At 43.3% G+C, this 576,716-nt stretch overlaps 5 protein-coding genes, 1 non-coding gene and 2 pseudogenes across 18 annotated transcripts; 3 read left to right on the top strand and 5 right to left on the bottom strand.

Annotated features, from left to right (window-relative positions):
* Positions 1–36,017: 36,017 nt before the first annotated feature.
* LOC105740742 (translation initiation factor IF-2-like) lies at positions 36,018–41,887 on the bottom strand. Its single transcript, XM_012512088.2, has 2 exons — positions 41,091–41,887; positions 36,018–36,552 (listed from the first exon to the last, which is right to left on the bottom strand). Exons 1-2 carry the CDS (start codon positions 41,885–41,887, stop codon positions 36,444–36,446), a joined length of 906 nt encoding a protein of 301 aa, XP_012367542.1. The 3' UTR covers positions 36,018–36,443.
* Positions 41,738–47,614, top strand: MNX1 (motor neuron and pancreas homeobox 1). The gene is made up of 3 exons (XM_030825987.1): positions 41,738–42,744; positions 45,836–45,996; positions 46,602–47,614. The coding sequence occupies exons 1-3, from the start codon at positions 42,051–42,053 to the stop codon at positions 46,953–46,955; spliced, it is 1,209 nt and encodes a 402-aa protein (XP_030681847.1). The 5' UTR covers positions 41,738–42,050; the 3' UTR covers positions 46,956–47,614.
* A 30,933-nt stretch (positions 47,615–78,547) lies between these two features.
* NOM1 (nucleolar protein with MIF4G domain 1) lies at positions 78,548–101,709 on the bottom strand. Of its 2 annotated transcripts, XM_030826382.1 has the most exons (11): positions 100,697–101,709; positions 98,784–98,908; positions 97,068–97,263; positions 91,558–91,881; positions 89,444–89,554; positions 88,523–88,690; positions 87,659–87,780; positions 85,273–85,405; positions 84,582–84,713; positions 82,525–82,634; positions 78,548–82,195 (listed from the first exon to the last, which is right to left on the bottom strand). In XM_030826382.1, the coding sequence occupies exons 1-11, from the start codon at positions 101,687–101,689 to the stop codon at positions 82,021–82,023; spliced, it is 2,589 nt and encodes an 862-aa protein (XP_030682242.1). In that variant the 5' UTR covers positions 101,690–101,709; the 3' UTR covers positions 78,548–82,020. The 2 variants fall into 2 exon arrangements, with proteins under 2 accessions (XP_030682242.1, XP_030682243.1); XM_030826383.1 differs by lacking the exons at positions 85,273–85,405; positions 87,659–87,780 and having other exon boundaries at positions 81,878–82,195; positions 100,697–101,705.
* A 50,533-nt stretch (positions 101,710–152,242) lies between these two features.
* LMBR1 (limb development membrane protein 1) lies at positions 152,243–360,980 on the top strand. 8 transcript variants are annotated; one of them, XM_030826308.1, is made up of 18 exons: positions 152,243–152,529; positions 207,787–207,859; positions 210,863–210,902; positions 218,114–218,253; positions 247,039–247,142; positions 279,469–279,595; positions 280,406–280,474; positions 281,379–281,443; positions 287,108–287,180; positions 307,124–307,246; positions 309,470–309,550; positions 315,032–315,108; positions 315,743–315,820; positions 317,920–317,993; positions 318,255–318,345; positions 319,580–319,646; positions 352,770–352,931; positions 356,739–360,980. In XM_030826308.1, exons 1-18 carry the CDS (start codon positions 152,464–152,466, stop codon positions 356,822–356,824), a joined length of 1,596 nt encoding a protein of 531 aa, XP_030682168.1. In that variant the 5' UTR covers positions 152,243–152,463; the 3' UTR covers positions 356,825–360,980. The 8 variants fall into 8 exon arrangements, with proteins under 8 accessions (XP_030682168.1, XP_030682166.1, XP_030682162.1 ...); XM_030826306.1 differs by lacking the exon at positions 307,124–307,246 and adding an exon at positions 263,869–263,946; XM_030826302.1 differs by lacking the exon at positions 307,124–307,246.
* Positions 174,042–174,182, bottom strand: LOC115838183. The gene has a single exon (XR_004033215.1). It is a non-coding gene; the product is annotated as a U4 spliceosomal RNA (small nuclear RNA).
* A 2,790-nt stretch (positions 360,981–363,770) lies between the features above and the next one.
* RNF32 (ring finger protein 32) lies at positions 363,771–401,294 on the bottom strand. 5 transcript variants are annotated; one of them, XM_003281414.2, is made up of 9 exons: positions 400,994–401,294; positions 398,085–398,176; positions 397,240–397,498; positions 387,314–387,456; positions 384,508–384,540; positions 383,840–383,964; positions 383,518–383,626; positions 365,206–365,373; positions 363,771–364,483 (listed from the first exon to the last, which is right to left on the bottom strand). In XM_003281414.2, the coding sequence occupies exons 2-9, from the start codon at positions 398,097–398,099 to the stop codon at positions 364,247–364,249; spliced, it is 1,089 nt and encodes a 362-aa protein (XP_003281462.2). In that variant the 5' UTR covers positions 398,100–398,176; positions 400,994–401,294; the 3' UTR covers positions 363,771–364,246. The 5 variants fall into 5 exon arrangements, with proteins under 5 accessions (XP_003281462.2, XP_030682173.1, XP_030682170.1 ...); XM_030826313.1 differs by having other exon boundaries at positions 383,840–383,908; positions 387,297–387,456; positions 401,043–401,294; XM_030826310.1 differs by having other exon boundaries at positions 401,043–401,294.
* Positions 401,295–401,336: 42 nt separating this feature from the next.
* Positions 401,337–401,984, top strand: LOC105740788 (annotated as a pseudogene).
* A 5,993-nt stretch (positions 401,985–407,977) lies between these two features.
* LOC100587721 lies at positions 407,978–410,103 on the bottom strand (annotated as a pseudogene).
* Between the last annotated feature and the right edge of the window lie 166,613 nt (positions 410,104–576,716).

The raw sequence follows: 576,716 nt of genomic DNA, 5'->3' as shown, positions 1-576,716 counted from the left end.
AAATTTTACAAGGAGAATGTACACACACACACATTATTATAAAATTTGAAAAACAAAAATATAAAACAAAGCACAAGTCTATTAGACAATAAGTGCAAAGGTAGAAAAAATTAATTAAAAGAGAGTCACCTAGACTTTGGTGTTTGGAAGAGTCTACTTTGAGCAGCAAAGCTTTGGAAGCCAAAGATCACATTTCCTTTTTATAGGTCCAATCACACTGTCTGGCTCCAAAGGGAATCACATAATCATAAAATCATAAGTGTATTTTTGAACAATTTTATTGAGATGTAATTCATATACCATCCATTTAAACTGTACAATTCTGTGGTTTTTAGTATAGTCAGAGTTGGCCAACCATCACCACAACCGATTTTAGAACTTTTTTATCACACCAAAAAGCAGCCCTTTGCCCACTAGCAATCATTCTCCATTTCTCCCTAATACATCATCACCCTCCAGTCCTAGACAACCACAAATCTATTTATTGTCGCTGTAGATTTGCCTATTAGGAGCATTTCATATAAATGGAATCATGTAATAGGTGGTCTTCAGTGACTGGCCTCTTTTGCTTGGCAGGGTGTTTTCAAGGCTTATCTATGTTGTAGCATGTATCAATCCTTCATTCCTTTTCATTGCTGAATAATCTTCCACTGCATGCATATTCCACATTTTATTTATCCATTTATCAGTTGCTGGATATTTGGGTTGTCTCCATTTTTTGGTTATTATATAAATAATGCTACTGTGAACATTGATGAACAAGCTTTTGGGTGAACATATGTGTTCATTCTTCCTGGGTATATACCTAGGAGTGGCCATATGGCAACTTTATGTTTAACTTTTTTTGTTTTTTTGAAACAGAGTCTTGCTCTGTCATCCAGGCTGGAGTGCAGTGGCGCAATCTCAGCTCACCACAACCTCCATCTCCCAGGTTCAAGCAGTTCTCCTGACTCAGCCTCATGAGTAGCTGGGATTACAGGTGTGCACCACCACACACGGCTAATTTTTGTATTTGTAGTAGAGATGGGTTTTTGCCATGGTGGCCAGGCTGGTCTCGAACTTCCAACCTCAAGTGATCCGCCCACCTTGGCTTCACAAAGTGCTGGGATTACAGGCGTGAGCCACTGCACCCAGCCCTGTTTAACTTTTTTTTTTTTTTTGAGACGGAGTCTCGCTCTGTCGCCCAGGCTGGAGTGCAGTGGCGTGATCTCGGTTCACTGCAAGCTCCTCCTCCCAGGTTCACACCATTCTCCTGCCTCAGCCTCCCAAGTAGCTGGGACTACAGGCACCCACCACTATGCCCAGCTAATTTTGTTTTTGCATTTTTAGTAGAGACAGGGTTTCACCGTGTTTGCCAGGATGGTCTCGATCTCCTGACCTCGTGATCCACCCGCCTCAGCCTCCCAAAGTGCTGGGATTACAGGCGTGAGCCACCATGCTGAGCCAACTTTTTTTTTTTTTTTAAACTTTTTTTTAAGGCAGGGTCTCAGTCTGTTACCCAGGCTGGAGTGCAGCAGCATGATAATGGCTCATTGCAACCTCAACTCCCTGGACTCAAGAGATCCTCTCACCTCAGCCTCCCGATTAGCTAGGACTACAGGTATGCACCACCACGTTCTGGCTAATTTTTAAATTTTTTGTAGAGTCAGGATCTCTCCATGTTGCCCAGCTGGTCTTGAACTCCTGGGCTCAAGTGATCCTTCCACCTTGGCCTCCGAAAGTACTAGGATTACAGGCATGAGCCGCCACGCCCGGCCTATGTTTAAGTTTTTGAGAAACTGCCAAACTGCTTCCAAAGTGGCTGCACCATTTTACTTTCCTGCCAGCAGTGTACAAGGGTCCAGTTTTTCCACATCTTGCCAACACTTGTTATTACCCATGATTTTGATAATAGCCATCCTCATGGATGTGAATTGCTACCTCACTGTGGTTTTGAGTTGTGTTTCCCTAATAACGCAAATGTCTTTTACTGCATTTTCCAGTTATACAGCCACCCTGTAGACAAAGTGTGGAAGAGTTGATTATAATTATAAAACGAAATGTAAGCATAGAACTTGGGAGTGTACAAATGACAACTAATAAAGACTGGAGGCCGGGCGCCGTGACTCACACCTGTAATCCCAGCACTTTGGGAGGCCGAGGCGGGTGGATCACAAGGTCAGGAGTTTGAGACCAGCCTGGCCAACTTAGTGAAACCCCATCTTTACTAAAAATACAAACAATTTGCTGGCTGTTGTGCCAGGCACCTGTAATCCCAGCTACTCGGAAGGTTGAGGCAGGAGAATCACTTGAACCCGGCAGGTGGAGATTGCAGTGACCCGAGATTGTGCCATTACACTCCAGCCCGGGCAACAGAGTGAGGCTCTGTCTAAAAAAAAAAAGACTGGAGGAGACAAGTGAAGAAACGCGGAAGGAAGTTTAGTGTGCTAATATCCTCCTCTTTCATCATGGAGAGGCAAGAACTAGAATTAAATATGTTGACATAAGTAACAGTAGGAAATGAAGAGAAAAGGTGGGACAAGGCGCCCTGCCTTCTTAAGACACCTTCCACATTGTGCATAGTGAGGTACATTTGTTAGCTTATATTACTCATATACACTTACTATTTACGTTATGTCACAAATTGTGTATTAACTTACATTACTTACAATCACTGGCAGAACTAAAATCATCAACTGTTAACAGTGAAGGAGTGGGTTTGAAGGGGGAAATGAGGGAGATAAGACATTTAATTTTCATTGCAATTAAAACGTACACGTGGCCGGGCATGGTGGCTCAAGCCTGTAATCCCAACACCTTGGGAGGCCCAGGCGGGCAGATCACGAGGTCAGGAGTTTGAGACCAGCCTGGCCAACATGGTGAAACCTGTCTCTACTGAAAATACAAAAATTAGCCGGGCATGCTTACACGCACCTGTAATCTCATCTACTCGGGAGGCTGAGGCAGGAGAATCACTTGAACCTTGGGGATGCAGGTTGCAGTGACCCAAGATTGTACCACTGCACTCCAGCCTGGGCGACAGAACGAGACTCTGTCTCAAAAAGAAATTTATTAACATATACTTGATAACTACATACACGTGGTAACCTATGCATGTACAGATGCAGGATTGTTTATGCGCAAACCGTACATGTGGTGACCTGTGCATGTACAGATGCAGGATCGTTTATGCGCACACTGTGAAGGAACCCCAGGGGAGTGCGTAGCACATTCTTAGCAATGTGGTGTGAACTGGGGGCCTGATGGGTGTACAGAAGATCTCCACTGAACAGTAGATAGCGACAATACTTACATATTTTGTTTACTTTTCTGTCAGAAAATAAGTTCTACATCCTTAAAAATACCTCTCTCGGAAAATAGAGGAAATTCCTCCTGGTCCATTTGCTCCTACTGCTCCCCTCTGAGACCGCCATCTCTGGAACCTCGTGGCCAAATTCCCACGGTGGTGTCTTCCAGAATCATCTTCCAGTTTTTGTTAGATGCGAATCTGACCATGTCCATTCTCCGCTCTAAAATCTTCAGTGTCTTTAAAGAAAACACAAGGAAACACAGAACCAATCAAACAGGGGCAGTGTTCAGAATGTTCCAGAACTGGCGTGGCCTTGGTGAGGGACATGGGGAGAGCCACACAGAGCACAGGGAGCGGCCACTGGTCACAAAAGCGGCAGGCTGTTCCTGCGTGTGTGGCTCCGCACTCATGCATGGAGTAAAAAGAAAGAATGGTTCGTGTGCTTTTAATAATCTCAGGGTGGGAACGGCATTTCTAAGACATCATAAAACCCAGAAGCCATAAAGGAAAATATTGATAAATTTGACTAAATAAAAATGTAACAGTTTTTTTAAAAGAAAAATGCATAAATCAAACCATTATAGAGATAAATTGAGAATAAACATTTACAACACACACAGTACACTGAGAGCTAATCTCCTCGATTTGCAAAGAGCTCCTACAGTTCTGGAAGAAAAAGACCAAGAATCCAAGAGAAAACACGGGCAAAGGACATAAACTGAGATGTGATTCTTAGGAAAAGAAACACAAATGGTTTTATGCCTATGAAAACATCCCCATCATCACTCATAAGGAAAGATAAATGCAAGTTAAGACTAAATTGAGGCCAGGCACGGTGGCTCACTCCTGTAATCCCAACACTTTGGGAGGCCAAGGTAGACAGATAACTTGAGGTCAGGAGTTCGAGACCAGCCTGGCCAACATGGTGAAACCCCGTCTCTACTAAAAATACAAACATTAGCTGGGCGTGGTGGCGGGCGCCTGTAATCCCAGCTACTTAGGAGGCTGAGGGACGAGAATGGCTTTAGCTGGGGAGGTGGAGTTTGCAGTGAGCTGAGATCGCACCACTGCACTCCAACCTGAGCAACAGAGTGAGACTCTGTCTCAAAAACAACAACAACAACAACAAAAATTAACCACATGTGGTAGTTCACACTTGTAATCCCAGCTACTTGGGAGGCTGAGACGGGAGGATCATTTGAACCTGAGAGGCAGAGGTTGCAGTGAGCCAAGATCGTGCCACTGCACTCCAGTCTGAGCAACAGAGCAATACTCTGTCAAAAAAGAAAAGAAAAGAAAGGAAAGAAAGGAAGGAAGGAAGGAATGAGAAAGAAAGAAAGAAAGAGAGAAAGAAAGAAAGGAACAGACTAAATTGAAATACTATTTCTCACCTACCAGACTGGCAAAGATGATAAAGTTTGGAGTAAGGAGGTAAAGAAACAATCTTTTCACACATTGCTCAATCTCTTTTGTGGACAATTTGGTATTATCTATAAAAATTTTAAACGAATATACCCTCTGCCCCAAGAATTCCTCTGTAAATGTCTTTGTAAATATATCTTTATATATATATTATATACATAATATATATTAATATATAAATATATATAAAGATATAGATATATAAAGATATATATATATATAGAGAGAGAGAGAGAGAGAGAGATGGAGTCTCATTCTGTCACCCAGGCTGGAGTGCAGTGGTGTGATTATAGCTCACTGGGCTCAAAGTCCCAGGCTCAGACAATTCTCCCACCCACCTCAGCCTTCCAAGTAGCTGGGATCACAAGTGCACACCACCACGTCTGGCTATTTTATTTTATTTTTCTGCAGAGATAGGGTCTCACCATGTGGCCCACGCTGGTCTGTAACTCCTGGCCTCAAGCAATCCTCCCGCCTTGGCCTCCCAAAGTGCTGGGATTACAGGCATAAGCCACTGTGCCTGGCCAAAAATATCTTTATAAGGACATTCATCATAGTAGTTTTTAGTAGCACCTTGGGCCAAGGGCTCCTCATCTTGGCTTAGAGTAAGGCATGCACTCAATAAATATTTAAGTTATGCAGCTTAATCATTGACTGTATCAGACAGGCAGCAGAAAGGTAATAACAGACAGTGGGCAGGGCACTGAAGACAGCATCCACCTCCTTCCCAAGGCCAGCCATGGCAAGCCCCGCCTCATCTAACAGAAAGGCAGCAGGGCGTCTGGGTTCCCTGCACCCTGCACTGGCATGTGACAGATGCCCCACAGGAGAGACCACCGAGGGTCATCTGTGCTTCTTCCACCATCTATGGCCAGCATTCCTGCACTCATTTACTTAAAAATCTTCTACTAAATCTAATTAGTTGAGGTTCTTGGCTACAAAAACAGGAACTGGTTAATTTACGAAAAAAAAAATGGAATTTATTGGAAACATGTCAGAGAGATCATGGAACGAATGGGAAGACTTGAGAGTAGGCTCAGAGTGCAGCACTGCTCATGGTAGACTCACAGCCAAGCTCTCCTCAGGCACTCACAGCTCCAGCTGCCTGTGGTTCTGTGACGAATCCTGAGTGGTCCCTTCATCATGTGTCACTGCCTCCAGGCCCAGCATGGGAAAGTCCAGCTGGACAAGCTGGGGCACAAGAGCTGGGAGGAGGGTGGATGGGCCCCTTTGGCTTTCATGGGGGCTGGACACAGGTCCTTCTTCTTACATAGACTCAGCACGGGGGTTCCCCGCCTGGAGTATGGGGATCTGGATGCTGGGCAGGCCCTTCCCCCCGGCCTTTTTTTTTTTTTTTTTTTTTTTTTGAGACGGAGTCTTGCTCTGTCACCAGGCTGGAGTGCAGTGGTGTGATCTCAGCTCACTGCAACCTCTGCCTCCCGGGTTCAAGTGATTCTCCTTCCTCAGCCTCCAGAGTAGCTGGGACTACAGGCGCGTGCCACCACACCCGGCTAATTTTTGTATTTTTAGTAGAGACAGGGTTTCACTATATTGGCCAGGATGGTCTCGATCTCTTGACCTCATAACCCGCCAGCCTCGGCCTCCCAAAGTGCTGGGACTACAGGCGTGAGCCACGGCACCCGGCCCGTTTCTCTTACATATAGCCTCAGCACAGGGGTTCCTCACCCAGAGTATGAGCTTTGGATGCTGGACAGCTGTCTACTGCAGTGACCCAAGCTTCCCCTTTGCAGACTCATTCATCAATCAATCAATCAATCAATCAATAAACATTCATTGAGCATCGAAACTGAAATACCAGTGGTTGCCTTGGCTTCCCGCCACACCCTTCCCCAGCCCCAGCCGCTGCCTTTGTCCTTGCCTTTTTTTCTGTTCCAAATTCCTTCCACAGCTGATCACACCAAGGATGAAAGCACAACCCACGGGGCATCAGCCCAAGTTCCTCCTGTCTTGGTACCTTGAACTAAGAGCTCAGGAGTCAACAGCTGACGGTTTGTGCTAGAATGAAAGGCCAAGCAGAGCCGAACCAGAGTCTGTGCTGAGGCAAGCTGAAGGTCTGTGTGTGTGCACACGTGTGTGCATGCGTGGGGCGTGGGCATGCACAGGTGTATGTGCACAGACCATGTGCCCCCATGAAACAGGGAGACGCCGTGTCTCTGACAGCCCAAGGTGTCTAAGACCCACGTGGCCTGGTTTGGCTTCTGCCTTGGGTGTCCGTGGAGTGAACTGGGTATCCTCCAGCATGCCCCACACCACCCAGGCCAGGCTGAGTGGGTTTCTATTCCTTGTAACCAAACCACCCCTGATGAAGACAGATGCCAAACCCGTGCCGGGCACAGCAGCAGCGCTAGGCATTGGAATCGTGGGCGGGGATGACACCCAGAAGGTGGGTCCCATAGCCCCTCCATGAGTGAGAGGCAGTTATGCTCCCTGACGGGCTGTCAGATCACAGAACAGCTACAAGGAGTGGAAGGGCCAGAGAGTTCCTCCAGCTCAGGCCCTTCGTGAACAGATGGGGACACGGGGAGCCACGGTGGTGAATGACAGGCCTGGAGTCATGCTGCGCTCGTGCCTGTTCCTCGGGTCCTTTCTGCCTTGCCAGACTTCTGCCAGGGTGGGAGTCTGCCCCTAGCCTGCTGGTGAGAGGCAGACACCGTGGCACAGAGGCTGTGCCCCCTGCTTGATGTGCCTCCGCCCTCCACCCAAGGGCCACCTCAAGGTCTGCCCAGCAGATAGGGAGACTCGGAGTCCTTTGTTGCCACTTCCTGTGTGCACGGACACCTCTGTGACTCCAGGGCAGCACTGCAGCGCGTCTGAACACCCGCCGACGGGTATTAATCAACTGAGTGTGGTGATAAACTGCTCCGTCTGACAGGCATCGGCTCCAACACCGCTGGCGGTTTACAGCTCATCGCCAAGGCCACGGTTGAAGGGGGTTTCTAAGACCGGGAGAAAAGCAGTGGGGTGTGAGCATGTCACAGAGAAAGCATGGATTTCCATCGGCATCAGCCGTTCCAGTCCTTGGCCAACTCACCTGAGCATGGGGTGTCAGGCAGGAAATGGGGCTGGGGGAATTTGGCTCAGCTCGTACTTCTGAATTCGACCCTGTGTCTGAGAGGCAAGAAGGCCTTGGAGATGCCACTGCTTCTGCATTGAGAAGCTTCTACTTTCCAGAGAGATCATGTGTGTTATGGGTGGAATTATGTCCCCTAAAACTCACACATCAGAGCCTAAGCCCCAGTACCTGTGAGGTAGCCTCACGTGGATGTAGGGTGTTTGCAGATGGAATCAAGGGAGGATGAGGTCTCTAGGATGGGCCCTAATCCCGTGTGCCTGTGTCCTTATGAAAGGGGGAGATTAGACAGAGACAGACCGCACACGGGGAGAGGCCAGGTGAGCACGCAGGAAGAGGTGGGGTGATGCTTCTAGAAGCCGGGGCCACCAGAGACTGCCAGCAACCTCCCGAAGCTGGAGGGCGGCCTGGGACAGAGCCCCCTCAGCCTCAGAAAGAACCAGCCCTGCCCGCGCCTCGGCCTTGGTCCCTCAGTCTCTGAGCCGGGAGCTGACACATTTGACACATTTCCGTTGTTCAAGCCCAGGGATTGTGCTACTTTGTTACTGTGGTCCTGGGAAAGTAATAACACACCGCGTGCAGCAAGTCACTACGCAGCAGGGCTCCAGGACCCCATGAGTCATACCGTCAACGCAGGGTCCATACATACAAGTCACGTGGAGAATTTTCACCTGAACCATTCATTTAATTAAAAGGCAAAAAAGACAAGTTCGTTGGACAACTGGTTTAGCGGATCTTCTTCCCCTCTTCCGTCAGCAGTTTGCCTCCCTTTTCTTTCGGTTCCGTGGTTCTGGCGACCAAGGGAGGCTGTGGGTGGAGGCCTGCCACCATCTCGCCGGGTCTGAGCTCGGCAGCCACTTCGAGCAAACGTCTGCCTCTGTGACCTAGTTCAGAACCCCAGTGGGGCCAGAGATGCGTGCACAGGGCTCCATTAGGAAAGAAAGCTGCTTGCGCCACGGCTGACTAATGCTTCTTTTGGGGCCAGGAAACTGTCTCCTGCGAGGAAATATATTATTCTATAATTTCCCTAAAATATTAAAAGTGGAGTTCTGCTTGGAGAGGACCAGCCCGCACTGATTCACACCGTCCTGGGAGGTCAAGCTTGGAGGGCTTTGGAAGTTACACCAAGCCTTTCACACCCGAAGAGCTGTTTTGGGAAAATGTGGACTTCCGTTGAGCCCAGGCAGAGGTGCCTGCTGAGAATAGTCAGCTTCAAAGAGCAATGACTTTACCTCTGCAAGGAGTCAGACACCGTGGGGAAGGCAGCTGTGCGGTCGGGAGAGAGAACGATGGTCACTTCAAACCCAGCTGATTGGGAGGCCGAGGCAGGTGGATCACAAGGTCAGGAGTTCAAGGCCAGCCTGGCCAACATAGGGAAACCTCATCTCTACTAAAAATACAAAAAATTAGTCAGGCATGGTGGCAGGCGCCTGTAATCCCAGCTACTCAGGAGGCTGAGGAAGGAGAATCGCCTGAACCCAGGAGGCGGAGGTTGCAGTGAGCCGAGATCACGCCACTGCACTCCAGCCTGGGTAACAGAGCGAGACTCCATCTCAAAAACAAAACCACCAGCTGAAATGGGAAGAACAGTGTGGGTCTCAGCCCGAGAATCCAAGGGAACGTTTAATTTATCTCCAGCAAGGTTGCTAATCTGGATTTTAGAGACCCTCCAAGAGGCCAGTGGATAAAATTTAGAAGTCTGTGAACTTGAGTGAGAAATAATTATATCTTTATTTTCACTAATTTCCAACTAAAATCTGACATGCCCTTCAATAATGAACGTGAACTGCAAAGCACAGTTGCATCAGTGCATCCTGTGGCTCTGTCACCAGCAGAAAGCACAGATATTTTTACTATCACACTAGTGCAGACATCTCCATATGCCTCACATTTTTACAGAGCTCTTAGATTGTTTACACACATCATTCCTTCAAAATAGCCAGGGTTAGACCCTCCGAGAGATCTGGTCATTTCGTGCATTAACAGAGAGGTGTACACCGTGCTCTTGCACACATTTGTTGAAATGTTTTGATAAGTATATTCCAGTATGAGTGTTCTCCTTCTTAAGCCTACGTATTTTGCATTATTCACTGAAACACTTTCTTCTGAGAAGCTACCCCTGGGTTCCACCAAATAGCCCAGCAATGGAAGGCATCTTGGGAGCCCCTCACCTAGGGCTGGGACTGGAGTCAGATTGCAACAAGGAGAGTAGAAGGCACTGTGAGTGCAGTCATACGCCATGTAACTGTGGTCACCTCGAGCCCACATAGACAACAGCGGTCCTATAAGAACCTTTTATTTTTTTTTGAGATGGAGTCTCACTCTGTGGCCCAGGCTGGAGTGCAGTGGCACAATCTCAGCTCACTGCAACCTCCAACTCCCAGGCTCAAGCAATCCTCCCACCTCAGCCTCCCGAGTAGCTGGGATTACAGGCACCCGCCACCACGCCCAGCTATTTATGTATTTTTAGTAGAGACAGGGTTTTACCATGTTGGCCAGGCTGGTCTTGAACTCCTGACCTCAAGTGATCCATCTGCCTCAGCCTCCCAAAGTGCTGGGATTACAGGCATGAGCCACCGCGCCTGGCCATCATCCCGTAAGATTCTAATGCCATATTTTCACTGTGCCTTTTCTACGCTTGATGGGTTTGGATATGCAAATCCTTACCATTGTGTGACGACTGCCTACATTACTCAGCCTCAGACTCCAGAACAGGGGAGTGCACCACCCAGCAGCCAGGGATGCCCGCTGAGTCACCAAGCCTCAAAACGCCTGGTGTCACCGTTCTTTCTGTTTCCATCTTTCACCTGTACCTTCGTTATCAGGATTCAGCCAGAAGCCAGCGGTCTGCGGAGCTGCAGGGTCTGCCAGCTGGGGCCCCAGCAGAGCAGGGGAAGGCGAGTCCAGGGCCCCAGGCAATGGCTAGGGTGTGGGATCCTGCAGTGCTCGCCTGCCCAAGCACAGCCATCAGTGTCCTGGGTATCTCTGGAGTCCAAACACGTGCCCCCAGCTCAAGCAACACAAAGAGTTTGAGAGAAAATGTAGATGTTAGACCACAGTCTCAACATCATGGCCCACAGTGTCCATCCATCGACAGCTCTGGCCGCCTGGGCTTGGCTGGGCCACAGAAAGCATCGCATCTCTGCGTGTTATTTATGCATCTGGAATGCCCAGTCCTGGGCTCCTGCAGTCACCTCCCTCCGCTTATCTCATCGATAACAGTGGGCATGCTTGTGCCACAGACACTGCTGAGGGAGAAGAAATAAAGTAATGAGACGCTGTTATTGATTTATTCATCCTCAGGCAAACTTGATCTGGAGCATACAATAAATATTGTGATACCGATGTGAATTAAAACAATCACTTACTTATTAGCGCTTGGCACCAGAAATACAGTCAGGATTAACGTCTTGGGATTCCTGCCGCTCCCTCTAATCTTATCTATTTTACAAGTAAGCTCTTTGCCTTCTGAGTTCATTGTAAGAATTGCAGTTTTACATCAATTACATTTCCATTAGCATTGTAGATATCCCTTTTCATATAACATTATCAGGCTGCAGATATACAAAATGTCAATATTTTCCCTCACTTCATTATGCTAATCACACTCTGAGCTCCAGTGCCGGGTCCATCCAGGAGTCAGATGTTTGCGCTGATGCAACATTTACAAGCAGCTGATCTTCCCAGGCAGCCGCCTGCCTCATTTGCAGACGCAGACGAGGGCTAATGGGCCAGAGTAAAGCATGTGTCTGCTGTGGCGACCTTCTAACCATGCCGGCACCCCGAGATCTGTCACGAAGCTCCAGGGGCCACGCCGCTCCTCACAGGCTCCTTCACTGGCTACTTCTCCACACTGCAGTCAGAACTGCTTACATCAATGACCGAAGTAGAAAGAATGACAATGTGAACTCATGCCTAGGAATGAATGTATTTCTGGCTGGTTTTCAGTCTGGATCTGCTCACCTTAGAGCTCCATGTCTTGTGGCGCCCATCATTCCTGTCCATGGAATTTGTTTGTTTATTTATTTATTTACTTTGAGATGGAGTCTCGCTCTGCCACCCAGGCTGGAGCGCAATGGCACGATCTCAGCTCACCCTGACCTCCGCCTCTTGGGTTCAAGCGATTCTCCTGCCTCAGCCTCCTGACCACGCCCAGCTCATTTTTGTATTTTATTAGAGATAGGGTTTCACCATGTTGTCCAGGCTGGTCTCGAACTCCTGACCTCAGGTGATCCACCCACCTCAGCCTCCCAAAGTGCTGGAATTACAGGCGTGAGCCACCGTACCCCGCCGCGTCCACGGAATTTAAAGGTGGAAGAAGAACTGGAGGCTCCGGGTCAGTCACTGAACCTGCCGTTCCTGGACAGCCTAAACAGCACATGCGCCGGGTGGATCAGCCCGCCCTGTCGAAGGGCAGCTTCCCTAGCAGCAACCCTTGTGTTGGGGGCGATGCCTGCAAGTTTTCGCGGTGTGCTCTTGAGGAAGCCTCACAGGAGAAGGCATGGAACAGGCAGGGCGAAGGGCTTGGGTAAGGCAGCCTTGGCTGGACAGGGGAAGCTGTGCCCTGAGGCTAGGGGGCAGGCCTCTGGCCCCTGCTATGGGCTTCTAGCAGCCAGCACCCAACAGTGTGGGCTCCCAGACCGGCCCAGCAGCGCGCATTGCAGCCCAGTGCACACCGGCTCATATCCACCTCCACGCCTCCGTCACGGTCTTCCTCCCGGGAAGGAGTTCCCGTCTCCCAGATGCCCAAACCCCGTCCCTCCCAAGTCCACTTGTCCTTGTCCCCAGCCAGCCCACTCGGAGCTCCCATCGCGGAGGCTGTGCCGGATCTGAGCCACACAGCCTGACGTTTGCCGGGGGCCGCCTCAGACGGTTCCTGCCTCCTGTGTGTTAGGTTTGCATCTTCAGCACACTTGCGTTTCCTCAGTGGTGGTGCTGCGGGTTGAATTGCGTCCAAGAGACAGGTGGAAGTCCCAGCCCCAGTGTCTCAGAATGGGACTTTACTGGGGAACAGGGTTTTACAGATGTGGTTAGTGATGAGGCTGTGCTGGAGTAGGATGGGCCCCCAATTCGATGTGACTGTGTCCTAATAAGAAGATGGTCCCTCGGACACAGAGACATGGTGGGTAGAATGCCTGTGACACCAAAGGAAGAAATTGGAGCCAGGCAGCTGCAACCAAGAAACACCAGGAATTCCGAGCCCCTGGGAGCTGGGAGAGGCGGCGGGACCATCCCCAAGAACGTCTGGAGGGAGCAGGCCCTACCCACACCTGGATCTCCGACTTGCAGCCCCAGAACTGTGAGAACAGATTTCTGTTGTTTCAAGGATCTGTCTTGATACTTGGTCGGGGCCATCCGAGCAGACTCGCCGTGGGGAATGTGACCTGGTTTAGCTGACATTCTGTTTTGGTTTCATTTTCATTTGAGACGGAGTCTTGCTCTGTCACCCAGGCTGGAGTGCAGTGGCATGATCTCAGCTCACTGCAACCTCCGACTCCCTGGTTCAAGCGATTCTCCTGCCTCAGCCTCCCAAGTAGCTAGAATTATAGGCGTGGTTTTGCCATCTTGCCCAGGCTGGTCTCGAACTCCTGCGTTCAGGTGATCTGCCCGCCTCAGCCTCCCAAAGTGCTGGGATTACAGGTGTGAGCCACTGTGCTCAGCTTAGCTGACACTCTAAATGCAGACATCCAGTTGAACAGGAGACCTGGAGGAGATCGTCTCAGCAGCACTAACTCAGGGCACTCTCCAAACCCACTCCAGAATCACCTCCACAGTTCATGGCACCTTTACAAAATGTTTCCTCAGCTGGGTGCGCTGGCTCACACCTGTAATCCCAGCACTTTGGGAGGCCGAGGTGGGCGGATAACCTGAGGTCGGGAGCTCAAGACCAGCCTGACCAACATGGAGAAACCCCATCTCTACTAAAAATACAAAATTAGCCAGGCATGGTGGCCCATGCCTGTAATGTCAGCTACACGGGAGGCTGAGGCAGGAGAATTGCTTGAACCCGGGAAGCGGAGGTTGCAGTGAGCCATTGCACTCCATCCTGGGCAACAAGAGCTAAACTCCGTCTCCAAAAAAAAAAAAAAAGTTTCCTCAATGGTAACAAAACTTGATTCTCTGAGGGGAAAATAGATTTTTGGAAGCACCAGATATGGGTGATGAAGTTGGGTTGAGACACTGTGTCGGGTCAAGGGTGAACTGGGACTAGAAAGTCACAAGGTCCCATGTACTGAGGCAAGTGAGCCCACAAAGGCCTCAGGAGGCCTGCACAGTGGGCTCAGTACACGGATGTGTCACGGTCATGAGAAGAATGCCCTGGAGACCAACACCCAGGCAGATGTAGCTGGAGTTTGTTTTTAAGTCTTTTTATGGTTTTTATTTATTTTTTTTCTTGAAACGGAGTCTCACTGTCTCCCAGGCTGGAGTGCAGTGGCACGATCTCGGCTCACTGCAACCTCCACCTCCTGAGTTCAAGCAATCCTCCTGCCTCAGCCTCCCCAGTAGCTGGGATTACAGGCACCCACCACCACACTTGGCTAATTTTTGTAGTTTTAGTAGAGACAGGGTTTCACCGTGTTGGCCAGGCTGGTTTCAAACTCATGACTTCAGGTGATCCACCCGCCTCGGCCTCCCAAAGTGCTGGGATTACAGGCGTGAGCCACTGTGCCTGGCCACATCTTTTTATTTTAGTCATAATTTGCATATCTCTTAAAAAAATAATCCACAGACGTCTGGGTGCGTAGAAAGGGACCCATTAACGTGTTCCATTGACCAGCCACACATTTCTGGGGTGGAAGCTAGGTCTGCGGTGGAAGCTAGGTTTGCAGTGGAAGCCTGTGACACCACACAGAAATCGCTGAATTAAGGACTCACTACCATTGTCCCTGCATCGATGCCCCATGGCCACTGTCACAAATCGCCACAAATGCAGTGGCTTAAATATCGTGCATGTCTTCTCTTCTAGCTCTGCGGGTTAGAAGCCCTGCATGGTCTCCCAGGGTTACGGCAGCGCATCATGGGCTGTGGTCTTTCAGGGACTGTGGGGACGACCCGTTTCCTGCCTTCCACAGCTTGAGAGGTGCCCACATACCATGGCTCTCATCCCGTCCTCCACAACCAAGCTGCCTCCCTCTGCCCTCTCCCCTCTCCCCTCCCCAGGCTCCCTCCCCTTTCTCCTGCCTGCCTCTTCCCCTGTCTGGACCCTGTAATTTTACTGGGCCCACCTTGATAATGCAGGACACCCTCCCTCCCTATTTGAAGGTGAACCAAGCAGCACTTTCAATTCCATCCTAAATACCCTTTGCCATGTAACCTAACGTATTCACAGGTCCCGGGGATTTGGATGTGGATACCTTGGGGCGGGGGAAAGAGGGTCATTATTCTGCTAACACATTCATTTATGCAAATGAAAACATTTATGCATTTATTTAACTTTTTCTTTTTAGCCTTTACCATGCCCCAGGCACTCTTCCAGATGCCGAGGACCATAGCAGAGACTGAGAACTGGCCACTGGATTTAGCAACATGGCAGTCTCTAAGGTCATAATGAGAGGAATCTCAGGGAAGGGGTGGGGTAGACTGTATGGAGTGGATCCAAAAGAGTACAGAAGATTACCAGTGGCCACGTAATCTTAGAAAAGAAGGACAAGGCCGGGCGCAGTGGCTCAAGCCTGTAATCCCAGCACTTTGGGAGGCCGAGGTGGGCGGATCACGAGGTCAGGAGATCGAGACCATCCTGGCTAACACGGTGAAACCCCGTCTCTACTAAAAATACAAAAAAAAAAATTAGCCGGGCGTGGTGGCGGGCGCCTGTAGTCCCAGCTACTCGGGAGGCTGAGGCAGGAGAATGGCGTGAACCCGGGAGGCGGAGCTTGCAGTGAGCCGAGATCACGCCACTGTACTCTAGCCTGGGGGACAGAGCAAGACTCCGTCTCAAAAAAAAAAAATAAAAATAAAAATAAATAAAAGAAGGACAAAATGGGAGGACTTACATTTCCTAATTTTAAAACATATTACAAAGTTACAGTGATAAAGACAGTGTGGTACTGGCCAAAGGATGGCTATATGGATCAATGGGATAGAATTGAGAGTCTAGAAACAAGCCCTCACATGTATGGTCAATTGATTTTCAATGAGGATATCAAGACAATTCAACGGGAACAGCACAGCTTTTTCAACAAGTGGTGCTGGGAAAACTGGGTATCCACATGCAAAAGAATGAAGCTAGACCCCCTCCTCACACCACACAAATTAACTTAAAGTGGATGATAGACCTAAGTGTAAGAGCCAAAACTATAACATTCTCAGAAGAAAACATAGGAGCAAGTCTCCATGATCAGGGCTAGGTAAAGCCTTCTTAGATATGACAATAAAAGCGTAAGTGACAGAAGAAAGATAAACGAAAGAAAGTAAAAAGACAACCCTTTCGGTGGGAGAAAATATTTTCAAATAATATATCTGATAAGGGAATTGTATCCAGAATATCTGGAGAACTCTCATAATAATTTTAAAACCCATTAAAAATGGGCCAAGGAGGGCCAGGCACAGTGGCTCATGCCTGTAATCCCAGGACTTTGGGAGGCCAAGGCAGGCCGATCACCAGGACCAGCCTGACCAACAGAGAAACTCCATCTCTACTAAAAATACAAAATTAGCCAGGCATGGTGGTGCATGCCTGTAATCTCAGCTACTCGGGAGGCTGAGTCAGGAGAATTGCTTGAACCCAGGAGGCAGAAGTTGCAGTGAGCTGAGATCATGCCATTGCACTCCAGCCTGGGCAACAAGAGCGAAACTCCGTCTCAAAAAAAAAAAAAAAAGGCTAAGGATCTAAATAGATATTTCTCCAAAGAAGACCCACAAATAGCCAATAAGCATGCAGAATGTTCAACATCATTGGCCACTAGGAAAATGAAATCGAAACCAAAGTGAGAACCAAGTCATGCCTGCTAGGATGGCTACAGTGAAACAGAGATAGCAAGGGTATTGTAAGGATCTGGAGAACCCTCATTGCCAGTGACAACACAAAATGGTGACAATACTTTTGCAGTTCATCGAAATGTGACACATGGAATTACCATATGACCCTAAGAGAAATGAAAATGCATGTCCACCCAAAAGTCACATGTGAATGTTGATAACAATGTTTTTCATCGTAACCCAAAGATGGAAGCAATACAACTGTCCACCAACTGAAGAATGAAAAAACAAAATGGTTATATAAGGCCTGGGTGCAGTGGCTCACACCTGTAATCCCAGCATTTTGGGAGGCCGAGGCAGGCAGATTACTTGAGGTCAGGAGTTCGAAACCAGCCTGGTCAACATGGTGAAACCCCATTTCTACTAAAAATACAAAACTTAGCTGGGTGCGGTGGTGCACACCTGTAATCCCAGCTACTCAGGAGGCTGAGGTGGGAGAATTGCTTAAGTTCAAGAGGTCAAGGCTGCAGTGAGCCATAATCACATCACTACACTCCACCTGGGCAACAGAGCAAGACCCTGTCTCAAAATTTAAAAATATTTAAAAATCAGAATTCTGTATAGAAATATACTGTACGTGGCTCACATGCCCCAGATTGATCTGCCGAGAGTACACTGTAGACAGGACAGATTTACCTCGCTATCAGAACCAAGGCAATCGATTAGATATACAGCTTCAGGAAAGCTCAGTATTAAACTGTCATTTTGTCAATAAAACGTCATTTCATCAATATAATGTCTGTGTGCCTGAATGTTTCTGCATAATTAATTCTGCAGATGCATTAAGGAATGTTATACACAATATTAATCAAAAAGTAGTGTCAATAGGAGGGTACTATATAACCCAGATGTAAAGATTACAAACCTTCCTGAAAGCTGTATTCCCACTGAGACTCTTCTCATTTAGAAATATTTGTGGGTTTTGTTTTTTTTTTTTTTTGTAAAATTGCAATTTACAAAATTAGTCAAGGAGAAAACAATTAGAGTAATACAGAGAAACCTCTTGGGAAATTAATGTTCTTTACGAAACATTGTCTAGTAGTTGGAAAGATGGAGATGGCAGTGTCACCTACACCTGTGAGGTCCTAGCGCTGTTCCCGTGCCTGGCCACACCAGCACCACCCCATGCTCTCCTCCAGCTGCCGCAGAGCAGACACAGCCCCGCCATTCTTAGAGGGACCCACAGGTGCCCCTATTGCACAGGCTGGGGCCGAGTCAGCCCAAAGCCCTGGGTGTCTGTCCAGCACCTTGGAAATGTTCCAATTTGCTCCACAGTTGTTTCAGAGCCTTGCAGCGCCTGACTGTTGTAGATGGGCAGGGATTTGGGAGTGGTAGCGGAAAAGTAATCCGGCCCCCAACACAACTGGTCCCAGCTCCTGCCCCCCTTGACAATGCTCCCCGAAGTCCTAGTTCCTCTTCTGATTTCTCCTCCACCCTGGGGCTCTCGGCATCCCTGCTTTTCTCCTGATCTCCACAGCCAGCTCACTCCTGCCTCCCACCCCACGTCCTGGGCCCGGGTCCCACTGAGGGACCTCCACCGCCATGGCCCTGCAAGCCCAGGCTCTGCTCTTTCAGGCCCTCATCGCGATGACTGCAGCTTTCCACGGGGAAACCTGCCATCCTCATCTAGAATCCACAAGGACGGAGGAGGGGGTGAGAATTCCCACGCAGATGGACAGAAAGGGGCTTTGGGATGTACCCAGGGCCTCCTTAATGAGGTCCTGGTGTTTGGTTAATCCATGGGGAGGGTGTTAGGCTGAAGGCTCAGCCCTGGCCAGGCCTGGAGCACAGCAAGATGTGACTGACAGGCCACTGGAAGCCCCGCCCTGGCCAGTGGGGCCTGGCACAGGTCCTGCCGCCCCAATCAGCACCCCTGGACTCCTGTGGGCATGGAGCACTGAGGCCTTTCCTGCCACCCACACTGTCATTTCGCAGCCTGTGACGGAGCTGCCTGGCTGGGGTCACACTCCAGACACCTGGCAGAGCGAGGTCCCTGACTCCCAGGCTCTGAGCCCGGGCTTTGCCACCCACACACTCTGCTGCCCTGGGCAAGTTCCTCTTCTCAGTTTGTGCGTCTGAAAAGTAGGGGTAATAATAATAATGCCGACTGTGCATCCAATGAGATAAGACGCTGCCACGCGTTTCAAACAGTGTTGGGTTGCTGTAAGCTGCCAGTCGATGTTGGCCGTTGTCGTCGGGCTGGGGCTGAGGCGCCCTGTTCTCTCGGGGCTGGGCCCCTCCCTGCGCGGGAGACTCAGACTCCACTGCTGTGGACCTTGGCTTTGCAGTCAAACACACGTGAGCCCTCATCCTGGCTCTGCTGCCCCAGCTCTGTGGCTCTGAGTGAGTCACCCCTCCAAGCGCTTCCCTCTGAGGGAATGCCAGGTCCTGCCCTGCTTCCTGTGACTTTCTGTGCTTAGTAAAAGCCTGCGTTGGAAAGGGTGAAAGCAGTGACCGGGGGCAGCGTCAGGAGATGCCTCCCTCCAGGATCTCAGCAGTCAGCAGCCCGAGATGCGGGCTCACCACAGAGACCCCCGGGGGCTGCGCAGGAGAATGAACGGGAGGGGCTGAGCCCTGGACTCCGGCAGCTAAAAGCCAAGGAACACGTGGCTCGACCTCCAGAGAGCAGAGCCCTGCAGACTGCCCCACCCAGGGCACCTGTGCCTCCCAAGCCCCACCTGAGCCACAGGTGATTCTCACTTTACCCTGAGCAGCCCTGAAAGAAACCAGCAAGTCAGGCGCAGACTGCGTGTGATCACTTTACCAGGCAGGTGATTTTTTAAATTAATTAATTAATTAATTTATTTATTTAGAGACGGAGTCTCACTGTCACCCAGGCTGGAATGCAATGGTGCAATCTCGGCTCACTGCAACCTCTGCCTCCTGGGTTCAAGCAATTCTCCTGCCTCAGCCTCCTGAGTAGTTGGGATTACAGGTGCGCACCACCATGCCCTGGTAATTGTTTTGTATTTTTAGTAGAGACAGGATTTCACCATGTTGACCAGGCTGGTCTCGAACTCCTGACCTCAAGTGATCTGCCTGCCTCGGCCTCCCAGAGTGCTGGATTGAGCCACTCATCCCAGAGTGGCCTGAGCCACTGCGCCCAGCCAGGCAGGTGACTTTAGACAGGCCATCTCATTTCTCTGAGCCTCAGTCACTTGATCTGTAAAATGGGGGCAACTATAGAATCAACTCGTGGAAACATGAGGAGTAGATGAGGCAATGTGCTTTGACCACGATCTGGTGTGGAGTTAAGACCCATGGCTTTAGCTTCTGGTTTCCAATTTCAGTTTTCAGGCACACATACCCGTACAGATTCCCACCACCACCATCAGCTACAATAAATTCATAGAAAATAGAACATATCCTGCCAGGAGAGTGAGGTGAGCCAGTGAGCGTACATTCTCACGATGTGCTGGGTGTTCCGATGTATTTTCAATGTTCCCAGCATCCCCATTAGGACTGACATATATCATCTCCATTTACAGATAAGATAAGGAAACTGATGCTGAGAAGGATTGGCGAGCTTGCCCGAGGTCCCATCACAACCTGCAGTGACAGCCACTGGGACCTACACCTGCCTGGCTTCAAAGCCAGGCTCCCTCTCCCAAGCTGCGCTTCTCCCCACAGCAATGGCACAACGCCCAGACATGCGTGTTCTCAGCTTCTTCCCACATGTCACTAACTTCTAAGATCCTGTTCTGAGACTCTTTAACACAGATTTGGCCACTTATATTTCTATTTTGCAATGGAGTCCTAAAATTTTAAAAGCCACATTTTGGCCAGGCACAGTGGCTCATGCCTGCAATCCCAGCACTTTGTTTTTTTTTTTTTTTTGAGACGGAGTCTCGGTCTGTCGCCCAGGCTGGTGTGCAGTGGCGCAATCTCGGCTCACTGCAAGCTCCGCCTCCCGGGTTCACGCCATTCTCCTGCCTCAGCCTCTCCGAGTAGCTGGGACTACAGGCGCCCGCCACCACGCCCGGCTAATTTTTTTTCTTTTTGTATTTTTAGTAGAGACAGGGTTTCACCGTGGTCTCGATCTCCTGACCTCGTGATCCGCCCGCCTCGGCCTCCCAAAGTGCTGGGATTACAAGCGTGAGCCACCGCGCCCGGCCAATCCCAGCACTTTGGGAGGTGGAGGTGGGAGAATCGCTTGAGCCCAGGAGGTCAAGACTGCAGTGAGCCGGATCGCACCACTGCACTCCAGCCTGGGTGACAGAATGAGGCTCTGTCTCAAAAATAAATAATTTATTAATGTAATTTAATAAAAAAGAAAAAGTCACATTTTTTGGAAATTTTTATTATATTTTTATTCACAACTATAAGAAAAGGATATTGTGGCATTATTTTATATTTGTTTTTCTTTAATATTTTCAGAGACTACACTTAAATGTGTTTTAATATAAAAACCAACATTGCATTAATAAAGGGCAGATAGCACTTTCAGAGGCTGAGGTGGGTGGGTCACGAGGTCAGGAGATAGAGACCATCCTGACCAACATGGTGAAACCCCGTCTCTACTAAAAATACAAAAATTAGCCGGACATGGTGGTGTGCACCTGTAGTCCCAGCTACTCAGGAGGCTGAGGCAGGGGAATCGCTTGAACCCAGGAGGCGGAGGTTGCAGTGAGCCAAGATCGTGCCACTGCACTCCAACCTGGGTGAAGAGCAAGACTGTCTCAAAAAACAAAAAATAAAGAGCAGATAGGTGCTCAATTGTAGATCATTCGATGCAGTCTTTTAAAAACTCTTTAGGACTGGGTGCAGTGGCTCACGCCTGTAATCTCAACACTTTGGGAGGCTGAGGCGGGCAGATCACGAGGTCAGGAGATTGAGACCATCCTGGCTAACATAGTGAAACTCCATCTCTACTAAAAATACAAAAACTTAGCCAGGCATGGTGGCGGGTGCCTGGGAGGCGGAGCTTGCAGTGAGCTGAGATTGCGCCACTGCACTCCAGCCTGGGTGACAGAGCGAGCCTCCGTCTCAAAAAAAAAAAAAAAAAAAACCTCTTTGAGTGGCAAGACAGATATTATTAACTCTGTGTATCATTAAAAGGCTCATGTTTGAATCAAATAGTTCTTATTAATTTAATTATTAAACCAAATTCGCCATCATTACAGTCCCTTTCAAAAGAATAATTGTATTATCAATATATTTCCCATCAAATACTCCTAGGAGCTTACAACTACCTATAGCTCTATATTCATGGTCTGAATGAGGTCCTACATGTTAAATATTTTATCTTCTGCATCTGATGCCCTTTATCATCTAAAAATGTTTTATAATAGTTTGGGGAAAGCAAAACTCTCTTTTTCTTTCTTTCTTTTTTTTTTTTTTTTGAGATGGAGTCTTGCTCTGTCACCCAGGCTGGAGTGCAGTGGCTCAATCTCGGCTCACTGCAAGCACCGCCTCCCGGGTTCATGCCATTCTCCTGCCTCAGCCTCCCGAATAGCTGGGACTACAGGCGCCTGCCACCACACCCGGCTAATTTTTTGTATTTTTAGTAGAGACGGGGTTTCACTGTGTTAGCCAGGATGGTCTTGATCTCTGGACCTCGTGATCTGCCCGCCTCGGGCTCCCAAAGTGCTGGGATTACAGGTGTGAGCCACCGTGCCCAGCCAACTCTCTTAAGCTATAGGCCATCAATTAAAAGGAGGGCTGTTTTGATGTACGTAAGTCGCGCCGTGATTCCTCTAAATATTTTCTCTATGTGGAGGAGCCCAGCAAGCATTTTCCCCTCAGTGATCTAAGTATGGAAGATCCACTAAGAAACAGTAAGTGTAGAGTGGTGATGACTCAGAATGATGGAAAGGTGACAGCGATGCTGATGACTAAAGTATTAATAAAAGGTTACCTAAATTGCTCCTTAATTAAATCAATAAATCCCAACCTAGGGTGTCCAGGTCTCTAGGCACCTAGGAAGGTAGCCATGGGGAAGGGGAGGGCAGTGTCTTCCGGGTAATTCCCTTATGTTATTTATAAAAGCTTAATTGAAATCCTGCGCTCTCGCTTCAAGAGATGGCCTTAGCTAGTCTCTGCAATCTCTGGTTGGAAATGGAGTTAGCTTGCCTCAGTGCAGGATGTGTGTTCTCCCTCTCATGTGGACAAGATGCTCAATATAGAGTTAATTAATTTTTTAAAGCAATGCATTATTTTAAATACAGCTTGGTATGCAAGTATAAGGTTATTAGGGGAAAAAAAGGGGGTCTTTCATGGTGCAAAGTTTAAGCAGCAACCAAATGAATTCTAGAAAGATCATATACAGACAAATTAAGAAACAATTATGGCCAGGTGTGGTGGCTCATGCCTGTAATGCCAGCACTTTAGGAGGCAGAGGCGAGAGGATCATTTGAGCTCAGGAGTTTGAGACAAGCCTGGACAACATAGCAAGATCTCATCTCTATTAAAAAAAAAAAAGATTTATAATGAACATCAAAACACATAGGTTACAAATTCTCATTACTAAGTATCTGGCTAAGAAACCAGAGGGGAAAAAACCGATGAATTTGAAAAGACCAAATAAAATGAACTAGTAATGAGTTAATTTTAATAGTTTATATTAAATATTAATAGCTTAGCAAATCACCACTCACCATTTAGAAAACGCTGGCCTACACCCTGTAGACTATTCTAGAACAAGAATGTTATTCTATGCTATTGAAAAAGAATAGGTCCTAGTTATTTGAGAACCAATATAATGTTCACCCCCAACCTCCAAGGACTCTTCACCGTCTTTTCCCTTCCCTGTCCCCTTAATAAAGGGCAGCATTGATATACTGACTTTATGTATGTACATCAAAAGCCCTGAAAACCATGCAACGTCCACAAACGCATCAAAAATGAGGCGAGCATTTCTGTGATTAAGTGAGAAATGTCGCTCTAGGAACGTCTTGTGCTGTTCCACCGATGAAGGGGACAGGGTCATGGAAGGTGGGGACTCAGCCCAGGCGCAGGGGAAGTCCTCCCACTGTGGCCTTCCCGTAGGCTGAGCCTGCTGGCCTCTTCTGCAGCTACCACAAGACCAGTGAGAACACGGTCCGCAAAGAGCTGCTGGAGTGTTCAACGACTCAGGAGGTTTTTACGGAATTCTTACATTTTGAATTTTAGAAGCTAAAGACAAAAACCCAAAAAGCAGTCAGCCAGCGACTTTTGCAGGACATCTGTCTTCTCGGCTCTCGTGAGAACACCCAACTCTAGGATTTTGAAGCTTGGTGGCTTTAGGTGAAATGCAAGGTCGTGCCAGGTTGATTTAGTGTATTATTAGCTGTTTATACAGTACTGAAGCAGCACATGACGTATGAAAAATGACTTTCCGATCTCAGAGAATAAATCAGGACTAGCAAGTGACTCCACTTAATACTTAACTTTAGCGAGTAAAATATTACACCTGTTATTATTCAGGGCAAACACAGCCCCTTCCATTTGTTTATTGAGGAAACAATTTATTTGAGGACATTTAATTGCAATAGTGAAACCTGACTTGGGGGGTTAATCCCAGTTTATCGATGCAATTAAAAGCAGTGTGTGCTGTGTCTCATATTTATTATCTAGGGGTAGAATGTTGACACAACCCCGGTGTCGAGATGGGTGTGCTTGAGAGTATCTGCGCTGTGCGAGGTGTAAGGTGGATGTTGCGTCATGTGTACAGCAAACACAACTCTATTCTGTGTCAGCGTTTGCATAACCTAATTGGGGAAAGGCTTCTAATTTGATTTTACTTGGAGCAATATGGGTTCAAATTGTTACATAGATCCAGCATTGTTTGGTTTCTTGTCAATGATTCATGGTATTTAAATGCCCAGCAGGCAAATACTAAAGCTTCTCATCACACATTTGGCAGTATTCCACAATTCCCTTGGCCTGAATTCCGCCCTCTTTTTTCTTTCCCCACCACGAGATCCCCATCTTCCCCTATCTCAGAAGTTGCTGCCTCTGGTCTAAGTCAGTTCCTGCTGTCTGCTCCCTCACAGCTTGTTGAGGCCTGTGTCCCTTGCATACACCCAGGTCAGACGTTCTGACTGGGGAGTGTGAAGGCTGCATCACTTCCCCTCTGTCCCTTCCTGGGATCCATCATGAGATGCAGCCAGAGAAGGCAATTTCAAAGATTTTAAAAACATGTCTATTGACCAGGCGCAGTAGCCCCACCTGTAATCCCAGCACTTTGGGAGGCTGAGGCAGGTAGATCACGAGGTCAGGAGTTCATGACCAGCCTGGTCAACATAGTGAAAGCCTGTCTCTACCAAAAATACAAAAATTAGCCAGGTGTAGTGGCACGTGCCTATAGTCCCAGCTACTTGGGAGACTGAGGCGGGAGAATCACTTGAACCTGGGAGGCGGAGGTTGCAGTGAGCCAAGACCACTCCATTACACTCTAGCCTGGGAGTGACAGAGTGAGACTCCATCTCAAAAAAAAAAAACAAAACAAAAAAACAAAAAAAACCACTCCCTTTTAGGGACCACTTCCCAACTCATTTTACAAGTCTACTATTTTGCTGACATCAAAGCCAGATAACGACACAGCCAGAAGAGAAAATGACAGACCAATATCCCTGATAAAAATGGATGCAAAAATCCGCAACAAAACACCAGCAAACTGAATTCAACAGCACTTTAATAGGATCATTCCCTGTGATCAAGTGGGATTTATCTCTGGATGCAAGGATGGTTCAATATTACAAATCAAGTACAATATACCACATTAACAGAATGAAGGACAAAAACCATATGATAATCTCATTCGATGCATAAAAAGTGTTTAACAAAACTCAACATCCTCTCATGATAAAAAAAAATCATTCAACAAATTAGGTATATGGTACAAGGAACGTGCCTCAATATATAAAGACCATATATGACAAGCTCACCACTAGCATCATACTCAATGGTGAAAAGCTGAAAGCTTTTCCTCTGAGATCAGGAACAAGACAAGGATACCCGCTGTCACCGCTTCTATTCAACACTGTCCTGGAAGTCCTAGCCTAGCCAGGGCAGTTAGGCAAGAGAAAGAAATAAAGAGCCTCAAATAGGAAAGGAGGCAGTAAAACTGTCTCTGTTTGCAGATGACATAATCTTACATATAGAAAACCCTGAAGACGCCACAAAAAACTGTTAGAACTGATCAACAAATTCAGTAAAGTTGACGGATACAAAATCAACATACATAAATCAGTAGCCTTTCTATACACTATGAACTGTCTGAAAAGGAAATTAAGAAAATGATCCCATTTACAATAGCATCAAAAAGAATTAAATACTTCTATGTAAATTTAACCAAGGAGGTGAAAGATCTGTGTACTAAAACCTATAAGACACGGAAGAAAGAAATCAAAGGCTACAAATAAGTGGAAAGGCATCCCCTGTTCCTGAATCAGAAGAACTAATATTGTTAAAATGTCAGTACTACCCAAAGCAAATCTACAAATTCAATGCAATCCCTGTCAAAATCCCGATGACATTTTTTGTATAAGTAGAAAAAACAATCCCAAAATTCATATGGAACCACAAAAGACCCCAAATAGCCAAAACAGTCTTGAGAAAGAAGAACAGAGCAGGAGGCATTCCATTTCCTGATTTCAAACTCCATTGTAAACCTGTGTAATAAAAATGAGCATGGTTCTGGCATAAAAACAGACACATAGACCAATGGAACAAAATCTAGGGCCTAGAAGTAAACCCACACATATATGGTTAACTGATATTCTTTCTACTTTATTTCCTATAGAGATGGGGTCTCACTAAAGCGCCTAGTCTGATCTTGAACCCCTAGGCTCAAGTGATCCTCCTATCTCAGCCTACCAAGTAGCTGGGATTACAGCACGTAACACCATGCCTGGCTCAGGTTAACTAATATTTGACAAGGATGCCAAGAATACACAATGGGGGAAGAATTATCTCTTCAATAAACAGTGTTGGAGAATAGATATACACAAGCATAAGAATAAACTTTGACCCTTATCTTATGCCACTCACAAACATTAACTCGAAATGGATCAAAGGCTTAAATGTAAGACCTGAAATGGTAAAACTCCTAGAAGAAAACATTGGAGAAATCTCATTGATATTGATCTTGGCAATGACTTTTGGATTTGACACCAAAAGCACAGGAAACAAAAGCAAAAAATGAACTAGGGCAATTTCATCACATTAGAAAGCTTTTGCACAGCAAAGAAAGCAGTCAACAAAATGGAAAGACAACCTATGGAATGGGAGGAAGCATTTGCAAACCACATATCTGATAAAAGGTTGATATCCAAAATATATCAGTAGCTCATACATCTCAATAGCAAAAAAAAAAAAAGTAATAATCTGACGTTAACACGGATAAAGGGCCTGAATACACATTTTTCCAAAGGAGACATACAAGTGACCAACAAGTACACAAAAAGGTGCTCAACGCCACTAACCATCAGAGAAATGCACATCAAAACCACAAGCAGCACTTCACACCTGTTAGCATGGCTATTATCAAGAAGACAAGAGGTAAGTGCTGGTGAGAGTTGAGAGAAAGGGGAACCCCATACACAGTTGGTGGGAATAGGAATTAGTGCAGCCATTATGGGAAACAGCTTGCAGCGTCCTCAAAAAATTCAGAATGAGAACTACCATATGACCCAGGCATCCCACTTCTGTGTTTATGCCCAAAAGAAACAAAGTCAATATCTCAAAGAGACATCTACACTCGCATCGTTATTATAGCATCATTTGCAATAGCCACATCATGAAATAATCTGTCTACCAACAACTGCATGGAAAGAAAATGTGATACACACACACACACACACACACACACACACACACACACACACAAAGGAATATTATTCAGCCATAAAAAAGGATGACATCCTGCCATTTGTGACAGCATGGATGAACCTTGAGGGCCTTACGCTAAGTGAAGTAAGTCAGACAGAAAAAGACAAACACTGCATGATCATGAACAAATACTTGTTTTTGTTTGTTTTTTGAGACATGGTCTTGCTCTGTCACCCAGACTGAAGTGCAGTGGTGCGATCATAGCTCACTTCACCCTCAGACTCCTGGGCTGAGGTGATCCTCCCACCTCAGCCTCCCAAGTAGTTGGAATTACAGGCATGTACCACCGTGCCTGGCTAATTTTTTATTTTTAATAGAGACAAGGTCTCACTCTATTGCCCAGACTGGTCTCCCTTAAATGTGGAATCTAAAAAAGTCAAATTCATAGAAGCAAAGAGTAGAATAATAGGCCAGGGGCAGTGGCTCACGCCTGTAATCCCAGAACTTTGGGAGGCCAAGGTGGGTGGATTATCTGAGGTCAGGTGTTCAAGACCAGACTGGCCAACATGGCAAAACCCTGTCTCTACTAAAAATACAAAAATTAGCTAGGCGTGGTGGTTCATGCCTGTGATCCCAGCTACTTGGGAGGCTGAGGCAAGAGAGTCGCTTGAACCTGGGAGGTGGAGGTTGCAGTGAGCTAAGATCATCCCACTGCACTCCAGCCTGGGCGACAGAGAGAGACTCCATCTCAAAAAGAAAAAAAAAAAGAGTAGAATGATGGCTGCCAGGAGAGGAGAGGAGCAGGGGGAGCGGGAGGGGAATGGGAAGATATTAGAGGGCACAAACGTTTAGTTCTAAGATGAATAAGCTCTGGAGACTGTAGTTAATACTGTATTGTATACTTGAAATTTACTGAGATATTTAAATGTTCTTACCACAAAAAAAGAAAAAGGTAACTATATGAGATTAACTTGATTGTGATAATCATTTCGTAATATATAGGTATGTCAAATCATCACATTGTATACTTTAAATATATAGAATTTTATTTGTCAATTATACTTTAACAAAGCTTGTTTAAAAAAATTTCTCTCCTCCCCTATTGGTTATGATTTGTGTTTTTCTGCTTACATTTCTGTAGTTTTTATTTTGGCTTTTAAATTTTTATCTTTATTGTGTTTATGTTTAATACTTGCCTACCAGTAGTTGGGAAACATTTCCTTATGTAACTTGGCTACATTAGGGTATGAAATGAAGCTGATCTTCCCTGAGGTTTATCCGTCTTCGCTCTTTCCCTCTCAGTCCCACAGTTTTATAACCTCTCCATTTGTCCCAGCCACCTCCTGCCTTCGGATGCCATTAGTTTGAGTATTTCGCGACTGTGTCCTCATGCCCGACTGTAAGCTGCCTGGGAAGGTGCTCCAAGTAGACAGGTGGTTGGAGCCAACTCCTGAATGACATGGAAAGGGGCTGAGCTGGTAGTGTGGCCAGAGTTCTCATCAGAAATGTGCAAACTTCATCCTGTCTACAGGATGCAAATTATCTCTGTGTACAAGATAATGGTTAATAAAATGACAAACCAGGGCCACAAGCAGGACATCGTCCTGTTGCCTAGAACAGAAAAATGGAAGATTCGGGCTGTTTCCCACGCATCCCCATGTCCTTTTCCCTTTGAAGGACTCTGGGAAACACACTCCATGACACGCCCCATCGTGCGGAAACAGCAGGCTTTAAGTCTGACTTCCCCGAGCACTGCTTCCTTCCCCACTCTGGTCTCTGTGTACAGGATTTGCTCATGTTCTCTGGTTTCTCACATGTGCACACTTTCCTCCCAAGGAGGCATTCAGTTCCTTGAGCACAGAAAGGGCATTTTAAGCACCTCCTTATCCTTCAGTATCAAGTGGGTCACACAAAGCACTTGCTGACCTGGACCACGTTAAATAACTTCGTTGGAGCCTTGAGATTAGAAGAGTGCAGGCCAGTGTCACTCACAGCAGGGGGAGGGGCCGCCTCACATGCCCAGCAGATGTGGCCTCAGCCAGCGCTCACGCACTCAAGTCTGGCAGGTCACCCTTGGGCTGGCCTCTTAGCTATAGCTCCGATCATGTTCAGATGGAGTGGAGAGATGGGAAGAAAGCTAGGGGCTGCTGGGGGGAGGCTGGGCCGATTTCTGCAGATTTCAGCCATCTAGTGCTCTTTAATTGCCAAGGACTCTTTTTCCCCTTTAACCCGTCCGTAGACAATAGGAGCTAACATTCAGTAAGAGAAGATGAGCAAATGTTGAATTTACCCCCCCAGAGGGACTCGGGTGCACACAGGAAGATGGTCAGCTGTTGAGATCCTGCTGGGAATGGCCAGCCTGCGGTTGCAGTGTTAGAGATTTCTGGGAGTCTGTGACCTCCTGCTCGACCACAGTGCCCTTCTTTCCCCTTCCATCTTAGCCAGAGGCCCTGAAGGAATGGCTGCTAGCTTCAGTTGACCTGAAATCCTCCTCTCTCCTCAAAAAAAATGCCACTGTGTAACAGCAGGCACTCTCCCCAGAGGGACAATTTCTAGAAGGGGCGCTGGACGGGAGTCAGGAGTCAGGCCCTGCTCCGGCCACAGGACCCTTGGCAAGGCGCAGCTTCTTTCCCCTTTCCGACCTGGCCTCTGGGTCCAGATTTAAAACGGTATAATTCTTCGCAAGGCGTGCCAGCCCCATCCCTACCTGCAAAGAGCAGAGCTAGGGACCAGGAAGGAACCTTCCGGGGTTGAAGGGAAGGGCTCCCTCCTCCCCCGACCAGGGGAGGCTGCCCCGGGAGAAGCCGGGGGCAGGTTCAAGATTCCCAGTGAATCTCACTTCCCCACCTTTTCGGACGCGGGTCATGAGGAAAACGGGGGTCTCCTTGCTCTGGGAAGAAACCCAAGGTGATGGCGCGCTTACTATTCCGGGGAACCCTTTCCACTCTAGGAGTCTTGGGCCTCGAAGGATCAGCTGCTTAGAAATTCACGCAGTACACAGGTTTCTCCTTGCAGGGAGGGCGAGGCTGAGTGGCTCCCAAGACCCCGGCGGGAGGAAACCCGGAGGAAAGCCGCCCCGCCGGCTCTCGGAGCCCGGAAAAGGCCACGGCTTCCAGCCATTGCGGCCGGGGTTGGGGTGGCAGGGCCCGGCAGCGATGCGGGCAGGGGAAGCCGCCATCTCCCGCTAGGAAAACGCGGGGCGAGGCAGCCCGAAGGGAACCGTCGAGTTGGCCAGGTGCTGACGCCCTCCACGCCCCAGACCTTGGGCCGACGAGCGCCCACGCTGAGCTGGGGAGCACCGCGCAAGGCCCGCGGGGACCTGGTGCTCACCCGCAGCAGGAACGGGCGGCGGCCGGGGCCCCTCCCAGCTGCCCTCTTCCCTCGGGCCAGGCGGGGCCGCCGGGGCACCTGTGGCCGGGCCCGGGGGCCGAGCTTGGGGCTGGGGCGGAGGGCGGGGCCCGGCACCAGGTGGGCGCGCAGATGCGAAGCAGCGGGCGCCGGCACAACGCGCAGCCCCGTAAATCCGCCCGGGAGGAATCCGTGACTTCGTCAATTAAGGAAGAGTGGAGGTCCCCCCTCCCGTTTAAGCCGAACTCGGGCAGACGGCTGGGAAGGCTGTGGGGGTGGGGCGCTGAGTGCAGCCGCGCCGCGCGGCTCGCGAAAGCAAAGGTGCGCCCCTCGGTGCGGGGCTGCTCAGGCGCCTGCGAAGAGGTCGAGGGGGGCTGCCGAGAGGAGACACGGCCTTTTAAAAAGTGATTTTAAAGTCTTGTAGGGCAGCAAGAAGGGAGGGGGTGGAACTGACGTGCTCGGGTAGGGGAGCCCGGCCTGGCGCCCCTCTTGGCCTGCACCCCCGAACCAGGCCCAGGCCCAGGCCCGCCGGGCTCTCCCTGCGCGGATCCGCCTGGGGAGCGGAACCGCGGAGGGGCACGGGCCAGCCATCCCTCTGCGGTGCGAGCGAGGCCTACGGGGAGGCTGGGGAGTCAGCGTTCTCCTCGCCCGTGGAAACACAGTGCAGCGCAGGTGTCTCGTGGGAATGCGGCGCTGGGCGCCTCTGCGGGGTCTTCTTATCCCAGAACCACTGGGCTGGGACCAAGTCTTCAACAGAAAGAATTCCAAGTAAAGGCCCAGGCCGGACGCTACGGGCTGCCCGACCCTTGGCCCCGGGCAGCGAGAGGCGACTGCGGGAGCCCCCGGGAGGGTCCGCGCGGTGCCCACCTGCCCCGGGAAGGAGCTGCGAGGAGGCCGGGTGGCGCATCCTGGCCAGATGTTTAAGACAGATGAGGAACGAGTAGTTAAAACCCACATTATATAGTTCTGTCGGGTATAAAATTGCATGTGCTGACCCATATATTCTAACTGGAAACGGACTCAAGTCACTTAAAATATTGCAACGTCGATAGGACTAATTAATTGGAAATAAGAAACGAAAGAATACAATTAAACGAGAAGAGAATCATTTTCTAATTTAATAGAGGAACATTTATAAAGATCACAAGCTAAAAGGCATCGAATGATTCTATCGACATTCTATTAAATCAGCCCTCGCGGCCTGCGTGGGGAGGAGGGCTCCAGGAGTGCCGAGTCCTGGACCGGGGTTCGGTGGCCGCCTGGAGAAGCTCCTGCTACGAACCGAACGTTTGCGCCGATCGGACGCGGCCCTTTCTGCAGAATTTAGTCCTCTCAGCCCGAGGCTCAGACCCAGCTACTCAGACCGCTCCAGCCGGGAGAATCCTGCCTCCCTGCCCGGGAGTCCCCGGTTCGCAGATATATTACAACAAAATTACTAATTGGAAAATGAAATTGTCAATAAAGCATACCCCCCGCGTATACAATATCCTTAAATATTAAGATATTTTATTAGACCCATTTCCTAACAATAATTTATTGCAATAAAACAGACACCGCAGGTCCCCTTAAATTGTCTTTTCATAATGAATAAATTTAAGGGGGCTAATTAATATATAAACTAGCCCAATTTGTCAAGTTGATTTGTATTTTAGTTAATTGTGAAAGTAATTACCACATGGTCAAATTAACAGCTTTCTGGAAATGACCAAGCCTGAGGTTTTATTTCCTTCCTGGGTGAAGAAAATTCATTTTTCCAAGCTCTTGATGTGATGAATAAAAGTCATAAATCTGGGTGATTGGTGCAGGCAGAGTCTAAATGGCTTCATATTTCATTTTAGGTTTAATAGAAATATTCATGCTCTGTTTTAATGAAATTAAATTGAAGGGGGATGGGGCCGGGAGGTGGCGGTGGCCGGGGGCTTAAAGGGACAACGCACATTTTCCTTCCCCGCCCCTGAGCCAGGGCGTTGGGGTCACCTCCGCCAGCGGCAGATGGGCTCACTCCTGCCAGCGGGAGCCGAGGGATACCTGGGAGGGCCCTTCCTGCAGCGGCTCACCTGAAGCGCAGGTGGAGCCAGCTACTGGAACCTCAGCCCAGATGCCCTCCGGCGCCCCCAGCTCCCTCCCACGAGCTTGCGAAGTCACTGAGCAAGTAGGGGTCTGCGCTGGGTGCGGGCTTGATCCCCTTCTGCCTGTCCCCCAAGCTCAGGCCCGCGCTGCCCAGGGCGGGGTCCTAGGGTCCTGCACTCGTCCTCTTAGGTCGCCTCATGGGGACGCGTAGGAGAGATGCGTGGCCGCGGACACTGCGCGGTTCCCAGCTCCCTCCCTCATGCCCTCGCTCTCCACCGCCCTGTGACCTCCAGCTAGGCTCCGCCTCGCGTGCAAACTGTCCCCGACCCAGCCCAGACGCCAGGGCCGGAGCCTTGGAGCCATAGCGCTGAGCCGCACAGGCGCTGCTCCACCTGCAGAGAAAGATAAGTTTCCAGACACAGTTATGTGCATCCGGGTCGTGGTGCTCGGAGTTAAGGGGGGCCACGCTGTCAGTCTCTCTGCGAAGCTCGGGGGAGGCCCGAGGTCCGTCGGGGTGTCCCTCGGCTCCAGTACTGTCCTAGCCGGGCCAGGCCTCTTAATGGAGCTGATCTGTGACTTGTTGATTTCCCCTGAGCAAATAAGGCTTTGATGCAGTTCCAGCAAGAGTGGTTAGCTGATGAATTGACAAAAACTAATCAGCTTTATTGGGAAACAGGTTAAGGGCACGGGCGTGTCAATAATTCTCAGCCTGACCCCCTCGTCCATTAGCTCAGGCAGGCTGATTAGAGTAAGAAGACCCTCTCGCAGTTTGCGCTGAAATCGCTTCCATAAACTCACCATTATTAGCAGTCGATGCGAGCAGCTCATTTAGAGAAGACATCGCAGGCACGCCACATCTATCATCCGGGTTTATGGATCATTATCTCATTTACAGAATGTCGCAGGGTAATATGTTTTTGGCAATAGGCTTGGCCCCGCGCCTGGGCTGGCCGCTCTCTTTTTAGCAGCGTCCCCGGGACCTCCTTCCCCAGCGCCCGGCCTGGAACTCCGCGTGGACGCTTCTCAGGCGGGAAGGGAGGACTGGAAGCCACCCTACACGTGCGCTTTCGCACGCGCGCACCCAGGGCGCACACTCCTGACACGCTCGCCCACGCGCTCGCCGCAGTCTGGCGTGCCCGGCTGTGAGCCCCGAGGGCTGGCGCGGCAAGCGCCCCTCCAGCAAGCCCCTAGCTCGGAGCCCAGTGTTAGGAGCTGCTCCAACCTCGGAGCCCAGTGCGAGTTCGGGGTTCTGCTTGGGCACCAGCATACCCCAAGCTTGGGTGGCGAGGCAGGTGGCCAGGTGCGTCCCAAGCGGTGCGCGGGCTGTGCTTACCTGCGCCTGAAGGCGGCGGCCTCCCTGCTCAGGCCTCAGCCCGCCAGGCCGCGGAGGCCTGGGTGCCCCTGGACCGTCTGTCCCTAGGAAAGCACCTCTCTACCCTCCCGGCTCCCGGCCCAGCGGGCCTGACCTTCCCTCCTCTGGGCGTGCCGCTCCCCTCCTCCCGAGCTGCGGCTCCGGGGGCCCAGATGCGCCCAGGCGCCGGGAGTGGGCCACCTGTTCCGCCGGGTAATTATTTTAATGTAAGGGGCCCAGAGTCACCGGGTTCGCGCCTCTAGCAGCGACAGAAGGCGGCGGGACTGAGGAACCTTCTCCAGCCTTTCAGTGGAATTTCCCAGATGGGCCGAGGGGAAGCCGGGGCGGGTCACCAGGGGCCCTTTAACGAGTTCATTAGCCAAATTATCTTGCCCGCAGCACAGGGCCCCGGAGACTGCGGGGAGGGTGGGAGCAGAGGGCTGGAGGGTCTTTCTGCCTCCCACCTCGGTCTCTGCAGAAACAGCGGAGAGGGGCCTGTGTGCAGAAGACAAGAGAAAAGACCCAGCCGGCCCAGCTGTTGCAAGAAAGGATTCCAGTGTGCGTTTCTGCTGCAAACGCGACACCCCCTGTTGTTCCACTGGGAGGAGCTCAGCCTGGTCAAAGGCCTAGAATCACGCAACAAGGAGGTTATAATATAATAACTAATGCCATCAACCCTGATTATGGACGCAGCCCTGGTCTACAGGGCTTGCAGTCAGAGCCGGTGGCACTCTTCGTGCCTGGGTCCTCAGCCGGTTTGCCCCTCGGTGAGGCAGAGGGCGGCCCGTGCTGCTCCCAGGTGTGGTGTAAGCACTGGCTGAGGCTGCAGGAGAAGGCCGCTGAAACCCCTGAGCATCTGGGGCCTCCTGGCAGGGATGGGCACTCTAGTGGCTCGGGAACTGTCCAGAGTCCATCTTAAATCTGCCCCCACCCCACACACCCTTACTCTGTGTGTGATGGTGGCTTCTCCATGTCCACATTCTCTCTGGTAAAATATCCCAGCTCAAATGGTGAGGTGGGCAGCAGGTTCTTTTTTTCAGACAGTCTTGCTCTGTGGCCCAGGCTGGAGTGCCATGGTGCAATCCTAGCTCACTGCAGCCTCACCTCTACCCCTGGGCTCAAGCAATTCTCTTGTCCCAGCCTCCCAAGTAGCTGGGACCACAGGCACGTGCCACTGCACCGGCTAAGCAGCGGGTTCTTGACAGATTAGCCTCCCAACCCAGTTAGAAAGCAAAGGGGAGAGAGACGGGGTGCAGGGAGAAAAGCTGCCCTAGGAAAGGAGAAGAGTGGGAAGAATGCGAGGCAAAGCAGCCAGGTCCCACCGGCATATAGAGCCCCTCCCAGGCGGGCCCCCAGCCCGGGACATGAACACTGTTGGGGGCGGGGAGGGCTCTTCAGGCCTTGAATGTGTGCACCTGTGAGAAGAGGCTTAGGCAGGGTTGCAAGAGGTGAACTTGACCACAGAAGCCCATCCTGGGGAATCCCCCCTCCCCCACTGCCACAGCTCTGGGAAGTGGCCTAAGAGGAGGTGTCTCTCTCTCTCTTTCAGCCGCCAGCAGCTGCAGCTTTTGCCACCTCAGCAACTACTAAATAGACCAATTAGCGCAGACTTCCTGCCATTATCCAGCACGGACTTGGACATTAGTGTGCCAGTGTTCAGCCATAATTTCGAGTCAGAACGCGCTACAAAATTCACACACTGAAGCATTCAAATGTCCCTGAGGCGCATCTGTGTGTGTATTTGTGCTTCTTCCCTGCGTGTTTCACCCACCAGCAGCCCGCAGGGCAGCAGTCACCATCCAGGCGCGATGGACGCCACCTTCTGTGCCTCTGTCGAGTTGTATGTTGTCTGCGTTGTTCCGGGGTTGCAGAGCTGCGGGTATCTGTCAGTGTAACCCTCTCCTCCTTCCGCTAGCATGGGTGGGGGGAACAGGTGGGTTCTAAAGGGGTGCCTGGGCGCCCAGGCCAGTGCTACCAGAGAGCAGTGTGGGGCCTTTGGAAAGAGTGTTGATTCCAAAACACATTTTCCATGGAGGCTGGAGGCTGGGCTCTGGTAAAGCACACAGGCAGCGCTCTCAGCCTCGCCGTAAAGATCTCCTCTTTGCAAGACTCACGTAGCACTGTGGCCCGCAGGCTGGTGTCTATCTGGAGGGTAGTTCTGTTGCAACATTCTGGGAAAAGTCCAGCTTATGCATGTGTTTGGTGTCTACCTTGTTTCTGCCGACAGTCTGCAGAGGGCCCTGCGTGAATATGGAATAAAATAAAACAAAATAAAATGTTTGTAGCAAAGAAAAAAGACTCCAGAGAAGGCTTTCATTTCTGTGGAGGATTGTCATTCCCCCCAAAACAATGAAAGGGGCTCAAAGGAGCCTCCCTTCCCTCTCAAGGTTTGTTTCTCTTTATGACACAAGAAGCTTCGAAGAGGCTGGAAAGGATTTCACCTTGTGTCAGAAGGAGACCTGGGCCAGCGGCTGAGCCCAGGGTGGCCAGGCCTGTCCCTTTCCTTCAGGGTCCAGGGAAGCTGGGAGGCTGCCCAAGGTCTGGAAGGAGGCGGAGATTTTTGTCTAAATCCTGTGGCATCTCCCTAACTTCTCGCCAAGCCCCCTGGTAGGGGCTGGTTGTTTGCAGCCAGGGCTGGGCTCAGAGGAGAGGGTCAAGCCAGTGACTCGGGGTGTTCTGGGGGGCTCACATGGCCAGTGCAGCCTGGGTGGTGCTGGCCGTGCGAGAGGAGTCGGGGTGAGGGTGCCCTCTAAAATGGCAACAGGAAATCCAGGTTGCAGGGAGAGGCTGAGGAGGAGGGGCTGAGGGAGAAAACCCATAGAGTGGGGCACACAGCGGACCTGGGCCCACCTCAGGCCCCGCCTCGGTTTGAGGGTTTGAGTGGCAGGTCTTTGGGTTGCTAATGCTGGGCCCACCCTTTCCAGACTCCTTTAAGGCCCAGCTCCCAGGAGCCATAGAGGAGGTCAGCAGATCAAAGGACAGCACTCATGACTTGATGCCTTTGGCCCCCATGGCTCTGAAGGTGCTGGGGTTGGTGCGGGGACCTGAGCAGATGCCCCCAGCTCCGGTGGGCCTAGGCCCTCTCCGCAGATCCTCCTTCCCTCTAAGCTCCAGGAAGGAGGTTGGAGCATCTCCCAGCAGTTCCTGCTCTGACCGTCCCGGCTTCCACTCCAGCCTAACTAAGCTACTTCCTGTGCCAGGGGCAAGTCCCATCTCAAACTCGTGCTTAGGTCCCTCTGGCCAGTTACACGGCATCTTCATGCCTGTTTCCTGAAGAAAGCCTTGACAGTTTACATTGAAACGGAACTGCGTGAGTCCCCGAAGACCACATGGCTTCAGCAGGACAGGACTAATGTGCCTGGGCCCCTCTGCAGCCAAGTCCTCTCTGTTGGCCCTGGGCTTCAGTTTTGGAAACGCAAGATCTGCCCCCTCCTTCAGCCACCGAGTGCCCTTCCAGGCACCTGCTCCATTTCATATGGGAAAAAAGCAACATCTAAATGATAAATAAATGCATGACACCTGCCTCACATCTTGTGAATATGTGAATGTACAGGTTTTTTCCCCAGTCCTCACGGGTTCCCCATTGTGTGTGTAAGTCCAGATGTAAATAGACACAGACTACAACGGCGTTTTCTTTTGCAATGGTTTGTAGAAATCACCATCTCCTTCCCAAGTAGTGGAATGAAGGGCAGCTGCAGGCACTCTTCAGTTCCTTAACAGGAGGCCTGCAGAAAGCAGGCACCTGCGCTGGGCAGGGAGGAGCTGTGGCGGGAGCCAGTTGATTAGGGTGCATCAAGCCCTCTCTGCCTGTCTTGAGAAACCAAGAGTTCTAGGGAGAACTCTCCAGGGCTGAGTTCTGCCCCTGGGGCCGCTGGAGAGAAAACTCACCTGGAGACTCAGGTTTGGTAGCACTACTAGGATCAGACCTTTGATCTCTCTTTGTGGCCCTTCCCAAGACCCAAGCCCAGCTCCAGACTGCCCCAAAGCCAGCTGGGCTGGATCAATACAGATACCGGGAACAGGAAGAGACCCAGCAGGCTCCGCCTCACACATTGTAAACCACACAAAGATCCACACTTCCCAGATAGCTCCCTCTCTCCCCCACACCTGCCTCTCTCCATGCAACTTAACAGAGAACCTCCATTTTATATTAATGTATTCTTAAACATAAGCAGAACATCTGATCATTTTAAGGCCCTGTAGCTCCTTAGAGTCCATTTGGTCCAACCCCTGCTTCTGTAGACAAAGAAACAAATCCATCAAGGAGCTTCAGACTCCTGAAATGGCACCTCAGCTAGAGAGGCGGTCCGGATGGGATGCAGGGCTGCTATGCTAGGCCTCCTCGGACAGCCTTGCACAGCCCCACAGGTGGTACAGACACCTGAAGGACCTGCACACATGTTGTCCTGTCTGTGTTTCCAGGGAGGTATCCTCAGCAGGTCTCAGGCAGAACAGAAACATGAGACAGGGTGTGAAGAGGTTTTGGACCATGGTTATTGCAGAACAAAAAGGGGTGAAATTAATTCCTCTAGGAGTTAAAAAAAAAAAAAAAAGCCAGAAAACACCCACCGTGTTTTGTTGACGGAGATGGCTGATGTCAGGAGTCTGGACTACACACCCCATCACCAACTAAAATCACCCTGGCAGTGTGGGTTTTTGGTTGGAGAGAGGAACAGCATCTTCTCCAAGGTCCATCGTGGGAGATTTCTTCTGCAGCCACTCCCTTCCCCCAGCTTCCTAAATCATTGACCTCAGGACCAAGCAATCTGCCCCCAGCAGATGGGGGTGATGAGAAGAGAAAGGCAAGTCAGCCTTGGCACCAAACCGCTGGAGGAGGAGGAGGCCAAGGCTGTGTTCTCTACCCTGGGGAGGCAGAGTCACAGCCAGGGCTTCCTGCCTGGGACAGGTGGCTAAGAATCTCTGGTCTCCTTTACAATCCTTCCCTCCCGAAAAAGGAACAGATGGGATGGGGACTCAGGGCTAGGTGTACCTGAGAGCTTTGAGGGCAGCAGGGTGGGAACAGTGTGGCCTCTGCAATCAGACCTGGTCCCACTCCCAGCTCTAAGGCCGAACTGTCTGCTGGGAACAAGGATCCCAAACTCTCTGAACTTGTAGTCTAGAAAATGGAGATGATAGGCCGGGCGCAGTTGCTCATGCCTGTAATCCCACCGCTTTGGGAGGCCGAAGTGGGTGTATCACCTGAGGTCGGGAGTTCGAGACCAACCTGACCAACATGGTGAAACCCCATCTCTACTAAAAATACAAAAATTAGCCTGTCCTGGTGGCACATGCTTGTAATCTCAGCTACTAGGGAGGCTGAGGCAGAAGAATCGCTTGAATCTGGGAGATGGAGGTTGCAGTGAGCCATGATTGTGCCACTGCACTCCACCCTGGGCAACAAGAACAAAACTCCATCTCAAAAAAAAAAAAAAAAAAAAAGTTGGGGGGTGCCTGGCGCGGTGGCTCACTCCTGTAATCCCAGCACTTTGGGAGGCCGAGGTGGGCGGATCACGAGGTCAGGCTATCAAGACCATCCTGGCTAACACGGTGAAACCCCCTCTCTACTAAAAATAAAAAATAAAAAAGAAAGAAAGAAAAGAAAAGAAAATGGAGATGATAAAAATCTTCCTTCTCGTGTCATAGTGAAGATTAAGGATGAGAATTGTAGAAAGCTCATAGCACATAGTAGGTGTTCAAGAAATGCAAGCGTTTCCCTCTCTCCAGTTAGAGGCAGAAATGCATTTTTGTCACCACAAAGACATCTATCTAAAGGCACGACAAACTCCATGTGAATGCTCGCGATTTCTTTTGACCAGTGGTCGGCTCTGCAAAGCCAGATCACATTTACTCCAAGTTGCTGTCACTCATCCATTGCCATCCTCCTAACCTTCCAACCAGTCCTGTGCATCTGGGAACTACCCTGTGTTATAATGAAAACGATACCACTCGTGCCAACAAAGTCACTCTCATCAACTCTCGCCTAGGTAAAAAGCCTTTTGAGGAGAAGGGGCAAGGTCTCTATATTTGCCTTTTTAAAAATCCCTGTTGTAGCAACCTGGCCTGCTAATTTTGAAGTTTACCTGGCACTGAGTTTCTCTTTGGCTCTCTCCCCTCTCCACAGCCCCTTCCGGTCCTTTATTCGCCTCTCACCTACATAGGAAGCCCTGGAACCTGGAACTCCCTCCCGGTTCTCACGCTTGCTGGGGAAGATAACTGGGTCTAATGGCGCTATTGACAAAGCCTGGTGTTGATGCCGCTTGACTTCCCGACCCCCGTGTTGATTCTTTCAGCTTCAAAAACGCCCTTGGAAGTGGTTTCACTGTAAATATTTGAAGTGTGCGTGTGGGGGAGGGGGTGAGAACTGGATGCTCACTCCGTGCCTCGCTCACTCACGGGAAGCCCTTTCCTCTCCACTTCCCAGGAGGCCCTGGCAGCACGAGAGAGATAGCCTTTCCCCGCTCCTGCCCGGGGACTGGCCGGGGGTCGCAGCGGCAGGGCTTTCGAAGGATGCCGGGCCCTACGGGTTTTTCAGGGCCGAGATGTGTGGGCGTCGACTCCCGCAAGCCCACGGGCATCCCTCGGCAGCGAGGAAGAGCTTTGTCACCGAGGACCCGCTCCACTGAGCAGGCACGTGGGTGACGTCTGCAAGCCGGCTGGGGTTCTGCAGGCCAGAGCGCCCAGATCTACCGTCTCCGGCTTGACTGGGGCAGGGGCTCCCAGAGAGGAGTCGTGGAGGCCAAACTCACACTCACATGCGCGTTTACACCCCCACGCCCCCGCACACACACCTGAAAATGCGGGGCCTTCCCAGAGCAGATAAGGTTCGACCTGCAGAGCTTTGGCCACGGGGACAAAACCCTCCCCTGCTGCGCCCTGGAGACCCGGGAGCAGGGAGGGCTTGGGAAACACCACAGTCTTCAGTGCGCTGCCGTCGCCTCGCAGAGCGGCCAGGTCTGCGCGCAGCGTGGGCGCTCAGAAGCATGAAACCACCGCGCTCCGCAAGGCAGACGTGGACCCACTCCAGCGCAGACAAGGAGGCCGGAGAGGACGCGCGCAGCTGGCTCCAGGGACCAACCAAGTCCGGAGGGGGCCAGGTAGTCTTGGGAGCGGGTCTTGGGCCGCCGCGGGGCTCTCCAGGGGCCCGGGGGTTGCCAGTGCCCGCCGTCCGGCTCCGCACCCAGCGGAGGGCGGGCAGAGGCCCCAGGTTGAGCCTCGGAGTATCCACTCCCCGGCGGTGTCCCCGCCCGCCAGCGCCGCGCAACAGCCCGGGCTGCTTAGGACCTCGCGGCGCGGGGGCGGGGCGGCGGGCGGCCGGAACGGTGACAGGTGCGCCCCTCGGCCAATGGAGGAGCCCGCGGCCCTCCCCGGGCCCCTGCTGCGCGCGCCAATCGGAAGCCGCGCTGAGCTTCAAGTGCGCGGAGGGGCGCGGGTCCCCACCACGGCGCCAGCGGCCTCGGCGCGGTCGCCTGAGGGCTGGAGCACAGAGAACCGGGCTCCCCGGCCCGGACGCGGGGAAGCACTCGCGTGGGAGTTTGTGCGAGCGCGGCCCGGGGCGGGGCCCGCACGGAGGAGGCGCCGGGACCATGGTCACCCTCGGCTGAGTTTCCGGCGGCGACTTTGATTATTGGCAAATAACCACCATAACAATACCGAGCCCCCGGGCTTGCACCACACGCACTGACTCCGCGAGCCCGCACACGGCCGCGTCGCCCGCCACCGGGCCCTGAGCGCCAGCCCCAAACGAGCCGATGGAAAAATCCAAAAATTTCCGCATCGACGCCCTGCTGGCGGTGGACCCCCCGCGAGCCGCCTCTGCGCAGAGCGCGCCGCTGGCCTTGGTCACGTCGCTCGCCGCCGCCGCATCTGGCACCGGAGGTGGCGGCGGCGGCGGGGCGAACGGCGGGACTAGCGGCAGCTGCAGCCCCGCGTCCTCGGAGCCGCCGGCTGCGCCCGCCGACCGCCTGCGCGCCGAGAGCCCGTCGCCGCCGCGCCTGCTGGCCGCGCACTGCGCGCTGCTGCCCAAGCCGGGCTTCCTGGGCGCGGGCGGCGGCGGCGGCAGCACGGGCGGCGGGCACGGGGGGCCCCACCACCACGCGCATCCGGGCGCAGCGGCCGCTGCTGCCGCCGCCGCCGCCGCCGCCGCCGCCGCCGCCGGGGGCCTGGCGCTGGGGCTGCACCCGGGGGGTGCGCAGGGCGGCGCGGGCCTCCCGGCGCAGGCGGCGCTCTACGGCCACCCGGTCTACGGCTACTCCGCGGCGGCGGCGGCGGCTGCGCTGGCGGGCCAGCATCCGGCGCTCTCCTACTCATACCCGCAGGTGCAAGGCGCGCACCCAGCGCACCCCGCCGACCCCATCAAGCTGGGCGCCGGCACCTTCCAGCTGGACCAGTGGCTGCGCGCGTCCACCGCGGGCATGATCCTGCCTAAGATGCCCGACTTTAACTGTGAGTACCCGGCGGCCCCCGTGGATGCGCGTGGCGGGAGGGCCTCGCGCATCCTCCACCCGGCACCGCCTGCCCCTCTCTGCGCTTGGCTCCCAGCGAGCGGGGGAAGAGCTGCAAAGCCGCTTCGGCTCTGCCCCGGGCCTGCGAGGACTCGCCCGGACCCCCCAGGCGTGAGGCGGGCAGCGAATTATTAAAACGGCCATGCGCAGGCCTTGCCTTCTCTTTCTCTCTTAACGGGAAGGGGCAGTTGGAGGTGTGAGACTGAGATCTAATGATTAACCTGAAGGCTGCAGGAGAAGGAAGTCGCCGGGGGAAGGCTAGCCGAGAGCGCCCTGAATTAGGCAGGCCCGGGAATGGGGGTCAGGGCTTATCACCTGGGAAAGGAACTTGGGCCGGGTCCCCCATTCGGGCATTAGACCCGCGGCCCCTCTAGGGAGAGGAAGTGCTTCAGGAGCAGCAAACAAGAGAAATGGGCTTTGGAGGCCCGGGGAGGCAAGGCCAGGGCCCAGGGAACCCCCGGCTCTTCCCAGGGCGCTGCCCTCCTCTGGAAGGGCGTTGGATCCGGGGTGCGATGGCCGAGGCAGGTGGCCTGGCTTGAACCAGCTATGTGGGGACTCTAAACAGTAGGTGCCTGGCCTGGAATCCTGGGCGCCCAACAAGGTAACGAATGTCCCTCCAAGGTGGGGCCGAGGGAGCTCCTGTTCCCCCCAGCCCAGAGCCACTGGGCTTCGGGCAGCTTCCTCTCCATCCGGGCGGGACACCTCGCCAGAGGCCTGGGCCTCTCAGGCTTTCCTGGCACACGCGGACTCTCCAGGCTGGGGCTCCGGGGCTCTGGCTCTGCCCGCTCGCCCCATCGGGGTCAGCTACTTTTGAGTCGGGCCGCGCAGATGTATATGGCTCAACGCTTTCAGCCGCCGAACACCCAAACAAAGAGACCCCATTGTTTCTGTCTGAGTGGATTTGTTTAGACTGGGGAGATGCAGGCAGAGCAGGGGAAAAGCAAAAAAGAAAACAGAAATAAACACTCCAGAATTCAGATTCCTTTGCTGGAAGCTGTGGTTGTGACTAAACAGAGAAAACCTAGGACCCCAGAGGCTGGAGAAGTCACAAGGGGGTGAGAAAAATCCCTGCAGAACGCTGTTTGCCCACAGCCGCCCCAGGCTTTCCTAGCTCAGCTCCAAGAAGGCCCCAGTGGCCACCCATCCTTCACCTGGGAGAGTCAGCCCTACTGACTCCGGCTGGAGGAGGGAAAGCTGTCCCTCACCCCAGACACGTCTGCGTCTGCGAATCCCCTGCCAGCCTGGGCTTAAACCCAGGGTGCCCTCCTGGGCCTGGCTGCCAACCCAGGGCCCAGCCCTTCTGATAGAAAGCCACCAATATGACCTGCATTTCCCAGAGCCAAGGACGCTAAGTCGCCCACGGAGGGGGCTGGCCAGCCCAGGGCCTGTGGTCCTAGGCCTCCTGGGGCCGCTTTCTGGAGCTTCGTGGAGCCCAAGGTCACTCAGAAAATTTATGAAAGTGAGACACCTTGCCTATTTCTGATTCCAAATGTTGACCTAGAGTTGGCCAAATTTTAAACACAGCCAGCTTTAAGTTCAGAAGAGGATCCTGCAGCTGGCAATCCAAAAGGGCAGGCATAACCGCGCCAAAGACGGCAGAATGTGTTCTGAGAAGTCCTCCTCGCTGGTCACGGGGAAAACCTGTTTGGTTTCTTTAATTGGTTGTCTCTGCCCGTTGGATGGCATTTCCCAAATGGTCCCTCCGGAGCCAGTGTTTTAATTAAAGTTCTAATGTATTGTCAAGTTGGGAATTCGGGGCCTTGTTTGACTAAAGCAGGGGGCGTGGACCATCCTCTAAAGCAAATTGCCCATCCCGGGGGACCTGACCTCATCCAGGCCTGGGGCTGGCCTCCTTTCTTTCCTTTGCTTTCTTTCTTTTATTGTCCAACACTTGTCAGGCTCCTGGGAAATCAAGGGAAGTCTCGTTTTGAGGTCATAAAATTCTCTGTGATGTAACCGTGCGAAATTATGTAAATAAAGCCGGGCAGGCCTCCTCGAACACACAGAGAACCGGATCCTGCCTGCACCTCTGCCTGTAATTTGCGTAATGAGAATTGTCCTGAAAAGGCTTCTAGTCTCCCCAGGCCTTGCCCCTGCCGCCCGCACCCTGAGGAGGGGGCATGCCAAGAAAAACATTTGAAAGGTGGGAGGGTCCCTGATCAATACACAGACTTGGACCCTGGGTTTGGTCCTGTTGCACCCATCCTCTCTCCCTTCCCTCCCTCCCTCCCTCCCTTCCTTCCTTCTTTCCTTCCTTCCTTCCTTCCTTCCTCTCTCCCTTCCCTCCCTCCCTCCCTTTCTTCCTTCCTTCTTTCCTTCCTTCCTCCCTCCCTCCCTTCCTCCCTCTTTCCCTCTCTCCCTCCCTCCCTCTTTCCCTCTCTCCCTTCCTTCCTTCCTCTTCTTTTTCTCCTCCTCGTCCTTTTCTGTTTTAAGGAGGCAGTGCAGGGAGACCTGGAACAGCAGGACCAGCTCTTCCCAGACCTGTTTGGATCTGAGCCTGAATCTCTAGGAAGGCGCAGTGAGAAGAGGGGGAGAGATTTGGTTCTCACCACTCACTGCTCCTTTCTTTTATTATTTTATTATTTTTTATTTATTGAGAGATGGGGTCTTGCTGTGTCGCCCAGGGTACAGTGCGGGGGTGCAGTCTAGCTCACTGCAGCCTTGAACTCCTGGGCTTCCCGGAACCTCCCTTCCTGGCCCCCGACTGGCCTCACTTCTCCTCTTGCCTCTGGGTCAATCCACTGCTACCAAAGCCGGCTCCTGTGGAGAGGAAGCCTCCTGCGATGGGCCCTGTTTAACAGGGACACTCAGACGTCTCCCAGCCAAAAATAAAAATAAAAATTGGTCTCATTAACTCCAAACTACCCATTTCCACTTGGTGGTCCCGAGTCCGCATTCCTTGGAGTGGGCACTGATAAGTGAGGGAACAGCCCCGCCCTCTGCAGGGCCAGGCCTTGGCACTGGAGCCTTGAGGGTAGTGGTACCAGCAGCAACGGGAGGGGCTGTAGGCCTCACTGCCCTTTGGTCCCCAGCCCAGGCGCAGTCGAACCTCCTGGGGAAGTGCCGCCGGCCGCGCACCGCCTTCACCAGCCAGCAGCTGCTGGAGCTGGAGCACCAGTTCAAGCTCAACAAGTACCTGTCGCGGCCCAAGCGCTTCGAGGTGGCCACCTCGCTCATGCTCACCGAGACCCAGGTGCGCGCCCTCCCCGCCCCCGACGCATCCCGGCCTCCCAGGGGACACTGTTAACCTTTGCACTTGTGACCCACGGGCAGTCTGAGGCATCTGATGCTGCGCCTCGACGGTTCAGACGGCAGGCGCACGGGTTCCTCTAAGGAGCCCAGAGCGCCGATTCAGTAGCTTCAGGTGGGGCCCAAGAATCAGCACTTAACCACCCCTCCTTTCATTCTGAAGAAGGTGATCCCCAGGCCGCATTCGAGAAATTTTGTTCCAGGAGAGAGGAGGGAACATCCTGAGATTTACCGCGACGTAGCCAGCTGCCCTGACCCTTCCTCGGCAGACGGAGGTCGCGGGTAGAAAAGTCCCCGGCCTGGGTCGTTGGGGACATAGTCCTAGCTGCCACGGAGCTCCAACCCAGCTCTGGGGTTTGCTGCTGAGTGGGGGGTTGGGGGGAGGAGGAAGCTACGAGCCCCCTCCCCATTCCGCTTCTAAGTCGTCTCACCCTGAGGCCATTCCAGGGACGACCCGCTGGGACCCAGGCGCGCGCGGCCGGGGGACTCCGGGGACAGGAAGCCCTGGGGTGGCGGTGGCCGGTTTCTCACGCCCGCTTGTGCCCGCAGGTGAAGATTTGGTTCCAGAACCGGCGGATGAAATGGAAACGCAGCAAAAAGGCCAAAGAGCAGGCGGCGCAGGAAGCGGAGAAACAGAAGGGCGGCGGCGGGGGCGCGGGGAAGGGCGGCGCGGAGGAGCCGGGCGCAGAGGAGCTGCTGGGGCCGCCCGCGCCCGGGGACAAGGGCAGCGGACGCCGCCTGCGGGACTTGAGGGACAGTGACCCCGAGGAGGACGAGGACGAGGACGACGAGGACCATTTCCCCTACAGCAACGGCGCCAGCGTCCACGCCGCCTCCTCCGACTGCTCCTCGGAGGACGACTCGCCGCCCCCGCGGCCGGGCCACCTGTCCGCGCCCCAGTAGGGGCCCCGCAGCCCAGCAGGTACGGAGCGCCCCGGCCGGCGGCTTCTCCCGGAGGCCCCGGCGCCCGCACCCATCCGGCCCGGCCCCGAGAGCAGGCTCGGCCGCCGCCCCATGGACCCTTCGCCCAGGCCGGGGCTGGAGGGATTCGGCCGCGGCCTCCGGTCCTGGGCGCTTACCTTTTAAGCAAGGGCGCCTCACCTGCTCTTCAAGAAACAGCGAGAGGGAGACCCAGGGGGCTGAAACTTGAACTCTGGTTCTTTTAAAATTAATTTTGGTTGGTGTTGGGGGAGGCGCGAGTGCCTGTGAGAAGAACCGACCCACTCTCCGCAAGGGGAAGCCTCCCGTCTCCCCCTTTCCCCGCGTCCAAGAAGGCGGAAACCCACAGTGTTACCTGACTTCTGAAACTTGAAACCGCCTCTGGAGCCGCCATTCTGCAGAGTATTTGGAAAAAGAAAAAAGGGTTTATGCATACGTCCCTGGGGTCGGGGGATTATGTCACGAGCGTTCAAACTGCTGGAAATCTCAAAACTGTACTGTCTTTATTTTTGTATATTGTATTTATATATAAAAAGAAACGTCTACGTATGCATGCTAAATTATTATTTAGCTTCTCCCATCGCCCACGATGGAATGTAAAATAAATTGGTTTTGTACTGGATCAGCGTGCACGCGTTTTGGGGGGTTATGCCCGCGGCATTACCATTTGCTTGTAGGAATGTTGGGGAGGGTGTCTACTCGGCGGTTGGCAGCTGAGGGTGAAAATCGGAGTCTCAAGTGGGTGTCAGCACCACCTCCGCGCCTGCTGCTGGGGAGTCGCAGTGTGAAGTGTTGGCAAAAATACCTATGGCCAGGTGTCAGCGCATGCCCGGCTGCCTGGTGCACACCTGTCCTGGGACACGTGCCCTTCGGAAGCGGAGCTGTGGACTCTATTTATTTTCCTATTTCCTTGCTAGCTCTTGCTTCGTTGGCGCTCCAGAAGTGGAAATACGCTATTTGGACATTTCAGAAAATAAGCTTCAAACGACTAGGCGTTAGTAGCATGTGGGGTCCCTGCGATCTCAGGCGCTACTGAGGCACATTTTCCGGAACGCATCGAATTGCGCAGTGCTTCTCTCTCTCCTCGACCCCGGCCCTCCCTGTTGGCAGAACCTTCCTTGTCTGGCCAGGATCGGTCTTCTTGGCTCTGCAAACACGTCCGCGAGGACAGCGGCGGACTGCAGCAGCCCTCCGCACCGCGGCTGCAGCGGCTCCGGGTTAATCAGCCTCTGCAGCGTGCGCCATCAATCACCGCAGCCAGGCCCAGCGCCATGTGCTCCACACATGCGGGCTCAGCCCGCGCTCTCGCCCGCCCAGGAGCGCAGGCCCGCGGCCCACCCAGCCCGGCGCGCCTCCCGGACCCCTTCCCCCATCGATGACCCAGTGGCCTCTCCTGGCCCCGGAGCAGACAGGCGACGGGGACGCCACTCCAGTCCCCTCTCCCGGGCCTTCCTCCTCCCTTCTGTTTGTCACTTTCTCAGCAGCACCTGCGTGTGCCCTTCTCCTCCCTCCTCCCCTCCCCTCCTCCCAGCTGATAAAATGAGTTCAGAAGGGCCTGGCGTTTCATTTGGGTGATTACCGCGGGGCGAGCGCAGCCACTCCTCTGCCTCAGGGCGCGGGGAGATTAATATCCTTTCTGGCAACTCATTATCACCCCGGGCCCCTTCCATAAAATCAACCTCAACCAAGGCCGGGGCGCGGCTGCTGGGAGTCCAGGCAGAAGCAGCTGCTGGGCGCTGGCGCAGGGGCCGGGCCTCCGCCGCCTGGGGTCCAAAGGTGTTTGGGGGAACTGGGAGAGGGTTTGCCACTGGTGGAGGAGGCGGAGTGCCCAGAGAAAGAGGGTGGGAAAACCGGAGGGAATGGGGGGAAGACATGCTTTTTTTTTTTTTTTTTTTTGGTTTTTTAAAATCTGCAATCCGTACATTTCTTTTTAATTTCTAACACATTGGTGAGGTTTAGCCTGCAGCAATCTCTTCCCCGGCTGGCCCCACATCTGGGGGTTATTTTCCCCTTGGGCTCAGCCGGCCCAGCCTCAGCGCCCTCACCAACACTGGGCAGCCAGGGAAGAGTGGGGGCTCGGCCCGGAGCTGGGGTGCCCCAGGCCTCCGCGGAGGGTCTGTCCCTCTATCCCCCAGGGACAGGCGCTTCCTCTGGGACGCGGGGAAGAGCGACATCAAAGGAAGACGCTGTTAATAGGGCCGCCCCTCCCCCGTCCTCCAGCAGAGCCAGGCCCCGGACCCGCGCCGGCCCCTGCGCCTCCAGCAGGCCGCTCAATCGCCGCGGAATTTATCTCGCTAATAAATTTAATGATCAATTCGTTCTTGTCACAGTAGCTCTTCCCCAAATCAATTATAGCAAATTTAAATATAATCACTGGCTCGTCCTCATCCACTCCGGGCACGGTGAACAATTCATTCTGCCTAATGAACGGTCTTGAGGCCCGGCTCTGCCCGCCTTGCGGGCGCGACCCCCATCCCTGGGCGCCGCGCCCGGGGTCGCTGACTCGGCTCGGCCTGGGGCGGTGGTCCCTCGGGGCCCAGGCCTCCAATCGCTCCTGAGCCGCCAGCTGACCCCGCGCATGGGGGAGAAAGTCTTTGCAGCCCTCAAGAATCCGGTTCTCAGGACCTGAAGCCAGGTCTACGCAGGGGGACCCCAGAGGGAGCTGAGGCGGTGTTTTCAGACGGGCCCAGGCTTCACCCACGGGACATTTCTGCTGTCCTCTAGCTGTCCCGGAGGCCTGCGGATCTCACTGCCTTAAATAGAAGCGAAGGTACGCGGGGGGGAGACCCCCGCGGCGGCCGTCACTGCGACCCGGGGCGCTGGGTCCCTTGGAGGGGCCCCACCCAAAGCTGACCCTGTCCCCTGGAACCCAGCCTGGCCTCCCTGCCCTACCGAGGCCCCCACCTCTTGGCCACCGTTTTCTTTGCTCTGATGTGAGTTCTCCTCTATTCTTAGAAAGGGCGCCTTGCTGTGGGCGAATTCTGCCGGGCGTGCAAATGCATGTGGAGGAAGCCTTTTTTGTGACGGGAGAAAACAGTTCACACACGCCCCCCAGAGGGAGGCCCAGCGGGCTCCTCTCCAGCCCCTCCTGGAGCTCCGGCTGCCAGGTGAGAGGCAGCCAGGAGAGCCCGGTTAATCCCTGGTGTCAGAGAGTAAAGAAACAACTCGAAGGGAGAGGAGGTGGACCTGTCCCTTCCCCCATCGGGTGACTTTCCTTCTTTGATACTGAACGCAAGGCAACCAAAGCAAAAATAGACAAATGGGACTGCATCAAACTGAAAAACGTACGCGCCACAAAGGACGATCAACAAGAGTGAAAGGCAACCTGGGGATGGGAGCCATGATCTGCAAAACGCGAATCAGGGAATGGGTTAATATCCAGAGTATGTAACTCTCAGCACTCTACAACAAAACCAAATTAAATGGGCAAATGACTTGAATGATATGACTCCAAATAAAATTTTGAAATGGCAACACACATATGAAAAGATGCTCAACACCAATAACCATCAGGGAAATGCAAATCAGAGCCACAGATCCACCTCACAGCTGTTAAGATGGCCAATATAAAACAAACAAAAAGCACAGAAAATAGCAAGTGTTGGTGAGAATGTGGAGAAACTGCAGCTGTGGTCAGAATGTAACACGGCATAGCCATTATGTAAAATAATACAGAATTTCCCTCAAAAAATTAAAAATCAGGCTGGGCACAGTGGCTTACACCTGTAATCCCAGAGCTTTGGGAGGCCAAGGCGGGTGGATCACGAGGTCAGGAGTTCAAGACCAGCCTGGCCAAGATGGTGAAACCCCGTCTCTACTAAAAATACAACAAATTAGCCGGCCATGGTGGTGGGCGCCTGTAGTACCAGCTACTTGGGAGGCTGGGGCAGAGAAGTGCTTGAACCCTGGAGGCGAAGGTTGCAGTGGGCCGAGAATGTGCCACTGCACTCTAGCCTGGGCGACAGGGCTAAAAAAAAAAAAAAAAATCAAATTACCATATGATCCAGCAGTCTCAGGTCTGGGTATATATCCAAAAGAATTGGAAAAAAACAAAAAGATCTCAAAGAGACATTTGCACACCCGAGTTCACTGCCGCACTCTTCACAATTGCCAAGAGGTGGACGCAGCCTACGTGTCCATCAACAGAGAAATGGATGAGGAAAATGTGGTACACACATACGGTGGAGCGCTATTCAGGCTTTCAAAAGAAGAAATTCCTGTCACGTGCTACAACACCCATGAACTCTGAGGACTTTATGCTGAGTGAAATACCCAATTACAAAAGACAAACACTGACCCTGCGTGGGGGTGCCCTCCTGCTGTCCCAGCTACTGCGGAGCCAAGGCGGAAGGACGGCTTGAGCCCAGGGGCTCCAGGATGCAGTGAGCTGTGATGGTACCATTGCACTCCAGCCTGGGCCACAATGTGAGACCTTATCTCTAAAAAAAAAAAAAGTAATAAATAAGCAAGCAAATAAACAAAAAGACAAATGCCGCAAGATCGTGTGAAATATCAGCTTAGATGAGTCAAACTCTGAGAGAGTAGAATGGTGGTTGCTAGTGGTTCGGAGGGGGGTACTGGGGAGTCGGTGTTTCTTGGGGACAGAGTTTCAGTTTGGGAAGATGAGAAAGTTCTAGCATCTGTTGCATAATGCATATAGTTAACCCTCCGGTACTAACACGTGAATGGTCACAATGACTGTAAAAATAATTTTGTTTTTTCTTCCTTCCTTTTCCTCTTCCCTCCGTTCTCCCTCTCCTCCCCTCCGACCCCAGCCCCTCCTTGCTGAGCTGCTCCGGAGGGGCGCCCGGGCCTGTTCCTCAGCACCTCTCAGGTTTCCGGGTTAAGTGACCTGCGGCCTCCCCCTCCCCGCCGCCCCCCCACCCCCGCCGCCAGTGCAGGGCAGCGCTGAGTGCGCCCCAGGCTTGGAGGGGGCTGCCGGGCGGAACCGTCCGGGGGAGGGGAGTGCGGCGCGGAGGGGCGCTGGGACCCGCGTGGGGCGCGGAGGCGAAGGGGGCGCCCCCCAGCCCCCCGGTATCAAAGTCCTGCGGAGCGCTGTCTCCCTCCATAAAACTAATCCCGTCGGAGGTGTGACCTCCACCAGGAATGCCGCGGCGTTCCCGACCACAAGGGCAAATATGTTTTTCAGATTTGGTTTTTATGGTGGGATTAAAGTTTATTTTCCATAATAGGGCACCTAATAAAACTCCTAAAGCCGGCCGGGCCTCCAGCTGGTGGCCTGGTTTCACACTTTCACTTCGTAAATCACTTTACGACGCACCAGGTGTGTCTCAAGCTGGACCCAACAGGAACGGGCTGCGGCCGCGGGTTTGTCCAGCGCGGGGGTCCCCGGGTTCGCGCCCCCCCGCTCCGCCCCCGCGCCCAGCTCCGCCCCCGGGCTCCCCCATCCGCGGCTGCAGGGGACCCTCGGGGAGGAGGCGGGCCCGGCCGAGGCTTCCTGAGGACCCCGCGGCCCCGGGCCCGCCCCCCGGCCCCGCGCCGACCCTACATTCCGCCTGCGCACCTGGCGCCCCTCCCCGTGTACATACCGTGCGGACAATGCGCGCCCCGGGCCGGACAAAGGTGCCCCCGAGGCGGCGAGCGAGGCGGGGCGCGGTTTACCCAGCTGGGGGCAGGAACAAAGGCGCGGCCTTATCGCCCGCGGGCCGGGGCGGGCCGGGGTCAGGCCGGGGGCCGCGGGCGGGGCCTCTCCAGACCGGGACGGGGTCGGGGGCGCCGCGCAGGCCTGGGCTCGGGGTTTGCTGGGTGGGCTCAGGACGCGGTGACCCAGGGGCTCGGCCCGAGGCGTTTCACCCCCGATCGCCGCCCTGAGGGTGTCCGGGTCCGGAAGAAACTGCTGAAGTGAGCGCTGGAAGCGAGAGAACGGGGACTCTTGGAGCCTGGAACTGGTGCCTGTGCTTCGGGCTAGAAGTGAACCTGTTTTTTTATAAAAAATATTGATATGTATTATTGTAGATATTTTATTACTCAGAGAAGGTGGAAGAAACGGCCTGTTTTTATGACAAAGCCTGTAGTTTTGTATTTGCCTTTTGTTAACATTGCAGTTCACCTTCCCGCTTAGCAGCCTTTCTGCCAAGGAAAGAAGGAAAGGAAGGAAATGAAGAAAAGGAAGGAAAAAAAAAAAAAGTAAGGATCAGTTCCTGGGCAGGGGATATTGTGAGGAGCATGACAGCGCCCAGCATGGAAGGAAGGAAGGAAGGAGGGAAGGAGGGAAGGAGGGAAGGAAGGAGGGAAGGAGGGAGGGAAGAAAGGAAGGAGGGAAGGAGGGAAGGAGGGAAGAAAGGAAGGAGGGAAGGAGGGAAGGAAGGAAGGAGGGAAGGAAGGAGGGAGGGAGGGACGGAGGGAGGAAAGGAGGGAGGGAGGAAAGGAGGGAGGGAGGGAAAAAAAAGCGTAAGGACCAGTTCCTGGGCAGGGGACATTGTGAGGAGCATGACAGTGCCCAGCGTCTTTTCTAGAAAGCTCGGACAGGACGGGCACCTGAGAGGAGGCTCCGGCTCTGGCCCATTAAGCCTCAGGCTTAGCTGGCTCCTGCGAACTGCGTCTGTCAACGTCCCTGCTTTAGGCAGGGCCGCACCCAGGATGCTGAGGGTTCTGACTCCTCAGAGCAGGGGGGCCACCCCTGTAATAGGAAGCTTGCAGTGTTTCTGTAATAATAGAAAACTCTGTAAAGGAAATGCAAGGTGAGGGGGTTCCTGACAGCTTTACTACATCTTATTATTATCTCTTCTTTAAATTTTAATTTTTGTGGGTACATAGTAGGTATATGTATGTGTGGGGTACCTGAGATGTTTTGATATGAGAAGCAACTCTCAGTAATCACTTCATGGAGAATGGTGCACCCATCCCCTCCAGCATTTACTCTTTGTGTTACAAACAATCCAATTAGACTCTTAGTTATTTTTAAATATACAGTTAAATTATTGACTATAGTCACCCTGCTGTGCTATCAAATACTAGGTCTTATTCGTTCTTTCTATTTTTTTGTACCCATTAACCCTCCCTACCTACCCCGCAATGTCCCCGCCGCCCACCACCACTCCCCTTCCCAGCCGCTGGTAACCAGCCTTCTATCCTCTATCTCCATGAGTTCCGTGGTTTTGACTTTTAGATCCCACAAATGAGTGAGGACATGCAATACAAATTGTGTTTTTTCTTCAGTCTGCAATATGTATATATTACCTTTTACTACCTGGTCCATTTATTGTCATGATTAACTTATTCCAGGTCTTTAGATGCACACATGTCATCAGATTAAGCACAGGCTGACCTCGTTTGATTATGCTTTTTGCTTTTTTGCACTTCACAGATATTTCATTTTTTACAAATTGATGGCTTGTGGCAACCCTGCATAAAGTAAATTTGTCGGCGCTGTTTTTCCAACAGCATGTGCTCACTTCATGTTTGTGTCACATTTGGTAATTCTTGCAATTACCAAGAATTCCTGCAAGTATCAAATTGTTTCATTATTATTATACCTGTTATGTGATCTATGATCAGTGACCTTTGATGTCACTATTTTAATTGTTTTGAAGTCCCACAAACCTTGCCCATATAAGATGGTGAACTTAATCGATAAATATGTGTGTGTCCTGACTGCCCTACCAACAGGCTATCCTCCGTCTCTCTCCCTCTCCTGGGGCCTCCCCGTTGCCTGAGACACCACAATATTGAAATGAGCCATGTAATAACCCTGCAATGTCCCCTAAGTTCAAGTGAAAGGAAGAGTCACACATCTCCTACTTTCAATCAAAATCTAGAAATGATTAAGCTTAGTGAGGAAGGCATGTTGAAAACTGAGACAGGCTGAAAGCTAGGCCTCTTGTGTCAGTTAGCCAAGTTGTGAATGCAAAGGAAAAGTTGTTGAAGGAAATTAAAAGTGCCACTCCAGTAAACATGCAAATAATAAGACAGAAACAGCCTGACTGCTGATATGGAGAGAGGTTTAGTGCTCTAAATAGGAGATTAAACCAGCCACAATATTCCCTAAGCCACAGCCTAATCCAGGGCCAGGCCCTAACTCCAAGGGCCTTCTGGGAGGGCTGAGAGGTGAGGAAGCTGCAGAAGAGCTGGAAGCTGGCAGAAGTTGGTTCATAAGGTTGAAGGAAAGAAGCCGTCTCCATAACATAAAAGTGCAAGGTGAAGCAGCAAGTGCCAATGGAGAAGCTGCTGCAAGTTCTCCAGAAGATACAGCTAAGGTATTTGATGATGGTGACTTCATACACAGGTTTTCAGTGTCGACAAAACAGCCTTCTATTGGAAGAAGATGCCATCTAAGACCTTCATAGCTGGAGAGGAGAAGTCAGCACCTGGCTTCAAAGCCTCAAAGGACAGGCTGACTCTCTTGTGAGGGGCTAATGCAGCTGATGACCTTAAGTTGAAGCCAGTGCTCATTTAGCATTCCAAAAATCCTAGGGCCCTTAAGAATGATGCTAAATCTACGCTGCCAGTGCTCTGTAAATGGACCAACAAAGCCTGGATGACAGCACAATCTGTTTACAGCATGGTTCACTGAATAGTTTAAGCCCAAGTTGAGACCTACTGCTAAGAAAAAAGGCTCCTTTCAAAATATTGCTGTTCATTGACAATGCACCTGGTCACCCGAGAGCTCTGATGGAGATGTACAAGGAAGTTAATGTTGTTTTCATGCCTTCTAACACAGCCATGAAACATTCATTCTGCAGCCCATGGATCAAGAAGTAAATTTGACTTTCGAGTGTGCTTATTTGAGAAATACATTTTGTGAGGCTATAGGTGCCATAGATAGTGATTCCTCTGATGGATCTCGGTAAAGTAAATTGAAAACCTCCTGAAAAGGATTCACCATCCTAGATGCCATTATGAACATCATGATTCATGGGAGGAGGTCAAAATATCACAACAGGAGTTTGGAAGAAGCTGATTCCAGCTCTCATGGATGACTTTGAGGGGCTCAAGGCTGCAGTGGAGGAAGTGACTGCAAATGTGGCAGAAACAGCAAGAGAACTAGGACTAGACATGGATCCTGAAGATGGGACTGAGTTGCTGCGATCTAGGATAACACATGAACCGATGAGGAGTGGCTTCTGAGGGATGAGCAAAGAAAGTGGTTTATTGAGCTGGAATCTACTTTTGGTAAAGATGCTGTGAACATTGTGGAAATGACAATAAAGGATTTAGAATATTCCATAAATTTGAGCGTTTGAGAAGATTGACTCCAATGTTGAAAGAAGTTCTACTGTGGGTAAAATGCTATCAAACAGCATTGCATACTACAGGGAAATCTAGCGTGAAAGGAAGAGTCAAGCAATGTAACAAACTTCATTGTTGTCTTATTTTAAGAAATTACAGCCAGGCATGGCGACTCATGCCTGTAATCCCAGCACATTGGGAGGCCGAGGTGAGAGGATCGCTTGAGCTCAGGAGTTCGAGACCAGCCTGGGCAACATATGGAGAGCCCTCTACCAAAAAATTATCTGGGCATGGTGGCGCATGCCTGTAATCCTAGCTACTCCGGAGGCTGAGGCCAGAGGATTGCTGAAGCCCAGGAGTTCAAGGCTACAGTGAGCTATGATTGTGGTGCTGCTCTGCAGCCTGGGCAACAGAGTGAGACCCTTTATCTAACAAGAAAAAAGAAGGAAGGGAGGGGGAGGGGCAGGGGGAAGGGAGAGGGAGGGAGGGAGGAAGGCAGATACATTGCCACAGCCACCCCAACCTTGAGCAGCCACCGTCTTGATCAGTCAGTAGACATCACACTGAGGCAAGGCTACCAGCAAAATCATTGCCGCTTGCTAAAGGGCCAGGATGCTTAGCATTTTTTAGCAATAAAGTGTTTTTTAATTTTAGTGACAGGGTCTTACTTTGTCACCAAGGCTGGAGTGCAGTGGTGTGATCATGGCTCTCTGTGGCTCAAGTGACCCTCCTGCCTCAGCCTCTCAAGTAACTGGGACCACAGGCACATGCCACCACCCTCGGCTAATTTTTAAAAATTTTGTAAAGACTGGGTCTTGCCATGTTGCCCAGGCTGGTCTTGAACTCCTGGACTCAAGTGATCCTCCTGCTTTGGCCTCCCAGAGTGCTGGGATTATAGGCATGAGCCACTGCATCCATCTAGTCCTTTTTTTTTTTTTTGGTGGTAAAACATACATAACAGCATTTATCATTCTTCCCATTTGTAAGTGTACAATTCAGTGGTGTTAGATACACTTGAAATGCGAGGTAGCCATCACCCCTAGCTACACCCCAAACTTTTTCATTATTTCCACACAAACTCTGCACCCGTTAACCATGACCTCCCTTGCCCCTGCACCAAGCCCCTGGTCATCTCCATTTATGAATCTGCCTATTCCAGATATGTTTTTTTTTCTTTTTTTTTTTTTTTTTTTTGAGACAGAGTCTGCTTCTGTTGCCCAGGCTGGAGTGCAGTGACACGATCTCAGCTCACTGCAACCTCCGCCTCCTGGGTTCACGCAATTCTCCTGCCTCAGCCTCCCGAGTATCTGGGATTACAGGCGCCCACCACCATGCCCGGCTAGTTTTTTGTGTATTTTTAGTAGAGACGGGGTTTCACTATGCTGGCCAGACTGCTCTCGAACTCCTGACCTCATGATCCGCCCGCCTCAGCCTCCCAAAGTGCTGGGATTACAGGCGTGAGCCACTGTGCCCAGCCTATTTTGTTTTTTTCTTTTTTTGAAACATGGTCTGGCTCTATCGCCCAGACTGAAGTACAGTGATTCGATGACGACTCAGTGCAGCCTCGACCTCCCAGGCTCAAGCAATCCTCCTGCCTCAGCCTCCCGATTAGCTGGGACTACAGATGCATGCCACCATGCTCGGCTAATTTTTTTGCATTTTTTGTAGAGATGGGGTTTTGCCATGTTGCCCAGGCTGGCCTCAAATGCCTAAGCTCAAGCGATCCGCCTGCCTCAGCCTCCCAAAGTCTGGGACTGCAGGCGTGAGCCACTGTGCCTGGCCAGTTTTTGGTTCTTTTTTTTAACTCCCCACAGTATCCAGTGTAGAGATGGCACTGTGCCAGCCCTCCTTCCAAAGAGGCTCCCTGGCCAGAGATTTCACTTTGAAAATAAAGCTAATGCATCAATGCATCAAAACACAAGCAAGTCCTTTTATACATTTAAAGCCAGAAACACAGCTGGGCGTGGTGGATCACACCTGTAATCCCAGAACTTTGGAAGGCCAAGGTGGGTAGATCACCTGAAGTCAGGAGTTCAAGACCAGCCTGGCTAACATGGTGAAACCCCATCTCTACTAAAAATACAAAAAATTAGCCAGGCATGGTGGCGTGTGCCTGTAGTCCCATCTACTCGGGAGGCTGAGGCACGAGAATTGCTTGAACCTGGGAGGCGGAGGTTGCAGTGAGCTGAGATTGCGCCATTGCACTCCAGCCTGGGCAACAAGAGCAAAACTCTGTCTCAATAAATAAATAAATAAAAACCAGAAACACGGGCCAATTTCATCTTGCAGAAATCTTTCCCTTTGTTTTCACAGGTAAAGAAGGCACAGGCACCCTCACCTCCTGCACTCTAGGCAGCTTCCAAAATTGACTAAAATATCCTGAGAGCTTTCCAGGAAGCCGCAGGGAGCCCTCGACCTGTTTGAATCTCTGGCTGCCGGTGGATTGGCGAGTCACTCCCACGCCCCAGCTCCCGCCTGCAGGTGCCTGCAGAGATGCTGCCCTTCCGTGGCACTCCCAGGGCCCCACACCTCAAGATTTCCGCGGCCTTCTCCCTTCTATCTTCGTACAACAAAGTAATTTGCTTTTAATGACCGCCGGTGTTTTCCTTCCCAGTTCTATTTGAGCAGATAATGTATCTGAGGCCTCCGTAACAGGGTTAAACCACTGTGACCCTCATAATCAGAGCACAGAAACAAACTCTATTTACTCATAAATGTGGCTGTGTCTCCAGTGTGCAGCTGCCTCCTAATCACAGATGGTGTGATAATATTTTGCTTTTATCAGCCCTCTCACTCACGGATGACAAAGTGCTTTATTATCCCATTAGGCAGGGAGCGCCACTGCGACTTCAATGGCACTTTGGGCTCCAGGCCCTGGGAAGCTCTCCGGGGTGGCAGGCTTGAGGGCACAGAGCTCCTGCCATCCGTGTGCAGAGTCGCTTCCCTCAGAGCCCCCCAGGCCGTAGGAACCAGAGGACATGGATTTGAGGGAAGCAGGGCAGGAAGGAGCAGCTCCCAGGCGCTCCCCGGTGTCCTGGCCCGACTCCCGGACCTCCTTGAGTCCTGACCACGTGCACAGCCTGCAGCTGCCAGGACCCGGCTCCCGCCATACCCGGACCCCCTGCTTTGGCCGTGGAATCTGCTCGGGCAGACAGAGCTCATCCGCCGCTGCCTCTCTCCTGACTCCTCAGCACCAGTGACTGGTTCTGCCGCTCCACGTGCCCCAAGCACTCAGCTAGGAAGCTAGCGGGTCCTGGAGGCCGCGGCACCCGCCTGTCTCCGCGTGAAGATGCGGGTGCCTGCAGGTCTGGGGGCAGAACAGCTGCACCAGCTCCCCTAGGGAGCTGCGGCAACTCAGATTCGTCCAGGCTCTGACTCGGGGCCTGCGGAGGGGAATCCTGTAGTGAAAGACGGCAAAGTGAGAATCGCGCTCTCTCCTGGTGCCTCGCCCGTGATGCCTCAGAGTTCTGAGGAAGACCAGACCCATCCAGAACCTTCTGGGGGAACAGCCCTCTGCCCGTCAGTGTGAGCTATTTATTTATTTATTTATTTATTTAATTTATTAAGACTGAGTCTCACTCTTGCCTAGGCTGGAGTGCAGGTGGGGTGATCTCGGCTCACTGCAACATCCGCCTTCCAGATTCAAGTGATTCTCCTGCCTCAGCCTCCCGAGTAGCTGGGATTACAGGCACCTGCCACCACGCCCAGCTAATTTTTGTATTTTTAGTAGAGACGGGAGTTCACCATGTTGGCCAGGCTGGTCTCGAACTCCTGACCTCAAGTTATCCGCCTGCCTTGGCTTCCCAAAGTGTTGGGATTATAGGTGTGAACCACCTCGCCCAGCCCTCATGTGAACTATTTTAACAGTGTCAATGCACAGGAAAAGAGGAACACTCATTCCTTCACACACACAGGGGTGGAGGAACAGTTCTGGAAGTCCATCTTGTGTGATAGACCCGCTGTGTCTGAGCTCTGTGTTGAGTGCTCTGTGGGTGCGGCAGGACACCTGGGCCAGTGCAGCAGGTCCCCGCAAGCTCCCCAGCCCACACTCCGCTGCCTAGGTGTGAGGCTCGAACACCACGAGAACTTGATTTATCAGTGTTATTTCCACCATTGCTGAAGTAGGAAACCAGACTCCGTCAGCCCTATTAAGTCTGATTCAGAAAACAGAGGGCCTTTAAAACCCTTTGTCCCTTGAAGGCAGAAAGGGCGAGAGTGCTGGCGATCTGAGGGTTGCTCCAGCTGGCTTGGGACCGGACTGACTTGCATTTCCTTCACTAATCAGAATTTTGAAGGCGAGGATAAAATAAATCTCAAATAAGCACCCTGCATTTCTGATGAGTTAAATGAGTGTGTTTCACACCCTGGTTGTATAAGCTTGCTTTTCCACACGCAGTGAGTGCCGGACAAAGACTTCCCAGGAGGCTTAGGTTTGTCGTGCTTTGTTTTTGCATCCTGTCTGATAATTAGGCCTTTGCACACATCTGTTTGGGATTGAGTCTTCCTAGGAAATCAGAGATTTGGCCAAGGCTGGGCAAAATTAAGCAATAGTAATAGAAAGAGTAACAGCCTCCGTTTGATGGAGGGTGGCTGCCAGGTGCCTGCCGTGCAGTGCTGGGCTTGGAGATGTTAGGCTGGTCCTCAGAGCCTTGGGTCTTGTCTTGTACTTTGCAAGCCTTGTTTGACTTTCTATTTCAATTTTTTTTTTTTTTTAGAATAGAGACACAGGGTCTCACTCTGTTGCCCAGACTGGAATGCAGTCATGTGATCATAGCTCCCTGCAGCCTCGAACTCCTGGGCTGCAGCGATCCTCCATCTCAGCCTCCTGAGCTGCTAGGACCACAGGTGCATGCCACCATGTCTAGCTAATATTTTTAATTTTTGTATAGATGCAGGGTGGGTCTCACTTTGTTGCCCAGGCTGATCTCAATCTCCTAGTTTTAAGCACTCCTCCCACCCCAGCCTCCCAAAGTGCTGGGATTCCAGGCATGAACCACCATGCCTGGCCAATAAAAAAGAAGCTTGCTTTACTTTCAATGAGGATAGTTCTCCTAGAGACAGCACAGATGTCCTGGATCATCCATCAGCTTTTAAGAATTACAAAATATGTAATCCCAGCACTTCGGGAGGCCGAGGCAGGTGGATCACGAGGTCAAGAGATCGAGACCATCCCGGCCAACATGGTGAAATCCCATCTCTACTAAAAATACAAAAATTGGCTGGGTGTGGTGGTGCATGCCCGTTAGTCCCAGCTACTCGGGAGGCTGAGGCAGGAGGAGAATCACTTGAACCCAGGAGGCAGAGGTTGCAGTGAGCTGAGATTGCTCCACTGCACTCCAGCCTGGTGACAGAGCAAGACTCTGTCTCAAAAAAAAAAAAAAAAAAAAGAATGACAAAATCGATATTAATGTGGATGCAACAACATTCACAGCAGAGTGGGGAACGAAAAGAAGAATGGATTCAGAGATCCTCCTATGCGTACTTCCGTGGGAATAGACCTGGTCTGCTCAATAAACAGGCACGCGCTCTGTCTCGATGAGAACCAGCCCAATGATAGACACAGTCCTATGTCCTTCCAGGGACACAAAACCTGTCATATGTCATAAAATCCCAGGAGCGGAGAGCTAGAAGTGCCCTTATGCTTATCAATGTGAGGTTGCCGGCAAACCGAGCGGGACTCCTGCCCTCTAACCAAGTTGAAAATATGGGAGAAAAGGAAAAGCTGATGACAGAGACAGGCGCTGTGACTTGGTCACGGCACCAGCCGGCCCCTGTTGGTGTGGCCCTGAGGCATCACCAGTGCAGTGTCTCCTGTCTCAGCACTTGTCCACAGATTTCACTAGAGTCTGCGACAGCTAGCCGGCCGCCCGCCCTGTGCCTCTCCATCAGGATGAAAGATCAGCGGAGAGAACTGAGAATCATTGTCAGGGGGCCCACCCTGAGGCCCAGAGCTTGAGGCTGTCATTCTGTGAGCTCACAGGCCTGCCTGAACAGTTAGAGAGAAAGGAAATGTTAAGTTGACATCGTGGGCCACAGCAGCTCAGAGTGGGTGGCGCTCTGGCTGACGGTCAGGAGGCCGGACAGGTCCAGTGAGCACGGACCCTTCTAGCCCTGATGACTGACATGCTGATAGAGGGGCCGTCGCCCAGCTGCCAGGGGACTGCACAAGTGATGCTTAACCTTTCTACTTGCTTTTTAACTAGCGCAGGGACAAGGTAACAAAATAGGACAGATGGTGTCATAAGAAATGACCCCAGACCTGGCTATGGGGCCACAGCGTAGCTGGAGTGGAGCTTCAAGGTTGTCCAGTTGGCATTAGAGGCCTGCAAGCCACACCTGGGCCTTCCCACCGCCTGCCACCCCCCAACAGACACACGGTGCCACCAGCCTGGGAGGACGAGGGCCCAGGAAGCCTGAGGAGCCCCGCTCACTGGGCAGCCCAAGCCAGCGTGGTCTCCCTGCAGGCACTGCCCAGGCCGCGTCCTCTGCACTCACCACAGTAGATGAGGAGCCCTTGAGAATCACAGATAAGGAGGTCAGAGCATCACTTTTCACCAGGCCCTCGGACCCAGGCCCTCTGGGACTACTTCAGTGGCCTAAAGATGAGCAGAGTGATCTCTGCGGGGGAAAGAGGGAGAGGGGCACAGGAAGTCTTATTTTTAATGAAGAATGACGGGACTGGAAGCTGGTCGAGAGGTGCTGTGGTGCCTTGGAGAACGCTGTCATTCCCAGGCTGCAGGCTGAGGCTACCAGGTGAAGCATCGCCATGTCTGTACTCAAACAATCCCATCAGAACATGCATGGGTATAAATGTGTCCCTACATAACTGTATATACACGAGTACTGAAAAACCACAGGAAAAGCAAACATGGCCAAATGTTAACTGGAAAACATAATAATAACGTAAATGGAAGAATTTGCCCTCTTTCTTTGGAAACACTGACAAAATGAATAATCCATTCTCAATGATTTTCTTCTTTTTTTGAGACAGAGTTTCGCTCTTGTTGCCCAGACTGAAGTGCAGTGGTGCAATCTCGGCTCACTGCAACCTCCGCCTCCCAGGTTCAAACTATTCTCCTGTCTCAGCCTCCCAAGTAGCTGGGATCACAGGTGTGAGCCACTGCGCCCAGCCTATTCTCAATGATTTTCTATAGAAAATACCTTAAAAGCTGGTCTTGATTGTTTTTCCTTCCACCAGAGCTGAAGCTGCCCGGGCGTGGGCTTGAGACTTGGCTCTGCCTGGCGAGGCCCAGGCTCATCAGGCCTTACATCAGTGTGAGCCCCGGGCGGGAGCAGCCCTGGTGGCCCTGGGTGCGCAAGGGATTGACAGCTCCTTCCCCAGAGCAGGAGGGAGGGAAACACCGCAGTGGCCATGGTCAGTCGTGCTCGGAAAGGTCAACCTTTGCTGGGGAGAGTGGGGAGCGGGCCACGGAAGTCCTGGGGCCAAGCATCCTCATCTGAACGTGTCAAGGTCAGCACTGCTTAGCTCTGGCGCCCGAGCCCGCTTGGCCTGTGGGACACACATGGGCCATTGTTTCCCCAAACACACGGCCCCCAAGCTCTGAACACCCCCTGCATCCTCAGGACATGTTAAACTGGCCCTGTTCCCTTTCATCATCTTACCACGCAAACATCATTTTTCATCATCGTCCAGCTCTACTCAAGATAAGTGTCACCTTCTGGTGAACTCGGCCTCTGTGCAGCCACACCCCCCACCGGCTTCATCAGTGCAGCCTGTGACGCAATAGTTAAGGCTGAGAACAAGAAAAGCTCCCCATTCCCTGGCCAGTGTAACCGTCACTAGAAAATCTAAGTTTAAAGCACTTTGATAACACTCTCTACACGCAAGCATCTACACAGACATTCAGAGTCCTCCACGCTCAGGGAGGTGCAGCGCAGCCTCCAGAAGCCCACACGCTTCAGTTAACGTTCAGTCTCTACCTGATGCCGGCTCCATGCTGTAGAACTGGCTTCCCTGGGAGGTGTCTGAGTTGACTCTAGATGCTTCCACGGCTGCTCTGTGTCTGCTTTCACAGGGCGTCTCTCCACCCGCTGCTCTGTTCTGGGGCTCCTTTCTCTCATACCTCGTTCTCCTCAAGGGACTCCACATTCTGTTGGATTCCTAGGCTGCCACCCAGAGCTGGTGTCTACGTCCCCCAGCCCTGACTTCCATGGGTGCCACTAGCCCCTGAAAACACAACGTGCCTCAGGCTGAAATCCTCCTCCTCTAAATCTATGCGCCTCAGCCCCCGTCTCAGAGACGTTCCAAGCCTCCACTGCCCCCTCCACCCCCTCATTTAAAGGCAACACATTCCGGCCGGGTGCAGTGGCTCATGCCTGTAATCCCAGCACTTTGGGAGGCCGAGGCGGGTGGATCACTTGAGGCCAGGAGTTCGAGACCAGCCTAACCAACAAGGTGAAACCACGTCTCTACTAAAAATACAAAAATTAGCCGGGTGTGGTGGCGCGTGCCTGTAATCCCAGCTACTTGGGAGGCTGAGGCAGGAGAATTGCTTGAACCCGGGAGGCGGAGGTGGCAGTGAGCTGAGATTGCACCACTGCATTCTAGCCTGGGCCACAGAGCAAGACTCTGTCCCAATATAAATAAATAAATAAATAAAATAATAAAATAATATGTAAAAATAAAACAATACAATAATAATACAAATAATAATAAAATTTCCACTCTTATTTGTGGAAAAGCAAGCTTATACAACCAGGGCATAAAACACACTCATTTAACTCATCAGAAATGCAAGGTGATTACATGAGATTTATCTTTGCCCTCAAACTTCTGATTAGTGAAGGAAATGCAAGTCAATCGAGTCCCAATAAAATAATAAAATAATAACATTCTGATGAGCATTCATTAGAAGCGTCTCTTGAAATCTCTATTCTCAGGCTGCCACCTTGGCCTGGGTGCTTCCCTCCTGGCCCGGGAGGTCCAAGAGCCACCAAACTGACCTCTTGTCACCAACATTCCCAGGTGCCGGACCAGCCACCATCTCTGTCCAGCAATATTTTGACAACACAGTTTTGATCATGTAACCTCTCTGATGGTTTCCTTCTGTTGAGAAGAGGACTTCACTCCTCACTCCTTCATGGTCAGGTCTCAAGTTCATCTCCTGCCTCCGAGGTGCTTTATCGTGAGGCCACCGGAGGCGCCATCCCGGGCGATCCGCACACAGAGGTCAGCTCTGCCCAGCGTGTGCCCTCAGCTCCTCCAGGAAGAGCCAGTCCCAGTGACCCCGCCTCTGGAAAAGCCTTTCCCTATTGCCCTGTCCCTGCTCCAGCAGGAGGAGCTTGACTTCTGCACACCTGCACTGTGGGGCTTCTCAACTCTTCAAGCAGGGCGTCTACACCCCTGCTCCAGAGCTTCCCTCCATGGTGACCCCGAGTGGGTTCCCAGTCAAATAAACCAATCCCCACTCTTATTTGGATCCTCCTTAAAAGAGGCCTTGAGCCGATGTAACTCAGAGGCCCCACCTGCACATTCACTGCACAACATTTTTTTCTTTTTTTTTTGAGACAGAGTCTCGCTCTGTTGCCCAGGCTGGAGTGCAGTGGTGCAATCTTGGCTCACTGAAACCTCCGCCTCCCAGGTTCAAGTGATTCTCCTGCCTCAGCCTCCCGAATAGCTGGGACCACAGGCAGATGCCACCACACCCAGCTAATTTTCTGTATTTTCAGTGGAGACGGGGTTTCACTGTGTTAGCCAGGATGATCTCGATCTCCTGACCTCGTGGTCCACCTGCCTCGGCCTCCCGAAGTGCTGGGATTACAGGTGTGAGCCACTGCGCCTGGCCTGCACAACAGTTATTACAGTCAAAAGTGAATTACAGAAAGGGCGAGGCTCCAGAGACAGATGTCAGCTGAATCCTGACACAGAGCTAACACTGCAAGCTCAACCCACAGCAACCTTTTTGCCATGAAAGCTCTCATTTTGATGTTGTTCCTCCTAACAGGACTTGACAATAAAGATGGGGCAACCAGAGGAAAAGTGAAGCAAAAGAGAACTGGCCAGGCGTGGTGGCTCACGCCTGCAATCCCAGCAATTTGGGAGGCCGAGGAGGCAGATCACCTGAGGTCAGGAGTTTGAGACAAGCCCAGGCAACATGGTGAAACCCCATCTCTACTAAAAATATAAAAATTAACCGAGTGATAGTGGTGGGCACCTGTAATCCCAGCTACTCAAGAGGCTCAGGCAGGAGAATCACTTGAACCCAGGAGGCAGAGGTTGTGGTGAGCCGAGATTGCTCCATTGCACTCCAGCCTGGGCGACAGAGAGAGACTCTGTCTCAAAAAAAAGAAAAAGAAAATAATTCCAGAAGCTCCCTAGTGAACTAGAACATCAACCAGGGTGCTGCATAACCCCAGTGTCATGTTCTGGTCACCTGTTGGCGTTCAGCGTGGAAGGCAGAGCCGCTCTCGTGATTGCCGCAGAGGCATTTGGCAGGGGAGTGAGACGTGATGAGAGACACTGGGTCTCCAGGGCAACTCGCAGGACAATTTGCTGGATGGGATGCTCCAGCCACTGGGCCTGGACTGGCTGGGTGGGAAAATCTGCCCCTCAAGTGAGGCCCCGCCCCCCAATGCCTCTCCAGGTAGCTGGTGCAACCCACCCCTGCCACAGAGGAGCTCTGCATGCCCACAACTGTGGTCCAGGCATGGAGATGGTGGGCACGTCTGTCTCACCTTCCAGATGAGCCTATGCAGCTAACATGCAGCCCTCACCACATCTGGAGTTCTCCAGTGATGGGGTCTGAGCACGTCATGGTCTTCTCCAGCAGCAGATGCAGGAGCAGCAGGGATGTGGGAAGGAGGCACCGCACCCAGGGGCCCCGTCTGCTGCTCCCACACCAGGGCCCTGCTGTCGTGCAGATGCAGCCTCTCTGCTCTGCCCACCCAGCTGCCACTGATGGACCTGTGCCCAGCCTTCTCCTGGCCCTCCGCCCCGCGGCTACTGCTCACGGCCTTCACTCTATGCCTCCCTACCTGGGACCCAGCTGCACAGCTGCTTCCTACACCCCAACCCAGAGGGGGCGTCTGACCAGCTTTATGAGGATGGAGCTCCTCAGCCACGACCAGCCAGCCGCCTGGAACAGGGTGCTTTGCGACCCTTCCCCCTTACCTGGTGCAGTCAGTGCAGTCAGGCCAGAGAACACCAAGCCTGCTGCCTGTGTGAGCAGAGCCAGCGCTGGGGACACCGAGGCTTCCTGGGGTCAGCAGCGTCCCTGACAGGCACTGCCACAGTGGGGAGTGTGGGACTGGGGAGAGGTGTGAGTATCCCAGACCTCAGGTACACCAGGCTCACTGTCATGGGATCCCAAGAGAACAATGAACATTAAAACCAGTATATTAACAAGAAGAATATATAAATATAATACAAAAACCAGTATAACCGCTATTCTTTAGGACTGAGGTTCTCAGAGCGTTTCACCTCATTTAATCTCAGCAAAGCCCCTCTGAAATGGGCAGAAGTGGTAGACAGCCGGGCCGGGCTATGGGAAATGCCCGTTCCGGACAGCGAGGTCCCCATTAGCCAGCCTTGATCAGCGGCACCTGACACAGAAGGGCTCCGGTTGTTACTCATGTGTAATTGAAACCATAACAAGCCACGCAGCCACTTCCCTTGGTAATAAACCACATTCCCAAAGCTGTGGCACAACAGAGGTCCTCATCTGGTTTATTGTGAAACAGGAATATTTGGAATTTAAAAGCCTAGTTGTTCTGGATCGTGTCAGAAGAAGGAAACATTTTCACAGGCATCACGCAGTAAAACATAAATGTAACAGATTGTTAAAGATAATTTACAAATTTATGAATAAGGCTAGAGGGAGGACCCAAATGAAATACAAACAGAAACAAATAACGCTCTCTGCATTTCAGAGAAGGGGAAAAATGAAACTTGGAACAGTCTGTGCTTTCTCTCCATGTCCAATGCCAGGACAGAAGGAGCTACAAACACATCTTGAAGTAATCATGCTTGTTTTTCCCAGTTGTATGGTTTTGGCAATTCTAAAACTACTTTCTGCATATTACAGGACTGAGCAAATAAGTAAATGTGTTTATCATGCTGAAAGACAGTTTTCTTACAGCCGGGAAAGGCTAGCCACAGCCCTAAATGCTGCGTGAGAACGGGAGTGGTCCATGATAATTTGGTTTTCAATACAGAGAAACATGTGTGCAGATGTATTATATATGATACACACAGTTTATATGTGCAGATATATGATACACACAGTTTATATGTGCAGATATATATGATACACACAGTTTATATGTGCAGATGTATTATACATGATACACACACTTTATATGTGTAGATATATATGATACACAGTTTATATGTGCAGATGTATTATGTATGATACAGTTTATATATGCAGATATATATGATACACACACAGCTTATATGTGCAGATATATATGATACACACACAGCTTATATGTGCAGATATATGATACTGTTTATATGTGCAGATGTATTATATGATAGTTTATATGTGCAGATGTATTATATATGATACATAGTTTATATGTGCAGATATATTATATAGGATACACAGTTTATATGTACAGATGTACTATATATGATAGTTTATATGTGCAGATGTATTATATATGATAGCTTCTATGTGCAGATGTATTATGAGTTTATATGTGCAGATATATGATATACAGTTTCTATGTGTAGATATGATAGTTTATATGTGCAGATGTATTATATATGATACATAGTTTATATGTGCAGATATATATGATACACAGTTTATATGTACAGATGTACTATATATGATAGTTTATATGTGCAGATGTATTATGATAGTTTATATGTGCAGATGTATTATGATAGTTTATATGTGCAGATATATGATATACAGTTTATATGTGTAGATATGATAGTTTATATGTGCAGATGTATTATATATGATACATAGTTTATATGTGCAGATATATTATATAGGATACACAGTTTATATGTACAGATGTACTATATATGATAGTTTATATGTGCAGATGTATTATATATGATAGCTTCTATGTGCAGATGTATTATGAGTTTATATGTGCAGATATATGATATACAGTTTCTATGTGTAGATATGATAGTTTATATGTGCAGATGTATTATATATGATACATAGTTTATATGTGCAGATATATATGATACACAGTTTATATGTACAGATGTACTATATATGATAGTTTATATGTGCAGATGTATTATGATAGTTTATATGTGCAGATGTATTATGATAGTTTATATGTGCAGATATATGATATACAGTTTATATGTGTAGATATGATAGTTTATATGTGCAGATGTATATGATACTGTTTATAAGTGCAGATGTATTATATATGATACAGTTTATATGTGCAGATGTATTATATATGATACAGTTTATATGTGCAGATATATATGATATAGTTTGTATGTGCAGATGATAGTTTATATGTGCAGATGTATTATATGATACATACAGTTTATATGTGCAGATGTATATATGATACATAGTTTATAAGTGCAGATTATTATATATGATACATACACAGCTTACATGTGCAGATGTATTATATATGATACACACACAGCTTACATGTGCAGATGTATTATATATGATACACACACAGCTTACATGTGCAGATGTATTATATATGATACACACACAGCTTACATGTGCAGATGTATTATATATGATACACACAGTTTCTTTCCCAGCTCTGTCCACCGAAGGGGCCTAGAAGCAATGCCACCCCACAAACAACTGGCACACCTGAAATCCATTTCTTGGTTTGTAAATACCATTCTCTATTCAAAGGGAACAGAGCTCTTTGGAGAAATGACTATTTCCAGGGAAGAGCAGAGAGAGTACGGGGTGAGCCTTAGAATATCTAGTGCCAGAAAATAAGGAAATGCTGAACAACGTTGGGGACATGTGAGAGGGCTGGAGGAGCCAGCCTGAAGGCTTTCCCACTGGCCAAATCGGGGGCAATTTGAGCATAAAAATAATTGTAGGAAGAGGCCAGGAAGGTGACAGAATAGGAGGTTCCAGCCCTCATGCCCCCACAGAAACACTGAGAGGTTCTAGCACCCCACAGGGCAAAGAGAGCACACCGAAGAGGCTAAGAAGGTTCAGTTTACCTGTGCCAGTGCTCCTCCAATGAGGCCCCCTTGGGCCTGTGGTTTCTCCCACAGGGGAAACTGAGCACTGAGTGAGCACCAGCTTCCCCAACCTTATAGGATGCTGCCCAGTAGCCCACCTGTGTCTCTCCCCAGAACACTGAGGAATCAGCATGGCTAAGTCATCTGGGGACTGCTAGGAGAAGGGAAGGACATGCCCAGCAACCAACAGCCAGCCATGGATCCCACTAACCAGCTAACACTCCACCAGGAGGCCCACCCATGAACCCACAGAACAACTTGCCTGTGGGCCCCCCAACCAACTGATCCATGCCCCCAGCACTCCACGTACTCCTCAGCATATGGTGTCTCATGCACCCTCCTCCCAAACAGTACACAGATCTCAACGGCAGATGCAAATCTGAGCAGCCAGCTTGACTCTGCTGGACTGGGAGAAGGTGCCCAACCTTGAGTGCTTCAGAGCACTGCACTAGGGAAAATGGAAGGTGCTCAGCGTAGACCCGGCTTTGGAGAATTGAGAGGAGCTTACAACCTAAGACTTCTCTCCCTAAGAGGGAGCAACAGGAGTAGAGTGGGTGTATCTACAGAAAAGATCTGACAGACCCCTCGAATCCTTAGCTAGGATGACTGAAGGTCTTTCTCTCCCAAAGCCAGTCAACAAAGACTGGGGGACAGCCAGGCATGGTGGCTTACACCTGTAATCTCAGCACTTTGGGAGGCTGAGGTGGGAGGATCGCTTGAGGCCAGGAGTTTGAGACCAGCCTGGGCAACATAGTGAGATCCCATCTCTTATAAAAAAAATTAAAAAAAATCTTAATAAGAAACAAGTAAGACTAAAGGAGGTGACCGCTTCTTCAAATGTGAAGATAGCAGTGCAAGTCTTCAAAAATATATATATACACAAAGAATCAAGGAAATATGACACTTTTAAAGCAACAAAATAAAGCTCTAATAGTTGACCCCAAAGAAATGGGGACTTACTGGCCGGGCTCAGTGGCTCACACCTGTAATCCCAACACTTTGGGAGTCCAAGGCAGGCAGATCACGAGGTCAGGAGTTCAAGACCAGCCTGACCAACATGGTGAAACCCCGTCTCTACTAAAAACACAAAAATTAGCCAGGCGTGATGGTGCACGCCTGTAATACCAGCTACTCAGGAGGCTGAGGTAGAAGAATCACCTGAACCTGGGAGGTAGAGGTTGCAGTGAGCCGAGATCGTGCCACTGCATTCCAGTCTGGGTGACAGATCAAGACTCCATCTCCAAAAAAAAAAAAAAAAGAAAAAAAAGAAAGAAAAAGGGGACTTACAAACTCTGACAAAGGATTCAAAAATAATCATCTTTAATTAATCATCTTTAATTTTTTTTTTTTTTTTTTGTAGAGACAAGTCTCACTATGTTGGCTAGGCTGGTTTCAAACTCCTGGCGTCAAGCAATCCTCCTGCCTTGGCCTCCCAAAGTGCTGGGATTGCAAGCACAAGCCACCATGCCTGGCCTAAAGTAATCATCTTAAAGAAGCTCAGTGACCTTCAAGAGAACAGAGATAGACAACTAAGAGAAATCCAGGAAAATGATACGTGAACAAAATGCAAAGTTATAAAGAGGTAGAAACTATAAAAGAGGACCAAACAGAAATTCTGGAGCTGAAGAATATAATGTCAGACATTGTATTCAATAGAGAGCTTCAATAGCAGATGTGATTAAGTGGAAAAAATAATTAATGAACTCAGTCAGGGGTGGTGGCTCATGCCTATAATCTCAGCACTTTGCAGGGGCCAAGGTGGGAGGATCACTTGAGTTCAGAAATTTGAGACCAGCCTGGGCAACATGGCAAAACGCTGTTTCTACAAAAAGTACAAAAATTAGCTGGGCATGGTGGCACAGCCTGTACTCCCAGCTATGTGGGAGGCTGAGGTAGGAGAATCATTTGAGCCTGAGAGGTCAAGGGTGCAGTGATCCCTGATTGTGCCACTGCATTCCAGCACGGGTGACAGAGTAAGGCCCTGTTTTTTTTGTTTGTTTGTTTTTTTTGAGACGGAGTCTTGCTCTGTCGCCCAGGCTGGAGTGCAGTGGCACAGTCTCGGCTCACTGCAAGCTCCGCCTCCCGGGTTCACGCCATTCTCCTGCCTCAGCCTCTCCGAGTAGCTGGGACTACAGGCGCCCGCCACCACGCCCGGCTAATTTTTTGTATTTTTTTTTAGTAGAGACGGGGTTTCACCATGGTCTCGATCTCCTGACCTCGTGATCCGCCCGCCTTGGCCTCCCAGAGTGCTGGGATTACAAGCGTGGGCCACCGCGCCCGGCCGGCCCTGATTTTTAAAAATACAAGCTCAAAGATAGATCATTTGAAATTATCCAGGCAGAGTAACAAAAAGAAAAAAAAGAATGAAAAAGAGTGAAGAAAGCCTACGGGAAATGGGAATATCATCAAGCAAAACAATATACGTATTCTGGGAGTCCCAGATGAAGCAGAGAAAGGGAAAGGGGCAAAAACCTTATTAAAAAAATAATGACAGGAAACTTCCCAAAGCTAGAGAAGAAAATGATCATCCAGATCCAAAAAGCCCAAAGAACCCCAAATAAATTGAGCATAAAGAAGTCTTCACCAAGACACATTATAATCAAACTGCCAAAAGTCAAAGCTAGAGATAATTTTGACAGCAGCAAGAGAAAAGCAACTCTTTTCAAAAAATCCCCCCTTATCCCTGCATAAGACTATCAGCAGATTTCTCAGCAGAAACTTTGTAGGCCTGAAGAGAGTGGGATATATTCAAAGTGCCAAAAGCAAAAGAAAGCCCTGCCAACCAAGAATACTATCCTGGCAAAGCTGTCCCTCAGTAATGAAGGGGAGATCAAAACTTCCCAACACAAACAAAAGCTAAGGGAGTTCATCACCAGTACACCTGTCTTTACAAGAAAGGCTAACAGGGGTTCTTCAATCTGAAACAAAAAGATATTAATTAATAACATAAAAACATATGAAGGTATAAAACTCATTGATAAAGGTAAGTATATGGTCAAAATTCAGAATTCTCTAATATTTAATGATTGTGTGTAAGTCACTTTTAACTCTAGTATAAAAGTTAAAAGACAAAAGTATCAAAAAGAGCTGTAGCTACAATAAGTTGTTAATGGATAGACACACATAAAAATGTAAATTGTGACATCAATAATATAAAATGCATGTAGGGGTGGAGAGGTAAAAGTACATGCAATTCAAGTTATGAGTTTATACAGTTGACCTTTGAACAACGAGGGTTTGAACTTTGTGGGTCTATTTATAAGCTAATTTTCTTCTGCCTCTGCCATCCCTGAGACCGCAAGACAACCCCTCCTCAGACTATTCAACGTGATGATGAGGATGATGACATTTATGATGATCCACTTCTACTTAATGAATAATAAATATATTTTTTTCTTTCTTTCTTTCCTTTTTTTTTTTTCTTTTTTTTTAGACAGAGTCTCACTCTGTCGCCCAGGCTGGAGTGCAGTGGCACCATCTTGGCTCACTGCAACCTCCACCTCCCAGGTTCAAGTGATTCTCCTGCCTCAGCGTCCCGAGTAGCTGGGATTACAGGCATGTGCCACCATGCCCGGCTATTTTTTGTATTTTTTGTAGTGGCATGGTGGCACATGCCTGTAATCCCAGCTACTCTGGAGGCTGAGGCAGGAGAATCACTTGAACCTTGGAGACAGAGGTTGCAGTGAGCTGAGATCACACATTGCACTCCAGCATGGGTGACACAGCAAGACTCCATCTCAAAAAAAGGAAAGTCACTATATAATCATAAAGGGGCTAATTCATCATGAGGATATAACAATTATAAATATATATCCACCTAACATTGGGGCACCTAAACAGAAAGCAAATATTAACAGAAAAGAGGGAAGAAATAGACAGCAGTGCAATAATAGTAGGGGACTTGATTATCCATTTTCAATAACAGACGAATCATCCAGACAGAAAATCAATAAATCCCAGCCAAAGCAATTAGGTAAGAAAAAAAATCCAAATAGGAAAGGAAGATGTTCTCTGTTTGCAGATGACACGATCTTATATCTAGAAAACCCTAAAGACTCCATAAAAAACCTGCTAGAGCTAATAAACAAATTTAGTACACTTGAGGATACAAAAATCAGTTGTATCTCTAAACACTAACAACAAACTATCCAAAAGAGAAGTTAAGAAAACAAATAAATTTACAATAGCATCAAAAAGAACAAAATACTTAAGTATAAATTTAACTGGGGTGAGGCCAGGTGTGGTGGCTCACACATGTAATCTCGGCACTTTGGGAGGCCGAGGCAGGCAGATCATGAGGTCAGGAGATCGAGACCATCCTGGCTAACATGGTGAAACCCTGTCTCTACTAAAAATACAAAAAATTAGCAAGGCGTGGTGGCAGGCGCCTGTAGTTCCAGCTACTCAGGAGGCTGAGGCAGGAGAATGGCGTGAACCTGGGAGGCAGAGCTTGCAGTGGGCTGAGATCGCGCCACTGCACTCCAGCCTGGGTAACAGAGCAAGACTCTTTCTCAAAAAAAAAAAAAAAAAAAAAAAAAAATTAACGGAGGTGGAAGAGCTGTGTACTAACAACTATATAAAACATTGATTAAAGAAACTAAAGTAGACACAAATAAATGAAAAGATATCATATGTTCATGGATTGGAATAATTAACATTGTTAAAATATCCATACTACTCAGTGATCTAGAGATTCAATGCAATCCCTATCAAAATTCCAATGGCATTTTTCACATGTATAGGAAAAACAGGCTGGGCACAGTGGCTCACGCCTGTAATCCCAGCACTTTGGGAGGCCAAGGCGAGTGGATCACGAGGTCAAGAGATCGAGACCAGCCTGGCCAACATGGTGAAACCTCGACTCTACTAAAAATACAAAAATTAGCCTGGTGTGGTAGCACGTGCCTGTAGTCCCAGCTACTCAGGAGGCTGAGGCAGGAGAATCGCTTGAACCTGGAAGGCGGAGGTTGCAGTGAGCAGAGATCGTGCCACTGCACTCCAGCCTGGCAACAGAGAGTGAGACTCTGTCTCAAAGTAAATAAATAAATAAAAAATAAATAAAAGAAAAAACAACTCTAAAATTCATATGGAACTACAAACGACCCCAAACAGCCAAAGCAATCTTGAGAAAGAACAAAGCTGAAGGCATCACACTTCTTGATTTCAAACTACAGTTGGCCTGGAGTGGTGGCTCATGCCTGTAATCCCAGCACTTTGGGAGGCTGAGGTGGGTGAATCAGTTGAGGCCAGGAGTTTGAGACCAGCCTGGCCAATGCAGAGAAATGCCATCTCTACTGAAAATACAAAAATTAGCTGGGCATGGTGGCAGGCACCTGTAATCCCAGCTACTTGGGAGGCCGAGTCACAAGAATCACTTGAACCAGGGAGATGGAGGTTGCAGTGAGCCCAAATTGCGCCGTTATACTCCAGCCTGGGTGACAGAGTGAGACTGTCTCGAAAAAACCAAACCAAAACAACTACAGTCACATGTCGCCAATGACAGCGATACATTCCGGGATATGCGTTGTTAGGCAATTTCATCATTGCTCAAACATCACAGAGTGCACCTGCTACACACTTTGGCTGTATGGCATAGCCTATTACTTCTTGGCTACAAACTCATGTAGCATGTTACTGTATTGAATATTCTAAGTACTTATAACACAGTGATATTTGTGTGTCTAAACATAGAAAAGGGATTTTTCAGCTCCATTATCTTATGCATCCACTGTTGTATATATAGTCTTTCATTGACCGAAATGTCATTATGTGACACATGACTATATTACAAAACTATAGTCATCAAAGCAGTCTGGTACTGGCATAAAAACAGATACATAGACCAGGGGAACAGAACAGAGCCCAGAAATAAACCCACACATACACAGTCAACTAATATCTGACAAGGGCACCAAGAATACGCAATGAGGAAAGGATAATGTTTTCAATAAACGGTGCTGGGAAAAATGGATCTCCAATGCAAAAGAATGGAACTGGATCCTTATCTTACACCATATACAAAAATTAACTCAAATGGATCAAAGGCTTATATCTTTTAAGACCTGAAATCACAAAACTCCTAGAAGAAAACGTAGGAAAAAAGTTCAACATTGGTCTAGGAAATAACTTTTTGGACGTGAACCCAAAAGCTCAGGCAACACAAGCAAAACTAAACAAATGGGATTACATCAAACTTAAAAGCTTCTGCACAGGAGAGGAATAAAAAATGAAAAGACAGCCTACCGAGTGGGAGAAAATGGTTGCAAACCATAGATCTAATGAGGGGTCACTATCCAAAATACACTCATACAACTGAATAGCAAAAAAACCCGAAAACCCACAAATAACAAAACCAAATCAAAACCCCCCAAAAACCTGATAAAAATTGAGCAAAGGATGCATATAAACATTTCTCCAAAGCAAGCATGCAAATGCCCAACAGTCATACAAGATGTTCAACATCACTGATCACCAGGGAAATGAAAATCAAAACCACAGGGAACTATCACCTTGCACCTGTTAGAATGGCTACTATGAAAAACACAAAAGGTGAGTGTTGGCAAAGGTGTGGAGAAAAGGGAACCCACACCGTTTTCCTCACACGCGGTTGGTGGAAATGGAAATTGGCACAGCCATTATGGAAAGCAGTAGGGAAGCTCCTCAAAAAATTAAAAATAGGACTTCCATATGATCCGGTAATCCTACAACTGGGTACACACCTAAAGGAACTAAGTCACCACTTCAAAGAGACATCTGCATTCCCATGTTCATTTCAGCACTAGTCACAACAGCCAAGATACAGCATCAACCTAATGGATAATGAAAATGTGGTATACGGGGCCAGGTGTGGTGGCTCACGCCTGTAATCCTAGCACATTGGGAGGCCGGGGCAGGCAGATCACTTGAGGTCAGGAGTTTGAGACCAGCTTGGCCAACATGGTGAAACCCTGTCTCTACTAAAACTACAAAAATTAGTCAGGCATAATGGCGCATGCCTGTAATTTCAGCTACTTGGGAGGCTGAGGCCAGAGAATCGCTTGAACCCAGGAGGCCAAAGTTGCAGTGAGCTGAGATCACGCTGCTGCACTCCAGCATGGGAGACAAGAGACTCCATCTCAAAAAAAAGAAAAAAAAAAAAAAGAGAATGCATGAACCTGACCTGGCCCGTGGGACACCTGCCACAGCGGGGAGAGGGAGGGAGGGAGGGAGGGTGCTGGCATCTTCCAGCTCACTCACTCCTATACACTCTATTCAATCCTATAGGGATGCAGGTGCCTGGGTAATTTAGACACCCACTGACACCAAGCCCATCATCAGTGCAGTTCTTGATACTGAAGCCCCTGAGCGCGTTCAATGACAGGACCTGCCCTCCTTCCGTTCTCAGCTCTCCCTCCCTCCCCTGCCAATGCAGGTAGTGCCACAGGGAGCCAAGGCAGTAACCTGACCAAACTGAAGGAAACCAACCCGCCCTAAAGTTAAGGTAAATCTTGGCGGATGTACGCTAAGGCCTATAGGCAATTTGTTACGCAGGAGGCAAAGGTGATTCGAATCAGTTTGCTTGATTATTTTTGTAAAAGAATAGTGTATTTTAGATCTTTATCGAATGAGTTCTGAATTATGAATGCTTTCAAAAAATCTATTTTGAAACAATTATACACTTACAGACAAGTTACAAGAACACACTTCACCCGCATAAACCTCCTCAAGTTCTCCAGTGGTTAACATTCCACCTCCTGGGCGCTCTCTCTCTCTGGGGGTGGAGAGAATGAATCCTTTTCCTAAATCATAGAGCTAAGTAGCCTTCTTTAGGAGGTAAAGAAAAGGTATAGACCTCAGTTTACCACCAAAGCTCCTTTTTTTTTTTTTTTCTTTTGAGACAGAGGCTTGTTCTGTTGCCCAGGCTGGAGTGCAATGGCGCAATCTCAGCTCACTGCAACCTCCCCCCACCGGGTTGAAGTGATTGTCCTGCCTCAGCCTCCTGAGTAGCTGGGATTACAGGCAACTGCCACTACACCTGGCTAATTTTTGTATTATTAGTAGAGACAGGGTTTTCGCAATGTTGGTCAGGCTGGTCTCGAACTCCTGACCTCAGGTGATCCACCCGCCTCGGCCTCCCAAAGTGCTGGCATTACAGGTGTGAGCCACCGTGTCCGGCCAAGCTGGTCTTTCAAAATAAACATTCACTGTTACTCTAAATAAAATATAAAAAATGAATTTTATTTATACATTTCAATACATTAAAGTTTGTTCCTTATACCTTTAAAAATGAGATTCCCTGAAAGACAACTGTTTAGTCATTCTATATATTAGCAGTTCTCAACCTGCACTGTAAAGTCCACACGTTCATACGTAACACTGAGCACTAAGCATCCTGCAGTATTTTAAGTGTATTTTCAATTGCACTGTAATAAATTTCAAAAAACCCCCTATATATTTAAAAGCAATTCTGAATTCATAGCTTTTAATCAAGATGTACTCATTTACTATTTATACTAAGTTACAATTACTATCTAACAGCCCATATATGTTGGGTTTTTGTTTCTGTTTTTGCGAGTTTCACTCTTGTTCCCAGGCTGGAGTGCAATGGCACGATCTCCGCTTACTGCAACATCCGCTTCCCAGGTTCAAGCGATTCTCCTGCCTCAGCCTCCTGAGTAGCTGGGATTACAGGTGCCTGCCACCATGCCCAGCTAATTTTTATATTTTTAGTATAGACAGGGTTTTGCCATGTTGGCCAGGCTGGACTCGAACTCCTGACCTCAAGTGATCTGCCCGCCTCAACCTCCCAAAGTGCTGGGATTACAGGCGTGAGCCACCGTGCCCAGCCTCATATGTTGTTAAAATGAACAGACTCACAGCAATCTGCCATATACTAAATGCAAACCGTAGCTAATAATTTAAGTCAGAAATATACTCTATAGCAAAGAGAGGTATTTTTGTTTTAATAATAAAATATAAAAATGGGCTTGTTTATAGAAATTCATCTTCTGCAGAAAAATCAGCTTCAATTCTCTACCTCAAACAAGGGTTACTGCGTACATAATGAAATTAGGTAGTACCACTGTTGTGATCATTTTTCCCAATCTTAGTAGCTGTACCCATAATTAATTCCTATTCACATCACTTACATGCTACTCAAATGTGGGCCATTCACAGGCGGCCAGGGATCCTCTTGGTCTGTGAGGTCAGGGGCTTGCATCAGAATGCAAATCAACCGTTGTGTGAAGCACAATTTAGTTCAACTGACATTTTTTTCTTCATATTAAGACCTTCTTGAGGAAGGAAGCAGTGTGTTGATTTATACCTTAGCCCAAGATCCTTATTTCACTATCAAGCTACACATCCAGTAGAACTGATCTGTTACATCCCAGTCACCACCCAGCAGACACTCTTGTTAAAAAGCTCCTTAACAAAGGGAAGACTTGCACTTAATTCACTCTTCTCTTAGTACCTGTCACCTTATTTGTCCTCTAAATTCAGAACCTGCGAGAAGACATAGGGTTTGAATCTGGCCTCAGGTCGAATGATGTTGCTGAATGCAGGGTTAGGAAGTCTGTAGGGATGACACAGTCTCTGTGCTGCTTCCGCAGTTACTTTCTGCATTCAGTTGTTCATGTTGCTTGCACGTACTTCAAAGCTTAAACCATTAGTTTAGGGATATGCAAAGATACTGATGACTTCACATCATGATTTCCAAACACAAATTGCCATAGGGTCGAGCTAAAATAAAATTTGAGGCCAGGCATGGGGGCTCACACCTATAATCCCTGTGTTTGGGAGGCCAAGTCAAGAGGATCACTTGAGGCCAGGAGTTCAAGCCCAGCCTGTATAACATATGGAGATCTTGTCTCTACTGCTTGTGGTCCTAGCTAGCCGCGAGGCTGAGGCAAAAGGATTGCTTCAGTCCAGGAATTTGATGCTGCATAACTATGATCGTGCCACTGCACTCCGGCCTGTGTGACAGAGAGAGCCTGTCTCTCTCTTAAAAAGTAAATAAATAATATCTGAAAGCGCCACAAACGGGGCGTTTTGCACAGGAGTGGCATCACCAGCACCTGTGCCCTTCTGCCCAACACGACCACTCTGAAGAGGACAGTGACTGCTCGACAGATGAGTTTCGGACATATATAACTTCTCAATGTCTATTCTGTATTCACATCTTAGTGACTTTTTTCAACAATCAAAGGTAAGATTTAAATCGAGTCTGTAGCATTTGAGAGAGAAAAGCAAAATTGAAGGGCTGAGAAAACAATAAACATTTGGGGATCTGCAATACATGCTGGTATCTAAGGGACATTTCTGCTTCCTCCTAGAATCAGTTTTCCATACTTAGTGAGTGGGGTGTGTTTGTTTCTCTCACTAGATAAATGTTAATTCTTTGCAGGCAGTAACTATATTTTCTTCATGTTTACATCTCCAAATCCTTGCAGGCAAGTAGCACCTATTAACAGTCAAATAACTACTGTTTGGTGACCTCAGAATTGTTTAAGAAAGTACATTTACAATTTGGAACTGGTGAGGAGATGAATACCCTCAACTGTGTGAGAATGTTACATGAATGATGAAAAGCACCTGTCTGCATTATAGTGTACATAAGGCCATAGCCACAGGGCTTATGTCGATGGACTTTGCCAAAGTTCAACTGCAACCCAAATACTTAAAACAGTATCAAGAATCACATTTAAGCTGGGCGTGGTGGCTCACGCCTGTAATCCCAGCACTTTGGGAGGCCGAGGTGGGTGGATCACCTGAGGTCAGGAGTTCAAGACCAGCCTTGCCAACATGGTGAAACCCACCTCTACTAAAATAAAAAAATTAGCCAGGCGTGGTGGCGTGCGCCTGTAGTCCCAGCTATTAGGGAGGCTGAGGCAGGAGAATCGCTTGAAACTGGGAGGTGGAGGTTGCAGTGAGCTGAGATTACAGGACACTGCACTCCACCCTGGGTGACAGAGCAAGACTCCGTCTCAAAAAAAGAATCACATTTAAGGGATGGTTTTTGAACTTTTAACCAATATTTTAAAAAGGTAAAAACCTCATCAATTTCTTTATAACTGCACCCTCTAGTGGCCTATTTTATCTTTTTTTTTTTTTTTTTGACAGTCTCACTGTCCAGCCCAGGCTGGAGGACAGTGGTATAATCTTGGCTCACTGCGGCCTCTACTTCCAAGGTTCAAGCAATTCTTGTGCCTCAGCCGCCTCAGTAGCTGCTATTACCAGCATGTGCCATCATGCCTGGCTAATTTTTGTATTTTTAGTAGAGACAGGGTTTTGCCCAGGTTGGTTTTAAATTCCTGGCCTCAAGTGATCCGCCCGCCTTGGCCTCGCAAAGTGCTGGGATTACAGGGGTGAGCCATCACGCTCAGCCATATCTATTAAAAATTTTTAAGACAATCACACACACTAACCTCACTGCTTAGAGAACCCTGTCCAGTGTGCCTGACCCCTTTTCCCTCCCTGCTTCTCCTCTCACCCCCAAGATGTAGTTATTTGAAAATGGCTTGAACTACAAACAATAAAACCTTAAATCAAAAAATTCTCTCAAAATATAATACATTAACAGACAATGATATAGCTCTATGAAACGTTCACACGCAGGCAACAGAATAAGCCTTTGGGTTTACAAAGGACATTTTACAGTCAAAGGGCCACCTGCCCTCCTCCTTTCCCTGACTACATTCTCAGGGAAGCTTTTCCTTGCAGACACTTTGTTGCAAGGTCAGCTCTCTCTCTCAGCATGTTGGCTTCATGGGCGCTTCTGTGGGCCTGTGCGTTCTTTAGCAAGAAGTGGCTGATGAAAAGCTTCAAACCCTCACGTAACATCCCCAGCTTTGGGTTGTCAGATATTCTGGAAAGGAACCATATAAACACATGTCAGGGCTGAGCTGGCCTCTCCTAGACTCAATCCTGGGTATCTCGCATAGTGAGACATAACCAGTTTCTTTTAAAAATAGAATCCTCAATTAAGAACCTCTTAACATATTTTATTATTAACAATCATTGTTAGTTTGCTAGTAGACGTTTCTGTTCCCCAGATCTAATGCATATTAGCTTAAAAATAAAACCGAAAAGATTAAGCTACACATATAGTACAACCTTGTGTTTCTAAATCAACACAAGTGAAAACAATCTCTTTATTTCTCTTCCATGTCTCATCAGAAAGGGTGGGGCACATACCTTGTGAAAATTAAACTGAGGTCTTCAACTTCTGTTTCCACTAACAGGATACTTAATACTTTTCGTAAAAAATGGACTCTGGGTTTGTCCAATTCACTGAATTCAACTACCTAATGGTCAGGACATAGAGAAAAATAAAGTTACACTGATTTAGCCAACTTTTTCAACGATCTATAAATATAGTTAGTTAGAGTAAAAATTAACCTCCCCCTTTCCCCACTCTACCCCTGATTTAAGAAGCTATTTGCAGAGCTAAGAAGTGAACACCTGTTGGCAAGGATGTGGGCCTTGGGAATCCCTATACACTGCTGGCAGAGGTGTGGCCGGCCACAGCCACCGTTGAGAACAGCTCAGCAGTGTAAGTGGAACTCCAGGGGCATACACCTTATGAATCAGAAATTCAGTATCTAGAACTGAACCATAAGTTACCTCCATTCCCAAAAGTACCCATCGCCTAATTAAAACTATATATATATAAACTTTATTTCTAGAAGACTAATCCATATATAATCTCTCTCCTAGAAAACTATCAAAAAATCAGAAATAACTTAAACACGGATCAGTACGCTAAATAAATATGTAAACTGAGGCATACGTATACAGTAGGATGCTACCCAGAACAGACTCAAGGGCGCCACCGTGGACCCACTGCAATGTTAGCTGAATGTCAGCGAGCTAGAGGAGGGGACTAAACGCATGGTGAATGGAATGCTACCCACAGGGAGGTCCACAGCCAAACACCATCACAGGCGCTTGCAGACCCGAGGACGCGGCGAGACCACAAAAGCATGGCAGAAACACAGAGAAACTCGGAATGAGAGCAGCCCGGGGGGGCGGGGGGCATCTCTAAAGCTCTACACTTGAGGGTGTGCTCCTGCCACGCTCTCCCGCTCATCGGTGGTAGCATCCATGCTGTTCCAGGATGAGCGCGATGCCTGGGCGAGCAAAAGGCAAGGCAGGGGGGCGGAGGCGGAGCAACGCCTCCATGAGCTAAGTTATTCCAGTTGTCAGGATTTGGCGTAAGGCTTGGCGCCCTCATTTTCAGTACAGTGGCCAAACCTGGACACCACACAGCAAGGGATGCAGGGTGAACTGGAGCAGGCATGCTGATGAACTGCACAGGACACACAGAAACACACAGGAAGCTGCAGCTGCGGCTGTCTTGTGGGTCTGGGCCACTGCAGTCAACGACCCTCAACTATCTCTGCTTTTCACTTCCCTTTGCCCCCCAGGCGCTCCAAATTTTTTTAGGCTATTCAGAGTCTGCTGGTCCCACCATCCAAGCCTTACAGGCCCACGTCGAACCCCAACTCCATCTCATAAGATGTCTAGGTTTCAGCCAGGCACAGTGGCTCACGCCTGGAATATTAGCACTTTGGGAGGCTAAGGAGAGCAGATCATAAGGTCAGGAGTTCCAGACCAGCATGGCCAACATGGTGAAATCCCGTCTCTACTAAAAATACAAAAATTAGCTGGGCGTGGTGGCATGAGCCTGTAATCCCAGCTACTTGGGAGGCTGAGGCAAGAGAATTGCTTGAATCCAGGAGGCAGAGGTTGCAGAGATCGCACCATTGCACTCCAGCCTAGGCGACAGAGCAACACTCCATCTTAGGGAAAAAAAAAAAAGATGTCTGTGTTTCATGGTCCACTGCAAAGTCACAAAACACAGCAGGGCAGGAGAAAGCCTACAGTTTTAAAACATCTCACATCAAAGTGAGCAAACTCACCTCACCTCTATGGAGACCAGGCCCTACTTCGTCCACCCTTCTCCTCACTAACAGTGACCAGTTCAGGATTTTATAATTAGGACTAGCAAATTAACCTCAAACTCCAAAACGGTTTCATTCAGATTAGCAAAAGAAGTGCAGCGGTGCGTTCATTTACCAGATCAATCTGTAGCGCATGTTAGTCTGGCGGTTTTCTGTGCTGGCTAGGATAACGCGAGCACTTTTCAGATGAATCAGAATCGAAGAAAATACGCTGGTAAAACAGGACCTGATGTAAACAATTACACTCCCATTCCCATTGCTTTCGATATTTTCACATGTTACACAAACCTTTAAGATGGAAAGGGAAAGCGATTTTGTCTTCAACAAGTGGGCCACCAGATGAACCAAATTAGAGAAATTCATAGCCGGCAAGTTTTCCAAGTCCCGAAATTTGTCCCATATGCTGAACTGGAAAGTCATCTAGTATCATAGTCAAAAGGAGAAAAAAGGTAAACGGCCACAAATTATTACAATACATCACTAAGAACATAACCTAAAGTTATTTTCTTATCTTATTCTTAATATTCTAAACACCAAGACTTTTAGTGGTGTTCTCACTGTTCTTTCCTATAGAGCATAGTCCCAAACAGCTTCACAAGAATCTCTTTCTGGTGCAGTTTTTCCCCCCAAATCAGCAGATACCAACAGAACATTCTAAGGAAAAGGCCACAGCGAAGGGCATCAGAACAGACTGGTGCGCTGTAAACCGATGAGGTGCTCCTGCTGGCCTGGCCACACTGCCTGCATCTGTGGCAGATGCAGGCGACATGAGGACACAGTGGACCCTTGACACTCCCCTCTAGTCCTCCCACTTCCGCTCCCAGTGAACGTGGCCTGGCAGCCAGCGTGGACCAGGCGACAGGGATATCAGGGGCCTCCTGACTTGAGGAACTCCTTTGCAAGTAGGTGGGTTGAGCCAGGCAGCATGTGTAGAAAAAACAGTAGAGTGGATGTAACTGGTGCCTCCGCACTAAGCTACCTGAAATCTCCTTTCATATTCACAGAATTTGCTAGCCAGGAAAGCATAGAAGGGATTGTAAGTTTTCTCTTGAAGGCAGCAATCAATGAGAACGTGAATGATTTCTCTCTCCTGCTGATCCTTAAGTCCAAGCCTAGAAAACAGAACAGCAATGACTGGAACATCACTCCACTTCTAAAGTTTAATGGCTGATACCTTTCAGGGGAACACCTTCCCGCCTGGAAGGGTCTGGTTAGAGGCGAGCCACGTAAAGGAGGCGGAGGCAGCGGCAGCGGCAGACACCACCTAGGGGGCCAGAGCCGTCACAACCTCTCTGGTCCTCAGCTTCTCCTACAATGTGGCAAAATGTCAGAGGAGACAAGACCATCTAGGGTCCCCCACCAGCTGCAAAAGTCAACAGCTGTGCCTGGCTGACAATAAACTGACTCAATCTTGTGTGCCCTTAGAGCTGGTTCTTGCTATGGTAATGACTTCACATTTTCTTTTCTTTTTTTTTTTTTTTTTTTTTTGAGACAGTCTTGCTCTGTCACTCAGGCTGGAGTGCAGTGATGTGACCTTGGCTCACTACAACCTTCACCTCTCAGGTTCAGGCAATTCTTGTGCTTCAGCCTCCCGAGTAGCTAGGATTACAGGTGCCACCACCCCCCCCCAGCTAATTTTTGTATTTTTAGTAGAGATGGGGTTTCGCCATGTTGACCAGGCTGCTCTCAAACTCCTGACCTCAGGTGATCCGCTCACCTTGGCCTCCCAAAGTGCTGGGATTACAGGCATGAGCCACAGTGCCCGCCGTCATTTGTAAAACTTGAGTTAGAGCTCACACACAGTAAAACCTATCCTTTGTAGTGTAGAGTCCTGTGAGTGTGGATAAGCCCATACAGTCAGGTCACCACCGGCAATGCCGAAACAGAACCCTCACCCGCGAGAACTGGGGCTGTGAGCCACCCTTGCCGTGGGACACTGCTGATCTGCTTCTGTCCCTCTAGTTTTGCCTCTGCCTCTGTCACATAGATTTGGAGCAGGGTGGCTTCCTGCACGGCAGAATACACTCAAGAGTCGCCGTGCTGTTGGGGCCTTGGGAGTTTGCCCCTCGTGATGCCAAGTAGTGAGTATCCCTTAGACGGCGTCTCATGATTTATCCTTTCCTCAACTGAGGGGCATGTGGGCTGCTTCCAGTTTCTGGTGAGATCTGAATACGGCTGAGGCTGCCGCCTCTGCACAGAGGCAGACACTCTGTACCTCAGGAGAGAAGCACCAGCTCCACTGCAAACAGCACAGCCCCACGGAGAGCACTCGGGTGAAGGCGGTGCAGGTAGCCCAAAGAACCAACTGAGTTCTGGCTGCGCTGATTATCAATTCATGTTGATTAAAAGCTCAGATTCATAACTCACGATTTTGATGAATAACAATGGGAAAAACTATTGTTTAATACACGTAGTTTGATAGGCCAACATTTTCAAAACATGAAGTCAACCAGAGGAAAAATACAAGAAGTCCTTCCGAGTACAAAGGATAAGCTAGACCCGCTGACTAGAGAGTTAAGAGGTCTCCTCAAAAGAGCCCTTTAAGAGACAAAGGGTAACTAGGGGGACGGGATGTTTTCAGCAAAACAGCAAGGCCACAGAGAGACAAAGGAAGCCCAGGACTTCCACTTCAACTAGGCACCCCAGTTTAGAAAATAAAACCCTAATTCTCAGAATCCTAAAAAGAACCATGTTCTCCCTGTATTTCATCCTAGTTTGAAACAAATAAAAGAATATGTATTAACATTACACTGTTTAGAAGTACCTCGTAAAACTACACAGGTACATTTAAATTTTTTTTTTTTTAAATGAGATGGGGTCTCAGTATGTTGCCCAGTCTGGTCTTGAACTCCTGGGCTAAAGTGATCCTCCTGTCTCAGCCTTCTAAGTAGCTGGGATTATAGGATCTTTAAAATCTTATTACAACTAATTATAGAAACTATACCAGGAAGTTTTAAATGAAGAATCAGAATAGCTTTATTATGAAGATTTATGTATTTTTAAGCAATTCATGACAACCAACAGCCACTGACAAGGTTATCTGATACTTTCAGTCAAAACTCCCCAGTCTCCAGCCTGAGCAACATGGCAAGACCCTGTCTCAAAAAAAAAAACCCCCAAACCCCCAATCTTATGATATATAATCATAAAATGTTGTAACGAGGAACTACTAGAGGCAAATTAATAGGAACAAGATGACTAACCCAGAGATGCACAAATCCAACAGCGTGAGCGGATGGTCACAAGAACAGCCCAGTCCTCCCTAAGCAGCATCAGACTCAGTCGCCCAAAACTCAAAAAGGAAATCAACTTACTTATTTTACAACATCTCATTAATAGGTCAAAATGTGCACACAAATGCTTACTTCAGAAGCTTTTCAAAAGCATCCAAAAAATCTTCACTTGTCATTATTGTGCAGAATATGTTTCTCCGGATGTCCGTGTTCATCCTCTGCTTCCAGGCAAGTTCTAGCATCTTTGAGCTGACCTGGAAGCACGATGAATGGACAAATCATACGCATGTCTCCATGCAAACTGCTTCCCGAGAGATGCCATACTGTACTTCAGTGTCACTGAATAGAACTGTGAGGTCTATGTGGGCGGATGAGCGTCGGCACCAAGTCCACTCTCGGGCAATGCCCCTCTGTGCAAGGGGAACACACAGTGAAGCCACAGCCTCTGGGGGAGGAAACACTCATGTGGGAGGCTTCTCAGCCGCGGTCCAACCTCAGGGCAAGTGACAATGAAAAAAACAGAACCAGTCACTGGCAGAGAGAGCCTGGGGAACCGTGACCACCATGAGTGACACAGAATCTGGGACAGGGAAGGACATGAGGGGATAACGAGGGAAGTCTGGATGAAAAATGGACTTGAATTTCCACAGTGTGAAATCCACAGCCTGTAGCCTAGAATGCACAGCCCAGGGGGGCAGCCCGAGGGGTCTCAGCAACGGGCTCCTGCCTCATGAGTGTTCAGGTCCTCATGCACTCCCCTGCCCCGTGCCATTCAACTTTTAGATCTTTTAAAGTCCAATAAAAAGATACAACAGAAATGGAATAATTATATCACAAGGTAATATTAATAGCAATTTCTATAAGGCCTCCAAATAAACCTTGTACATTTCAGTGACCATTCAAGAACATTGAGAGAGCTGCTCCAGGTAAAGCTGGGACCACACACCACACGGCGGGGTGCCACTGCCTGCCAGCCTTGAGCATGGGTGTCCCTACCGTCCCCGCAAGCTGCTTCTGCAGGTGTGTATGGTGACTGTTGTCGATCATTGGGGCCCCACTCCAGGCGGACCCCACAATCCACCAGCGACCCGTCTGCTCCGCATTCAAGACGCTGTCCCAGGAGACGCGAAGCTGAGTCTCAGAACCTGAGCTGGCGTTGCGGACCTGATGAAGAAAGAAGAGCTAATGAAATGCTTTTAATTGGTTCATATTCCGTCCTTCCATCACTGGTGGCTTTTTGTTTTTGACCATGACACTTTTGGTGCATGAATACTGGAATGGGTCACTGGCAATTGGGACGGTTAGCCTGTTTGGAAAAATGCCAAAACTAGCGGTAAACTCAGTGTTTTGTGTTTGAGAGTCCATCACCCCAAACAGCTGTGTTTGGAAAGCTGTCCCAACAGGGGAGAGTGACAGAGCTGCCTCAGGCTCCGTGGCAGTTGAGCACATGCCTGGAAGAGCCTGGGTCAACGAAGATTTGGACTTCAGATGACGGAGGCTGAAAGACTCACTCCAACAGAGAGGCTGCCCGGTCTCCATCCTGGCTGCATGTCAGAGAGAGTGAAAGGACCTACGTCATCTCAATTTCCTTGGTCCGGGTGGGGACTTGGCCTTCTCTGAAAGCATCGGATGATCCAATGGTGCAGCCCAAGTTTAGCGCCCGGGATGAGGCAAAGAGGACGCTCGCCCGACGTGGGCCTCCCCACGCACAGACATTCTGCAGGAGCGCGCCCAGACCACTAGGGGAGCCCCCGAGGAAAACTGAGCCGCGTTCATTCTGCCTCTGAGCACTCTCACTCACCAGACACCACCCTGACTTGCAGGTCTGACTATTTCTTGATTTTCATGACAGGCTCATGCGGACAGGCTCATTGCTCAAGCTCTGAGCAAAGCAGAATTGAAAGTTCCTTGACTCACCAAAGCTCTCTGCAGTTTCCTCAGCTTCTCCACAGGCTCGGGGTCATAGCCTGGAATTTTGCGCATGTCATTGTTCTTCAGCGCCAACATCGTCTCTAGCATAAACCGAATCTTCAAGAAAAATGAAAAAACTGAAAGTCCATCATTTCAAACAGTCTAAACGGCCCATTCAAGTTGGCAAGAAATCTACCACACCTGATGCACATGGCCGCCACTGCCACAATACAAAGTCAGGACTGCCTTTAGGTAGAGACGGTCTAAACTAGTCTCAGCCGCTTACTCAGGGCTACATAATACTTCAAAATAGAAATGTGTCCCCCAACGTCAAGTGGGAACCCAAACTCCCCAGAGATCTCACTTTTCCCTACTGCTCGCCACACACCTCACCCTTCTGCACCGTCCACGCCTCCTCGGCCGCCCCAGCCCCTACTGCGCTCCTGCTCCCACCCTGGCCCCCAGCGACCTGCTCTGGACATCCTCTCTCCTACCACCGGCCTTGTAATTTTTTTAACTTTAAAACTGGAAGTAATGTCATACTTACAGAAAAGCTGCAAGAACAGCACAAAGAATTCCCACATACCCTCTGAGATGTCCCCAAATGTCAACTTCTTATTGATACAGAATTCACATACCATAAAACTCACTCATGTGAGGTATATAATTATGTGGCTTTTAATACTTTCAGAGTTGTGCAACTATCACCACAATCAATTTCAGAACTTTCTCATCACCCCAGAAGAGAAACTCCCAGCCCATTAACAACCATTCCCCATTTCCCCAACTCCCCAGCCAGCTCCCCAGCCCTAGGCGGCCACTACTGTACTTTCTGTCTCTTCTCCATTTGAAACCACCATTGAACCCGCTGCTCCCATTCCCTTCTCCAGCTCCCTCCTCTTCAGACAGGCTTCTCTGGGGACCAGGAGAAGCCAGTCAGGACCGCCATCACAATTCAGCCCAAAAGGCAAATCCCTTCCTCCTCTTGCTGGTCCTCGGCATCCCACACGGGCGTGAATTCTTCCTGGGGACACTAGGGTTCCCCGGCTCCTGGGACCATCCTCATTTCCTTCTCACCTGCCAGCTCTCCCTCCTGCCTGCAGCTAAACGTCAGTGCTCCTTAACCTGAAGGTCCTCTTCACAGCCCACCTGCTGCCAGGCAAGTCCACCCACTTCCATGGCTCCCAGGATCCCCTCTACGAGAGCAGCCCTGAATCCCTTCAGCCCACTCTGTTCACAGCTAACCCAGTCTTTCAAAAACGGAGGTGCCTGTCTTTCTAAATCCCCACCTCCTCCTGCACGGTCCCCTGTGCCCCTGATGGGTGACCCTGAGCCCTCCTTCCCTTCAACTCAATCCACATGAGGTCTGGTCACTTCTGACGCCTGTGTCCACGCCCGCTGCTATGATCCCGACATTTGCCACCACCTACTCCCCAGCTCTGGCAGAACTCCTCCCGACTTTGACCACCTCATGCCTCTTTCTGCCTTGGAGTCAAAGTGACCATCAGAAGGAAAACTCTAACCTGTTATTCACCTCCTGGGACCCTTCAGATGCCTCTAGGATAAAACCCTCAATTCCCTGCAGTAATTAACAAGGGGCCAGAGACCCGGACTCTGCCTTTTTCTCGTGTGACACCCCCTCTAGGCTCTCAAACTAACCCTTTTCGGGTTCTTCCCCAAATGGCTTCCCAGGAACACACGGTTCCACGCATCTCATCATCTGAACAGCACACAAGGTGGGAGCTGTGATCAGTCCCTGTTTTACAGAGGGGGAAACTGAGGCTCGGAAGACCCAGGTTACGCTGCTGTCAAGTGGCAGAGCCCAAAGTCCAACCCAGGCTGACCCTAGAGCCCCATGTCCTGTGTCCTCCTCCGTAAGTATTTTTTGAATGGATGAATATTAAATAAATCAATTTTTAAATTCATAAAATATTTTTCTGAGTTCTTAGTAAAGGAATAAGGTCCATTCACATATTAAAGCCACAAAATGGGATGAGACAGAAGGAACAGAAAACACTAGGAAAGCAAGTGTAATATTTACCCCAGACACTGATTTTTAGGTTCTGGCCAGTTTGTGAGCTTTAGGGACTTAGGAAGCAGATCAAGCGTCGCACGCGTACCCTGGTCTGGTCCTGAAACTCGCTGCCTGCCCCACTGGCTTTGGTCTGGGCTTCAGTGATCAGTTCCTTAAGTGATAAAGCATCATCTTTCCTCAATGAAAAACCCACGTTTTTCAGCATTAACAAGATCAGTTCAATATCTTTTTCGGTGAAAGTTCCAATCAGTTTTTTCAAAATGTCGAAGATGAGGAGAGACTGTACCACGTGGAAGTTGTATAAATGGGCAATGACGGTGAACAGGTTGTCACACTCTTTCCCTTCGCTTCCATGTTGATAGACGGCATCGAACTTCCTCACCACCGCCTCCAGAAAGTGGGCACCGACCTGAAAGAACCACACAGAAAAAAGATCATTATGTTATTCCTAGAAACCTTCCTTTCTCCTTCAACACACAGAACTGGCACTTTCTAAATTAACAAAGTGTCCACAAGGCAGGGCATTCCAACAAGACATCCCTCGGCAACCCAGAGCAGCCGACAAGAGTGCCCCAGCCTGGACGCAAGGGCACCTTCCTCTTGTTAAAATCAACATGGAAGGGGCATTGTTTGGCCAGCAGCCGTTCTGACTCCTTGGAAAAACAAAACTGTTAAAAATGATGTTAAAAACACACCTATGTCTCTCAAAATGTTCCATTACCGGCCGGGCGTGGTGGCTCACACCTGTAATCCCAGCAATTTAGGAGGCGGAGGTAGGCGGATCACAAGGTCAGGAGATCAAGACCATCCTGGCTAACACGGTGAAACCCCATGTCTACTAAAAATACAAAAAAAAATTAGCTGGGCGTGGTGGTGTGCGCCTGTAATCCCAGCACTTTTGGGAGGCTGAGGCGGGTGGATCACAAGGTCAGGAGATCAAGACTATCCTGGCTAACACGGTGAAACCCCATGTCTACTAAAAATACAAAAAATTAGCCGGGCGTGGTGGCAGGTGCTTGTAATCCCAGCTACTTGGGAGGCTGAGGCAGGAGAATCGCTTGAACCCAGGAGGCGGAAGTTGCAGTGAGCTGAGATTGTGCCACTGTACTCCAGCCTGGGAGACAGAGCAAGACTCTGTGTAAAAAAAAAAAAAAAAAAGTTCCACTATCTAACAATACTCATTTCTTAAAAGATTTTTTTGCAGATTTTTACCCCAAATTCATTTCTTACAAGGAAGCAATACAAGTGATTTCTAAAACAGATAAACGCAACACATTATGAATATCAGAGGTTGCCAAATAGACAGGTACTTAATAATCTCTGGGGGCTCCAGATGGCATGGAGGAGACGCCCTACTTTCCCAGGGCTGAGTCTCTGGCACTAAGGTAGCTTGTGAATACACTCACTTGGCTCAGCCAGTGGTTTGAGGGGCACCAGGTCCTGATGGGGACCAGCAGGTAAACCAGACACTGCCCTGAGGGGTGGAACTGGGGCCAGGAACTGCCAGGCCTGGTGGAGCTAAAAAAGGCCTAAGTGTTTTCCTTGTGCTGTTCTGGTACATTTTATCCCGAATTCCGTAACTGTGGACTGAAGGAGAAGCCTGCATGTGGGTCTGTGTGGTCTTCAGCAAGTTCCTGGAACCCTGTTGTTTCACTGTGGAAAACAGAGATAATGAAACTTGAAGGCAGAAACAGTCGTTTTCAATCTTGCTGGCAACACTATTGTGTCATTTTCTCTCAAATCTCAACTTAAGCTGGGACTGGGAGGAGAAGGTGGAAGCAGGGACATGGTGGTGACACAGAGTGACCCCCACAGCCCAGCCAGGAGACGATGGCCTAAATAACGCAGCTGCGCTGGACCAGGGATGAAGGGCCTGGGTAACACAGCAACGCATGGCAGTGCATGACACCGGCTGTAAAAGCTGACGGGTCTGTGACTCCCGGGTCTCTGGTCTGGGTAACCAGGAACTATGTGAGGGGCAGCACGCTAGTGGTCAGGGGTTGTTAAGCTTCAACAGGGGCCATCCAGACAGGACTGGATGGAGATGTAAGGGTGTCAGTGAAAATCGCAGGCAAGCCTGAGATCCACCAGACAGGCTTGAGTGTCCTGGGGAAGTACACAGACATCATTGCCGGACTGCAAAAAAATCAACGCTAGAAGAATCCAGAGAAAGGCAACAGACTGGCAGGAGGCCACGGTGACCTCTTGGAGGCCAGCTCTGATGGACCGGATATACACTTCAGTTTTTAAAGACCTGAGAGTTAACCAAGCCAACCTGCAGTTTCCAATTCAAGCCCCTTCAATGAAGATAAACTGGAAGACATATTCTATTATGGCTACCATGTTATATTCAAATATAATTTTTAAAAGTAAATTAGAATTCTGCAGACATCAATAAAAATTCAGGCATAAAACATATTCAAGTATGTTTTCTTTTTCTTTTTTCTTTCTTGAGACGGAGTCTTGCTCTGTCGCCCAGGCTGGAGTGCAGTGGCGTGATCCTGGCTCACTGCAAGCTCCACCTGCTGGGTTCACGCCATTCTCCTGCCTCAGCCTCCTGAGTAGCTGGGACTACAGGCGCCCGCCACCACGCCTGGCTAATTTCTTGTATTTTTAGTAGAAATGGGGTTTCACCATGTTAGCCAGGATGGTCTCAATCTCCTGACCTCATGATCCACCCGCCTCGGCCTCCCAAAGTGCTGGGATTACAGGCGTGAGCCACCGCGCCCGGCCGTATGTTTTCAATTATGTATATTACATCAAAATTTCTCAAAATTCTAAATCTGAAGTTCCATTTAACGTCTTCAAAATAAAATATAACACCACGACATTTAAGAATATAAGTAAAATTCACGTTGGTAAAGTTATTCAAGCACATCGTGTATGTTAATTCTGACGTGGAAATTTTAACACCAATCTACATAGATTGGGTTTTTGAGTTTTAAAGGACTTACAGGAACAATTCAGCAGCGGACACCATGGTCTTTAACACAGAATGTTTTTCTCGGTACAGCACTGAAAGCAGCTGAATGAAGCCAGCACCCTGAATGCTCATCACACGCTGGCAGAAGTTTCCGTGGATGTCATTAACTAAAGTACTGTAATGACTTCCCTTCGAAACAAGTCACTTCATTGTCCTTCATGCAATTAGCAAAGGTTTAAATGAAAGTAGGCCCAATAATCTCATGTTTTCCAATCAAGTAAATTCCTGATGTGCTGTGGATGGTCAGGGTCTATGGCTTTTCCTGTAACTCACTGATATACTGCCTGTACCAAGATCATTCTGATGATTAAATCAGCTGAAGCATACCAGTGTCCTCTAGGAGGAGAGGGAGGTACCAAGAAAGTCACAGAATGGCCCTGATTATGGTAATCACAGGGCTCAGGAATGGCACCCAGTGATTCCATCACTTTGTAATGACAAGAAAACAGACTCCCACGTTCTCATACATGAAAATGAGGACAGCTCTTAGAAATAAAAAATAAACAACAAGAGGGTTCCCAAAGCAGCTGGTGCAAATTTTCATATCTGAGATGACCCATGTAGCTGAGAAGAGTCCCGCACTCAGATGCTCAGGCCTGTGCCCCTCTCTCCAGCCCTCAGCTTCCTAATGCCCCACAGGCCTTTCAAAAAGCTGCCACCATGCGACTACTGCTAGACATGGAAAAATGGGGATCAGAACATTATTCAGCAACAGCAAAGAAACCTGCAGTAGTAGGAAAAGCCAGCCAGAGGAAGAGCAGAATTTCAACCTGAAAATCTCCTTCTGTACATAAATAATGAGCCTTCAATGAGCGCTTACTGTGGGCAGCTCTTTCCTATGCCTATTACATTAACTAACTCGTTGACCTTAACAACTGGACACAGGAAGACTCGGAGGCACAAGCTCATCTAAGTGATACAGACCGTGTGCAGTACAGCATGTTCTGCACTCAGGCAGCGTCTCCACCCACCCCACACCGCCTTCAGCACAGAAGCCCCAGTGACAAGAAGGCTAATTCATTTTGGCAAATCTACGCATCTTAAAGCAAGCTTTGGAGAGCCCTACTCGGTAAGACTCTAAATAACTGTTAAGATTATAATTGAGAGAAAGTAGTATAAAAATGAAATGAATGTGACTAGCATTGCAGCAGAAACATGCGGCCTAGGAGCCCAGAAAACAAGTCCTGTGTACTTTTAACAAGACACGTGATCTCGGGAATTTCACGTAGCGCTTCAGCGGCTTTGCCTGCTGCACTGCAAAGCAGGCTTCAGTAAATGTCTGCCCTGATCTCACCGGGACACTCTGGGATCAAAGGTGAGGAGGAGACAAAAGTATATAAATGCACACCAGGGAATTAGACTTTTAGGGATGCTGTACTGCTGTGGCCTATTTTTTGGAGTAGAGCTGTCAGAAGGCAAAAAACTAAGAGAACCACCATCAAAAGAGACTGTATCATTTAAAGATCCAAATGGGTTAAACACTGCATTTGCATGTAAATACTGCATCGTGGGAAAACTAAGCCTCACTGACCCAACCATCCATTTGTTCACCAACCTCAAAACAATCTCCTTTAATTGGACGGATTTCCTTCGACACATCTGAAATCAGCTACCTTGGGGGAACTGGGATATTGACTGGGAGGGTTGTGACTTTCCTGTACTCAAATAAGAGAGAACAGGCCCAGAAGAGGGCAGTGACTGTGGAACCAGGGCTATCACCAAAGAGACTCGCTGACTTTAACCACCAGGGTCGTGGAGCAAGAAGAATACGAAAGGGATGTGGGGGTGGGGCAGACATTTACTTAGCACCTGTCGGGTGCCAGATGCTTTCTGTACACTGTTCAGTTCAATCCCGATAAAAGCCCACTTCACTGATGAGAAAGGGCCACGACACAGAAAGGGCACCAGGCCTCCCTGAACATGTCCGGGCAGCTCCACGCCCCAGTGCTCTCACATCTCCCATCAATACCAACACCTCAGTAGTGAGACCACACCAACCATTATCTTCCAAACATCTGAAATAAATCAGTGTTAAGGGAGACGTGCAAAGGAAATAAAGGCACGTCTGAGATGTCCGTCGAGAAGAAAATTAACTAACATAAAAGACACGCTAGGCTGGACAGAGCAGGGCTGGGCACGGCAGCTCCCACCTGTAATCCCAGCACTTTGGGACGCCAAGGCAGGAGGATCACTGGAGCCCAGGAATTTGACACCAGCCTGGGCAACAGACTGAGACTCAACTTCTGCCCCCGCCAAAACAATTAGCCAGGCCTGGTGGTGTGCGCCTGCAGGCCCAGCTACTCTGGAGGATGAGGTGGGAGGATCACTTGAGCCTGCAGCTGTGATCATGCCACTGCACTCCAGCCTAGACAACAGAGAGAGACCCTGTCTCAAAAAAAAGGACAAAACAAAAAACCAAAGTTAAGCAAAATCAAGTACTTCCTGAATGCTCTTTACAACTGCATGACATAGACAATGTAGTATTTATTCAGAACAAAAAGGAATTAACACAAGAACCACCCACAGCACACAATTATGCACTTATCAAGCCTATCATTAAAATAATCACCATGAGACACTAGTGACAGCCTGGAGAAAAGGTACAACTGTACCTCGATTCCAACTGTGTGGTGAAGGATGCTGACTAAGAGAACATGCTCCATCATCAGTCTGCTGGGCATGGCTGAGGCAGTGACGCATGCACCCAGGAGGGCAGAGGTCAGGGTGTCATTCATGTCCTTTCTGCTGTGGGCCATGTACAGCTCCTCCAGCTGCCCACTGATGGAAGCCATGTTGGGTTCACTCAACCTGCAAAGAATTGTAAAGACAGAGAGCAACAATGTCTCCAATTAGGAATTTTCAGTCCAATTTTAAAAAATTAAAGAGTTATCCATATCAACAATGTATTCTATTTTTATGTATACTTTTGACCCCTTAACTATTCTTATGTTGCCCCAATAACCCAGCATATATTATTCATAACCACATAATATTCTGGAATCCCAAAACAATGTAATTGCTGTCTTCACAAGATGAAATGTGGCCACACTGAGGCATACCCTGGATTAAGTCTACAGACACATACCTGAGGATACTCCCCTGAATATCCTGACCTGATATCCCATAGGCAGGGTCCAGCCTTAGGACGTGTTGTTAGAAAAAATGCTAACGTTTTATTTCTTGGGTGGCACAAAAATTCTTAGTTCCTAACACTAGAAAAGGCTGCTCTGTTTGAACAGGTAGTGGGGGAAGACTACATATACATGTAATGTGGAAGGTTATTCACTGCACACCTGTGCTAATACTGAACTCAACATTAAAAGAGAAGTTTATAGTAAATTCCCAGGATAATAGGAAACAAAAAGCAATACAAGGGGGAAGGGGGTGGGTAAGGCCACGGAGGGGCAGCAAGGGAGAGATGATGGTGAGTTTTATCTCAATTGCAGTGGTGGTGACTCGAATCTTCATGTGATAAAACTACACAGAATTGCCCCGGTGCGGTGACTCATGCCTGTAATCCCAGCACTTTGGGAGGCCGAGGCAGGCGGATCACCCGAGGTCGGGAGTTTGAGACCAGCCTGACCTACATGGAGAAACCCTGTCTCTACTAAAAATACAAAACTAGTTGGCGTGGTGGCGCTTGCCTGTAATCCCAGCTACTCAGGAGGCTGAGGGAGAATTGCTTGACCCTGGGAGGTGGAGGCAGAGGTTGCAGTGAGCCGAGATCGCGCCATTGCACTCCAGCCAGTGCAGCAAGAGCAAAAACTCCATCTCAAAAAAACAAAACAAAACAAAACAAAACAAAAAAAACCCTACACAGAATCACATGCACACACGCACCCTCAAAACCAAAGAGCTGATGGGCACGCATAACTGACAAAGCCCCACCTGTATGGTTTCCAGTTTTTTAAATGTTCTGTTCTTAAAGTGGGTAACGACAAAATGCAGACATGAGCAATGAGTAAGGGGGATGGAAGACCAGGTGAATGTGTTTCTGCAGAGAGGGGACATAGGCCAGTCCTTCCAACACTGTCCTTAGACGGACGAAGAACCTCTGCCCCTTGCCTACCTGCTTCTCAGAATAACAATGTGAGCATTTGGGCTGCTCTCAAACCCTGAAGGGATTCAAAGTAGCCAACAGTCGGGCATCCTCTCCTGCTCGAGGTATGGGTCTCATGGGTCTCGGTGCATCAAGACAAGAACAGAAAGGATCCAATCGACTGTCCCCATCCCCCATCACTTCCATTTGAATTGCTGGGATAATTCCTACATTTTAGAAAACAGACAACCTCTTTAAGTGATACAGTGTAACAATACTGCAAGGTCACCTGTTAAGTAGACCTTTTACATGTTTCTTCAGCCTTTCTAGTTCTTCCTTTTTCTTGAAGTCCACTGTCTCCTCAGCTCGCCTCACATGAGGTGGGATGTACTTTTCACCACTTCCACAAAGACTCTGCTTGAAAAGAGAAATGAATTACAAAAAATTTACACTGACCAAATCCTGTTTTTTTTCTTTGCCATATGTGCATTTAATATTAAATTTCCAAGAACTGGTGGAAGCTGCTACTGATCATTGCTGCTTAAATACATCAGATTTACTGAGTGCTTAGTATATGGGTAAACATTCCACTCACTAGGCTGTGCCTGTCATTATTTCCATTAATGCTATTAATAATACATTTCATCATCTCGTTTTCCCCCGTGTAGCTCTTCAGACCCAGCTGTGCACCTCTGGTATCTGCTCAACTCCAACAGAGCCCTATCTACTGCGCTTTTGCTCGGCCTTAATTTACTGCAGGCACAGTAGCATACAAACACCTAAATTAAACATACTGCTAGTTTTGGAGGAAAAGTGCCTTAAAAATAATTTCAAACTTGTTTAAAAGTAATATCTAAGTTTATATGATAAAAATCAAAACTGGCCGGGCACGGTGGCTCATGTCTGTAATCCCAGCATTTTGGGAGGCTGAGGCGGGCGGATCACGAGGTCAGGAGACCGAGACCATCCTGGCTAACACAGTGAAACTCCGTCTCTACCGAAAATACAAAAAATTAGCCGGGCATGGTGGCGGGCGCCTATAGACCCAGTTACTTGGGAGGCTGAGGCAGGAGAATGGCGTGAATCTGGGAGGCGGAGCTTGCAGTGAGCGGAGATTGCGCCAGTGCACTCCAGCCTAGGCGACAGTGCGAGACTCAGTCTCAAAAAAAAAAAAAAAAAAAAAAAAAAAATCAAAACCAACTCACTGTTATTTCCTAAATTATCAAGGAGGGTGGTGGTGGTTGCAAATAATTAAGCACACAAACATTTGCAAGGCACGATCCTCACTGCTAGGTAGTTTAAACCTGGTTCAACAAAGAATATTCGTATACATAGAAGCTGAATATTTATATACATAGAACTAGTGCGATGTGGGAAGAAGGAAATGCAGGCAATTTCACACAGCTGCCTCATGCAAAGCAAAGCTGAGATAAAACATGCAAGATGACAGCCCATGAAGGCCTTGATTGCTACGTCCTAGATTCTGAACTTAATTTTTTTTTTATTTGAAACAGAGTCTCGCTCTCTCGCCCAGGCTGGAGTGCAGTGGCGCGATCTCGGCTCACTGCAAACTCTGCCTCCCTGTTTCAAGCCTCAGCCTCCCAAGTAGCCGGCATTACAGGCGCCTGCCACCACGCCTGGCTATTTTTTGTATTTTTAGTAATGACGGGGTTTCACCACGTTAGCCAGGCTGGTCTCAAACACCTGACCTCAAATGATCTGCCCCGACTCAGCCTCCCAAAGTGCTGGGATTACAGGCGTGAACTTTATCTTTAATTCAGTGTTGGACTTTATTTAAGGGAGTGCTGTAAATTAGCTTCGGGTTTTAGAAAATTCACTCTAAAAGTCGGGCACGGCGGATGTCCTCGGACACTTGAAAGAGGCCTGAACAGATAAGGAGGGGTTAACAGGGTTAGAGACCTGGGATGGTAAACACAGAATGAAGATGCTGCACTGTGGAAATGGCCTTTAAGTCCTCGGGATAAAAATGTTTCTATATTGCTTTTCTCCTAAGCTTTACATTATGAAAATTTAAAAACATGAAAGAAGACCGAATAGAGTAACGTACTCGATTTACTCACATTCAGCTGAAACCACCATTATCAAGACACCAAGTCTGTGTCATTCCTGCCTCACGCCCCATTCCCTGCCCCGTTATTTTGAAGGAAATCCCAGAGGGCCTAGAGAGTGTTCACACGATACCTTATCCGTTATGTCACCGTCCTCCGAGGAATTTTCACTCTTTTCATCTTCTGCAAAACGGACTCTCTTCCCCCTCCTTTTCTCCTGCGCTCCCTTTCCCTTTTCTTGCCCCTGTTCCTGTTCTGTATCCTCGTCGTCGTCCTCGCTCTGCGCTTCTGCTTCTGCTTCTGCTTCCTGCGCCTTCTTTTCTTTTTCTACGTCCTCCTCCTCCTCCTCACTTTCGTCCTGGGAGTCACTCTCTAAGTCACTTTCGGGGAGTGTCTGTCCGGCATCTTCCTCCTCCTCACCACTGCTGTCGTACAAGCCGCTATTTTTCCCAGACTCCAGGGCTCCCAGAATATAGTCAAGACCGTCGCGTGCAAAGCTCAGCGGCACAGAGCTGCTGCCGTCCTTCTTTTTGCGCTTGTTCAAGCCGAGACAACGCTCCAGCTTTCGGATCTCTCGGTCCTCCTCCTCGTTGGCCGCTAGAAGCGCCCGTTTCCGGGCAGCGGCGGTGGCGGCTGCGGAGGGTCTGGTCTTTGCGGTGGGGGCCGTGGCCTTGGCCTTGACCAGGGACGGCTGCGGCTTCTTGGGAGGCGAGGGGTCCCGACTAGGGGCTGGGCGGGCGCGCTCCTCCGTGTCCCGCCGGGGACCGCTCGCTTCTTCGGCTCTGCTTCGGCCTCCCGGGCTGGGACCCTGGTCGGGGCCCGCCGTCCTCTGCAGCCGGCGTGCTTTCCGCAGGTGCCGCTTCTCCTTCCTTAGTTCCTTGCGGCTTTTCCTCCCTCCCGGGCGAAAGCTCACCGGGGCGCCGCGCCCCTCGCAACCCCCGGGAGCCTCGCCCTCCGAAGTCGCGTGCACGAACTCCTCCACTGCTAGCTTGAGCCTCTTCAGGGCCTTCTCCCCACCGCCACCAGGACCGCGGCGCGGCCCGCGCCCGCCTCTGCGCTTCATGCGGACCACGCGTCCCTGGGAGCAGCCCGGGCCGGCCTCTCCCGTTCTCCTGTACGCCGCCATCTTTCGAGACGCGTGGTCGCACGACTTCCGGCAGAGGCGGGACTTCCGGGGAAAGCGGCGGCTGCGCGGGGCTGGCGGGCGGCGCCCCCTGCTGGCCGGAGGGCGACAGCGCACAGAGCTGCGCCGAGCCGGGCGCGGGGGCAGCCGGGCAGGTGACGCCCGGTGCAGGCGCGCCCGCGGGTGGGCGCCGCGTGGACGTCAGGCTCGCGATGCGCATGGAGGTGCCTTCACATTTAAAAGGGAAATCTGGCCGGGCGCGGTGGTTCAGGCCTGTAATCCCAGCACTTTGGGTAGGCCGAGACGGGTGGATCACCTGAGGTCAGGAGTTCGAGACCATCCTGGCCAACCTGGTGAAACCCCCGTCTCTACAAAAATTATCTGAGCGTGGTGGCACGAGCCTGTAATCCCAGCTACTCGGAGGCTGAGGCAGGAGAATCGCTTGAACCACGGAGGCGGAGGTGGCAGTGAGCCGAGATTGCGCCATTGCACTCCAGCCTGGGCGACAGAGCGAGACTCCAAAGGGAAATCCTCGAGGATGATGGAGGGGAGACTCCGCGCGGGCCGGCGCGGTGCCGGAGGTTGGCGGCGGCGACGCTGGGATGCGCGGGCCCCGGGTTCGTGTCCGCCCGGTACCCAGGAATGCGACCTTATTTGGAAATAGGGCCTTTGCAGATGTGGTCGAGAGGAGGCCTCGTGGGTTAGGGCTGGCCCCAGAGCCAGCGTTCTCCTGAGAAGCAGGCTCTGGATACGGACCGGGGAGACGCCTGTGGCCCCCAGGTGGCCGAGGACCCTGGAGGAGCCTGCCCTGCCCAGGCTGGGTTTGGACGCTGGGCCCCGACCAGGGGCAGAGCGTTTGAGGTTCCTCTTTACTGGGTAACTTAAACCGGGAAGCGAACGCAGAGGTCGCGTGGTTTGCGTCTGGATTTTTGGGAGGCCCGGGGCTGTAGGAGCAGCCTCGCCTAGCAGTGAGCTGGGGCTGAAGACAGGGCTGCTGCTGTGGGGTTCTCGGCCTGACCAGGGGCCGCTTCTCTTCCCGGACAGCTTCAGAAGCTTCATTTCCACAGAGTTCCCACCCTTGACTTAATTTAATTTATTTATTTTTTCTTTTTTTTTTTGAGACCGAGTCTCACTCTGTTGCCCAGGCCGGAGTGCAATGGCTGACCAAAGTGCTGGGATTACAGGCAAGCCACTGCGCCCGGCCCATCCTTGACTTTAAAATGTTTTAATTTTTGTCAACTTGTCAGCTCAAAATGGCATCTTGTCATTTAGTTCCTGATGAGAGTGTGTGTCTTTGTTCACTGGCCATTTGTATTTCCTCCTCTGTTTATGGCCTTTGTCCCTTTTCCTGTTAGGTTTTAGGAATTTTTTTAATATAAAATTTATTTAATATAAATTTAAAGTACAGACAGGGTCTCCCCGTGTTGTCCAGGCAGGTCTCAAACTCCTAAACTCAAATCCCAAAGTATTGGGATTACAGGCGTGAGCTACCACCTGGCAAGGAATTCTTTACAAATAAAAAATTTTGAATAATCCTCTGTATCTCCTATGTGCAAATATTTTCCTCTCTCAAATATTTAAGGTACTTTAAAAAAATAAGTAATTTAATTTTTAATAAGCAATATACTCTACGTACAGAGTCCAAAATCCAAAAGGTGCAAAAAGATATAAATGAAAAGGTCAATTTCCGTGCTGTGCCCTTCCACAAGCCACCCAGTTCTCCTTCCATGAAGCAGCAATATCTCATTTTGAAGTGATCTTCACAATAGATTCTATACTCAATGAAGCATAAATAGGTGTGTGTGCTGTGTCTTATGAGTGCTAGTTTACGAAACACTGTTCCACATCTTGCTTTTTTCATTTAACAACGTATCTTGTAGACCATCCTGCAGCAGAGGGAGGGACCAATGGACCTTCCCCGCCACCATCATATCTGCCTGGATTATTGCAAAGGCCTCTGTCTGATCTCCCCACTTTCATCCCCTGAACCCTTCAGTCTGCTCTGAGCACAGCAGCCACAGGCGTGCTTTTAAAATATGAAATTAGGACCATGTGGCTGCGTGCAGGCTCACCCTCCAGGAATCCTGGCGGTCCTGCTGGATCTGCCCTCACCTCTTCATCTCCTGACCCTGTCTCCCCTCTCTCCTGCTGCTTCCCCCTGCTCCAGCGCAGGCACAGCCTCCTGGTCCTTTCTGATCCCAGCCTTTGCTCAAAAGTCTCAGCAAGTCCATCCTGATGGCCCTGTTTGAGGCTGCAGCAGCCTCAAAATCATGTTTCCTGTCATCCTGTTTCCTTGGCACTTCCCTCCGCATTTGACTTATGTGTTTGTTGTCTCCTTCTCACCAGGGCATGACTTCTGGTCTGTGGATTTGTCCCCAGGGTTAGTGGCACTCGGTAAATAGACATGAATGAATGGAGCCTTTGTTATTTTTTATTGGCTGCAAAGTCAGTGATGGAGAGGCCGTCCATCATTTAGTGACACAGGCCTAGCTGATAGTTTTTATTTCCCACACATTCATACTAAAAATGATGCCGCAATGAATAGCTTTCCACACACAGCATTTCATATGAGAGTACAGTTTGAGGGATATATTCCTAGAAGTGTGTGAATTCTGAAATTGATGGTGTGTATTTTGTATATTTGATAAATATTGCTTAAGGACCATCCATGGAAGTCGCATCAATGAATGAAAGTTATGAAACTTATCTTTGCCAATTTGATGGAAGAAAAAAAATCTCATTAAGTTGAATTTGCATGTTCCTCAGTAAAAATGGAGCTGACCATCCTTCATATGCTTATGAGCCATTTCCATTTCATTTCTGCAAAATTGCGATTCATATCCTTTGCCCATTTTTCTATGGTTTATGACAGTCTTTTCTTACAGAAGCTCTTTACATATTAAGGAAATTGGCTCTTGTTCATGACATGTTGCAAATATGTATTTTTCTCTAGTTGACTAGTTTTATTTTTATTTTTTTGCCATGGATGATTAAAATTTCTTTTGCATTGTTAAAATTATCAGTCTTTTATGACTTCTAAAGTTTTGTATTATACTCTGAAAGCCCCTCCCCACTCAAAGATTTTTTTTTAAAGATTCCCCCCCTTCCTTTTAGAGATGAGGGTCTCTCGATGTTGCCCAGGCTGGAATGTAGTGGCTCTTCACAGGCAGGATCATAGCTTACCATGGCCTCAAACTCCTGGGCTCGAGTGATCCTCCCACCTCAGCCATCCGGCCCAGCTATTTTTATTTTTATTTTTTAAGGGATGCTATGTTGCCTAGACTGGTCTCAAATACCTAGCCTCACGTGATCCTCCCGCTTCAGCCTCCTGAGTAGCTGAGATTACAGGCACGAGCCATCATACCTGGCTCCTAAAATACTTAATCTTTGACCAATGTATTTTTTATTTTGATGTATAAAACAAGGTAAGACCAACCTATTTTTTCCCCAGAAAATGCCAATGCCAGTACATTTTATTGAAAAATCTACCTTTTCTCCACCAATCTGAAACACCACCTTGATAATACAGCAGTTTTTAAAATGTATTTGAGCTTATCTCTGGGCTCTCTATTCTTTTTCCTAATCTTCCTGCTTGTGTATGCCTCGGTGCTCTACTGCTTTAACTATTATGGCTCTATAATGTAGTTTAATATCAGTCTTCTCATTCCTTATTACTCTTCATTTTCATAATTGTTTTCTTTAGTGCTTTTGTTTTAAAAAAATAAACTTTATCTTTATTTTTATATATTTTTTGGAGACAGGGCCTTGCTCTGTTGCCCAGGCTGGAGTGCCATGGCATGATCTTAGCTCACTGCAGCCTCACCCTTCTGGGCTCAAGTGATGCTCCCTTCTCAACTTCCCAAGTAGCTGGGACTACAGGTGCATGCCGCCATGCCTGGCTAATTTATTTTATTTTATTTTTTAGTATAGAGGAGTTCTTGCTATGTTGCCCAGGCTGGTTTCAAACTCCTAAGTGCAAATGGTCCTCCTGCCTCAGCCTCCCAAAGTGCAGTGATTACCAGTGAGAGCCATTGCACCCAACTTAAAAAGCGAACTTTAGAATTAACGATCATCCATGAAAAATCCTGTTGGTATTTTTAACTGGGGTTGTGTTTAATTTGTAGACTAAACTGAGGTGAGGTCTGAACTGGTGGAAAGATGAATAGAATATTTATGATGTTAAATCTTCCTCTCTAAGGACAGTATATGCCTTCCATTCATTCAGACAGTCTGTGTTCTCGTCATATAGGTTGTGCATACGTTTCTTGCGGAATTTATTCTTAAGTGTCTTATCACTCTGTTTTTGTCAATAGGATCATTACACCTTCTAACATGTATGAAGACTGTGTGCTCATCCAAAAATCTGGGCCTCTGTTATTAGAGAATATGAAAAGAACGGATATTGGGGACAGTCAGCTTTCCCTGTCCCAACCTTCTCCTTTCCAACTTTTATCTGTCTCGTTTTTCTCCTAATTGCCTTGCTAACTCCTGCAGCACAAGCATCCTGGTGCCCTGGGCTCCCTGTCTTGGAGGAGGAGGAGGGAGAGGGGCATGTCCTGGAAAAGGCTGGGGATAGGGGGACTCTGGCTCAGAGGGGCATTTCTGATGCCTGAGAGGATGTGGGACCTCCCATGGGCAATGCAGGAGGAGGTGAGGGCTTCTGAATGAGCCTGGCACATGGCACAGTGAGCTTGCCTGGCTGGAGTGGAGGATGGGCGTCGGGCAGAAGGAAAGCCAAGCTGGGCGGCAAGAGCACGTGTCCCACTTGCAGTGGACAGAAGCTGCGCAAATGGCTTCCCAAGCCTCGTCCTTCATCCTCACGGCAGCCACCATGTGAGGTGCAGGCCACGTCTTCATTGTGCAGGGAAGGGCTCAGAAGCACAGATGGGCACAATTCTGCCTGAAGGCAGGCCCTGGTGTCCATCCGTCTGTGGTCTGCGGTGGTCCAGGCTGAGTCCCCAGGGAGCTGGGGGCGTTTGGAGCAGGAAGGGACCCAGAACGAAAGGGGGGGCTGTGGAGTGACCAGGAAGAATGGGGGCTTTTTCTGTTTCCTGGGAGCTCTGGTGAGGTTTGCAGGTGATGAGCTCCCCCTTTTTTCTGTCCAGGAGCTGCAGGATCTGCCAAGAGAGGCTGGGGAGGTCCTGAGACCCTTCCCTGTCGGCGAAGAGGAGGCAGAGGGTGGCAAGGGCGGTGAGCATGGCTTTCTCACCGACTCCCAGGGGACGGGAGGCATCGGGAGATTGTCCTGCGTGGGGGAACTGTCAGAGGGGAGGATGACATCGTGCCCCCTGCACCTCCAGCCCCCGATAATGTGAGGATGTGCTAAGTTAGGGAAGTGAGGGAAAAGGCCCCACTCCTCCTAGCAGATTTCTGAACTGAGGTGAGGTCTGAGCTGGTGGAAAGATGAAATTTTGATTTAAATCTAGCTGGAATTTTTTTTTTTTAAATCTGCAACGGATGCTGTTCTAAAGCTGAAAAGTGACTGGAAAAGCTCTGAGATGCACCTGGGGTGTTGTCTAGAAGTGGGGAAGGAAGCTCTGGCACAGAAGTTCGGGAAGTGTGGGGAGACAGAAATTCATTTCCCCCTATTCAGAGGGCCAGGTGCAAGTTTCTGCTGAACACTTTCCTGTCTCTTCCAACCTAGACATCCAGACACCTACAGCCCTGCATCTTCTCACTGAAAACATTTCCATCTTCTGGGTCAACAGCTGCACTTTTTGTGGTGTGTAGAAACAAAATACAACACCCAGTGTGTTGGGCGCTGTACAGGAGTGAGCGTTGGCAGCAGCGGGGGCTCGGCTCACCACCTCAGGGTACTGTGTGTACACAGGAGTCAGGAGTAAGTCACTTTCCCAGCCTGTGAGGCATCATTTTAGGGCTGGTTCCTCTACTGTACCAATGTCCCTGTTCTGCCTGGCCTTTGTCTGCAGCCCTGCTCCCTTCCCTGGCTGTCACCATTCCAGGAGCTGCCCTCCTGTGCTCTACACCGCTCCCAACCAGCTGTCCCCGCCCCAGACTGTGGGTGGGAGCCCGACCTGCACTCTGGCTGCGCTGGAACAAAGCATCAGGGCTTGGTCACCATCAGCCGCTGACCACGGTCTGCTAAGGCTGCCGGGAGACCAGGCTGTGGTGGGGAGTTCCCAGGGATGGTGCAGGGCCAGCGCCTGCCGTGAACCTGAGCTAGGTAGGTGAGAAGTAGTTGTGAGCAAGACTTACAGCCTCACAGTGACGGGAACGGGAAGGTTCCGGAAGGATCAGTGGTGCTGCCAAATGTACCACGTGAACACAGAGTAGTCAGCAGCGCGGCCCTGGGCTCTCGGGCTTGGGGTGAAACCCTGATCTCCCCATTTCCAGCCACGTGGCCTTGCTCACCTGTCCAGCCTGGGTCTATCTGTGGAATGGGATGCGGTGGTGGTGCCGATGCCGTGGGGCTGTTATAAAAATGCCCTTGTTTCAGCTTGGAACTTACACCGGCCCTCCCCGTGCTCCCTGAGTGGCAGCTGTGCTGGGCCTGAGGGCCGCTTGCTCCTTCCCTCACTGTTCCCAAGCTGTCGGCTGCCCTCTGAGGTCTTCATCTGGGGGCGGTTGTACTCAGGCATCTGCGGACTCAGGCTCCGCGAGGGTGCGTTCTCCTGGGGTCTCAGCTCCTCGGTCTGACGGTGAGTCTTTCAGAGGCTGAAGGGTGAAGGGCTCCCCAAGCACCTCCCCACACTACTCATCCCGCAGGGCTTTGCCACTCAGTTCATGGAGAGGAGCCTGGGGGGAGCCAGGATTCCCATAGCTCCCAGTCTGAGAGGAGGGTGCCGGCCCCACCACACCTTCAGCTGGGTCCTGTTTCTGTGTGTCGAGGCCGCCAGGTGAGTCAGCGGAGTGGCTCCTCCCGCCCGTCCTCACGCCTGCTGCACTGGCTGAGCTCTCCCCGCGCCATAGACCAGGGCCTCGCCAGGGGTTGCGCTGCTGGTGCTCCCAGAGCCCAGGCCCCTCCTTCAGTCCTCCACGACTCACTGGGGAAAAGGAGCCCGCAGCCTTGCTGCCGTCCTGCTCCACAGGAACCACATGAATTAAATTCAATTACTTGTGCCAAGTTCTTAGCCTGGGTCTGGCCCACAGAACTGCTCAGTGGTCGGTAGTGAACCCCCTGAGGTCGCTGATCTGCATGAGTTTTCTGTCTGTGATTGTTCTCTGAGGTCTGGCCGGTGGCCGCCGGGCCATCTGCGCTGGTTCTAACCTCCTGGGGTGGAGGTTTCTTTGCTCTGAAGCCAGGACTTCTAATACTTTGTGGGGGATTTTTCTTTTTTTTTTAGACGGAGTCTGGCTCTATTGCCCAGACTGGAGTGCAGTGGTGCCATCTCGGCTCACTGCAAGCTCTGCCTCCCGGGTTCACACCATTCTCCTGCCTCAGCCTCCTGAGTAGCTGGGACTACAGGCACCCGCCACCACACCCGGCTAATTTTTTTGTATTTTTAGTAGAGATGGGGTTTCACCGTGTTAGCCAGGATGGTCTTGATCTTCTGACCTCATGATCCACCCGCCTCAGCCTCCCAAAGTGCTGGGATCACAGGCGTGAGCCACCGTGCCCGGCCTGTGTGGGGGATTTTTCAACCCAAGATCCTAACATGAGGGAGGCCTAATGTGAGCATCTTGGCTGCTCCCTACTTGAAAGACCCCTGCATCTGTGACCCAGCAGATACCGGCATGCCTCGTCACCCAGTCACGCCTCGTCACCCGGTCGCGCCTCGTCACCCGGTCGTGCCTCGTCACCCGGTCATGCCTCGTCACCCAATCGCACCTCATCACCCAACGCGCACCTCGTCGTCACCCAGCATGTGCCTCATCACCCAGTCGTGCCTCGTCACCCAGTCGCGCCTCATCACCCAGCACGCGCCTCGTCACCTGGTCGCACCTCATCACCCAGCACGCGCCTCGTCACCCAGCACGTGCCTCGTCACCCGGTCGCACCTCATCACCCAGCACGCGCCTCGTCACCTGGTTGCACCTCATCACCCAGCACGCGCCTCGTCACCTGGTCGCGCCTCGTCACCCAGTCGCGCCTCGTCACCCAGTCGCGCCTCGTCACCCGGTCGCACTTCGTCACCCAGCACGCGCCTCGTCACCCGGTCGCACTTCGTCACCCAGCACGCGCCTCGTCACCTGGTCGCGCCTCGTCACCCAGTCGCGCCTCGTCACCCAGCACGCGCCTCGTCACCCGGTCGCACTTCGTCACCCAGCACGCGCCTCGTCACCCGGTCGCACTTCGTCACCCAGCACGCGCCTCGTCACCCAGCGCGCACCTCATCGTCACCTGGTCGCACCTCGTTACCCAGTCGTGCCTCATCACCCGGTTGCACCTCGTCACCCAGTCGTGCCTCGTCACCCAGTCGCGCCTCGTCACCCAGTCGCGCCTCATCACCCGGTCGCACCTCGTCACCCAGCACACGCCTCGTCACCCAGCGTGCGCCTCGTCGTCACCCGGTCGCGCCTCGTCACCCAGCGTGCGCCTCGTCGTCACTCGGTCGCACCTCGTCACCCAGTCGTGCCTCGTCACCCGGTCGCACTTCGTCACCCAGCACGCGCCTCGTCACCCAGCGCGCACCTCATCGTCACCTGGTCGCACCTCGTCACCCAGTCGTGCCTCATCACCCGGTCGCACCTCGTCACCCAGCACGCGCCTCGTCACCCAGCACGTGCCTCGTCACCCGGTCGCGCCTCATCACCCAGTCGCGCCTCATCACCCAGTCGCATGGGAAAGAGTCCTATTTCCACAGTCCTGTGTAAAGGGGCTTGGAGTGGGGAAATGGGAGGCTCTGCCACCTGGCTGGACAGGAGAGGAATGCAAACGTAAACCAGCACGTTGATGATGCTGAGGTCGGTTTGTGGGGTGCAGGTGGCACACACTAGGGTCCGAAGGGCAGCAACAATGCCGGGCATGAGGAGACCTGCGTGAGACATGCGGGTGGTGAGGTGGCCAGGGCCAGGTGTGAAAGCTCGTTCTGGGAGCAGTAGGAAGCATGGCCATGTTTTGGGTGGGGCGTGGGTGACGGTGAGAGACGGACAGTAACGGCTTTGCATTTTCAGCAGGCCACCCTGCAGCCTGCAGGACCTTGCAATCCAGATGGGTGGACAGAAGGCTGTTGTATCCCAGAACTTCCCCCAGCCTGGAAAAATGTAGCTACTTGGGGCTCTGATTAGAACAGCTCTTTAAAAATAATAGCCCAGGCCAGGCTCGGTGGCTCATGTCTGTAATCCCAACACTTTGGGAGGCTGAGACGAGAGGATGACTTGAGCCCAGGAGTTCGAGACCAGCCTCAGCAACATTGGCAAAACCCCATCTCTAAAAAAATTACAACAATTAACCAGGTGTGGTGGCACATGCCTGTGGTCCCAGCTACTGGGGAGACTGAGGTGGGAGGATCACTTGAGCCCAGAAGGCAAAGGTTGCAGTGAACCGAGATCATGCCACTGTACTCCAGCCTGGGCAACAGAGTGAGACAAAAAAAAAGGCCGGGCGCGGTGGCTCACGCTTGTAATCCCAGCACTTTGGGAGGCCGAGGTGGGCGGATCACGAGGTCAGGAGATCGAGACCACGGTGAAACCCCGTCTCTACTAAAAATACAAAAAATTAGCCGGGCATGGTGGCGGGCGCCTGTAGTCCCAGCTACTCGAAGAGGCTGAGGCAGGAGAATGGCGTGAACCTGGGAGGCGGAGCTTGCAGTGAGCCGAGATTGTGCCACTGCACTCCAGCCTGGGCGACAGAGCGAGACTCGGTCTTAAAAAAAAAAAAAAAAAAAAAAAAAAAATAGCTCAAATGATCTATTAAAAGTAATTAAAAGTAATATGATATGCGATTTAAAGTATAACTTGTGGCCAGTCATAGTGGCTCACGCCTGTAATCCCAGCAATTTGGGAGGCCAAGGTGGGTGAATCACTTGAGGTTAGGGGTTCAAGACCAGCCTGGCCAACATGGTGAAACCCCGACTCTACTAAAAATACAAAAATTAGCTGGGCGTGGTGGCGCATGCCTATAATCCCAGCTACTGGGGAGCCTGAGGTGGGAGAATCGCTTGAACCTGGGAGATGGAGGTTGTAGCAAGCTGAGATCGCGCCACTGCACTCCAGCCTGGGCGATAGAGTGAGTCTCAAATAATAATGATAATAATAATAAAGTGTAACTTTTGACTCGGGTTCACAATTTTTTTGTTTTAATGCATCAGTTTATTGGTCGATTACCTTAACATGTTGAATTTGTTTTCTGGTTGCAAAGATAATTGGTGATTATTATAAAAATGGAAACGTTACAATTGTGTATATAAAATGTAGAGGGAAAAGTCCACCATAAGTTCTTCCTTCCAGAAATGCGTATCTTTCTGGATATGTGATGTGTGTATTAACTTGCATTATTTTTTTTTAAACCAAAATAGGATATACTGTTTCTCATGTTCCCGCTTGCTTTGGGTCATCTGGGTCCTGGCTACCTGGAGCAGGGGCCCCAGGGTGGCAGCAGCTGTGCACCTGTAGGCTATGAGAAGTGCAGCCCCTCAGGCCCTCCCCAGACCCTGAGGCAGCGTCTACATTCTCACAGCCTCCCTGGGTGATTCGCTTGCACACTGGAGTCCGAAATTCCAGATCCCTCACTCTTTTCAGTGGCTTTATGGGTGTGATTTATGTAACCAATCCAGTAATGGCGAATATTTTATTGTTTTCTTTTAATAACATACATTTTTTTTTGTACTATTACAAAATGCTATAGTAGGCCAGGTGCAGTGGCTCACACCTGTAATCCCAGCACTTTGGGAGGCCAAGGCGGGTGGGTCACCTGAGGTCAGGAGTTCAAGATCAGCCTGGCCAACATGGTGAAAACCCGTCTCCACTAAAAATACAAAACTTAGCTGGGTGTGGTCGTGCACGCCTGTAGTCCCAGCTACTAGAGAGGCTGAGGCAGGAGAATCGCTTGAACCCGGGAGGCAGAGGTTGCTGTGAGGCAAGACTGTGCTACTGCATGCCAGCCTGGGTGACAGAGCGAGACTCCATCTAAAAAAAAATGCTATAGTAAACTTCCCTTTGTGTATTTTGCAGGGTTGTGCAAATTTCACAAGAATTTCCTTCTAGAAATGGCTTAGGGAAAGGTAGGAATATTATTTTTAAATTTAACAGATAATGCCAAATTTCCAACCCGGAAGCTGTGCTGGTTTGCACTTCCAGGGAGAGTGAGCACCCATCCCCCACACCCTCCCTGTACCGAGTGGTCTCAGGTGGTCTCATCTTTTCCCACTAACATGAGGCCAGCCTCCTGGAGAGGGGAGAAGTCCTGACTCCACCGTCCCCAAGTCCCCAAACTTCCCCGTCTTCGACGTCCCATTCCCCTCCTCAAATCATTCAGTGGCTCCGTGTGTACCTGGAGTGCCAGGTTCCTTCATGCTTGGCCTTTAAGGCCGTTCTGGACTCCTCCCACCGCACCCAACACACACATTGACTACTTCTTTTTAATTTTAAGAGACAGGGTCTCACCATGTTGCCCAAGCTGGCCTCAAACTCCTGGGCTCAAGTCTCCCCAGTAGCTGGAACCCCATGCTGCCACAGGGCAGCGCTCCCACTGTCCTCCGCTCCTCCTGTCCTCCTCTGTCCTCTGCTCCTGTGCCTGGTGCTCTGATGGGTAACCCTGACAATATGGAACTCTCTGTGCTCCCCTCTGTCTCCCACACGAGACTTTGAATCTAGCCCTCTGATTCCTATTCAACTGAATACAGTTTACATTTCTACCCTAGGGCCTATTTCAACTCCTGGCACGCAGTCAGCACTCAGAGGTTTGACAGGCAAGTGAGCAAACGGACAAATGAATGAATGAGTAAGCGCCTTAGAACACTCGAGGCAGATACATGTGGGCAGAAATGAACTTTCAGAGGCCGCCATGGCCTCCGTCGTTTCCTTTTGCAATATTAATTGTCTACGGAATGGCTGAGCCAAGAACTGAAAGGTTCAGGCTTCTCTCCCCGGAGTTTGGACGGCACCAAGCTGCAGCAGTAGGGTGGTATTCAATACGGAGAAGGCTGTTTCTGTGGCAGATGCTTCCAGTGAAACTTTGGAGTCTGGGCTGAGCTTGTCGACAAGGGTGTTGAGCTTGTTGTTTATTAGAATTTGGCTGCAGGGTTAGCTCTTCCTCTGACATGGTTCATCCCATTCATCAGATGAGTAAGGAGTTGTCCCCAGAACATAGACCTGCGCTGACATCTCTTGCACAGTAAAGAAAAGGAAAAATTCATAGTTGTATGTTGTGGTTTTCAGTATTTTTAGTTTACAAGCCAACTGTTTATCACATTAGGACATTGATCTATAAATAAATTTGAAAGCAGTGATACATCTGGGCCTTCGCGGGCCTCCAGTTGAGGCAATGATCTATAAATATATTTGTCTGTGTCATTGATCTCTTATTATTAATGTTGTGGCTTTCATTATGGTTATCAATCTCACCCTGATTACCAAAGTCCTGGAAAACCTTTGTTCTCTGACCAGGCCTCATTGGCCAGTTCTTACGCATTTGACTAACATAAAGTTACATCAAGTACTGGCTGTATTTCAGACGCATCATTCATTTTCACTAGCTCTTCCTGTTCTTTCTGTCCACTTTCCTCCTTTTGAGCGTATTTTTCTATTTTCTAGAGGTGCTCCCCTCATTTGTAGCAAAAGTTACCTGAATGCCCTCAAATTAAGAATTGCTACATTTTTGATATTTATATACTTTAACTTCTTGATAAAAGGTATGCCTATTGGGGCAGGGCATTGTAGCTCACGCCTATAATCCCAGCACTTTGGCAGGCCAAGGTGGGAGGATCACTTGAGCCCAGGAGTTTGAGACCAGCCTAGGTAACATAGTGAGACTCCATCTGTACAAAAAATACAAAAATTAGTCGGGTGTGGTGGCATAGGCCTGCACTCCCAGCTACTCGGGGAGGCTGAGGTGAGAGGATCCATTGAGCCTAGAAAGTGGAGGCTGCAGTGAGCCAAGATCACACCACTGTACTCCAGCCTGGGTAACAGAGCAAGACCCTGCCTCAGGAAAAAAAAAAAAAAAATTATGCCTATTTTGTTAGTTGTGTAAGACTTCTCATTATTTTTTGTGATTTTCTTTGTTTCTGTTGTGTCTCTGCCTGGCAGTTTTGTACTCTCGCAGGGTAATCTTACATGGAGGTGGCTTCCCATTCATGTTCTTGCTTGAGAAGATTCACCCTATTGCCTTGTATTTGCTGCCGGGTTAGCCAACATTGGACCGAGCATGTCTGCTGCTTTTACAGGACTTACAAAACTCTGTCTTTTGGCTGGCCATGGTGGCTCATGCCTGTAATCTTAGCACTTTGGGAGGCTGAGGTGGGAGGATCACTTGAGGCCAAGAGTTTGAGACCAACCTGGCCAACACAGTGAAACCCATCTCCACTAAAAATAGAAAAAAATTAGCTGGGTGTGGTTGCTCCTGCCTATAATCCCAGCTACTTGGGAGGCTGAGGCATGAGAAGGCATAAGAATGGCTTGAACCTGAGAGGTGGAGGTTGTGGTGAGCTGAGATCGCACCACTGCGCTCCAGCCTGGGCAACAGAGCAAGACCTTACCTCAAAACAAAACAAAACAAAAACAACTCTATCTTTCTATGCGGCTATGTTACTCAGGCCTACAGCAAACTAATAGAATTTGAATGTAGCTTTTTCAAATTGCATGAGACACTACTTAGTACCGTCATTGGCTAAAGTCACCTCCCATTGAATATTACTCAGATCACAAACTAAGTCCAAACATGGTTCTCTCCATACGGAAATCCTGGCAATGCAACATCCAGGTGTATTTATGTTTTCTAGGTGGAAAATGTTTTTTCTTGTTATGAAAAGTTCAAAATAGGCCAGGCACGGTGGCTCATGCCTGTAATCCCAGCACTTTGGGAGGCCGAGGCAGGAGGATCACTTGAACCCAGGAGGTAGAGGCTGCAGTGAGCTGCGATCGCACGCCACTGCCCTCCAACCTGGCCAAAGGAGCAAGACCCTCAAAAAGAAAGAAAAAAACGTTCAAAATAAAAATTGCAGACCATTTAAAAAGTTTGAAAGAGAGGCCGTGGAAGGTGCTTCTGTGGGTGCCTCCCTGTCTCTGGCTGTGTGTGCCCATGATGCCCAGAGCAAAGGTCTTTCTCTCTGGGTCCCGGGGGCCAGTGTGGCCAGCCCCGGAACAGCACGACTGGGCATTGAGGATCCACAGTCCAGCTTCTTCCCCTCCTCCAGGCCTGGCCCACTCTGAGGGCTGCTGCCTGCGGGGTGGCCTCGCCCTTCCACCTCCTCACTGCAGGCTTTACCTCCCTGTCTCACACCAGCTCAGTGCAGGGCTTCTCAGTTCCACTCCCAGCTAGGTGACTCGCAGAAACATCTTTATCTCTGTGTGCAAAAGAATCTGACTTACCACGGCAGCTAACAAACAAAACAGCCAAACTCTAATAATAACCAGTAGCTACTCAGAAGCAAGCCATGTGGAGTTCTCACTTTTTCTTTCTTTTTTTTTTTTATGAGATTGAGTCTTGCTCTGTTGCCCAGGCTGGAGTGCGGTGGCGCGATCTTGGCTCACTGCAACCTCCGCCTCGTGGGTTCAAGCAATTCTCCTGCTTCAGCCCCCTGAGTAGCTGGGATTACAGACGCATGTCACCATGCTCAGCTGATTTTTGTATTTTTAGTAGAGAGAGGGTTTCACCACGTTGGCCAGGCTGGTCTCAAACTCCTGACCTCAGGTGATCCACCCACTTTGGCCTCCCAAAGTGCTGAAGTGTTGGGATTACAGGTGTGAGCCACCGCGTCTGGCCCTCTCTCTTTCTGAAACCGAGCTGGATTTCTCCTCCTCAGCCTAAGGCTCTTTCTTCAACACACACAGTTTTGGAGAAACAAAGGGGAGGAGGGAATCATCCTCCATTCTTACTGTCTTACTTCTTCTTACCTCAGTGCACAGGAGGGTGGTTGGTGTGAAGGTGGCAGCTGCCTGAGGATTCCTGCTTTGTGAGGTTGGGGAGGCAGGAGTCATGCCCTGAACACAGAGAGAGGAATTCCCCAGCACAGAGGAAAGGGCTGGGTGCCAGAAGACATTGCCGCGGGCTTCATGAGGCTCATTCTCCTCCCCTACAGCCCTGGCCTCCCAGTGCGGGCTCCACACCTGTGCCCACCACCACCAGCACAGCCTCCCCAGCCTGGCTCCTGCCCTTGCCATGTGGCCAACACTTTGTCACACAGCAACCTGGCCGAATCCCACCTACCTTTTGAAATTGCCCTGGAATCTCGGGCCGGGCGTGGTGGCTCACACCTGTAACCCCAGCACTTTGGGAGGCCGAGGTGGGCAGATTGTCTGAGATCAGGAGTTCGAGACCAGCCTGGCCAACATAGTGAAACCCTGTCTCTTCTAAAAATACAAAAATTAGCCGGGCATGGTGGCGGGTGCCTGTAATCCCAGCTACTTGGGAGGCTGAGGCACGAGAATCACTTGAACCTGGGAGGCGGAGGTTGCAGTGAGCGAAGATCCCACCACCGCACTCCAGCCTGGGCGACAGAGCAAGACTTGGTTTCAAAAAAAAAAAAAAAAAAAAGTAAAAAAATTGCCCAAGTTGGGGATGTCAAGGTTCACATGGGAAATTGTGTCTATTTTTCATTTTAATTATTTGCATTGCAACATTGCAAATTTTGGGGAAAAAGTTTAACAGGTCCTTTAAAAACATTATTTACATGCGCTACCATGTTTAGTGTTGTACAGTCTGTTGTCTTGTACTAACCATATTTAGCACATAATGAACTCTGATAGATTTTAATTGTTCTGTGTCAGTCATAATAAGGATATAACATTTATTGTGTGTTTACCATAAGACAAGCACTATCCTCAGCTTTAAAAAAAAATCCACTCATTCAATGCCTCCCAAATCCCAGAAGGCAGCAATTGGTGTGGCATAGAAGTAGAGTTGCAGATCCTGCAAATGGTGGACTCAGTAAGAGCCCACCTAACCAGGAATGCAGTGCGGCAAAGGCTGTTGTGTGGTTGGGGACACATCAGTTTCCTCACCCATGAAATGAGGGTGTTGGCTGAATTGCCCATCTGTGGAGCTAAGCTAGGACTAAAGGGAGCCATCTGCAAGAGCTTCATGTAACACCAGTGGTGTCAGTTATGCCAGTTACAAAAGGGCCCTTTAAAAATACATATTTCAAGTTGAATGATGAAGAATAATTAAAGAAAAACTAAAAATATATATCATTGTATTCATCCAGCAAGGCTGTTTGTTACTATTAAGTACTGTCCTTATGTGGGCTTCTGTAATATTTAAACTGCATTTGAAGCCAGGCATTGTGGCACGGGCTTGTAGTCCCAGCTACTCAGGAGGCTGAGTTGGAAGGATCACTTGAGCCCAGGAGTCTGAGGCTACAGTGAGCTATGATCGCACCTCTGCACTCCAGCCTAGGTGACAGATACCCTGTTCTCTGAAAAAAAAACAGGAAGAAATAGGCCATGTACTGTGGCTCACGCCTGTAATCCCAGCACTTTGGGAGGCTGAGGTGGGCGGATCACCTGAGGTCAGTAGTTCCAGACGAGCCTGGCCAACATGGTGAAACCTTGTCTCTACTAAAAATACAAAAATTAGCTGGGTGTGGTGGGCGCCTGTAATCCCAGCTACTCGGGAGGCTGAGGTAGAAGAATCTCTTGAACCTGGGAGGTGGAGGTTGCAGTGAGCCAAGATGGTGCCATTACACTCCAGCCTGGGCAATAGAGTGAGACTCTGCCTCAAAAAAAAAAAAAAAAATTAAGAAATAAAAAATAAAAATAAACTGCATTGGGCCGGGCGCGGTGGCTCACGCTTGTAATCCCAGCACTTTGGGAGGCCGAGGCGGGCGGATCACGAGGTCAGGAGATCGAGACCACGGTGAAACCCCGTCTCTACTAAAAAATACAAAAAAATTAGCCGGGCATGGTGGCGGGCGCCTGCAGTCCCAGCTACTGGGAGAGGCTGAGGAAGGAGAATGGCGTGAACCCGGGAGGCGGAGCTTGCAGTGAGCCGAGATTGTGCCACCGCACTCCAGCCTGGGCGACAGAGCGAGACACTGTCTCAAAAAAATAAAATAAAATAAAATAAACTGCATTGGAAACACACACACAAAGACAGAAATAATAACTTCCCAAAGAAAAGCAACATTCATCACCTGACAGACGATTTTGTTAGAGGTTGGATCTGCCGTGGGGACCTGGGAGTAAGTAGACAGAACACGGTGCTTTTCTTATCAGCAGAGAGTAGATCTTTAGCAGCAGTCACGCGGTGCTGAACACTAGCTTTTAAATTAGCTGCATTTTAAATAATATGGCTTAAAAATACACAACAATAAATCAGGAGATCATTGTAAATCACAGTCTCACATTACCAAGCTTCGTCTCTCCCTGGTGCAATGTATGATTAATCTTTCCATTGCCAGGAAAGTGATGCTTCCTGTTGGAGAGATTGAGTGTGGATCTGAAAGTTCCCTCACCTTGAGTTCACTTGTTAGCAAGGCCCCTGACCCAGCTGTCTGCTGCCTGTCTGAAGACCATGGAAACCTGCTGTCTTTCAGAGTGAAATTCTTATTGACATTCAAAGAGTAAACATCTACCAAGATACATTTGCTTATTTTGTCTTCTTCCTGGTGAGCTGGAAATACCTGGATTTTCACCATAATAAAGGCATTTCTCAATGACAGACACTGTACCATCACTAGATAGCAAGTTTTAACCCCCACGCTGAGGAGTAAAATCTCCAGCATCTGCCTCTCTGGAGTTGGCTCTCAGGCAGTGGTAATTATCAGGATTTTATCCTAGAAAACAAGGCAAGCCTAACACACCATTTCTCAATTAAGTTTCCTGAAAACCAATTTATTCTATTTGAGTAAATTATATATTTGATACTGAAATTACAGAAACATTTTACTGTTTAACTAGCGTACACTCATGGGTGCTTTGCGGAACAGCTGGTTGGGAATACTTATTGTAGAACTTTTCACAGCATTTATCGATCTGTCTGGCAAATGAATCCCTAGACAGGAACTGTCTATGGGTGACATTTTACGACGCCAATATAGATCCAAAGCTTTTCATGTACCTTTCGCCTTTATCATAATGTCACCAAGAAAATCAGAGTGGGTAGGAATAGCCTTCTGACATCAAACAGCACGTTTAACTATGTTAAGATGGTTCTGACCTACTCAGCCTATACATCTAAAGATTTCAGAATGGTTCTTTGCCAATCTGGTCCTATGGCCTCTAAAATTAAATAAGCAAGAGATGATCCTCCATGTTGATGATATAGGACCATGGCCGAGTTCTCAGCAGGCCTCAAAGAGCAACTAAAACTACCAGTCAACCATTGTCAACATGAACAGCGAAGTATTAGTTATGCCAACCAACATCAAAATAGGTATTCTTGTCAGACCAATCCTGGCATCTAAATTGATCATACTAAGCAACCCTGTTTAAGGGCTGAACTCATGATGTTGGTAATGTCAAGAAGTACTGGCCAGGCGAGGTGGCACATGCCTATAATCCAAGCACTTTGGGAGGCTGAGGTAGGAGGATTGCTTGAGGTCAGGTTACTTGGAAGCTTCACTTAATGGGTTTATATTTTAGAGGGCGCCAGATAGAAAACAAAAAAACTAGTTTGCTTCTCCAGAATTTAAAAACAGGTCTTTTGCTTTTAAAGTTATTAAACCTTCTCATGGATGTTGGACAGCATTGTGATGGAGAGGCTGTAAATTGCACAAACTGATTGTTGTTTTGTTTTGTTTGAGATGGAGTTTTGCTCTTGTCGCCCAGACTGGAGTGCACTGGTGTGATCTCCACTCACTGCAACCTCCTTCTCCCAGGTTCAAGCAATTCTCCTGCCTCAACCTACTGAGTAGCTGGGATTACAGGCACCTGCCATTATGCCTGGCTAATTTTTGTATTTTTAGTAGAGATGGGGTTTCACCGTGTTGACCAGGCTGGTCTCAAACTCCTCGCCTCAGGTGATCTTCCTGCCTTGGCCTTCCAAAGGGCTAGGATTACAGGCCCGAGTCACTGTACCCAGCCCGTTTTCTTTTTTTGGAGTACAATTGTTCTGATAGTGGCTGTGGTTCCACATATCTGTAGATGTGTTAAAATTCATAGAACTATCATCTAAAGTCATTTTTAACTGTATGATGTTTTACAGATAAAACTTTAAAAATGCATTTAGGCTGGGTGTGGTGGCTCACACCTGTAATCCCAGCACTTCCCACTGGGAGAAGGGGAGGAAGACGGCCCTGTCCCTGCAGGATCGTGGTCCAGGAATCGGAATGAGCTCCCGGGTCTCCATTGGCTGGTTCTGTTCATGCCCCTGGGGGTTAATTAAGCATCCAAGTTGAGATGTCAGATATACAGTGGAACACAGTGTGGATTTCAGGGGCTTGGCTTGGGCTGGAGATGAAGTCATCAGCAGGTAGATGACATTTAAAACCCTGAGCAGGAATAAGCTCCCTATGAGAGGGAGGGCAGGCAGAAAACCCGCCCGGGGGAGCCTTGAGGCACTGGGAGCTTTGAGATGACAGGGTAAGGAGGAACCAGGGCTGAAGAGGAACTGGTGGTTGGGGAATGCCCAGAAACCATCCTCAGGCTGTTCAGCTTTGCAGAATTCCCTCTCTTCGAGCAGCAGCAGTCACACCGATAGCTGCTATTTGTTGAGCCTTCTGTGTGTGCCAGGCAGGGGTGAGAGCTCTCGATGATGTTCTCATTTGTTCTCATTTGCTCCTCCCAACCATGGTCTGAGATGGATACCAGCGTACCCCCCGCACAGGTGACACAGCCGACACTTTGCCCACATTCTGGAGCACAGCAGTGGGGTCTGAACTCTGACCTTTTTCTTCTCTTGCCCAAATTCCTATCTTAGGGGTCTGGGGGAGTCCACACTACAAACCGCAGTCTTACTGGAAGGATTTTATTTAACCCTATATAATGTGGCTCACTTTCCAACCCGACTCTGGCATAACCTCACATGACAGATAAGGAAAGAAATCAAAATATTTTAACCCAAATATGCTTCCTTGCCAGATCTTGAAATAGCCCTGCAAAGTTGTCTCTTGTGGGGGAAATCCATTCTGTAGAGAACCCCTTTCTGTTTTCCAGACATTTTCCTGATCCAGGACACAATCACCTAACAGTCTGACAACTTTTTATGTCCGATAAGAAACATTTACAGTCTATTCTCGCCCCGAAGCCTGCTACCTGCGAAGTAAGAACCTTGGTCTCCAGAATCCCATTATCTTTTTTTTTTTTTTTTTTTTTTTTTTTAAGACAGAGTCTCGCTCTGTCGCCTGGGCTGGAGTGCAGCGGCGCAATCTCGACTCACGGCAACCTCCGCCTCCCGGGTTTAAGTGATTCTCCTGCCTCAGCCTCCCAAGTAGCTGGGACTGCAGGTGTGTGCCACCACGCCCAGCTAGTTCTTTGTATTTTTAGTAGAGACAGGGTTTCACCGTGTTAGCCAGGATGGTCTCGATCTCCTGACCTTGTGATCCGCCCACCTCGACCTCCCAAAGTGCTGGGATTACAGGTGTGAGCCACTGCACCCCTGGCACACAATCGCATGTCTTAATCCAGATATTCCTTTCTATTGATTCCAGGTCTTTAGATAATAACTCAACCAACTGCCCATCCGAAAATCTTTGGATCCACCTATGACCTGGAAGCCCCTGCCCCTTCCAATTGTCCCACTTTTCCAAACCAAACCAACGTACATCTTACATGTATTGGCTAATGTCTTATGTCTCCCTAAAATGTACAAAGCCAAGCTGTAGCTGAACCACCTTCGACATATGTTCTCAGGATCTCCACAGGGCTGTGGCCTGGGTCATGGTGTTAGTGGCAGCGAGCCTGTATGGATCTGCAGCAACCTCAATTCTTTCCTCCTCAGAAGAAAGAATTCAGCTGAGGGGCATAAGGCAGAGTGAGAGATTCAGGCAAATTTTAGAGCAGGAGTGAAAGTTTGTTTAAACATTTAGAGCAGGAACAAAGGGAAGGAAAGTGTACTTGGAAGAGGGCCAAGTGGGCGACTCGAGAGATCAAGGCCACGGCCTTTGACTTAGGGCCAGGGGTCTTGCATCCCTTCTCCCCTGATTCTTCCCGTGGGGTGGGCTGTCTGCATGCAGAGTGGCCTGCCAGCACTTGGGAGGGGCTGCGTGCACAATGTGTTTACTGGAGTTGTACATGTGCTCCCTTGAGGCATTCTTCCCTTACCAGCCCAGTGTTCCTAGAGGAAGGTCATCCTCCAGCCCGGTGTTCCCAGAGGAACGTCATCCTCCGGCCCGGTGTTCCCAGAGGAAGGTCATCCTCCGGCCCGATGTTCCCAGAGGAAGGTCATCCTCCGGCCCGGTGTTCCCAGAGGAAGGTCATCCTCCGGCCCGGTGTTCCCAGAGGAAGGTCATCCTCCGGCCCGGTGTTCCCAGAGGAAGGTCATCCTCCGGCCCGGTGTTCCCAGAGGAAGGTCATCCTCCGGCCCGGTGTTCCCAGAGGAAGGTCATCCTCCGGCCCGGTGTTCCCAGAGGAAGGTCATCCTCCGGCCCGGTGTTCCTAGAGGAAGGTCATCCTCCAGGTTTGCCTCTTAGTGCACACGCTCGAGCCACTTGCCCGGCTCCTGAGATCTTATCAGGAAGCGGCTGATCACCAGTTGCAGGTGTTCCTGTCTATTGTGGGGGGCGGCTTTCCTTGGTGCCAGCTGCAACTAATTATTTTAGAGAGACAGTTAACAGCCACCTGACCATCACCTGATGGTCGCCTGACACTCCTGGCTGGAGACGGCCCTCTCCTGTCTGCTCGTGTCTGACTTGCTACCCACTGTAAGAACTGGTCACTCATATTTGGCTCACAGGAAATCTCTTAAAATATTTTAGAGTTTGACTTTCTTCATTGACAGTAGTCAGGGGTGGAGGACGCCTCCAGGCACAGCTCAGGCGTGGACAGGCCCACGGCACTGTGCTCCCAGGATTGGGGCTGCCTGGGCGACAAGAGCGAGACTCCATCTCAGAAAAAAAAAAAAAAGTCCATAAACACGTTTTACAAGCCAGTTACACTTTTATGAGAGTCCGTGATTGCCTTTATAATGACTCAAAGCTGGGGGCATAGAGAAGCTGTGCTCTGTGTTTCCACGGAGCTGTGGATGGGTTTTGCTTTGGGGTGATTGGGACAGCAGTCAGCCATTTCTCTGAGGACCCCTTCATGCCAGAATGCTGAGCAAATGAGAACTGATGACATGTACTCACCATTGTTTTTCCTGTAACCATATATATCCGTTTGCGTCTGTTCTGTTTTGCAACATGTAGATCTGCCTCATCCCTATGGAAGTTGTAAAATCTTCCATTACATGGTTGCATGAGATGTGTTTTTGACCAGCTTCTCTTGAATGGCAATGAGTAGCAACCCACGAGCTGGGCGCTTGAATGCCTCTCTCTCGCTGGCTACCCTCTTCTTCAGTTGGGTATCAACATTAAGCTTATCCCAGAGGTCAGCGTTTCAGATGGTGAATATCTCTGAGCCCTATGATATAAACCTGTCATGAGGAGTTGTCACTTGGTTTACTGCAAGGCCTTTGTGAGCCATAGGTTAATATATTAATGAAGACTGTGGCTGTTACCCCACATTAAATAATGACGGCAAATGATTGGAAGAAAAACATCCTTATGTTCCCCTGTAGAGTGTGAGATTGATGAGAATGGATTACCCTGCCAAGGGAACTCAAAAATATTACAACCTTTTATTCCTCTGCGGCTTGGACGAGTGTGTATTCATTTCTACGTTATTACAAAAAAAACCTCTTACAACGATTCTGAGCTAAAGACACATTAAATCACCACTTTAATTATATCGAAACAGTACTCTGAGATTCTATCACTAATCTAGTTTAATCTTGGCATCTCAAGCTCATCTAATATTTTATTTCTATTCAGGTCATATTAGTCAATTGGGCATTAGCAGCAGTACTTATTTATCTTATCAGTTTATTTTTGGTAAAGTAGTAAATTACGATAGAATTACAATAATTCCTCAGCTTATATACATCTCACAATCACACACAAGCTTGGCATTTTAAAATGTGGTCTCAGTTCAATACTAATACTTTCATGGTTGTCTCTTCACTTTTCCAGAAGATTTAAGTGGCTTGGAATATTCTGGGTGTGATTTTTCTCTCTGAAATGCTGCTGTTTAGCGTTTTATTTGTGGCATTACCTCTATGTGCAAACAGATACAGAACGAGCCATGTACAGTAGGCCAATGAACTTGAAAGCCAGGAAGAAAAGGTAGTGGGGGTGGGGTTGGAGGAGTTGGACCCCCAACTACTGACAGGTTTCACCAGGATGGTCTGAGGGAGGCCAGTGGGGCCCAGAGGCTGTGGAGACCCAAGGTGCTTTGCTAATGTCCTCAGAATAGAGTTTCTATTTCAGCAGAAGACCTAACACAAGTGAGTTCAGGGACAGATGCACAATAGCCAGGTTCATGGAAGCAGTGATGAGCACACAGTGTTGGCTTATTACACACAGTGGAATGGTCAGAGGGACAGGGCGGTTGGGTCTCGTCCAAGACCAGCCCCTGTGTTGCTGTATGCAGATCTCTTTATTTTGTTGATTTTTTTTCTTTAAGAGTCAGGGTCTCCTCTGTTGCCCAGGCTGGTATACAGTGGTGTGATCATAGCTCTCTGCAGCCTTGAACCCCTGGGCTCAAGGAATCCTCCCTCATCAGCCTCCTGAGTGAGTGGGACCACAGGCACATGCCCACACGCCTGGCTTGTGTGCGGGTCTCTGTGGGAAGCTTGCCCACAAGTCCTTGCCAGGGGTCCCACGGTGCCTGCATCCACCACCTGCAGCCTCTGGCTCTCCTGTCCCCACAGGATGAACCATGAGGGCGGACTCTAAGTAAGACCCGGAGTCCATGGGGGAGCCTGTAGCATGTGGGCAGCGTCTGGGCAGCATTTTCTCTAAGCTTTTATTGACTATAAACCCCTTTTGGGTTCACGATGCATTGATTATTTAGATATAGTAACATATTCAATTAGTGTATAGTTACCTGTTCCAGAGGATTCCTTCATCTCCTCCACCTGGCCTGGGTAATGCAAACCAGAAGGACTCATGAGCAGACATAGACTCACTGCACAGCCAGAGACCACCCCCCACACTCCCAAACTCCTGAGACTCATGGAGGAAGGAAGGTGCTTGCTGAGACCTCTGTGGTCTGTCCTGGGTCTTAGCCCTTCCCACGAGTCAGAGCAGGCTGAATTTTCTCCTGCAAGTGCCAGAACAGCTTGAGTCCTTTGGATATTTCTTTCCCAATCGGTCAGTATTGATTTTACAGTTTAACTCTGAGAGGGAAATCTTATTTCCTGAATTTCCAAATTCTTAGTGAACGTTCCTACTCTCTAACAAGTATCCTTTGTCCACTTTTTAATAAAAATTTTTTTCTTTGCTATGGGTAAGATTGTTACAAATAAAACTCCAGGTTTAAAACTTGTGCAACCTCAGGTCCCAGGTTTATGTTGAATTACAGTAGAAACCTTCTATAGCTGGAAAACAACTGATAGACTCATTTTCTTTCTTTTTTTTTTTTTTTTCGAGACAGAGTCTCGCTCTGTCGCCCAGGCTGGAGCGCAGTGGCACGATCTCGGCTCACTGCAAGCTCCGCCTCCCGGGTTCACGCCATTCTCCTGCCTCAGCCTCCCGAGTAGCTGGGACTTCAGGTGCCCACCACCTCGCCAGGCTAATTTTTTGTATTTTTAGTAGAGACGGGGTTTCACCGTGTTAGCCAGGATGGTCTCGATCTCCTGACCTTGTGATCCACCCGCCTTGGCCTCCCAAAGTGCTGGGATTACGGGCGTGAGCCACCGTGCCCAGCCAACTCATTTTACTTCTTAACTTTTTATTATGAAAATGTTACAACATACAAAAGTAGAGAGAATCATGTAATTAGCCCCCGCATACCCACCACTCAGGTTAACCAATGATCAATCCATCCAGCTTCATCCATACCCCACCCATCCCTCCATCTTTCCCTTTCCCATTGGATTATTTTGGAGCGAAATGTCTGACATAGAATTTTTTCCCAGAAATAGTTCAGTATGCTACAGATATATGTTGTCGTGACATTTTTTTATTGTGGTAATGTACAGAATATGAAATTTACCATTTTAACCATTTCAAGTGTATAGTTCAGTGGCATCAAATCCATTCTTACTGCTGAGCAATCATCACCACCATTGGTCTCTAGAGCTGTTTTCATCTTGACAACCAAAACGAGCGACTGAGGCATAAGTCTCAGATCATTGGGGTTACTGAACCAGCTGAAGGCACTCCCAGGAAGAATACCCATCACAGACACATCTGTGGCTGTTTTTTCCAAAGAGGTTCTCAGGAGGTTTTGTATTTCTATAGTTTCCTTTAAAGGTGGTGGTGGTGGGGCGGGGGGGGGGATGAGGCCGGGCGCGGTGGCTCACGCTTGTAATCCTAGCACTTTGGGAGGCAGAGGCGGATCACGAGGTCGGGAGATCGAGACCACGGTGAAACCCCATCTCTACTAAAAATACAAAAAATTAGCCGGGCGTGGTGGCGGGCGCCTGTAGTCCCAGCTACTCAGAGAGGCTGAGGCAAGAGAATGGCGTGAACCCGGGAGGCGGAGCTTGCAGTGAGCCGAGATTGCGCCACTGCACTCCAGCCTGGGCGACAGAGTGAGACTCCGTCTCAAAAATAAATAAATAAATAAAAATAAATAAATAAATAAAGGTGGGGGGTGGCAATGAGACAAATGATTATATACTTGTGAGACTGTAGTTAGTGCCGAGTAAATCTACATTTTACACAACACAAGGCAAACATTTGAAGAAAAGGAAGGGCTCAGGGAGGGATGAAGGAACAATTGATCTCATCTTGTCTTTGTTCTGTACCTGGGCAGATCAGTAATCAACCCATGAAGTTGGGGAGGAGCCTTTCGAAAGGATCCGTTTCTTTCAGCCCTTCGGGAAGAGAGTCTAAGGACAGCAAGTGAGGGAGAGGGACCAATTCCCAACCCGTCATGGCGTCCAAGTCTTCTCCCCTTCGTCAACACAAGGTCTGTTCAGTCAGCTGGGGGCTTTGATTTTTTTTTTTTTTTTTTTTTTTGAGAGGGAGTCTCGCTCTGTCACCCAGCCTGGAGTGCAGTGGCGCGATCTCAGCTCACTGCAACCTCTACCTCCCGGGTTCAAGCGATTCTCCTGCCTCAGCCTCCCAAGTAGCTGGGATTATAGGTGCCTGCCACAACGCCCAGCTAATTTTTGTATTTTTAGTAGAGACGGGGTTTCACCATGTTGGTCAGGCTGGTCTCGAACTCCTGACCTCAGGTGATCCACCCGCCTCGGCCTCCCAAAGTGTTGGGATTACAGGCGTGAGCCACCGTGCCTGGCCCTATTTTTGTTTCTCAGTCTTCTCCATTGAAATTGTCCCCATGTGTAGAGCACCTTGACATAAGTGACTCTATCTTAGAAAAAGACTCCATTTTACATTTCAAAAGGCACTTTGCCAACAGGGACCAGATATTGTGCCTGATCGATAAAGTCTGCATCCAACCAGATAAGGACGTAACCAAGCACACTCTTCCACTAGCATCCTTGCCTGAGGGCTCCGTGGCCATGAACGAGCAGGACGTAACCAGCTAGACACAGCCATCTTGACAGACCCTATCTTGCTGTCACTCATGATCACCTGGTGTCAGCCCCAAAGACTCTGCCACATCAAAGACTTCCATGCAAGACCACAACTGCCTGACGCAGACCAGACCAGGAGATTCTTTCTGTCTTCATTACTGTTTCTGGGCTGGTTTGTGAACCTCCACATTTTTTTTTTTTTTTTTTTTTTTTTTTTGAGATGGAGTCTCGTTCAGTTGCCCAGGCTGAAATGCAGTGCTGTGATTTTGGCTCACAGCAACCTCTGCCTCCTGGGTTCAAGTGATTCTCTGCCTCAGCCTCCCGAGTAGCTGGGATTACAGGCACCCACCACCATGCCTGGCTAATTTTTGTGTTTTTAGTAGAGACGGGGTTTCACCATGTTGGCCAGTCTGGTCTCGAACTCCTGACCTCAGGTGATCCACATGCCCCGGCCTCCCAAAGTGCTGGGATTACAGGTGTGAGCCACTATGCCTGGCCTGTTAACCCTTTCTTCTATCTCCTTTCTCCTGCTGTTAAATGTTACTTTGTCATGGAATGTTAATCTAGAGCATTTATGTGTTGATTAAGCATACTGCCATTTGGAGGGCTGCTGCCCTGGTCTCCATTTCTGGTTAGTGACCCTGGCCTATTTTTCTAGTCTCCCACTTTTTGCAGTATCTTCACTTCTCAGTGCCAACTTAGCAGAATCCACTCTTTCTTCAGATGGCAGCACATGGTTAGAATAAAGAGCAGACAACAGAGACGGCACTTGAATGTGGATGTGTGCCTGCCCCTTAGAATAGCGGCTTATTAGATAACATCTGAAAAGTCATGGCCGGGCGCGGTGGCTCATGCCTGTAATCCCAGCACTTTGGGAGGCCGAGGCAGGCGGATCACCTGAGGTCAGGAGTTCGAGACCAGCCTGGCCAACATGGGGCAACCTTGTCTCTACTAAATATAGAAAATTAGCCAGGCATGGTGGCAGGCACTTGGAATTCCAGCTACTTGGGAAGCTGAGGCAGGAGAATTGCTTGAACCCAGGAGGGAGAGGTTGCAGTGAGCCGAGATCATGCCATTGTACTCCAGTCTGGACAACAGAGTGAGACTCCATCTCAAAAAAAAAAAAAAAAAAAAGAAAAAAAAGAAAGAAAGAAAAGAAAAAGAACAAAAAAAGAAGGAAAAGTCACAACTGCTAACACAGGTAGTCTCATTTACCCATGGTGCCATCTTTGTAATCACCTCATCCTATGTAAAATGTAGACTTACTGGGCACTGACTACAGTCTCGCAAGGGGATGAAATGTGTGCACCTGCAGGTTTACCTAATGTTAAATCAGAGGAAGAAGCAGCAGAGGAGTTTTTCAGAACACGCGTTTAAGTACCCACACATTTTAAGCATGGTTCCACCAGGCATCAGGTCTTTATAACAGCACAAATAATAGCACAAATGACGCAAATTTCAATATATGTGCTTTTCCAAAATGTATTCTTAGCTTGCCATGTTATAGCTCAGAGATGGTTTCTTTTGGTAGCCACCCAGTGAGTCCTGCATGCCGCGGCCTTTTCCTGCTTCAAGGGAGGTGTGGAACTTACCGCATGTAGGTTCCTTTACTTCCCCACTCATAAGTATCATTGTCCTGAGTCTCAGATGGTGCTAACATTTTTGTTTCAATCAAATATGATTTGGAAAACTCATGAGGAAGAGGAAGGTCTCTGGATCCTATTTTTTAAATCTTTCCTTTTTGCAGCCGGTCGCCCTGTTTAGGTTTAGTGTGAGGATCATGGCCCACTTTTGCAGGCCATGCTTCCAGTGACAATTTGATGTTCAGAGCCTTCATGGTGCTATCTTGGGTCTGCTTGGTTTGTCTGGTGCTGCTGGAGCTCCCATGGGTACCTGCTGGTGCCACCCAAGGGGCACAAGGGGCTTTCCCAGGCCAGGCCACCCAGTGCTCCCAGTGGGCCGGGCCTCGAGTGCTGGTTGTGTGGGGCTTCCCTTTCCTGTCACTCTGGTTCCTCTCACTGGGGGAGGGTGGTGTGGTCCTGTGGGCGAAGGATTACCTAGGTGCCGAGGCAAGAGACTGAAGGCACAAACTGTTTCAGTATAATAAAGAAAATAGTTAGAATAAGAATAGTTGGAATACAAATTAGATATAGAGATGATCATGGACATTATCAATCATTAGTATAAACATTATTAATCATTAGCTTTTACTATTACTCTTTGTTGTATTACTAATATAACCAATAAATAACCGGCGGGCGGGTATAGGGTCAGGTGCTGGAGGGACATTGTGAGAAGTGACCTAGAAGGCAAGAGGTGAGCCCGCTGTCACACCCACATAAGGGCCGCTTGAGGGCTCCTTGGTCAAGCGGTAATGCCAGTGTCTGGGAAGGCACCGATTACTTAGCAGACCGTGAAAGGGAGCCTCCTTTCCTTGGAGGAGTCAGAGAACACTCTGCTCCACCAGCTTCTTGTGGGAGGCTGGATATTGTCCAGGCCTGGCCGCAGTCATCCAGAGGCCTAAACCCCTCCCTGTGGTGCTTCAATGTTCACGCTCCTTGTCCACTCTCATGTTCCTCCCGTACTCCTGGTTCCTCTTTGAAGTTTGTAGAAGATAGTGGCAGAAGAAATAGTGAAAGTCTTAAAGTCTTTGATCTTTCTTGTAAGTGCAAAGAAGAAAACACTGACGTATGCTGCCTTCCCTCCCTGCTTCGGCTACCTAAAAGGGAAGGGCCCCCGTTCCATGATCACATGACTTGCTTGACCTTATCAATCACTTGGACGACTCGCCCTTCTTATCCTGCCCCCTTGTCTTGTATGCAATAAATATCAGTGCGCCCGGCCATTCGGGGCCACTGCTGGTCTCCGCGTCTTGGTGGTAGTGGTTCCCCGGGCCCAGCTGTTTTCTCTTTATCTCTTTGTCTTGTGTCTTTATTTCTTACAATCTCTCGTCTCCACACATGGGGAGAACACTCACTGAGCCCCATAGGGCTGGACCGTGTAGGTCCCCTGGCCCTGGTGTTAGCGAGCTCTCTGGCAATCCCCTTGCCAGTGCTGCCAGGCTTGCCTGGTGCTTTTGGCAGAACTCCTGTCTGATCTGAGGGAGGAGTGAGCCTACCTGGGCCACCTTCTTTTCAAGGTGTGGGTCAGAAGACACCTGGCCCGGGTCACTTGGGCTGTGGGTGGGGAGTTGTAAGGCATCCTGCTACTGGGGTGCTCTTCTAGTCTGGGGTCCCTTACACGTCTGCCTTCCTCTTTCCAGAGTTCCCCTTTGTCTTTCCTGACTGCCTCATCTGCACTTGATTGCACCATCCGATTTTAATTATCTCCATAGCATTGATCAATCACCTGATATTTTAATAATTAACCAATTGTATTTGTCTCTCCTCCTAAGGTATATGCATAAGATAGCTGAGACCTGTAAGAACTGTTCTTGAATCAGGGCTTATAGTGTAAGCTTTATTTGCATCAGTATTCTCAGCTCCTAGAGTAGGGGTGGGCGCAGGGCAGGCCGATCCTGGTGAGGGTGAGCTAAGTGAGTGCGTGAAAACCAAAGGAAAAAACGAGTGAATGTAGATGTCTTCACCCCCAAACAACATACTGAGTCACCCTAATTAGTACACAAAGAGAGAGCAATTTGCTGGGACAGGCCAGGGAGTGTGACTGTTTGCCCACGGTACAAACTCGCTTCTCCTCTCATGAGTATGGGTGGGCATTCATTCACCGATGGAGGAATGTGCCTTTTGACTCTGCAAACACAATGAGGAGAGTGTGAGGGGTCCGGCGCACCTGTGGGGTTTATGCGCTGCCTCTGCCTGAAGCACGGAAGCAGGTGAGCGTGGGCCTGATCGGGGTCCGAGCCCACATGACACTGATGGCTGCCATTGCCCGGCCTGCCTGAGCTGCACAGAACGAATTCCTGTCTCTGCCCCTTGGCGAGTGACCAGGTCGCCCAGCAGTGTGAATGTGTGAGAGCTGCTAATCTCACCCTGTTTTCTCACTCTCTTTTTGGGAAGAAGAAAACCAAGCTGAATAAACAACTGTTGGCCAATAAGCACCCTGGACCTCCTTTGGCGTGTCCTTGAACAATACTGAATGCCTGTATTAGTCTGTGCGGTTAACACCAGCCTATTTATTTTTGCTAATGAGACAGAAGTGGAAGATTGGGGTTTTTACAACATTAGCCATTATGCCAACCAATTTAATTATTGACAGGGATCAAGGATATTCACCCCACACCAAGTCCACTACTTATTATTGTAACATGCCTAAGAGGAATTAACCACATTTGAACTTAATTAGAACATTCATGATTTCAGAATAAAGCCTATCCCTGCTAATTCTCGAATTAATCTGATTTGTACTGGCTAGGATTTCTAATGCTTCTGAAACAAATCTTTCAGAAATAGAATGGTGCATGGTTTCTTTTCAATGATCTAACTACAGAAATGCACTCAGTGACTTCGGAAATGATTCCTCAGTTAATGCTACATGTTTATTTGCATGCTTTTCCTGGTAACTATTATTCATATTTCAGATTAAAGTCTACTCTTAGACTCATTTCAGGAGCCAAGCTATGCGGACATCACTATTAGAATTAAATGTACTACCTGAGGGGAGAAGTAAGAGCATCTGCTCCTTCAATGTTTGGATGAATAAAGGCTGATGATGCCAGGGCTGGTTACTAAGATTTGTTGTATTAAATAGAATCACTTTTCCTTGAGGTCTGTAAACAAACACACACACACACACACACACAAACTCACACTCACACACACACTCACACACTTACCCGAAAGCAGGAGGCTAAGTTTTGAAGTCTCGAACTTTAACTTGTAAAACAGCTAAAGCGTGGTGGCTCACGCCTGTAATCCCATCACTTTGGGAGGCTGAGGCGGGTGGATCACCTGAGGTCAGGAGTTCGTGACCAGCCTGGCCAACCTGGTAAAACCCCATCTCTACTAAAAATACACAAATTAGGTAGGCATGGTGGCAGGCACCTGTAATCCCAGCTACTTGGGAGGCTGAGGCAGGAGAATCACTCAAACCCGGGATGCGGAGGTTGCAGTGAGCCAAGCTTGTGCCACTGCACTCCAGCCTGGGCAAGAGAGTGAAACTCCATCTCAAAAAAAAAAAAAAACAAAAAGAAAACCAAAACAACAACAACAACAAAAACCAACTTAACACACTAACATAACACAACATAAAGTCACACAATTCAACATAACATTATAATGTAATATAATGTAATATCTTTAACTGGATCTCTGCTACCTACTCAGATCCTTTCCAAATCTTCCTTTACAGACTGAAGTCAAGCAGTGGCCAAGAGGTACATTGACATCAAGGTGCTCAGCATGATTATAGATTAAGCCAAATTCTGAGGTCACAAGTGATGCCATTAACATAGTCTTCACATTGAAAAAACACCACAAAAAACCTTTGACAGATAATAGAGCCATACATTTTAATAATGTGAATAGTAAACATTAGAGGCAGGCCAAAAAAATGATAACAAAAATACTTTTTTCAAATCAGCAGTTTTCACAGTGCCTGCAATAAACATTTATCAAGACAGCCATGTAATAATAATAATAATAATAACAATAAAACTTCCCTCTATTTAGAATACCAAAACATGTTCTAGGAGCATTCTGAATTCATAAATTGTGGGATGAATGTTTTTCCACATGCTGGCCTAATATAATTCACGCAGATATTACTTCTCGCCCTCAGAGCAATCCCTGGCGGTGTGCATTATAGGAATGTCAGGTTGGATTTATATGAAAGAGGATTTCTGTAGGTGGCATTATTGATGGCAAATGGAAGAATCACCAGACATTGGAAATCGGAAGTACTTCTGAAAAACCCCCTTTTCACTTGAAAGGGCTATAAATCTGCAAATAATCTTGAATTCACAAGCAAGCCTTTTATGCAATAAGTTGATTGCAAATACATTACTGAAGAGATACATAATTACCTTAAAATCTACCGCAGTTGGAAATGTATAGGAGCTCCTAAATTATTTTAATTTTATAATAGTAAAAGACATAAGAAACATTTTTAGTATTAATTTTTTTGAGTTTTACCTTTTATCTTCATGTATATAAAGACAAAGCAAGACTGTCTATACATTAATATTGCAGACTGTCCCAGGAAGCTCCCAGACTTCCTAGTTATATAAAAATCTGATTTTGATGAACAAGAGAAAGGGAAGTTTTATCAACCATTTCAGTCTAGCAACCAGCAATCACGGAACTCCCCAGCACTGCAGAGATCATTTCTATGATTGAACAATCATCTCCCTTAAACAAGACCTTCTGGGGCTCAAGGGGACAACCGGGAGCCAGAATGTGTGGACAGGTGCTTTCCGGCTGCATATTAGAGTTTTAATTTGGCTAACTCAAAGGGGTACTGGATATTTATCTCTATATGTCTGTTTCTATATCTATATCTCATCTATCTATAACTATGCATCTATATCCATAACCACAGCAATAAACTTATATCTATAATATCTATATCCATAACTATAAATAATTTTTTTTTGTAGAGATGAGGTCTTACTCTGTTGCCCAGGCTGGTCTTGAACTCCTGGCCTCCCATCTCAGCCTCCCAAAGTGCTGGGATTACAGCCATGAGCCACTGCACTCTGCCCCATATCTATAATTATAATTATGTGTTTACATCTATCTCTATCTCTATCTCTATGTCTATCTCTATCTCTATCTCTATCTCTATCTCTATCTATCTCTAACTGCATCCCTATCTGTATCTGTATCTCTATCTGTATCTGTATCTGTATCTGTATCTGTATCTGTATCTGTATCTATCTGTATCTGTAACTTTCTCTCTCTCTCTCTCTCTCTCTGTACTGGAGTGGCTACGCAGAGTAGAAAAGAGACCTCTGGGCAGAAAGCAGAGATGTGAAGTTTAGAGCTGGCTCTGCCATTTATTGGCTGTGAAACCTTGGGTATGTTATTTAACCTTATTGTATTTCAGTTTCCTCCTCTGTTAGAAATGATAATCCTTGCTTATCTTGTTGAGTTATTGTGAATTTAAATAGTGGACAACATGTACTTTGTGGGCTATAGAATACCACATAAAAGTCAAACAAGATTAGTGATAAATTTTTTAGGTCCAGTTTGGGAGGTGATAATAAATTGGGGTAAATTCTCATTTTAAGGCTCATCCCCCAGAGAAGGACTGCAGTTTGTTATGCTTTGTTCACCTCGAGAGACTCTGTGAAGCATTGTGGAGGGCCCAGCAGCCTCAGTTTTCTCATTTGTAATACTGTCATCGATAACATTGAACAACATAGTCTTGAGATCCTTTCAAGTCTAAATAAGCCCAGGGTTAAAGAAAAATTAATGTAAAGAAAAAAAAAAAGAAAGAAAAACTAAGTGTAAAGTAGGATGAATAACGTCACCTCTGGGCCAAAATATCCCATACTCTAATTCATGATGGCACTCAAGACCTGGAGGCCTTTCAAGAAAAGAGATGGCTCCGAGGCGCCAGGAGCAGGGGAGAACGAATCGTGATCCGCGTGCGTTCCGTACGGTGCGGTGTGTGACCCGCGTGCGTTCCGTATGGTGCGGTGTGCGACCCGCGCGCGTTCTGCACGGTGGCCGGGCCTGGCGCTGTGAGTCGCCGGCGTTCCGTGTGGCCTCAGCGCCCCCTAGCCCCGCTGGCGCTCAGGCTGCATTGCAGCAACTTCCCAGGAACACATAGGAACATCTTCCCTCTAGCAGGCAGAGTAACTATGAGGACAGGTGGAGGGCAGTACGGAACTCCAGCCCTTGTCCCCGGGAGAGAGACCCCCAACTACTGTTCATGTGTGTGTGGTAAAACACTGCAAGCCCAGGCACATACTGCTCACATCAGACAAATGCTGTTGGTAAAGCAAGCAAGCACGCCTATGCATGGTTCTTGCATTGAAGTCTATTTATTTATTTATTTATTTATTTATGAGACGGAGTCTTGCTCTGTCACCCAGACTGGAGTGCAGTAGCACGATCTTGGCTCACTACAACCTCTGCCTCTTGGGTTCAAGCAGTTCTCCTGCCTCAGCCTCCCAAGTAGCTAGGATTACAGGCACAGGCCACCATGCCCGGCTAATTTGTATTTTTAGTACAGATGGGGTTTCGCCACGTTGGTCAGGCTGGTCCCGAACTCCTGACCTCAGGTGATCAGCCCCCCTCCCTCGGCTTCCCAAAGTGCTGGGATTACAGGCGTGAGCCACCGCACCTGGCCTACATAAGCCATTTCTATGAATCTGTTACTGTGGACTCACAGTCATTGTCTGCAAAAAGTATTTCCTGAGAACTACTGAGAGAAGTATGTTTGGAGCTGCATAGAAGAATCACAGCGCAGGCCAGGCACAGTGGCTCACACCTGTAATCCCAGCACTTTGGGAGGCTGGGGCGGGTGGATCGCGAGGTCAGGAGTTCGAGACCAGCCTGACCAACATGGTGAAACCCCATCTCTACTAAAAATACAAAAATTAGCTGGGCGTGGTGGCAGGTGCCTGTAATCCTAGCTACTTGGGAGGCTGAGGCAGGAGAATCGCTTGAACCTGGGAGGTGGAGGTTGCAGATTGCGCCATTGCACTCCAGCCTGGGTGACAGGGCAAGACTCCATCTCAAAAAAAAAAAAATAAAAAAAAATAAATAAAATAAAAATAAAAAATAAAAAGAAATCACAGTGCATGGTCTCTGCCCTTAGAGAATCATGCTACGCTTAGGAAGACAAGCCAAATGCATAAAAAGAGAGGCAAGGATAGGACTTCTTATTGTGTCATACAGCATATTAAACCACAAAGCAACATGAGGTCCTCAGGCTAATGGTTTGTTTGTGTTTGTCATGGAAACCTTCCCAGAAAGCAAACTCTTAGGAAATTAGCAAGCCATGCACAGACTGAATGATTTTTCTGCATCCTGCCAGGTCACAAAATCTAACCAAGTCTCCTACTACAATTGGTAAGCAGTTGCCGGATGTGGATTTTTATATCCTAATGATTTGCTAATAAATTTACAAATGAGTGCAGTGTAAAAGCATGTCAGAGCATCCCAACAGCATTTTACATCTTGCTTTTACAGTTTATGTCATGGAGATTATGGAACTGACTTCCTGTATAGAGTGATTTTATGACACTGACTCGAAAATTGGTTTTAAAATGCTGTAAAACGGGAACATTAGCAGCAGGATGTTTGGGATGCCGCAGTGTAAGAGTGCATAAAGGTGGCCCAGATGCTTCTGTCAAGGTTTATAAGTTGCCTAAATGAGCCCTTCCACCTCCTTAAGTAATGCTTGGCAGAGGCACCTGCTTCGTTCCTGGGAGGATATGGCCAAGAGCCGGGACCTGGTTCTTTTACGGCTGCCTTTTGCTGTGACAGTGAGCCCCGGCGGTGTATAGGAGGCAAAGCTGCCCCCGCAGGCGTGACGTGCCATTGGTAGGGAAGATTGTGGAGAAAGGGAGAAAGAGTTCCTAGAGAAATACTTTTGTCCACTATCTTGGCTTATAACCCAAGAGCCAAGAGCTGATTAAAAAAAGATGTCGGCCGGGTGCGGTGGCTCACACCTGCAATCCCAACACTTTGGGAGCCCGAGGTGGGCAGATCACTTGAGGTCAGGAATTTGAGACCAGCCTGGTCAACACGGTGAAACCCCATCTCTACTAAAAATACAAAAATTAGCCTGGCATGGTGGCAAGCACTTGTAATCCCAGCTACTCGGGAGGCTGAGGTGGGAGAATGGCTTGAACCACCAGGAGGTGGAGGTTGCGGTGAGCCGAGATCATGCCACTGCACTGCAGCCTGGGAGAGAGAGTGAGACTCTGTCTCAAATAAATAAATAAATAAATCAGTCAGTCACGGGGTGTAGTGGTCCATGCCTGTAATCCCAACACTTTGGGAGGTTGAGGCAGGAAGATCACTTGAGGCCAGGTCTTCGAGACCAGCCTGGACAAAATGGCAAGACCTTGTCTCTATAAAAATAAAAATGAAAAAAACTAGCCAGGCTTGGTGGCATTCACCTGTAGTCTCAGCTACTCGGGAAGCTGAGATGGGAGGATCGCTGGAGCCCAGGAGATCAGGGCTGCAGTGAGGTTGCACCGCTGCAGTGCAGCCTGGGCCACAGAGAGAGATGCTGTCGTAATAATAATAATAATAAATAAAAACAGATGTCAGTTCACCTAAATAAAAACATTCCTTGTTTTGGCTACGAAGACTCAAGTGTTGTAAAAGTGTCAATTCCTCCTAATTCACTTCCAATCAAATACCAAGAGGATGTTGGGGGAGGAGTGGGTAAGGTAATGAGAGATGATACAAAATTCATCTGGAAAAATAAACATGTGGGAGTAACCAGGAAACTCTGACCTGAGGACAAGGGAGATGCTCAGTAGATTCACCCCCAACCTGGACAGCTGCCTTTGCCTCTGTCTGCTCATTTCTGGGTGGGGTGCTCAGGCCTGGAACCCCTGGGCCGCCCAGCAAAGGGCCTGGGCTCTCAGGAGGTACCACTGAGTGTTTTCCAAAGTGCCCAGGGCTGTGGAAGACTCCCAGCTGGCCCCACCCCGCCCAAGGGTGCTGCATTTACCCTCAGTGCACTGGGCTGTTCTAGGGCTTGGTTCTGGGCTTGCAGTCACAGGGGAGGCCTGGATACAGCCTGTGTTCTCCTGGGTGAATTTCCTGAGGTCTTTACGGACACTGCCTCTCCCCACCTGGACCAGTGTCACATGAGACAGAAAATACCACCCACTCCTTTCACCACCAGCTCTGACTCTGTCCCTAGCAGGTAGCTCTTGGAATCCTCTGATAACCCTGGGCTGCTGCCATGCCATGGCCTGGGCACAGTGGAGCCTTATCCAAAAGATCTGGCTGCTTCCACCTCATACCAGGGGCCTGCCCCCAACCCCTAAAACTGTACAAGTATGCAAGGAAATACGTGCAAGGATATAGGTGACAGCATTGTTAGAAGAGAGCTGCAAAGCAGAACAAAACTGTAAATAATCTGAACGCCCGCTCACAGAAGATTGGTTCAGTAAATGCAGCATATACTAGTCAGACTTGGTTAGTCAGACTACTAACCAAGAAGCAAAGGAATGGAATGGACCTGTACGTAATGATATGGTCAGACGGCCAAGACATATTATTAAGTAAAAATGTAAGTGGCAAAACAGATCTCAATTGTGTACTTTTAAAAATGCTTATATATGTGTAGAAAATTCTGGAAGAATGGCTAGAAACCCTTAGTCCTGGTTGCATCTAGAGACTAGAACTGAGACTGAAGGGAGAAGGACTAACTTCTTAAGAGTGCCTTCCTCGTTGTTTCCATCATTTCCCCTCTAGAAAGTCTATTTAAAAGCTAGTGTAGTGGCCAGGCGCAGTGGCTCACGCCTGCAATCCCAGCACTTTGGGAGGCTGAGGCAGGCAGATTACTTGAGGTCAGGAATTCGAGACCAGCTCGGCCAACATGGTGAAACCCCATCTATAGTAAAAATACAAAAAATTAGCTGGGTGTGGTGGCGCATGCCTGTAATCCCAGCTATTTGGGAGGCTCAGGTGGGAGAATCACTTGAACCTGGAGGCAGAGGTTGCAGGCACCCGAGATTGCACCACTACCTTCCAGCCTGAGCGACAGAGTGAGACCCTGTCTCAAAAAAAAAAAAAAAAAAAATAGAAATAGGCGGGGCATGGTGGCTCACGCCTGTAATCCCAGCACTTTGGGAGGCTGAGGCGGGCAGATCACCTGAGGTCAGGAGTTCCAGACCAGCCTGGCCAACATGGTGAAACCCCATCTCTACTAAAAATACAAAAAATCAGCTGGGTATGGTGGCAGGTGCCTGTTATCCCAGCTACTCAGGAGGCTGAGGCAGGAGAATCGCTTGAACCCGGGAGGTGGATGTTGCAGTAAGCTGAGATCGCGCCATTGCACTCCGGCCTGGGCAACAAGAGTGAAACTCCATCTCAAAAAAATAAAATAAAATAAAATAATAAATAAAAAACTAAATAAATAAAAATAAAAATAAGAGCTAGTGTAAAAAAGTGTAAGTTCAGCATCCATTCTCTGTTTGTTTTTTAGAGATAGGGTTTGGCTCTATCACCTAGGCTGGAGTGCAGTGGCACAATCACAGCTCACTGTGGTATTGAACGGCCGGGCTCAAGTCATCCTCCAGCCTCAAGTCATCCTCCAGCCTCAGCTTCCTGAATGGCTGGGACTACAGTGATGTGCCACCACACCCGGCTAATTTTTTTTTTTTTAATTTTTATGTTGTAGAGATGGGGTCTCATTATGTTGCCCAGGCTGGCCTGGAACTCCTAGCCTCAGGCGATCCTCCTGCCTTGGCCTCCCAAAGTGCTGGGATTACAGGCAAGAGCTACCATGAGCCACCACGCCCAAGGCTGGGCGTGGTGGCTCATACCTGTAAACCCAGCACTTTGGGAGGCAGAGGTGGGTGGATCACCTGAGGTCAGGAGTTCAAGACCAGCCTGACCAACATGGTGAAACCCTGTCTCTACTAAAACTACAAGAAAATTAGTCAGGCGTGGGGGCAGGCGTCTATAATCCCAGCTACTTGGGAGGCTGAGGCAGGAGAGTCATTTGAACCCGGGTGGCAGAGGTTGCAGTGAGCCTGGCCTCAGCATCCGCATTTTTTTTTTCAGATAGAGTTTTGCTCTTGTTGCCCAGGCCGGAGTGCAATGGTGTGACCTTGGCTCACTGCAACCTCTGCCTCCCGGGTTCAAGCGATTCAGCATCCATTTTTAAAGCCCTTAATTCCCCTTCCTGGAGCAGCACTATCTAAATGTTGGCTTTGGGCCTCTCATTACCAAGCTCACACAAGGTCTCTGGAGACAGAGCCCCACGAGAACCTGCTCCATCTTCTTGGCTTGCAGACCTAGAATTAGGATGGGGGCTTTTCAGACCGTCTAGTGCTCACAACAAAACCTATGTCTGCAGTGACCACAAGAAAACTTCCTCTTCTCTCTCTGACTCACCCGCTCTGGACTCAGCACGTCCTGTTCTCCTCTTTGATCTCGTGCCATGTTGGCCCAGGTTGTTCCTCCGACTGTTGCTTTGCTTCCTGCCATTCTGTGCGTTCGAGTTACAAAGTCAGCCTGCTCCAGAGTGGTATCTGAGCCACACCCAGTTAAGACGTTTTCATGTCTGGACTACCAAAGGGGGACACAAACCTTTAAGGGGGGACACAAACCTTTAAATGATGTCCGTACAATCTCTCACCTTGGTGTTCAGTGCCGTCTTGCTTTCGTGAGGTCATTTGATACCTTATTGTGTGATCTGAACACAATTCAGGGGTCTATCATCTGCTGTAAATGTTAAAGTAAGCCAACAGCACACAAGGTTGATAAGCTTCTGGTCACACAAGACTTGTTCATCTCTCTTTTCTCTCTTTTTCTCCTGCTAGCAGAGTCTTGATCATCTGTTTCTCTAGATTTCAATGAGAGTTAGTTAGGGATGGGTGAAATTTATACCATTAGTCCTAAGATAAAATCTTGTTAAAATCAGAGACTGGGCCGGGCGCGGTGGCTCATGCCTGTAATCCCAGCACTTTGGGAGGCCGAGGCGGGCGGATCACGAGGTCAAGAGATTGAGACCATCCTGGCTAACATGGTGAAACCCCGTATCTACTAAAAATACAAAAAATTAGCCGGGCATGGTGGCGGGCACCTGTAGTCCCAGCTACGCAGGAGGCTGAGGCAGGAGAATGGCATGAACCCGGGAGGCGGAGGTTGCAGTGAGCTGAGATCGCGCCACTGCACTCCAGCCTGGGTGACAGAACAAGACTCCGTCTCAAAAAAAAAAAAATCAGAGACTGACACTGAAGGTTGAAGTGGTGATAGACTGAAAAAGGTTGAAAGATTCAGGAGGGTGATATTATTTTTATATGTGGACTTAAATTCCCCATGATACCCTGCAATTCTCCTCAAGCTAATTCCAGTTTTGTGTCTACCCATTTCCTCTGCTTAGTTTTGTAAATCTTGACTCGTGGATAGGACAGCCACAGCATTTCTTTGCAAAGTAAAGGTCCTCTCTTCCATTTTAAGTATCCTTTTAGTCTTTCATCCCCTGTGTAAAAGTTACAAGTTTGTCATGAATTCCTTAGAAATGTTGGGCCAGGCGCGGTGGCTCACACCTGTTATCCCAGCACTTTGGGAGGCTGAGGCCAGTGGATGATGAGGTCAAGAGATCGAGACCATCCTGGCCAACATGGTGAAACCCTGTCTCTACTAAAAATACAAAAAAAAAAAAAAAATTAGCTGGGCATGGTGGCAGGCGCCTCTAGTCCCAGCTACTTAGGAGGCTGAGGCAGGAGAATCACCTGAACCCAGGAGGCGGAGGTTGCAGTGAGCCGAGATTGTGCCACTGCACTCCAGCCTGGCGACACAGCGAGACTCCATCTCAAAAAAACAAAAAGTTTAAGTATCGCATACATATATAACCCAATTTGTAAATATTAGCGCAATCTATGCTTAGGTCTTGGTTTTAGATGATAACAATAGTGGTGATGATGACGTTGATACTAACAGCCAACTTTTACAGTGTCATTGCACTTTGTAGGTTCTGTCATTTATTTATTTATTTATTTATTTATATATTTTTTGAGACATTCTGGCTCTGTCACCCAGGCTGGACTGCAGCGGTGGAAACCCCCTTATAAAACCATCCAATCCTGTGAGACTTATTCACCACCACGAGAACTGTATGGGGGATCCCCCTCAGGATTCAATTATCCCCCACCAAGTCCCTCCCACAACACATGAGAATAATGGGAGCTTTAATTTAAGATGAGATTGGGGCGGGGACACAGCCAAACCATATCACACCCCTTTCAGAAATCGACAGACGTGCGTATGACTAGAAGAACTTCTGATTGGTGTAAAAGTAATGGATGTTTCTGAACTTAATTGTATTTTCATGAATTTAGAACTGTTTTTCTGAGAAAAATTCCTGTTTTCCCTTTAGTAATCCCCTTGATTCGCCTCTGCAGACACATGGGATGGCCAACCACCAGGTGAGAGTCTTGTCCAGTCTCCTCAATTTCCACCTTTTATCATCTGGTTGTTCATCATTAGCCCACAGTGTGGAATATCTTCATTAGAGGCTCTTTCTAAAACGGTTGCTGGCTCCCATGGTGTGCTGTAATTATTTAATAACCAGCTCTTCAAGGAGGGGAAAGGGGCCCTGATTTGTATCATTGACTGATTTCTGTGCTGTAAATACTCCCACTTTGGCCAGTTCTAGCTACCAGATGTGCTGATATTGAGTGTGGAGGAGCACGCCATTATACAGCTGACCAAAGTGGCCTCAAGAGTAAAGTATAATAACACAAGCAGGACATGATGGAGTCGGAGCATTTATTACCGTTTAAAAATATAACTTAAGGCTGGGCACGGTGGCTCACGCCTGTAATCCCAGAACTTTGGGAGGCTGAGGTGGGCGGATCACTTGAGGTCAGGAGTTCAAGACCAGCCTGGCCAATATGGTGAAACCCTGTCTCTATCAGTGCACTTCAGCTTGGGCAACAGAGCAAGACTTTGTTTCAAAAAAAAAAAAAAAAAAAGAAAAGAAAAGAAAAAAAAAGGCCAGGTGCAGTGGCTCGCACCTGTAATCCCAGCGCTTTCGGGGGCTGAGGCAAGAGGACTGCTTGATCCTAGGAGTTCAAGACCAGCCTGGGCAACATGGCAAAACTCTATCTCTACACAAAATATTTTTTAAAAATCAAAAAAAAAAAAAAAAAAAAAAAAAGAACAGTGCCTGGCAAATACTAAGTGCTCAGAAATATTTGTTATTTTAACTAAAAGATAAAAGCTTGAAAGGCAGAATGGCCTTAAAAATGGTGGTAAAACAAAAATATTTGAGAAATGAAAGCTAGCATGACACTAGGCTGGAGTGTAACACATGGAATTTGTATTTCGACCTGTTTCCTTCCAACAAAGTGCAGTTGTGACCCTGTGTGGATGAGTCTGCAGTGGAGAGTGAAGCCAGGACGGTGAGGGCACCCGGGCAAAGGAGTGGGTTCAGAAGCTGGGAAGGCACTAAGTTCTCCACTAGAGGGAATGGGGAACGAGGGGAAGAATGATGTGCTGGGAAGTCAGCAAGTCTGGGTTACCCTGGTCACTAATGTGTGTCTCTTTAGGAAAGTCCCTACATTTCTCTGGGACTTAGTTGCAATACGGCTAGAAGATCCCCAGGGTCCTTTAGGCTTCACACATGTGTGATTCCTGACTGCTCCATAGACATCCTTGCTCCCTCTGTGGCACAAAGAGATTCAGTTGACCATTTTTTCCTTCCTTCACCCTGCCCCATTTTGACTCATTTCCCTCCTAAAATTGTGTGTGTTGAAATTGGAAGAAAAAGAGTCAAGATAGATAAGTAAAGCTTAGGAAGATGATGTATGACTGAAGATGATGTATGATGAGCCAACAAAAATGATTGGAATCAAGGCTGGACATGGTGACTCATGCCTGTAATCCCAGCACTTTGGAGGCTGAGGCAGGTGGATCACCTGAGGTCGGAAGTTCAAGACCAGCCTGGCCAACATGGTGAAACTCCGTCTCTACTAGAAATACAAAAATGAGCTGGGCATGGTGGCGCACGCCTGTAATCCTAACTACTTGGGAGGTTGAGGCAGGGGAATCGCTTGAACCTGGGAGGTGGAGGTTGCAGTGAGCCAAGATCGCGCCACTGTACTCCAGCCTGGGTGACGCAGAGAGACTCCATCTCAAAAAAAAAAAAAATGATTGGAATCATTGTCTATTTCTGATATTACCTTTAGAAAGGGTGCTACATCTTCTCTCAGTTTGCTTAAGCTCAAGCAGTACCTTGTATAATCGCCTGGAAGGCGCAATGCAGTGCCCTGAGCGATGTTGAGTAGGTAGTAACTCCCACAGGTAACAGCTGATGAGTTAGAAGCACAAGAAGCCAACTTCTCCCCAGCCTATTAAGAAGAGAATAAAAACAGGGGTCCCTACTTGTGATGGTTAATGTTATGTGTCAGCTTCACTGGGATGCCCAGATAGCTGGTCAAACAATATTCTGGGTGTGTCTGTGAGGGTGCTTCTGGAGGAGATTAATGTTTGAATTGGTGGCCTGAGTAAAGCAGATGGCCCTTCCAATGTGGGTGGGCACGATGCAATTGACTGAAGTCCTCAGCAGAACAAAGAGACTGACCCTCCCCTGAGTAGGGGGAGCTCCTCCTGCTGGAGCTGACACATTGGTCTTTTCTTGCCTTTGGCCTCAGACTCAACTACCAGCTCTTCTTGGCTCTCGAGCCTGCCGGCTTTCGAACTGGAACTTATACTTTGGTCTCCAGCTGCCATCTGCAAATCTGAGGACTTCTCAGCCTCCAGAATCATGTGGGCCAATTCCTCATAATACATCTTTCTCCCACCCTCTCTTTCTACACCTCCACCCCCTAATTAGTCCTACTCCTCTGGAGAGCCTTAATGCTCCATTCCTGGAACTCGAGGGCCAGAGAGTGAGCGTGGACTCATTTGTATGCTTGGTTGCATACTCCACTCAAGCACATACTCAAGCACACTCAGGACTACAGAAGAATTCAGTGGGGGAGGGGAGGTGGGTTGTCAGGGCAGAATCTCCAACACTATGTGTCAGCATGGTGGTGCAATTGTTTTTGTTTTATTGCATGGCAGAGAGCAATGGAACTGTGAGAAAGGCAGGTGTTAATAAGTCAATGAATCTAGGTTCAAATCTTGATGTGTAAACCAGGTCAGGTTGTTTAACCTCTCTGAGCCTCAATGTCTTCAATGGTAATACAGAGCCGACAGCACCTACTTCACTGGGCTACTGTGATGGTTAAATTAAATAATGCATGGGAAGTGCCTGGAATACAGTAGTTATTCCACAAAAGCTAGCTCCCCACCACCACCCCCCACTCCATTCACATGTATCACTATTTATTCAGCAAAGGCTTGTCAACCTCCTATCATGTGCCAGGCCCTGTGCTTGGTGTTGGAAAAACAGCGAACAGGATAAAGTCTTTGCCATGACTAGGGCAGATAAAAAACACACCTATGCATTAATAATTTTTTTTTTTTTTTTGAGACAGAGTCTTGCTCTGTTGCCCAGGCTGGAGTGCAGTGGCGTGATCTCGGCTCACTGCAAGCTCCGCCTCCCGGGTTCACGCCATTCTCCTGCCTCAGCCTCCGGAGTAGCTGGGACTATAGGCGCCTGCCACCGCGCCCGGCTAATTTTTTTGTATTTTTAGTAGAGACGGGGTTTCACCGTGTTAGCCAGGATGGTCTCGATCTCCTGACCTCGTGATCCACCCGTCTCGGCCTCCCAAAGTGGTGGGATTACAGGCACGAGCCACCGCTCCCGGCCCCTATGTATTAATAACTTCTATGGTCCTGTCTTGAAGACAATGCAAGGTGAAGTGAGCCAGCATAGCTGGGCTGGGTTCAGGTGCTACCTCAGCTCAGGGCCTAAAATGCCCTCTCTACAGTATTAATCTTTACACTGTGAGTAAGGAGAGGGAGGCAGCTGTGATTCTGGGGAGAACATCCTGAGCAGAGGGCACAGTACAAAGGCAGTGGGGGGCACGGCAGAAGACAAGGTTGGAGAGGTGGGCAGAGACTGTTCCTATAGTCTCTGCAGGTCTTGGTTAGGGGTCAGAGTTTCAGTGTAAGTGATATGGGAAGCCTTGGGGTTGGGGAACACAACTAGTTTACATGCTTATCGCACGGGATGGATGATGGGAGGGAGAAGATGGTGAGAGGCCTGGGAAGAGTAGATGCAAAGAGACCAGCCCAGAGGCCACTGAGGGATGAGGCCAGTTGGAACAGGAGAGTGGCAAAGGCGGTGTGGAGGACTGGCTGAATTCCAGACATATTTTCATGGTAGAATAAAAAATACTTGCTGACGGATGGGGTGTGCGTTGTTAGGGAAAGTGTGGAATTCAGGATGACTCTCAGGTTTGGCGCTAAGCACCTGGTGCTCATGATCGCCTCCTCCCCTCTAACCCATACAAATGCCAACAGAAACGTGGGTTTGCGTGGAAAGTTTCCAAGTTAATTTTTTTTTTTTTTTTTGAGACGGAGTCTCGCCCTGTCGCCAGGCTGGAGTGCAGTAGCGCGATCTTGGCTCACTGCAACCTCTGCCTCCCGGGTTCAAGTGATTCTGCTGCCTCAGCCTCCCTAGTAGCTGGGACTACAGGCATGTGCCACCATGCCAGGCTAATTTTTGTATTTTTAGTAGAGATAGGGTTTCACCATGTTGGCCAGGATGGTTTCAATCTCTTAACCTCGTGATCTGTCCACCTTGACCTCCCAAAGTGCTGGGATTACATTAGTGAGCCACCACGCCCAGCTCCAAGTTAATTTTTTTATTTTTTATTTATTTTTATTTTTTTTGAGATGGAGTCTCACTCTGTTGCCCAGGCTGGTGCAGTGGCGCGATCTCGGTTCACTGCAAGCTCCGCCTCCCAGGTTCATGCCATTCTTCTGCCTCAGCCTCCCGAGTAGCTGGGACTACAGGCGCCTGCCACCACGCCCGGCTAATTTTTTGTATTTTTAGTAGAGACGGGGTTTCACCGTGTTAGCCAGGATGGTCTCGATCTCCTGACCTTGTGATCCGCCTGCCTCGGCCTCCCAAAGTGCTGGGATTACAGGCTTGAGCCACCGTGCCCGGCTGCTCCAAGTTAATTTTTAAGACAACAAACACAGTATTAGTCCTGGAAGGAACCTCAGGCATTGTTAATTGAACAGAGACCTGGAAGGTCAGACAGCAATTTACCACAGAACTGGCACCTGGTTTACAGATTCCTTGCTTAGCGTTTAGGCTAACATGCTCCATTTAGCAACGGGTTAAGTTGCGGTAGAGAACCCATGGTTTAGGCTACCAGGAAGTGGTGCTTCTTGAAACAGTTACTTTATTAAATATTAAATGGATGCTGTTTATGCATGACAGATAATGCATATATGCATAGGTATAAAGAATAACAATGCAAGATAGGGTTGTGGACCTCCTCCACTCTGGTTTAAGAAATAGAGCATTATCATTCTCTTTGTGGCCCTTGAATGCCTCTCACCAATCCCTTTTCTGACCTCTCTCTTAGAGTTTTATAATTCCTTGGCTTTTCTTTATAGTTCTACTGCATGGTTGTATCCCCAAATAGTTGATATGGTTTGGTTCTGTGTCCCCACCCAAATCTCATCTCCAGTTGTAGTCACCATGTGTGGAGGGTTTACCACCTCCTGGTAGCCTAAACCACGGGTTCTCTATGGCAACTTGAGCCCTTGCTAAATGGAGCATGTTAGCTTAAACACCAAACAAGGGGTCTGTAATCCCCATATGTTGAGGGAGGGAGGTGATGGGATCATGGGGTAGTTTGCCCCACGCTGTTCTCATGGTACTGACTTCTCATGAGATCTGATGGTTTTATAAGTGTTTGACAGTTCCTCCTTCTCGCTCTTTCTCCCCCTTTCTCTTCCTCTTTTCCTCCCTCCCTCTATCCCCTCTCCCTTCCTCTTTTCCCCCCTCCCTGCCCCTATTCCCCACTTCCTCACTTCCCCCTCACCCTCTCCCGCCTCCCCTGCCACCATGTAAAACATGCCTGCTTCCCCTTCTGCCATGATTGTAAGTTTCCTGAGGGCTCCCCAGCCATGTGGAACTGTAAGTCAATTAAACTTCCTTTGTTTATAAATTACCCAGTCTTGGGTAGTATCTTTGCAGTAGTGTGAGAATGGAATAATACAATAGTATATTGTTTTGTGTGGTTTTGAACTTTACCTAAATGGAGTCACTGTGTGTCTTCTTCTGGTACTTTCTTTTGGTCAACACTTTGTTTTAGAGATTCATTTGTATTGCTGCTTGCAGCTGTTCACTAATTTTTCAGAATCACATTCTGTCCCACGAACATATCAGTTTATTTACCCATTCCACCGTGGACAGACAGCTGGGCTATTTGTAGACTTCTGCTCGTTCAAGTGGCGCAGCTGTGGGGATTCTCACTCACATCTCTTGGTGTACATGCTCAAGAGCTTTTCTAGGATACACGGGTAGGAGTGCAACTGCTTGTTGCTTATCTTCAGCTTTACTGGATAATGCCAAATTATTTACAGAGATATTATATTGGTTCACATGACCTCCAGTGGCATAGAATTTCTACTGTTCCACATTTTTGTGATTCAATATTGTCAAATTATAAAAATTTTGCCCACCCAATGAAAGTGAAAAGGTACTTCATTTAGGTTTCAGTATTGTTGAGATGAAACATATTTTTAAATGTTTATTGCCAGCCATATTCTTCTGATATGAAATGAAACTTCATATCCACACAGCATACTTTGGTGGCCAGGAGGTGTCATCATCACATTTTAAGAACTCTGTGTCTTTTCTCCAAAACTTGTTCTAACTGCAGCCTTCCCCCTCTTTGGTGATGCAACTGTCCTTCTGGCCGCTAAGGCCAGATGCCTTGGAGCTCTCCCCGTCTTTCCCTTTAAAATCTGACCGCATCCCCATGTGATAGGAAATCCTGATAGGAAATCCTCCTTTCGAAATGCATTCAGAATCCGACCGCCTCTCACCTTGTCTGCTGCCTCCACCCTGGTCCAGGTCACTGGGCTCTGAATTTCTGCAATAAGTCTTCCTCATTAGCTGTCCAGGCCCTGAGCAGCAGTCAGATCACATCATACCTGTCAGTAATCCATAGTGGCTCCTAACCTTTCCCAGAATAAAAGCCAAAGCCGTTACAATGGCCCATGTGGTCTTATACAACAGCGTTTAGGGATGTGGAAAAGAGGGTGTTGGCTGGGGTGATGGAGGTGACCAGGTCACCTATCTTCAGCTGGGCTGGGGCTTATGATGCAGTGGCCAGTGGCTGTTGAGGGTCCCTAGGGTCCGTAAGAAAGGGCAAGTCCTAATGCACAAGCACTTTCCTATAGTTTTGTATTTTCTAATGTCCCACTGGCCAGAGCAGGTCACCCAGCCAGGCTGATTCCAGGGCTGGAAAGCAGAGTCCATTTCTTGCTGGGAGGAAGGACAAAGCCAGATGGCAGAGGGTGAGCGCATAGGGAATGGTGAGTACATGGCCATTGTTGAAGTCTACTACCCTGGGTTAAGTGTTACAAGCACCAGCGGTGGGTAAACTTCTAGGGATGATTGCATAAAAGAAAATCAAAAGGTCTAGATGGTTGGAGTGTTGCATTAAAAAGATGAGGAATACTACATGCATTCACTTTCTGGAATCTGTGTTTAAATGCCATACACTTTAAAATCTAATCCGCTTGCCCTCTGATTAAGAGAGAATTAACCCAGAAATTATCCAGGTTCTTTAGGACTCCAAGACATTCTAAAAAATAAAGGTGAATGTTGAATTTAACCAGTTGACAGTTGTTCTTGGATTATGATCCGTCAGCCTGTGGCAGCAGGGCACATGCTGAGAACAAGCCTCAGGTTCTCTAAGTTCTCCCATCACCACAGTGTTCAGCTATAGTGAACTCATAGAAACCATGTGTCGCGGCCTCCAGCTTCGCCAAGCACCATAACAAGTTTGGGTTGTGAAAAAATTTTCTCTACTCAAAATTGTGAAGAGAAACGGCAACGTTTAAATTACCACATATTTGTCTTTGAAGAACTTTGCACCAACTTCATTGACTGTTAAATTTAGATTCATAAAAATCTAAATAATGGCCGGGCACAGTGGCTCAGGCCTGTAATCCCAGCACTTTGGGAGGACGAGGTAGGCGGATCACCTGAGGTCAGGAGTTCAAGAACTGGTTGGCCAACGTGGTGAAACCCCGTCTCTACTAAAAATACAAAAATTAGCCGGGCGTGGTGGCGGGCGCCTGTAATCCCAGCTACTTGGGAGGCTGAGGCAAGAGAATCACTTGAACCCAAGAGGCGGAGGTTGTTGTGAGCAGAGATCGCCATTGCACTCCAGCCTGAGCGACAAGAGTGAAACTCCATCTCAAAAAAAAAAAAAAACAAAAAACTAAATGACATTTGAAAGCAATTTGTAGATTTTCACACTTCCTAAGAATTCTCAAAGATGCCAAAAACAAAAATCACAGCCACTAGCAATTTAAATGACTTCCTCGTAACCAAATAAATCCCAAGGTAAAATTATCAACATTCCCTTAAATTCAAATTTTATAACAAAAAGAAAGATAATGGGGAATGGAGGGTGAATTATTGTGTCTGATGTATTTGGCGATGACAAATACATATATTACGTGCTGTTTAGGGTCCACTGAGAGTCATAAAACTGACCCTAGTGACCGAGCTACCGGAAGGACTCGGCAAGGGCCCAGCGAGCTCGGTTATCTGCGTTTTCCAGGTGGGGCAGTCCAAGACCCTTATCAGACCCAGAGAAGCTGGGTTTCCGCCCAAAGCCCGGCCCCAAACCACCGATTTCCGACCTTTCAACCTACTTTGGCTGAGCAAGAGTTTCCCCGGGAGACTCCCTGCTTCCCTCTGCCCAGGTCCTCTGAGGCTGAGTGCGGTACTGAGTGCTGAGTACTGGGTGCTGAGTAAGGGGTGCTGAGTGCCAAGCACTGAGTAACTGGGGGAGGGGCACCATGCAGCTGTCATAAATAATTAGCTCCTGTGAGGAACAGGAACTCCGAGACTGCGGCCGGGCCAGGTGGGCAGAGGTCGCAGCGCCCTCGCAGCGTTCCCGGTTCCCATCCGACGCCGGGACAGCGCCTCCTTAATGGGGTAGCCCCTGAGGGCGTGGCCGGAGCCCCGCCCCGCGACCTCAAGGCCCCGCCCCATCGGCACCTCCGGGCCCAGCAGCTCGGAAGACCGCGAGGCGCGCTTCTCTGACGCATCGGCGCCTTTCGTCTGACGTATCCTTGCCCCGCCCCCTCCTCTCCCTGCCCCGCCCCCGCCCCGCCCCCGGCTGCGCGGCGCCCGCCCTCCCTCAGCCAGAGCTGCTCGTCTGAGGCTGCTGAGGCGGCGGCCGGTGTCGTGGTCGCGGTACCTGTTCCAACGCGGCTCGCGGGCCCGTGCTGGCCCCAGTCCCCGGCGCGGCTGTCCGAGCCCCTGCGGCGGGCGGGCGATGGTGCGGCGGAGCGCGCGGACGCGGGCGGCGCGGCGGCGGGCATGAAGGAGGATGGAAGGGCAGGACGAGGTGTCGGCGCGGGAGCAGCACTTCCACAGCCAAGTGCGGGAGTCCACGGTGCGTGGGGACCGAGGCAGCCCTGACAACCCCGCGTGCCCGCCCAGGCCCTCCGTCCCCGCCCCTGGGCCCCGGACCCCTCACCTCCGGGCCTGCGCCCCGCGCCTCCCGCCCCGGCCTCTGCCGCTCTCCCTCTGCACCCCACCCCTCCCTCCCCTCCCCTCCCCTCCCTCCCCTCCCCTCCGCTCCTCTCTCCTTCCCTCCCCTCCCCTTCCCTTCCTCTGCCTGCCTCCAGCTCCGCTCCTGCCTCCCCTGCCCCCTCGCGCTCCCTCCGTTCGAGCCCCGCCCCCGCCCCCGCCCCCCGCCCCGCGGCCCCAGTGCTGTCCTTCCCTTCCCGCGGGGAGGGCTGCGGCGCGCGCCGCGCTATGGGACCCCAGGGGCTTCCTCTCTGGGCGGGTGTGCGGCTCGCGCCTCGGGGTGTGGACGGCGGCCCCGCTGGTGCGCGCCCCCGCGCTCCGCCGCCCGGCCAGGTAGGCAGGTGGATGCGCAGGCGTGCCAGAGAGCCTGGGTGGGCCCGGTGGGTCCGGGAAGGGCCGGGCTGCGCGGAGCCCGCCCGCCTCTCGCGTTTGGACCCGGCCGGTTACCTTGTCCCGGTCAACACCTCCTGCCCTCCTGGCGCCTCACGTTTCCATCCCTCTTTCATCTCCTCCAGCCTCCACGTGGGTTGAGTTCGAAACCTTACCGTTTGGGGTGAGAATATTGGTTATTCACGGGAGTGAGGACTTCAGCAAAAGTCCATTTTGCTATGGAAGCAACTTCTTAGGGAAGCAGCTTCTTTTTTGGCCCATGTTCCATGTGTGCTGTTGGCAGGGGTCAGGAAGCGGACTTGACCTTGGAAAGTCTACTTTGATGTTTTTATCTTTTCATGATGCTCTAGAATGTATTGTAATTGGGTTTATCTGTGTTTTCATAACTGTTGTAAAATGTGTCAATTTTTTATATTTGTATTTACCCCTCTCCTAAGTTGTCTACGATTCAGTCACACTTGGTTCGAGATGAAAAAATTCTGCTTTGGAATTGTCTAATTTGTGTACTCACTGATCTTGAAAATTGAGAATCACTTTGGAAGTCATACTTTGAATAAAGAGGACATATAAAGTCTGAGCTGGTGGAATTCGAGTTAGTGGAATTTGGTACACAGTTAGTTGTAATTTTTATAATTGAAGCTAAAATACACAGAGATAAGTTCATGTAATCATACATATACCCTTCAGATCATTTCATACTAAACACGCCTGTGTACTCCTGAATCCACCAGGAGTTTGAGACCGGTCAGCCTGGGCAACATAGTGAATCCCCATCTCTACCATTATAAATAAAAAAAAAAATTAACACAATTTCACTAGGGTCCCAGAGACTGATTCCTTTACCCCTTCCAGTTACTTTCTCCTCCACCAAGGGTAAACGTTGCCCTGGCTTCTAATATCATAGATTAGTTTTTGCTTAGTTTTGAACTTTATGTAAATGGAGTCTTATCGTATACACTCTTTTGTGTCCAGTTTCTTGTACAGTGTTTGTGAAATTTCTCCATGTTGTATGTGGTTATAATTCATTCTCAGTGCAGTAGTTATGTGACTACAGCACAGTTTATTTTTCATTTTACTGTTGGTGGGCACTTCAGTAGTTTCTAGGTTTTGTCTATGAATATATATATGTATGTATATATATATGCGTGTGTATATATGTCTGTATATGTGTATATGTATGTATATGTGTGTGTATATATATGCGTGTGTATATATATGTCTATATATATGTATATGTATGTATATATATGTGTGTGTGTGTGTATATAGATATATATATATATATATATTTTTTTTTGAGATGGAGTCTTGCTCTGTTTCCCAGGCTGGAGTGCAGTGGCACAATCTCGGCTCACTGCAACCTCTGCCTCCGGGGTTCAAGTGATTATCCTACCTCAGCCTCCTGAATAGCTGGGATTACAGGCGCACACCACCACACCTAGCTACTTTTTCTATTTTTATTAGAGACGGGGTTTCGCCATGTTGGCCAGGCTGGCCTTGAACTCCTGACCTCAGGTGATCCGCCTGCCTTGGCCTCCCAAAGTGCTGGGATTACAGGTGTGAGCCACCACGCCTAGCTGGCTTTGAACATTTTGTACATAGCTTTTGGTGGACGTGTTTGTGCATTTCTGTTGGGGATAGCCCTAGGAATGGAATCCCTAGGTTAAAGAGTGTGCATTTGTTCATCTTTAGTAGATACTTTAAAACAATTTTCCAAAGTGGTTGTACCAGTGTACACTTCTGCCAGTACTGACAGTCTCAGAGGTGTGGTTGTTACTCATCTTTATCAACACTTGGTATTTTCTGTCCTTTTTAATTTTAGTCATTCTAGCAAGGATGTTATAGTGTTCATCATACGAGTAATTTTAATTTGCATTTTCCTGATAACTAATGAATTTGAGCACCTGTTTATTTATTAGCTATTTGGAAATCTTTTGTGAATGGTCAGATTTTTTTCCCCATTTAAAAATTAAGTTTATCTTTTTAATATTGATTTGCATGGTCTTTACAGAATAACTTGTATTATATTGTTATACAAGTGGATATGATTTCTTTGTCAGAAATATATACTGCACATATTTCTTTCGCACTCTGTAGCTGCCTTTCACTTTTAATGATATCTTCTGATGAACAGAAATTATTAATTTTAATATAGTTCAATTTATTAAAATGTTTTGAGTACTTTTTATGTCCTGATTAAGAAATCTCTGCTTACTCTAAGACTGATGTTCTCTTGTTCTTTTCTCTAAATGCTTTATTGAATTACTCTTCTCATTTAAATTTGCCATCTATTTAGAATTTATTTTTTTGTGTCTGGTGTAAGGTAGGAGTCATATTTTTTTCTCCCACAGGAATGTCCAGACAGGTTTTGTCACAGATAGGTAACTGTATATTCATAGGGTTTAATTTTAGACTTTATGTGGTTTTATTGGTCTGTTTGTCTTTAGTTTTATTGTTTTTTTAAATTTGAGACAGGTTTTCACTCTGTTGCCCAGGCTGTAGTGCAGTGGCGCAATCATGGCTCACTGCAGCCTTGACTTCCCAGGCTCAGGCGATCCTCCCACCTCAGCTTCCCAAGTAGCTGGAACTACAGGCGTGAATCATACAGGTGTGCACTAGCAGACCCAGCTAATCTTTTAATTTTTTGTAGAGGTGAGGTCTCACCATGTTGCCCAGACCTGTCTCCTGGGCTCAAGTGATCCTCCTGCTCTTTGGCTTTAGTTTTAATTAATTAGATATTCTAGAATTTGGGTTGAGAAAGGGACACATGCTAAAATAGTCCAGAGCTTTGTCTACTCCCATGAAAACAGTTTTGGTACTGATTATAGAGTTCTTTAGTTCTGACTCTCCTCACCCATTTCCCTCAACCCAGAACCCCTGGCTGGTTGAGTCTACTCCATCTTCTACAGAACCAGCGTAGACAGTGACCAGGCTCAGGGTTCCTAGTCTTTGGCATTTCTTTCTCAAATGATTTATATTTAGAGTGAATGTAAATACTTGCTTTTTCTCTAAGACTTGTTGCCAATTTTTAAAATTATTCAATTCTTTCTGATTTTGCTACATAATGCTATAATTGCTTAACTTTTTTTTATCATAATAAGATATATATATATAACATGCAATTTACCATATCTATATATACAGTTCAGTGGCGTTAAATACATTCACATTGTTGTGCAACCACCACCACTATCCATTTCCAGATCTTTTTCATCAACTGAAACTTGATACCCATGAAACAGTGACTCTCTATTCCCCACTCTCTCCAGCTGCTGGTTCTGCCTGTATGAATCTGACTATTCCAAGTTTAACCATACAATATTTGTCCTTTTCTATCTGGCTTATTTCACTTAGCATAATGCCTTCAAGGTTCACCTGTGTTGATAGCATGTGTCAAAATTTCTTTTTCTTTTTTTTTTGAGACAGAGTCTTTCTCTGTTGCCCAGGCTAGAGTGCAATGGCGTGATCTCGGCTCATTGCAACCTCTCCCTCCCTGGTTCAAGCAATTCTCTTGCCTCAGCCTCCTGAGTAGGTGGGATTACAGGCATGCGCCACCACGCTTGGCTAATTTTTGTATTTTTAGTAGAGATGGGGTTTCACCGTGTTGCCAGGCTGGTCTTGAACTCCTGACCCCAGGTGATCCACCTGCCTCAGCCTCCCAGAGTGCTGGGATTACAGGTGTGAGCCACTGCGCCTGGCCTCATTTTTTAATTTTTTGTAGAGATGGCATTTTGCTATGTTGCCCAGGCTGGTCTTGAACTCCTGGCCTCAAGTGATGCACCCACCCTGACTTCCCAAAGTGCTGGGATTACAGGCAGGAGCCAACGTGCCTGGCCCAGAATTTGTTAAGGCTGAATAATATTTTCTTTTTGTGTATACTGTATTTTGCTTATCCATTCATTCATCAATTGACCTGAGTTGTTTCCGTTTTTGGCTATTGTGAATAATGCTGCTGTGATCATGGGTGTACAAATATCTATTAGAGTCCCTGCTTTCAATTCAGAAGTAGAATTGCTGGATCATATGATAATTCTATGTTTAATTTTTTTTTTTTTTTTTTTTTGAGACAGTCTTGCTGTGTCTCCCAGGCTGGAGTGCAGTGGCTCCATCTGGGCTCACTGCAAGCTCCGCCTCCCAGGTTCACGCCATTCTCCTGCCTCAGCCTCCTGAGTAGCTGGGACTACAGGCACCTGCCACCACGCCCAGCTAACTTTTTCTATTTTTAGTAGAGATGGGGTTTCACCATGTTAGCCAGGAAGGTCTCGATCTCCTGACCTCGTAATCCGCCCACCTCAGCCTCCCAAAGTGCTAGGATTACAGGCGTGAGCCACCACGCCCGGCCTCTATGTTTAATTTTTTGAGGAACTGCCATACCATTTTCCACAGAGGCGGTACCGTTTTATATTCCCACTAGCAAGGAGCCAGAGTTTTTGGTTCTTCCACATCTTCACCAACACACATTGTTTTCTGTTTTTCTTTTTTTTTTTAAAAATGGATGTGAAATGGTATCTGATGCTGGATTTGATTTGCATTTCCCTAATTATTAATGAAGTTCAGCATTGTTTCATGTGCTTATTGACTATATGGACATCTTCTTTGGAGAAATATCTGTTCTTTGCCTGTTTTTGAATTGAGTTGCTTGATTTTTGTTGTTTAGTTTTAGGAGTTCTTTATATATTCTGAATATCAACCCCTTATCAGACATGTGATTTGCAAACACTTCTCTCCCATTCTGTAGGGTTGCCTTTTTACTCTATTGCTAGTATCCTTTGATGCACAAAAGTTGTTAATTTTGTAGTCCAATTTATCTATTTTTTTCATTTGTTGCCTGTGTTTTTTTGTGTCATATCCAAGAATTCATCACCAACTCTGGCATCATGAAGGTTTTCCTCTAAGAGTTGCATAGTTTTAGCTCTTATGTTTAGGTCTTTGGTCCATTTTGAATTAATTTTTTTGTACAATATAGTGTTTAACTTTTTTTTTTTTTTTTTTTTTGAGATGGAGTCTCACTCTGTCGCCAGGCTGGAGTGCAGTGGCATGATCTCGAGGCTCACTGCAACCTCTGCCTCCTGGGTTCAAGCAATTCTCCTGCCTCAGCCTCCTGAGTAGCTGGGACTTCAGGCGAGCGCCACCATGCCCAGCTAATTTTTGTACTTTTAGTAGAGACGGGGTTTCACCATGTTGGCCAGAATGGTCTTGATCTCTTGACCTCGTGATCTGCCCGCCTCGGCCTCCCAAAGTGCTGGGATTACAGGCGTGAGCCACCGTGCCCGGCCTAGTGTTTAACTTTTAAATACTCATGTAATAATTTTGTCTTTTGTGTTATGAATATCTCGTAGTTCTCTTGTCAGTTGCTTTAGTGATCATATTTGACTTTGGCTATTAATATCAGGTAGTAACGATCCATTTCCTTTCTTTTGGGAGCTAGCTATGAAATCCTAAGACTGCCAACTAACTGAGTATACCCTCTCTTGGCTAAGGAGACCCCAGGAAACCTTAAAAACCAGAATGGGATGGGAGATCTGACACGCCTCATTATACCCACTCCCTTTTGAGGTTTAAACACAGCTGACCAGCATTAATGTTAAAATAGAGATCTGAAGACTGAGAGAACAGACTCTGGCAATAAAATACCAAACTGTGAACAAGATGTAGGGCCATGCCAGGCAAGGGTTAAGTAAAGCATCCCCTTAAAGAATAAACTGGTTCTAACTGCCTCAAGGTGTTTCTTTTTTTCTAGCAGCTAAACAAGCACTGGCCTCCAGATAAGCAATATTAAGATAACTGCAGCTCACTTACTGCCAGATCCTAAGTAATCCCCACTCCTCTGTTCCACAAGCCATAACTATAGCTTTGATTGGACAAGAGACTGATTTCAGTAACTTTCTCCTGATAAGAGCACTGAGCATGTACTGGTTCTGGGCAGTTTACAGAGGCTGTGCACTTCAGTGCCTTCATGGCCCTGCTTCGCCATCTGACTACAGGGCCTCATTGTAATGCATTTAGATGTTAAGTCTCCACCCACAAGTGAATATGGATAAGTATGTAACATACATGTTTATTCAGCCTGCATGTGCATGACCTCCCCCGCTTTGTGAATATTCATAGCTCCTCCTATAACCTGTTAAGTAAACTTGGCCAACCCGTTCAGCATAAATCCCTGTTCTATCCTCCCTTGAAGTGTCTGTTTCTGTGCTCTGCGGGAGGATACTTCCCAGCTATCAGGATTGCCACCTTGTAGGCTGTGACTCTTTACAAAATTATTTTTGAGGCAGAGTGTTGTTCCTTCACTCAGGCTGGAATGCTGTGGCACAAACACGGCTTACTGCAGCCTCTATCTGCCAGGCTCAAGAGATCTTCCTACTTGAAGGAAGTCTTTTTTTTTTTTTTTTTTTTTTTTGAGACAGAGTCTCACTCTGTCACCCAGGCTGGAGTGCAGTGGCACTATCTCAGCTCCCTGCAACCTCTGCCTCCTGGGTTCAAACAATTCTTGTGCCTCAGCCTCTTGAGTAGCTGAGATTACAGGTGCCCACCACCATGCCTGGCTAATTTTATTTATTTATTTATGATACGGAGTCTCAGTCTGTCACCCAGGCTGGAGTGCAGCGGCACAATCTCGGCTCACGGTAACCTCTGCCTCCTGGGTTCAAGTGATTCTCCTGCCTCAGCTTCCCAGTAGCTGGGATTACAGGTGCCTGCCACCATGCCCGGCTAATGTTTTTGAATTTTTAGTTGAGACAGGGTTTTACCATGTTGGCCAGGCCACTCTCAAACTCCTGACCTCAAGCGATCCTCCTGCCTTGGCCTCCCAAAGTGCTGGGATTACAGGTGTGTGAGTCAGTGCGCCTGGCCATTTTTGTATGGACAGGTTCTTTCCGTGTTACCCAGGCTGGTCTTGAACTCTCCTGGCCTCAAGTAATCCTCCTGCCCCGGCTTCCGAAAGTTCTGGAATTAGAGGTGTGAGCCACCATGCCCAGCCTGGCTGCGCAATCTGAATTCTTCCTTATCCTGGGTATGGCTTAAGCTCCCCTCCTGGCTATAATATTTTTGGAACCAAGTCTGGGGTTGACTGGGACTTTTTTTTTTTGTTTACATGGAGTCTCGCTCTGTCACCCAGGGTGGAATGCAGTGGAGTGATCCCGGCTCACTGCAGCCTCCACCTCCCGGGTTCAAGCGATTCTCCTGCCTCAGCCTCCTGAGTAGCTGGGATTACAGGCGCCTGCCACCACGTCCAGCTAATTTTTTTGTATTTTTAGTAGAGATGGTATTTCACTATGTTGGCCAGCTAGTCTCGCACTCCTGACCTTGTGATCTGCCTGCCTCGGCCTCCCAGAGTACTGGGATTACAGGCGTCAGCCACTGCGCCCAGCCCCTCTTAACAAATTTTTAAGTGTGCAATTATATTGTTGACTATAGGTACAATGTTGCACAGCAGATTTCTAGAGCTTACTCGTCTTGCCTGACTGAAGCTTTATGCCCATTGATTAGTAACTCTCAATTTCCTTCCCTGTCCCTGCCCCTGAGAACCACCATTTCTACTCTTTGAGTCTGTGAATTTGACCGTTTGAGATACCTTATATAGTGGGATCATGCAGTGTTTGTCTTCCTGTGACTCTCTTTTTTTCACTTAGGTTAGTGTCCTCAAGATTCATCTGTGTTGCTGCATTTTGCAGAATTTCCTTTTTTTTCCCCCTTGAGATGGAGTCTCGCTTTCTTGCCCAGGCTGGAATGTGGTAACTGGAGCCTTGACCTCCTGGGCTCAAATGATCCTCCCACCTCAGCCTCCTAAGTAGCTGGGACTACTGGCACCCACTGCCATGCCTGGCTAATATTTTGTTTATTTTTTGTAGAGACGAGGTCTCACTATGATGCCGAGGCTGGTCTGAAACTCCTGAGCTCAAGTGATCCTCCTGCCTTGGCCTCCCAAAGTGCTGGGATTATAGGCATGAGCCATCATGCCCAGCTGAATGTCCTTTTTTCAAATATTTTTAAAGGTGAATAGTATTCCATTGTATACCACATTTTCATTATCTGTCCGTTAATAGACATTTAGGTTGTTTCCACATCTTTGCTATTGTGAATATTGCCTCAGTGGATATAGGAGTGCTAATATCTCTTTGAGATTGCGATGATGATTCTTAGGATAAATACTCAGAAGGGAGATTGCTGAAACATATGGTAGTTCTGTTTTTAATTTTTTCAGGAACCCACATATTTTCCATAGCAGCTGCATCATTTTGCATTCTCACCAACAGTGTGCAAGGGTTCCGATTTCTCTTCAGCCTTGTCAACACTTGTCGTCTTTTTTTTTTTTTAATCACAGCCATCCTAACAGGTGTGAGGTGATATCTCATTATGGTTTCGATTTACATTGCCTTGATAATTGGTGACATTGAGCATTTTTTCATATACATGTTGGCTGTTTGTATGGCTTTAGAGAAATGCTTTATTCAAGTCCTTAGCCTGTTTTGTAATCAAGTTACTAGTTGTTTTTACTTTTGTGCTGTGGGAGTTTCTTCTGTATTTTGGATATTAACCCCTTTTCAGATATACAGTTTGTAGATATTTTCTCTCATTTCCATCACTGTGTTGATTGTCTACTTTGCTGTACAGAAACTTTTTAGTTTTATGTATTCCCACTTACATATTTTTGTTTTTATTGCCTGTGCTGTTGATGTTATATCCGTGAAATCATTACCAAAGCCAGTGTTGTGAAGGCTTCCGTCTGCGTTTTTCTCTGAGAGTTTTATAGTTTCATGTTTTACGTTTAAGTCTTTAATCCTTTGTAAGTTGATTTTTGTGTATGGTGTAAGAGAAGGCTGCATTCTTTTGAATGTGAATCTCCAGTTTTCCCAACACCATTTGTTGAGGACATTTTTCTTTCCCCGTTGTGTATTATTTGCAGCCTTGTGTAAGATAAAGTGACTGTACATAAATGGATTTATTTCTGGGCTCTATTCTGTTCCGTTGTTCTATGTATCTGTCTTTATGTCAGTACCATACTATTTTGATAACTAGCTTTGTGTAATAATATATTTTGAAATCAGGAGGTGTGATGCCTCCAACTTTGTTCTTTCTCCAGATTAATTTGGCTATTTATAGTCTTTTGTCATTCTATAAGACTTTTAGAATTATTTTTTCTATTTCTGTTAAAAAAAATGCCACTGGGGGCCGGGCACGGTGGCTCATGCCTGAAGTCCCAGCACTTTGGGAAGCTGAGGTGGGTGGATTGCCTGAGGTCAGGAGTTCGAGACCAGCCTGGCTAACGTGGCGAAACCCTGTCTCTACTAAAAATACAAAAATTAGCCGGGTGTGGTGGCGCATGCCTGTAATCTCAGCTACTCGGGAGGCTGAGGCAGGAGAATCACTTGAACCCAGAAGGCAGAGGTTGCAGTGAGCTGAGATCGTGTCACTGCACTCCAGTCTTGGTGGCAGAGTGAGACTCCGTCTCAGAAAAAAAATAATACCCTTGGGATTTTGATAGGGATTGCATTGAATCCGTAAATTGCTTGGGTATTATGGGTATTTTGACAATATTAAATCTTCCAATCCATGAACATAGGGTGTCTTTCCATTTGTCTGTGCCTTCTTTAATTTCTTTTTTTTATTTTTAAATTTTTTATTTCCATAGGTTTTTGGGAAACAGGTGGTATTTGGTTACATGAGTTAAGTTCTTTAGTGGTGACTTGTGAGCTTTTGGTGCACCCATCACACAAGCAGTATATACCGAACCCAATTTGTAGTCTTTTATCCCTCACCCCTTGCCCACCCTTTCCCCCGAGTCCCCAAAGTCCATGTGTCATTCTTATGCCTTTGCATCATCATAGTTTAGTTCTCACTTATGAGTGAGAACATGTGATGTTTGGTTTTCCATTCCTAGGTTAATTCACTTAGAATAATAGTCTCCAATCCCATCCAGGTTGTTGCGAATGCCATTATTTCATTCCTTTTTATGGCTGGGTAGTATTCCATAGTTACATATACCACAGTTTCTATATCCACTTGTTAATTGATGGGCATTTGGGTTGGTTCCACAGTTTTGCAACTGCACATTGTGCTGCTATAAACATGTGTGTGCAGGTATCTTTTTTGTATAATGACTTTTTTTCCTCTGGGTAGATACCCAGTAGTGGTATTGCTGAATCAAATGATAGTTCTACTTTTAGTTCTTTAACAAATCTCCACACTGTTTCCCATAGTGGTTGTACCAGTTTACATTCCCACCAGGAGTGTAGAAGTGTTCCCTTTTCACTGCATCCATACCAACATCTATTATTTTTTGTTTGTGATTACGGCCATTCTTGCAGGAGTAAGGTGGTATCACATTGTGGTTTTGATTTGCTTTTCCCTGATCATTAGTGATGTTGAGCATTTTTTCATAGGTTTGTTGGCTATTTGTATATCTTCTTTTGAGAATTGTCTGTTTATGTCCTTAGCCCACTTTTTTTTTTTTTTTTTTTCTGAGACAGAGCCTTGCTCTGTCGCCCAGGCTGTAGTGCAGTGGTGTGATCTTGGCTCACTGCAAGCTCCGCCTCCCAGGTTCGAGCCATTCTCCTGCCTCAGCCTCCTGAGTAGCTGGGACTACAGGCACCCACCACCACGCCCAGCTAATTTTTTGTGTTTTTAGTAGAGACGGGGTTTCACCATGTTAGCCAGGATGGTCTCCATCTCCTGACCTTGGGATCTGCCCGCCTCGACCTCCCAAAGTGCTGGAATTACAGGTGTGAGCCACCGTACCCGGCCCCTTAGCCCACTTTTTGATGGGATTGTTTGTTTTTCTCTTGCTAATTTGAGTCCGTTGTGGATTCTGGATATCGGTCCTTTGTCAGATGTATAGATTGTGAAGATTTTCTCCCACTCTGTGGGTTTTCTGTTTACTCTGCTGACTGTTTCTTTTGCCATGCAAAAGCTCTTTGGTTTAATTAAGTCTCAGCTGTTTATCTTTGTTTTTATTGCATTTGCTTTTGTATTCTTAGTTACAAAATATTTTCCTAAGCCAGTGTCTAGAAGGGTTTTTCTGATATTATCTTCTAGAATTTTTATAGTTTCAGGTCTTAGATTTAAGTCCTTGATCCATCTTGAGTTGATTTTTATATGAGGTGAGAGATGAGGTTCCAGTTTCATTCTCCTACATGTGGCTTGCCAATTATCTCAGCACTATTTGTTGAATAGTGTGTCCTTTCCCCACTTTATGTTTTTGTTTACTTTGTTAAAGATCAGTTGGCTGTATTTGGGTTAATTTCTGGGTTCTCTATGCTGTTCCATTGGTCTATGTGCCTATTTTTATACCAGTACCATGCTGTTTTGGTGACTATGGCCTTATAGTATAGTTCGAAATCAGGTAATGTGATACCTCCAGATTTGTTCTTTTTGCTTAGACTTGTTGTGGCTATGCGGGCTCTTTTTTGGTTCCATATGAATTTTAGGATTGTTTTTACTAGTTCTGTGAAGAATGATGGTGGTATTTTGATGGGAATTGTGTTGAATTTGTAGATTGCTTTTGGCAGTATGGTCATTTTCACAATATTGATTCCACCCATCCATGAACATGGGATGTGTCTCCATTTGTTTGTGTCATCTATGATTTCAGCAGTATTTTGTAGTTTTCCTTGTAGAGGCCTTTCACCTTCTTGGTTAGGTATATTCCTAAGCATTTTATTTATTTGTTTTTTTGCAGCTATTGTAAAAGGGGTTGAGTTCTTGATTTGATTCTCAGCTTGGTTGCTGTTGATGTATAGGAGAGCTACTGATTTGTGTACATTAATTTTATATCCTGAAACTTTGCTGAATTCATTTATCAGTCTTAGGAGCTACTTGGAGGAGTCTTTAGGGTTTTCTAGGTATAAAATCATATCATCAGCAAACAGCAACAGTTTGATTTCCTCTTTACCAATTTGGATGCCCTTTATTTCTTTCTCTTGTCTGATTGCTGTGGCTAGGACTTCCAGTACTATGTTGAATAGAAGTGGTGAGAGTGGGCATCCTTCTCTTGTTCTAGTCCTCAGAGGGAATGCTTTCAGCTTTTCTCCATTCAGTATTATGTTGGCTGTAGGTTTGTCATAGATGGCTTTTATTACATTGAGATATGTCCCTTGTATGTAGATTTTGCTAAGGGTTTTAATTATAAAGTGATGCTGGATTTTGTTAAATGCATTTTCTGCGTCTATTGAGATGATCATGTGATTTTTGTTTTTAATTCTGTTTATGTGGTGTATCACATTTATTGACTTGCGTATATTAAACCATCCCTGCATCTGTGGTATGAAACCCACTTGATCATGGTGTTACCTTTTTGATATGTTTTTGGATTCGGTTAGCTAGTATTTTGTTAAGGATTTTAGCATCTGTCTTCATCGAGGATATTGGTCTGTAGTTTGCTTTATTGGTTACGTCCTTTCCTGGTTTGGTATTAGGATGATAGTGGCTTCACAGAATGATTTAGGGAGGATTCCCTCTTTATCTTGTGGAATAGTGTCAATAGAATTGGTACCAATTCTTCTTTGTCTGGTAGAATTCAGCTATGAATCCATCTGGTCTTGGACTTTTTTTTGTTGGTAATTTTTAAAATTACCATTTTAATCTTGCTGCTTGTTATTGGGTATTTGGGGCATCTAATTCTTCCTGATTTAAGCTAGGAGGGTTGTATCTTTCCAGGAATTTATTCATCTCTTCTAGGTTTTCTAGTTTATGCGTCTAAAGGTGTTCATAATAGCCTCGAATCCTCTCTTATTTTCTTGGTTAATCTTGCTAATGGTGTATCAATTTTATTTATCTTTTCGAAGAACCAGCTTTTTGTTTCATTTTTCTTTTGTATTTTTTTTTGTTTGTTTGTTTCAGTTTCATTTAGTTCTGCTCTGATCTTGGCTGTTTCCTTTCTTCTGCTGGGTTTGGGTTTGGTTTGTTCTTGTTTTTCTAGTTCCTTGAGGTGTGACCTTAGATTGTCTATTTGTGCTCTTTCAGACTTTTTGATGTAAGCATTTAGGGTTATGAACTTTTGTCTTAGCACCGCCTTTGCTGTATCCCAGAGGTTTTGATAGGTTGTGTCACTATTATCATTTGGTTTGAAGAATTTTTAAATTTCCATCTTGATTTCATTGTTGACCCATTGATCATTCAGGAGCAGGTTATTTAATTTCCATGTATTTGTCTGGTTTTGAAGGTTCTTTTTGGAGTTGATTTCTAGTTTTATTCCACTGTGGTCAGGGAGAGTACTTGGTATAATTTCAGTTTTCTTAAATTTATTAAGACTTGTTTTGTGTCCTATCATATGGTCTGTCTTGGAGAAAGTTCCATGCTCTGATGAATAGAATATGTATTCTGCAGTTGTTGGGTAGAATGTTCTGTAAATATCTGTTAAGCCCATTTGTTCCAGGGTATAGTTTAAATCCATTGTTTGTTGACTTTCTGTCTTGATGACCTGTTCAGTGCTGTCAGTGGAGTACTGAAATCCCCCACTATTATTGTGTTGCTGTCAGTCTTATTTCTTAGGTCTAGTAGTAATTGTTTTGTAAATTTGGGAGCTCCAGTGTTAGGTGCATATATAATTGTGATACTTTCCTGTTGGACAAGGCCTTTTGTCATTATATAATGTCCCTCTTTGTCTTTTTTAACTGCTGTTCCTTTAAAGTCTGTTTTGTCTGATAAAAGAATAGCTACTACTGCTCACTTTTGGTGTCCATTTGCATGGAATGTCTTTTTCCACCCCTTTACTTTAAGTTTATGTGAGTCCTTATGTGTTAGATGAATCTCTTGAAGGCAGCAGATAGTTGGTGAATTCTTTTTTTTTAATCTTTTTTTATTTTATTATTATTATACTTTAAGTTTTACGGTACATGTGCACAATGTGCAGGTTTGTTACATATGTATACATGTGCCATGTTGGTGTGCTGCACCCATTAACTCGTCATTTAGCATTAGGTATATCTCCTAATGCTATCCCTTCCCCCTCCCCCCACCCCACAACAGTCCCCAGAGTGTGATGTTCCCCTTCCTGTGTCCATGTGTTCTCATTGTTCAGTTCCCACCTATCAGTGAGAACATGTGGTGTTTGGTTTTTTGTCCTTGCGATAGTTTGCTGAGAATGATGTTTTCCAGTTTCATCCATGTCCCTACAAAGGACATGAACTCATCATTTTTTATGGCTGCATAGTATTCCATGGTGTATATGTGCCACATTTTCTTAATCCAGTCTATCGTTGTTGGACATTTGGGTTGGTTCCAAGTCTTTGCTATTGTGAATAGTGCCGCAATAAACATACATGTCTTTATAGCAGCATGATTTATAATCCTTTGGGTATATACCCAGTAATGGGATGGCTGGGTCAAATGGTTTTTCTAGTTCTAGATCCCTGAGGAATCGCCACACTGACTTCCACAATGGTTGAACTAGTTTACAGTCCCACCAACAGTGTAAAAGTGTTCCTATTTCTCCACATCCTCTCCAGCACCTGTTGTTTCCTGACTTTTTAATGATGGCCATTCTAACTGGTGTGAGATGGTATCTCATTGCAGTTTTGATTTGCATTTCTCTGATGGCCAGTGATGATGAACATTTTTTCATGTGTTTTTTGGCTGCATAAATGTCTTCTTTTGAGAAGTGTCTGTCCATATCCTTCACCCACTTTTTGATGGGGTTGTTTGTTTTTTTCTTGTAAATTTGTTTGAGTTCTTTGTAGATTCTGGATATTAGCCCTTTGTCAGATGAGTAGGCTATGAAAATTTTCTCCTATTTTGTAGGTTGCCTGTTCACTCTGATGGTAGTTTCTTTTGCTGTGCAGAAGCTCTTTAGTTAAATTAGATCCCATTTGTCAATTTTGGCTTTTGTTGCCATTGCTTTTGGTGTTCTAGACGTGAAGTCCTTGCCCATGCCTATGTCCTGAATGGTAATGCCTAGGTTTTCTTCTAGGGTTTTTATGGTTTTAGGTCTAACATTTAAGTCTTTAATCCATCTTGAATTAATTTTTGTATAAGGTGTAAGGAAGGGATCCAGTTTCAGCTTTCTACATATGGCTAGCCAATTTTCCCAGCACCATTTATTAAATAGGGAATCCTTTCCCCATTTCTTGTTTTTGTCAGGTTTGTCAAAGATCAGATGGTTGTAGATATGCGGCATTATTTCTGAGGGCTCTGTTCTGTTCTATGTTCTATATCTCTGTTTTGGTACCAGTACCATGCTGTTTTGGTTACTGTAGCCTGGTAGTATAGTTTGAAGTTAGTGTGATGCCTCCGGCTTTGTTCTTTTGGCTTAGGATTGACTTGGCAATGCTGGCTCTTTTTTGGTTCCATATGAACTTTAAAGTAGTTTTTTCCAATTCTGTGAAGAAAGTCATTGGTAGCTTGATGGGGATGGCATTGAATCTATAAATTACCTTGGGCAGTATGGCCATTTTCATGATATTGATTCTTCCAGCCCATGAGTATGGAATGTTCTTCCATTTGTTTGTATCCTCTGTTATTTCATTGAGCAGTGGTTTGTAGTTCTCCTTGAAGAGGTCCTTCACATCCCTTGTAAGTTGGATTCCTAGGTATTTTATTCTCTTCGAAGCAATTGTGAATGGGAGTTCACTCATGATTTGGCTCTCTGTTTGTCTGTTATTGGTGTATAAGAATGCTTGTGATTTTTGTACATTGATTTTGTATCCTGAGACTTTGCTGAAGTTGCTTATCAGCTTAAGGAGATTTTGGGCTGAGATGATGGGGTTTTCTAGATATATAATCATGTCATCTGCAAACAGGGACAGTTTGACTTTGTCTTTTCCTAATTGAATACCCTTTATTTCCTTCTTCTGCCTGATTGCCCTGGCCGTAACTTCCAACACTATGTTGAATAGGAGTGGTGAGAGAGGGCATCCCTGTCTTGTGCCAGTTTTCAAAGAATGCTTCTAGTTTTTGCCCATTCAGTATGATATTGGCTGTGGGTTTGTCATAGATAGCTCTTATTATTTTGAGCTACGTCCCATCAATACCTAATTTATTGAGAGTTTTTAGCATGAAGCGTTGTTGAATTTTGTCAAAGGCCTTTTCTGTATCTGTTGAGATAATCATGTGGTTTTTATCTTTGGTTCTGTTTATATGCTGGATTACATTTATTAATTTTCGTATGTTGAACCAGCCTTGCATCCCAGGGATGAAGCCCACTTGATCATGGTGGATAAGCTTTTTGATGTGCTGCTGGATTCGGTTTGCCAGTATTTTATTGAGGATTTTTGCATCAATGTTCATGAAGGATATTTGTCTAAAATTCTCTTTTTTGGTTGTGTCTCTGCTAGACTTTGGTATCAGGATGATGCTGGCCTCATAAAATGAGTTATGGAGGGTTCCCTCTTTTTCTATTGATTGGAATAGTTTCAGAAGGAATGGTACCAGCTCCTCCTTGTACCTCTGGTAGAATTCGGCTGTGAATCCATCTGGTCCTGGACTTTTTTTGGTTGGTAAGCTATTGATTATTGCCACAATTTCAGATCCTGTTATTGGTCTATTCAGAGATTCAACTTCTTCCTGGTTTAGTCTTGGGAGGGTGTATGTGTCGAGGAATTTATCCATTTCTTCTAGATTTTCTAGTTTATTTGTGTAGAAGTGTTTATAGTATTCTGTGATGGTAGTTTGTATTTCTGTGGGATCGGTGGTGATATCTCCTTTATCATTTTTTATTGCGTCTATTTGATTCTTCTCTTTTCTTCTTTATTAGTGTTGCTAGTGGTCTATCAATTTTGTTGATCTTTTCAAAAAACCAGCTCCTGGATTCATTAATTTTTTGAAGGGTTTTTTGTGTCTCTATTTCCTTCAGTTCTGCTCTGATTTTAGTGATTTCTTGCCTTCTGCTAGCTTTTGAATGTGTTTGCTCTTGCTTTTCTAGTTCTTTTAATTGTGATGTTAGGGTGTCAATTTTGGATCTTTCCTGCATTCTCTTGTGGGCATTTAGTGCTATAAATTTGCCTCTACACACTGCTTTGAATGTGTCCCAGAGATTCTGGTATGTTGTGTCTTTGTTCTCGTTGGTTTCAAAGAACATCTTTATTTCTGCCTTCATTTCGTTATGTACCCAGTAGTCACTCAGGAGCAGGTTGTTCAGTTTCCATGTAGTTGAGCGGTTTTGAGTGAGTTTCGTAATCCTGAGTTCTAGTTTGATTGCACTGTGGTCTGAGAGACAGTTTGTTATAATTTCTGTTCTTTTACATTTGCTGATGAGTGCTTTACTTCCAACTATGTGGTCAATTTTGGAATAGGTGTGGTGTGGTGCTGAAAAAAATGTATATTCTGTTGATTTGGGGTGGAGAGTTCTGTAGATGTGTATTAGGTCTGCTTGGTGCAGAGCTGAGTTCAATTCCTGGGTGTCCTTTTTAACTTTCTGTCTGTTTGATCTGTCTAATGTTGACAGTGGGGTGTTAAAGTCTCCCATTATTATTGTGTGTGAGTCTAAGTCTCTTTGTAGGTCACTCAGGACTTGCTTTATGAATCTGGGTGCTCCTGTATTGAGTGTGTATATATTTAGGATAGTTAGGTCTTCTTGTTGAATTGATCCCTTTACCATTATGTAATGGCCTTCTTTGTCTCTTTTGATCTTTGTTGGTTTAAAGTCTGTTTTAACAGAGACTAGGATTGCAACCCCTGCCTTTTTTTGTTATCCATTTGCTTGGTAGATCTTCCTCCATCCCTTTATTTTGAGTCTATGTGTGTCTCTGCATGTGAGATGGGTTTCCTGAATACAGTACACTGATGGGTCTTGACTCTTTATCCAATTTGCCAGTCTGTGTCTTTTAATTGGAGCATTTAGCCCATTTACATTTTAAGTTAATATTGTTATGGGTGAATTTGGTCCTGTCATTATGATGTTAGCTGGTTATTTTGCTCGTTAGTTGATGCAGTTTCTTGCTAGCCTTGATGGTCTTTACATTTTGGCATGATTTTGCAGTGGCTGGTACCGGTTGTTCCTTTCCATGTTTAGTGCTTCCTTCAGGAGCTCTTGTAAGGCAGGCCTGGTGGTGACAAAATCTCTCAGCATTTGCTTGTCTGTAAAGTATTTTATTTCTCCTTCACTTATGAAGCTTAGTTTGGCTGGATATGAAATTCTGGGTTGAAAATTCTTTAAGAATGTTGAATATTGGCCCCCACTCTCTTCTGGCTTGTAGAGTTTCTGCTGAGAGATCTGCTGTTAGTCTGATGGGCTTCCCTTTGTGGGTAACCCGACCTTTCTCTCTGGCTGCCCTTAACGTTTTTTCCTTCATATCAACTTTGGTGAATCTGACAATTATGTGTCTTGGAGTTGCTCTTCTCGAGGAGTATCTTTGTGGCGTTCTCTGTATTTCCTGAATCTGAATGTTGGCCTGCCTTGCTAGGTTGGGGAAGTTCTCCTGGATAATATCCTGCAGAGTGTTTTCCAACTTGGTTCCATTCTCACTGTCACTTTCAGGTACACCAATCAGACGTAGATTTGGTCTTTTCACATAGTCCCATATTTCTTGGAGGCTTTGTTTGTTTTGTTTTATTCTTTTTTCTCTAGACTTCCCTTCTCGCTTCATTTCATTCATTTCGTCTTCCATCACTGATACCCTTTCTTCCAGTTGATTGCATCGGCTCCTGAGGCTTCTGTATTCTTCACGTAGTTCTCGAGCCTTGGCTTTCAGCTCCATCAGCTCCTTTAAGGACTTCTATGCATTGGTTATTCTAGTTATCCATTCGTCTAATTTTTTTTCAAAGTTTTTAACTTCTTTGCCATTGGTTTGAATTTCCTTCTGTAGCTCAGAGTAGTTTGATCGTCTGAAGCCTTCTTCTCTCAACTCGTTGGTGAATTCTTATCCATTCCGCAATTCTGTATCTTTTAAGTGGAACATTTAGGCCATTTACATCCAATGTTAGTATTGAGATTTGAGGTACTATTCCATTCATTGTGCTGTTTGTTACCTGTATACCTTTTTTTTTAATTGTATTTTTGTTTTATATGTTCTGTGAGAATTATGCCTTAAAGAGGTTGTGTTTTGATGTGTTTCGAGGATTTGTTTCAAGATTTACAGCTCCTTTTAGCAGTTCTGGTAGTTCTGGGTTGGTAGTGGCAAATTCTCTCAGCATTTGTTTGTCTGAAAAGGACTCTATCTTTCCTTCATTTATGAAGCATAATTTCACTGGATACAAAATTTTTGGCTGATAATTGTTTTGTTTAAGGAGGCTGAAGATAGGGCCCCAGCCCCTTCTAGCTTGTAGGGTTTCTGCTGAGAAATCTGCTGTTACTCTGGTGTTTCTTTGTAGGTTACCTGGTGCTTTTGCCTCACAGCTGTTAACATTCTTTCCTTCATCTCGACTTTTGATAAGTTGATGACAGTGTGCCTAGGAGATGATCTTTTTATGATTAATTTCCCAAGTGTTCTTTGAGCTTCTTGTATTTGGATGTCTAGGTCTCTAGCAAGGCCCGGGAAATTTTCCTCAGTTATTCCTCCAAATATGTTTTCCAAACTTTTAGTTTCTCTCCTTCCTCAGGAATGGCAGTTATTCTTAGGTTTGGTCACTTAACATAATCCCACACTTCTTGGAGGCGTTGTTCATTTTTTCTTATTCTTTTCTTTCTCTTATTCATTTTTCTTTGTCTTTGTTGGCTTGGGTTAATTCAAAAAGCTTGTCTTCGAGGTCTGAAGTTCTTTATTCTGCTTGTTTGAGTCTATTGCTGAGACTTTCCAGAAAATTTTGCATTTCTCCAAGTGTGTCCTTAATTTCCTGAAGCTTTGATTGTTTTTTATTTATGCTGTCTGTTTCACTGAAGATTTCTTTCCTCATTTCTTGTATCTTTTTTTGATTGTTTTAAATTGGACTTCACCATTCTCTGGTACCTCCTTGATTAGCTTAATAACTGATCTTCTGAATTCTTTTTCTGGTAAATCAGGGATTTCTTCTTGGTTTGGATCCATTGCTGGTTAGCCAGTGTGATATTTTTGGAGGTGTTACAAAACTTTTTCTTTGTCATATTACCAGAATTGTTTTTCTGGTTCCTTTTCATTTGGGTAGGCTATGTCAGAGGGAAGGTCTAGGGCTCAAGGCTGCTCTTCAGATTCTTTTGTCCCTGGGGTGTTCCACAGATGTAGTACTCTCCCCCTTTTTCTAAGGATGTGGCTTCCTGAGGGCCGAGCTACAGTGATTGTTACCTCTCTTCTGGATGTAGCCACTCAGCAGGTCTACCAGGCACAGCTGGTACTGGGGTTGTCTGCACAGAGTCCTGTGATGTGAACCATCTGCAGGTCTCTCAGCCGCAGATAACAGCACGGCATTTGGACTGTCTTCTGGGTCCTGCAGGAGCAATTTGCTTCTTTCAGAGGGTCTTTGGGTTCTCTAGGGTTTCCTGGTGTATTCTTGCGGTAGTTCTGGAGCAAAGGTTCACGATGTGAGTCTCCACACACTGCTCTGTCTGTCCGAGTGGGAGCTGCAATCTAATCCTGCCTCCCATCTGCCGTTTTTCCTCCAAATGTAGCTTTCTTTAATTTCTTTCATCAATGTTTTATGGTTTTCAGGATACAGGTCTTTCACCTCCTTAGTTAAGTTTATTCTTAGGTTTTTTTTTTTTTTTTTTTGAGAACGGAGTTTTGCTTTTGTTACCTAGGCTGGAGTCCAGTGATGCTATCTCGGCTCACCACAGCCTCCGCCTTCCTGGTTCAAGGGATTCTTCTGCCTCAGCCTCCCAAGTAGCTGGGATTACAGGCATGCGCCACCATGCCTAGCTAATTTTTTTATTTTTAGTAGAGATGGGTTTTCTCCATGTTGATCAGGGTGTTCTCGAACTCCTGACCTCAGGTTATCCGTCTGCCTGGGCCTCCGAAAGTGCTGGGATTATAGGCATGAGCCACCGCGCCTGGCCTATTCTTAGGTATTTTATTCTTTTTTTGTGCTATTGTAAATGAGATTGTTTTACTAATTTCCTTTTTAGATAGTTTATTAGTGGATGTTGATTTTTCTATCCTGCAACTTTATTGAATTTATTAGTTCTTTTTTTTCTTTATAATTCAGTCTCCATGGAGACTGTCGAAAATTGCCAGTGCTGACTGTATTACAAGTCATGATGGCAGGGTATCAGGAAAAGTTTTCCATCAGCAGTAATCACACCTCAGATAAACCTGACTGGCTACGATACTGCCAATGTTCAAAGCTAAATTTATTGGTTCTAACAGTTTTAAAAAAACTGTTAAATGGTTTTTTATATCTAATATTATGTCTCATGCAAATGGACAGTTTTACCTCTTGCTTTCTGATTTCAATGCCTTTTATTTCTTTTTCTTGCCTAATTGCTTTAGGTAGGACTTCTAGTACTATGTTGAATAAAATTAAGTAAGAGTGGACATCTGCCTTGTGCCTGATCTCAATGGGAAAGCTTTCAGTTTTTCACAATTAAGTAGGATAGCTGTGGGCTTTTCATATATGGCCTTTATTACATTGAGATAATTTCCATTTGTTTGTAGTTTGTTGACAGTTTTTACCATGAAAGGCTGCTGAATTTTTCAGGTAATTTTTCTGCCTATTGAGATGATCATATGATTGTTACCTTTTATTTTGTTATTGTGGTGTACCACAGTAATTGATTTCCATATATTGAACCATTCTTGCATTCTAGGCATAAATCCCACTTAGTCATGGTTTATGATCCTTTTAATGTGCTGTTGGATTCAGTGAGCTAGTATTTTGTTGAGGATTTTCGTATCTATATTCTTCAGGGATATTGGCCTGTTGTTTTCTCTTCTGGCTTGTCTGGCTTTGGTGTCAGGGAAATGCTGGCTTTGTAAAATGTGTTTGAAAGTGTTCTCTCCACTTCAGTTTTTTGAAGGATTTTGAGACAGATTGGTGCTAATTGCTCCTTAAGTGTTTGGTAGCATTCATCAGTGAAACCATCTGGTCCTGGGCTTTTCTCTTTTGGGAGGTTTTTGATTACTGATTCAGTCTGCATACTTCTTATAGGTTTGTTCAGACTTTCTATTTCTTCATGATTTAGTCTTGTTGGTAGGGTGTTATGTTTCTAGGAATTTATTCATTTCTTCTAGATTATCCAGTTTGTCGGCATATGGTTGTTTTTAGTAGTCTCATGATCCTTTTTATTTCGGAGGCATCAGTTGTAATGTCTCTTTCCTTTCTTATTTGAGTCTTCTCTTTTTTTCTTAGTCTAGCTAAGGGTTTGTCAGTTTTATCTTTTCAAAAAGCCAACTCTTAGTTTTGTTGTTTTTTCCCTATTTTTCTATTTTTTATTTTATTTATTTCTGCTCTAATCTTTGTTACTTCTTCCTTCTGGCAACTTTGGGCTTAGTTTTCTAGTTCCTTGAGCTGTAAAGTGAGGTTATTTGAAATTTTTCTTCTTTTTTAATGTCAGCATTTATTGTTATGAGCTTCCTTCTTACTGCTGCTTTTGTTTCATCCCATAAGTTTTGGCATATTGTGTTTTTGTTATTTGTCTTGAGATTTTTTTTTTTTTTTTTTTGGTGACAGAGTCTCGCTCTGTCGCCCAGGCTGTGGCGTGATCTCGGCTCACTGCAAGCTCTGCCTCCTGGGTTCATGCCATTCTCCTGCCTCAGCCTCCTGAGTAGCTGGGATTACAGGCGCCCGCCGCCACACCTGGCTAATTTTTTGTATTTTTAGTAGAGACGGGGTTTCACCGTGTTAGCCAGAATGGCTAACTGCAACCTCCGCCTCCCAGGTTCAAGCAATTCTCCTGCCTCAGCCTGGGATTATAGGCACGCGCCATCACACCCGACTAATTTTCGTATTTTTAGGAGACACAAAGTTTCACCACGTTGGTCAGACTGGTCTTGAACTCCTGACCTTGTGATCCACCCGCCTCGGCCTCCCAAGGTGCCGGGATAACAGGCGTGAGCCACCGTGCCCGGCCTGCCACTGCAAGTCTTTAGAAGGTCTCCTTTCCTTAGCCGGGCATGGGGGTGTGTGCCTGTAATACCAGCTACTTGGGAAGCTAAGGCAGGAGAGTCGCTTGAACCCGGGAGGTGGAGGTTTCAGTGAGCCGACATTGCACCACTGCACTCCAGCCTGGGCGACAGAGTGAGACATCGTCTCAAAAAAAAAAAAAAGAAAAAAGAAAATCTCCTTTTCAGATTTATAGATCTCATGATTCTTTAGTTGACACTTTATTTCTTGTCTTTTTTCCCTTTTTCATTTGGACTTAAGGTGCACAGAATTGCATTCATCACAGTCCTTGGTTCATTTTTAAAACTTATTTTGATTAAAAAAATTTTCTTTCCACCATCCTTAGCCTCTGAAAGTCCTGGGATTACAGGCATGAGCCACGGCACCCAGCCTCAACTATTTTTTTTTTTTGAAACAGTGTTATTGATTTAATTCACATACCATATAATTTACCCAATTCAGTAGTTTTTAGCATATCCACAGAGTTATACAACCATCACCACTGTGTAATCAGAGAACATTTTCATTATCTCAGAGACAAACCTTATGTTCAGTAGCAGTCATTCCCTGTTTGCACCCACATACTCCTTCTTCTAGCCCTAGGCCACCCATGATTTACTTTGCCTAGATTTGCCTGTATAGATTTGTCTATTCTGGATATTTCTTATGTACATTGAATCAGGTAATATGTACTCTTTTATATCTAGCTGCTTTCATTTAGCATGATATTTTCAAAGTTCAGCCATGTTGTAGCATGTATCAGTACTTGTCTTTTTATGGTCCAGTAATATTCCATTACTTGGATATGTCACATATTGTTTATTCATCAGGTGATGGACCTTTGGATTGCTCCCGCTTTTTGGCTTTTATGAAGATGCTGCTGTGAACATTTGTGTAGTTTTTGGGTGGACACGTTTTCATTTCTTTTGAGCACATACCTAGGGGTGGACATGCTGGGTCATAAAGTAACTTTATATTTAGTATTTTGAGGAACTGCCAACCTGTTTTCCAAAGTTGCTACATCATTTCACATTTCTACCACCAATGTTTGAGAATTCTAATTTCTTCACATCATTATCATCACTTGTCATTGTGATTTTTGATTATAGCCATTCTAGTGGGTATGAAGTGGTATTTCATTGTCATTTTGATTTGCATTTTACTGATGACTAATGATGTTGAGCATCTTTTCATGTGCTTATTGGCTATTTATTTGTGTATTTTCTTTGGAGAAATCTCTCTTCAACTTCTTTGTCAATTTTTTGTTGGGTTATTTTTCTTTTAATTATTGAGTTGTAAGAATTCTTTATATAATTTGTGTAAGTCACCAATGCCATGATGGAGTCACTTACGTCCAACCCAAACAAAGTGGAGCTAGGAGGTCATGAAGAAGGTCTCACGCTTATATGTCTGAGATAAGAACTATCACAAGGATCTTCTAAAAACTCATAAGAGGCCGAGCGCAGTGGCTTACGCCTGTAATCCCAGCACTTTGGGAGGCCAAGGCAGGTGGATCACGAGGTCAGGAGTTCCAGACCACCCTCGCCAAGATGGTGAAATCTCGTCTCTACTAAAAATACAAAATTTAGCTGGGTGCAGTGGCGGGGGCCCATAATCTCAGCTACTCAGGAGGCTGAGGCAGGAGAATCTCTTGAACCTGGGAGGCAGAGGTTGCAGTGAGCCAAGTTTGTGCCACTGCACTCTAGCCTGGGTGATGGAGCAAGACTATGTCTCATAAAAAAAAAATTAAAAAATTAAAAATAAATCCCCAGAAAAAAACTCGTAAGAAATTCCTGTATGTCCTACATGTCTTAGTCATCCTGCATATTCTGCACACATCTGTAACAGGGTTTATTGCAAGAAATTCCTCATGGATTGCAGCATTCCAGATAAGCCGCTCTCACAAGACGAACATTTGCATAGCAGTGGCTGTCTCCACCAATGAATTAGCACCAGCACCTACAACTGGCCCCTGTAACTAATAATGATTTTTGTTTCAAAATAGCTTACATGGACCTCTTCTCTTTGCCTTTAAAAGTTTCACCTTACTTCATCCTATCTGGATATGCCTTTGATCTGTTATAGCAAACATATCCTGGATTGCAATCGCCTGTCACTCCCAAATAAAATTTTCTTTTGGAGAGTTTCTTTCTTTGTCATTATTTTAGGTTGACATAATCTAGACATAAGACCCTTATCAGACATATGACTTGCAAATATTTTCTATTCTGTGGGTCATCTTTTTACTTTCTTGATTGTAGGATAAAAGTTTTAAATTTTGTTGACATTCAGTTTCTTTTTTTTTTGTCTTTTGAGATTTTAATGTCATATGCAAGAAGACCTTGCCAACCTAAGGTCATGTAGATTTACTTCTATACGTTATTCCAATAATTTTATAGGTTTAGCTCTTACATTTAGATCTATGTTCCATTTTCAGTTAATTATTGTGTATAATGTAAGAAGGGGTCCCATCTCCATTCTTTTGCATATGGATATCCAATTGTTCCAGCACCATTTGTTAAAAAGGCTATCTCCCCCATACCCCCAATTGAATTATCTTGATACTTTTGTTGAAAATCAGTTGACCATAAATGTAAGGGTTTGTTTTTAGACTCTTAGTTCTGTTCTTTTGGTCTATATGTCTATTTTTATACTAGTACTACACTGTCTTGACAAGTGCAGCTTTGTAGTAAGTTTAAAATTGGGGAAGTGTGAGTCTTCCAACTTTTTTCTTTTTTCCCACGGTTGTCTGATTTTTCTGGATTTGTTCCATTTTCATGTGAATTTAGGATAAGCCTGTCAATTTCTGTAAGAAAGTAGGAACTAGAATTTTGATAGCAATTATATTGAATATGTAGATCAATTTGGGAAGTGTTATCCCATCAATATTAAATTCTCCAATCCATGAACATGTGATGTCTTTCTATATTCAGAAATTCTTTAATGTCTTTCAATAATATTTTGTGGCTTCCAGAGTACAAGTTTGACTCCTCTTTTGTAAAATTTATTCCTAAGTATTTTATTCTTCTTGATGCTATTTGAAATTGAATTTTTTTTTCTTTTTGAGATAAGATCTCACTTTGTCACTGTGCCTGGAGTGCAGTGGCATGATCATGGCTCACTGCAGCCTCAAACCCCTAGGCTCAAGTGATCTTCCCACCTCAGTTTCCCTAGTAGCTAAGACTACAGGCGTGCAACATCACGCTCAGCTAATTTTTATATTTTTTGTAGAGCTGACGTCTCTCTATGTTGCCCAGGCTGGCCTTGAACTCCTGAGCTCAAGCGGTCCTCCTGCCTTGACCTCCCAAAGTTCTGGTTTTACAACATGAGCCACTGCGCTTGGCTGAAAGGGAATTACTGTTTTTTGTTGTTTTTTTTTTGTTTTTGTTTTTTTTGAGACGGAGTCTCGCCCTGTCGCCCAGGCTGAAGTGCAATGGCGCAACCTTAGCTCACTGCAACCTCTGCTTCCCAGGTTCAAGCAATTCTCCTGCCTCAGCCTCTTGAATACCTGGGGTTACAAGCACCCACCACCACGCCTGGCTAATTTTTGTATTTTTAGTAGAGATGGGGTTTCACCATGTTGGTCAGGCTGGTCTCGAACTCTTGACCTCATGATCCACTCGTGTCGGCCTCCCAAAGTGCTAGGATTACAGGCATGAGCCACTGTGCCCGGCCCTGGAATTGCTTTTTAAATTTTATTTTCAGATTGCTTATTTCTAGTGTTTAGAAAATTAAGAAGTATTCTTTCATTTCTAGAGCACAAATCAGGAGTTAGGATTTCTATTTGGTTTTATTCCAAGTATATAGAGGTATATGAAAATGTTATTTTCTCATAAAAACCTCTTTTCATTGCCTTATTTGACATTTATTGAGTCTTCATTCGTAACCTCTTATGGACCATATCTTCACCCTCCAAGGCATGAAGTGTGAATGAATTTAAAAATATATCATCATAGGTTTATTGTTTGAAACATATTAATATAGAGTGAAATTTGAATAAGGTGATAAGACATTTTTTCATTAACTTACAATTATCATATAGGCTGCTGTTACTTAAAGGGCAGTGATTTGACAAAACCAATACAGATTATTACAACTGATTCTAATTATGTTTATGAATAAAAGTTAAGATTATGAAACCAACCTTTTTTGGAGGCACTTGGTTAGAAGAGCTTTGTAAATGATTTTGATTTTCTTTTCACTAGCTATTTTTTTTTTTTTTTTTGTGAGACAGAGTCTCGGTGTCCCCCAGGCTGGAGTGCAGTGGTGGGATCTCAGCTCACTGCAACCTCCACTTCCTGGATTCAAGCGATTCTCATGCCTCAGTCTCCTGAGTAGCTGGGATTGCAGGTGTGTGCCACCACAGCTGGCTAATTTTTTTTTTGTATTTTTAGTAGAGATGGAGTTTCACCATGTTGGCCAGGCTGGTCTTGAACTTCTGTCCTCAAGTGATCCACCCACCTTGGCCTCCCAAAATGCTGGGATTACAGGCGTGAGCCACCACGCCTGGTCTTCTCTAGCTATTAATAACACTTATTAATACTTTTGCTTCATAGTAAAATTAAAAAGCTCCTGCCTTATTAATCCTCTATATAGCCTACTGCAATGGTAAATATATTTAGTGTATTTTAGAAAGAGAAAAATTAAGTCAGAGAATGGCTAAAATAAAATATTTTAAAAAAGAAAATGCCAAGTTCTGGTAAGGATGGGAAGCAACCAGAACTCTCATACATTGCTGGTATGAGTATGAATTTGTACAGCCCCTAAGAAAACTGTTTGGAAGTATTTACTAAATCGAACATAAGCAAATTTTACCTTGCCGGGTGTATTAGCGTGATGGTTAATATTGAGTGTCAACTTGATTGGATTGAAGGATGCAAAGTATTGATCCTGGGCATGTGTGTGAGGGCATTGCCAAAGGAGATTAACATTTGGGTCAGAGGGCTGGGAAGGCAGACCCACACTTAATCTGGGTGGGCACCATCTAATCAGCTGCCATCATGGCTAGAATATAAAGCAGGCAGAAAAATAATGTGAAAAGACTAGACTGGCCTAGTCTCCCAGCCTACATCTTTCTCTCATGCTGGATGCTTCCTACCCTTGGACATCGGACTCCAAGTTCTTCAGTTTTGGAACTCAGACTGGCTCTCCTTGCTCCTCAGCTTTCAGATGGCCTATTGTGGGACCTTGTGATCATGTGAGTTAATACCTAATAAACTCCCCTTTATATATATATCTATATGTATCTATCTATACTTATATATATCTTCTATTAGTTCTGTTCCTCTAGAGAACCCTGACTAATGCAATTAGCGTTCTTAGGAGAAATTGAGCCAATAGGATATGTACATATATACAGAAAGATTTATTATAAGTGATTGGCTACGTGATTATGGAGACGGACAAGTCCCATGATCTGCAGTGGGCAAGCTGGAGACCCAGAACTGCTGATAATGTAGTTTCATTCATAGTCCAACAGTCTCAAGGTCCTGGAAGAGCCAATGTTTCAACATGAGTCCAAAGGCAGGAAAAAACTGATGTCTCAGCTTGAAGGCTGTCAGACAGAAGGAATTCCCTATTACTAAGTCTTTTTGCTTTATTCAGGCGTTCCACTGATTGGACGAGGCCCATCCACATTAGGTAGGGAGAGTTCTTTGTGTTTTGGGTGCATGTCTTGTATCAGATACACTTTTTACAGAAACTTCCCACTAGTCTGTGGCTTGTCCTTTCATTCCCTTAACAGTGTCTTTTGCAGAGCGAAGTTTTTAATTATAATGAAGTCTAGTTTATCACTTTTTCTTTCATGGATCATGCTTTTCATATTGTATCTAAATAGTCATTGCCAAACCCAAGTTCACTTAGTTTTTTTTTTCTATGTTATTTTCTAGAGGATTTATAGTTTTATATTTTACATTTAGGTGTATGATCCACGATATCGTTTGGCTGTGTCCCCCACCAAATCTCATCTTGAATTGTAGCTCCTACAATTCTCACATGTCGTGGGAGGGACCCACTGGGAGGTAATTGAATCATGGGGGTGGGTCTTTCCCATGCCGTTCTTGTGATAGTAAATAAGTCTCATGAGATCTGATGGTTTTATAAAGAAGAGTTCCCCTGCACAAACTTCTCTCTTTGCCTGCTGCCATCCATGTAAGATGTGACTTGCTCCTTCTTGCTGTCCACCATGATTGTGAGGCCTCTCCAGCCATGTGGAACTGTAAGTCCATTAAAACTCTGTCTTTTGTAAATTGCCCAGTTTCTGGTATGTCTTTATCAGTGGTGTGAAAACAGGCTAATCCAGTAAATTCATACCAGGAGAATGAGACGCTCCTGAAGATACCCAAAAATGTGGAAGGGAAGTGACTTTGGAACTGGGGAACAGAGAGCGGTTGGAACAGTTTGGAGGGCTCAGAAGAAGACAGGAAAATGTGGAAAAGTTTGGATCTCCCTAGAGACTTGTTGAGTGGCTTTGACAAAAATGTGGATAATGATATGGACAATGGAATCCAGGCAGAGGTGGTCTCAGATGGAGAGTAGAAACTTGTTGGGAAGTGGAGCAAAGGTGACTCTTATGTTTCAGAAAAGAGAGTGGTGGCATTTTGCCTCACCCTAGAGATTTGTGAAACTTTGAACTTGAAAGAGATGATTTAGGGTATCTGGTGGAAGAAATTTCTAAGCAGCAAAGCATTCCAAAGGTAACTTGGGTGCTGTTAAAGGCATTCAGTTGTAAAAGGAAAACAGAGCATAGAAGTTTGGAAAATTTGCAGCCTGACAATGCGATAGAAAAAGAAAAACCCATTTTCTGAGGAGAAATTCAAGCTGGCTGCAGAAATTTGCATAAGTAATGAGGAGCTGAATGATAATCCCCAAGACAAGGGGGAAAATGTCTCCAGGGCATGTCAGAGACCTTTGCAGCAGCCCCTCCCATTATAGGCTGGGAGGTTTAGGATGAAAAAATGGTTTCATAGGCAGGACCCAGGGCCCCCCTGCTCTGTGCAGCCTCAGGACTTGGTGCCTTGAGTCCCAGCTGCTCCAGCTGTGACTAAAATGGGCCAAACAGCTGCGTCTGTTGCTTCAGAAGGTTCAAGCCCCAAGCCTTGGCAGCTTCAACATGGTGTTTAGCCTGCAGGTGCACAGAAGTCAAGAATTGAGGTTTGGGAACTTCCACCTAGATTTCAGAGGATATACGTATGGAAATGCGTGGATGCCCAGGCAGAAGTTTGCTTCAGGGGCTGGGCCCTCATGGAGAACCTCCGCTAGGGCGGTGCAGAAGGGAAATGTGGGGTTGGAGCCACCACACAGAGTTCCTATTGGGACACCACCTAATGGAGCTGTGAGAAGAGGGCCACCGTCCTCCAGACCCTAGCATGGTAGATCCACTGACAGCTTGCACCATGCGCCTGAAAAAGCTGCAGACACTCAGTGCCAGCTGGTGAAAGCAGCCAGAAGGCTATCCTCTGCCACAGGGGCAGAGCTGCTCAAGGCTGTGGGAGCCCACCTTTTGCATCAGCGTGACCTGGATGTGAGACATGGAGTCAAAGGAGACCATTTGGAGCTTTAAGATTTGACTGCCCCACTGGATTTCAGACTGCATGGGGCCTGTAGCCCCTTTGTTTTGTCCAGTTTCTCCCATTTAGAATGGCTGTATTTACCCAATGCTTGTACCCTCATTGTGTCTAGGAAGAAACTAACTTGCTTTTGATTTTACAGGCTCATAGGCAGAAGGGACTTGCCTTGTCTCAAATGAGACTTTGGACCATGGACTTTTGAGTTAATGCTGAAATGAGTTAAGATTTTGGGGAACTGTTGGGGAGGCATGATTGGTTTTGAAATATGAGGACATTAGATTTGGGAGGGGCTGGAGTGGAATGATATGGTTTGGCTGTGTCCCCTACCAAATCTCATCTTGAATTGTAGCTCCTGCAATTCTCACATGTCATGGGAGGGACCCAGTGGGAGGTAATTGAATCACGAGGCAGGTCTTTCCCATGCTGTTCTTGTGATAGTGAATAAGTCTCATGAGATCTGATGGTTTTATAAAGAAGAGTTCCCCTGCACAAACTCTTCTTTTTGCCTGTTGCCATCCATATAAGATGTGACTTGCTCCTCCTTGCCTTCCGCCATGATTGTGAGGCCTCCCCAGCCATGTGGAACTGTAAGTTCATTAAACCTTTTTTGTAAATTGCCAGTTTCTGGTATGTCTTTATCGGCAGTGTGAAAACGGACTAATACAATCTATTTTGAGTTAATTTTGGGAACGCCGTAGGGTCTATGTCTGGATTCATTTTCTTGTACATGGATGTCCAGTTCTAGCACCATTTGTTGAATAGACTATTCTTTCTTCATTGCTTCTTTGACAAAGATCAGTTGTCCGTATTGTATAGGTTTATTTATCAACTCTCTATTCTGTTCCATTGATCTTTTTCTATTCTTTCACCAAAATCAGTCTTGATTATTGTAGGCCTATACGTCTCCTGAAGTCAGGTAATGTCAGTCCTCCAATTTTGTTTTTCTTCAGTATTGTGTAGCCTATTCTAGGTTTTTTGCCTTTCAGCATAATTTTAGAATTATTTTCTTGATATCCAGAAAATAATTTACTGAGATTTTGATTGGGGTTGTGTGAATCTGTAGAGTAGATTGGGTAGAACTGACATGTTAACAACAGCAAATCTCCCTTTTGTGAATGTGGAATACCTCTCCATTAATTTAGATATTTTTTAAATCAGAGTTTTATAGTTTTATATCTAAGTAATTCTTTTTTGGGGCTGCTAATGTAAATGGTGTTTTGTTTTTTTTATTTCAAATTCCAGTTGTTAATTGCTGGTATATAGGAAAGCAATTTATTTTTGGACATTAACTTTTTATCCTGCATCCTTGCTTATTAGTGCCAGGAATTTTTGTTGATTCATTAGGATTTTCTACATAAACGATCATGTCATCTGAGAACAAAGATAGTTTTGTTTCTTCTAAATATGTATGCCTTTTATTTCCTTTTCTTGTCTTACTGTATTAGCTAGGACTTCCAGTATGATACTGAATAGGGTGTTGAGAGGAGATATCTTTGCCTTGATTCCAGTCTTGGGAGAAAGATTCTAGTGTTTATTTATTTTTTTTGTTTTGAGAGGGAGTTTCACTTTTGTTGCCCAGGCTGGAGTGCATTGGTGCAATCTTGGCTCACTGCAACCTCCACCTCCTGGATTCAAGCAATTCTCCTGCCTTAGCCTCCTGAGTAGCTGGGATTACAAGCATGCGCCACCACGCCTGGCTAATTTTGTATTTTTAGTAGAGACGGAGTTTCTTTATGTTGATCAGGCTGGTCTCAAACTCCTGACCTCAGGTGATCTGCCTGCCTCGGCCTCCCAAAGTGCTGGGATTACAGGTCTGAGCCACCATGCCCAGCCCTAGTTTTTTTCATCATTAAGTATGATGTTAGCTGTAGGGTTTTTGTAGACATTCTTTATCAAGTTGAGAATGTTTCTTTTTATTCCCAGCTTTCTGAGAGCCTTGATCACGAATGGCTGTTGAATTTTTGTCAGATGATTTTCCTGCATCTATTGATAGGTTACGTTTCATCTTTAGCCTGTTGGTGTGATGGATTGTATTAATTGATTTTTGAATGTTGAATCAGGTTTGCATAACTAGATAGTTCTCACTTGGTTGTGGTATATAATTCTTTTTATATTCTGTTGGATTCAGTTTGCTGATATTTTGTTGAGGAACTTTGCATGTGTGCTCATGAGAGAGATTTGTCTGTAGTTTTCCTTTATTTCAATGCCTTTATCTGATTTTGGTATTAGGGTAATGTTGACCTCATATATTGTGTTAGAAGGCATTCCCTCTGCTTCTGTTGTCTGTAAGATATTTTGGAGAATTGTATCACATCTTCTTTAAATTTGGTAGAATTCGAAAGTGAAACTTTCTGGGACTGGTGCTAGTAAGATAATTGTTGATTCGGTTTCTTTAATAGATATAGAACTAGTGATATGATTTGTTTGACTTGCAAGTTTTGGTAGATTGTGTCTTTGAAGGTATTTGTTCATCTAAGTTTTCAAATTTGTGGGCACGGAGTTCATAATATTCCTGTAATTTTTTTTTTGGTGTCTGTGGAAACAGGAGTAATGGCCCCTTTTTCATTTTCATGTATTAGTAATTTGTGTTTTTTTTCTACTTGGTTAGCCTGGCTGGAGGTTTATCAATTTTATTGATCTTTTCAATGAAGCAGCTTTTGATTTTGTGGATTTTAAAATTGACTTCCTGTTTTCATTAATTTCTGCTATTTTGAAACTATCTTTTTTCTTTTGCTTACTTTGGAATTACTTTGCTCTTTGTTTTTCTAGTTTCCTAAGGTGTAGAAGCTTATTCAATTTAGATATTTCTTCTTCTGTAATGTAGCAATTCAGTGCTATACATTTCCCTCTAAGCACTGCTTTTGCTGCATCTCACACATTTTCATAAGATTTATTTTCATTTTCATTTAGTTCAAAATATTTTAAAATTTATTTTGAGACTTCTTTGATGATGTGTTATTTAGAGACTTTTTGTTTAATCTCCAAGAAGTTTTCCAGCTATATTTCAGTTATTGATTTATAGTTTAATCTATTGTGATCTGAGAGCATAGTAGTTAGGAATTATATTGTTTTAAATTTGTTAAGGTGTTCTTTATGACCCAGAATATGGTATGTCTTAGTGAGTGTTTTCATGTGAGCTTGAGAAGAATGCATATTATGCTATTGTTGGATGAAATATTCTATAAATGTCAATTAGATCCAGTTGATTGATGATGCCGTTCAGTTCAACTATATACCCTTACTGATTTTCTGCCTGCTTCATCTGCCAATTACTGATAGAAGGATGTTGCAGTCTCCAACTATAATAGTAGATTCATCTATTTCTGTTTACATTTTTGTCCATTTTCATCTCACGTATTTTGACGTTTTGTTAGTTCTTCTTGGAAAATTGACCCCTTATTACTATGTATTGCTGTTCTTTGTCCTGATAGTTTTCTTTGCTCTGAAGTCTGCCTTGCCTGAAATTAATATAGCTGCCGCTCTCTTTTGATTATTGTTAACATGGTTTGTCTTTCTCTGTCACTGTACTTTTAATCTGTCTTATATTTAAAGTACTTTTTTATAGACAACATGTAGTTAAGTATTTTTTATCGACTCTGTCTCTTTTAATTGGTATATTTAGACCATTCATATTTGAAGTGATAATTGATATTATTGGTTTAATATTTACCATAGTTTTAACTATTTTCTATTGTCCTTGTTCTTGGTGGGTTTTTTTGGTCTTTTTTTCTGTCTTTGGGTCTAGTTGAGCATTTTATGAGTCTGTTTTCTGTCCTCTCTTAGCATATCAATTATACTTCTTTTAAAATATTTTTAGTGGTTGCCCTTGAGTTTGCAATTTACATTTGCAAGTAGTCTACCTTCACTTTCACATAACACTGTATTGCTTCATGAGTAGTGCAGAACATTATGAGAGAATATTCCTAGTTCCCCTCTTGATGTCATTCATTTCACTTATCTAGAAGCTGTAATCACCAAATACATTATTGTTGTTATTACTTTCAATAAATTGTTGTCTGTTAGATTAAGAAAAAGAAAATAAAAGACTTTATTTTACCTTCACTTACTCCTTCTCTAATGATCTTTCTTTTCTTTTTTTTTTTTTGTTTGAGATGGAGTCTCGCTCTGTCATCTAGGCTGGAGTGCAGTGGTGCGACCTCTGCCTCTCAGATTCAGGCAATTCTTGTGCCTCAAGTCTCCTGAGTAGCTGGGATTACAGGCACGTGCCAGTATGCCCAACCAATTTTTGTATTTTTAGTAGAGATGGGGTTTCTCGACGTTGGCCAGGCTGGTTTCAATCTCCTGGGCCCAAGTGATCCACCCACCTTGGCCTCCCACAGTGCTGGGATTACAACCATGAGCCCAGCCAACGTGCCCGACACTGGCCTAATGCTCTTTCTTTACATAGATTTGAAGTTCTCTCCTATGGTCATGTTCCTTTATGAAGATCTTTTAAAATTTCTTGCTAAGCTACCTGCACCTCCAGTAAAAACAAAAAAAGAAAAAAAATTCTTGCTAAGTAAGTCTGTTGGCAACAGATTCCTTCAGTTTTTTTTTTTGTCTGACAAACTCTATCTATGTATCTATGTATCTATGTATGTATCTATCTATCTATCTATCTATCTATCTATCTATTTATTGAGACGGAGTCTCGCTCTGTCGCCCTGGCTGGAGTGCAGTGGCGTGATCTCGGCTCACTGCAAGCTCAGCCTCCCAGGTTCACACCATTCTCCTGCCTCAGCCTCCCGAGTAGCTGGGACTGCAGGCACCCGCCACCACGCCCGGCTAATTTTTTTGTATTTTTAGTAGAGACGGGGTTTCACCTTGTTAGCCAGGATGGTCTCGATCTCCTGACCTTGTGATCTGTCTGCCTCGGCCTCCCTAAGTGCTCTCCTTTATTTTTGAAGGATAATTTTGCTGGATACAGAACTTTGGGTTGGTGTTTTCATTTTTAATTTTTTCCTTTTAACATTTGAAATATTTTACTCCTTTCTTTTTGCTTGCATGTTTTCTGAAGAGAAGTCTGATGCAATTCTAATCTTTGATCCTCTATTTGTAAGGCATTTTTATTCCTGTAGCTTCTTTCAAGATATTCTCTTTATCTTTGATTTTCTGCAGCTTGCAGCACATGATATGCCTAGACAGGTTTTTTTTTGTATTTATGTTGTTTGTTGGTCTGTGAGCCTTCTGTAGGTATTTGCATTAATTCTGGCAAATTATCAGCCATTATCACTTGAAATATTTTATCTGTTGCTTTCTGTCTTTTTTTCTGGTATTCCTGTTACGTATGTTATGCCTTTTGTAATTGTTCTGTACTTCTTGACTGTTCAGTTTCTTTTCAGAATTGTTATTTTTTCTGTTTGCTTTTCAGCTTGGGAAGTTTCGATTGACATATCTTCTAGTTGACTAATTGCCATGGTGTTAAGAGATGGGGAGAGGGGAACATTCTGTAGTCTTGTGATTAGGTCTCAGTCTTTTATTGAGCCTGTGCCCCTGGTCTGTGACCTTCACACGTGTCTAGTCTACTGATGAGCTCATCAGAGCATTCTTCATTTCTATTACAGTATATTTGATTTCTCTCATTAAAAAATTTGTTCTTAACATTTCCATGTCTTTGCTGACATTACACATGTGTTTTTGAATTTTGTCTACTTTTCCACCTTTGCATATTAATAATTAAATTCAGACTCTCATAATCCCCAAATCTCTGTCATATGTGAGTCTGGTTCTGATGCTTTGTCTCTTTAGATTGTGATTTTTGCGTTTGAGCATACTTTGTAATCTTTTGTGGGAAGCCGGATATGATGTAGATAAAAGGGATTGAGGTAATTTGGCCTTTAGTGTTTGGTTTTATGTTTATGTGTGTATGAGTTAGGCTGCTTACTGTTTGAAGTAGCTACAGGTTTCAGAGGGTATAATTTCCCCTAGTGTTCTTGTTTTTATCTCTTCTGTTACCTTTGGTTTCCCCTAGAGACTACTTCTTAAATAGAATTTGAGCCTTGCAGTTCTTTTAGCTGTAATCTCCTGTTACTATACTCGAGCCTGATTGAGGGGAACGTTCTGTAGTTTTGTGATTAGGTCTCAGTCTTTTATTGAGCCTATGCCCCTGGTCTGTGACCTTCACAGGTGCTACTCAGCTTTTAACCTCCTTCCTTAGGTGAAGAAGGCTAGAGGGGGCTGAAGCTGGGTGTCTCTCTTCTTCCAGGTTGATTAGGCTCTGATAAAATTCAAATAGGTTAGGCTGTGGGTACAAATAGTTTCTCTTGCAGACAGGCCTTTCTTGAGGTGAACAGCATGCCCTGGGCATATTTCAGGATGGTTGCTTTTTTTCTTTTCTTGCTGGAAGCTTGAAGGGATTTTATTTTTTTATTATTATTATTTTTTATTAAGAGTTTCCCTAATCTTTACTCTGAGAATCTGGTAGGACTCCTGAAGGAAAAACTTTAAAAAAGCGTGGGAGTCCCCGCTGAGATTAGACTTCTGGAGTTTTTCTCTCTCTAGTTAGTCCACACTGATCCTCTAGTAATTCATCAATTATAGTTGAAGTGTTTTACCAGTACTGGCTCTAGCAGCAGGCTTCTGTACAAGGGCTTTTGTCTCTTCACTTTTTAGAGCAGTAGTTTGCGCTGTAATTTAACTTCTTTATGGATTTAAGAAGAGTTGTTGACTTTCAGTTTGTTCAGTTTTTTTCTTGTTGTGAGGATGGGAGAGATGACTTCCAAGCTCCTTTCATGTTGGACTGGAAGCCAGAAGCCACTATGTTATCTTTTATGGGTTTATCTTTTACCTTTATGTCTTTGATTTACTTGAAGATTGCTTTTAGTGTATGGTATATGATGTATATAAGTTTTTTTTTTTTTTTTAATTTTATTCTATGTGGGCCAGGCACGGTGACACATGCCTGTAATCCCAGCATTTTAGGAGGCCGAGGTGGCTGGATCACCTGAGGTTAGGGGTTTGGGACCAGCCTGGCCAACATGGTGAAGCCCCATCTCTACTAAAAATACAAAAATTAGCCGGGTGTGGTGGCAGGTGCCTGTAATCCCAGCTACTTGGGAGGCTGAGGCGGGACAATTCCTTGAACCCAGAAAGTGGAGGTTACAGTGAACTGAGATCATGCCACTGCACTCCAGTCTCAGTGACAGGATGAAACGTTATCTCAAAAAACAAAAACAAACAAAAGCTTTATTCTATGCGGTGACTTCCTTTGGGTTCATCATTTGGCAGCTGCTTGAAAATCTTCATTTGATATCTAGTTTCTGCATAGATTTAATCCAGAGGAGTTATTCTAGGACTTTTAGAAAGTGGTTCTATTTTACTTTTAATTTTAAATACAGTTTTGGATGGCATGACAAAAATTAGTGTAAATGTTTTTCTTTTTAAAGCACAGGGTGTGAGATCATAAGGGATAGTGCTTCTTTTTTCTTTTAACATTAAGTAGTTTGGAATGATCTGTCCCTTAATCTGGGTAATATTTCTTTATGTGACCCATTTTTTTTTAAAAGAGAAAGGAATGTGCTTATTACAATATATTAGTGAAATTAGTATTAACATTTTTATTTACAATAAAAAATGAAGCATTATTCGGCCGGGCGCGGTGGCTCACGCCTGTAATTCCAGCACTTTGGGAGGCTGAGGCGGGCAGATTGTGAGGTCAGGAGATCGAGACTATCCTGGCTAACATGGTGAAATCCCGTCTCTACTAAAAATACAAAAAATTAGCCAGATGTGGTGGCAGGTGCCTGTAGTCCCAGCTACTTGGGAGGCTGAGGCAGGAGAATGGTGTGAACCTGGGAGGCAGAGCTTGCAGTGAGCCGAGATTGCGCCACTGCACTCCAGCCTGGGTGACAGAGCGAGACTCCGTCTCAAAAAAAAAAAAAAAAAACAAAACAAAAAACCATTATTTGTAATATACTGTTCAAATTATGTTGTATATGTAATTACTTCTGTGCTTATCTTCTGTACTTTTTTGGCAGTTAATCTAAAACAGAGTTTCTCAGCGTTGGCACTGTTGACATTCTAGATAGGTTGTTCTTTATTTTTGGGGTCTGTTCTGTGCATCATGGGATTTTAACAGCATCTCTGTTCTCTGATCCCAGATGCTAGTAGCACGATTCACCTAGTTGTGACAACTAAACTGTCCCTAGACATTGCAACATGTCTCCTGGGGGGACATTGTCACCCTCAGTTGAGAACCATAGGTCTCAACCATGTTTAGCAAAAGGCAATAATGTAAAGATTTTATTTGGTGTTACTTTTCCAAATAATGTAAAACTCCAAGTGAAGGAATCATAGATAAATCTCTAAAGGATTACTTGAAAATTATTGTGTCGGGGGTGTAGAAGCCTATAATTTTCTAAATCTAATGCATGCATCAGATAGCATAGAAATATACTATCCATCAGATAGTACAGGAAACCTTAAGAAGAATAAGGCTTCTATCCAAGTATTTTCCGTAAACAATCTCTTATTTTTTTTAAGTTTTTCTAAGTCATTTCTGTAATGCTTGGTAATATTTGTTGGCTTACCAACATTGAACATGTATATTGACTTCCCAATACAGACACCGAGGATTTAACTACTAGCTTTCTGATAGGATTTACACTATGGTAGTGAGTATTCACACTACTTCGTTTTTCCCATTTCCTCTGGTGTTTATTGTTATATTATTATTATTTGCTATTCTCTTGGTTACCCTTTTGAGACCTGGACCAAAATCTTTATTACTTGTTATATTACTTTGTTCCTAGAGGTGTGTTCTTAAAGTCTCAAGCGGCAGCTATTATTGTGATTCTTGTTGCTAATAGTAGTAATGGTAACCTAATTATCTAAAAGTGAAGGAATGGTTCTTTATTGTAATATAAATTCCCAGGAGTAACAGTATTGAATCAGAGTGCATACATATGCCGTCATACTGCTTTCCTGAAAGGTTATTAGAATAAATTTTATTGTGTTCGTTTTGAAAATAGTATTTTTTTCCTGTGTAAATAAAAGTCCTTATTGTTAAAACTTTAATTTTTTCATAGATCTAAGGAAGAAGGTAAAAGGGTAAAAATAATCTGAAATTCCACCATTCTGAAATAAGCACGTTGTTTCATACCTCTATGTATATCTATACGACTTAAATAATTTTACGTTAGTCACATTATGTGTTTACTGTTTTTATGTGCAAGTATCTTTATTTTTTCTTTCTCTGTTGTTTTTGGCTTATAATCATGACTTCTTTCTACCCTCTTCTCTCTTCACTCCCCAGCCCCCCAACTTTACCATCTCCTCAGGAAACCAGTAGGAAGAGTAATCTGGTGTATAGTCGTCCATTCTTGTTACTGGGCCTAAAATATTTCACAGCGTGTTGTATTAAAGTATAATATTATCGATGACATTTAATGAACTTGAAATTTGCTGTGATAATCTTGAAAAATTGAATATTTTCCCCTTGCTAAGGGTCTTAGTGTTTTCTGTGAGGAAGCATTGCCTTGCCTTTATTGAAGCACAAGTTGAAAGACACAGGGTGATTTATTATGACAGTTTAGCAACTATGAGAAGAGTAGGTATCAGCATGTGTATTGTATTCAAACTAATTGTTCTGAAGATAGGGCATTGGTAATTTTGTTTACTTCTCTCTTTTGAAGGGTGTGTTAGTCCTTTTTGCGTTGCTGTAAAGGATTACCTGAGACTGAGTAATTTATAAGGAAAAGATAGTTATTTTGGCACACAGTTCTGCAGGCTCTTTGAGAAGCATATTGTCGGCATCTGCTTCTGGTGAAGACGTCAGAAAGCTTCCAGTCATGACAGAAGGTGAAGTGGCAGGTGTCATATGGCGAGAGGGAGCAAGAGGGAATGGAGCAAGAGAGAGAAATGAGGTGTCAAAGTCCTTAAACAACCAGATCCTGTGTGAACTAATAGGGAGAGAACTTACTCATCACCAAGGGGAGGGCACCAAGCCATTCATGAGGGATCTGCCCCCATGACCCAAACACTTCCACCAGGGCTCACCTCCAACAGTGGGGATCACGTTTCAACATGAAATTCTGACAGGACACACATCCAAACCACTTCAAAGGGTGATTTGTTGCAATTACAAACAATGGAAAAATGAACATCTTTATATATATATCCTTGTGTGGGTATACAAATGTATTTGAAAGGAATGCTTTCAGCTGCAAGCAAAAATATACCCAATGTGTTTTTAATCAAATAGAGGTTTTTCTCATAAAATGTCTGGAGGAATGAACTATTGTTACATGCTACAGCATGGATGAACCTTGAAAACATTACGTTAAGTGAAAGAAGCCAGACACAAAAAGGCACATACTGTATGATTTTATTTATATGAAATACCCAGAATAGGCAAATACATAGAAACAGAAAGTAGATTGGTGGTTACGAGAGTCTAAGCAGGGTGGGAGGAGTATAGGACATTGAATTTAATAAACGCATTTGTTACTAGCTGTCTTAGTCTGTTTTGTGCTACTGTAACAGAATACCACAGGCTGGATAATATATAATGAACAGAAATTTATTTGGTGTATGATTCTGGAGGCTGGGAAGCCCAAGATCAAGGGGTTGGCATCTGGCAAGGGCCTTTGTGTTGTATCATCCCATGGTGGAAGGCAGAAGGACAAGAGATGGTGAGAGTGAGAGAGCAAGAAGGGGCCAGACTTGCTTTTATAACAAACCTGCTCACCATAACTAACCCACTCCTGTGATAACATTAGTCAATTTATGAGGATAGAATCCTCATGACCTGATCACTTTTGAAGTCCCACCTCAACACTGTTGCATTGGGAATTAAGTTTCAAATACATGAACTTTGGGAAACACCGTAGCACTAATGCAATCTTACTACTTTTTAAAATTAGACTTTATTTTTTAGAGCAATTTTAGGTTCACAGCAAAACTGGGTGAAAGGTAATGAGATTTTTCCGTATATCCCCTGGCTCCACACATGCATAGCCTTGGCCATTAACAGCATCCCCCACCAGAGTGGAAAATTTGTTATGGTTGATGACCCTGTGTTGAACATCATTATGACTTAGATTCCATAGTTTACATTAGTGTTCACTCTGGGTGTTGTACATTCCATGGGTTTGGAAAATTTTATAAGGACATGTATCTAACCTTATAGTATCATACGGAATAGTTTCACTGTCCTTAAAAGTCCTCTAAGCTCTGCCGGTTCATTCCTTCCACCCCTCAACCCCTGGCAACAACTGATGCTTTTAGTGTCTCCACAGTTTTGTTTTGCCTTTTCCGGAATATAGTTGGAATCATACAAATGTTGCCATTTCAAATTGACTTCTTTCACCTAGCAGCAAGCATTTAAGTTTCCTCCATGACTTTTCATTGCTTTGACAGCTCTTTTAATTTTTAACTCTTATTTAGGTTCAGGGGCACACGTACAGGTTTGTTACTATGTTTCACAGGGGTTTGGTGTACAGATTATTTTGTCACCGAGATAAGAAACATAGTACCTGATTGGTAGTTTTTCCATCCTCTCCCTCCCATCTTCAAGTAGACCCTGATATCTCTTGTTCCCTAGGTCCTTGTGTTCTCAGTATTTAGCCCCCTCTTATAAATGAGAACATGTGGTATTTGGTTTCCTGTTCCTGCGTTAGTTCACTTAGGATAATGGTCTCCAGCTCCAGCTCCATCCATGTTGCTGCAAAGGACATAATCTCATTCATTTTTATGGCTGCATACTATTCCATGGTATGTACATACCACGTTTTCTTTATCCATTCTACTGTTGATAGTCATTTAGGTTGATTCCATGTCTTTGCTATTGTGAATAGTGCTCTGAAGAATATAATGTGTGTATGTGTCTTTATGGTAGAATGATTTATATTCCTTTGGCTCTGTAGCCAATAATGGGATTGCTGGGTCAAATGGTAGTTCTGTTTTGTTTTGTTTTGCTTTGCTTTTTTTTTTTTTTTGAGACAGAGTCTTGCTTTGTCTCCCAGGCTGCAGTGCCATGGTATGATCTCTGCTCACTGCAACCTCCGCCTCCCAGGTTCAAGTGATTCTTGTACTTCAGCTTCCCTAGTAGCTGGGACCACAGGCTCCTGCCACCACGGCCAGCTAATTTTTGTATTTTTAGTAGAGACAGGGTTTCACCATGATCCCAGGTTGTTCTAGAACTCCTGACTTCAAGTGATCCACCCACCTTGGCCTCCCAAAGTGCTGGGATTACAGGCGTGAGTCACCATGCCCAGCCAGTATTTCTCTTTTAAATGGTTTGAGAAATTGCCACACTGCTTTCCACAGGGACTGAGCTAATTGACATTTCCACTAGCCAGTTTATAAGCATTCCTTTTTCTTTGCAACCACACCAGCATCTGTTATTTTTGGACTTTTTAATAATAGCCACTCTGACTTGGTGTGAGGTGATATCTCATTGTGATTTTGATTTGCATTTCTCTAACGATTAATAATGCTGAGCATTTTTTCATATGCTTGTTGGCTGCATGTATGTCTTCTTTTCAAAAGTGTCTATTCCTGTCCTCTGCCCACTTATAGTGGGGTTGCTTTTATTAGACTTTTGTCAGATGCATAGTTTGCAAATATTTTCTCTTATTCTGTAGGTTGTCATTTACGGTTGATAGTTTCTTTAGTTGTACAGAAGCTGTTTAGTTTAATTAGATTCCCATTTGTCAATTTTTGTTTTTGTTGCAGTTGCTTTTAGTGTCTTTGTCATGAAGTCTTTGTCAGGGCCTATGTCCAGAATGGTATTTCCTAGGTTTTCTTCCAGAGTTCTATAGTTTTAGGTTTTACATTTAAGTCTTTACTCCATCTTGAGTTGATTTTGTATATAGTAAGGAAGGGGTCTCGTTTCAGTCTTCTGCATTTTTTTTTTTTTTTTTTTTTTTTTTTTTTAGTGTTGAATGATCTTCTACATTTTAGTTACCTGTTGAAGGATATCTTGATTCCTTCTAAGTTTTGGCAATTATGAAAAGAGCTGCTATAAACATTCCTGTGCAAGTTCTTGTGGGGATAGTTTTCAACTTTTTTGGGTAAATACCAAATCTAATGGGATTGCTGAATTACATATGGTAAGAGTATTTTTAGTTTTGTAAGAAACTGCAAAGTTATCTTCCAAAGTGGCTGTGCCATTTTGCATTCCCACCAGCAGTTAATGAGAGTTCTTGTTGCCCCACATCCTCACCAGCATTTGGTGGTGTTCGTATTCTGGATTTTAGTCATTCTAATAGGTGTGTCCTCACAGGTATCTCGTTGTTTTACTTTGTGTTGATGTGGAGCATCTTTTTATGTGCTTATTTGCCATCTGTGTATCTTCACTCCTGAGGTCTTTGGCCACTTTTCAATAGGACTGTTTGTTTTCTTGTGGTTGAACTTTCAGAGTTCTTTATATATTTTGCATAGTAGTCCTTTATCAGAGGAGTGTTTTGCAAATATTTTCTCCCAGCCTGTGATTCTCTTTTCATTCCCTTGACAGTATCTGTTGCAGAGCACAAGTTTTAAGTTTTAATAAAGTCTAGCTTATCAATTCTTTCTTTCATGGATCATGCCTTTGGTGCTGTATCTAAAAAGCAGTCCCCAAACCCAAGGACATCTAGATTTTCTCCTTTGTTATCTTCTAGGAGTCTTACAGTTTTGTGTTTTGCATTTAGGTTTGTAATCATCATCCATTTTGAGTTAATTGTTGTGAAGTGTATAAGGTCTATGTCTAGATTCATTTTTATGCATGTGGATGTCTGGGTGTTTCAGCACCATTTGTTAAAAAGGTGATCCTTTCTTCATTATATAGCCTTTGCTCCTTTTGTCAAAGATCAGTTGATCGTATTTATGTGGGTATATTTCTGGGCTGTCTTTTCTGTGGATCTATATTTGTCTGTGTTTTTCCATCAATATCATGCTGTCTTAATTATTGTAGCCTTATAATGTTTTGAAACTGGGTAGTGTCAGTCCTCTTCTTTTTAAAATGAATTTTGTTTATATGCATGATTGTATGTTTATAGGGGTATAGTGTGATGTTTCAGTGCGTGTATGTGTACATTGTATAATGATCAAAAAGGGGCAGTTAGCATGTCCGTTACCTCAAACTCTTATCATTTCTTTGTGGTGACAACTTTCAAGATACTCGTTTCTAGCTGTCTTGAAATATACAATACATTGTTATTAGCTATAGCCACCCTACTGTGTAATAGATGACTTTGTTTTTTTCCTTCAATATTGTGCTGACTGTTCTGGGTCTTTTGCTTCTCCATGTAAAATTTAGAATCAGTTTGTTGATATTTACAAAATAACTTGCTGGGATTGTAATTGCAATCGCACTGAATGTATAGATCAAGTGGGGAAGAACCGACATCTTGACAGTATTGAGTCTTCCTATACATGAACATGCAATCTCGCTCCACTAAGTAAGTTCTTTGATTTCTTTCAGAGTTTTGTAGCTTTCTCATACAGATTCTGTACATATTTTTATAGACTTATAGTTAAGTATTTTGCTTTAGTGGAATGCTAACGTAAATAGTGTTTTACATTTATGTACTTGTTTACATTAATTAATGAGACAGGGTCTCCCTCTGTTGCCCAGGCTGGAGTGTAGTGGCATGATTATGGCATGATTTATCTTTGCATATTTGGCATCTTTGTTTTTTTGTTTTTGTTGTTGTTGTTGTTTGTTTGTTTTTTTAAAAGACAGGGTCTCTCTCTGTCATCCAGGCTGGAGTGCAGTGGCATGAGCAATAGCTGTGTACTGCAGCCTTGAACTCCTGAGCTTGAGTGATATCCTCCTGCCTAAGCTTCCTGAGCAGCTGGGACTACAGGTTCATGCCAGCTAATTTTTTAAAAATTATAAATTATTTTTGCAGAGACGGGGTCTCTCTAGGTTGCCCCGGGTGTTGTTAAGTGATCATTTTTGGTCTCAAGTGATCGTCCTGCCTCAGCCTCTTGAGTAGCTAGTATTATAGGTGTGAGCCACTGTTCCTGTTTGTTTTTTTTTTTTTCTGAGGTATTTTGGTGCTGTGCTTTTTGGTACATGAAGATTCATGACTGTTCTTTTCCCATTGTGGTTTACACCATTCTTCCTTAAGTGCCCTACTTTGTCTTACTTCACACTTTTGCCTTAAATTCAGCCTTGTCTGAGAGAAAAATAAATTGAATTAGGCACAGTCGTTCACACCTGTAATCTCAGCAACATGGCGAATGGAAGTGGAGTTCAAGGCTGCAGTAAACTATGATTGTGCCCCTGCGCTTCAGCCTAGGTGACAGAGCAAAACCCCGTCTCTTAAAAAAAAAATTTCAACCCATCTTTCTTTTTTGTTAGCATCAGTCTGGTATGTCTCTGTTTATTTTGTGGTTTTCAACCCTTCTGAGTCACTTTGTTTTAAGATATGTATCATTCTATCAGTGTTTTCTTTTAATAGTTTTTCCCGTTTACTATTATTGATTTAAATGTCTCATCTTTATTACATTATTATCTTCATAACTATTTCTGTCTTCCTGTCTTTTACTACATAGTCTGGATTTTTCTATTTTATTTTTCTTGTTGTTAGGGTAATTTGAAAGAAGTGTATTTTTAATTTTAATTATTTTAGTGGGTAGCTTATTATTTATTTATTTCTTTGGAGATGGAATCTTGCTCCATTGCCTAGGCTGCATTATCTGTGACCTCTCTGCTGTGGAATATAAGATTATTGGTTCAAAAATAGTTCTCTTGCTTTCTCTCTCAGGATTTTGTTATTTTTAATTTTTTATTGATACATATTAGATGTATATATTCTTGGGGTACACATGATAATTTGATACATTCAAATAATCAGGGCAATTGGTATATCCATCATGGATTTTGTTAGAAATGTGTTGGTGATAGCAGTCCTTGAACCCACTTTGTACTCATCACTCTTTTATGATACTTATTCTTCACCTGAAATTTGTTGAAGCCGATAGGCCTTAAATGAAAAGCTGGGTGGTACAATTTGATTATAATGCACCAGTCTGAATTTAGATTCAGGTGTGATATCTCGAATTTAAGAATATTAGTTTTTTAACAATGTATATTAAAGGTACTATTCAGTTACTTATGACTGTGTCACCTCTCAAGTGCCTAGCCATTCTTGATCAGCAGCATCAGGACTAAAGCCATGCCGCCTCCCTCTTCCAGGGCTGCATTGCCTTCTTTCTGGGCTAGCTAGCACAGTAGGACGTGCACCCCAGTGGGTATTTTGCTGTGAGCTCTGAAACAGGGCGTGGCTGTTCCTTCCCTGACCAAGAGCAAAGCTCAGTTTGTTCACAGTACCACAAGATGCCAGAATAGAGCCCATCTTTTTTTTTTTTTTTTTTTCATTCTGGTGTACTTCACTTTTAGTGGTGAGAAGCTGGACTGGTTTTTTCTTTTTTTTTGGTTAGGAATTTCTTTTCGTCCTGGACATAGGGAGAATAGGCATCATTATAGCTTTCTTTTATTTCACTCATCCCTCTGACTGTCTCTGGAAGAGACAACTTTAGAGTAGAACCTACTCCTCGTCCTACTTTTGAAACTAGAAACACAGTCTAATCAGTTCTGTGATTTTTGTTTTGGTCTGTTATAGTTGTATTCTTATTTTCATAGTGTGTAGCTGTTTTTTTTTTTGTGAGACAGAGCCTTACTCTGTCACCCAGGCTGGAGTGCAGTGGCGCGATCTTGGGTCCCTGCAGCCTGCTTCTCCCAGGTTCAAGCGATTCTCCTGCCTCAGCCTCCTGAGTAGCTGGGATTACAGGCACGTACCACCATCCTGGCTAATTTTTGTATTTTTTGTAGAGACGGGGTTTCTCCATGTTGGCCAGGCTGGTCTTGTACTTTTGACCTCAGGTGATCCACCTCGGCCTCCCAAAGTACTGGGATTACCAGTGTGAGCCACTATGCCTGGCCCTAGTGTATGACTTTTATTTCAATGATAATACTTACATTTGTTTTTAAATTATTAGCCTTACTTCTACTCTTAAATGTATTATTTTCCATTAGTCTTATCCAATGCATTTTGGTTACTTGATTTCCTTTTCTCCATTTTCATGCTTTCTCATCTACCACTTGTGCACTAAATCCCTGGATCTTTTCTTTTCTTTTTTTTTTTTTTTTGAGACAGAGTCTCGCTCTGTCACCCAGGCTGGAGGGCAGTGGCCCCATCTTGGCTCACAGCAACCTCCATCTCCCAGGTTCAAGCTATTCTCGTGCCTCAGCCTCCTGAGTAGCTGGGATTACAGGCGTGCGCCACCACACCTGACTAATTTTTGTGTTTCCGGGTTTCGCCATGTTGGCCAGGCTGGTGTTGAACTCCTGACCTCAAGTGATCCAACTGCCTTGGCCTCCCAAAGTACTGGGATTACAGACAGGAGCCACTGCACCCAGCCTTCCCTGGATTTTATGAAACAATTGTGTTTCACCTTTAAACGTAATTTTTTAAAAATTCAGAAACATCCTTTGATCAAAACCTTCTATTCTTGCAGCTTCCTTGGTCAAGTGCTTTTGTTGCAGCTACTTCTTTACCATGAACATTAGCTGATTGAGGTCTTCGCTTCCCCTGTCCATCAGCCTACTCTTAGTTTCAGTTTTCTCCTAATCTACTTTAGTATCATGGCCGGTCATTTCACCCACTGTTGCTAATACCCTAAACCAGTGCTTCTCACACTGTGGTCAGGGGCTTCCTTGGGATTGATGTTGAAATCCTGGGAGTATTTGATGTTACCTATGAAGAGCTTGTGGAATAAGAATAGATGGGTGCTCATCCCAGAAATTATAGAGAAGATTGTTTAAAGGCTGGCAGGAGAAGGGAAGCTTGTGAGGGAGACTGGGAGAACAACAGAGAGGGAGGAAGACTGCTGACAGAAGTTGCTGCATAGAGCTCAGCAAAAATCATGAAGTGTAATTTTCTTGTTAGGTTTACTGACCACTTTGAGTTGGTCGATGCGTGTGAGGTTTGATGAGTGGCTGGAAGAAGGAGTGAGTGGTGAAAAGGTAGAAGTCTGCAAGCACAGGCTATTATTTTGAAGTGCTTAACTGGAAAGGGGAGGAGAGAGGCTAGGGTATCTATTAGAATCATCAAGCTTCTAATATTTCTTGGGGACTCTACCTGCTTCTGCCTCAGCATCTAGGAATCTGGCTCTCATGTTTTACAGCACCACCAGGCTGCCAGCACTGCTGAGAGTTTTAGCTTGGACTTGCCTGGAACTTTAAAGGCCATTTAATCTTACCTTGCCTCTCATTTCTATTATATTTGCTCCATTTATTCTCCCATATGATTTACATACTCCTTCTGGAATAGGAATTAAAAGAAGTTAAAAACTGTGTAAGCAAAAACTCAGTTGTATGTCAAAAACCCAATTCCCCTTGAGGAACAGAAAGGGCTGGAGTTCTTTAAAATTAACGGCCTGTTTTTCTTTCTGAGGCTAGTGAGCCTTATCTCTTCCTTTCCCAGGCATTGTAAAGACACTGTTTCTCTAGCTGTGCAGCTGCAAGATCACTAAACAGATAATCTCGAGTCGTAAAACCTGTTGTTCCTTAAAAAGTAAAAAATAATATAACGCACATCTTAAATAACTGTCTTTGTTTCTCGCTTCTATAATACGCTTCCCCCTGTACAAATCTCCCCCCGCCCCACAAAATGCTTAAAAGGTAGCTTGACTGTTTGTTCGGGGCTCAGTCCTGTAGATGTTAATCTGAGTGGGTTGAGGCACCTAAATAATTAAATAATTCCTCCTCAACCCCATCGGTCTCTCTGATTCCTTAATTATCCTGCAACACTTCTCCCCTCACTCTCCGTATGTATCTGATTTGATGAACTTGCTTCTGTTGCACTGAGGAAATGGACGCCATCAAAAAATGTAGTCATGTCTTTCTGCTTTCACTACACGTAACTACCTGCAACTGAACTCAAATATTGTCTCCTCCTTTTTATTATGGATACATTTTATATCACTCCCACAACTTGACCACATAACTTCAGCAATTATTTCTTTTTTCTCTTGCATCAGTAATTTTTCTCTCTACTGGATTATTCATATAATCATTTGTAATGCTTTTCATTTAAAAAAAAAACACTTCACAATCCCTTCACATTTTCTTTGCTCCTCTTTATAATCAAACTCCTAGAAAGTTCTGTGTACTTGCATTTCTGTTTCCAACTATTCTTCTTTCTTAATCTACTTCAGGGTTTTACCTCCACTACTCCATCAAGGCAACTCTTGTCAAGGTCACCAGTGACCTCCATGGTGCTAAATCCAGCTGTTAATTCCCAGTCCTCATCTTTCTTGGCCTGTCAGCAGCATTTGACACTGTTGATAATTCCATTTTCCTAAATAAACTTTCTTCATGTGGCTTTCAAGACATCTAGTCTCTTGGTTTGCCTCCTCCCTTGCTGGCTGCTGCTTCTCAGTCAGCTTCTGTGAATCCTTCTGCCAAGCTGATTTCTAAATATTTGAGACCTCTAGGTCTCTATTCTCAGACTTCTCTTCTCTGGCTATACTTACTCCCTGAGATGGAAATCTCAGCTAGTCTCAGGACTTTAAATATCATCTGCTGATGATTCTAAGGTTTTAAAAAATTTATGGCCTGGCCCTTTCTTCTGAATGGTACAGATTTTTATCCAACTGCCCATCCAACCTCTTGATCTGAGTGAATTATATGTATGTCAGATTCAACAGTGTAAGCTATACTTATTTCTCCCTCAAAACCACTCCTCTTCTAATCTTTCCTGAGTCCTGAAATGGCAACTCTGTCTTTCCAGTTTCTCAGGCAAAGAACCTTATATTTATTCTAGCAAATCTTATGTCTGCTTTCAAAACATACCCAGAACTCCATCTCTTCTGAGCACCTCCTTGCACAGGTCCGAGTGGCTGCTCTCGGCTTCCTGCAGTTCTTTGTTGCCTGCTCTTCTTGCCTCTGTCCTGGCCCTTTTCCAGTTTGTTTTCTTTTTTTTTTGAGACGGAGTTTTGCTCAGTCGCCCAGGCTGGAGTGCAGTGGCACAATCTCGGCTCGCTGCAACCTCCGCCTCCCGGGTTCACGCCATTCTCCTGCCTCAGCCTCCCAAGTAGCTAGGACTACAGACGCCCTCCACGATGCCCGGCTAATTTTTTTTTTTTTTTGTATTTTTAGTAGAGACGGGGTTTCACCATGTTAGTCAGGATGGTCTCGATCTCCTGACCTCGTGATCCACCCGCCTCAGCCTCCCAAAGTGCTGGGATTACAGGAGTGAGCCACTGTGCCCAGCCTCCAGTTTATTTTCTGCATAGCACTTACAGTGAACCTTTTGCACCGTGTCAGATCCTATCACCATCTACTCAGAATCTTACAATGGAATTCTGTCTCACTCAGAGTAAAAACTGACACTCAATACCTGAGTCTTGCATGACCCGAATAGTGGGCTCCCATTATTCTCTGATCTTGTCTCTTACTTCTGCCCCCTCATTGTTTGAGCACACCAGGGCCATTATTGCCTCTGACCCTTGGCACTACTGTTCTCTCTGCCTCAAATCCTCCCCCCTTCCTCTAGATTTCTGCATGTCTTGACCCCTCTTGTCCCACAACTCTTTCCTCAAATGTCACCTTATTAGTGAGACATGCCCCCACCCCCGCTGGCACTTCCTGTTCCTCTAACATTGCATAATTATCACCTGACACACTTTATATGTATTTCTTGTCTTTTTCTCGCAGTGTACTGTAAGCTCCATGAGGGATATAACTTTGTTCACTGCTATGTCCCAGTTCCTAGAAGAGTGCCTGGTATATAGCAAGCCCACAGGAAAAATTGTTTTTATTTGAATGAATAAAATGTGAATGAATTTAAATCAGCCTCTGTCCTAAATATTAATTCCCTTGGTCATCTAATCTCTCTGACTTTAACCTCATAATTCACTGTGTTTCTGTCTTCTTTCCATTGCTCTTTTAGCCTTACTCAGACTTCCATTCCATTGTAAACAATTTCCCCCTTATTCTCAACTTCTTAGAAGACCCCCTCCATTTACATTTCTTCACCAAGAACTGGTTTTCCTCTTTGGCCCATCTTCTACACTCCAAATAGTTTTGGAAGAAGGTAGCGATGCTGTTGACATTTTCTTGTCTAGCCAGTGTTCCCAACAGGTACATGGCTTCCAGCGGCAGGGGATCTTTGATGCCCTTTGATCCTTTCGGTTGCTGTCAGTATTGTCTTCTGTTCCTCTCCCTTGTGTATTGGGAGAGCTTTGGCACACAGCTAGTAGTCTTCTTCATTCTCCGTTTGTCATTCCTACATGATGATGTGCAGGGAATGTCCACTATCCTGGTCCAAAGTTGTTCTCAGTCATATGGCCACCAGTACTTCTTCAGAAATACACACAAGGGATATTCTCTAGACTTCATCATCACTCAGTGTGGTTTCATTTGAGAGTCTTCAATCTTTTTTTTCCATGTTCCACAACAAGCTGTGGCAAACCTTTATTTCTAGCACACTTGGTCTTTGACTGTTGACCCATCCTTTTTTGTCAGTCTGGCATTTCCCAGATCTGATAGAAATTCAGTTGAAATTAAACAGTTAACCTGATTAAAAAATGGGCGGCCAGGCGCAGTGGCTCACGCCTGTAATCCCAGCACTTTAGGAGGCTGACACAGGTGGATCACCTGTGGTCAGGAATTCGAGACCATCCTAACCAACATGGTGAAACCCCGTCTCTACTAAAAATACAAAATTAGCCAGGCTTGGTGGTGTGAGCCTGTAATCCCAGCCACTTGGGAGGCTGAGGCAGAAGAATCACTTGAACCTGGGAGGTGGAGGTTGCAGTGAGCCAAGATCGCGCCATTGCACTCCAGCCTGAACAAGAGTGAAACTCCGTCAAAAAAAAAAAAAAAAAAAAGCAAAGGACTAGAATAGATATTTCTCAAAAGAAGACATACAGATGGCCACCAGGTATATGAAAATGTGTTCAACATCACTAATCATCAGGGACATACAAATCAAAACCACCATGACCTATCACCTCACATCTGTTAGAGTGGCTGTAATCAAAAACGCAAAAGATAACAAGGGTCGACGAAGATATGGCGAGAAGGAAACCCTTGTACATTGTTGGTGGGAATGTAAATTAGTATGGCCATTATAAAAAACAGTGTGGAGGTTCCTCAAAAAATAAAAAATAGGGCCGGGCGCGGTGGCTCACACTTGTAATCCCAGCACTTTGGGAGGCCGAGGCAGGCGGATCACGAGGTCAGGAGATCGAGACCACGGTGAAACCCCGTCTCTACTAAAAATACAAAAAAATTAGCCGGGCGTGGTGGCGGGCGCCTGTAGTCCCAGCTACTCGGAGAGGCTGAGGCAGGAGAATGGCGTGAACCCGGGAGGCGGAGCTTGCAGTGAGCCGAGATTGCGCCACTGCACTCCAGCCTGGGCGACAGAGCGAGACTCCGTCTCAAAAAAAAAAAAAAAATAAAATAAAATAAATAAAAAATAGAGCTGCCATATGACCCAGCAGTACTTCTGCTGGGTATATATCCAAAAGAAATGAAATCAAGATGTTGAAGAGATACCTGCCCTCTCATGTTCATGACGGCACTGTTCACAATAGTGAAGTTGTTGAATCAACCTAAGTGTCTGCCAGCAGATGAGTGGATCAGGAAAATGTAGTGTATATACACAAGGGAATACTATTCAGCTGTAAAAAAGAATCTTGTCATTTGCAGCAACATGGATGAACCTGGAAGACATTATGTTAAGTAAAATAAGCCAGACACAGAAAGACAAATACTTCATGATCTCACTTAGATGTGAAATTTAAACATGTTGAACTTTTGGAAACAGTGAGTAGAATGATGGTTGCCAGGGACTGGGGTGGGGGCTTGGAGAGATGTTGGTCAAAGGGTACAAAATTTCAGTTAGGTAGGAGGAATAAGTTCGAAATCTATTGTATAACATGAAGACTATAATAAATAACAATGTATTATATTTTGAAAATCACTAAGTAGATTTTAAGTGTTCTCATCACAAAAAATTATAAATATTTGAGGTAATGAGTATGCTAATTAGCTTGATTGAGCCATTCCACAATGTATCTTATTTTAAAACATTTTGTACACAGTAAATATGTATAACTTCTATTTGTCAATTAAAAAAGCAAAATTAGGCCAGTTGCAGTGGCCCATGCCTGTAATCCCAGCACTTTGGGAGGCTCAAGCGGGCAGATCACTTGAGGTCAGGAGTTTGAGACCAGCCTGGCCAACATGGTAAAACCCCGTCTTTGTCAAAAAATACAAGAATTAGCCAGGCATGGTGTTGCCTACCTGTATTCCCAGCTACTCGGCAGGCTGAGATGGGAGAATCGCTTGAATCTGGGAGGCGGAGGTTGCAATGAACCAATATTGTGCCACTGTACTCCTGCCTGAGCAACAGAGTGAGATCCTGTCTCAGAGAAAAAAAAAAAGCAAAATTAAAAATATGGAATTCAATGATATCTTAAGTCTCTTCTTCAACTGCCTTTTGTTTTGATATGGGGTATATTTATTGAATAATTATTTCCCACCCACATTGATTTGTGATTCCATTTGTATGTTAAATTTTTATATAGTGGAAAATATTTAATGTATCTGTCAATTTTTGGTGCCAGCACATTCTTTAAATGAATCGAAGCTTTTGATAATGTTTTAATATTTGGTAGTGTTGGTAGTTTCTAATTGACTTTATTTTTCAGAGTTGTCAGTGGTGATGGTCTGATTCTTCACATTTCCACATGATTTTGAAAAACATTCGATCAAGTTACGGAATGAAAAGTCTCCATTGGGCTTTTTTTTTTTTTAAATGGTATTAAATGGGGCTAATTGACTGGTTCATATAAATTAATATTTTATTAAAACTTTTTTTTTTTTTGAGATGGAGTCTCACTCTTGTTGCCCAGCATAGAGTGCAATGGTGTGATCTTGGTTCATTGCAACCTCCGCCTCCCGGGTTCAAGTGATTTTCCTGCCTCAGCATCTCGAGTAGCTGGGATTGCAGGTGCCCGCCACCATACCCTGCTAATTTTTTTTTGTGTGTGTGTTTTTTAATACAAAATAGTATCGTTTCACCATGTTGGCCAGGCTGGTCTCAAACTCCTGACCTCAGATGATCCGCCCGCCTTGGCCTCCCAAGGTACTGGGGTTACAGGTGTGAGCCACCACGCCCAGCCTATTTTTTATTAAAACTTTAATGAGTAAAATGTCAACATTTTAACTTTTTAGTAGTTTAAATCCTTTTTTCCTATAAATATCACAGATATATCTTCTAGTATTTAAAAAAGATATGCAAGAAAGTAAATGATCTGTTAACTTTGTTTTGTTTCAGATATGTTTCCTTCTTTTTGCCATTCTCTACGTTGTTTCCTACTTCATCATCAGAAGATACAAGAGAAAATCAGGCAAGTGGAAACATTTCAGTTAAAACCTTTGTTAGAATGCCACATGGTCTAGGCATGGTATATGAGATATATTAGTACACTTCAGTGTCATAGTGTATTGAATATGCCAGTGATTGAAGTAAGCAGTTGTCTGGTACTAACAGACCTAAAAATAACCTCCAGGGAATCTGACTACTCTTAGAGTCATCCTCTTAGACCAGAGTCCTTGTTTATCACAATTCTTATGTCCAACTAAGAATAGTGCTAGGCTATTTAGTATCTGGGAAATTCCCGAGTTTATAAGGATGTTTGGTTCCTTGTGAGCGGCTCTGAATTTGAGTGTTTTACTCATCCACACCCGATACCTTTTCTGGCTACTAGAGCATGTAGTAGATATTTAGAGTCTCCATAATACTATTTAGTATCCAATTACTAGCATCTTGTATTATCTTTTTATTCTTTCACATATATCCTTATCCAGCCAGAGGGACTATCATATCTTTACTCTTTTTAATGAACTTTGTGCTCATTAATTCAGATTTTTTAGGTCAGGGTTTTATAAGTATCTAAGCAATTACCTTACTATTTTTTGTTAAATCTCAGCTGTTTTCTGAAAATCACAGGATTATCTGCTTGTGATGTTGGGCTAATAGTAGGTGCTGTATGAATACTTAATGATTTCTTAATATTATGCTATCAGTTTAAATTTGTGGGACTTTTGAGAGAAATAGGTTATAGTGCCTGCTCTAGTGTATTACTTTAGTACTGTTACTTGGCTCTGTGACTGCACTTGAAGTACTCCATGGATTCTATAACCTCTAAAAATTTTGAAGATACAGATTCAAAATAGTATCGTAGCTATTTAAAAAAATTCATTGGCATGGTTTCATGAACTGTAGACACAGAAGGAGGGAGAGAGAAAGAATGAATGTATATAAATGCATCATTATAAGTGAAATTAGAGGTTGGTGAGTGGGAAAATTGGAGATTTATTAGATCATTTTTAGAGTAATGCAGGAGTGGTGGAAGAGTGATGAGGACCCTGGACCTAGTTGGTAGTATGCTGGGAATAGAAGTGAAATGAATATGGAGATTTTAACACATTCTCTAAGACTTGATTTTTTTTTTTTTGAGATGGAGTCTCACTCTGTCGCCTAGGCTGGAGTGCAGTGGTGCGATCTCGGCTCACTGCAACCTCCACCTTCCGGGTGCAAGTGATTCTCCTGCCTCAGCTTCCCTAGTAGCTGGGATTACAGGCGTGCACTACCATGCCCAGCTAATTTTTGTATTTTTAGTAGAGGCAGGGCTTCACTATGTTGTCCAGGCTGGTCTCGAACTCCTGACCTCAGATGATCTGCCCGCCTCGGCTTCCCAAAGTGCTGGGATTATAGGTGTGAACCACTGCGCCTGGCCAAGACTTGATTAATTGGATGTGAGCACAACAGTATATAAAAATTAATTGTAACTATGTTCTTTTGTGGTCCCTTTGGTTGTAAAAGTTCTTTTGGGAATCTTGGAATTAAGAATGGAGGTGGACTATCAGAATGGCCCAAATACACCCTTGATACTGAAGCAGATGGGTGCTCAGAATTCCAGAGACCTGAGCAGAGAGTCTTGGAGGACATTAGGCATTTAAGAAGGAGGGGCCAGGAGGGTTTGTGGTATTCTTTTTTTTGTTGTTGTTTTGAGACAAGTCTCGCTCTGTTGCCAGGCTGGAGTGCAGTGGCGTGATCTCGGCTCACTGCAACCTCTGCCTCCTGGGTTCAGGTGATTCTCCTGCCTCAGCCTCCTGAGTAGCTGGGATTACAGGTGCCCGCCACCACACCTGGCTAATTTTTGTATTTTTAGTACAGATGGGGTTTCACCATGTTGGCCAGGATGGTCTCGATCTCTTTACCTCGTGATCTGCCTGCCTCTGCCTCCCAAAGTGTTGGAATTACAGGCATGAGCCACTGCGCCGAGCCTGTGGTATTCTTATAATTGGGTAGTCTCTTTAGCTTGTTAAGTTTATGTGGGAGGACAAAAGAGATTGCTGACAGGCATGAGCGAGAAGGAGAGTATCAGAGTGAAGGCCCTCTGCTATTTAAAAAAGATTAAGCAAACTTTATATACAATATAATTTTAAATATATTTATAATTATATGTATTTTTATTATATATTATATATAATTTTTATTTTTAAATATATATATATACAATTTTTTTTTTTTTTGAGATAGGATCTCCTTCTGTCCCCTAGGCCGGAGAGCAGTGGGGCAATCATGGCTGACTGTAGCCTTGACCTCCTGGGCTCAAGTGATTCTACAACCTCAGCCTTCTGAGTATCCTGGACTACAGGCATGTGCCACCATGCCTAGTTAATTTTTAAAATTTTTTTGTGAAGGTGGAGTCTCCTTATGTTGCTTAAGGTGGTCTTGAATTCCTGGGCTCAAGAGATCTGCCCACCTCAGCTTCCCAAAGTGTTGGGATTACAGGCATGAGCCATTGCGCCCAGCCAATTTCTGTTTGTAACAATAATTATGAGTTACTGAGGCAGTAGTATCCAAGTTATTTAGGATGGTCCAGGAGACTCCTTGTTACTATTATTAATGATAAATTCATATTATAGAAAATTAGATGAGTTCTGTGTTTCTGAATTTTAATTTTATAGTAATTTTTGTTGGCTGTTATCAACCAGAAAATTTTATTTATTAGCAGTTTCACTTAACATTGTATAATAATTTACTTTGTAGTGGTCCTAAGGTTGTACTAAGTTTTATTTTCTTGAGCAAATTTTAATTTACATATGGTAGTTTTATTGATCAGGATTTTGTTAATCAAAACATCCCATTCTCTATATACCATACTACTTGATTTAATGAGATTTAAATTTGGATCTATGCTGAAACAAATACAGTGCTTTTTGAAAATTGTTTCTGTTCAATAATTGCCTTTTAAGTTTATATTGTGTTTATAGTTTTAATAAATTAATGAAGCATTTTGTTAGAAGATAAAGGAATATTAATACCTTAAACATTTTTGCAGATGAACAAGAAGATGAAGATGCCATTGTCAACAGGATTTCGTATGTATTTTAAAGTTCAGTTGTTCTGTTTCTGATTCTGAAGTCATCAGTTCTCAAAGTCCAATTCTAATTTTTGGATAGAAGTATGGAAAATATTCACCCAGCACATTACAATAGCTTTATCATATTAATTTTAGAAAGCACATGTAAGCAAATATGTGTGGATAATTTAGCACTGGTTTTCTTCTATTGAAATTTGCATATTTAAGGAGCTGACAGATTTTATCTTCAGGGGATTAAATGAGGAAATGGCCTTAATTTAATTGCTTGATCATAAGAAAGAAGACTCTTGGCTGTTTGAACAGTCTGCTGAGAAGACTATGATGCTCTTGAATCGAGCAGCAGACATCTCCTCTGGTTAACTGAACCTGCCTGCTGTGAGCAGGAAGGTGGGCCCAGACTGTCCTGTAGGTTCCTTATGTACACTGGTGAGGTATGATAGGGAGGTCCTGTAATTTTATTGAAGTATCAGACTGAATGGAAAGCAGCGAATTCCCTTCTGTTAGTTTTTGCTTGTTTAAATGTGAAATTGCACAGATGCACCTATGTAGGAAAGTTCTGTATTCCAGGATTTTTTTATTGATACATTAAAATTCTTTTGAAATTTCAAGTTTATAGAAAAGGTGGAAGTAGAAGACAAAGTTTTTTTTTACTCCAACTGTTAGAAGTTGCTCATCTGATGCTTCATCAGGATACTTTTATGTATAGTTCCTATAAACAGTGCATTCTACCTATGTATCAAAATAGTGAAATTAGCATAGACAGCAGTACCACTCACACTCCATTCAAACTTACTAGTTATCCCAATAATGTCCTTTCTGTAGTGAAAGGATCCAGTTCAGAATCACACACTGCATTTGGGTGTCATGTCCTTTAGTCTCCTTCAGACTGAAACACTTCTTCAGTATTTCCTTGACTTTCCTGACCTTGATAATTTTGAAGATTATTGAGTAGTTATTTGATTTTGTCTGATCTTTCTTCGTAATTAGTATCAGATTATGCATCCTTTGCTGAGGAGGATGAGGAGGTAAGAAAAGGGGAAGAGGAAGGGAAAGATTCTGTGTGCTTTCACATACTTGTACACACATACAAATAAATGCTTCTACATACAATGGAATAGTATTCAGCCATAAAAGAAATGAAGTACTGATACGTGCTGAAGTGTGGATGGACCATAGTAAGTGAACGAAGCTAGAAACAAAAGGTCACATAGTGTACAATTCCATATATAGGAAATGTCCAGAGTAGATAAAAGCAGATTGATGATTGCAAGGAGCTGAGGGAGAGGAGAATGGGGAGCAGCTGCTTCATGGGTTTGGCATTTTATTTTGGGGTGATGAACATGAAAGAAAGAGGTGATTGTGCAACATTGTGAATGAACTACACACCCCTGAATTATTCACCTTAAAATGGTAAATTTTATGTATATAAAATTTATAAATAAATATATATAAAGAAATATATATATAAAATATATTAAAAAAAGAAATTAATAACTCCCAGCTAATAAATGACTTGACTCTGCCTGATTTGATTCATAACTGAAAAATGAATATAAATGGATTGTGATTTACTGGATTTGGTAATTTATTTTAAATGACATAGGGAAGCTAGATAAGAAACAAAAATAGCTGTAACTTTATGCTGGAAATTCTTACTCTCTCGCTTTAAAACCTAGGCCCAAAACTTGATGTTTTAAATGTACAGAATTAGGGGTTTTAGTTTTATTCTTAGCCCTGTGACATTTGTGAAAATTAAGTGGATCATTTTTTTCCTCTGTATAAATTAGTGCTCCTTTAAAAATTCACTTCACTCATCTCACAAAAGCTACAACGAATAAGAGACTGAATAAAAGGTAGATATTCTCTCCGTGTGAAACCCTCTAGGTGTGAACGGCAAGTGAGATACATACTTTTCTCCTCTCCATTCAGTCTGTGTGCCACCTGTGGTGGTAAATTGACTTAAGTGTACTCATGGATCCGTAATTTATAAACAGAAAACACATCACTTTGTCTTTTACCCCTAAAAGTACATTGAATGACAATAGGGTGATGTGCTGTTTCCTTATGGTAGATGCCCAGGAGCATCTTCACCTGCTTTTGGGGCAGCTGGCACAGCACGTGCGAGGGGTTTGGGTTTTCCGAGTCACAGGTGGTTTCCGTATCCTGGGGATGCATACGGAAATCCTCTTCCTGAAGGTCGGTGGGTTCGTATAAAGTGGTGATACAGTTAAGGGAGGGGCATGGGGAAGAGGGTCACCTGAGAGAAGGAGTCTGACTAGTCTCCCCCGTCTTTCTTCCCTGCCCTTATTGATCTCCTTGTCTTTTGCTGTGGTAGAATGAGTGAGAACTGATGAGTTAGGGTGATCTGGGTTCAAATTCTGGACCCATGATTCACTTGAGTCCAGAAGAGATTGAGAAACAAATACTCACTTTCTGTTTATGTAAAACAGAGTTCCCACCTACTTTGGAGTACTGTTGTGTGGATTAAATAGCATTTGCCAAAAAAAAAAAAAAAAAAAAAATATCTAGGGTAGGGTGCTTGATGCACAATAGGTGTGAAATTAATGTTTCCTCCACCTTAGGGCTTTTGACCTGTTTTGTCTGCTTAGAATTCTTTTCTGTCAGATATCCCACTGAATTAACTCTCACCTTCTTTAGTTTTGTTTTGCTTTGTGTTTTTCCCTAAGTCTCAACTTTTCAGTGAGGCCTTCCCTAAGTGCCACACTTAATATTGAAACCTGTGTGTCCTCCTCCCCATTTCCAATCCTCCTTAACCGTGTTTTCCTGTAGCACTTATCTCTTTAGTTTATTATACATTTACATATTTAATGTTTTATTGTTTATTGCCTGACTCTCTCCAGCCCAGGATAAGCCCTCCTCGGGCAAGAATGTTCGCTTTTGTTTGTTCACTGTTCTCAAGTGCCTAGCACAGTCCTGGCACAGGGGAGCAGGCACTCTGCAAATACTTGTATAGTGAGGGAGCCCCACCTGAAGGACCCACTGAGGTAGAATCTCCGAGATGGGCTTTAACAAAAGCTCCGTAGGTGATCCTGACAGTGCTACCACCTAAGAACCACTAGTTTAGAGTGATGTATTAGGAAGCCTAATTCATGCAGCAAATGTTTATTGATCAGCTGAGATGAAGACTTAAGATGGAATGCTGGTATGCGAACATTTCACAGATTAATGTGAAATGCCACTCAATTTGTTACTTTTCTATTGCCCAGAGAATCAGACCTTTTGATGATATTTGGGAGGGTGTGAGCAAAATGTTAAATATGAAACTTTCTTTGTCATCAACAGTATATACATCTTATTGAATGATTTTGAATGATTTAAATTCAACTATGATAAAGTCTTGTTTCCACATGTACTTCTTGATTAGATAGTATCAACCTGTTAAACTTTAAGATGTAAAGTGGCAGGTTTTGCTTATAATTAGTTTTTTTAATTAAAAAAATTGAAATATTAACCCATGAAATACATTTTTATAGTAACCTGTATTTTGCAGTGGAGTTTTAAAAATGTGAGGTCTTTCATTTTATTGATAACTACAAATAAATAAAAAAGCATTTATTTTTTGTTTAAAAAAATTGAGTGTTACATTGACTCTGAGATTGAAAAATGAGGAAGAGGGAGTATTGTATAAGTTGGGGAAAGAGTTTCAAGAAAGGGCCGGGCACGGTGGCTCACGCTTGTAATCCCAGCACTTTGGGAGGCCGAGGCGGGCGGATCACGAGGTCAGGAGATCGAGACCACGGTGAAACCCCGTCTCTACTAAAAATACAAAAAAAAAAAAAAAAAAAAAAAAAAAGAGTTTCAAGAAGGAAGTAGTGCTTATCAATTTGAAATGTCATAGAAGGTCATATTCAGATTGCAATTAAAAAGTATCTGATGGATTTGACCATGAGGAGCACCTGTTTAACACTAGGTGAGGAGCTGAAGTCCTACTATAGTGGGCTAATAAAGAAGTTGAGGATAAAGAAGTAAAGGTGTGATATGTGAGTTCTGCTTCAGAAGCATTTTGAAAGAGCAGAAGCACCTGAGGATATTTATTTTTGGCGGGTCAGCACCTAGAGGGAGGATGACTAACCGGTGAAGCAAGGCACCTGGAGAGGGCAGAAGTAGAGATCAGCACAGATGAGCAGGAGGTTGACAGATAGGAGAATAATTGTGTCTGTTGATGGCTTTATCAGGTGGTGAGTATGGAGGGACCATATCCCTTTCTTCACTCTGAAACAGGAGAGTCAGTCATTTGCTGGGAATGAGGAGCAGCAGGGCCATGGTAGAAAGCTTAGGAAGAACCTGATTGTGTTAGTCTGTTTTGTGTTGCTATAAAGGAGCACTTGAAACTGGGTAGCTGATAAAGATTTATTTGGCTCACAGTTCTGCAGGATGTACAAGCATGACACTGCCATCTGCTTGGCTTCTGGTGAGGCCGCAGGAAGCATTTACTCATGGTGCAAGGTGAAGGGAGATCAGGATTGAAGAGAAGGTGCCAGGTTCCTTTAAACAACCAGCTCTCTTGTGAACTAACAGAATGAGAACTCACTCATTACTGTAGAGTCTGTCTGCTCCTACGATCCAGTACCTCCCATGAGGCCCCACCTCCAACACTGGGGATCACATTTCAGCATGATATTTGGAGGGGACAGATATCCAAACCATATCACTGTTAGGAATAACGCTCAAAATCCTAAGGAAATTGAACACTCAAACAAGAATTCTTAGTAAAGCAATTTTACTTCTGCACAGAGGGGTGCCTCCTTGGCCAGTCGCCATGAGAGCACACCTGAACAAAGGGGCACGAGAGCCTTTATTCCTGATCCAAGTCCTGCCCCTGTACGCTTTCCCCATTGGCTGGGGTTGGATCGTACAATCTAATCCCGGTTGGCTAAACATTTGTTTTTTTAGATAAGGTGGGCACGTAAGAAAAAGCGGAGAGGAAAGGGAAAGGGGTGTCTAATGAGCTAGAAAGTTAGTCCTCTTTCCAAATAAGGAAAGGAATGTGAGCTGGTACTGATAATGCCTGGTACTGTGGCGTGCCTGGCCATCTAACAAAGGCAAAAAGGAAAAAAAGAAAAAGGGAAAAAGTTGGCGGGCACTATAAATTAAAGAATAAAAGATTGATTGGCTTATTTGAAGAGAAACCTCGTCATATCCCACATCACTGATGATGGGGGTTAAGAACAGGAGATGAGAGACTCATAATCCAGGGATCCTGGTCCTTGTTTGCTAACCGGAAGTATGTGAAAGCTTTGTGGAGTGTTAAAGTGATTTAAGGTGGTTTTATTGTTTTAATTCATCATCACCTTGCAAAGACACTTTATGATCTATAGATATGGCTTTTTTTTTTTACACTAGTTATATTCAGTGACTAGTTATATTCAGCATCCGAGTGTATGCCCTCATCACCTTATTTTATTTAGACAAAGGTTCTGTCTTCCCGGTTGGATTAAGGAGCTAGTCACAAATGTTAGATATTTGGGGAAACACTTGTCTTGCTACCACAATTAGAAAAGATGCATTACTCTGAAGATGTAATTTTTAAAAATAATGCTCCATTTCAGAAGGTGAAGTTGAGGAATGCTTCACAGGGCAAATGATATTTGCAGTCTGTCTTGAAATTCATGTATGAGTTTGCCATGCAACTTAGAGGGTATTCTAGGGAGTGAGTAGACTGTGCAGAGGGGCAAGAAGGGATCCTGAAAATCCCATTTCATGTTTGGGCTATGAGGGAGTTAGGTAAGTCTAAGTGTATGGCGAAATGGGTCATAGTGAGAGAAGAGCCTGGAAAATTATCTTGGGATAGCCGTGTGGGACCTGGAATGGTGAGATTTTGGATTTGATTTCAATTTTAGCATAGGAGGGAATGATAGCAATCAGGATAGCCTCCTCCCATGACTGGAGAAGCTTGCTGGAGACCGCTTGCTGGCTGGTCGCTGCCGAGCTGGCTGCGGACCTGAGACGGCACTTGTCTGCGGGCTTCCCAGGAAATGTGGTGTCTGTGGAGCCAAATGCATTCACAGAAATTCTGTATCTGATTTCAGCTGTATTTTTCGTATGTATCATATAGTCTGTTTTTAAAATTTGTCATTGATTTACTAAACCAAGGAGGTTTCCTGGTAACTTTTGGCTTTTAAATAGGAATACACTTCTGTTTGTTGCCACAAGATGGCATTGGCCTCAAAGTTTCTCTGTTAGATGTTTTTGGGTATTTATTTTTTTTTCCTGCTTTTAAAAAATATTTTCTTATATTTATTTTTACTTTCTTCCAATATTAACTTTAATAGAACTTTAATATCCATTTTATCTCTAATATTAGTGAAGTTCTTTTTTCCTTTGCCAGTTTATTCTTCTAAAATCTTTTAAAAAGTTAGATGTTTCTTGTAAAAAATAAAAATGTTTCAGAAATGTGTAACTGAGAAGGTGAAAGCCCCTTATAATCCCTCTTTCCTATGGGATTATTACATGTTATGCTGGATTTTTTTTGTACCTCTGTATAAATATACATTTGGTGGGGGGAGAGCATGTTTTACATTTATTGTCCATGCTTTTCTTCATTTTTTTTTTTGTTATTTTAGATGTTCTTCCATATTAGTACCTATTAAAGCTATCTTATTTTTTTAAATGACAAGGTAGTGTTTTAAATATTAATAGTACAATATTGTTTAATAGTTTTCTGTTGTTTATTACTATAATTTATTTAATCTTTACCCATTAAAGAGATGTCAGGCCAATGGCTTTCTAAATTTTTTTTCCTCTGAAATAAACATTTTAAATTAATTCGTTTTTTTATACTGCTTTCACAGTAATTTTTTCACCTGAGTTGTTGCATTGCTGTTAGCATATGTTGTCAAAGTTGTTAAATGCAATTGTGAAATAAATACTTATATTTAAAAGAGGAATGAACTACAATTTTTTCTTTGTAAAATATGTGAAGTACTGTGTCTTCAGTATGTGTTTATCTTTTAGGTGCTACTTGTTAGACTTACTGACATTTTCATAGAGTAAGGAGTTATAGAGTTTATCTAGCTTAACTTCTAGGCCCATATGTATATCATTTGTCTCCCAACTACATATGTTTAATAAAGTTCTTAATATAATGCTTTTTTGATTAAAACATTAAAGAGTTTGCATTCTTTTTGATGACTTTCATGTTCATTGCTTTTTCAGATCACTTGTGATGGTGACTCTCCTTTCTTCCAGGTTGTTTTTGAGCACGTTCACTCTCGCAGTGTCAGCTGGGGCTGTTTTGCTTTTACCCTTCTCAATAATCAGCAATGAAATCCTGCTTTCTTTTCCTCAAAACTACTATATTCAGTGGCTAAATGGCTCCCTGATTCATGGTTAGTATATATTGCTTAATATAATCACAATTAATATTTTAATTTTTTACTGCAGCATATTTTTAGATTTTTCTTTTCTTAGTTGTCTTCATAATTTGTGGCTTCCTCCAGTAAACGATTTGGGTCTTAAATGTCAGAAAACCAGATTTTACTTATCATTTCTATGTTTAATTAGTTGTGAAAGACTTTTCTCTTAGTCAAGAAGCAGTGTTTATACTTATGATTTTGATAAGTACATTTTCATTTCAGTATTTAGCAAGAGTATTTTGGTTTATCTGACTATGTCAGAAGAACTCAACCTCCATTTAAGAACTAGAAAACTGGCCGGGCGTGGTGGCTCATGTCTGTAATCCCAGCACTTTGAGAGGTGGAGGTGGGTGGATCACCTGAGGTCAGGAGTTGGAGGCCAGCCTGGCCAACATGGAGAAACCCTGTCTCTACTAAAAATATAAAAATTAGCCAGGCGTGGTAGCACGCACTTATAATCCCAACTCTTGGGAGGCCGAGGCAGGAGAATCACTTGAACCTGGGAGGTGGAGATTGCAGTGAGCCGGGATCACACCATTGCCCTCCAGCCTGGGCAAGAAGAGTGAAACTCCGTCTCAAAAGAACTAAAAAACAGCAGCTATAGTTTCTATTTTATTTATTTGCTACTAGTTTCTTTAGTCATTTCAAAATATAGAAAGGGAAAAAGTGTCGTACAAATAGGTATCATGGTGTATTGCTTTGTAGTCTTTGGGCAAGCTGCTGTCCTCTTACCGCGGTTTCCTGTTGTCTTAGTTGGGATGATAAATAAATCCCAGCTTGCTGGCTTGTTTTTGGAATAGGAATGATGTACGTAAAGTAACTGTCTTTTAGTAGGCACTTAATAGGTGGTAGCTATTATGATAGTTATTTAGGCTGTGAGCTGTTTTCTTCTTTCTGAAGAATCTTACTGTTTTTACAAATCAATTTAGTGTATGTAAACTGAACTCTTGTCTCATAGAACATGCTGGTGTAATTCTTTTTTGAGGAGTTCTAATTTATTTTTATTTTTTAATGTTTTAATTTTAATTTTTGTGAGTACATAGTTGGTGTATATATTTATGGGCTATATGAGATATTTTGATACAGGCATGCAGTGCAAAATAATCACATCAGGGTAAACAGGGTGTCCATCACCTCAAGCATTTATTCTTTGTTAAGATTTTGTAGTTATGTTTTACAATTATAGCTCTTAGGAATTTGGATATCTTTCTTGCTCATCATGCCCATACCCTCTCTCATTTTATTAGTGTTGATTTGTGTTACTAGTTAAGTATATTACTAATTATTATTTTGTTAATGTTATTAGTTGTTGGTGTTATCAGTGTTAATAGTTATTTTAATTTGTTATGTATTTCAATTTCTTCATCTCATTTTAAGGTAAAAGTTTTTTGAAAAATTTTTTTCTTAGTAAGAACCTTATGAGTTAATGGTAAAATGTCCTCCTTTGACAATATTTAAGCTAAGTTGCCATTTGACTTAAAAAATATATATCAGAGATAGCTTGTTTTCATTAAATTTGTATTATAGGTCAGTGAATTTGGAATTTCTGAGTTAACATAAAGAAGTGTCAGGATCTCAGATCCAAGGAAAGAAATGGAATAAGTTGCCTGTGTGGTAGTGTTACAGCTAAGTATGCTTTCGTTTTTATCCAAGGAAAGAAATGGAATAAGTTGCCTGTGTGGTAGTGTTACAGCTAAGTATGCCTTCGTTTTTATAGTAGGCATTTTGCATTTGGAAAACATCACTTTTTTTTTTTTGAGACAGGGTTTCTCACTCTGTCGCCCAGCCTAGAGTGCAGTGACACGATCATGGCTGTCTGCAGGCTCCACCTCCTGGGCTCAGGTGATCCTCCCACCTCAGCCTCCCAGGTAGCTGGAAATGCAGGTGTGTGACACCACGCCAAGCTAATTTTTTTTTTTTTTTTTTTTGTAGAGACAGGGTTTTGCCATGTTGCCCAGGCTGGTTTTGAACTCTTGGGTTCAAGTAATCTCCCACCTTGGCCTCCCAAGGTGCCGGGACTAGAGATGTTGCCAAGATGTTACTTTTTATGTGTGACACGTGATTACTGGAGTTGCTGTAGAAGGCTGTGGTGCATTAGACTAATAATGTATATTCTTTTTTCATTGCTATTATGTTCATGGTGCTGTAATCCAGTGGAAGAAAAAGCAGGTTTAAATTTAAGAGATTATTAGTTTTATATGTAAGATAAATATACTTATTTGTCTTATTTCCTGTCTCTTGTTGTTTGAGAAAGTATAGAAGATAGTTTTTGTAGGTGATGCTACCTTAGCAGTCCCGTAAGCTTTTGCTGAGACTGTGGCCCTATATATTAAGAACAACAGCAACACCAACCGCTGCCTTATTTTTTTCTGCTCATAAAGTAGTGTGTGCTCACTATACAGAATATAGAAAATACTAAAACGTAGAAACAAGAAAAACTCCACATTTTTTTCAGTGTGTGTGTGTGTGTGTGTGTGTGTATATTTTTGTTGTTTTTTTGTTTTGTTTTGTTTTTTTGAGACGGAGTCTCTCTCTGTCGCCCAGGCTGGGGTGCAGTGGCGCGATCTCGGCTCACTGCAAGCTCCGCCTCCCAGGTTCACGCCATTCTCCTGCCTCAGCCTCCCGAGTAGCTGGGGCTACAGGTGCCCGCCACCACGCCCAGCTAATTTTTTTGTATTTTTAGTAGAGACGGGGTTTCACCGTGTTAGCCAGGATGGTCTTGATCTCCTCACCTTATGATCCGCCCACCTCAGCCTCCCAAAGTGCTGGGATTACAGGTGTGAGCCACTGCACCCGGCCGCATGTATATATTATATATAGCATATGCAATTTATACCTTGAAAACCTTTAATAGTAGATGGTGTTTTCCATACCTTTTATGTTCTTTGAAACTATTTTTAGTGGTGTAACCTGAGCCATGTATTTAGCCATATGTTAAGCTAGTGGTTTTCAAAGACTGTTTCATCATTTTAAAGGGTGAAACCATTTATCCCTCCAGTGACTTGCCACCTGCATTTTTTTCAGATTTGCAATAGAAAGCAGCTGAGTTGTTCCTCAGGTACCAAACCCACCCTGTCCTCTTTGTGGAACATTTCACTTAACCAGTAAACTGTTGTTGAGCATCTAGAGGATTTTTAAATTTTAATTATTATTTGGGTTTCTGACAATTTCTTTACATGGAAATTAGAATGAAAATTATTAGGCTAATGAGTATTAATTGCTAAACTGTTTTCTAGAATTACTTGTTTATATTCTCTTGATAGACCGTGAAGGTGCCTCTTGTTTTTAGCCATTAACTGAATAACTGTGAATATTAGTATCTTTAAAATCTTTTCCATTTTCATGGATAAAAGGTAGTTTCTCATTATTGTAATGTTAATTTAAAAATTTTTAGTGAGATAGGACATTTTAATTTTAATTTATAAAATATAGGAAAATATCTAATACATATATCATTTTATTTTTATTTATTTATTTTTATTATTATAATTTTTTGAGATGAAGTGTTGCTCTGTTGCCCAGGCTGGAGTGCAGTGGCACAATCTCGGCTCACTGCAACCTCTACCTCCAGGGTTCAAGTGATTCTCCTGCCTCAGCTTCCTGAGTAGCGGGGACTACAGGTCTGTGCCACCATGCCCAGATAATTTTTATATTTTTAGCAGACACAGGGTTTCACCATGTTGGCCAGGCTGGCCTCAAACTCCTGACCTCAAGTGATCCACCCTCTTCGGCCTCCCAAATGCTGGGATTACAGGCATGAGCCACCGTGCCCAGCCCATGTATCATTTTATTTGATTAATGTCCTTTGCCCTTTTTTGTGGTTGTTGCTTTTTTCATATTGAATTTATGATCTCTTTATGTGTGAACACATCAGCTTTTCATTTCAATTTTTATACATGTTTTTCTGATTGTTATTTTGCTTTTTAATGTTAATTGCTTTTTTCCAGAATTTGAATATTTTTTATAATATTTGGTTTTTCTTTTTCTCTTTGGTGTCTCTAATTGTTTTTGTGTTTAGAAGATTGTTTTGCACCCTGAGATATGACAGCTAGTTGTCCCAATACCATTAATTGAATATTCTTTTCTGTACTGATTTTTTATGCTTCATTTTCAGTAAGCTAAATATTATATTAGCGTTTGTTTCTGGGCTCAGGTATGCAGGTTTTGGAGTCAGATAGACCTGGGCTTGAATTTCAAATCTGTCTGAAACCCTTAGCAACGTTGAGCAAATTGTTTACGCTTTCAGAGTCTCAGTCTTTTATCTATAAAATGACCATATCAAGGTCTAGTTTATAGAATTATTATATGTAGTAAGTGGAATATATGTATAGTATAAAGTACCTAGTCTATTGCCTGGTGGCCAAGAGTAAGCAGGAAATAAATGCTGAGTTTTACTTTCTGTTTTTTCCCTCTGGTTCATCTGTCTATTCCTATGCCAGTGCCATATTGTTTTAAAGACTATAGTTTTGTAATACTTTGCTCCTACTAGGTTTTAAAAAGTTCATATATTTTATGAAGGTTTTCGTAAGCAAAGGCATATATTTTGTGCGATATGGGACATTACAATGCTATGGAAATTTGTCTTTTAATTGTTTTGTCTGTGTTAGGGAAATGTATGTGTCTGTACATGTTCGTGTGTGTTTAAATAAATAAATATTTGGTGGGGAGATATGGAAAACAAAAGTCACAGCTAGCAGATTGGGTTCTTAGCAGTGGCTATAGCCAGGCCAGCCTTGGTGAGTAGAAGTCCATGGTGCTGGGTCCATGTATGACCTCTGTCCCTACCATCATGGTGACTTTGTTCATGAGCCCATTGGGCGATGACAGGGGTGGCTGGGGAAGGAGGCTGACTAGTATCCACAGAGCCAGTCTACCTATCCACTTAATTATTAAAATCCTCCTCTGCTGAGGTCACCCTTTGGTGAGCATTCACATGGGACACAAATACTTTCACATTTTTTTCCCATTCAAAGAGGTCTGTTCATGTACCTCATCCCAATTTGCGTATTGCCAGTTTTCCAATTGTGTTTCTTCAAGACTGACCATCTGGCCAAACCATTGGCAATGGTCCATTAATATGTAATAATCACACATTTGGCTATTTCTCTTGCCAAGCAAAGTAAACTGCCAGATGTACGGCCCATAGTTCTGCCCATTGGAGAATTTCCCTTCACCGCTGTCCTTTTAGGGATGTTCCAGAAAGGGGCAGTAGTGCTGCAGTTGTCCACTAACGTGGGGGCCTGCATATCATGCAGAACCACCTGTAAACCAGGCCCAGGTCTTCCTCCGTCAGCTGATTTTAGGGAACTCCCCAGGAGACTATAAGTGCAGGCTGGGAAAGAGAAGGCAGCGTAGCGGGAGTGGGGACCATCGGCATTAACGGCACTTCTTTATGTAACTTGTGCCTTTAGGGCCTACTTAGGCCCAGACAAGTACCACTTCCATTTGATGACGGAATGCTGCTGTGCACACCCGACTTTCTGGCTTGGTGGGTCAGAAAACATTCAGTTCATGATGGGCAACTCAGGTCCCATGGTAACTTGGTGGTCCATGTTTAAGCATTCAATCCCTACTAAAGCCCCATAGTGGGCCAAGAGCTGTTTCTCAAAGGCAGTCGTTATCCACAAGGATGGCAGGGCATTGCCCCAACATCCTAAGGGCCTGTGCTGCAGTTCACCTTGAGAGGAACCTGCCAAAGGCTCCACACAGCATGCGTCTCTGCCTCTGCCCTTTCAGGCACCCTTGGATCTGCTGGGTCATGTGGCCCAGGAGGCAGAGCAGCCTGCACAGAGCCTGGAGCTGCCGCAGAGCCTTCTCTTGTTCTGGGCTCTACTCAAAACCAGCAGCTTTTCAGGCCGCTCAGTAAACCAGCTGGAGCAACACACGCAAATGAGAAACGTGTTGTCTTCGAAGTCCAGAGAGGCCCGCTAGATGTTATGCCTCTTTTTTGATGCAGGAGGCGCCAGATTCAACAATTTATCCTTCACCTTAGAAAGGATATCTCCATATACCCTACAACACTGGATCCCTAGAAATTTCACTGAGATAGAAGGCCCCTAAATTTTTGTCAGATTTATTTCCCACTTTTTGACACACAAATGTCTTACCAATAAGTTTAGAGTGGTTGTTACTTCTCACTCACTAGTTACAATCAGCAAAATATTATCAACGTAATGGGCCAGTGTGATATTAATATCCTATGGAAGGGAAAGGTGATCAAGATTCCTGTGAACTAAATTGTAATACAGGGCTACAGAATTTATATACCCTTGACGTAGGGCAGTGAAGGCGTATTGCTGGCCTTGTCAGCTGAAAGCAAACTGCTTCTAGTGGTCTTTACTGACAGGGACAGAGAGAAAAGCATTTGCCAGATCAGTAGCTGCATACCAGATAGGTGACATGTTAATTTGTTCAGGCAATGAAGCCACATCTGGTACAGCAGCTGTAATTGGACTCACCACCTAGTTAAGCTTAACGATAATCTTCTGTTATTCTGGAAGCTCTGTCTGTCTTCTGCACAGACCAGATAAGAGTCGAATGGGGGTGTAGTGGGAATCCCCACCCCTGTATCTTTCAAGTCCTTGACAGTGGCAGTAATCTCTGAAATCCCTCTAAGAATGGAGTATTGGTTTTGGTTTACTGTTTTCCCAGGTAGATGCAGTTCTAGTAGCTTCTGCTTGGTCTTTCCCACCGTAATAGCCCTCACTCCACAGGTCAGGAAATCAGTGTGGGGATTCTGCTGGCCATTCCATTCCATTAATTGCCTTCTGGAAGAGAGGAGACAACCCCATGATGGGTTCAGGGACCCGCTCTGAGTTGGGCCTCTGCTACAATTCCATTGATTACCTGACCTCCATAAGCCCCTACTCTGACTGGAGAGCCACAGTGAAGGTCTCCTGGGATCAGTGTCAGTTCAGAGCCAATGTCTAGAAGTTCACGAACGGTCTGGTTATTTCCTTTTCCCCAGAGCACAGTTATATCACTTATATTCATTTGTCAATCTGTCATTTACAGTTTTGTGACATTTATGGGATTCTGTGAGTACTCAGAAAATGTTCAGATTCCTTTAATCTTCCATAGAGCGTCTGTTCTAGTACTTTCATGTTGAAAGTGTTCAATAAATATTTATTGATTGAAGGAATAAAAGTCATTATAATTAGTCATTATGAATATTTTGGCAAAAGTGAATTTGAGAGGAAATTTAATGGCTTATTTTATAAAATTGTCGGTATGGATGTTTTTGATTGTGCCTTTAATGTGTAAATCACATATGGATTAGAGGCTAAATGTGTTGATAATGCTTTTTTTTGTATGTGCAAATATATTTCGTTTGGCTTAAATACAGTGTTTGGATTTTGGATACAGGTTTGAGGTGTTATGTGTTAACCATATTACCTTGGAATGCTACTTTACTTTTCTGGGCAAGAATTTTGTAACATAAATAAAATAATAACCTTAGTAAACTGTGTCATGTAAACAAGATGTATCTCTGCCTGCAGTGAGAAAACAGCTTGAAAAATGTGATATAGAAAAATGACATTGGAGCACTGGAGTTAGGAGAACTGATGATGATCCTCTGGCCACTGGGTTTTGGCTGGTGGGTTGTCATCACTTGTCAACTTGATGCTGTGAGATGTGTTCTATCATCCACACAGTGTGGGTCCATGACATGCCAGCAACTGTAGTTTGTTGTAGGATGGGGCAGAGATGACAAATTAAAATAGTAGTGTAAGTTCTTTTTGTTGTTATAATTAAAATAGGAAAATGGGTTAAAAAATGGACCGAAAAAATAAAGTATCCACTTCTATACATTTTCTATATCTTGTGTACTGTTAAAAAATTAATAGGAAAATATGAAACTCTTCCTTTCCATAAGTTGAAAAACAATGATACAGCTGCTTTGTGGGTTTTCCTTTTGGGGTGATAAAAATGTTTCGGAGTTAGGTAAAGGTGGTGGTTGCACACCATTGGAAACGAACAGTTCTGTGCAAATGCCACTGAATTGTTCACTTTACAATGGCTAATTTTAAGTAATGTGAATTTAATATCAAAATAAGAGCCAAATAATGATAAAAATTTGGAAGATAGGAAAATGATGGAATTAGATTGTACCCTTAAATAAAACCAGGAAATAATTCTTCAGTTTTTGAGTGACTTTTCCCCAGTGGGGCCCAATTTTGGCTAATCTCTCCACTCACTTATGACCAGAGATAGAGACAAAACAAACATTTGTGACATGAATGCCCAGTTTGAGATTGTCTGTTAAAATATAACCACAATGAATCCGACAAGTCGCTGCAAGGACTGTGTGCTTTGTTTTGATTTGTCATCAGGAATAGACGATACACTGTTTGGACATCATGAAGGAACAATGCAAAATCCATCCTTTTAAGTTCTACAGAAGATCCAAAAAACCAAACTTTTAGAGTATAAGCAATCAAACTTAAGAAAATATTATGTTTACTTATGAATAGATGCTAAGTCAAAAGTAAGTCCCTAATAAATTTTAATGTACTGTTGTTCGCTAAATGTTACTCGTCGTTTGTGCACAGTAGTTCAGTCATTTATCATAATGTGTATCAAGATAGTTACTGGATATTGAGGTATTGTTTATAACATTACAAACAGAAGAATCCTAGTGTTTGGGATAGGAAATTAATCATATCTTGCCAGATCCAAACAGTGGAGTGCTTTTTTGGCCATTATAGATGATAATCTAGGTATTTGTTGATATACAAAGATACCAGAAAAAAGCCCATATTTACGATCCAGTGCCTATTTTGTAAAAAGAAAAAAGAGTACATGTGTAGGTAGCTGCACTGAAAAATATTTGGAAGGTTAAATACAAAGAGTTTAACTCTTTTTGTAGGATTTTGTGATATGGATTTTTTTTGGTATTTACTTTGCATTTGGTGTTTGCATTTATACAATGGACATATTATTTGTTTTTTAAGAAAAAAGTTATATTAAGATAAAAAGTCCCACAACTCATTGGTAATTGTTATTTATTTTTCTTCTAAGTAAATAAGCAGAGGCTATTCTAATTCTGAAGTTCTCTCTCTCTGTCTCTGTCTCTCTGTCTCTCTCTCTCTCTCTCTCTCTCTCTCTCTCTCTCTCTCTTTCTCTCTGTCTCTTTTCACCCCAAATCAACAGTGGCTAATAATTCTGAAGTCCTCACACTACTTGAAAACAGACTGTAGTCTCTTTTCTAAGGCTTATGCTTTGTTGGTAGAATTTAAAAGAATTGTATAAATTACTTTTTGATAATTGGATTAGATCTTTAATTCTACTGAAATATTGGTTGAACTTTTGTCATTTTGGAAATTATTGAGTATGGCTGAACTCTGATTCATTTTTTAATTTAAATTCATGAAGGCTTTTGTCTATGTGAGGAAAAATGATAAATTATTTCCTTCATAGTCTCGTATATTGAAGTTTGAAATATTTTGTAACTCCAGCAGATGGAGCTAGAAGTTAATGCATCCTATGGTGATCTGGAAATTCAGTCTTGTTTTATTTTAAACCACGATTAAATAACTTTAAATTCAAATACCTTTTCTCGGGATGGGCATTGGATATCTTTCAAATAGGTTGCCATTATACTGTTGCTGAATTTTTTAGGGTTTTACTACTATATGGAAGTATATAATTTTACCTTTCTAAAGCAGAGAGATTTGATTAATATTTATTTTACAAATTAATATGAAATAATGTATAATGAAATATATGTGTTGGCCCTAACAGTAATTTTTAAGAATGATTTATCAAAATTATAGAATATTATTAAGGAATATGTATGTGTGTATGTTGATGTATATTTAGAAAACGTTGGAAATTTACTAAGCTTTGCAAAATCGCCAAGAATATAATTACTACTTAGCAATATATCTTAGATATATTATTATATCTATGTATTAGATGTTCTTCTCATAGTATTTTTACTTTCTTATATATTGCAAATTTTATTAGATTAGCATAAGTTGAGTCTGAAATTTTCACATTTATTTATTCTGGCTAATAAACTTAATATTTTACATTTAATGACCTAGGTTGAAAAAAGCTGGTTGATCAGTACATGAAAAAGGCATCTAATTTCTTGACAAACTAAATTAACTGGTATTTGGAACCCTTCTTGATTCAGGGTACCGAATCGTTTTCTTCAGGTGTCTAACAGACATTGCTGCTTGTTTGATCTGCTGATAAAGATTTCTTCACCCCGTCTCCCATCTCTACTAAAAATACAAACGTTAGCCTGGTATGATGGTGTGCGTCTATAATCCCAGATACTCGGGAGGCTGAGGCACAAGAATCACTTGAACCTGGGAGGCAGAGGCTGCAGTGAGCCAAGATTGCACCACTGCACTCCAGCCTGGGCAACAGAGTGAGGCTCTGTCTCCAAAAAGAGAAAAGAAAAAAGGAAGAAAGAAAAAAAAGATTTTTTTCATTTAGCTTTGGATAAACTATCTTTGTTTTAAGTAAGTGTATTGGTTAGTCAGAATAGATACTTTTTAGTGATTTGTGAGCGTTGCCTAAGGCAAAGTTTTATTTTTTTAACTTTGACATCTAGAGAAGAATTTGAATTTTACTGTATAAAAGGGACATGTATGATTATAAAGATAAATTCTGGGAGCATATATGTTTATGGATCAATAACAATAAAAAGAGTCTTCTTTTATGCTCCAGAATTTATCTACTCATACGTGTCCCTTTTATACAGTAAAATTCAAATTCTTCTCTGGATGTCAAAAGTTAGAAATAGGTTTTAAACTTTTTTTCTTCTGAATATAAAAACATAGTGGACGCTTAGCATTCAAGAATTTATATTCATGGTTACAACAATTTGAGAGCAATATTTGGGGCTCCCCAACACGTGGTAATTTGTAATATTGCTGAGGCTAAAATCTAAACTGTGCACTCAGAGAAACTAGTAAATAAAGTGAGCCACGTGGCTAATGAGTGAGCCTAGCTCAGCATCCCCATCTCAGTTTAGCTTTATTATTTTCTGCCCTTTTTATTCATTTTATGGGGGAAATTATATGATACAGGGAGCTGGAGAATTTTGAGTTTCATAAAGGTGTTTAAATATATGCTTTGTGAATTTTAGAGGACTTTATATGCTTCTTATAGAAAACTTAGAATATCCAGACAAAAAAATCACGCACAGTTGTGCTACATTGATGTTGTTAATTAGTTGTGGTATTTATTTGCAATTGATTTTCTATGCCTGGTTTTTGTCATTGCCATTTTAAAATATTTTCAGTATCACCTATATATATATAGGTTTTGCTGGTTAAATTTTTTTTTTGGTGCAGTTAATGAGAATAATTCTTTAAGGAAAGGGTTGAGAGCTAACCGTAGTTATAACTCGCATCATTCTGTTGTCTTTATATAGTCTAAATGCTGGTGTATGTCAGAACTTGTCAGGTTTTTTTTTTTTTTTTTTTTTTGAGACAGAGTTTCACTCTTATTGCCTAGGCTGGAGTACAATGGCATGATCTTGGCTCACCACAACCTCCTCTTCCCAGGTTCAAGCGATTCTTCCGCCTCAGCCTCCCGAGTAGCTGGGATTACAGGCGTGTGCCACCATGCCCGGCTAATTTTGTATTTTTAGTAGAGACGGGGTTTTTCCATGTTGGTCAGGGTGGTCTCGAGCTCCCAACCTCAGGTGATCTGCCTGCCTTGGCCTCCTAAAGTGATGGGATTACAGGTGTGAGCCACCGTGCTTGGCCTCGTACCATTTTTATGATGTTGAGACAGGGCAGGGAAGAGGCACTGACATTTGTTTAACATATTGGGTCTTAATTTATCTTCTGTTCTTCATAAGAGCCCTGTGAATTATAGCCTATTGTATACCTGAGGAAACTGAGTGACAGAGTTGCAATCCGTCTTCAAGGTCACATATTTGTGATAGGTGCAAATCCAGGCTGTTAGACGTAAAGTGCTACGCACTTAGCTATCTGCCATTGAGAACTGGTGAAGTTTTAAAAGTCACAAATTGTGTGAATACCTTGATTTTGTTAGAGTACATTATAGTACACTAAATAGATATAATATATTCAATATTTTACTGAAATTAGATTTTTAAAAACCTTTCTGTAGTTGAAAAATGTCTTGGTGTTTTAAGAAGCCTTGATTGTACATGTACACACCCACATGTAAACAACTGAGGAAACAAATGCAGACTTGTTTTGTTCCGTTTTACAAAACTGATTGCAGGCTCAGTTAAGCGTTTTGTTTTATGTTGTTAGATAGAATTAATGGAATATCATATTCATTATTTCCCTTAGTAAAATCTTACTAAACTAATACATTCTTTTTGGCAGATAATATTAAGAAAACTCAAAACATTGTTCCTTTTTCACCCAGAATATTAAGTATGAGACATTATTCAGTCATATGTAGAAAGAAAAAGAGATCTGGGATTTAATCCCAGGGCTACCATTTGTAAGTTGTGGAATTTGTGAGGAATTTATTGAGTCTCTTTTAAGAAAAAGTTGTTTATGGGTGCGTTGGCTAAGGGGATCTTAGGTTCTCTTCTGCTCTGTACCTTATTCTTGGTGCACTAAAATAAGAGCAAGCTTTTATTTATTTTGAACAGATTTTAATTTTAGATTCTTAAAATTGTATCTGTTCTGCTTAAGTATTGAAATAAATATATATTTTAGTTCATTAGAGGAAAGAGGTTATTTCAGTCTAAAACAATTCTTTGGAAAAGATAAAAAAAACTAGGACTTTTTTCCTTCAAGTGATGGTGTTTTTTTCTGAATGTGAATTCAAAGTAGCAGGTATTGAACAGTGTAAAGGAACTTAACCAAAGCGAGGCTTTGCAATTATTTCATTATTATTTTAAAATTTTCTAACACAACATCATTTGAGTAGACTTTATTTTCTAAATGTATCAAAGAACATAATAGAAAGAATGTGGAAAAGGAGAAAAAGAATAAGCTTGATGATATCTGTGACGCATCCTGGAGGCCCATTGTAGAAATGTATACTGGAATAGTTCGGTTTTAGGAATTTGGGGCAAGAGAATGAAGAGAACGTGTATTTCACAATAGGGAGCAGTATTCCAGCTAGTAAGAGAAGACTAAGACATAGGAGTTGAGGCTTACTCTTTTAGTAATAAACAGACTTTGTTTTGTTGTTGAGTTGTATGTTGAGAGAATTAAACAAGGGGCAAGGATATCAATAAGTATTTGGGGGGGGGCCAACTTGAAATAGAGTAGGTAACTACAGTTTTAAAACGTTTTTTCTATGATCAACAAATCCATTAGGATAGATAGGTAGTAAAGAACAAGCACTCTTTGCTGATGTTTTATGTCCAGAGCTTTTTCTGTATTATTGAGGACTAAGGCTTAGACGTGGAGGACAAAAAATTAGGCCAGGCGTGGTGAGCCTGTAATCTCAACATTTTGGGAGGCCGAGGTGGGACGATTGCTTGAAGCCAGATCAAGACCAGCCTGCACAACAAAACGAGACCCTGTATCTACAAACAACAAAAAGCCAATATTCAAGTGTTGGTAGAGAAACACTTTAAAAGCTAAATAGTCTGGCTAAGGTGGAGTAAGGGGGACTGGATATATACCCTCCCACCTGAAATGACTAGGTTTTTGAGAAACTATAGGCAAAGAAGGACAATAATCCCCAGAGATGGGGGCAAACAAGGTGCTGCCTTGAGAGAATTTCCACACTGCAGTACAGAGAGGGGGAACCCAGGTGGAGCTGAGCAGTTGAGAACCCAGGAGTTTTGAGAGACCAAGAAGGGGCTGGAGTGTACCAGGCAGAGTACTGGAAAGGAGATTGCTGCACAGAGAAGCATTTTGTTTTACACTGATGGGTAGAATTAATGGGATATCATTTTCTCAGTTCGAACGTTTCCCGTAGTAAAACCTTGCTGAACTGGTGTTCTGTTTTTGGCAAATGAAGGCCCTCTGTGTAGAGTCTCACAGGCTGAAATCAAGATGTTCGCAGGGTTGCCTTCCTCATTGGAGGCCCCGGGGAAGAATTTGCTTTCAGACTGTTGGCTGAATTTGGTTCTTTGTAGTTTTAGGACTGAGGCCCTCATTTCCTTCCTACCTCTCAGCCAGGTGCTAGCCTTTGTTTCTAGAGGCTGCTTGCCTCTTTTCTCTTCTCTTCTATGTGATACCCTCTAACAAAGGTGGGTCAGGTTTTTCTCTGACTTCCCTTCTGCTGCATCTCTCTGACTCCAGCTGGAGAAAGTTCTCTGCGCTCTTGTGTTTTCTCTCCCTCTCTCCCTTTCTCTCTCTCTCTCTCTCTCTCTGTGTGTGTGTTTAAAAATCACATGAAAGATTATGGCCACCTGGATAATCCAAAATGGTCTTGCTATCTTCCTATTTTAAGGTCCATAACCTTCATTACACCTGCCAAGTCCTTTTTGCCATATGTACTGAGGTGAGTGGTATCGTGTTCCCCCAAAATTCAGTTTCACTCAGAACATCAGGATGTGAACTTATTTGGAAATAACAGTCTTTGTAGACATAATCAGTGAAGATGAAGTCATCTTAGATTAGCGAAGACCCAAATCCAAAGACTGGTATCCCCCTAAAAACATAAAGCAGAGACACAGACACAGAGGGAAGAAAGCCGTGTGAAGACAGAGGCCAAGAGTGGGATAAGGGCATCAGCAAGCCCAGGAATGCCAAAGATTGCAGGCAGCCACCCACAGACAGTAGGAAGGATTCTTCCCTGGAGCCTTCGGAAGGAGCGTGGTCCTGCTGACACCTTGATTTCAGACTTCTAGTCCCTGGAACTGTAAGAGAGTAGATTTCTGTTGCTCGAAGCCATTCGGTTTGTGGTGCTTTGTTTCCTCAGTTCCAGAAAACCAGTACACCATGCAACATACTCACAGAAGTCTGGGGATTCAGGCATGGGGACCTTGTCCACTATGCCTACCTTGAGTCTGCAACTGAGATGTCAGAATTAGTAGACAAATACATGAAAACAATTCTTTTTTTTTTTTGATACGGAGTCTGACTCTGTCGCCCAGGCTGGAGTGCAATTGTGCGATCTTGGCTCACTGCAACCTCCGCCTCCCGGGTTCAGGTGATTCTCCTGCCTCAGCCTCCTGAGTAGCTGGGACTACAGGCGTGTGCCACCATGCCCAGCTAATTTTTGTATTTTTAGTAGAGACGGGGTTTCACCGTGTTGGCCAGGATCGTTTCGATCTCTTGACCTCGTGATCCCCCTGCCTCGGCCTCCCAAAGTGCTGGGATTACAGGCGTGAGCCACTGTGCCTGGCCGGGAAAACAATTCTTATAACTATTCCATATGTTCCAGAAACTTAGAGGAGATGTTGAGCATATTGAGATGTAAAAGATGTAAAAAACCAAACATCTAGAGATGAAAACTATAGCATGTGATGTGAAAGTATATAAAATAGTAGATTAATGGCAGATTAGACATTGCAGAAGAGAGATTAATGAATTTGAGGACATAGCAATAGAAAACTATTCAAAAGTGGGGCTGGGCGCGGTGGCTCACCCCTGTAATCCTGGCACTTTGGGAGGCTGAGGTGGGTGGATCACCTGAGGTCAGGAGTTCAAGACCAGCCTGGCCAACTTGGTGAAACCTCGTCTCTACTAAAAATACAAAAATTAGCCAGGCATGGTGGTGCATGCCTGTAGTCCCAGCTACTTGGGAGGCTGAGGGAGGAGAATCACTTGAACCCGGGAGAGGTGGAGGTTGTAGTGAGCCAAGATTGTGCCACTGTACTCCAGCCTGGGCAACAGAGCAACACTCCATGTAAAAAAACAAAAAATCAAAAAACTATGTGAAAGTGAAACACGGAGAAAAATGGCTGAAAAGTGACAATAGGGCTGTAGTTTGGATGTTTATTCCCCCATACCTCATGTTGAAATTTGACTCCCAGGGCCAGGCATGGTGGCTCACACCTGTAATCCCAGCACTTTGGGAAGCCTAGGTGACCTGAAACTCCTTCAGGTCAGGAGTTTGAGACCAGCTTGGCCAACATGGTGAAACACCGTTTCTACTAAAAATACAAAAATTAGCCAGGCGTGGTGGTGCATGCCGGTAATCCCAGCTACTCAGGAGGCTGAGGCAGGAGAATCACTTCAACCTGGGAGGTGGAGGCTGCAGTGAGCTGAAATTGTGCCACTGCACTCCAGCCTGGAGGAGAGAGCACGACACTATCTCAAAAAAAGAGAGAGAGATTTGATTCCCAGTGTTGGAGGTGGATCTAGTGGGAGGTGTTTGGGCCAGTGGGGCAAATCCCCCAAGAATAGATGAATTCCCTCCCGGGAGGTGGGTGAGTGAGTTCTTTATTCTCATAAGAGCTGGTTGTTAAAAAGAGCCTGGCACCACCCCCTCTCCATTGCTTCCTCTCTTGTCCTGTGATCTCTGCATATGCCAGCTCCCCTTCGCCTTTCGCCATGAATGGAAGCAGCTTGAGGCCCTCCTTAGAGCAGCTGTTGGCACCAAGCTTCTTGTACAGCCTGTAGAACTGTGAGCCAAATAAATCTCTCTCTCTCTTTTTTTTTTTTTTTAAATAAATTACCCAGCCTTAGGTATTCCTTGATGGCAATGCAAAGTGGGCTAACACACAGGGTATCAGTGATGTAGTTGGTGTTTCTAAAGGAGGGAAGTTGAGAAAAAATATTTGAAAAGTTAATGGCAGAAAAATTTCAAAATTGATGAGAACTATAAACCCACTGATTTTAGAAGCTTAACCAGTTCTATGTACAAGAAACATGAAGAAAACTGTACCAACGCATGTAATCTGATTGCTCAAAATCTGATAAAGAGAAAATCTTAAATGCATCTACAAAAAGAGGCACGTTAAGTTCAGAGGAGCAATAATAAGAATCACAACATGTTTCTGGTGGGAAACGATGCAAGCTAGATGACGCTGTGACAGTGTAGCAACAGTGTAGTATGGTCAGCCCTCTGGATCCGTGGGTTCTAGATCTGTAGATTCAACCAACCATGGATCACAAATATTGGAAAAAAAGATGGTTGTGTTTATAGTGAGCATGTACAGAGTTGTTTCTTCTTATTCCCTAAACAATATAGTATAATAATTTACATAGATTTGCACTGTATTAGGTATTATAAGTAATCTATGGATGATTTAAAGTATATAGGAGGATATGCATAGGTTATATGCAAATACCATGCCATTTTACATAAGGGACTTGAGCATCTGTGGATTTTACTATCTATGGGAGGTCTTGGAACCAGTCCCCTACAGACACTGAGGGAGGATTGTACTAAAAGAAAAATCCCAGCCAGTCTAGTTCTATCCCCAGTGAAAATATTTTTCAGAACAAAGGCAAAATAGTGATAGTGTCAGATACACAAAAGATAAAAATTTATCATCAGCAGAAATGTACATTAAAAAATGTTACAGGTTGTCTTCATGTGGTAGGAAGAGGGTGGGAGATAGATATCTAGGAACTGTGAGCTAAACAAACCCGAGGGAATATATCTTAACTCATTTCCTAACTCTACAAAATGAAATGAAGAGCACTAGAAGCAGCAGTTTATAGGTGGATAGAGAAGCTTTTTAAAAATCATGTGTTTAGAAAAGATAATTGGCTGTTTAAAAAATAGTAACAATGTATTATGAATTTTATTATATATGTACAAGTAAATTATGTGACAACAATAACACACAGGAGGAGAGCCATGGAAGTAAACTGTTGTGAAGTTCTCATGCTCTACATGAAGTGTTATCTTTTTTTTTCTAAGTGACAGCAAGTTTATTAAGAAAGTAAAGGAATAAAAGAATGGCTATTCCATTGGCAGAGCAGCCAATAAAATCATCTGAAGGCAGTTTGTGATGAGTTAAAGGCATATATGATAAACCTGAAGACAAACCAGAAATAGCCCAACAGAGATACAGTGAATAAGTAAACAAAGAAAATAAACTAGAATCATAAAAAATACTTAATCTATGGGAACATAGAAGAAGGGAAGCTAACACATGGGGCAAATAGAAAACAAAAAGCAAGTTGATAGATTTAAACCTAACTATCAATAATCACTTTAAACGTAATGTTCTAAACACTACAACTAAAAGGCAGAGATGATCAAATTGAATATAAAAGCAAGACTGAAGTATATCTGCTTGCAAGATACCCACTGTAAAGACAAAGCTAGGTTAATGGCAGTAGGAGAAAAAAGAGATACCATGCTAATTTTAATCAGAGCAAAGTTGGAGTGGCTATATGATTATCAGACAAGGGCAAAGAATATTACCAGTCATAAAGAAGATCATTTCATCGTGTCGAAGTGGTTTGTTCACCCAAAGAGCCTAATGATAGTTAGCATATATCTGCCTAATGACATAGCTATTAAGTACATGAAGCAAAAACGGAAAGTGTAGTCAGAATCACAATTACATTCAGATATTTCAACACCCCTCTTTCAATAATTGATAGAACATATAGAAGAAAAATCACGATATAGAAGATTTGAGTAATGCTATCAACTGACTTGACCTAATTAACATTTATAGAACACCCAAGAATAGAACATATGTTCTTTTCCAGTACAATGGGGGCATTTACCAAGAGAGATCACATTCTTTGCCATAAAATAAGTCTCAATACATTTTAGGATTTTAAGTCATACAAGATACACTCTGTAAGGACAATGAAGTTAAATAAGTGTCAGGAAACTTACCTAGAAACAATCTACAAAATCCCCGAGTATTTGGTAATTGATAACATACTTTTCAATAGCTCACTGGTCAAAGAATAATCAAAAGGGAAATTTGAAAGTGCTTTGAACTGAATGAAATGAAAACAAAACGTTTTAATATTTGTGTGATGTGTCTAAAAAGTTTTTAAAGGTCAATTTATAGCACGAAATACCTGTATTACAATAGAAAAAAGGCCTCAAATCAGTTTCTGCAGATTCAACGAACAGATCCCAAAGAAGGGAAATCTTTTTTTAAAAATCATGAGAGAAGAAATCAATGAAATAGAAAACAGGAAATCACCGAGAAGAACCCTGAAATTGATAAACAATGCCAGACTGATCAGCAAAAAAGAAGAGACCAATTGCCAGTATTAGGAATGAGAGAGGTGACATCACTACATATTGAACAGTGATTAAAAGGATAATAATGGCATATTATGAACACCTTTATCCAACAAATTCAACAACTTAGAGAAATGGACAAATTTCCTTAACAGGCAAAACTATTAAAGCCATCTCAAATATTCTGGGAATGTTAGAAACACTCTCACAAATAAAGCTTTAGGCCAGGAGGATTTACTGTCAGTTCTATCATATAGTTAAGGAAGAAATAATAGCAGTGCTGCACAGATTCTTCTAGAAAATTGAAGATATGGGAATATTTCCTAATTCACTGAGGTCAGTATTACCCTGATATCAAAACCAGGCAGACAATACATGAAAACTGAAAACTGCAGGCCAGTGTCACGAACATAAATGCTTAAGTTCTAAATAAAATTTTGGCAAATGAAATGTAACACTGTATAAAAATGATAATACATCATGACTTTTGCAAAGCCAATCCATGTGATTTTTATTAACATGCTAGAAAAAAAAAGTCATATGGTCGTAACAATACATGCAGAAAAAGCATATGACAAAATTCAATATCCGTTTCTGGTAAAATCTCTCAGCAAAGTAGGCCTGAAATGGGATGTTATCATTCTAATAAAATGCATCAGGCCGGGCATAGTGGCTCATGCCTGTAATCCCAGCACTTTGAGAGGCCGAGGTGGGTGGATCGCCTGAGGTCAGGAGTTCGAGACCAGTCTGACCAATATGGTGAAACCCTGTCCCTACTAAAAATATAAAACTTAACTGGGCGTGGGGGTGTGCGCCTGTAGTCCCAGCTATTCGGGAGGCTGAGACAGGAGAATCGCTTGAACCTGGGAGGTGGAGGTTGCAGTGAGCTGAGAAATCGCACCACTGCACTCCAGCCTGGGCGACAGAGTGAGACCGTCTCAAAAAAAAAAAAAAAAAATCTACAAAAAACCTACTGGTAACATCATACTTAATGGTGAAAGACTGGATGCTTTCCCCCCTGAGATGAGATCAGGAACAAGGCAAGGACATCTGTTCTTACCACTTCTATGTAACATCATTCTGGAGGTTTTTTTAAAAAACAAGTCACTGAAGTTGGAAAGGAAAAAGTAAAACTGTGTTTCACAGATGATATTTTCTGTGCAGAAATTCTGATGGGATCTGTTATAAAAAAGCTATTGGAACCAGTAAGTAAATTCCTCAAGGTTGCAGGATAGAAGATCAAGATACAACAATTGTATTTCTATATACTGGCAGTTAATAATTGGAAATTGAATTTACAACCCAATATCACTTATATGCGATAGCATCAAAAATATGAAAGACTTAGGGATGCGTGAGACCTAAGTACTATAAACTATAAGACGTTGTTGAGAGAAATTAGAGCACCACAAAAAGTGGAGACAGATACTGTGTTCATGGATTAGAAGACACTTGTCTTCATCAGTTTGGGCTGCTATAACAATACCATAGACTGGGTGGGTTACAAAACAAATATTTTTTCCAGTTCTGGAGGCTGAAAGTCCTATATCAGGATGCCACCATGGTTGGGTTCTTGATGAGGACCCTATTCCTGGTTCACGGATGTTTGTCTCCTCGCATCCTTCCGTGGCTGAGAGCAGAGACAGAGAAAGCAAACTCTCTTCTGTCTCTTCCTGTAGGGGCACCATCCCATCATGAGGATTGCCCTCTTGTGACCTAACTACCCCCCATGGACTCCCATCTCTAACGGCCATCACACTGAGGATTAGGGTTTCAATTATGAATTTGGGGGTGGGGACAGAAGCATTCAGTCTGTAACAGCAATATTAAGAGGTCAGCTGTCCTCAAATTGATACAGATCCAACACCATGCCTGTCAAGATTCCAGCATACTTTGTAGAAATTGACAAGCTGATCTAAAATTCAGATGCAAATTCTATGGACTTAGAATAGCCTAAACAACTTTGAAAGATAACAAAATTAGAGGATTGACCATCTGACCTAAAGACTCTTTTAAAGCTGCAGTAATCAAGACTGTGTAGTGTGGCTGGGCATGGTGGCTTCTGCCTGTAATCCCAGCACTTTGGGAGGCCGAGGCAGGCAGATCACTTGAGGTCAGGGGTTCGAGACCAGCCTGTCCAACATGGTGAAACCCCGTGTCTACTAAAAATACAAAAATTAGCCTGGTGTGGTGCATGCGCCTGTAATCCTAGCTACTTGGGAGGCTGAGGCAGGAGAATCGCTTGAACCTGGGAGGCGGAGGTTGCAGTGAGCTGAGACGTGCCACTGCACTCCAGCCTGGATGACAGATCAAGACTCTGTCTCAAAAAAAAAAAAAAAAAAAAGTGCGTGATGTTAGCGTAAAGATAAACGGATCAAATCAGCAGAATAGACTGTCCAGGAATAGATACATACATGTATTATCAATTGATTTTTGACAAAGGTGCCAAGGGAATTTAGTGGAAAGATGATTTTTTTTTAAACAAATGGTGCTAGAACAATTGTTTAATTATAGGCAAAAAATGAACTTCAGTCCATACCTGGCACCATTTGCAAATTGTAACTCAAGGGATCATCGGCTTAAATATAAATCCTAAAACTATAAAACTTGTAGAAGAAAATGTAGGAGAAAGTCTTTGTAACATTGAACTAGGCCATAATTTTTTAGGTAGGATAGCAAAAGCACAATCCATAAAAGAAAAAAATTGATAAATTGGACTTCTAATAAATTTTGTTCTTTTAAAGATACTGTTAAGAGAATAAAGAGAGTCTACAGACTGGGAGAAAATATTGACAAATCACATACCTGATAAAGGAGTTGTATTCAGAGCATATAAAGAACTTGCCAAACTCAGTAATTAAAAAAAAAAAAAAATGAAAAAACAGGCAACAGATTTGAAGAGACACTTAGCTAAAAAAGACATAAATGGATGGCAGATAAGCTCATGAACAGATGTTCACATCATTATTTATTAGATAAATGCAAATTAAAACAGCAATAAGATATTACTGTGCACCTGCCAGAATGGTTAAAATATTATTTTTAGTGAAAATGTGGATGAACTTGATCTCTGCTGGTGAGAGACTGTAAAATACAACCACTATGGAAAACATTTTGGCAGTTTCTTAAAATGTTAAACATGTATCTACCATATGACCTATGTATTTCCCAAAAGAAATGATCGCATAGGTCCACACAGACTTGTACATGAGCATTTATGACTATTTTATTTTTAATAGCCACAAATTGGGAACAACATAGACTGTTTGCAGATGAATGGATGCAGTCCAGTAGCAATTCAATCTAATCTCAAAATAGTTGTGCTAGATAACAGAAGCCAGACAAAAGCAAGAGTATATATCACACAATCCATTTGTATAATGTTCTAGAAAATGCATCTTTTCTAAAGCGCAGAGTCAGTGGCTGACTGGGAATCGGAGGGAGGTGGGGAGTGGCAGGAGGCAGGGATTATAAAAGGATATGAGAAAATTTGGGGGTGATGGATGTGTTTATGTTCCTTAGCTTAATTATGGTGATGGTGTCATTGGTGCATTCTCATGACAAAACTTATCAAATGATGTACCCCATGTGTAGGTTATTTTATGTAGCTCAATAAAGCTGTTAAAAATTAATATTTCTTATTTTTGTATATGTTATAATTTTGTTCATTTTGTAGTGACAATTGAGAATTAATTCTGAGACTACTTCTTTAGTTCAGCCTGTGATCTTTTTCCTGAGAGGGTCTTTTCCTGTTAACATTTAGCTATATGGATTGTAATATGGTTTGTTTATGGAACTCATTTTTATTGATTACTCAGCACTATAGCAGGCATTGGGAAATAAAAAATGAGGAGGAGAAATATATTCATGCCTCATGGACCTTTAATCTAGAGATTTGTAATGATACCTTTGCAAGCATCTCTAAAGAATATAAGAAGTTTAGGGGCCAGGCGTGGTGGCCCATGCCTGTAATCCCAGCACTTTGGAAGGCTGAGGTGAGTGGATCACCTGAGGTCAGGGGTTCAAGACCAGCCCAGCCAACATGGTGAAAACCCATCTCCACCGAAAATACAAAAATTAGTCTGGCGCAGTGGCGCATGCCTGTTATCCCAGCTACTCAGGAGGCTGAGGCAGGAGAATTGCTTGAACCCGGGAGGCGGAGATTGCAGTGAGCCGAGATGGCGCCATTGCACTCCAGCCTGGGCAACGGAGTGAGACTCTGTCTAAAAAAAAAAAAAGTTTAGGAAATGGTGGAATTTATGTTGCCTAAAAACATTACAGCATATTAGAAGGAATAGCTTAATTTTTTCTTGCTCTGGGACAAGGGCACGTTTCTGAACCTGAAGTCCGTCTGTAAAATGAGGGACCTTCCCTCTCAGAAAATATTAAGGTAGCACCTGGCTGAGTGCAGTGGCTCACATCTGTAATCCCAGCACTTCGGGAGGCCGAGGTGAGTGGATTGCTTGAGCCCAGGAGTTTGAGACCAGACTGGACAACATGGTGAAACCTCACCTCTACAAGAAATACAAAAATCAGCCTGGCATGGTGGCATGCGCCTATAGTCTCAGCTACTTGGTAGGCTGAGGCGGGAGGATCACCTGAGTCTGGGAAGTCAAGGCTGCAGTGAGCCATGATCACACCACTGTCTCAGAAAAAAAGATAGCACCTTAAGGTATCCAGAACAATGCCTGCTATGTTACATACCTAAGAATGACAGGCATACCTTGGAGATACTGCAGGTTTGGTTCCAGTGTACTGTGATGAAGCGAATGTGGCAATAAAGTGAATCACACAAATTTTTTGATTTCTCAGCATATAAAAATTATACTTACACTATAATGTCATTTATCAAGTGTGCAATAGCAATATATGTACATGCCTTTGTTGCTAAAAAATGGTAACAATCATCTGAGCCTTCAGTGAGTTGTAATCTTTTTGCTGTTGGAGGTCTTGCCTTGATTTTGCTAAAGGTTGCGTGACTGGCAATTTCTTAAAATAAGACAACAGTGTAGTTTGCCATATTGATTGACTCTTCCTTTCACAAAAGATTTCTCTGTAGCATGTGATGCTGTTTGACAGCATTTTACTCATAGTAGAAGTTCTTTCAAAATTGAAGTCAATCCTCTCAAACCCTGCCCTTGTTTTATCAACTAAGTTTGTGATATTCTAAGTCCTTTACTGTCATTTCCACAATGTTCACAGCATCTTCACCAGGGTAGATTCCATCTCAAGAAACCACTTTCCTTGTTCATCCCTAAGAAGCAGCTCCTCATTCATTCAAGTTTTATCATGAGATTGCAGCAGTTCAGTCACATCTTCAGGATCCACCTCTAATTCCAGTCCTCTTGCCATTTCTACCACATCTGCAGAGACTTTCTCCACTGACATCTCAAAGTTATCACTTCCTCCAAACTCCAGGTGAGGTTGATATTTTGACCTCCCATGAATCGCAGATATTCTTAACGGCATCTAGAATGGTGCATCCTTTCCAGAAGGTTTTCAGTTTACCTTGCACAGTCCATCAGAGGAATCTGTAGCAGGTATAGCCTTACAGAATGTATCTTAAATAATATGACTTGAAAGTCAGAATTACTCTTTGATCCATGGGCTACAGAATGGATGTTGTGTTAAGGCATGAAAATATTGATCTTCTTAAACATCTCCACCAGGGCTCTTTCATCTCCATCAGCAGGTGCATTGTCAATGAGCAGTAGTATTTTGAAAATCTTTTTTTTTTTTGAGTAGCAAGTCTTAATAGTAGGCTTAAATTATTTAGTAAACCATGCTGTAAATAGTTGTGCTGCCATCTGGGCAGGTTTGTTGTTCGTGTTTGTAGAGCACAGGCAGAATGGGCTTAGGGTAATTCTTAAGGGTTTTAGGATTTCTGGAATGGTGAATGAGCACAGGCTTGAACTTAAAGTCCCCTTCTGCATTTGCCTGTAACCAGTGAGTCAGCCTGTTGATTGAAGCTTTGAAGCCAGACATTGAACTTCTCTCTGGCTATGCAAGTCCTAGATGGCATCTTCTTCTAGTGTAAGGCTGTTTTTGTCTACCTTGAAAATCTGTTGTTTCGTGCAGCCACTTTCATTAATGGTCTTAGCCATATCTTCTGGATAACTTGCTACAGCTTCTCCATCAGCACTTGCTGCGTCACCTTGCACTTTTATGTTATGGAGATGGCTTCTTTCCTTAAACCTCATGAACCAACCTCCGGTAGCTTCAAACTTTTCTTTTGGAGCTTCCTCACCTCCCTCAGCCTTCATAGATATGAAGAGTTACAGCCTTGCTCAGGCTGTGACTTTAGGGAATGTTGTGGCTGGTGTGATCTATCCAGAACACAAAACCTTTCTCCGTATCAGCAGTAAGGCTGTTTTGCTTTCTTGTCATTTGTGTGTTCACTGGAGTAGCACTTTAATTTCCTTTAAGAACTTTTCCTTTGCATTCACAACTTGGCTAACTGGCATAAGAGGCCTAGCTTTCAGCCTGTCTCATTTTTTGACATGCCTTTCTCACTAAGCTTCTAGCTTTTGATTGAAAATGAGAGATGTGTGACTCTTCCTTTCATTTGAACACTTAGAGGACATTGTAGGGTTATTACATGGCCTACTCAATATCGCTGTGTCTCAGGGAATGGGGAGGCCCTAAGAGAAGGAGAGAGATGAGGGAACGGCCAATCAGAGGAGCAGTCAGCACACACAACATTTATTGATTAAGTTTGGCATCTTTTATGGGCACAATTTGCAGCGCCCCCAAACAATTAACATAGTAACATCAAAGATCACTGGTCACAGATCATAACAGATGTAATAATAATGAAAATGTTTGAAGTATTGCAAAAATTACCAAAATAAGACATGGAGAAATGAAGTGAGCATGTGGTATTGGGAAAATGGCACAGATAGACTTGTTCAATACAGAGTTGCCATAAACCTTCACGCGGTATCTGCAAAGCATATTAAAGCAACATGCAATCGGCTTTAGGTATACCTGTAGTAGATAACTTTTTTTTTTTTTTTTTTGAGACGGAGTCTCACTCTGTTGCCCAGGCTGGAGTGCAGTGGCGCAATCTCTGCTCACTGCAACCTCTGCCTACTGGGTTCAAGCAATTCTCCTGCCTCAGCCTCCTGAGTAGCTGGGACTACAGGCGTGCACCACCATGTCCAGCTAATTTTTTTTTTTTTTTTTTGTATTTTTAGTAGAGACAGGGTTTCACCATGCTGGCCAGGCTGGTCTCAAACTCCTGACTTCGTAATCTGCCTGCCTCGGCCTCCCAAAGTGCTGGGATTACAGGTGTGAGCCACCATGCCCGGCCAGTAGATAACTTTTCAAAATGTGTTTTTTTTTTAAAAGACTGTGAGATATTTAATTGGAATAAAACTATCTTGTGTAAAATGAGTATAATTCTTGACACACCTTTATCTTTTATAACACAAATGATTTGAAACGGTCATGTCTTTCTTTCACCACGCCTACCTAAAGCAATAGATTAACAACCATGGTTCTCTAGCCTACTAAAGAATAATATGTAATTTACATAATACTAATTATTGTCGTACCTCACATATCTGAAAGTAACATACTTGGAAACCATAAAGAAGAGAAAATGCTGTTAAGCAGGCAAAAGAGAGGCCAAAGACCATGCACTTTAGGTTATGAATTGGACCTGGAAGGTACAGCTTTGATCCAGGTCAGTTTATTCTTTAGATACAACTTTTAAAAGTTGCGTATATGATACCTTTACCCATAGGCTGTTGGGGGAGGGAAGAGATTGTTCCTGGACACATGCTCATTTCTAGTAACGAAAACCAGGAGCCAATATACCTGGTAGAAAGAAGATGAAAGGGAAAACTAGCAAGTGAGCCTGGAGTCTCAGGAAGGATGGTAGTTTGGTGTGGGAGCTGATAGCACTGTTGCTAGTAGCCTCTCGTGCTGTAACTTAATAAAAGCAAAAATTCATTAAATGCTTATTTTATGACAGGCATTGTGTCAGTTGTATGTGCATTATTTAATACTTACCAATGTCTACAGACCCGTCATTAGCCATATTTTATAGATGAAGAACCTGTGATTCAGCAATGTTGTCACATAGAAGTGCAGCAGGACGTGAACCCAGGTCTGCCTAGAACTCAGTTGTGTGCATGCAGCCATCGTTTTATATGCTCTTCCAGTAATTAGCACAATAAAACAATTGACTCTAATTATACTCTTTTTGAATAAAGAAAACAGAATGTTTGGCTTTTTTTTTAAAGGCTGGAAAATATAAAATTATTTACATTTTTTAAAATTTTAAATTTTTAAAAATTTTAAATAGTTCAAATTGCAGTTTTTCCACTAAAAGATGTTACGATATTGTTTTATAAAAAATTTTACTTTCTACAAAGATAAATGTACATTGTAAATTTGTTAAATCTATGTAATTTTTGAATAAGAAACTGTGAGTTGATTTTATTATATTACCTTGTCTACTAAAGGAAGTGAATCTCCCCAGCTGACCCGTATTAATTGCTAAATTAATTGTGTTTGTTTATACTCCATGCTATTCCAAAGGGCATTAGGACAGTTGCAAACCTTTATGTTTATTATTCATAACTGCAGTAGTTAGGGACAGCTCTGCTCCCTTGCTCACTGCCAGCTCAGAGGTGGTCTCTGCATGCAGATCTGCAGCATGAACAGCTCTGAGAGCAGAGATTTGTGTTCGTTCATCACCGCATCTCCACTGCTTGGAAATAAAGGTGTTGAAAAAGCATTAGTTGCCTACTTTCAAAAACATTGAATTATAATTGTAAACAGTTCATTGAATTTATCCTTGGCATAAATTTTATCTTGACTCTTGATTTTATAAACTTTTGTAATGATTATCACCATCATTTTGAAACTCAGTTTTAAATTTTATTTTTTTACCTGTAAAAAATATGATCTGACATGTTGGGCCAAATACCCTCCCAATGACATACCTAACAGGGCTCTGTCTTTTACTAAGTCTGTTCTTATTATTGTACTTACCATTTTGTGCCAAGGAGGAAAAGGTCACTTGAGATTGCCAGTCTCTGTGACTTTTTCTTTCCCACTTGGAATTGTTTACCAAAATTTCTGTGATACAGTGATTTTTTAAAAATCTCAGGAATTAAGAGTCAGCTCTGCCACTTGCATGCTCTACAGCTGTGGCAAGTTGCATGGTCTGCTCCCCTTCTCTCATATTGGGGCAGTAACGCTACCTGCCTCGTGGGATTGCTGTGGCAAGTAAATGAGTTCGGATAATGTCTGTAAATCACTTAGAATAGTGCTTGGCACATAAGGGCTCAATAAATGCTAATTATTATTTTTAGGGCTTTTATGAGGCTTAAATTAAATGGGATTATGCATGTAAAATGTTCAGTAGAGTATCTGGCATTTATTAAGGGCTCAATAAATGCTAGTGGCTCTAATTTAAATATTCCGGTGCCTATATGTCTAAAGAGGCTGTGCCTTTGGATCTCTGCACACGTCATATTTTTAGTGAATTTACTTTAGGGCATGGAAAAAAACATTAGTTTCTATACTGACTTTTCCCAATAGGTACAAGTTACAATGTTAAAAAAATTTAAATAAATACATACTATAATTATTTTATGATTTCTAAGTTTAGATCATTTGTTACTTTTTGTTTATTTTTACTATTTAAAAGTATAGATCTTGATTAATATCAATTTCAATATCTAACCTGTTTTTCTTCTTTTCTTGTTACCCTTTTTATAGGTTTGTGGAATCTTGCTTCCCTTTTTTCCAACCTTTGTTTATTTGTATTGATGCCCTTTGCCTTTTTCTTTCTGGAATCAGAAGGCTTTGCTGGCCTGAAAAAGGTAAGTGAATCTAGTATTGGAATTAAATTGGTTAAGTGAGGAATTAAATATCATTCACATTGAACTAGAAAAAGCAGACTTAAATTATTAAAATGGAATATAAAAATTTAAATGAGTAATAATATTAACAACACATTGTTAACAATAACAGTAATTCTGCATATGGAATTATTTTGCATGTCCATGAGAGAGACATCTTTTAGACCTGTGGGCACTTTTACAGCATGCGTACATTTAGTGTAACGGATAAACCTGATATAATAGCTTCTATTCTTTTCTTAGAGTATCTTATTTAGTTTAAGGTGACAGTAAAGTGTTATTTCCATGGGCTCCCCTTTCTGTTGTCTAGCTGTTATTCCATACGTTAACAGTCTGCAGCTGAAAACTGACAGCTGATTTCACATTTAGTAAATATACCAGGATCAGAATGAATGACTCTGGCAGTCAAACCTGACATTAGAAAACTGGCTTTTATGCATTGGAATTTAAAAAATCATGATGTATTCTTAAGACAGGCAATTAAAATTTAGTCAATGGCCGGGTGCAGCGGCTCACACCTGTAATCCCACCACTTTGGGTGGCTGCAGCAGGAGGGTCGCTTGAGGCCAGTACTTCGAGACCAGTTTGGGCAACACAGTGAGACCCTGTCTGTACTAAAAATAAAAAAAAAATTAACTGGGTGTGGCGATGGGTACCTGTGGTCCCAGCTCCTCGGGAGACTTAAGGTGGGAGGATTGCTTGAGCCTGCAGGTTGAAGCCACGGTGTGAGCTGTGATCGCGTCACTGCACTCCAGCCTGTCTCAGAAACAAACAAAAACCAAGAATGAACAAGAAGAAAGGAGGTCATTGTAGACTCTTGAGAAGGCAATTTCTGTAGAATTTTGGAACCATAACTTTTGATGGATATTCATTCATTCAACAGAGAATGAATTTTATTGAGAATTCAGAGTTTTATTAACCAGTTCCTTAAGTAGCAGTTATTTTGCTATTTATAGGAGCTTGCTGGGGACACAGATGAAAAGATGGGGCTCCGGCCTTCAAGGGTCGGACAGTGGGAGAAATGACAGATGTAAACAAATAAGATGCAGTTTGAAGCCCTTTTATATAATGAAGTCTTATGGGAAACCCTGAAAGGAATGGATATCTTGATTTTCCTGGGGAATCTGAGCAGGCTTCACAGGGGAAGTCCACCTGGACTTGGGCTGGGACTTGAAGGATGAGCAGGGCTTTGCTAGAGTGTGGCATTCCAGGCTTGAGCAAAGGCCCAGAGCTCTGACAGAATTGAGGGAATGGCTGGTACTTAGATACTGGAGAATGGTGAGAGATGAGGGTGCACAAGCTGCTTGCCAGGGTTGAATTCTGGAGGCCTGGAGTCCTCCGTCTGGTCATTTGAGTTTTATGTTGTAGGCAACAGAGAAGCCAGAATAGGATTTTTGAAAATAATTGTCCTCATCTACCATTTGAGTATATTTAGAGACAAATATGCATTTTAGACTTTGTGCAGGTCACAAAGGAAAGGAGTACAAAGGAATACATGCCCCACACAGTGCAGAACACTGTTCTGTAGATCATGGTGCCGAATCAGTCCTGCACCTGACTCTGTGACATTGCCTGCCGACGTTTGCTTAAAATAAGCAAAGTTCTTCCCTCTTCCTGACACTTCCTCTTGTGTAATAGTACCACATACAAAAAACAAATGATAAAGCTTGGTGTGAACTATATTTTCATATTTGACATTATAGGCAGTATTTACCTAATTTATACTTTTTATAAAAATCTAGTTGAATAGATTGTTATTTACAATAACAGGGTGTAATATGGACAAACTCTTTGCCTCCAAGTTATTTTCTTCCCTTCTTGTGAATTAACCAACTAGGAAAGGGACTTGGCTAAATCTGTTTGAAGAATTAGCAACAATCTCCAGAATTAAAAAAGAAAAAATGACAAAAAATCCCAATGACATGTCATTTTTCTCCTCTTCCCCCTTAATAGACTTAAAGTCAAAGGGAGAATCAGCTGAGGAGGGATCCTAGAAGGTAATTAGAGATATTTCACACATACGATTGTACAGCACTTATTTCCTCTTTTAAAAAAAATTTTTAGTCTTTTTATACACGATTAATATTCTTTTCTTAGCACATCTTTGACCATGTTAGTTGCCTAAACATCACTTGAGGTTCACCAGCTGTGTTTCCTGACCTCAAATGGGACTGAAATATTGAATGACTGTAGGATACAGGCAACTACGAATCCAATTAATTCCCAAACACAGCAGAAGACTTAAAAAGAGAGCAGTGAGGTGTAGCCCCGGATGACTGCCATTTGTCTGACTTGGGAAGTTGTAATAGGTGCTGCAGAAAACCAAATTAAAGAATTTGGTTGTTAATGCCATTAAAGGAAGGAGGGAGATGGGATTCCAGCTTGAAGGTAGGGGCGGAAGAATCATTTTAAAGTTGGAGAGTCTGACTATACCGATATGCTGAGGAAAAGAGGCCAGCAGAAGATGGTGAAGCTGCAACCGTCAGAAAATCTGGCATCAGTCAGACTGCCTGGGCAGGTGATTTCATTTAAACCGCGGGGTTGCTTTCTATAAAACGAGTGTAATAATGATGTTTACTTTATTGTATCATTTTGGTGATTAAATAAGATGTGATTATTCATGTAATGCACATAGCCCGGGACTTCACTTAGTAAATGTTAGCTATTATTAAATTACCTTTATCTTCGAGGTAGTCTTTAAATGCATTTGACTAATAAGTATTCTATAAAATATCACTAATCGCTAATAAGTATTCTAGAATACTTATTATCACTAAATATTCTATAAAATATGGGCCTCAGAAAGCAAGCAACTGAATACAATACAGTCATCTTTTAATTCCTCACAGATTATTATCTCAGGCAGTTTTAAAATATGTTTCCCATTTTGAAATGGCATGTACTGAAGTAGAATAACTCAGCTTGAGCATTACAGCTAGCATACTTTGAAACAAACTTGTTTGAAGATAAGGTGTGTCCTAGATCCTAGTAGAAATGTGTAGAAAGTTTTAAAATTAAGCTAATCAAGGCATGTTATTTAAAAATATTCGTATTTTTCAGTTTTAAAATCAGTCACATGAAAGTTGGAAAGGTTATTAATATTGTGTCGTTAAGTCTAAATGTGTTAAGCATACCTTTGAGCCCTTTCATGTTGTATATTTCTGTAGTCTAGAATCATTTGTTAATTACCTGTGTAAGTTCTAAATAACATTTTTAAAGATACATGGTTCTTTACACAGTACTTATTAGAATTAACTTTGCTGCTTTATTGAAATTAATGTTGATTGATCACAGTCATTAAAATGTTTAACATATTTGGCTAATAAGTACATATATTTATGTATATTCCTTTAAAGCTGCTTGCTCATCGATTACATTTGACACATATAGTTTCTGAAGTGATACTGAAGAGAGGCTAGAAACATTTCTAATTGGTAGATTCAGCACACTAATTTGAGCAATGACAAACTTGTAATATGGTTAAGTAAAATTTCCTTTTTTTTTTTTTTTCCTGTGGCCACCCTCCTGGTGCTGTTTTACTGTGTCTAAGTCTGGTGTATCCCTAAATGGCATATGGCCCCACTCTACTCCCATGGATTCCCCTGGGCAATCGATGTTCAAACAGCTTCTTGCATATTGTGCCGAGATGCGGAAATTGGCCACTGGCCATGGGCGGATGCAGAGCTTGAATTGAAAATCAAATTAAGCAGAATTCTCTACTTAGTTTTTAATTAAACCACTATGTTAATTCAAACAGGACATATTAGGCCTGGGGGGTTGACTATGTCCTTTTAAGGGCCTTCAATAGCTTTGCTTCTCTCTTCTTATGGTGGCAGTGGTGTGTGTTTCTGTTTTACTAGGACCATCTCCTTGCTATTCCCTTACTTTATAATTCTCCAGTGTAAGAGGATAGAAACGGTTTTGATAAAGTAAAACTTTTTTAGTAAGCAGCTAACTTTTATCTTGGAATTTAGACTTATTGTTAGCAGTTAAATATTTACCAAATTTATTTGCTGTCACCTACGTGTATTGTATTGAGCTTTAGGTATGTTCATAGGTATTTGAAAGTGACTCTGTTTAGATCTTAATTTTTCAACTCTGATAAAAAGGTTCCATTTGGTGATTTTTGTTTTGTTTGGCAGTAAGCCTGCTTTTTCTGCAGTATGTGGCTCTTAGGGCTCAGGGAACATCTTAAGGCAGACATCACTGCTGTACTTATCATACCTCAGATTGGCTGTGTGATTTATCTCCCTCCTCCACTCCAGAAAAGACCTCCAGGTTATCTGGATTAATATCAGAGATCTTTTCTGATTTTGTAAGGAACTCTGGAGGTATAACCTCTGGCCAGTGTTTAAATGGTAGTTAGGAATATATTTGTCTTATATCTTAACATCTTATTTTGAATTAAAATGTTAGGAGGAAAAAAAATTCAACAACTTAATGAAAGTGGGAGAAAATATCTCCATATGATTGTTATGTAAATTTTATGACAGATTAATTCATAAACCCAAGATTTTTCTGGGAGTAAATTTCTCATGTACTTCACTTTAATGCCTATCTTTGATTTGAAGTCATAGCATAAAAGGTAACATAAGCAACATCCTGACCAATTATCCAAACCATCCAGACATCCCCGAATGGCCAGAGCATAGCACACGGTCTGTAGGATTAAGAGGTTAACTCCTATAACTTCAAACAAAGTGCTTGATAATAAAAGCAAAAAGTACAAAATTTTAGGTAACTTCCTTTCTTAATTAATTGGACTGACCAGGTGGAAGCGAAGAGTTCTGTGCTGGTGCTTGGAATGTCTATAAAGCTGAGCAACATGACAGCACAATAGAGGAGGAACAAAGATTTTTTTAATATGTTTCTATCCTGTGTCACAGTTTGAAATTGTCCTGGTTTATGTCCCTTTTGGCAAACTTACATAAAAGTGACCTTGTACTGTATTTTATGACCAGATGACTTTTTCCCCCCAGTGGCTAATTTGTATCAGGCCTCCATCTTAAAGAGACACAGAGTGAGTAGGAAGTCCAGCCTCTGTCTCCACGAGCTTTCATTGCATTCTTTCATTATTTTTGCTCGTTTTTTGCCACTGATGATCCATAAATTGTTGGAAATGAGTGATTAAGGAAGTGCTGCTTAGTGTTAGTGGCACATGCGCATATTTGGCCTGGTTCTGGTGGGTGAGAGGAAATCACAGACAAAAGGGAAGCCCCTGCTGGGAACCCTGCAAGGAAATTTAACTTGGGTCGTGTTTTGATCTTAGTGTTTATTACAGAAAATGAAGCCATATCTCACTAACTATTGTTATGTGTTAATTTGATTTTCCCAACACCTTCAAGAGAAAAAATCATAGAGCAATTTATTAATAGAAATCCTCTACCATCCCCCAATTGAGAGCACTAGTTTTTACCTTAGAAGTGGTTATGGATCAGAATGATTATTTTGAAAATACTCTATTCTGATAATGCTGTGATACTTCAGCTTCCTTTTGGAATTGTTTTACTGTAAAGGTGTGGTTATAACCGTGTAAAGTGAGCATTTGAAACATCAAATCTGGGCATATGGGAACTCAGAAAGAAATAGGAAAGTATTATTTTGAGGAAAAGAGTAAATACATTTATTTCATTTAAAAATCATTTGAGTTTATAAAAATTTTGAATTGAAAATCATTTAGTTCAGGAAATGACATTAATTTTGTCACTGTTCTTAATACAATTGGATCTAGGAGGGCACTAAATTATGGCTTTATAGTATCTGTTATTGTTAAGTAACAGCTTTTTTTTAAAACGTCACTCAGTTTCCATATACATTGTAATGGTATACTTCGAATTGAACACTATATAGTATGTTCATCTTTGCCTCTCAGTATCGAAAAATGATAAATTTCTATATTTAAAGGCTAGATTGTCTCTTTATTTGCATAACAGTGGCAAAAAATAGGAACCTTGGAATTCAGAATACCTGGACTTCAATCTTCACTCTTCTTACTGACTGTGACTTAGGGCATATTTCATTGTGTCCACATTTATAAAATGAGTCTAACAGTACCTGTTTACCAGGGTTGCTGAGGGATTTGGTAGCCTCACCTAAAAGGTTGGTAAATTACCCAAGACACATTTTAAGTAGCAGTTATTATTAGGTGCTTAAATGTACCAACTATGTTAAAGCTGATGATGAAACATCAGGAGAACTTGTGTAGGATTATTTTTTATATCTAAGAGCAGTGACATGAGAAATTACATTGGTATTGACATATTCAGCTTTTATTTTATTTTTTGAAATAGGATCTGTTTTAGAACAGTATAGGTTGTAAAAAATAGGTATTATGTTTAATAGATAACTAAACTTCAAAGCCTTTTATATGATGATTAAATTACTAACTAATGTCTCATAATGTTTGATAGTTCAGGCCTCTGTTAAATGAAGAAAAGCTTTGGCAGAGAGGAAACAGAAAGTTACCAAGTACAGATTTTAAAGTAATTATACTTTAAATTAAACTGGCCGTAATACTTCCAATACTCATGAAACAGTTTTATAGAAATAGTCATTGTTAGAGTGTCTTTTCTAAAAGTTTTTGGGGGGAATAGAAAACTACTCACCCTTGGTTGGAATAAACTTTATTTGAAAGTAAAATTAAATATCAGATTTAGTGCTACTGGAGAGCTTCTTAAGTCATTAGGGTACCACAGGCCTGCAGGACAAGAGCTCACCAGAGAGACTAGGGGTTGAATTGTTACAATCTTAGATTTATTTGGCACTTAAGCTCATATTTATTCATGTATAAAATCATTTATTCAGTGGGTCACAGTGTTAATCTTTGATCTATGAAATGTTTGTCAATATATAGCTGAACCTTGGTACATTAATTTACAGTCCATTTATTTGTCATTTAGTATACCAGAAATAGAAGTTGTGTATTTATACACATCAAAGGCAGTAAGATTGTTTGATAGTTTGATGTTAGGTAATATTTTAGCCTGTGATAAATCTACTTTTCTTTAAAACTTAAGTCACTAACATGATACGACTTAAATATTTATTGGTTTGCATATTTTCTGTTAAAGAAAGGAAATTCTCATCTAGAAAGACAAGGTTGTATTGTTCTGAAGTGACTGAATTCTAAAGCAACTGAAACATTAAAAAATATGTGTGTGAATGTATCTTCTTTTAGGGATTAAAAATAAGATCAGCAGACAAAAACTGAAAAAATAAGGACACACTAACAGTAGAAAAAGTTAGGATTCAATATATTGAAGTGATCGGTTTTATGGAATACATTTATTCTTTTTGTAGCACACAGGAAGAAGAAATTTTAAGTTGTTTTATAATGCTAGATTTATTTATTTAGTTAGTTTTAGAGACGGAGTCTTGCTCTGTCGCCCAGGCTGGAGTGCAATGGTGAGATCTTGGCTCACTGCACCTCCGCCTCCTGGGTTCAGGTGATTCTCCTGCCTCAGCCTTCCAAGTAGCTGGGATTACAGGCGCCCACCACCACGCCCAGCTAATTTTTGTATTTTTAGTAGAGACGAGGTTTCACCATGTTGGCCAAGCTGCCCTTGAACTCCTGACCTCAGGTGATCCACCTGCCTTGGCCACCCAAAGTGCTGGGATTACAGGTGTGAGCCACTGCGCCCAGCCAATTTTTACCAAATGATTCTCAGATCTCCTAGAAATTACAGAAGGTTTTCTGCAGTTTCATTCTGTAAATATACCTCATACTATTTCTTATTTTTTAAATAAAAATAAATATTATATATTTATGAGTAGTTTATATTTTTTTCTTTAAAACAAGACATGTTGAGAGCCTGTGAATGTGGGGTTTGGTGAGTACGCCAGGTATTAGTAGAGGTCAGGGGAGGATGCTCATGATTTCAGTGCTTGACTCAGCTGAACAGGACAAGCCATAGGCATGGTTTTGAGCTGTTTTCTATTTTAAAAAATTCCTAGTCATGGATTGCTTAACTAATGCCTATAATGGATAATTGGTTAAATATCATAAATAAAAGGTACACTGACGTTTAAATACAAGGTAATGAAGAGCATACTACTAGTAACAATACAGATAGTAAAGTTCTGTCCAAGTTAATCTTCACTAGATCCTGTATTTGGCTGATCAAAACTTTTTTTTTTTTTTTCTTTTAAAGAAATGGGGTTTTACTGTGTTGCTGAGGCTGGTCTCCAACTCCTGGCCTCAAGCAGTCCGCCCACGTTGACTTCCCAAAATGCTGGGATTCCAGGCTTGAGCTACTGTACCTGGCCTTATGAAAACTTTTGTATAGCACATCAGGATGGCCCTAAAACCTTAAAATTAATGCCACATAGAGAAAATGGAGTACTAGGCCAGGTGTGGTGGCTCACACCTATAATCCCAGCACTTTGGGAGGCCAAGGCAGGTGGATTACCTGAGGTCAGTTTGAGACCAGCCTGGGCGACATGGTGAAACACTGTCTCTACTAAAAATATAAAAAGTAGCCAGGTGTGGTGGTGGGCACCTGTAATCCCAGCTACTCAGGAGGCTGAGGCAGGAGAATCGCTTGAACCTGGGAGGTGGAGGTTGCAGTGAGCCAAGATCATGCTATTGCACTCCACCCTGGGCGACAGAGCGAGACTCCGTCTCTAAAAAGTAAAAGAAAAAGGATCCAGTTATATCTAGTTTGACTTTATTGAAAATAGACAACTTAGACATGGAATGTTACTTACTGAGAAATATTTATCACTTATTGGGAAGTAACTCCTTGAAATGTTTTCTTATTTCAGCATGTAGAAATAACATGAAAATTATAAAAAATCAGGGTTTTAGAAGTTCAGCAGATTAGAGTTTCAAAAATATTGTAAGTTGTCACACAAAGAGAAATTTTAGTCTTTATATTTTCTACATCAGGCTTTATTTGAGCCTGATTATATAATGTTTGTTGTCACCTCATGAGTTTTTTTTACATAGTTGGTTTAAAGGAAGCTAAACAGCACATCCTATTGTTAAATAGGACCTTGTCAAAAATATAACTATATAACAAGCAGCCTGTATTATTAAGTACATAGATAAGTTCTCAAGAAAGCCAGAAAAATCTCTGAGTATTTGAAGAACAACAAACAGGAACAACAAAACCCCAAGAGTAAGTGAATAAGCCAGGCTATGGTTTCCTCAGCAGGGGAGGGAGGGTGGTCACAAGGTAACGTGGGACCTTTAGTTTGGAAAAAATGAGGTTAGAGGCACATAGAGACTAGGAGTCAGAACTGAGGCTCAGTAAGACGTGCTCAGGCAAAGGGCAGATTTTAAAGCATGCACACACCTTGCCCATTGATAGAGGACGACTGTCAGCCTTAGCTCTGGGCAGAAGAAAGTCTCCCCTGTGAGCTCATCTGTAGGCGCTGACTTCCCAAGAGTTTGCGGCTAATATTACTATAGATACCTGTATTGTTGGAAAATCCTAAGCCAAGAAAATAGCATTAAAGTTGATTAAAAATATATATAATTTAATCATTGTAATCAAGTATATATATTAGGTAAATTTTGATTAGAAAGGGCATATATATAAAGATATAATTAAGGCTGGTTTTAGAAAGTTGACTTATAATTTAAGATTCATAATATATACGTTTGACTTGGTCCTACTTAACCATGTCACATGCTGTTTAATTTTCTTTAAATTAATTGTGTGAGAAAACTCAGGACTTGATAACAAACATTATATAAGCAGGCCCAAACAAAACCTGATTTTGTTTTCTGCTAGCTTTTCTACATTTTTACACTTAAACTAAACTCTTGGTAATTTGATAGTTGGTTTCGCTCTTCATGTGTTATCATTCCTTCAAAGCTGGGATGAATAATATAGTCTATTCTATTTTGGCCACTTTGTCCTTGAGTTTTGCAAAGATCTAATGTTTTCATCTATGTGTAGCTAATTTTGTGAGGTGGTTAAAAAGAGAAAATCTAAGTTATTTTCTCTCTGTATTACTATTCAGTTATTCTAGAACAATTTATACAATAACGTTGCCCTTACCTATGATTTCTTAATATTCTTACCTATTATTAGACATGTTTTTGAGCTTTTTGACTATCAGCTTCTAGCACTGGGAATCACTGCTAACCTTTTTCTTCTTTTTTCCACTCCCTCCCTCCCTCCTTCCTTCCCTCCTTCCCTTCCCTTCCTCCTTCCTCCTTCCTCCTTCCTCCTTCCTCCTTCCTCCCCTTCCTCCTTCCTTCCCTTCCCTTCCTCCTTCTTCCCTCCTTCCTTCCTTCCTTCCTTCCTTCCTTCCTTCCTTCCTTCCCTCCTTCCTTCCTCCCTGCCGGCCTCCCTCCTTCTCTCCCTCCTTCACAGCCTCCCTCCTTCCCTCCCTTTCTCCCTCCCTCCCTGCCTCCCATCTATACCTTTCCTTGGACGTTTTCCCATAGATTTGATCCCATCTATTTGCTGTCTTTTAGGAACTTCTCAATGTCACTAGTCTGCTGGTGCTTCTGTCCTCTGGCATAATTAAATCATTCAGTTAATATTTATTGATGGCTTATTGCATGCTAGGTACTATTGCTAGTGTTAGGGACATGTAGATTGGTGATTTATTGTACATTTCTCCCATCTTTTATGCTAAAAAGTGTGTGTGTGAGACCCATCATCTTGAACTAATGACTCCTCTTCTACCTGTTAGCTTTACTGACCTTTTATCTGGAACATAGTAGTAATTCAGTTCTTTATTAACTTTTTTGCATTCTCTGGCCTTGTTTCCACCTCTGGGAAGATTCAGATTGTCTCTGCTTGAATCTGCTCAGATTTATTCTACAGGTATGGAGCCCAGGTCTTTTCTTCTGTCCTTTGCTCTGTAGCAAACAGAGCAAAGCTTTGTAGTTGTTCAGTCTCTCCCGACCTTCAGGTTCTGTTTAAGGAAGATTTTTTCCAAGGTAGCATTCAGAAACTCCTTCTCAAGGTTGCAAGATGATTCCTGTAAGATTGCGAGCCACTGCTGAATACGTCCGTATGTCAGGATTCTTAGTGTTTACCTCTCCTGTGTCTTATTTGGCTTGCGTGAAGCATATTACGCTGATGGTTTTGGTTACTTTTACTGTTTAGCTTGCCTTCTATTGGGTTTTCATTAATATTCTAATTTTTACAATTTTATAGAACTCCAGTTAACCCCAAATCATATTTTGGGTTTTGTTTGTTTGTTTGTTTTTGTATTTGTGTTTTTTGAGACAGAGTCTTGCTCTGTCATCCAGGCTGGAGTACAGTGGTGCAATCTTGGCTCACTGTAGCCTCTGCCTCCTGGGCTCAAGTGATTCTCCTGCCTCAGCCTCCCAAGTAGCTGGGATTACAGGCGTACATCACCGTGCCCGGCCCCAAATCATATTTTGTATCATTCCAAAGTACCTGTCAACATTTGTACTTGGATTATTGTTTTACTTAGTGTCTACTTATATTTTATGTCCTTCTTTCTTTAACAGTTCATCTTGTGTACATATATTTTTCTGGTGCCGGGAAAAATTGTCCAAGACTTGGAACTGGGCAAAAGAGATGCAGGTGTCTGTTAGTGGGAGTCCTGGATGGGCAAAAGAGATGCAGGTGTCTGTTAATGGAGTCCTGGGCATTGTATGGTAGATTCTGGGGATTATCAGGTCCTGGAGGGGTATGTGCCTTTGACTGACTTTCCACTGCCTAGGCCCTTTTACATCTGTGTAGAGTTAGAGTTACCTTGGAGGAAGTAGAGAGCAATGCAAATGAATTTTATCTAATAGAGACACAATTGACTTCCCTCGTATAAAAGATAACCCTAACATTTCATTTTATTTTCCCATAGGATATTATGCAGTTTCGCAAATTGATTTTAGGATTTTTGATTGTCTGTGCTCCTCAAGTTCTCCTTTGACCTGGCTTTAAGAGAATTAAAACCATGTGGCTCTGCTACTGAAGGACATAAGGGACAGACAGAAGCAGGGTGCTGAGAAGGGAGCTGCAGTCAGCAGGCAGTGGTAGCATTTGCTTTGGGCTGAAGTAGTGAACGTGGGTACTGGTGATGTGAGAGTTCATGTTAATGCTCATAAAGGTCCACCAACATGCAAGACAGCCCCCAGAATTAGTCCTGCCTGCCTCTGTCCACTCTCTAGATCTATTCACTAAATTCAGTATCATCAGAGGCAGGAGATGATAGGGAGAACAAACAGGACAAGAGTTCTTAAATACGGAGATGAACAGAGAATTCAAAGACGAACAAACATTTGAGAAAAGCCAACACCATGAGAGGCCCCAAACTCAATGTATTACTCAAAGAGTTAGTAGACAAAAAAGATTTCAAGGAGACTTTTAATATATTATCTAGGGGATTTTCTTTAATAGAAAAACTTAAGGATATCTAGTCCTCAGTATTGCCAGAAATGCATGCTGCTGAGTCATTCTACACCATGCAGAGCTGGTTACCACTTTTAGAAGCAAGCTAGTATTGTAGTGTAATGCTGTAGAAAACAAACAAACAACACACAAAAAAACCCAAAATAACAAAAGTAAACAAAATACAACAAGAAGAGTGATAATTACGAAGATATTACCTGACAAAAAAGACTTTCATTTCTGAAGCAGATTCTACACATACACTTTGATGATGAAGTTGATGAGCTGACATGGCCTGATCTCTTACACCATTGAAGGAGCTGTCTTCTTTCTTTCCTGTTATGGGTAAGAGCAGTGTCTAGAAGGGATAGGAATGTTTTCATGCACTACCTGCACATGTCCTAATGAAACTGCATAGTGGTAAATAAAACTAGAAAGTCAAGCTTAACTGAATTTAAAAATAGATTATTCAAATAAAAAAATTTAACAAGGACACTGGGTACAGGATTAATATATTAAAAAAATCAATACCAGCAACAAACTGAAAATCAATTATAATAGCAAGATAGCCTAAGGTATGTTGAAGTCTAACAAATGATATTTAAAGCCTTTATGGAAACAATAATGGAAACAAAAAATCTTATTGAAAGATGTCGGCTGGGCACAGTGGCTCATGCCTATAATCCCAGCACTTTGGGAGGCTGACATGGGAGAATCGCAGGAGGCCAGGAGTTCGAGACTAGCCTGGGCAACATAGCGAGGCCCCGTCTCTACAAAATACAAAATAAAAAAAATTAACTGAGCCTAGTTGGCGCATGCCTGTAGTCCCAGCTTCTCGGGAGGCTAAGGTGGGAGGATTGCTTGAGCCCAGGAGTTCGAAGCTGCAGTGAGCCATGATTGTACCACTGTACTTCACTTTTGGTGATAAAGGAAGACCCTGTCTCAAAAAAATGAAGATGTTAAAGAAAACCTAAATAAATTGATGGATATTCTGTGTTCATAATTTTTAGAGTTTTTGCAATTCCAGTAAAAATTCTGCAAAGTTTTCTTATAGAATGTGACAAGCAGGTAGTAAAAATTTAATGGAAGTGCAGAAAGCCAAGAATAGCCAGAGCAGTTTTGAAGAACTAGGTGATGAAACTTCCTCTATCAAATATTACAAAATAGGCAAAGAAACTGAATAGACATCCAAAGTCTATCCAAAGAAGATATACAAATGGCCAATAAGCACGTGAAAAGATGATTAACATCACTAATCACTAGGGAAATGCAGATCAAAACTACAATGAGGCTAGGCCCAGTGGCTCATTCCTGTAATCCCTCCATTTTGGGAAGCTGAGGCAGGAGGATCACTTGAGGCCAAGAGTTTGAGACCAGCCCGGTCAATATGGCAAAACCCTGTCTCTAGTAAAAATACAAAAATTAGCTGGGCATGATGGCATGTGCCTGTAATCCCAGCTACTTGGGTAGCTGAGGCAGGAGAATCGCTTGAACCTGGGAGGTGGAGGTTGCAAGAAGCCGAGATTGTACCACTGCACTCCAGCCTGGATGACAAAGTGAGACCCTGTTTCAAAAACAAACAAACAAAACTACAATGAGATACCACTTCATACCTCCTAGTAGGATGACTACTAGCAAAACCCAGAAAACAGCAAGCATTGGTAAGGATGTGGAGGAATTGGAAATATTGTGCATTGTTGGTGGGAATGTAAAATGGAAGAGCTGGTGTGGAAAACTATAGCGATTTCTTAAAAAATTAAAAATAGAATTACCATCTGATCCAGCAATTCCACTTCTGGATATACATCCAAAAGAATTGAAGGCAGGAACTCCAACACATACATGTACACCCATGTTCATAGCAGCATTATTCACAATACCTAAAGGGTGGAAGCAGTCCAGCTGTGTATGATGAATAATGAGTAAACCACACGTGGTATATCCATACAATGAAGTATTATTCAGCCCTAAAGAAGGAAATTATGACACATGCTACAATGTGGATGAACTTTGCTAAGTTAAACAGTCCAATCACAAAGGGACAAATTCTATATGATTCTCCTTAAATGAGATACCTATAGCATTGTCAAATTTGTAGAAACAGAAAGTAGCATCGTGGTTGCCAGGGGCTGTGTATTGGGGGGCAAGTTATTGTTTAATGGGTACAGAGTTTCTGTTGGTGAATATGAAAAGAATTCTGGAGGTAGATGGTGGTGATGGTACCATAACAGTGTGAAGGTAGTAATGCCACTGAACTGTACACTTAAAAATGGTTAAGATGGTGAATTTTATGTTTTGCATATTTTACCACAATTTTAAAGAACGCAAATAGATGATAAACATGGCAGTGTTTTGTGGTTACCTGTGGGTAGGTTGGTGCAGAAGGTTAACTTGGTTGGGAGGATGGTCATGGTAATGTTTGTTCTAGTTGGGTAGTATATCCATGGGTATTTAATAGACATGTAAAGCTAAATAGTAAACTTTTATTTTAAAATAGAAAGGGAAAAGGGTGATTTATCCCTTGATGATTAGCTAAACAGAGGCTGATACATAAAACCAAATGCCAACTTGCTGATTTTCAATGGAAAAACATATAAATATATTAATAAAATAATATGTATGTATGCATCTGCACTCATATCTGCCCACCCAAAGTAGCTATTATTTATTGAGAGATGCAGGAAATGTGGAAACCTGGGAGAGAAGGGCGCAGAGGGGCTCATGGGGGACTAGTCTGGAGTGAGAGCAGGCAGCTGGAAGCTTTCATGTACATCTTTCCTATTTTGTTCACTGTCATAAAGGATCTTCTGTGGTGTTTTGGAATTTCTAGTGCTTTTTGTGTAAAGTATTGTTTGCCACATAAGCAATATGATGTTATTACCTAAATTGTCATGTGGCATTGCTTTTTATTATATTTTAAACCTTAATATCTTTTATGTTTCAATGTAATAATATAATAAGTAATAACCCTAATGATCTTTCTTTTGTTGTATCTTTGTTGGAGTTTGTGCCTGAGTGTTTCATGAAATGAAAGTGGATATTGGCTAAGATGTTCTACTGCATTACAGGTTTCTTACAAGACTGAGCATTTGACCTTATGAGCTTGCTTTTATGGAACTGAAAATTAACGTTCCAGTAAAAGAAGCTTTTAGGTCCTTTACTAAAATCATAGGTTTGTCTTGTTTGTTTTAAGCATTCTACCCCACTTCCTCATTTCCATGTGGTGTTGTCTTTTGTGACTTATTTCTGTCACCGGGGAGGTGGGGGTGAAGGGTAGGGGTGGAAAGCACAGGGCCCTGAGGGCTGACAGACCTGAATTGAAAGTGGATTCTGGCATGCAGGCAAATTATTTCACTCTTTTGAGTGTGAACTTTGTTATGTGTAATCAAATTTACCTTTTAATATATTGCAAAGATTCAGTAAGCACGTATAAAGCAACTAGTAGGAGCTCTGCAAGTGTCAGTTATCATTTCTTCTTTTCTATGAATTTCAAACTGAAGAATTATTAGTACAAAAATAGAAGAAAAGAGCCTTACTAGTGAACCAATGAATTATTTGATGTGATTTGGTGTACTAAGAAAAATTTTTTCCCAAATTCAGAATTATGTTTAAAAATTTTGATATCTAGTAACCATAGTCTTTTTATAATTCAGTTCTTTCATTTACATATTGAAAACTTAATTTATTTGTAATCTGGAGGATTTTTATTTGTCTAATATCATGGGAAATTTCTGCCTATAAATTTTAATGCAATGGAGATCTTAATTCAATGAACTAGCAATACTAGTGTTTTTATTTTAACTTACCCCAAGCACTTTCTTTTTGTCTGGCTTTAACAGCTTGAGCATCTTATAGTTTTAATTTTTTTATCTTGTATAGACCACATTAAGTATATTTGTATATAAAATAGACTGCATAGCATATTAATATTAAAAAACATTTCACTGTTTTACTATAGAGCTTAACAAAGCTTTTCACAAAGCCGTTTTCTTTGACGTGAGACCAAAGCTTTTTTGTGTATACTCTTAATGATTACTTGGGAGCAAAGGGAGAAATGTTTGACACTCTCTAGAGATGCTTGTTTGTAGTTTTTTCATGGCTTAAAATAAAATAATTAATACCTGCTTTTATTTTCTGTTCTTTATTAGTGCTTCTGCCGATCTTCCCCCGATGACTGTGTATATGTTTGGTGCAATCTTGATGCCATGCTGAGCAAACCTTATTTTAATGTTACTGAGAGACCCTTTTTGTTAAGTGAAAACAATAGCTTGATATTTATTTTAAATGTTCTGTGAATGTAGAAATTTTCCCAGGCTTCCTAATGGGTAGAGACATAGTGTATGAAGTGGTTTTTACATCCCTTACAGGAGGGCAAGATGTCCAGGCAAAACCTTGTTTAAATGCTCATCACCATAGAAACATGACAGCTTCTCCATAGAGCTTTTGTAAGTACATTGTAATTTTCACTTCATTGATGTGAATTAAATGTATAATTGACCAGCACAAAAATTCCAAGAAGCAATTATATCATAACCATTTGAGTGTAGTAGACTATCCATTTAGTTCCCATTTAAATCTAAAAGAAATCTATGTGTCTACAAGTGTTTAGTCTTTACTAATCTATTTCATCTAATTTAACGTTTTATAATATTGAGGTTGTAATTTCAAAAAATGCTGGTATGAAATTAACGTGATTAATTCTATAGCTTACTCAACAACTCATGTTTCATTGGCAGAAAAGTACTTAATTTCAGTGGTGTTTCTAATACACTGAGTGCTTATTATACTGCAATTTCAATCAGAAGGAAGGAGTTTCGCTAAAGTAACTTAAACTTACGGGTTTTTTTGTGGGGGATGGCAGGATAAATGTTCATACTGGGAAACAAAAATATTGTGAAGTTCATGAAATCCTGGTGATATATGACATAATCTAAGCATTCAAAACTAGGTGAAGGAAGTACAGTTATTGATAATAAATAGAAGTTCTTATAGTCCTGTGATCTTGTATTCAGGAGACTTTTTTCACTGAGAGGAACAATGGAGACCTTCTTCCTTGTTTACAGTGTTTTGCCACTTTGTTGTTTGAAGGGCATTTTAATAAGTTACTCTGACATCTGGTACATCTTTTAGCTCCAGTATATGCAAGAATGGAGTTGATAGGAAGCTTCCCCTTGGGGCTTTCTAGCTCCTGATTCTGACCCTTAATGGAAAAATGAGTAGTCGGCATGTTTTTTGCTTATATGCTGTGCTGCTGGTGATTAATGGTGGTGATAAAAGTGCTCACAATGCTTTTCATTACTTTGCAGTCAGAATGGCATCCAAAAGTCTAAAAATCTCTCACATGGCATGCCATAAAGGCTGTGTTCTTGAAGCTTGGTAATATTTTTATGATCTCAAGAAAGATAGTGATCACAGCTTATAGATTTTTAGGACTTGTATATTTGCTAGTGGAAGCTGAATTAACATGAAATTTCTGACTATTTATAGTCCCATCATCTCTCTTCTCTCTAGCTCAAAGTTTTTGAAGTTAAAAAATTTGCCACATTGCATTCAATGAACATACTTATCTTTTTTAAATGTTCATCTAAAGCTCATGCATGTGGTATTTAATTGATTTTAAGTTGGACAGGTTTTGTCTCATTTAATCACAGAAAGAAAATACAATTAACAAAAGAGAAAACTTAACTATCCTAGCCTTCTAGTGGATCAAGTCAGAATAACAGCTCTTTCTTACTATATCAGTTATCCTCAATATTTCATAGGACAAGCATAATCATATTAAATAATTTTGATGGCTTGTACCGTGGAAGCCTTTTCTATTAGTATTGTTGATTTACTCTTTTAATATAGATCGATAACTAGAAATGAGCAGATTTCTTTTTGTGAGTTATTTACTGACTTTCAAAAGAAATATTGACTAATTTGAAATAACTTTTTGAACAATTTATATGATTTGACTAGAGAGAGTTCTTTTGGCTAAATGTTTCTGAATTGACTGCTTAAACATGTGAGTATGTATTTCAGACAGTTCTTGTTATTATTTGTGTATCTATAATAGAAAAATCATCGTCTTGGATGGGTATGGTGGCAGTAGGAAAAGAAGGGATGAATTTGAGTTGTAATTACAAAGTAGAATCAGAAGCACTTGGTGTTTGACTGGACCGAGGTTCAGGGTGTATGGTGGGGGTAGGGTATGGGGTTCAGCAGGAAAGGTAGGTGACAAGGGTGTTTCCAAAGTATCTGGCATAAACAACAAAGTGGGTAATGGTGTCACATATTCAGGTATGTGATATTGAAGGAGGAGCAGAGATAGAGAATAAAATGATAAGTTTGGTCTTAGAATTAAGTTTAAGGTACCGATGAGATGTTTAATGAAAGATGGCAGTTGGTGTATATGGTTCTTGGCCACAGCTGTAAGATTTGGACTAAAGATACAAACTTCAGAGTTGTTGGCTATTGGAAGAGGCAAGATCACTTAGGTAAAATCAGAGCAATATATCTGTGAACCGTCTTCATCAGAATCAACTGAGTTACCACTTTGGGGTTGATGCTCAGGAATTGGCAAGCCCCTTGGTAATTATGATGCAGGTTGACATTTGAGAATTACTGATATGACATGTGAGAAGATGAACATCTGAGATTGGGCCACAGGAGAAAAGGGATTCAAGGTATTTTCTTTTATAGAATGAAAGAAATAGAAATGGAAACAGAAGCTAAGGTGTAGGGGAGGGAAGATGAGGGACTCATAGACCCCACTCAGCTGTGTCCTACTGAGGTAGAGGAAAGTCAGTTGTAGTTGGAAGGAAGTAGAGGATGAGATTATAGATAAAAAAGAAAGGAAAACATTTTTTAAAATGTTGTGAAAGGCCAGGTGCAGTGATTCACGCCTGTAATCCCAGCACTTTGGGAGGCCGAGGTAGGCGGATCATGAGGTCAGGAGATCGAGACCATCCTGGTTAACACGGTGAAACCCCATCTCTACTAAAAATACAAAGATAATATTAGCCGGGTGTGGTGGCGGGTGCCTGTTGTCCCAGCTACTCAGGAGGCTGAGGCGGGAGAATGGTGTGAACCCAGGAGGCGGAGCTTGCAGTGAGCCGAGATCGCGCCACTGCACTCCAGCCTGGGCGACAGAGCGAGACTCCGTCTCAAAACCAAAAAAAAAAAAAAGTTGTGAAAATTGCTAAAGTCAGGCAGAAATCAGTATAAAGATTGCCAAGTAGCACTGAAGGCCCACTTTGGAATATAGTAGTAAAACTTTCTCATGATTGTATAATACAAACTTTTTTTTGACAGGGCTGGGAATCAAGGAGTAGGTGCCAGAGGATTGTTGAAGCTGGTCTGGTGGAAGCCAAAGGTTCAAGGAGCTCTAGAATATTGTTGATACTGGCTCATCATTAAAATTCACTAGTGAACCGTGGGGTTGAGGCCAGGGAAAGAGAAGACTGATTGGAAGGATTAGGAGGGAACAAGGAAGTGAAGGTTCTGAGGATGTGGAGGCAGAGCTAGGCTGGGGCACTGAGGGGACAAGAAAAGATAGGAAATTGTGGACTAAGAGGGCAGTTTCAAAGTTGGAGTTCTTAGAAGTGAGCCTGAGAGATGGTGGAATAGGATTAATGCATGTGTGGGTGGCTATAGTAGAATGGGCATGAAGCTCATTGGAACTGAGGTGATGAGCTAGGATGTTACTTACAAGGGCAGGGGATGTGATAAGAAGTACTTGTGGCCGGGCGCAGTGGCTCACGCTTGTAATCCCAGCACTTTGGGAGGCCGAGGTGGGCGGATCACAAGGTCAGGAGATCGAGACCACGGTGAAACTCTGTCTCTACTAAAAAATACAAAAAATAAGCCGGGCGTGGTGGCGGGCGCCTGTAGTCCCAGCTACTCGGAGGCTGAGGCAGGAGAATGGCGTGAACCCGGGAGGCGGAGCTTGCAGTGAGCCGAGATTGCGCCACTGCACTCCAGCCTGGGCGACAGAGCGAGACTCCGTCTCAAAAAAAAAAAAAAAAAAAAGAAGTACTTGTGAACCAGGTGCTCACATCATCGAGAAAGATGGGACTGCTTCTTATAGGTTTGTAGATGGTAGGGAACAAAGTTGGGAAGAGAGTGATAGGATGGCATTAGAAGGTGGCATAAATTTAATTTAGAAACACAAATGATATGTGAACTCCCAAGCCTTGGAAATTTCAGAGACAAAGGTAATAATTTGAGTCATTATAGTGAACCATTACATTGTGTTTACTAAGAACCAGATATTGTCCTAAGCGCATATATATATAATATATATATATAATTTACATATATAATATATATAACTCATATATATATAATACTCGTTCGATCTTTATAACAACCCTATAAGGTAGGGGTGCTATTCATATCCTCATTTCACATGGGAGGAAACTGAGGCACAGCAAAGTTTAGTAATTTGCCCAAGGTTATACAGTAGTGGAAACAGGATTTGGACCCAAGAAATTTACTTCTGGCATTGGGGCTCTTAACCAGCTTAGTATGTCTCATAAACTGAAATCAGATGTATTTTTAAAAGCTTTTTTGGGTTCTGGTCTCTTGGAAGTTACTTCCTAAGAAAAAATTAAAAATTAAAAACAACATTAGTTTGTACTCTTATTACATAAGTCATACACACCCACTCTAAAAAATTCAGAAAAAAAACAGAAGAGCATAAAGTATAATGGAAGAATTATTCCCTATAATTGTAATTCTAGAGATAAGACTGTTAATTATACATGTTCACATTTTTTTTCTAAATGTATTTTTAAAAATAGGTCATACTGTGCATGCAGTAAGATTATATTATGAACATTCCCCATGATTTAAGATATAATGTCTTACGCTCTGGAAGTATAATAATTCATTCATCTTTTTTTTACAATTAGAGGTGGAGGTTGTTTAGTTTGCAAATGTACGTGTGCATGTGTGATATTTTAAAAGATTTGGTAAAATTGTTTAAGAAGATCTTCATTTTTTATTTTTATTTTTTGAGATATAGTCTCGCTTTGTTGCCCAGGCTGGATTGCAGTGGCTTGACCTCGGCTCACTGCAGACTCCACCTCCCAGGTTCAAGTGATTCTCCTGCCTCAGCCTCCCGAGTAGCTAGGACTACAGGTGCCCGCCACCATGCCCGGCTAATTTGTGTATTTTTAGTAGAGACGAGGTTTCACCATGTTGGCCAGGCTGGTCTTGAACTCCTGACCTCAGATGATCTGTCCACCTCAGCCTCCCAAAGTGCTGGGATTACAGGCACGAGTTATTGCACCCAGCCTATCTCATTTGTTTTTATGGCTGCATAGTATTCCATGGTGTATATGTACCACATTTTCTTTATTCAGTCTGCCCTTGATGAGCATTTAGGTTATTCCATACCTTTGCTATTGTGAATAGTGCTGCAGTGAACATATGAGTGCATATATCTTTATGTTAGAATTATTTACATTCCTTTAAGTATATACCCAATAATGGGATTGCTGGATCAAATGGTAGTTCTGTTTTAAGTTCTTTGAGAAGTTGCCACACTGCTTTCCACATGGCTGAACTAATTTATATTCCCACCAGCAGTATATGAAGATTCCCTTTTCTCTGCAGCCTCACCAGCCTCTGTTGTTTTTTTGACTTTTTAGTAATAGCCATTCTGACTGGTATGAGGTGGTGTCTCATTGTGGTTTTGATTTGCATTTCTCTAATGATTAGTGTTGTTGCATTTTTTTTCATGTGCTTCTTGGCCACATGTATTTCTTTTTTTGAAAAGTGTCTCTTCCTGTTCTTTGCCCACTTTTTAGTGTGGTTGTTTTTTGCTTATTAATGTGTTTAAGTTCCTTATAGATTCTGGACATTAGACCTTTGTCAGATGCATCGTTTGCAAATATTTTCTCCCATTCTTTAGCTTGTTGTTTACTCTATTGTAGGTTGGTTGGTTTGTTTGCTTGTTTCTTGCTTTGCAGAAGCTGTTTAGTTTAATTAGGTCCCATTTGTCAATTTTTCTTTCTGTTTTAGTTACTTTTGGTGTCTTCATTATGAAATCTTTGCCAGGGCCTCTGTCTAGAATGGTATTTCCTAGGTATTTTTTTCCAGGGTTTTTAATGGTTTTAGGTTTTACATTTAAGTCTTTAATCCATCTTGAATCGATTTTTGTATATGGTGTAAGGAAGGGATCCAGTTTCAGTCTTCTGCATATGGCTAGCTAGTTATCCCAGCACCATTTATTGAAGAGGGAGTCCTTTCCCCTTTGCTTGTTTTTGTCGACTTTGTTGACGATCAGATGGTTGTAGGTGTGTGGCTTTATTTCTGGGCCCTCTATTGATCTATGTGTTCTATTGATCTATGTGTCTGTTTTTATACCAGTACCATGCTCTTTTAGTTACTGTAGCCTTGTAGTATAGTTTGAAGTTGGGTAGTGTGATGCCTCCAGCTTTGTTCTTCTTGCTTAGGATGAATTTCAGAGTAGTTTTTTTTAATTCTGTGAAGAATGTCGTTGGTAGTTTGATAGGAATAGCATTGAATCTGTAAATTGCTTTGGGCAGTATGGCCATTTTAGCAATGATTCTTCCTATCCATGAATGTGGAATGTTTTTGCATTTGTTTGTGTCATCTCTGATTTCCTTGAGCAGCATTTTGTAATTCTTGTTGTAGAGACCTTTCACCTCTCTGACTAGCTGTATTTCTAGGTTTTTATTTTATTTTATTTTATTTTATTTTATTTTATTTTTTGTGGCCATTCTTGGATGTTATTGGTGTACAGAAGTGCTACTGATTTTTGTACATGGATTTTATATCCTGAAACTTTGCTGGCATTGTTTATTAGATCCAGCAGCTTTTGGGCAGAGACTATGGGGTTTTCTAGGTATAAAATTATATCGTCTGCAGAGATAATTTGACTTCCTCTCTTCCTATATGAATACCTCTCCTCTCCCCTCCCTTCCCCTCCACTCCCCTCCTCTCCTCTCTTCTCTTTTCGTTTTTTGTCGCCCAGGCCGGAGTGCAGTGGCACAACCTCTGCTTCCCGGGTTCAAGCTATTCTCCTGCCTCAGTCTCCCTAGTAGTTGGGACTACAGGTGCCTGCCACCGCGCCCAGCTAATTTTTTTATTTTTAGTAGATGCAGGGTTTCACTATGGTGGTCAGGCTGGTCTCAAATGCCTGACCTCAGATGATCCACCCAGCTCGGCCTCCCAAAGTGTTGGGATTACTGGTGTGAGCCACCACACCCAGCCTTTTATTTCTTTCTCTTGCCAGATTGCTCTGGCCAGGACTTCCCAGTAATATGCTGAACAGGAGTGGTGAGAATGGGCATCCTTGTCTTGTTATGGTTCTCAAGGGGCTATGCTTCCAGCTTTTGCCTGTTCCGTATGATGTTGGCTATGGGTTTGTCAAAGATGGCTCTTATTATTTTCAGATATGTTCCTTCAAAGCCTAGTTTGTTGAGAGTTTTTAACATGAAGGGATGTTGAATTTTATAGAAAGCTTTTTCTGCATCTGTTGAGATGATCATGTGGTTTTCTTTTCGAGACGGAGTCTTGCTCTGTCACCCAGGCTGGAAAGCAGTGGTGTGATCTTGGCTCACTGCAACCTCTGCCTCCTGGGTTCAAGTGATTCTCCTGCCTCAGCCTCCTGAGTAGCTGGGATTACAGGCATGCGCTACCATGCCTGGCTAATTTTTGTGTTTTTAGTAGAGACGGGGTTTCACCATGTTGGTCAGGCTGGTCTTGAACCCCTGACCTCGTGATCCACCTGCCTCAGCCTCCCAAAGTGCTGGGATTACAGGCATGAGCCACCACACCCAGCTGATCATGTGGTTTCTGTTTTTAGTTTTGTTTATTTGATGAATCACATTTATTGATTTGAGTGTGTTGAACCAACCTTCCATCCCAGGGATAAAGCCTACTTGATCATGGTGGATTAGCTTTTTGATGTGCTGCTGGATTTGGTTTGCTAGTATTTTGTGGAGGATTTTGCATCTATGTTTATCAAGAATATTGGTGTGAAGTTTTCTTTTTCTTTTTGTGTCTTAGCCAGGTTTTGGTATCAGAATGATGCTGGCCTCATAGAATGAGTTAGGGAGGTATCCTTCATTTTTAAATGTTTGGAATAGTTTCAGTAGGAATGGTACCAACTGTTCTTTAAATATTTAATAGGATTCGGTCATGAATTTGTCTGATCCTGAGCATTTTCTAGTCAGTTGGCTTTTTATTACAGACTCAGTTTCAGAACTCATCATTCATCTGTTCAGGGTTTGAATTTCTTCCTGGTTCAGTCTTGGGAGGTTGTATGTTTCCCGGAATGTTTGTATGTTTATCCATTTCTTGTAAGTTTTCTAGTTTGTGTGCATGGAAGTGTTCATAATAGTCCCCGATGGTTTTTTGTATTTCTGTGGGGTCAGTGGTAATACCCTCTTTGTCATTTCTGATTGTGATTATTTGGATCTTCTTTTTATCTTTATTAGTCTAGCTAGCAGTCTATCTACCTTATTTGTTCTTTCAAAGAATCAACTCCTGGTTTCATTGATCTTTCATATGGTTTTTTGTGTCTCTATTTCATTCAGATCAGCTCTGATTTTGGTTATTTCTTGTCTTCTGCTAGCTTTGGGGTTGGTTTGCTCTTGTTTTTCTAGTTCCTCAAGTCATTTGTTTTCCCATTTATTGACAATTATACTTGGTATTCTTTTTAAAATCTTATGTCTTGATTGCATTTTTTTCTTATTTCTAATGTGTTTTTGCTACTTTATTTTCTTGATTTTTCTAGCCAGACATTTATCAGAATTCTTTTGAATTCTGAATTCTTTGATTTATTTTTTCCTACTTTTTTGCTCTTTTTTATTATACTTATTTATATTTCCTGTTGTATTTTGTTTTATTTGTTTCTGAGACAGGATTTCACTGTGTTGCCCAGGTTAGACTGCACTAGTGCGATCATAGCTCACTGTAACCTCAAACGCCTGGGCTCAAGTGATCTTGCCACTTCAGCCTCCCAAGTAGCTGGGACTACAGGTGCGTGCTGCCATGCCCATCTCATTTTAAAATTTTTGTTAGAGATAAGGTCTTGCTATGTTGCCCAAGCTGGTCTTGAACTTTTGGGCTCAAATGATCCTCCTGCCTCCCCCTTTAAAAGTACTAGGATTACAAGCATGAGCCATTGTGCCTGGCCTATTTCTTCCTGTATTGTGATTTGCTAGGATTTATTTTGTTGTTCCTTTTACAAATTCTTGAGTTGAGTGCTTTATTTTTATTTTTTCTTTCATAATAAAATTCATTTATTTGAGCATCTGAATACAGATTTTCTACACTTTATGTTTTTATAAAGTATTCTTGTTTTGTTACTTTTTAGATGGCCTATGATTGCATTAGTGTATTTTAATTTAAGCTTTGTTGTTAATTTTTTGTATTCAGATATTTTGACTTATTCTCTGTTGTTAATGCAGTAGTTCTGATGAGGTTTAGGATTTGATATATTTTGTTGGGCAGGGTGGTGCACACTTGTAATCCCAGCTACTCAGGGGGCTGAGATGGGAGGATCACTTGAGCCTAGGAGTTAGAGACCAGCCTGGGAAACACAGTGAGAGCTCATCTTAAAAAAAAAGATAGACATACTTTTTGTAGTTTAATTTCAAATTCATTTTTGTAAATTTTCCTTTAATGATTGAAATAGAGGTATATTCCCTATAAGGGATTACTTTAGGTTTATTAAATCAACCTTGTTATTATTTTTCAGATTCTGTGTATCATTGTTAATATTTTTTCATTCTTGGGCAGTCACAGACTGATAGAGAGGTGTGTCAGGAGAGGCAGTCTGCATGGGCCCTAAGTATTTGTGCGTTTTCTTTCTGAGTGTGCCAAGACTGTGAGGTTTTGACTGCTCTTTACCTGGACCATTTGTTAGGGTTGTGTTTCTTCTGAGCAAACTTGAGGGATGAAGTGATGGCTCCCTTTGGGCCACAGAGCAGCCTGGCTTATTACTGCCTGCCATGAAAACAGTGGATTCCCCATGCTCACTGTTCTTTAGCTGCTGCACGGATCCGTCGCATGTGCAACATCCATCCATAAGACTTGGGAGCAGGGGAAATGACATGCTGACACTCATGCCGCTTGCTGTACTGGAGTAATACAATCCTTTGCTTCTGATCCAGGAGTCTTGTGTCTCCTGCCAGCATCCATGTAACAGCGACAGGCTCACTTACTAATTTGTAAGGATAGAACCACACCCTAGACCTGACAGTTTTGGCAATGAGATTGGATGGTACAGAGGAAGAACAAGGACCTTGCATTCCAGGTTTAATGATATGAAAAGACTCTTCAGATCTGGTGGTGGATGTGCTCAACTCAGTGGTGAGAGGGAGGTGGAGGAGGAAGGGCCCCTGGTAATTACATTACTCCTACCTGTATTGAGTCTGAATGGTGCTTTGGCTGTCGCTCACTCCTCTCCTGTTGTAAGAGGAAGGAATGACACCAGGGCAGTAAGCCCCCAGCTCCAGTCAGAAGGCATTATGGGTGTGGCTGCTGAGTCAAGGAGTCTCAGTCCTGAAATGAGTGGTGCCTTAGCTTCCTAAAGCACTGGGATTACAGGTGTGAGCTACTGAGCCTGGCATCAGGTGACTTTTTGAGTAGGGTCTTTGGGCTTCTTCCGTTTGTGGTGTAGCTTGCATTGCTGACTCTATATTAAATTGGTATTCGTGTTTTACATGATCATACTATGCAAGCTTGGCCTCAGGGACTGTGCCCTCCCTTTGGCCCAATATAAACAGTATAGGGCCCCAGGAGGAGAAGCTAATATCCCAGTTTTTGTGAGAGACTTAATAGCTCACAAGTACTCCAAGAGGCCATTCCCTAAAATAGCAGGTGCCTCTCCTGCCTACCACTGCCTCTGAGCGGTCCTGAGAAAGGACAGCTGTGAATCTGCTGCTCAGCTCTTGTTGAAATGGATTGCCCAACCTGTGGGGCCATATGACTCTCTAGCCTGGCATTCCTCTTCTGGGGTGGAACAACTTAGATTCCATGTCCAGTAAAATGGAAGAGGCTTAACAGGCCTCCTAGCCAAATAAAAATGGTCTCTCCTAGAGCTCAACCTGCCTGGCGCTACTTGGCATCAAGGTTTCATGTGAAAAAGTGGCAGATACCTCTGGGGGAAACCCTATTTCCTAATCTACTGCTGAAGCCAGTAATCCCCTGAGCCCTCCTGATATCAAGGCTGGGCTCTCTGACCTTTGGCTGCATCAGAAGCTGATGGTATTCACTGAGTAGTGGCAGCCCATCACAGTGGATGCATACTTAGGAATTTTTTATTTTTAAAATTCTAAATGAATTTCTTATTATCAAATTTGCATAAACATGCTAGATATAATGAATAAAGGTTTTCTGTTTTATTTATTTATTTACTTTTTTGTTTTTTTTGAGACCGAGTCTCGCTCTGTTACCCAGGCTGGAGTGTAGTGGTGCAGTCTTGGCTCACTGCAGCGCAACCTCCACCTCCCAGGTTCAAGTGATTCTCCTGCCTCAGCCTCCCAAGTAGCTGGGATTACAGATGCCCACCACCACGCCCAGCTAATCTTTGTGTTTTTAGTAGAGACAGGCTTTCACCATGCTGGTCTTGAACTCCTGACCTCAAGTGATCCACCTGCCTTGGCCTCCCAAAGTGCTGGGATTACAGGCGTGAGCCACTGTGCCCAGCCTGGTTTTCTATTTATTTAAATACTGTATAAAGAATAATAACAATGAAGCCCTATGTACTCACCAGTTAATCTAAAGAAATAGAACATAATAATATAGTGGATAGTAAATTTCATCAATATAAAATGTCCTACTTTATCCCATTTAATGTTTTTTGTTTTGCATTCTTCTGTATTTAAACCAGACTGCTGTACATTTTTAAAAAATTAAACAATAATTTTTTAATCATTTTCACTTTTATTTTTTAGTATCACTTTCATTTTGATTGGTCTTAGACAGTTGTGTTTTTTTTACCTAATTTGCATATATAGTTATAGTAGATATATTTGGTTTTTATCGTTTACTGTTTTCGTATTTTATATATTTTGTTATGTTAATATTTTGCTAAACTTGGTTTTCTCTTTTTTACTATATTAACGATTACATTTTTGTTCTATTTTCTAGTATCTTAGTAATATTACTTTTGATACTAGTTACTATTACTGTTACTAGTTTTATTATTTTGATACTAGTAAGATTAGTGGTAACCTTAAGTTTTTAGTAGCATTATTTAACTTTAATTTCTCTACTGTCAGTGAAAAGTGAAATATTATTATTTTGAATGACCCCTATTTAAAATGAAATTTTTTCCTTAACTCTTTTTTTCTCATCTAAATGTCTACTTCTTAATATATAAGAGTAAAAAATTATTATTAAATGACTTCTCTTTCAAAAATATTTTTTGGCACTGCAGTTTAGTTTATATATATCATTATTTATTTTTCTCTTTATTTAGAAAAAAATTGTCATTGTTCACCAACAATTCCGTGCAGTCACCTCACAGTCCTTTGTGAAAGACCAGGTAGGATAGTGACGTGGGCTCCTGTACTTAGCAGAGCCATGAGTTTGAGTCCCTCTCCTTCTGGAAGTTCCCCTGCATGCTCAGGGGGGTCTGTACGGCTTTTACACCCTTGAAGGACAGGGAGACCCCCACTTTACCCCATCATCTTTTTTCCTAAGCATTTGAGGTCAGAGTTGGGGAAGGACAGTTGAATGAGCGTGGCAAAAGCAAATGGCCCACACGGTTAAGCAAGGCGCCTTTCATTTTGAGCAGCTAGCGGCTACTTATGGCTCAACCAAATTTGTGATGACATCAGTTTAGGCATAGGTCTACAGCCTCATTCCTGACACTGTTTGTTTAGCTTTGGGACTCCTTGTCTGAGCAGCTGTACCCACAGGACCTTTTACCTGGTGTTGCAGGGTTCGCTGTTAACACCATCATGATGACATTCCTTCCTACTTCGCTCAGAGGAGAGGGAGTGACAACCTAGCCAGCAGTGGGCTCAGCCTCACTACCTACCTCAGCCTGCAGACTGTTGCCAGCAGCTAGGACTGCTTGGGGTGCCTGCTCCTCCTGCTTGCCCACCACTTGGGTGAGCACACTCACTACTATTAATAGATCCCAGGAGTCTTCTCATAAGCCAATCTTCATGGGCCCCTCCTCTTTCTTTTCCAGAAAGCCATCTATTAGCCCCCTATCCTTGTCACCAAAAACCGTCAAGAACTGTGAGGAGTCTGAGATTTTATTCTGCTTGCAAACCAACAAGTCAGTCTCCGAGTTTCATGGATGCTATTTGTAAACCTGAGATGTCTGGGTCAGAGACAAAGGACTTGGTTATGCACAGCACATAACCGAGTACACAAGCTTCCTTTTGATGCCAGTCCCCTTGACCCCAAGCCCCACAATGGGCCTGTATCACAGCTAGGGAACCCACCATATTTATATAGGGCTGCAAGCAACTCTGTCTAACCTTTGCTTGGAGGTGAACATTGTGCTACCAGACAGTAAACAAACCTGTCCTTTGCTTCAGAGATATACTATCTCTAAATCCCAAGGCCATCTGCTGTACAACCTTAAGAAGACAGTTCCAAATACGGTCTGTCCCTGCCTCTGCTTGTGAGATGCACAGAAATGTGAGAGAGCCGTGGAGCATTGTCTCTCAGCACACAGGCACATACCTGAAGAAAACAAGTTTAATTACTAAGAAATAGTTCTTACCAGAATATCAGAGGAAGTCTGTAAATTTTATGGTGATTGATTTCCCAACATTGATTATCATCCTAAAAATTATTGTTACAGTGTCATAATTATTTAACATAACAATTACAACTTCTTTTGGACAGTGGGTTTTAAATGGTTCCAAGGAGCTAGCACTGTGTAGTTCATATAATTGTAACACTTCTGACACTGTTACACTGTTTAGCTCATGTATATTACAGGTATAATGCATGTGTTACTTGTTTTGGGAGCCCTACTCTTTAGTTCATATATTTCTTAGGGGCTGGTTGGAGGCAGGGAAAGACAGGATTGAGTGTAACACAAACGCTAGAATAAATCTGCATAAACGTGCAAGATATAATTTTATCTCCTTTTGTCTGTTTATTGATAGACTTTCCACAAAATATTTAAGTGTAATAAAAAGGATTTTAGAAAGAGAGAAAACGAGGGGAGGAGGAAGAAAGGAAGAGAGAAGTCATTGTTAAAGGTGGTAGATTATGTTTTGGTGTCTGTATTAGTCTGTTTTCTGTCTCACACTGCTATGAAGAAATACCTGAGACTGGGTAATTTATAAAGAAAAGAGGTTTAATTCACTCTCAGTTCCACATGGCTGGGGAAGCCTCAGGAAACTTACAATCATGGCAGAAGGCACCTCTTCACAGGGTGGCAGGAGAGAGAATAAGTGCCAGCGGGGGACATGCCAGACGCTTATAAAACCATCAGATCTCATGAGAACTCACTCAATATCATGAGAACAGCATGGGGGAAACCACCCCTACGATTCAATTACCTCCCACTGGGTCCTTCCCACACACATGGGGATTATGGGAATTACAATTCGAGATGATATTTGGGTGGGGACACAGGCAAACCATATCAGCATCTTAAATAGTTTGAAAGTTGTGAAGTGGAAGTTCAAAGAACTCTTCAGCAAAGCAGTAGTGTGTTTTGTTTTAGTGTGTTTTGTAAACTATTCACATTTCATCTCCTGTGACTAATAGCTGCTTACTATGAGATCTCATGTGTTAAAATACAAGCCTAATCCATTCTGGTTCACTGGCCTCCCGTGCTATGAACACTTAAGGTGAGCTGACTCTCAGATTTGAGGAAGTATTTTAAACTTGCCAAATGCAGCCTTGTGGTAAGTCTGCGATATTGTTGAAGGACTAGTAAGAAAAAGTCACTTCACCTCAGAGGTCATCATTTAGGGCTAGGTATACTTCTCCATGCTTTTAGGACATTTTCTATTGAATTTGAAGAACTTGGGTGCCGTGATTTTAGTGCATCCTATTCCTGCAATTCAGAAACTAGAAAGTAATCCTTAGGACAAAAGTGAAATAAGTTTATGTTTTGGAATTTTATAACTCATATTTTTATGTTAAATGTGGAATGAGATTACATAATTTATTGAGAAATATGGATGTATTTATAATTTTGTTGGTTTAGATAATTGTAGGTTAGTGCATTGCAGTACAAAATATCAATATGATTCTTTAACTTATAGGTGCAGATTCAATCATTGGGTTATTTTTTGGGGAGTAAAAGCGGTTTCTTTTTTGGTCTTATCCTGCAGTTTTTAAGTTTTAAAAGTCTGGCCTTTAGTTTGGTCCTGAAGGCAGAATTTGTTTTACATTTAAAACAAAGTTGTGCATAATGATTATATTATTATATTCTTGTCTCATGGTTAATGAAAATTCTATATAATGCGAAGAAAAGCATCATATAGACTTGGTAAAAGCAGTATCTCTATAGTTTATAATGCTGGATTACAATGGACAGTTCTTCAGCGGCACAGTAGAGGGCTCCGGAGGCTGTGAGGAGCACCAGAGTCCGTGCTAGAGAGAGCCGGCGCTCTCCAGCAGCTCGGAGCATTGTGGCGCACCAAGTTCAGTGCTCACTGAACTGTTTGGCTCTGTGCCATAATTAGCCTTCTGTTCCCTTGATTAGAATCACGGATAGAAATTCATTAATCTGCTTTGTTAGTGGAAAGTGTTAGGAAAGTAATTGTTAAAAATGGCTCTGCAGATGTTTTTTATGAAGTTTTTTTGTTTTATCCAAGCTTAATAATGTTTTCCATAATTTTGAAAAGTCAGTCTAAACATTGTAAACCGTAAGTACTTAGTGTTTTTTTCCTGTTAATAAATATAAATTTCCTCTCCTTCCAAGGGATTATTTTATGCTTTCATATAGGCAGAAACCTTATTGTTCATGAAATGAAGTAAAATACTAAAATTACATTTCTACTCTGTTTTTTCAGGGAATCCGAGCCCGCATTTTAGAGACTCTGGTCATGCTTCTTCTTCTTGCGTTACTCATCCTTGGGATAGTGTGGGTAGCTTCAGCACTCATTGACAATGATGCCGCAAGCATGGAATCTTTATATGGTATGCATTTCCTTGTTTTAACCAGTTTCCTTACTGGAAACTATAGTTTGGGATATAATTACACACTCAATTTTGAAAACATTTATTGTTTGTTTGTTTTTTTTTGAGACGGAGTCTCGCTCTGTCGCCCAGGCTGGAGTGCAGTGGCGCAATCTCGGCTCACTGCAAGCTCCGCCTCCCGGGTTCACCCCATTCTCCTGCCTCAGCCTCTCCGAGTAGCTGGGACTACAGGCGCCTGCCACCACGCCCGGCTAATTTTTTTTTTTTTGTATTTTTAGTAGAGACGGGGTTTCACCGTGGTCTTGATCTCCTGACCTCATGATCCGCCCGCCTCGGCCTCCCAAAGTGCTGGGATTACAAGCGTGAGCCACCGCGCCCGGCCCAATTTTGAAAACATTTAAATCTTTGTGTAGTTAACAAAGATGTTTGATGTTAATTTACAGAATTAAGAAATCTTTAGATATCTTTATCTAAAAATGAAGTTTTATTTCTTTTATATGTGAAGAACAAGTAAGCAGCTTTTCAGATTTTTTGTTGTTGTTGTTGTTAATTGGTTTCTGTTCTTCAAATTCCATGGAGACATTTTTTCTCCCTCCAAACAGGGTTTGCTAAAGGGTTACTTCTTGGTTTTCTATATTAGATCTTTTTATTGTACTACAATTAGGAATTATATGGCTTAATAAACTCAAATAGGCAATTACAATGTTTACATGAGGTATAGTCAGCCTCTATCTTATCGTAAGATAGACTGACTGTATCTTAATGTGTAGTATTTTGGATTTATTGAAATATATTTACTTTTTTTAATAGATCTCTGGGAGTTCTATCTACCCTATTTATATTCCTGTATATCATTGATGGGATGTTTGTTACTTCTCTGTAAGTATTTTTCAGACTTAATATTAAGAGAAAAATGGAGTTCTCCTTATTCTGGAAAATTCAGGGAAGTTTTCTGATGAGATTTCTTAACTATTTGGAGATTTTTTTGAGTTCGCCCTAACTATTTTTATTCAAAATAAATTTTGATAAATGGAAACTTTGAAATAATAAGATGCTTTTATTGTTCTCTAAGGAAAGCCTCTTCTACCGGGTTGTAGAGTGAGACAGACGGACAGGCGCACACACACACACTCTCATTCGCACACTTCCTCACACACTCATATACAGTCATACTTACATACACTGACACACAAACCATATGCACACTCATACACACATGCCATACACACTCACCCCCATACCTGTCATAATGCTAGATTCTACTTTTAAATGGAAATGGTAGAATTATGTATGATAAGTTTGTGGTTTTTTAAAAGTTTGTTTTGTTTTACTTGAAGCATCACAGCCTATCTCAGGGATAAGTAGATAAACGTAGTTTAAAGGACTTAAGACTATGGTTGTCACCTTTAGATATTCTTGTTTGTTTCTCAGTCCTATTAATTCTTGAAATTTAACCTGTTCTTTGCTCATTTTTCTTTATTTTAAGCACAAGTATTTATTATTATTCAACTGCTAGAATCTTGAATATTATTCTAAGCCTTTTTTTGTTGTCACATATCTTTCGTAACTAATTACACCTATCCTCCTCACATGGCCCCTCTAGCTTCTTTATTGATGATGGTGAAGAGTCCTCTGACAAAACACTGAGAATCTCAGTTGGAGAGAAGAATGTTCTTAAAATGATAATCTTTGAATTTCCCTTATTTTTACGGTCTAGTTGTTTGTCTCTTTCTCCAAGCTCTATAATGTCGCTTTCTGTCTTTTGGTGATCTTATTTCTACAGTGTGTACACCAGTTGGCCTTTCTCGTATGTTCACAGTGATGGGTCAGTTGCTAGTGAAACCAACAGTAAGTATTTAATTATAAATCATTTTGTTTATTAAATAAATGTGTTTACATTTGATCATCTTTTATATTGTGAGCTAGCATTTAGAAATAGAAGAATAGGTTTTGTATGTTTATCACTCAAATTGTTGTTTTATTAAGTTTTTTTTTTTTTTTTTTTTTTTTTTTGAGACAGAGTCTTGCTCTGTTGCCCAGGCTGGAGTGCAGTGGTGCGATCTCGGCTAACTGCAGGCTCCGCCCCCTGGGTTCACACCTTTCTCCTGCCTCAGCCTCCCGAGTAGCTGGGACTACAGGCACCCGCCACCTTGCCCAGCTAATTTTTTTGTATTTTTAGTAGAGATGGGGTTTCACTGTGTTAGCCAGGATGGTCTTGATCTCCTGACCTCGTGATCCGCCCACCTCGGCCTCCCAGAGTGCTGGGATTACAGGCGTGAGCCACCGTACTCGGCCTATTAAGTTTTTTTTTTTAATAGAACTTTGGTTAAATTTCCAATCTTTGGAAACCAAATTTGGTTTTGCTTTTAACATACTAACTATAGGCGCATAAGTAAAAACTCCTCTAGCAAATTTTAGGACAAAATTTACAAATATTTACAGGTATTTTAGGTGTCCATTGCCTAATATCAAAAAGTACCTCTATTATGTTTCAAAATTTACATGTATGCTTTAATTTACAAAATGGTTATATTTCTGAAAATTTGTCTGCATATTGTGTCTCAATTAATTGAACCATACTTTACCTTTCATCTTAGAAACACTATATATTAGTTTTTAAATGATTTTCAGTTGATTGTAATTCTAATGATTTGTCGCTTTCTTTGGTCTCTATTTTGTCAAATATTTAATTATATAAAAATGATTTCTTAGCTGCACCTAGGAAATTTGTCACTTATTTTCATGGATCCTCACTGCTTATGAACTCAAGTGTAAGCTACTTACATGTTACAAAGCCTTTCACAGCCTGGTCCACACTCAGTTTTCCTCTAGCTGTCCCTGTGTTTACTGTCACTCTAGCTCATGAGCGAACTTGCTGTGCTCTGAATAGGCTCTATGCATTCTGTCTCCAGGACTGTCTCTTTCCCTCCAAGGCCTCTTACCTGCTCCAGCTACCTAGCAGCCTCCTACGTCCTAGCTCAAATATCAACTCCACTGTCTACATAGCTTTGAACCTTGCCTTGCTTCTTCAAGGACAAAGAATTAAAGTCCTTTCTTTGCATTTCTCATGTTCCCTTTTGTTTCTATCTCACTAGGAATACTTATTAAATCATTATAATTGTGTATTTGTCTTCCTTGTCGTGATTCATTTAGGGAAAATACTGAGGAAGTGTTATAGGGGCTATACTTTTAGTAAATGCTTGCTTAATTTTGAAAATCATAATATTTTTATATTTTAAAGATAAAGTTTTTTTATTTATAAAAAAATGCATAAATACATTTTACAAAAAATATGTAAATGTTGTATACACACTTGTGTACCACACACATACTGTCAAGTCTTGAAATTCCTTTCCCTTGTAAAGAGGTTTTGGGACACTGAATTCATTTAGTTTCTTCCTACATTTGTTGTTGTTGTTTGTTTGTTTGTTTGGTCTTCTTTCTCCTTTTCTGCTTCCTGACCCCTAACTATAGGCAAATGTTTAAAGTTCTATCATTGGTCTAAAGTTCTATTAATGCTTTGCTCCTAAACCATCTCTGCCATTTCCACATCACTTTTAAATGCCTAATTCTAATGAGGAAAAGACAATGGAAACAAATTACAGTACATTTTAAGTGCTATAATTGAATACCCCATGGAGCTGAAAACTCAACGTGTATGAAACGAAACTACTTACTTAGCTCCCTTCCCCAAGCTAATTTTTCTCCTTAACTTGTCTCTTATTAATGTTAAATACAGTGAACCCCAAGTTTCTCCTCAAAGAATCAGTATGTCAGTATGTTCAGCTCTCTTTTTCTTTGATTCTCCATTTTAAAGTTTAACCTTCCTGGTTCTCTTCGCTCCCTTGCCTCTAGTTTCAGTAAACAACTTTCCCACCAGTCCTGATCAGTATTTCACATCTGTTCCCCGGTCACCTGCTCCGTCCTGACTCACCCCTGGTCACCTTCTTTGACTTGAGTCACCCCTGGTCACCTGCTCTGACCTAAGTCATCTTTAGTTACCTGTTCCTAACTGTCCTTCCTGCTAGACTAGTCACCCTGCCACTCTGGCTCATACGCCTGCTACCTTTAAAATAGCCAGTCGGAATTAGCTTAGACTGTGTGGTCTAACCATAGCCAATAGGGGAACCACATAGCAGTAGCGCCCTGCGTCAGAAATAAGAACTCCTTCTCCTCCCCTGTGCAGGTGTGCTCTCGCCATTACTCCATTCGCCAGTCGCACCCTTCCATAGAAGTAAAAATTGCCTTGCTGAGAAAATTAAATTTATGTTCGAGTGCTATTGCTTTGCAGCACCAGGGAATGAGCATTTTGCATTTCTAACATTAACAGTATCCTCAAAGTCTTATCTTTGTTTCTTTTCTTGTTGGTAACATTCAGTAATAAAGATTATTTATTGAGTAATTAAGTGTATTATATATGCTAGCAATAAAGACTATATTTTACACACATAATTTCATTTTATCCTGATGACAAACCTGTAAGTTGGATAGTGGTATTCTTATTTTATGGCTAAACTAATGTCATTTCAGGAAGATTAAGTAGCTTGTACAAGATCAGAGATCTATGAGGGAGCAGAGTGTGAACCCAAGAGGCTGGTTTCAGACCAGAAGCTGGTCTGCCATTCTATTTTGCCGTAAGCTCCAGAGCTGTAAAACCACTTTGTTTGCTGAGTGGACTTTTACCCCTCCAGTTCTGTGTTTTGCTTACAGTTTCCTCTAATTGAAATGCCTTTCTTTTGGTAATTTAAGCTGTCAGATAAGATGCTACTATGCTACCACCGTCAAAAACACTGGTCGAAACTTTTTTCTCCCCATCTGGGAATAATTTTTCTTCCTTTGAACTTTTGTAGTGTTTTATTTAAGCCACCGTTATGACTTTAACAAATGTTCTAATTATTTTTTAAATTTATCTGATCTCTTCTGCTACACTAGAATATAAGCTGTTTGAGGTCGAGGACTCTGTCTTACCCATATTTAAGCCCCCATTAGCCCATAGTAGTTGAGTATAGGGTTTGAAGGCACGCAACATTTCTTTGGTAACCCTGTTTCTTGGAATATAGAATGGAGATGAGAACAGTCTATTTTTCGTAGGATTGTTGTAGAAATCAAGGAGGATGGTACTCATAAGCACGTAACACAAATATATGTGTGTTATTCACATTGTCACTGCATTAGTCTATTATGCATTGGTATAAACCTGAGGCTGAGTAATTTATAAAGAAAAGAGGTTTATTTGGCTTATGGTTCTGCAACCTGTACAAGAAGCATGGCACTGGGACCTGCCTCTGGCTAGTTCTTCAGGAAGCTTCCAGTCATGGCGAGAGGCGAATGAGGAGCATTTGTGTCACAGGGCAAGAGAGGGAGCAGGTGAGAGAGAGGTCCATACTCTTTTAAACAACCTGCTGTCATGTGAACAAATAGAGCAAAAACTCAGTTATTACTGTGTGGACAGCACCAAATTGGTTATTCATAAGAGATCCACCCCCATGACCCAAATACTTCCCACCGGGTCCCACCTCCAATACTGGAGATCAGATTTCAACATGAGGTTCGGAAGGGACAAATATCCAAACTACATCAGTCACTCATTCACACTAAGACATACCCGTGGTGATAAGTAATTCTTGGACAATTTGCATAAGAAAGATAAAAATCCTTTTGTATGCGTTAGACCTTATGTAAAAACTGTCAATTCTGATCCAGATAGTAGAAAGTGAAGAGAAGTGTTGATGGGAAAGGAATTTTGGATCAAGGCCCCCAAGAACCTGGTCCCAGACCTGTGGGTTTTCTCTGGGATTCCTCTCCCCCGACCCACTGCATCCAGTAGATCCTCTCCGTGTACCACTCTTTCTCCTTGGGAGTAGCTCACATCCCAGCACTTGCCACTCATTGCAGCCTAAATGTTCCCTCTTTGGAGAGGGCTTGCTGGCTGGCCGTTTAGGTATCCCTTCCCCTTTACTTCCTATTCCTTTCTTCCTCATAGGATGGTCATTCTTTGCCATTATTTGTTTGTATATTTATTTGTTTATTACTGTAGATTATTATTTTAGTATTTGTTTTTTCTCACCTTCCAAGTCAGGCTTCTCAAGGATCGAGTTGGTATGTGTGCCAGTGATGAGTTCAGTGCTAGGTCATAGGGGACCGTAAAGATTTGTTGAAAGGCTGGGAATTATTGGATTGCTTCAAATAAATTTCACATCAGCTGTATAAATTGGACATCTGACAGGGATTGTATGATTTGAAAATCTGTTTTCTGAAAATCCTTTAAAATCTGAAAGGAGATGTATATATGGTTTCTATCTTTTTGTCCATTAACTCCTCACAATTTTTTTTTTTTGCTGAGCGTAAGTAGTTTGGATGTGAAGATATGGAACACTGATATCAACTCTAGACTTCTTTCAGATTTTCCCTACAGCTAGGAAGATAATAAGGATCCTCTCAGAAGGATAGCTGTGTTAACAAAACTAGAATTAAATCAATTTTAGGTTTTTTAACAGTACAGACAATATCCCATACAATTGGTAAATTATTAGTATGGTTTTTTTTTGAACTACTGTTGTATGACTTGGTTTATATGTAAACATACCACTTCTCTAGATTTTGGTCTATTGGATGATTTTGATAATACCAATCTTTAGTATTCATGTTTTTAGTACATAAAGATGATATAAAGGGAAAGTATTGCATGTTACTGATGTAGTTTATGGATTTCTTGTTTTAGACATTATGTAAGTAAATGTAAATGAGAAAATAAATGTTGGACTGAGTGTCTGTTCCTTCTATCTCTAAAATATTGGCTTGGGCCCATATTTACTGTAGTTATTTACCATAGTTAGCTTTTTGGTTGTTTAAAATTGGTACATGTAGGCCGTGCGGGCGTGGTGGCTCACATCTATAATCCCAGCACTTTGGGAGGCTGAGGCAGGCGGATCACCTGAGGTCAGGAGTTCAAGACCAGCTTGGTCAACACGGTGAAACCCATCTCTACTAAAAATACAAAAATTAGCTGGGCATGGTGCTGTGTGCCTATAGTCCCAGCTACTAGGGAAGTTGAGGCGGGAGGATCGCTTGAACCCGGGAGGCAGAGGTTGCAGGGAGCTGAGATTATCGTGTCACTGCACTCCAGCCTGGGTAACAGAGTGAGACTGTCTCAAACAAACAATAATAAAAAAATTCATACATGTAGCCCGCATCTCAGAATGTCACTAAAAAACCCTAAAATTCATACATTTGTTGGCCATTGAGAAGAGTTCCTTAGTTTAATCCCTTAAACTTTAAAAATACCCAATTTAAATGTATATAGGGTTTGTGATAACTTTTGATGTGTTTGGTTATATACTAAAATATTTATACTTAATTTGTAAATAAAACAGTTGGAGCTTTTTTATTTTGGGTTCTTAGAAATTTGAATGAATATATTATCTAAAATAAATAGACCAAATAGCCTAAATGGTCTCATAAGCATTAGTTTTGTAACATTGAATTATTGAATAGTTTTATCTTTAAATTTAGATTCTTGAAGACCTGGATGAACAAATTTATATCATTACCTTAGAGGAAGAAGCACTCCAGAGACGACTGAATGGTATGTTTATATTACATATGTAGACTGGGATAAAAAAAAAACTTTCTAATTTCAAAAAGATAGATAATTGAAGGGAAGAATACAAACCTCTCTGAATCTTGTGCTGCTACAGGAGGAGGACACTTTAGAGTAACAAAAGAACTTTCCAGGTGAAGAGAGGTTTATTGCATACCCTGGCTGAGATGAGCTGTAACCTAGCAGGACCCGTTCTTTGTGAGACTTTGGCCACTGAGGGACTAGGCACCTCCTTACTGTTTTAAGCATATGACTTCAAAATTTAATTTTTAATTACTGATGGTTTTTGAAGAACCAATGAAGAAAAGAGTAATGATATAGTTTAACAGATAGTATAGGTAAATTTTCTTTAATTTTACTTAAGTAATTTTCAAATGTTGAAAAGCCAGTCTCCCGCCAACAAGATCAGATAATTAATAACGAACCGCATTTCAGAATCATGATTCAAGAGTAGATATAAAATAGAAGGTTAGTTTATGAAATGCTGAGAAATAGGTATCTACCTACTTTCTTCAGTTATAAATAGTGAATTTAAATCATCACCCCAAAAGTGTTCATAATATTTTAGAGCTTTTTTCTTAGATCCAGGAATTTCAGTTTGTATCTGTTCTAGAGGATTCTTGTCAGTAACATTATATAATTTGATACAGATAAACGTTTAGACTAGAACTATATATGTCTTTTATTCTTCTAACTTACTTAAAACTAATGTTTAAACCTGTTTAATTTCAGAGTTGTAAACTTTAGTCAACAATGTCAGCTTTGTAAAGTTTCCTTAAAGCAGTAAATATTATAATAAATTTGTCTTATTTGGATAATCATGCTACTGTGCAATAAACATGCCTGAGTTGTAAAGAATATGTGTCAGGCTGCTCCCTGCAGTGTGGGATTGTTTCAGCCTCAGGTAGCCACCATTTCTGTTTCACAGATGAGGAGGCTGACATCCAAGAAGGGTAAGATACAGTGCCTCATGAATTGGCGAATTTTGAATTGACTTTAATCAAAACAAAACAAAATCCAAAAATACAGCCTTTCTCACTTTCCCCTTCCACAGTAGGAAAAATAAAAAAGGTCTTTCTAGAATCTTTATAAATCCTTTGGCTCCTCAAGTTTAAAAGTGGCTGATTATATATAAAGAAGTTGAAAAGGAAACTCTTGCTAGATGGCTAAATGTATTATAAAATGAAGCCAAGTCAAAATCAGTAAAAACACCTCACTGGCATAGAAATGTTAGAAAGAAGAGATGGATTGGACCTGGAGAGGATGGAGGATGGTATGATAACTAATGCTAAATATAATTTTTTTACACACCATTTTGGTAGGCCATGCACTGTTTATCATCCGTTTGGTAGATTGTCTAAAATCTTTTCAGTGAAACTCTTAAGTGGTATGTCAGGATAATTATGATTTTGCTGTTTGCCGCTGGTTAGCCACTGTGGACTGTTTCAGGTGGAAAATAAAGAGCTAAATGATTTATGTTTATAACGTAAATGGTTCTATGGCAAAATGGACATTTTGACTAATACAGATTAAGAATTGTGAGCTTCAGTAGGGTATGCTTAGAAATATCTGTAGGAAGGCAAGACTAAAAAAATCATGACTTACCGTTTCTTAAGAAAATAGAAATAGGAGATAAGAGAAACCATCCCCTGGATTTTCTTTAATGTAGTATTATGACTAGTGTGTTTTGTTGTAACAGTTACTTTCTATTTTACATTATAAAACAAAAGTAAAGCGTTTATTGTTTTACTCTTGCTATTAAAAAGAATTCCAGAATAATGAGAGTAAAAGACTTTTTAAAAAATACAAATTCCATTGCTGATTGATCACAGAGTTGCTGGCGGCGCTTTCTTAGTGTGTGTTGGGATGTGTGGTGTGCATTGCAGAAATCTTTGGGGTGTCAGTGTGGCTTACTCTGAGCTCAGTTGTACAGTTATGTGAAACAACACGACAGCCAGCACCAAGAAGTACTTCACTGTAGAAATAACGGTATTTTTTTTAAAGTAACATGAGTTATTGTGGTAGTTATGATATTACTAGAGTTGAATTTTCATGCCTGGTTTTAAAAATAATCAGTATCAGTTTGTGTTGGAATGCGTGACTGTGACTTCTCAATTGTTTATTTGATGGTGCTATAGGTATAAAGCTATTGGGAGGTTTTGTTCTTGTTAATATTGTTTCGTGGAATGTTAATAAAGTAAAGCAAAGCTGTGTGCTGTGATAATGTTAATTGGTATCCTGAGTAAGCCATCTTTTTATCAGCCGCTCTCCACCCTTTCTCCTTTCCTTTTTTGCTTATTACAGATCCTAATTAAGCACTAGATATTGTGTAGATGAATTAAGATGCTGAGTCTCAAGATCATAGGCTAGTTGCCTGAAGAAGAAGAGAAAAAAGGACAAGAATTTATAAATTTTTATCTAGTGCTTAACTACTTGAAAAAAAGGAATAGAGAGGAAGGAGTTCTGTGTTTCTGAGACAGGAGGGAGCCCCAGAGCACCTGTCATTTGGCTAAGACAGCACCTCCCTCATGTCCCTGTTGTCCTGGCAGGAGTAGAGAGATGTCCACAGAGCTCACCGTGATCTCGGCAGGCGGCCTTCCCCTTCCCCTTCCCCACAGCACACAGCCTTCCCCTTCCCCGCAGCACACAGCCTTCCCCTTCCCCGCAGCACACAGCCTTCCCCTTCCCCGCAGCACACAGCCTCCCCTTCCCCGCAGCACACAGCCTTCCCCTTCCCCGCAGCACACAGCCTCCCCTTCCCCGCAGCACACAGCCTTCCCCTTCCCCGCAGCACACAGCCTCCCCTTCCCCGCAGCACACAGCCTCCCCCTTCCCCGCAGCACACAGCCTCCCTTCTGCCATCTGCTTTGGGACCATCAGGACTAATGGGTACATTTTGTCCGTCACTCCTCTTTATCATGGTCAGCACATGGAGCCCAGAACATCCAGGTTCCTTGCACCCTGTGTCTCTGTACATCCCATTTCTGACCTGATTTTCCTCTTTCCTCTAGTTTCTGAAACTTTCTGCTTGTGCCATTTGGAACTGAGAGTTAACTCATGAACAAAACCCCTGTATCTTCAACTGCCACTTTCTTACTCAAAGAAACTTGGCACACATTCCTGCCACCTGCTCATGTGATGGCTCGCTTCTACCCACATCCCTCATTTGGCTGGTCCTGGAGTTTGAGTAGGTGCCCTCCTGTTCCCTTTTACTACTCTCCAGCACTTTGGATCTCATGTCATCAGACCATGACCTAGTCCTGTCATTTGCTCAGCTCCCAGGCCTTTTCTGCTCCCTTCTGGAGGATTTTTGCTCCTCGTTTCTAATCCTTCTCTGATTCTGTGCCTTTTTTGTGATGATTTGGTGTCTGTGTGCGTGTCCTTCCCATCACTCTGGGACACTCCTTGCCTGTCCCTGTGGTTGTCTGCCTTACCCGCTCGTGCCTGTGACATAACCCATTCAAGTTCTTTTGCATAATCTTACAATCAAGCATCCTACTCTCCACCTACCACTTCTTCTTTTTCCAGTTCACTTCTTCTAGCACTCCCATTTCCTACAATTCTTCAGTATGGAGATTTAACATACCCTGATCCTAACACCTTTTTCTCACCCCCTCATCATTTCCCCATCCTCCTACTTCCTTGCACAGTTTGCATTCCTGGACTGTTGTTAGAATCAGTCCCCTGCATACACTCTTAGCTCCCTTTTGTGGTCTCACTGGATTGTACTGAAACCCGAGCCTTTATTTTGCTCGCCTCTCCCTGTTCTGTGCTCTCACTCCTAGCTGGCTGACTGACCCTCCTGCCTGGCCTTCCTTTATATATGTGACCAATATCCTAAATTAACTTTACATTCTCCTGGATGAATTTATTCTGTCTTTTCTTCCCTCAGATCTTCACCATCCTTACTCTCCACTGGTGACCTTGTTTTCTATTTTCTTAGGAAAATAGAAGCAATCATAAGAGAATTTTCACAAGCTTTTTCCTTCATGCCAACCCACCTCCCTGCAGCTCCCCTCACAGCTGTCTTTTCCCTCGATGCTGTGGCTGAATTGTCTGTGTGCCTGGCTAATGCCAGCGCTCCCCTAGTGCCCTGGGTTCCATCTCTTCTCACTGATTCAAGGACACAATCTAGCAATTCTACTCTTTCCGACTCTCTGTCTCCATCATGATCCAGTTTTTCCCCAACTGGATCCTTTCCATCAGCATAAAGATATGCTATAATTTTCCCAGAAAGAGACAGAGGAAGGAATCTGCCTTGACCCCATATCCCCTCCGGGTCACCACCCATTCCTTTGGTCTTTATGGCAAAGCTCTCAAGAGTTGTGTGCTCATGGGTTTCACATTTTGTTTTGAAACTCACTTTTGCTTCCACTGCTCCATGAAATGCCATGGTCAGGTTGGTCTGTGACTTCGTAGTCCTTATCTTACTCTCTTTCCTCCTTGAAATATCTTTTATTCCACTTGGTTTTCAGTTCACCATACTTTCCTGTTCCTTTTATTTAACGGGCTGCTTTTTCTCAATCCACTTTTCTGGCTTTTCTGTGTCTATAACTTCTTCACCTGGAAAGTCTTATGCCTCCGTCTTTAAAATTCTCTATTTGCTTTTACTTCCTTGTTAGTTCATCTGGTCTCATGGCTTTAAATATCACCTGTAAGCTGCAACCTCTACTCTGAGCTTTGAACTTAAAGATCTAACTGTCTAGTGGAAATTTCCATTTGGATGCCCAGTAGGCATCTTAAACATATGTCCAAAATAAACTCAAGATCTTTACTTCTAGATTTTGCTTCTTTTGCCATCAGCCTTCTCTACAGGTGACAAATCATTCTTCCAGCTACTCAGGCCAAATCCTTGGAGTCTCTTTCTCTTAATTCCCATATGGATTCCTTCTGCAAAGCTGTTGGCTCCAGCTTCAGAGTAGCTCCAGAATCTGACTATGCCTCACCACCTGTGCTACCACCACCCCTTAGAGAGGTTTTTGCGGTAGCTTCCTAATGGCTTCCGTGCGTATCTGTCTTGGGCCTAGTGAGTCAGAGAGAGTCTCTGACAGTGTGAGTCAGATCTTCCCACTTATTTGCTCCAAGTCCTCAGATGATGGTTTCTGTTTCAGTCTGGATAACAGCAAGAGTCCTTGCAGTGGCTGCTCACTGCTGCCCCATGTCTGATGCCTGCTGTCTCTTTGCTCTTCCCATACTGAGCCCCTTCCCTTGGGGCATTTTTATTGTGTTTCTCCCCACCTTCTCTCTTCCAGGTCTTTACCTGAATACTCTTTCGTGGAGCTTTCCCCCACTCTGGAGTGAGCCTTGTGGATATCGATTGTATCACTAAGCCCTGCCTCTGCTCTACGCTTCCCCTTTCCTGCATTATTTTTTTCTATAGCATTTTTTAGTGTCTCACATGTTAAGTCTTTTAGTATATTGCCTGTCTCTCCACACTAGAACATGAACTCCAGGGATTTATTTATTTAATTGTATTTATTGAGACAAGGTCTCACTCTGTCACCCAGGCTGGAGTGCAGTGACACAATCACGGCTCACTGTGTCCTCAACCTCCTGGGCTCAGGTGATCCTTCCCCTTTAGCCTCTTGAGTAGCTAAGACTACAGGCGCCCACTACCATACCTGGCTAATTTTTGTGTTTTTTGTAGAGACAGAGTTTTGCCATATTGCCCACGCTGGTCTCAAACTCCTGGGCTTAAGCGATCTGCCAGCCTTGGCCTCCCATAGTGTTAAAATTACAGGTGTGAGCCACTGCACCTAACTGGGGCAGGGATTTTTGTAAATTACAAGTGGGAGCCACCGCACCTTACTGGGGCAGGGATTTTTGTTAGTTTTCTTTCCCTCTGTACCCTGATTCTATAATGTTGCTAGACATGTGGTGGATATGTGGTAAACATTTGTCCCATCAGTAAATTAATAGATGAAAAACGCACATGATGGAGAGTTGTCATTTTAACCATAGAAGTGAAGAAGGAAGAGGAAGTAAAATTTGGTGACAAGAGCGGACAGAATCACTTGGAGAGATTTCTTAGGAAGGCACATGGTGGAGACTGCCAAGGACACACCAAGGTTGAGAGGCAGGAAGACCATATGCACTGGAGTGTTAGTGAAGAGGCCGAAATAAGGTGGTTTTCCCCTTACTTTTATGGCCATGGAATATGAGTAATCAAGAACCATTTCTACTCCAAGACTCCTAAAGAGTAGCCCAACAGAAAGTCCCATTACATTAATTGTGGTAGAACATCTTTTGTAATTCCTTCCCAGCGTTAAGAGGATACACACACACACACACACACACGCACACACAACACACACACAACATATTTAAATGTTTAATGCAACGGCATTAATTGAAATAATTAGCTTTTGTGTGTGTATAGCCTATGGGTGTACTGGGTAACTTTAGAAGTAGTACCATAATGAATAGAAATTATTTTTTGTTGTTTAAGTTCAAAACCTCTGGAGTTCTTTTAATTTATTTAAAAATATTGTAGTCTTTGAACTTAATAATTCAACTCAGTTTCTTTAGATACTATTTTCATCTTCATGGTAAAAAATTAGTGTGTCATTTCTTATGGCAGTTACTTTCCTGCTTGATTCTCATCTTTTCAGTGGTTCACACCCATAATCCCAGCACTTTGGGAGGCCGAGGCAGGCAGATTGCCTGAGAATGGGAGTTCAAGACCCACCTGGCCAGCATGGTGAAACCCGGTCTCTATTAAAAATACAAAAATTAATGGATGTGGTGGCAGGCGCCTGTAATCCCAGCTGCTTGGGAAGCTGGGGCAGGAGAATCACTTGAACCTAGGAGGGGGAGGTTGCAGTTAGCCAAGATCGCGCCATTGCACTCCAGCCCGGGCAACAGAGCGAGACTCCATCTAAAAAAACAAAAAGTTCCTTGCCATTGAAGCTTGTATTAATTATTTATTCTTAAGAGCACAGATGATATTGTTGTTTCATTTTTGCTGGGTGTCAGATTGGAATACCTTTTTATCCTAAAAAATAAAGGGATTGAAAAAAACAAGACATGTCTTATCCAAGCTTTTTGTAGAACTTGTGACCTGTCAGAAGCACTTCGTGTCATCATCAGTCTTTGAATCTCGCTGTTTATAACCAAGTTGAATTTGCCAGGGAATTTTATGAAGGTGCCAAGGTTTAGGGTGGCATTTATGGTTGCTTTTTTAGAGCAGTTGCTTCTTTAGACTATCTTAGAGTAGTAGGCTGTCAGAGGCATTTTCAGGTATCATTGGCAAGGTGATTTGCTAATTTGGTCATTACATTCTTTCATATAACACACTTAATGATATATGGAAGCTCATGCCAGATTTTCTTCTGTCCTCTAAATTACTTTCATCTTGGCTTTCTCTAGGCATTCTTCTAGGTTCTGGCAATGACAATCCTATAAATACTATTTGCTGTTAGTTACATCACTGAAGGGAGAATATTTTGAATTTATCAGACTCTGGGACACTTTGAGAAATGTCTGGTATTAGCGTGAAAGTGATCAAATATAATCAAAAAACATTTGTTTCCAAGGATCTGAAATGGTCAGAGATTCCTTGTTATAATTTGTTCAGCTTCTTGGGCCCTTATTCACAATTTATGACAATAAAATGCGGCCCAAAGAAATTATTTTTTTGCAAGATGAAATGAGGTGACTGCCAGAGATATATGCTAATATAAAATCAGTAAATGAGGAATGCTTTGGAATAATAAACTATAGAATGAGTTAAATATCATATATTTTATGAAATATATATAGAGAGAGTTATTCTATAAAAGTGATCCAAATTGGCTGGGTGTGGTGGCTCATGCCTGTAATCCCAACACTTTGGGAGGCCGAGGTGGGCAGATCACCTGAGGTAAGGAGTTCAAGACCAGCCTGGCCAACATGGTGAAACACCGTCTCTACTAAAAATACAAAAATTAGCTAGGCGTGGTGGTGTGCGCATGTAATCCCAGCTACTCGGGAGGCTGAGGCAGGAGAATCGCTTGAACCTGGGCAGCAGAGGTTGCAATGAGCCGAGATCATGCCAGTGCACTCCAGCCTGGGCAACAGAGTGAGACTCCGCCTCAATAAAGAAAAAAAAAATCCAAATTTGTGTAATAGAAGATGAATTTAATATACCCGAGCTACTTTCTCAACTACAACCTAGATAGACGATAGTATTCCCAATAGTAGCTTATATAAACATAAAAGTTTAAAAATTATCTTAACATCTTATCTAGTTTAGATCTAGTAGCTTATATCTAAAGTAGAAAAAAGCCAAACCATTGTTTTAATTGTACCTAGCATTATATAATGTTCCTAAAGTTGATTGTTTAACAATTTCTATCTTGCAGTCATTCATAATGAAAGTATATTTGCATTTTCACAGTTGTGTTGGATCTCAAAAGTCTCACATTACTAGGTCAATAGCCATATTTTTGTGGATATGTCAGAAGCAAAAAGAAACTATTATTTTAATAATTATTAGCATTGCAAGTGGAATAGGCATAGATACAGAGTTTTTGAGTGTATGGGCTGACTCTCTCATTTGTAGATAGTAACAGTCCATGCTGAAATAGATACATTAGAGATTTGAATGTCCTGGCTTCAGTTTTCAAATGCTTTCCGGAGCTTGCCTAATCAGCATTGGCTCTGTGGTGTACAGTAAGTAGTGTTTGCTTAGAGAGATGGAAACTGTTTGCTCTGTGAATTATTAGGAGATTTGGGCTTTAACAACAAAGTTGTTTGCCTAAGTGATTAGAAATAATTTATAGTATTTGAGTGACCTCACATTCTTCGTGATAGAGATCACTTTGGTCAAATTTAAAGTAATAAGTATAATCAAATTTTTAAAGAGCTTCTTGGATAATATTTTCTAATCAAACTTTTTTTTGGTTATATGGTAAATTAAAAGTTAAATGTAACATCAATCTGTTTATGTTAGAGGTATCTACTTCCAAGTAGTATTCATTATGAGACTAAGTTTAGGACACTGAATTGTTTAGGGAGATAATGGTATTGCATCAATTATTTGAAGGGCTTGCAGATCTAATTGGAAATTTGTATTTGTTTTTAAAAATACATTTTATGTTTTAAGTTAAATACTTAGTATCTCTCCTTTTATATAGGAAGGCCGTCTTATATATTAAGAAAGTTGTAAGGACAGCTTAGTTATTGAATAAATACTGGACTTTGGGAAATTCTGTTATCTTGGAAGCAAAATATTTTTAATACCACACTAGTTTTTCAGCTTAAGAATAAAGCTGGGAAAAGTTGCCTTCAGCTATTAGTTTTCCTGAATCCAAAGAGACGGGTGGGGCAGGATCAAAAATACTTATTTGATCAAAGTTATTGGCTCTGAAGTTATTCTTACCTATGTAAGAAAGATGAAAGGTGTTGTTTTTATTGCGTGTTAGTAACAGTGTAATTTTGAACTAATTGGTGTTGAACTGCCAATCACCTAAGGGGAATGCAAATAGATACTCTTACAATTTCCTTTGAGGTAGTGAAATCTTATGTTGAGGCTGGAAGAAAAACAGAATAATACCATTAAATTGACCTTAAATGAGCTGCTTTGTGGTTTTCTTGGAGAATCCCTTTTTATTTCTCGTGACTTGTCTAAACAGGTTTTGTCTACCAGTTTCACTTACTGACTAGACAGTGCTGACACTGGACATTTTAGATTCATTTGGAAATAAAGTAATGGTGATGCAGTTCCCCAGGATATTTAAAATTTTTGGTCTAACTTAAATCCACATAATACCTCAGTATTTGTTTGCAGTGTGTCATAATTTCTTACAATAGTCATTGTTTCCTTCTGGTCATTTATAATGAAATATTTACTCAGAAAAGCGTACATTTCTCCCTTAGGTATTGCTCTATTATAATAAAGGGTGGTCTTGTCCTTGGATAATGTGTCATCCCAGATAAATCTAGTCGTTTAATAAAAGTATGATTTATTTGAGGACAACAAGAATGTAGTTTTGATTTTTATATGCAAGTCAGTCAGTATTTGTTAATTACCTATTGTGTGCCTAGTGTTATATCACCTGCAAATAAAGCACAGCATTTCAGAAATGCCATTTTAGTTATTTTCCTTTGAAGAATCATACATCGAGTGGTCTAGACATTTGTATTGAGCCCTGTAAACATACCCACAAAGTAGGCATTTTTGTCTTTTCACTTAATTTCAAATTGGCAGCAGGAATACTGTCTATTCTGATGTCCATTCTCTTTCAAAATTCTAAATACTCATGAGCTTATTTTTTCTAGCCTTCAACTGGTTACCAGAATAATACATCTTTGCATGAATGGGGAATGAATGTAGTTTGGAATTGTATTTCCAGTCAATGAGATATAGAAGTTAAATGAGCATTAATTACAGATACACAGTTTAACTGATAAAGAATGGAGATAAAAGTAAAATATATTTATTACTAAGACTATTATATAGTTTAAACTTTGATTCAGAGACAACTGAAAATCTTACAGAGCTGTGCTGTCTTTCTGTAACTAACATTATATGGAAATACTCATTCGTTATGTAACTTAATTGCTTCCCCCTTTGCTGTGGCTGCCAGAAACTCAAAACCAACTTTGGAATCAGAGTTTAGTAGCTTGTGTCACATTACCTGAATATTTCTGTGCTAGCTTTATCCCTCCTCTCATAAATATATCAATTGTATATTAACAAGTAAAGTGATTAAACTCATGAACTCTGAACATACTATAAAACGTTTCGGTGGATTTGAGATCTCAGGTTCTTCGAAAGAGAGGGTATTCGATTGCCGTCTCTTCAGTGTTGGGCAGAGGTGAGCAAGGAGCTGCAAAGGGAATGGGATTTGCTTCTCCTAGAAACCTGGGATAAAATTGGAATTTTGTGATTCCCGAAAGGGGCTTAGAAAAAGAGGCCTCTGAATTCCCTTAGTGAGATTGCATTTGCCCCTGTGTTGCAAAGGTTTGTCTGATCTTGCTGGCCTTGTGTTGTTGTTCTGAAGCCTCCTTTCAGTCTGTCCCTTTGAGAAAGGACCACTCTGCACCTAGAGAGACCCAGTGAGGTTTCCTCCTCCTAAATCAGTTTTTCTGGCCTGTTGGTCCCTAGTCCCTAGGAACAGAATTGAATTGCTGTACCTTTTAGCCGGTTTGTCACTGTTCGAGGGAGTGTCTGACCTGATTAGAGATGAAGGGAACAACAGAGGTGGATAGAGAAAAATTACCAGTTGTTTAGTTCAGTGAAGAAGACCAAGGTGAATATCTAGAACAAGTGGTTCCCACTTGAGTTAACAATTAATGGGAGAGATAAATAAGAATTCATACCTAATCCTCAAAAGTAGTAAGAACGTCCAAGGAAATGTCATTAGAACAGAAAAAGACTGATGCCGAGAACTTGAAAAAAATAAAAAGCTTAATAGACAAACAAAAAAAGAAATAGTCCTTGTGGTAGTCAGAATAATGGTTTCCTAAAGATGTCCAAGTCCTAATCCGCAGACCTTGTGAATATGTTACCTTACATGGCAAAAGGGACTTTGCATATGGGATGAAGTAAAGGATCTTGAGATTATTCTGGATTATGTAGTGGGCCCACTGTAATCACAAGAGTTGGTATAAGTGAAGGCTGAGATGGTCAGAGAAGGAGACATTGGTAATGGAAGAAGAGGTTGGAGTGACTCAAGGAAGGGACCATGAGCCAAAGAATGCAGGTGGCCCTCAGGGGCTAGAAAAGACAAGGAGATGGTTTCTCCCCTAGAGTCTCCAGAAGGATTATAGTCCTGCTAACACTTTGATTTTAGGACTTCTCCCTTCCAGAGCTGTAAGACAATAAATTTATGTTGTTTTAAGCCAGAAACTTTATGATAATTTGTAGCAGCAGCAATAGGATACTAATATAGTCCTTCAAAAATTGAATTAATCATCTTGCAGAATCAAGGGGAAGAACTATTTTGTGTCACACACGAAAAGTACAAAAAGAAGGAAACTATTAATGAAAAATAGACATGAAGTGCAGAGCTAAGATACTGAATGTAAATAATAGGCATCTAAAAGGAGAGAAAAGAACAAGTAGGAAAAGTAGGTGAATAAAAAATAGAAGAAAATATCAATAAGCTTAAGAAAGACTTGAGTTCAGGTTAAAAGGCCACGCACTCCTAGGCAAGATTATTCAATAGAAAATCAAAAAGATTTGGATTTAGTTTGTAAGATTCCTGAATTCCAAGAACAATGGAAAAAGAAAAAGCCCTTACAAACTTTCACATAGAAAAATTCCAGACAAAGAAGAGAGAGATCAACATCAAGCATCCCATTTGCAACCTGCTACTGGTTGCTGAATAGTACCCATAGTTTAAGGGAGGAGTAAAGACTGCAGTTAAAAACTCAGCCGAGTGTGGTGGCATGCACCTATAGTCCCAGCTACTCGAGAGGTGGGAGTATAAGGTCGAGCCCAGAAGTTCGAGTCTAGCCTGGGCAGTAAAATAAAGTGAGACCCTGTCTCTTGAAAAAAAAATTTCATATATTCCCAAAGATGTCATTCATCTGTTATGCATTCCCTCATTTGTTCATTTTATATCTGTATGTTGAGCATCTAATTTGTGCCAAGCACTATTCTAACTTCCATATTGAAGGAAACATTTGGTAACAGTCTTGAACTAAATATTGTTAAAACTGTCACAGCAAGATCCAGGAGTTGGAGGCATGGGTGGGCAGCAGTGAGAGAATGATGAAAGCGTTGTGAGAGCTTCACCTTGGTGTGGGGTAAGTTACTCAGAAAAGCATCCCTGTAGGGCTAGGACTGTGTGATGCTGATATTATAATGAAAAATATATCTAAGTATGAGTATTAAAAATGTGGAAGTAACCATTGAACTGCCAAATTAACATGGGGAAAAAGGATAAACAAAAGTTTCACTAGCTGGGAAAGAAGAAAATGAAGAAATAAAGAGCAAATATAATGAGCAGAAATTACAAAGTTACATAAAAAGAGAAAGAGCACCAGTCTTCCTGTCAACTTGAGGATGGCAGTACTTTTAGTCCCTTGATGTCATTGTTGAGCTGCTGGAAAATCCTCTTTGAAGTTTGCTCTGTGTCTAAACTTCTCATTATATGAACTTATTTCCTCATTTTTAAGCTACTTTGGGTTTAGTTTTCTGATTCAGTATATAGTATCCTAATAGATACACCCCCTTTTACAGATGAAAACACTGAGGTTCAGAGAGGCATAAACCTAAAAGGATGAGAAGTTGAGAGGAGAAAATCACAGTAAAATTTTGGAATTTAGAAGACCTGAGAAAATTTAGCAGACTTGAATAACCAGTTTCACAGACCCAAAGAAGCTAAATCCTAAGTCATTTGTGCTTGATTTATACCCCAGAATCCCCAAAAGTCTCAAAAAGTGGCACCACCAGATGAAGTAGAGTGAGCTACTTCATAAGAGAATTGATTGGAAATCCTGTTTATATAATGGTTTGATCCCCACATCTTTTTGCTCCATCTAAGGTACCAATTTTCTAAAGGTTTGTATCATGAAGGGATGTTGAATTTTATCAAATGCTTTTCAGTATCAAATGAAATGATCATATGGTTTTTGTCCTTCATTGCATTGATATGATATATCGCATTGGTTGATTTGTATATGTTGAACCATCCTTGCATCTCAGATAAATCCCACTTCATCATGAATGATCTTTTTAATGTGTTGTTGAATTTGGTTTGCTAGTATTTTGTTGAGGACTTTTGCATCAATATTCATCAGAGATGTTGGTCTGTAGTTTTCTTTCTTTGATGTGTCTTGGTATCAGGGTATTACTGGCCCCTTAAAATGAGTTTGGAAGTATTTCCTCCTCCTCTGTTTTTCAGAGTAGTTTGAATAGGATTGGTATTAGTTCTTTTTTAAATGTTTGGTAGACTTCAGCAGTGAAGCCATCAGGTCCTGGGATTTTCTTTATTGGGAGACTTTTTATTACAGGTTTGAGATCGTTACTTATTAATGGTCTGTTTAAGTTTTAGATTTCTTCGTGGTTCAGTCTTGGTAGGTTGTATGTGTCTAGGAATTTGTCCATTTTTTTCTAGATTTTCCAGTGTATTGGCATGTAATTACAGTAACTACTAATGATCCTTTGAATTTCTGTGATATCAGTTGTAATGTCTTCTTTTTCATTTCTGATTTTATTTGGATCTTCTCTTTTTTTTCTTGGTCTGGCTAAAGTTTTGTCAACTTTTCAAAACAACTTTTTGTTTCATTGATCTTTTGTATTCTTCATTTCAATTTTATTTATTTCTGCTTTGATCTTTATTATTTCTTTTATTTATTTTGGGTTTGGTTTGATCTTGCTTTTCTAATTCTTTAAGATGCATCATTAGATTATTTGAAGTTTTTTCTCTTTTTTTATATAGACACTTGTAGCTATAAATTTCCCTCTCAGTACTGCTTTTGCTATATCCTGTAGGTTTTGATATGTTGTGCTTCTGTTATCATTTGTTTCAATAAAGTTTTCAATTTACCCCTTAATTTCTTCATTGACCCACTGGTCATTCAGGAGCATTTTGTTTAATTTCCATGTGTTTGTATAGTTTTGAAAATTCCTCTTGTTGATTTTTTGTTTTATTCCATTATGGTCAGAGAAGATACTTGACATTATTTCAATTTTTTGAATGTTTTAAGACTTGTGTTGTGACCTAACATATGATCTATCCTTGAGAATGATCCATGTGCTGAGGAGAAGAATGTTTATTCTGATATCCATTAGATGAAATGTTCTGTAAATATCTATTAGGTCCATTTGTTCTACAGTACAGATTAAGGTTTGATGTTTCTTTTTGATTTTCTGTTATTGGAAGATCTATCCAATGCTGAAAGTGGGGTGTTGAAGTCTCTAGCTGTTATTGTATTGAGGTGTCTCTTTCTCTTTAGCTTTAATAATATTTGCTTTATATATCTGGATGCTCCATTGGTGCATATATCTTTATAATTGTTATACCCTTTTGCAGAATTGACTCCTTTATCATCATATAGTGACCTTCTGTGTCTCTTCTTACATTTCTTGTCTTGAAATCTATTTTGTCTGATATAAGTATAGCTACTCCTGTACTTTTCTTGTTTCCATTAGCATGGAATATCTTTTTCTATACCTTTATTTTCAATCTATTCGTATCTGTATAGGTAACATGTATTTCTTTTAGGCAACAGATAATTGGGTTTTGCTTTTTTATCCATTGAATCACTATGTCTTTTGATTGGAGAGTTTAGTTCATTTACGTTCAGTGTTACTATTGATAAGTAAGGACTTCCTCCTGCCATTTTTTTATTTCTTTTCTGGTTGTTTTGTATAGTCTTCTCTTCTTTCCTTCCTGTCTTCCTTTTAGTGAAAGTTATTTTCTCTGGTGATAGGATTTAATTTCTTGGTTTTTATTTTTTCAGTATCCATTGTATGTTTTTCAATTTGATGTTATCATGAGGCATGCAAATACTATCCTATAACCCATATTTTAAACTGAGGGCAATTTGACACATTGCAAAAACAAGCAAAAAGAAAACTAATACAAACTCTACACTTTAACTTCATCCCCACACTTTTAAACTTTTTGTTGTTTCTTTTTATGTCTTACTGTACTGTCTATGTCTTGAAAAGTTATTGTAGTTATTATTTTTGATTGGTTCATTATTTAATCTTCCTACATACGGTAAGAGTAGTTTACACACCATAATTACAGTGTTATAATATTCTGTGTTTTTCTGTGTTTACTTGTATTACCAGTGAGTTTTGTATCTTCAGGTGATTTCTTATGGCTCATTAACATTCTTTTCTTTCCTATTGAAGAACTCCCTTTAGCATTTCTTGTAGGACAAGTCTAGTGTTGATGAAATGCCTCAGCTTTTGTTTGTCTGGGAAAGTCTTTATTTCTCCTTCATGCTTGAAGGATATTTTCACCAGATATACTATTCTAGGGTGTAAGTGTTTTTCCCTCAGCACTTTGTACATGTCATGCCACTCTCTCCTGGCCTGCAAGGTTTCCACTGAAAAGTCTGCTGCCAGGTGGATTAGAGCTCCATTGGATGTTACTTGTTTCTTTTCTTTTGCTGCTTTTGGGATCCTTTCTTTATCCTTGACCTTTGGGCGTTGGATTATTTGAGGTAGTCGTCTTTGAGTTAAATCTACTTGGTGTTCTGTAACCTTCTTGTTCTTAAATGTTGATCTCTTTCTGTAGGTTTGGGAAGTTCTCTAATATTCTCCCTTTGAATAAACTTCCTACCTCTCTGTCTTTCTCTACCTCCTTTTTGCTGCCAATAACTCTTTGATTTGCTCCTTTTAGGCTATTTTCTAGATATTGTGGGCATGCTTCATTCTTTTTGATTCTTTTTTCTTTTGTCTCCACTATGTATTTTCAAACAGCCTGTCTTCAAGCTCACCAATTCTTTCTTCTGCTTGATCAGTTCTGATATTAAGAGACTCTGATGCATTCTTCAGTTTGTCAGTTGCATTTTTCAACTCTAGAATTTCTGCTTGAATATTTTTTATTTCAATCTCTTTGTTAAATTTATCTGATAAAATTCTGAATTCCTTCACTGTATTATCTTGAATTTCTTTGAGTTTCCTCAAAACAGCCAATTTGGATTCTGTCTGAAAGGTTATATATTTCTCTTTCTCTAGGATTGGTCCCTGGTGCCTCATTTAGTTTGTTTGGTGAGGTCATGTTTTCCTGGATGGTCTTGACGCTTGTGTCTGGGCATTCATCAATATCTGGGCATTGAAGAGTTAAGTATTTCTTGTAGTCTTCACAGTCTGGGCTTGCCTGTGCCTGTCTGTCTTGGGAAGGCTTTCCGGATATTCAAAGGAACTTGGGCCTCAAGCCCAATAATGCTGTGGTTCTTGCAGACTAATGCCTCAGTGGGTTTAGATAAGATCCAGAAGAATTCTCTGGATTGCCAGGAAGAGACTCTTGTTCTCTTCCCTTACTTTCTCCAAACAAACGACATCTCTGTGTGCTGAACTTCCTAGAGCTGGAGTTGGGGTGATGCAAGCACCCCTGTGGCCACCACCACTGGGCCTGCATTGGGTGAGACCTGAGGCCAGCACAACATTGCGTCTCACTCAAAGCCCACTGTAAACACTGCTTGGCTACTGCCTTTGTTCTCTCAAGGCCCTAGGGCTCTACGATTAGTAGTGGGGGAAGCCAGCCAGGTTTGTGTCCTTCCTTTCAGGGTGAAAAGTTCCCTCAGACCCAGGGCAGGTCCCGAGATGCTATCTGGGAGGCAGAGTTTGAAGTGAGAAACTTTAGAAGTCTAGTTGGTGTTCTGTTTTACTGCAGCTAAACTGACCCTCAAACCACAAGACAAAGTCCTTGCTACTCTTCCTGCTCCTACCACTGCCAGCCCATGGGGAGTTCTGCCAGGCCACTGCCAGTGGTCACTTAATGTCCAGAGGCTCTGCAGTTAGCTTGTGAATGTTGCGAGGCCTGGGACTCACCCTGCCGGGCAGCGGGCTCCCCTCTATCCCAGGGCAGGTCTAGAAATGCTGTTCAATAGCCTAGGCCTGGTTTCGGGGGCCTGAAGAGCCTGATACTCTACCCCAATGTGGCCAAGCTAGTACCTAAGCTGCAAGTCAAAGTACTCTGTACTTTTCCCTCTGCTTTTCTCAAGCAGAAGGAGTCTTCCACTGTAGCCACCACAGCTGGGAATACGCTGCATCAGACCTGAAGCCAGCATGTCTCAGAGTCTTCCCAAGCAAGGCCCATGGCATACTAGCTATGTGTCACTCCTGGATCTTTGGGGCCCAAGGGCTCTTTAGTCAGTAGGTGATGGATCCTTCCAGAACTGAGTCTCCCACTTCAAGGTAGCAGGTTCCCTTCTGGCCCAGGGTGTGTCTAGAAATGTCATCCAGAAGCTAGGGCCTAGAATGGGGCCCTTATGACTGTGCCCAGTACCCTATTGTACTATGGCTGAGCTGGTATCCAAAATGCAAGACAAAGTTCTCTTTACTTTCCTCTCTTCGAGCAGAAGGAAGGAGTCACTTTCCTTGCTGTGAGCTCTGCTGCCTGGGGTTGGTGGAGAGGTGGTGCAACCACTCCCTTAGCCACTCTGTGTGGTACATGCTGCCCTAGTCCACTGGCTCTGAGCCCAGCCCAGCAGCAGGACTTGCTTAGGAATTGCAGTTCTTTTGTCCTATACTGCTTTTCAAGTTTACTTAGGACCCCAGAGCACTGTAGCCCGTGATGGTGAGGCTTGCTGAGAAACTCAAGTTTTGACCACTGGGATGGGGAATTTCTTTCTGGCTAGGGCTGGTCCACGTGCTCCTTCTGTGGGCACGCAGTGGCTGAGCCCAGCACAGCTTTACTGTCTGCTGTGACAGGGCAGCATTGGTGCAATTCGAAGTCCCCCATTTGTTATGCTGCCCCTCCCCCAAGTACACAGATTCTCTCCACACTACCCGGCCGCTGCTGGGGGATGGAAGAGGGGTTGGCATCGGCGATTCAAGGCTGTCTTTTCTACCCTCTTCAGTGCCTCTTTCAGGAATACGAAGTTAAAACCAAGTACTGTGAGTGCTCACCTGGTTTTTAGTTCTTATGACAGTGCTATTTTGTATGTAGTTGTTAAAATGTGGCGCTCCTGCAGCAGAGACAATCGGTAGAGGCTTCTATTTGGTCATCTTGCTCCGCCCTCCTACTGCTTTAGTCTTAAATATGAGCAGACAACTAAGGCTCACCACATATCCAAGGAAAGTCTCCCATATGCATCAAACAGGAGAGCTTGGAGGAGAAGAAATATGCATGGGAGAAGAATGTCTCAAAACAAATCTGTCAATATCCTGGCGGAGATAGAGATGACATTCATGAGAAAGACCAGGTTCCATAAAAATGGGATATTCAGTGAGCAGAAAAGGATCCTTGAAATTTAGAAATAACATAGCAAAAAGATTGGAAGATAAAGAACTTTTCCAGAAGATAGGTCAAAATGGCAAAAATAGGTAAAATAGGAGAGAAGAGTTAAGAATATTAGAGAACCAGCTCAGGAGATCCAATGTCCAACTTAGAGGAGTTCCAAATAGAGGAGAGAAAATGTGGTGGAGGAAATGACAAAATGAAGATTTCCCAGATCTAAAGGACATGAATTTGGAGATTGAAAGGGATCATCTAGTGCCCAACACAATACATGAAAATGGACTCTCATCAAGAACACTGGGGACAAAGATCCTACATAGTTTGAAAGGGAAATGACAAGCAGTTCACATTCAAAAAGACAGGAATAAGAATAGCTTCAGACTTCTCAAAAGCAAATCTAGAAGCAGGAAGACAATGAAGCAATGCCTTCAGAATTATGAAGGAGAATTAGTTTTGACCTTGATTTTTTATACTTAATCAAACTATAATGTAAGCGCAAAGGTAAAGTACTCAGACTTGTATAGTCTTTAAAAGTTACCTCACATTCCCCTTTTCTTAGCAAGCCACTGGAGGATATGCACCATCTAAGCAAGGGAGTAAATGAAGAGAAGATAATGGGCTGTGTAGGAAATAAGAGGTGCTCCACAGGAGATGCGGGCAGGCAGTCCCAGGGTGAAAGGGTGCAGGAGGCACAGAGGGCAGTCCATCTAGGGTGGGCAGGTCTAAAGACACTGGGAGAAATTTCTTCAAGAAAATGAAGTTGATAGTATAACGGAGGAATATAAAAACCAGGAGAAAATAAAGACCTTTGGCAGGATGTTTGGTTTTGAATTTGTGTTAAGTACATAGAAAATTAAGTAAAAGAAAAATTATTGCTAATTCTGGGGGTGGGAAGAATGTTAAGGAAAGAAGGAAAGCTGGTCACAGTTTGCTATGTGGATAGGCATTTTGGTTGTTATAATAATGCAGACATTGAATATCAGTCTCGCTAAAGTGATCATTATGGCCATATGGAGAGAAAGGGAGGAGTGAAGAGGTGTGTGGCTCAGACACTTGCGTCCTCACCTGCCACAGTGGGAGTGCTCTGTGCAGGGAATCCAGATGTTGCAATAGGAAGGCAAGTGCCAGAAGAACAAGCTGGACAGCGACTTTTGGGAAAATGGATTCAGGAGGGAGGAGGCATGACAGCAAACCCATGCATGTGTTTGACACTTTGAGCTATGTGCATGCTTCATTTTGATAAAGATAAAACCTTTAAAAAAATCACTTAAAATTAAGACAAGTAGTATAGAAAGTATAAAATAAAGTTGATCAGCTATTATACTAAATAATACTGAATGCAAGCTCTATATTTTACTAAGTGTAAATAGGCTGAATTTGACTGTTAAAGAACAGTTTATCAGATTGGATTATTCAACCTGTGTTTCTCATTTTTGCTACAAGCATCTATTGCCCTTTCTTTTAGTAAACTACCTGATTTGGATTTGCGGATTTCTCCAGTTAGATGAGATTGGCAGAACTGCTCATCAAAGTTCACGGCTCTCCAAGAAACTGACATGTGTCTCTAAGCTATGCCATTAGGATGCCTGCTTCCTAGACTTTTATTCTTCCTCATAGTGACATACAGACTGCGAGTACCCAGGACTGAGTCATCCCAGCTGTTACAATATGAGGAAACTATCCATTTGTTCTGCCACCTGGAACTCTCAGCTGCCCGTTTCCTCTACTTTTTTTACTGGAAAATTTTCCTACTGGTTGTATCTTATGAATTCCTTTTCTGTTTTAACTAGTGAGTCTATTTCAGTTGCCTATAGCCAATGAACTCTAACTGATACAGTTGAAACCTCCAATAAGGTTCAGCTGGATAAGAGAAAAAGAAAGATTAAAATGAAAGGTGTGTGTATAAATGTATGTAAGTAAGCAAGCAAGATAGGTAAAAACAAAAAGAAAGTAGAACTTAAAATCCACAAAATGGAATTTAAGTTGAAAGGCATTAGAAACAAACAGGGTCATTATGAAATGATAAAATACATGATTCATAAGGAAGATGTAACAGTCTAGGATGAAAAAAAAAAAAACCCTAGCAAACAGAACCTCCCAGTCTCAGCAGTCAAATACAAATGCATAATGAAAAAAAAAAAAAACACTCTTAAAAACTGAGAGAACTTAAAGTACAGTTGTAGTGGGTATTTTAATTTCTCTGTTTCAGAATTTAACAGATAAAATATAAAGAATACGAAGATCCACCATTAGAGAAACAAGCAGAAAATATGAACAAGGAAAATTCAGGTGATAAACGCACAGAAATATGTCCAACCACATTTAGGGAAATGCATGTTAAAGTAACAGGAAGAAAACATTTTCCACCCATCACATTGGTAGAATTCGAGAGTTATAATATCCAGTGCTGAAGACGATACTGGAAAATAGATACTTTCAAAGCTATTGGTAGAAATGTAAATTATTTCAATAGTTTAAATTATTACAATATTTGGGGGAAGTAGCCTACTATAAATGTTCATACCCTACTCAGCAATCTAAGTTTTGGGAATCTGTCTTACAGAAATAATTAGAACCAAAATGTACTGGATGGGCATACAAGAATGTTTATTGCAACACTGTTTCTAGTGGCAAAAAGTTGAAAACTTGAATATATGTAAAGGGAATAAAGTTGTAGTACATCTGTACTATGGAATGTTATTCAGCTGTCAACTGGGACATATAATTGACTAGGAAAGCAAATGGTAAAGTAATATGTCTGACCCCATTCATGTAAAACATGTAATAAAAACCATGCATATGATACATATGTATGTATGAATGTGCTTCTGAATGTGAAGAAAGGTATGGAAGCATCAGCCAAGCTGTTCACAATTGTCATTTTAAGGAGGTGAGATAGAGAAGAGGAGGTCTTGATTTTTTTCACTTTCTATAGTAAGCCCAAGTTGCTTTTGTAATTGAGAAAAGATTATTAATAGATCAAATTAGAACTTTACCACGTTAAGAAATGTTTTAGGAAATGTGTAGTGTTTATTTTTAATATTCTTATTTCAGTAGCTTTTGTAGTACCGGTGGTTTTGGATGTATAGTGGTGTGGTCTGAGATTTTAATGTACCCATCACTGGAGTAGCATACATTGTACCCAATATGTCGCTTTTTATCCCTTGCCTCCATCCCAACCCTCTCCCTTCTGAGTTTCCATAGTCCATTATATCACTCTGTGGAAACTTGTAGTGTTTAATCAGCAAGAAGTTTTAATGGGTAATTATATGGATGTGCTTTCCTCTGAATCACAGCAACATTTGTTATTTTCAATTAGCAGGATTTGCCGTGTGTTATTTCAGATTTTAATTAAAGGGCTACCTGTTCTATAGTGTTAGGGGTTCTGTTTTACTTCTAAATATTTTTTGCTTTGAACAGGGCTGTCTTCATCGGTGGAATACAACATAATGGAGTTGGAACAAGAACTTGAAAATGTAAAGACTCTTAAGACAAAATTAGGTATTGTACTTTTTTTTCTTGACTTGTGTACTGGCCTTGGTTTCTTATTAAAGACTTTACTGTAGTCTGAAATATTAGAAAATTTATGAAATCTTTATGTTAAAACTTTTGACCTGCCCAAAATCATTAATAAAGACTATCTTATAGTTTGGGGAGAGGATAAGTTTACATTTATTCACTTTTTTTGGTTTTGTGTGTGTACAAAATGACTTCAAAGGTTCAAAGATTCAGAGATGTTGCTCCATTGCCTTCTCACTTGCATTATTTCCAACAAGTCATCTGTCATACTTATCTTTTAATGTGTCTTTTTTCTGTATCTGCTTTTAAGATGTCTTTATTGTTGATTTTGAACAATTTGATTGTGATATGCCTTAGGGTAGTTTTCCTCATGTTTCTTAGAGCTAGGAGCTTAATAGTTTTCAACTAATTTGGAAATTTTTTGACGATTACTTCTCCAAATATTTTTTCTTTTCCCCTGATGCTTCCCTTTTCAGGGACTCCAGTTACGTGTATTTTAGGCTATAGCTTAAGGATGTTCCTTTATTTTTTAGTTTTTTTTTCTTGCTGTGTTTCATTTTGGTTAGCGTCTATAGCTGTGTCTTCACTTTCACCAATCTTCTGCATGTCTAATCTGCCTTTAATCTAGTGGTTTTTGCTTTTTTGTTTTTCTACAGTCTGCAGTTTTCATCTCTGGGGGTCTGGGCCTGTTTTGTATCTTCTATTATGTCTCTGATTAACACGTTCAATCTGTGTCCTCCTTCTTTGTGAAAATATAGAATATAGTTATGACAACACTTACAATGTTTTTGTCTGCTACTTCTAATGTTTGTGTTAGTTCTTGATATGTTTTGATTGATTTTTTTCCACATAATCACTAGTATTTTCGTGCTTCTTTGCATGCCTGGAAACTTGTGATTAGAAAATAGATAATTTGAATTTTATCTTCTCAGGTGAGATTTTACCCTTGTTGGGTGCCTCACTTATAGTATTTCTTTTTTTTTGTTTTGTTTTTTAAGACAGAGTCTCACTCTGTCACCCAGGCTAGAGTGCAACGGTGCGATCTCAACTCACTGCAACCTCTGCCTCCCCAGCTCATGTGATCCTCCCATTTCAGCATCCTGAGTAGCTGAAACCACAGGTGCATGCCTCCACAGCTGGCTAATTTTTTGTGTTTTTTGGTAGAGATGGGGTTTTGCCATGTTGGCCATGCTGATCTAAACTCCTGGGCTCAAGTGTTCCCACCCATGTTGGCCTCCCAAAGTACTGGGATTACAGGCGTGAGCCACGATGCCTGGCCACTTATAGTAGTTCTGTACGTGAGGAACTTTGTTCTGAAATGCAGTTAAGTTACTTGGAAACAGTTTGATATTATTGTGTCTTGTTCTGAAGACTTTTTAGGCTGGACCAGGGGATCATTGCCTCTAGGGTTAAGTATTCCCCACTGCTGAGGCAAGACCCTTCTACAAATTCTATCCAATGTCCTGTGATTGATGAGATTCTGTACTGTCTTGTGGGAGAAGCAACTATTTTTGGCCTTTTGTGATTGTTGAGTGCTATTTCTTTTCATATTTTGGGGTGGTTCTTTCTTTAGCCCTGGGTTGTTTCTTCACATGCCTGAGCCGATATACTCGAGAATTTTTTACTGAATTCTTTACTGAATACTCAAGGGTGACTCTTTGCAGATCCTTGGAGTTCTTTTTCTGTGCTTCAGTCACCTGTCTGGCACTTTGCTGCGCAGACTCCAGCTGACATAGTCTCCCCAGATTCCCATTTCATGCTCTCAACTCAAGGGATGAGCTGGGCTCAGCTTGTGTTCCTCCTTCCTGCATCACGGCCTGGAAACTCTCAAGACAGTAAGCTGGGTCAGAAAGGGCTTGTGTGGTTTGTTTCCTGTGTCTCAGGCATCATTGTTCTTCCACAATCAGATGTCCAGTGTCTTGAAAACTGTTGTTTCATATCTGTGTGCTTTTTGGTTTCTTAATTGTTTCAGGCTGGATGACAAACCTGGTCCCTGTTGTTGCTGCAGCTTCAGAAGTGGAAGTCCAGTGTTGCATTCTTGAAAATCAAATATGGTGTTCATTTATTTTCATTTCTGTTAATAATATTATATTTCCTGAAGTTACTTCAGTCATCCTGCTGTTGGTAGATATTAGATCTGCTTCTAGTTTTTTGCTGTTACAAATAATGTTGCTATAATCATTCTGGTATGTAACTCTTGGTATATATGTTTTTCCAGGGTACATACTAGATATGGAATTACAAGATCGTTGTATATGTGCCTGTGCAACTTTTGTAGATAAAGCCAAATGGTTTTCTCACATAGTTGTATTAATTTGCATTCCTGCTGGGCATGAGTAGGATTCCTGTTGCTCCACATCCTTGCCTATACTTGACAATGTTGGACTTTAAAATTTTTACTGACTTAGTGGATGTGAAGTGGTGTTTCTTTGGTATTCTAATTCATATGTTCCTGATTTGTATTTGTATTTTTACATTTCTAATGTTCATTTAGCTTCTGTTTGAAAAACAGAGGTTTTTCTGGCAATAGATTCTCTCAGTTTTTGTTTATTGGAAAACATACTAAAAATTTTTGTTTGGTAGTTATCAGCATTGGAAAGATGTTATTCTACTGTCTTTTGGTTTCTTGTTAAAAGTCATGTTGTTGCTCTTTCAAAGGGTTTTAAAGATTTTCCTTTTGTCTTTGTTTAGCAATTTTACTCTGATAGGCTTAGATTTGGTTTTCTTTGTATTTATCTTTCTTGAAATCTGTGTGTCACTTCATGATACTGTGGCTTGATGTCTTTTATCTATTTGGGAAAATCTTGGCCATTGTCTTATCAAATATTGCTTCTGCTCCATTCTCTCTTATTTCCTCAGGCTGCAGTTACACATATGCTAGACTTTTTCATTCTTATATTCTTTTCTGTATTTATCTCCTTTTTTATCTTCATGCTTCAATGCTCTGATATTTTCTACTGGTCTGTCTTCCATTTTGCTTTCTTTCAGCTGTGTCATAACTATTGTCAAAACTATTGAATTCTTTATTTTAGTTACATTATTTTTCAGTTCTAGATTTTCTGTTTATTTTTTATAGATTTAAATTTACTTGCAAAATTTTCCATTTATCACTTATTTTATTGAATATGTTAATCATTTATTTTAAAGCATCTTTCTGATAAATCCAATATGTGGATCACCTGGAGGTCTGTTTCTGTTGTCTTTTTTTTCCCCTCTTTTTCCATTTATTTGTTTATTTATGAGATGGAGTTTCGCTCTTGTTGCCCAGGCTGGAGTGCAATGGCCTGATCTCAGCCCACTGCAACCTCCACCTCATGGGTTCAAGTGATTCTCTTGCCTCAGCCTCCCGAGTAACTGGGATTACAGGTGCCCGCCACCATGCCCAGCTAATTTTTTGTATTTTTAGTAGAGATGGGGTTTTACCATGTTGGCCAGGCTGGTCTCAAACTCCTGACCTCGTGATGGGCCCGCCTTGGCCTTCCAAAGTCCTGGGATTACAGGCGTGAGCCACCGTGCCTGGCCTCTTTTTCCCATATCTGGTAATGTTTAATTGAATGCCAGACATTTCTTATACAAAACTACAGAAACTCTGTATGATGTTTTCTTCTTCTTGAGAGAATGTACTTTTGCTTCTGGCAGACAATTACAGTAGGGACATATCAGTCTAATCCATTAGGTTTGAGGTCATTCAAGGACAGGCTTTAGTCTTTACGATGACCGGTCCATTTCCACTTTGTCCTTCCTTCATACTAGGGTATAGCTTTTCATTGGTCCTAATTGAAAGCCTAGTTGCTTAGTTATTGACTATGACCTCCTTTTCTTAATGAATTTTAGTTTTTACCTCTCAAGAAACATGAGCCTGACAGAAGCTTTGCTTGGCTGCTTAGCCTCATAGTTGCATCTTTCTGTTGTTCTTCTCGGCCTCTTAGCCACTGGCATCTTGAAGGGAAAGTGGCACTGTCTGCCAGGTTCACTTCTTTGCCCTTTTCTTTTCTGTATGATCATAGCCTCTCAAATTTTGACTGCATTGGTAGCCCCAAATGCCAATGTCTGTCCTCTTGGCTCTGTTGAGTTTGCTGAAAGGTTTGCTTTAGAATCATTGCCTTTACCCATTGATTTCTCAACCCCTTGGGTCCATGCCATTTATATATTGGGAAATGGCTTTTGCAGCAGAAGGTGTAGAACAAATTGGGGGTCTTAGCTCAGTTCACTTCACAGAATATTGGCCCCTCAATTTTCATTGTCTTGATAGCTCTCTGATATGCTCATACAGATTTTTTAAAAATTAAGTTTGATTCATCTTTTCTACTTGTTCTTAGCATGAGGATTGGTGTTATAGGTAAAAGTAGAAGTTTGCTTCCAGCCTTTAGAAAACTAGAAGTGCTTATCTTTGGGATATTAAAAATAGAAGGGGGCCCAGGCGCGGTGGCTCACACCTGTAATCCCAGCACTTTGGGAGGCCGAGGTGGGCGGATCATGAGGTCAGGAGATCGAGACCATCCTGGCTAACATGGTGAAACCCCGTCTCTACTAAAAATACAAAAAATTAGCTGGGCGTGGTGGCGTGCGCCTGTAGTCCCAGCTACAGGCTGAGGCAGGAGAATCACTTGAACCCGGCAGGCAGAGGTTGCAGTGAGCTGAGATCGTGCCACTGCACTCCAGCCTGGGAGACAGAGCGAGACTCCATCTCAAACAAACAAACAAAACAAAAATAGAAGAGATTTTTATTCATATAACTTTATTCATTCAGATATATATGTCAATATGTAGATCTATATGAAATACAAATATAGTAGGCCCTCAGTATTTGTGGGGGACTGGTTTCAGAACCCCCATGGGTACCAAAATCCACATATGATAAAAAATTATTGCAGAACCTGTAGCTATAGAAGGCCTACTGTATGTCTGTATTTTCAGAGTCAGCCGTATATTAACAATATATTTCCTTAACAATTGAGATGTCTTCACAGAGCTGAAATTTAAGCATCACAGGATTGAGGTGTTTAATGTAGCAAACTGGTTTTAAAACTCTGATTTTTGTCTGGGTGTCATAGTTCGTGCCTGTAATCTCAGCACTTTAGGAAGCTGAGGGGGGAGGATCGTTTGAGCCCAGGAGTTCAAGACCAGCCTGGGCAACATAGCAAGACTCTGTCTCTACAAAAAGTAAATAAAAAAGATTAGCCAGGCATGGTGGCACGTACCTGTAGTCCCAGCTACTCGGGTGGTTGAGATGGGAGGATCACTTGAGCCTAGGAGGGTGCAGTGAGCTGTGGCTATACCATTGTGCTCTAGCCTGGGTGACAGAGCAAGGCCCTATCTCTAGTTTTTATAGTTTGTGGAGGAAAATTAAAAGTAATTTATGTTTTTTAAAGAGAAATTATGTAAAAAACAGATTATAGCATTATGGAATGAAAATGTTAATCTGGAGAAAACTTTGTTTTATTTTGTTTTTCCTTTTAATAGAGAGGCGAAAAAAGGCTTCAGCATGGGAAAGAAATTTGGTGTATCCCGCTGTTATGGTTCTCCTTCTTATTGAGACAGTAAGAATTTATTTGCCTAGTTAAAATAAAAGCAAATTATATTTTATTTACTTTAGCATTTGAGTATGGCAGCTCCCTCAGCTAAATGGTTTTTCATAAACTAGTTTTCTATCAACAGGATTAAAATCTTTCTCTGCCTTTATTTATGAAAATCCAATAAAGCAAAAATGGAAATTAATGGCAATTTAAAAAAAATTCTGAAGATTATCTGTTTCTTCATGAAAGCAGGAAATTCAGTCTTTTTTTCATTGAAAATTAAGAAAACAAGGTGTTGCAGATAACCTGCTTTAAATTCTGTGATAAAATATGAAAATTACATTATGAAATTAGTTCTGATAATATTTTACCACTTTTTTAAGTCCGTGGAGTCATGTGTTTCCAACTGGTGAGGTCACTTAGTAAAAGGATCTATATACTACCAGCTTTTGTCACAAGCTTTGAAATTACAATAACTTGCAGACTCTTAGAATTTTGTCAGTTCTTGTTTGTAGTCTGATTACTTTAGTTTTATATATAGTGTTTTGGTCTTGTCTGCTTTCCCTCTATTCTGAAACATATATTTGGTTACCTAGATTTTAATATTTTGTATTGGTGAAAAATCTTGAGAGCTGACAGTTTGCTGTTTGTCTTGTAGTCCATCTCGGTCCTCTTGGTGGCTTGTAATATTCTTTGCCTATTGGTTGATGAAACAGCAATGCCAAAAGGAACAAGGGTAAAGTAAAATCGTTTAAAATGTCTTTCTTTTGCAAAAGTATTCTATGTCTATACCCTGAGTATTTCAAGTAAGCAAATGAAAACATTCACCTTTGTGCGTGTATCTACTTCAAGTTGTATGAATTTCTTTATGCAAAGAGCCTTTATAATATAAACTGTGATTTTTGTTTCTAAGTTTTTACTTTGGGTTGACAGGGCCCTTTTTTCAAGTGTTGGAATTTCCTTTTAGATTTCTTATCAGAGTTTATCTTGATTTTACTGAAATTCATTTGGCTATATGAAATTCCTTTAGCCATAGTCTTGATTCGGATCCCCCCACCTGAGTCTTTCCAGGACCTTGTGCCATCTGTTATTGCCGTTGTTGTATTCAGTTACAGCCTCTTCTCCATGAGTATAAGCCCACCATCATGCTCCAGGTGCCTCATCCTACAGACAGACAAGAAACTACCCTTTGCCATGTACAGTCTTATCTTTTTCTTTAGTTTTATACCCAAACCCACTGATAGAACAGGAAGTCACTTACTATACTGACTTCCTAGTCACTTTTAATCCATTTTACTATATCAACAAAACAAGTCCTAAGCCCTATAGTATATTTTTGTACCCATCCCCCTTAGTGCTTAGTAGAGAATGACTTGTACGTTATAGGAGATCCCTGTATAATTGTGTAAAAAAATTAGATACTGTTAATCCTTCCTACATGGCTTCTTTTGAGATAGCATAATTCCAAAGTATTATCTCTGTTGATCAATAAGCTTTTGTAGGGGAGAAGAAGTAATACCTTTTTCTAACCTATTGGAAGGTTCATGGCTGAGATGCCTATAACAAAAGATTAATAAGAGAAAAGCTGACAAACTTATTTAAGATAAGTTTTACATATCACAGGGGTCTTCAGAAATAAAGAAGACCAAAGAAACAGAAAAAGCTGTGTACTTTTATGCTCAGGTTTGGTGAAGAGTGGACAGTAGTGGGGAAGTATGACTGGAAGACAGGGGTGTGATCTAATGATTATAAACTGGGGGGATTTAGCAAGGCCTGTTCACATTCTTCTCGGTGTCCTCGTGTCTCTGGAGATAAACATGTGCCTCTCCTCTGGGTGGGTTGGGGGGGCACCCTCGAATGGGGGTCTTATGGCCTGCTTTTCAGGAGAAGGAGGCAGATCAGTGTGTGACCTTCCTAGGTTTTCTCAAATACCAGGTCTCATATTTTGGAGTAGTCTGTCTCGAACCCCATCACTTTCTACCAGCATCATTTATTTCTTCTTCAAAAGATTGTCAAAAAGTTATTTTTTATTGGGCTGACTGTAGATTCTTAATTATTCCTGGTGTTTCTATTAGATGTAATCTGTGCTGACAAGTAAAACATTCAGATAGTTTCTTTTATTAGTAATCTTTGAAAATACTGTTCTACTTCAGTAGGGAATGATTTTTTCAGATCTCATTATAAAAATAGTAACTTTTTGTGTATTTTTTTAAGTTCTAGGTAAAGATAGTTTTTGAGATAGGGATAATTGTTTAGGAAAAAATTTATAGCATTACTTTTAAAAAATCTATGTTAACAGTTACATCTTTTGTAACTCTGAATTCCCAAGGAAAATTTGGGCAAAAGACACTTTCAGGTATGGGAACAGGATATGCACATTTACTCTGTTTCTACTCTTAGCTTAATTTTGACATACTTTAATTGTGTAATCTTTGTATGTTGTGTAAGCATTCAGATAGCTATATATCCTATTCTTATTTTTCTATTGTGTTTTTAAAAACTCTTTCCCAAAACTATTCAGGATTTTTTTCCTCAAGTAGCAAGTTGCCCCATTTTATAACAGTAAGCATAAGGATGTCATCTTGACAAGTAACTTAAATTACATTTAAGATAAGTAATTTTTCTTGAGCTTGTTAAAATTGTTAACATGGTGGCTAAATTTGTTGATGAAATCAGTCTAATGTCGTGTCTTGTTGGCCTTTGAAAGTCTAGATGTTATTTCAAAGTAGTAAACATTCATAATTTCAACTGTCTTATATTTATGAAACAGCTGTTTTAGGGCAACCAATATAATGGTGTCATCGAATTCTGAAAAGTGTCTTTCTCCCACCCCAGGGGCCTGGAATAGGAAATGCCTCTCTTTCTACGTTTGGTTTTGTGGGAGCTGCACTTGAAATCATTTTGATTTTGTATCCTTTCTTTAACTGAATGTTCAGCCTATCCACAAATTCTATACCAAGTTTTCTGGGGCAGTGCTTATTTACTAAGACACTTGTCTAGAAGAGAAAACAACAGGTTAGTCTTCTGGTCTTCCTCAAGCACTTGAAGTGGCTTTTTGTTTTATTTTTCCTATGGGCCTTAAGACTTTGGAGACTGCCGAGAACTTAGGAAACTTGCATTCTGTTGGAAACTTGCATTCTGTTGGAGAGTTTTTTCCTTGATTCTCACAGCTATCTTATGGTGTCCTCTGTTGTCGGCTTCTATAGCCTTCGATTTTTTGGAAACTTTACTCCCAAGAAAGATGACACAACTATGACAAAGGTAAGGTAGAATCTTAGGTGACTGTGCCTCTCATTTGCCTTCCCAGACAGACTGCTTTATTTAATAGTCATCCTGAATGGTTCATTTGCAGTGATAGGTATTTGTTTGTAAGTTGCGTAAACACAAACTGGAAGATTTTCAAAATGCTGAGTGAGTGGGAAAGGGATGTACCCTGTTTAATTTGGATGGCGTCCATTCACTGTAAATGCAGAGAACTGCAGAGCTTGTTAACTAGCTATAGAAGGCTCCTGAAAGGACTCTTTTTCCTCTAAAGAAAACGTATTGCTAATGAGTAACTTGGATTGTGCTAACTGTACTTCAGGGAGCTTGTTTGAAGTCTGAAGAACTTAGTTGCTACAAGTAGTAGAGACAAAGTATTTCAAATTTGAATAATTAAAGTAAGACGGAAGAGTTCTATTCAGAAACATTTTGTAGTCTGAGGCTAATTTGACTTTTTCCACAACATGTCATTGGCTTCAGAATAAAAAGGCTGTTGCTGTATATAGTGGCTGAATCTTTATAAAATATTCCCATAGGGTGACAAAGAAGAATAACTAATAAGAGCTGCAAGCTTGTTTTGTTTTTATTTTATATTTTTAGCCTACTTAAAGGGGGGAAGTTATTTTACACACACACATACACACACAGCTATTTCTTTAAACTGAATAAGTAGTTGAGATTCAGTATCTAGTTTAAGCGATCATAAATATTAATTGGTATTTTCAACTCCTCTTATTTACTATGGAAGAATAAACATGGGATGCATTATTACAAAAGTTTAGAGGTTTTGGATTTCTGGTGCTTTTTAAATCTTACAATTAACATTAGAAATAGATGTAATAAAAGAGATCTTAAGCAATAATCTGGCCTTAAAAATGTAGTCAGAAGTATCCAATATGTTAATTATTTTTTACTTGACAGGCAGAACCTTTTGAAATAACAACTACAATCAGTAATGTAAAATGTATTATGTAGGTGTCAAGTAATTTAAGTATTCAATAACTATATCTGTGCTAGGTACTGTAAACATCTTCTAGAACTTACAGATATAACTTTATTTATTTTCAAAGTGTGTTATTCTTTGAAAATTCTGTACTGAATAGTAAGTATCATTAAGAAATCGGCAAAGTACACTAGGTAACTAGAATGCACAATAATTTCTCAGAATGTTACTGGGTTTGATTGTCATCCTGCTGCTTAACTGCCCAATATTCTTTCTCATTTCTCATAACAGATCATTGGAAATTGTGTGTCCATCTTGGTGTTGAGCTCTGCTCTGCCTGTGATGTCGAGAACACTGGGTAAGTGTCAATGAGAAATTTTCACTTGAAGATCCACGTGTTTAAAAACTGTCTTTACTGAACTTACTTAACATTTACTTTCTAAACTTTTTCATAAAGATTACCTTTGAAATACAGTGTTTCTTCTTACATCATTTTACACCTTTACTTGTATACTTTATGTATAGGGACGTACCAAGACAAGTACTTTTATCAAATAAAGACTATTTATTTTTTAAACACTTAAAAGCATTCTTTCTCCAAACAATGGCCTGGTTTTTTGTTGTGTTTTGTTTTTACTGACACATCTATAAGTTAGGCTTTTGAGTCCTCTAGTGAGGAAACTGCATTAAACTAATTTTTCTATATAAAAGTTTTTGAGCATTTATAATTTAGTATGGTTTAAAAAATTGAAAATTTGTAAGTTATTTTAAGCTGCTTTGTGTCCACGAAATAGAGGTGAAAGCAGTGTAATCTCTGAGAACACACTCTGATTCAAAGGACACCCTTGAGAGTTCCCACTTGCCTGTCATTCATTTCTGTCATTTTCTTAATGTTTCAGTTTACGGAGAATTTGATAATCTTTTAAAAGAAAAACAGATTTTCGCTTTGTCATTGAAATAGTTGAGTAAGTCTTCCTTTAGTCGTCTTTTATAAAACACTATCGTAGACCATATTCTGAGTTCTTCACTAAATATTATTTCAGACAAAAGTTTCCATTAAGCATTTCTATCTAATTCTCTAGACTTAGAATTGACTTAAGAGTGCACACAAATGATTGGAAAATTTCGATCATTAAATTTTAGCTACTTGCTCATAATAAAAATTGCTGGTAACTTTGAGTTGCTTTTGCGTTAGCTGTCATATTGCCTCCATTATTTATTGAAGACTTACAGATATCAGGGATGCAGGCTGTGCAAAGAAAGTAGAAGCTTTGTAGGTATCTTCATAATTCTTACAAAGGATTTCATGTTTGTAATAGAAAACAAAATTAAAGTATAAATGTAAAGGGACCACTGTTCCATAAGCTAATAAAAAACTGGTGTGGGTAATAGTCTTATTTCTTTTGTGTTTGCTTTATAGGACTTGTAATTGTTTTGACATCTGCGTATGTGAATCTTGAAAATGCTGAAAGTATGCTCTTTAGCAACCTGATTTGATGTTAAATGTTATCATTTATATTATGACAGTCTATTAAATAATTTCTGTTATATTTCAGCCAACCTATCATTTTAATACTTACGAAACTCATTCACTGTACTGTTATTTAAGATTGATTGCTAATCATTAATATATACCGATTATATGGAAGAAAATTACATGCTGAGTATAGTTTTAATACAAAGAAAACAAACTAATGGTAAAATTTACTTTTTGAAGGCCAACAAATTAAATTCCAGAGTAGTTTGCCATAGAGATAAATAAAAAGAAAAAAAAGAAAGATAGAACAATTAAAATGCAGCTAACAAATGCCTGGACCCAGCTGTCCAAACAGGATTAATGGAGTGCATTAGGGTACAGTGAGTCATGTGGTGCTTTGCAAAATATCAACACGCACTGCATTACATGTTATGCCCAGTGGCATTGAATAGATGAAAAGAAATAAATACGTTAAACAGATTCATAGAGGCTTTTCACAGTATTAAAAAAGCAAATTTCTAGACTAAAAGAAAAAGCTTTATTTTAGCATTATGGGAAATGCAAACTAGAGAGATACTTTGTAATTCCTCTATTAACCCTTTAGAATTGAGTCTTTGATTTTAAGAAGATAAAATATAGAGAATTGTCATGAATATTATCCTAGTGTATAACAGGATTTTGATTTACCAGCTGAAAAGCTTATAAGACTAGAATAGAGGATGTATTTAAGCAATCAGATTCCAAGCTGTGACATTTTTCAGTCTTTCTTGTTGCCTCTCTCAAGGAAACCCTGACCTTAGTGTGGTCTCCTTTGCTCCTGTGAAATCAGCCAGCAGTGCCCCATCACTTACAATGAAATGAGAAATGCAGTAACAAGAAAAATCATATTTTATCTCTATATGTGTAATTTTTCTATTATTTAAAGTTTTTTTAGTGAAGAGTGTAAATTTGATTATAACTTGAAATACATTGAATCCAGTATAAAAGAAATAATTTGGTGATGTTTTTGCTTCAAAAATGAAAGTGTTCAATGGACATGTTTCTTTTTTAAAAATTTGCCCACTATTGTTGATGCATTACAGGCTTTAGATTTAAGTACATGGTGTGATATGGCATATTTATTAAGTAATTCCTTTTAAATAGCTTGTTACATTTGAATGAAAAATTTTGTACTAACTGAAAAATCACCACTAAGTAAATTTTATAAGCATATTACTTGCCACAAATAATTAAGTTGTGAGAAAAATTTTGACCGTGTATTTTTGGTTAAATAGAATTAGTATAAATGATGGTTTTATTTTTCATAGGAAACACAAATAATCTGTACTTAAAATTTTTTGTTAGAACCCTGCAAAAGTAATGCCATGTAAATGAATATATTTTTCAAAACATTGTTTTGCTGCCTGTTCATACTTAAGTTTTCAGAATTCAAAATTTGGGGAGATTTGATATCTGTATTTTTAGTAAACAACTTACTATGTAGTTTAATAGACTCTCAGGGTGATTAAAGGAGATGTTTGCAAACAAGGTGAAAATAGAACAAGAGCAAACTAATTATCTATAGGTGTCCCAAATTCTGTGCAATAAAATATTTTGAATGTTGCAATGAATTTTATAAGAATAGATTCTATGTGATTGCTGATATGTTCTTTATTATGCTTAATCATGAAACAATTGAGAGGTTGACTTTTTTGTGTTATTCTTTATTTGAATTCTCCTTTAAAGAGGAAAATTTTTCTCTAATGCAAATGATAGTCTTTGAAATGCTTTTAATAATTACTATATTGTAATTATTTTTACAGTTATTTTTCATCTTGGAAGCTCTTTCTATAATTTATAAGTTATGTAGGGTCCAAATACAATTTCTTTTTAGTATACTTGTAGTAAAACAAAAGCACTTTTTCAAATCAGCTTGAATTTATTTTCAGTATTTTCACATATTTCTCATTTGGGTCCCATATAATCTATTATCTTACAGGAGGTAAAGTAGATTATTCTTTTTTACTTCTTGATGAAGGGACCTTGTTTTATAATGGGTCTTTTTTGGAGAGGTCTTTATTTGGGGTTTTGGTAATCCCTATTTATCTTTACCCTGGGCTTTCTCTAGCTCTTGTTGTGAAACAGAAATAAACAATGCTTTCACAGAGGCTTAGCAATGACAAATGTGAAATGGAAGTATAAGTCATATATTCCTAACTATGACATTGATATAAAAATCATTTCAAACCCTATATTGAAAATTTCTCACCAAAAAGTATATATGATTTCATTATATTCAGATATAGAAAATAATAAATGAATAATATGACTTAACTTTTGGTTGATTACTAATGTTCTTGTATCTGAGCAATAAGCTTATATATACAGTTGAGATTTTTAAGAATAAAGAATTCCCAAAAATATTTTGTGCCAAATGTCTAAAACAGTTAAGAGAGCAGCTCATGATATCACCATAAAAACTCATATTCCTGGTATCTACAAAATGTGTTTCCTGACACCACACTTCTTTCAGGGCACACAGCCCTGTCTGAGAAAATGTCTGTGGGTCACACATACCTAAATTTAGTCACCTGTTGATATTCAGCTACTTTAAATTTATTTGTTATAATTTTCATGCAGAAAATAATTTCCTTTAGGACCATTTAGCTGGAGGGAACCGTAAGAGGTAATTTGAAAAATGTTACAGTTAAAATGTTACAATTAAAACTAGACAAATGATAGTAAGGGTCTAATTTGTCCTAAGAATAAAGACCTCTAAACTGTCTGAGTATTCTTTTTTTTTTCTTTTTTCTGAAACAGAGCCTAATTCTGTTACCCAAGCTGGAGTGCAGTGGCACAATCATAGCTCACTGCAGCCTCAACTTCTTGGGCTCAAGCAGTCCTCCCACCTCAGCCTCCTGAGTAGCTGGGACTACTGGCAGCTAGCTACTTACACCACACCACCACACCTGGCTAATTTTTTGTAGAGATGGGGTTTTGCCATGTTGCCCAGGCTTGCCTCAAATTCCTAGGCTCAAGTGATCCACCTGCCTTGGCCTCCTAAAGTGCTGAGATTACAGGCGGGAGCCACGTGCCTGGCCTTGCCGAGTATTTTTTTTTTCTTTTTCCTTCTTTTTTTTTTGAGATGGAGTCTCACTCTGTTGCCAGGTTGAAGTGCAGTGGCACAATCTCGGCTCACTGTAACCTCTGCTTCCTGGGTTCAAGTGATTCTCCTGCCTCAGCCTCCCAAGTAGCTGGGATTACAGGTGCCTGCCACCACGCCCAGCTAATTTTTGTATTTTTAGTAGAGACGGGGTTATGTCATATTGCCCAGGCTGGTCTCGAACTCCTGACCTCAAGTGATTTGCCCGCCTCAGCCTCCCAAAGTGCTGGGATTCCAGGTGTGAGCCACCGTGCCTAGCCAGGCTAAGTATTCTTAATAATACATATGCACAGTCATTTCTGAGATAGATGAACAAATTATCTCATTTGTAGGAAATTGTATTTTTAGCATTTAATCATATAAGTGAATGCATAAATAAATAGTCCTGATGAAGAATACTAAAAATTAGAGATCCGGCTGCCACTTCTAATTCCAGTCTCCTCTTCCAAGTTTCCAGAAGTGTCTTTGGTTTACAGCTTTTCAGACCTTTTCCTGTGCATATGTATACACGTGTTTGTGTGTATATATGTGTACTTTGTAGAAAATTTTAAAATCTCACCGGAGTATTACTTTATTTCTAATTGTTTTGTTGGCATTCTCCTTATTTCTGATGACTCTTAACTTCGTGTGCTGCCTAGAGGGAGTTAAAAGAAGAAAATGTTTTGAAATAATTTTCTTTATCAGATCTCAGTCACCTGAACATTAATTTCAAACCAAAAGAGAGTTACAGAAAGAGATAATTTAATGTTTGCCAGTGACTTGTAATTGCCTAATTCTATGGATTCCATTTTTAATTTCTCTGTGGCATTTACTGTTTGTAATTTCACCCCCCAAATCTTGTCTGTCTTCATTTCTGGTCACTGCTCCTCTCTTTTTCCCTCCTGCTTCTCTGGCCATTCCTTAGCTGTGTCTTTTACTGCTCCTCAACTACCACCCATTCATTTGCCCCAAATTGAGACCTCCAAACCACCACCCACCCTAAGCTAAAACAGAGAAGTCTAGCTCTGTGCTACTTATGGATGTCCTCCTGCCACCTCACACTGGTCATTTCTAAAACAGAACCTGTCATTTCTCTCTCTCCTGTATTTCCGTTCAGTCTCTGGGACACTTTCTATCCAAGTGGTCAAACCAGAAACTTGAGACTTACGGTAAATGCTTCCACCTTCTGTGCCAGTACCTTATGGCAGTATTCACTTTCATCTTGGTAATATTTCTCACATCTACCTCTTTTTTCTGAAACAAGATTTAGCTCTGTTGTCCAGGCTGGAGTGCATTGGCACAATCATTCACGGCTCACTGCAGCCTCCACCTTCTGGGCTCAAGTGATCCTCCCACCCCAGCCTCCCGAGTAGCTGGGAAAACTGCCGCCCACCACCACACCCAGCTAAACTTCTTAATTTTTTGTAGAGATGGGGTCTCACTCTACTACCTGGGCTTTCTCACTTGGAAAATTGAACTCCTCGAACTCCTGGGCTCAAGTGGTCCTCCCTCTAAGCCTCCCAAAGTGTTGGGATTACAGATGTGAACCACCACACCCGGCCTCACATCTACCTCTTTCTTCTCATTTTCCTTTTTAAAAGTGAAAAGAGTCAGACTTGTGTAGCATAAAAAGCAGAGAGCTGAGTATATGATTTTAGTATTTTATTGTGAGAGTAGTGTTTGTGAAGTAGATTCTAAGCAGATGTCCTTTTCTTTGAGAAGGACAGAAAAAGAAGACATCAAACCAAACCAAAAGAAATAAGGACATATTTAATTTTCCAAGTGAGAAAGTTTGACTGAGCCATACCATGGAGACCCGTCTCTGGAGAACTTTCCTCAGGAAGATCGCAGCCAGTTACCATCCACACTGGAGGGCTTAGGCATGCACTTCTTTGAAAATTAGCACGTAAGGTTCTTTCTTGGATTCTAATTATAATTCTCTTTCATTGGATTTTAGTTTGTCTTCAAGTTCACATACTCTAGTTCTGGATGACTAAATTTAAATTGCCTCCAGATTAGAACAAAATGAAATTGTTGCATGTAAATCCTCATGACTAAAATTGATTCGATATTTGCAAGTACGGTTTTCCATCTCTGAGCTTTGGTTCCCATTGTTCCCACAGTCTTCTCCCATTCACCTTTCTCTGTCTGTCCAAATCTTTTTTATTCTCTGAGGCAGAGTCAAATCCTGCATCACACATGAAGGTGTCTCAGAGTCTTGCACTTTCAGCCTTGTTTTATACATACCTATCTGTATTGACTTTCTCATGAAACTTTATGTTCCTTGAAGGACAAGACTTTTTTTCTGCATCTTTTTATTTTTCACAGCATCTAGTTAATAAGTATTTTTGATGTCAATAAGTATTTTGATGTCGGTGGGTGCCACCATGTTGAGTGTATGTTGTGTTCTGGAATAGATGAACTAAGATACTCCATTTGTCCTGCTTTTGCCCTGGTGGTCTTTATTTCCATATTCTAAGCTTTTCTGACTAAATATTTTGGTTTTACTATTAATATTTTAAAAGACCATTACAACAATAGCCAAGAGGTGGAAACAACCAAAGTGTCCATCGTTGGATGAATGGATGGTCAGATTTTGGTACATAAACAATAATGGAATATTCAGCTAAAAGAAGGAATGACATTTAAGTGAAATAAGCCAGTCACAAAAAGGCACCTCTTTATAAGTGTGGTTGCACTTAGAAGAGGTATCTAGAGTAGTTCATTTCATGAGTTGCCAGGAATTAGGGTGAGGAGGAATGGGAGTTCTTGTTTAATGAGTATAGATTATTCATTTTTTTAGGATGAAGAGAATTCTGGGGATGGATAGTACCGATGGTGAATATACTTCCTATCACTGAACTGTACACTTAAAAATGGTTAAATTCGTCAATTTCATGTTATGTGTATTTTATCACAATTAAAAAAGAAAAAAGAGTAACTAAACGGGTACATACTACAACATGAATGGACCTTGAAAACATTATGTTGTTATATTGTACGATTCCATTTCCATGAAATGTCCAAAATAGGAAAATCCATAGACAGAAAGTGGATTTTTTTGGAATACATCCAAAACCCTTGAACTGTTTATTTTTAAATGGTTGATTTTATGTTATGTGAATTTCACTTCAATAAGTTATTTTTTGGCTGGGTGTAGTGGCTCACACCTGTAATCCCAGCACTTTGGGAGGCCGAAGCGGGCAGGTCACTTGATGCCAGTAGTTCCAGACCAGCCTGGCCAACATCGTGAAACCCCATCTCTACTAAAAATACAAAAATTAGCCAAGCGTGGTAGCGTGCGCCTATAATCCCAGCTTCTTGGAAGGATGAGGCAGGAGAATCACTTGAACCAGGTGGCAGAGGCTACAGTGACCTGAGATCACGCCATTGCACTCCAGCCTGGGTGACAGAGCGAGACTCTGTCTCAAAAAAAAAAAAAAAAAAAAAAAGTATTTTTTTTATAAGGCTTTTTTACTCAGTAGATACTCAGTAAATATTTGTCCTCTTCTCTGTTTCCTTGGCGTGGCAATCTAATGCCAGGGCCTAATTGTTTTTAGTAAGTCAGTCTTTATGTGTTTGCATTTGCCTTCTTAGTGCCAGGCACTTGATAAGGAAAGGCAGGTGGAAGGACTTTTGAAAGTTGCCTTTCTGGTGTATAGAGTCCTCACCTGGAGCACCTCCTTTGTCCTTTCTTTCCATTCAGAGTCTACTTGTTATTTAAGGGCTAGTTCAATCCCCACCACACATACACATGCACAGTGAAAGTGTGATCTTGTCATTTCCCTGCTCCAAATGCTGCAAAGACGTTTGCCATTCAAATACTGTACAGTTTCCTTAAGGTAACACATACGATCTATACCTGACCTCTGTCTGTATCTCTTGCCCTTCCAAACCTCACATTCTGAGCCATTAGTAATAAAGGTATAATCTTCAGGTGTGTTAGAAGCAAAGTATGTCTGCTGTGCCTTCTATGCCTTTGAACACAGTGCTTTGTTTACTGTGAGTAATTTTCTTCACCAGCTGTTCTCCAGCAAAACCTAACATGTTATTCAAGACTCAGCTCAGCCATGAACTCCACAAAACAAGTTTGCCATGAGGTATCTCCCGTGCACTCTCATATAACACTCGGTGCAGTTTTCCGTTTATCTACCAGGTCACTTATCACATTATATCCAATGGCTTTTCTTTTCCTCCATAAAGCTGTACACTCCTTGAAGAAAGGGATGGCCTGCCACACAGCATTTAGCACACGTATGCGGTGGGAGGTTTACACACTCTCGCTTCCCATTTCACTTAACTGTTTGTATGTAGACATTTGGCCATACTGGAAATACTGCATTGTTTAAAAAGTCTTGTCTTCCTAGGAAGGCTATCAATACCGTGAGGGAATAAATGTCTTACATACTTATTTTGTAGCTTCTGTAGTACATGCACAGTACAATGTAGGACTATGGGAGGGACTCAAAAATTCTTTAAAAATTTAACTTAAAAACAAATACAGAAAATATAGAGTTTCTAAATAAATGTAATTGGTACAGCCATACATTAATATATTAATGCATGATACTGGGTATATAGCCTGAAGTCTAATAAATGCATTTTAACAGCTTTATTGAGGTATAATTGACATACAATAAACTGCACATGTTTAAAGTGACAATTTTGTAATCTTTGACTTATACAAACACCTGTAGAACCACCACTGCCATCAAGATAGTGAACATATTCATCACCCCCAAACATTTCTCCCCTCAGACTCCACTCGTGTTCCCCTATCCACCGTTATCTCCAGACAGCCATTCATTTGCCTTTTTTTTTTTTTTTCCAGACAAGTTTTTTAGGGCAGTTTTAGGTTCACAGCTAAATTGAGAGGAAAGTGCAGAGATATCACACGTACCCCCTGTCCCCCACATGCAGAGCCTTCCCCATTGCCAACATCTCCCACCAGAGTGGCACATTGGTTACAGTTGATGAACCTGCACTGACACATTATCACCCAGAGTCCAGAGTTTACATTAGGGTTCATTCCTGGTGTTGTACATTCTATGGGTTTGGGCAAATGTATAATGTCCCATATCCACCATTATGGCATCATGCAGAGTAGTTTCACTGCCCTAAAAATCCTCCGTGCCCTGTCTATTTATCCCTCCCTCTCTCTCTCTCACCCCCGGCAGCCACTAATCTTCTTACTGTCTCAGTAGTTTTACCTCTCCCAGAATGTCATGTAGTTGGAATCACACAGTATATAACCTTTTCAGATAGGCTTCTTTCATCTAACGTGTATTTAGGGTTCCTCCATATCTTTCCATGGCTTGATAGCTCATATCTTTTTAACGTCGAGTAAGATTCCATTGTCTGGATATACCACAGTTTAATTTATTTTTGTATAAATTTACGGGGGTACAAGTGCAATTTCGTTGCATGCATAGATTGTGTAATGGTGTAGTCAGGGCTTGTAGGGTGTCTGTCACTTGAATAATGTACACTGTACCCATTAAATAATTTCTCATCGTCCAGCCTTCCCCCTGCCCTGGTGCCTTTTTCAGTCTTCATTTTCTATCATTCTGCACCCTACATCCATGTGAATGCATTATTTAGCTCCCGTCTGTAAGTGAGAACATACAGCATTTGTCTTTCTGTATCTGACTTGTTTCACTTAAGGTGATGATTCCACTCATGTTGTTGTGAAAGACATGATTTCATTCTTCGCTTTGGCTGAATTGTATTCCATTGTGTTTTTATACCACATTTTCTTCATCCAATCATCCATTGATTGGCACTTAGGTTGATTCCATATCTTTGCTATTGTGATCAGTGCTGCTATAAACATATGAGTGCAGGCATCTTTTTGATATAATGATTTCTTTTCCTTTGGGTAGATACCCAGTACCGGGATTGCTGGATCAGATGGTAGTTCTATTTTCAGTTCTTTGAGAAATCTCCATACTGTTTTTCCATAGAGGTTGTAATAATTTACATTCCCACCAACCATATAGAAGTGTTCCCTTTTTTCTGCATCCTCTCCAGCATTTGTTTTTTTTGCATTTTAATAGCCATTCTGACTGATGTAAGATGATATCACATTGTGTTTTTAATTTGCATTTCTCTGATTAGTGATGTGGAGCATTTTTTCATATGCTAATTGGCCATTTGTATGACCTCTTTTGAAGTCTGTCTTTTGCCCACTTTTTGAAGTGTGTCCTTTGCTCAGTTTTTAATGAAGTCATTTTTGTTATTGTTGTTGAATTGTTTGCATTCCTTGTAAATTCTGGATATCAGTCTCCTGTTGGATGCATCATTTGCAAACATTTTCTCCCATTCTGCAGGTTATCTGTTCACTCTGTTGATTATTTTGCTGTGCAGAAGCTTTTTAGTTTAATTAAGTTCCATTTGTTTATTTTTGCTTTAGTTGTCTGTGCTTTTGAGGTCTTAAGTCATGAATTCTTTTCCTAGACCAATGTCCAGAAGAGTTTTCCTAGGTTTTCTTCTGGTATTTTTATAATTTCAGGTCTTACATTTCAGTCTTTAATCCATCTTGAGTTGATTTTTATATATGGCGAGAGATAGGGGTCCAGTTTCTTTTATCTGCATATGGCAATCCAATTTTCCCAGCACCTTTTATTGAAAAGGGTATCCTTTTTTTCAGTGTATGTTTTTGTCAGCTTTGTCAAAGATCAGCTGGCTGTAAATACATGGCTTTATTTTTGGGTTCTCCATTCTGTTCCATTGATCTGTGTCTGTTTTTATACCAGTACCATACTCTTATGGTTACTGTATCCTTGCAGTATAATTTGAAGTTAGGTAAGTTGATGCCTCCAGTTTTGTTCTTTTTCCTTAGGATTGCTTTGGCTATTCATGCTCTTTTTTGGTTCCATATGTATTTTAAGGTAAGTTTTTTTAATTACGTGAAAAATAGCGTTGGTATTTTGGTAGGGATTGCATTGAATCTGTAGATTGTTTGTAGTAGTGTGGTCATTTTAACAATATTAATACTTCTGATTCATGAGCATGGGATGTTTTTCCATTTGTTTGTGTTATCCACAATTTCTTTCATTAGTGTTTTTTGTAGTTTGTTTGTTTGTTTGAGACAGAGTCTCGCTCTGTCGCCCAGGCTGGAGTGTAGTGCCGCAATCTTGGCTCACTGCAAACCTCCATCTCCCAGGTTCAAGCGATTCTCCTGTCTCAGCCTCCCAAGTAGCTGGGACTACAGGTGTGCGCCACCACACACAGCTAATTTTTTTGTATTTTTAGTAGAGATGGGGTTTCACCGTGTTAGCTATGATGGTCTCAATCTCCTGGCCTCGTGATCTGCCCGCCTTGACCTCCCAAATTGCCGAGATTACAGGTGTGAGCAACTGTACCCAGCCTGTAGTTTATTTATTTATTTTTTTTCTTAAAAATATCTTTGACCTCCTTGGCTAAATATTCTCCTAGATATTTCTTTGTTTTTTCTCCTTCATTTATGAAGCTTAGTTTTGCTGGATACAAAATGCTTGACTGACAATTATTTTGTTTCAGGGGACTACAGGTAAGGACCCCAGTCCTTTCTGGCTTTTAAGGTTTCTGCTGAAAAATCTACGGTTAATCTGATAGGTTTTCCTTTATAGATTACCTGATGCTTTTGTTTCATACCTCTTAAGATTCTTTCCTTCGTTTTGACTTTAGATAACCTGATCACTGTGTGTTTGGGTGATGATCATTTTGTGATGAATTTCCCAAGTGTTCTTTGAGCTTCTTGTATTTGGACGTTTATATCTCTAGCAAGGAAGTTTTCCTCGGTTATTCCCTCAAATAAGTTTTCTAAACTTTTAGATTTCTCTTCTTCCTCAGGAACACTAATTATTCTTAGGTTTGACCATTTAGCATAATCCCAAATTTCTTGGAGGCTTGGTTCGTTTTTTTAAATTCTTTTTTCCTTGTCTTTGTCCGATGGGGTTAATTTGAAAGCCTTGTTTTTGAGCTCTGAAGTTCTTTCTTTTACTTGTCCAGTCTACTGTTGAAACTTTCCAGTGCATTTGGTATTTCTGTTAAGTGTGTTTTTCATTTCCAGAAGTTGTGATTGCTTTTTCTTTATGATATCTATTTCTCTTAAGAATTTTTCTTCCATATCCTGTATTGTTAAAATTTCTTTAAATTGGTTTTCACCTTTCTCTTGTATCTCCTTGAGTAGCTTAACAATCAACCTTCTGGGCCAGGCGCGGTGGCCCTCGCCTGTAATCCCAGCACTTTGGGAGGCCGAGGAGGGTGGATCACGAGGTCAGGAGATCGAGACTATCCTGGCTAACACGGTGAAACCCCGTCTCTACTAAAAAATACAAAAAATTAGCCGGGCGTGGTGGCGGGCGCCTGTAGTCCCAGCTACTCAGGAGGTTGAGGCAGGAGAATGGTGTGAACCCGGGAGGCGGAGCTTGCAGTGAGCCAAGATCGCGCCACTGCACTCCAGCCTGGGCGACAGAGCGAGACTCCATCTCAAAAAAAAAAAAAAGAAAAAAATCAACCTTCTGAATTCTTTAACTGGCAATTCAGAGATTTCTCCTTGGTTTGGATCGATTGCTAGGGAGCTAGCGTGATCTTCTGGGAGTGTTATAGAACCCTGTTTTGTTATATTGCCAGAATTACTTTTCTGGTTCCTTTTCATTTGGGTAGACTAGTTTATTGGAAAGGTCTGGAACTCAAGGCCTGCTGTTCAGATTCTTTTGTTCCACTGGGTGATCCCTTGATACGGTGTTCTCCCCGTTCCCCTAGGGATGGGGCTTCCTGAGAGCCAGCCTGCAGTGGCTGTTATTGTTCTTCTGCGCTTAACCACCCAGCAGGGCTACCAGGCTGTGGGATGGTGCTGCGGAATGCCTGCAAAGAGTCTTGTGATGTGGTCTGTCTTCAGGTCTCCCAACTGTGGATACCAGCATCTGCTTTGGTGGAGTTGGCAGGAGAGTGATGGAGACTCTGTGAGAGTTCTTGGTTGTAGATATGTTTAGTATGCTGGCTTTCTCGAATGCTGGTTATGCCAGGAGTGAAAGTGTCATGTGGACAGACTCAGGACCTCTGGTTAGCCAGGATGTTGCAGGCAGTGGAATTAGCTTTTGTTTTCTCCTTCCTGGGAGCAGGGTTATTCTGTCATGAGTTACTGTAATGGCCTGATTTGGTTGGCCAGTTGGTTGGCCTCACTTTCAAGAGAGTTCCAGCTGCCATAGTAGTAGAGGTATCTAAGCTTGCCCCAAGTTGGCCAAGGTAAGTATTCTGGTTTCTCAGGTGATGGGTGGGGCCATAAAGCTCCCTGGAGTTTATGTCTCTTGTGTTCAGCTACCAGGGTATGTAGAGAAATACCATCAGCTGGGGGCAAGGTTAGGTGGGTCTGGGTTCTGATTCTCCCTGGGCAGGGCTTGCTGCAGCCACTGTGGCTGTTGGGAGGTGGTTCTCAGGCCAATGGGGTTTTGTTTCAGAGGGGATCTTGGCCACCTGTGCTGTGTTATATAGTTTGCCAGGGAAGTGGGGGAGAGCTGGTAGTGAAAGGCCTCATCCAGCTCCCACACAGTTGGCAAGGCTGGTCTCTCTTCTGCAGTGCCTGCCTCAGACCTTGCTCCAGGCCATGAGCTTCCCTGCTGAGAAAGCAAGCATGGCTTTCAGGCTTTGCCCTTCCCCATCTGCCCACACTGTCAGTGGTGGCTTCCGTGCTCATATCTGCAGCAGTTCCCATTTGCATCCTGCCCCCCCACCAGATTCTGCTCAAGAAAATTTGCTCAACATATTCTGCTCAGGAAAATCTGTGCCCAGTCAAAGTTATTACAAATTTCAGTTGGAAGCTTCTTTCATCCTGTGACCCCACCCTAATTCCACTGGCTGCCTTCCTCAAGGGCCCCTGTGAGATACAGTCAGGGATGTTTTCCCTGGGCTTGAGCTGGAGACTGGGAGAGTCTACAGGCTCTTCCTGCCACTGATGCTGCTTTTATTTTTCATGTGGCTCCCTGAATCTATTTCAACTCTAAGGAAGGTTAAATCCTTTTCCCGTTATCTGGATTTTCAGCTACCACAGTGACGATGTGTGTTCAGAGGCAGGTTTTCCCCACCTCACACACTGGGAACTCAGTTTTTTGCCTGTGTCTCATGGAATTTGCAGTGATATGCTGCTGCTTTCAAAGGATTCGTGAATTCTTTCAGTTTTCCCGGTACATTCGACAATGGTTCTTGGAGCAAAAGTTCATTGTGTGAGTCTCTGCGCACTGTTCTGTCCTTCCAAGTGGGAACTGCACATTAGTCCTGCCTCCTATCTGCCATCTTCCTCCAGTTTTTTTTTTTTTCTGGCTATTGTAAATGGGATTGCCTTCTTGATTTCCTTCTCAGCTAGATAGTAGTGTTTTTTTTGTTTTTTTTTTGTTTGTATAGAAATGCAACTGGTTTTTGTACATTGATTTCGTATCCTGAAACTTTACTGAATTTATCAAATCTAAGAGCTTTTTTGTGGGGGGAGTCATTAGGTTTTTCTAGAGATAAGATCATAACATGAATGAACAGGGATAACTTAACCTCCTCTTTACCAATTTGGGTGCCTTTTGTTTCTTTCTCTTGCCTGATTGTTCTGGCTAGAACTGTCAGCACTATGTTGAATAGGAGTGGTGAAAATCGACATCCTTGTCTTTTTCCAGTTCTTATGATTTTGGCTGTGGGACTGTTGTATATGATCTTTATTATTTTGAGGTATGCTCTTTGCAGGCTTAATGTGTGGAGGGCTTTCATCATGAAGGGATGCTGAAGTTATCACATGCTTTTTCTGCATCTTTGGAGGTGATCATGTGGTTTTTGCCCTTAATTCTGTTAGTGTGATATATCACATTACTGACTGTATATGTTGAACCGTCCTTACACCCCTGGTATAAAACCCGCCTGATCATGGTGTATTATCTTTTTGATGTGCTGTTGGATTCAGTTTGCTAATATTTCATTGAGAGTTTTTGCATCTGTGTTTATCAGGGATATTGGTCTGTAGTGTACTTGTCTGTTTGGGTATCAGGGTGATTTGGGCCTCACGGAATGACGTAGGAGGAATTCTCTCCTCCTCAATTTTCGGGAACAGTTTTGGGAGGATTGGTATTCGTTCTTCTTTGTGTATTTGGTAGAATTCAGCTGTGAATCCATCTGGTCCTGGGCTTTTCTTTGTTGAGAGATTTTTTTAAATGGATTCAATCTTGCTACTCATTATTGGTCTGCTCGGGTTTTTTATTTCTTCCTGGTTCAATCTTGAGAGGTTGTATGTTTCCAGCCAGTAATTTATCCATTTCCTCTAGGTTTTCTAGTTTGTGAATGTATAGTTGTTTATAATATTCTCTGATGATCTTTTGTATTTCTGTGGTATCAGTTGTAATGTTTCCTTTTTCATTTCTGATTTTATTTGGATCATCTCTTTTTTTTTCCCTTGTTACTCTAGCAATTGGTTTATCAATTTTATTTATTTTCTCCATGAACCAACTTTTCGTTTTCCTGATCCTTTGTACTGTTTTTTGGTCTTTATTTTATTTTATTTTTTGGTTCTGCTCTGATCTTTGTTATTTCTTCTACTGATTTTGGATTTGGTTTGTTACTTTTGTAGTTCCTTGAGGTGTGACATTAGGTTGTTAATTTGTATCTTTCAGTATCTTTCATGTAGTCACTTGATGTCATAAACTTCCCTCCTAGCACTGTTTTTTCTGTATCCCACAAGTTTTGGTATGTTGCATTTGCATTTTTATTTGTTTCAAAATTTTTTTTTTTTAATTTCTGACTTAATTTCTTCTTTGACCCAACGGTCATTCAGAGGCATGTTGTTAATTTCTGTGTACTTGTATTGTTTTCTGAAATTCTTCTTGGTATTGATTTCGTGGTATTGGTACATGAAAATTTTTTATTTTTAAAAATTTTTTGAGACCTGTTTCGTGTTTTAACATATGGTTTATCTTGGAGAACGTTTTATGTGCTGATGAGAAGAACATAAATTCTGCAGTTGAGCAGAATATTCTGTAAATGTGTTTTAGGTCCGTTGCACCGAGTACAATGTTTCTTTGCTGATTTTTTTTTCTCGGTGAGCTATGAATAGGGTGTTGAAGTCCACCACCATTATTTCATTGCTGTCTGCCCCTTTCTTTACTAAATATTAGTAGTAATATTTGTTTTATGAATCTGGGTGCTGTTGGCTGCATGTATATTTGGATGTATTGTTATATCCTCTTGCTGAATAGGTCCCTTTATCATTATATAATGACCTTTGTTGTCTTTTTTTTTTTTAAACTGTTTTTGATTTAAAGTCTGTTTTATCTGATGTAAGTATAACTACTCCTGGTCTCTTTGTTCTTTTGTTTGTGTGGAATATCTTTACTTTGAGGCTGTGTCTTCATAGGTAAGGGGGATTTCTTGTGAGCAGTGTATGGTTGGATCATGTTTTTCTCTATCCATTCCACCAATCTGTATCTTTTAAGAGGAGAATTTAATCAATTTATATTCAAGGTTAATATTGATATGTGAGGTTTTGTTCCTGTCATATTTTTCATTGTTTTCTAGTTTTGTAAGTTCTTTGTTATCTTTTTCTCTATTTCTCTTTGTGGTTTGGTGGAATTCTGTAGTATTGCCATTGGATTCCCTTCTCTTCCTCCTTTGTGCGATTGTTTTACTTGTGAGTTTTATACTTTCATGTGTTTTCATGATGGTGAATATCTTCCTTTTGTTTCCACATTTAGGACTTTGAGCATTTCTTACAGGATCTGTATAGAATTCTCTGGGAGACGAATTCTTTCAGCATTGCTTATCTGCAGAAGACTTTATCTCTCCTTCACTTATGAAGCTTAATTTTTCTGAAAATAGAATTCTTCAATGGCAGGCTTTTTTCTTTTCTTTTTGTTACAGAGTCTCACTGTGTCTCCCAGGTTGGAGTGCAGTGGCATGATCACGGCTCACTGCAACCTCCACCTCCCAGGCTCAAACAGTCCTTCCACCTCAGCCTCCCAAGTAGCTGGGAATACAGGCACATGCTACCATGCCCAGCTAACTTTTATATTTTTTGTAGAGATAGGGGTCTTACGATGTTGCCCCGGCTGACCTCGAACTCCTGGGCGCAAGCCATCCACCCACCTTGACGTCCCAAAGTGCTGGGATTACAAGTGTGAGCCACTATGCCCAGGGGCAGGCTTTTTCTTTTAGTGCTTTGAATATGCCCTCTCATTCTTTTCTGGCCTGTAAGATTTCTGCTGAAAAGTCTGCCATTACTCTTTTCTTACTGATTTTAGAATTCTTTCACTTTGACTTTTGACGATCTGATTATAATATGCTGTGGTGAAGTCCTTTGTGCAGTGTATTTTTCGGGGACCACTGGAACTCCTGTATTTGGATGTCTAAATCTCTTGCTGTACTTGGGATGTTGTCACCATTTATTTTATTAGATATGTTTTCTAAACTTTTTGATCTCTCTTCCCCCTCAGGAATACTGATAATTTGTACGTTAGGTTTTTACGTAGTCTCAAACATCTCCAAGGCTTCATTCTTTTTTGTTCCTTTTTCTTTATTTTTGTCTGCCTAGATTATGTCAGAAGACCTGTCTTTCACGTTCTGAGATTCTTTCTTCTATTGGTCTATTGTTGAGGCTTTTGATTGTATTTTATACTTCCTTATATGAATTTTTTTCTGTTTCAGAATTTCTGTTTTTTTTTTTAAAGATATCTGTCTCCTTAGTAAACTTCTTATTCACATCCTATATTGATTTTCTGATCTTTGTACTGGTTTTCAGATTTCTCTTACATTTCATTGAGCTTCTTTGAAATTAGTATTTTGAGTTTTAATCTGGCATTTTGAGGGTTTTTTTTTTTCAGTTAGGATCTATTGCTGGAGAATTATTGTTTTCCTTTGAGGGTATCATATTGTCTTGGCTTTTTCAGGCTTTTTGTATCTTTACATTGATTTCTGCACATCCGGAGCAATAGTTGCTGCTTATTTTTAAATTTACTTTCACTGGGAGGGGACTTTTTTTCTTGTCTATGTGACCATGATGTGTTTGGGCAGGTAAGGCTGTTTGGCTTTGTTTCAGGATGTGCAGTGGTAAAAGTGCTGTGTGATTTCTTTGGCTATAAATAGCCTTTGTGGTAGCTGTGGGTTTATTGGTGTGTTATGGTGCGGTTATTGGTGGCGGCTGTCGTGAAGTTGTACTAGGGACTGGAATGCCTGATGGATCCCTTTTCAGGTTTCACTGGTAGCAGTGGTGGGCTAAGCATGTCTGTTCTTGTGCCATGGGGCAGTGTATTCTGGCGCCTGTGTTGGCAGTTCAAGGCTATTTCTTGGGCCTCTGTGTAGCTGTCCTGGATGCTGGTTGTAGTTGTGCATGCTGAATGGGTAAGTGGGCCCTCAGCCCCCTTGTAACCCAGGGTGGCATAGGTCATGCTGGTAGCAGTGGTTGTGCAATGATCTTCTCATTTCCAAGCACTTTGCTCTTGTGTTAGAAGTTGTTGCAATGGGCTTTGCAGATTGACCTCTAGGTTAGTAGGTGATGTTTACAGGTTAGAGCCAGCTACAGTGGGTACAATAGGATTTGTGCCCAACCTCTTTTCCATGGGAGAAGTACTTGGGTGTCCCAGGTGGCAGGTTGGGAAAGGAAAACTCATGAGCCCGGATGCCATGCTCCACCTTGGAGAGGCATGGGGAAGAGCCCAGGCAGAGCTGGACTGGGCAGTTGTACTCAGGTCCCCCATGGTGATTGTATGCACAAGTCCCAACAAGGGTAGTGAGGCAGCCCCCAAGCCCCTGGGAAAATGCTTGGGTGAGGGGTGGCCACCACTATGCCAGGGTCTCAGCCTAGGGAAGGATTGACAGCCCAAGCAGCCACAGTTGTGGCCAGCAGACATGGGACTTGTGTCCCTCTCCTATCCTTGTTTTGGCGGAGTGCTCCCTCCCTTGTTCCGACTGTGGCAGCCAACCCAGTTATCTAGTCAGTCCTAGAAGTTTGCATCCAGTCTGCCACTCAGCTTAGGGCCGTGGGAGATGCCACCCAGCCCCCATCCTGGCCTCTGAGGCAACTCTTCTCCTGCTCAGGTCTTAGGAGACAGCCTTGTTCCTGTGCCAGTTGGGCTGGATCCCAGGTCATGCTCATTTCTCAGTTCCGGCTGCAGAAGTTCTTCCCCAACTCAAGCCTCATTTCTGCAAACCCCAGCCCAAGTCCCCCTAACTCCAGTAATTGGTGCTGCTAATTTCCACACATTGTTGAGCAGCTAAGATCAAGAATGGCATCTTACTGTAGCTGCCTGGGTCTGAGAGAGTGCATAGGACACACCCTGGAGCAGTTTCTTCTCATGGTTTCCCGGCTGCTCCTTAAGTGTGATTCTGAGATTGGGAGAGTCAAGGTGCTCTCCTATGGCCTGGATTGTACAGTTTCCCAGGGAAAGTGGACCCCAGAAGGACACTCACTCACACTCTCCCATATGGGGGATTCATTCCCCATTTTTGGCCCCAGGCCACATGGGCTGCCTGTTTTCCTTCTCTTTTTCAGAATTTGGCTTTTCCTTTTCAGGAAGCTTCTTATGCCACAGTTTATCTATTTACCTACTGAAAGACATCTTGGTTGCTTCCAGATTTTGGCAGTTGTGAATAAAGCTTCTCTATAGATATTCATGTGCAAGTTTTTGTGTGGACAAAAGATTTCAACTCCTTGGGGTAGATATCAAAAAGCATTTTTCTTGGATCATATGCTAAGAGTATGTTTAGTTTTCTTTTTTAAAAAACCTTCTCTGCTGCTGCTGAGATGTGAAAAAGAAGTAAAAATATTGTGAAAAAGAAGTAAAAAATATGTGAAAAAGAAGTAAAAATGTGAAAAAAGAAAATTTAACTGTCAAAGTGTCTTCTAAATGGGTTGTGTCAGCAAAAGAAACTTATCATGAGAGTGAACAGACAACCTACAGAATGGGAGAAAATTTTTTCAGTTTATCTATCTAACAAAGGTCCAATATCCAGAATCTACAAGGAACTTAGATAAATTTACAGGAAAAAAACAAACCTCATTAAAAAGTGGGCAAAGGACGTGAACAGACAGTTCTCAAAAGAAGACATTTATGTGGCCAAGAAACATATGAAAAAAAGCTCAACATCACTGAGCATTAGAGAAATGCAAATCAGAACCACAATGAGATACCATATCATGCCAGTCAGAAGGGCAATTATTAAAAAGTCAAGAAACAACAGATGCTGGTGAGGTGGTGGAGAAATAGGAACACTTTTACACTGTTGTTGGGAATGTAAGTTAGTTCAGCCATTGTGGAAGACAGTGTGGTGATTCCCCAAAGACCTAGAACCAGAAATACCATTTGACCCAGCAGTCTCATTACTGGGTATTTACGCAAAGGAATAAAAATCAGTTATAAAGATACATGCACATATATGTTCATTGCAGCACTTTTCACAATAGCAAAGACATGGAATCAACCCAAATGCCCATCTGTGATACACTAAAGAAAATGTGGTACATATACACCATGGAATATTATGCAGCCATAAAAAGAACGAGATCATGTCCTTTGCCCGGATATGGATGGAGTTGGAAGCCATTATCCTCAGCAAACTAACACGGGAACAGAAAACCAAACACCGCATGTTCTCACTTATAAGTGGGAACTGAACAATGAGAATACATGGACACAGGGAGGGGAATAACACACACTGGGCCTTGGCCGGGGGAGGGAGAGCATCAGGATAAACAGCTAAGCATGTGGGGTCTAACACCTAGGTGATGGATTGATAGGTGCAGCAAACTACCATTGCACATGATAACAAACCTGCACATCCTGCACATGTATCCCAGAACTTAAAATTCAGTTTTTGAAAAGAGTGGTTGTACCATTTTACATTCCTGCCAGCAGAGAATGAGAGTTCCTGTTGCTCCACATCCTCACCAGCATATGGTGTCAGTGTTCTGGATTTTGGCCATTCTCATACATGTGCCTGACCTTCTTTGTATAACTATAAATTAGTTTGAACTTCCTAGAATTTTATATATATGAAATCATACAATATGTACCATTTACCTGATTTCTTCTACTCATCATATTTAAGATGCATCTAGGATGATGTGTGTATGAATAGTTCATTTTTTATTGTTCAATAGTACTCTCTTGTATGTATATATCACAATTTGTTTATTCACCCATTGGAAGACATTTGAGTTGTTTACAACTTTTGGCTATTGCAAATAATGCAGCTTGAACAGTCATATCAACATTTCTGTTGATGTGGATGTATGCTTTCATTTCTCTTGGATGAATATCTAGGAAGGGAAGATTTAATTTGCATTTCCCTGATAACTAATGTGATTATTTGTCATTTGTTATGGTATGGCTCTGTCCCCACCCAAATCTCATCTTGAATTCCCACATGTTGTGGGACGGATCTGGTGGGAGGTAATTGAATCATGGGGGCAGGCCTTTCCCTTGTTGTTTTTGTAATAATGAGTAAGTATCATGAGATCTGATGGTTTTAAAAAGGGGGATTTCCCTGCACAAGCTCACATTCTCTCTTGCTTCTGCCATGTAAGAAATGCCTTTCACCTTCCACTATGATTGTGAGGCCTCCCCAGCCACATGCAACCATGGGTCCATTAAACCTGTTTTTCTTCCCAGTCTTGGGTATGTCTTTATCAGCAGCGTGAAAACAGACTAATACAGTAAATTGGTAACAGTAGAATGGGGTGCTGCTGAAAAGATACCTGAAAATATGGAAGCGACTTTGGAACTGGATAACAGGCAGAGGTTGGCACAGTTTGGAGGGCTCAGAAGAAGAAAGGAAAATGTGGTAAAGTTTGGAACTTCCTAGAGACTTGTTGAATGGCTTTGCCCAAAATGCTGATGGCAATATGGACGATGAAGTCCCGGCTGAGGTGGTCTCAGGTGGGGATGAGGAACTTGTTGGGAACTGGAGGAAAGATGATTCTTGTTATGTTTTGACAAAGAGACTGGTGGCATTTTGCCCCTGCCCTAGAGATTTGTGGAACTTTGAACTTCAGAGAGATGATTTAGGGTATCTGGTGTGAGAAATTTCTAAACAGCAAAGCATTCAAGAGGTGACTTGAGTGCTGTTCAGTTTTAAAACATTAAACATTTAATCATAAAACATTTAAAACATTAAGGCATTCAGTTTTAAAAGGGAAACAGCATAAAAGTTTGGAAAATTTGCAGCCTGACAATGCAATAGAAAAGATGATTCCATTTTCTAAGGAGAAATTCAAGCCAGCTGCAGAAGTTTGCATAAGTAATGAGGAGCTGAATGTTAATCACCAAGATAATGGGGAAAGTGTCTCCAGGGCATGTCAGAAACCTTTACTGCAGCCCCTCCCATCACAGGCTGGGAGGTTTAGGAGGAAAAAGTGGTTTCATGGGCTGGACCCAGGGTCCCTCTGCTGTGTGCAGTATGGGGACTTGGTGCCCTGCATCCCAGCTGCTCCAGCCGTGACTAAAGGGCCAGGGTACAGCTCGGGCTGTTGCTTCAGAGGGTGGAAGCCCCAAGCTTTGGCAGCTTCCATGTGGTGTTGAGCCCGTGGTGCACAGAAGTCAAGAATTGAGGTTTGGGAACCTCCGCCTATATTTCAGAAGATGTATGGAAACACCTGGGTGCCCAGGCAGAAGTTTGCTGCAAAGGCAGGGCTCTCATGGAGAACCTCTGCTAGGGCAGTGCGGAATGAAAATGTGGGGTCAGAGCCTCCACATAGAGTCCCTGCTGGGGCACTGCCTAATGGAGCTGTGAGAAGAGGGCCACCATCTTCCAGACTCCAGAATGGTAGATCCGCTGACAGCTTGCACCGTGTGCCTGGAAAAGCCAATACCAGCCTGTGAAAGCAGCTGGGAGGGAGGCTGTCCCTTACAAAGCCACAGGGGTGGAGCTGCCCAAGACCACAGGAACCCACCTCTTGCATCACCATGACCTGGATGCGAGACATGGAGTCAAAGGAGATCATTTTGGAGCTTTAAGATTTGACTGCCCTGCTGGATTTTGGACTTGTGTGTGGCCTGTAGCGTCTTTGTCTTGGCCAATTTCTACCGTTTGGAATGGCTGTATTTACCCAATGCCTGTATCCCTGTTGCGGGAAGTCAGGGACCCCAAATGGAGGGACCTGCTGGAGCTGCCGCAGAGGAACATAAATTGTGAAGATTTCATTTTAATATGGACATTTGTCAGTTCCCAAATAATACTTTTATAATTTCTTATGCCTGTCTTTAATCTCTTAATCCTGTTATCTTCGTAAGCTGAGGATGTATGTCACCTCAGGACCACTGTGATAATTGTGTTAACTGTACAAATTGATTGTAAAACGTGTGTTTGAACAATATAAAATCAGTGAACCTTGAAAAAAAGCAGAATAACAGTGATTTTTAGGGAACAAGGGAAGACAACCATAAGGTCTGACCCTCTGTGGGGTCGGGCAAAAAGAGCCATATTTTTCTTCTTGCAGAGAGTCTATAAACAGACATGCAAATAGGGAAGATATCACTAAATTCTTTTCCTAGAAAGGAGTATTAATATTAATACCCTCGGAAAGGAATGCATTCCTGGGGGAAGGTCTATAAATGGCTGCTCTGGGAATGTCTGTCTTATGCGGTTGAGATAAGGACTGAGATATGCTGTGGTCTCCTGCAGTACCCTCAGGCTTACTAGGGTGGGGAAAAACTCTGCCCTGGTAAATCTGTGGTAAGACTGGTTCTCTGCTCTTGAACCCTGTTTTCTGTTGTTTAAGATGTTTATCAAGACAATATGTGCACCGCTGAACAGACCCTTATCAGTGGTTCTGTTTTTTCCCTTTGTCCTGTTCCCTCAGAAGCATGTGATCTTTGTTAGATCCTTATTAGTAGTTCTGCTTTTTGCCCTTTGAAGCATGTGATCTTTGTACCTACTCCCTGTTCTTACACCTCCTCCCCTTCTGAAACCCTTAATAAAAACTTGCTGGTTTTGAGGCTCAGGTGGGCATCACGGTCCTACCGATATGTGATGTCACCCCCGGCAGCCCAGCTGTAAAATTCCTCTCTTTGTACTGTCTCTCTTTATTTCTCAGCCGGCCTACACTTATGGAAAATAGAAAGAACCTACATTGAAATATTGACGATGGGTTCCCCCAATATATCCCCATTGTATCTAGGAAGTAACTAACTTGCTTTTGATTTTGCAGGCTCATAGGCAGAAGGTACTTGCCTTGTCTCGGATGAGACTTTGGACTGTGGACTTTTGAGTTAATGCTGAAATGAGTTAAGACTTTGGGAGACTGTTGGGAAGGCATGATTGGTTTTGAAATGAGAGGACATGAGATTTGTGAGGGGCCAGGGGCAGAATAATATGGTTTGGTTGTATCCCCACCCAAATTTCATCTTGAATTCTCACATGCTGTGGGAGGGATTCAGTGGGATGTAATTTAATCATGGGGGCAGGTCTTTCCTATGCTGTTCTTGTGATAGTGAATATAAGTCTCACAAGATCTGATGGTTTTAAAAAGGGGAGCTTCCCAGCACAAGCTTCCATTCTGTCTTGCTGCCACTATGTGAGAAGTGCCTTTTGCCCTCTGCCATGACTGTGAGGCCTTCCCAGCCATATGGAACTGTGATTCCATTAAACCTGTTTTTCTTCCCAGTCTCAGGTATGTCTTTATCAGCGTCGTGAAAATGGACCGATACACTGTTGTATATTTTCTTTGGCAAAATGTCTATTAAGATCTTTTGATAATTTTAAAGATTGGATTTATTTTCTTGTTCTTTAACTTTGAGGGCTGTTCACATATTCTTGGTTAAAGTTCTTTATCAAAACGTATGACTTGTAAATATTTCTTCCATTTAGTTACCTGTCTTTTCATTCTCCTAACAATATCTTTGAATAAGCAGACATTCTTAATTTTGATGAAGTCAAATTTATTAAATTTTCTTTTATGGATTGTGCTTTTGATGTCATAATCTACTAAATCTTTCTCTAACCCAAGATCACAAAGACTGTCCTGTATGTTTTCTTCTAGAAGTTCTATACATTTAGTTTCTGTGCTTTGGCCCATGACTCACTCTGAGTTAATTTTTGAATATAGTATGACATATAGATTGGAGGGTTTTTTTTTTCCATACTGGTTGCCAGTTATTCCAGCACCATTGCTTGAAAAGTTTATTCATTTTCCACTGCATTAACTTTGGATTTTCATTGAAAATCAGTTGTCCACATATGTGTGAATGTGATTCTGTTTCTGTGCTCTTCTTTTTTTTTTTTTTCCCATCAGTGTCTTTTTTTTCTTTACATCAGTACTACACTGTCTGGATTACAATAAGTTGATCGTAAAACTTGACATCAGGTAATATAAGTTCTTTAGCTTTTTAAAAAACTGTTGTGTGTGTGTGTGATATGGTTTGGATCTATGTCCTCACTCAGATCTCATGTTCAGTTGTGATTCCCAGTGTTGGAGGTGGGGTCTGGTGGGAGGTGACTGGATTTTGGGGGCAGTTTCTCATGGTTTAACACCATCTCCCTTGGTGCTGCTGTCATGGCAATAGTGAGTTATTGTGAGACCTGGTTGTCTAAAAGTTTCTGGTGCCTTCCCCAACCCTTTGCTCCTGCACCAGCCATGTAAGATGTGCCTGTTTCCCCTTCACTTTCCCCCATGATTGAAAGTTTCCTTAGACCTCCCCAGAAACTGAGCAGATGCCAGCATCATGCTTCCTCTACAGCCCATGGAATCATGAGCCAATTAAACCTCTTTTCTTTATAAATTACCCAGTCTGAAGTGTTTCTTTATAGCAGTGTGAGAACAGACTAATACCGTTTGTTTGTTTTGGAGACAAAGTCTTGTTCTGTCACCCAGGCTGGAGTGTAGTGGTATGATTTTAAGTCATTGTGGCCACAACCTCGTGATGTCAAGCGATCCTCATGCCTAAGCCTCCTAAGAAGTTAGGACTACAGGCATTCACCACCATGGCCATCTAATTTTTAAATTTTGTGTAGTCTTTGGCTCTTGCTGTGTTGCCCAGGCTGATCTCAAACTCCTGCTTCAAGTGATTTTCTTGTTTCAGCCTCCCAAAGGGCTGGGATTACTGGCATGAGCCACCACATCTGATAGGATTTTGACTGGGATTGTATTGAATCTATAAAACATGTTGGAAAGGATTAACATCTTTACAATATTGAGTCTTTTACAAGTCTTTTAATTTCTCTTGTTTGTAGTTTTGTGTAGGTCTTCTTTCTTGAACTTTGTTAGTGTCTTTTAAGGAATTTGTTTATTTCATCTAAGTTGTCGAGTTTATTATAACATTCTTTTTGATGCTATTGCAAGTAGAATTATTTTGTTAGTTTCCTTTTTGGATAGTCCATTCTTAGTGTATAGAAATTCCACTGATTTTTTATGTTGATTTTGTAACCTGTAATTTTACTGAATTCATTTATTCTAAAAGTTTTGTTTGATAGAGTCCTTAAGATTTTCTACCTGTATGATCATTTCAACTGCATATGTTGATAATTTTACTTTTTCTCTGCCTATTTAGATGGATTTTTAAAGTTGTTCTAACTTGATTGCTCTGGCTAGGACTTCCAGTACTATATTGAATAGCAGTGGCAAGAGTGGGCATCCTTGCCTTCTTCCAGATCTTAGTAGCTTTCGGTTTCTTCCCATTGATTATAATGTTAGCTGTGGGTTTCTAAAAATGTCTATTGTCTTGCCCGGGTGCAGTGGCTCATGCATGTAATCCTAGCACTTTGGGAGGTCAAGGTGGGTGGATAGCTTGAGTCCAGGAGTTCAAGACTGGCCTGGGCAACAAAATGAGACCCTGTCTCTGCAAAAAATACAAAAATTAGCCTGGCATGGTGGCATGCGCCTATAGTCCCAACTACCTGGAAGGCTGAGGTGGGAAGGATCATTTGCCAGGAGGCTGAGGCTCTGCACTGTAGCCTGGGTGACAGAGTTAGATTCTGTCTCTTAAAAAAAAATGTCTCTAATAAGGTGAGATAAATTCCTTCTTTACCTGTTTTGTTGAGAGTTTTTATCATGAAAGTATATTGAATTTTGTCAGTTGCTCTTTTCTACATCTACTGAGCTAATCATGTGGTTTTGTCTTTCATTCTGCTAGTGTGGTATATCACATTGATTGACCTTCATATGTTGAACCATACTTGCATCCCAGCAATAAATTGGCCCCATTTGGCTAGGGCGTACGATCCTATTACTGTGTCGTTAAGTTTGCTAGCTAGCATTGTATTGAGGAGTTTTGCATCTATGTTTACTGGGAATACTGCCCTGTAGTTTTCTTTACTTTTGTTGCCTTTTTATTGACTTTGGAATCAGGGCGATGCTGGCCTTGTAAAATGAGTCTGGAAGTTTACTTTCCTTTTCTGTTTTTGGAACAGTTTTTATGAAGAGTTCATATTAATTTTTCTTTGAATTGTCTGGTCAAATTTACTTTTGAAGCCATCTGGTCCTGGGCTTTTCTTTGCTGGAGAGTTTTGATTAGTGATTCAGTCTTCATGTTTATTAGTTTGCTCAGGTTTTCTGTTTCTTCTAAATTTAGTCTGGGCAGATTGTATGTTTCTAGGAATTTATCTGTTTCTTTTGGGTTATCCAATTTGTTGGCATATAATGGTTCGTAATAGTTCCTTATGATCTTTTTATTTGTGTCATTTGTTGGAATATCTCTTTTTATTTCTTATTTTAGTTATTTCTGGCTTCTCTTTGAGTTAGTCTAGCTAAGGATTTTGTCACTGTTATCTTTTAAAAAATCCAACTCTTTTGTTGATTTTTCTAATGTTTTTATATTTTCTAATTCATTTATTTCTGCTTCAGTCTTTATTATTTTCTTTCTTCTGCTAACTTTGGGTTTAGTTTGTTCTTTTCTAATTCCTTGTTCTTTGAGTTTATTATACTTCCTTGGTTAATTTTCATCAGATTTGAAAGATTTTCAGCCACTATTTTTTCAAATAGTGTTTTTTCTTCTCTTCTCCTTCAGGGACTCTAATCATGAGTACATAAGACATTTCAAATTAATTCATGGTTCATTGATGCTTTTTTCATTCTTTTCTTATTTTGCTCTTTGTTTTGTTTTCCTATTGCTGTGTCTTTAAATTTACTAATCTCTTCTTCTGCAGTGTCTAATCTGCCATTAATTCCATCTAGTATAATTTTCATATCCCACAGTATAATTTTCCTTTGTAGAAGGTCAATTTCAGTCTATTTTCTTTCATATCTCTACTTAGCAAGTTTTATCTTTCCTCTAGCTTTTGAAATAAGAAATGTAGTTAAAATAACCATTTTAATGTCTTTGCTACTAATTCTGTCACCTGCTTCATTTCTTGATTAGTTGCTCCCCACAAGCATACACTGCTCAGTTGTCTGCCAGGTTCTTCCTTTGTGCAGCCCTCTGGGCACTGTGTCATCCTTATGCTCCAAGCTTCATCTCATGAACTTAGGGAGATGGCTGGAGCCCACCTCAGCTCTTCTCTCTACACTGCAGTCTCTCTTTAGGTGGTAAACTGTGGCAATCATAGGGCCCACCTTGTTTGTTTCTCATCTCTCAGTGATCACTGTCCTTCGTTTCCTGATGTCTAGGGTCTTGAAAACTGTTGTTTCATATGCTTTGTTCAGTATTTCAGTTTATGAAGTTGAGAGGGAAAATCTGGTCTCTTTTACTCCATATAGGCTGGAGCCTGAAGTCAATAAGTATATCTCCAATTGATATAATTTCATGAAAATATACTTGCACAGTAAGACTGGTCAAAAGGTAAAGTCATCTGGGCACAGTGGCTCACGCCTGTAATCCCAGCACTTTGGGAGGTCCAGGAGGGCGGATCACCTGAGATCAGGAGTTCAAGACCAGCCTGGCCAACATGGTGCAACCCCATCTCTACTAAAAATACAAAAATTAGCTGGGCGTGGTGGTGGGCGCCTGTATTCCCAACTACTTGGGAGGCTGAGGCAGGAAAATCGCTTGAACCCGGGAGGGCTTGGTTGCAGTGAGCTGAGATTGCACCACTGCACTCCAGCCTGGGCGACAAGTGCAAAACTCCGTCTCAAAAAAAAAAAAAAAAAAAAAAGTAAAGCCTTTGCTTCGACAACATCATCTTTCATTCCACCGCAGAAGTGGAGCCTCTCTTTCGTTTTACGATGACTTTGTTTTTGAATGAATAAAACAGTTGGCAATGAGCCAATTTAAATTATTCCTGTTTTAAAATGATTGTAGATTTCATTATTTCATACTCTTTGTCACTTTTTTTTTTCCCAGCACTGTCTTAGCTAATATTATTTCAAAAATCTGGTTTAGAGGAAGAGATTTGAAAACATAGTATAATAATCTAACCTTTGAGTTCAGAAGGAAAAAAGTATGTTAATCCTAATATTTCAGCAAAGAACATTTAATCTATAAGTTTTTTTTTTTTAATAACAAGATGTACGTGTTCTTTCTGGTAATCTTACATTAAAACCATGGATATTTATGTCAGCCATTTGTGTAAATGCCAACATATATAATTTATTGATAAAGTCACATTAATGATCCCTTTATGTGTCAAGCTTTTTAAACTCTCTAACTACTTTTTGCTGCTTTAGGAAGATGAATAGGCTTGCTAAAAGTAGAAGTTTACTCAGGTGGGCTAAAGAACATAAATTCTATTGACTCATATTGCAGGTAGAGAAACCAGCCCTTTCTTAAATGAGATTTTATTCTGTTTGTTAGTCCTTTTATAGGTATGAATAGACAAAGATCATTATTCAAGGAATTATGCATGAAATATTTTCAGTTGAATTCTAGTGGGGGGAGTTGATGTGCAGTTTGTCATGAAGAATTTTTTTTATTGACAGATAATCTAGATAATGTGACCTTATGCTTAGCCACTGCTTAAGTTACTAAGCTTCTTGCCTGGTGTGTATTTTACTTAATCTTTTAACAAAATGAACTTCCAAATGGACATAAGCATTTAGATATTTGACTAAGGGAGTTAAACAACAACATTTGATAATTAGATCTTTCTAATAGTAGTATTTTAAAATATTTTAAATTTGCTTGCTTTTAAAATACTTTTACCTTTTTACAGAAATAGAGGTTTTAAACTCTTTTACATTTGTCAAATGATTGCTATTAAAGCTTTGTCTGAGTATTGCCATTTTTTCTTAATTGTTGGTGCTTTTAATTTTAAAAGTACATTTTATAATCTAATTATTGCCATGCCGGAAACCTCTCAGGCAGAATTTTAGAGAAGTTCATTTTTAAGGTTTCTTGTGGTCCAGTCTTTATAGAAAATTTTCAGAACTGAAGAACTGTGTGTTGGTCAGAGTGATCTGTTAGTCAATCTATCAGATTTTTAAAAATATTAAATTCAACACAACAATGTTTTGGAACTAGTTTTTATGAGGTAATATTTGTCTAGTTCTTCAGTGCACTATAGCAACAGGCTCCTGGGTTTCTGTTGATGAAGTCAACCTGATACAGCCTGAAAACCAAAACATCTGATGATAGAGACTGTTCTTTGCCTACATGTTCCGTATTAAGTCTTGACCCTGAGTCTCAAGATACCAAGTTGAGTCCACTAAGAAGTTCTAGTGAAAGCACTTTCCCGTTTTGCAAAACATGCCTTCCATTCTTACTGTGATGATGCTTTCAGCTTCCTGACTTCTCATTTTATGGTAGTGCTGTCACAACATAGGACATAGGCCATGTCCAGGGGTGGTTGGATTACCCACCACAGAGCATATACCAGTGGTTTCCACAGTAGAGTTTGTGCATTTCCACGCATTCATAAAGTAAGTCGTTGGACTGTGTGAAGAAACCATTAGAACTTGTATTTATATTTATTGTTAATGATTTTTAAAGTCTTTGTTTTGTCTGTATGTGTCATTGAATAGTATATATGTAGCTTATAAATAATTAAATACACATATATGGGGTATAGATGCTCAAATTTTGTTTTTACTGATGGTAGTATATGATCAAAAAAATTTCAAGAGCAGGTAAGACTCGTATAGAGCATCTGCGCAAGGGTTTGATTCTGGGATCTCCCATTTCCTCCGTCAGTGAGCTTCGTGCTGTGTAAAATTTGGGTGTCTGTGTCTGTGGGTTTTTCTTGTGAGAAGATTCATAGCTCTCACCAGATTCTCAAAGGAGTCTTTGGCCCTAATGATAAAATTACTTCTCTGGGATCTCTGGGCTGAAGCCACTGAAGCTTGTTTTGGTAGGACTATATCTTGTTTAAAGATCACTTCCTAGGCTAAATGAAATGGTACTTTATTTGAAAAATAAAACTTATAATTAGATATGTATTCCTTTTAACAAAGTAAAGTTTTATTAATATGAATAGCTGAGAAACTGTAGCCAAGATTGTTGTCATCGTCTCATAACCATGTGTGACATGTGCTGTGTACTCTTCTGGTGTCTGCATTGTAACCTTTTTAAAAAAGCTATTTTATTGTATGTTTTCATTAATTATCTACCTTTAAAAAATATTTTGGTATATTATTGTCTTTCAATTTCAAACACATTTGTCCTGGGTAGAAGTGGCTACAGAAGAGCTGCTTTTGAGATCTCCTGTTTTTATGACAATGTTTATATTTGGTTTTTCTGTTGTCTCTCTAAGCTGCTTTTGTAGAGGCTATCTGTAGTAGATTATGCCCATTGCATTGGAGTGAGGATGAGAGTTCAGCTCAAAGGTCAACTGATAATGTAAAATTGAGTATAGTCAAAGTTATTCTTGAGATCACCCATAAAAATCCTTAAATCACCCTTAAAATATGAGGTACATAATTTTATTTATACAATTTTATAGACGATTGTTATTATTTATTCTAATTCTTTGTAGTTTAAATTTTATATGGCCCCCAAATAGCTCTATCCTTTTTTCCTTGAAGAATGTTGACATTCCCATTATCTGTCACTTGACCGACACCTGAATGATGTGATTTATTTATCTATCAGTGGTCAGAAAAATCCGACCATTCATGTATTTTTTCCAATAAATACTGGACCTGGCCATGTGCTCATTTAATAGAATGACTAAACTATTTTTAAGTAAAAATACTTTTACAAATGTGTATAGGTGAATTTAAGTAACTTCAATGCATATATTATATCATCCTACTGTATTTCCTGCTTTGCCTTTTTACCCTACAAGCCTATAAGCATTACACTCAGATTAACAATTTTTAATGGAAGGAAATTATCTTGTTTATCCATTTATATAATACATATTAGGTGTGTATAAGACATTATTCTGGGCACTGGGATTATAGGAGTGAAACGAAGTTCCTGTTCTTATAGAACCTACATTCTAGTGGGGAAAACAGGCGATAAATAAGCCAAAAAGAAAAAAAAATCAGTCTGTGTGTGCTATGAAGAGTCGTAATTAGTATAGAAGGCCATGGAAGGTCCAGCTGTTTTAGGTAGGGGAGTCAGAGGTTTCCTCTCTGAGGAGATGGCATTTGCCCAGAGACCCGACTAAAGAGAGGGGACGGGCAGTTCCTCCAGATGGCAGCAGCAGAGGAGGCGTAAGGATGTTCTCAGGCATCTTTTTCTTCGTGACTCTTGCTTCCTGTGATGAGTTACAGCCATCCTGTCTCAGTAGAGCATGCAGTCAGCCATCCTCTCCATGTAAGCAGCACGAGAGCCTGATTTTTAACATCAGCATGAGTTCCGTCGAATGTCAAGGGGCGTCCATTCTGACCTCATTACTCATCACTTGCAAGTGACTGTGGCGTGTATGTGAAGTACGTTAGGGCTGGCTTGAGGCTGTCCCACTAGATAATAGTTACATATTTTAAACTAGGATTTATTCATTAGAGCATCTCACATAACAGAAGTGAGAAAGTCCATAGAATTCGATCTAACTTGTACTTTACTTGTAGCACACTAAATATGTCTTAACCTGATTTCATTAAGGGCTATTTTATTTATTTTTAACAGGAATCACTAGATTTGATCTACTTGGCGACTTTGGAAGGTTTAATTGGCTGGGAAATTTCTATATTGTATTATCCTACAATTTGCTTTTTGCTATTGTGACAACATTATGTCTGGTCCGAAAATTCACCTCTGCAGTTCGAGAAGAACTTTTCAAGGCCCTAGGTAATCCTGAGGTTTATGGGTATTTTTTCCTCTTTCTACTAAATAATAATTTTGACATTTGAGTTAATATTACATCTTCAGCTATTTAGTTTCCCAAATTTGTAAAACCTTAGAGGTCAAATTATTGATCCACTACTTTGTGCAGAATTACTTCATTAAGCCTTAGTTTCCTTATGTGTAATGTAGTGATAGTATCATCTTCTTTTAGGGTTTTTGTGAAGATCAACTGAAATAATTCTTGTAAGATCCTTAGCATAGTGCCTGGCACATCCTAAGAACTCAGTAAATATTAGCCCCTTTATTATGACGATGGTTGTGGTGGTAAGGATGATATGGTATTAAAAGCTTATTTCTTGGTAATAATGCCTTTTAGTTAAAGCTTTTTTGAGGCTTGGATTTTACAAGTATTAGGCTAACCCATGAGTCTCTTCATTAAGCCAGAGAATAAATTCAAGATGAAAATGTTAGCATTCTTGGCATTGATATAATAGAAGAGAGGGGATTTACTATTATGTATTCCAAGAGTCACATGTATTGTAATGTTAAAAACTGGTAGGTTTAGCTAAAGGGTACAATCGTAACCTATGAATGTATTTTTATGCTTATTTCCATGTTAGTGCTAAACATATTTCAAGTTTTATACTTTAAGAATACCAGGACAAAGTAAATTATCTTGGTTTGGGGTTGGGGGGGGGGTGTAATTTTATGACAGAAGAAGGGAAAGGCAGTGACTTCTTGTAGAAAATTTTTAAAAATCCTGACATTAGCTCATTTACCTGAGTTGACATGATTTGAATGCATATGACTCCATATTGGGGCTTTTAGCTATTGTAAAAGGCCACATATTGATGGATTCATTAAGGTCCAGTTTTCAGATAACTTAAACAATATGAGTAGCAATAAAGCTTCTCACATCACCAGGCCTTTCCAACCTTGATGTTTGAGAGGGTGACCTTTGGGAGGCACAAAAGATTTCAGATGAGCTGTCCATATATATTTTACTTTGAATATGCCCTGGGAGGGGATGGCTCATCAAATATTGGCCTGACAGGGAAAAGTCACAGCTCATTTCAGCTGACGCACCAGATAATTTATGCCTTTTAATGCTTAGGTTTAATAAAGCTGGCCCAACTTGAAGTGGGAATCAAACAGTCCTTTTTATCAGATGTCTAGCATTAAAACTTAATTTTTAAGCCTGTTATAATATCAGCAAGATTAGCCATGTCTCAGATAAATTTCCACTTTCCATTCGCTAAATGAGATGGTTGCAAATTAACTGCTGTAAGTTTAGCTTTTGAATTAGGTATTCTGGACATCATTTTGCTAAGAAAGCCGCTATTAAAGTAATAAAACATAACCTGATATAAAAGGCCTTATATGCATGTCAGTTCCTTGACCATAGGAGAGAGTAGAATTAGCAAGAGTTGTATAAAACTACCTAATAGATACATTTACTTTTCTCCCCAAATGTTTTTCAGTATTCTTTGGGGTGCTCTAAGGGGCAATTTATACATAAAAAAAGAGTCTTATTAAGCATATGTAATGTTTGAGTGATCTGAGATCTTAACAAGGATTTCGCCGAGACTTGTAATTTGATTGTAAAGTAGCTATCCCCTTTCTTTCTTTTTTTTTTGTAGAGATTTTTTTCCCCTCTGCTACTGTGCCCATTGATAATAATAGTATACATCTCAGAGAATATCTAGCACATAGTAAACACTAGAAATTTAGCTGTGGTGGTGGTGGTAATGGATGGGATTGTTTCTGGAGTTGTCTGCAGAAGAGACACATCAGAACTTTTCAGAAAGCATAACCTACGTGACAGCCAAGTGTTAGATGTGAACTCAGTTAATCGATCCTCTGTCTTCACTCAGTCCCTTTTCCAACAAGCTTTGTTTTAGCACACTTCCTCAACTCCAACAGCTGTGGGTTCCTATTGTCATTCCTGGGACCCGACCATTTTTTGTGTTGGATTGATTTCTATTTTTCCTTCCCATTCAAACATAGGCTCAGTTTTACCTTTTCTTTCGTTAAGATATGCAGGTGACAGAAAGATTAAAATTTGGAGTGCTATATTAGTTTATGAGTGATGTAAAACTGCCTAATAGGTCAGTTACCATGTGAAATTTTAGGGAGAAAAATCTTTTCCAGGTAGGTTGTTGAGATACCAGAAAGGTCTGAGCTTCATGAAAAGTATTTTCTCAACATCTGCCCTATAGAAGTGCTGCTATGTATGGTCATAGGCCACATGGTGATCATTTGGTCAATAACAGACCACTTGCCTGTGTGACAGTGGCCACAGAAGATGATAATGGAGCTGAACAATTTCTGTCACCAGTGACGTGGTAGCTGTTGTAATGTCCTGGCACCATGTATCACCTTTTCTAGGTTTATAGATTTTTAGATGCACAAATATTTACCATTGTGCCACAGTTGCCAACGGTATTCAGTACAGTAACATGCTGTCTGGTTTGTAACTTAGGAGCAACAGGCCATACCCTACAGCCTAGGTATGGCATGGGCTGTGCCCTCTGGGTGTGTGTAGATATACTGTATGATGGTATCACAGCAACAGAATCGCTTGACAACGTATTTCTCAGAATGTATTCCTGTTGTCCAGCAACATCTGACCGTGTTCCTGTATGTCATTGCGTTTCATTTTTATTAAAGTGCCTGAAGCTCCAGTGCCACAGAAGCTCTTACATTTTCTGCTGCCCTTTCTCCCTGTGAGAGGGCAATGTTGGTCTGTGTATCAGGTATATTATGTAAACAATTGTTATATGATACAGAGAGAAATACATGTAACTTTAAAAGATAGTGATAGTTTTTTATTCTGTGAAATACCTTTGGGTAGTGAGGTATTATTTATGTTCAGTTTATTCTTTTGTCATTTCTTTCTTTTTTGGTAATGTTTTCCATTCTTTTTAATTACATATTAATATTTTGCTGTGGCTTTCCCTACATTTTCCTGCATGTGTGTAAGGGGCAATTTATTTTACTTTATTTAAAATTTTTTTGAGACAGGGTCTCACTCTGTCACCCAGGCTGGAGTGCAGTGGTGTGATCACATCTCATTGCAGTCACAACCTGCTGAGCTCAAGCAGTTCTCCCACCTCAGCCTCCCAAAGTGCTGGGATTATAGGCATGAGCCACTGCAACCAGCCAATTTTTGTGTTTTTCATGAGGATGGGATTTCACAGTGTTGCCCAGGCCTGTCTCAAACCCCTCAGCTCAAACGACCCTTCCACCTTGGCCTCCTGAAGTGCTAGGATGACAGGTGTGAGCCACCACGCCCAGCCTGTGTGTGTGTATTTTAAAATGCAAGTGGGAACCTATCTGTCTCGGGTTAGGTTCCCTGAGAAGCACACTTTAGTTGGGAATCTGCTTGCCAGGAAGAGGTTTATTAGCTGGGTTGGGGAAGCGGAAGAGGAGGGACTGTGCAGAGAGAGGAATTGTGCCGTGATGCAGTCACGCTAGAAGCCTCCGCTGGCCCTCGGGGATGTTGTGACTTCGATGGCCCTTCAGAGCTCCACTGAACTGAGAAGAAGGGGACAGGCTCTTAGGACCCTCACGTGCTCTCCTGGAAGGGGCAGGACTTCCACCCTGCAGCTGTCTTCAGCGTAGGCCATCCCCAAAGGGAGGTTGCCAGTAGGGAGAAGAAATCTCTCATTCCTCAAGGGGATCTGGCCAGCACCTCACAGCTTCCCAAATAACACTTAGCTTTGTAAATCTCCTCTTCTCCCTACCCTAACCCTTTCCCAGCCACTCAACAATATGTCATTTCTCACCATTTTCTTAATTTTTTTGCAGGGCTTCATAAACTTCACTTACCAAATACTTCAAGGGATTCAGAAACAGCCAAGCCTTCTGTAAATGGGCATCAGAAAGCACTGTGAGACACACAGACAGCATCTTCTGCCACCAAGAGACCCGAGAACTCCAGACTCACAACATTCCTGTCCCGTGTAGAAACATTTCCATTTCAACCTTGGCTCCTCTTCAGAACCTAGACCTATCAGTGCCATTTTTTTTTTCATAATCTACGAAGAACTTGGCTATGGCTGATCTTTTTTAAATTTAACTTTCTGATAGACCCTGTAGTTTCCAGTTAAATGCAGATTCCTTACAGACATATAGAACAGCGCAATTTTCTGTAGACATTTGCTCATATCGGTAAATACAATCATCCATATGAAAAAATTGTTTTCACCTGATATGAAAATGTTAGAAGAGGCAAACTCTGGCACTTCTAAAGATTTACTTAAATCCTATTATATACTTTATTCAGAATGTAGAAGCTGACCTGAAAGGCATCCTTGGTACTAAGTGAAGCTTCTTCAGAAAATGCATTTTTCAAATGCAATAGGAACTGCTTGTAGATATCATTATTGCAGTGTGTGTTGGAGCTGTAATGGTTGCAATTATGTTTCTTATTTCCTTAAAAGCAAAAAGCATAGTTTCTGATTTATGTTATAGAATGATACTGATTAGACTTTGAGCCAAGGGGAAAATACTAAATTCTTTTAAACCTGGAGCCTTAGAGAGCCACAGAAATATCTTCTGTTGTACAGTCTAATAAGCTGTGGTAGGAAGTACCATGTAATCACAGTTTAATGACAGTTTATGTATATAATTCAGTATGCCCTCTGATAACATAGTTGCCAGTGTTTATTACACTTGTAACTTGGATTTTTGCCTTATAGGCTATATGTATACTCAGTTTTTTAAAGCATTTTTTTCAGAGATCACTTAATTCCCCGTGCTTCTGTAATGCTTATAAAAAGTATAAATGCTGAGTGGTAGAAACTCCTCTTTCCTCATAGTCCTCAGGCTTTGGTTACTTTTGCATATGCCATTTGAAGCCTCCAGCTTTTACCAGTTTAACATCCAAAGTTCACAGCATCAGCATTCATGGTGTAAGAACAGTTTTGTAGTATAACACGATCTGATAATCATTCAGTTATTAAATTGTAAATAATTATTGGGATGGTTTCTTGGCTTTAAGTCTACTGAATAAAAACTATGAAACTGCACTCTGTGTTAACCATCCACTAGGATAGAATACTGAAAACTGTGCATGCAAAAATAGGAGATGGGCCCATTTGCACACAATTCGTAGTTATGCAATCTACTATATAAATATGTTCACATGCACTATGTGTATGAAAATAGATTGTCTGTGTTCAGACAAAAGTAAAACATTTTTTTCAAATTGTTACATTTAAAGGTTTTCTAGGAGAAATTTATGAAAAACAGGCTGTGTCTATTTGACATCAGAAATTTCCACTTAAACCAAAATAATAAGAAACTTTAATCTGTATATTTACAATCTTCGTTGAGCACACTTCCCCCTTATTTATACATCTGCATTTCCTTCTGAGCTTCACATCTTTGTAAAATGCAGCTTGGTTTTAAAATAAAAGAATATTCATTTTGTGATTCTAAAGAACCTTCAGTAAATACCACCAGTATAGTACTGGTGAATTTCTCAGCATAAAATCGACATACCTAAAAAGTTAATAAAATTCAGCTCTTTTCCAATTTCATTGTTATGCCTATTGAAGTATTAATTGCAAGGTTTGATTTTTAGTGAAGCTTGGGGTCTGTACTTTGAGCAGACCAAGTCAAGGGAAGAACAGAAAGAAAGTCAGGAGTAGAGTAGCATCACTTCTCACTTACACTGCTTTCAGGGCTCATCCAAAGAGTTCCTAGATACTTGTAAAATGTCTGAAATGTTTTCGGTAAAATACTAAACTTTTCAATGTTTAGCTCAACTTTTTTGTTCATTTGGAAGTTTCTCTCCATCCGAGGACTTAAGCCAGTTTTGGATTTGTAAGCCCAGAGTACAATACACCTCCTGGAGGCACCGCCCCATCCGTTGAAGCAAAGGATGTGCATGGGGTGGAAGGACGGCTTCAAACCTGGGACTCAGATGCCTTGAGAACAAATAGATTGTTACAGCCCTGGGCTGCTGCATGATCACACTTCCTCGAGGCTCTTGCTGAGCACATGCCCAAGCATCTGCCTCTGGAGAGACCGACTCCAAATGCAGGTGCTTCCATTGGACCTAGGTTGGAGGCTGCTTTATATGAGAAACTCCAGAAATGGATGCCAGAATATGGAGGCCAAACGTTCTGAGTCCTGGTAAGGACAGTCGCTCTGGGGGTCTTCATTTTACTGCAGTTCCTGCGCGCCAGTGAAAGAGAGGAGCTAGACCCTGGAAGGCAGAGCTGCAAATGCTCATCATCATCAGGTCAATTCTGGAGCTACAATTTTGTTTCTCACTGGATGGGGATGCACTGGTGACTGTATCAAATCAAGCAGTCCTTTTATTCTCTCTCCTTTAGTATCGATTTTAAAGGGCATTAGGCACTATGGTTCCAGAGTTTCTTGGGGGAAACTTTGCAGATTCTTACTAATTGGTTCTGCAATACTTAAATAAATAATTTTACAATTATAAGTTTTCAGATTATAACATTTGTATTAATTTTTACTGATTTTCCAAGATACTTCTTAGATTTACTATTTACATAGCTTTATGTACATTCTCTGTAAAAAGAGACCTCTAAGTATGAGACTTTACATGAAAATGGTACACACATATACACTAATGTTATCTCCTTAAATTGCTGCACTAAGGTGCTGGTTAGTAGAGATGGACGGAGCCTCTCGCGTTTTGCTGTCAGATGCGTTAAAGGCGCATGTACCTGCTCTCAGCGCCAGTGCGGCCTCCCCATCTGCTGGGTGCCCATGGCCCTCTCTGCAGCCTCAGTGATGACCTCGTCTGCCAGGGGCACAGGTTTTCATCATTTACAGGCTCTAATGTGCTTGTTTTGTTGGTAGCACGTTATTTAATGCATAAATGCAGAATTCTTAAGTTTTTTTCTTTAAATGTGAACATAGATGTAGCACCGACTTTTTAAACTTGAAAAAACTGATATGTTAACCTTTAAAAATAACATTTGGACACACTAGGAATTGATTTTTGTTTACAGATTGTTAGTCTTTGTTTCTATGAGATACTTTTAGTGTGACTTTTAAAATGTCTTAGAAATTAAAGTTTTACAAAAAGTGATTTCATATTTGGTTTATAAGCATTTATATATGCGGTTTATTTGTTCTTTTGTTTTTTCCATCTTAAATACCATCATGGCTAAAACTTAAGGGTATTTATAGGCTAATTCCATTTCAGTTTTATAGAGGGCAGTAGTTATTCTGATGAATGCTGAATTAAGGAAGAAATGGATATTTTCTTTCTCTGTTGTGCAGTTAATGGTAGATCAATTTCTTATAACCCAAAATGTAGCATCCATAATTGATAGCATGTATTTTATTTAATTACTTGAATTATTTAGATTTGATTTCTCTAATTTTTTCCATAAAAGGACTGAACAGCACCTACTTGTGGTCTGGGCAGCTTAACCCAGAGTTCTTGGAAGAATAAATGCTGTTAGCATCTGGTTAATTTACTGGCAGACAGAAGCCTACTTATCAGTGGCTTTCAACTTTTTGACCACAGTAAGAAATAACCCATTACACACACACACACACACACACACACACACACACACACTCTCTCTCTCTCTCTCTCTCTCTTTCTCTCTCTGTCTCTCTCTCAGATACACATAAGCAAAAATTTAACAAGACAGTACCCATTTTTCCTAAGTGTGCATGCTGGCGTCTTCTGTTTTATTATTTTTAAAAATACTAGACACAGACACTAAGTTATTTTGTGGCCTCCTAATAGATGGCAGACTTTAGTTTGAAAAGCATCCCTTTGGAATGTGGTTTGAAAGGAGAAATAATACAAAGACCTTTTTGGAGTATTTTTTTTTTTTTTGGTTTTTGAATATTGTTTAGGTAAAAATTATTGCTGCAAATACCACTGAAGCAAAAGTACTGTGTATGCAAATTACTTGTTGCACTGTAGAAAATGTAATTAATATCAGTAGGAGTTCCTAAAACTCACAAATATACAAAATTTCAAAACTTGGTGATTGATCCCTATGTCTTGAAGGAATATTATGCAATAAACTTACCTTTTCAAGAGAAGTTATTTAACTTCCAATTCTGTGTTCTTTAGTTAGGAAAAATTTTTTCAAGGTTAACTATAATCAAATAGGAACTTCAGACAAAACCTCATTATTCTTGGATATGAATTTGGTGTTCTGCTGTTACTTGTAAAGGTGCTACGGAAGTCAAGTTCATGAGCCTGGATTATGAACAGCAGGGCGGCCCTGATGTGAGTGGTTGTGGAGGGCTAGAGTGATGTAGAAGAATCTGTCGTGTCTGAGTGTGAGGAGGTGGAGAGTCACGTGGGGGCTATGGGTCTGAGATCTGAAGTTTTATCAGTTACTGAAACCGTTTTGTGGCTGTTGTAATGTCTTCTCCTTTCCTTTGAAAAGCCGTTACTGAATGAATGATGCCCGCTTACAAACACACTTCAGAACCAAGCACATCTGATACTGCTGTAGCTATTTATATTGATTCTGCAACTTTTCTTTTACAGCATCTTGAAGTCATCCACAGTTGTTCTGTATGGACTCCACAGTAGAGTCAGAGAACTAAGTGACAAGTGGAGCGTCCTCCTCCTGCTCACTTCCTCCTCGCCACCTCTCTGGCCTAGCTTTCCTTCAGTCTGAAGAGTGATTCACTTTTTCTTTTCTTTTTAGTCTTTACTGTGGAATCTCATCAAAGACCTGGAAGCAGGGGTGGTGAGAGGGGCCTGGGGCGTGGTGTGGAGGGTCGAGTGCTCTGTCGTCCTACAGTCACCCCCAGGACCACCTTGCGAAGCCGAAAATACACACCTGCATTTTACCGACAAGAAACGCCACTCAGAAAGCTGCAGACATTTGCCTGGGGTCACGCTCACAGCAGGCAGATGAACTGGATGTAAATACAGGCCAGTACAACCGCAGTCTCATTTTTTCTTTGTTTTAGGTTTTCAGTTTCTTTTTCATTCATCTACCTTACATTTCTATTATCTGGTTGATAAAGATTCATGACAGGTATCCTCATTCTAGATTATAACCTTTATTCTTATGAAATGCCTCCAGTACCACAATTCGCTAAGAATTCTCTTTCTGGACTTGATACTGATTTAATGATTTCCCTCAGCCCGTGGAATGGCAGGCTCCTAATTAAGTGGATTTAAAGGCAAAAAGGGATGTGTGAGAAGGCACAAGAAGTGGCTTCCTCTTGCAAGGTGACTGTCAGACAAGTGGGTTCCAACCTGTTAAAATAAGGAATGGCCGCATCCTGTAGGGACTGCTGTAGCTGACCAGGAAGCCACAATGAGGGCAGCAGACAGGGCTCTCCCTGTCCGCCGAGTCCTCCCATGAACTCATGTTTCTGAAGGCCCCACTCTTTCTTGGTCAGTGTCCCAATTTTCATAGAAGAGACCTGATGAGGCTGTGGAGTAATTGTATAAAAGCTTGCACTATTTTCCTGACTTGACCTGACAATGTGGCATTATCTTCAAATTGTCCAGAGAAGCAGCTACTTCATTCAGGTCCTTTTTATCATTCTGTGGTAGCAACTTGGTCTCCCAAGCCTTCGATGGGCATGCCATTCCATGGCCACTTTTCAGTAAGAAAATTACCTGATTTTCTGTTAACTGTCACAGGCTGCCCTGGACCATTCCTCAGTACTCAAGGGATTTTCACGACCCTCATCCTCAATGAAGTTAGATGACCATTCCTGCCTTTCATCCCACCGATTTTCCTATCTGTTGCCAGCAACTAACACTAGTTCCTGCGTCAGTAAAGTACTGCACTTGGTTGCAAAGAATAGAAATGGATTCTGCCAACATAGGCAGGAAAGGCGTTTATGGGGTGTATGGCATGGCCCACAGATGTGATGAGAAAGCCCCGGGAGAAGTGTTGGGCAGAGCCCTAGGCACAACCTTTCCTGGGCTCTTCCCATCACTGAATGATCCATGCATCTCCAGGACTCTCCTCCTAGATCCAAAGTTTGGGGCGGTGGAATCGGACTGCTCTGGCCTTTGACACGTGCCTGTGCTTTGCTTGCCACGTATGGGGAGGGAGATGTTAGCTTACAGAAAATTGAGGTTCTGTGATTCAGTTTCCCTCTGCTCTCTTAGAAGAAAAGTGCTTACTCATTGTTTAAAGCATTCTCCAAATTAGTCTGCAAATTTTTTGATAGTATACATCATTAAAAAATGAGCACACCCCAATATATGCATATTTATTCATAAATGATACATACATATGTAGCTATATAATGTGTACATCACAAAACATAGGAGAGTATTTTTTCTAAGGGATGAGATAAAAATAAAATAGAAATTTTGGCATTTCTTCTCACATTAGATGCTGGGTTATTCTGAGCCCGTGCCATGTGCATACCCACTTGGCCTCTTCCTCTTAGGCCCACACCCTGCCCTTTCCTTGCCCCTTGTAGTTACCTGTGGCTGGAGTGATGAGCGCCACTTCCAAGCATGGCCTGGAACAACATCCTCCTGCCCCTCCACCAGCAGTGAGAGGATTCACTGGGGACTCTGGGGCAAAGAAGACTGTGTCACAAGACAAAAGGAGCCAGGGTCACACATGGTAGACCCTCACCCTGCCTCACCCATGGCTGACATGGGTTGGACACCTCAGCAATCACGTGTCTTCAGCGAGCCACTGAGATTTGGGGCTTTATCTGTTACTCGGCTAGGGGTAACCTAACCGATGAGACTGTAACTGGTTACTGTAAATAACCAAGCTCCCAGTAATAGTAAACCAGTGACAAAAACAATTCTTATCCAGAAAGATTCACTTTTTTTTTTAATGTATGAACTAAAACAGTCTTTATTGCTCTAAGACATTAAAATTTGCATTTTTTTGATGTTGAATACCACTGAATATTTTATTTTTATATTTTATTACACAGAAATACAGCAATTGTTACAAAACGAATATTAGGAATGGCAAAGGCTTTAGGACAAAGTATTAGTGGAAAACATTTGGAACTTACGGAGTGTTTTACATTTGGAACTTACTTTAAGGAGTGTCGGTCAGACACTAGCTATATCTTAACCTCAATTTTTAGAAGTAAGCAAGCTCTCATTTTTTGCTATTCATATTTCAAGTGATTAAACTCATAAATTTGAAATTTACTTTTTAGAGACAAAAGACTAAAGTTAGGTGGGCTGTCAGCTTTTAAAATATACTAAGATTTCCTACAACTACCAATAGCTTATTTCCCTGGGAAACAGATTACATTGTAGTACTTAACCCAGAACTCATGCATTTCATCCAAAATGATGGTAAACTTTTTTCCTCAGAATTACCTAACTTTCCTTGACTATGAATTCAACATTCAAGAATCTTCTTCTGGTAGCAGGAGCGGCAGAGAGGACAGGCATGGAAAGGAGGCCTGTCTCCCACGGAGAACTCCTCTAGTGCGAGCAGACACGCATGGTGGAACACGTGTGAGCAGGACAGGAGGGCCATCTCTCGGGAACGCCGGCCGGCACCCACGCTCTGACTGCCAGCAGGGGAGAGAGGGGCCAGGCAGATGGAGCACTCGTGGGCCTCCCGGCGCAGAGCCTGCAGCACACAGGACAGGAGGAGGCCACGCGGGTTAGTTTCATCACAGCAGAAAGTTACTTAAACTGAAATGAGAACCATGTGCCCCGAGACGTGGGTCTTCTAAACATGCAGAAGTTTCATTCTGTGTTAAAATCACGTGAATTTTATATATATACTCTGTTACTCCTGGGAACTGTGGAAAGGTTTAGTAACCCACCTGTGATAAGCAATTTTAAAACAAAAATACTTCCTAAAATGCTGACCATTAATATTTCCTTTTAATTAAGCAATCAAGAGGACTGTTTTTCAAAATACTTGACTAACTGCTAAACTTTTCCAAACTTCCTAATTTTATGGTTTTTAAAGTTTTCCCCGCCTTGACTTGAGTCATCTCAAGGTCGTTTTCAGGCTGGAACTTTCAGGAAACCTTCTGGGAAGGCGATCTGTTCCCTTCGGTGTTTTCACGGTTCACAAAACGGCATCATCCCACAGGAACTTCCAGAATTTCAAACCGAAGGGACTTTTGCCGTCACCCTAAAGCCCATGACAAAGGTCCTACCACGGGTGCAGGGGCAGCTAGGGCAGCGGTTACCCGGGCCTGACACTCCTAGGCTCCCCAAAGTAAGTCCTCAACCTCCCCGCACATGCCACTTCCCACCGCCTCGGCCCACGTGCCACTCCCCACCGCCTCGGCCGCTGCAGCTGAGTCTGCTGGTCGCCAGGCTGCCAGCCAAGCCTACCTGCACTTGGATTTTCTCCCATTCCTCTTCTGTGATCTCATGGCCACATTTTTCTTCCAACTGCTGAAGAACACTTCGATTTATGGCCAAGCACTGATCGATTTCTGCAAAGAGCTCTTCAATGTTGGTGCTGTATGAGCACAGGATGCGGTGGCTGATTTCTGTGAACTGAGGAGGACAGAGGGAGGGGCAAGCTCATAGCCGAGCTTGGTGGAGGCTGCAGGGAACTGCCTCGAGCCTGACCACCTAGTGTGGTAACCTTCCTCGTCCCTGTCTTCAAATAATGCTTTTTAGGGAAAGAGACATATGTCTATTTTACTTAACTATAAATCCAGATTATCTGGACAGATTACCACAAGAACCCCTATCTGATGGAGTTTAGAATACACTACCCCAAAATAGGGCACCTTGGCATACTGAATATTTTAAGGAAAAAACGTTCCTTCCCAAAGGAATTTGAGAAATGACAGCTGCAGGAGGGACCGTCTGACCTCTCCCCACCCCGAAGTGGGTCATAGGACCCTCCTGTGAGAGGCACCCTCGTCTCCAAAGACGGAGGGAGCCGGGAGGAGACTGAGCACACAGGCCTTGCCGTGGTTCCCACCAACCACCCTCAGCTCACTCCCCTTGTCCTGTCACGCTTCCCCACGACCTCCGCGTCCTCATCCAACCTAGCATAGAAGGCGCTCAGGCGTCATTGTCTCTCCAGGTCTCTGCCGTCTCTTCGGGTCTCCCCGTCTCTCCGGGTCTCTGCTGTCTCTCTGGGTCTCCACTGTCTCTCTGGGTCTCCACTGTCTCTCTGGGTCTCTGCTGTCTCTCCGGGTGTCTGCTGTCTCTCTGCTGTCTCTTCGGGTCTCTGCTGTCTCTCCGCTGTCTCTCCGGGTCTCTGCTGTCTCTCTGGGTCTCTGCTGTCTCTCCGGGTCTCTGCTGTCTCTCCGGGTCTCTGCTGTCTCTCCGGGTCTCTGCTGTCTCTCCAGGTCTCTGCTGTCTCTCCGCTGTCTCTCTGGGTCTCTGCTGTCTCTCCGGGTCTCTGCTGTCTCTCCGCTGTCTCTCCGGGTCTCTGCTGTCTCTCCAGGTCTCTGCTGTCTCTCCGCTGTCTCTCTGGGTCTCTGCTGTCTCTCTGGGTCTCGCTGTCTCTCTGGGTCTCTGCTGTCTCTCCGCTGTCTCTCTGGGTCTCCGCTGTCTCTCCGGGTCTCCGCTGTCTCTCTGGGTCTCTGCTGTCTCTCCAGGTCTCTGCTGTCTCTCCGCTGTCTCTCTGGGTGTCTGCTGTCTCTCTGGGTCTCTGCTGTCTCTCCGGGTCTCTGCTGTCTCTCTGCTGTCTCTTCGGGTCTCCGCTGTCTCTCTGGGTCTCCGCTGTCTCTCCGGGTCTCTGCTGTCTCTCTGAGTCTCTGCTGTCTCTCCGCTGTCTCTCCAGGTCTCTGCTGTCTCCAGGTCTCTGCTGTCCGCTGTCTCTTCGGGTCTCTGCTGTCTCTCCGGGTCTCTGCTGTCTCTCCGGTTCTCCGCTGTCTCTCCGGGTCTCTGCTGTCTCTCTGGGTCTCTGCTGTCTCTCCGCTGTCTCTTCGGGTCTCCGCTGTCTCTTCAGGTCTCCACTGCCTTAGGAAGGCTTCCATATCACATGAGACTTATTAAGTAAATCTGTGTAATTTTCTCTTGTTAAGCTTTTTGTCTAATTTACAGGGCTCCAGCTGAAGAATTTGGGTGGGTAGGGAAAAGGGTATATTGTTTCCCTCCCCTGCTGTTTTCTTGATTGTGAACTTTGACCATTAGCAGGAACACATTTGAAAAGTTGAGAGAAAAATTCGAATTTTGCAGGATGAGCTCTGTCCCACAGAAACATACTGTGAGCTACGTAATTTTAAAATTTCTGGCAGTCACATTAAGTTTTTTAAAAGGTGACATTAATTTTAATATTGTATCTGACTCAACACATCCAAAATATTATCACTTCAACGTTTATTAATTGAATACAGTACTTTGTTTTTTTGGTATTTTTGTTTGGTTTGGTGGAGACAGCATCTTGCTCTGTCACCCAAACTGGAGTGCTTGGGGCCATCAATGCTCACTCAGCCTCGGCCTCCCGGGCTCAAGCCATCCTACACTATAAAGGTCTGAGTGATTACAGAGCGGCCACTGGTGTCATCTGAGGCATGGGGAGGTAGCTCATTCAGGGCCACACCAGCAGTTCCTTTTTAGGACGTGTGAAGATGAATGTAAAGCAAAGGAGAATAAGGTGTGTAAAAGGTTATGCCAGTGGTGACTGTCAGCCACACTTCTTGCCTCTTGCTTGTCCTTTCAAGTGCAGAGCTGTGGCCCACCCAGAGATGACATCTCCCATTCCCCCATGCCCAGGTGGGGCCACATGAAGTAGTTCTTCCAGATGGACGTGGCTCGTGTCTCTTCTGGGTGTTCCCCAGGCCTGGGGGGTGGCAGATAAAGGACAGAGGGAGACAGTCCCGAGCCTCACAGGCTGGCATGTTGCCTGCAAGCCAGGACACCTGAACTGTCCTATGAGACCGAAGCTCTGGCTTTCAGTCACTGAAATTCGGGGGGTTATTTGCCCAGCAGTTAGAAGTGCCCTGATTCAACAGTTACATCTCCTTCATGGAATCGGGCTTGAAGCACAAAGAAGGATGAAATGAACAAGGCCCGTGGGGATCTCACACATTTAGATATGTGATGGGGAAAATGCATTTTGATGGTCCATGACTGTCCAGGTTTCAAATATTCTAGTCTACTGGAGACCTCATGTTCACTTTTTCTTTTTTTTTTAATTAATGTGGAGCAACCTGGCAGAATGTAGTGTGTATTTAAATCACCAGACTTCTGAAGGTGCCTTTGAGGACATGGAGTTCTCTTCCAATTCTCTCCCTTCTGCAAAAAGATCGTGAGACAGCGCAGGGTGGAGTGCTGTGGAGACTATGAGCTGCCTTTGTCCCTGGGATGTGAGAAGAATGAGGATTGGCTTTAAGGATGAGAGGTCCTTTTGAGTAAAGAACATTCTGTGAACACAGCAGGCGGTGCACAAGGGTTGGGGTTTGAATGAAGGGGGTGGCTGAGGATCTTCCAGGCACCTGTGTTTTGGGATTAGCCGTACTTGGAAGCCCGGTGGAAGCTGCTTTTCTATTTATGAGTCAAATTCTCTTTCACTCTGAATGTAATTGTAATTGCCAAGCAGCTGTATCTTAATTTAGGGTCTTCAATTGGTAATGTTTCCTAAAGCTTTAATTGTAATTTTCTTTGTTCCTTGGCCTTTCAAATATCTAATAATATCTAAATAAATTATTGAAAGTAGAAGAGTTCTCTATACGTTGTAAAAGGAAAAATTACTTGGAAATATACACAGTTACCTCCAATTGATGCTTTGTAATTCAGGTTTTCTGTAAATTGTTTTTAAGTGTGAGATACTTTCCACATATGCCTGAAAAGCAAGATCTTTTCTTCCTTCAAAATTAAACCTCAGAAAAAGGGTCACATTCCAGTCCAGACCTTGCAAAGTGTTTCCAAGTTGTGAGGTATGTTCTGAGATTAGTTTTGAACATAAAAGTACTATTTGGAATGACTGATCAATTGAATGAAATGATCGATATGATCTGGGTGTTTATTCTCAAAGTGGGGCCCAGACAGGCAGCCTCAGCTCCTGGGAATCGGTGAGAAAAGAGGAGCTTCAGGCTTCACCCCAGGCCTGCTGAGGCCACAGTCCGGGTGGGGCGCGGGGTAAGCCCTGCGATCTGTGTTTTACAAGCCCTCCAGGTGATTCTGAGACCCACTCAGGTTTAAGAACCACAGTCATAGAAGTTACGGATACATTTTTTAAATATGCAAAGTTATTTAACACAGCATTAGTTATCATTCCTGGAGGTATCACCTCCCAACTCCAAGCAGGGGTATCGCTGTGAGTGCACTTTCAGAAGCCACTTGAGAGAGGAACAGAGTAAGTGTGCGGGCCACATATAAATACATATGTACATCTATATGCATTTATGTTACAGTATCACCTGTGTGTGCATATATTCTCTCATACATGAGTGTATCTCTCTCTCTACAGGATGCCTGGAGCAATCCCAGCTGTCCTGATGTTACATGAATGAGTTACTTAGCTCAAGATAAACTTCCAAAGACAGCATCATTAGGACTTTTTAAAGTACATTTTCCTTCAAACACTTTAGATGGAAATAGAGCTCATATGCTCTCAACAACTGTGCCGGGCGACTAAGTGGCCCTACTGATGACAAAGACCCTGAGGTCCAATACTGATGTCACCTAAATGCCTCCTTCTGCCTCAGTCACTGTGGCATACAGGTCCTATCTCCCTTATTAGAACGTCAGTTCCTGGGGCCAGGAGTGTTGTTCTTAACACTGATAATACCATCCAGGGTTTTTAAAGGGTTTTGCATCTGTCATTACATCCTGCCTTTAAACCCTCTCAAGAGCTCAGTACATGCACTGACCATAGTAAGCGCTTGTTGAAAAAAACAGACTTGTCAATTTTGCATCTATACCAAATAAATCTCAGGGGGGGGTGACCCTTAACACTTAGTGCTCCAGTCTTAATGGTAACTGGTGTAATATAGCAAGAAAGCAAATAAATGCTTAGGATATGTTAATATACGTAAGAATCACAAACTAATTCCACACTCAGGTGTGTGATTCCACAGAAGAAAACCTCGCATGGCAGACGCAAATATTCCTTTCCACAAGTTTTGATGAAATACTCCATTCCACAAGTTTTGATATGTACTTTTGCTATTCAATTGAAATTTCTTCTAATTTCCATTATAATCGTGTCTTCGATTAATAGGTTATTTAGGACTCTTTATTTTCAAACGTGAGATATTTCTATTTAAAAAAAAAAAGTTTTATTTCTAGCCGCAGCTGCACTGTGATCAGGGAACATACTCTACACGACTTAAGTACATGGACATAAAGATGGTAACACGAGATATTGGGACGCCTGGGGAGGGACACAAGGGCTGAAAAACTAACTTTTGGGTACTGTGCTCATGAGCTGGGTGACAGGATCATCTGTACCGCAAACATCGGCATCCTGCAATACACCCAGTGACAAACCTGCACAGGAACCCCTGAAATCTAAAAGCTGAAATTATAAAACATAAATGTCTCCATCTGTGATGAAATTTGCATCATGGACAAGTATATGGTCAGTTTTTATAATGATATTTTGTACTTTGAAAGAAAGTATGTGCTACAGTTGCTCAGTACGGTGTTCTACACCGTTCTCTCTGATAATGCCTTTGCTTTAAAGTCTTGTCAGGTATCAATACATCAGCTTTCTTCTGCAGAGAGTTTATGTGTATATTATAGTATGTGTGTTAACACACTCACACACGCACTGTTCTGATGTTTTCAGGCATTTCTGCAGAGAGTCACATGTACATAGTCTGATTGGTGCTGGAGCACTCAGCCCGCTTGGTGTTGTCACTGACACCCATCCTGCTCCGTGTCTTCCATCTGCCCTGCCATTGGTTTTTTAATTTTTGCTCTTTTCAATTAAAGTTTTCTATTCATTCTCTTTACCGTTTTGAAGGTTAAAACTCTGTTTCTATTCTTTTAGCTATTGCCCTAGAAGTGCATACTTACATTATTAAGGTCTAAATTGGAATTTTTATCCCTTGAACCAATACAAGGATCTGAGCGTACTTAATTTTCCTCTCCTGCTTTATGTTACCTTTGTCATAAGCTCTCTCTCTCTTTTAACCTGAGACATGATGATTCTTGTTTGGTGGAATCAATGTCTATTAGATTTACTCACATTTTTACCACTCACATCTCGGATTTCCCGTCTGGGGCCATTTTCCTTCCTCATGAAAGGCATCCTTTAGAATTTCCTTTAATGAAGACATTCTAGTGGCACACTTTTTGTCTGGCTTTTCTTTTGCCTCTCTTCTTGAATGTAATTTTCATTTGGTTCATATGGAAGTCTAGGCTGACGGTTAGGTCTCTTCCGAGACACGGAGATGTCACCTCGCCTTCTGCCGTTCCCACTGGGAAATCTGCAGGTCCCAGGGTTTGCCATCGTCTATCCTCGTTCCTGGCCACTTCCAAGATGACTCAGTGCCTCGTGTTCTGCAGGCTCACTGGACACTTGAACAAAATCATATTGGGCTTTCTTGGGCTTCTTAAATCTGTGGCTTGTATCTTCTTCAGATCTGGAAAATTCTTAGCCTTCGTTGCTTCAAGCCGTTGCCTCTGTCCCACGTGTTCTCTTTTCGAATTCTGACAGTGATGTCCTGCGCCACATCCTTTCTTAGGCAAGTCATTTCCCTGGACCTGCTTTCCAGGGGATGCGAAACACAGGGCCCCCCTTGCAGACCTGACTCCTCAGTGAGCTGAAGGCAGGGCCTGACTAGAATGTGTGTGTATCAAGAGCCAAAGTCAAAACAGTACAGCCAGCCGTGCTTAGCATCCAGCTCTTCTGCAAAGAAGGAAATGTGTGTGCACTAGGGGGTGGGAAATACGAATTGTGTACTTTTGGTGATTCCACGTATGAATTAAATGCTCTAATATTTGCACTTAAAACTGACATTCTGGTGTAAAGATGCACTGTGAAAGTCATAAAATTTATAATTTAATTTTTTCTTAGAATAACATTAAATAGCAAATAAAAAACACGACATGACCACTGGAGAGACAGGCCACAGAAGTACATACAGCTTTATATTTTTAGTACTTGAATGGCACTTTCCCCATGTTTTCTTTCTTTTAAACAGGGATCTGTGTTTCATTTTCATGGCACTAGGCCATGACCGCCCGCCTTCCTGTCATCTGGAACAGAGTCCCCAAGCCCCGCGTGCTGCAGCCCCCACTGCACGTCTCCTCTGGTTCATTTGGGCCTCCCCTCCATGGGCACGCCCTGCAGAGGCTCCCAGGAAGCGCCTGTGCTGGAGGGGCCCAGCCATGGCCCTTTCTCCCTGGGAGTCCCCGGCCCTGCCCTCTTCACCCTCTTTGGTCTGGGTCCCAGCTGCTGACCTCGCACCCCCGGGGCTCTGAGAGCAGTTTCCAGTGTTCACGTGGCTGCTGGTCGCCCTCTTGAAAATGATCTATCTGCTCAGCGCCCAGCTCAGGGCCTCACAGGGGTCTGGGTCCTGGAAGGGTCACCTGTGCCCAGCGGTTCCCACTCTGCCAGCCCGCCCCTCCCACATGCTAAGCCGCGCTGCCCTCTGCCTGGACAGAGGTTCCAGGGAACGGCACAGTTCCTCCATTTGGGTTCAGGGTGCATCTCCTCAGACATTTCTACCTTATTGCAAACATCTCACCCCTCACTTCACTCTCTCTCCCCTTCCTCTCTGTATTTTTCTTCCTGGCACTTATTCTTGAAGATTCCAGTGGCTCACGCTTGTAATCCCAGCACTTTGGGAGGCCGAGGCGGGCGGATCATGAGGTCAGGAGATCGAGACCACGGTGAAACCCTGTCTCTACTAAAAAAAATACAAAAAATTAGCCGGGTGTGGTGGCGGGCGCCTGTAGTCCCAGCTACTCAGGAGGCTGAGGCAGGAGAATGGTGTGAACCTGGGAGGCGGAGCTTGCAGTGAGCCGAGATTGCGCCACTGCACTCCAGCCTGGGCGACAGAGCAAGACTCTGTCTCAAAAAAAAAAAAAAAAGTTATAACAAAATATTTTATGATTTGTCTCTCCCCAGCTCCCTGCAGGAAGGGTGCCCTGCAGCAGGCAGGAACCACCCGAGCGGCCTCCACATGCACCTGGACAGGCGCGGGCTGGGTGCTCACACCTCGGCCCTTACACCTGGGCCCTTGCACCTGTGTCTGCGCGGAGGAGCTGGTCAGCACACCCTTTACAATGAAGGCTCGCAAGGTACACAACTCCAAGTGCCAGTCCGTGAAAGCCGTTCACATAGACTTTTAATACAGTTAAGTCTAATTTATATTTTAATATCCACTCACCCTATGTAACCAAATATCATTTTTATACTTATTAACAATTCATACTTTTTTCTTCCTTAATTTAAGAGGAATTAAAGCATTTCCTCAATGAGAAAAACAATTCCCTTTATATGTAATGGTGGTTAAAGACTATTAATATGCATTTTAATCAATCTAAAGTAAATAATTTTAACTTAAATTTACCACTTACAGGATCCACACGGTGAATGACAACAATTTCTAAACGGGCTGGGGTGAAAAGAGTTGGTAAATTGCTCAGCTGCCATAGAACAGGCACTGTGCTAGCCCGATGATCTGGATGACAAATACTGGTTCCTTTAACAGAGAGCTCCTGTGTAGCAAGAAAAGCCCCGCTGACGATGGAATGCATGCTGCTGTGGCACTGGACTCCGGGAGACACGGAGTGAGGGAGGGATCGCCAGGCTCCTTGGAAAGTCAGCCTACAAGGGGCTCTGGGCAGATGCAGCCAGTGGGACGGGGACCTGGGAAGGAAGGAGTGAGGACACAGAGGCAGAGGGACGCAGGGTGGCAAGACCCAGAAGTGCAAGTCACTGGAGCCAGGCTCCACCCGCCTCCCCTCGACAACCTCTGTCCTCTGGGAACACTCTCCCAGGTCACTCCCCATGGGCCACCCTCCTTCCTTCTTGTTCCTTCCTTTCCTGTGTGAATCTTATGGTCCGGCCAAACTTGTTGACTCAGTTCAGTGAATCACTGTTAGATTTTTCTGTTTCCTTGACTGCACATGAATGACTGGTGGGATCCATGTGTCCCAGGTACCTGGGCTGGAGGTGACCTCTCTGAGCTCTCACACACGTCAGCTGCCCAGTGTTAGCTTTTTCCTGTGTGCATTGCTTATCTCCTTGAATGAGTGCCTTAGATTCAGGGAAGCACCAATTCATCTTTGTAAGGCCCTTAGCATTCAAGAAATTTTGACTTTAGGTTTGCAACACATGAGAAATGAGAGCAAATATATGCCTCAAATGTACATATTCCAAAGGAGTGCAGTAGAAATCCTTTTTGGGGGAACTGAGAAAAAACACTGCCTACCTCAAATGATTTTCAAGTTACTTCCAGTGTCAAAATTCAGTAAAACATCAACTTTAGCTTATAATCATAACATTGACATTAGCTTATTAATAAAAATACTGAAAGTCCTTCCATAGACATTTATGACAAATTTAAAAAGTGAACTGGGATGAATATTCTTATAGCTTTGAGTATTCAAGGGTTAGCAAGGGTGATACTTTTAAAAGTCAAATCAACGTTTATTAACTATTGTAGTTAATTCAAAGTAATATCCTATGGGTAGCTACTATTAAATATTTTTGTCAGATTCTTCTGTGTGTAGCTTTCTTTATTCCTTTATTTACTCCCTCACTTTTCATGTGGGTTAGATGACCTTAGTAACTGAAAGGGCAAGAACTGTCAAAAACAAATGACAACTGACTTCTAGTTTTTAAAGAAGTGGTTGATACTATGAATTCTACAGAAACAGACAAAATACCTAAACATTTTCAATTTTACAAAGAATGAATGTCTTAATGTATAATTTTTCCTTTTAAGCCTCACATATCAGATACCTGATAAACTAAGTAAGAGTTTGAGTTATTGATATGTAAAACAATTACTGGTCATTTACAAGTAACAAGCTGGCTAAACATTTTAAAAAAATATACTAACAAAAGCACCCAGGTGAACTCTGTCTACCCAGGAGGGCTTTTTAAGTGATCCATCTTGATGTCAGCAAATTGCTTACTAATGTGTTGACTTATGGCCGCCCTCAAAAGCAAAATGAAAAGCCTGGAATTTACAGCATATCAATGAATCAGTTGATAAGCTTTTACTGGTTTAATATCCTTCCAGTCTTGCTGCTTGGAGCCACTTCAAGGTAGCAACAGAATGTTTGCCATCTCTATGTGATAAAGGAAGTCAAAGGACTAAGCAAACTTTAAGACCATTATGCTGTTTGGTGAGATGTAAATGAAAAAAGTCAGAGAAATCTTGTGCTGGAGGGTGTGGGAGCCAGCAGCCCCTAAAGCCGCCGCAGCATCTGACAAATCACTCACCCCACTTTCTAAACAATGTCCGGGACTTTTAGCTGGGGTGGAGATAATATAATGCACTTGAGAAGTTTTAATTGCAGCAATAAAAGACCCTACCTCAATCATATGACATATGCTAGTAGAGTTTCTAGATAAGGATCAAAGGCAGTCAGGCCCAGCCGCTGCATTCTGGGCAACACTGGACTTTCTGTACACACCGGTGCTAGGTATTAGTAGAACAGCTTGAGTGACCTTTCCAGGCCTCTTTGATCTGCATTCCTCAAAACCTGAATGAGTAAGTGTTCGAGGACTACTGTATCATCCCAAAACAGCTCAAACACCCTTTCTGACACAGGCATTTCTGAGTGAATTTTTATTCTCTGACACTTACCTAAGGGTACAAAACTCAACATGTGACCTTTTCAATTCTTACCACAAGACTTCAATATAGCTGAAAGGATCTACATTGTAGCACGACATCACTGCTGTGGTTGGGTTTTGTTAGGAATGTGTCAGTGACATCTTAGAGCAACACAACTTTGTGAAAAGAAACCTGCAGTGTATGCAAGCATTCCTCTTCACAGAAAGAGGGCCCCTTTTCACTCGTCAACACCCAAAAGGTGCCTGAAAACTAAAGAAAAGACTTCAGTAACTCTCCCTGTAGTAGAGGAGTAAAAATTTAGGAGCAAAGTTCGACAAGCAAAATAGATTAATTTATAAAAACAGAATGGCTTGGGCTAATCTCATCCTGAGTATTAAAAACATATCCCTCTTGGTGAGATCCTAAAACATATAAGGGAAACAAACACTTCCTAATCAGCTATGTCTAAAAATATCAAACTATTATCCCTCCTTGCCCTCCTTTCTATTGATTAGACTTCTCTTTCCCTAAAGGCAACTTATCTTTGATCGAAACCAATGGTTCCCAAGTATAGCAAACAAGTTTTCAACTATCTGCCAGCCCAAGAAAGAATAAATTCAATGGAGTGAAATATGTGTAAGGCCAAATGTCTGCAGTGTGAAAGGAATATCCTTTAGTGTGCCGTCAGGTACTTTTTTCTTTTCTGGTGTTAAAATGATTTTACTTTTACGCAATGATTCTGATGGTACGTGGTGTTTTGCTTTTACCTCTAACTTTGTAAGGTAAGTTTAAAAGGTTGGCACTGACTTTGTTGAAGCCCCAACTTTCTCTCCTAGTTCAGCAGAGTCTAGAAGACTGAAAAGCACTGACTCGAGTGCAGAATTGAGATGGCTGGTGGGTGGGAGTGGAGAATCAGTCACTGACAGACGAGTCAGGGGAGCTGGCGCTGACGCACCTTTACCGTTGGAGTGCGTCACGTGATTGATTTCTCCTAGTAATTTGTGATTTCAGTTTTTTTAGGTTAAAAATAAAATGAATTTGCAATAGTTTAACGTTCACCAACAGTGAGAATGGAGATGCCGCTTAGAAATGTAGCTGCTGGTTTCACATGTTATTCCCAGACTTAAAAACTGTTGTTCCCCAGGTCATTAAGCATTTGCCATAGTCAATCTTGTTAATTGCCACACATTTTGCTTTGTAAGATTTCCAGTTTCTAGAATTCAAACCTCAGAGTTCCATACACATAGAAGTATGGAAGGGGTGATGAGGTGAGCGCATGTGAACAGACTCAGGGGTGGCTTCCCATACTATGCAGAAAAACCTGGCATGCCTGGAATTTCACTACATTACAAAGCTAGTCTCTCACTCAGAGGGGCCTTGATAAAGTCATTGTGCATTTTGGCTTTGGAATTTATTTTTAATGGCCGTATTACTAGGAAACCTATAGGCACCGATGAATCTGAAGCTGGGCCTTATTTAGTACACATTTTTAGTTCTGAAGAACTTTTGGAAATATAAAGGACAAATGTAATGAGAAAATGAAGACTGAGTTGAGAACCTGAGACCAACAATTATATTTTTATTTTAAATATCTTAATTTGTGATTTCTAGAAGCTTAAAAAGCCTCATTTTACTTATAATCTTATGTTAAAATTTTTATAGGTACTTAAGCAGTTCAATTTTCTTTTTTTTACTGAAACATATGTTTGTTTCTTGGTGAAAATAAAATTCTGTTTCTATCATTGGAAAAATGACATTTTCACATGTTATGCCCAGATTAAACTAGATAAACTTGATAATAGTATATACTATTATGCTAGATGAAAAGAGTCTTTTCTAAAGGCATCTGAGGATGATGATGACTTTCTTTACTAAGATAGGGTCTGTGTATTATTTGTCTCTCATTTATTATTAAGCTCTTCCAGTTTTGAGCTGTAAAATATTCTACTCATATGATTACATCTTTAAAAAAGAACAATAAAATAGATGCAACCCCTAAACATTAATATATAATATATACGAGGAAATTCTCCACTGTACTAAACATGTAAACCAAGATGATCATTTTGCCTTGTCAACCAGGACAAATTACCACCTAGTGTGTTCTTTCAGTGTTTTTCTTTTTCTTTCTTTTTTTTTTTTTTTTTGGATGGAGTTTGACTTTTGTCGCCCAGGCTGGAGTGCAGTGGTGCGATCTTGGCTCACCGCACTCTCTGCCTCCCAGGTGCAAGCGATTCTCCTGCCTCAGCCTCCTGAGTAGCTGGGATTACAGGCATGTGCCACCACACCCGGCTAATATTGTATTTTTTAGTAGAGAAGGGGTTTCTCCATGTTGGTCAGGCTGGTCTCGAACTCCCGACCTCACGTGATCCCCCCCACCCGCCTCAGCCTCCCTAAGTGCTGGGATTACAGGCATGAGCCACCGCGCCTGGCCCTTGCAATGTTTTTCTACAGCCTTCAGAACGTTGTAAAAGCCACCGTGGCAATCGTGCAATGTACCCTGTGCATCGGAGCTGAATCTGAGATCCAGGCTCTCTCCCAGCTCTCTGAACTGCACACGTTCTGTTAGGATCGTAGTGTTTTGTCTGTTCCCTCATTATCTCCCCTGACTAACAAAGCGCAGGCAAACAGCAGGGACCCAGGAAGCTATTTGACTCTATTAATTTCATGTATCCATTAAAATGTATTTAAGAATGTAATCCGTGCGGAATGTTTTTGGCAGTAACGTATAAAGCAGTGTTCTTTAATCCCCCTTCAGATGAATGAACTCAATTTCCCAATTGATTTTTCTCAAATAATTTTTTTCTCCACTGGTCTGAAATATCTTCTTTAGTACACTAAAATTTCCTGTATGCTGAGATGTGTGACTTTCTACTGTTTCATTGTTTGTCAATTATTCCCCAAGAATCTTAGTTGCCAAATTTGTATATTTTGATATCTAACAAGACTGTTCTATCTCATCAATCTGTCTTTAAAAAAAATTATTAGCTCTTCATACCTCTTTAGATAAACTTTAGAGTTAACCTGTAAAATCGTAAATGCACAGCCAGTCCTACTCCTTTGGGAGTTAGAAACTACATTAAATTTATATAAGGTAAGTGGACATTTTTACTCATTCCAGTGTAAAATGTCTATCATTTTATTCAAGGCTTTTATTCCATCAGAAAAAAATTTTTCTTATCAGTGTGGTACATTCCTTGTTTGGCTTATTTTAATATAAATATAATTTAAATTATAATATACATGTATGGATTTATATAATATACATAACATATATACACATACGTGCACACACGTATTTTGTTTTCATGTGTTACTGGCAAGGATTGGCTCAAGTGTGATGACAGTAAGTAACCTAGTTTTCTTTACGGTTTTACTCTCCAAAACAATGTGTTCTTAGTATTTGACACATAGTTTTTACTGTGACAAGGAAATTTCATTCTAGTTCTAGTGTCTGTCATTATTAAGAATGGCTGTTAAGGCCAGGCGCAGTGGCTCATGCCTGTAATCCCAGCACTTTGGGAGGCCGAGGCTGGTGGATCAAGACCATCCTGGCTAACACGGTGAAACCCCATCTCTACAATTAGCCGGGCATGGTCGTGGGCACCTGTAGTTCCAGCTACTTGGGAGGGTGAGGCAGGAGAATGGCCTGAACCTGAGAGGTGGAGGTTGCAGTGAGCTGAGATCGCGCCACTGCACTCCAGCCTGGGCGACAGAGCGAGACTGTGCCTCAAAAAAAAAAAAAAAAAAAAAAGAATGGCTGTTAAATTTTATTTAATATCTTTTCAGTAAAAACTGAGATGCTCATATAATTTTTTCCAGTCATTTCATACTTTAAATTTCTTTCCATGTTTGCTGTTTTTACAGGAAGTAATTTCAATTATATTTTCAGTTCTAATTGCATAAAGTTGTATACAACAATTTTGTAATTTTAAAATGATTTCTATTTATATGGGTACACCTCCCTTTCTGTGTATCTACAGAAAACCAACGTCCCAGCTGAAGCAGTCAGGCAGAGACAGAGAGAGAGAAAGCACGCGCAAGACAGTGAGACCGTGCCCATGCGCACACGCAGTTCACTTTACTGAGTCCACTGATTCAAATGCTCAGCTCATCTGGAAATACCTCACAGGCACACGCAGCAATAATGTTTAACCAGATAACCTGAGCATCCCTTAGCCCAGTCAAGTTGACACATAAATTAATCATCACACCTGGGTAATGTGAAATTCAATAACCTAGTTCAATAACCTTTCAGGTTCCATTAAACATGCAGGGCATCCTAAAATTGTAGATTAACATTTCTGAGAGGATTCCCATCGCTCACAGAATGAGTTTATTGGTTGGAAAGGTAGAAACAAAGCATCAAATGGTGAGGTCATTTGGTAACTGATGAAGAAGTGGTCTTTATTATAAAGGACAGCCGTTGAGTTCTACTCATACAGGCATACAAGCATATAGGGCATGGACCCATATAGGCAACTACTACCTACTGCTAATACACTATTTTACAGTAAGTTCAATCTTCATTTATTTAACATGAGATCTGAGTTTACAGATTTTAAGTGTTTATGGCCAAATGGGATAAGTGGGCAAGAGTTACATGATAGGATGTATCAAGCCCACCCCCACACTTGAAACTTGAATGAGGTACGATGACAGTTCAGCGGATAACACGGTCACTTGTATTACGTTTAAAGTGGCAGTTATTGATGATGCAGACATGCTGATACTACAACCCATCAGTGACCCATAACATTAATGTAGTAGGCCCAGCACCTTGGAAACGAAATGGAATAAAAATGATCACAGTGTGGTGCCTGCAGTAAAAGTAGATTTTGCTTTGTGAAAGTTGTTTCTGTTAAATGTATACATGTGGTGGGTCATTGCTATAAGCTAAAAATAAAATCCTGGCCGGGCCATGGTGGCTCTCGCCTGTAATCCCAGCACTTTGGGAGGCCAAGGCGGGCAGATCACCTGAAGCTGGGAGTTCAATACCTGCCTGGCCAACATGGGGAATCCCTGTGTCTACTAAAAAATACAAAAATTAGCTGGGCACGATGGCGGGTGCCTGTAATCCCAGCTACTCAAGAGGTTGAGACGGGAGAATTGCTTGAACCTGGGAGACGATGGTTGCAGTGAGCCAAGATCGTGCCACTGCACTCCAGCCTGGGTGGCTGAGCGAGACTCCGTCTCAAAAAAAAAAAAAAAAATCCTAAGGCCCCCAGCAACAGAACGAACCCCCTCTTGACCAAGGGGGCCCTAGGAAAACCTTAACAATGGAATTTCCAGCCACGATGGGAAGAAAGGTGAGACGCCCCTTATTATGCCCACTCTTTGCTGGAGTTTAAGCTCAAGTGACCAGTATTCCTTTAAAAGTGATAAGGCTGATGACACAGTCTGAGGCAGTAAGAAACCAAAGTACAAACAAGACCTAAGGCCATGCCTGGCAAGGGACAGTCACGCCGCAGCCATCAGTCTTGGCTGCACAGCATCGTCAACTTAGACATTCCCTTCTGCTGACTCCAGTATTTAGATAGAGCCCTACTCCTTTAACCAACTGCAAATAAAGAATCTCTGAATCCACCTATAATCTGTAAGCCCCCACTTCAAGATATCACGCCTTTCTGGCCAAACCAATGTATAACTTCCATGTACTGATTGATGTTCTTTGCTTGTAATTCCCACCTCCCTAAAATGTATGAAACCAAACTGTGATCCGACTGCCCAGGGTGCACTTTCTCAGGACTCCTTGAGAGTGGGTGGGTTTCCTGGCCTGCAGTCACTCATATCAGCTCAGAGTCAACTTCTTTAAAATACTTCACAGAGTTTGGTTTTTCTGTTAACATTGTTTAGAAGATATTTCTTACTGTGGTTGAGGAAAAGTCTGAAAGCCACTGCCCTAGCCTGTGGCTCTTGCCTGTAATCCCAGCTAACGGAGGCTGAGGTGGGAGGTTCGCTTCAGCCCAGCAATTTGAGGCCAGTCTGGGCAATATAACGAAACCCTGTCTCTAAATAAAAATAAAAAACAACTTACACAGTTTGTTCTCAACTACCACCCCTGCAAAAAATAAAAAATCAGTTTTACTTATCAGTTTCTTCACAGATATTCAGCTTAAGTGAATTTGCTATTGAAATCTTCTGAGATCATCTTAAAAGCCCCAAAGGAAAAACCGCATTTGTAATATATAAGCTAGAATATCATTCACACTGTTTTTCTTGATCTCTTAGATGGTATTGTTTAAACATACAATAGAGGTTTAGAGAAGACTAAAGAGATTGGAAGAAAGCTTCAACTAGGCTTTGAAAAACTGGCACATTTTAAGCAAGGCAGAGGGAACCAGTAGGAACAGGCAGAACATGCGGGGGGCGGGGGCATAAGTGTGCTCAGAAAAGCAGACACGGGGATCAGAGCGGGGTGTGCAGAGCGACGAGGGCTCAGGACGAGGCGGCAGCAGACGGGATGAACCAGGGATACAAAAAAAAAAAAAACAAAAAACAAGATTTGTGGGGAGGTGGGATGGCCACAGGGCAGCGGACCCAACGTCCAGTGGGACAGAGCTATGGATCTGCCTTGTAAAGTCCCATCTCTCTGTGGGAGAGACTGAATTAGAAACTGAGGAACTTGTTTGATCAGGTCTCCCTGCCCTGATTGCTCTTGGTCACTTGCTTTTTGTTATTTTTCATTTCCTTTTTCCATGAAGCTGAAGGCTGCGGCATCTGAACACCTGAGCACTGAACGCTGAAACGTAACCTTCACTGGCTACTTTACAAGATTAATACAAGGCACATTGTAATGGTTGCTTCACTTGTTTCCAGCAACCTGGGCCAGTTCTCGTCCAGTTCAATGGGCTGAGACCACCAACACTTTCAGTGGGCCTTTATCTTCAAGAGTTCTTATAAAATGATGTGTGCACATGAAAAATATTTATATAAGGTAAAATGACTATCAAATCTGTAATTAAAATTTTATAAGAGGTAACAAAAAATCACTTCTGGTCTAAGAGACAACCTACTATGACATATTAGAAATTACTAAGAGTAGCGCAGAGAACACGACTAACTGTCAACGACTGAAGATAAAAAACTGGAAAGAATGTAAAGGAAGGATGACGCTATCGTGCATGGCGGTCCTTTACCAAATTGAGAACGAACACCCGAGAGGAACGATCTCTGAAGATGAGAGACACCGTTCTCAGGAACAGACTGGCCGAACACACGGTAACTCATCTCCATATTCTAGGAAATGAGTTAATACTGGTAATTAATACAGAATTTCCAGCACCCGCTGTGTGCTGGGCCATTATAAATGCTACAGCTCTTCTCAGGCCAACACTGCCAGGAAGAAGTGATGGCTTTCATATGACAGCCTTGGAGCTGCTGCTGTTTGCCTGAAGCCACAGGCTGATGGGCTAGGACTGTCCTTTTCGTATGGGGACAAGGAATGGGAAATTGTTAAATAAGTCCCCCAAAAGTAAAACTAAAACATAAATAGTGGTTAAGAGGAAGGGTAGACATGGAAGTTAGCTCTAAAGCTCATTGTGATGACCCCATGAGGTACTCATACAATGGTAGCATGTGGGGGCTTTATTTTTATAGGTGGCTTCCATTTTCATTACTATGAGATGTGCAGCAGCTATCTTCATTTACGTATAGCCCAGGAGATGGGAAAAATTAAGCTGGTTTCCAGTCTTGTGTCTGAAGAGATTAAGTTTATTTAAACAATTAGCACAAAATGGCCAAACAGAAGTTGCTTTGATTTAACCTAATTTTATGATTTAACTAGAAAAGAAAGTCTAAAAGTATTTTACCATCTAGGTTGGAAAGCCAACTTAAGTTAAACAGGATTTTTAGCAGCATCTCAAGCATTTTTAAAAAGCCCTCAAAGTGAAGTAAGTCTCAAAATTTTACCACCTCTGTTAGCCTTCCTGACCCCAAGTGAATCACCCGCACAGAGACCATATCTGGAGAATTAATGATCTCTACCTACCTTTTTTTCAAAGAATTTTTTTCTTAACTTGGCGTCTGTGGGAGGTACTGTTTTCCTCAGGTTTCTGTACCACTTTCTAACAATGTATCCTCTCCAGTAGGCTTGGATTCTAAAACACAGATATTTGAAAATGACTAATTTATGATGACTCTATGTCAACCAATACTTCAGTAGTTGTTGTAAGCCCTGTGCTGTACAAGGCCCTGGGGAAATTATGGTGGCCAAGAAGAGAGAGAAAATCCCACTATTTAAAAAACAAGTTAGTTGTCATAGCCTGATCTGTAAGTGTCTGCTTAGCGCCAAACAGGCCGGGCGTCCTCACCTGGTCACACACTTGATTCTGAACAGGCGGGCTCCATCGTGTATCACTCGGGTTTGATACTGGTTCTTTCTACAGAGAGGACAGGTTTTCTTATTTGTGAACTTTTCAAAAGCCTGAAGACATGCCTGAAGAAAAACATTTCACTTAAAATTTTACAAGTAATTACTTATAAACAACGTTTTTACTTCCAATGTTAGTTTCTAATTATAGTGTTCTTTTCTATGAGACTTAGCCCAATTTAGGTTATAAAGTGAGGAAGTTTCATCAGGTGCTACCACCTTCCTCACGAAACCTGTTCCAAAAATGATTTCTTACAAGAATATACATGCAGAGACATCAAAAACTTCTGAAATCCACTAGCACAAAGGTGAGTCACGCGTGTGTATGGGACCACATGCAGATCGATCATGTGAATTTAGCTGTCACTTTGACATGCATTACTGACAACAATCTGTTACATAAACATTTGTGGTTCTTTTGTCACAAAACTCATGATTTTCAAAATAGGATGAATTGTACTGTAGCCTACAGTCATGTTTCTTTAACCATAGATGGTGGTGATGAATAAAATAAATGGCTCTTCTTAGGAGCCTTGAAAATGACTATGGTTTCTCTGCGCTGTAAGGCAGCATGTGGGGCACCTGGGCAGGTGTGAGGGGCAGACTTACCTTGTGGAACACATGGGAGCATGAAAGCAGCACCTGTTCATGAGGAGACAGAACAACGTTGAAGTTTACAAACGAGAAGCAGCATGTATCTAACAGTTAAAATCCTGAATGCTTAGAAGGTAAGCTGTATTATTTCTTTAAAAAAGCAAATTAATAACTGATATTTATACTATTTATTGTTTGTTGAGCACAGCACAAGTATATACTCTAAGAAAAATTAACGATCTGAAATATCAAATAAACACATGAAGTTTGATATTTAACTATTAAAATGAGTGTATACTTAAGAGTGAAACAATGACAAAATGAAAGTTTCCCTTAGATGCGGGCAGTGACTGCAAACTGGAGGGGTGAGGAGGGGGGCCTGTCCAGTGGAGCCAGGGAAACGCTAAGTAAATACCATTTAGGTCTTTGTTCAGCTCAGTTATGCCCCCCAATTTTTGTGAAATCGTAGCTCAACTGAGATATAATTCCAACAGTCTTAAATTTAAATAGCAACAAATCATGGAGACATGGGCGTCTTTTTTCTTTTTTAAATGCAGGGAAAGTGTGCTCACAAGAAAACTTCACCTTTCTGTGACCCAAATTCCCCACTAAACAGTGATATACTGGGCTGTGACAAAAGACTGAAGCTTAGACCAAATGAAGAAGGCAGTGGGTACTTAGTAGAAGGGACAGAGCTGCCAGCCCACCAGCGCCAGGCCCTGCGGGCTGCCACACAAAGGCCAGGCTCCTGCTTCCCTTGGAGAGGGGCCGCTTTCAGCAACGGGGAGGAAAGCGGGGGAAACTTGTGAGACTGAGCGAAGTGGTGGGGGCAGGCGAGGGGTTTTCCCTTTTTGTCAAGAATCTGACTTGGGTGACTGCAGTCTGGGGCACTCCTGGGTGAGGTTTCAATCTCAGCCGGCCCAGGATGCCTGCTGTGGGGAAAACTTAACAGTTTTTAAAGTGAATCCCACCTGCCTTCACTCAGTGTATGCTTTTCTTCTCAAATGGAAGAAATACAGAAATAAGTAGAACTCAGAAAGTTGTAAACCTTTTCTTGAAACTTATTGCCAAGAGTAAGTCTGAATTGAATAAACTCAGTAATATGGATCCTTTTTCATTACCACCGCTTAATAGCAATCTTTTCTATACTTAATTCATTCTTTATAGAATACTTTTCAGTGTTTTATCAACATATATTCTATCTATATTAACACTAGACTTCACTATATTAAAGTGTTATCTTTTTAAATGTCCATAAATATTTGTTATTGGCAAACATTCTCTGATGTAACAAAAATCAAGGGTTAAGTAGTGGAAAACACACTAAAAATGGCCTAGAAGTTAGGACTGGCTTCCAGCAGGACTCTCTGTACTTTCTGAATTGGCCTACTATGAATTGTTTGAATTGTTTTTTATTTCCTCATCTGCTAAATGGGCAGAATGCCTACTATATGAAATTAATTGAAGGCCCTCTGAAGTCATTAAATGTTGTAAAAATGCCAACTATTGTTTATAACTAAGGAAAAATCTGAACATGGAAACGAGCACTGGAAATGCAAAATATAGAGGATAGGTCTTATATCAAAACCAAATAAAAATAATAGAATTTAGTCAGAAATTTATAAAAATCAGAAAGAAATGTTGGGCAAGGTATGCCCTGATCCCCATAAGATACTAACTTTCACTTTTCCTTCTTCATACAGACACACCGGGTTTGATATTTTAGTATAAGTAAGAAAGAGGTTGCTTAGCCAGAAAGACACCCTCTGGCTTTATTCACAGTTTTGCTACATTAAAGTACTAAATTATCCTAGACAATTTGTGGTTTCAGGGCTAAAATCTGTCCAAAATACCCAACTTTCACATATGTAAGATTAGCTCCTGATAGAGAACTGGAATACAATGTCTAAAGTAACTTATGAATTCAAATTAGTGAACAGAAGTGTAACTGTTGTGAGCTTTCTTGCTGATGAAACCTACTCAGATTCAGCGAAGACTCAAGAGTTCATTTGCCCAGATTGTAACAAGCCTGCATTCCTAGGCTACAAACTCCAAGGCTGATTTTAACTGTATTTGCTGTGTTTTCTCAGCAAATCTCTGAGGGCCTGCTATGCAGGAAGCGTAATGCCACACCACGTGGGAAATTGTTACAGGGCAACCATGCACACACGTGCGCGCACACACACTTCTGATAAATCTAAGTGTCCCCAACTTCAGGGGACAACAGTTTAGTTAGGCAGACAAAATATGTATAGAAAAAACCCTATATGCATTCTCTCTCTCTGTCTCTGTGTGTGTGTGTGTGTGTGTGTGTATTATCTGTTAACCCAGAGTAGTATCATCAATCTTACTACGGTAAAGTTTCATGAATAAAAATCTTTAAAAGATTTTACTTTTCTTAAAGATTCTCTCACAAATTCTTTGGAGACGTTCAAGCACAGTTTTTTTTTTCTTCTCTGACTCAAATCACAAAACAACTTAAGAGTTCCTCTGCTTTCATCCTTCCTACGCTGGGACACAGCTGCTCCTGGGAAGCCCCCGAGTTGTCTGCACAGCCGCATGGGGCCTGTTGAACGGAAACATTCCTTTGTACAAACTTTAGTACTTGAGAATACCAGTTAGTAAACAAACAAAACTATTTAATGAGGGTGTTTAGCTCTTCACACACTTTAATTAATGGAAAACAAAATGGAAGTGTGTGAGGCTCACACAGGAGGATGAAACTGGAAAAAGGAAGCTTGGAATCTTAGGCTCCAGCTCTGGGCCTCTTCCCTAGGAAACAGCCCACGAGCTCTCTAGCTCACCCTCGTATGCTAAACACCTGAGGACGAAGCTCGAATTCTTCTTTACAGATGGGGCATGGCTGCATGGAGTCCCCTTGCAGGAGGGAGCGCTGTTTCACCTTCTGCCATTCATCTGATGACAGTGGAGGTGGTGGAGGCCCAATGAGGCCCCACTTCTGTGCTAAAGTAAGACAGCACAGGACAGGAGTTAGAGTGTCTTTTAGCATATGGCACCCACCTATAACTTTAATGACACCATTTGCAAACAGAGATTAATGAACTACATATAGATCACAAACTTTATTTCACAATAGAAGCTGTCCCTTGGTATCCACAGGGAATGTGTTCCAGGATGGCCCAAGGATGCTGAAGTCCCTGACAGAAGATGGAGTATTTGCATACAACCCATGCATATCCTCCTGTATACTGCCAATCATCTCGATTACCAATAATTCCTAATGCAAGTGCTACGTAACTAGCTGTTATACCATATTGTTTTTAATTTGTATTATTTTTATTATATTGTTGTATTGTTATTTTTTATTCATTTATTAAAATTTTGATCTGTGGCTGGTTGAATCTGTGGATCCCAAACCCACAGATACAAATGGTGGACTGTATATAGGATGCCGTTTTTCTATGAGGGCACAAAAGTCAGTGGTAATAATACCTTACATTTTCAATACGTTTATTTTTTATTTACAAAGCATTTCCTGTATCTTATTTCATTTCCCAATAACTTAATAAGGCAAGCAGGAGTGATACCCAATTTTATGAAAGAAAAACTGAGGAATACTCATTGTTCACACGTATTGGCCCAAGGTTCTCCCAGTTCTCACCTGCCTCAGCCCTCAGCCTTCGGCACTGCCTCTCCCAGCTGACCTTGCTCTGCCACCAGTGGCCTCTACATCAATCTGCACCTCCCCTGCTAAAAACTTCCTATGACGTATCATCATGGACAGAATAAACTTCTTATTTCAATAACACGTGGGTACCCACCATGTGCTGTCTCGGCATTGAGCTGATAGTGCGGTAGGAAACACTCACTTTGAAAAAGCAACTGCAACATCCTGAGGCAAAATGCAGGAAGCGAAGTTCACCTTCCACCACCTCCCTGCACCCCAAAGAAGGGCCAATGCAGAGAAAAGCATCGACCTACAAGGATATCTTCAGAAATAGAGGACAAAATGTTACATCGACAAAACATGACAGGAAGCTATGAAGGGACACTTTTGAGTACAGAAAGAGCTCTTGGGCTTTTAGAGTAGAAATGTGAACGTCCACTGAAAGGCTGGAAGAGAAAGCTAAGGTACAGTCCTGAGATGCTTAACAACAGGCGATTGTTGTTAAGAAATGTGCTGTTAGGCAATTTCGTCATCTTGCTAACATCACAGCGTTATGTACACATGCTTAGCTGGTACAGCCCACCACACACCAAAGCTACACGGTACAGCTGATTAGACTACACACCTGCACAGCATGTTACTGTACTGAATACTGCAGGTAACTGTAACACAATGGTAAGGATCTGTGCATCCAAACACAGAAAAAGCACAGTAAAAATTTGTATAAAAGATTAAAAATGGTGTACCTGTGTAGGGCACTCACCATGAATGGAGCTTGCAGGCCTGGAAGTTGCTCTAGGTGAGTCAGTGAGTGAGTGCTGAGTGAGTGTGAAGGCCTAGGACATGACCGTACACAACTGTAGACTTCATCAACAGTCTACACTTATGCTACACTAAATTTATAAAAATATATTTTCTTCAATAATAAAGTTAGCTTACTATAACTTTTCTACTGTCTAAACTTTTAAATTTTTAACTTTTTGACTCTTTTGCAATAACATTTAGCTTAAAACACCATGTTGTCCCGGCTAGCACATAGTGATGTGACAATCACGGCCCACTGCAGCCTGTATCTCCTGGGCTAAAGCTATCCTCCCACCTCAGCCTCCTGAGTAGCTGAGACCAAAGGCACACAATACCATGCTCAGCTAAATTTTTAGTTTATATAAAATATTTTCTTTCTTTATATCCTTATTCTATAAGCTTTTTCTATTTCTCAAATCTTTTTCTTTTTTAATTTTCTTGTTAAAAACTAAGACACAAACACACATATTAGCCTAGGCCAACACAGGGTCAGAGTCATCAAGATGTCACGAAGTGGTAGGAATTTTTCAACTCCATTATAATTTTATGGGACCACTGTGGTTTGTTGTTGACTGAAACATTGCTATGTGGCATGTGACTGTAATCTCACAGAAAAACATGTATCAGGAGACAGAAAATAAGAAAATCAAGGGACCGGTCTAGGTGGTGTTGTGGCATCTGAAAAACTGGCATTTTAGAAAGAAAGCATGGAAAATGGGGAGTAAAACTTGTAAAGAAAATAGTCCAAAACATCTCCCAGAAGCAGAGGGCATGAGCTTCTGGTTTGAGAGGGCCCAGCAAGTACTCAGAACACCGAATCCCGTCACTGTGAGAATCTCGGAGATAGAAAGCAGACTCAAAAAAAAAAAAAAAAAACAGGCCTCAAAAAAGGATCAGGAATCAGAACTGCATCAGACTCATCCACAGCACAACAGACAGGAGAAGACAATTCCTTCAAAATTCGGAGGAAGGAAAGATTTCCATATCAAGATTCCTTATTAGATATCAATCAAATGAGAGAAAAGAGCAAAGACATTGTTATGCACGTGAGCTTCTGCGTGGGTCTCCTCCGCACTCCCCCGGGGAGCTACTGACAGAGGAGCCTCGCCACCACGAGGGAAGAAACCAAGGAGGAGGCCGCCATGAGGTCCAGGGAGAGAGAATCCAAGGAGAGAGAGCCCGGGGTCCCGGGATGCTGCTCAAGAGGGAGCCCGGGGAGGGGCCGGGGGAGGGGACCACGGAGGATTCCAGAAGCAACATCCCCATCGATAAAGTGCCCTGGTATATTTTAATGTATTGAGATAATGTATTTCTGGAGGAGATTTTAGGGATGAATCAGTGATGAGTGATGATAGAGGAAACTATAACATATGAAAAAATAAGACATAACTTCAGGTAAAATAGAAAAATGTCTGAGAAGGAAACTGTAATATAGAACATCACATTGCTCAGCTGTGAGTGAGGTCACCGAATTTTAACAGAGTAAACACTGAATGTTATTAGTCTAACCACAAGTTATGAAAACAATATGCTAAATCTCGATCTTCTACAGGAAGAAGAGATATCCAGAACTGAAAATTAACAAAACAGCAGCGTAGACATGTTATTTAAAAATATTAAAAATAGGGCCAGGCATGGTGGTTCATGCCTGTAATCTCAGTACTTTGGGAGGCCGAGGTGGGTGGATCACCTGAAGTCAGGAGTTCGAGACCAGCCTGGCCAACATGGTGAAACCCCGTCTCTACTAAAAATACAAAAATTAGCCAGGCGTGGTGGCGCACACCTGTAATCCCAGCTACTCAGGAGGCTGAGGCACGAGAACCGCTTGAACCCGGGAGGTGGATGTTGCAGTGAGCCGAGACTGCGCCACTGCACTCCAGCCTGGGCATCAGAGCAAGACTGTGTGTCAAAAAAAAAAAAAAAAGAAATATTAAAAATAATACCAGCAGAATGAACCAAAGGATTTGAAAATGGCTGCCTTAGAGTAATGCCCAAAATGGGTCAGGGGAATGCTACACTTTCTGTTATAATCCTCATAGAACAATTTTACTTCTAAAACTATGCCCATGGATCTTCTGATAAGAATCAAGCCCCTACAAGTGTGACGAACGCTATGGAGAATGGTGTGCAGGATGTATGGGGCTGTGGCCCCAGAGAAGGTTACTTGACCAAAGTGGCATTAAATGGAGACCCGCAGGGTTAAGAGTAACAGCAGCAGGTGAAGGGGGAGGTTTTCTAGATGGAGGAAAAGGATGTGCAGATGGCCATTACTGAGAGAGCACTTGGCCTGCAGAGAAACAAAGGAACAGTAAGACTGAAGAGGCTGAGACTGAGGTTGCGGAGGAGGGCGCTGCCTCAGGCCAGCTCTTTGCCTTTGGCTCAAGGTGTGGGAGCAGGGAGAGACAGGGCCCCCAGCGCCACCCCTCCTCTTAGACTTGGGTGGGCACTTGCTGTACAATCCAGACTCTGCCATGGTCCATGTCAACTGCCTCAACTTCAAACATCCACATCTCCCCATCATGCAAACCTGGCCTTACGTTTATAAACTAATCAAGACCTTAGAACGGGAGGGAGAATAGGTAAATTGTATTGACAGATTTCAGCAAACTGCTGTCCTAATGTTTAAAATCAATAGCACGTCCAGCACCCATCTTGCCTTTAGAACCACACTGTGTGTCAGTGGAAACGGGCTCAGCCTCAGAGGTCTCTCGATGGATCTAGGCACGTAATTGAAGTCTTGCTACCCTTTGCCAATTTTTAGACTATCAATGGGCATGTGACCATCTCAGGTGAAGCGGAAGGAAGGTCTGTTGGGAGCTTTCTCCCCTGCCTTTCCAGCTCATCCCTTGTCGTTGAGGACTGACCCTGGGGCTGTGCACCCTCTTGTGTCCATGCACGGGGCAGCACCTCCCGACGGCAGCCCCGGAAGGAGGCTGGTCCCGGCAAACATCAATAAACCACCCAACCAGAACTGCTGTCAACAATGACACACACCATTAAGGTTTACATCACTTTCAGTGTGTTGCTCCTATATTTGCAGCCAAATGCATCCTAACCCATCACCTCTCCTCACTCCGCTTAAAGGAAAAAAAGAGCCTCAGGCCCAGATGATTTTACAAGTGAGTTAACCCAAACTTTTAAGGAACATATTATCCCTATTTTCTGTTATTCCAGAATCCTGAAAAAGAGGGAACACTGCCCAACTTACTTGGTGAAGCTTACATGACTTTGATAATAAAACCAGACAAGGACAATCATAGTCCAGGGTAATCCATGGTTAAACATCAAACATCCTGAACGAGAATTAGTTATCAGAATGCAACAGTGAATCTGAAAAACACCATGGGCAAGTAGGGTTTATTCAAGCTATGCACGAAGATTCAACATCAGAGTCTGTCACTGTAATTTACGGCACAAACGAACTCAAGGAGAAAACCCACAACAAACATGCTCACCTAAAAAGTTGCAGGAAAAAAAAAAGCATTTAAAGAAGTACACCTATTAATGAGTTTAAAAACCTGTAGCAACTTGCTAAAAGGGAAATTTTACAATTAGATAAAGGCCAGCAAACAACACAAAACAACAATAAACAAAGGGCAAACATCACATAAGTAGCGAAATGAAACGTGTTAGGCTCAGGAACTAGACAGAAATGCTAGGTATTACTACTTGTATTCATCACAGCTCAGGAGATCCTGGCCAGATAAAAAAAAAAAGGCGGGGAAAAAAAAGAAGGGGCATAAAAAAAGTAGAAAGGCACAGACAATAAGAATCACTGCAGAGATCAACTGACTTACTCAGAAAACCCCTAGGAGTCGGAGACAAAAAGACCTAAATGGTGTGAGATGCCACCATATTTGTGGATCAGATGATAACATTGTAAATATGGTATTTTCAACATCTACAAATCCAATTCGAAAAAAATCTCCAGCAGAATTTTATGTAGAAAATGAGTTCTAGAGAAAAAAAAAAAAGAGGAAACGTCTTTTCCTAGCAGCTATTAAGACATATTACAAGACTCTATTAATCAAAACAGTGCAATACTGACATAGAAGCAGAAGCCTCGGAAGGAGAGAACAGAACACGTTTTAACCTCGTCCATTTTCCCGGTATCATAAGGAAAACAAATTGTGGCGACATCTAAATGTGAAAGGTAAAAGGTTAAAGGTAAATAAAGAAAATGTAGAAAAATCTTTGCACTCTCAGAATGGTGAAGTATATCTTAAGTCTCCCCCAAACAGCAATAAAGTGAAAAAACAAAACAAAACAAAACAAAGGATTTAACATTAATCAGAATGAAAATTGTATTCAATATAAAACAACAGATATAATTCAAAAGATGGTAACAGAAGATATTTTCAGTGGCTAAATCAACAAGAGATTACTATGTAGAATATGCAAAGAACTCCAGTAAATCAGCAAGAAAAGACAGAAATCCAAGTGGAATATTACGTATAGATGGAAAAGAGCATATGGTTCAATGTCATTAGTAACTAATATGCACAATCAAGATTTTTTCCATAAAGAGGTCCTGAAAAAAGGTCTCATTTATTTTCCTTAATAACTTTACTTATTTTCCAAATTGGGACGTTCCTCTTTATATCTAATTTAATTTTTTCCTGATAAAACTCTTAAGATTGATTATGATGAAACTATTTGGTCATCTACGTAAACCACACAGGCACAACAGAAGATCGTCACTAAACTGCTGTATGACATTATTCCAAGTTGCAACACGTTTGTGAGCCACGCTGTTTTCTAGAAGACAACGAGCTTGTTAGCAGAAGTTGAGAGGAAGACAGCATCAAATATCTCCCCTGGTGTCGCTGTGGGAACAGGTCCCCTCCAACTTGTGCGACTCCAACACACAGATTTTCCAGCACCTCCAGATCCATCTGACCTGCGCTAGGACACACTGTCCTCAACCAAACCTATTTTCCATGCCCATCAATAAAAAATCGTATTTCTAACTTTTCAGTTTAAAATAATTTCAGATTTACAAAAGGTTGTAAAAACAGTATAAAGAATTCTCAACAAAGGACTAGTATCCAGAACCTACGAGGAACTCAAACAAATCAGCAAGAAAAAAAACAAATACTCCCATCAAAAAGAGGGCAAATGACACGAACAGATATTTCTCAAAAGATATGCAGATGGCCAACAAACATGAAAAAATGGTTGTCACTCATGATCAGGGAAGTGCGAATTAAAACCACAATGAGATACCACCTTATTCCTGTAAGAATGACCATTACTAAAAAGTCACAAAACAACAGATGTTGGCATTGATGTGGTGAAAGGAGAACGCTTATGCACTGCTGGTGGGAATGTAAATTAGTACAACCTCTATGGAAAACAGTATGAAGATTCCTTGAAGACTATCCCTCGATCTAGCAATCCCACTACTGGGTGTCTACCCAAAGGAAAAGAAGTCATTATATGAAAAAGACACATGCATACACATGTTTATTGCAGCCCAATTCACAACTGCAAATATATGGAACCAACCTAAGTGCCCATGAACCAATGAGTGGATAAAGAAAATGTGGTATATATACACCACGAATACTACTCAGCCACAAAAATGAATGAAAAAATGTCTTTTGCAGCAGCTTGGATGGAACTGGAGGTCATTATTCCAAGTGAAGTAACTCATGTTGTATGTTCTCACTTATAAGTGGAAGCTAAGGTATGGGTATGCAAAGGCATACAGAGTGGTATAATGGACATTGGAGACTCAGAAGGCGGAGGGTGGGAGGGGTGTGGGATAAAAAAACTGCACGTTAGGTACAGTGTGGGCTACTCTGGTGGTGGGTGCACTAAAATCTCAGAATTCACCACTATATGATTCATCCATGTAACCAAAAACCACTTGTACCACAAAAGCTATTGAGATAAAAATAAATAAAAAAGAAGACACACACACACAAAACAAACAAAAAAACAGGACAGGCACGGTGGCTCATGCCTTTAATCTCAACACTTTGGGAGGCTGAGGCGGGTGGATCACCTGAGGTCAGGAGTTTGAGACCAGCCTGGCCAACATGGCAAAACCCCATCTCTACTAAAACTATAAAAATTAGCTGGGTGTGGTGGCATACACCTGTAATTCCAGCTACTTAGGAGGCTGAGGCATGAGAATCGCTTGAACCCGGAAGGCAGAGGTTGCAGTGGGCCAAGATGGCGCCACTGCACTCAGCCTGGGCAACAGAGTGAGACTCCATCTCAAAAAACAAAACAAAATGAAATTTCAACATGAGCTTTGGAGGGGACAAACATTCAAACCATAGCCTAGCCACTGTGAGCTATCAAAAGACCTCTGGTACCTATCAACATAGTAATATATGTGAGTAGTGGATAAGGAACAAAGTATGAAAAGTACTTAGCTTGATGCTGTGAAAAATTCTTCCAGACAACAAATGTAAGTGAAGGATTCCATTCTCATTGATGCCTAATCTAAATGGAAGTTCTCCCCTATCAGGGACATACTTGATGTACTGGGTTGAATAGTGTCATCTCAAAATTCTTGTTCACCTGGAACCTCAGGATGTTGACCTTACTTGGAAATAGGGTCTTTGCAGATGTAGTTAAGATGAGGTCATACTGGTTTAAAGATGGCCATACATCCAATGAATGGTATCCTTATAAGAAGAGGAAAGGGAGGGTACAATCACATGTAGAGAAGAAGGTTGTGTGAAGTCAGAGGCAGAGATTGGAGTGACACTGCCACAAGCTAAGCAATGCCAGGAACCACCAGGGAAAGGTAAGTTAGGATTCTTCCATAGAACCCTGCCAACAGCGCCATTCTGGACTTCTGGCCTCCAGGACACTAAGAGAATACATTTCTCGTTTTAACCCACCCAGTTTGTACTAATTTGTTGCGGCAGCACTAGGAAACGAATATACTTAAAAACAACATTTACAATTATTAAGTGCATAATACATCTCCTTTCATTAATTACAAGAAATGGAATTGATTTGCATGCCTTTATTTACAGGCACAAACTTGTAGCAATACTGTACACAGTAAGAATGTGTGTGAAGTTGAAAGCTATATGCATGCCACCTATCATAAAGAAAAAATTTCAATCAGCCATGACGGAGGTAAGGCTGACTTATTTCTATAGAGAATGACATTACAGAATTATTGTCACATGAAAATATGATCAAAGAGTAGCAATCAAAAGAGATGGAAAAAGTATTATAGCGTGATTTCAGGAAGCTAATACAAAATATTATGGTATTTTTATGGATTTTTGTTTGGGATATATTTCATTTTTTTGAAATTCCTAATTTGTTGAAAGTTTTGGTCTTATTCTAAATAAATATTCACACTTGTAAAAAGAAAATATTATCATATGTTCTTAACCCCAAATGTTAACCTTTTATATAACCCTAGTACAAAGATCAAAACCACAAAATTAATGTTGCTATAATCTATCAATTAGCCTACATGCCTTCTGCAGATCTGGTTCTCTGTCACACTGATGTCTTTTTTCTGAACTAGGATCTGATCCAGGATCACAGATTGCACTTGCAGCTATGTCTCCTGAGTCTCCTGTAATCTGGAACAGTTGCTAGGTCTTCATTTGCTTCTGCTGACTTGACACTTTTGAAGAGTACCAGCCAGGAACTGTGTGGAATGTCTTTCACTTGGATTGGTCTGAGGTTTCCCCACGATTAAATTCAGATATACATTTTGGTAAGAATGCCACAGAAGTGACATTGCACCTTTCAGCAGGAGACACGTGATGCTGGCCCGTGCGTTACTGCTGACCTAACTAGGATTACTTGGTTCAGGTGCTGCTTGCCAAGCGTTACGACTGTACAGCTGAAGTAACTGTGAAGTTACTGTTTTTCTCACTGCCATGTACTTGCATCTCTGGAGAAACTACCTCAATATTCTGTGTCTGTACGTCAATTTTTCTCATTCCTAATTTCAGTAATGATGATCATTACTGTGGTGTTTGCCAAAGGTGATATTCTATCCCCATCTACTATCCTTATGAGTTATATTCATTCTACTATAACGGATTTTTCTTTTCCATCATTTATTTACTCAATTATTTATTTTTATCAATGTGAATCAATAGATATTTCTTTTGTTCTCTCATTTTTACTTATTATTCTACTTACCATTACTATCTTTACCTTTTTGCTCTAATGGTCCCCTACCATTTTTAAACTTCCATACATACATACCTCTCTGTATAATTCTAAATAAGTTATTTCTGTAACATAAAAAATGATACTATTAATCTCAATAGATTTTTCAGCCCTAATAAGCCAAAAGATGAATGACTACATCAGCTTACCCAAAGTCAATGGTGGCGGTTTGGGATCAAGAACATATTCTTTTTCTGAATCTTCTAGTTTGGGGCACTGTGTAGTTTTTTTAAGTCCAGTATCTATTACTGCCTTTGTATCTTTTTTTAGAGGTTTGTTCTCTTTCTTTTGTAATTGTGTCTTAGAATGATCTGCAACTGAAAGATTTCGAAGTTGAAGATCATGTAAAATGTGATCTTGTAAAGCAACTGCATTGACTGCCAAGTTATCTTTCTTAGATGAGTGACCCTAAAAAGTAGGAAAAAAGTCATATTTAGAGGAATATTATGTAATGTATCATTTAGAAGAGAACTGAGGCTTCAATACTCAACCCTGATGGCACATACGACCAAATCAAATAGTAAGGAATGCTTGACTCATTGTTACCTGAGTAGGAGCAGACCCTTGTCTCAGCATTTATGTTAACAATACAGGAATATCTTTTCATTTAATTACTAAAGCCTTAATTATAATATGAACAAATTCATTATGACCTATAAACCCATGCTGCTTCACTATAATTAAATTAGACTCCAGGCAACTACTAAAGAGACTCTTGCCATTTCAGCTTATGCCTTTTTGTGAAAACTTAACAATTTCCTGTGCAGAATAAAAATCACCAAACAGCTAAGAGATGTCTGCAGTAAATATCACCAGAGATTGTTTTTCCATCAGCCTGTCCACTGCCCCATGCCACACTTGGCATCGCCCATTCCTGCTGACAATTCCTAGTTCAAGCAGGGTTTGCAAACTACTTTTTATACTCTCAAATGGCTGAATTAAAATACATTTCATGAGTCGAATAACATGTATGTTTAAGAAAAGAATAGCGTACCTTATTTTTTAACATGCCGAATTAGGAAAAGTTGTTGCTTGGCTATCACAAATTCTATCATCACATCCTATCACCTTCCTTCTATTCTTCTGCTGCAAAGACATGGTCAACAGAAAGTCAAAGTTACAGTGCACAGAAAAACCCATGAAGTTTGTGAGGACGCTCTAAGAGTCTAACAGATCATGAAGCAGCAGGAATGCCTGCTACAGGGTGGCACTAAGCTACACATTCTGCTTCTGGAGGAAGGGGGTGAACTCAAGTCAGTTATGCTTTGACTCATCCCTGTCCTCAAATAGTTCACCCCTGAGCTCCTGAGGACACATTAATACAAATGGTTAATTACTATGAATTAATCCATTGCTAAATATAACATGACACATAAGTACTATAAAGTTTCAGGCTAACATTGGAGACTTGTAAAGGAAAAACCAGCTAAACTGGCATTTGAAAGATACACAGAGGGAAATGAACATGGCACACTACAGGTAGGAGGAAAGAACTGGCAGGCTGGAAATCAGCATGATATGCTTATTTTGGGGAGAAAGGGAACAATGAAGAAACTGGAACGCAAGAGGGACACTGGCTAACTTCAGTCTGTCCAGAACACAGAAGTACAGAATGTGGGGACAGACCAACTTGAGTTCCAATTGAACTCTACCACTTTGTTGCTGTGCAAGATACTGAACACAGCTGAGCCCCAGGCTCCTCATCTATAAAGCAGGTATAATAATGCTGGCTTTGCAGGGTTGCCGCAAGGATTAATGAGACAACCTTTGAAGTATCTAAAGTAGGTCTTTTCACACAGAACTTACTGTTGTTATTCTTGCTTCAATTCCCTTCAAAGCTGGTGCAATAATTTGGAATTGGCCCTTTTAGATTTTGGACATGGTGTATTTTATGAAGACAGATGTATTCAAAATATACAGTGATGAAGAGAAATAGAAAGTTATTCAAGTAATCTAGGAACTGGCAAAGAAGGCCCTCGAATATATTTCTTCTAACGTTGTTTCCTTATAACGTTGATGACAAAAAAAAAATTGATCCCCGCAGGGGCCACTGTCTGTATGGAGTTTGCACGTCCTCCCCATGTGCTGTGGGTTTCCTCCAGGTACCCCGGGTTCCTCCCACATCCCAAAGCTGTGCACGTGAGGCTCACTGGTGCGTCCCCGTCTGAGTGAGTGTGAGTGTGAGTGTGCCCTGCCACGGGATGCCGTCCTCTCCAGGACTGCTGCCCGCCTTGGTCCTGAGCTGCCTGGATGGGCTCAGCCCCCTGCCACCCTGAACTGGAATAAGCAGGTTGGAAAATGAAAGGATACAAATTATTGTCAAATAAAAATTCGTAAAGCATACGGTATTCACACAGAGATGCAGGACAATACCCGATGCAGTGGGAAAGGCCCAGGGGCTGAGAATTGGCTCTTGTTTGTTTTGAAACTGCATGGTAGGGGGAGGTGCTTCAGAGCTTTGGCTTGGCCAACGCTATCTTTGATTTAACACGGCCCCCTCCACAACCCGGTCACTCGTGGATTCACCAGAAATTGGGTAATGATCTTTCTTAAATGTATGTAGAGCTCATATGTACTTCAGTGCTTCATATTAGAAATGCTTTGGTATTTAGGAGTTTGGTGATGTTTTTGTGACCAGGAATGTGCGGTGGGAACTTACCTCTTATTTATATCAATTAACCTATGGTGAAACTGGTTTCCTTGTACACTGCACGGCTTAAAGCTCCAGTTTCTAAGAACCTATGGATGATGTTAAGTGAGGACTTACTGTACTGAGGGCCTAACTCTAAAAATAGAAAGAAATTAATCCAAAATAGATTTCTAAGGACTAACACTTGTATTAAATTACTCCAACCGAAAGAACAAACTCACTAAGGCGTGAGTGGAGAGACAGAAAAGCACAGTGGAACCAAATCTCTGAGATATCCAAGGTTAGAAGTAAACACGTCAGTCGCTGCTCAAGTCCTGTGGAGGCTTTGATGATGGTTCTTACTACAACCCTTTTCTGTTCCCATTCAATTCTGGCATCAAGAGATGTCTGAAAGAAGTTCCACCCCGTATCTCATCAAGACAACTGAACTTGGAGAAATGGTGGAATTTAAAATACTGAAAGATCACTGCCAGAATTTTCTCAGTTCCTGCTTCCAAAATGCCTATAACCTGCAGAAGATACAGTTTGCACCACACTAAAAATGGTCCGGTCATATCTGCAGTCTGCAATTTAATCTCAAGTTTCTACACGGTAGGCCACTGTCATTAATAGCAAGGTAAGAGCTTTTAAAACCTGTACTCTTTTAAAATCCTACGGTATCATTAAGTTTTAGAGTTTAAAATTTAGAATTTAAAGGTATTGAAAACGCTTGAAGTATCTACTCCAACTCCACTTTATAAATGACAAAACCAAATACCAGGTGAGTCCTTCAATATATAATGAGCCTGTGGCACTGGCAGGGTTAGAAACGTAACCCTTGCCCAGTATTGAAAGCTAAGATGAACAGCAACACGTTGCTTTGTAAATCCCAGTATTAAACGCTCAAGAGGCAGAGCTTGGTGGCAAAAACGACCACTGGGGTCCCAAAGCGAGTGACCCCGGCTAATTAAGCACGCTGAATAAAAATACACGAGACCAAGCCTACGACGTAAAGATGCAATTCTACGTAGGATCTTGGTGTTATCTCCTGCCTTCTGAACCCCGCTGACCGTTTTCCGAGATTCTACTCATGCAGGAAGCGCGCGGAGACAAGACTCCAATTCCCCTGAAAGCTGACACCACCCTGCACCTGGGGCCCCTGATGGCAGCGGGTCCTACCAGGTTCTAAAATTACCGAAGTGGGATCACTGTTCTAAGGCTTTAGGCCGCCGTAAATTCGTACCCCTCAGCTAGGAGGAGCTGTGGAAACCAACCAGGACCCCGAGTCCCCCGAGGAGGCTGCGCGCCGCTACTGGACCCGACCTCGCCTCACAGCTGCGGCCATCGCCGGCCCGGCTCGGAGGAGGCGAAAGCGAGGCCGCGGACGGCCCTCACAGCGAGTCCATGCACCCCGCCCGCCTGGCGGGCCGCCCTTTTCTCCGCCCCCGCCCCGAAGCCTCTCCGTGCCTCAACTCCGCCGGGAACAGGAACCCAGGGAAGTCTGCCCGCGTTCCCTCGGGCAACTCCCTGGCCGCCCGCCGTTGCCGTAGCAATGACCGCCTCTGCGCTCGCTCCCCGCGCGCTCGCTCACCAGCCCCGCCCCGCCCCATACTGCGCATGCTCGCCAGCCCCGCCCGGCCCACACTGCGCATGCTTGCCAGCCACGCCCCGTCCACGCCACATTGCGCATGCTCACCAGTCCCCGCCCCGCGCACGGCGTCATCGTCAAGACGCAGGTGCGTGCCCGTCGAGGCTTTCGCTGCGTGCGTTTTTGGGGATCGCCTGGAGGGGTGTTCGGGAGCCGCGGGTTGACGCGCGGGGGCGTGCAGGCGCCCAGGCTTCGTGTAGTGAGGGCCGAGCCCCGCGCCGGCTTCGCGGTAGTCCGCAGCCCCCGGCGGCTTTGGGGGCGCAGCCACGCTCCTCAGCCGCCCGCCCACCTGGGCCTGGGCCGCGGTTGTTTCCCTGCGTGGTTGTGGTCGTTCTCGTTCCAGGGTCTCGAGCGCACCGCCCCTTCGCTGCGCTGTTAGTCGAGGGCAGTTTTCTGGGGGTCCCCCGATTCCCCCGCGCCGCTCAGGCGTCTTGGCTCGCGGAAGCGCGGGCGCACACTGCCTGGCGTCGTCCGTGACTCCTGGCCCTTCTCTGTGGATCCCTTTGTTTCCCGCTGCGGGTCGTATTTCCTGCTTCGTGGGCCTGGCCGTTTGCATTTGGATGCAGGCCACGGTGAGCCCTGCGTGGCCCGCTGGCCTTTTCCTGCTAGCTAGGTGACTGAGCCGCGTGTGTGACACATCGGAGTGGCTTGAGGCAACGCGTTCCTTTCCAGGCTTGCAGCGGGCGGTGTCGTTCACGCTCCTGAGTGGAGCCTTCCGGTGCTTTACTCGACGCCCCAAATAGTGCAGGGTTCCTCCCACGGTCTGTAGTGAGCTGGAACTCTTCCCCGCCCCTGTGAGCTCGGGCTGTTCTTCCTCCTCCGCGTGGCTCACTCCAGCCTCGGATGTTTCCTGGCTGCACAGACCTGCTCGGGAAGACTCGAGAAGGCCACCCCAGGACTCCAGCTCTCCACTGAAGGGCTTCCCCCCGGATTGCGTCTTGGCCCCTGGAACCCTCCCTCTGTATCCTCTGCTGTTACTCTCTTGGCCTCCATTTGGGTTGTGGCCTGGATACTCCTGGCTCGCTGCTTTCCTTCTGTTAAGGATCACAGCCCTGCACTGCCTGTCGTCCAGTGCCTGGAAACCATTGTATTTTTTGGTCTGATTCTGTAGTTGTTTAAGAACTGAAGTCTGGTCCCTCACACTGCATGCCCAGAAGCAGAAATCAGTAGAAGTTTATCTTTTCTTAAAATGACAATTACTTTATTGTGTTGGTTCAACTTATGTTGTACTTTAATTAGAAGAAATTTGGCCGAAAGTACAAAGAAAATATACAAATGCAAGTAATTTTATAAAAAACTTCCCTGAAAGCAGGGTCTGAAGAAATTACCAACCAACTTGGACTGGATCTAGAAGAAAAGGAAGGGTCTTTGCGGTCTTAGGACTCTTCCGTTCCGCGACGTAGGTGTTAGGATAACAGCCATAAATGGTTGTAAGACTTTGGGCTCAGATAAGTAGACTTAAGTTCAAATTTTGACTTATTTTACAAGTGTCTGATTTTTGGCAAGCTCATCTTCCTAAACCATGAGCTCCTTATTTGTAAAGGCGACATTAGCCACTCTCCAGCAACAGCCCTGGCACTTCAGTCTTGGGATGGGACGTATGAGTAGCCTAAGCGAACCAGAAAATCCAGGGCCCTGACCACAGCGACTTAATCAGGGCTGGCGATATGTCTAGCTAGGCCAACCAGGTGGACTCAGTATTTTTGTGGGTGCTACTGGAAAATTTATTTAACTGTAACTGAATGTAGAAACGGCAACAGACATGAAATGGCGGCTGTATTGCTCTATTGCTGTCTTGTCATGAGGTGAGGGCCTGAAGCTATGGTAGCCACCCTGTGAACCTTGGAAGGAGGATTCTACAGGAACTGGCAGAGCTGAGACTGGGGTGCAACCCGTGTCCTGGTGACGTATTTGAGCCCTGAGGCTGGCCTTCCTGTTAGTCTTTTCTCTTACTGGCTTCAGCCAGCTGGAGTCTGGTTTTCTGTTACTTGTAACAGGAAGAATTGGAATGATAACTAGGCATGCTAGTTATCTCACCGCCTTACGGCTGTGGTGAGTTTAAAACATGATACTGTGGGTGAACTGCTTAGTACAGTGCCTGCTATTCTTTATACTGGTTTTAAGGTATTTTTCTTGAACTTCATAAAGTTCTAAGAAAAATGACCGTTTTAAAATTCCTACCCTCTATTCACGTTTAAATTTTCATGATAGTTTTTCTGTCTGCATGTTTTCTGTTAAAAATAAATTGGTCATTCTTCAGTTAGCCACAAAGAATATTTTAAATTTTTTATTTTTAAATTTATTGATACATATTAGATGAACATGTTTTTGGAATACATGTGATAATTTGATAAATGCATATAATCAAATCAGGGTAATTGGGATATCCATCCCCTTAAATATTTATCTTCTATTTACACTAGGAACATTCAAATTATTCTAGCTATTTTGAAATGTGCAATCGATTTGTGTTAAGTATAGGCTTGACTGAAAATTTAACCTTATTGCTAATTCTTGACAAAAACAAAGCTAACATAGTTGATATTTGAAGAATAATACATTCATTCTTATTCAAGATAGTGTGTTCTGTTGAAATGAGTTAGATGATCAGAATGCAACATTCTTGGAAAGGGTCAATTAAAATATATAGTCAACCTGTCTTGTCCCCAAAACCATGTTATCAATGATTTATATTTTAACGTTGTGCCTTTTGTTTTAAAAAGATTTTTTTTTGAGATGGGCCCAAGAAACTGCGTGTATACAAAGCATGTTTGCATCTTCAGAAAACTGCTATTGAGTACATTCTCCATGGTAGTGTTCAGTGCCATTTGTGTAAGCACCCACACGATTATTTTAGAATTTCAAAACCGCTAATTGAACGTCCTAGGAATAGTGGAGACGGAAGAGAAAATTAGAGGTGCATTATGTTAAGGATGATGAGGTTGTGCTTAGTCACGAGGAGAAGGGCACCAGTGTGCTTGGCTGATTAAGATGCACTTCTGTACTCCACTATGCGTAAGAAGAAAGCTGCGGGTGGTACTATAAGAGATCTGTTGTATAAACATTATCACAAAAAGAGTGATGATACCTGGGCATATCCAAGGAAGAGCAGCCCAAGATGGTTGGCAATAGCGGACTATTTAAGTGGAAGACATTGATATGAAGGGAAAATCTTATATTTTGCTTGTGTAGAAGGCAATTCAGAGAAAGTGTTCAAATACTAGAATAGGCAGTTGGAGTCCATCTTGTCAAAGATGGGTTTTTTTCATGATGACATTAGAGGCATGTTATTGGATACTAGCGCTGGCCCTGTATTTTTTTTTTTTTTTTTTGAGACGGAGTCTCTCTCTGTTGCCCAGGCTGGAGTGTAGTGGCGCCATCTTGGCTCACTGCAACTTCTGCCTCTTAGGATCAAGTAATTCTCCTGTCTCAGCCTCCCGAGTAGTTGGGATTACAGGTGCTGGTCACCACGCTTGGCTAATTTTTGTATTTTTTAGTAGAGTCGGGGTTTCGCTATGTTGGCCAGGCTGGTCTTGAATTTCTGACCTCAGGTGATCCGCCTGCCTCGGCCTCCCAAAGTGCTGGGATTACAGGCGTGAACCATCGTGCCCAGCCTGTGGATTCTTAATGTATCACACACATAGGATTTGAGTTTGCCCACCTGCCTAGTCTCTAAACACTGCACTAATGGAAGCCTAGGCAGGGTCAGAAAGGTTCTTAGTTCAATATCCTTCTCACATTTTAGTATCTTAATGTTCTCACATTTCTCCTTTGTTATATACAAAATATTCTCAAAGCCTACTCAGTGCATGCTTGACTCGTCTCTCTTAACACAGTCCTTGACATCTAAAACAAACCTAAGGAACAGAAATTGGTGGCATGGGGTTCATCTTTAATTTAGTTCTCAATTTTAACCTTCATCAAAACCATCTCTCTTTCCATTTATTTTTCTTAATCTTTTGTATTATCTTTAACTTTCTACTCACACTTGTATATTTATTACCAATTTCTATTCCTAAACTTGCTGATATGGTTTGGCTGTGCCCTCACACAAATCTCACCTTGAATTGTAGTAATTAATCCCCATGTGTCAAGGGCAGGGCCAGGTGGAGAGAATTGAATAATGGGGACAGTTTCCCCCATACTGTTCTTGTGGTAGTGAATAAGTCACAAGATCTGATGGTTTTAAAAATTGGAGTGGCCCTGCACCAGCTCTGTCTTGCCTGCTGCCATATAAGACCTGTCTTGCTTCCTGTTAGCTTTCCACCATGATTTTGAGGCCTCCCAGCCATGTGGAACTGTGAGTCAATTAAACCTCTTTCCTTTATAAATTATGCAGTCCCGGGTATGTCTTTATTAGCAGCGTGAGAACAAACTAATACACTTGCTTTCACCCAGATTATTTTTTCAAATAATCGTAAGTCATTTCCTATATTATGCAGTATGTGACGTCCAGCAATTGTCTGGAAATTTGCCAGTCTCCTAGTGTTTTGTAGCAGCAGTTGCTGTAAAGACTCAGGTATACTAGTGGGAACTTACTGAAGTGTTTTTTTTTTACTAGAGATTATATTATAGTTCTGTTTTGTCTTTAATAATGAAAAAGGGCTTAGGATGAGTTGTTTCCACTCCTCTGACAAAATGCATTTAAAAAAAATACCTGTGGCAGACATATCATGATTACATCATTCCTGTCAACATTAAAATAGTAGTAGAGAAACACTGATGAAAACACTTCCGACACTGAGAAGAGAGGAGAAATCTTGTTTTCATTCTTACTTTATAATTTAAAGTCATGGGTATAATAAATGAGCCTTTAAAAACTGTTTTCTGAATAAAGAAATGGAGCAAATTCATTCTTTGTTGTTGAATTCAATATACTTAGAACTAATTTATCACTTTGGTAAAGAATAATACCCTACTATGGGTCTTAATATCTGACATGATGAAGATATTCATGCTATCTACACTGTGATCACCAGATACCAGACGCTTTAAAAATGTTGCCAAAAGCAATTAGGCATACTGATTGTATCAAAGGTGTTTGGGTAATGTGGACTCCTTTCAGACATTTGTGATTTTTCTGCCTTAATTGAAAGTTTCGACAGGTTTGTAAAAGCATAAATATCAGGTTATTAGTAGAAACTCTAAAATAACCTGGGAAATAAATATATATACTGGTTTCAACCACTTTGGCTAAAGCTGAATGTCTCTAAAAATTGAATCAGTTGATGCTGTAATATGTTCAATATATCAAGAGACAAGATGTTTCCTGATCACGTCTAGATAATTTTTTTAATTAATAGATTTATTTTCTTAATAAATTTTACAGATAAATTGAACAAATAATAGAGCTCCCTCTCCTTGCAACAGTTTCCCCTATTTGCCATTTGTATGCTATATTTGTTAAAATTGATGTACAATAAGGTTGTTCATGTTTAATGTTGATTATGAAATTCTCCACAAATAAAAGTATACCCCACAAGTACACAGGAGAGACCCTTTCTGCAGTTCTATTCATAGAGGCACAAGCAAAGGAACTATTGAGAGGTGAGTCTCGTGATAGCAGAAAAGTATTGATCCATGATCTTGGGAAAGCTGTCCACATCTAGGATGCTGTCTGCTTTTGGGGAGAAACTTTCATGGTTAGCTTTACCTTAAGGTCTCCAACAAGTGTGTAGATTGAAGAGTCTGGAGGGGCCCGTTTCAGCTGTGAGATTGTAAACCCAAGGCTCAAGGTCCTGAAGTTTTACTGCAGTGTAAGTGGCAGGGGCAGTCTTTCCCTGATGATGTTTCCAGAAGACTCAGTTTCTAGGCTTTAGATCATGTAGGGTTTGATAGTCCTCAGTGGACCATGGAAAGCTTTCTTTACCTGGTGAAAATACACTTGGGCATAATGCATTAAAGCCTTGCAGCACTTAGTCATATCAGAGCTTAGGAGGAGATGATGTGTGAGGTTTTATTATTGGGAGCATAGGCCTTCAGTGACTATTGCAAAAGGGATCAACTTACGTTTTCCACGTGGAAGTGGATCTGTCATCAATCTGCAGTACTTTAGATCAAGGAAATCCAGTCAATTCAGTTAGCTTTGCCTAATGTGATTGTACCTATGATACCTTATCTCATTGTTTTACAACTTGTGAAACAAGTACCCCTATCACTAGCAATCTTTTCAGGTATGTCCCATGAGAGAAACATGTTTCCTAATAACCTTTTATCTACTGTTACAGCACGAGACTTTTTGAATGGAAAAGCTTCTATACAATCAGAAAACATGCATTGAAAATGGCAATGGAATGAAATCCCTCTAAAAATATTTCAGTGGCCTATAATGTAGCAGAAATGTACATGAAGATTTGATTGCCTTCCCAGGATTGTAGATTTGACAAACCAAACATTGGTCATAAACCATTTTAGCAATTTAGAACATGCCAGTATTCTATTTGGATCATCTTATCTCTTCCATGATGGGCCGTGGAGTGTAGAGCTTTTAGTAATGGAAGCTTTCAGGATTCAGGAAGGACCAGGCATCTGTCCAGGCTCTCCATGAGTCCATCCTTAACATTAGACTTATATCTTCTTTTTTTTTTCATTTCAAGTTTTGAAGCTTTTATATAAGATTACTTTATTCCTGTATCTTCTCAATTGTTTCTTCCTTGTATTTGCCCTTTTCTTTTCCTACTTGGTGAGATTTGGCTTTCTGTTCAAGAATCTTTTTGCGGTCTGTGTCGTTTTAGCCTAGTGATAACCACCTTGCTGGGGTGAATGCCTACATGGACAGTTGTGCCATTAGCCTTTTCCCACTGCACCCGTTCAATGTAGAGGACATATTTCTTCCTGTAAACCTGCACTACTTTGCCAATTTGCTGACCTTTGTAGTGTCCTCCTACAACCTGAACTTCTTCATCCTTTCGGATGGGCGTGGATCACACGTTGTAGTTCTGTCTCAGCTCTTTGGAAAGGGGAAGACATAATCTTCCTGTAAATGTGGGAAGGTGCATTGAAATGCCTTTTGTGGTTCTTGCTTCGGTCAGAAGTCGCAAAGGGATTGAACTTCATTTTGGCCATTGCTGCTTCAGTGATAGCTGCAAAATGGAAGATTTATATCTTCTTGAATATCAGTTTTGTTTCTCCAAGTCACGTGCATAGCACTGTTTATTAGATGGGTTATTATAGGTAAATTTGACTTGGATCATGGAGTTCGTCTAAACTACATATCAAAACAATTTCAGTACTAGCTGACTTAGCTTGAAAATCTGGCAGAGTAGTTCCTTGGTATTCAATTAATTTTTATCCTAATTGGATTATCAGTTTCATAAACCAGTCACTGTGTTCATTAGAGTGCTGGTAATTCATACCCAGTCTAAACGATATGATCCTAAAGTTATCAGAAACTTGGCATTCAAGAGTGCTTGTCAGGGTCCTTTCCATCCTTTTCATGAATCTCCTTGAAGGCATGATACTCTAGGATTTTACTAGCTTATAAATTTAACATAGCAAATAATCCTGTTTCTCTGTCTTTTGGATGCTGCAGGGGCCCTCTGTAGCATCCCAAAGTTAGTTTGAGGTAACAACAAAAAAAGACAATTTGAAATTTGATTTTGGGAAGCCTGTCAAATATGTCAAAGGTTTAAAATAATCAAAATAGGATCACAAGGCATTGTAAGATAATATTCACTTAGCCAAAGTGATAAAAGGGGTTAGAAAGCAAAAACCTTTCTTCTTTGATAGAGAGGAGACTCAGTTTTCCAATCAACAGATCTGAGAAAGCGTGAGACAGAATCTGTCTCCTTCTCTCCTCTGTCTCTCTTTTGTAGTTTACTCAAAAGGTGAACAAAAGTCTTTTACTACCTCAATACTACATGAAAATTCTTATTCAAAAGGGAAAACCAAATTTTACTTTTGCATAGTGTATTATCAACACTAAGCTAATAAAACCTTATAAACAAATCTGTCCAATTTGTCATCTTTTGACCACAGAAAATTTCCATAAACTTTTTATAATCTCTTACAATTTTTTTATTCTTTTCAACTTTATTCTTTTAGTTTTATCTGTCTTTTTTATTCCTTCAGTTTGAAACAATCTTCAGCTTCTAGACAATTATTTTTTTCTCAACACACATTTTCATGCCTTTACAACTTTCCTCACCGAAAATACTTTGCTTTTCTTTAGACACTATATACAAAATTGTTTCTTATATCTATTAGTTTCAATTACATATATTAACTACAGTTTTAACTACTAGTAACCCTAATTTCTAGTGAAAGCCTAGGAAGTAGTTTTGAACTGTTCTATATCAATAATTGCAGATGAAAACTATTTCATAACTTGTTAGATAGGTTTTCTCAAGTTTTTATTAATAGATATAAATATATGTAGCTTTTCTATACCATCTAAAAATAAGATGCCAAAATATATAAACTTACATTTATGTTTACTAATTAATGTTTAAGTATTTTAACTTACTTAGAAATGACTCAGACATTTATGCTTATTACTTAATTCAATATAGCATAATAAGATTTTAAATTACAGAAAAGAACTTTGAAACAGGTACTCTCCTGCTAATATTTTCCTCAGTTGTTCTGAGTCTCAAGTAGTCACATCGTATCCAGGATGGCTTTGAAGGTCAGGGCCTATTTGGGTCTTGCATTTACATACCAAATGTAGATCTCAAGACAGAAGACACCTGTGAAGATGATGCCCGGGAGATCCAAACCCTTCCAGCATGGCCAGGAGACAAAGCTGGGCCAAGGAAGAAGGGGCTCATCTTGGGCTTGACTCTGCATTGTAATTGGTGGTCTGCCACTGATAACATGTCCTCAGGCCTCACTATGGCCACCTATCCAGACTCTAGAATCCAGAGGCTCAAAACCAAGAACAAAATATTACAGACAAATTAAGAAAGTATATAAAGTATTATAGAAGCAGCAGTTTTATGCTCTTAAAAACATGTAGTAGAGATAGCATAAACCTATTTGACCAGTAGATCTAGCCAAAAATATCTGAATTATATTTAACGGACAATTCTGAAGCCATTTCTATTTTATCAACAATTTTAAAGCTAGCTTTATTTGCCAAATATTATACACATAATACCTATCAACATACAGACACATGGAGAAGCAGAGCTTATAGCTTTTACAAGTAATGCTCATTTGCTGGCTTTCAAATAGTTTTTGTTTCCCTATTCAGACTATTAATCTTCCAATTACCTGTTTCATTGCCCTAAGCAATTGTTAGCTAGGCAGCCCTAAATTTGCATTTCTAGGGATGACTGTTAGGTGAAACAAGGTAGAAAATTTATGTCTCAAAAGCTCGGAGCTGAGACTTTAGGCTTAAAGGAAAAAGATTGTACATAAAGGCATAGTTAAGATGACCAAGAAGTGCCTTAAAGGTAAGACTTGTTACGTAAATTTAAAATAATGTTAAGAGTTTTTGGGGTGGGGGGTGGTACCACACACTTTTAAATAACTAGATCTCACAAGAACTCACTATCATGAGAACAACACCAAGGGGGGGCAATCTGCCCCCATGATCCAGTCATCTCCGACATTGGGGATTACAACATTGGGACCTCACCTCCAACACTGGGGATTACAATTTAACATGAGATTTGGGTGGGGACACAGATCCAAACCGTATAATTCCTCCCCAACCTCTCCAAATTTTATATCCTTCTCACATTGCAAAATACAATCACGCCTTCCCAACAGTCCCCCAAAGTCTTAACTAATTCTAGCATTAACTCAAAAGTCCAAAGTCTTATCTGAGACAAGGCTAGTCCCTTCCACCTATGAGCCTGTAAAATAAAAAAGTTAGTTGCTTCCAAGATACAATGCAAGTATGGGCACTGGGTAAATACTCCTGTTCTAAAAGGAAGGAATCCACCAAAAGAAAGGGGCTGCAGGCCCTACTTGAAGTCTGAAACCCAGGAAGGAAGTTATTAAACCTTAAAGCTCCAGAATAATCTTGTTTGACTCCATGTCCCTATTTCAAGACACACCAGTGTGAGAGGTGGGCTCCCAAGTCCTTGGACAGCTCTGCCTCTTTGACTTTGCAGGGATCAGCCCCTGCAGCTGCTGTCACAGGCTGTGGTTGAGTGCTTGCAGCTTTTCCAGGTATATGGTGCAAGTTGTTGGTGGCTCTAACATTTCAGGATCTGGAGGATGGTGGCCCTCTTCTCACAGTTCCACTAGGCAGTGTCCCAGTGGGGACTCTATAGGGGGGTTCAACCCCACATTTCCCCTCTGCACTGCCCTAGTAGAGGTTCTCTGAGAGGGCTCTGCTCCTGCAGTAGGCTTCTGCCTGGACATCCAGGGTTTTCCATGCATCCTCTGCAATCCATCCAGGTGGAGGCTTTCGACCTCAACTCTTGCATTCTTTGCTCCCACAGGCTTAACATTATGTGGAAGCTACCAAGGCTTACAGCTTGCACCCTCTGAAGCAGTGGCCCAAGCTGTACCTGGACCCGTTTTAGCCATAGCTGGAGCTGGAGTGGCTGGGATGCAGAGAGCAGTGTCCAGAGGCTGTGCAGGGCAGCAGGGGCTGGGCCTGGTCCAGGAAACCATTCAGTCCTTCTAGCACTTCAAGCCTACGATGGGAGGTGATATGGTTTGGCTCTGTGTCCTCAACCAGATCTCATCTTGAATTGTACTCCCGCAATTCCCACATGTTGTGGGAGGGACCTGATGGGAAATAATTGAATCGGGGGGCAGTTTCCCTCATACTGTTCTCGTGGTAGTGAATAAGTCTCACGAGATCTGATGGTTTCATAACGGTAAGCCTATTTCTCTTGGCTCTTATTCTCTCTCTTGCCACTGCCATGTGAGATGTGCCTTTCACCTTCTGCCATGATTGTGAGGCCTCCTCAGCCACGTAGAACTGTTAAGTCCAATAAACCTATTTCATTGCCAAGTCTCTATGTCTTTATCAGCAGCATGAAAATGGATGAATAAAGAGAGGCTGACTTGAAGGTCTCTGAAGTGCCTTAGAGATCTTTTCCCCATTGTCTAGGTTATCAGCACTTGCCTTCCTTTTAGTTACGCAAATTTCTGAAGCCTGCTTGTATTCCTCCCCTGAAAATGGGCTTTTCTTTTCTACAACATGGCCAGGCTGTAAATTTTCCAAACTTTTATGCTCTGCTTCCCTTTTAAATATAAGTTCCAGTTTCAGGTTATTTCTTTCCTCACATATATGAGCATAGGTTGTTTAGAAGCAGCCAGATCGTATCTTGATTGCTTTGCTGCATAGAAATTTCTTCCGTCAGATACACTAAATCATCTTTCGCAAGTTCAAAGTTTCACAGATCCCTAGAGCAGGGACACAATGCAACCAGGCTCTTTGCTAAAGCATAGCAAAAGTGATCTTTATTCCAGTTCCCAATAAGTTTCCCATTTCCATCTGAGATCTCCTCAGCTTTGACTTCATTGTCTATATCACTATCAAATTTTTGGTCCCAACAATTTAGCAAGTCTCTTAGGAAGTTCAAAATGTTCCTTAATCTTCCTTTCTTCTTCTGAGCCCTTCATGCTCTTTCAATCTCTGCCTGTTTTCCAAAGCTGCTTTCAGGTTTTCAGGTATATTTATAGCAATACCCCACTTCTGGTACCAATTTTCTGTATTAGTTCTTACACTATTATAAAGAAATACCCAAGACTGGGTGATTCATTAAGAAGAAAGAGGCTTAATTGGCTCACAGTTCCACAGGCTGTACAGGAAGCATGATGTTGGCATCTGCTCAGCTTCTGGGGAGGCCTCAGGACGCTCACAATCATGGCGGAAGGCAAAGGGGAAGCAAGCATGCCTTCTTAAATGGCCAGAGCAGGAGCAAGAGGTGGGGTGGTGGGATTCCATACAGATCTCATGAAAACTCACTCATTATCATGAGAACAGCACCAAGGGAGAAATCTGACCCCATGATCCAATCACTGCCCACCAGGCCCCACCTCCAACATTGGGGATTACAATTTGACATGAGATTTGGGTGGGGACACAGATGCAGACCATATCACCAGTCGACTGCCAGAAAGGTGCATTTTAGAGACATGTTTTTGTTCAATAGGTGGTCTTTTTAACTTAGGTACTGTTTCTTGGTTAAAATTACTGAGTTCAGGGTGGAGCCCATTAAATAGGGCAAAGAAAGGATTCTCTGTGTCTGGACTCAGCATGGAAAGCTCTGAAAAAGAGGCAAGCCTACTTTACCCAAGGGCCTACCTTTTATAAACACTTTATCCAGGATAGCTTTCTTTTTGCATTTGGGATGGGATAGTAACTAAGCCAAAAGTTTAGCAGATTTAACGTTTCTTATCAATTAGTCACTTAAACTTTTTGTTTGTCTTTTAGAATGATTCTTTTAAAAGAGGCAATAAAAAATTGACATCTTTTTAGAAGCTTCTGCAGATCAACAGGCATTGCTGGATGAGACTAATTTGGGCGCCCTCATTTTCAAATGCACTTCTTAAAGTGCAGTGTTGTTTATTTGAATGTCCTACTATAGTTTTGTTTGTTTGTTTTTTTGAGACAGTCTAGCTTTGTCACCTAGGCTGGAGTGCAGCGGTGCAATCTTGGCTCACTGCAACCTCTGCCTCCTAGGTTCAAGTGATTCTCCTGCCTCAGCCTCCCGAGTAGCCAGGATTACAGGTGCCCACCACCATGCCTGACTAGTTTTTGTATTTTTAGAATAGGCAGGGTTTCACCATGTTGGTCAGGCTGGTTTCTAACTCCTGACTTCAGGTGATCTGTCCGCCTCAGCCTCCCAAAGTGCTGGGATTACAGGCGTGAGCCACCGCAGCTGGCCTCTACTGTAGATTTTAATTGTCTTTAATAATATTTCACCATGTCTACATGCCCTATTTGCTGTTTGTAGGGCCTAATACTTATACATATATAGATAGGCATAGCCAGAAGGTAGAGTACTCAGTTCTTCAGAAATTAAGGATTCCATTTTTACATTGAATCTTGGCTTTGGCTACGAGACCCCCATAATCAACTTAGCCAATGATTTTCCCTACCTAAGCATGCAAGAAAGAGAAACAAAGGGGATGGAACACACAAAATCGCTACAAATTTTCGAAAGCTGGAGTTTGCGCCCCCTGCAGTACTGCCATGTACTGCCAGTTTCTGCCTGACCCAGTCAGACGTCTGAGGCCTCTATCTAACTGGATCCGAGCCAGTTAATTATCAGATCCAATCTGATCCTGGACCCAGTCCAGTTTGTTATGACTTCCGAACCCAGTTGGGATTAAAATTTTGCTCAAACTTGGATAGCTCAAAACACAAATCTGTGAAGCTTACCCAGCATCTCCAGCGGCTGTGAGACACAATACTCACAGTGGTCCCCGTGGGGATCCTGTTTGGTTATTCGATGCTCCTAGGTGTCACTGGACATTCTACTTTGGATCCCACTTCTGATGCCATCTGTTAAAAGAAAAACTTGAGACAAATTAAATTTACTAGAGCTTAATACAGCTAAGAACGACTCGTGAATCAGGCAGCACCCCCAAACCAGAATAGGTTCAGAGAAACTCCAGCACTGCTGCATGTTTGAAGAGGATTTACAGGCAGAAAATTAAAGAGAGGTACAGAAAGTGGAAGCAAGGCACAGAAACAGCTGGATTGGTTACAGCTCGGCATTTGCCTTATTTGAACATGGTTTGAGCAGTTGGCTGCCTGTGAATGGTTGAAGTATGGCAGTGATTGGCTGAGACTCAGCTACTTGTCACAAGTGTAGGTTACAGTCTGTTTACATGTCCAGTTAGGTTACAGTTTACTATGTACAGAAAAACTTTTAGGCTGAACTTACAAAGAGGCAACTTTAGGCTAAACTTAAATCTAATAGTTCCTTAGCCTTTCCCTTCTCCCCTTATGTGAGACGGGAAGACTAAAGGGAACGGAATGCATTCAGTTGTCTTTTTCGTAGGTTAGACAAGGCTCTAACAAGATAGCTTACCCTGAGGACCGGTCCCTGCCATGAAGAAGAGAAAGCTCAGGTGTATTTCATAATGGCAACCTTTCTCCATGGCCTATTTCAAAATGGCTACTTTTCCTCTCCTACTGCCACAAACACAAAGGAGTTTTTCTGTGAGATTCAGTGTGAGAACCTGTTCAGACTCCTGTAGGTAAAATTTATGAAAGTATGGGGATAACTTAAGAGTGGGCCCCCGCTAGGCTGAGCACGGTGGCTCACGCCTGTAGTCCCAGCACTTTGAGAGGCCTAGGTGGGCGGATCACCTGAGGTCAGGAGTTTGAGACCAGCCTGACCAACATGGAGAAACCCTGTCTCTATTAAAAAAATACAAAATTAGCTGGGCCTGGTGGCTCATGCCTGTAATCCCAGCTACTCAGGAAGGCTGAGGCAGGAGAATCGCTTGAGCCCTGGAGGTGGAGGTTGCAGTGAGCCGAGATTGAGCCATTGCACTCCAGCCTGGGCAACAAGAGTGAAACTCCGACACACACACACACACACACAAAAAGGAGTGGGCCCCCAGTGGTCTCTAACTCTTAGGCGAGTCCACACTCAGCCTCTAGCAATTTGTGCCTGCCAGCTGCTGGCTGCAGCAGTAACTTTTGTACCTTGTAAACTGTGGCTCTCTGTATTCATGTCTGTCCCCAGCTCTTGAGGTGGTGATTTGCCCTGTGACCTCATTTCTCTGGTTATTCTAAGAAGTGTTGTTGATTTTCGGTTTGTTCAGTTTTTTCTTGTTGTGAGGTTGACAGCAAGTACTGCAAGTTCTTTGCATGTCAGAGTAAAAACCAGAATTTGTGAATCCAAATAGGTTTTTCATTTGTTCTTGTTTTGTTTTCGCCTTTAACTGTCCTCTTGCTGTATCATGTTCTTTTATTCACATTCTTTGGATTTTTTTTCTTTGTTTCTAATTATCTCCCTTTTTAGTTTTTCTACGTTTTATTTTGTAATGATCCCTGGAGGATTTTTTGGTACTTATTCCCTTTGCTGTCTAGCACCTACTATTTATTTGATTTATGTACATTTTCTAAACTTTTCCTCTATATTTTTAGTTTTATAAATTTTTAATAAGTTATTTAATGAATTGATTTAGATATTTATACTTCTGGCTTTTTTTTTTTTTTTTTTTTTTTGAGATGGAGTTTCACTTTTGTTGCCCAGGCTGGAGGGCAATGGCCTGATTTCGGCTCACTGCAACCTCCGCCTCCTGGGTTCAAGCAATTCTCCTGCCTCAGCCTTCCAAGCAGCTGGGATTACAGGCATGCACCACCATGCCTGGCTAATTTGGTATTTTTAGTAGAGACAGGGTTTCACCATGTCAGCCAGGCTGGTCTTGAACTCCTGACCTCATGATCTGCTCGCCTTGGCTTCCTAAAGCACTGGGATTACAAGCATGATCCACCCCGCCTGGCTTATTTATTTATTTTTAATGTATAAAACTATATATGTTTGTTATGTACAATGTGTTGTTTTACGCGTTACTTCGTATAATTATTTTGTGATGAGAACATTTAAAATCTCTTAGCAATTTTCAAGAATTCAATACATTGTTATTAATTATAGTCATATAATAAGTTATACAATAAACTATAGTTACACAATATATCTCTTGAGCTGATTTCTCCTATTAACTGAAATTTTGCATCTTTTGACCAACATCTCCTGAACCTCTCCCTCTCCACAGCCCCTGCCAACCACCATTCTACTCTCTACTTCTAAGAGGTCAACTTTTTAAAATTCCATATATTAGTGAGATTACTGGCATTTGTCTTTCTGTGCTTGACTTATTTCACTTAACATAATATCCATATGATTACAAATGACAGGACTTACTTTTTATTTTTTATTTATTTATTTATTTATTTTTTTTGAGACAGAGTCTCGCTGTCGCCCAGGTTGGAATGCAGTGGCACGATCTCGGCTCACTGCAGGCTCTGTCCCCTGGGGTTCACGCCATTCTCCTGCCTCAGCCTCCCGAGTAGCTGGGACTACAGGCGCCTGCCACTTCGCCTGGCTAATTTTTTGTATTTTTAGTAGAGACGGGATTTCACCGTGTTAGCCAGGATGGTCTCGATCTCCTGACCTCGTGATCCGCCCGCCTCGGCCTCCCAAAGTGCTGGGATTACAGGCGTGAGCCACCCCGCCCGGTCAGGACTTACTTCTTTTTATGGTTAATGATGTTGAATTGTGCATATAAACCACATTTTCTTTACACATCTGTTGATGGACACTTGGGTTGATTCTACATCTTAGCTATTGTGAATAACACCGCAGCGAACATGGGAGTGCAGTTATCTCTCCAACACACTGCTTTCATTTTCTTTGAACACATATCCGGTAGAATTGCTGAATATGGTGGTTTTATTGTTAAGTTTTTGAGACCCTCCATACTATTTTCCACAATGGCTGTAGCAATTTCCATTCTCACCAACACCGTGCACGTGTTCTTCACATCCTCTTCAATACTTGTTATCTTTGATCTTTTCGGTAATAATCGTTCTAACAGGTATGAAGTGATAGCTCATTGTGTTTTTAATTTGCGTCTCTCTGATGATTAGTGATGTTGAGGAGTTTTTTTATTAAAACAGAATCTCACTCTGTTGGCCAGGCTGGAGTGCCCTGACATGATCAGGGCTCACTGCAGCCTCCATCTCCCAGGCTCAAGCAATTCTCCTGCCTCAGCCTCCAAGTAGCTGGGATTACAGGCACCCACCACCACACCTGGCTAATTTTTCTATTTTTAGTAGAGATGGGGTTTCACCATGTTGACCAGGCTGGTCTTGAACTCCTGGCCTCAGGTAATCCTCCTGCCTTGGCCTCCCAAAGTGCTGGGATTATAGGCACGAGCCACCACGCCTGGCAGAGCAATTTTTAATATACTTTTTGGCTCTTTGTATGTCTTCTTTTGAGAAATGTCTATTCAGATTCCTTGCCTATATTTTAATCAGGTTATTTGATTTCTTACTATTGAGTTGTTTGGTGTCCTTATATAGATTGGATATTAACCTCTCGTCAGGTGCATAGTTTGCATATATTTTCTCCCATTCTTTAGGTGGTCTCTTCACTCTGTTGATTGTTTCCTCTACTCTGCAGAAACTTGTTAGTTTGATGCAATCCCATTCGTCTATTTTTGATTCTGTTGCTGATGTTCTTGGGGTCGTATCCAAAAATGACCCAGGCCAATGTCATGGAGCTTTTCCCCTATGTTTTCTTGTTTTCTTCTAGCTTTATAGTTTCAGGTTTTATGTCGAAGTCTTTAATCCATTTTCAGTTAATTTTTAAAAATCTGTTGTGAGAAAGGGTCTAATTTTATTCCTCTGCATATGGATGTCCAGTTGCCCCAACATGATTTATGGAAGAGACTGTCCTTTCCCTATTGTGTGTTTTTGGCATTTTTGTTGAAACTTAATTGCCCATAAATGTGTGTGTTTATTTCTGGGCTGTCTATTCTGTTCCGTTGGTCTGTGTGTCTGTTTTTATGCCAGTACCGTGCTGTTTTGATGATTATATGTTTGTAGCAGATTATGAAGTCAGTCAGTTTGATCCCTCCGGCTTTGTTCTGTTTGCTCAAGAACCTAGATTGCTTTGGCTATTCAGGGTCATTTACGGTTCTATACAAATTTCAGGATTGTTTTATCTATTTCTGTGAAAAAATGTTATTGGAATTCTGATGGGGAGTGCATTGAATGTGTAGATTGCTTTGGGTGATATAGACATTTTAACAATATTAATTCTCTCAATCCATGAACACAGGATTTTCATTTATTTGTGTCTTCTTAATTTCCCTCATCATTGTATTATAGTTTTCAGTTTAGAAGTCTTTAATCTCTTTGGTTAAATTTATTCCTAAGTATTTTATTTTATTTTGTAGGTATTACATATTGCAAATGGGATTGTTTTCTTGTTTTCTTGTTTGGGTAATTTGTTGTTAGTGTATAGAAATGCTCCTGATTTTTGTATATTTATTTCATTTCATGTGTGTTTACTGAATTTGCATATTAGTTCTAACAGTTTTTTGATGGAATTTTAGGGTTTCCTTTTCATTTTTGTTTTTTGTTTTTTGAGACAGAGACTCACTCTGTCGCCCAGGCTGGAGTGCAGTGGTGCGATCTTGGCTCACTGCAATCTCTGCCTTCCGGATTCAAGCGATTCTCCTGCCTCAGCCTCTCGAGTAGCTGGGACTACAGGCACCGCCACCACGCCCAGCTAATTTTTTGTATTTTTACTGGATATGGGGTTTCCCCATGTTGCCCAGTCTGGTTTCAAACTCCCGAGCTCAGGCAACCTGCCTGCCTCAGCCTCCCAAATTGCTGGGATTACAGGCATGAGCCACTGTGCCCTGCCAGGATTTTCAATATATGAGATCAAGTTGTCTGCAAACAGGGACAATTTAACTTATTTTTTTTCCCCACAATTTGGATGCTTTCCATTTCTTTCTCTTGTCTAGTTGCTTTGGCTTGGACTTCCGGTACTATGTTGAATAAAAGTAGTGAGAGTGCCCATGCTTGTTTTGTTTCTGAGGAAAAGCCTTCAATTTTTTTTTTACCATGAGTACAGGCATACCTCATCTTGTCGCACTTCACTTTATTGCACTTTGCAGATATTGCATTTTTTACAAATTGGAGGTTTGTGGCATCGAGCAAGTATACTGGTGCCATTTTTTTCCCACAGCCTGTGTCGCTTTCTCAGTGTTTTTAGCAATAAAGTATTTTTTAAGTTAAAGTATGTACATTTTTTAGACATAATGCTCTTGCATACTTAATATACTATAGTATAAACATAACTCTTGTAGGCACTGGGAAGCAAAAAAATTCATGTGACTCTATTGCAAAATTAGCTTTATTGCAGTGATCTGGAACTGAATGCACAATATCTCTAAGGTATGCCTTTATGATGTTAGTTGTGGATTAGTCGTCTATGGCTTTTATTTTGTTGAGGTACACTTCTTCTGTACCTAACTTGTCAAGAGTTTTTATCATGAAAGAATATTGAATTTTGTTAAATGCTTGTTCTGCATCTATTGAGATGATCATATGGTTTTTATCCTTCATTCTCTTAATATGGTGAATCATACTTATAGATTTGTGTATGTTGAGCCACTCTTGCATCCCTGGGATAAAGACAAATAAAATCAGAAACGAAAGAGGAGACATTACAACAGATACCACAGAGATACAAAGGATCATAAGAGACTACTGTGAAGAATTAAATGCCAACAAATTGGACAACCTAGAAGAAACAGATACGTTGCTAGACACGTACAGCCTACTAAGACTGAATCGTGAAGAACCAGAACATCTGAATAGGTCAATAATGAGAAAGGAGGTTTGAATCAGTAATAAAACATCTCTCATCAAAGAAAAGCCCAAGACCTGATGGCTTCACTGCTGAATCTTACCGAACAATTATAGAACTAATACCCATCCTTCTCAAGCCCTTCCTAAAACATTGAAGAAGAGAGAATACTTTCAATTCTCTCTTTTCAGCCTCATTTCACAAGGCTAGCTTACCCTGATACTAAGTCAGACAAGGACACTACAAGAAAAGAAAATTACAGACCAATATCCCTGATGATCATAGATGCAAAAATCCTCAACAGAATACTAGCAAACCAAATTCAACAGCACATTAAAAGAATTATTCACCATGATCAAGTGGGATTTTCCTAGAGATAGAAAGTAAAAAGTAGTGAGTTTAATTTTTAATTTATTTTGTTTCTAAAGGATCTTTCTAAAATATAGAAAAAAATATGAAAAGATAGGCATTGATATTCTGATTTTATTATCAAAATTTTCTAACGAAACATAAGAATATTGCTATTCAAATATCACTTCCCACTGGCAGCTGTGCCATCGGTATCTTTGTCAACTTGTTTCTCACCAGTGCAGGGCATCGTGGACACTTAAGGATACAAGGTAAGAAGATTGCAAAGAAACAACTGCAAATTCCATGAAAGAGTCAGGATTTAATGGAACTGACAGAAATGACGTGGCAGGCTCTTAGGTAAAACTGTTACTGATTAAAGATCTTGCGGAAATAGACCTGATAATTTTAGAAGAGAAAATGACAAGAATGATGGCCAGGAGCTTCAGAAGAGAAAAGACTTGCATACTGAAGGATTAAGGAAGGCTTTGGGGATGCAGTGAAGAGCCTCTTGATCATCTGCAACACAATGGAAGTCAAAGTTGAATGAATACCACAGTGCAGTTTTTCAGTCTCGCGCATATTAACCATGCTTATGCCCTGTGACCCATCCATTTGGCTCCTATGTCTGTTGTAGCTTGTAGTACTGTCAGAGGCGCGTGAACCACAGCAACTCCATCTTAAACAGGAGCTGGGTAAAACGAGGCTGAAACCTACTGGGCTGCATTCCCAGACGGTTAAGGCATTCTAAGTCACAGGATGAGATAGGAGGTCAGCACAAAATACAGGTCATAAAGACCTTGCTGATAAAACAGCTTGCAGTGAACACGGAGCCGGCCAAAACCCACCAAAACCAAAATGGCCACGAGAGTGACCTCTGGTCATCCTCACTGCTACATTCCCACCAGCACCATGACAATTTACAAATGCCATGGCAATGTCAGGAAGTTACCCTATATGGTGTAAAAAGGGGAGGCATGAATAATCCACCCCTTGTTTAGCATATCATCAAGAAATAACCATAAAAATGGGCAACTCGCAGACCTCAGGGCTGCTCTGTCTATGGAGTAGCTATTCTTCATTGCTTTACTTTCTTAATAAACTTGCTTTCACCTTGCACTGTGGACTCGCCCTGAATTCTTTCTTGCACAAGATCCAAGAACCCTCTCTTGGGGTCCAGATTGGGACCTCTTTCCTGTAACAGTAATGGCCACAATTCTCTACCCGCTTCCTGTTGTGGAGGCAAGGACCAGCCAAAGGAGAACAAACAGGCTGTTTATTTACAGCTTGTGATAACAAGGAATTCAGCTCCACTACCTGCATTCAGCAGGGGCTCAGAGGGGGAGAGCAGGAAAGCTGTAGAGTGAAGAAAGGAAAGCTTCTAGGGTGCCCTGATTGGAGGTTGCCAGCATGGGGGTGGCTCATGCAAAGTGAGCATCTCATGCCAGTGGTTTGGGGAACGTATTTGGCTTTCTCTAGTTGGTCCTAATTTGGAAGCAGGGGCAAAATATACAGAAACTGGGTGTCATGGACCTGGAAGGAAACTGAGGCACAGCTTAAGCCACAAAGAATTTTTCTGAGCCACATTTGAGTGACTGTAGCCCAGGAAATGCTTCCAAGTTACCTTGGGAAGTGCTTCAGAGAACAAGGGACGATTCCAAGCTTTTAAAGAAAGGATGAATCAGGAGAGGGGGCAATTGCAAAAGTCGTTTTTCAACTCTTACGATGGGTTTGATTGCAGTCAAAGCAGCCCTGGAGCTGAGGGTTGGGTGTAACTGTAAGAGGCGCCCTTGGAGAGGGAGAGGGCCACCACAGCAGATGCCTTGGCAGCCGCTCAGCCAGGGTGTTGTAGTCTGGGATTGAACATTCTCCACTTAAGCCACCAGAGGCTCAAGCCTAAGTGGCCTCCCAGCTCCAGCTTAGGCCCCTTGACTAACAGGTCGCAGGCTTCCCTGGTCAGGCTGTTCACCAGGTCCCAAGGTTCCCGGCCAGTCGGTCCAGAGAGCCTGGCCTGCCTTCTCCAGCTGCTGCTGCGGAGGCTGTGGTGAGCGCTATGCTGTCACACTTGGCCTGGCCTCTGGCCCTCGTCCGTTTGTGTGCTGTCTCTTGATGCTTCCAGGCTTGTGTTGTTAGGGAGTGTTTCAGTAACCCTGTACTCCAACCCCGCTCACCCCCAGACTCAGTGGTTTCAGACCTTCAGCTTCGCTGGATTTAGGAGTGGGCCTGAAGGCTGGCGGTCCGGCAGGGCGGAGCAGAAGCTTGTTTTGAGCTTATTTTGGTCTCAGCTGATGACTTACTGTACGGACAGGCAATCTGCTGAAGAGGAAACCCAAAGCAGCTAACGTTCAAACGGAGCCGCAGGCTGTTGGCTAACCCAGGCTGGCCTGGGCCAGGGCAACTCAGCCGTGGTGCCCAAAGCTGTTCATCCTCCAGCTACCCAGCTCAGCTGTGCTCCTCCATGAGAAAGGACGGGAAGCCTGTGTGCACGCCCGCTGTGTGCACGCCCGCTGTGTGCACACCCGCTGTGGGCCTTGGCCGGCGTGTTTGCTGACATGCCAGCTGTCGAAGCAAGACACATGGCTGAGCCCAGGTGTCAAGGGGGAGGGACCGCACAGCTGCCCGGCAGAGTGCACACAGGCGTCTCCACGGCACTCTACCCAGTGACTTTGTGATGTTGCCCACTCCACGATCTGGGTGTCGCCACATGATTTGCTTTGTTCAGGAAACTGAAAATGGTTGGATATCAAGAGAAAACTGCTTCTTGGATGGTTTGATAATTGCCATGTATGAAACACAGCGTTACTACATTTATTTATTTATTTATTTATTTATTTATTTATTTATTTATTTATTTATAAGAGACAGGGTCTTGCTCTATCCCCCAGGCTGGAGTGCAGTGGCACCATCATAGCTCACTGCAGCCTCAATCTCCTGGCCTCCAGCCGTCCTCCCACCTCAGCCTCCTGAGTAGCTGGGACTACAGGCACAAGTCACCATGCCCAGCTAATTTTATTTTATTTTATTTTATTTTTTGGTAGAGGCAGGGGTCTCACTATGCTGCTGGAGCTGGTCCTAAACTCTTGGCCTCAAGTGGTCTTCCCACCTCAGCCTCCCAAGTCGCTGGGATGACAGGTGTGAGCCACTGCATTTGGCCTGTTACTGCTTTTTAAACGAGATCTTAGTCCATGAGTCCAGAATTTATGAATTCATAGATAGAATATTTAAAATGAGGCCACTGGACTGCTTTTCTGCAGTTCACATATCTGTTTTATTTTCACAGTACAGAGATAATTTGGAATTAAATGTTTTGGTGGAAATTTTAAGTGTCATAAGTGGCGCTTCCATTTGTATAGTATTTAAGGATTTATTTTCAGCATCCACAGGGAAAAAATTATTCCTTTAATTAGGACTGGACTCAGTTTCCCAGTTAGGAGCCTTTAAGTAGTAACAGTCTTGCTGGTGGGTTCCATTTCCCCCATATTAAACCCTGTGTAGTAACTGTCACTCTTTATTACCCTTAAAATGAATCATAAAGGAATGGAGTTTAGACTGTATTTAGGTTCAGCAGGTGTGCGCTTCTAGACGCCCGTGCGCGCTGCGTGCACAGGAACGGGTGCAGCCCAGCCTGGGGGAGACGCCGCAGCTTTGCCCGTCCTGCCACGGCTGCCCTGAGATGCGCCCTTGCCCGGAGACCATAAAACCATCCAAGAAGCATTTTTCTCTTGATATCCACTAAAACAAATGTTCTGCCCAAAACCTTTACCTCGTGTACACTTTATTAATGGAAAAAGTAGTTTTATGCAAGTAGAAATACTAAAAGAAACAGAAATAAACGAATAATACACGCAAGTATCACTTCTGTTTCTGAAATTGTTCTGTTTTATTGTAACTCTCTCCGTGGTTTGGTCGTGGCATATTTTAATGGATGTTTTTATTCGCGTCCTTTCCTGCGTCAGTCCCGGCATAGCCAGTGGGAATCCGTGTTTATTCCTTGAACTAGGACTTACTATTCCGCGCCCTTTTATGAAAGCGCTGGGCCAGGAACACAGTCCCAGGTTCACCCGGCTGAGCGCGCTGCCCTCGCGGAGGCCGCGGGTTAGCGGGAGGGGGGCGCAGATGCGGGGTGCGGGGGTGACGCCCGGCTGGGGAGGGGGACACGGAAGCCAAGAAGACCCGCGGGAAAGGCAGGTGGAGAGGGCAGAGACCCGAACCCAGAGCGCTGCGCTGCAAGGAGGGGACGGGCTGCGGGCAGGAGCGGGGCGCGCGGCGCGGGATGCCGCAGGGACCCGGCTGGGGCCCGGGCGCAGGGGCGCGGGGTGAGGCGAGGAGGGGCGCGGGGCAGGAGGGCGCGGCGGGGGAGAGCGCGGGGACGCGGGGTCTGGGGGCGCGTGGGGTCGGGGAGAGCGCGGGGAGGAGCTCCTTGGAGAAAGTGGTTCCAGCGGGGAAAGGGGAGTTTTGGACTCTGCGTGTGACTGTGACTTTTCTGCAGCGATTTTGCCCCCATCCGTCACCGCAGAGGCCTGCAGCTGTAGCCGAGCAGGGCGGCCGGGGCCTTCCCTTCTGCCGGCGCCAACGTCCCGGGTCCTGGGCCCCGCGGCCAGCGCCAACGCAGGAAAGGCCCGGGGCGCCAATGCCGCTTTGCTGTTTCTCTCCTGGGTTCTGTGATGATACATTCAGCCCAGCGTTTTTGCTGACCCTAAACCAGCCCACTCCCAAATTGTGGTTCTCGAGGATCCCGGGTCGCGGGCGCTGACACGTGCGGGGTGGAGCCCGCTGAGCCTGTGGAGGGGTGACTGCCGGCCACAGTTGAACTTTCAGGTTCTGGCGGGACGTCTGAATCCAAACATATATATATATATATGTGTGTGTGTGTGTGTGTGTGTGTATATATATAAAGTGCATATATGTATATACTTTTTATAAGTGGAAAACACCGTTCTCCTGGGATCCAAAATGTTGTTTTCCTGTTTTTTTTTAACTGTCCTCACCACGCGGCCCAGTACCTACCCGGAGTGGGCACCCGAAGGATATTGTGGAATTCATAATATCTGGTGGTAGAAGTACATTAAATATTTTGTAACAGGTGAAATAACAGGAGGGTTTCTCCTGGATTCAGGAAGGATTCTGAAAGAAAAGGTGAATGCATCCGTTTTTAAATGTTAGAGTAACTCATTCATTGGAAGGAACTGTTCCCATGCAGTTTGGGTTTTACAAGTAAAAGGACAGGTAGAGATCTCGGCTCTGTCACTTACTGGGTGCCTATGGTCTTGGGCAACTTATTGCACTTATTTTGAGCTTCAGTCCCTCATTTGGAAAACGGGAACGAGAATATCCGCCTCAGGGGATTGCGGAGGGATTAACTTAGGTAACGTGTGAGGCCCTTTGCCAGGGCCTAGTGGGCAGCAGTGCTCAGGAAACGCAGTGTCCCTTGTTCTTTGGTCCAGATGATGGCCGATGAGACGCACCACCTGGGTCTAATGAGTGTTTATGTGGCAACTTTATTCAATGCCGTTCCTTATTAATGGGCACCTTGTGGCAGAAGTTTACACGGGAAAGAAATAGGCTGTCGTAGAATTGTTAAATAATATTGAAACCTTGTTTTGATACCATCTGGGTACAGATATACCACAGAAAAATTGTTCTTAAACTAAGAAAATAGAGACAAATGAACATGTTTTATTTGAATATAGACCATTCCATTTAAGTTTTGCAAAGTTTTAATTTAGCAAGTTGAAACCACAGGTTTTCGAATAATGGCAATTTCAGAACTTGTGGTATGTGAGTTTTGTGTCTTTTCCTCATTATTTAAAGCTCCTCATTCTTTGAGAGTGTAGTAAAGTTCTATCATTTCAGACATCAGAATTAGCATTGAAAACATGGGATTCTTTATCTGAATTGATGAAAGTAATTTATTGTTTGCTGTGTCAAACACAGCATGCTATTTGTCACATTGTGGTTTGTGTATCTTTCTAGAAGCTTTCAACTTTGATCTGAGGCAAAGTACACTCAGTAGCACAGATGACAGAGCTAAAAAAAAAAAAAAGCCAGTGATGTGCATTGTCACTCAGAGACTCTAAATCAACAAGCATGGAGACGCGGAGTAAAAAGCCACCTGACTTTAAAGAGGCTTGTACGTTCTTGTGAGAGAGCAGACCTCTGCCTTTCTCGGGGGAGACAAAGGTGTAGAGCGATTTATGAGTTAAAGATTGGGTTCACTGTGTGCAACCCAAAGGCACCTCCTCAAGGCCAGAGCCTGGTCCTGGCCTGCAGCCTTAGGTAAACACTCGCATTTAAAAGACCGCGCAGAGCCGGGACTCCGTGCACATAAAGGCGGCTTTCTTCAACTGTCATCAGAGTGGATTTTAGAACGTGCTTTTAATACTTACAAGGTTGATGTTTGCCTTTTAAAAAATGCTATTTGAGATCGTTTCTTATTTAACTTTCACCTTGGCGTGCCTTTTACCTGATTCGTGGCAGCGTTAAGGAAACTCACCTTGTTGTGAGACCAGACAAAGATTTAGAGCAGTGTCGCACAGTGTGACCTTTTAGAAGTCAAGGCTCCACCAAATCCTTGTTTAAACACCGTAAAAACTGGATGAAAAGCAACAGCATATAATCTGAATCTGAACATTTGGTCTCAGATTCTTTTTATTGTGCTTGGGTTGATTATTCTGTGAGATAAATTAATCGTGTCCCAGGATAGCTGTGTACTTCCATTTCCTTTCTGATTTTTAACAGACAATGGCTCAGATCAATAAAACGGCAAAATAAAGAGGTTTGGAATGAGGAACATTGTTGCATACCTAAGTCTGTACTCTTCTAGAGAATGATTCTCAAAAGAAATTCAGCTATGCTGTTAAATCTGCTTTTGCAGAGTTAATTATTAGTAGGAATTTTAAACTTGTATATTAAAATGATCATTAATAGCTGCAGAATAATGCGTGGTCCAGATGCAACGATTTATTCAAGCATTCCTTTAGTTATTGGCATTCTCTGTTATGTGTTTTGCAGTAATAATATTCCTGTCCATTTATATTTATGTATCTGGTGTATTTTAATTCAAGTATATTGAGCTAAAAAACACATACGCCTTTAAAATTTTATAATTCTATGAATTTTAGCAAATGCAAACTGTCTTGTAACCACCATGGAAATCACAATGAACAACATAGCCATCATGCAATTATCACGAGTTTCCTGGTGCCCGTGTGCAGCCAGCACCTCCCATCACGCCCAGGTGGGACTGACTAGTTGCAGGAAAGCAAGCTCAGGGTTCCCATGGATTCTACACTATGTTGAGTGGTGTGATTATTTCATTATACATTACAATGTAATAATAATGGAAATAAAGTGCACAAATGTAATGTGCTCAAATCATCCCCAAACCATCCCCATCCCAGGTCCATGGAAAAATTATATTCCATGAAACTGGTCTCTGGTGCCAGAAAGACTGGGATCTGTTCTAAGCCTTCTCTGATGAAGCTGCCCTTTGGTAAGCTTTCCCATGTAACACAAATTTATCCATACTCCGTGTCCACCGAAGAAGTCTATCCACATAGTTCCTGCAGAGACTGCCCTGTTATCAGTTTTCCAGCTGTATTCCTTCCAAGTCCCGGGCCATCCGTTCATACTGATGGCACCTGCTGTCTCGGGCCATATTCTCTTTGGGGCAAAATGAACAGCCAGGTGCTTTTCTGGGAGTTCTGCCCACTGCGATTACTTCCCTCAACACTGTCCTTCAGAGCCATCTCTCCATTTTTGGGCAGATGTAGCATGTATTGTGCACAATCATCTGTAAACGAGGCCTGAACCTTTGATTTCTCAGTCAGCGGGTGAAGGGTGCTCCTCACCAGGCTGCAGGCATGCTTGAGAGAGGATGTGACGTGGCGGAGTGGCGCGACGGGGATCTGAGCCACGCGCCCATGCGGCTTGTGCTTTAGAATCATCTTGGGTGGAGCCAATATTCACCACTTCAACTCAAGGATGGAGAGCTGCTGTGGCTTTGTGATCAGAAAACACCCAGCTCATGGTGAAGTGTAAGAACAGAGGAAAAATGGGGCAAACTCTCCCTGCCTCCTCGCAAAAAAGTAATCTGAAGTTTTAAAGAATATCTCCAAATCAGATATATGAGGATTCTATTGATAAATTAAAATGAACAGACACTCTCTCAAGTAAGCAATACGCTGTGTTTCTTGTCATTAGGTCTTATAGATCTTACCTCAGGAATTTTAAAGCTTATCACTTGCATCCAAGATTCTCTTTACCTTTACCAGGTAAAGGTGTCTTTGTTTGTGCTGCTACAATAGCATACCTGAGACTAGTGCTTTACAAAGAATGGAAATTAATTTGCCCACAGTTCTGGAGGCTGGAAGTCTAAGATCAAGGTGCTGGCATCTGGTGTGGGCCTTCTTGCTGTGTCATCAGTGATTCTGATGCAGCTAGAGCTGGAGGACCACTGGCAGAAGGCAAGAGAGAGCCAGCTCCCTCCAGCAGGCCCCTTTACAAGGGCATTTAGTCTCATGGCCTAATCGCCTCTTAAAGACCCACTTCTTAATACCACCCCATTGGCAATACCTGGATTTTAGAAGGAGCATGTTCAAACCACAGCATGGTTTTCTATGTGATTTTGGTTGTATACAGCATGGCTGTATCATGCTAGGCAGAAATATGACCTTGTTATTGTCTTTCTTTGGAGATTAAATATGGTTTAAGGAGATATGTATGGGTACCAAAGTGACAAGGGGGGAGCTTGGGATGCTGGCTTTCGGATGTCAAGGTGACAGAGTATTAAGGGATGCCCAGATGGCTGGCAAAGCACCATTTATTCTTATGCTTCAGTGGGCACTGGGCATGGCCCTCTTCTGCTAAAAGGGAAATCCAGTTGGCCTGGTGTTTGATTAGAATGATTGTGCTGCCCCAGGCGTGTCTGTGAGGGAGTTTCCAGAGAAGTTTGGTGTGTGAGTCAGTGGACTGAGTGGGGAAGAACTGCCTTCAATGTGGATGGCATCCTCCAGTTGGCTGGGGGGGGCCTGGATGGAGCACAAATGCAGAGGAAGGGTAGATTCTGGCCCCTTCTCCCAGAGCCGGGATGCCCTTTGTCTCCTGCCATTGGACATTGGAACTCCAGGCTCTATGGCATTTGGACTCAGGAACTCACACCAGCCCCCTGTGCACCACCCTCTCTGGTACTTGGGCCTTCTGCCTCACGCTGAGAGTTATAGCACCGGCTTCCCTGGTTCTGAGGCCTTCAGATGTGGTCTGAGCCGTGCTGCCAGCTTCCCGGGGTCTCCAGCATGCAGACGGCCTGCTGTGGGCCTCCCCAGCTTCCATAATCAAGTGAGCCAATTCCCTGATGAATCCCTTTCCTCCGGCTCCTATGAATCACGTCAGTTCTGTCTTGAGAAGCCTGGCTGAAACGCTAGGCATTGCAACACCAAAGATGGTCTCTATTTCCTTCTTTAAATCACACAAAGTTCAGTGACAGGCTGTGTGTAAAAAGCCAGATTCTGCAGGCATTCCCACACAACAGGCTTTAGTGACTCCCAGGGCATTCGCTCAGCAAAAGATAACACTGGGCACCTGCTCTGTCCCAGGCCCTGTGCTGGTCAGCAAGGGACAGCAGCAGGCAGGAAACTGAGGTCCCTGCTCTGTGGAGCTTATAATTTAGTGTAAGGCAGGGCTAAGACTCACCCCAAGAAATCAGTGAGCAGACCACGGTGCACAGGCCCCACTCCAGGCCGTTAGATAGCTCAGCTGACCCGGGAGGAACAGCATCTCCAGAGGGCTTTCTGACTCTGTCTTGGTCAACATTTAATCCATGACTGAGGTGGAGCATTAAAGAATGCCCAGTACGTTTGGGAATGACACAAAGCTTGGAGAAACAGCAAATGCCTCATCTGTCGCTCATGATTGAATAGAGAGGTTGCCGGGAACTGATGTTTAACCTTGTGCTGTACATTGGAATCACCTGGGAGCTTGAAAAGCGTCCCAGTGCAGTCCGATGCTTTGGGGAGCGGGCCCCAGCGGGTGCCTCTCAGCAGTGTCTTCATCTTCCGTCTCCACTGGGCTCTGGCCACGCTTTCTGCATGGCAGTCCTCAGACTTCATTCTCACAGCAGCAGCAGCAACTGGGAACTTGTTAGACATTCAGATTCTCGGGCCCCACTCCAGACTCTATGAATCAGAAACTCTAGGAAGGAGCACCAGAAAGCCATGCTTTAATGAACTCAGGTGACTCTGATGCAGCTAAAAGCTGGAGAACCACGTTCCTGGAATACCCCTTTTCCCCCAGGTAGTTCTCATCTTGCACGACTTGGCTCACATACGCTCCCTTGCAAGACGTCCCAGCACCGGTAACTCCCTGTCCACACAGGCAAGTCATCCTAACACGTCAGATAGGAATTCGTGATGGTGACTTTGTGCCTGTGTCTCTGCTAGACCTTGAATTTCCTAAGGGAAGGGATTTTTTTTTTCCTGTGCATCTCTTCATACTCTGGAGCCAAAAGTAATACCGGAAACCTATTGGGAACTTCAAACTAGTCTTTCTCTTCTTAGCCAGCGACAAAAGAAGGAAGTTCAGGCTGCAGTGCTGGGCCTCTGACCAGCTGCCCGTTCTTGCTCCAGGGCCTCCTGCTCTCTGGCTCCTGCTTGCTGCTCTGCTTGCTGCCGGCTCCTCCACTTTTCTTCCTGAATTCGGAAACAGAAGTGGGGCTAAGTAGCTCCCCAGCAAGGCGCACACCAGGTGCTCGGGAGGCACAGGTGCAGCTCCTGACTCAATCTCTAAGCACGGGGCACGTTCAAGTTCAGCACCTCAGCTTCTAATGCAGTGAAGATTTAAGGAGGAATCTCAAGACGTAGCTGTGGAGTCTTAGGACAAGGGAATAAATATTATTTATGTATTTTTCTCTTTAATTTGTCTTCTATAAGCCATATGCCTCAAATCGGGATTAGGTTAGAATCTAGTTTTTGATGTTCTAAGTATAAGAATACTGAAAAATCGAATCTGGTTTACTTTTCCTCCTACACACTGGTGGATGCTGTGCTAGAACTTTCTCTTGGTGTGTGCTAGGACTCATCTCCACAACAGTTCACTTTATTTAATCCTATTGCTTCTATTAGAATGGTCAGTTTTACAAGGCAAACCTAATACTGGAACGGATACTAGAAAGCAACACATATTTACTGAACATTTACTACTTACCAGGCATTATTTTAGGTAATTTTGCATAAATCGTCTTATTTAATCCTCATTCTACCTTTTAAAATGAGAAGCACATTCTATGTTAAGAAAAAAGCCAACCAGCCCAGAGTTAGAGAGTCTAAGAGACTTGTTCAGAGAGGTAAAGTGGTAGTGGTAGAATTGGTAAATATTTATTCAGAACTCACAGATAGTTTTGTGTTTAGCACTTTTTCCATACACTAAGCTTGTAGGAGGTCCATGAAATAAAAATTATTTTAAATGTTCAATTCTGGTTTATTGTCACCAATAAGTTGGTCTGAAGCAATTTGAAATTGTTTGATTTTAAGGAATGACAATGATGTGACATGTATTGATTTAAGTCCAACTTTGACATTTTGTGGGAAGAAATCCTAAAATTCTAAACACTAGATTTGTGCCAAGAGTAATTACTTCCCAGTGTTCTGTTTATTTAGGAATTAACCAAAAACAGAATTTTCCAGATATACTATTTTCTTTAACTAGTAGGAAAAGAATCACCAGCTAAAACCATTCTCAGAGCCGTCTGACCCTGCTAAGATCATGTCGTACACGTTGGGCTGCACTGTAAGCACTTTGGTCCAGAGTTCAGTTTCAAACAATGGGCGGTGCAGAACTGGGCGTTCCGAAATTCCTGACAGCTTTCCTGTTTGCTCACTGGGGAGGGTAGATAAAGACTCGCTTAGGTGCCTCTTATCTCTAGAATTCTGTAGATGTTGTTGGGGGGCAGGGAGCCTGGGAGAGCTCCCCTGGCATGGACCAGGGCTTTTCCTACCTTCCAATGTGCCTTAGTTGTAAGATATTAAAGAGGAAAAAACCCCAATAAGCAAGGACGTATTGAGTGCTCGCCCTCCTGTAATACTCAACAGATAGGAGGAAAATATGTAACAGAATAAAAATCCCCTTGGGAACAACTAAGATGACTTCGCTCATCACCCTTCCTTTGTAGAAGAATAAATTGAGAAGAAAGTAAGTAAATTGGACAAGGTTGTAGATTATTTATGATCAGCACGAAGTCGACTCATCTTCTGATCTAATAATGATTCCACAACACCTTCAATGGGCTTATCGTTTAAATTAAGAAGACTCGTGGCTGGGTGTGGTGGCTCACGCCTGTAATCCCAGCACTTTTGGAGGCCGAGGCGGGCGGATCACCTGAGGTCAGGAGTTCGGGACCAGCCTGGCCAACATGGTGAAACCCCGCCTCTACTAAAAATACAAAAATTAGCCGGGCGTGGTGGCGGGCGCCTGTAATCCCAGCTACTAGGGAGGCTGAGGCAGGAGAATCGCTTGAACCCGAGAGGCGGAGTTTGCAGTGAGCCAAGATGGCGCCGCTGCACTTCAGCCTGGGTAACAGAGTGAGACTCCATCTCAACAACAACAACAACAACAAAAAGACTCACTTAACATCCACAAAACAACGAGGAATAACTAAGCATCTGTCCATTTGACAGGAAGTCAGAGAGGCGGATGGGTCCCAGGCAGGGGCTTGAGAAAGAGTCTCCTCAGGTGGACGTGGGGGCAGGAACGTCATCGCGTGTTCAGGGCCAGGAAGGAGCCTGGCTGGACACAGCGGCCGCAGTGGGAGGAACGGGCTGGAGGGGAAGCGGGTGGGGGCGTCGCGGAGCCCACGGGGCTGCAGGGGCAGGGCCCGGTGTCCTATCCCTCGGAAGATCGCATGCAGGTTTAGGAGGCATCCGCTTTCTCCCCCTTGGTCTCTGTATTTCCACAATAATTTGTAAATACTTCTTTTGCCGGTGAACAGACCTTTCCGTTCCGGTTTTCTTTTCATTTTTAAACACATCTGCCTTTCCAGCAAGTCTGGGGCCTCCTGAGGCTGGAGCCCGTCTCCCGTCTGCAGCCCGGTTCGCGGGGGGTCGGGGCTCGCGTGGCCTCGCAGGGGGAGCGCGGGGCGCCCCTGTTGTTGGAGGGTGGGCCGAGGTGGTCGTGGGGGAGAAAGCCAAGTAAAGGGGGAGGTGCCCAGGGCCGGATGCACGTCGGGGGAGCGGTGCTTGAGCTCGGGTGCCCCGGGCCGCCGCCTCCTCTGCCTGGCGCCCCACGCGCGTCCCGGGCCGCCCCACGCACGTCCGCGGAGCCTCCCTCGCCGCCGTCCCGAGCCGCCCCGCGCGGGGCTTTTCCAGGTCCGCCGCCTGGGCCGAGCCGGAGTTCCTGGGTCCCCCACCCCCGGCGTCTCCTCCGTGGCAGGTGGGGGACCGACTTTTCTCCGCAAGGTGGTCTTGGGACTCCGCGCTGGGGGCTGAGTGGGTGGAGGCCGCGCGTCCTCTCCCTGCCTGGGGCTGGGGCAGGAGAGGCGCGGCCCCCGGAGATTTCGCTGCGGGACTTCGCTCGGGCTCGGGTGGGCGCGGGGAGAAGCGGCCGCGAGGCCTCAGAGGCGCTGGGAAGGTGGAACCCACGGGACCTGCGGATGCTGCACGTGGGGCTGAGCGGACAGGAGGCTTCTAGGGGAGCCCTGGAAGGTGGGCCTGGGGCCAGGCTGCGGGGTGCCGTGGGTTGGGTGATGAGGTGCCAGGTGAGGGGAGTGGGGTGGTGTCCAGTTGTGGGGGGCTGGGCGGTCCCCTGCTGAGGGGGGGCTGCACTGTGCCCAGGTTAGTGGGGGGAGGTGCACAGGTGATGGGGGCCAGGGCGGTGCCCAGGTGAGTGGGCGTGGGATGGTGCCCACGTGTGGGGTGCTGGGTAGTCCCTTGCTGAGGGGTGCCAGGGCAGCGCCCAGGTGAGGGGGTGAGGGGGTGAGGCGGTGCTCAGATGAAGGGGGGTGGGGTGGTGGCCAACAACAAGGTTAGTGGGGGGAGATGCACAGGTGACGGGGGCCAGGGCGGTGCCCAGGTGAGTGGGGGTGGGATGGTGCGCAGGCGTGGGGTGCTGGGTGGTCCCTTGCTGAGGGGTGCCAGGGCAGCGCCCAGGTGAGGGGGGTGAGGTGATGCCCAGGTGTGGGGTCCAGGTGGTCCCCTGTGAAGGGGGCAGGATGGTGCGCAGGTGCCAGCAGTGGAGTGGTGCACAGGTGTGGGGGGGTCGGGGGTGCCCAGGTGTGGGAGGCTGAGTGGTCCCCTGGTGAGGGGGGCAGGGCGGTGCCCAGGTGAGGGGGGCAAGGCAGTGCCCAGGTGCCAGCAGTGGAGTGGTATGCAGGTGTGGGAGGTAGGGTGGTGCCCAGGCGAGGGGTGGGGTGGTGTGCAGGTGCCAGCAGTGGGGTGCCCAGGTGTGGGCAAGGAGTGGTATCCAGGTGCCCAGGTGCTGTGCCCAGGTGCGACTTGGCTGCAGGAGCCGAGTGATGAGGGTGCTGTGTGGGGAGAGGCGAACTGATTTCTGCAAGAGAAAGTAAACTTCCTTCTTCCATGCAGATGAATCAGATATAATTAATTATATAGATTATAATTATCTAGTTATAGAGATAAGAATAATTTTTATTCTTTAGTTAAGGGCTCCCAGTTAAAACTAGCTGAAAACAATGACAGTTAAATTCTATATTATGAGATGTTGGCTACTTATTAAATTCATTATAAAGAATATATACATACATATTTGCAGTCCAGTTGCATTTCATAGAGCACAGGCCTGAGCAGCACCTAGCACCGGCGAGTGTGCACAAGACGCTTGTTCTGCACTTTTGTACCTTTCTGTTTCTAATGGCCCAACTGGCCAAATGTAGCAGGGCGATCATGAACCTCATACAACAGCAGAAGTGCTGGAAATTTTAACTATTTAATTTTAGGCTTAGACTTAGCTATAAATGCTTTCTGATGAGAAGTTCTGTCTTTTCCTTGAATGATTTCAACTCATTTCGTTTTATGAAGTCTCCATTCAGTCATGAATATCTTCCCCAAAGTACCTTTGTAAATCATTTTTTAAAAATGCTGTAGTCTACTTGTGACAAGCTATAAACTATATTTTAATTTTTAGGTTAAGTAAGAAACCCATTTTAACTAATACTGCAGCAAAAATACAGAACAGTTCCAAGAAAAAGAGGATAAAGTACTCATAATACAACTGAATAAGAAAGATTTTCTCGTTCGTTTTCAAACTTGAGTTCATGAGCTTAGGGAAAGCAGGCTTCCCTCTGCTTCTGGCAGCCTTGGCCGTGGGGTCACCACTCTCCTGCTTGGGCCTCACCTTGCAGGGGCCATCCATTCCACCCGCCTTTCAGTGTCAGCCCAGGCCTCCTGTCTTCCCCTTCTGAGGCCCTCCTGGTGAGATCCCATCGCGTCCCCTGGCCTCCAGTGTCATCTACTCCACGTGATATTTCCAGGGGGACCTCTCTGCTGGGCTCCAGGCCACATGGCTGTGGGTGAGGCACCTCCCTTTGCACGACTTGTCTCCTGTTCTCTTGGCGTGGAGCTCACAGCCCTCTGGCCTAGACGTGGGGCTCCTGCAGCGGCCCCTGGTTTAGCATCCACATCCCATCCACCCAGCTGCTCACGTGGTGGCCAGGTGAGGGGGGCCACCTGGGCCTCATCCTTGATACCCTTTACTGAATCCACCCTATGTGATGACTCGAATCCTGCAGGTTCTCTCTCTTGAATGTGTCCTGAATCTGCCCTTTTCTCTCCACCGCCCATGGGCTAGGTGGCCAGCATGATGTCCCACCAGAACCCCTGCAGTCCCAGTGCACCTGCCTGCTCATCCGGGTACCTGTACTCACTGCCTGCTGCCCGCACTGTGTGGAAAGACAGAGGCTAAACGAGGAAGCCTCCAGCTCTGGTCTCATGGAAATGGCAGCCTGCCCACCACCCACGCCTGCCCAGCCTTTTTTCACGCAGTGCGTAAAACACTTTTAAAGATACAAGTATTATCCTGTCCTGTTTATGAGTAAAATGATCCCTCACAGTCCTGGTCTTGGAAGCCCCTGGGGCCTGCTCGTGGGCAGCCTCTGTCAGTGTGGGTGTGGGTGATGGAGGCTGGGGTGTGTGGCTGGCAGTCTTGGCCAGGTGGGTGTGCATTCGGCCATAGAGCTCAGATGCAAGGCTGCGGCTCCAGCGCTGGTGGCCGGGGTGAGGGTAGAGAGTAACGCGGAAGCCATGGCACTCTCTGGCCTAAGCCACTTATTTCAAAGTAGGAAAAATTCTTCTGCATGAGGCCGAGGGGAAGGCTAGGAAGAGGGAGAGTGAGAGGAGAGGAACAGGAAGCAATAGACCTTGGGGAGGCTTTGGCGGGTCCACTTTATTCTGCAGGTGAAGGAAGTTAACAGAGGTTCTTTGTCAGGGGCTTACTAGAATCAGGCTTGTGTGTAGGTAGACAACCCTGAGATTAAAGCAGGTTTCTGGCAGACGGGAGTGTGTGGCCGCAGCCCTAGGGAGCTCAGCAGCTGCCCCGTCCGCAGGCATCACATGGGCTTGGAGAGCTGGGAATTGCCTGATGGGACTGGATTCCTAATTCTGTAGTGAGTCATAAGCCCGCAGGCGACTTCCAGGCTGAGGAAGCCCCCATGCATTGGTGGAGGGAACGTGGGAGGAGGCGAAGGCTGGGGAGACAAGGGGGCAGGCCTTTGGAGGCTGATGTTGAAGACCAGCTTGGCTTTGGCCTGTTGCGTCGATGCTGGTGAAGATTTTCAGGGACTCGCTCCCCGCGCCCGCTTGTATGTGTTGAAGATCCAGTCCTAGAGCAAATGCATGGGGAAAATAAAATACACAGTCTCTGTCTTCAGGGGACTTGAGGCCTCGTCAGGATAGGAGGTCAGCACACGTGAAATAAATAGGAACATGCGAACGTGTGCCTGGGTGCTAAGTCCATGGTGCTGGGTTTCTTGATATCTGTTACCTGGAAGATGTAAAGGAACAGACGAAGCCTTTCTTAGACATAAAGTGCATTTGTAAGGTGGAATCTCCTCTTGGCTTACTTCAAGATGCATTAAAAAAACGGACCTCATCCTTATAAATCCCCTAATCCACAAATGAGTAGTAATAGTGTATAACACTGGGAAATGTTATTCCTGGTATGCAGTGGAAAAAAAATTACTTTATCTCTAGATGGCAGCTATTTTAGAATTTTCTTAAAAAGTTTCCCGGTTTCATGTTGCCCTTTTTCTGTGGTTTGTAGTTAAAACGTGGAGAGTGGAATCTTCTGGGCCCAGGTAACGCGCCTTTGCTCCGACATTCCCTTCACTACTCACTGGCAAGCTTAGTTGGAAATTCACTCCCAATAGGAGTTCCATGGCAGACACATCGTGAGTCATGGCAGAACTTCGTCTTTTAATTGCAGAATGTTAAAGAAAGAGTCACTCAGGTAGCAAAGATTGGCTTTTCAGGGGCGATTTTATGGAGCTATTAACTCGGAGACACCATTACTTAAATGTAATTTTTATTATTACAATTAAAGACTGATTTGATTTTATGAGATCATGCATTTTTATTTTATGGAAGTTTTATAGTTAAATTCAATTTAAAATATTACTCTGTATTTAAAATAAAATACAAGCAAATACAGTATTAAAATTATACCATACTTCTCTTGCAACTGATGTTAAAACTCCCAAGCAAGTGATTACTTTGGTAGAAACAAATGTTTCCTGATACAGCTAGGTAATAACTCAAGGAAAGTAAACTTGGTTCATTCTGTTTGTGAAGTTACCAGCAGTTGTTAGCTTATTTAAGATACCAAGTCTAATTAAGTTTATTGTCAACTTTTGTGTGTGTGAAACATAAAAGTTGATTTCCTCTCGGTTGATTCTCAGAGGAAGGAATTTCTTTGGGTCAAAGGGAGCTGTCATTGCTACTTCAGTGTTTGCAGTGTGCAGAGTTGTAAAAGTTGGGACTAGCCCCTCAAAATGCGAGCTTCTGGTCCTGACATTTCACGGGGAAAGGAAGGCTCACGAACCGACTGAGACATGGTTGTGCGGCTAAGATTTCTGTAGCAATGATGCTGCCATCCAGGCCGACTTCAGACTTGGGAAGTTTCCATGTGAGTTTTTGGAAGGTTTTGGGGTTTTGTTTTTGATGGAGGAAAAGAATGTGAAAGAGTGTTTGCACCAAATAGATTAAGCTGTTAGTAAACATGCACCCTTTAAATTAACTGATGATAAGGACAAAGAAGGTGCTTTGTCGTCGTCAACTGGATTTGTCTGAAGTCACAGAGACAAACAGGTGAAGGGGCAGTCCCTCTTCAACTCCCTAATGGAAAGCAGAGATTAAACCGTGAAACGAGGAGAAGTTGAATTGGATTTTTCCTCCCATTTATTTTGGCAAAAGCTTGCTCTTCTTTCTCTCACTTGCCTTTCTTCCAGGGGGGAAGCCTGGTTTTTCCAAAATCAAATTAGCATAGGAACAAATATTGCCCAGGAATGTGCGTCCTTTCAAGATCCTTAGCACTTGTGATGAGTAAGTCCCTGTGTGGTAAGTGGCTGGAGACACATCCGTGTGGCAACCCCAGCTTCTCGGCTGGGCTGGAGGATAATTAATCTCACTATCGGCACTGCTGAACAGAGAGCCCCGTTCAGAGTCAGGGACGATGGGGGGGCCAGGCCCTCACAAGAGGCTGTCCTTGAATCGGGTGCTGGCTTCCTGTCAGCGCGTTGCTTTAAACCACTTGCGCCTTCACTTGTTATAAAAAAGCAGAAAAGAGAGGATAGTAGGTTTACAGGGGACTCTTTGGGTCCTGGGAAGAGAATGCAAAGCCCGGAGGAATCCTAAAGGAGGAGAAATGGGCTACAGACCCAAGGGAAAGGAGACGGCCTGTCCTAGGAGGAGGTGGGCAGGTTATCTTTTCAGTAGTTTTAGTTTGCAAAATGTGAGTTTTGCATTTAGTTTGGCTTTAAGCCGGCATGGGTCAGAGAAATGCAAAAGAGCCAGTATGGAAATTTAAGATTGGGTGCTGAGTTTCTTCTCCTTTTGGTAGAGGGTTTGTTTTTTTTTTTTTTGAATAGGGACTTCCAGTAACTAAGCAGAGAGTTAGGGTTGTATTTGCTCTTCAAAGTTGGGGGTTTACCATCAGAAGTTAAATGTGATAGTAAGGAGGTGTCCTGGGGTGCGGTTTTCAGACATGGTATGACATTCCTCTTAGGAGTCCTCCAAAGCAGGTGCCTCTGCCAGGCGAGCCTTAGGTGGACGCTGGTCAGAGAACCACAGGGGTCTCAGCTGTGAAGGGACTGAGTGGACCGGACAGGCTGGCCGTGGTGCTTAGGCCTCCACTGCAAAGTTACCAGAGTTCTGCAGGAATGGGTTGTTGTCTTAGTCATTAAACCAGTCAGGCAGCGGGTGACCATCACCAGTGGACCCTGGAAACCAGTGCGCCGACTGGTGTGGGGGCCTTGGCACTCGGGCCTGTGATTTATGTGCCCAGCTCACACGTGTCAGCTGCAACCCCTTCCTCGAGTGTTGGGGCCTGGAAAGCAAGGACTGTGTTTTGTTCTTTTGTGGATTCTGGAACTTTTCTAACCTAAGATTCCTCAGTCCTAGCGTGGGCATATTCATGGAGGGGGGCGGTTATGAGTTTGAAACGAGGTAACAGTAGATAAAACACCTATTAACAGCATCAAGCGTAGCGCCTTCTAGAGGCTCACTGAAGACGTCCATGCCCTGTTCCCATATCAGAACTGCTCAGGCACGTTCCCAAGGGCTCTGCCATTTGTCACTGTCCTCACCTAACTCCTGGACCTATAGTGGCAAACCCAATTTGACCAATTATGATTTGGCATTGTCCTTACTTCTTAACGCTCACGACCCAGAGTGAGAACTTGAAACCGGCCACCTCTCACTAATCATTCTGTGATTGGCTCACAATGACCTGTGATGGCAAAGGGCACAGGTGAGGTCTCAGTGCCCAGAGCAAGCTCCTTTTTACTGTTTAACTGCTGTCTAAGTGACGTCTCTTCCCTTGAAAGGCCTGGTAGCTATTAAAGTGCGCAGATAATGAGAAGGGGTGGTGGAGTTTCCCAGCCAGGCACGGAGCTCAGAGCCTCTTCTGGGCACACAGCGAGGCTCCATTGCCCAGGGCCCCTTTCAGCTAGGTGAGGCTACCTGAGTCCTCACCAGTGGGGTCTGAGTGGGAGTGACGTGGGCTGCTGCTGGCCTGGCCAGGGACACTTCTCTCGGGCAGCTTTTTTTTTTTAAAAAAAAGGTATAAATGTGTGAGTACAGGTGCGGTGTTGGTACATGCATATATTGCATAGTGGTGAAGACTGGGCCGTTGGTGGAACCATCATCCAAATAGTGTACAAAGAAGCCATTAAGTCATGTTTAAATCATTCACCTCCCTCCTGCCCCTGCCCTTCCGAGGCTCCAGTGTCTATCATTGCACTCTCGGCTACCATGTGGACACTTTCTCTAGTTCCCATATATGAGTGAGAACATGTGGTATTTGGCCTCTGAGTTGTTTTCCTTAAGATAATGAAAATATCTTATATATATCCGTATATACACACCACATTGTCTGATCCTCTCCTCTATTGCTGGATACTTGGGTTCACTCCACGTCTTTGCTATTGTGAATAATGCTGCTGTAAACATAGAGTGCAGGTATCTTTTTGATATGGTTTTTTTTTCCTTTGGATGGATGCTCAGTAGTGGGATCGCTGGATTGAATGGTGGTTCTAATTTAGTTCTTGGAGAAATCTCCGTGCGGTTTTTTCGTTTTGTTTTTTGAGACAGAGTCTCACCCTGTCGCCCAGGCTGGAGTGCAATGGCATGATCTCGGCTCACTGCAACCTCCACCTCCCAGGGTCAAGCAATTCTCATGCCTCAGCCTCCCAAGTAGCTGGGATTATAGGCGTGTGCCACCACACCTGGCTGATTTTTGCATTTTTAGTGGAAATGGGGTTTCACCACATTGGCCAGGCTGGTCTCAAACTCTTGGGCTCAAGCGATCCTCCCACCTTGGCCTCCAACATTTCTGGGATTACAGGCATGAGCCACCACGCCCAGCCTCCATGCTGTTTTCCATAGAGGTTGCACTAATTTACATCCTCACCAACAGTGTATAAGTGTTCTCTTTTTTCCATATAGTTTCCAACATTTGTTATTTTTGTCTTTTAAGCAATAGCCATTCTGACTGGTATAAGATGGTATCTAATTGTGATTTTAATTTACATTTCTCTGATTAGTGATGAGCATTTTTTCATATGCTAGTTGGCCATTGGTATGACTTCTTTTGAAAAATGTCTATTTTTGTCCTTTGCTCACTTTTTTAATGGGCTTATTTTTGTTGTTGTTGTTGAGTTGTTTGAATTCCTTATAAATTCTGGATATCAGTCCCTGGTTGCATGCATTGTTTGCAAATATTTTCTACCATTCTGCAGGTTATCTGTTTACTCTGTTGACGATTTCTTTTGCTGTACAGAAGCTTTTTAGTTTAATTAAGTCCCATTTGTCTATTTTTGCTTTAGTTGTTTCTGCATTTGAGGTCTTAGGCATGAATTCTTTTCCTAGACCAATGTCTAGAAGAGTTTTCCCTAGGTTTTCTTCCAGTATTTTTAGTTTCAGGTCTTACATGTAAGTCTTTAATCCATCTTGAGTTGACTTTTTTTGTTGTTGTTTTTGTTTTGAGGCAGCTGTCTCAGCTCACTGCAACCTTGACCTCCCAGGTTCAAATGATTCTCCTGCCTCTGCCTCCCGAGTAGCTGGGATTACAGGTGCCTACCACCACGCCTGGCAAAGTTTTTTATTTTTTATTTTTAGTAGAGATGGGGTTTCACCATATTGGCCAGGCTCATCTCAAACTCCTGACCTCAAGTGATCCGCCTGTCTCTGCCTCCCAAAGTGCTGGGGTTACAGGTGTGAGGCACCATGCCTGGCCTTGAGTTGATTTTCATATGTGGTGAGAGATAGGGGTCCAGTTTCTTTTTTCTGCATATGACAATCCAATTTTCCCAGCACCACTTATTGAAAAGAGTATCCTTTCCCCGGTGTATGTTTTTGTTGTCTTTGTGAACAGTTGGCTGTAGATGTATGGCTTTATTTCTGAGTTCCCTATTCTGTTCCATTGATCTATGTGTCTATTTTTATACCAGTACCATGCTGTTTTGGTAACTATAGCCTTGTAGTATAATTTGAAGTCAGGTAATGTAATGCCTCCGGCTTTGTTCTTTTTGCTTAGGATTGCTTTGGCTGTTCATGTTCTTTGGTGGTTCTATATAACTTTTAGGATTTTTTTTCTAAGTCTGTGAAAAATAACATTTGTATTTTGATAGAGATTATAATGAATCTGTAGATGGCTTGGGCAGTATGGTCTTTTTAACAATATTAATCTTAACATCGATGAGCATGGGATGTTTTTCCATTTGTTTGTGTCATCTGCAATTTCTTTCATCAGTGTTTGGTAGTTTTCCTTGTAGCGATCTTTCACCTCCTTGGTTAAATATATCCCTAGGTATTCTGTTTTATTTGTAGCTATTGTAAATGGGATTGTCTTGGGCAATGCTTTTACTCTTTCCCAGTTTCCAGGTAGATGTTGACCCCCTGGGAAACCCTAGAAGCCACACATTGATGATGGCAGAGCCCCCATTAGCTTGAGTCTTGAAACAACAGTGTGGGGGGTAGCTCTCCCCAACCCACCCCTCCATTGCCAGCCATGGGGCATAGCTACCCCACAACCCACCCCTTAATTGCCAACCATGGGGCATAGCTACCCCACAACCCACCCCTTAATTGCCAACCATGGGGCATAGCTACCCCACAACCCACCCCTTAATTGCCAACCATGGGGCATAGCTACCCCACAACCCACCCCTTAATTGCCAACCATGGGGCATAGCATCCCCTAACTCACCCCTCAATTGCCAGCCATGGGGCATAGCACTCCCTAACTCACCCTTCAATTGCCGGCCATGGGGCATAGCGCCCCCTAACTCACCCCTCAATTGCCAGTCATGGGACATAGCACCCCCTAACTCACCCCTCAATTGCCAGCCATGGGGCATAGCACCCCCTAACTCACCCCTCAATTGCCGGCCATGGGGCATAGCACCCCCTAGCTTGCCCCTCAATTGCCAGTCATGACAGAATATCCACATTGGACTTGTGGTTTGAGAGAAAAATAAAAATTTTGTCTTGTTAAGCTGTTTAAATTTTGAGGATTATTTGTTACAGGTGTCAATATTTTCCTACCTAAAAGAGGATTCCTTGTTAAAGGCTGTGGCACCACCATCCCTCAATCCCTGAACCAGAAAACGAAGGCAACAACTTTAATATTTCTTTATCCTCATTTCCAGACCAATTCCAAAGCCTAATTTTTTTTAAAACTTTTAACTTTGAGATGATTTAGACTTAAAGAGTTGCAAAATGCTGCAGTTACCAATATACCCTTCCCTCAACTTCCTCCAATATTAATATATAACCATCATATAGTAATCAAAACTAAGAAATTAATATCAAAACTAAGAAATTAATATTGATAAATACTATTAATTAAATGACAGAGTTTGTTGGATTTCACTCGTTCAGGGACATGGTAAGACATAGTAGGAATAAAATGTTAGACTCTCGTGTACTTTGGATTACAGAAGCAAAATATGGTTTTCACGCAGTTGGAAGAAAACCAGCTGCCTGTAGTGTTATCACCAAAGAAAGACTACTAAGTGGCTCAGGACCACAAGTGTATTGATGTGAAACTAGAAGTAACTAGACATGTGAGCCTTTTTTTTTTTTTTTTTTTTTTTTGAGACAGGGTCTCACTCTGTCACACAGGCTAGAGTGCAGTGGTGTGATCTCGGCTCACTGCAACCTCTGCCTCCCAGGTTCAAGTGATTCTCCCACCTCAGGCTCTCCAGTAGCTGGGACTACAGGTGTGTACCACTGTACCCAGCTAATTTTTGTATTTTTTGGTAGAAACAGGGTTTCACCATGTTGGCCAGGCTGGTCTTGAACTCCTGACCTCAGGTGATCTGCCCGCCTTGGCCTCCCAAAGTGCTGAGATTACAAACGTGGGCCACTGCACCCAGTTTGAGCCTAATTTGATCCCAGAATTAAAGAACACCATAGGCCGGGTGTGGGCTTACGCCTGTAATCCCAGCACTTTGGGAGGCTGAGGCAAGTGGATCACAAGGTCGGGAGATCAAGACCATCCTGACTAACATGGTGAAACCCCATCTCTACTAAAAATACAAAAACTTAGCTGGGCGTGGTGGTGGGCGCCTGTAGTCCCAGCTACTCAGGAGGCTGAGGCAGGAGAATTGCTTGAACCCGGGAGGTGGAGGTTGCAATGAGCCAACATCGCGCCACTGCACTCCAGCTTGGGTGACAGAGTGAGAGTCTATCTCAAAAAAAAACAAAAACAAAAAAGAATACCATAAGACTGTCCCTGAAGGAGGTACTGGGGGGAACCTTGGTCAAGTCAAGAGAAGAAATTGAAGGACTGAGGATTTTTTTGTATGAGTTTAAATACTTATAAACAGAGTTTTGCATAAATATATAAATCCAAGCCCAATGTATGCAAACTTGTTGGGCACAGGCAGCCTGTTGCTCCTCCAGTGACAGGTCAAAGGACGCATTGGACTCAGCCTAAGTCGCATACCCATTCTTCCTTTCTCTTCTAGTGCTGCCATTGCAGTAGAGGAGAAATGCAGAAGGGGTATCTCATGATGGGTGTCTCTCAATTCATGACACACGAATTGAAGCATTGTGGAAGCATAATGACACATGAGTTGAGAGAAGGCAGGGCAAGACCTTGCTCTCCCATGCCTTCAGTGGGTTGGCCTGATGTCAGAACAAGCAAGAAATCCTGTTGTCTGATTTTGTCCTCTCCCCTGGCTGCTGTCCAGAGCGTGAGGTCCACCCAGCCTGTTAGCGGATAGGGTTTGACAGTGCAATGGCTGTATCCTCTGCATGGACATGGTGAGTCCTGCAGACAGCCTTCCATTTGTTCTTTCCATGAGCGACACTCCTCCTCGTCTCTCCTCTCCCTTGGCTCATCCTCTGTTCACACATGAGGTGCTCACGTGGGAGGTTATACCCATGTGGAGGATGGGTATGTCTTGGGGATGAGGGTGGGGAAAGGGTCTGATGTCAGGTGCTGCAGGGAGGTCAGATGTGAGTGGGAAGAGCTGTCCTCCCTTTTCCCTATGTGCCTGGATGTGAAGGGGGAGCACAGGAAAGGAGGAGAGACAAGCCCAGGAGGTATCCACACATGGAAGAGGACTTCATCTGACAGTGCCACCTGTGTCTCAGGGCTGCTGTGGCAAAGACCATAGACTGTGTGAGAGTGAAGCCACAGAAATTTTTTCTCATAGCTCTAGAGGCTGGAAGTCCAAGATCAAGGTGTCGGCAGGGTTAGTTTCTCCTGGGGCCTCTCTGCGTGGCTTGCAGAAGCATCTTCGCCCTGTGTCCTCACAGGGTTGTCCCTCTGTGTGTCTGTGTTTGAATCTCCTCTTCTTATGAGGACACCAGGCAGATTGGATTAGGCCCCCACCTAATGACCTCATTTTGACTTAATCACCTCTTTAAAGACCTTATCTTCAAATACAGTCACATTACAGGGGCTGGGACTTCAGCATATTAAATTTGAGAGAGGGAGAACTTGATTCAGTTCATAACATCCCATCATGAATATAATGATCTGTAGATTTGAGCCACGTAGCTCTGTTATGATCAGTTTAAATACTGTAGGAGACTCTCTTGCCTGCTACAAAAACATGATGGCCCTTTGGTTCCTGAAGCCTTGGATGCTAGAACAAACACATAAATCAATAAATGACCTCTACCAAAGCATTTGCTTTTTATGTGCGTAGTATAAGAAGTCTGACCCAGAGCCACACTCAGCATTTTCATTTTTGTCTGGAAACAGCAAAAGGGGAAGGGAAAGAGCATGAGTTCCTGGCCCCAGGTCTGCTGTGAACCAGGTTTATCGCTGTGGACAATTCCCACTTAATTACTATTTTGACCTGTAGCTTCCTGTAACCTGGTTATTAATTATGTCTGCTCTTCTTACCTCATAGATGTCATGAGGATTGAATACGAGTTCAGAGTGAAACCCTTAGCCATTATGGACGCTAATAATTTAGTTTAGCTCTTCAGTTCCATAGATATTTATTGAGAGCTTATTATCTTCCAGGAGGCATTAGGGATATAAAATTGAAGAGAATGGGCCTTGTCTTCAGGAGAAGGGAAAGACAAGGACAAGATGATCTCATACACAGCTCATTTCAGGAAGATAGATATAGACACGGTGTGCTGTCCAAGCATGAAGGGAGGGTACTTAGCGGGGCTGCAGGTGGGGTGGTCATGGAAGAATTCTGGCATCCTCTCATCTAATGGATGGCTCCTGGAAGCATAATTCCTTAATACTCTTTTAAAAAACAGAGTCAGGAATGCAACTGAGGAAATCAGTCAGCAAAGGGAAAATAGTTCAGATATCAGATTTAATGTGTTCCGATATTAAATATTGTTGATAGAAAATCCAAAAGAATCTACAGGTAAAGTCTTAGAATTCACAGGTAAAGTTTTCAAGGTTGCAGGATACAAGGTTAATAATAACTGCCTTTCTATATATGGTCATTAAACAACTGGAAATAAAATTTTAATAAATTACCACTAGCATCACAGACAGGAAATTTCCACGCATAACTGTAGTGAAAAATGAGGCGATGTCTGTGCTGAAAATTAGAAAACATGATAGAAATAAAGGAAAGAAGAGCTTCATCTATGGACGGACTTGCCGTGCCCACGGACGAGGTGTCATGTTATTGTAAAAATATCATTATTTCCAAGAACGTCTGTAGATTCAGTGCAATTCCAACCAAATCTCAGCAATATTTTTTGGAAATTGATACACTCATGATAAAATTTATATGAAAATAAAAAGGGCCAAGAATAGCAAAGGCAATTTTGAAGAAGAAAAATAGTTCAAAGATGACCCATCTTGTAAATACCCCAAGTTATCATAGATTAAAATGGCCCAAGTATTTATGAAGGCCATGTGTTATAAAACGTGTCATCTAATCTCATTATTTTCCTTATCATTATTATTTTCCTTATTCTGCTTTTATCTTTAATTCCATCTGTATTAGTTGGCTCAGGCTGACATAACAACGTAGTACAGACTGGGTGGCGTAACAGACATTTATTGCTCACAGTTATGGAGGCTGGAAGTCCAAGACCAAGGTGGCAGCATGGTCAGGTTCTGGTGAGGGCTTTCTCCTTGGGTTGCAGACAGTCATCTTCTGTGTCCTCATGTGGCCTTTCCTCAGGGCTCGGTGGGAGGAGTGGGAGGGAGAGAGAGAGAAGGAGAGAGAGAGAGAGGGAGAAAGAGACAAAGAAGGAGGGAGAGGGAGAGGGAGAGAGAAAAAGGCAGAGAGAGAGAGTGTCTCTTCTTATAAGGACACTAATTCTATGGGATCAGGGCCCCCACCCTTATAGTCTCATTTAACCTTAATTATTTCCCTAGAAGCCCAGTCTCCAAATACAGCCACACTGGAGGTTAGGACTTCAACATATGAGTTTTGGAGGTGAGGCAGCATACGTAGTCAAGGAAATAACCATGTCCTTGAGATGTGGCAACCATGGTGACCGCACCGCCAACAAAAAAGCCCTGGCATTTGCACTGTATTCAAACTCACTCAAGCAAAGCTGTCTCCAGTAGGGAGCATGTGCATTTTAATTTTGCCTGTCCTCAGACTGACCCTTTGCTCACTATAATAGTAAACTGCACACCCCTGGGTGGAGATTTCAGTTGTTAATGAGACATGTGACATATGAACAAGCATGTACAGCTACTGCGGAGGTGTCCAGGGAACCACACAGAGCATGCTTCCTAGCAACACCTCTTCTCACTCCTTCTGAACAATCAGGTAAGACTTCCATAAAGGGGCCCAGTAACTGTCAATGCTGTCTCGTCCTCACGAGGAGCCTGCTCCAAATCCTCTCCAGAGTGTTACTTCCTTGTTCGCACCTAACGCTCAGATTGCGCTTTCTCCCCTGCAATCAGTGGCTCTGTGCTGCACATCCTTTGCTGTGTGTCTCTGGTTGACATTCTTTTAATGAAAAAGAAAAGAACCGAGGTCTCATAATCACCATCAACAGAGGCACACAGACATTCCATCTGCATCACCTTCCTCTTCCTTTCTCAGGATTTGCAAGCTTATGTTGGACTCTTGGCTTACTAATTTTAAATTTTTTCTTATACATGCATGTAAGGCTAAATATTTCTCTTTGGGTACTATGAGAGCTGTTTCTCCAAATTTTTGATATGTATTACCTTCATTATCATTCGGTTCAAATTAAATTTGTAATTGCCCTGCGAAGTGACATCAGTTGGCAGGGCCATGTATCTCATTCAGCTGTGTGGGTGCGGCAACTTAGTGATGAAATGGACTTAAGCATCATATTTTAAAGATGACTCCAGAGAACTGCCTGGGTTCAAATGGCAGCTTTATTGCAAACAGGTCTTTGACAGGGGGTAACTTACATAACTCCTATGTGGGATGAAATAAGCCCCAGTCTCCCATAGCGTTCCCAGGCTTATTAGGCGGGAATTTCCTCGTCCTAATAAGCCTGGGAGCACCATGGGAGACTGGGGCTTATTTCATCCCTACAGCTTTGACCATAAAAGATGGCCACCCCCCGAAGCGGCCATTTTAGAGGCCCACCCTCAGGGACGCATTCTCTTTCCCAGGGATGTTCCTTGCTGAGAAAAAGAATTCAGCGATATTTCTCCCATTTGCTTTTGAAAGAAGAGAAATATGGCTCTGTTCCGCCTGGCTCACCAGCGGTCAGAGTTTAAGGTTTTCTCTCTTGTTCCCTGAACATTGCTGTTATCCTGTTCTTTTTTCAAGGTGCCCAGATTTTATATATTGTTTAAACACACATGCTCTACAAACAATTTGTGCAGTTACTGCAATCATCACAGGGTCCTGAGGCGACATACAACCTCCTCAGCTTGTGAAGATGACGGGATTAAGAGATTAAAGACAGGCATAGGAAATCTCAAGGGTATTGATTGGGGAAGTGATGAGTGTCCATGAAATCTTCACAGTCTATGATCAGAGATTGCAGTAAAGACAGGCGTAAGAAATTACAAAAGTATTAATTTGGGGGAACTAATAAATGTCCATGAAATCTTCACAATCCACGTTCTTCTGCCATGGCTTCAGCCGATCCCTCCGTTCAGGGTCCCTGACTTCCCGCAACAACTCAGTTTCTTCACTTCCAAAGTGGGAAAAACAAGGTGCATTTTGTAGTGTGTGTGCGTGTGTGCGGTGCTTCTACCGTCCTGGTTTGGGAATTCCTCATTCAGAGTGTTCTCATTTTTGCTCCTTTTGGTCCATGCGGGCTTCAGCAGTTCCAGTCTAAATTTCAAGGTAATTTTTTTGCTTGGAGTTCTTGCTGTCTTCGGGCAGTCACATTCAGACTCTACACCCTTCTCCTGCTGCAGATTTGGAAATTCTGCACCTTATGGATGAGGTTTTACCTCCGCAGACCCTGGGGAGACAGCAAGCGTCTTTACCCTGTCCCATCCATTGATACGTGGCCTTGTGGTTTTGCGCATCATCTGCAGAGCTCAGCCAGTCTCCCTGGTGTGGGCACAGGCTGCACATCTGGAAGCTGTGTGAGCTGGACTGCCGGGTCCAGTCTCCCGCCCGAGGCCTTGGGTCACCCGCGTGCCACCTGCTGCTTCTTTCACCCTTGACCTCTGGGGCTTTCTGCTCTTTCTCTTGAGGTCAGCTGTGTCTTTTAAAAATGTTGATTTTGAACTAGTTTTTCTGTGTGACGGCAGTGGGAGAGGCACTGGTTGCATCAGTCTAGGCCCCTATATTCTTGGAAACAGGCCACAAAATTCAATCTTACCAGGACTGATGTTCAAGCACAATTTTTGTTTTAAGTAAATGACACCCCTTTAAGTGGCCTGGAGTGAGTCTGGACTTCAAAAAATTAGTTCATGTGATTCATTCAATTATACTTTTCCCCAATGAAATGTTGAACTGTAGCAAAATTCTTGGCATGAGGATTCTTTTCTCTTCTTTTAGGCATAAGCTGCCACTGGGGGGTGAGCCATCTCCAGCACAGCGCATCAGTCTCGCCAGAGGAGGGTGAGGCTAGAGAGCTCAGCTGCTAGGGGTTCTCCTCCTCACTGGGCAGCTTAAGGTTATAACATTTACAGTCTCTGTCCACTGTAACTTTATCGAATGATTTCATTCTTCCTTTCCAGGGACGCTTTTTGAGTCTGTTGGTCTTTCATGCAGTGTCTCTGCTTTCTTTAATAAGTTGATTAAACTGAATATCCATTAAAGACCACTCTTTTTTTTTTTGCAGTATAACTAAATTTTGAAGATAATCTCAGAAATTCTTTGGGAAGAAATGGATAACTACATAAAACTATATCTCTGAGTGTATTGAACAATCTCAAGAAAAGTATTATTGGGCACTGAAAATTATTTGAATTCTCTTTCTTTTCTGTTTTGTTGAATTTCATTAGAAGCTTAAATTCTAAAAATGAAGCATCTATCTTGCACTTTGGCCGAGTGCCTGGATCTGTTCGAAATTGGATCTTATAAATATTCCATCAAGTCCTATGTAATTGGTTTGCTTTTTCCTGGCAGTTAGCCTGTGTGGATGGCATCTTAAACATTTGTGACATTTTTGCAAAACTTGACAAAAACATTTCAAGCATTAATAGTTTTGTTAATAAATTCCTCAGCACCCAAACACTACATTAGTTAAGAAAATTCTTGACACCAATCCTTCTGCCGTTTTACGTTTGACATTGGGTAGGTCACTGCTAGCCTGCAAAACATCAGTTTAAAGCTGCACCTCAAATGGAATCACTTAGAAAATGCCCAGTGCAAGGTGACTTGGCACTTTCCTAACAAGAAGGGACAACTACTGAAACCAGGTGGTTGGCTCCATTTAAGAACTCATTTCATTCAGAGAGTCTGACTGGGCAGTCTTTTTTAAAAAAATAATATGCTAGGGTTTTTTTGTGTTTTTTTTTTGTTTTTTTTTGTTTTTTGAGAAGGAGTCTTGCTTTCTCTCCTAGGCTGGAGTGCAGTGGCGTGATCTCGGTTCACTGCAACCTCTACCTCCAGCGTTGAAGCGCTTCTCCTGTCTCAGCCTCCCGAGTAGCTGGGACTACAGGCGTGCGCCACCATGCCCTGCTAATTTTTGTATTTTTAGTAGAGACAGGGTTTCACCATCTTGGCTAGGCTGGTCTTGAACTTCTGACCTCAAGAGATCCGCTCACCTCAGCCTCCCAAAGTGCTGGGATTACAGGTGTGAGCCACCACGCCCAGCCTGGACTGGGCGTTCTGTACTAGAAAACTCCCTCTGCATGTCCAGGCAGGACTCAGCACCACAGGACCAAGCCATGTGCATTAGTATAGTGTTTATGAATATGTGTATTCATAGATAGTTTAAGCTATTTGTAAAAGTAGTGATAAAAATAACATCCTCAAATTGCAGTGTATGCTACATTTTAACACACTGGAAAATAACAAGCCATTAAGACATTACTTTGTGCTTCTAGATTAATTTCTTTGGGGAAGACTTTGAAATGAAGATAATCCTGTCATTTTGGGGTCAGTATTTGAACTTCTTACAATCCATTATTAATTTAAAAGTTTTATCTCTATAATGATATTTCTTGGAATTTAGGCTTGTGATTCTCACTTATGTCAAAGTCTGTAAAAGACAATGTTTCCAAAGCATTACATATATATGTGTGTATAGATGTGTGTGTGTGTGTGTGTGTGTGTGTGTATTTGTAGTGGTAATACTGGCTCAGTGAATGGCCACACAAGCTTTCACGTTTACTTGACATTTGATCTAGTGACAGCTTATCAGCCATTTGTATGGTAACAAGTGAATGTGCATCTGGCCATCATGCCTAGTAGATGTTGTAAACCTGGGGTTGCTTTACACATTTTTATAGTTTCCTACTCTTGTTGCAAATGTCTGGGTCAATTTGATTGAAGAATAGCCAGCTTGCAAGGTGACATGTTAAAAACCCACGGTTATTTTCAACTATGTAGGGCAATGTGCAACTCAAACAGAATACCAAAGTAAGCAGGATGCAGAGGCTGGTGAAATATCTGCAGATGTCATGAGCAACTCCTGGTTTCTGTGTTTATCAGCATTTGTTGTGATTTTCATTGATTTCCTTTATAATATGAAAATATTTCCTTTATAATAGTGTGTTCATTTATATGTTTACACTTCCAATATACTATCACTTTTGTTTTGCATATTGGAGTTCTGGGTACATATTTTTACTCCAAAGAGCGTTCTGCTACTAAAGATATTTAAAAACTGATAAAATGGCAAGAACACGGCTAGGAACTCAGGAAGAGTTAAGTTTGACTTTTGGTTCTAAAACCTACTAGTATGGCCTGGGCCAAGTCACCTAATTTCCCAGAGACTCAGCTTCTCTGTGGGTTGAATATGGGTAGGACCTACTTCATGGATTTGCAATGAGGATGGAATAGATAATGTAGGAAGCACTGAGCACAGTGCCTGACATACCCTTGATGGACACTATATAGTATTGATTACTGTTCATATTATTGCGATGTGGTAGGATTTTTGGCTTTAAGACAATAATCAAGAGTCAGGAGCTCTGGATTAGTTTGTGGAGAAGTTCGAAAGCTGGCTGGTTGTGAGGAAACATGATGTTAATTGAAGTTTAAGTAAGTTTAGGAGTGAAGAGAGAGAACAGACGTGGTGTGGAATGAGACTGGTTTTATGTACCTTGTGTTTACGTTTGATAAATACCATTCGGCTTTCAAATCATGAAACAATATTAATGAAGGCAATGGGAACTTGCTGTATTTTATATTGTCTCTGTGTTCACTCTCTCATATAGGATTGAATCGCACAATAGAGTTATGTATAGATTCAATAATTGTTATATTGTTTTCATCAATTTAGAACTTTGAATTTGGAGGGGATATGAGAGATTACTTAGAGTATGTCTGCCCACTTTATAGACAATGAAACTGAGGCCAGAGAATTGGGGAATTGTGCATAATAATTACCAGCTCACATCTGCAATCTGGATTTCCTGGTGCTCAGGCCAGCGCCCATGTGGTTGTCCTGGCCTGGTAACTGTTACACTCTGGGCTTCCAGGTTGATCTGGTTCCGTCTATCCAGGTCCTTCCTCATATATCCAGGTCCTTCCTCAGACTTGGTGCCAAAGTTCCAGATTGTGCATGTCATGATTTCTGGGAGTGAAGATTGGGTCCCTGTAGATTAGATTACTTTTAGGACTTTCCTTCATAGAGCATACAATTCTCTGTTAGTGATAACCCAATTTGTGAAGCAGTGGGGTGTGTACTTTTATGCATTTCCTATTTTCCATCACTGTGAACAAGGACAGAAAAAGCAGAGAGACCAGTCCTTAGAAGGGTTGGTGAATGGCAAGGCAGTGAAAGATGAAGAATTTATTTACTGATACTAGAGACAATTTCTTCATGGAGAATTTAATATTAGATTAAAATCTATGCTTTTTCCTCTCCCTTTGCAGCTTATATAAACCAGACCTGGCTGTATGGTAGTCACTCATTAAAAGAAAGCTGGGCATATATGTAGGTGAAGACAAAATTCAGCATGCTTAGAGTTTTTATTAACTGGTTTATTAAATTCATCCATTCATCAAATGATCATTAAGGACCTCCTATGTACTGAGATCACAATGCCTAGCATACAGTAGGTGCTTAATCAGTGGTGCATATTATTATTTCTGTCATTTCTATAGTAATACAAATACTAATGAAAACAACCCTATGCTGAAAAATGCTGAAGCAAATTAGGTTTCATCTTTGCAGAGCTTCAAGTTTGGCAAGAGTACTGTGATCAGCCAGGAAGATAGAAAGCATGATCATATTTGTAGACATTTACTCGAGTCGATTTTTTTAATCCATGCTGACAATCTGTGCCTTTTAATTGGTGTATTTAGACCATTTACATTTAAAGTGATTTTTGATCTGGCTGGATTAATATTTACCATGTTTGTAACTGTTTTCTATGTGTTGAACTTTTCCCCTTCCCCTCTTTTACTGAGTTCTCTGGCTTTAATTAAGCATTTTATATGATCTCTCTTTCTCTCTTCTTTTGGCTTATCGGTTATACTTATATCTAAATATTTTTCTCAGTGGTTACCCCACAGTTTGCAATATACATTTACAACTACTTTAAGTTCACTTTCAAATAACAATATGCAGTTCACGAGTAGTGCAGGTAGGTACCTTATAACAAAATATTCCCAATCCCTTCTGCCCATCTCTTATAATGTTGCTGTCATTCATTTTACTTATCCATATACTATAATCAACCAATACATTATTACTGTTGTTACAATGAAAAAATAGTTACTGATAAGAAAAGATTAAGGATAAAAAATATTTTCCTTTCATGTATTCCTTCTGTGATGCTCTTCCTTTCTTTAAGTAGATCAGAGCTTCTGCCCTATATTATTTTCCTTTGGTGAGAAAGGGAGCCAGAGGGGGCTGGAGATGGGTAGTTGTCTTCCCTGCAGGTGGTAGGTGAGATAAGTCCCTGGTGAAGTCTTTTCCCTGCAGCGGAGGTCTTTGTGATGGAGAATGCCCTGGCTGTCCTTTAAAATGATTACTTTTCCTTCTCCCTGCCTAAAATACAAGGGATTTTTTTCTTGGCTCTTTATTTGAGAACCTGGTGGGGTTCCTGGAGGTGAAACCATGAGAGTGTGGGCCCGCCCTAAGATTGGGCCCCAGGAATTTCTCATGCTCAGGCTGGGCTATGTGCAGCCTCCAGCAGTTCATCCAAATCACCATCTAATATTCCTGCCAGCTTGTGGCTCCTGCCCTTCAACCCCGGGTGAGCTGACTCCAGCAGTGGTTCTCTGTGTATTGTCTCTCCAGTTTTCAGAGCAGCCGTTTTCCCTATGACCTCAATTCTTCAATGGATACAAAAAAGATCCTTGATTTTCAGGTTGTTCAGTCTTTTCCTTGTGTTAAGGACAAGAGGGAGACCTAAGCTTTTTCCATATTGGAGTAATAACAATTACTAAGTGGTTAAGGAATTGTTTTAAAGTTCCTCATCTTTGTTTTACACACACTTTAATAATTTTTCTTTTAAAATATTTTCTGAAGCTTTAAGCCAGGAAGTTTGTTAAGCTATCACAAATATTACCATTTTTAAAATTAATTTTTGCAGAAAAATGGTGTCAATATTATTTTTCTATAAAATACTACCACATCATTCCAGCTCTGGGAGTATCACTTAAGAATACAATTTTACAGAATAAGGCTTTCTGCACAAAGATATATATTGTAGTAATATGTATAGCATGTCTTTTGGGATTATAATCTAAATCACTTGTCATTTATCTTACGCTTAATCTATGCTGTAAATTACCTTCTGTCTGTGATGTCTCCTTAGTCAACTAGGTTTGTCAACTCCTGATGACGGGGAGCTGACTTATACCCCTTTAAATCTGGCACCCCCGACCTCCCCACCCAAAAAACTCATCATACTTGTATGTTTAGTCAACAGAGATTTGTGCCCTTGGCTCTGGACGATATGAAGATGAATAAGAAAGAAATGGCCCTCACCCCCATGGGACTTAAATTACAGTGGAGGAGACAGACTTTACTTACAAAACTGAACGAACCATTTTCAATTAAGATGGAATAAACACCAGGAAGGAAAATACTGTTTGCACAATTTAACAGTACAGGGTGACTTCCCACAGAGGAGGTCAGCAGAATTTATTGATTTATCCAGAATGAGCTCTGAGGGCGCGTTTGCTTGTGTAGCAGGTGTAATTTTCAAATTCACCTCAGCCTGACTCACGTTGTCACCAGAGGATACAGGTGAGATTTTCAGAAACAAACTTTTCTCTCCTTACTAGCAAGTGTTTCAGCCCATGTGCCAGCCACTGATGTCACCACAAAATCTGATACCCATTTCGTAGACTATCAGAAATGTGCTGCGCGTGCAGTGTGGTTTCTATTAGTGTTATTAGGGGTTGTGCGGTTGAATTCCATTTCACCCTTCCAGAAAAATATCCTCATAGTAAGTGATCCCTGTGAAGCAGAGCACTGGGAACGTGGCTTTGGCGTTGTCTGGTGTGGTCATGACAGTGCCGTTTGCTCCTGTTACCGTTAGCATTTGTGTTTTACTGCAAATACTCCAGATCAAAATAATAGGGATCCGGAGGTTTTGAAAAATCAGAAGAAAAAACGTGACGTTTTACTTGTGCTTCTGATTTTCAAAACTGTACATCAGTGCAGTAAAAATTAGTTTAACCACTGTACACTTTGCCACTAACCAGTGACCAGGCTGCTAATAAGAGACGTTTGAAAGGCAACTTTTCATTTTCCCTCTTCCATGAGTGTGTGGACTTACCCTACAGCTAGAGGTGGGGCACTTGATTCTGCCTCCAACTCATGGCTAGTTTGCAAGGTCGTTTCTGGCTCTTGACCTTTGGAAGTGACAATCCTCAGCATTGAATACTTTTTAAAATAGTTTATAAGCATTGTCATTTAATTTTGCTTTTTACACCAATTCTGTGAGGTGTAACACACTTGAATGTTTCTGTGGAGTAGGTTGGCAAGATGTTATTGTTCCCTCAGATGAGGACCCTGAGAATTACTGAAGATGCTCACCAGGAAGTCTGCTGTAGAAGATAAGTAGGAGAAGCTGGGCGCAGTGGCTCACACCTGTAATCCCAGCACTTTGGGAGGCCAAGGCGGGCAGATCACCTGAGGTCAGGAGTTCGAGACCAGCCTGACCAACATGGTGAAACCCCATCTCTACTAAAAATACAAAAATTAGCCAGGTGTGGTGGTGGCATGCACCTGTAATCCCAGCTACTCGGGAGGCTGAGGCAGGAGAATCGCTTGAACCTGGGAGGCAGAGGTTGCAGTGAGCTGAGATTGCACCACTGCACTCCAGCCTCGGTGACAGAGCAAGACTCTGCCTAAAAAAGCAAACAAACAAAAAAAAAAACAGTAGGAGAGCTGAACTTGAATGTATATCTGTGAATTCAAGGACTGTGTGTGTGTATGTGTGTCTGTGTGTCTTACCCCATTCCATCTCATTCCTGCACCCCAAGTCACAAACTAAAAACCCACAGGGCTCAGCAGGTTGTGCCCGTGAGTGAGCTGGCTGTGAGGCAATGGAGAATGGCAAGGCTTGTGTAGAAGTGGAGAGTCCATGCGCCGTCTAAGGGCATTCGATGTGAATTTTCAAAATTCTATGGTTGCTACAAAGCACGCCTGCTGAGGTATTTTCCTGGGAGCCGCCTTATGTAAAAATTTGGGAAAGCAGCAGCCTGGGCCTAGGGCTTCCATGTTCATTGCAGCACAGTTCACAGTAGCCAAGACATGGACGTGACCTACGTGTCCATCAGCAGATGAAAAAGATGTGTGTGAGAGAGATATACACACACATATACACACACAAAATGGAATATTATTCAGCCATGAAAAGAAGGAAATTCTGTCATTTATGATAACCTGGGTGAACTTGGAGGACATGGATTGGAATAAGCCAGGTACAGAAGGACAATTCTGCATATTCTCACTTAGATGTGGAATCTAAAAAAGTTGAACTCATAGAAGCAGAGAGAAGAATGGTGGTTACCAAGACAAAATCTTGATATTATCTTGGTTCTTAGAAATGCAAGATATTCACTTAGACTGTCTTGATGCGGTTAAAATGGGTGAAGATGCTGCACGCCACAGGGAGAGGCAGCAGGACTTAGAAATGTGTAGGCTTTATAATTTTTTTTTTTTTTTTTTTTTTTGAGACAGAGTCTTTCTCTCTTGCCAGGCTGGACTGCAGTGGCGCGATCCCGGCTCACTGCAACCTCTGACTCTCCGGTTCAAGCGATTCTCCTGCCTCAGCCTCCCGAGTAGCTGGGATTACAGGCGTACGCCACCATGTCCAGCTAATTTTTGTATTTTTAGTAGAGCCAGGCTTTCACCATGTTGGCGAGGATGGTCTCAATCTCCTGACCTCGTGATCTGCCCGCCTCGGCCTCCCAAAGTGCTGGGATTATAGGCGTGAGCCACTGCGCCCGGCCATAATTTTTTGAAAGATTAAAAAATTACAATTATTTATAGAGCATTGCTTAGTGAAATACCAGTAAGCACTCTCTCTCTCTCTCTCTCTCTATCTATATATATATATATTTATGTTAATATTAGAGTTCTGGCCAGGTGCGGTGGCTCAGGCCTATAATCCCAGCACTTTGGGAGGCCGAGGTGGGCGGATCACCTGGGGTCAGGAGTTCAAGACCAGCCTGACCAACATGGAGAAACCCCGTCTCTACTGAAAATACAGAATTAGCCAGGCATGGTGGCACATGTCTGTAGTCCCAGCTACTCGGGAGGCTGAGACAGGAGAATTGCTTGAACGTGGGAGGCAGAGGTTGTGGTGAGCAGAGATCGCGGCATTGCACTCCAGCCTGGGCAACAAGAGTGAAACTTCTTCTCAAAAGAAACACACAAACAAACACACAAACACACTAAAGTTCCACACTTTCAGTTAACTATTTGTGGCCATGGTCTTTGGGCCCCGCAGAGTGCAGTTGTGCACACAGCTATCCATCTGTTTGGCTCCACGTCTTACCTTCCTAATGGATGAACCTAAGTGTAGAGTTTAATGGAGATAAAGCATCAAGATGGCACACAGTATCAATAAACAGTATGCAGAGACTCTGTAAGGAAATACTCCTTTTTACAAATAAAATATACTATATTTGGATGATTATGTAACTTTACAATTCAAAGATGGAGTTACAAGAAACAAACATTTTGTGTTGAACAACACAAAACGGGCTTTTTCTCAGCCTCTGTTGGGCATCGTAATGTGTGAGTATTCACATTTCATCGAGTTTTAATTTCTTCTGTTGAGACTATCATAAAACGGCATTAATTTCTTCCTCACTTTCTGATTTTCTATCATTTTTTCACTTTTGCATTGTTCCCCGGACTCTCTCTGAACGTCAGAGGAGCCCACGCCAAGGTGCTCCCGCGCCACCCCAGGGCCTCTGGTGTCTGCCTCCATCCTCGCCCTGCCTGAGGCTTTCTGCCTTCTGGTCTTTCTTCCTTTCTTCCATCTACACAGGCGTGATGGGTAGATGCGCCTTCCTGTCTCACCTGAGGCCCCTCCAGCTGCAACACTGTCTCGATGGCCAAACTTCCACAAAGCATTGCCTTCCTTCCCGTCTCCCACAGATGCTTTGCCACGCCCTGGCCCCCAGCTCCTCTCTTCCTCTGTCCACAGCTACTGCTCATGGACTACACGATGCCAAGTCTACGTTTTGGATTTCGACTGTCTTGAGCTTACCGCTCACATCTGTGGTTACCTCCTGGACATCACTGCACACGCTGCAGCATCTCAAACTCATTTCACTTTCTTCGAAACACCCCCTGATGTTTCTTTCAGTGAATCCTCTGTCCAGCTACATTGATTGCTTTCGGCTGACACCCATCCCTCACCACGTACCAGCTGTAGCCTTGGGAACTACATTTGATGCGTCTGGGCCTTAGTTTCCCCATTTGTAAAGTGATGATTAAAAATCATACCCATTTCAAAGGGCTATTGTGAAAATTCAGTGTGTTAATATACGTAAAGCCTATTGAAGAAGGCTGGGCATGTTGAAAGGGTTCAACACGTGTTGTTATCATATAGCTTTGATTCTGGTTTTACAAAAGTAGGTCATACTATGGTATTTTTTTTTTGTTCTCTGAGACAGAATCTTGCTCTATCACACAGGCTGGAGTGCAGTGGTGCAATCTCGGCTCACTGCAACCTCCGCCTCTGGGGTTCAAGTAATTCTCGTGCCTCAGCCAATTGAGGAACTGAGAATACAGGCATGCGCCACCACGTCAGCTAATTTTTGTATTTTTTGTAGAGATGGGGTTTCACCATGTTGACCAGCCTGGTCTTGAACTCCTGGGCTCAAGCGATCCACCCACCTCAGCTTCCCAAAGTGCTGGGATTACAGGTGTGAGCCACCATGCCCGGCCTTATGTGATCTTTTTAAATCCAGTATTTTGTGGACCTCTTTTCAGGTCGTGTTACCTGTTTTTCAAAATGTTTTCCCAGTGTTGCATGGTAGAGACGCTTGTGAAATGCTCTTCCTGTGTGTCGATGACACGCCTCTGATTTCCTCCCCGTCCTCTGGCCATCCTTGCCCAAGGGTCCTTTGTGGGGTCTTTGTTTTGGGTCCCACCTGGAACATTCCGATTGTTCAGGGTTTTGTTCCAGACCTTCTTCCCTTTTCTCTTTATGCACTTCCTTGTTTGTGAGCTCAACCCACCACCCTGATGTTAACACACGCCAAGTCTCCAAAATCTGTATGTCTAGCGGAGCTCTCTCCCCACCTGCCTCTGGTCATCTGCACTTGAATGTTTTAAAGGCACTTCAACTTCTACAAGTCATTTTCTCCCAGGCATGACACCTCATCCCTCTGGCTTTCCAGCAGAAATTCAGGAATCACACTTGCTTTGTCTCCTGTTCCCCCTCCCCCCACCACTCACAGACATGCCACCACTCCGTGGATTCGCCTCTGAACTTGTCACAAGTCCCTCTCATCCTCACCGCCTTGGCTTATCCCCTGTCACATGGTGGCTGCCCAGCTGGCCCCTCGTAACCCTTCCTCACCCTGCACGCACAGAGACCCCCTCCAAAAAACCGGGCCGTGTCTTTTCTTTCCTTAAAACCCTTCCAATTCTCCCTGGCACACCGAATGCTCACAGCTCTTGGGCCCTGGCTCCACGGAACCCTCCAGTTTTGCGTTTGGCCATTTCCTGTCATGGAACTATCTTCCGTTTCTCAGTCTCTGGGCAGCTCTCACCTCTGGGTCTTCATGTGTGTTGTTCTCAGACTGGACCCTTATTCCTCTAGCAAGCAGGGGAGCAGATTCTTGGCATCCTTCAGATCCCAAGGTAAACGCCGCATCCTCCGGGAGGTCTTCCTGGTCTTTTCTTTCTCCACAGGGCAGCTGCCCTTGTGTTTGTCCCCACCCCACCCCCCTCCTGGGCTTCCTCTCAGCCAGCTGTGATCATGAGGACTCAATTGCTTGTCTGTTTTGGTCTCATTCACCATTGTCATCACACCCTCTGGGCTTAGCAGTGTCTGAGGTGTTGTGGGACTCACAGCCCTTGCTGAGTTGAATTGCTTTTGGAGTCAGGGCCCATTTGCAAAGGCTGTGGAGCCTCCTCTGAGGAAGATGCACGGATGCATCTGCTCCCCAGTTACTGGTGACCTTGGTGTTCAGACCCCCTGAGCCCAGGCTGTGAAATCCCGTCCTGGGGCATCACACGTCTCTAGGGTACACACACTGCGTGGTGGCCAGCGCAGGTGTGTCCTCGGCCCCCTCAGCGCTCCGTGCCCCTTCAGCACAGAAGTGAAGGGTCCAGCACTGTTTTAAGCACTTTGTGTGTGTCATACGGTGTAGTCACCATGGATGAGATGTACACCCAGCCTGCAGGTGGAGAGCCTGAGGCACAGAGAGGGTGAGTGACTCCAAGGTCACTCGGGTGGCCGTGGGTCAGCGAGGATGGCAGCCAGAGCCTGCCCTGCTCACCAGCATGCAGCACTGCCCCCCGAGGATACCCAGGGCTGCTCGGCGTGCGTGGTGGTGGCGGATCGCGGCGAAGCCAGGGGTCTGTCTCTGACCAGTCGTATTTCTCCTGTACGATCCTGCCAAAGCAGTGTCAGGCACAGGTCGGGCTGTCAGGTGAATATCAGGCTGGGAGGAGAAAATGTTCAGAACGGATGCATGCCCTCCTTTTCCTCCCTGGCAGATGTTCTAAAGAAAAAGAAATTAGGTCTGGGCCAGAGGATGTCCTCAGTGCCTCAGAGGAGGAGCAGCAAAGCAGGGGCCACAGGAGCAGGACCGCTTGTTCCCGATTCTGCAGCTTCTGAACATCATGAAGACTCAGTGCATTGAGATGCATAAAAAATACTTCTGACCTTCATTGTCATTTGGAGAGATGCTTTTCTTTTGTTAAGAATTCCCCCTTTTCTGACATTTCGTCTTTGGTAAGTTAGGTAATGCAGACAGCTCTTCCTACAAATCTGATGTTCTATTATTACCCCATTGGCAGCTCAATGTGGAGCAGTCACCAAAGGGGACAATTGACAAAGGCATGTCTGTCTTGGCCTCCATCCAAGGGGCTTAGTTCTTTAAGTGTGAGGACTGTAAGATGGCCTTATTAATAAGGAAGATGAGCTTGGAGGATTGCCTGCTCACAGCTGCTTGCATCTCATAGAGGTTTTAGCTCTGTAAAACAGCTAGGCAGGCATTGCTGTCTCTACTGACAACTCTGGAAATTAAGAAAACAAGCTGGGTGTGGAAGTGCGCACCTGTGGTCCCAGCTACTCGGGAGGCTGAGGCGGGAGGATCGCTTGAACCCAGGAGCTCGAGGTTGCAGTGAGGCATGATCGCATCACTGCACTGCAGCCTGGGCAAAGAACAAGACCCTGTTTTTAAGGAAAAAAAAAAAACAAAGTAAAACAACACAGAGAAGTTAAAGTAATTTGTCCAGTTATGAAACAAGAGAGATAGCATAAAGGTTAGGAACTGGGTTTTATGGTGCCTTCCCCTTTTATTTAATCTCCCTCAGTCAGCGCCTTCCAGAATGCGGTAAGTGGAGAGGCCCAAATTCTAAGATGAATGATTCATAGTGTGTATGTGTGTACTTGTATGTATTTATAATTGAGATCATTTTACATTCAATAAGATGCAGAGATCTGAGGTGCTCAATGTGAGTCTTAACACATGCGTATCCGCCTAGCCCTGCCCCAAACAAAATGCAGAACCTTTTATCATCCCAGAAAAGCTCCCTCATGACCCTTTTTAGTCATTCCTTATTTCCTGCCCCCAAATCAGGCAACCACTTTCTTAATTCTATCACCATGGGTGAATGTCGCCTGTTCCTGGAGTTGATGGACACGGGATAACACAGCATAGACTCTCTTGGGTCTGACTTCTGCCACCCAGTAATGCATTTGAAATTGATCCCCACGGTCATATACATCAGTAGTTTGTTCCTGTTTATTGCTGAATAGTCCTCGGTGGTATAAATATGCCACAATTAAACAAAAATGAATGAATTACTTTTGACTTTACTTTTTCCCCTTGCATTCAATTGTTTTGTGTTGTAGGATGGTGCTACCTGTATGAGAAGCGCAGCGTGTGCCTTGCTATGCTATGTTCTGTCTGAGCGGCTCATCTCCTTAGCCCGTCCCTCATTGCATGATTAATTAACTGAACCCCACCTCCCCAGACAGATGCTCACTGACACCCATCACACACCAGGCAGTGGTCTGCACCTCAGAGATGTGGTGGTGAAAATGCCCACATTCCTGCCCTCGCAGAGCGGACAGTCAGGTGGGGAAGACAGAGAGCAGGCGGTGTTGGCAGAACGTGTGGCTTGTCCGGGGTGATTAAGGAAGGTTAGGGAGGAAAATCAACTTGGAAGGGAATAGAAAGTAATGGTGTAGAGTACAGTTTCAGAGCGAGTAACCGGGGAGAAGCATGGGAGAAAGACCTGAAGAGGACAGGGAATTCCATGTGGATATTCTGGGGAGCACATTCCAGGTGGAGGGGAAACCAATTGCAAAGGTCTGAGACAGGAGCAAACCTCAAATTCAAGAGCAATTCAAGAGCAACGTGTGCGGTTGGTGTGGTGTGGTGGGTGTGACCAGAGTGAGCCCAGGGGGAAGGGGAAGGTTGGACTCTAGGACCCGGTTAGGGACTTGGGTTATTTGCTTGGAAGCTCAATGCCATCTTCCTATTTGGAGGGGACCAAGCTCTGGCAAACATCTTCTCGTTTGATAGCCAGATTCAGGATGTATTAATTAACCGAGGGGATTGCATCATCTATGTCCCCCAGGTGGCAATTCTTGAGACACAGGAGTCTCTCATTTGCTTAGATAAACAAGAAATCAAAGCAAAATAAAACATATGAGTTTTGAAAACAGAGAGCAGATTGCTCTTATTGGCAACTTGAGAAATCTTCCTTGGTCCTAGAGAAGGATATTCCTTTAGTGGCTGGCGTTGGCTTCAGTCGCTACTCCCTAATGGAAGCGGCTGGCTCAGTGCCTGGGCAGGGCCTCTCACTCAGGGCTGGAGAGGACTCAGCAGGATGGGTCTAGAAAGTTCTGGGGAAGCCAGAAGCTTATACAATTTTGGGAATGCTTTTAAGTAAAAGGACATAAAATTATGAAGACAAATTGCTGGGACTCTCTTGAAGTCTTGGAAGGACCCGGGGAATGATAAGTTCCTTTGCTTCAGGGCAAATGTGTCCTGATGGGGAGGGGAAGATGGATCCCAGGAGGGGCTAAAAAGGTCTGAGTCCTATTTGTATGGAAGCCATTTATAAGCTCTTCTCACTGTCCTAATACAATTTACATTAATGCAAAGTTATGAAACTACCCCTTCCCCTTTTTCATTTTCCCTTTCATGTTGCATTTTGTGACGTTTTGCTCCTAAAGGGAATTTTCTAAAAACTAAAAATAAATTTATTGAAGTAAGGTTTACATAACATAAAATTAACCAATTTACTTTTTATTTAAACATACTCAATGTATTTCCATCTAGTTTTGTTAATTTCAAATTGTCCCAAATTGTTCCTGGGAACCTTTTCACATAGCATTTTTTTTTTTAAATCCTTCATGCCCTTCCCACCGTTCCCCCAAGTCCTGAAAGTCCATTGTATCATTCTTATGCCTTTGCATCCTCATAGCTTAGCTCCCACTTATGAGTGAGAACATATGATGTTTGGTTTTCCATTCCTGAGTTACTTCTCTTAGAAGAATGATCTCCAACTTCATCCAGATTGCTGCGAATGCCATTCTTTCTTTCCTTTTTATGGTTGAGTAGTATTCCATGCCATATATATATATATATATACACACATCCATATATATATATATATACACACATACATATATATATACACACATACATATATATACACACACATACATATATATATACACATACATATATATATATATACACACATACATATATATATGTATACATATATCACATTTTCTTTATCCACTCAGTTAATAGGCATTTAGGCTGGTTCCATATTTTTGCAATTGTGAATTGCGCTGCTATAAACATTCGTGTGTAAATGTCCTTTTCATATAGTGACTTCTTTTCCTCTGAGTAGACACCCAGTAGTGTGATTGCTGGATCCAGTGGTAGTTCTACCTTTAGTTCTTAAAGGAATCTCCATACTGTCTTCCATAGTAGTTGTACTAGTTTACATTCCCACCAGCAGTGTAAAAGTGTTCCCTTTTTATCATATCCATGCCAACATCTGTTATTTTTTGATTTTTCGATCATGGCCATTCTTGCAGAAGGTGGTGGTGCATTGTGGTTTTGATTTGCATGGTGATCATTAGTGATGTAGAGCATTTTTTCCTATGTTTGTTGGCCATTTGTGTATCTTCTTTTGAGAATTGTCTATTCATGTCCTTTGCCCACTTTTTGATGGGATTATTTGTTTTTTTCTTGCTGGTTTGAGTTCCGTGTAGATTCTGGATATTAGTCCTTTGCTGGATCCATAGTTTGCAAATATTTTCTCCCACTCTGTGGGTTGTCTGCTTACTCTGCTGATTGTTTCCTTTGCTGTGCAGAAGCTTTTTAGTTTAATTAAGTCCCATCTATTTATTTTTGTTCTTGTTGCATTTGCTTTTGGATTCTTGGTCGTGAACTCTTTGCCTAAGCCAATGCCTAGAAGGGTTTTTCTGATGTTATCTTCTAGAGTTTTTATGGCTTCAGGTCTTAGATTTAAGTCCTTGATCCGTCTTGAGTTGATTTTTTCTATAAGGCGAGAGATGAGGATCCAGCTTCATTCTTTCACATGTGACTAGCCAATTATCCCAGCACCACTTGGTCCTTTCTCCACTTTATGTTTTTGTTTGCTTTCTTGAAGATCAGTTGCTTTATTTGGCTTTATTTCTGAGTTCTCTATTCTGTTCCATTGGTCTACATGCCGATTTTTATACTAGTACCATGCTGTTTTGGAAACTACAGCCTTGTAATATAGTTGAAGTCAGGTAACATGATACCTCCAGATTTGTTCTTTCTGCTTAGTCTTGCTTTGGAAACACAGGGTCTTTTTTGGTTCCGTATGGATTTTATAATTTTTTCTAGTTCTGTGAAGAATGATGATGAATTTTGATGGGAACTGCATTAAAAGCTCCACTTAAAAGGTACAGAATGGAAGAATGCATAAAAATCTACCAACCAAATATCTTCTGTCTACAAGAAACTCACCTAACACATAAAGACTTACATAAACTTAAGATAAAGGGGTAGAAAAAGATATTCCATGCAAATGGAAACAAAACGTGAACAGGGGTATTCTTATATTAGACAAAACAGACTTTAAAGCAACAACAGTTAAAAAAGACAAAGAGGGACATTATAAAATGATAAAAGAATCAGTCCAACATGAAAATATCACAATCCTAAATATATATGCACCTAACACTGGAGCTCACAAATTTATAAAACAATTTTACTAGACATAAAAAATGAGAAAGAAGTCAACACGATAATAGTGAGGGACTTCAATACTCCACTGACAACACTAGACAGGTGATTAAGACAGAAAGTCAAAAAAGAAACAATGGACTTAAACTATACCTTAGAACAAATAGCCTTAACAGATATTTACAGAACATTCTACCCAACAACCACAGGATATAGATTCTTTTCATCAGCACATGGAACATTCTCCAAGATGGACCATATGATAGGCCACAAAACAAGTCTCAATACATTTAAGAAAATCAAAATTATATCAAGTGCCCTCTCAGATCATAGTGGAATAAAATTGGAAATTAACCACAAAAAGAAGCCTCAAAACTATACAAATATATGGAAATTAAATAATCTGGTACTGAATGAGCTTTGGGTCAACAATGAAATCAAGATGGAAATTAAAAAGTTCTTTGAACAGAATGATAATAGTGACACAAGTTATCAAAACCTCTGGGACACAGCAAAAGTGGTGCTAAGAGGAAAATTCATTGCATTAAATGGCTACATCAAAAAGTCTGAAAGAGCACAAATAGACAATGTAAGGTCACACCTCAAGGAACTAGAAAAACAAGAACAAGCCAAACCCAAACCCAGCAGAAGAAAAGAAATAGCAAACATCAGAGCAGAACTAAATGAAATTGAAACAAAAAAATACAAAAGATAAAGGAAACAAAAAGCTGATTCTTTGAAAAGATAAACAAAATTGATAGACCATTAGTAAGAGTAACCAAGGAAAGAAGATAGAAGATCCAAATAAGCTGAATTCGAAATGAAATGGTAGGTATTATAATCGATACCACAGAAATACAAAAGATCATTCAAGGCTACTATGAACACCTTTACATGCACAAACTAGAAAATCTAGAGAAGATGGATAAATTTCTGGAAGTATACAACTCTTCTAGATTAAATCTTATCAGACAAATAACAAGGAGTGAGATTGAAACAGTAATAAAAAAAATTGCCAGCAAAAAGAAGTCCAGGGCCAGATGGATTCATAGCTGAATTCTATCAGGCATTCGAAGAAGAATTGGTACCAATCGTACTGAAATGATCCCAAAAGATAGAGAAAGAGGGAATCCTCCCTAAATCATTCTATGAAGCCAGTATCACCCTAATACCAAAACCAGGAAAGGACATAACAAAAAAAACTACAGACCAATATCCTTGATGAACACAGATGCAAAAATCCTCAACAAAATACTGGCTAACTGAATCTGACAGCATATCAGAAAGATAATCCACCATGATCAAGTGGGTTTTATACTGGGGATGTAGGTCAACATATGCAAGTTTAACACACACAAGTCAATAAATGTGATACACCACATAAACAGAATTAGAAACAAAAATTATATGATCATTCCAATAGATGCAGAAAAAGCATTTGACAAAATCTGACATCACTTTATGATTAAAACCCTCAGCAAAATCGGCATAGAAGGGACATACTTCAAGGTAATAAAAGCTACCTTTGACAAACCCACAGCCAACATTTTACTGAATGAGGAAAAGTTGAAAGCATTCCCCTTGAGAACTGGAACAAGACAAGGATGCTCACTCTCACCACTTCTATTCAATGTAGTACTGGAAGTCCTAGCCCGAGTAATCAGATGAGAGAAAGAAATAAAGGGCATCCAAATTGGTAAAGAAGTCAAACTGTCACTGTTCACTGATGATATGATCGTATACATAGAAAACCCTAAAGACTCCTCCAAAAAGCTCCTAGACCGGATAAATGAATTCGGCAAAGTTTCAGGATACAAAATCAATGTACACAAATCAGTAGCAGTGCTATACACTAACCACGACCAAGATGAGAATCAAATCAAGAACTTAAATCCTTTTCTTTTGAGAGGGAGTCTTGCTCTGTCACCCAGGATGGAGTGCAGTGGTGTGATCTTGGCTCACTGCAACCTCCACCTCTGGGGTTCAAGCGATTCTCCTGCCTCAGCCTCCTGGGTAGCTGGGATTACAGACATGCACCACCACACCTGGCTAATTTTTTGTATTTTTATTAGAGACGGGGTTTCACCATGTTGGCCAGGCTGGTCTCGAACTCCTGACCTCAAGTGATCCACCAACCTTGGCCTCCCAAAGTGTTAGGATTACAGGCGTTAGCCACCGTGCCCAGCCGTCAAGAACTAACACCTTTTACAACAGCTGCAAAAACAAAAAACAAAAAATTTATGAATATACCTAACCAAGGAGGTGAAGGATCTCTACAAGGAAAACACCCCTCCTCTACAAGGAAAACTACAAAACTCTGCTGAAATAAATAATAGACAGCACAAACAAATGGAAACAAATCCCATGCTCATGGATAGTTAGAATCAGTGTTGCAAAAATGGCTGTAACTGCCAAAAACCATCTACAAATGCAAAATTAACCATTTTAAAGCATTCATTGGCATTTGATAACTTTACAATGTTATGCAACCACCACCTCTCTCTAGTTCCAGAACATTTTAATCACCCCAATAGAGATCCTGTACCAATTAAGCAATCATCCCAACTCCCCCCAGGCCCTTAGCCCTTGGAAAACATCAGCCTGTTTTCTGTCTCTATGGACTTATTCAGGATATTTCATGTAAATGGAATAATATACCTATACTATGTGACCTTTTATGACTGGCTTCTTTCCCTGAGCACAATGTTTTCAAGGTTCATCTATGTTGTAGCATGGATCAGAACTTCATTCCTTTTCATGGCTGAGTAATATTTCATTGTATGAAGAGAACACATTTTGTTTATCCATTCATCAGTTGATGGACATTTGGGTTATTTCCACCTTTTGGCTTTTGTGGATAGTGTTGCCTAAGGGGCATTTTTGATATTACCTTTTAACTTGATTTCACCTGTGGAGGGAAGCAAGACATTTAGAATGAGCAAACAGATTTATCTTGTACCCTATACCTTCCTACACCTTGGTCTGGCCACTTTCACCTCTCAGATTTGGGGCACTTTCTGTGTAATGAATGCTAGATGCCACTGATAAAGACTTTGCTATCTGGTTCTCTAAGTTCAATGCTGGAGACTGTTGATGTTGCAAAGGGTGTTCATGGTAATGTCTATTGCCAGTTTCTAAGTACCTCCCACTTTGGCTCCCATCAACTTCAGTAAGATTTTTCTCCTTAACCTTTCCTTGATCTAACCTTTTCCTGAGTCTGTTTAATTAACTTCCCAGCTTTCCTGTTGATCAGACATTTTTCATGACAGGAAGCTCCTCTCCTGTCTGTCTCATCCCCAGGGATCCAGCTGCCAGGAATCTCTTTTCGTCACTCAGCACTATCTTCAGACGTGCTCTGCCAAATCTTCTCTCTTGTTGGATGACATCTCAGGTGGATCTTACCGTCCATTTCAGGTATAATATTAGGATAATCTCTTATTTTCTTTTTAAGATGGAGTCTGGCTGTGTCACCCAGGCTGGAGTACAGTGGTGTGACCTTGGCTCACTCCAACCTCTGCCTCCCAGGTTCAAGTGATTCTCCTGCTTCAGCCTCCTGAGTAGCTGGGATTACAGGCGCCTGCCAACACACCTGGCTAAGTTTTGTATTTTTACTAGAGATGTGTTTCATCATGTTGACCAGGCTGGTCTTGAACTTCTGACCTCAAATGATTGACCTGCCTTAGCCTCCCAAATTGCTGGGATTACAGGCGTGAGCCACCGTGCCTGGCCAATCTCTTATTTTCAAGAGTTAAAAAATAGTCCAGACCAATCTAAGTCAAAATTCCTATTTTGTGTCCAAGTCCGTCTTTCTTCTTCCCCAGCTCAGGATGGCTCCCGCTCAAGATACCCTCATCTCTTGGCTAATTCAAACCCACATTCTCTTGGTTTACTTCCTCTCTCTGATTATTCTCAATTTCCTTTAGGAGTCCCTCCTCCAATCTGTAGAGACATGAGACCTCCAGTGTGTAGTTGTCAGGACTTGGTACTGAGCCCCCAGCTTTTGTTTCTCTCTCCCAGGTGACTTGGCCACTCCTCTGGATTTGTATTGTCCACGGTTCCCATACTGTTGTGCAGAGCCCCCATCTCCCCTCAGGGGCCCGGGATGTCTATCCATCTGTTTCCTTTTCACTTACACTCAGTTGTCTCAAAAGCATCTCTAATGTAACATGCCTCAAACCTAATTTTTGATTTATCTCCGTTTTTATATATAAATATCGGTCTTTCCCATCTCAGTAAATATTATCACTATGTGTCCTTTTGCTAAAAGCAGAAACTGAGAAGACCTGGTTACAATAAATGGGCAGAAATATCTAATAGGAACTAAATGGGAAGTTAAGGAAAAGGCATATGCTATTTTAGGTGTTAACTATGGATCTTCTAGAACATTCCAAGAAAGGAGAATAGAGGATGTTCTTATGCCCCCAAAGGCTAAAATGTATCTGCCCTTGAGGTTTTTTTTCCCTCAGATAATTTATAGATTATTATTAGAGTATAAAGGAAAGAGAGCAAATAATGAAGACAACAAAGATTCAGAGGATGCTGAAACAAAGACATTATACTGAGAGGTGTAAAATGAAATGAAGCCAGAGGTTTATAGGTAATTAATTGTGAAAAGTTTAAGCAATCCCCTTGTAGAGGTAACACACTACGTGCTGCCTGTTTTGTAAGGAAAAAAAGAGGACACGAAAGGAAGGATTTGGTGGTTCCACGTACTGTTGCATACATGTCACAAAACTTTGAAATTTCACTTTAACTTGTAGCAACAATTCCTGGAGAATAAGGCTATAAGGAAGGAAGACCCTGAATACATTAGGATTAAAAGTGGGCAGGGAGGAGTTTCAGTGAGGGAGGTGGATGGAGATGGGACAGATCCGGTCGTGTCAAAGATTATTAAATATGTCTGTGTTGCATAGCCTTCCCACCTCTAAGGTTCTTCCTCCTCTGAGCCTGCTTTGTACTTGAACTTGGCCTGTGACAGCATTTGTCATGGTATTATCTGTGATCACTTACTCATTAGATTGAAACCTCTTAATGGCGAGAGTCACGTCTTTCATACGCCATTGTGTCTCAGTACCCTGCACAGCCCCATGGACTTAGTCGGTCTCTATGAATATTTGTTGAATGAATGAAATGGTAGTTTAACAACTATTACATACTTACTAATGTTCAGCGGTAAGAATAATGAAAAATAAACTTAGGCATAGGCTTTCTTTGGAGGAGTTAACCATTTCACTGGAGGAGACAAACAACAACAACAACAACAAACAAGTTAAGTTTTAAAAGTTCTGTAACAATACAGGCCTATCTTTAATTAAATACTAAATCTATGAAGGTGTCCTGGCACGGTGGCTCACGCCTGTAATCCCAGCACTTTGGGAGGCCGAGGTGAATGGATCACCTGAGGTTGGGAGTTTGAGACCAGCCTGGCCAACATAGTGAAACCCCGTCTCTACTAAAAATGCAAAATTTAGCCACGCATGGTGGCGCATGCCTGTAATCCCAGCTACTCGGGAGGCTGAGGCAGGAGAATCTCCTGAACCCAGGAGGCGAAGGTTGCTGTGAGCTGCGATCACACCACTGCACTCCAGCCTGTGCGACAGAGTAAGACTCTGTCTCAAATAAACAACCAATCAACCAAACAAACCTAAATATATGAAGGTGACAAAATACATTCAACAAGATTTCAGAGAAGAGAATGTTCACTGTACGTGAGCATTGTCAGGGCGAGAATGGGTGTGGAACTGGAAGATCGGGTGGAGTGTGAACGGATGCAGTCAGGGGCTCCATTGTGCAGAGCCCGAAGTGTTTGGACTGGACTCTTAGATGAAGAGGATTTGGGGGGAATTCTCAAAGTGCTGCCTTTAGGAAGATGAGTCTGCTATTTGTGCATGGGTGGAAAGATCATCGGGAACGCCGACTGTTTGAGTGGGTGCAGGGGTCCAAGTGTGGGGGCCAGCAAGGGGCCGGCTGAACTCGAGAGGGAGGCAGGGTGGGAGGACCTAAGAGAAACACAGAGGGAGCTCTGAGCTGCTTTGAGGGGAGTAAAGAAAGAACAGGGGCCAGAGACGGGGCCAGAGAGGCTGTAGGGGGAGTGAGTAGGCTGCCCACGGAGCTAGAGAAAGGGAGGCGGGAGGGAATGCTGGCGGGGCTCTGATGATTATGGTGGGACATAATTGAGTCGGGGTCATCTAGGAGGGGAAGCGAGTGAGGCAAGAAGACTCGGTGTCCTGGAAACTCGGAGGGGAGACTTTGGGACTCACGAATGGGGTGTCCGTCAGCTCAGATGCTTGGGGAACTACAGAGGAATGAAGACTGAAACATGGGGATTGAATTTGGTAGGAAAAAGGTTGAGAACTCTTAGGGGTGCAGAGTCAGTAGCGTGCTGGGTGCAGGGCCGGCGTTGGCACAGGGAGGTTGGCCGACAGGGTGTGAGGGAGGAGGCCGAGGTCAAAGGAGGCTCCAAGCCCTCTGCCCTCCATTGCCGCAGGAATCGTGGATAACCTGGACACGAATAGAAACACGACACGAATTTAGAGAAAGACTAAAAGGAAAAGAAAATATGTAAGATGGGCAGGCATCATCCGATCTCCACAGATCATGGTACGTGGCAGGCACTCAGTATTCAACAACTCAGGGAGGCATCCTTGGGTGTTTGGAATCAGCCGGTCCTTCCCCTTGTTTGGTGGACTGGATTTCCTGGAGCCAAGCTTGCTCTTCAAAAGAGAAGTGGGAAGCTCACTTACAGGGAGGAGGGGAAGACAAGGCTTCCCTGAACTGTGTGCATCTGCCCCAGAGTGAGGAGGCTACGGGCACCCAGGTCCTGCTCCCTTGGGAGGCAGAGGTGAGCCTGGGTGTGGCCGCTATCTCGCTTCTCCTATGTGCCTCGCCTTACCCTGTGGTCCCCAGCTGTTTGCCACCCTCTCCCGCCACCTCTTTCATCCTTTCACCTTTTCTCCTCCTTATTTTGAGTAAACTCCAGTTTACTCCTATTTTCTCAATATTGACTGACTTAAAATTTGAGTCTAATTCTTATGTGCACAGTAATGGCTTTGGAGTAATAGAAGAGATGATAAAGGCTTTCAAATATATGGCAAATAGACACAGCTTCTGGAATCCAAAGTCAGTGAAAACTAGCATATATAATATTCGCAGGGCTAGAGTAATAAGAATATAAAGTCACTTGGGAAAAAGTGATGAAGAATAGAAAGAAAATCATTACAACAAAATGGGGCCTATAAAGGCAGTCAATCTGAACAAACTTATCAATCTCAATTTCTTGTTCAAATGGGCATGAGTACTAGAAATTGGTGGTGTTATTTTTTGTAAAGCTGTTTTATTCTTACTTTGTGGAAGAACGAATCCATGGTGAGAAAGATAGGTGTCTGCCTCCTTATAAAATGTAGAAATAGTGAACTCTGAGCTTTTCTTTGTCAGTAATTTCGAGAGAGGCTTGTAACAATCTTGTGACCATCTATTCTCCCTTGAGATGGGAATGGAAAAGTCTCTGCATCCTGAAATTCTGAAAACATGAGCAGCAGTTCTTCAACTGGATCCCTCACGTCTTCAACCATTTGCTATATTGCCTTTTGGATTTCAGACTTTTTTCTTTTAATCTGAAAGTATATGAGATTTGAGAAGATGTTGTTTATTTCTGTTTTTTCTTCATGTTCCTTTAGCTGTTTTTTTCTATACTGTATCTTTTTTTTTCTTTTTCTGGTGTTCTGAAGTGCCTTGAATTGAACCCAAATGAAAAGACTTAGGATCCTATTTGGTAAAGAGAAAACAAAATGTTTTTTAATGCTTGGTGTTATTTTAGAATCGCGTCTTTTCCGAGACACAGTAGCCATGGGAAACATTTTGGCGATAGCAAGGCTGGTCATAATAAGCACATTGAGTAGTGATTTTCTATCTGATAGATGACTTAATAGTAATTACACTGAAGTTGCCATGTAATTAGATGTTTATTTGCCATGTAACTTTTACATTTCATCAAAATGATGTGATTTAAACAGCAACGATAATTATCCCTTGATTATGAGGCTGTGACCTTGAACTCTACCTTAATTAGTTCTAGGTTCTGAGGTAATTACATTGTTGAACCAGATCTTGCTGGGATTAGAGGGCAACTAACTGCATGCAAATCAGTGCTCACATCCTTGGGAGGAATGATAGAGAATTGTGCACCGTCTGTCCACTGAGTCGCGGATGATAGAGAATTGTGCACCGTCTCCCCACTGAGACGTGGATAATAGAGAATTGTGCACCGTCTCCCCACTGAGACGTGGATAATAGAGAATTGTGCACCGTCTCCACACTGAGACGTGGATAGTAGAGAATTGTGCACCGTCTCCACACTGAGACGTGGATAATAGAGAATTGTGCACCGTCTCCCCACTGAGACGTGGATAATAGAGAATTGTGCACCGTCTCCCCACTGAGACATGTATGAGTGGACTTCTTACTGCCTCTCCTGCGTATGTGAGCTCGGCCTGGTACTCACACTGCTGTGTGCCGTGGACTTGGTTTGTCTCAGCCGACGTTTGTACCGTTCCTCAAAAAGATGAGCCCGGTCGGGCGCGGTGGCTCACGCCTGTAATCCCAGCACTTTGGGAGGCCGAGGCGGGCGGATCACGAGGTCAGGAGATCGAGACCACCCTGGTTAACACGGTGAAACCCCGTCTCTACTAAGAATACAAAAAATTAGCCGGGCGCAGTGGCGGGCGCCTGTAGTCCCAGCTACTCGGGGGTCTGAGGCAGGAGAATGGCGTGAACCCGGGAGGCAGAGCTTGCAGTGAACCGAGATGGCGCCACTGCACTCCGGGCTGGGCGAAAGAGCGAGACCCTGTCTCAAAAAAAAAAAAAAAAAAAAAAAGATGAGCCCACCAGGCATCACACTCCAAAAGTCTCCATGCTTAGGCCTGGACTTGACTAATTCCAGTCTTCCTGCTGATTGGTTTAGGAATCAGATTGCGACCCAATCTGGGCCAATGAAACTTAGGAGAAGTTTCCTGGGGACCTTAAGGAAAGCTGTTTCTCACTCTTTTAAAAAAAAATTAATTTTATTTTTCCATAAGTGATTGGCGTACAGGTGGTATTTGGTTACATGACTAAGTTCTTTAGTGGTGATTTGTGAGATCCTGGTGCACCCATCACCTGAGCACTATACACTGCACCATATATGTTGTATTTTATTTCTTGCCCCCCTCCCACTCTTCCCTGAAAGTCTCCAAAGTCCATTGTATCATTCTTATGCCTTTGTGTCCTCATAGCTTAGCTCCCATCTATCAGTGAAAACATACGATGTTTGGTTTTCCATTCCAGAGTTACTTCACTTAGAATAATAGTCTCCATTATCATCCGGGTCACTGCAAATGCTGTTAATTCATTCCTTTTTGTGGCTGAGTAGTATTCCATCATATATATACCACAGTTTCTTTATCCACTCGTTCATTGATGGGTTACGGAGAGTCACAGAAATCTCTCCTCCTTCCACGATATGAAGAAGCACATAGCCGAGGTTGCTGTTGGGAGCCTTGTTACCGCCATGAGAAAAGCAGCAGTGGGGCAAAGGGACACCGTGGGTGGCTGCAGGAAAGGTGGTCACTTGGGCTTGAGCGGAGGCTGCCGAGCCACTGGGCTGACCTTTGAAGGCCCGAGGACTCTGGACTTGCTCTTGTGTGATCGAATCCATTTTCTTGTTATCTAAGCCATGCAGCTTCTGGTTTTCTGTTGCTCGAAGGCACAGGGATACTGACAGACACACCCAGCCTGTCCTCTGGCGACTCCTGATGTGTGAAACATACCCTTGGTTCTCAAGCCTCCGTATTTGCTCCACTGGCCTATGTGTGATTTCTGGCCACTTCCACATTAACTAAACTGTAAATGGGAAGAGATTTGACATCCCTGAAACCCTCAAATGAACTTCCCAAGGACACTTCAAAAGAAGCGTTTCAAGCAAATTTCAACCAGCGTGTCGAGGTAGTGCTCGTGTCGGGGAGCCTGGCTAGGTATGTGTTCAAATCACTCCTGTCAGTATCCGTTGTTAAATAAAGCTTACTTAGCTCATTATTCACCAGACCTTTCTGATTAAAAAAAAATTCCCAGTGTAATTGGACCGGAAAGCATTAAAAACATCAGAATTTTCTCTGGGAATTCTCATTTTTAAGGATGGATCACATTATCATTTTTTTTCTTTTTTCTTTTTTTTTTTTGAGATGGAGTCTTGCTGTGTCACTCAGGCCAGAGTGCAGTGGTACGATCTTGGCTCACTGCAACCTCCACCTCCCAGGTTCAAGCAATTCTCCTGCCTCAGCCTCCCGAGTAGCTGGGATTACAGGTGCATGCCACCACACTAACTTTTGTATTTTTAGTAGAGACAGGGTTTCACCATGTTGGCCAGCCTGGTCTCGAACTCCTGACCTCAGGTGATCTGCCTACCTTGGGCTCCCAAAGTGCTGGGATTACAGGTGTGAGCCACCACGCTCAGCCTACATTATCAATTTGAAAAGTATTATATGCCACTTTGTGGTGGTGAACTTTATTTTCTATTGAGAAAATGTGGTCTTTTTCACAGTTTTCATATATTGTATTTTAAACCTTGGTTCAACTAGTGATTTCAATTTATCTGATGTAGCTCTGTCATCTTTTTAATTGTTGACACTGGAGGAAACTCCCCACCAGGATCTACTTGTTTCTAATTACTCACAGTAGTTTATGCTTCCAAATTTATGAAAACATTTACTGTGGCCCATCTATCTGATTAGGCATATTCTCATGATCATAATAGTGCTTCAAAGATTAATTTACTAAACATATAATCTGATGCTTTTAATTAATCACATGCCATAGTGTAAAGCTCATGACGTAACCTAATGGTCAAGACCTGCAATTGATGAGCTATTAATTACCCATTAACTCATCTACTCACACGACCTGTAGATCCATCAGCTTGATTGAGAGTAGAGACCTAAATGATCCTAGAAGGTATTTTATATAACTTTCACAAAGAATTCCAGGAAAAGTTGATCCTTGCATGAGCAAGAGCACAGAAAAAAAAATGGACGAATTTTCCATGTTCCTGCCCTCCACTCCAGAACACGGAACTAGTCATTAGAATAGCATGATACTTTTCTTAGTTATTCCCTAATAACACGGTTAAGTGACACGACTAACTTTTTTCTTATCCTTAAGAGAAGGGGAGGAGGAACCAAAAGTGATTTTTTTCAGGTCCTTGGAATGCACGATATCAAGCATAAATTTTAATTGGCTTCATTTACTAAGTGTTGCATTACCTCATCCTCCAGTTTTAACTATGGATTTTCTATAAATCTTCATACGGCTAAACATGATAAACTGCTCAACATATCACTGAACAAGGCAGTGCTTATTAACACTTGAGAAGTTATTGATTCTTTGTCTTGATTAATCTTTTATTGGTCTCTGGAGTATTAATTCCCGAGAAGAGACTGTAGGTTTTGCCGCAAGAGAGCTCATTCAGAGTTTCTACTTCAATTACAAGATTCTTGATGTCACAGCTATTAGTCTAATTATGACTTTTCTGGCACAGATACTTTTTGTGTCTATTTATCGACAATCAACACTTTTAAATTTATTTTAAGATGTGCCAATAAAATATAGCCAAAAAGTGTGTTTTATACTTAAGGATTAAAGAAGAATTTTTACTTCTGTTTTAAAATAAAGTTTATTGTTCTTGATTATGTAAATTACATGTATACATATGTAACATGTGCATGTTGTGCACATGTACCCTAGAACTTAAAGTATAATAAAAAATATATAAATATATAAATATAAATAAATATATATAAATATATGTAAATAAATATATAAAAATATATAAATTAAATAAATATATAAATATATATAAATATACATATAAAATATATATAAATATACATATATAAATATATATAAATATGCATATATATAAATATATATAAATATACATATATAAATATATATAAATATACATATATACGTAACTTTTGGTGAGTGGGCTTTTTAACACAAAGAGTCAGCTTTATTATTTTTTGAACAATTTGTGATACTTTGATGCTGCCTTTCACTATTGATTCTGCTTGAATGCTTTCTAAACTAGAAATCTATTATGACATTATCAGATGCATGTGGAAATTTTCATATTTTTACAAATGGTCCTGGATGGTGCAGTGGAGGCTGCAGAATTTCTAGTACAGAAAGGGTTAGGTTGGGGGAGCCCTCTGGTTTGGTAGAGAGATCTTGGGGAAATGATCTTAAAGCTACATCTACACAGCATTTGCTTTAAGACAGGAGTCCCGGTGGAGTGGAGGGCATAGCTGGTGCCCCCACTTCTGTTTCATCACTGCCTTGGGAAGGGACAGACATTTGACCTCACAGCAGGAGAGGCAGGATCCTAGCCCTGAGATTCAACACCATGAGAGCAACGTGTTCCTCAAGTTTCCCACTAAAGGGCAAGTCTCTTCTGGGTGGGGCGCGAACTTCAGTTCCTGCCAGTTAATTAATGCTGAGCCTACACATCACAGCACTCAATAACTCTTTATTTAATTCAACTGAACCAACAGCAAGAGTTGATTGGTTAATGAGTTAACACCTTTGGCAGGGATAGCATAGGGTGGAGGCTAAAACAGGACAGAAGGGACGACAGCTGCTTGCTGGGGAGAGGCTGAGCCCTGAGCTCCCGGCAGAACCTGAAGGTGTGGTGGGGCCAGGATGGCCCAGCACTGGCTCTGCTGACAGCCTTGTGTTTCAGGAGTTACAGTGATATGATTTAACAACAGACAGACTCACCTGTGCTAGATGTGCAAGGTGGTGTCAAAATCCTGTTTGTGATTGTTGCCAATTTCTATGAAGCCATATAGGCTCAAGAACGGTCATTTCTGGAAAGGAATTTTTAGGTAATCGTGTTTGTCAACAAATGTGTGAACACCTTGGTCTGAAACACCTCATTTCCTGTTGTCATTTTATCCATCAGGGCAAGATGAAAAATACATGCTTTCTTATCCTGCAGAACAGGTGAGCAGGCTCAACAAACTGAGCTCATGTGGGAAAGGCAAGTTATTGTATAAATTCACAATTTAGTTTTAAAAATGTGTACTTTAAAAAGTTATGTGCTTACGTTTTCAGCCCAGTTAAGCCTGTTGGTTTATTTAAGGTCACATGTTTGGGAACTGGGGTATTGTGTTTTTTATTTTATTTGTATGCCCCAGGGAATACAAAGGGTATTGTGTTTCAGTGAATGTTGATTCATTGAGAGTTAACCATGGAGGATTATTCTTTTTAAACTCAAAAATCATTTTGACCCTTATCTGAAATTGGAAGGATTTGGATTTGAGAACCATCCATCATTTACTAGCTTTTGGAACTTGGGAAAATTACTTAATCGCTTTTATTCATCATTCTAATCTCTGCCTCCAAGGGTTCTTGGAAGGATTAAATTAGGTAAAATGTGTCCTAGCACAGAAGAGATGCTCAAAAAACTGTAGTTATTTAATGATCTGAAGTTTTAGTGAAAGCTTTAGTATGATGTAATAAAAATAATTGAACCCTTCAATAATGACTGATGTTGAATTAGCTAATATCTATGTACCAGAAATGGGAACAATAAAGATGAAAAAGTTCCCACATTCTGAGAGCCCACAACCTACAGGTAAATCTTCTCTGAAGTGGTGATTTCCAGACGAATTCTCCTTATTCAGGTCTGGAGGCGTAGAATAGGAAGCAGAGGCTGCCTTTGGGATGGCCAGGTGAAAGGTGGAAGGTGAAGACTTTGAGATTTCTGTTCTCAATGAAATGTCATAACTCTGATAAAAGTGATGCAAATCAAAATATTTATGTCAACTCAGGAATTCTGGTTGAGTTTCACTCATCAAAATTTTGACTTTTGTGATTAGTATTGTAATGAAACATGGCAAACTATGATTCCTGAGATAAACTAGCTCCTCACATAAATATGTGAATAGAGAATATCTGAGCACTTACTTTGTGCAAAATTTGATGCCAGGTACTCTTGGGATCATAAGGACATCAAATACAAGTCATGGTCTTTGGGCTCTGGAAGCTTACAGCACGATTGGGGGAAAGCCACAAATAGGTAAAAGTGAAATTATACTCAGGAGTTCAATAACAATATAAGACCTCCCAAGTAATTGGTACAGAGAGGGGTGATAATGAGCACGGAGGGAGAGATCACTTTCGCTCATGGCGACTGAGGCATTCCAAGGGGAGGAAGCAGCAACAGAAAGAGGACAGAGGCAGAGGTATGTGATTTCAGGATTTGTTTATAAGGCTGAAAATTAAGAAATAAATTCAACTCAATGAAGTATTGGCTCAGATGATTAATTGGGAAAATAAGCTAAAAGAGAATGTCAATGTCTTGAGTTATATGAACAATGCATTAAAATGCCACTCAAAAGCAATCAAGTGTGAAGGCTAGGATCACACATAATATAACAAGCATTCTGCAGTTCCCCCACCTGCTTCCTTCCTTCGCTCCTTCCCTCCATAAGCACCTAGTTAGTGCCTACTATGTGTCAGATGACACTATTCAAATTCTCATGCAGCTCACACTCTAGTGAAAAACAGACTCCCTGATGTGATTTGGCTCTGTGTCCTCACCCAAATTTCACATTGAATTGTAATCCCCACGTGTCAGGGGAGGGACCTGGTGGGAGATGACTGGATCATGGGAGAGGATTTCCTCCATGCTGTTTTTGTGACGGTGAGTGAGTTTTCACAGGATCTGATGGAGATGAGGAACTTATTGGGAACTGGAGTAAAGGTCACTCTTGCTATGCTTTAGCAAAGAGACTGGTGGCATTTTGCCCCTACCCTAGAGATCTGTAGAACTTTGAACTTGAGAGAGATGACTTAGGGTATCTGGTGGAAAACATTTCTAAGCAGCAAAGCATTTAAAAAATATACTGGCTGTTTCTAAAAGTGTACAGTCATATGCTTTCACAAAGAGATGATCAGAAATGGAAACTTATGTTTAAAAGGGAAGCAGAGCATAAAAGTTTGGAAAATTTGCAGCCTGACCATGTGGTAGAAAAGAAGAAAACAATTTTCTGGAGAGAAATTCAAGTTGGCTGCATAAATTTGTAAGTGGAGGAGCCAAATGTTAATAATCAAGACAATGGGGAAAATGTCTCCAGGGAATGTTAGAGACCTTCATGGCAACCCCTCCCATCATATGGCAACCCCTCCCATAGAAGGGAAAAATGGTTCTGTGGGCTGGGCTCAGGGCCCTGCTTTAGGACATTGTGCTGTGTGTCCCAGTCACTCCAGCTCCAGCTGTGGCTAAAAGGGGCCAAGGTACAGCTCAGGCCATGGCTTCAGAAGGTGTGAGCTTCAAGCCTTAGTGGCTTCCACATGGTGTTGAGCCTGCAGGTGCACAGAAGGCAAGAATTTGGGAGCCTCTGTCTAGATATCAGAGGATGTATGGAAATACCTGGATGTTCAGGCAGAAGTCTGCTGTAGGGGTGGAGCCTTCATAGAGAACTTCTACTAGGGCAGTGTGGAGAGGAAATGTGGGATTGGAACCCCCACACAGAGTCCCTACTGGGGCACTGCATAGTGGAGTTGTGAGAAGAGGTCCACCATTGTCCAGACCCCAGAAGAGTAGATCCACTGACATCTTGCACTATGCACTTAGAAAAGCTGCAGGCACTCAACAGTAGCCTGTGAAAGCAGCTGTGAGGGCTGTACTCTGCAGAGCCACAGGGGTGGAGCTGCCCAAGGCCTTGAGAGCCCACCCCTTGCATCAGCATACCCTGGATGTGAGACATGGAGTCAAAGAAGATTATTTTGGAGATTTAAGATTTAATAAGAGCCCTGCTGGGCTTTGGACTTGCATGGGGCCTGTAACCCCTTTGTTTTGGCCAATTTCTCCCTTTTGGAATGGGAGCATTTACCTAATACCTGCACTCCCATTGTATCTTTGAATTAACTAACTTGTTTTTGATTTTACAGGCTCATAGGTAGAAGGGACTTGTCTTGTCTCAGATGAGACTTTGGACTTGGACTTTTGAGTTAATGCTGGAATGAGTTAAGACTTTGGGGGACCGTTGGGAAGGCATAATTGTGTTTTAAAATGTGAGGAGGACATAAGATTTGGGAGGGGATGGGGCGGAATGATACAATTTGGCTCTGTGTCCCCACCCAAATCTCATGTCAAATTGTAATCCCCATGTGTCAGGGTAGGGACCTGGTAGGAGGTGATTGGATCATGGAGGTGGTTTCCCCCAACTCTGGTCTCATGATAGTGAGTGAATTCTCACAGGATCTGATAGTTAAAAGTATGGCACTTTCTTCCTTGCTCTCTCTCACTCCTGCCTCCATGTAAAACGTGACTTGCTTCCCCTTTGCCTTCTGCCATGATTGCAAGTTTCCTGAGGTCGCTCCAGCCATGTGGAACTGTGAGTCAATGAATCTATTTTCTTTATAAATTACCCAGTCTCAGGTAGTTTCTTATAGCAATGTGAAAAAGGACTAATACACCCCCTTTCCCAAATCAGGTAGTGGTAAGTGCTGTGATGGCATGTCCTACAGAGTGGGCAGGAGCTACTTACATTGGCGACTCAGGGAAGACCTCCCAAAAGAGTGATGTTTAGCTGATGTGTCATGACTGTAACATCCAGCCAAAGGAGAAATCCTTCTTTCTTCCATATAACAGGTTTTATTTCCTTCCTCTAAGCACAGCTTCTCATTCCTGTCTCCTCAGTTTCATTCCTTCTGTTTCCTCTGTCTGAAATCTTCTCCCTTTCTATGTATTTTCTAATTAAATTCTGTTTATAGGAGGATTGGGATGGAGGATTACCTCTAAAATCAGCATCTTTAAGAATTAAATATATCCTAGCTTCTCTCTGTAGCTATTTATGGCTCTAATATTATCATTTTATCCCAATAATTCTTAAATCCACTTGTAGTTCCTGCCTTCATTATCCTCTGAAGGAAGAGTTTAATCAGTGGATTGCCTGTGAGGCTTATGGGACTCATTGATGGCCCTTGAAGTGAGCCTGGTAGGGTTGAGAGAATGAGGGAGAAGAGGAAGGAGCCAGCATGGTAAGGAGGAAGTCCATCTCCATTCTCCATCACACAAAAGGATGTGTGTGATGCAATTTTCCAGGACAAACAAGTATATTTTCATCAGCCTTGCCAATTTCCTCTTCCTGATTCTGATCAATCATCTTGAAAGCCCCTTGGAATTACTAAATTCGTGATGAATTTCCCATGATTATTATGAGTGTGAATGATGAAGAGCAAAATAATTGCTATTTAATTATTTATCCCAATTGAACATGAGTGATGATAAGAGCTTCACACAAGATGGAATTGGGCCATCTTTACCCATGCTCCTCACTGCTGAAAAAGAGTTAAGATGCATGTATGCTAATAATCATAAGGAAAAAAGAAAAATAAACTTCTCCATCTTCTCATTGATGTAGGCATAAATAATTACAGATGTTCCTCAATTTATGATGGGGTCACGTTCCAGTAAACCCATTGAAACTTCAACTTGAAACCCATTTCACATTGAAAATATCAAAAGTCGAAATTGTATTTAATATACTGACCCTCCGAAACACCACAGCTTAGCCTCGTCTGCCTTAGCTGTGCTCAGAGCATGCTTGTTAGCCCATAGTTGGCAAAATTATCGAGGGTAGGCTGCTCACCCTCATGGCTGTGGGGCTGTCTGGGAGCCGCAGATGCTGCTAGGCAGTGTAAGGGTATCCTATGGTATATTGCTAACCTGGAAAAAGATCAAAATTCAAAATTCAAAGTGTGGTTTCCACTGAAGGCATCTTCCTTTTTACACTATTGTAAAGTTGAAAAGTTATAAGTCAACTATTGTCATTTGGGACCTGTCTGTATTTCAAAATGTACTTTTCCCATAATGCTTTAGGGAAAACTATGAAGTAAATGTTGGGAGCACTTGCTTAACCCCTGAACCAGCTGCTTTCTCTGAGCCCTGACCTATCGGTGATGTTCGACTCTTGTGATCTGATAGCCATGGCACAGCTGAGTGGACCAGGGTGGGTACTGACCTAGGTGGAGCCGATCAGATTCTCTGAGAGATTTGACATCGGGCCTCTCAGCCCCCAACAAGTTGTTGTCCGCTTCTGTCTGGAAATGTGGGAAGGTCTCCTGAGCTGCAGAATGGCCAAGCAAAGGAGGTCAGAGAAAGAAAGGAGAGAGGAGAGGAGAGTGGGAAGGGACGGGGAATCAGACGGTTCTGTGACCCACACTGTTGTGACTTTGTGTCATGGGGTCTGAGTTTGTGTTAGGAAAATTCAAAGATGATGGTTTCTTCATTCACAAGCATGACAGAGAAACATGTCGTTTGAATGTGGAGTGCTCTTTCCATAAGAAAGAACGTGGGCTAGAGGAGGGCGGCATCACCTATGGCTGCACTAAATTCATTTTCACCTGCCAGGGTGACCATAATTCCCATGAGCTTTGGTTGGGCTTAATGTTTTCCTGCCTTCTAATGGACAGTAATTGAAATGGATTTATTATCTAAATTATTCCTTAGTTCAGGATATCACTTAGAAAAATGGGACATAAAATGAGATATTCATGGTCAAAAGCAATCTGTAGGAGCTGCGAGTTAAGGCAAGATTCCTCCAGCCTGCTCTTCCCTAGAGAATATAAAGTAGTTTTTCAAATTTGGAAAATTTATTATATTATAAATTGGATTTAATATCTTTCTTTACCCAATTTAGAAAAATTGTTGGGAGAAAGCATGTCCGATTTTACAGGTAATTGAAGACTTAGGCACTTTTGCAAATGAACAGATACCCAGGCACCGTTGCCCTGGATGGCTGGTCCCTGGAATTTTCTTTCCTTCCAGCAGTCACACAGTGACTTCCTGCCTTCTCTTTCCTTCTTCACGGCAGATCCCGCGGATGCCTGGAGTTCATCCCCCTGACTCTCATTTTCACGCCTTCCTCACACACTGCTTCCTGAGAGGCTCCAGCAGTCAGGACAGTGGGGAAGAGGAGAGGGAGAGCGCGGAGCACCCTCCTCCCCATGGCTCCCTCCTCCCCGTGGCTCCCTCCTCCCTGTGGCTCCCTCCTCCCTGTGGCTCTGGTGTTGGTCGGGTGGAAGCTCCTTCAGGCCTCACTCTGCCTCCTCCAACATTTCACTCCTGGTGCTGTGAGGAAACACCCAGGAGACTCACTGCATTTGTATTTTCCTCCGACACATAGATAATACATCTTACTCTAGCTATTCACTTCACATTTGAGAAACACCTACAATACGTGTACTTAGTAGGTCGCAAATCCCAGGCATCTAAAAGTTATAGCATTGCTCATCTCTGGAAGCTCACTATCTGGGAGGAGACAGATACACTAAATATTGTCATAAAATGATGACAACGGAGGAGATGGAGACAGGGAGTGCTCAGGTGGCTGGGGCAGTGGGATTGGCCACAATAAAGCGGAAGTGATGTTGCCAAAACCTGAAAGCCGAGGGAGCTTGTGGCGTGGAGATCGGGGGTAGGTGTTTTAGGAAGCCACAGGCTAAGGACCCACTTGTGAATAAGGCTGTGTGTGTGGGATGGGCGGATGCACACTCATGGGCAGGTGTGTGGGGTACAAGTAGTTGTGAGTTGCTGGAAAGTGCAGCTAAGAAAGCTGCGGTCTGAGGCCAGGAGCTGGGCTGAGCCAGGTGATGAAGACCTCGATGCCACTTGCAGGAATGTGGGTTATCCTAGGAGAGAAAGTCATAACGTTCCCAGACTCGTGGCAGCCTCCGGGGGCGGCCAAGGGAAGTTCTGCTCACTGTCTCCCAACAAGTCTTGAGATATGCCATCGTGATTTCCTGGCGCTCTGGGTCTAACCTGAAAGTCTTGCCAATCTTAGGGACAAACTTATCCTAAATGAACTCATGAGACACATGCATGAAATCAAAATGCCACTTTGTTGTTGTTGTTGTTTTCTGCTTTGTTTGTTTTTTTTGATACAGAATTTCACTCCGTTGCCCAGGCTGGAGTGCAGTGGTGCGATCATGGCTCACTGCAGCCTTGACCTCCCAGGCTCAAGTGATCCTCCCTCCTCAGGCTCCCAAGTAACTGTGACTACAGGTGTGCCACCACACTCAGCTAATTTTAAATTTTTTTTTTAATTTTTAGCAGAAACGGGGGTCTCACTATGTTGCCCAGGCTGGTCTCAAATTCCTGAGCTCAAGAGATCCTCCTGCCTTGGCCTCACCAAGTACTGGGATGACAGGTGTGAGCCATCACACCTGGCCCTGCTTTATTAATTTATAAGGCGAAGCAACAGTGGAAGGGCTCGGAATACCAGGGGAGAGTGTGGAGTGAGTGCTCTGCTCAGTGAACAGGAATCCCAACAGGGAAGGAGGTGAATGCTGTCCTCAGTGGCTTTATTGGCATCCAGGTGGGGTGGTCTCACTCCTGGGATGAGGACACTGGGACCCCACTGCCTGGAACCCCAGTGCCCAGCTCCCCTTTGGGTTGCCTTTCCCAAGAGGTGTGGGGCTCTCAAAGTGTCCTCTCTCCTAGATAGTGCTGGATTGGCAGAGTCCACATTTATCTCTTACCTTTTCCTTTTACAAAGTCAACCAAACTTGGAGATTCCCAAATTCGTCCTTTACACACATCAGAATGTTCTACAAAGGGACAGTCAAACATGGTTAGCATGGGAAGCATTCTCCCTCCCTCTGGTGACGCGAGTCACCATGCCTGGATGAGAAGGCCATCACCTGGCTATGGCAGCCCAGGCGGTCAAGGGCAGGAGAGGCTCTAGTTGCCCATTGCTCTGAAGGACAGCCTCCCTGGCACGGACAGATGCAAGCTGTGGCCCTGGTCATGCCTGCGGCTGAGTCATCATTTTCAGGTTGTTGTAGCTTTCAGTGAAGAAGCTTACTGGAGTCCAGTTGGCCAAAAGCAAGCAGCTTGTGCATTGGAGTGGTCGCCGCCCCTGAGCAGGTCCCTGTCTTGCAGGATGCACCCCTGAGACACGCAGACCCCCCCACCCCTCTGTTAGAAATGGGCCTGCTCATGATTCCTCTGAGTGAGTCCTGCTGCCTCCACAGCGGTCCACGTTTATATGACTCTGAAACATGGAACCACTTTTGGTTCTGCTTTTCAAGGGACAAAGATCACCTTTTGTGGGAAATATTCTAATATATTGGCTAGCAACTTCTTAACTTTATTTTCTAAGATTAGATGATCATAAGCAGAACTTTAATCGCACCACTGCACTCCAGCCTGGGCAATGGAGCGAAATTCTGTATCAAAAAACATTTAAACTAAAACATTACTATAATATGTACTCAGGAAATTAGAATGCTTTTATGAAAAAAACCATTATACCTAAGGTTTTTTTTCCTTCTGTGCTCCTTGGAATGTATTTGTTTCTTTTCTTTGCGTTGCCTCTAAAATTGCCTAGTGTCTCATCCCTGCTCAAGTATGCATCCTCACAAGCTATGATATCACAGCTCATTAACCAGGCAACAGGCCAGTGTGGATGAGATCAGAGCATGAGATGAGGCCCGGGTTCCTGAGGTCTGAGTCACCAGGTGTGTTCATCATTGTGGGCACAAAAGAATAATAGGAACTTGGGAGGCTGAGGTGGGCAGATCACAAGGTCAGAAGTTCGAGGCCAGCCTGGCCAACATGGTGAGACCCCGTTTCTACTAAAAATACAAAAATTACCTGGGCGTGGTGGCGGGCACCTGTAGTCCCAGCTAATCAGGAGGCTGAGGCAGGAGAATGACTTGAACTGGGGAGGCGAAGGTTGCAGTGAGCGGAGATAACGCTGCTGTACTCTAGCCTGGGCGACAGAGCGAGACTCCCTGTCAAAAAAAAAAAAAAAAAAAAGAATGATAGGAATAGACTACAGTCTGTTGCTAAATGTAAAATGTTTTACAACACAAACTTTTGTAAGGAGTTGATGTTGGAGAGGCAAGAACTTGAGCCTTCTCCAGCACATCCTAACATCTAGAACTACAAATGCAGATTAAAAATTAACGTATGATCATTATAAAAAGTTTATGTGACAGAGACAGCTTTAAAGTGAAAAGTAAAAATCACTCAGATCTTACTGCCCATTAATAATCATTATTATCATTTTGGTAAAAATCCTTTTAGGTTTTTTTCTTTTGCCACAAAAACATACAAATGTACTTTCAAAGAAAATTAAATTTGTTTATAGCAGGTATGCTATTTTATAACCTGGCTTTTACATATCATATTATAGTTTGAACATATTTCTAATTCAATAAATACAGATTTATACCATCATTATTGACTATCAATCATTCCATTGTGTGAATGTCATAGATGTATTCTAATTTAACTGTGTCATTTTAATATTATATTGTTTAACATTCAGTTTGTTAACAGCTTTCATTTTTGCAAATATAAACAATTTTGTAATGGCTATTCTTAAATGTTCATACTTGTCTAGTATTTTGTTTTTTGTTTTTTTTCCGAGACGGAGTCTCGCTGTGTCACCCAGGCTGGAGTGCAGTGGCTTGATCTCGGCTCACTGCAAGCTCCGCCTCCTGGGTTCAAGTGATTCTCCTACCTCAGCCTCCCAAGTAGCTGGGATTACAGGCGCCCGTCACCACGGCTGGCTAATTTTTTTGTATTTTTAGTATAGATGGGGTTTCACCATATTGGCCAGGCTGGTTTCGACCTCCTGACCTCAAGTAATCTGCTCACCCTGGCCTCCTAAAGTGCTACGATTACAGGCACGAGCCTCCGTGCCAGGCCCAACTTGTCTAATCTAAGGGTTAATTCTGAGAAGTGTAGTCACGGTTGAAAGATTATACAGATTTTTAAAATTTGACATGTATTGCTAAATTTTTCTCCAAAAAAGCTTGTAACAATTTTCACTCCTTCCAAAACATAAAAATGCCTATTTCTTCAAATTCTTTCCCATTATTTTAGATCCTTGCCAATCCAGTATAACAAAAAACGATACCCTGTTTTATCTTCTTTATTAGTAATGTTGGACCTTGTTTCATATGCATAGAAATTCTTTAGTAAGAATTTCTTGTTTCTTATGCGTACTTCTTTTGTAAACTGTTTTTTCATGTATTTGTCATGATTTTTATTTGTTGATATATTTGTATTTTTTCTATCCTATCTTTTTAAATTTGAAAAAATAAGGTATTATCAACATCTGGTTAAAAATCAAAGCATATATAAGGGTTTATGAGAAAATGCAGCATCCCTAGCTAGTCCTCCCCAGCTCCATGCTCCTCTCTTCATGGCAGATATCTTCAGCTCTGCTTGCTCTCTCTCTCTTTCACTCTCGCTCGCTCTCTTTCTTTTTTAGAGACAGGGTTCACTCTGTTGCACAGGCTGGAATGAGTGCAGTGGTGTGATCCTAGCTCGTTGCAGCCTTGAACTGCTGGCCTCAAGTGATCCTCCTGCCTTGGCCTCCCAAAGCACTGGGATTACAGGCATGTGCCACTGTGCTTGGCCTCAATATTTTTGACTTTGCATTGTGATAAATATTCCCAGTAATATCATAAGCAAATAATAAGCATTTGTTGAGCTGCGACCGTCTTATGCAACTCTATGAAGTATATACTATGGCAGACTTCTTTTTCAGACCAGGACACTGAGGCCCAGAGAGGATAAATAACCTTTCCAAGGTCATACCATCACTAAGTGGTAGCCTGGGACTCAGAGAGGGGGTCTGCAGGGCTTATGCTCTTTGCCTCTGTGCTACAATTGGCCCCCTCATCTCTAAATTGTGGGCTTAAGCTGCCATTTCTTTCATTTTATAATTGTACTGCTTACATATACCATTTTGTGAGCACCTAATACATGTCAAGTACTTCACATATTTCTTTAAAAAATACTATATTGAGCTATAACTTATGTGCAGCAAATGCATTCTTTTTTTTTTTTTTTTGTTTTGTTTGTTTTTTTTTTTTGAGATGAAGTCTCTGTCTGTCGCCCGGACTGGAGTACAATGGTGCAATCTCGGCTCACTGCAAACTCCACCTCCTGGGTTCAAACAATTCTCCTGCCTCAGCCTTCTGAGTAGCTGGGATTACAGGCGCCCGCCACCATGCCCGGCTAATTTTTCTGTATTTAGTAGAGATGGGGTTCACCATGTTGGCCAGGCTGATCTTGAACTCCTGACCTCAGGTGATCTGCCCGCCTTGGCCTCCCAAAGTGCTGGGATTACAGGCGTGAGCCACCGCGCCCGGCCATGCATTTGAGTGTACTAATACGTACCCTGGTGTAACCTCCACTGAAATCAAGACTTAGAACAATTTCATTACCGCAAGAGACACTCTGGTGCCCCTTCCCTACCATCCAGCCCCTGGCCCACCCTGGCCCTAGGCCGCCACTCATCTTTCTCTCTGAATCAGATTTGTCTTTTCTTTAGTTTCGTACGAATCGAACCATATAGCGTGTCATTTTTAGTGTCTGGCCTCTTTTGCTTGGCATCATGTTTCAACATTCATCGTATTGTTGCATATGTCTATAGAGTTTCCCTTTTTGTTGCTGAGCAGTGTGACTATACTACAGTTTTAAAAATCTGTTCAAATGTCGATGGACATGATCGTTGTTACAGTTTTGGGCTGATACGAATGAAACTGTTATGAACATTTGGGCTACAAGTACTTGTGTGGATATTTTTTCTTGTTTTAGGTAAATACCCAAGAGTAGAATTGCTAGGCTGTATAGTAAGGGCATGTTAAAACAAACGAGTGAAAAACCAAACAAACCTGCCCATCTGTTTTGCACAGTGTTTGTCATTGTTCTTTCCCACCCACGGCATATGTGTGTTGCACCTGCTCTGCCTCCTCACCAGTGTTTGGCGCTGAAGGGTCTTTCCATTTACCCGTCCTGCGGCTGTGTGGTGGGATCCTGTCACAGCTTTAACTCACATTTCCCTAGTGGCTGATGACGTTGAACATCTTGTCATGTGTTCATTGGCCATTTGTGCATAATATCTTCTTTGGTGAAATATCTGTTCAAGTCTTTTTTCATTTATTTTTAAGGGTTACTTATTTCCTTGTTATTGAATTATGTTGTTCTGAAATTCTATCAGGTCTTTATCAGATATATGTATTGAGAACAATTTCTTTCATCCGTGGTTTTCTGTCTTGTTTTCTTAACAGTGTCTGTTGATCAGTAAAACTTTATAATTTTGATGAAGTCCAATTTATCATATTTTTTCTTTTAGAATATAGGCTTTTTGGCCGGGCACAGTGGCTCATGCCTGTAATCCCAGCACTTTGGAAGGCCAAGGCGGGTGGATCACGAGGTCAGGAGTTCAAGACCAACCTGACTGACATGCTGAAACCCTGTCTCTACTGAAAATACAAAAAAATTAGCCCGGTATGGTGGTGCGTGCCTATAATCCCAGCTACTCAGGAGGCTGAGGGAGGAGAATCACTTGAACCTGGGAGGTGGAGGTTGCAGTGAGCAGAGGCAGGTTGAGCCACTGCACTCCAGCCTGGGCAACAGAGGGAGGCTCCATCTCAAAAAAAAAAAAAAAAAAAAAAAAAGAAAAAGAATATACAAGCTTTTTGTGTTTACTAAAACTTCTTTGCCTAACCAAAGATCATAATGATGTTATCTTATGTATTCTAGAAGAGATGTGAATTTAGTTTAGGCTCAGGTCTATTCGTTTTGAATTAATTTTTTATGGGGTGAGGTAAGGTCAGATATCCAGTTATTTCAGCATCATTTCTTGAAGAGATTTTTCTTTCTCTATTGAATTGCTTTAGCCCATTGATTGGAAACCAATTGGCCATCTTAGTGTGGTCTATTTCTGAACTCTGTTATGTTTCCTTGATCTGTATGTCTATACTTACATCATTACCCTACTGTCTTGGTTATTATAGCTTTATAGTAAGTATTGAAATCAGGTAGTATAAATTCTTTTGTAAAATATGTCCATTACATTTCCTTATAAACTTTAGAATCAACTTGATAATTTTTAAAAAGTTGGAATTTTGATTGGGATAACATTGAATCCATTCATCAATTTGGACAGAATTGCCATCTTAAGCCCTCCAGTTCATGATCACAGTACAGTCTTCCATTTATTTTGCTCTTCTTTAACTACTCTAAGTGATCTCTTAGAACTTTCAAAGTACAGGACTTGTACTGATTAATTTCTAGGTACTTCAGAGTTTTGGATGTTCTTATGAATGGCATTTAAAAACTTTAAAATTTTAATCGTTTATTGTGTATAGAGATGCAAAATTGATTTTTGTATGCCATCCCTATATCCTGAGACCTTGCTAAACTCACTTGTTTGACTATTTTTCCTTATAGAGTTTCCACGATTTCTTACATATCCAATAATGTCATCTGCAAATAAAGAATTTTCTTTTAAACTTTCAATCTGTGTGCCTTTAATTTCTCTTTCTTGCCTGACTACAGTGGCTACCACCTCCAGGATGATATTGATTAGGAGTGGTACCAATAGTTTCCTTGCCTGGGGTTGCCAGTCTTAAGGGGAAGGCATTCAATTTTTCAACATTAAATATGATAGCTGTGGGCTTTACCTATACATGTCCAAGCAGGTTGAAGTAGGACCCTTATGTTTCTAGTTTTTTCAGCGCTTATTATTATTTTTGATATTGATATTGGCCAACAGTGTATTACTCTTTTTTCCTATCCCTTTATATATTGCTGAATTAAATTTGCTAATATTTGGCTACACTTAAACTAGGGATATAGTCTGTAGTTTTTTCTTGTGATGATATTTCTGGTTTTGATTTCAGGGTATAACTGGTTTCACAAAATTGAGTTGGCAAGTGGTTCTATTTCCTTTATCTACTTTCTTAAAGGTTTGATAGAATTTACTAAAGTCTTGTAGGTCTGGGAGTTTGTAGAAAGGCTTTGTAGGAAGGCTTTATTTTTTAATTTTTGTTTTTTTCTTTTTTTTTGTGCTTAAATTGATGGAAGGCTTTACATTATTAAATCAGTTTATTTTTTGCATCTCTTTACATTTTATTTCTTCTTAAGTTGGTAATTTGTGTGTTTCACAGAGATCATCATTTTTACTTAAATTGTTGAATCATTTTGATAAGGTAGTTCATACTAGTCCCCTGTTATCTATTTTATATCTGTAACATTTATCATGAAATTTCCTCTTTTATTCTTGATACAGGCAATTTGTGTTTTCTCTTTTTTCTAACTAAAACTAAATTTTACTGATCTCTCAAAAAACCACTGATTTTCCTTTATTGTTTGTCTATTTTCTCTTTGTTTTTAACTCTTTATTATCTTCTACTTTGGATTCAATTTGATTCATACGTCTTGCACACCCAAAACTATTTTCTGATTACGTCATAGTATAATATTGTAAGGCATCTTCCTTGTAAAACATTTGGACAAAAGTGTTAGGAGAAAGTGAATTTCACCTGGATATGCACCACCTGTGATAACAAACATCAGCATTCGGGAGAGATTCAAACTTGTATCATTTTATGCAGATGAAATTATTTCACGCAACTTCATATTTTTTCTTCTACCTCTCTGTTCATTTTGCATCTTAATATCACTTTAAAATTCTCTCTCAGCCCCACACCAAAATTATGAAAACTATAGTGTGTAAACTTTCATCTGTTTCTCCATGCACACTTAATATGCTGGTGTACGTATTTTTTAGTTCATTCTTTTATAGAAATTCATATTATATACATTTCACTACATCTTATTTTTTTTTTATGCTTACATAAATTTCTTTCTTTCTTTTTTTTTTTGAGACAGAGTCTCCTTGTCACCCAGGCTGGAGTGCAGTGGTGCGATCTCCACTCACTACAATCTCTGCCTCCTGGGTTCAAGTGATTCTCCTGCCTCGGCCTCCCGAGTTGATTACAGTTGTATGCCACCACGCCTGGCTAACTTCTTTGTATTTTTAGTAGAGATGGGGTTTCACCATGTTGGCCAGGCTGGTTTCGAACTCCTGACCTCAAGTGATCCACCTGTCTCAGCCTCCCAAAATGCTAGGATTACAGGTGTGAGCCACTGTGCCTGGCACATAAATTTCTTATAATAAATAGGGAATGAAAAAAAAATAGACACAGAAATTCCTCGAAGCCCATTGGCATAGTTCTGTCTCATTCTGTGTAGTAGATGCCATGGCATTGTGCCAGAATCTGTCATCTCAGACCCAGTTTTATTTTACTTTCGATTCTTTTTCTGGACACTTAAAACTAGGCTTATAAGACCCTTGTGTTTGCACACATTGAGTACTTATGTAAGGTGCTTTTTGCTCTTTGGGATAGGAAAAGATAGAAAAATAGATGGATATATGCTTTTCTATATGTTGCTAGATTTTGTGAAGAAAATGGTAACAAGCTTCTCACACTTCCAGTGGTGAATGAGCGAACCTTCTTTCCCCAGTGTTGAGGTAACACTCCCTTTCCCCAGTCCTTGCTATCTGTATTCTGCAGCTCCTTGATTTTAGCAATTTGGACAATGTCTTTCTACTTCCTCCTATGATTGATGAGGATTTAATGATTTTATATCATCAGGCCTTCCCTTTCAATATAATTATATGACTATTTGCATTTTCATCAATAAACAGTGTTTTCTTTTTGGCATGCAAACATTTCACATTTTCATGTCAACCAATATGTATGGTTTCTGCTTGATGTCAGTCTCAGGGAGCTGTATTTCCTTCGCCTGTTTTAGACTGTTCCAATGTGTGGTTTTATTATCTGCTGGCACCACTTTCCCTAATTGCTCTTCTTTTTGTATGTATATAAGATTCCTGAAGAATTTTCAAATCTTTTTCTTTCAAATTCCTGAAATAACTTCATTAAGATTTGGATAAAGATGATGTTTGTAATTTAGGGAGAACTGATATTTTAGAGAGCTGAATTTCGGAACAACAGGTGTAAATTCTCTTAAGTCTTCTTTCACGTCCTTGGGTGGCATACAGTGTGTAATGGAATGCCTCAGTGTGGGTCGGGTGTGTGTTTGTGTGTGTGTCTGTAGATAAAAGATGTGCTAGTTGCTTTTCTTTATGGATAGATGCAGGAGATTGCCATAGAGGAAATCTACCTTGCCTTATAAACTGATGTCTCTTCATTAACCCCCACCTTGGCAAAATTAACATTCGGGACTTAGTTGGACCCACTCAGTTCTTCCTTGAGAATGCAGGGCTTGGGGAAGGGGTTTACTATATAGTAGAAGGAGTCCAGGATCTCCTGGGTGGGGGGAACCAGCACCTCAGCCTTTTCCTCCCTGGATTTGGGGCTGGGGAGACCTGTCAGGGCTTAGCAAGTTGGCACTGAAGTAAGTCAAGGGTCAGAAGAGGTAAGTCCCTGAAATAACTTTGTCCTGGTGGCAGAAAGAGATGGATCAGTAGACAAGGAGGAGGAGAGGGGCAGTGGCCGTGAGCCTGAAGGAGTCAAAACCTTGATCTGTGTAGCCCAGCTCTCCTCAGGCAGCCTCCTGGGGAGGGGATATGACTGTGGGATGGAAGAATCAGCCCCATGGTATTTCGTGTGGACTCCTTCCACCTCTCTTCATTCTTCTGGTTTTTGCAGTGGTTGGAAAGCTGACTGTGTTTCTAAGACACACATGCAACTGGTGTAGCCATATGACTGTCTGGGCTGGTGCTGGTGAGAAGGTAGAGGTGACATCTTGCTTGGATACCTGCTTTTCCTTTCAGCTGGTAGGATGTGGAGACAGCTGTAGCCTCCGCCCAGAGATGGCCATGTGCCCAGCATGGCAGAGCCGCCGGGCCAGCCTGCGCCTCCAGCAGCATCATGCCATTGTCATGTACCTACTGGACTGTGACATAAGCATGATGTACGCTGATAGCTTATTCATCTCGCTGTATCTGGGGTCAGTAACCTAATGAGAAATGTGAGCCTGCGGATGGGGATCTGCTGTAATAAAACCCTACAACATGTGCGTTGGCCCTGCAGCCAGGGGCAAGCATGAAGAAACAGACATCGTGGGCTGTGAATATGATGGTCTTGTGAGGTCCTGGGAAGACATTTGGTGGAAGTGTTACCCACATGGCCTGGAACCCGGAAGGCAGGCTGTGGCTTGTGGAACCCGTTGCTCCAGGAGAGGCAGTTCTGGGAAGAAGAAAGGCTTTGGTGAGTCCTGGTGTCTTCTTGCTGCTTCCAGCCAAGTACTGGGAGAGAAGGAGCCCAGGAGGGGACTGGGTGGTGTGCAGGCAGATGGATGGGATGGCAGGACTGAGAGTCCTTGGTCCAGTCATGTGAGGCCTCCCAGACTTGGATAAGAATGTGATTTGCTTGTCTTCTAAAAATCGATTTTTCGACTTTAAAAATATATAATGTTTTGTTGGTTTTATGGATTGCAAAAATCTGACAGGCTGTGACTTATTGGTTTCTGCAGGCTTTTGCTGCACTTTAAACTTTTTACCTTTTAGAGTATGTGTGGAGGGTTTCATTTCTTTACCCTCTATTTATCCTGTGTGGAATTTGTGGAACTTTATAAATGTATGGCTTGCCTTGATGATGTCTTTCATTAGTTTTGGAAAATGTTACCGATGATCTCTTTAAACAGTGGTTTTTCTGTACTCTGGCTTTGATTTCTTTCTGGAGCTGCAGTTCGAGCATGTTAGGTCGTTTCCCCAAAGTCCAGCAGGACTATCATGCTGTCTTCTGCAGTCCCCACCCTTTGCCTCTCTGCGCTTTAGTCGCGATATTTTCCATTGACCTGGACTCTAGTTCATGGCCCTTTCTTCTGCTGGGCATCATCTGCTGTTAAACCCATCTGTTGAGTTCTTAATTTCAATTATTGTATTTTCCAGTTCTAAAATTCCCATTTGGTTCTTTTTAATAGATATCAATTCTCTGGTGAGATTTCCCATATTTCATTATTTTCCCCATCATTTCCTTGAACATATCCATAAACTATTTTAAATTCCTTACCCAATAATTTCAATATGTGCATCAAAGGTGGGTGTATTTCTGTTAACTTGTTTCCCCTGGCTTTTGGTCACTGAGTTCTGTCACGTTAATGTGCATGGAATTCCCCTGTCTGCCCTAAATTCTAGACCTTGTATATGAACAGTTGTGAGATCTCTGGGTGTTGTCTGCTCCCAGAGAGGGTTCATGCTTTCTGTGGGAGGCAGATCAAGGAGGCAATGATCGCCTTTCCCTCACTGTGGTCTAAGCTGACTTGAGGCTGGGCTGTCAGCAGGGCTCAGTGTGCCTCTCCCCTCCTGGGGTTTCAGCCAAAGGCCTGTGGGGATCAGCAGGCCCCTCTTCTCAGCCGGTGCTAATCTCCAAGCCTTGATTTTATTAGAACTTGCTAAACATTCGCTACTGTGGCTTGGGGCTTTCTTCTTGGCTTGGTGCCTTTCCACCCCTTGCAGCCTCATAAGGCAGCATATGTGTGAGGGAAAATGCTGACACCTGCCAGGACTGGTTTACCCTTCCCCTTCCCAGGGGGATCCTGGTCCCTCGAGTCTCTCATTTTAGTTCTCCATCCACATGAGGCTGCTGAAACCTGAGTGGGGTCTCTGCCTCTCAGTCGTGGCCTCAGGCCCTGTGTGCAGACCGCAGTCTCACTCTATTATCAGACTCAGTGGATGGCTTGATGGGAGAAGCTGCAGGATGTGGCCCCCTCTCTGGGGGGTTTACCCTTCTCCGTGGTTTTGCCCTCTCAAGTCCCTGTGGCCTCCGTGGTGCTTCAATGCTTTGAAACAGATTTTGGGGGGTGTTTTTTTTTTTTCTGGATTTTCTATTTAATATTGGCAGGAGCACTGGCTCACCACAAGCAACCTCCCGCATCAACAACTTGAGCTTTTTCCAAATAAAAAAAGTTTAAAACATTAATAATAAATAACTGTCCTCTTGGAAGCTGCAAGGGAAAAGCAACCCTATAATGATTTGAAGAATTAGGCAGGCACCTAGAAGTAAGCTGAAATTTCATCATGCCCTGCTGTGAGTTTTTGATTATCCCCCCACCATTTTTTTTTTTTTGGAAACAAATGTCAGGTTAAGAAAGTTCCTTTCTATTTTCTATATTGTTTAAACACATGAATGATTGTTAATTTTATAAAATGATTTTTCTGAATCAACTGAGGAGGGCATATGTCTTTTCTTCTTTAATCTGTTAGGTTAACTTAGTAGTTACTTTGTAGATATTCTGGTGTCGAACCATTTTATACTCTTAGGTTAAATCCCACATTGCCATGATAAATGATCTGTATACACGGCTGATGCGCTAATATTGAGTTTGGAATTCTTGCGTGTGTGAGCAACAGCAGGGAGGCAAAATTTCCTGCATTTTCCCTCTCTGGTTCTAGTGTTAATGTTGCTGGCTGTGTTAAACGGGTCGGACCCTCCTCTGGCCCTGCTCGTCTGTGAGCCTGGTTTATCTGGTACCTCGGGGATGCTGTGTCATGGTTGTCATGCTGTTTTCAGACTCCACTACTCTCAGCTTTCCTTTTTCTTTTTTTTTTTTCAGATGGAGTCTCGCTCTTTTGCCAGGCTGGAGTGCAGTGGCGCCATCTCGGCTCACTGCAAGCTCCGCCTCCTGGGTTCAAGCAATTCTCCTGCCTTAGCCTCCTGAGTACCTGGGATTATAGGCATGCACCACCACGCCCAACTAATTTTTGTATTTTTAATAGAGATGGGGTTTCACCATGTTGTCCAGGCTGGTCTTGAACTCTTGGCCTCAAGTGATCCACCCACCTCAGCCTCCTAAAGTGCTGGGAATACAGGCGTGAGTCACCGTGCCCAGCCAGCTTTCCATTTTTGTATCACCTTTGGTTCATAGAGTTATATAGCTAAATTTGAGCTTGATCCTGTTTTGTTTTTGACGGGGGGGGGACGTGGGGGGTGGTGTGGTTGGTAGATTTTATCTGTTATGGTAAATGTTTGGGCCTGAGAGGGAACCTCAAAACTGATGCTATAATGACATCTTGGCAAGAAGCCCGCAAGAGGACATTTATTTATTTTTGAATGTTTTAAACGTTTTTGTTTGGAAAAGGGTTAAACGCAGAGGGAAGGTTGAAGAATGCTGTGAGGAGCACATAGGTGCAGATAATCATTGGTGAGTGTTCTTGCCATGTTGACCTGATATGTGTACAACTTCTCTGCTGAACTGAGGAAACCACATTTTGGATGTTGTCACTTTGCTCCTTAGTGCAACATGCATCTCCAAGAGAGTCTTTCAGAGCTTGGAGAAGACCCAGTTTCTGATAGATGAGAGATCTCACCGTGTAGCCACCCCTTCCCTTCATCCTCATCATCATCCACGTTCACTTCCGTGGTTTCTAACTGCTGGAAGGACGGCAGTTGCGGCACAGGAGCCTTTCCAATGATGACGGGACCAGGAGGCGGCCCTCCTGTGGTTTTCTGCTGCTGTGTCTGTTTCCTGGGCAACAACAGCTTTGCGCCACGTTTCTCAGTCTCCTCCCCAAGAGACCCTGCGTGCATTTTATTTGTTACTCTACAGGGAATACCTGAATTTAAAATTGTTAAAAAGCTGTAGTAATGAGTTTTCTCAGGCCCATAATTGATGTCAGGAGACCTTTCCGGCCCATTCACGAAATGTGTCAGATATAGAATAAGTCTAACACAAAATTCACAAACATATGCTTGGATAAAAATGCCGTCATACTGAAAAAGAAAATATTACCTCAGTGCCAACAAATTAAAAATAATTTTATATCCAAACTGTTCACTAAGGTATTCCCAGGTTTCTCGCATCCAGGTTTTTATGCTAAAGTTCTTTATAAAAAGAAAATTTTTAATTTTTTTTACTTCGAAATACACACCTGTTTGCTTTACTCATTTGAATTTGATGATGTGTTTTCAAAGAGTGATTGAATGAAACCTGTACTTATCTTGTGTGTGTTTTCTGGTGTTCTGTGTAATGAGCAGGAAGCCTCATTAGTATTGAATGCATATGCCCCCGTATTGCCTGGTGTGATCTCTGGCCAGGCGGTGCATGTCCAGAGGCCTGAGTAGGAGGTGGGTAAACCAGTTCCCTGATTCTGGCCTGCCACCAAGCCTTGATCAGACAGAGTCAAAACAAATACTTATTAAATTAAATCAAATAATGGGTTCTGGTAGTTGGGTTGGTTGGAGTGTTTACTGTGTAAGGAGCAATAGAAATGCAGATGGGGTCTCTGCCTTTCCGTTCGCCTTTCTCCCAGTGTGGAGTGGTAGGTTGCCTTCCCGTTCCCTCCTTTACTCCTCCTAAGACTTCAGGGTTATTCACGTGACTTCACACACGTGACTCTGCAGCTCCACCTGCTGAAAGGGTGGTGTGCATTTTCCTGCCTTGGACTCTGGATTCAGATGTGTGAGTTGCATTGACGTATGGAACGGGGCCAATGTGCTGGTGCACCATCATAAGCCTAGAACTCAGAGGCCTTTTCTCCCCCAGCCTCTTGCACTTCTTCCTTTGTGTTGGGGACTTGCCCAGGATAGCCCACTTCCTTTGAGTTGGGACCTGGCCCAGGATAGCCCACTCTGCCCAGGAAGAGACTGGAGGAGCAGAGGCGAGCTGCTCTAGCTGAACCCAGCCTAGATCAGCTGACCCCTAGCTGACCTTCAGGTGTGTGGGAGCCACGGAAACGCCTTCTGCGTGCTGTGCTGGAGTTCTGTGGTTGCCTGGGTCTGTACCTATAGGTAACTATTAGTGTTAACCGAGGACGCCTTGAGACAGAGAGGCACTGTCTTCGTCTTAACATGATACAAAATGTGTTAACTGACAATGCGACAGGCTTTCTATTTCCTTTTAATAGTCTTCCTAATGAAAATAATCCAAGAACTGTAATATGAAAAGTTTGACCTCAGACTTGAGGCCTTTACAGAAGAACGGGCTCGTGATTTGACGTTGGCCTGAGTGGGGCTGGAACCCTGGCCCTGGAGCGCCTGGAACCCGCAGACTCTCTTGTAGGATGAGAAAAGGCGCTAGGACCACCCAATTGTGTTCTGCACTTGGAAAGTCTAACTCAAAAAGCAGCCTCCCTTGCTGGGGTCCGTCCGTTTATGGAGGAACCGTCAACGTTTTAAATAGTTTAGTCTTTGTGCGCGGTTGGCCATGTGCTGGTTCCTGGGGCCCCAGGTTTGACCCGAGAAGTGGCAGGGCTGTGCTATCTCCCGAGTTCCTAGACACAAGATGTCACTATTGTGCTGACTGTCGAGATAACGTTCTTGTTGAAATTTTAATGCCTTTAATGGTTTGCCTTTTTAGCCCAGAGTGAACTAATCAGACAGCCTCTGCTAGGACATAAATCATAGCATATTTCTGAGGAACCTCGGGTGAAATAAATCAAGGAATTTTTTTTTTTAATCAGCTCTTCAATCACTCTTTTTAGTCACGTAGAAAAATGGTCCATGCTGTATTTACAGTTTGATGGTAAGGAGATGTTTAACATCAATGTAGGAGATTAAAAATGACAAGTTATATGGTGAAGAGTGTGAAAAGGTGTTTACACTGACATGCAATATCCAGGCTGATCTACAACTCAATAATAGATACCATAAATCTCGCCGCAGGCCCAGGAGGCTGCGCGCGGGAGAAGCAAACATGGCGGGTCGGCGGCTCTCCCACCCGTGGGCGGGCCTCGCGGCCCAGCTCCAGCCAGACCTCGCAGAGCCACCTCACAGCTCTCCGGAGCGGGCCGCGGCGCAGCCTCCCAGCGGCCACAGGCAGCGCTTCTCACATGTGCGCGTGCCCGGTGCAGGTTCGCCCACTCCGCCTCTCCTTTCAATGAATTAGAATGCCTTCCTGATTCTGTGAGTGAAAAATAAACCTGAGAAAATAATGTTTTATTCCGCCTCTAGTCCGAAACACATTCTAGTTCTTTGTTTAATCAAACAAAAATCTTTATCAAAAGTGTACTTGTCCTACTTTTTTTATAGACATTACTTTTTACATTATTATTATTATTACTATTGAGACGGAGTCTTGCTCTGTTGCCCAGGCCGGAGTGCAGTGGCGCCATCTCGGCTCACTGCAGCCTCCACCTCCCGGGTTCAGGTGATTCTCCTGCCTCAGCCTCCCAAGTAGCTGGGATTACAGGCGCTCGTCACCACACCCAGCTAGTTTTAGTATTTTTCAGTAGGGTCAGAGTTTCACCATGTTGGCCAGGCAGGTCTCGAATTCCTGACCTCAGGTGATCTGCCCTCCTCGGCCTCCCAGACTGCTGGGATTACAGGCGTGAGCCACCGTGCCTGGCCATATATTGTTTTTAATTGACAAATAATTGTGTATACTTTTGGGGTAAAGTGTGATGTTTTGATTTAGGTAATACATTGTGGAAAGATTCAGTCAAGCCAATTAACGTATCCATCACCTTACCAACTTATTTTTTTGTATGTGGTAAGAATGTTAAAAATCTATTCTTTTAGCAATTTTGAAATATACAGTATGTTATTATTAACTATGGTTGCCATGAAGCACATTAGATCACTAGAACTTCTTCCTCCATGCCAAGGGAGACCTTGAATCAGCATCGTCCTCTCCCCACCACCACAGCCTCTAGGGTAAAAATCACCTTTCTGCTTCCTGTGTGTATGAGACTGACTTTAAATTTCACTGTAAGTGAGATCACACAGTATTTCTTTCTGTGCCTGGATATTTCCCTTAGCATAATGTCCTCCTGGTTCATCCTTATTGTTGCAAATGACAGAATTTCCTTTTATATTTTCTTAAGGCTGAATAGTATCCCATTGTGTATATATGCCACGATTTTTTCTTTTTTTGAGCGGAGTCTCACTCTGTCACCCAGGCTGGAGTACAGTGGCGTGATCTTGGCTTACGGCAACCTCCATCTCCTGGGTTCAAGCGGTTCTCCTGCCTCAGCCTCCCGAGTAGCTGGGACTACAGGTGTGCACCACCACACCTGGCTAATTTTTTGTATTTTTAGTAGAGATGGGGTTTCACCATGATAGCCAGGATATTCTTGATCTCCTGACCTCGTGATCTGCCTGCCTCAACCTCCCAAAGTGCTGGGATTACAGGCGTGAGCCACCACACCCAGCCATATACCACGATTTCTTATACGTTCATCTGTCGATGGGCACTTAGGTTGATTCCAAATCTGGGCTGTTGTGAATAGTGCTGCAATAAACCTGAGAGTGCAGGTATCCCTTCTGCATACTGATTTCATTTCCTTTGGGTCTATACCCCGCTGTGGGATTGCTGGATTGTATGGTAGTGCTACTTTTAACTTTTTGAGGAACCTCTATGCTGTCTTCCAAAATGGCTGTACAAGTTTACATTCCTACATACAATGTGCAAGCTTCCCCCTTCTCTACATCCCTGCCAACACTTGCCATTTGTGTTTTTTGTAATAACCTTCTAACAGGCGCGTGGTGATATCTGGTGGTTTTCATGTGCACCTCCCTGCTGACTTGAGAAGTTGCACATCTTTCATGTACCTGTTGGCCGTGTGCATCTCATCCTTTAAGACGTGTCTGTTTGGATCCTTTGCCCATTTTGTAATCGGGTTCTTTGTTTTCTTGCTGCAGAGTAGCTTGAGTTCCTCATGTATTTTGGATGTTTAGCCCCTCACCAGATGGATGGTTTACGGATATTTTCACATTCTGTAGTTTGCCTCCTCACTCTGTCAATCGTTTCCTTCGCAGCACACATTCCAGTTCTTTCAAAAGAATTGTAGATGGTGGATGTTTTTGGATTTTGATTTTATTTTAAAAATGAGAGATATTATATAAAACATTTGATGTAAAAACTTGACAGACCCCAGGATTATTAAAATGATATGTAAAGTAGAAATAAGTTTACTGTAAGCGAAGCCTCAAGGGCTCTCTTACAAGCTTTTATGGTTTAGCCTTTTAGGGCCATCCTTTCCCCATTTCTCTTTTCAACAAAAATGAAAATCCTATAAACAAAATCAGCATTTACTTTCACTTGCACATGTGCACGTGTGCACGCGTGCACACACACACACACACACACACACACACTCTGGCATGTTTCCTGGGTCACACTGTGTTACAGGCTGATGTTTTCTGAATTGGGACGGAGAGTGGTTGGTATCAGCCTGTTCACATTCTCTTGGCCGCCATTGCACTTGATGCCAATAGGAAGGAGTTATGAGAGAATGATCGAGGTTAGTAGTAGGTTCCGGGTATTGATACTTTTTAGAATTTTTGATTGTATTCGGTAAGTATTTATTGAGTGCCTATCATAGACACAGCTAAATAGTAGCTGCTGTGAAGAATGTAAAAGCCATGAAGCCATGGCTATTGTTCCAGAAGGTTGTAATTCGTTGAGAAAGGCTATAGTATAGTGTTAATCAAATCACGTTAGAACCAACTAAGCTGGCTTAAGCCCATCAACAAAATAAACAGATATGACCATAGAAGAATAATGACTATAAAAAAGGATTTTTTTTCTAATAGCACATTATAATGTTTTAAAACTCAACTTCATAATAGCATACAGTGTGAGGATTTCCACAGCATATCACTTCTATCCTTTCCCAACTCTCCTCCACCTGAAAATTCCACTTAGCATGGTGGGAGTTTGTGATGCCAGTGGGACCCCAGGGGCTGGTGTTCGGCGTTCCGCTCTCTGGCTGGCCTTCATGCCGGGTCTCTGCCACCTGCTTCCTGGCCTGCCCCACCACCTTGGGAAGAAGCCTTCTGTGCTTCTGACTTTCTGCTTTGTGTGGCTACTATGTGAAACCTGGGGTCTCCAGGGGCCTGCTCCCACAGGCTCAGTAAGCAGAGGGAGTTTCCCAGCCTGCCCATGACTGCCCCCACCCTCTCCCCATCCCACTTCTCATGGGATCTTCCCAGGTCTGGAGTTGCAAGCTGGTCCTCATGTCTCAGCTTGTCCCATCTATGCTGTTAGCTCCATTTATCTTGGGTTGTGATATTATTTCCCAATTTCCTGCATGGTATTTAATAGTGAAACATTAGAGAAAATCCTGTTAAAAACATAGAAAAACACAAATGCCTAGGATTCCCATTATTATTTATTACTATTCTGAACAATCCAAGCAATTACAAGAACAATGTGGTAACTAGAATAGAATTTTAAAATGGAGGAAAAAAGGAATCAGTATTTTAAATATTAGGACTGAAAGTTCTAAAAGGAATCGAGTTAAAAATGATTGAATTTGATTGCTGGATGTGTAATAACTACACAGATGTCAAGATTATTACTATATTTGGGAACAACTTGTGGGTAATATAATGAAAGATAAATCCTGCTATGATAAATCTGTGTGTGATGTCTAGGAATGCCGTTAGCCACGTCTATCATTTTCAGACCTATTGACTGCACTTTTAGGGGCCCTGCCGCCTGTGCGTTGCCCTGGCAGGGGCGACCTCGGCGTCACATGATGCAGACACCATGCTGCTGCCTGGCGGCTCTCCTGCACCTCCCTCGTGTCCCAAACTGATGGGTCCCGGAGCGAAGTGGCTGACCCACACCTGCCACCAATTCTCTCTCTGCTGAATTTGAATGAAGGGATACAGAGACTATACAGGCTAGTTCAGTTGTGGTGGGGAGGGTGGCACGGAGGTGAAAATTCATGCAGAGTTGGTGGAAAAATGGACCACAATAAATCAAATCCCAGTGCCAACTAAATTCACAGAGAAGCAGACACCTCGAACAAGCCGAGAAGCTGGTCTGAAGAGAGACACTCAGGACCGGAGTGGATGCACCAAGCAGAGCAGAGACTGAGATGGTGTGTGTGTGTTGCTGGGTGGAGGGGGAAGAAGGGGAGAGGGGGAGAGAGAGAGAGAGAGAGAGAGAGAGAGAGAAGGAGGGGGAGGGAGGGGAGAGAGAGAAGGAGGGGGAGAGGGGAGAAAGAGAGAGAAGAGAGAAAGGCAGAGAGGGAGAGAGAAGGAGGGGGGAGGGAGGGGAAGAGAGAGAGAGAGAGACAGAGAGAGAGGGAGAGAGGGAGATAGAGAGAGAGAGAGAGCTTTGGCCCTGGCTATCTTGTTCCAGCCCCTGGGGTGCTTGTCTATATTGTGTGTTCTGTCTTTGAATTCCTTGAGTTCCATGAGATATATTCTACAATAAAATCTTTTTTTCTTGTTAGTTTGAGTGGCTTTTCTGTTTATTGACGCCAAAGATTTTCCTGCCTAAAATAATATTAAGAAGGAAAGTATAGAACATATTAGAGGAAAGCAATCATTTATTTTATGAAAAGATAGAAACAGAATAAATGGAGAGGCATTCCGTGTTGATGCAGTGGGAGATGAATACTATGGAGATGGCAGTTTTCCTAAAATTAATTGTTAGGACTAAAATAATCAATGAAAATGGGATTAAGCTTCCTCTTCTTCATGTTTTTGAGATTGCCAGAATTATTTTAAAGTTCATCTGATGGAATAAACCTAATAAGAAATAATACTAATAATAACAATGAACATTTACTTAGTGACTACTGGTACTAGATTCTTTTTAACTAATTTCCATGTATTCAGAAGAGAATGGCCATGAATAAACATGACATTTTAAAAAAGAAAGGGTGGTGAGGAGACATAAATGCTACAAAATATCAAAACCTCTCTAAAGGTGGTAATCAAACATTTGTGGTATCTGTTCAGGAGAATAAGTTGAAAATCAGAGAGTCTCACAAGTGCTCATTTTGAATTTATTTATCTTTATATTATGTAAAGGAAAATGTCATATGTTCTATATGTTGCAGTTGGCTACTAATTTTAAATATTGTCTTAAAAGGTCAACTTAGATGCTGACTTTATTCTCTCAAATGAATTACATTTAGATGAGGTAAACATGTAAAAAACATCAGGCCATAGAAAATGGAAAAATACTCTCATGGTCTCCCCCAAATCTTCTCTGGGCCACACATTTCATTTCAGCTCAGCCGCTTTTCATTAATTCTGATTCCCAGACTTTTCTTCATTCTGACTACACCATAAAGGGACTTTACCCCTCGATGAATGATTTTAGCTATCATCTCTCGAACTGTTTTAAACAGGCAAATGTCATTGAATTATCACTCGTTTGCAAAATGGAAAGTGACTTCGAGGTGGATTATACTGCAGGCAGAAAGACCAGCCAGGAAATTACTGTAGTCCAGGAAAGCCAGTGGTGGCTTGGGTTAAGGTGCAGATCATGAACACACAAATATTCAAGAGTTTGTGATGGGTAGGACATGAGGTTCTGGAAGAGGGAGGAGCTGGGCAGCTGGGAGTAGTGGTACCATTCACCAAGACAGGAAAGGTGCGGAAGCAGGCTGGGTGGAGAAGCTCATGTGTTCATTCTTTGACATGCTGAGTTTGAAGTGCTCTGAAATACCCAAGTGGAGACATGTAATAGACAGCTAGGCATGTGTGTTTGAGTTTCAGGAGACCAGTCTTGAAAGGAAATACAGATTTTGGAGTTACTGGCATATAGATAATAATGGAAGCTTTGGAGATTGAGTGGCAGTGGTTGAGGTGAGTAGTAGAGAACCCACAGAGCTGGGCCCCCTGAAAACACACACGGTGGGACCTTAGCCCTGGAAGGTAACAGCTGCCATGAAGCACGCAGTGGCAGAGATAGGGGCTGTTCGTGGCCCCAGTAGCAGGAATTCCCGTTTGCCAAGGTGAATTTGGTGGCTGATGTTCCAACAGCCAGCAAGAAAAGTCATGGGTGAGCCCCTGATGTGACTCTGTTCCTCAAGGGGGCCTCTGACCACCTGGGGACAAACTGGCTCTATTACGCCCTTTCTGTCTGGGAGGAATGGCAGCTCGGCCTCATGGTAGCAGTCACTCATCCTGGGTGCTGGTCTTCTGTTCCTTCTTCAAAGCTTCAGGCAATACCACTGTCTGAGTATCAGGTGCACAGGCAGGGACTCTAATGGAACCTCAGGGAATCACAGGGAGGGAGGGTGTATCAGTCTGTTCTCATGCTGCTAATAAAGACATACCGGAGACTGGGTAATTTATAAAGGACAGGTTTAATGGACTCACAGCTCCACGTGGCTGGGGAGGCCTCACAATCATGGCTGAAGGCAAAGGAGGAGCAAAGTCACATCTTACATGGTGGCAAGCAAGAAAGCGTGTGCAGGAGAACTATCCCTTACAAAACCATCAGGTCTCATGAGACTTATTCACTGTCATGAGAACAGCACAGGAAAGACCTGCCCCCATGATTCAATGACCTTCCACTGGGTCCCTCCCATGACATGTGGGAATTATGGGAACTACAATTCAAGATGAGATTTGGGTGGGGACACAGCCAGACCATATCAGAGGGGCAGGAGGCCCCTGCCACAGGACCTACTGGAAGCATTATGCACCTGTCCACGTGCTTGAGGCCTGATAGAACGGAGGGGTGTTGGCTGAAACTCCAGCTCGAGGGCAGTACTCTGCGAGGCGGCAGGCTATGCCCAGAGTCTGAGCTCTCTCTGTGGCACTGTGTTCCTGAGGAAGCCCAGGAACCAGGGGTGGAGAAAGGAGTAGCCCCACTTTCATCCCTCCTCGTGGCCCATTGGGAGACTTGGTGCTTCCTCTTCTTGCCACTGTTCATCTGATAGAATAAACCTAATAAGAAATAATACTAATAATAACAATGAACGTTTACTTAGTGACTACTGGTACTAGATTCTTTTTAACTAATTTCCATGTATTCAGAAGAGAATGGCCATGAATAAACATGACATTTTAAAAAAGAAAGGGTGGTGAGGAGACACAAATGCTACAACATATTAAAACCTGCTATAAAGGTGGTAATCAAACATTTGTAGTATCTTCAAGGCTAGTTCTAGTCCCCCAAGAGTGAGAATTCTTGCTAGTGGTCATAGCTGGGATCCTACTGGATGACAGGCCAACAGCTCCCTCTGTGCCATTTTTGCACAGGCTGGCAGAGACTCTTGAGCTGTGCGGCAGCTGTGGGACCCTGTGCCTCCAGCCTCCTTCCTCATCCTGCAGCAGGTCAGGTCTGCAGTTGAACTGCGGGCTCTTCCCTCCTGCTCCTGCTCCCTCTCTCTCACTCACAGGCACTTCCCTGATCAAATTCACACACTTCCAACTCTGCTTTTGAGTCAGTGTCACCGAGGCTGTGAGCTGACCCAGCTGGCTAGGTTGATATTGGGACATAGTTTTGTATCTCTCAGATGTCCTGAAATGAAGGAATTCCTTTGAATAATAGGAAGATATTATTCTTCTTCCAACAAACAAGTTTGAGGAAAGTTTGCTCTGGGGAAGATTTTCAATGTTCCATTAAGGAGCATCCTTTGAAAAGATACAGGGAACATAAAACCTTAAAAAACCCACAGTTGAGGGAATCTCACTGAAGCAGAAAACAGGATAAAACCTGGGGAGGGTCTTAAGGCTGAAGTTGGCCAGGCATGGTGGCTCATGCCTGTAATCCCAGTACTTTGGGAGGCCAAGGTGGGTGGATCATGAGGTCAGGAGATTGAGACCATCCCGGCTAACACGGTGAAACCCTGTCTCTACTAAAAATACAAAAAATTAGCCCGGCATGGCGGCAGGCGCCTGTAGTCCCAGCTAGTGGGGAGGCTGAGGCAGGAGAATGGCGTGAACCCGGGAGGCAGAGGTTGCAGTGAGCCGAGATCGTGCCACTGCACTCCAGTCTGGGTGACAGAGTGTGACTCTGTCTCAAAAAAAAAAAAAGCAAGGCTGAAGTAGGGCAAGAACAGGCTCCACGCTGCATGGATGGGAAGTGCACTGATGGGGCTGGTCTAACCACAAGATGCAAAATCAGATCAAATGATTGAGCAGCAGAAGGAATTTGGGCCTCCTTGAGCCGAAAATACTTCCATCAAAACTTTGCCTCTTCTTTTGGGTTTCTACCCCAGTGACTTACAAGTGTTTATCTGGCTTTTGACTTTGTCTGGATTCTTGAGTTTTAATTTTGTGGGTAAGGCCAGAATGCTTCCTTCAGGAAGGGTTTGACTCCAGGAGGTAGGACAGAGCCGTGTCCTACAGGTGGGTTAGACTGAGGACTGTTCTGGAAGACTCCTGAGGATTCACCGAGCCTCCCGTGGGAGGCTTTGGAATTCTCGTATCAGACACGTGTTACGTTTTCCACAATTTCCTGGTGAAATGCAAAAAGACCCCTATGTATCTCAGAGAAGTAGCTGCATTGACATCCACTGACACCTCAAGAGGACTTGGGAGGCAGAGGACTGTTGATATCAGGTCCTGAAGGGGAAAGATACAAAAGCCCACATTTACCAATCTCACACCTCCCCACTCCACCTGAAGCTTCAAGCTGCTTCTAAACAGCGAGGATATCAACCCGAGAGCTCTCAAAGTGAAGTCTTGACTAACTCAACCTTTGCCTTTCCTTTGAGAAGTTAGAAGCCCTTCCTCAACGAACACACTGTGTCTTTATAGTATATTTCTGAAACGGAATGTGATGGTGCATGATCCCCATTTTATAGTTGAGAAAGTCGAGTCATCAACAAGCCGAGTCACTCTTGGGAGTCTTGGATTTTACCCAATGCTCTGTCTCCATTAGATGATGCTGTCTTGTCACATGTTCAAATCTAGTGCCTCAAAAGAAAACACACTTAAAAGAAGACAGCACCGAGGCAGAAGAAACATCGGGAGGTGTTCTGGAATAGAGCGTGATACGTTTTCAGCAGATTAGGAGGATTCTCTGCTAATGAGGGGAATTCCAGGCGTGCCCAGGAAACATCTTTCATAACCTGCCTTTATGTTTGGTCTCATGCGAAGTTTTGTTTTGTTGCCAGAGCGTTTTCTAGGGTCATGCCAACTCTAATGAAGGTAGCCCGTGATCTGAAAACTTTGATGGTTGATGAATCTTTCTGATGGGAACACAAAGGCACAGACACTCAGAAAATCCTCAACACAAATGATGAAGGTAAATAGCATATCATTTCCTAAATTGCTTAATAGTATTTGGGCATAAATATCTTGGTAAGTCTTGAAAGATTTGCAAAGGGTTCACAGGAAAATCAGGAACCTGAAACTTAGTGCTTCAAGCAAAAGTCTCTTTTCCTACTAAAGAAACCAGGAGATTGTCTTTTTTTTTTTCCTGCAGACTAATTTCAGCCCAGAAGTAGTAAGTTCTTTATTTCATCATGGTATCAGGTTTGTTTGATTTTCAAAAAATACATTTTAAAAATTTTCATCAAGTCTACAACCGACTTGTTTGTAAGTGGTCTGTGACCTTTTGGGCAGAGGCTTTCTGACCCACACTGGCTTTGCTGCACCTGCCGAGGCCAGTTGCATTGAATGAAAGGCTGTTAGAGGCACACTGGTGGAATCTGAGGCCTCACTGCCACTCCCTAAAGGGACACAAGGGTCTTTCCCAACATGGGAATCACATGTCGAGGCGGAAGCTGAGGAGCCAAGCCTCTTGGCTGAGGGTTCCTGTTTGGGCCCTGGCCCAGTGCTGGGAGTGGGATGGTGGAGTCAGGTCGGCCTTGGCCAGCTGGTCTTGCTATGGCGCTATGCAGTTCTCTGGGTTTTGTGTAACAGACCCCATATCAACTTAAGGGCATTGTTATGAAAGCAGAGACTGCTGCCGACTGTGAGTGTCCGAGACATGGCTTTGAAGAGTTCACATCCTGGGATCGATCTCGTCATTCTCTTAGAGATCCACATTAATAAGGTCTATGTGCATTTTGCCACATTTTTTAATGTAGAACCTGGTTTGTTTGTAATGAAGCAGTGAGCACACAGTCTGTTGAGTGGAACTCAGGTCTGAGGAGCCCTATTCCTTCTGCCTTCACTGCCCCAGGTGAGGTCCGGCAGAGACAGAACACGAATGCAGGGCCCATTTACAGAGGGACGGGTGAGTTGAGGGAACATACACAGGAAACTGAGGCACCCAGAGAGCACTGGAGAGGGTTCTGCTCCCCAGGGCTGGCCTGGCATGGAGGGGACAAAGTGTGTGGAGCCCAGGGAGGGCCGTTTGTGTAAGGCCCAGTCTTGGATGCGGCACTTGGTCGTCTGCTGCCTGTGTCTCCCACTGGACTGTACTAACAGCCAGAGGTCACGGGGGTCCAGGTGATGCGGCTGTAGAGGTCGGCCTAGGGGCACAGAGCCATCAGAGGAGGGTCAGCACGGGCGGGCAGAGGATGCCAGGCCACAGAGGAGGGCCAGCATGGGTGGGCAGAGGATGCCAGGCCACAGAGGAGGGTCAGCATGGGGGGGAGGATGCAGGCCACAGAGGAGGGTCAGCACGGGCGGGCAGAGGATGCCAGGCCACAGAGGAGGGTCAGCATGGGGGGGGGGAGGCCAGAGGGGGCAGCATGGGGGGCAGGGAGGACAGGCCACAGAGGAGGGTCAGCACGGGTGGGCAGAGGATGCCAGGCCACAGAGGAGGGTCAGCACAGGCGGGCAGAGGATGCCAGGTCACAGAGCTGATGGGAAGGATGAGGCACGGACACCATGGTGGCCTCAGGAATGGAATGATGGCCCCGTGGGTCCATTTCTAGCGTCCTTTGCACACCTGCTGTACATTTGTCCCCACAGATAAACTAGCACAGGGACTCAGATTCTGCCTAAAGAAGCAGTATTCTCCACCTCAAAAGATTTTTGCCTGGACTTCAACGTCCCTTTCTGTTCTCAAATCTATGAGATCCTGAATTCTAATCCCAAAGCACTTTTCAAGTGAGGCTGTAACTCACACAGGTCCTGCAGCTACAGATGCAGGTGTGAAACCCTCTCATAACACCCCAGTGAAAACTGTTTGCGTTACCGTGTGGCCTCTGTTCCATCCTCTCAGCCCAAAAACAAAATGCTAATGAAGACCACTGAAGAGGAAGTCATCACCATTTAGAAAACCAGCACGGTATTTTCTTTTTTGCTGAAGGACTTAATTATTATGAGAAATGATAATTAAAATTATAGTTTACCTTGGAAGTATTGAGAGATTTTTAGTTCTGTCATAAACTTATGAGCAATTAGATAGGAAAGAGTCTCTTATAATGACTTTTAGTAAGAAGAGAGAGTAAATTCAACCTGGTACTTAAAATTAAAACAATTATTTATTTTTCATCCATATAAATGAATGTGGGGCTAGGGAGAGCCACCCCCTTCCCATGTTTTCCCCTCCTTATATTCCAATGTGCCTGAGCCCCCACATCATTCATTCACATGGGCTGCTGCTCCCATCCTTCAAAAAAGGGAAATGCCATCTGGTTGGGCTGGAGCAGCTGCAGTTTCATGTACATTTTGGAAGGCATGGACTGAGGCTTGTCTATGTTATTTGGGGAACATGTTATGGATGGAATGTTTGTACCTCACTCCCCAGATTCCTATGTTGGTGCCCTAACCCCCAATGTGACTGTGTTTGGAGATGGGGCCTGTGAGGAGGTGATAAAGGTTAAATGATGTCATCAGAGTGGGCCCTGGTCTGACAGGACTAGTCCCTTCTAGCAAGAGGAGACACCAGAGCTCTCTCTGCCAGGTGAAGACACAGCAAGAAGGTGGCCATCTGCAAGCCAGGAGGAGAGCCCTCACCAGGAACCACCCTGGCACTTGGACTTCCAGCCCCCAGGACCGTGAGAAAGTAAACATCTGCTGTGTCATCCACTCAGTCTGGGCTACTTCATTGTGGCAGCCTGAGGTGGCTAATAGAGAAAGATAAAGAAGTTCACAGAGTCAGATGCAGATAAAGTGGAGATAAAAGAGAAGAGACTTCTGCCCACTGGGAAGGATATGGGCTCCCTGTGAAAGTAAGGAGCACACATAAAAAACCATGGAGATGCTAACCACGGATCCTATAGTTTTCTATAGAAGTCCTTTCATTTCTCAGCCGAGACTCCCTATCTAAGTAGTAGGCCCCAGTCTCTGATCTCTTACCTTCCCACATGGGCCCCTGCTGCTGCACTGGCATAGCAGAATCTGTTTCTACATCTCGCCATGTTGGTCCTCTTACAGGCCTTGGTGGTTACACGGCCCAATCCATCCAAGGCAGAGCAGGCTGCATTTACAACAATTAATAAATTCTTTTCTGTTTTTTCACTTTCATTATTAATCTGATGAATAGTGAACTATTCCTGTACCTGTATGTGGTTCAAACCTTGCTCCAAGAATCCAGAACTGTGTCTCTGTTTACCTCTCTAAATGGAGATGAGTTCAATTTGCCCATATTCACCTGTTATAGGCTCAGTCATGCCCCCATAAAATTCATATGTTGAAGTCCTGATCCCCAGGACTTCAGAAGGTGACTGTGTTTGGAGACAGGTCTCTAAAAAGATAACTAAGTTAAAGGGAAGTCACCGGGATGGGCCCTAATCCAATCTGACGGGTGTCCTTATAAGAAGAGGAGATTAGGACACAGACATGCACAAGGATGACTATGGGAGGACACAGGGAGAGGACCGCCACCTACAAGCCAAAGAAGGAGGCTTGGAAGGTACCAGCCCCACTGAGACTTTGATCTTGGACTTCCAGCCTCCAGAACTGTGAGAAAATAAATTTCTGTTGTTTGAGAGCCCAGTCTATGGAACTTCATTATGGCAGTTCTTGCAAATGGATGCATTATCTTACAGGAGCCAGCTAACAGGGAGAATGACATGTCACATGGTCCCTGGATATATGCCGTCTTTGGGAGCTACTCAGGTTGGTTCATTTAATCATTCATCCAACAACTATCTATGATATATCTGTCACTAGTAACATACAGTGAACATTACAGCCAGAGACCTCCGTGGGGCTTAGTATTTTTAAACTTGGTATTTTTTAGTCACTAAGTCACATCAGGCAGCCATAATATGGACTTGTACTTAATCACATTTTGTGAAAAATCAATCTGAGGTCATTTATTATAGCCATTTTAAATTACTATTTAAAAATAGAACCATATATAGGTTTATAAATGTATTTTTCATTTTAAACCAGTAAAAAATAGGGCAATGGGTCTCTTTATCTGTCACTACATTATAAGTAAGCAAAATACTTCTAATCCTAATGTTTCAGATTATTATCTCAAACACATCAATCTAGTTATTGTGAGGGGAACAACATGGCCCTTAACACACAAATGCACACACGCAGCTTGTACTATATACACACTTTACACAGCATCTACTGCCTAGCGTGTACTAAACATGAACGCATACTTTGCAAACACATACATGTACATGCATGTTTTGACTTTTTTTCAGTATGCAATAATGTCATGTCAAAATAAACTTTCTGAGTATGTCTGAAATAAATAGCAGAATTTTAAACTGTCCATGAAATTAATTTCCTAGAATATATTCCAGCCCTTTCAGCCTGTGTAGCATGGAATTTTCTAGTTAGTCCTTTTCATGAGCCAGGTAACAAGGTTGAATTGGTGCAAGCTAGGAGGGAGATAGGAAGCCAAAACAAGGGGCCCGGCTTGGCTTGGTCAGGAGGTGGGAGACTGGTAGCACCTTGAAGCAGACCATGCAGTGGGGGACCTGGAGTTGAGGGACAGCTGTGGAGGCTGCAGGTCAATCTGAGGTTAAAAATGAAAGTAGGCATCAAGAGGACCAGGCTGAGGCTGCAGCCGGGGACAAGGCTGGCCAGCAGCCGTGCTTGTGGACGGCGCTATTTGCCTTGGAGACTTCTGAGGGCTTTCTGAAATGTCATTCTCAAGGGCAGGCCTTTGTCTGGCTTGAAGCTGTTGCTCCCTCAAGGCAGTGGCTGATGCAATTTAGAGACTGATCAGCAAGGAGACTCTGCATATCTGGACTCAAGAATTGCTCTTAGTTCCTCCTTCATTATTAATAATTTAAGAAATTAAGGTGTGTGCATGTCTCCTCTTGCCACTCTTGTGTACACAATTAATTGTGGCAGAGCTCAGGGTCTTCTCCCATCATTTACACATCCTAGTACCTGAGGCTGTGTGCTAAACATCGTGGATGGACTACTTTATCTTTTTCTTCCACATGAACGTGTTCAAGGATAAAAAAAGAGGAATAGGACAATGGAAACCCACGTCTAGCTGCTGCATACCTTAGTAGGTGGTAACTTGTTGCCGTGGCATTTTTGCTGAAGCATCTAAGATGAATTAAGGATGTTATGGATGTCACGGCACCTGTTCCTATAGAGCTGCAGCATTTACCTTTCCAAAATCAGGAAGCCTTCCAAGGTAAACACAATGCCACTATCACACTGATATGGTTTGGCTTTGTGTGCCCACCCAAATCTCATCTTGAACTGTAGTTCCTATAATCCTCCCATGTCATGGGAGGGACCTGGTGGGAGGTAATTGAATCATGGTGGCGGATACCCTCATGCTGTTCTCATGATAGTGAATGAGTTCTCATGAGGTCTGATGGTTTTATAAGGGGCTTTTCCCCCTTTGCTCTGTACTTCTCCTTGCTGCTGCCATGTGAAGAAGGATGTGCTTGCTTCCCCTTCCATCATGATTGTAAAGTTTCCTGAGGCCTCACAGCCATGCTGAACTGTGAGTCAATTAGACATCTTTCCTTTATAAATTGCCCAGTCTTGCATATGTCTTTATTAACAGCATGGGAATGGACTAATACATACATCAAACAAAATTCACAATTACCATTCCATACTCAGTCTATATTCACATTTTGCCCATTGCATCCTGGGGTTGATTGATCATTCATTTTTGTTTTGATTCTGTGTCTGGTATTGTGACTTTGGACAAATTCACTGGGCCTCATTTTTTTCCTGTTACTTGCTAAATGGTGATAATAATATTTGTGTTTCCTGTCTTAGAGGAATTTCGTGCGAATATGAAAAAACAGATATGGAATCCCTTTGACAGACGGAAAGTACTATTCTAACTTCAGGGATTATTTTTATTTGAAGATGAGATTTCTTTTTTTTATTATACTTTAAGTTTTAGGGTACATGTGCACAGCGTGCAGGTTACATATGTATACATGTGCCATGTTGGTGTGCTGCACCCAGAAACTTGTCATTTAACATTAGGTATATCTCCAAATGCTATCCCTCCCCCCTGCCCCCACCCCACGACTGGCCCTGGTGTGTTATGTTCCCCTTCCTGTGTCTGTGTGTTCTCATTGTTCAATTCCCACCTATGAGTGAGAACATGCGGTGTTTGGTTTTTTGTCCTTGTGATAGTTTGCTGGGAATGATGGTTTCCAGCTTCATCCATGTCCCTACAAAGGACATGAACTCATCATTTTTCTTAGTGATAAAGAAAGTGGAACTTCTCACATTAGCTGTCACTGCAATGGAGATGATATATGTTGAAGAGATGCCTGTGTGTTGGGGGACTCACGTAGCCCACACATTGCTTCACGGAAAATGATCCCCCATGCTGGAGGGGCACAAAAATGGAAGCCAAGGAAAAAAACCACAGCTTCATGGATGATGGCTCACAGCATGGTCTGATTCCTGTTACCCTGAACAAACCATCTGGGTCTGACTGGTGGTGACAGAGCACCTCAACACTTTTGTTCAGGTTCATCCTACTAGAGTTTCTCCAGTTTTGCTTCCATCAAGAGAAAGCCTTCAATCACACTAGCCCACAATGGTCTCCCCAACTTGAACACAAGTTCTTCACTTTAACTCAGAAATGTGACATTTACCATAAAAGTTTGCCTTATGAAATCTGGCACACCTCAAATTCTGCATTTTTTAAATATTCGGGGTGTCGTATCTCTGCAAATAAACTATCAGCCCCCAAAAGGCAAGAGTTAGTTCCATATGCACTTTTTATGTCCCAGAAAGTCTCCATGCTGATCTGAGTATGTGCTAGTTACAGCTCATAAGTATTGCTCAGTAAGTGAGAAAACGCTTCTTTTCGTTTTTGAATAGTGAGCAAAGAATGGGAGAGGAACTCCAATCTCATAGGTAATTTTGATTAGTGTCATCCTTAAAAGAAAAACCTAAGGCTTTTTAATGACAAAATGTGGCATAAGGCACCTGGCTTCTGTCATCGCTGTTATTCTGGGAAATATTTTGCAATCTTTACTTCCTTGAAAAATTTGACCTCAGTTTAAAAATCAGAGGCATTAAGGACAGGAGACGAAAGTCTCTGTGGAACCCTCCCACTGGCAGAGTTTCAGAGGAAGAGCAGCCCGGCCAGGTAGAAATGCAAGATTCAGGACACAAGACCAAGGTCTTTTAATGATTAGCTCAGCCCAACAGCACACTTTAATGGAAAACCAACACAGCCTGTAAGCTGTGGCCAATCTTTTCCTTGTTTTGCAACACCTCTTCCCGACATTTTATCCTGTGTCACTCTCACCATCTGTCATCATTAACATTTACTGAGCACTGAGCGGGAGAGACAGCCGCACATTTGCGTGTGGGGACTGAGTGCTTGGGTTGGGTTTGAGTATTGTCCGCAGCTTTCTAACTGCCCAGCAATCTTGAGGCTCCATTTCCTCAAATGGGAACTGGGGATAACAATAGGGCCCCTCTCGTAGCTTGCTGAGATCATTAAATGAGATAACGTGGGTGAAATGTTTAGTATAGTGCCTGGCACATAGTAGGTGCCCAGCGAACATGAGCTCTTTTCATTATTTGAAAATGAAAAGAAGGGTTTTCTCACTTACTGAGTACATGTGTGGCACTGGATTGCAGCCTGAAAGGGGCTATGCCAAGCATGGCTGAGCTAATTATAAAGTAGAGGGGAGCCAAATGGACTCAGGAAGGTGGACTATTCATGGAGGAGGAGGGGGAAGGTGGAGACCTGAGTTTCAATCCTGGGACCGCCGATTATCCCTGGTCCCTATTTCCTCACTCTCTATGTAAAGGAGCAGATCTGATGAGTGGTTCTCAAATGTTCTCTTTGCAACATTAGCCTGTAAGATGTTCCGTGGAAAAAAGAGTCTCGTGATCAGATAGACTTGGGAAACGCTGAACATGTTATCCTCCTCTTGGAGAATCACAATGGCTTTAAATGTCCTGAAATAGAGAAACCTGTATAATTTGGTTAAGCTCAGAAGTTTTCAAAATTATTTGCCTGTTGATCCCCGACCTCTCTTGAGTGAGTCAGTGAGCGAGTTGAGTGAGTGACTACGGTATCCTTTGACATTTGTGGAGTCTAATGTCTCAAGACACTTACTTTCAAAATTGTTGGACGGGATGATCTGTAAAGTCTCTTTAAGAAGTCTATTTTGGGCATAATCCAAGGTTAATGATAATGATTCTTGCTTATCTCCCTCATAATTATTTTTCTTTTCTTTCTTTCTTTTTTTGAGACGGAGTCTCGCTCTGTCACCCAGGCTAGAGTGCAGTGATGCAATCTCGGCTCACTGCAACCTCCACCTCCCAGGTTCAAGCGATTCACCTGCTTCAGCCTCCTGAGTAGCTGGGATTACAGGTGCCCGCTACCAACCTGGCTAATTTTTGTATTTTTAGTAGAGAAGGAGTTTCTCCATGTTGGTCAGGCTGGTCTCGAACTCCCAACCTCAGGTGATCCACCCACCTCAGCCTCCCGAAGTGCTGGGATTGTGTCCTGTTTTAGATGTCAATGTGTACTTGGGCCCCTGAAAGTGCCTGGCCCAGGGTAGGCACTTAACTTAAAACCAAAATTGGAATTAAAGTTTGTTGTGAAGATCTAAGATCTAAACTTCTTGTATGGCCTCCAAAATTATGCTACTATATTATCTTCAAACATCATGTGGGTGGCTGGATTGGGGAATTTTTTTTTTTTTTTTTTTTTTGAGACAGAGTTTTGCTCTTGTTGCCCAGGCTGGAGTGCAATGGTGTGATCTCAGCTCACTGCAACCTCTGCCTCCTGGGTTCAAGTGATTCTCCTGCCTCAGCCTCCCGAGTAGCTGGGATTACAGGCATGTCCCACCACACCCAGCTAATTTTGTATTTTTAGTAGAGATGGGGTTTTACCATGTTGGTCAGGCTGGTCTCGAACTCCTGACCTCAGGTGATCCGCCTGCCTTGGCCTCCAAAGTGCTGGGATTACAGGCGTGAGCCACCATGCCCAGCCTCATAATTCTTTTTCTGATTTTCTAATACACTGAGTATCCTTCCCAGTACTTATGTCTTCCCCATAACTTCAGGCTAAGCTGCATTTCCGTTTTATTTTTATTTTTTTACCTTTCTTATGGTGCTGACAAGAAAGTTTCTAGAAAGTTAAGTTATACCATCCTTCAATCTCTTGTTTAGATTTTGCAAAAGTATGTGTAATATTAGGGCTTCTAAAAAATAGAATTATAAAGCTATTCTGAAACATAAATGGAATTATTAATATTCTATGAAGGAGATTAAATTGGGACACAAAATTAGCATCAGCAAACAGCCTGTGAATTGAAAATCCACTTGTGTGGCCTGCCACATGGCAATTGAGAGCAACAGCGGGTAATTAGAATAATACTTATTTTGTTCTTAGGAGTCAGAATTTCGAGGGGAAAAGAGCAATGGATCTAGTTATTAATAAAGGAAGTTATTAATAACTAGAGCCTTTATTAATAAAGAAATTAATAAAGGAAATTATTAAAACGTCCTTTAGTTGGAAACACAGTTTTTAATGTAAAGATTTAACTAGTAAACTAGTGTAATCATCTTTAAAAACTTATGGACCACCACAACCTATTGGAGATTTAAATTACTCTAATTTTTACAAAAAGCCAAGAGGGGAAGCTGCCAGGTCCTAAGGAGCTGATGGCGGAGTCCAGTCCCAGCACGCGAGCCCGACATCAGCCTTGTTGAACCAAACACAGGGAGTGTTCCAGCCCCTACATCTGCTGGAGCCGAGGGGTGACCAACCAGGAGCCTGACTTTTTTTTCTTCCTCAGTTGTAAAACTTTGTCAGAAGTATGAACTCTGCTGTTATTTTTGTGATAGGAAACACTAGCCAGTGAGCAAAGTCCTGTCTTTCTTGTGTGACCGAGAATCCTGCAGTTTGCCTGGGTCATGATTCTGGAAGCAAATTTCATTTCGTCTGTGAGTTTGCCCAAACTGAGTATGCTTGGGGTGGGCTGGCCCATGGGGATAGAGTCCTCCCTTGGGCACTAAGGAAATAAATGAGACAAACCTCGAAGCCTCAGTTTGCCTGAATAGAAGGTGGAAAGAATAAAAACTTCGGGGCTCCATGAGATGGGCACAGGCAGCTTGCAGCTCGAGATGTGGTAAACACACTTGAAATGCTAATTATCATGATGATGATGATTAACTCAGATAGAAAGAAAAACAAAAATGCAATAGGTAACACACTTTGCTGAGCAGAGGCTTACCTCCTTCTAATAAAAACGGAGGCCCCCCAAATTGTGTTTAATTGAAATACTTGCTTATTTGAATTCTACATTCTCTGCAAGGAGAACTCAGTGGTATCCCAGCCCTAATAAAGATGAATAAAAAAGAAAATTATATATTAGCCAAGAAATATGAACCAAGGAGCATCTGGTAAAGAGTGTGTTTTTTTGGAGACAGGGTCTTGCTCTGTCACCCAGGCTGGCGTGCAGTGGTGTGATCATGGCTCACTGCAGCCTCAACCTTCTGGGCTCAAGTGATCCTCCAATCTCAGCCTCCCAAGTAGCTGGGACCACAGATGCATGCCACTATGCCCAGCTAATTTTCATATATATATATATATATTTTTTTTTTTTTAATTATTTTTTTGTAGAGGCAGGGTTTTGCCACGTTGCCCAGGCTGATCTCAAACTCCTGGGCTCAAGCGATCCTCCTGTCTCAGCCTCCCAAATTGTTGGGGTTACAGGCGTGCGCCACCGCGCCCTGCCAGAACACAGAATATTTCCATGTAAGTTCTTCCTGTAGAGGTGAGTTGTGGAGAATCGAGCAGAGAGAACCCCCGGTCGCCTGTTTGGGCTTGGGAGTGTGACCCAGTAGACACCTTCCACCAAGGGAGGTTGCCCTGTGTTCCTGATGGAGTGTGGTCAGCACAGTACAAGTTGTCGCTGTCATTGCTGACGGCGTCGTGAAGTGCATGTGGCCTGCTCTCTGTTCTTTAGCACTCTTGGAGATTTTTCCTTCTGGGTTGGCTGACCGGTGACCACTGACTCCCTCACTTCCCACCTTTTATTTCAGAAACGAGGTCACTGGCTCGGTCTTCTTCAAGGGATTCTGCCACTCACATTGCAAGGACACAGACAGTGGGATCAGGCAGGAAATACATTTGTGGGAAGCCACCCTGATTAAAGAAATCTCACAACTTCCGGCGGGAGGCTCCTGGGTTGAGTTCCGCCTTCTGGCTCGAGCCTGTGTTTCCTGCGGTCTCTCCCGCTCCAGCTTTCAGGAGGAGGCTGGAGCTTCCTGTCTTCTCTTCCATCGTTTTCACATCTTTCTCATTTTTCTCTGCTCTCCATCCAATTTGCTCGAGTTAATTAAGCCTCAAGTCTATGCTGAGTACAGTGCCTGGTGCTATCCGAGGATATTATGATTCTTATGACTATTTATGATTTAGCCTGAGCAGGACAAATATAAATGAACTAATTAATAGGAAGTACACGGCACTATAGAATCGAGTCCTAGAAACCGCACGGCGTTTATCGCCTCTAAAACTGGATAGGGAAAAAGTGGTGAGCATTTTCTGGTCATAGAAAAAATAAAAACGCTTACATTCAGCTTTATTCATTTTGGCACTGGAATTTGTATTTGCGGGGGTCCGGGTTACAGTTATAAATTGGACATTCTGCCTCCTGACGGAGAGGAAGCAAATCCTGGAGACATCTGTCAAGGTCTTGCAGGACCTGCGCCCCTGGATCAGCGGGGCCGCCTCATTTGCAAAGTTCCATGTCTACCTGGTCCTCAGACGCAAGTCGCGATGCCAAGAAATGCTGATGGCGGGGCAGGGCCCGCCTGCCCACAGCCTGCTTCTGTAGCACAAGGCATTATTTCTGCTCTTAGGCCACCCATGGGTCCCCCTCCCACCAAGGAGGGCCCAAAAATGCAGGTATCATAGCTTGTGGCACACGCACCATGCAACACAAGGCGTCATTAAAAGCTCGACATCCGGTGATGCTGCCTGCTGTGCTTACGGCTCGCTCTGTGTCTGTTTAAAGATGGCGTCGTCATTGAAAGGGCCCTCACCAGTCGCCCATCACAGGAATCCCCTTTCCCCTCCTAGAATAAGCCTTTCATTTGCCGCATTATTTCTGTGATTGTTTCTTTGCACAGTCATCTTTCAGGAGACTACTGCTCAGGGTGATGTCTCATGGGTCTGGCACAGAAGAGACACTAAGAAATGTGGGTGAAAAGGATGCATCCAGTACTTCACCAACCCAGAGAGGTCACCTGAAGGTCAAATGAGATAATATGTTTTAAGGGATTTGAAATTTTAAAGATACATGTAAATAACTAACATTTATCGAGCACTTACCATATGCCATATATTGTTCCAAGCACGCTACAATATTAATCGTTTAAATTTTATTAATACAATTACCACCTGTTTCATGAGGAGGCGCTTTGAAAATAAAAAGCAAACTGATGCAAGGTGTCATTTTCATGTCTTAGAAATTCTAACTTTCTGCAAATGTAATTGTAGAAAAGCAGTCATTGTTACTCAAACTCTACCAGGCTTTCATACATTCTTGGGAGATTTGATGCAATGTACTTCAATCAATATTTTGCATATTTACTAATTTCCCACAATATAGTTTTTGACCTTTATAGCACTTACTACTCCTGGAAGGATTTTTATTTGAAAGTCTTTTCTAAAGTAATGAATTTGTTTGTGGACTCTCCTCATCTTTATTTCTAGAGATAAAAAAATACTTTAAAAAATCTTTATGGTTGTTGGTTCCTTTGAAAGTTAGTGCTGCCAAAAGGATAAGGTATGTTTGATATTACGTCAAGAAGGCATGAACTTAACAACTCTAGGTGCGTGGTAAATAGACATCCCATGAGGGACCCAATAGGCTTTATTTGAGTTTCTGTCCCTATTTCTTGATAAGCTGTCTTGAATGGATACAATAATTAACAACACAGAGAATGCAGTTCTACTTCCTAACATAATGATTTACTGCTGTCAAGATACTTTACAAGGTCACAGAATTACTTTTATATATAGCCCTAGGATCAGGCAGATAATAAACACTCTTGATGTATTTCTACTATTAGATTGACATTTTTGTCTCTAACTAGGGTGGAAAAAATGAGTTTGTCTAAAGATAGGATTGCATTAACCTTCATATCTTTGCATTTTCCTCCTGTTTGATAACCTACTTGATATTTAGTAGCTTTGTGTCTGACATCTGGTTTTTCATCAGTCACATGATTTGGCCAATAATCAAAGAAAACTCTGCTATGATTTTTTTTTTAAGGTGAACAAATGAAGACTTTGGTTTTGAACATAAGGTCAAAAAATGTCAAGTACAGATCATTAAATTAAAAGTAATGAAATCAATAGCATTAGGAGGCTAAAAATACTTCTACTCAATATGGAAAGCAAAGAGGCTCACGAAGGCATCAGATTAAAAAAAAGTTAGTATAATGGAACACATTTGAAATAATTCAAAGCACAAATGAGATGGGGAAGGAGAAAAAAGGGGTAAAGCTTGCATTTACAATGGAAATCTAATAAGATAAATTTGTAGAAACATCCTTTTCTTTGTGACAACACTAGGAAATTTATCAGTGGACATTATTAATGTAAATAGCAAATGCATTGACACTTTTCCCCATATTGTTGGCATTAGGATACTTAAGTGCTCTTTTCCCCCAAATTGTGTGTGATTTATGTCGGAGCTCATCTTTGCAGGCCACACTGGAGGCACCCTCATCCTCCTGTCTCATCCCTTTATATTTTCTATAGATCCAGAGAGAACTGTCACACACACACATTTTGTTTTGGAAAAGTCAGCACCTCCTGCCACTCCCCTTCCTCCTCTTCAGCACCGGGGCTTGAAGGTTAGGAGGGGCCTATGGGCCTAGACTCAAGTGTAACCATACTGTAAGTATTCCTTGCCTTATCTGTAAATTGGGAATGTTATTCCATGATTGTCCCTTGAAGTGGTGTATGGAATGGGCTTACATAGTTCACTGACATGAACTAAGTGATAAATAGTGCTTAATTGTGATGTGTTTGTTGTTTTGTTCTTTTCTCATCATACTCTTTGCTGCATAAGTCCTTCCTACAATGTTCTCCTAGTCCCTACCACATTGTCCTTTTAGGACCTTACTGTGGCATCCTCCTAGGCCCTTGCTATGATGTGCTCCTAGGCCTTTGCTATGATGTGATCCTAGGTCCTTGCTATCACGTCCTCCTAGGTCCTTGCTGTGACATCCTCCTAGGTCCTTGCTGTGATGTCCTACTAGGTCCTTGCTATCACGTCCTCCTAGGTCCTTTCTATGATGTCCTCCCAGGTCCTTGCTATGACGTCCTCCCAGGTCTTTGCTATGACGTCCTCAAGGTCCTTGCTATGACGTCCTCCTAGGTCCTTGCTGTGACGTCCTCCTAGGTCCTTGCTATGATGTCCTCCTAGGTCCTTGCTATCACGTCCTCCTAGGTCCTTTCTATGATGTCCTCCCAGGTCCTTGCTATGACGTCCTCCCAGGTCTTTGCTATGACGTCCTCAAGGTCCTTGCTATGACGTCCTCCTAGGTCATTGCTATGACATCCTCCTAGGTCCTTGCTATGATGTCTTCCTGGGCTTACTGTGATGTCCTTGTAGGCCCTTACTATGTTTTCTTCCAAGGTCTCAAGTGCGATGTCCCCCAGGGCCTCATTGTGATATTTTTCTGGTCCTTACTGTGCTGTCCTCCTGGTTCTTCCTGTGACATCCTCCTTGGTTTTGTTCTCTGAAGCATTTCTGAGTTTCTTCCTCACTAAGCATCATCTCTCCGGAGCACTCCATGTCTTTCTTACTGGTTCTTTAATTTCTCTGACCACTTAAGTGCAGCATTTCCCAAACTATGTTTCACAGAGGGGAGTGATCTGTGAGAGGCTAACAGGTGTTTTGGGAAAGTAACTATGCAAGTGAGATGATTAAAAAATATTTGTAAGAAAAATATTAGACACATTTATGTTCTTCTGCTTATTACTCAGCAATCTGTTTTTCAGTAACGGGCCAAAAGCAAACAGGAAAACAAACAGAGAAACAGAAACAAAAGGAACTTTACACATAAAAAGCCAGGAACCTGATGAGCAATTAGCTTTGCATTTACCAACCATCTGTCTTCTCAAAGAACATTTATGTTGGGGAGATTTGACACCTCCCTTGATCTCCACTGGCCACTGTCATCCCTGCACAAGGACAGTGAATGCCTGCCATGTAGGCAAAACAGCAGGTCTACTGTGCACATCCGAAAAACAGCGGGCCTACCATGCCATCCGAATCCTAGCTCATTGCCTTAGTCTCCTCTTGCAAATGGATGGCTGCCGCTCAGCCCTTCTATGTAGAAACTCTGTAGCCCAGATATGATCTGTTCTGGTTTTCTCTTGATGTGTCATAACCCCAACACCAGTGGCATCAAACGACAACCCTATCATGCTCATGGTGCTGTGAGCCAGGCATCCAGGCGTTCAGGTGTCCAGGCATCCAGGTGTCCAGGTGGGTGCAGCAGGGCTGGTTGGTGTCTGCTTTGTGGTTGCTGGGGTGGCTCAGGCAGCTGGATGGGTCAGGGGTGGCTTCACTGGGGTCACTCATGGAGCCTTGCTCATGCCTGTTGGCTCTTGGTTCCTCTTGAGTTGCAGCTTTGGGTGCTGGAACGTCTTAGAAGCTTTGTCAGTTGCCTCTCTGGCCTCTAGGGTGGGGTGACTGGAAGAGTTGGGGCTGGCCAGGGACTTCGCTGCCTCCAGACGCCCTGTCCACTTGGCTGGTAGGGGCTTCTCCTCACGTGGTGGTCTCTGGGTGGCCAAGGGCCTCACATGGTGTCTGACCTCCCTTAGAGCAAGGATTTTGTGAGAAGGAGGTGGACGCTGCCGTCATCCTAATGCCTGGGCCCAGACCTGGGCTGTCACTTCTGTCTCCTCTTGTCGGCCCAGCAGTCATAGTCCCTGCCCATACTCCAGAGGCGAGGACGGAGCACGTGCATGTGGATGAGGTGTGGGTCAGAGAGGTTGTGGCCATTTTAAATATGCACAGAGGCTTTTATCTTTCTCATTATCTTAGTGTATATTTTTGATATTGTTCAGTGTCATTGTGTATTCAAAGTTAATTAAATTTTGTTAATTTACTCAACTACAACAAGTATTTCACCTGAAGTCCATTTTTGCTAGTCATTTTCATCCAAGAGCTCGTTATGGCTCTGAAGTCCCTCTGGGGTGTACACCAGGCCATTACATTCATAAAATATCCTGTTATTGATGTCTGAGATGGATGGTGCGGAGAGCCACCATTTGCCTGTGTGTTCCTCTGCTGACAGACATGTGGCCATTGTGAATAGCACTGCCATGAACGTGCTGACTGCGGCCATCACAAGGACATGGCCTCCTGACTGCACCACAGGCAGAATCCTTCAGAGGTGTGCTTGTTGGCGAGCCTCCTCACACAGCCTCACTCATACGGTCTCCCATGTAGCCTCCCCCATGGGCCTCCAATACACAGCTTCCCTTACACGCCTCCCTCACAGGCCTTCCTCACATAGCCTCCTTCACACAACCTCCCTCTCGGGCCTTCCTCACAGAGTCTCCCACATGCCTCCCTCGTGGGCCTCTGGTACATAGCCTCTCTCACATGCCTCCTTCACACAGCCTCCCTCACACAGCCTTCCTCACGGGCTTCCCTCACATGCCTCCGTCACAGCCTCCCACACAGCCTCCTTCACACAGCCTCCCTCACACAGCCTCCCTCACATAGCCTCCTTCACAGCCTCCCACACAGCCTCCCTCACACAGCCTCCTACACAGCCTCCCCCCCCCCCCCCCCCCCCCCCCCCCCCCCCCCCCCCCCCCCCCTCCACACAGCCTCCCTCCACCCAGCCTCCCTCACACAACCTTCATGACAGCCTCCTTCACACAGTCTCCCTCACACAGCCTCCCTCACAGCCTCCCTCACAGCCTCCCACACAGCCTCCCTCACATGCCTCCCTCACAGCCTCCCTCACAGCCTCCCACACAGCCTCCCTCACAGCCTCCCTCACATGCCTCCCTCACAGCCTCCCCTCACAGCCTCCCTCACAGCCTCCCCACAGCCTCCCACACAGCCTCCCACACAGCCTCCCTCACATGCCTCCCTCACATGCCTCCCTCACAGCCTCCCACACAGCCTCCTTCACACAGCCTCCATGACAGCCTCCCTCACACAGTCTCCCTCATGGCCCTCCCATACACAACCTCCTACACAGCCTCCCTCAGCAGGGATGGTGAGGAGGGGTTGAACCTCTAGCCTGGAAACAAGGGAGGCAGCTAGAGGAGGAGCAGGAGGCGGGAGGCTGGACAGGAGGAAAACGATGACTGCTCCCTGCATGTATATGTGCTCAGAATTTCCTGGAAACACGCCGTCCTTGAAAGAGATCAGGCTGTCAGACCGCGACACCTCCCCTTTTCAAAAGGTGACAGTCTTGATTTATGGAACGGACACAAATCACTCCCCTTCACTTCAGCGACCACCTTCCTTTCGTGTTCGACTCAGGCTTTGTTAGGATGGAGGAGGCCAGGAAGGGTTTTGGTTGCAGAGCCCTGCGGGCGGGCTGCAGAGGTGTAAGGAAAGCGAATGAGTAGAAATGGTTTTAAAAAAGGATTGTGGACTTTAGATGCTCAGTATCGTGAGTGAGATAGTCAACCTAAGGTCATGTCCAACAGAAATGTCAACAAAATGGAATGCAAAAAGAAAAAAAAAAAAAGCCAAACAAGCAAACGAAAATAAGGGTTGAGAGTCTGGTCGCTCTGACCTTGAGTGAGTTAGTGTCATGTGCTGCAAACCAATGTGAAGGCGAACGGCTCCTGTGAAAACAGCGTTCTTGGTGGGGTTCGGCTTCTCCGGCCTCTCCAGAGGTCTGGGCAGCAGACTCTTCATAGAAAAAGCCCCATGGGCCGCTCCAGTGTGGGCGCTGCCTGCAGCTGTGCCTGGCATTGTCTGCGTGGAACCTCCTGCTGGTGCCAAAGGTCCCGATGAGGCTGGGTGAGCCTACACGGTGCAGTGAGAATGGCAAGCACTGACGTGAGCATAAACAGTAGTAATGGCAGCGTTAGCACGTGGCCTTTATGGAGTGCCGACTTTGTGCCGGGCGCTGATCTAAGATGGTTGCATATCTTACAGCCGCCCAGTGGGGTTAAGCACGGCGATTGTCCCCATTTCTTAGAGGGAAACTGAGTCAAAACCCAGTGCCTTCCTGAGATTATACAGATGGGAAGTACAGGAGCCAGGATTTGAGCCAGACGATGGCCTCCAGAGCTTGTGTCCCCAGCTGCGAGACGGCCCGCACAGCAGCCTGTGGGATGGAGTGTGAATTCCCAGCTCTCTTCCCTAGGGGTCTGGGGGAAGTGTCTCTCGGATGCAGGAGAACACTCTTGCTTCCATCCCGTCTGACTCTTTGCGCAGTATGGAGTTTCTGTTGCCTTCCCTTACCTGACGTAGCTCTGGACCCCACTGGTTTGTTCTGGGAAGGGCTCCTCTCCCTTGGGGACGCAGGAAACCGCAAACTGCCACTGACTTCCCAGGCCTGTGATTCACGCTGTTCTTGGTGGCTTTTGCGGGGGAAGAATAAGCTTTAATAATTATAAGACCCCTTAGAGAGCATTGGTAGCCTGAAGGAATCAAACTATCAAACTCACTTTTCAACTTTCCAAACCTTACTGTCCCACCCAAGCATTTGGGCAAGTTAATTTTTTCCTTTAAATTACTTAGTAAAAATGATGCCCTGTGAATGATTTCTCGGGAAAGCCAATGTCATAGAAACAAAAAGTGTTAATTTTGGGAAAACATCTGGGGTTCAAACTGAAATGAAATTGATATAAGAGAGGCACAGTGGAGAGATTTGGCGTGGCTAGGAAAATAGCTTCTGTATTCTCTTTTTCATCTGTGTCCTGCTTGTTTGAGGCGAGCATAACAACCGTTTCACTCGATGCAATATGTCTATTTCATCTTGAAGACTGGCACTGGGAGTTAGCAGGGCCACACATGAAAGCCCTGCCCTGCACTTCGAGGCCCTTCTCATCTTGTTAGAAGTCGAAAGTCCTCAGCTCTGAGCTATTAGAGGATGTGGGACTAGGAGAGACATGAAATAACTCTGCACTTTGGGAGGATGGAAAAGCACCCTGAAGGAAGGAGGTAACGCACTCGGCATACCCGAAAGCTTGTTCACAAATACTTATTAAGTGTCTTCTGTCTGCAAACTCGTGTGATAGTGTTATGTGGAATATGACAATAATTACTTTAGCAACCCCTCTGCAAGGGAAATCCAACACATCAACACAAATAACCACGGCACATGGTGCGCAGTGAGGAGCAACACAGTAAGTGCAGGTTGTCTTTGACGTCTGAAGGAGGGAAACGCTGCTCCAAGCTCTGGAAGGTCCGAGAGCAGAGGCGGATGGGAGGGTGAGGAGCATCGGAAGGCGGGACACGGAACACAGTACAAAGAATGGGAATAGTCTTGACAAAGTCCTGGGGTTTGAATGGATAGAGACGGTGGAATGAGATTTGAAGTCACTGGATCAGAAAGGCAAATCATTTGGGGTTGAAAAGCGTAAGATGTCTGTGGTTACCGAATGAATGGATCTGTGGAAGACAAAAATGGGCAAGCAGGTGAGTGAGACAGGACCACACAGGGCGAGGTTGCAGAGGCCCCGGGTTCCCAGCACAAGTGTCCTTTACTAAGTAAGCAATGTGGAGGTTTTCCCACACACATGTGAACACACACGTGAACACACACACACACAAACCCCCATAGCTTTATTGATGTATAATTTGCCTAAAATGCACCTCACTCCATTAGAGTGTACTATTCATTGGGTTCTGATGAATGTGATGTCCTGTAACTACCACCACAATAACATTTCAGAATACTTCCATCACCCCCCAAATTCCCTCCTGTCCCTTTGCAGGTAATTCCAGCTCCTACCCCAGCCTCTGGCAATCACTAACCTGCTTTCTCCCTCGATAGCTTCACCTTTCCTGGAATTTCATGTAAAGAGAATCATATGGTATGGAGTCTCCCATGACTGGCTTCCCTCTGCGGCATTACATGGTAGAGTCACCCATGCTGCTGCATATGTTAAGAGTTGAGTTGTTTTTTATTGCTGAGTAATATTTCATTGCATGGTTATACTACATTTTGTTTACTCACCAGTTGATGGACATTTGGGTTCTTTCCAGTTTTTGGCTGTTATGAATGATGCTATTATGAACATTCACATAGAAGTTTTAACGTGGACGTATTTCTTCATTTTTCTTGGGTAGATGCCTAGAAGTGGGATTGATGGGTCTGTTGGTAAGTGTATGTTTAACTTAAGAAATTGCCAAAACTGTTTCCATCTTCTACATCCAGCAATAATGTATGTATATTATTTCATCAACTTAGCTAAAGGTTTATAAATTTTATTGATCTTTCTAAGAACCGTTTGTTGGCTTCATTGATTTTTAACTGTTGCTCGCCTTTTGTCTATTTCATTGATTTCCACACTATCTTGATGATCTGTTTTCTTCTTACTTTGGGTTTAATTTGACCTTTTCCTAGCTTCTTAAAATGGCATTTCATATCATTGACTATAGACTTTAAGCTGTTAGCAGTAAGCATACTACTTTAGCTATGTCTCACAAATTTTGGTATGTTGTGTTTTCATTTTCATTTTGTTCAAGATATGTTTTCCTTATGATGTCTCCTTTGACCTGTTGATTATGTATAAGCATTGTGTGTGCAGTTTCCACATATTTGGGGATTTACCAGAATATTTTTTCTGTTTTAATTTAAAATTCTATTCTGCTGTGGTCAGAGAACATACTGTTCATTATTTCAGTCTCTTTAAATGTACAGAGAATTGCTTTATCCCAGGATGTGGTCTATCCTGGTGAATGTTCCCTGTGTGTTTGAAAAGAATGTGTATTTTACTGTTGTTGAGTGGAATGCTTTCCAGATGTCAGTTGTTTGACAGTGTTGCTCAAGTCTTCCATGTTCTTGTTGGTGTTCTATCTACTTGATCTACGAATTATGGAGGGAGGAGTAGTGAAACATCTAGCTATAACTAGTTGTCTATTTCTTCTTTGGATTCTGTCAGTTTTGCTTCCTGTATTTGGAGTTCTATTGTTAGGTGCATATATGCCTAAATTATTATATATTTCTTCTACATTGGACATTTTATCATTATGAAATGTACCTCTTTGTCTTGAGTAATATTCTTTAGCTTAAAACTATTTGTGTGATATTAACATAGCCAATCTACTGCTCTCATATGTATAGTTTGCATGTCTTTTCACTTTTACTGTCTTTGTAGCTTTGATTTAAAATATGTCTTATGTAGAAAGCATATAGTTAGATCTAGTCTCACAATCTCTGCCTTTTGATTGGAGTGGCAAGTAAATTTATATTTAATGTAATTATTGATATGCTTACATTTATGTCTGTCATTTTGCTCTCTTGTTCTTCCTTCTTTTGTGTTAAATATTTAAGTAGAACATTTTTATATCTCTATTGATTTCTTAGCTATATTTCTTTGTGTGCTTTAAAAATTATCTGTAGTTGTTCTAGGGATTATATAAGTATTTTAAACTTATTACGATCTACTTCAAGTTGATACTGACTTTCTTCTGGTAAAATATAGGCACTTTGCACTCACATAGCTTCATTTTCTCCTCCCTTTCTTTGTGCTATTGTTGATAGACACACACGTACATATACATATGTATGTATAACGTATATGTGCATGATGTATATATGTATAAAATCTATACGTATACAATTAGAATTAAAATATATATAATATTACACATATGTATATACATACACACATATGCACACACACATTCCTATATGTTAAAATCCAACAACACAGTATATATTTTTTTGCTTTAAACACTCTCTAAAAGAAATTAAGAGATAAAAAGAAAAGTATATATTCTTGTATATTTATACAGATTATAACTCGTATTTACCATTTCTGGTGTGTTTTATTCTTTCCCGTGGATCTGAGTTACTATCTGGTGTCATTTTCCTTCAGCCCACAGGAATTCTTTTATCATTGTTTGTAGTGAAGTTCTAATAGCAACAAACTCTTTTTTTTTTTTTTTTTTTTTTTTTGACATGGAATCTTGCTCTGTCACCCAGGCTGGTGTACAATGACGTGATCTCAGCTCACTGCAACCTCCACCTCCCAGGTTCAAGCAATTCTCCTGCCTCAGCCTCTTGAGTAGCAGGGATTATAGGTGCATGCCACCATGCCTGGCTAATTTTTGTATTTTTTAGCAGAGATGGAGTTTTGCCATGTTGGCCAGGGTGGTCTTGAACTCCTGACCTCAAGTGATCTCCTGCCTCAGCCTCCCAAAGTGTTGGGATTGCAGGCATGAGCCACCACGCCTGGACTCTATCTGTTTTTTCATATCTAGGAAAGTTTTAATTTCATTACCATGTTTGAATGATAGTTTAACTGAATATACAATTCTTGGTGATAGTTTTATTCTTTTTGCACTTGAATATGTTATGTCTATTGGCCACATCGTTTCTGGTGAGAAATTAACTTTAAATTGTTCTTTGTTTTTCTATATGTGATATGTTATTTTTCTTTTGCTGCTTTTGAGATTTTCTCTTTATCTTTGGCTTTCAGCAGTTTGACTATAATGTGTCCAATTGTGGCTTTCTTATTGTTCATCTTACTTGGGGTTGGTGAGTTTCTTGGATCTGTAAGTTAGTGTTTTTCACCAAATCTGGGAAGTTTTTGTACACTATTTCTTCAAATAATTTTTTTCCCTTCTTTTCTCCTCTACTTCTGGGGCTCTAATTACATGTATGTTAGTATGTCTAACATTGATCTGCAGGCTCTGAGGTTGTATTCATTTTTCTTTGTCTTTCTTCTCACTGTTCTTTGGATTGAATATTTTCTGCTGATCTTTCTTTAAGTTCATTGATTTTTTTTTTCTTCTGCTACCTCATAGCTGCTGCTGAGCCCATCTAGTGAAATTTTTATTTCAGTTATTTTACTTTCCAGCTCTAGAATTTCTGTTTGGTTCTATTATATAGTTTCCAATATTTTGTTCTCTACCTATTCAGTCATGTTTAGCACATTTTACTTTGATCTTTTGGATGTATTTTCTTTGGAATTGTTGAGCATATTTATAATAGCTTTTTTACAAAAATCTTTGTCTCCTAAGTTCAACTTCTGGCCCTTCTTGGACTCACTTTATATTGATTGGTTTTTGTTTTTCTTCCCTGAGTATGGGTTATACTTTTATTTTCTTTTTGCATGTCTTATAATTTGTGTTTGAAAACTGGACATTTTAAGTACCACACTGAAATGACTATGAATTCTGGTTTGTTCCCCTGAGGGTGTAGACAATTAGCTTGCCTGAACTCAAAATGCAAAGTGTCTCCACTGTGTGTACAGCCACTGATATCTTTATTTTGTTTTTCTTTTCACTTTCTTTTTGGCCTGGCTCCCTAGTGGTCTCCCAGTGCCTACATAGGCTAGCAGTCAGCCAATGATTTGAGTAGAGGTCATGCTGTTCCATTCAGGCCAGGAAAGCTTCTGCTCTGCTATGTGGCTGTGTGTGGACTGCAGGACGTAGTCAAAGGCACAGCAACTTCACAAGTGTCTCATGCATGTGATTTTGACAGACTTTTCCAGCATCTTCCACATGCAGTTTGGCAGCAGTGACATGTGATGAGCACATCTCGGCTCTCTCATGGCTTGTTTCCCTCCACAACCTCCTTCTTATATCTCTAGCTGCTTTGCCACCCACCCTGAACATTGGTGAGGACACATGAATTTGCTGTCGGGTGTGTGTGTGAGCTCATGAGTGAGTGTGGGTAGAGAGCAGTGTTTGACTGGAAATTGTGGGACCTGGATTTTAAGTAATTTCTCATCTCATCTGACGACTGAACCAGGCAGTCAGAAGCTTATGCAAAAATTAATTCAAGATGGATTAAAGACTTAAATGTTAGACCTAAAACCATAAAAACCCTAGAAGAAAACCTAGGCAATACCATTCAGGACATAGGCATGGGCAAGGACTTCATGTCTGAAACACCAAAAGCAATTGCAACAAAAGCCAAAATTGACAAATGGGATCTAATTAAACTAAAGAGCTTCTGCACAGCAAAAGAAACTACCATTAGAGTGAGCAGGCAACCTACAGAATGGGATAAAATATTTGCAATCTACTCATGTGACAAAGGGCTAATATCCAGAATCCACAAAGAACTCAAACAAATTTACAAGAAAAAAACAACCCCATCAACAAGTGGGTGAAGGATATGAACAGACACTTCTCAAAAGAAGACATTTATGCAGCCAGCAGACACATGAAAAAATGCTCATCATCACTGGCCATCAGAGAAATGGAAATCAAAACCACAATGAGATACCATCTCATGGCCAGTTAGAATGGTGATCATTAAAAAGTCAGGAAACAACAGGTGCTGGAGAGGATGTGGAGAAATAGGAACACTTTTACACTGTTGGTGGGACTGTAAACTAGTTCAACCATTGTGGAAGACAGTGTGGCGATTCCTCAGGGATCTAGAACTATAAATACCATTTGACCGAGCCATCCCATTACTGAGTATATACCCAAAGTATTATAAATCATGCTGCTATAAAGACACATGCACGCGTATGTTTATTGCGGCACTATTCACAAGAGCAAAGAATTGGAAACAACCCAAATGTCCAACAACGATAGACTGGATTAAGAAAATGTGGCACATATACACCATGGAATACTATGCAGCCACAAAAAATGATGAGTTCATGTCCTTTGTAGGGACATGGATGAAGCTGGAAACCATCATTCTCAGCAAACTATTGCAAGGATGAAAAACCAAACACCGCATGTTCTCACTCATAGGTGGGAATTGAACAGTGAGAACACTTGGACACAAGAAGGGGAACATCACACTCTGGGGCCTGTTGTGGGGTGGGGGGAGGGGGGAGGGATAGCATTAGGAGATATACCTAATGCTAAATGACAAGTTAATGGGTGCAGCACACCAACATGGCACATGTATACATATGTAACAAACCTGCATGTTGTGCACATGTACCCTAGAACTTAAAGCATTATATATATATATGTATATATATATATATGTGTATATGTATGTGTGTGTATATATATATATATATATATATATATATATATGAAGCTTATGGTCAGAAGCTACAGACTCCATGGCTTCTGACTATAAAAGAAGGCTGCACACCCTCCCCACCTGATCTGGGGAGAGGTGGTGTGGGAGTGCCCCAGGAAGGAAGTCTGCAGGCTCACCAGTCTTACCTGGTGCATGCTGGCTTTCTGTAAGTCAACAGTTCTCAAGTTGTTACCTGCCTTTGGTTGTTTTCCAGTGCCTCAAAATGGATGTTTTTAATATTTTTTTTCCATTTAGTACATGTTTTCTATGGAGGGAAAATGTCTAATATTCTCAGACCACCATAGTGAAACTAGGTTGCTTTAGAAGTTGCCTGGATGGTGTGTCAGGGTGAGGAACGGGGTGAATGTGTGAAATGGGTGAGCCATGGTGAGAGGTGGGGGATGGGGCCACACAAAGAGCCGTCGAGGTCGTGCTGGAGAAGGTGGCAAGGTGCGGGCAGTGAGAACAGAGAGGGAGGAACAGACGGTGTGGTGTGACTGAACATGAACAAGTTACTGGAACACACAAAAGCTCCAAACCAGGTTGCTGCAAATTAAAAAGGCAAATATAAGAAAGCGATAGCAATAGCTAGAAGGGAAGACAGGGCAGCTGATGTATTATTTAAGATGAAAGTGACCTGTGCAACCTGGTAGGCAGAGAGGGAAGTTCAATGGAGAGGTTAAAGACAAAGAATAAAGAAAGCTGTATATGGGGACATAGTCGTGAAGTTGTGTTCACTTCATCTGGATATTACATCTGGGGCACAGTAGCCTTTGTTCTGGCTTAGATGGTGACAAGCCGAGAGGAACGTCTTCCAAACATCGCCCGATGATGTACACCTTGCCTCTTTGGTTGAGGGAGCTGGCACCATCACTGACTGAATAAATGGACAGTGGACACTCCTCCTTCCTATGAATGCTCACTTTTCTTTTTTGAGAGGAAGAAAGGGTATTTTTCTTTCTAAGACTATGGATATAATTGTGCAGACAGTGGAAAAAGGGAGAATGTGAATGGCCAGTTGGAATATTTGATCTGGATCAGTAAATGTCAACTTAAGGAAGTAGAAAAATGACCTATTATGTAGTTGACATTGGTGAGGACACATGAATTTGCTGTCAGGTGTGTGTGTGAGCTCACGAGTGAGTGTGGGTAGTGAGCGGTGTTTGACTGGAAATTGTGGGACCTGGATTTTAAGTAATTTCTCATTTCAGCCCAGCAGTTTTTTCATTTCCCCCAGATAAATTGTATTTGATGATATCTAAAGACTGGCACAGATACATACTTTATAATGATTCTTGTAGTCTGGTTGGGGAATATGTATTTCAACAGACTTCTAAATCTTGTATTAGTTGTTCTTTGGTGTATGTGCAAAAGAAAGGCTGCCCCATGATAAATTGGTGAGATTGTTTTATAACAAGACTTTTTTTTTTTCACATTTGTGACAAAGCTTGAGATTTAGTTAAAATCCTTATGGCAATAATATTGTTTGGCTCTGCATCCCCACCCAAATCTCACCTTGAATTGTAATAATCCCCATGTGTCGAGAGTGGGACCAGGTAGAGATAATTGGATCATGGAGGCAGTTTCCCCCATACTGTTCTCGTGATAGTGAGTGAGTTATCATGACATCTGATGGTTTTATAAGGGGGTTCCCTCTTCACTTGGCTTTTATTTCTCTCTTGTCTGCTGCCATGTAAGACATGCCTTTGCTCCTCCTTCACTTTCCGCCATGATTGTGAAGTCTCCCAGGTCATGTGGAACTGTGAGTCCATTAAACCTCTTTTTTATTTATAAATTACCCAGTCTCAGATATGTCTTTACTAGTAGCATGAAAACAGATGAATACAGACAATGTTCAACATGGCTTCTTCTTTTGCTGAATTCCTGCCTCTAATGAAGGGCATTATATTAATATTGGGGTGCAGTCCAACCGAGCTCATCTGTGAGTGGCCACAGAATCCTTCAGATAGGGGGATTTGAGTGATGGTACTCAAAAGGCTCACCTGCTCAAAATCATATTCCATCTCCAGGTGCTCTGGTACCTGGAATTCTACCCTGAGGAACACCTTCCAAAGGGTCAAGGCATTATATTTCCTGGATTCATTTTCAGAAACTCAGTGCTTCGTGGAAATAATGATAGATTACACCCTTGACACTGTAATGGAGTTGAGTTTATTTCACACTTTTTGGTCCCATGGGGCAATATCATGTTGTTGGTGACTTGAGTTATGCGGCGTGGAAAGGGGACATGGCCTGCAGGAAGTGCCTTCATGTGTCACCGCAAAGGTCCTCCTGAGCTGGGCCACCTGTGTCCTGTCTTCTTCCTTCTACTTTGTCCCACATACACTTGCTGGCCCTCTCTTCCTGTTACAGTCAGAGTGCTTTTAGTTGCAAAAACCCAGAAACCCCTTAGGCTAGTTAAGATGGGGAAGGGGGTTTATTTTAAGGAGCAGAAGAACTCATGAAAGCCAGAGACAGGGAGTGAAGGACAGCTGGGTCCCCTGGAAACTGAAAGTGGGGATCACACAGCCAGGAATTAAAACAACGGCTGCTGTTGTAACGTCTTAGTTGCATTCCTCTTATCTGGTAGATTGGCTTCCTCCGCTAAAGAATGACCTAAAAAACGGCCGGGCGCGGTGGCTCACGCTTGTAATCCCAGCACTTTGGGAGGCCGAGGCGGGTGGATCACGAGGTCAGGAGATTGAGACCATGGTGAAACCTCGTCTCTACTAAAAAATACAAAAAATTAGCCGGGCGTGGTGGTGGGCGCCTGTAGTCCCAGCTACTCGGAGAGGCTGAGGCAGGAGAATGGCGTGAACCCGGGAGGCAGAGCTTGCAGTGAGCCGAGATTGCGCCACTGCACTCCAGCCTGGGCGACAGAGCGAGACTCCATCTCAAAAAAAAAAAAAAAAAAAAAGAATGGCCTAAAATGGCCAGCCTGGCCCCAGTCTTTAAGCTCTCCTAGGCCTGGTGCCCACCTCTCACTGCCTGATTCCTTCTGTATTGATTGGCTCAGATTTCTTTTTTCTTTTTTTTTGAGATGGAGTGTCACTCTGTTGCCCAGGCTAGAGTGCAGTGGTGAGATCTTGGCTTACCGCAACCTCTGCCTCCTGGGTTCAAGAGATTCTCCTGCCTCAGCCTCCTAAGTAGCTGGAATTATAGGCGGGCACCACCATGCCCAGCTAATTTTTGTATTTTTAGTAGAGGCAAGATTTCACCATGTTGGCCAGGCTGGTCTTGAACTCCCGACCTCAAGTGATCTGCCTGCCTCAGCCTTCCACAGTGTTGGGATTACAGGTGTGAGCCACTGCTCCTGGCCAAATTTCTAAGAGACATACTCTTACGGACTCAGCTCAACTTGGTTGGGGGAGAGTCCTTTGCACCTGGTGACCCTTTAAGTTGCTGTGCCAAAAGGTGAAGGTCACAGAATCTGTTGATCCCTACCCCAGAGTCAAGCGGGATTCCTGCAGACTCCAGAAGGGTGGGGCGGCAGTTGTGGCTGCCTCTAATGCATGCTAACCATTATTCTGATTTTGTCATTCATTTGCACCAAAAACATTAAAAAAAATCCTTATTTCTTGCAAGACTGTTTACGACATGGCCCGCGGTGTGTCTCTCATCCCACTTGCTGCATTTCTCCTTGCCCAGTGCACTGCCCCCGTCTTACCGGCCCGGTTGCTGCAGTCTTGACGGCCCGGCTGCTGCCGCAGGACGTCTGCACTGGCTGTCTGCAGCCTCAGGGTTCTTCCCCTCCCAGCCGTCAGCCTGTCTTGCTTTAGCCCCCTCAGGGCTTTACTGAAAGACCACCTTCTCCTCGAGACCTCCGTGTGCACCCTATCCTGAGGTGGGACGAAAAGAAACACTGACCAACCCTCCATGGGGCTTTGTCTGGCCTCACTCGCATAGTCAAACTGGGTTATGCATTTTGGGGAAGAGTGTCCCCGGTCTTTGGGGAAGACTGCCTAAGCCGGTCTGACCGTGAGAGTAAGACCAGACAAACCCCTACCGTGGGACCGTCAGTATCTCTCAAAATGGAGGAGGACGTGAAAACCCAGGAAGGACTGAGGAACTGTCCCAGACCAGAGGCGGCAAAAGAGACATGTCAGTGTCATGACAGCTGCCCCAGAGAATGACATTGGTGGAAGGACCAGTGGCGCCTGGACGGTCTGGAGTTCTGCCAGCAATGGAGCAGTGCTGGGGCCCTGGTTGTCTGGTGACGTAAGATGTTAAGTCTGGGGGAAGCTCAGTGAAGGTACTATCTTTGCAACTTTTCTTTAAGTCTAAAACTATTCTGAAGTAAACATTGTTTTAAAAAAGCACGTGTCCATCCCCTTGACATTACTTTTGCATCTTCCCTGCTGCAGCTACCTGAGGGGCAGCTGCCTGCGGGGCCAGCACTGCCAGTGTGGCCAGCACTGCCAGTGTGGCCAGCACTGCCCGCCTGCCCGGGGGCTGCCTCTCCCTCCTGCAAAGCCCCCTGCCTTGTGTCGTATGTTCAACTCTCTCCTTCAGCTTCTGGAGCCAGTGCCCCTCCTTGATGAAGCTGCCCTGACCTTGAAACACAGGTAGCATTCTTCGTGTCCCCGGACTCCCCTGATTCTTCGTATCCCGGACTCCCCTGGGACCTCCTTTCTGCGGCCGGGCACTAGCAGCAGCTGCCCTGAAACCTCCTGTGCTTCTGATCGCCTGATGTCCCCAGCTCAGGAATGACTTGCGCTCAGTCCCACACTCCCACAGTGTGGGATGTAGGACACCATGGGTGCTCGCTGAGTGGATAAAGCCGAAGGCTCACGTCTTTCCTGCAAAGTCCCCTGCCCGTGTCCATTACGAGGTGGTTTAGGGGAGAAAAGGCCAAGACCAGCTTGGCGAGTGGGCTGGGCGTCCTGGATGTTGGAGGTCAAAAGTAAATGATGGACATGTGCTGAGACTGAAGCGTCTGGATCTGGATGAATGCTTTAAAAAGAGAGCGTGTGTGTCCGCGGGTGCTGAATTTCCACCCAGGCACCAGAGAGTGGCCAGAGGAGGAAAACGCCCGCCTGCCCGACGAGGGAGAACTTCCCGGCCCCAGCACAGCGCCAGGCTGCCCTGGCCTCCTCACTCTGGAATGTGTGACAAGCACCCGCAGCGTGAAGAAGGGGCGAGGCCAGCCCTGCAGACCCCATAGTCACAGCCAGGCCTAGGTGGAGCGTGACCGCCTGGTGGGTGCAGGCCTTCCCAGAGCACCGCAGGCCTGCACCAGATTGGCATGTGACGCGCGGTTTGTGGCTTTCTTCTCAGGCCTGTTCCAGAGTGTGGGAGGCCTGCCAGGAGACCACGTGAGCAGGAGAGAGGAGGACATTCCTTTTGCCCAACCATGGGGAACAGTGTATTTTCCATAGCCTGATGAACTGAAGGCAAATTCAGAGCCAGTGTGCATGAGCTGATAAAAGGGGTGAGTGGCCTGTTGATCTTGTAGTGAGTTTGTAAATACAGACATGCACACATCCAACCTGGCTGTGCTTAGAGACCAGGCGTCCAGAGGCCCCCATTCCCTGGGCGCAGCTACTGGGCAGTCAGCGGCCAGGGCGGCTGACCTCTGCTCACGTGGTGCAATGCAGACCTCAGCTGGCTTCTTGCAGGCACTGCCTGAAGCTCCCCGAGAGAAGCATTTCCCTGTGAGAACAATACAGCCTTATTGAAGAAACTGAACACTGGGGACCCAGGGGCCAGGTTGCTACAAGCTGAGTCAATGGCCACAAGGCAGGCGGGAGGCAAGGGGTGTTTACTTATCGCTTGGTGCCTCCCACAGAGACAGGATCCCCGCAGCCCCACCCGGCCGCTTCATTCTTCAGTCACCCTCAGTGCCTGGCACGGAGCTGGACTTAGGAGGTGCTGGGTGGTGTGTTTGGAAGGAGTGGCCTAGAACCACGCTGCAGGAGGGCCCGGATGTGTGACCCTTCCCTAGCAAGCCTTTCTTCCTCGAAGAGCAGAGTGTCGGTCATGTTGCCCCTAGTGTCGGTCACGTTGCCCGCAGCAGGGCCACAAACGTTTATTCTCCTCCCTTTCCTCTCCAGAGCTTGGGAGAGGTCAACGGTGACTTAGGGAGGGTAACACGAGGAAGGGCGGGGACAGCAGGTTTGACCAGGTCAGATGCTAAGTTGGCAAGAATTAGGGTTGCCAGGTAAAATCCAAGATGCCCAGGTAATTTGAGTTTCTTGGAACCGTAGCTAGAATGTGGTTCTCATGAACTTGGGATGTGGGTTGGAGGCCTGCAGGTAGCAGCCGGTCTCATGTGGAAAGACACGTTTTTCACAGCTGCAGACCCGAGCCCTCGCCTCCAATGCCTTCCCACAGACACTTGCTGCTGGACACTAGTTACGAGAGTTTCGGGAGCAGCTGCCCCGTCAGCGCAGCGCCATCTTCACGCTGCCAGAGCAGCCTGGTTTGGGATGAGCACGGGGGCGGAGGTGACGAGGACAAGGCACGGGTCTTCAGACCTCAGGTCCCACCTTTCCTGGGATTCTCCTTCCAGCTCAGGCACGAGTTACTCCTGTGACTGTACTTAGAGGGTCTGAAGTTCTGCGTTCTGACCTAGACTCTGTTGAGAATTATTGGAGGGAGAGCTTAGAAACCACACATTGTTACTGCTGAAAGGAGGCATCCGCATCACCGTTACATCGCCTTGTGCTGCAGATGGGGAACTGAGGCCGAGAAGGTTCAATGAAATACTCAATGATGAGTCTCACGGTTCTCCTGCCCAATCGTCCCCACGCTCAGGGACAGATGGGAGGATTGGTGCTATTGGAACATAGCCAGGGTCTGGCTCTCCTCAGGTTTGAAGCTGGCATTTGTAAATGTACGTGTAGGAAAACAATGATTGCTTCTGAAAGCTGCGAGACAGAGTGAGCAATGAGAGAAAGATGGCGCGGGCGGCTGTGTTTGAGAAAAGGACTTGGCTTTCACTCGAATACAAAGTGTTGATATCACCTTGAACGATACAGGGCAAATGAAATCAGCTGCTTGGAGATTACAAAGTTAATCAATACGAAGAAATGAATTACACCCCAACATCTCACATCCCCAGGGTGACAGCTTGCATGGACGGCCTCTAGGACTCACAGAATCCCATGGCTGAGGGGCCTAAAGGGCTGAGCACTTGGTCCAGCTTCGCTCGGACACTAGACGCTGCTCTAGTCAGTCTCTGCTCTAGTCAGTCTCTGCCTGAGCTCATTTCTAAGGGGGAAACCCATCCCTTGTTTTCTCTCTCTCTTTTTTTTTTGACAGTTAAAATATTTTAAATCAAAAAGAGAATAAAAAATGCTGACGAGGATATGGAGAAAGGGGAACCCTTGTGGCTGATGATAGAAATGTATATCAGTATTGCCACTGTTAAAAAACAACATGGAGGCTTCTCAAAAACCCAAAAATAGAATTATACTGTGATCCAGCAGTTCCACGGCTGAATATATATCTAAAGGAAAGGAAATTAATATATCAAAAATTTCTTTTTCTTTGGGTGGATACCCAGTAGTGGGATTGCTAGGTCAAATGCATCCCTTGTTTTCTAAAGCAGGTAATTTTTGTTCCCAGGCATGAGTAGGAGTTTTGCTTAATCCCATTGATGTGCAACTTACCCATTATTGGCAAGCCAGGAGACCCACATGCCTAGGGGAGAAAACAATATCAGTTACCCGATGCCTTCTTCATTCACACTTAGTTTGAGATGACAAATTCTCCAAGTTCCTTTTTGTTGAGAGCAAAGCATTTATTTCCTATCTGCAGGAAGCGGACCTGGCACCTCCGTGAGATACTCCTTAAGATTTTACCTGGAACACCCATTTAACTGAATTTTTCTTACAATGCTGTTGTTTTTCATATTTTGATGCTTTAGTTAAGAATATAGAAGTCACTTGGGGTTTTTTGCTGGGCTATAAAACCTATGGTGGCTAAGATGGAATTGGGCTGAAGAAAAAGAACAGATTCAGAATGAAGATTGTATTATTTTGGATATGTTGGTTTTACTTGTTTTGAGAAAAAAACCCATTTTATCCAACGTGGTGCTATTTGCATATTCATTTCCTTGACAAGTAACAGAGTTCTTGAAAACACCATTTCTTCGGGCCCTGTGATCACTGTGGCTTAGGAAGGTTGGAGACCTGCAGGCTCTGAACTAAAGACACAGATCTGGCCAGAAAATCCAGTTTTATTTAACTCAGCAAATTTGATTTGACTCAGGCTGGGTCACTCTTTTTTTTTTTTTTAAATTATACTTTAAGTTCTGGGGCACATGTGCAGAACATGCAGGTTTGTTACATAGGTATACATGTGCCGTGGTGGTTTGTTGCACTCATCAACCCATTATCTACATTAGGTATTTCTCCTAATGCTATCCCTCCCCTAGCTTTCCACGCCCCCGCGGGCTCTGGTGTATGATGTTCCCCACCCTGTGTCCATGTGTTCTCTTTGTTCAACTCCCACTTATGAGTGAGAATATGCAGTGTTTGGTTTTCTGTTCCTTTGTTAGTTTGCTGAGAATGATGGTTTCCAGCTTCATCCATGTCCTTGCAAAGGACATGAACTCATCCTTTTTTATGGCTGCATAGTATTCCATAGTGTATATGTGCCACATTTTCTTTATCCAGTCTATCATTGATGGGCATTTGGGTTGGTTCCAAGTCTTTGCTATTGTGAACAGTGCTGCAGTAAACATACATGTGCATGTGTCTTTATAATATAATCATTTATAATCCTTTGAGTATATACCCAGTAATGGGATTGCTGGGTCAAATGGTATTTCTGATTCTAGATCCTTGAGGGATTGCCACAGTGTCTTCCAAAATGGTTGAACTAATTTCCACTGCTACCAACAGTATAAAAGCATTCCTATTTCTCCACATCCTCTCCAGCATCTGTTGTTTCCTGACTTTTTAATGATTGCCATTCTAACTGGCATGAGATGGTATCTCATTGTGGTTTTCATTTGCATTTCTCTAATGACCAGTGAGGATGAGCTTTTTTTACATGTTTGTTGGCAGCATAAATGTCTTCTTTTGAGAAGTGTGTATTCATATCCTTCTCCCACTTTTTGATGGGGTTGTTTTTTTCTTGTAAATTTGTTTAAGTTCCTTTTAGATTCTGGATATTAGACCTTTGTCAGATGGATAGATTGCAAAAATTTTCTCCCATTCCGTAGGTTGTCTGTTCACTCTGATGCTAGTTTCCTTTGCTGGGCAGAAGTTCTTTAGTTTAATTAGATCCCATTTGTCAATTTTGGCTTTTGTTGCCATTGTTTTTGATGTTTCAAACTATACTACAGGGCTACAGTAATCAAAACAGCATGGTACTGGTACCAAAACAGATATATAGACCAATGGAACAGAACAGAGGCCTCAGAAATAACGCCACACATCTACAACCATCTGATCTTTGACAAACCTGACAAAACAAGCAATGGGGAAAGGATTCCCTATTTAATAAATGGTTTTGCAAAAACTGACTAGCCATATGCAGAAAACTGAAACTGGACCCCTTCCTTATACCTTATACAAAAAAGTTCACTCAAGATGGATTAAAGACTTAAACATAAGACCTAAAACCATGGAAATGCTAGAAGAAAACCTAGGCAATATACCATTCAGGACATAGGCATGGGCAAAGACTTCATGGCTGGATCACTCTTAATTATTTTTTTTATTTGAGACGGAGTCTCACTCTGCCACCCAGGCTGGAGTGCAGTGGCCCGATCTCAGCTCACTGCAACCTCCTCCTCCTGGCTTAAAGCAATTCCTGCCTCAGCCTCCCGAGTAGCTGGCGTTACAAGCACCTTCCACCATGCCCCGGCCAGGTTATTCTTTATGGGGCAGACAGACAGGTGAATGGGATGTTGGCCTGAGCCTTGAGAAACTGATAACGGAGGGTAAAAGGGAACATGAGACAGGGCTAGAAAGAACAGAAGAACCAAGCATGTTCCATGGGAAAGTGGAGAGAGACAAAAAGAAGAAAGATGAGAAAGTTCGATTCTGACATTTGGGGCAGCGGCCTTGGAGACCAGCATGAGGCCAAAGTGTATCTAATTCCACCACAATTCTCTGTTGTCTGCATTGATTGTGGGATTGAAAAAATATTTTGGAGCATGCCTGCTACTTTACCTTGGAGAAGATACTTCCCAGAGGCCAAAAAACAGCAATTTTCTCTGCTGGTCGAATGCATTATCCTCACCTTTGGCTTCCACATGACAGAAAGCAAACTGACATTGATTCTTGGTATCGATTTCCAAATATGAAAGCAGTACTTGGAATTTTCGAAGCTTCTAAACAGATCTGGTACAAGGAGGCGAGCCTTCTTCCATCTTCTTCCAAATGATCTTTAGAAAAAGATGAAGAGTTTTGAGCTAATATCAGACAACAAGCCAGCCCTATCTCCTGCTCATTCATTCATTTTGGTGCAATTGAGGTTTCTGTGTGGAATCGGAGCTTATCTGAGACCTGCCATTGGGACGTCTCATTGGCATCACACAAACTTGAGGCCTGCATTAGTGAGGATGAGCTTCCTTTTTACAGTAAATTCCTTTAAACCCAATACATATTTTGGTAAAAATGTGTGTTTTAAAATATATATAATGGGTGAGCAAGATATGCTGCTGGCTCTGAGGTTTCTTCCACGTCTGAGAAAGCAATATGAAGTTTTGGCAGAGGGAGTTGTCCAGAGGTAGAATGGATCTGAGCAGTGCCGTGCCATTTGCCACAGAAGAGTTGATCCAAAATGCACACACCAGACACTTTCGAACAGTGGAATTTTTCTACAAGAAGTAAAAAATGACAACACAGAGGTGTAACGTGGCGCTAGACTTTTTATTAAGATCACCATGTTCTTTCAGAGCAAAGGGAGCTCCGTTCAGGAAATACTGTTCTCGTGGAATGAGTCAAGTCTAAAAATTCTGGGTCAATGCCCCTCTACCTTTGGAAAAGACCTTAATAATTGTGGTTATTAGAATTCTGGGTCTCCATGGAGGAGAACAGAAAACACTTCGATGCAAATATTAATAGTTAAGTCTCATGCAAATGTGAGTATGGGACAGTGTTTCCAAAAGAATGGAAAGAGAGCAACCAGTCAAAACAATGTATGGACAGAGTGACTGGCGAGACACAGGTGGTATGCAGCGTGCGGGTGTGTGTGTCTGTCTCTGGGTGTGTCTCTGTGTTAGTCTCTGTGTGTGTCTGTGTGTATCTTTGTCTGCGTGTATGTTTTCCTGTGCCTATGTGTGTTTGCATGACTGTGTGTACCTGTCTGTGTGTCTGTGTATTTGTGTGTGTCTCTCTCTGTGTCTATGTGTGTCTCTGTGTCTATGTGTGTCCCTATCTCTGTGCATATCTGTGTGTGCACATACGTGTCTATATGTGTGCACCTGTATGTGTTAGTGTGTCTGTGTGTGTTTCTGTGTGCACCGATGTGTCTCTGTGTGTGGGTCTGTGTTTGTGTGTCTCTGTGTCTCTGTGTCAGTGAGTGTGTCTGTGTGTGCACTTGTCTCTGGGTGTCTTTGTCAGTGTGTTTGTGAGTGTCCTCGTGTCTGTGTGTACCTGTCAGTGTCTCTGTGTCTGTGCACCTATGTGTGTCTGTGTATTTGTCTGTGGGAGTATCTGTGTTTGTGTGTGTTTTCCTATGTCTGTGTGTGTACCTGCCTGTGTCCCTGTATCTGTGTGTCTATGTGCATATCTGTGTGTGTCTGTGTGTTGGTGCATACCTCGGTGTCTCTGTGTGTTTGTGTCTGTGTGTGTTTGTGTGTCTGTGAGTGCATCTCTGTGTGTCTGTGTATTTGTGTGTCTATGAGTGTGTCTATCTGTGTGTGCGTGTCTCTGTCTGTGTGTCTGTATCTGTGTGTCTGTGTGTTTGTGTGTGTGTGTCTGTATCTGTGTGACTGTAGTGTGTCTATATCTGTGTGTCTTTGTGTCTGTATCTGTGTGTGTGTCTCTGTGTCTGTGTTTGTGTCTCTATGCATCTGTGTGTGTGTGTCTGTATCTGTGTGTCCATGTGACTGTGAGTGTTCTGTATCTGTGTGTATGTCTGGGTGTGTGTGTATGTGTCTCTGTGTCTGTTTGTGTCTCTGTATGTATCTGTGTGTGTGTGTCTGGGTGTTTGTACATGTCTCTGTGTGTGTGTTTGTGTATCTGTGTGTCTGTGTGTCTGTGTCTCTATATGCGTGTGTCTGTATCTATGTGTGTGTCTGTGTGTGTTTGTGCATGTCTCTGTGTCTCTGTGTCTGTGAGTGTGTTTGTATCTATGTGTGTGTGTCTGCGTGTGCGTGTCTCTGTGTCTGTGTGGGTGTTTGTGTCCCTATATGTCTGTGAGGGTGTAGCTGTGTGTTTATGTGTGAGTGTGTCTGTATCTGTGTGTGTGTGTCTGGGTGTGTGTAAGTGTGTTTGTGCATGTCTCTGTGTCTGTGTGTTTGTGTCTGTGTGTGTCTGTGTGTCTGTATCTGTGTGTGTGTGTCTGGGTGTGCACTGTGTGTGTTTCCCTGTGCACCCCGCTTCCCACCGGGCCATCTGCCGTGCATGCGGGGAGCCGGGGGAGGGCTCGTCATCCGAGAGTGTCAGCAGACACCGCAGCCATCGGCAGCAAGCATCCACCTGCTCCGCGGGCGTCTTTTTCAAGCGAGTTCAGCTCACCTCTGCTTCTCTTGGTTTTCCTTTGCTTAATTGCAGGTGATGATTCAAAAAAGCCTTCACCTGTTTGCGCCTGGCTTTCATCTTTCGCAGACAAAGCAGGCTGGGGCCTGGGCCTTGATCTGTGGCATGCTCAGGGCCTGGGTATTAAAGAGGCTGGATCACCCTCAGGCTTTTAAGGGTTTTTTTTTTTGGGTTAAATTGATGAGCATGTATAATAAATTGAAGCTTTGTTGTTTGGCAGATTTTTTTATATTTGTTATTCTTCTATCAGTGCAGAGACTGGTGGTGGGGGGGTGGGGGGGTCACCTTCTCTCTCCTCTCCATGGCCCAGATTTGCCTTGGGACCATAATGGACAGATTTTAAGATTACAAATACTTTTGTTATGTTTCTGTTTCTTCAATAAGAGCCCTAAATGCAAGTGTCCAAGTGTCTAGATGTCCAGTGTTAATGCAGCCATGTCTGCACTGGGCTGCTGGACGTGGTCCCTGGAGGATTGACTGCTGCGCTCCCCACATCTTCCCGTACAGCATTTGGCCCCAAGGCGAGGCCGTCCCCACCCAGGCTCAGCCTCTCAGCACCCAGCTGCCTCCTGGTCTGTGGCAGGTGCTCAGCAAGTTCCTCTTTGTTGGACGTTGGCTGCTCGTTCATCCCTGTGTAGTTTTCTTGTTCATTTCTTTGGAATGTTATTTTGTCCAAAGCAGAACCAAAGGAATTTACAAAGTATAGGTATTTTGCTTGGAAGCTATTGGCCTTCGAGAAGCACATCACACCTTAGAAAGACAAACGTGCACTGCCCTCAAGCCGCGACATCTACCAGTAATCAATTTCAGACACGCTTGCCTGGATCTGTAGACAGACTGGACTGTAAGATTGTACGGCTCCTGTTTTCTGTGTGGAAAGGGGAGCGTTGAATATATCTCTGATGCTTCTGTTACATACCAGAACATAAAATGACAGGGGTGTGTGTGTGTGTTTGTGTGTGTGTGTGTGTGAAGTGCACGTGTGTACTGATATATTCATTTTGGGGTGGGCGAAAGGGAACATTTATCAAATACTTTCTTTTTCTTTTTCTTCCAATAAGTCAACTCTTACTCTCGGTAGTGTGTGGACAAAGTCACGGAATATACAGGAAGGTTGTGTTGACTTTGTTTTCAGTCCTCACCCCTCTTCTTGGGTTGAGGTGATCGAACTCTGCCCGTACTTGCTAAAACGCTCCACTCTGTTTTAATTCTTTGTAAATAAAACAGAGCTCCCCCTCCCCCGCACCGTGGCTTATTCCTGCAGTTCCATTCACTACCACGTTCAGCCTAATCACATCTCCTGGAAATAATATGAGAAAGTTATGCTGTTTTACTCCATCAGATTTAATAAGTTTGGATGGTTTCCAAGTACTAGGCATTAATCACACTTAAACCCGGGCCTTGATAGTTCATCCACCCGGAGTATTCATGTCAGAGACATAAAACAATCTGCTTTAATGCTCAGAGTCCTCTTGAAAACTGAGCACTTGCCTCGTGTTAATAAAACTTGCTTTCTACAGCGGGGCTGGGAGAGGATGGGGTATGGGGATTTTTATATCATGTAAAGCATTTCATGGGTGCATTTTCCTGCCCTTGTACTTTCTAAACCCAGTTTTAAAGCTTTGCAGAATTATATGAAAAAAATTAGGCAACAAGGTAAGCCTAGAATAAGGAAGAATTAGTCACACCTTGGCAGCACCCAGAGTTTGGTTTACATCAAAGCGGCGGAGAGAACGTTGTCCTTCCGACCTGACAGCTCTCCTCCGCTCAGGGTTTCCATTCTGGGACGACAGTGAAATTGGACGCAACATTTGTCCATTTTCCAGTGGGTGGGTGTGATGTGCCCTCTCTGTACAACTCTCCAGGACAGAAGGTGGGGGCTGCGGGGCGACAGACGGATGGAAACTGACACACACAATGCTTTCTTCATCGCCCATCTACGTTTGGTCTGTTCCTTAGGTTGGTTTGTGGGTTCCTTTGAGATGGGGTTCCTTTTACTGCCTCCCCTCCATCCCCGTGAAGAGAATGCTTTCTAAAACACTTCCCATTGTTTTGTTTTGAAATGAACATCTTCATGTCGTAGCAGGATTATTTTAATATTTAACCAGAGTGACAAAAGTTTTCACTTGTTAGTATTTAGCTAAAGATTCTACCGTGTCATGAAGATAAATCTGTTCATGTGGACAAAGAGTACGTTGAGGACATCTGGGTGCCAGTGGGTGGTGTTTGTTGATGCTGGGGTACCTGCTAAGTGCTTTTGATTCTCAATCTATAAAATGTGGCTGCTGCAGGCTGTGCCCACCTGGCTGTGAGACACAAACATCGGTTACACTGTGCACTTGGTCCTTAAAGCCTCTAGGACAGCAGTCCCCAACTTTTGTGGCCCCAGAGACCAGTTTCGTGGAAGACAATTTTTCCATAGACAGGGAGTGGGGATAGTTTTGAGGTGATTCAAGTGCATTACATTTATTGTTCACTTTATTTCTATTATTATTATTATTCTTATTATTATGTAATACAGAATGAAATAATTATAAAACCCACCATAATGTAGAATCAGTGGGAGCCCTGAGCTCGTTCTCCTGCAACTAGATGGTTCCATCTGGGGGTTATGCGAGACAGTGACAGATCATCAGGCATTACAGTAACATGATCCTGTCACGTGCAGTTCACAGTAGGGCTTGTGCGCCTGTGGGAATCTAATGCCATTGCTGATCTGACGGGAGGTGGGGCCCAGGCGGTAATGCGGGTGATGGGGAGCGGCTGTCAATACAGAGGAAGCTTTGCTCACTGGCCCGCTGCTCACCTCCTGCTGTGTGGCCCAGCTCCTAACAGGCCACGGACTGGTATTGTGGGGGAGCTGGGCACCCCTGCTCTAGGAAACACAAGATGTGGCCATCTCTGATACAAGATGGTATACATGCTAGGTGTGGAGGTAGCACCTGTGTGTTTCACATCATGAAACACAGGGCAGTGGCTACCAGCTGCTAAGTGGGGTGGGAAGATGATGAATTCGAGATGTTCTGAGAGTGACAGGCTAGGCTCGGAGATGTCCAGCAGCTGGAAAGTCTGAAAAGGAGGGAGGCTGTTCCCCACCCTAGTCTGATTTCAAAGTCCCTACTTCTTCCACTCTTTTCACAATTCCCTGATCCTCGCACAGGCCCTGGGCCTGGCCTGCAATTGATTCTCACATGCTGCTGCCACTAGAGGATTTTCTGGGAGGGTGTGTGTCTGCATTTTATTTTGTTGGATGAAGATTACACGTGCAAGGTATTCCAGCCTCAATCTGGGAATGCAATAAACACACAAACACAACAAATGAAAGAAACCTTAACATGACCTGGGCATTTCTATTCACATTGTGGTTGACTAACATGAGGTACGTTAGATTGCTGAGTAATTGTTTTTGTTCTTCTTCTTTATAATCCATGCTGAAGAAGAAGTCTGTCTTTAGAAAATAGGGCTCAGACAGAGATGGAATTCATTTGCTTCAATTGTGTGAACACCTGAAATTGGCACCTGTCTAGGTATTAGTGTTCCGAATTTAGAAGGTGTTTAGCTGGCTGTGTGTTTGTATACATGTAAATCCAGTACTGATTTGAGATACACGTGCACATCAGCAAGTCACGGTGGAGTTTGGTGGCACAACTTGCAATGCTGATGGGATGCTGGGAGAGAGGGCTTATGCCTCCCAGGGAGCTTGCAATTTGCATGGTAGTTGTAATCCTTCCTGAAAAATGTCTCGATTCACGTGACATCCGACTGGGCAATACTGTGCATTGTGTGATTCATCCCTTAGACATTGATTTAAGAAATATTTATTGAATGTCTGTGATGAGCTGGCCACCTTCCAGATGTTAGAAACAGAGGAATGAGCAAAACAGAGCAAGTCCCTGCTTTCACGGGAAGGAGGAAGACAGAAAATACTAATAAAATAGATAACTTATAAATAATATAAGTTAGGATTGACAAGTGCTGTGAAGAATGAGTGTAGGGTAGGGAGACAGGGGCAACAAGTAGAAGGTTGCCATGCACTGTGGTCAGGGAGGGCCCACTGGTACAGGACGCCCTGGCAGAGACCCTCACTTGAGTGAGTGAGGGAGCCTTGGAGGTACCCTAAGGAAAGAATATTCTAGAAGGAACAGTGAGTACAAAGCCTCTGAAGTAAGAGTGTGCCTGGTGTGTTCAGGAAACATCTATCATTCTACTTCAGTATACATTATTGACCATATAGATTTTTAAAATGTAACCAGAATGTTCAAGTGTAAACAAATTACCTTCCCAGGCAGATTTATAGCTATTTGAGGGCTGGAACTATATATTGTAAATGTATCTCGTACTTTTTAAATGTCTAGTCCAATGTTGAACCCATAATAGGTAATCATCAAATACATGTTAAATTTGATGGAATCAGTGATTTAAAATATGAAATTATTATTAACTGTAATGTAGTGATATGGAGTTGACATAGGGCATTTTCCCAGGAAAAGAAAAAAATTTAGCCATCTCAACCTTTCTTTTCAGTTGTCCCTAATGTTAAGATTTTATATAGTCTCCTCAGGCTCAAGTTAATCATCGAACACTGTCCTAGGAAATGGCCCAAACTGGATATTTGATATAATTTTTTCTGACTATAGAATATCTGTAAGATTACAGTTCTGTCTTCTGAGATTCTACAGTTTAGCAGATCAAATGGACAGTGATAACATCCTAATTATAGTGCAGTGACACACAATTTGCATTTTGGAAATTAATTTTGACATCACTGTAATTTTTATTATCATTTCACTATATATGAACATACACACCAACACATCACATTGTACATCTTAGATATGTACAGTTTTTATTTGTGAAGCGTACCTCACTAAAGCTTGGGGGGGCGGTGGGAAAGGCATGTTTTCCTTTGGAGAAGAGCTGTGCCCTGGAAAGGAGTGCATGTGATGATAGAAAGGAAGGAAAAGCTCTTCGTGCACGTGGGGATTTCAGGCTTAGAGGGAATCTGCGGTAAGTCACGAGGAAGCCAGGAATCCTCATGAGAGTACTCAGCCCCGGCTGATGTGGAAGCCGTGTGAGTGCAAGCTTGCGTTTCTCTATATCATGTAGTGCTGTGTATGGAAGAACATTCCAGAATGGTTGGGGGCACAAAGGCCCTGAGCTGGATGGTTCTCGGAACAATAGGGAATGTCAAGGCCACCCTCTGATATTCCTGCAGTCCCTGTTGTCCGTACAAACCCCTGTTCATCAAAGCCGGGCTCCTAATGATGGGCAGGTGGACATTGGGCCGTACAGCTCACACAACCACGGTATGCTGTGATGTCTCCAGGACCGGATGCAATCTGGAGGAGGCAGATAGTGGGGGCGGGGGGCATAAGGAAAGGTGAGGAAGGATTTCTGGCATCTTGACTTGAGTTTCCCCACGTGGAGCCCCTCAGCTGAGGATCTGAGTAAGCCTCCGAGATCTGGTAAGCCTCATGAGCAACCCATAAGCAGGGCCAGCGGCATGGTTTGCAGGGCCCAGTGCAAAGGAACCTACAGGACCCCTTGTTAAAAAACGATGGAAAATGTGGAGACTCTGATGGCAGAGGGTGAAGTCAGCTGACCCTGTGGATGGGGCTGTGCTTCTGGGTAGGGTTTGCTGCAGGCACTGAGGCCTAATCCCGTGGACACCCTGGGTGGACCACGCCTCAGGATGGCCCTCTGAGGAGGGGGTATTTATTCACAACTCTCATCCCTTCAGGGCTGTGGTTGAGGTTGTCTGGTGCGCTTTAGCTCCCTTGCATTTCTGGCCTGCCCTGCGTACATGGGCTGAGCATACTCCTGGGGCTGAAGAATATGTCGGGCAGACACACAGGAATGCACCTTGCCTGTGGACTGTCTGTGATGACCTCCAGGGTGGCTGAGGCAGGTCACCAAAGCACAGCTGTGGATGTCTGGCTTGACCGGCCCCTGTAAAGAAGTCACTTTGGCCCAGAATCTGCAGTAACTCGGAGCTCCTGTTCTGCTGCTTCTCCAGGATGAGCCTTCAGGCTGAGGGCATGAGCACATAGCCCAGCCCTGGGTGGGCAGAACGGGTTATCTGCTCAGAGCCCAGACCCCCATGAAGAGGGGCTGGAGAGGGGTGGAACAACCGCAGGAATCCCCAGACGAGGGTCAGAGAGAAAAGCCTGTGCGTGGAGGCTCGGCATGGAGAGAATGAGCTAAAAAATGCAAGAAAGAGGCCATCTGTGGCAGTCCTAGTCCTTGTTCTAGCACTCTTGGGAATAGTAAAAATACCTGCCAGAATTTCATTTAACATAAAACTACCATTCAGTAGCATTTTACTAGTTCCTATGAAATGTGTAACCCCAGACCCGAATGCCCCCAAGTTCCGAATCGTCTGACTATCCATTGCCTCAGTCTTTCTTAGAAGTAACTTGGATTTTGTGTATTTGAGGTTTAGAACGTGATGTTCCGGGATGCATGTAGATACACAGATGCATAGAGGTGGTACAGCGGCCCTCGTAGTGAAGCAGGTGCACACACCTGTCTTCGCACGTGGTTGCTTTTTGGTGGTAAGAGCAGCTAGAACCCCCTTATTTATGGAAAATACCTGACGCAATAGAATCGTCTCAACCGTCATCGCATACTGTGCCCTGGCGCTGTGTGCTCGGCATCCTGCATAGCTGCTGTTTTGTATCCTTTGACCTTGGTTCCCCATTCCTGTCCTTGCCCATGTGGTAACCCCTGCTTCGTCCTCTCTGTGCATCTGAGCTCGTTTTTCTTTATAGTTCGCACCTGAGTGAGAGCGTGCAGCATTTTTCTCTGTGTTCGCCTCTATCTTCGGTTCTCCCTGGAAAGGGGAATATTCTCTCCTTGTTCTCCTCCTCGGGGCAGGGGCGGTGCTGTGTGCTCGCAGTGGTTCCGTTTCTGGGCACCGAGAACGAATCTCTGTTGGAGCCAGGCATAACCTCCAGGCTGGAGTCAGGGACTGAGGGAGCCTGGCAGGCTTTCCCTGGTGGCTCGGTGGGGGCCACGCCTCTGGGCCCCTTAGACGATGGTGTCTCAGGTGGGAATCGCATTGTCCAGGCTGTGGGCATTTGCTATCTAACCACACCATGTCTTCCTCAATACCACAGCCCCTCCACCCATCCGCACACACGCACCCACTTGACACACTGCTGGGGGTCTGCCCTGAAGGTGCTCTCCGGCGAGGGCTTCTGGGATGAGCAGTCCCACTGGCCCGGCTCTCACAGAGCCTGTGTCCTGCTGGGGACACGAAGCCCAGGCAAGTGCACGGTGGGTTGGCAGTGGGGACAGTGAGCAGCGCTGTGAAGGAGCAAAAGGTGTGCTGGCGAGAGAGAGCCAGGGGCTGGTTTGGATGGGGGCTAGGGAAGAACTCACAGAACAGGCGCCAGTTGAACGGAGGTCAGAGCAGGCAGAAGGGGTGAGCTGTCAAAGGCGGGGAGCAGAGAGGCTTAGGGACACCAAGGAGGCATGAATGGGAAGGCCGGGACAGAGCAGGTCAGGTGCAAGCAGAGGTGGCCTTGCACGCTGAAGGCTGGGGTGAGGCCAGCGTGTCTGTCCTGCTGAGGGGAAGGGCCAGCCTCTGTCCCTTGGATCTGGGCGGTGAGCTGAGATAGGGAAGGTTGCGGGAAGAAGCTTGCTTTAAGCCAAGTAGTGGGTTTGGGTTGGCTCACCCAGGAAGGAAGCGGGGATGGAGACGGGTAGATGATTACGCTCTTGACAGAATCTCACCAGCACTAATTTGCCTTGTCAGTTTATGTTTTTTTTTTTTTTTAGGACCATCATTGATAATTACCCAAGAACATGATTGAAGTGTAATTATGAAAGTTTGGCTTGGGGAGAAAACATTTTATACTATTTTAGACCCAAATTCTGTATTAGAGCAACATTCAAGATTTTCTAATTTCTAAAGATTTAGAAAAAAATACTTTTTTGGTGGCAACTGTGTAATTGGTGTATGATGAGTAAGCGTTTTTAAGCATGTGCTCGTGTGATTAATGGGAAAGTTACACCCTGAAAGTTGCTATTTAAAAATGCAGCTAGTAACCATTATCTAGGAAGGCATCCTGCTTCAGTTCAATATGAATTTAAAACTGTGTCATGTACCTAGTAGAATATTAAAAAAATTCCGCATATGAAAATCCATTATAATCTCAAAAGGAGATACTCCTCTTATTGATCTTGGTCAGAGTGAGATTTTTCCAGCTAGCTGTTTAAGTTTGGTGAGGGTGTTACAACCAGACTCAAAAAATAGGTGAGAACCCCATGACCTAAAGCGAGGTGCAGGTCAGCCAGGCTGAGCCTGTTGAAAAATTAATGGGTGAAACCCACTCTGAGATGCCGCTTTATTGCAGATTTTCACCCTCTGTGGGGGGGAGGATTGGGAGACTGATGCTTCCTTTGAGGGTGGTGGAGCGTGGTGAGGGGAAGCAGTCTCTGCATTCCCCCCAACTCCCTCTTCAGTAGCCAAGTACAGTTTTGAGAGAACCATTCTGCTAACTTGACATGCGTCAGATGTCCCTTGCCAAGTGTCACCAGCATACCCAGGGTCCCAAACTGCAGTGGCTACCTGGGCTCATCTGTCCTTTAAGACATATCCTGGATCACTTTCTCTCTTCCATTGCTGCTCCTTCCTAATTCCGAGCTCTAATTGCAAAACACCAATTGCTTTAACAATAGAAAACGTGTGTCAAGCATCTTTCAGACATTTCATAGAATTTATGTATCTACCATCAACCTTTGACTCGATTGACAGAAATTATTAATTGGGCAATTCGAATGATCTTAATATTGATTTAAGCTTTTAAATGGTTTTTTAGACATTTTATCCTAATGCCATCATGAGAATCGGGGGCAAAAATGATTTTCTAATTCATCAAATTTCTACATCAAATGGTGTAAACCAACATTGAGACTTAACGCCTTTTACTTCTAATGCGTACTTTCACATTTCTACACAGTTCAGATGGACTGGGTGCTTTTACTGCTGACTGGCGATCCCAGTCCTGCATCCGTGCTTTCTGGACTGGCATCCAAGAGCCCTTGATTTAGCAAATTATGGGCAAGAATGTCGTGTGGATTGGGATTATGTCCAAACAGAAATAATCATTGCTGGTGATTTTCCTTTGGCATTTAGATGGGATATTATGAAATAATTCTATTAAATAAGTTTACTTATTCAGCTGTTCATTTTGTATGCAATCTACTAGCACATATAATACAAGACGCGCATGAAAGTTCTATAGGTGGGAACTTGGCGATATCACTCATAACAGATTAACTAGGTCATACTTCTTTGGTGGAGAACTTTAGCTTCAAGAAATCACTATGAAGCCACAAACACTGAGCCTGCCTAGGGTTTCTCGGGCTTCTCACCTCCCTGCAGGAAGGTGCTGCCCTCCACTTTGGCAAGGACACAAGCCAGGTTCCTGTGCCAGTGAAATAATCTTTGCCATCTACGTGGCTGAAAAATCTCTCATTTTGAACAGCCTTCCCTGTAACTCTTATGGAAGGCTTGACTGAAATGAGGATGCGTAAAATATACTTAAGGGAAGTGCTAATAATTTATATCATTCCCCATTGATATCTCCATTTTTCAAGATAGATAAGGCTCCATGACCTGCACTGTATCATTCTGACCCTGGAGAAGTAACTGTGCATAATTATGCTTTCACATTATGCCCAGAAGGCCAATAAAAGAAACAGCCATATGTAACTTAAATTTGCATTTCAATAAAACTTCCATTGATGGTATTGTTCAGAATTCCTTTGCTCACTGTCTCTCCTATAGCTCATGACCAGGAAGAACCCCAGCTTCACATGAGCTGTGTATTTCCTCCAAATATGGACAAAGTAACTCTAGTCTGACTGCTGGGGAGCTTATTCAGAGCAAAGTTTTGCATTTAATTTCTGCAACATCTATCTATCTATCTATCTATCTATCTATCTATCTATGATCTATCTAATCTATCCATCTGTCTATCCATCCTTGCATCCAGCCATCCATCCATCCATCCATCCATCCATCCATCCATCCATCTCATCTATCTATCTATCTATCTATCTATCTGTCTATCTATCTATCATCTATCTAATCTATCCATCTGTCCATCCATGCATCCATCCATCATCCATCCATCTGTCCATCCATCCATCCATCTCCTGTATTGATCTATCTATGTATCTATGCATCTATCTATCTATCTATCTATCTATCTATCTATCTATCTATCTATCTATCTATCATCTATCCTGTCCATCCATCATCTGTCTGTCTGTCTATCTATCTATCTATCTATCTATCTATCTATCTATCTATCTATCATCAATCATCTATCTGTGTCATCTATCTGTCCATCCATCCATCCCTCCATCCTTCCATTCATCCACCCACCCACCCATGTAAGTAGAAAGACATAGTGACCTTCCTTACCCCTACAGTCAGTCTTTACTTCCTTTCTTTTTTCTCAGTGTTGGTTAATTTTGGTCGTATCATGTCTATATTGTTGTAAGCCATCTGAAATCCCATTTGGATAGACTGTAAGTGAAACAGAACCCATTAGTTACAAATGTTGACGGTTGATTATGGTGTAATATTGCTAATCACCTCTCTGAAAATATATTTGAATTTTAGCATAGGCCTTAAATTTAAATAAATGACTCATGTTTGGATTTCAATCCCCGACAGTAAATGGAGGGGAGGTTACTTAAGAGTCAGGGAAGGATTTCTGCCTTTTCCTATGAGCCCCACTTTCAGACAACCTACTGCAAGGGAGAGAGAGGCTCATTGTATATTTTCATGGCCCATGCATGATTTCAGTTAACCAGATATAACTAGATAAGAAAACTGAGCCACTCACATAAGTCCTTGGTACCTATGAAAAAGAGTGTGTAAATTAAATCCAAAAGGCCCATAGCTGTTAGCTTTTGCAAGCTTTTATCCTGTGAATCTTTATTCTTGTGACAGCCTTGTTGATTTGCCTAGTGGACAATTAATAGGCACATCATTCATTTTTATTCAAAGAATGTGTGCTGAGTCTGTACTGTGTGCCAGACACCCCTGTAGGTGGCAGGGATGTGGCTGCAAACAAAACTTAGGTAGCCCTTGCCCTTATGAACCTCGAGTCAAGTAATGAAGGTGAAACATGGTTGCTATTGTCATAGAGAAGCAGAGAGTGTGGTGTGGCAGCCCTTGCCCTCCTGAACCTATAGTCAAGTAATTAAGGTGCAATATGGTTGCTATCATCATGGAGAAGCAGAGAGTGTGGTGTGGCAGCCCTTGCCCTCCTGAACCTGTAGTCGTATAATTAAGGTGCAATATGGTTGCTATTGTCATGGAGAAGCAGAGAGTGTGGTGTGGCAGACCTTGCCCTCCTGAACCTATAGTCAAGTAATTAAGGTGCAATATGGTTGCTATCTTCATGGAGGAGCAGAGAGTGTGGTGTGGCAGCCCTTGCCGTCCTGAACCTATAGTCAAGTAATTAAGTTGCAGTATGGTTGCTATCATCATGGAGAAGCAGAGGGTGTGGTGTGGCAGCGTGTAGGGGCTTGCCTGCCTGGGGCGGTGAAGGCCTTGTGGGGAGGCTGAGGCCGAGTGGTGGGGAAGATCGGGAGGTGCTCTGGCAGAGTCCTCCTGGATTCTGCAGCAGAGAGGGGCTGTTAGGGGCTGTGTTCAGGCAAGGGCCAGCCACGGTGCTTCTCTGCAGAGGCGCTGTTCTCTCATGAGAAGACCCTTCGCCCACGTGCTCCCCACTGAGCACATGCTTCCTCAGGACCCTGCACCATCCCATCCCCTTCCCTGGGCCCTTGGCTCCTCCCACAGCGCCACATCCTGCGTTTACACCACTTTGTGTTTCTCTGTTAATATCATCTGTTAGCTTTTGCTCTTCAGGAAGAGTGTCATTTTCATGATACTTGCAATAAGACCTGAGATATTCCATAAATACTTACTTAAAATAACTCATTATTTGAAAAAATTAGTACTTAATTATTAATAGCATGTGCTCTTGGTAGAAAATACAGATAAGCAAATAAGAGGTAATAAAATCTGCCCACAACTCAGCTATTAAGAGATAGACACATTGACATTCTGATGTAATAAATGAACTTCTGGGCTTCTGTCTTTCATCTAATTATTACTATAACATATAAATATATGTATGTACATATGCACATATATTGACATAAATTTACAGACCACAAATTCTGTTTTGTAAATGTTGCTTAATAATATATTATTAGCATCTTTCTATGTTAAAAACTATTTTTCTACAACACTGTAGAGTTTATTTTGATGATAAACATGCCTATGGAAAATTTTCAGGGGATTCAGAAATTTTAAGAAGAGAATTCAGAGCACTATTTGAGCATTCAGATGTACTATTTAATACCCAGTGTTTATTTCTTCCACGACTAGATCATAATTTCTCCCAACAAGTCCCTATTGTTGAATATCAAAGTTTTTATTTTTTCTATGAAAATGAACGCTGAGATAAGCAGTCTTGTGGCTCAATCTTTGCATACATCCTAAATTATCTCCTGAAAACAGATTCTTAGATGTGAAATTGCAAAGTCAAAGGGTAGGTCTAACCAAAATGCTTATTTGGAAAAAGTTTACATTTCCTTTTCTTGTTTTGAGACGGAGTCCCGCGCTGTCTACCAGGTTAGAGTACAGTGGTGTGATCTCGGCTTACTGCAGCCTCTGCCTCCTGGGTTTGAGCAGTTCTCTTGCCTCAGCCTCCCAGGTAGCTGAGATTACAGGCACGCGCCACCACGTCTGGCTAAGTGTTGTATTTTTAGCAGAGACAGGGTTTTGCCATATTGGCCAGGCTGGTCTTGAACTCCTGGTCTCAAGTGATCCACCTGCCTCTGCCTCCCAAAGTGCTGAGATCACAGGCATAAGCCACCACACCTGGCCAGAAAAAGTTTGAATTTCCATCAGAATGCTTTGACCCATCTGCACTTCCAACAGTATTTCATGAGCATGCCTATACTCTAGACCACTGGGTTTTTCTTTTAAAAATATGTATTATTAATTTTCTCTGATTACAAAATCAATGCATGTTTGTAAAAGCACCCATCCACTCTCCCTGGTCAGTATCTCAGGGTTCGAGGCACAAAGACACCCAACTCAGTGAAGCAGGGTGGAGGGGAGAAGGGGGTGGGAGCAATGTCGTCTGTGGAGCACGGGTCTGCACACAGCTGGGGCTGGAAAGGCGGGTGGCTGGCCAATGGCATGAGCCTCACTTTTAGGCTTTCTGAATGAGTATTCTGGATAAAGGGACACTTTGATTTCATGAATCTTTTTCTTCCTATAAGCACAGTAGAGACCCTGAGTTTAAAATGCCAGTTGAAATTAATCAGACGATTACAGTGTCTCTGTATTGTAGCCCCTGTATTCTATCTGTGGTGTTGTCTGGGCTTTCCCTCCAGCCCATCAAAATGTGGCACCGATGGGTACGCAGCTGTAAGATGCCTGCCAGGTCCGCCACACCAGCTCTGTGCAGCAGATAGTAGGGTCTTCATTTTATCCGCATGCAAAACACTCAGGTCATGAAGTTGTCTCAGGGCACATAGCTGATAATTATCAAAGCTGGGATTTGAATCCCACCTGGGGCTGAAACAACTGCCCACGTGTGTGTGTGGGTTGGGAGCCAGTGAACTCGACCCTGCCTGAAAATTATCCACCCAAGCTGGAAAATTATCAGCGTGAGGCACAGTTTTCACATACCTTAGTTGAAAGAAAATTTAAAAGAGCTGTCAGACAATCAGACCTATATATTTTGGATGGATTGGTAATATAAGATATTTGGATCCTTTGCAGTGGGAAAACCTGCTTGGAGAAAAGAAATGGCAAGATCATGACCTGGTTACCAGACTGGAACTGAGTGCTCCGTGGAACTGAGGCCTCTTTTCCTCTTGCACTTCTGCGGGATAGGAAGGGGATGTTTTGAGTTGGCTCGGCCTGTGTCTGCTTCCTTGTTTGATTGACATGGGCAGGCCATCCTGTTATATGTCCTTGCTCTGTTTGCTTCCTGTCTTTGGACCATTCAGTGATTCTCAAGTTGGGCTGCATGTGAGCATCATTTGGGATTTTTCTTTAAATTTCAAAGCCTAGGTTTCACCCCAGTACAATTAAAGCAGACTCCCCAGGGTGGGGCTCTGGCAGTAGCCTTTAAAAAACCCGCAGATAAGATTTGGTGATTCCAGTCCACAGCCAAGATTGTGGAACCACTGGTCTATGTCGGTTCCCTTCCTTATTGATGCTATGTGTTCCGGCAAAGTTGGGTGTAATGTGAATTTTGGGGAAAGAATTTCTTACACTTTGTTGTGATTAAACTCAGAACAAATAACTATAAAAAGTATCACCCACTAAACTGAGTTGACAGTCTTTGGTAAATGAGGGAGTTAAAGTCGGTGACATTCTAGACATTTTTGTTGCACTTTGAAAATGTGGGTGTATATCCTATATTCTGGGTTCTATTTGTTGTCCTCTATCTCTTCTTTCTCTTCTACCACAGAGTCATCTCCTAGATGAGTATCTCCTGACACTCACAGCTCTCTCTATTTAGCTTTTCTCTCCTCTTATGTATGGTTTGCACAGAATAAAGTCACAATATCCTACTTTCTTGGCTGGTACTGTCTTACTCTTAGGCATGATATTTTATAGCCTGAAAGTGTGTAAATTCTGGATCTAAGTTTCAATGTTTTTGTTTCTAATCCATTGATGATCGATTTTTGAGGTCTCTTCACCAGCACTCCAGCCTATGGGGAAGGGAGGAGAGGTGTGGGTGCTGGGACTGTTGGGGTTTTGCAGGGACCATCTGTCAGCCTCTCCACTTGATGACTGAGGATACGGAGGCCTAGAGAGATCAAGGAACTTGTCCAAGTTCATAAATCAACCAATTTCGTTACCCGAGAGTGGATATAAAGTATTGGTGACAGAAGGGTTTGAAATTGAACTTAAATGAGGTTTCTGGATTACCCGTGGACTTCAATTACCTGATCCATCTCTTTCTCGCTGTGGGACAGGTATTCTGTGATTTTACGTAATGAAGGTTCTTTTTGAAATGGGCTCGACCCAGAAGAAAATGGCAAAATGAGTAGCATGCTAATGGATTTTGTGGGTTTGTTTTGTAGATGAAAGTCTAATTTTGGGTTTTGGGATAACTATATCAACATGCCATTCTATCTCATCATTATCGCTCCTTGTTTAGAAAAGAAATTTGATAAATTGGGAATTTTAGGCTTGAAAGAAGCAACTTGAATGAGACAGAATACTGATTTACAAGTAACTTACATAGCCTGAGGGGGAAAAATCAGTAATGTAGAAATAAGTTAAGAAATGAGGGCTGGGCACGGTGGCTCACGCCTGTAGTCCCAGCACTTTGGGAGGCCGAGGCAGGCAGATCACCTGAGGTTGGGAGTTCGAGACTAGCCTGGCCAACGTGGTGAAACCCCATCTCTATTAAAAATACAAAAACTAGCTGGGCATGGTGGCACATGCCTGTAATCTCAGTTACTCAGGAGGCTGAGGCAAGAGAATCACTTGAACCTTGGAGGTGGAGGTTGCAGTGAGCAGCGATCACACCACTGCACTCCAGTCTGGGTGACAGAGCAAGACTCCGTTTCACAAAAAGAAAAGAAAACAAAACACAGACAACCAAGATGACATCAACATAAATTAAGAAATGATTATTTGTGTTATTACAGTAACTCTTGAATTACTGAAGGGCAATCTCTCCATGCTTCTGAAGCTGGGATACCTGGTACACTAGGGCACTTTGAGAAGCTGAGAGAGGACGATGGTGAAGGTTTGCTGAGTGCTTGCTGCCCCCAGGCTGTTCCCATCTCAGCTGCCTCCCGCACCTTGTTTCTTTCCGGGCTTCTGGGATTCTGGATGTTTCTGAACACAGTAAACCGTCTCCCGCCTTGGGGTCTTGGCACGTATGCCTCCTGGCCATGTGTCTTTCTTGCTCTCCGCGTGGTCTCCCCTCATTCCCTGTGGGTCTCCCCTCTCCCTTCTCAGTGTGTCTCTCCCCACCCTGCCTGGATCTACGTCATGCCCCCTTCTCCCTCCCCGTCCTGTCTCCCCTCTCAGAGAACGGCATTACCTAACACATGAAACCCAGGCCTCAGCACGGCACTTCCCATAGTGAGTGTATTACCACACCCTCTTCAGGCGACCCCTAAGCACCTCTCCAATCTGCTCGCCTCTGGCCTATACCTGAGTCTCTGCTCTCGGCATCTGTCATGTATGCTGGACAATTTTCCCCCAGCTGCTTTGCCTGCTCCTACTCTTCTAGAAATATGTGGATAATGGTGAGATTTAGCTGTTACTGCATAGAGCCGCTATCCATCCATTTGCAGCTGCATAACATTCCTTTGTGTGACTCTGCCACAATTTGTCCATTCCCCAACTGAGAACACCAGAATTGTTTCTTTGACTATTGCAGACTCTCCTGCTATTCACACACTGAATGCTTCTTCAGGTGCAGGCGTGAGGCTTTCTCTGGGATATGTACCCTGAGGTGGGATTGTTATGTCTAGGCAAACCCTCACCTTCACAACATGATAACAAGTTGCTTTCCAAAGAGGTTGTGCAGGTTTCTCTCTGTGGTCACTGGTCCACATGCTCTCTAAACTTTGGTATTGTCAGAACCCTTAACTTGCTTGTAGAGTAGACGCAGAGTGGGTCTCACTGTGCTCCATTTACATGCAGCTGATGACCAGCGAGACTAATGTCTTTTCCCGTGTGGACTGGATTTTCCCTATGGCCAGTTCTATCTTTGGAGTCAGTACTGGCTTTATTTCTTCCTTTCCAAGCCTCTGACTTTAACGCATTCCAGCTTCCTTATAGCGTTACCTCTGATGTCCAGGGTGGTGCTGACAGCAGCCACTGGGCCAGTCTGGCCTGGGCCTGATTTGGAGGGAATGTTCCTTCCAGGGTTTTCTCATGAAGTACGATGTTCATGGGAAGTATTTCATACACACTCTGCCAGACTGAAGACGTGTCCTTCTATTCCTAGCTTGGATGATGTTTGATGAGATCAAATGTGTTTTCTCTGTTTGAGATAACCAAGTAATACTCCTTCTCTCTCTCTCTTTTTTTCTTTCTTTCTTTCTTTCTTTCTTTCTTTCTTTCTTTCTTTCTTTCTTTCCTCTCTTCTTCCTTCCTCTTTCTTTCTCTCTTTCTCTCTCTCTCTCTTTCTCTTTCTCTTTCTCTTTTGAGACAGAGTCTCACTCTGTCACCCAGGCTGGAGTGCAGTGGTGTGATCCAGCTCACAGCAACATCTGCTTCCCAGGCTCAATCGATTCTCCTGTCTCAACCTCCCAAGTAGCTGGGATTACAGGCATCTGCTACCATGCCAGGATAATTTTTGTACTTTTAGTAGAGACAGGTTTTCATCATGCTGGCCAGGCTGGTCTTGAACTCCTGACCTCAGGTGATCTGCCCACTTTGGCCTCCCAAAGTGCTGGGATTACAGGCATGAACCACCGTGCCTGGCCTACTCTTCTTTAATCTTTTGATATGGTGAATGAAGTTCATGAATTTTCAAATATTAGAACACTCTTGAATTTCTAAAATAAATCAAACATGGCCATGGCATGAGGTATTTTCTTATTCACTGCTGGGGCTGATTTACTAATATTTTATTTAGGATTTTGGCATGTATATTCATGAATAAGGTTAGTCTTGCCTCATTTCAACAGGAAGTTTACACCACCCTCATGGAATAAGGCGGAGATAGTCCTCTTTTTATTCCCTAGAAGAATAAGATTGCATGAGATTGCAATGATCTGTTTCCTGAAAATTTGTTAGGACTCACTTGTAAAAACTATCTTGCTTTGTGTTTTCTTTCTAGGAAAACCCTTCACTATGGCTTTGGTTTCTTTAATAGTAAACAGATTCTTCAGGAATTCTATTTATTTTCAAGTTCTTCTAAGTTATACTATAAAAAGTTATCTTTGTCCACGTGTTCCCATTTTTGGCATTAAATCATTTTAAGAATTATACCTGGCATCCCGTTTCTTTATTCATGACTAACATTCCTTTGTTGTATCTTCTGTCTTTTTCTGTATCCATTTCTCCAGAAGTTTTCCTATTAACTCTTTCCAAAGAACCTGTTGATGGTCTTCAGATTCCTGGAGGCATTTAGGGAGAGAGCAAGTTTGGGAGAGGAGTGAATTCACCTGGGCTGCAGCCCACTGCTGAGGACAGACCCTCCAGGGATGCAGGTGTCAATTCCATCAATGGGCTGTTACCCACTGGAGAAAGGGCAGCATCAACCATTGGCCAGGCTGCGGGACCAAAGCTTACGATGGTGTCATCGGGTAAGACCTCGCCTGCCCTTGGATGCCTCCTGCCTCCCACAGCCCCTTGACCCCCAACAAGAAAGACATACTTGGTGGTGGCTGATGGCATCAGGCACCTAAGCTGCCGGCTGGAGGAGGAGCGTCGTGAACCGTGGAGCTACAGCAGGAGCCGGTGGCCACAGTGGCCTTGGTGGGCGGCAAAGGTCGATCTATTCAGGGCAGAGTTTTTGGTGTCTGGAGGGGACTGGGCATTTTAAATGGCTGACTTTGGGTGGCATTTGTTGACTTCAAGTGGCCAAAGCACTTCTTATTTCCTGGGACTGATTAGAAAATGTATAGGGCCCACCTGGGTTTTCATCCAGGGACAGAGAGTGTCCAGAGAACAGGTTTAAACGGGACAGTAGGAAACAAGGCAAAGCTGTCTCGGGTTACACCCAGCACACCTGCCTGTTCCGCATGCAGGTCCTCAGACGCCTCCACCTAATCACAGAATGACGGAGGCTCGCGTTTCCTCTCATGGCTGCCAATGCCGTGGGGCAGCCAACTTACAGAATGTCTTCACTTCAAGATGGGATACAGCCTGAAAACACGAGCAGCGAGTGTAAAATGGGTGGGAGAGGTATGGCTAAGCCTTTCGAGGTTGGTACTGGGACAGCAGTGCCACCTCCTCCTGACACATCCCCGAAGGTGAAGGCTGGGCTTCCACGGAGCATGCGGGTGCCTAACGTGGTGTGTTTTCTTACTTTTTCATGAGTGAGGTTGAATTTACTATTTTCCCTGGCCCACGCTGTTTCATTTCTGAGGGTGCTTTTGTGACAGTGTCTGTTACGGAGCGGTCTATCAGCAAGGATGATGTGTTATCTCTCCAAAAGCTCGGATGCTTGGCATATGTCTACACAATTTAAACGTTAGTAACCAATTAGCTGCAGAGAACCCATTTTTATTTTAAAAATCTCCTACCATTATTTCATTCTCTACTTTAGGAAATTTTGGAACTCCCAAATAAATAGCAGTCAGATATTTTGAATGATAGTGTCTCCGACAGGAAACTAGCCCTAGAAGTTCTTTACCCACTAAGAACATCTCTAAGTCACCCTGCAGACTCTGTTTCTATGTCTTAGAATATCTTTTCCCCTAGGGATTCTGCAGTAGCTTGTGACACCTTATTTGGAAGAAGCACTTGCCAGAAAGTGAACTGGGTAGGGTGCAACTCAATTCTCCTTCACCCTTCTTAGAACCTCATGTGTCCTGGAATGGAGTTTATTGGCTGTTACTTGGGTTTGGGATTCCCTTTTGAGCAATTCTTTATCTCTGGAAACTTTCAGAATCGTATCCTCTAGCCATCTAAACATACGCACACACACAAACACTCTTACACACTCATCATTGTGACACTGAAAGGGCTGTTTGACCACATGCTTCAAGTGTTCAAGATAACTGTCCCCACCCCAACCTCCCCCTTCTCTCTCTCTTCCTTCTTTCCTCCCTCTGTCTTCATCTCCTCTCTCTCTCCCCTCCGCTTTCTTTTTCTTGTTTCACTAGCCCAGCCATTATGCCTCTACTTGCCCAAGAGAGTGTCGTTTAAAACATTGTCAGTAAGGCCTGCACGTTATTACTTAATTCGGGGGATGTTACATCTTTTGCTTTAAGGGAAGTGTTAACTGATGTTACAGTGCTAATGATACAGGTCTGCCTCTCCTAAAATAATTATAGATCAATAAATTACAGGGTGAATTATAGAACAATTATAAAATAATTTACTACAGTGTTCCTTCAAGGGTTGATATAATGGATTTAATTTATCAAGCTTTGTTTTTTCCCTCTTTTCATAACTATTGAGTAAAACAACAGTAGCAGTCATGATGGCGAGTATTGTATTCCAGTGAATATCCAGCGATACCACCAATCAGTAATTCCATGCTTAACTTGTGGGGAACAAGCTATTCTCCATAGCAGCTGTACCACTCTGCATTCCTGCTGCACTGTGTGAGGACCCCCATTCTCCACATCCTCACCGACACTTCTTTCCCAGCTTTTGATTATAGCATCCTAGTGGGTGTGAGGTGCTATCTTACTGTGGCTTTGGTTTGCATTTTCCTGATGAGTAATGACATTGAGCATCTTTCTTTTGTGTGAATTATATAAAATTGGAATGGAAAAATAAATAAGAACTGCAGATGCAGCATTTTTTTTCTCTCTCTCTCTCTTTAAATTGATTCCCCTCCCTCTCTCTGCCTACATACACACCCCTGAGATGGCATACCTTTTGGCTAGAAGGGCTCTGTGGGGGTCGTTTAATCCACACCGTTGGCTCAGGGGGCCCAATTCAACACACATTTGTTGGGTGCTGGGCCCTGCTGGGCCCCACAGTGACGCAGAAAAAAGATAGGCTCGGTTCATGCCCTCATAGAATTGACAACCTAGTGAAGAGAAAGGCCCCCAACTGGAGTCACACAGATAAGGAAGGAGGTGAGTGTGCAGCACACAGGTCAGCCGTGGACCGGGGTGGGGCGCAGGCCTCTGTAGGAGCACATGGGCAGTCGCCTGGCCTGCCTGGCGGGTCAGAGAGTGCTGCTCTTGGGGGTAACTCTCAGGCTCTGACACCTCCGAGAGAGCTGGGGCTGGGGATGGGGGCAGCCCTGGCAAAGGTGCCAAGGCCCACAGCGGGCAGGGAGGACGTGGTGGGTGCTGGAGATACAAGGATGAGCTTGGCCGGCAGCCCCGAGGCTGGCATGTGAATCGCAAGACAAGGGGCAAGGGGAGCTGGCAGCTGGGGAGGGCGGCTGGGATGAACGGACCTCAGGCAGCAGGAACGTCTGGCCCAGGAGGCCTGCCTCTGGGTGGGCAGCATCCGGGGCTTCCTCACCTCCTGAAGTCACTGCCCCCAGGGTCCGCAGTGGCAGAGCTACCAAGCCCTGGTCCAAGGCCCTGACCTGGGAGGTCCTGGGTGAGCCACTGGACTCCCCGTGCCTCAGTTTCTTTACTGGGACATGAAGAAGTAGTTTAGGACCATTACAGCCTTCCCACCCTGCCATTCGGAAAATCTCTGAGGCCATCATCTGAAGCGTCACTATCAAACACAACTTTGTCACCTCCTATATCCTCACTTCCATCTCAGTCCTCCTGGCTTGTCCCTCACAGAAAAGAATTTTCTCAAGAATTCAGGCTTGGACAACATGGGATCCAAAGATGGATTTCCAGGTCGACTCGTAACTAAGATGAAAAAGCAGCAGCTCAGCACCTGCTCAGACTTTGGATTTGTGGGGATTTCTTTTCCTGTTTTTAATGGACAGATAGCCATATGTATTTACTGTGCACAAGATGTTCTGAAGTTACACACGTTATAGAAGAGTGAAATCTCGCCAATTGACAAATGTGTCCAAAGGTAGTTATCCAAAGGTAAGTGAGTTAACCTCACTTAGTTATCATTTTTGTTGTGAGAACAATTACTCACCCTCACCATTTTTCGAGAATGTGTCATCACTCCCTATGGTCACCATGCTGCACAACACATCTCCGGGGCTTATTCCTCCTGTCTGACTGTAATATGTATCCTTTGACTAACATCTTCCCATCCTCCCCTCCCCGAACCAAGCTGTCAGCTGGTTAGATTCTACCTGTGAGTGAGGCCATGTGGTATTTGTCTTTCTGCATGGGGCTTATTTCACTTAACATAATGCCTTCCAGGTTTATCTAGATTGTTGTAAATGGTAAGATTTCAGTCTTTTCATGGCTAAATAGTATTCCACTGTTTATCTATACCACATATTCCTTATTCATTCATTTGTTGATGGACACTTACAGTGATTCCAAATCTTGGTTGTCATGAACAGTGCTACCCTGCACACAGGAGTGCAGATGTCTGCTCAGCACACTCATTTCATTTTCTTTGGATCCATATTCAGCAGTAGGGTTGCTGGATCATATGGTGATTCTATTTTTAATATTTTGAGGAACCTCCATACTGTTTTCCACAATGGCTATACCAATTTACACTCCCAACAACAGTGTATGAGGATTCCCTATTCTCTCTACATCCTTGCCAACACTTGTCTTCCTTCTTTTTGATGATAGCCTTCCGAACAGGTGCAAGGCGATAGCTCATTGTGGCTTTGATTTGCATTTCCCTGATGATTAGCAATGTTGAGCATTTTTTCATAGATCTCTTGGCCATCTGCGTGTCTTCTTCTGAGACATATCTGTTCAGATCTTTTGTCCATTTTTAAAAATTGGGTTGTTTTCTTACTATTAGGTTGTTTGAGTTCCTTATATATTTTGGGACTAACCCTTTATCAGATGCACAGTTTTGCCATTATTTTCTCCCATTCTTTAGGTTGTCTCTTCACTCTGTCGATTGTTTCTTTTGCTGTACAGAAGGTTTTTAGTTCGATGCATTCCAATTTGTCTATGTTCGCTTTTGTTGTGTGTGCTTTGAGGTCATATCCAAGAAATCACTGCACACGCCCATGCCATGGAGTTTCCCCCTGTGTTTCCTTCTAGTAGTTTCATAGTTTTGGGTCTTACAGTTAAATCTTTAATCCATTTTAAGTAGGTATTTCACATGGCAGGAGACAAGGATCTAGTTTTATTCTTCTGCATGTGGCTATCCAGCTTTCCCAATATCATTTTTTGAAGAGACTCTCCTCTCTCCATTGGGTATTCTTGGCATGTTTGTTAAATATCATCTGGCTATAAATGCACAGATTTATTTCTAGGCTTTCTATTCTGTTCTATTTGTCTGTGTGTCTGTTTTTATACTAGCACCATGCTCTTTTGATTACTATAGCTGTGTAGTATATTTTGAAGTCAGGTAATGTGATGCCTCCAGCTTTGCTCTTTTTGCTCAGGATAACTTTGGCTGTTCTTTTGTGGTTCCGTATAAATTATATATATATATTTTCTATTTCTGTGAAGAATATCATTGGTATTTTGATGGGGATTATATTGAATCTGTAGATCACTTTGGGTCATATGGACATTTTAACAATATTTAGTCTTCCAATCCATGAACATGAATATCTTTTCATTTATTTCCTTTTTAGTGTTTTTCATCAACGTTTTATAGTTTTCAGCATAGAGATCTTATACTTCCTTGGTTAAATTTATGTCTAATTATTGTATTTTTTGTAGCTATTGTAAATGGTGTTGTTTTCTTGATTGCTTTTTCAAATATTTCCCTATTAGTGTATAAAACAGCTCCTGATGTTTGTATGTTGATTTTGTATCCTGCAACTTTACTGAATTCATTTATTAGTTCTAATGGTTTTTTGATGGAGTCTTTAGAGTTTTCCATAGATATGATCACGTTGTCTGCAAACAACAATAATTTAACTTCTTCCCTTCCAATTTCAATGTCTTTTCTTTCTTTCTCTTGCCTAATTGCTTTGGCTAGGATTTCCAGTACTACATTGAGTAGAAGTGGTGAGCATGGACATCCTTGTCTTGTTTCTGATCTTAGAGGAAAAGCTTTGAGCTTTCCCCTGCTGAAGTTTCTTGAGAAGGAGAGTGACATACATTTCACAAAGGAAAGCAAACCCTTGTGGTCACAGACAGGGATTCTGGGCTGGGAGTCCTGTGCGCTTCCCCACAGTGTTCTTGGGACCTGAGAGAGGCTGCCTGATCATGAACCTGCTGCTGGATGAAGCTTTAAAAATCATACATAAACATGGATGATGCCCCCCAAAGTTAAAAATGAGGTGGCCTTATAGGTAGTTGAAGACCGCAAAGCCTCTCAATATAATTTTCTGAAACCCTTTTTGTAGTACCCATGCTAAACCTTCCTGTTGTCTGTGCTTTTCCCCATGCAGGGACGTGCTGTGGACAGGGGTCGGAGATAGAAATGGGTTGACTTTGGCCCCATGACTCACTCACTGGGGAAGTTGTAAGCAGGTTGCTAGGAGGAGACAGAGGGCTTTGCAGAGAGAAAAACCTGGTGTGGATTTTTGGTGCTCTCAAAGCCATGTTGGATTCAAACTCATTACCCACTCTTCCCACCTCCTCTAGTGGAATCTGGCACCATGAGGGATGGACACAGAGTGGTTGCTTTTGGAGGAGAAGGAAGGTGGGATTTGGGATTCTCCTCTGCCTGAGTAGGGCATTGATGGTACCCTGAGGACACAAAGCATGGGTGTCTCCCATGTGGACCCTATAAGTTGGGGGATGGCAGTGTGCCCACTTGCTGTCTTCAGGTCCTAGGCCGCATGCCCTTCCCTTCCTGTTCTTCCTTCTTCCCTTCTCATGATCTCTCCTGGTCTCCATCTCTTCTCATTGTTTTCTTTCCTTCTCTCTCATCTGCTTGTGCATTCGTGCATTCATTCCATCATTGTTTACTGAGCACCTTGTACCAGGCAAGCATGCGATCTCTGCCCTTAAGAGCCTGCAGCCCATGGCTCAGGACACATCAATGAGGTTGATCAGGCGTGAAATAAGATCAAAATGGAGGAAGGAGCTGCTTGAGCTTGGCGGGGGGTGGGGGAGGCTGGCCCTGCTTAGGGACTTGGGGACACTCCTGGGAGGAGCTGGCTTTGGGCTGAGTCATCCAGATGAGTAGGAATCTGCCGAGTGGACAGGCATTCCAGAAAGGCACATTGCACGTGGGAAGCAAGGGAAATGAGCCAGGCCACGTCCTGAAGGAATGAGGTTTGTTATTCCTGGAGCAGTAAGCAGCTCTGAGGGTGTCAAGAGACAGAGCTCAGTGTGGCAGGAGCATGGGGAGTGGTGGGGATGAGCCTGTGGGCCATCCATCCTGTAGACCTGGGGCTGCAGTCTGTGGTTGGTTTATAGCTCAAGGGAGATGCCAGACCTGCTGTACAGACTAACAGATAACTGCCAGTGACCAGCTGCCTTGGGGACATTGCTTCTGATGTTCCTTGTATGGGTTTCTTGTAACCCTCATAGCAGCCCTGCACAGCGTGCATGATTGGCTCCATTATAGGAACAAGAAAGCCAAGGCTCAGAGAAGTGGAGTCAGTCGTTTGAGGTTAGCACCTGGTCAGTGGGTGATGTGAGACTGAGACCCCTGGCATGCTTCCTCCTTTATGCCAGTGCCCCCCTCTGTGGGTGGTGAGTTGCAGGGATTGTGTGTGGACAGTGGTAGTAGTGTGTGGTGTGTGGCTGCGTGGCTGTGGCTGGAGGGTGTGGTGGACTTGAAGTGTTGATTAGCATTGGCTGCTCTCAGCCTTCTCAGTTAAACACACACAAGCCTGCTGTCTGTCACTGATTGCCATCTCCACGAGCCTGTGCTGAGGTGTAGGTTCACATGGCCGCGCAGATGTGGGTTGCAGAGCAGGCAGAGCTGGGTGAGATTCCAGCTCCGTCATGTTCCCGCTCAATGGCTTTACCTTTTCTGCTCAGTTTCCTCATCTTTAAAGTGAAGGGAATAATAGCGTCTACCTTAAAGAGTTTTTAGATAAATCACTTAAAACATAGCAATTATGTAACAACTGCCAATAAGTATTAGTTATCATCATCGGACACTGTAAAATATTTAGTGTGCAAACCTATAAAATAGCTCCTAAATTGAATGATCTCACGGTCTAGCTGGGAAAATAAGGTGTAATTCAAAAATAAAAATAAAAATGTCAACTCTGTGCAGAAATTCCCAAATACATGTGTAGAGTCTACTATCCACACCAAGGAACGGGGAGAGACCACACCTTGGAGCCCCTGCAGAAAGTGTTTAGGGAAACAATGGGACTTGAATGGGAGCCTGGAGGCGTTAGGTAATGAGACAGGAAGGGAGAGAATATTCTAGAACGGAATACCAGGTGAGAAGGTTTATGATGTATTTGGAAGCCACCTCCTGTGCCAGTCGGGCTGAAATACTGGGTTTGTGTGGAAGAATATGGGGTGAACCGTGGAGAAAACTGATGAAACAAGATGGGTCAGCATCATCCCACAAGCCAACTACTGCTTGGAGAAGAGTTAACTCGGTGGCTGTCTGTACGATGAACTGAAGTCAAGAAGAAATTAGAAGCAAGGATGAAACAAGCGAAGTAAACCCTTCTATGTTTAACCACAACTTTGTAAACGTGTGACTCATCTCCATTCATGGGTGTCAGTGTGGTTCTGAGCATGCAGATGAATGTATCCAACCAGGGCTGAGGAAGCCGGGGTGACCCTGAGCTTTGGCCTTTTAGTTCTATGCCTTTGCAGGCAGAAACAACTAGGAAACAAGGCCCATAT

The sequence above is a fragment of the Nomascus leucogenys genome, chromosome 13, assembly GCF_006542625.1.
Source record: "Nomascus leucogenys isolate Asia chromosome 13, Asia_NLE_v1, whole genome shotgun sequence".
NCBI classification, from domain to species: domain Eukaryota; kingdom Metazoa; phylum Chordata; class Mammalia; order Primates; family Hylobatidae; genus Nomascus; species Nomascus leucogenys.
The sequence above is the reverse complement of the archived record's forward strand: the minus strand, read 5'-3'. Positions and strand labels throughout refer to the sequence as shown.

What these genes read in the sequence shown, in the direction of transcription:
- LOC105740742 (XM_012512088.2), bottom strand. Translation starts at nt 41,887, where the DNA reads ATGGTCCCGGCGCCTCCTCCGTGCGGGCCCCGCCCCGGGCCGCGCTCG. An exon ending in GGAAGGCCCCGCATTTTCAG is followed by an intron (nt 36,553 to 41,090) that starts GTGTGTGTGCGG and finishes ATTTTATTCCAT; the next exon opens with ATTCACGCAGGGCCCTCTGC.
- MNX1 (XM_030825987.1), top strand. Translation starts at nt 42,051, where the DNA reads ATGGAAAAATCCAAAAATTTCCGCATCGACGCCCTGCTGGCGGTGGAC. An exon ending in TAAGATGCCCGACTTTAACT is followed by an intron (nt 42,745 to 45,835) that starts GTGAGTACCCGG and finishes TTTGGTCCCCAG; the next exon opens with CCCAGGCGCAGTCGAACCTC. An exon ending in TCATGCTCACCGAGACCCAG is followed by an intron (nt 45,997 to 46,601) that starts GTGCGCGCCCTC and finishes TTGTGCCCGCAG; the next exon opens with GTGAAGATTTGGTTCCAGAA.
- NOM1 (XM_030826382.1), bottom strand. Translation starts at nt 101,689, where the DNA reads ATGGCGGCGTACAGGAGAACGGGAGAGGCCGGCCCGGGCTGCTCCCAG. An exon ending in AGAAGCAGCTTGCGGGGACG is followed by an intron (nt 87,781 to 88,522) that starts GTAGGGACACCC and finishes TCGTGCTTCCAG; the next exon opens with GTCAGCTCAAAGATGCTAGA. An exon ending in AATATGAAAGGAGATTTCAG is followed by an intron (nt 84,714 to 85,272) that starts GTAGCTTAGTGC and finishes CTATGATACTAG; the next exon opens with ATGACTTTCCAGTTCAGCAT.
- LMBR1 (XM_030826308.1), top strand. Translation starts at nt 152,464, where the DNA reads ATGGAAGGGCAGGACGAGGTGTCGGCGCGGGAGCAGCACTTCCACAGC. An exon ending in GCTTTGCTGGCCTGAAAAAG is followed by an intron (nt 247,143 to 279,468) that starts GTAAGTGAATCT and finishes CTGTTTTTTCAG; the next exon opens with GGAATCCGAGCCCGCATTTT. An exon ending in TGTGATGTCGAGAACACTGG is followed by an intron (nt 319,647 to 352,769) that starts GTAAGTGTCAAT and finishes TATTTTTAACAG; the next exon opens with GAATCACTAGATTTGATCTA.
- RNF32 (XM_003281414.2), bottom strand. An exon ending in AGAATCAAGTGTGTGACCAG is followed by an intron (nt 383,627 to 383,839) that starts GTGAGGACGCCC and finishes TCTGTGTTTTAG; the next exon opens with AATCCAAGCCTACTGGAGAG. An exon ending in GGGAGAAAATCCAAGTGCAG is followed by an intron (nt 364,484 to 365,205) that starts GTAGGCTTGGCT and finishes TGTGTGCTGCAG; the next exon opens with GCTCTGCGCCGGGAGGCCCA.